Raw genomic sequence first — 576,716 nt, forward strand, 5'->3', positions numbered from 1 at the left:
GCAGAAAGATACAACAGAGGACTTCGCGGTCAGCTGCAAAACCCTTCAAAACACCATCCTGAAATTACCTTAACTCATGTGACAACTCATGACACCGGAGTGGTAATTTCAGCCCAACAAGAGCTTCCAGCTGCAGAGATTCACATAAGTGCAAACTGGACAAAACATACAAAAATAGACTTAAGGACTAAAGTGTCCAACTTAGCTGAGCAGAAAACTGGGAGCAGGAACATGCAACAGAATCACTCTGGATACATTGATGGCCAGCATTAGAATGACTGAGGAGCAAGGTTAAATAGGATACTCCCACATCCTGATGGGAACAGGTGAACTGAGAAGGCAAAGCTTGCAGGACACCAGTACCACAAGAGACCACCGGGGGAGCCCACGAACCGAATCACAACAGTACCCCCCCCTTAAGGAGGGGGCACCGAACCCTCACAAGAACCACCAGGGCGATCTGGATGAGCCCTATGAAAGGCACGGACCAAATCAGAAGCATGAACATCAGAAGCTGTAACCCAAGAATTATCCTCTTGACCGTAGCCCTTCCATTTCACCAGATATTGAAGTCTCCGTCTGGAAACACGGGAGTCCAAGATTTTCTCCACCACGTACTCCAATTCACCCTCAACCAGCACAGGAGCAGGAGGCTCAACAGAAGGCACAAGTGGTACATCATACCTCCGCAATAATGACCGATGGAAGACATTATGGATAGCAAAGGATGCTGGGAGGTCCAAACGAAAAGACACAGGGTTAAGAATTTCCAAAATCTTATAAGGACCGATGAACCGAGGCTTAAACTTAGGAGAAGAGACCCTCATAGGGACAAAACGGGAGGACAACCACACCAAGTCCCCAACACGAAGACGAGGACCAACACGACGATGGCGATTAGCAAAACGTTGAGTCCTCTCCTGGGACAACTCCAAATTGTCCACCACCTGCCCCCAAATACGATGCAACCTATCCACCATGGTATCCACTCCAGGACAATCCGAAGACTCCACCTGACCAGATGAAAAACGAGGATGGAACCCTGAATTGCAAAAGAAAGGGGAGACCAAAGTGGCAGAACTGGCCCGATTATTAAGGGCAAACTCAGCCAACGGCAAAAAGGAGACCCAGTCATCCTGATCAGCAGACACGAAACACCTCAAATAAGTCTCCAAGGTCTGATTAGTACGTTCCGTCTGGCCATTTGTCTGGGGATGAAATGCAGACGAAAAAGACAAATCAATGCCCATCCTGGCACAAAACGCCCGCCAAAATCTGGACACAAACTGGGATCCCCTGTCGGAAACGATATTCTCCGGAATACCATGCAGCCGAACCACATTCTGAAAAAACAGGGGCACCAACTCAGATGAGGAAGGCAGCTTGGGCAAGGGCACCAAATGAACCATCTTAGAAAAGCGGTCACACACCACCCAAATGACGGACATCTTCTGAGAAACAGGGAGATCAGAAATAAAATCCATAGAGATGTGTGTCCAAGGCCTCTTAGGAACAGGCAAGGGCAACAACAACCCACTAGAAGTAGCCAGGGGGCATTCCTGCGTTGTCTCTAGATGCCGCGCGCCAGCCGGAGAACTAACTACCCCTGGTAGAAGAAAACACAGTCCTGGCTTGCCTCCAGAGAATGTCCCCACAGGAGATAGCAGCCCCCCACATATAATAACGGTGAGAGCAGATGAAAAGACACACGTAGTATGAAAGCAGATTTAGCACAGAGAGGCCCGCTAACTAAATAGCAGAAAGATACAACAGAGGACTTCGCGGTCAGCTGCAAAACCCTTCAAAACACCATCCTGAAATTACCTTAACTCATGTGACAACTCATGACACCGGAGTGGTAATTTCAGCCCAACAAGAGCTTCCAGCTGCAGAGATTCACATAAGTGCAAACTGGACAAAACATACAAAAATAGACTTAAGGACTAAAGTGTCCAACTTAGCTGAGCAGAAAACTGGGAGCAGGAACATGCAACAGAATCACTCTGGATACATTGATGGCCAGCATTAGAATGACTGAGGAGCAAGGTTAAATAGGATACTCCCACATCCTGATAGGAACAGGTGAACTGAGAAGGCAAAGCTTGCAGGACACCAGTACCACAAGAGACCACCGGGGGAGCCCACGAACCGAATCACAACACCCCTCATAGGGATTGTGACTGTGCTATAAATTTAATTCCTGGTAGTAAATTCCCTAAGGGACGACTTTTTAATTTGTCTATACCAGAGCATGCCGCGATGCGGAGTTATGTAAAGGAGTCTTTGGAGAAGGGACATATTCGCCCATCCTCTTCCCCTCTTGGTGCAGGATTCTTTTTTGTGGCCAAGAAGGACGGTTCTTTGAGACCGTGTATAGATTATCGCCTTCTGAATAAAATTACAGTCAAATTTCAGTATCCTTTGCCACTATTATCTGATTTGTTTGCTCGGATTAAGGGTGCCAGTTGGTTCACCAAGATAGATCTCCGTGGTGCGTATAATCTTGTGCGCATTAAGCAGGGAGATGAATGGAAAACAGCATTTAATATGCCCGAAGGCCATTTTGAGTACTTGGTGATGCCTTTTGGACTCTCTAATGCTCCTTCTGTGTTTCAGTCCTTCATGCATGACATTTTCCGTGAATATCTGGATAAATTTATGATTGTTTATCTGGATGACATTTTGGTCTTTTCTGATGATTGGGAGTCCCATGTGAAGCAGGTCAGGATGGTGTTTCAGGTCCTGCGTGCCAATGCTTTATTTGTGAAGGGCTCAAAATGCCTCTTCGGAGTACAGAAGGTCTCCTTTTTGGGTTTTATTTTTTCTCCTTCTGCTGTGGAGATGGACCCAGTCAAGGTCCAGGCTATTCATGACTGGACTCAGCCCACGTCTGTTAACAGTCTTCAGAAGTTCTTGGGTTTTGCTAATTTTTACCATTGTTTCATCGCTAATTTTTCTAGCGTGGTTAAACCTTTGACGGATTTGACCAGGAAGGGCTCTGATGTGACTAATTGGTCTCCTGCGGCCGTGGAGGCCTTTCGGGAGCTTAAGCACCGGTTTTCTTCAGCTCCAGTCTTATGTCAGCCAGATGTCTCTCTCCCCTTTCAGGTCGAGGTTGATGCTTCCGAGATTGGAGCAGGGGCTGTTTTGTCACAGAGAAGTTCTGAGGGCTCTGTGATGAAGCCGTGTGCTTTCTTTTCAAGAAAGTTTTCGCCTGCCGAGCGAAATTATGATGTTGGTAATCGGGAGTTGTTGGCTATGAAGTGGGCATTTGAGGAGTCGCGTCATTGGCTCGAGGGAGCTAGACATCGTGTGGTGGTCCTGACTGATCACAAAAATCTGATTTACCTCGAGTCGGCCAAGCGCCTTAATCCTAGACAGGCTCGTTGGTCGTTGTTTTTCTCCCGTTTCAACTTCGTGGTCTCATACCTGCCTGGTTCGAAGAACGTGAAAGCTGATGCACTTTCTAGGAGCTTTGTGCCTGACTCTCCGGGAGTTTCTGAGCCGGCTGGTATTCTTAGAGAGGGAGTGATTTTGTCTGCCATTTCTCCAGATTTGCGACGAGTGCTGCAGAAATTTCAGGCGGATAGACCTGACCGTTGTCCACCAGACTGTTTGTCCCAGATAGATGGACCAGCAGAGTTATTTCCGAGGTTCATTCTTCGGTGTTGGCGGGTCATCCTGGGATTTTTGGTACCAGAGATTTGGTGGCTAGGTCCTTCTGGTGGCCTTCCTTGTCGCGGGATGTGCGTTCCTTTGTGCAGTCTTGTGGGATTTGTGCTCGGGCTAAGCCTTGCTATTCTCGTGCCAGCGGGTTGCTTTTGCCTTTGCCTGTCCCGAAAAGGCCTTGGACGCACATCTCCATGGATTTTATTTCAGATCTGCCAGTATCTCAGAGAATGTCTGTCATCTGGGTGGTGTGTGATCGTTTTTCCAAGATGGTCCATTTGGTGCCCTTGCCTAAGCTGCCTTCCTCCTCCGATTTGGTTCCTCTATTTTTTCAGAATGTGGTTCGCTTGCACGGCATTCCTGAAAATATTGTGTCTGATAGAGGATCCCAGTTTGTGTCCAGGTTTTGGTGAACTTTTTGTGCTAAGATGGGCATTGATTTGTCTTTTTCGTCGGCCTTCCATCCTCAGACTAATGGCCAAACCGAGCGAACTAATCAGACGTTGGAGACTTATTTGAGATGTTTTGTTTCTGCTGATCAGGATGATTGGGTGACTTTTTTGCCATTGGCCGAGTTTGCCCTTAATAATCGGGCTAGTTCTGCTACCTTGGTTTCACCTTTTTTCTGCAATTCTGGTTTCCATCCTCGTTTTTCCTCGGGTCAGGTTGAGTCTTCTGACTGTCCTGGGGTGTATTCTGTGGTGGATAGGTTGCAGCAGATTTGGAGCCATGTGGTGGACAATCTGAAATTGTCACAGGAGAGGGCTCAGCGCTTTGCCAACCGCCGCCGCGGTGTGGGTCCCCGACTTCGTGTTGGGGATTTGGTGTGGCTGTCTTCTCGGTATGTTCCTATGAAGGTCTCGTCTCCTAAGTTTAAGCCTCGCTTCATCGGTCCTTATAAGATCTTGGAAATCCTTAACCCGTTGTCTTTTCGTTTGGATCTCCCGGCATCGTTTGCCATCCATAATGTGTTCCATAGGTCTTTGTTGCGGAGGTATGTGGTGCCTGTGGTTCCTTCTGTTGAGCCTCCTGCTCCGGTGCTGGTTGAGGGCGAATTGGAGTACGTGGTGGAGAAGATTTTGGATTCTCGTATCTCTAGACGGAGACTTCAGTATCTGGTTAAGTGGAAGGGCTATGGTCAGGAGGATAATTCCTGGGTTGTCGCCTCTGATGTTCATGCGGCCGATTTGGTTCGCATCTTCCACGCAGCTCGTCCTGATCGCCCTGGGGGTCTTGATGAGGGTTCGGTGACCCCTCCTCAAGGGGGGGGTACTGTTGTGAACTCTATTTCTGGGCTCCCTCTAGTGGTCACAAGCGGTACTGTGTAGTGTTGTCCTTTTGCAGGTTGGCTTCATCAGCTGGTTCGTTATCCTTGGTTGGTTTTCTATTTAGCCCACCTGGATACTCAGTTCCTTGCCTGCTATCAATGTATTCAGTGCTCTTCAGATTCCGTGTGTCTACCTTGCTCCCAGTCTCTCCAAGACAAGCTAAGTTTTTGTTTGATCATTTTTTGATTATCAGTGTTCATTATGTTTTTAGTCCAGCTCGCTAAAATGTGATTTCTTCACTTGCTGGTAGCTCTAGGGGACTGAGTTTCTCCCCCCACACCGTTAGTTGGTGTGGGGGTTCTTGAAATCTCAGAGTGGATATTTTGTAAGGGTTTTTTACTGACCGCATAGATTCCCTTTTCTATTTTCTGCTATCTAGTATTAGTGGGCCTCATTTGCTGAATCTGCTTTCACCCCTGTGTATGTGCCTTCCTCTTACCTCACCGTTATTATTTGTTTGGGGCTTCTATATCTTTGGGGATTATTTCTCTGGAGGCAAGAGAGGTCTTTCTTTCTCTCTAGGGGTAGTTAGTTCCTTAAGCTGGCTCGAGACGTCTAGGAATTCAGGCACGTTCCCCGGCTACTTCTAGTGTGTTTGGTTGGGTTCAGATTTGCGGTCAGTCCAGCTTGCCACCTCCCTAGAGCTTGTCCTATGTTTGTTACTTAGCTGGAGTAATTTGTGATCCTCAACCACTAAGGATCATAACAGTCTTATACGCCAGGTACGGCATGTGCAGGGAGCGATCCTGGATGTTCCCAGGGTCTGAAGGAGAGGAAACTCTCCTTCAGGCCCTGGGATCCATATTCATGTAAAAAATAAAGAATAAAAATAAAAAATATGTATATACTCACCCCTCCGAGAAGCCTGGCTGTCACTGCTGCAAGCGTCTGCCTCCATTCCTAAGAATTGCAGAGCGTGAAGGACCTTCGATGACGTCACGGTCAGGTGACCGGTCACATGAGCGGTCACGGACCAATCACAGGACTGCGACGTCATCGAGGGTCCTTCATGCTCTGCAATTCTTAGGAACGGAGGCAGACGCTTGCAGGAGTAACAGCCAGGCTTCTCGGAGGGGTGAGTATATACATATTTTTTATTTTTATTCTTTATTTTTAACATGAATATGGATCCCAGGGACTGAAGGAGAGTCTCCTCTCCTTCAGACCCTGGGAACCACACGCCGTATAAGATGACTGGGCGTATAAGATGACCCCCGTCTTATACAGCGGGCATATCCCAAATTCCATATTTTATATGGAAAAGTTGGGGGTCGTCTTATACGCCCAGTCGTCTTATACACCAGAAAATACGGTAGTAGAAGGTATATATACAGTGGGTATGGAAAGTATTTAGACCCCTTTAAAATTTTCACCCTTTGTTTCATTGCAGCCATTTGGTAAATTCAAAAAAGTTCATTTTTTCTCATTAATGTACACTCTGCACCCCATCTTGACTGAAAAAAACAGAAATGTAGAAATTTTTGCAAATTTATTAAAAAAGAAAAACTGAAGTATCACATGGTCTTATAAGTATTCAGACCCCTTGCTCAGTATTGAGTAGAAGCACCATTTTGAGCTACTACAGCCATGAGTCTTCTTATGAATGATGCAACAAGTTTTTCACAGATGGATTTGGGGATCCTCTGCCATTCTTCCTTGCAGATCCTCTCCAGTTCCTTCAGGTTGGATGATGAACGTTGGTGGGCAGCCGTTTTTAAGTCTCTCCAGAGATGCTCAATTGGGTTTAGGTTAGGGCTCTGGCTGGGCCAGTAAAGAATGGTCACAGAGTTGTTCTGAAGCCACTCCTTTGTTATTTTAGCTGTGTGTTTAGGGTCATTGTCTTGTTGGAATGTGAACCTTCGGCCAAGTCTGAGGTCCAGAGCACTCTGGAAGAGATTTTCATCTAGGATATCTATGTACTTGGCCGCATTCATGTTTCCTTCAATGACAACCAGTTGTTCTGTTCCTGCAGCTGAAAAACACCCCCATAGCATGATGCTGCCACCATATTTCATTGTTGGGATTGTATTGGGCAGGTGATGAGCAGTGCCTGGTTTTCTTCACACATACCGCTTAGAATTATCACCAAAAAGGTCTATCTTCGTCTCACCAGACCAGAGAAGCTTATTTCTCATAGTCTAGGAGTCCCTCTGTGTGGGCTTTCATATGTCTTACAGTGAGGAGAGGCTTCTGTTGGGCCACTCTGCCATTAAGGCCCGACTGGTGGAGGGCTGCAGTGATAGTTGACTTTGTGGAACTTTCTCCCATCTCCCTACTGCATCTCTGGAGCTCAGCCACAGTGATCTTGGGGTTCTTTACCTCTCTCACCAAGGCTCTTCTCCCAAGATTGTTCAGTTTGACTGGACGGCCAGGTTTAGGAAGATTTGGTGGTCCCAAACTTCTTCCATTTAAGGATTATGGAGGCCACTGTGCCCTTAGCAAAATGAATACTGCAGAAATTCTGTTGGAACCTTGGCCAGATCTGTGCCTTGCCACAATTCTGTCTCTGAGCTCATTGGCCAGTTTCTTTGACCTCATGATTCTCATTTGGTCTGAAATGCATTGTGAGCTGTGAGGTCTTATATAGACAGGAGTCCAAAAACAGAAAAAAGGACCGCACTGCCAGCTGGTTCTATCACCTAATCATATAAGACTCAGATACCAAGAAGCAAAATTGGATGTCGGGTGCTCACGCTGAAATAAGTCCAAGTCACCGCTCCATGCAAATAGAAGAGAAGCGGGCACTCACCATCCAGATAAAATCCAAACTTTATTCTGACATCATGTCAAATGCAGGACAGGCAGGGAAACACGGGCTTCCAAAGACGACGGCCGTTTCGCGCAGTTGCGCTTCCACGGGACAGATATGATGTCAGAATAAAGTTTGGATTTTATCTGGATATTGAGTGCCCGCTTCTCTTCTATTTGCATGCAGCTTATATAGACAGGTGTGTGCCTTTCCAAATCAAGTCTTATCAGATTAATTAAACACAGCTGGACTCCAATGAAGGAGTAGAACCATCTCAAGGAGGATCACAAGGAAATGGACAGCATGTGACTTAAATAGGAGTGTCTGAGCAAAGGGTCAGACTACTTATGTCTTATGTAAGACTGCAGTCTTTAATGCAGGTAATGAGTTGGATTAGGAGCGTCTAACTTGTGTCTAGAAGACAGAACTCTTAATGGTTGGTAGGGGATCAAATACTTATTTCTCACTGCAAAATGCAAATAAATTTATATAATTTATAATCACAAAAAATGTGATTTTTGGGATTTTATTTTTTATATTGTCTCAATGTTAAAATTAACCTACCCTAAAAATTATAGACTGTTCATGTCCTTGTCAGTGTGCAAACTTACAAAATCAGCAAGGGATCAAATTCTTATTTCCCCCACTGTATATACAGTACAGACCAAAAGTTTGGACACACCTTCTCATTTAAATATTTTTCTGTCTTTTCATGACTATGAAAATGGTACATTCACACTGAAGGCATCAAAACTATGAATTAACACGTGGAATTATATACTTAACAAAAAAAGTGTGAAACAACTGAAATTATGTCTTATATTCTAGGTTCTTCAAAGTAGCCACCTTTTTCTTGGATGACTGCTTAGCACACTCTTGGCATTCTCTTGATGAGATTCAAGAGGTAGTCAATGGGAATGGTCTTCCAACAATCTTGAAGGAGTTCCCAGAAATGCTGAGCACTTGTTGGCCCTTTTGCCTTAACTCTGCAGTCCAGCTCACCCCAAACCATCTCGATTGGGTTCAGGTCTGGTGACTGTGGAGGCCAGGTCATGTGGCGTAGCATCACTCTCCTTCTTGGTCAAATAGCCCTTACACAGCCTGGAGGTCATTGTCCTGTTGAAAAATAAATGATGGTCCAACTTAAACGCAAACCGGATGGAATAGCATGCTGCTGCAAGAGGCTGTGGTAGCCATGCTGATTCAGTATGCCTTCAATTTTGAATAATTCCCCAACAGTGTCACCAGCAAAGCATCCCCACACCATCACACCTCCTCCTCCATGCTTCATGGTGGGAACCAGACATGTAGAGTCCATCAGTTCATCTTTTCTGTGTCGCACAGACACGGTGGTTGGAACCAAAGATCTCAAATTTGGAATCATCAGACCAAAGCACAGATTTCCACTGGTCTAATGTCCATTCCTTGTGTTCTTTAGCCCAAACAAGTCTCTTCTGCTTGTTGCCTGTCCTTAGCAGTGGTTTTATAGCAGCTATTTTACCATGAAGGCCTTCTCTTAACAGTTGTTGTAGAGTCTTCTCTTAACAGTTGTTGTAGAGTGTCACGCTCACGTCCTGACTGATGGGCATGAGCCAAGGGAGTTTGTGGCCCCAATGTGCCATGAACCAGACTACCCTGGAAGGGGCGTGAATATGACAGCTGCCTTGGTTTTCGCTGGAGCCTCTGATGGTGAGGTCAGGCTTGTGCGGCAGGCAGCTGCCAGGTGCTACTCCAAGCTGTTGTCTGGCTGTGGCTGCTGATCCCACTTGGAGAACAGGAACACTAGGACAGGTGTGGGCATCAGGCAGGACTAGCAGATGAGCACGGATAAAACTCAGACGAGTAGGCTGGCACGGCTGAGACACAGAACTGGCAGAGACACAGGGCTGGCAGGAACGGCAGAGACACAGGGCTGGCAGGAACGGCAGAGACACAGGGCTGGCAGGAACGGCAGAGACACAGGGCTGGCAGGAACGGCAGAGACACAGGGCTGGCAGGAATGGCAGAGACACAGGACTGGCAGGAACAGCAGAGACACAGGGCAGGTTGGTGTGGTGTATGAAGGAACAGGTAGGGACCTGTTCACACAGGAGGTGCAGGTACGGATATGAAGTATGAAGGAAGTTAGGGACCTGTTCACACAGGAAGAGGACCGCAAGGCTGCGGATAGGAGTGGTAGAGCAGCAAGAGATAGCGCAGCAACAAAAGCTAAGCAAAGCGGAACCGCAAGGAATGCGGAGAGGAGCTGCAGCAAGAGATTACTGCAGCAGAAGCTAAGCAGAGCCAAACCGCAAGGAATGCGGAGAGGCGCTACAGCAAGAGATATCTGCAGCAGCAGGAGCAGAGCAGAGTAGAACAGAGCAGAACCGTAGGAGTGCGGAACAGAGGTAAAGCTGCAAGAGAGTAGAGCACAGGCAAAGCCACAAGAACCAGAATGCGGAGAGGAGCTGCAGCAAGAGATTACAGCAGCAGCAGAAGCTAAGCAGAGCGGAACCACAAGGAATGCGGAGAGGAGCTGCAGAAAGAGATATCTGCAGCAGCAGAGCAGAGTAGAACAAAGCAGAACCGCAGGAGTGCGGAGCAGAGGTAAAGCTGCAAGAGAGCGGAGCACAGGCAAAGCCACAAGAACCGCAAGAGTGGCGAGCATAAGCAAACAGAGGACACAAGGAAAGACACAGCAGGGAAAGAAGCCACAGACAAGGAGACAGAAGTAGGACAAAGTTCAGACAAGGTAATGGAACAAGACAAGGTAATGGAACAAGACAAGGTACAAAAACAAAGACACAGGGACCAGGATATTCGGCCTCCTGGAGTGCGGACAGCTGGTGGTCTTGCTCCCCTGTGTCACTGGTGGTCGTGCTCCCCTGTGTCATTGGCAGTCGTGCTCCCCTGTGTTACTGGTGGTCGTGCTCCCGTGTCACTGGTGGTCGTGCTCCTGATACACTGGTGGTCTTGCTCCCCTGAGTCACTGGTGGTCTTGCTCCCCTCTGTCACTGGTGGTCTTGCTCCCCTGTGTCACTGGTGGTTGTGCCCCACTGATATACTGGTGATTGTGCTCCCTTGATATACTGGTGGTCGTGCTCCCCTGTGTCACTGGCGGTCGTGCTCCCCTGTGTCACTGGTGGTCGTGCTCCCCTGATACACTGGTGGTCTTGCTCCCCTGATACCATGGTGGTCGGGCTTCTCTGATACAATTTTGGTTGTGCTCCCTCCCCTGTGTCACTGGTGGTCCTGCTTCCCGTGTCTCTAGTGGTTGTGCTTTCCTGTGTCACAGGTGGTCCAGCTCCCCGTGTCTCTGGTGGTCCTGCTCCCTCTGTCACTGATGGTCCTGCTCCCCGTGTCTCTGGTGGTCGTGCTCCCCTGTGTCACTTGTGGTCCTGCTCCCCGTGTCTCTGGTGGTCCTTCTCCGTGTCACTGATGGTCCTGCTCCCGTGTGTCACTGGTGGTCCTTCTCCCTGTGTCACTGATGGTCCTGCTCCCCTGTGTCACTGGTGGTCCTGCTGCCTGTGTCTATGGTGGTCGTGCTCTCCTGTGTCACTTGTGGTCCTGCTCCCTCTGTCACTGATGGTCCTGCTACCCTGTGTCACTGGTGGTCCTGCTCCCGTTTGTCACTGGTGGTCCTGCTACCCTGTGTCACTGGTGGTCCTGCTCCCGTTTGTCACTGGTGGTCCTTCTCCCTGTGTCACTGATGGTCCTGCTCCCCTGTGTCACTGGTGGTCCTGCTCCCTGTGTCTATGGTGGTCGTGCTCTCCTGTGTCACTTGTGGTCCTGCTCCCTCTGTCACTGATGGTCCTGCTACCCTGTGTCACTGGTGGTCCTGCTCCCCGTGTCTCTGGTGGTCGTGTTCCCCCGTGTGACCTTGCCCCCTCCTCTGGTGACAGTGCCTGTCCTGGATGACAGCTCCGCACTTCACACAGGGTCCGTCTGTGATCGGGGTCTGTAACAAAAGCCTGGTCCCCTCCCCCTGAATTCCCTTCCCATCAGTGTATGGACGAGCCGGCTTAACCCCTTCCTGCCGCCGCTCCAGTAACAGCAGAGCTCGGGGAGGGCGCTCAGGCTCTGCCTCTCCCCCCATTATTAGGCAGCCCCGTGGTTTCTTCTCCCTGAGTTACTAGTGATGCTGTGGAGAGGCTGACGAGAAGGAGTGCCAGCAGCGGTGCCGCCGAGGAGCTCCCCTCACACGGCCGGTAAGGACACGGCATTGTCTGTGACTGCAGCTGCCTGTGCACAAAGTTCCAGCTGCCTGCTTGGCGGGTTACTGAAGGTCACCTCAGCCGGGGAGGGATGATGCGCTGCCGGCTGCACGGTGCGGAGCAGGTGATGTCTTCTCCTCCGGCGCCCTCTGTGCTCCGCAGCGGTCACACTCCCCTACCTCAGCCCTAGTGCTCCTGTGCTAAGTGGCCGGGACTCCGCTACCTCAGCCCTAGTGCTCCTGTGCTAAGTGTGGCCGGGACTCCGCTACCTCAGACATGTGCTCCTGTGCTAAGTGTGGCCGGGACTCCGCTACCTCAGACCTAGTGCTCCTGTGCTAAGTGTGGCCGGGACCCCGCTACCTCAGCCATAGTGCTCCTGTGCTACAGTAAGTGTGGCCGGGACTCCGCTACCTCAGCCATAGTGCTCCTGTGCTAAGTGGCCGGGACTCCGCTACCTCAGACCTAGTGCTCCTGTGCTACAGTAAGTGTGGCCGGGACCCCGCTACCTCAGCCATAGTGCTCCTGTGCTAAGTGTGGCCGGGACTCCGCTACCTCAGACCTAGTGCTCCTGTGCTAAGTGTGGCCGGGACTCCGCTACCTCAGACCTAGTGCTCCTGTGCTAAGTGTGGCCGGGACTCCGCTACCTCAGACCTAGTGCTCCTGTGCTAAGTGTGGCCGGGACTCCGCTACCTCAGACCTAGTGCTCCTGTGCTAAGTGTGGCCGGGAGCTGGCATGTCCAGTCCTGGGACGCAGCGGCACTCAGCAATGGCGGCTACTACTACTGGAGGGACCCACCTGGATGTCCCACAGTGGGAAAGCACTTCTGCCTACTGTGCCCTGTACGGACATAGCACAGTGCCGGGCTGCCATGCTGGGAGTGAGGGGCTGACAGCTGAGTATGGTGGGCTCCTCCGTAGCCTTAGTGGGCTGAGATTAGTTATGTGTTACACACTCCACTCATTATTTATTTATTTTACTGTACTGATAATGTTATTTACTATACCAATATTTATGTAGTAATATTTATAATGTTTAGTTATCAGTCCTCGTGCTGCTCAGTGTGGATATGAATGATATATATATATATATATATATATATATATATATATATATATATATATATATATATATATATATAATGTACACATGTGTAAAAATATATATATATATATAGAGAGAGAGACATAATTTTGGCATCATGTACTTAGTGAGCATATATGTATATACCCTCCTGCTCTAATTAATTCAGTGTATATATATAGATAAATATATAATGACACATACCCTGTATTCATTAGGGCAGGAGTACTCTCCTCACTTTCATGGAAGTTTGCACTACCCCCGTGCAGCGGGCGCTTCTCTATGGCGGATGCCTGATGTGCCATCTCCAGCTCAGAATGATGTGTCTTCCTACAGACCAGGCGACATTTGTGAGATCTCTGCAATTACTGGATTTTTACTTTCAGGCATCCTTTGCTGTGGAAATTCCTCTCTACTTGTATGACCTCCCAGGAAAGAATAATAATGTTTCACTATTGAAGAAGCAGTCACATAACAGAGTGACAGGCTGAAAGAAAGAGCAATTAGATTGGGATTTGGCATAGCGTCTGGTAGTATGTGCCATACAATAATGGAGCGGGTATCGGTGGGTGCAGTGCTGGCTCTACCTGTTAACATCACAGACTTCCCTGCCTCCTGGATTGTCCCAGCTCTTGGCTTTGTGCTCGAATACTAGATAATGACATTAATTTGATTTGCACACCCCACTGCACATACAGTACTTCTATGGTGAGGGGGAACAGAAATCGTATCTGTGCCAGTTGGGTTACTCTCACAATGCATGGCATTCTTTATTTATTCATGTGAAAAGTGGGACAAAGTGACAAGAAAGGCACAATAAAGAGTGGAAGCTGGGCCCTGGAAGCAGTGATGCCCCTATGGTTAGTTATATGGCCAGTCTCACCGACTACTGTTTTACATGTATGGCACAGAAAGGGCACTGCCAACAATGACTATTGATTGAAGGGAAATGCAATCCATACTTTGTATGGCAATACTATTAGAGCAGCTCTGTGACTCGCCGCCTTCTCCTATTTCCTCCCGTCTTCAATTGTCCTTTAAGAAATGACCATGCTTCCTTGTCTCCAGGGAATGCACTGTCTCTTTGGGTTCTCCAGGAAAACCAATCTGGAGCCATCAGCTCAGTCAAATACATACATGCCTGAGAACAAATTGACATATGCAGTATTTTCTCCCATCACGATTTGTCAGCAGGCAGCATTCATAAACTGTCTACAGATATTTGGGATCGCGCCTGCCTTCTATTGTGACAGTGAGAAATGAAAGGTGATTAAGAGGATTAGGTGGAAATAAAAAAAAAATAGTAATTAAGAACTTAGTTAAAGTTGATTTTTCACTGAAAGTGACTGGTGTTCCTCCCACATGGCTCCTATGGGACTGAAGTAATGTTCCAGTCTGATTTCTCTTTGAAGCAAATGCCTATTCCCTTGGGAAATGTGATTCTCCTCTCTGCTCCGAGTCTGTTCCCATCAAAAGAGACCCTTTCATTTATTTGACTGCCTTGGATGTGGGTTACTTCTAATTATGCCAGGACATGAGGTTTTCAGCAGCTTCTATTCACAGAATGTGTTTACTATGCACTTGCACAGTATTCTGAAGTTCTATTTTTTAGTAGTCAAATTTTGGCTGAGGTCAGGCTGTGTCTCCATTCACACTACTGTCTGTACACACAGCATATACAAGGCCATTACTCACTAGTGGTGTCAGGAGAGCATCACAGGCCAAAGTGGGGACACTTTCTATTTTTTAGCTATTTTTCTTTTTTTTTTTTTTGCAGTTCCAAATCATCCTTATCAGAACATGGGCTGCTATACTGGCAGGCGGCCAAATTAGTAAAATAGAGAGCTTTCAGAAATTAAACAGCCAGAGCTTGAAATGCTATTAGTTTGCCATTTACACGTTCCCATTTCCTTGCACTATTCAGAGGAAACCCAGTGGCCATATTAGAATTAGGCAGAAAGTTCTGCATGGTGAATCAATATTCTTGCTGATTAAATGCAGGATTTGCCTTGCTATTGAACGGCAACTGTAGCATCTGAAATGTGTTCTAGTGCAGATAAAATTCAGTCTGGGGGGAGTCGCTTCATTACTTCTTGCTTAGTCATGACACTATTTTCACCCAGGTTTACAATAGCCTTAGAAATGGTAATAGGTAAATGTGGGGACATGTGAACATGCATCATAATAATGGATGCTGATGCCAGCTGCACACAGCTCAGGAAAAGAGCTGACAGCCAGTATATGCCGCCTTGTTCCATGTTGTCCAGCGTCTCAGTGTCTCCTCTCAGGCCAACCATTTATCTATTAAGGATAATAGCTTCTTCTTTTATTTTCAGTCTGTGCTCTCTGGGTTACAGAGTGAACTCTAATGAATTTATTGCTCTTCTTGCACTGGGGGTAAAGCCAGATGCTCTTCTTTCTCCTGCCCTGCTACCTGATCTCTCTGTCAGCCAAGCAGAAGTAGCTTTGATCTTTTTACCTTTCAAGACTATATAATCTTGTCATGTGATGTAGTGAAGGAGCCTTGCAGTGACATTGGATGAATTGTGTTTGCTGCAGCCAGTGGTATAACATGTATATTTCACAATAGCAGCTGCTAGCAAGAAAACAATCCTCTTGGTAAAGGTTGCACTGCACTAAGGGGGTCCTGGCAGGGCATAAGGTGGCTAGCTCCTCATACAAGATAAGTGCTGGTGGCCACTAAGACCAGATGTTGAGACATAATTCTGTTATCTGGGTGTAATGTTACTAGTGGGCAGGATGCTTGCTTCTTCAGCAGCCCTTTATTTAGTGCTTTGGCTCAGAAGAGGGTCACATTATTCTTTGCGATATTTAGTAAGAAATGCTCATATGTTTCAAGGTGAAACTAGAGGTGAGTGTGAAATAGACTCTGTCGCTGGGAATGGTTCGCTTTTAAATTCCGTCTTCCTCCACAACGACTGCAGAGACTGATTAATCATGATGATTGTGGTGGATCAGTTCCTACATGCTGGTGAAAATACAGGTCTGGAAAAGGCAGGGCATTTCAGCTTCATCTCAAGTCTAGCTGATGGAAAGTAGTAATTTGAGGTTAGGATATAGCACTCTCTTCCCACCATCGAAGATTTCTTGTATCTGTGCCCGGATGAGAGCAATGTTCATTACTTTCTAACCAATTTGATGTAAAGTGGTCAGCCTAACATAGAGGAGCTCATTTATATTCTGCCGGTAATATAGGTCAATCTAAAGTAAAGCTATGAATGTTTCTCGATACAATAAACCAGTGCAGTATCTTCAGTGGGAACAGCAGGGATTGTATGCACCATGTGTTGGAGTATTTTTCAGAATTTTGTTGGATGCTGTATCTGTTCTTTAAGTACATCGACAACAGCAGGCTTGAATTAAAAGAGAAATGTTTTCTTTTGTTTTAGGGACTCAAACAGGTGTTTTGAGCAGTTTTTCTCCCTCTTTTTCAAAAAGACCAAATTCTGCTTTCCTGTTAAGGCTCGTTCAGATGAGCGTAATAAATGTCTGCGTGCTGTCCAAAATCAAAGGGAGTAGCACACGGACAGCACAAGAACCAAGGCAAGTCACGTGAAAGTTTTTACGCAATGACCGATGGTCTGCGAGTAACAAAATCGCAGCATGCCCTACTTTGATCCCTATTTTAAGTCAATGGATGCGTAAAAAATGGATAACTTACTGATTGCCATTTGTAGAGCTCTGGCAAAAATTAAGAGACCATCACAACAAAACCCTGTCATGGGCAGCCTAATCTCCAGACCTGAACCCCATTGAAAACCTCTGGAATGTAATCAAGAGGATGATGGATAGTCACAAGCCATCAAGCAAAGAAGAACTGCTTACATATTTGCGCCAGGAGCCGTGTGAAAGACTGGTGGAAAGCATGCCAAGATGCATGAAAGCTGTGATTAAAAATCATGGTTATTCCACAAAATATTGATTTCTAAACTCTCCCTGAGTTAAAACATTAGTATTGTTGTTTCTAAATGATTATGAACTTGTTTTCTTTGCATTACTTGAGGTCTGAAAGCCCTGGTTATTTTTTTAAATTTTGACCATTTCTCCTTTTCGGGAAAAAAATACAAAATTTATTGCTTGGAAATTCGGAGACATGTTGTCAGAAGTTTATAGAATAAAAGAACAATTTACATTTTACTCAAAATATACCTATAAAGAGAAAAATCAGACAAACTGAACATTTTGCAGTGGTCTCTTAATTTTTGCCAGAGATGTATGTCCTGTGTTTTTCACATATCCATTGCAGGTATTTAGATAGACAATCGTATTTGGCCTTTTAAAATGTATTAAACTGTTCAAGTAAAAACTAGATGCCTTACGCATGTACAATACAGACAAACGGATAGCACACGGATGTAAGAAATAGACATACAATGCAATATGGATATGGAAACAAACAAATGGATCTAAAAACATCACATTTTTCAGGACAAAAAACGGGCCATTTTCTATATTCTCGTTTGAACCAGGCCTTAGGCCAGTCTCACACGTCCAGATAATTCCGGTACCGGAAAAATCGGTACCGGAGTTATCCGTGTCCGTGTGTCCGTGAGCTCACGTAGGCCATCCGTGCGGCACACGTGCGGCAGCCGTGTGCCGCCTGGGTACCACACGGACCATGCAGGAGAGACAGCGCTACAGTAAGCGCTGTCCCTCTAGCATGGTGCTGAAGCCGCCATTCATCCGTTCTCTCCAGCGCTCGCTGGGGAGAAGGGATGAAAAATCTTTTTTTTTTGTTTTTTTGTGTTTAAAATAAACTTTAGGGCATCCTCCCCGCTCCCACCCCCTGTGCGCCCGGCCGCCGGCATTAAAATACTCACCTGCCTCCCTCGACGCTTGCTCTCTGCCCCGCAGCTTCTCCTGTATGAGAGGTCACGTGGTGCCGCTCATTACAGTTGATGAATATGCGGCTCCACCTCCCATAGGGGTGGAGCCGCATATTCATCACTAATGGGCGGCACCACGTGACCGCTCATACAGGAGAAGCTGCGGGGCGGAGAGCAAGCGTCGAGGGAGGCGGGTAAGTATTTTAATGCCGGCGGCTGGGCGCACAGGGGGTGGGAGCGGGGAGGATGCCCTAAAGTTTATTTTAAACACAAAAAAAAAAAAGATTTTTCATCCCTTCTCCCCAGCGAGCGCTGGAGAGAACGGATGAATGGCGGCTTCAGCACCATGCTGGGGGGACAGTGCTTACTGTAAGCGCTGTCTCCAGCATGGCACACGGACTGCACACGGAAAACATCTGTGTGCGGTACGTGTTTTACACGGACCCATTGACTTTAATGGGTCCGTGTAATCCGTGCGCTCCCACGAACACTGACATGTCTCCGTGTTTTCCAAACGGACACACGGTCCGCGAAAACACGCTGACATGTGCAGAGACACATTGATTTTAAAGTGTCTACGTGTGTCAGTGTCTCCGGTACGTGAGGACACTGTCACCTCACGTACCGGAGCCACTGACGTGTGAAACCGGCCTTATAAAGAGTGTTAATATTTTATTTCATTTTGTACTGGCTGTGGTGGAACAGGCCATTAGCACAGATGAAAAGGAGTCATCAGAAATAATGAAAACTATAAGGCCCCTCAGAAGTACAGCAGGCTCAATCTCACATACACATATTTATAGCACTGGGTGGCTTTTGAGCTACCATAAATTTCCTTATCCTAGCATTAGATCTGTAACAGCTGCTGCTGTGAAGACCCCAGAACATTTGTGTAATACAATGATCGCCAAGTGATGTTGAGTAGAGGAGTTGTGATCCGATTATTAAAATTGCACAAATCGATTTTAATCCTGTGTTTGCCCAATTTAAATGAATGGTGCAATTCCAGGCGTAGCCCATGAGTGGCACTATTTCTAGGAGGAAACCAGATTCTTTTTTCTGATGATGATGATGATGATGATGATAATAATAATAATTTTATTTCTGTAGTGCCAACATATTCTGCAGCTCTTTACATTACAGAGGGGACTTGCGCAGAAACTATCAGACATTGTAGAGTAACACAAAATTCATCATTTCAAACAACAGAACTGAGGGTGCTGCTCTCAAGAGCTTACAATATATGAGAAAATAGAGGTGACACAAGAGGTAAAAAGTGTTTATTGTGTATCCTTCAGTCATCATTATAATAAAAAGAGTAATCATACAGTGGCATGTAAAAGTTTAACCTCTTTCTGACCTCGGACGGGATAGTATGTCCGAGGTCAGATCTCCTGCTTTGATGCTGGCTCCAGCGGTGAGCCCGCATCAAAGCCCGGGACATGTCAGCTGTTTTGAACAGCTGACATGTGCCCGCAATAGCGACGGGTGGAATCGCGATCCACCCGCTGCTATTAACTAGTTAAATGCCGCTGTCAAACGCTGACAGCGACATTTAACTACCGCTTCCGGCCATCGGGCCGGAAATGAGCGCATCGTTGACCCCCGTCACATGATCGGGGGTCAGCGATACGTCGGCATAGTAACCAAAGGTCTCCTTGAGACCTCTATGGTTGCTGATGCCGGCTTGCTGTGAGCGCCACCCTGTGGTCGGCGCTCATAGCAAGCCTGTTATTCAGCTACATAGGAGCGATCTGAAAAAAACAAGTGTGGGATTGCACTTTTTTGGCAATTTCACCGCACTTGGAATTTTTTTTCCATTTTCTAGTGCGCGACATGGTAAAACCAATGATGTCGCTCAAAAGTAAAACTCGTTCCGCAAAAAATAAGCCCTCACATGGCCACATTGACTGAGAAATAAAAAAGTTATGGCTCTGGGAAGGAGGGGAGCGAAAAACGAACACGGAAAAATGGAAAATCCCAAGGTCATGAAAGGGTTAAACACCCCTGGTGAAAATTACCGTAATTGTGATCAGTTAAGCAAGTTGAAGATGAAAGGATCTCTATAAGATCTAAAGTTAAGGATGACACATTTCCTTTGTATTTTAGGTAAACAAATATATATTTTCATCTTTTACATTTGAAAAATTGCAAAAAAAAAGAAAATGGGTCCAAGCAAAGTTTGGGCACTCTGCATAGTGTGTACCTATTAGCACTCCCTTCTTAAAGTATCATAGCTTGTAAACACTTTTTGAAGCCAGACAAGAGTCTTTCAATTCTTGTTTGAGGGATTTTAAAGGGAATCTGTCACCCTATTTTTCGCCTATAAGCTAAGGCCACTGCTATCAGGAGCTTATCTACAGCATTCTGTAATGCTGTAGATAAGCCCCCGACGTAACCTAAAAGATAAGAAAAACAGGTTATATTAAACCCGATGCGGTCCGGTCTGATGGGCGTCGCGGTCCGGGTCTAGCGCCGCCTATCTTCATGGATGACGTCCTCTTCTTTGCTTCCTGTTGCGACTCCTGAGCAGGCGTATGCAAAGTACTGCAGTGCGTAGGCGCCGGGCCTCTCTGACCTTTCCCAGCTCCTGCGCACTGCAGTACTTTGCTCTGCCCTCAACAGGGTAGATAAAGTATGCCTGCATAGGAGCTGCAACAGGAAGCAAACAAGAGGACGTCATCACATGAAGATGGGAGGCCCCGGACCTTAGACACCCATCGGAACGGACCGCAGCGGGACCGCCCCTAGGTGAGTATAATCTAACTTGTTTTTCTTATCTTTCAGGTTACATCGGGGGCTTATCTACAGGATTACAGAATGCTGTAGATAAGCCCCTGATGGCAGTGGCCTTAACTTATAGGCGAAAAATGGGGTGACAGATGCCCTTTAATGCATTCTACCTGGGAAAATTCTTCCAGTTCTGTGAGATTCCTGGGTTGTATTGCATGCACTGCTGTTTTGAGGTCTAGCCACAGATTTTCACTGATGTTCAGATCAGGGGAGTGTGAAGGCCATTGTAAAACATTCAGCTTGCACCTTTTTGAGGTAGTCTGCTGTGTACTTTGACTTGTGTTTAGGATCATCATCCATTTGTAGAAGCCATCCTCTTTTCAACTTCAGCTTTTTTATGGATGGTATTATGTTTGCATCAAGAATTTGTTGAAATTTCATTGAATCCATTCTTTCCTCTACCCTTAAAATGTTCCCCATGCCATTGGCTGCAATACAACCCCAAAGCATGATTGATCCACCCCCATGGGTCATGGTTGGCGAGATGTTCTTTTCCTGAAATTCTGTGCTCTATTTTGTCCACACATACCAAAGAATTCTATTTTAACCTCATCAGTAGTGTTGAGCGATACCGTCCGATACTTGAAAGTATCGGTATCGGAAAGTATCGGCCGATACCGGCAAAGTATCGGATCTAATCCGATACCGATACCCGATACCAATACAAGTCAATGGGACTCATGTATCGGACGGTATTCCTGATGGTTCCCAGGGTCTGAAGGAGAGGAAACTCTCCTTCAGGCCCTGGGAACCATATTAATGAGTAAAATAAAGAATTAAAATAAAAAATATTGCTATACTCACCTCTCCGACGCAGCCTGCACCTTACCGAGGGAACCGGCAGCGTTGTTTGCTTAAAATTCGCGCTTTAACTTCCTTACACGAAGTCCCGGCTTGTGATTGGTCGCGCGCCGCCCATTGTGACCGCGACGCAACCAATCACAGCAAGCCGTGACGTAATTTCAGGTCCTTCAGGATTTTAAAATTACGTTCCGGCGTTGTGATTGGTCGCGTCGCAGTCACATGGGCGACGCGACCAATCACAAGCCGTGACGTCACGGGAGGCTGGACACGCGCGCATTTTAAAATGCGCGCGTGTCCAGCCTCCCGTGACGTCACGGCTTGTGATTGGTCGCGTCGCCCATGTGACTGCGACGCGACCAATCACAACGCCGGAACGTAATTTTAAAATCCTGAAGGACCTGAAATTACGTCACGGCTTGCTGTGATTGGTTGCGTCGCGGTCACATGGGCGGCGCGCGACCAATCACAAGCCGGGACTTCGCGTAAGGAAGTTAAAGCGCGAATTTTAAGCAAACAACGCTGCCGGTTCCCTCGCTAAGGTGCAGGCTGCGTCGGAGAGGTGAGTATAGCAATATTTTTTATTTTAATTCTTTATTTTACACATTAATGTTGTTTCGATACCGATACCCGATACCACAAAAGTATCGGATCTCGGTATCGGAATTCCGATAACCGCAAGTATCGGCCGATACCCGATACTTGCGGTATCGGAATGCTCAACACTACTCATCAGTCCACAAGACTTGTTTCCAAAATGCATTAGGCTTGTTTAGATGTTCTTTTGCATCCTTCTGACCCTGTGTTTTATGGTGAAGTCACAGGAGAGGTTTTTTCCATGAAGGCCATATTTGTGCAGGTGTCTTTGAACAGTAGAACAATGTACCACAACTCCAGAGTCCGATAAATCTTTTGGAAGGTCTTTTGCAGTCAAGCGGAGGTTCTGATTTGCGCCTCTAACAATCCTATGCGTAGCTCTCACTGAAATTTTGCTTGATCTTCCAGGCCTTATCTTGACATCCACTGTTCCTGTTAACTGCCATTTCTTAATTATATTTCGAACTGAGGAAAGGGCAATTTGAAAACACTTTGCTATCTTCTTATAGCCTCTCCTGCTGTGTTGGCCCTCTAAAGTTTTAATTTTGAGAGTGTTAGGCAGCTGCTTAGAGGAACCCATGGCCCCAGTTTTTTGGCACAAGGTTAGAGGAGGCTGGGTTTTTATAAACCTGTGAAATTTGCATCAACTGGCCTTTCCTAACGATGATAGTGAACAAGTCATAACCCTAGCAGGGTAATTAAGGTCTGAAACCTTAGTCAAAGGTATCTGAGCACTCAAATCTCCAAGGGTTCCCAAACTTGTGCATCGTGCCATTTTTCTTTTTATAATTTTACAAAATGTAAAAAATGACTTTTTTCACCAAAAATGCAAAGGAAATGTATAATTTTTTACATTAGGCCTTTTAGAGATCATTTCATCCTCAAGTTGCTTAACTGTTCACAGTAACAGTAATTTTGACCAGGGGTGCCCAAACTTTTGCATACCACTTTACAAAGGTACAAAGTACAACTAAGTGCATGGAGGGTGTGAGAACATATGGATCAGATTCTGAGGGAAATGTAGGAAGAAAGAACCGAGAACAGTTCGATTATTGATGGGATGTGATAGACCTACTTAAAAAGATGCGTTTTTCGAACATGCTTGGATACTGGGCGTTCACTGTTTGTCTTGGAAAGTGCATTCCAGAGAATTGATATACTGCAATAAAACTGTTAGAGACAAGACAGGAGGGTAGGTTCTGATTTTGGAGGATGCTAGTCTTAGATCATTAGCAGAACAGGGAGCATGTGTAGTGAATGAAGATGAAGAAGGAGATGTAGAGCTGTGCAAAGCTATGGAGAGCTTCGAGGGTGAGTGTGGCACTTAGCCACATACTGGGCAACCCCTTTACACCGTCTTCAAAATTATTATGCAAATTGGATTTAAGTGTCATAAAGATTTAATTGTTTTGTTTTTCAAAGAAACTCATGGATGGTATTGTGTCTCAGGGCTCAATGGAACACTGAAATCAATCTTAAACACGTGATAATTAGTTTTCCATGTGATTCTAATTAAAGGAAAACTACTTAAAAATGATGTTCCACATTATTAAGCAGGCCACAGTTTTCAAGTAACATGGGAAAGAAAAAGGATCTTTCTGCTGCCGAAAAGCATCAAGTAGTGCAATGCCTTGGTCAAGGGATGAAAACATTAGATATTTCCCAAAAACTTAAGCGTGATCATCGTACTGTTAAGAGATTTGTGGCGGAATCTGAGCACAGACGTGTTCGTGCTGATAAAGGCATAATGAGGAAGGTTTCTGCCAAGCAAGTTCATCAGATTAAGAGAGTAGCTGCTAAAAAGCCATTACAAACCAGCAAACAGATATTGTTCCATTGGATTTTCATTTCTAGCAAACGTATACAGTTAAAAACTTACTGGCAAAACAGGCAAGTGAAAGTTCCCTAATAAAGCAATCCCAAAGCGCTTATCTTTTTTTAAAACAAACATTTTTTTAAATATATTGGGGAAATGATTTTGCACTTATCTGTATTAGGCCGGTTTCACACGTCAGTGGCTCCGGTACGTGAGGTGACAGTTTCCTCACGTACCGGAGCCACTGACACACGTAGACCCATTAAAATCAATGCATCTGTGCAGATGTCATTGATTTTTTGCGGACCGTGTCTCCGTGTGCCAAACACGGAGACATGTCAGAGCGCACGTATTACACGGACCCATTAAAGTCAATGGGTCCGTGTAAAACACGGACCGCACACGGACGTTCTCCGTGTGCAGTCCCTGTGGCGTGCAGGAGACAGCGCTACAGTAAGCGCTGTCCCCCCACATGGTGCTGAATCCGCGATTCATATCTTCTCTGCAGCAGCGTTTGCTGCATGGAAGATATGAATAATAGTGTTTAAAAGAAAGATGTATCTGTCCGTCGCCCTCCCACCCCCTGTGCGCCCCCCCTGCTGTTCAGAAAATACCCGCTTCCCTCATTGGCTGTCGCTGCTTCCTGTCCTGGCCGCACCTTCTACTGTATGCGGTCACGTGGGGCCGCCGATTAGAGTCATGAATATGTGGCTCCACCTCCCATAGGGGTGGAGCCGCCTATTCATGACTGTAAATGAGCGGCCCCACGTGACCGCATACAGTAGAAGGTGCGGCCAGGACAGGAAGCAGCGACAGCCAACGAGGGAAGTGGGTGAGTATTTTCTGAACAGCGGGGGGGCGCACAGGGGGTGGGGGGGCGCACAGGGGGTGGGAGGGCGGCGGACAGATAGATCTTTCTTTTAAACACTATTATTCATATCTTCTATGCAGCAAACGCTGCTGCAGAGAAGATATGAATCGCGGATTCAGCACCAGATGCTGGTACGTGTGGTACCCAGCATGGTGCGTGTGGTACCCAGTGGGCACACGGGCGGCACACGTGTGCCGCAAGTGTGCCACACTGATGTACACCAGAAACGTAGGGGCACACGGACACGGATAATTCCGGTACCGATTGTTTCCGGTACTGGAATTATCTGGACGTGTGAGACTGCCCTTAGAGGTTCTTCTAGCTTGTGATTGCCTGCAGCCTTCCTTATGGCCTGCACTGTGTTCCTGTTCTCCACAGATCTGTCCATCAGCCTCCTCCAATTGAAAAACCATTGCAGGCGAAAGCATCACAGTACTTTTAACTTGGAGGAGACAACTGGACAGGTCTGGTCACAGTCAAGGCCAGATTGTGAAAGGGAGCACTGCACAGCCTGTAAAGAAGGCTGCATTTAATGTTGCCCAAGCCATGGGCAGCATGAGTCAGAGCCCCGTTGCACGATTGCAGCCAGGTATATTTTTCACTGAGGGGTCCGTCAGTTGGCCATGTAACACCGACGAAGAGCGCATCGCAATGTTTAGACTTGCCAGTGACTCTCCTGATCCAAACATTAGGATGTGATCGTCATCCATGTGATACAGCCATCTGACTGAGCTATGACATGCCAAAACATAGTTTAAAGATCCAGCCATCTTCTCGCCGTAAAGGTGATTGACAGGTCTCTCCCTATGTACACACACTGGAGAGGCAGGCTGGTCAATCACCTGGAACAATACTGAGAAAAGTCAGCTGAGAGCGGTGCTGGACTTGTCTCACCTTTATCTATTTTCTCCACCCCAATTTTCTTACAATTTGTTTTCTCTGAAATGCCATAGTGTAGTAGGAAAATATACCTGGTTGCAATCGCACAGCCAGTCTCTCATTCATACTGCCATGTCTTGGGCACCATGAATCAAGTGACAGGTTCCTTTTAACAAGCATGCTGCACTTCACAAAGGTGATGACCCTGTAATACTTATATATTAGTAGATGCCATAAAATCATGTCCCCAATAGATTTGTTAAAATAAAGTGTCTATCACTTTCAAGTGTTCCTATAAATCTGTGGAAACATTCACCATCTACTAAGGAACATCCATACAAAAGACAGACACATTTTCTCTGAGATGTAACATGTACTAAGGAATACTTAGGAAAACCTCCTGCAGTTTTTTCAGTTTGTCAGCATCTTGAATGGGAAAATCCTCTCTTATTGGCATGGTGCTCCCGCTGTCACTGTGATACTAACCTGACTCCACTTCGGAATCACTTCTTATTAGCAAGGTCCCTGCACACTAAGCGGATCACAGTGTGTCCTTCTGCTGTAATCTATGGAGACCCCTGGCAATAAGGCCATGTTCACAAGTGGCAAAATGCTGGGATATAAGGCGCAGAAAATAGATGCATTTTTCCAGCTTTTTTTTTTTTTAGGCAGATTACATGTATGATTGTCTGCAGTGCATGTTAAGAAAGTGAATTTTATTCTTCAAAACATCTGGAAAAACTTAACACAAATATTATGCTGCATTTTTCTTCTGCTGTTTCTCATTACTTTCAATGGGTAACAAACACTGCAAAAACACTGAAAAAATTGAAATGTTGCAGATTTTCAGTACATTGCACTGATCAAATTCAGTCAAGAAGAAAACTGTAAACATAACTTCTTTACCACCCGGAAAAAAAAAATGGCTGCAAAAATTCCACATGTGAACATACCCTAGGTCTTCAGTTCTACTGCGGTGGCACAACAAGGCGAATCAAGCACTACACAGTGCCCGGCGAATGAAGCACTACACAGTGCCCGGGCGAATCAAGCACTACACAGTGCCCAGCGAATCAAGCACTACACAGTGCCAGGCGAATCAAGCACTACACAGTGCCAGGCGAATCAAGCACTACACAGTGCCAGGCGAATCAAGCATTACACAGTGCCCGGTCGAATCAAGCACTACACAGTGCCCGGGCGAATCAAGCACTACACAGTGCCCGGGCGAATCAAGCACTACACAGTGCCCGGCGAATCAAGCACCACACAGTGCCAGGCGAATCAAGCACTACACAGTGCCTGGGCGAATCAAGCACTACACAGTGCCTGGGCGAATCAAGCACTACACAGTGCCCGGGCGAATCAAGCACTACACAGTGCCCGGGCGAATCAAGCACTACACAGTGCCCGGGCGAATCAAGCACTACACAGTGCCCGGCGAATCAAGCACTACACAGTGCTCAGGCGAATCAATCACTACACAGTGCCCGGGCGAATCAAGCACTACACAGTGCCCGGGCGAATCAAGCACTACACAGTGCCCGGCGAATCAAGCACTACACAGTGCTCGGGCGAATCAATCACTACACAGTGCTCGGGCGAATCAAGCACTACACAGTGCCCGAACGAATCAAACACTACGCAGTGCCCGGGCGAATCAAGCACTACACAGTGCCCGGCGAATCAAGCGCTACACAGTGCCCGGCGAATCAAACGCTATACAGTACCCGGCGAATCAAGCGCTACACAGTGCCCGGGGAATCAAGCATTACACAGTGCCCGGGCGAATCAAGCACTACACAGTGCCCGGGCAAATCAAGCACTACACAGTGCCTGGCGGATCAAACGCTACACAGTACCCGGCGAATCAAGCGCTACACAGTGCCCGGGGAATCAAGCATTACACAGTGCCCGGGCGAATCAAGCACTACACAGTGCCCGGGCAAATCAAGCACTACACAGTGCCTGGCGGATCAAGCACTACACAGTGCTCGGGCGAATCAAGCGCTACACAGTGCCCGGGGAATCAAGCATTACACAGTGCCCGGGCAAATCAAGCACTACACAGTGCCTGGCGGATCAAGCACTACACAGTGCCCGGCGAATCAAGCACTACACAGTGCCCAGGCAAATCAAGCACTACACAGTGCCTGGCGGATCAAGCACTACACAGTGCCCGGCGAATCAAGCACTACACAGCTCCCACTGAAATCAATGAATTGTCTGTGAGATGTAAAAAAAAGACAGAACCCTCTGACCAAGGAATGGCTTTTGTAACTACTCCCCTCTCCTCTGGCAAAGTGACAAGTGTATAAACTGTATAATTACAATTCTTAATAAATACAAGGGTAGCCATCGTAGTAGATACAACATCACATTGAAATGTGCGTGATCCTAACAATATTTCCATCTTTCTTTTACAAGCAAGCAGCGGGAACCTTGAGTTAAACTATAAGCAATATCAGCATGCCAGGAAGCCATACATGGAACAGTATTTCAACCACTCTTCAGACTAACGCTGCCTACTGCTTTTACATTTTATGTATTTTTTGTGCCAGGTGTAGGAAATATACATTTATTTTTAATACATTCTCTCCTAAACATAAGGCGCCCACACTGAACCATCAGCACCTTTAACGCCACCCTGCGGAGATCATAGCCCTCTTAGATTCTGTATTACATCACTGTGCTACAAGCTACACGGTAGCTGAACGTCTCCATACAATATTAAATCCCTCTGAGTTTTGTCACTCCTCAAGCTGTAAGTGTCGGCTGTACCTATTATAAAAGATGTGCGATGCGTAATAACAGAGACATGGAGTGCGGGCATGCTATATGGATTCTGGTTCTGTAAGGGTAGGAGTCGAGGTTTAGGTGAAAAAGGACATTCATCATTGAGATAATACCGTAGTTACTACACGTAAATAAGTGACTGTTGTGAAGAATATATCCGCCTTGTGCTAAATTCACAAAGTAGCTCATCAACATATGTAAATTTCATACCAATCCCCATTGTTTAAGGTGTTTTTTCTATGATAGCTAAGTGCCATGCTCTGGAACCTCCAACAGTCACATAAACGTCGGACATAGTGGCAGGCGGCATGCGCGACCATGCTATTCCATTCAATCTGAGTGCAGTGAGGAGTAATGGGGAATCAGGGCCCCCATTATAGTGATCTGTGGGTGCCTCAGTGTTGGGCCCCCAGTAATAAGACATTTTCACTTAAATTGTGGATAGGTGTAGTATAGTTTGCCAGCACCTGTGTCAAGGCAAGTGTTTTACTCCCCCGAACCTATAGACTGTTAGCACTCCAAATCCACTCCATCAGTCCAGTATTGAACCCCTTATCCCTCAAGCACATGTATTGCATTTTAAGAAAAGACTGGTGCAATTTTAGTTTCCCCATTGCCCCCTTTTTTTGCTGAACTCTGACATAACATTTTTAAAATAAAAAAATATATATTGTTAGTTATTTTTAAAACTTTTTATTACATTCTTTGTGTTTTATTTATATAACATTAATCCAGCACTAAACCTGTAAGTGTTAAAGCATAAAACTTATGATAAAGTTACCTTTTTTTTGTTTTTACAAAGAAAATGTTTTAAAATGTAGTACAGCTTTCCCAGACTGAGATGTCAAAGCTCACTTTGTTAAATTGAGAGCTTTGTCATCTCAGTCACTGCCTATGCAGAGCGCAGCAGTCGATGACAAACTCATTACTAGCTGCTTTACTTATTCAGTTACTTGGCAGATGGGGGGGCACTCATTACACTTGTGTGCCGCCAAGACAATTAGGCTATGTGCACACGATGCGGATTTGCTGCAGATCCGCAGCGGATTTTTCTGCGCAGAAACGCTGTAGATCCGCACTGTGATGTACAGTACAATGTTATTCAATGGGGAAAAAAAAGCTGCGCAGATGGTGCGGAAAAATCAGTGCGGAATTGCTGCGGATTTCAAAGAAGTGCATGTCACTTCTTTTGTGCGGATCTGCAGTGTTTCTGCATCCCTCCATGTTAAAAATCCACAGTGGCAAAAACCGCACAAAATCTGCACAAAATCCGCATCAAGTCCGCATAAAAAACGCACAAAATCTGCATAAAAACCACCGCAAATCCGCGGCTGCGGATTCTGCCAGGAGATGCGGATTTTGTGCAGAAAATTCTGCACCTCTTTTCCTACGTGTGCGCATAGCCTAAGTGCATTAGGGGCAGCTGGTGAAGGAAGTTACATTTTGACCCTCATTGAATGTTGTACCTAAACCAACTTCGCCTGTGCCCTTATGCTATGCCACTGGATTGGTGACAAATGTCTATTATGGGACAACTTCTTTAAAGTCAAGACAGAGTGCAGCTGTAATGTGGTATATGCATCAAATAAATATTCAGGCTATGTGACAGGTATACTGTATGTGAACACATATGGACGTTACAGCAAAATACACTTAGTATACTTATGTGTCCCATAATTAATAAGAAGTCAATTTCAGGGGATTTTTTTTATTGTAACGATCAGATCATCACTACAATATAGCTTATGAAGCCCCTAGTTCTCATCAGTAATGACCTGGCCCACCCATACATTCAGGGCCGGTTTTAGGCAAAGTGGGGCCCTAGGCAAAGTTTAAAATGGGGCCCCAAATGCTAACATATTGCACATCACACAGAAGCATTTTGGTTGTATTTACATGCGCTGATCTCAGGCCGCTAAACGAGTGTGATCGACAATACTGAAGTCGTTGGACGCTTGTTTCCCGGCCTCTTTCCACCGTCTGAGAAAGAATGATGGCGACAGAACAATCACTAATAGATCACTAACAGATCACCATACAGTATCATGTTATCAGCAGCACATCTACAGTTTACGCTCTCGATGTGCTGCTGAGAACAATGATTTTTATTTCGGCATAAACAATCCAATCACCCAATGAATATGCAGCATTTTGCTTGTTTAGTATAATACACCCCATACTCCTCCATATATTATAATGTGCACCACAGTCCTCCATATTGTAAAATGCACACCCCATAGTCCTCCATATAATATAATGTGCTCCATAGTCCTCCATATAGCATAATACACTCCTCATAGTCCTCCATATAGTATAATACACTCCTCATAGTCCTGAATATATTAAAATATACTCCTCAGTCCTCCATATAGCATAATACACTCCTCACAGTGCTCCATATAGTATAATGCACCGCCATAGTCATCCATGTAGTACAATTCACTTCCCATAGTGTAATGCACCCCAGAGTTCTTTATATAGTATAATGTATTCCCCATAGTCTTTGATACAGTATAATGCAGCCCACAAATAGTATAATGCAGCCACCCCCTACAGAGTATAATGCAGCCACCCCACAGAGTATAATGTAACCCCCCCACAGAGTATAATGTAACCCCCCACAGAGTGCAATGTAACCTCCCCATAGAATATAATGCAGCCCCCCATATAGTATAATGTAGCCCCCTCATAGAGTATGATGCAATCACCCCTCATAGAATATAAATATAATACAGCCCCCCATAGAATATACGGTAATGTAGCCCCGAACAGGATATAATACAGCCCACCTCCCCATAGAATATAATGTAGCCCCATCAAAGAGTATGATGCAATCATCCCTCATAAAATCTAATAAAGCCCCTCACAGAATATAATGCAGCCCCCCATAGTATATAACAACCTCTTCCATAGAATAGAATGTATAATGTACCCCCCAAATATACACTCACCGGCCACTTTATTAGGTACACCATGCTAGTAACGGGTTGGACCCCTTTTGCCTTCAGAACTGCCTCAATTCTTCGTGGCATAGATTCAACAAGGTGCTGGAAGCATTCCTCAGAGATTTTGGTCCATATTGACATGATGGCATCACACAGTTGCCGCAGATTTGTCGGCTGCACATCCCAAAGATGCTCCATACAAGGCAGGATGGATCCATGCTTTCATGTTGTTTACGCCAAATTCTGACCCTACCATCCGAATGTCGCAGCAGAAATCGAGACTCATCAGACCAAGCAACGTTTTTCCAATCTTCTACTGTCCAATTTCGATGAGCTTGTGCAAATTGTAGCCTCAGTTTCCTGTTCTTAGCTGAAAGGAGTGGTACCCGGTGTGGTCTTTTGCTGCTGTAGCCCATCTGCCTCAAAGTTCGACGCACTGTGCGTTCAGAGATGCTCTTAGGCCTACCTTGGTTGTAACGGGTGGCGATTTGAGTCACTGTTGCCTTTCTATCAGCTCGAACCAGTCTGCCCATTCTCCTCTGACCTCTGGCATCAACAAGGCATTTCCGCCCACAGAACTGCCGCTCACTGGATTTTTTTTCTTTTTCGGGCCATTCTCTGTAAACCCTAGAGATGGTTGTGCGTGAAAATCCCAGTAGATCAGCAGTTTCTGAAATACTCAGACCAGCCCTTCTGGCACCAACAACCATGCCACGTTCAAAGGCACTCAAATCACCTTTCTTCCCCATACTGATGCTCGGTTTGAACTGCAGGAGATTGTCTTGACCATGTCTACATGCCTAAATGCACTGAGTTGCCGCCATGTGATTGGCTGATTAGAAATTAAGTGTTAACAAGAAGTTGGACAGGTGTACCTAATAAAGTGGCCAGTGAGTGTATAACACAGCCACATAGTATATTAGTATATAACACAGCCTCCCCCATAGAATATAATACACCCCCATAGTATATAGCACAGCCCACATAGTAGTATATAGCACAGCCCACATAGTAGTATATAGCACAGCCACGTAATATATAGCACAGCCCACACAGTAGTATATAGCACATTCCACACAGTAGTATATAGCACAGCCCACACAGTAGTATATAGAACTGCCCACACAGTAGTATAAAGCACTGCCCACACAGTAGTATACAGCACTGCCCACACAGTAGTATACAGCACAGCCCAGACAGTAGTATACAGCACAGCCCAGACAGTAGTATACAGCACAGCCCTCACAGTAGTATACAGCACTGCCCACAGTGTAGTATACAGCACTGCCTACACAGTAGTATACAGCACAGCCCACACAGTAGTATACAGCACTGCCCACACATCAGCATACAGCACTGCCCACACAGTAGTATACAGCACTGCCCACACAGTAGTATACAGCACAGCCCAGACAGTAGTATACAGCACAGCCCAGACAGTAGTATACAGCACAGCCCTCAAAGTTGTATGCAGCACTGCCCACAGTGTAGTATACAGCACTGCCTACACAGTAGTATACAGCACAGCCCACACAGTAGTATACAGCACAGCCCACACAGTAGTATACAGCACAGCCCACCAGTAGTATACAGCACTGCCCACACAGTAGTATACAGCACTGCCCACACAGTAGTATACAGCACTGCCCACACAGTAGTATACAGCACTGCCCACACAGTAGTATACAGCACAGCCCACACAGTCGTATACAGCTCTACCCACACAGTAGTATACAGCACAGCCCACACCCCCCCTTCCCTCCTCTCTGCTCCCAAGAATGGCCCCATAGTCTCCTCATTCCCCTGCTGCTCCCTGCTCCTGTGTCGGTGGCTGCCGCCGCACTGCCTGGCACACAGTGAGTGCGCGATGACGCGCACCTGCAGTGTCAGAGGTAGAGTGGGGAATGATGGTAGAGGGAGCGTCAGGTGACGCTCTCTTCTCCATCATTGCTTTGTACTGTACCGGCCCCTGCCTCACTTTGTACTGTACTAGCCCCTGCCTCACAGGGGCCCCATAGCGGCTGCATGACTTGCCGCTAGCTGGGGGCCCCTGGGGGAGTGCGGGCCCCAGGCAGCTGCCTGGTTTGCCTGCCCCTAACGCCGACCCTGCATACATTACAGCCTTATGTTTTTATTGAATGGCTGTTAGCTGTAATGTAAGGATGGATCCTCTATTCATACATACACTTTGTTCCAAATTATTATGCACATAGAGTTTAGGAGTGATAAGGTTAGAATTTTTTTGTTTGTCATTTAAACTCATTGATGGTAATGCGTGTCAGGGCTCTTTATATCACTGAAAGCAATTGCAGATACCTGTGCAAATTAGTTTAGCAGGTGTGTCCAAATAAAGGCAAGACTACTTAAGGCTGTTCCACATTATTAAGCAGCCTACATTTTTTGCCAAAATGGGAAAGAAAAAGGATGTGTCGGCTGTTGAGAAGCAACAAATTGTGGAGTATTTAGGTTAAGGCATGACTACAATCAACATTGCCAAGACACTTCATCGTGATCATCGCACCATCAAGAAGTATGTAACTGATTCCCAGCACACACGTGTGCGTGCTGATAAGGAAAAATTGAGGACTCTTTCCAACAGGCAATTGCGTAAGGTTAAAAGAGCAGCTGCAAAAATGCCTTGTCATAGCAGCAGACAAGTTTTTGAAGCTGCTGGTGCCTCCAACGTCCCCAGAACAACAAGATGCAGGGTCCTTCAGAGGTTTGCAGCTGTGCGTAAGCCATCCTGTCGACCACCTCTATCCACTGCAACAAGCAGAAACTGCTCCAGTGGGCCAAACGATACATGAAGACTGACTTCCAAACTGTTTTGTTCACCGATGAGTGCCGTGCAACGCTCGATGGTCCAGATGGATGGAGTAGAAGATGGACACCCCATGAAAACACGGCTAAGGCGCCAACAAGGAGGAGGTGGAGTAATGTTTTGGGCTGGAATCATGGGGAGAGAGATTGTCGGCCCCTTTATGATCCCTGAAGGGGTAAAGATGAACTCCATAATCTATGTGGAGTTTCTAAAACAACACTTCCTGCCATGGTTCAAGAGGAAGAACCGTGCTTTCCGCAGCAAGATCATTTTCATGCATGATAATGCACCGTCTCATGCTGCAAAAAACACATCTGCATCTCTGGCTGCTATGGGCATAAAAGAGGACAAACTTATGGTGTGGCCACCATCTTCCCCTGACCTCAACCCCATTGAGAACCTCTGGAGCATCATCAAAAGGAGAGTCTATGATGGCGGGAGGCAGTTCACATCTAAGCAGCAGCTCTGGGAGGGTATTCTGTCCACATGCAAAACAATTGAAGCAGAAACCATCCAAAAACTGACAAATTCAATGGACGAGAGAGTTCAGAAGCTTCTTTTGAACAAGGGGTCCTATGTGCAAATGTAACATCACCTAGAATAAAGTTTTCAATTGAAAACTGTTTGATTTCATTTCGTAATATATATATATATATATATATATATATATATATATATATATATATATAAATATATATATTATAACTTCACAATTGACCATTTTTTTGTTCAAAATAAAAAAAAAAGGTTGAAAACTCTGCTGTGCATAATAATTTGGAACATGCATTTTGAGTGTTTATATTTTTTTTTAAAGATACTGTTTTCATAGGCAGTTTTTTCCAAAACATTGCAATTATACTAGAATAGTAGATGACTGGAAAATAACAATGACTGCAATTCAGATATGTAATTTAGAGAAAATATGAGGAAATATTATTTGCATAATAATTTGGAACACAGTGTAGTGGCTCACCACTGAGACATAAAAAAAAAATCCTTGTCACGGGCAACATCTGTTTGTCTCCTCCCTTTACGATCTTATTAATATTCATGTAGATCAGGAAATGGGCAAGGATTCATCACTGCGCGAGAGAGGGGCAACATGGGACCTTCTCCATAGAAGAATCACTAAGTGCAAAATGAAATATACTAAAATTTGAGAGTTCTCAGTGGTTGATACCTTTTCAGTAGAGATGAGCTGGATGTTTGGCTCCAGCGGGTTCGGCCGAACAGTTATAAAAGGTTTGGGTACCAGAACAGTACCCGAACCCGAACCCATTCACTTGAATGGGGGGCCCGAACATCCAGTGTTTGCTGCACTGTCATGTGCATGACAGTGCGGCAAACACCGCTTCTGATCGGCGGCGAAATCATCCCCTCTGGTCAGAGAGCCGCAGTTCCTATGCTGTCAAAAGACAGCATGAGCGCTCAGCTGTGATCGGAGGTATAAAGTTACCTCCGGTCACTGGTGTCAGCGGATGGGACTACTGCCCTCGTTCTCCTGTAATAAAACTAAAATAAAAAAAACAATATCCCTCAGCTCTCAATCGTTCTGTCCTACGCCGTAATCCATGTCTGGGGGAGAAATAGTTTTCGACCTGGATGATGCCAAAATGCGACCGTCCAGGCTGAGAGCCACTGGTGACTGAACTGCGAGCGCAGCCTCAGTGACTGGTGGTGACGTCAACAAAGGTGCCTCCGGTCACTGGGGCTGCGTTCCGAGTCTGTCTGAACTGCTGTGACCTCGGTGACATCCCCGCTAGCAGGCTCTCCATGCATGTCTTGTGCCTGTCACACAGCCGTGACACATGCAGCTGCGGAGCCAAACAGCCGATCATCTGGCACGCTCCATGTATCCGGGTTCCCTCTGCAGCTTATTCAGTAAGCGCTATAGCTTGCCAAATAAGCAGGGACCTGAGCAAATTCGCTGATCTCTAGTAGTAATATAGAAAAACTACAACGCCACAATGACGCCGAGTCTTTCCTGGACCACTGAGATTGTACCACCTGAAGCTTGTGTCCAAGTCATAGTAATAATAACAGTGTGTACTCTGATGAAGATCCTTGCCGACTGAAACGTCAATTGTACTGTGACAATGTAAATAAAATTATTTTTCACCTATCACCTGAGTGCCAAGTTTTCTATATTACAACAGTGAGCGGGGACGCCTATCTTGCATATTTATCTAGGGTGCCAACATCCTTGGTCAGGTAGGGTCATCTGCTGGGTTTATTTCTTAGGGTGAGGGAGCAGCAGTTGTCACGTTGCCTTGTTTCCTTAATTTTACATGGTGCTAGAGATCTGTATCAACCAATCTGGCCTACGATCACGGTACCAGTCTGGGAACTTTGCAGTGTTTTTCTTTTTAATCATTATTAATAAAGTATATATTTTATATTGACATTCTTTGGGGCCTAACTGTTTGTGCACAGACACACAGTCATTTCCACAAATACACAGCGCCACGATTGTTAGTCGGTGAACAGTTGGCGACAGAATTAAGATTTGTCATTATTCGTGGTTAAATTTTCACAAGAAAAAAACATCAAAGATGTATAAAAATCCGTGACACTGAACAGACCAAGGAGAAATGCAAAGTGTTCTTAACCTGCAGAAATGTGAGCGGGTTACAAAAGATTGTCAGCATACAGAAGAAATGTATAGATGTATTTACATTGAATGTGTAACTGCGTGCAAAACAGCTCTCCGACGATAAGAAATGCCGCTAATATTTACATAGGGCAAGACCACCTAAGGTAATGTTTATACAGAGCTGCCAGCAAGGAATTAATATTATGGACACTATGTTATGTTTAAACAGAGATAAGTTTAAAGCTTTTCATACAGCTTGTACGGCTTATTCATTCTGTTTTATAGCTAGCGGGTCTTATCCCGTCACTGATTGTAATTCACATATTACTGTGTACAAAATAAGAAAAATACTGGAGAAGTAGCTCATGACAAAGGAGGGCTGGGGTGACATCGCCTTCGCATCCAGCTCTTGGTCAAGTGGTGAAATGCAGAGATCTTGGGTCAAGGTTGATACTGTATAAAAGGCAGGAAAATCAAGAATTAGTTAACAGTTGTGTATTGTATATGTGGGACTCAGGCATATGGGCAACAAAATGCGGCCACAGGTGCAGCTTGTATTTCCTGTTCCTTATTATTTAATTGTAGTTATTAAACTTTTGGTCTTAAATGGGTAGGCTAGAAAGAAAGGGAAGGAATGATGCTTGATTAACGTCGCTAATGTTACTGAGGTTTGTCCACGTTTCTTTGTTTATTCCCTGATGTTTTCCACCTGACTTGACAGGTGCTAAGCAAACTCCAAGCTAGTGAAACGTGCACAGCTTACTGGCCACATGATGGATAAAATTAGCAGGGAAAATACAGTATTGCGCTAGAAATCACTGAATCACTACAATGCATCCGAGCAGGCAGCCACTTCTCTCACTCAGCTCGTTGCCTATAAACTAGAATTGTATTTTTTTCCGGGTATTAATCTCAGCCAATCGAGTCTACATAGTTAATCCTTGCATATTTCAATATTTCAACAATAGGGACTATTTTTTTTTTCTTAAATGCATTTATTTTTGGTTAAAAATAATTTTTGCATTTGGGCTTCATTATAAATGTTGCACAGTTTGCCTTTTATAGCCTCTATATTAGGCTGGGGTCACATGTCTGTTGATTCTCTGTCAGAGTTTCACCTTAGTGTGACCTAATTCATGAGCGAATTGCAGGACAGGGTCTGTGTCCACAGCAATCGGACTGCACTTTGATGACATCCAAGTGCAGTCCGATGTTTCGCAAACACCCATAGACTTGTATGGGTGCACATGATCCGACTGGAGGCACTCATGGTAAACTGCAATTGTTTTCTCATGACAAAGAAAGCGCCAGTCGGCACTTCCCAGCATATCATTGATCCAAGGGCTATGTGATAAAACATCACAAAGCACTCGGCTGTGTTATATGGTTGTATGAGCGAGCCCTTTTGTATAGCTGGCTGCAGGATGAGTTAACTGAGAATCCATCAGTGAGCTTTGACTACGAGCATTTAGCTTGTTTTATCTTTATTTTTATGAGTTCCTCTTAGCTGATTTACAGATGCAGCCAATTTAAAGTTTACACATCACTGGGATATCATAGCAAAAAAAGTGTAATTCGACTCCAAACCTGGCATCAGTCAATGGCATGTGCATTGCTAGCTTATCTTAATCCTCTGAAATGAGATAACCTACTGTACCAAGTCATCAAGAAGGGGCAGTATTTGTCAAGCTTAGGTTGGCTACTTCTGTATGTCCACCAAGTTCAGCTCAATTTCCACGTGGTCATAAATCAACTGATAGAGAAGTTATAATGAAGGAACATAAATTCTCCTGTGAAATCAAAGCTCACTGCCGGACCCTCAGTGAATCAATCATTCTGCAGGTAGCAAAAGACAGTGTGCAACACAGAGGCGGTAGAGTGGGTCTGCCGTTATAAACATCATTGTTATTGGGGCACAGTTGTTGATTAGAGATGAGTTACCGGTGCTAAACGCCGAACACAGACTTTTGTCCTTTGCAGAGAGACGTAGAGAATTAATTTTTGGGGTCCCCATTGTTTTGAAGGAGGTTCTGGTTCAAGTTTGGGTACAGTTCTGGTACCTGAACGGAATTTTAAAATAAATTTTGGGTCGGGTACTGAACTTCCACGGGTCTGCTAATCCTTGTATTTGATACAATTCAAGCATGATCAGATGGGCCGTATTATATCTAGTGAAGTAATGATGACGCTCCAAAAGCTATAATCATATCAGGTTTTACCCACTCAGTAGCTCTGTCGGGGCTTTTGTCTGAAGCTCTGAAACGTGGGATTCGGATGCATCTGCTGGTATGGCCATTGACTTTAATGATGCAGACTCACCTAAACCAAGAAGCTAGAAATATTGTATTGATGGAAATGTTTATCAGATCTTGTGATCCTTTATAGACCATCTGAATGGCATTTTCTAGCTGTCAAGTGTAAGGCGTACTCCCTGACTTTTAGTGAGGACATGAATGAACTTGTAGATCGGCACAAGATGAATAACGCAACGTTTTTTCATTGTTAATATAATAGGGGTTTATCTTGAAAAAGTCTTCACAACCAGAATGATACTACGGTATTTACTGGCTTGAATATATTACCATGTGTACTTCCTCTAATGCGTTATAGAAAAACTAAAACTCCTCCATGTATTTAAAGGAACTTCACCAATTTGCTATGGTGATTACTAGGTCTCCCTTTTCCTATTAATGATAAAAAGTCGCTGTCAGATGAACAGAGTACCAGCAAGTCCTCCCAACCCCATCTGATTGATGAGTAATAAGCTACTGCCAGGAACCTCGGAGGGTCTGGCCAGCATTCTTCTAATGTGTGTGGTCACCTGAACTGTGTGATGTATTAGATGGTCTTCTTTGTGGTACAGACCCTTGATTTCTCTTTATTTATGTTACCTTTGCTTTTGCTTATTGTTCTAAATGGTTGACCTGGGTGATTTTTCATTTTTACAGCTAAACGCATATTCAAATTTTGTGTTTATTTTTTTGTAGAAACAAGTGTTGAATTATTTCATGTTATGATTGATATATTCCATAAATTATTTTTTATTGTTTCCCAGCCTCAATCTTGGCTTCAGTAAGCTGTACAGGGCCAAAATGTAAAGTCAGTTTGCAAATGTAACTTCATAAATATAGAGACCGGTTGCCATGGAGAACAAGAATTAACAACATTGCTGCCTGCCATTTACGCCATTTCCCCTCTTCCAAGTCAGTTACTTACTTTACCAAGTAAAGAAATCAGCGCCAAGTAATCAAATGAGAGCTCGCCTCTGCAAGAGAGCTGTATGCAATCATTGCTTGTCGTGATATAGTAGACACTATTGAATAATGGATGCATGCATTGCTTACTCAACCTAGTTAGTATTGTTGCTCTAAAAGTTGTTTGCCATGTTCTGTAAGTCACTTTTTTTTCTCTTTCCTACCACTACTCTTCTTAGGCCGGCGTCACACTGGCGTATTGCATCCGATGCGAGATCATCGGATGCGATATGCTAATGACACTCGGATCCTGCTCGCAGACATTTAAGGTACCGTTACACTAAGCGACTTACCAACGATCACGACCAGCAAAGGTGTATGTATAAAGGTACCCCAAAGGTGTATGTGTAAGGCCGGCCTCACACTAGCGAGTTTTACGGACGTATGAGCGCATAAACTACGTCCGTAAAATTCGCCTTACACACGGCCCAATGATTCCCTATGTCCCAGCTCCTATCTGCCATAGTTTACTGATCCGTATTATACGGTCTTGTACGGCCGTAGAAAATCGCAGCATGCTGCGTTTGTCACCGTATTGCGCAAAAAAAATCGCCAATGAAAGTCTATGGGGGCGAGAAAAATACGGATTACACACGGACCAGCAGTGTGACTTGCGAGAAATACGCAGCGGTGTTAATGAAAAGCCGGTAATTCAATTCTTTTTTTTTGCATATTCCACACTACTAATGTTAGTAGTGTGTATGTGCAAAATTTGGGCACTGTAGCTGCTAAAATAAAGGTTTAAATGGCGGAAAAAATTGGCGTGGGCTACCGCGCAATTTTCTCCGCCAGAGTGGTAAAGCCAGTGACTGAGGGCAGATATTAATAGCCAGGAGAGGGTCCATGGTTATTGGCCCCCCCTGGCTACAAACATCTGCCCCCAGCCACCCCAGAAAAGGCACATCTGGAAGATGCGCCTATTCTGGCACTTGGCCACTCTCTTCCCACTCCCGTGTAGCGGTGGGATATGGGGTAATGAAGGGTTAATGTCACCTTGCTATTGTAAGGTGACATTAAGCCAGATTAATAATGGAGAGGCGTCAATTATGTCACCTATCCATTATTAATCCAATTGTATGAAAGGGTTACAAAAACACATTATTAAAAAGTCTTTTAATGAAATAAACACACAGGTTGTTTTAATATTTTATTGCTCTCTCAATCCACCTGAAGACCCTCGCTTGGCAAAATAATAAACCAACAATATACATACCTTCTGTTGATCTGTCACGTCCCACGAAGTAAATCCATCTGAAGGGGTTAAATCATTTTACAGGCAGGAGCTGTGCTAAAGCACTCACTCGTGCCTGTAAACCCCGGGTGCTGAAAGGAAAGCTGGGTGATCTGTACTTACATTGAGTCGCGGTGAGGCGCCCTCTGCTGGATGAACTCATATGAACTCGAGCGTGGGAACTTTTCCAAGGCTCCAGTTCATGAGTTCAAATTTTGCACATACACACTACTAACATTAGTAGTGTGGAATATGCAAAAAAAAAGGGGATATGAGATGGTTTACTGTATGTAAACCATGTCTCATATCCTGTCGGGTTTGGGAAGGAGAAATGAGAAGCCGGCAATTGAATTACCGGCTTTTCACATATATCGCGCTGAATTAAATATAAATACAGAATATATATATATGTGTCTCAATGATATATATATATATATATATATATATATATATATATATATATATATACATACAGTATATATATACTGTATATATGTTTTAACGAACATTTGAGCACATAAATCCATTAGATGTCGGTTTTGCAAGCCTGCGAGAAAATATCGCAGTACGGATGCCATACGGATTACATACGGAGGATGCCATGCGCAAAATACGCTGACACACCCTGCCTACGGATGACATACGGACCACTATTTTGGGGACTTTTCTGCGTATTACGGCCGTAAAAAATGGACCGTATTTACATACGCTGAGTGTGAGGCCGGCCTAAAGTTACCCCAAAGGTGTATGTATAAATGCACCCCAAAGGTGGGCCCTCAGAAGAAGTCCTTTTAGTTGCTGTATACCTCCGGTGACCCTTATCCACAATGCTGTATACACAGATGTGACAGTTTTATAACTGAAATTATAGTATTTGTTTGCAAATAATATCCGCAATCTGATGAAATGAAAAAGTCAGCTTTTATTTCCGCTGAATGAATGTGCAGCATTGCATAAAGATTGGAGTGATTTCCCCATTGGCAGTTGGGGCAGGCTGTTGGGTTATTGTAGCTTGATGATATGTATTATGGGTCTGTGTTCTCAAACTAGGAAAATCTTTACACAGTGCAGGCTTTATGTTTATATCCCGAACTGGCTGAGTCTTTCATGAGCCGATTCTCCCGTTTCCTCTCACTTCTGTGTTGCTGTCTGGTTGAATTCCTTATCTTAAAGTTTTCAGCAGCTGCAGTATTTGCAAAACAGCTTGGAAATTTTGGCTACTACAAACATAACGAAAAAAAAAAAAAAAAAAGTGGCAAAGCAAGCTCATAACCATCTGATGTCTTGTCCCAGCAGATCTACCTTGTGAATTACTTGGAGGCCCTGCCAATAACTGAGCACTAAGCTTCAAGGCGATTCTAAAGCAAGTTAAATTGACTTGACATGCTGTTAACAATTAGATATTACAGATGATATTTGAAGAGAGAAAAGTTTTTTTTTCCTATTTTAAGTGAATGGAAACATGATTGATTAACTAAGAAACAATGAATCAAGAAACATTACATAGCAATAATATCATTGCTTAGTTCTCCTTATAGGTTATAGTTTGGCATAACTCAAATGAGGACAATATTTCCTGATATATGTTGTATTCTTGGGTGAGGAAGACATTCAATTGTCTCAGTGCTACATTTTCCCTGGAACTGCACTCGAATTAAAGTGGTTGACTGGTCCAAATCAATAAGTCTGCAGTCACTCTGTGTGACTGCAGTCTTATGAATCCCCCCCAGCACATGCACTGTGCGCTGTGGGGATTTGCCGGTTCCAACGTGGTACCGGAGGGTATATATGAGTTGTACCTACTCCCCGCCAGTGGGTGCGGTCTCTCCATACACTTATATGGAGCGAGGTCATGCCTTCTAGTCAGACTTGCCCACTGGCCAGGGTGCTGCCTCAGCTCAATACAAGCAAGGCCGGGCCCACTGGCCGGGTGTATGTATAACTCATACATACAACTTCTGGTTGGAAACCTGTGAATCGTAACTCACAGTGCGTGCTACGGGATTCATACGGTAAGTCCGCAGTCACACAGAGTCACTGCAAACTTATCAATTTGGACCGCACAACCCCTTTAACTACTTTTGAGAAATTAGTGTTAAAAAAATTTGTGTTACAGCAACATATTAAATATATATCCTTACTCTAGATAGATTATTCACCCAAAACAATCTCAACTGCTCTACTATTGCATGTGTAAGGGCTGTCCCACACGTCCAGATAATTCCGGTACCGGAATAAATCGGTACCGGAGTTATCCGTGTCCGTGTGCCTGGGAACTCACGTAGGCCAATAGTGCGGCACACGTGTGCCGCCCGTATGGCGAGTGGGTACCACACGGAGCGTGTGGTACCCACGCGTGTGGTACCCTGCATCGTGCTGAAGCCGTGATTCATATGTTCCCTGCAGCAGCGTTTGCTGCAGAGAAAATATGAATAACAGTGTTTAAAATAAAGATCTATGTGTCCGCCGCCCTCCCACCCCCTGTGCGCCCCCCCCCGCTGTTCTGAAAATACTTACCCGCCTCCCTCGCTGCTTCCTGGTCTGGCCGCGGCTTCTAGTGTATGCGGTCACGTGGGGCCGATCATTTACAGTCATGAATGTGTGGCTCCACCTCCCATAGGGGCGGAGCCGACTATTCATAATTGTAAATGAGCGGCCCCACGTGACCGCATACAGTAGGAGGCGCGGGGCAGAGAGGAAGGAGTGACAGCCAACGTGGGAGCGGGTGAGTATGTTCTGAACAGCGGGGGGGCGCACAGGGGGTGGGAGGGCGGCGGACACATAGATCTTTATTTTAAACACTATTATTCATATTTTCTCTGCAGCAAACGCTGCTACAGGGAACATATGAATCGCGGCTTCAGCACCATGTGGGGGGGACAGCGCTTACTGTAGCGCTGTCTCCTGCACGCACACGGACCCCAGACGGAGAACGTCCGTGTGAGGTCCGTGTTTTACACGGACCCATTGACTCTATTGTGTAACACTGACATGTCTCCGTGTTTGGCACACGGAGACACGGTCCTCAAAAAATCAATGACATCTGAACAGATGCATTGATTTTAATGGGTCTACGTGTGTCAGTGTCTCCGGTACGTGAGGAAACTGTCACCTCACGTACCGGAGCCACTGACGTGTGAAACCGGCCTAAAGCTGTACTGAAAGGCAGGATGTGGTTTAAGACTAAATATCTGAATCCTGCATCTTCAGTTAGATTTCAACAGGCGTCAAGAGACCTCAGGACTCTTCAGCAGACGTTCCCATCTGTCAACTAATTCCAGCAGTAGAGTAGGGTCCATTGGTAAATGTTTGGCTATATCAGGTGGCCACATTAAAAATGGACTGTGATGTTGAATCATGCTTTAATGTGTATGCTATTTAATTTATTTGCTTGATATTCAGACATGATATTGCAGCTGCTATAGTTCAGGGTAGAGCTGAGCTTAATGCAGCCGATGCTGTGAAATGTGTCTTAAGTCAATATGCACAGCAGCGCTCATAAAAAGCTTAGAAAACATCCATCATTCTTAATTCAAAGATTTGTAGGAAAAAATATATATACATTGTCACCCCAGGCATTAATGACACATCAGAGCACACACCTTAATTCCTGTGTTAGACATCTGCAACAATGGGAAATGAAAGACGTAAGCTTAACCACATGAATGAAAGTTTGTACATGAACTTCTAAATGAGAAGAATCTTATTTGTCAGGATTTAGTGTGAGGTTATGATTCTGAAGAAAGCTTAGGGGTTTGCACGTGTGTTTCCTAATATCAATATTATTATAGCTCGTAAAGCAGTAACAGATTCACGCGATAACAGGTATTATATCACTTCAGTGTATACACAACTCCGGCATCCTGTACATTATGCAGTATGGCTTGATGGACAGGAGCATCCAGGGAAAAGCTTTATAAATCAATGTTCAGTGAAGCTACAAATAGGTCCATCCCGGGAAGATTTCAAGGAGGCCATTCCCAGTACGGTTGTCCTTTCTTTCATCCAGAAGTATTGAACATACAGTGTGTATTTTCGCAAACATTACATACCTCCAAGGTAACAGAAAATATTGGGAAAGGTTCCACTTGTGGCTTTATTTGTCCCAATGATTTATATTTATGTTTTTAAAATTTCCAACTGACTTGGGTGATTTATGTTTCCATGTCCATTTATGTGGACTTGTCATATAAATATCTTAATCCAACATCATTTCATTTTTGTGAGTACTCTGCTGGATGTGAAATATTAAAAGGCAAGGTAATCTCATCAAGCAGTTGGCTGAACCAGAACATGTACAGTGGCCACAATCTTTGACTATTTTATTAAAGGCTGGTCTGAAGGTAAGCAATCCATATTTCATAGAATTTTAAAGTTCTAAGAAGCTCAGACATTTTCCCAAAGCCCAAGCACCCGCCAGGTTAATCAAAATGTACATACCATGCTTTCTATAATATGACTGGTTTGTTGATAGCAGCCTTTCTGAAGCATAGCGCTTGTTTAGGGTCAGATCACTTTCTGCTCTGGCCTAGCTACCTCGTCCACTGCGCTCCTTCGCACATGATCTTGATGAATCGGGGCCAATATGTTTTGTTGTGAGTCGCTGGCCACCAGGCTTAGGGCACTCTAGGTATAGTTAGTATCCAGATGACCTACCATGTATTTTTGTATTGGCTTTGCCATGTATGACAATAATAAAGCTGGTTTTAACCCACTGTGATGTAGTGAAAGCTCTTTGTGTGCCAATAATCTAACCCAGAAGATGGTAATCCCATGAGCTTATTTGCCCTTGACATGTCACTATATAGATATGATAATTCTCTACATTTAAAATGAAATATGTATTCTTTCTGTGCAAATGAGATAAAAAAAATCAGGCCTGGTGTAGTGGAATGGAATGTGTGTCTTATATTACATATTCTAATGTGAGGCTCCTTTTTAATTCTCTCTTTTACTTAGAGATCTAGTCTGATTTTTAGAGGTTTGCATAATATTATTAAGTTATAGAGATGAAAAATGTCTCCCCTCACATCTGCCATCTCTAGCTGGGTAATAATATCTATTTTACCTGACTTAAGGTTTCAGATTGCACCAAACTAGCAAAATATGAACATTAAGAATGTCTAAACAAGAAAAAAAAAAAGGACAGTACTAAAATGGAAACCGCAACTGATTTTTTAATTATTTCTTATTAAAGTACTATTTTAAGTGAAAACAGATTCAATAGAAAAATGAAGCTTTTTTTAGTGGAAACTTACATGGCAACCTCTTTCATTTCTGGGCTTCAGAGAGCAGCAGTAGATATCCATAAAGCCCATAGGATTTCCCCCCCCCAGTGGTGGGAATGGAGAGGTTTCCACTCATACACTTCTTTAGTGAATTACAGAAAATGCCGTTATTGTAATAATCCTTAAAATGAGTTTGTCAGTAAGACCACCCCCCGAGAGCACATATATGGGCATGCACGTCTTCGAAATGTAAATCCATCCATACTTTCACATCTTTTATCTGTTGCTGCATGTTTGTTTAATTAGTATTTCATTTGTTGCAAATGTGACAGAGCACTTAAAGAGCCCATGAATTTTCGCATTGTTTCCCCACCTAGCACCAGACTCTTTAGCTTGATTGACATACTTATTGTCCGTGTTATGTCAGGTGCCAAGAAAAGGAAATCATTCAGTGAGCTATCAATCAAGTTAAAGAGGCTGGTGCTGGGTTGGGAAACAAGCATGGTAGTCAGTGGCTTGTTAAGTGCTGTCATTCTCAGAGCACTGAATGCCTCTTTTGCATACTTATTTATGTATTTATTTTACTCACTTATTTAGTGCCATTAATTTCACAGCACCTTACAGACATCATCATCACTGTCCCCATTGGGGCTCACAGTCTGCATTCCCCATCAGTATGACTTTGGAGGGTGGGAGGAACTGGAGAACCTAGAGGAAACCTACACAAACACGGGGAGAACATACAAACTCCTTGCAGATGTTGTCCTTGGTGGGATTTGAACCCAGGACCCCAGCGCTGCAAGGCTGCAGTGCTAACCACTGAGCCACTATGCTGCCCATATGGATATGAATTTAACCATTAATTACTCAGAAATGCAGTAAGAAATAGAAGATGTAAAGGTGTTGATGGAGTTACTTTTCAAAGACATTCATGATCAATTTATGCAGCTTAGGGGATTGATTTTACTGACAGATTCCCTTTAATATTAAGGTGTCTTTTTCATTGATACGGGCAATGCTTTTTAGCACCGTTCCTTCAGAGGAGAAGCTACAGAAATTAGTCCCTGTACCCCATAATCTTCAGCAAGCATTACTTTCGACAGTGCCTGCTTGCTTGTGTGTCTTGATCCTGAATCGGCCATTTATGCTCCCCATCCCTTATTCCTCCTTTTACTTACAGCAATCTTAAATGTTTGTGTGCTGCGGATTTCACTAAAACACAGCTGCAGAATTTTCTTTATGCAACCTGTCCATTGAGTCTCATGTTGTAAGGATGTCTGTGTGTTAGTAAACTACACCATCATAAACCATCGATCTCGGCCTAGGGATCGGATTATGAACAACACTTTTATTGCTCGCATAGTGAACAGCACTTTTTAAAAAAAATCATTCATAAAAACTGTAGAAAATCATGTATGTATTTGTGACATTCCTGCGATACATCATTGTGATCAGTTGGAAATGATTATGCTCCTAAAGATCTACAGATTATTGGCATAACCAATATTTACTATATAATTGTCTAAGGGTCACTTCCGTCTTTCTTTCTGTCCTTCTGTCTGTCCTCAACTTCCGTCACGGTTATTAATTCGTTGATTGGTCTTGTCAGCTGCCTGTCATGGCTGCCGCGACCAATCAGCGACGGCCACAGTCCGATTAGTCCCTCCCTACTCCCCTGCAGTCAGTGCCCGTTCCATACTCCCCGCAATCACCGCTCACACAGGGTTAATGCCAGCGGTAACGGACCGCGTTATGCCGCGGGTAACTCACTCCGTTACCGCCGCTATTAACCCTGTGTGACCAAGTTTTTACTATTGACGCTGCCTATACTCACCTTCCGCCGCCTTTCCCGGTCCTCGAGACCCTCCGGTAACCGCTCCGTGCAAGCGGCAGGTTCCGGTAGCAAGGATCGTGTGGGAGAAGGACCTGCCATGACGTCACGGTCATGTGACCGCGACGTCATTACAGGCCCTGCGCGAGAAGGACCTGCCATGACGTCACGGTCATGTGACCGTGACGTCATCACACCCTGGGACCGGAAGCTGCCGCCTGTACCGCGCAGGTGACAGAACTACAAGTATGGTGAGTATGTTAGAACTACAAGGGGCCCTCAGATCGGAAGGTGAGTATGTTTATTTTTTATTTTTTAACCTGTGACATACGTGGCTGGGCAATATACCACATGGCTGGGCAATATACTACATGGCTCTGTGCTGTATACTTTGTCACTGGGCAATATACTACTTGGCTGGGCAATATACTACGTCGCTGTGCAATATACTACGTGGCTGGGCAATATACTACGTGGCTGGACAATATACTACGTGGCTGGGCAATATACTACATGGCTGGGCAATATACTATTTCACTGGGCAATATACTACGTGACTGGGCAATATACTACGTGGCTGGGCAATATACTACGTGGCTGGGCAATATACTTCGTCACTGGGCAATATACTACGTCACTGGGCAGTATACTACGTGGCTGGGCAATATACGTGGCTGGGCAATATACTACGTGGCTGGGCAATATACTACGTCGCTGTGCAATATACTACGTGGCTGGGCAATATACTACGTGGCTGAACAATATACTACGTGGCTGGGCAATATACTACATGGCTGGGCAATATACTATTTCACTGGGCAATATACTACGTGACTGGGCAATATACTACGTGGCTGGGCAATATACTACGTGGCTGGGCAATATACTTCGTCACTGGGCAATATACTACGTCACTGGGCAGTATACTACGTGGCTGGGCAATATACGTGGCTGGGCAATATACTACGTGGCTGGGCAATATACTACATGGCTGGGCAATATACTACATGGCTGGGCAATATACTACTGGACATGCATACCTAGAATACCCGATACGTTAGATTCGGGCCACCATCTATTCATATATATTGACGGAATTATCCCCCCGGCGAGCATTATTGATGAATTCAAGGATTTGATATGTGTCTGGTGATAACAGAACAGAACTGATGGCATGGGGTCGCAGTCTTATCTGATTTTATTTAAGTCGGTAGCACATTTAACAAAGATGTATAATATGATGACTGCGTTCCCTAAAATATACCTGTCAGACAGGGATGCAACAGTTCTTGTGAAGAAGGATTGGGTATTTTTAGTGTCATTTCTCCACAGGTGCGTAAATTATTCATTCCATTTCACCGTGTCAGTAAGATTAAGTTTCCCCAGCAAGGGAAGGAGGAAACAAAAACTACAGAGCACGTTCCTTATAATCACACGTTCCTAAATATAGCTGCGGATATTGATGCAAGTATTATGAATATGGGATGTTTAAAACACATTATTCATGGCTCTGAAAGGGTCATCTAAGATAAATCAGGAGCATATCTCACCCACAAGCACCTTCCTTAATCTCCGGATAAGATACGTCCACTAGATTGTTTTTTATTTTCTCAACTGCTTGCATGTGCTTGGCGTGATGTCTATCTTCTTTACAAATGCAAATGAAGTTTTAAAGATCTAAACGATGACGTTCGGCTAATCCCTGTTAATGCTCAGTAAAATCTAATCACACACTTTCCCCTAGTTTATTTTGAGGAAAGTATCTGTGATGACAGCTTTCACATATGTAAAGAGCCGCTCAAGCAGAAACCACCAGGAATTCCACCCAAACAAATGTTACTTCTTGGCTGAAGGCCATGCTTGAAGATCTCCAGAAGGTCCTTTGAAATCAGAGCAATGGAACATATCTATATATTGTAGACAAGCACCCAACAAAAGAAAAAAATGAAAGTTTAAACTTTAATGAATACAATCAGGGAAAAGAACCCATGCCCCACATGCTGCTTCCCGAGAGGATTCTTACTCCTGTGATTAAGATCACTGCCATGGGAGCCCAATTCCATCATATCCCCTTCTGCATAATGTCACATTAGAGGAAGGCTGCAGATCTCAATGTCTGCATTTAAAACAGATATAATCCAGCACATAGTACCTGAAAGGAGATGTCTATTGTCTTAAGAAATGGCCTGAGTAGTGAGGTGTGGACTGAAATGCTCAGTAGCAGGCTTTGATATTATGGGTCAGAATATATATAAAGAAATAAGCCATGATGTCGAACACATCAAAAAGACATATTTTTTTTTAGTGTCTCTTCAAGGCTTTCCAGGCACTGATGAAGTACAGGGTTTCCTTTGATTATAAATTCAGTATCACTGATGCACATCATCATCAAAGTGCTGTCCTTTGCTTAAATATTCCCTAAACTCTTTTCTCTTCTTTTCACCCATTTTTTTTCTGAAAATGCTGATCTATCTTTCTCCACACCTCATCTTTTGCATTAATAATAATCTTTATAATTTAGAAGGTATTCAAAAATTGAACATATTTCAAAGTGCTTGCTCAATTGCCCGAGGCTACACAAATCTTGATTGGGCTACCAAACTTTCCAGCTCAGGATCCCAACTGTCTCAGCGCTTTAGGCAGCATTTTTATTAAACTTAGTATTAAACAATACTGCCTAGAGACTGATTAACAATTTATGCCTTCTTTAAGAAAGGATTAACGGTACTCTATCATTTTGATATTTAAATCTTTATTTAAATTTCCTTCTGAATGTCGCTTATAAACCTATAAATTGTAATTTAATGAATTAACTAAGGCAGACACTTTGCATTTTCATCATTGCCATATAAGGTAGATTTTTCTTATATATACACTTTCACTAATTTTACTGGCCTCTCTGACTCTAATTCTATGTTTAGTTAATGGCATTATTTTGCAGTCATTTTGTAATCATTCTTGAATTATATGATATATTCTCAAGGAGAGGTTCAGTTGTTTAATTAAAGCACCACTCCAGTGCTTTTTTTTATTGCACCGCTCGAGGAGTGCTTTAAATGAAAGCCCCCTGCCCCCTGTCTGATACTCACCTGCTGCAGCCTTCATTGTTTTTCAGCGTCTCTCTCTGTGATCTCCTGCGAAAAATGACCTGCCGACTAGCTCCTTTGTTTCATGGAACTGCGTGGAGGTCACTTTTCAATTCAAGTCTATGAGAGCCTTCTTTTGCTTTCAAAATATTTTATTAAATTTTAAACTTTAACCGGGAAGGATAAATCAGGAAGGGGAGGAGGGGAGGGGGAGGAGTATGGAGGTAGGGAAAAACAAAACCCCTAACAATGGGGTATATTGATGATCATACAGTAATATTGTATAGAACAAATATGATAACAAGAACTATATACAGATTCTTTCAAGCATGTTAATAAACGTCTTGGAATGAAACCAAGAATGGAAATTAGAACCATATAAAACAGGAATCAAGATAATCTCTTAGTGAATGATAAATGGAGCTTGAACTTGTCTAACATTACAAGTAATCGGGGTAGGAAATATTTTGTCCCATCTGGACCATTTTTCCATGAATTTTGAACACTGGTTATTTGCTATTGAAAAATGGAACTCATGAGATCTGTGCTGAGAGACTCTTAGTATGATATCTTTTAATGATGGTAATTGTTGACTCTTCCAATGAAAAGCAATATAGTTTTTCACCACTAGACATATATGAATTATAGTTAATTTTAAGTTATGATCGAGCTGATCAAGTCCAATAGACAGCAGAGCATTTTGAGGTTGTAAAGTGAAGGGAGCGTTGGTAAGTTTACTGATGACTTCTCTAGAAAGTTTTTTCCAGAGAGGATTTACCATTGGGCAGCTCCAGAATACGTGCATCATGTCTCCTTTTTGACCGCATCCTCTCCAACATTGAGAGGAGTTTATTGATCTTATGTGTGCTAACCTGTTTGGGGTGTAGTACCACCGCGAGATCACCTTAAAATGGGTTTCTTGGAGAGACATGGAAAGAGTTGATTGATAGGAAGTGGCGAAAGCCTCCTCCCAATCCTCAATTTCGTATGTGTCCTTTAAGTCTTGTTCCCACTTAATCATTGGGGGGCTTTTGGATAAATTAAAGTCTGAATTGAAATTATTATAAATAAATTTATGGCTCCAAAATATACGGTGACCGATGTTATTAAGTAATTTGATTGAAGATTCTGAGAATTTTGGTTTGTCTCCCAAGAAAGACCCTATGTTCTTTTTAAGAATCATGAACTCCATAAAGGAGGATGTGTGTATGCCAAATTTGCTTTTTAGGGTTTGAAAATTTACAAATGTCTGGTCCGAATATATATCTCCTATTTTTTTAATTTTTGAATCTGCCCATATCTTGGGGAGGGTTTGATTGGTTATAGAATATACCAAGGAGATGGGAATGTCTTTTAGGATATCTGAATGTTTTAGGCCTTTTTTCTGGTAAGATAGTTTATTCCAAGCTTTGGCCACCGCCTGAAAAAGGGGGTGTGATACAGAGTTTGGAGAGCCTTCTTTTGGCTCTCATAGACTTGCATTGAGATCCAGTCAGAAGCTGCACTCACAAGATGGCATCGTGGGACCGTAGCAACACCGAAAAGTGGTCTAGATGTCGGAGGGTGAGTATATGACTGAGGAAAAGGGGCTTACGCTAAAAGCTTTAATAGTGGTCCATTTAGCCCCTTTTTTCTGGAGGTTTCGTTTCAAGTGAACAAACCTGTCTATGATAGAATGTAGGCATGTTTATAGAATTTTACGATCTCCATATTTGTCAGTCTAAAGGGGGCCTTAACAACGAATTTCAGCAGGACCTACCGACCTTGAAAATGTCAAGGAGGGAACAATCAGTTTGCTTGTAAGGTCCTATACCTTTATTCTTTCTGGATATAAACTTAGGGTCCTCCTCACATTCGGCAAGTCAGGAGAGACACTGTAGCTATTAGCCAAAGCATGTCATTTGGTTAACAGCTGTTTTAGTATGGGAACCATAAGGTCAAGTTCACATGACCGTACTTCTGGTCTGAGTGATGTTCGTGAAAAAACAGACAGCACTCAGACCAGTGTTATTCAAAGGGTCTGTGCAGATCAGTGTGAACTTAGCCTTACTCAGCAGTGGATATTAGGTTGAATAACAGGCTAGGTTACGTTGGTCACAGCAGGTGCCTAGGTTGGTCTGTACGTGCCCATTGGATCGCTCAGCGCTGATTGCCATGCTGGAAGAATGGTGTCTAGAAATAATTTTTGGAGATATGCCAGGCTGTAGGGGTGCATGAAGCAGATCGCTAGGATCGTAATCAGGAAGCAGATAAGGTGGTGGCAGCAGCTTAATATCAGGAAACCTGTTGACAAACTTCCTTTTATGTTTTCGTTTTCTTATTCCAAGAGTCATAACTTTACACATTGTTCTGTTGACTGACAGTTTAGTGTTTGTGGGACAAGTTATATTTTTGAATGACACCATTCCACTCCCCTTTCACAAACCACAGCTGTTTTTCGCAGACCGGAACCATTTATACACTCTTTCCTCATCCATAAAATAAAAGTAACCAGATTTAACCCTTTCACGATCAGTCAGTTTTCTGCTTATGAGCTTTCATCTTTTTTTACTCCTCTTCTTCTAAGTGCCATTTTTTTATTTTTCCATCAATATAAGAGGGCTTGTTTTTTAAGGGAAGGATTGTATTTTAGAATTAAACATTTACTTAAACATATAATGGATTGAAAAATGTGAACTAGAAAGGACAAAATGCAGTGAAATGGATATATTTTTTTGGGGTGGTTTTTTTTATTATTATTATTATCATTATTATTATTATTTTATTTTTCATCTCTCTTAAAATATTTTGAAATTTTATATTCGAAAAATAGTTTGTGGATTATGTTGGCACTTTGTGAGACTCGTGACTTTTTTATGGTGCAGTTGATCAGACAGCTTGTTTTTTTTTTTTCTGTGCTGAGGTGTAGATTTTAATGGTATATTCTTTGGGGTATATATATGACATTTTGATTGCTTTTTATTGGGTATTTTTGGGGAGATGTGGCAATGAAAAAAAGCCATTCTGCTATTTAGATTCTTTCTTTATGATGTTTACTGTAGAGGTTAACCAATTTTATATTTTGACAGTGGATTTTTTTCTGTATACAGTAGTACTATATACCTGTTTTAATTTTAAAACATTACACTTAATTTTTAGGTAACTTGAACCTATGATTGTGTACTCACTTGTTCTGTATAATACAATACTTCAGTATTTCAGTATCTACTATATAATTGTCTAAGGCGCACTTCCGTCTGTCTGTCTGTCTTTCTGTCTGTCTGTCTCGGAAATCTCACATCGCAGCATCAATAGTAAAAAGATCTAATGTTAAAAATAATAAACAAAATAAAAAGTCATTATATACTCACCTTCCGTTGCCGTTCCCGCTCCTCGTGATGCTCCGGTCCAAGCATTGCGGTCTCGCGAGATGATAACGTAGCGGTCTCGGAGTGTCGCGAGGAGCATTGGTAAACGCCTGGGCTGGATCCAGGGGCCGACAGAAGGTGAGTATATAACTATTTTTTATTTTAATTCTTTTTTTTTAACAGGGATATGGTGCCCACATTGCTATATACTACGTGGGCTGTGTTAGATACTACGTGGGCTGTGTTATGTACCACGTCTCTGTGCTATATACTACATGGGCTGTGCTATATACTACATGGGCTGTGCTATATACTACATGGGCTGTGCTATATACTACATCGCTGTGCTATATACTACATGGGCTGTGTTATATACGGCGTGAGCTGTGTTATATACTGCGTCTGTGCTATACACTACTTGGGCTGTGTTATATACTGCGTGGCCTGTGTTATATACTGCGTGGGCTGTGTTATATAATGAGTGGGCTTTGTTATATACTACGTCTCTGTGCTATATACTACGTGGCTGTGGTATATATTACGTGGCTGGGCAATATACTACATCGCTGTGCTCTATTCTACGTGGCCTGTGTTATAAACTGCATGGGCTGTGTTATATACTACGTCTCTGTGCTATATACTTATGTGGCTGTGCTATATACTATGTGGCTGTGCAATAGATTACGTGGCTGTGCAATATATTATGTGGCTGGGCAATATACTTACGTGTCTGTGCTATACACTACGGGGGCTGTGCTATATACTACGTGTCTGGGCAATATACTATGTGGGCTGTGTTATATACTACGTGGGCTGTGTTATATACTACGTGGGCTGTGTTATATACTATGTGGACTGTGTTATACTACGTGGGCTGTGTTATATACTACGTGGGCTGTGTTATATACTTCTTGGGCTGTGTTATATACTATGTGGGCTGTGTTATATGCTACTTGGCTGTGCTATATTTCTCTGCTGTATCTGTGCATCATGAATCGTATGTGTTAAAGAGGGGGGCCCACTGAGACTTTCGCCCGGGGCCCTCAAAAACCTGGAGCCGGCCCTAGCTTCACTTATTGTTCGCGGCCGAGCGTGACCAATCAGTGACAGGTGCAGTCCGGCCGCGAATAGGTGCAGAATTTGAACCACGCTTCGCTAATTGGTTGCACCCGTCCAGCCGAATCCTGTGTATAAATTGCATTATTCTGAAAACTTCATAAATAAACTACATACATATTCTAGAATACCCGATGCGTTAGAATTGGGCCACCATCTAGTACAGGATAATCATGGTGTCCTATGAAACCCAGCTCTGACTGGGCTTCTCAGGAGTTCCAAGATGGCAGTAACCAGGGCCTACAGCAGGGACCGAATATCGAGGCAACCCATAAGCACCCTGCAATTACATCTTGGAGGAGCCTGAACTGACATAAATGCCCTGCCAGTGATTGAGAGGCATTTAGGCTATGTGCACACGTAGGGAATGCGGTGCAGAATTTTCTGCACTAAATCTGCATCTCCTGGCAGAATCCGCAGGTGCGTTTTTTGTGCGTTTTTTATGCAGTTTTTGTGCAGATTTTACCACTGCAGATTTCTATTAATGGAGGGGTGCGGAAACGCTGCAGAAACGCACAAAAGAAGTGACATGCACTTCTTTGAAATCTGCAGTGTTTCTGTGCAGATTTTTCTGCTCCATGTGCACAGCTTTTTTTTTTCACATTGATTTACATTGTACTGTAAGGCTAAGTGCACACGTTGCAGAATTGCCGCGTAAATTTCCGTGGCAATTCTGCAGCTTCTGCCACGGGAATATCGCATGCAGAATTGGCATGCATATTCCCGCAGAAAACTAGCGTTTTGCAAGCATAATTAGCTTGCAGAATGCTAGCGTTTTCCAAGCGATCTGTAGCATCGCTTGGAAAACTGATTGACAGGTTGGTCACACTTGCCAAACATAGTGTTTGACAAGTGTGACCAACTTTTTACTATTGATACTGCCTATGCAGCATCAATAGTAAAAGATAGAATGTTAAAAATAATAAAAAATAATAAAAAAATGGTTATACTCACCTTCCTCAAACAGCCGATCTCCTCAGCGGCTACCGTTCCTATAGATGGTGTGTGTGCAGGACCTTCGATGACGTCACGGTCACGTGACCGCGACGTCATCGCAGGTCCTTCACACACACCATCTATAGGAACGGAAGCGGCCACGTGCAGCGCTGAGAGGCAGGAAGGCTCCGGGGCCATCAGAGGGTGAGTATATCAAGATTTTTATTTTAATTCTTTTTTTTTTTACAATTATATAGTGTCCAGTCCGTGGGTACCAACCGCACATGATCTGCTTACTTCCCGCATGGTGTGCACAGCCCCCTGCGGGAAGTAAGCAGATCAATGCATTCCTAGGTGTGCGGAATCCCCGCGATTCCGCAAATTTAATGAACATGCTGCGTTTTTTTCTGGAATGCGATTCCGCTCAGGAAAAAAATGCAGCATGTGCACAAAAAATGCGGATTGCATTCTATTAAATAGGATGCTTAATATGAGCGGTTTTTTTTTCGCTGTTTTATAGCGTTTTTATAGCGAAAAACCGCGAAAAAACCGCGAAAAATCTGCTACGTGTGCACATAGCCTAAATCACAGTGCAGTTCTGCAGTGTTTCTGCAGCAGAAAAATCTGCTGCAGTTCTGCACCAATTCTGCACTACATCTGCATCGTGTGTACATACCCTAAGTGTTAAGTAGCTGCTGTTGGAAACAGATCCTGGCTGTACCTCACATTTTACCATGTTCCACACACCCTTTCCGCCTCCCTGACGGACATATACACCCTGGAGCATGAATGAGTTAACTTTCAGTGAACTCCGTAAATGCAAAATTAAAGAAAAAAAAAGAAATCTAAACGTATTAGACATTGTAGACATAAAATTGTTCCCCATGTAACATTGTTCTTATTATCATTTAATTATGAGCTATTTTTCAGAAATGCTGCACTATCTACCATTTTCTATTCACCTAACTAAGATAGGACAGAGTGAAAAAGGATTAACATTAGTTACAAACTATTGCAGGTGAAAAGACAGAGATAAGGAGGTCTCACGTACAGAAACGCAACAATAAGTTAGCTGCCTTTTTAATGTTAACCATTATCTTTCCATTGGGAACAGTGTCCGATTATCTAAAGAATTGTAATATTAGGAGATGAGGCAATTAAATGTACTGAAATCTTAAGCCAGTTTTTAATTATGTTTCTACAGCAAGAAAGTGACTTGGCAGTTTCCACTTTTTTTCTCTATGGCAAAATGGTAAGATACGATACCGCACAAAGAAATATCTATTTCCATACAAGTAAATGGATAATCACTGAACCATTATTAGTGTCATTTTTAAGAAATACAATTTACGAAATCTGTGATTTACCTGCATTTTATGCACCAATAATTATCTGACATTGCAAGCATATTAGAGAGCCACTGATATATACGTTAATATTGCATGTCAGGTGAGTGTGGCATTTCCAAGCATTTGAGGTAACAAATGCCATCCGTTGTTAATTAGCTGATGTGGTTCGAACCGTCTATCACAATGAAAATGTCTGTATATCATAATTACTAACTGTCATCACAAGGGTTTAATCTACACACATACATGATGGGAAAAAAGCAGTTCTGTGTATGAAAGAAGAAAACCAATATCAGTGATGCAAGCCTGCATAATTAGATACAATGGACTGTAACAAATGTGTTGTGGGAATAGAATACCCCTGGGAGATAATGACAAAACTGAAAGTCTCAGTCGCTGCTTTGATACAGTCATTACATGATAATCTATGGTATTCTAGAATATTCTAAAAAGCAGATTCAGCACAAGTTAATAATAGACCTTGCAAAATGGGTGGCAAATGTTGAAGGTTGTCACTTTTTTATGTTGCATCAAAGGCTCATTTTGTAAACTGGCAAAAAATACACTGACAATACCCCCACCTTATAAAAAAAATAAAACCCACCAATTAGAAATACCAGTCAAATCACCATCCTGATAATATGTACGGTAGATCACTCTCATGCTGCCAAAACAGCACAACAGCACAGAAATATCTAAGGCTACGTTCACATTTGCGTTGTGCGCCGCAGCATCGGCGCCGCAACGCACAACGCAAACAAAAACGCAGCAAAACGCATGCACAACGCTGCGTTTTGCGCCGCATGCGTCCTTTTTTTGATTGATTTTGGACGCAGCAAAAATGCAACTTGCTGCGTCCTCTGCGCCCGGACGTGGGCGCCGCAGGGACGCATGCGGCGCAAAACGCAAGTGCGACGCATGTCCATGCGCCCCCATGTTAAATATAGGGGCGCATGACGCATGCGGCGACGCTGCGGCGCCCGACGCTGCGGCGCAGACCGCAAATGTGAACGTAGACTCATCTGGACGCTGCGTTTTTGACGCTGTGGCTCAACGCTGCGTCAAAAACGCAGCGTTTCCTGAACGTGGACACATACTAAGCATGAACTCCACAAGACCACTACAAGTGTTCTGTGGTATCTTGCACCAACAGGTTTTTGGTAGATCTTTTATGGCCTGTAAGTTGTGAAGGGAGTCCTCCATGGATCAGTCTTGTTTTTCAGCACATCAGATTGAGATTTGGGAATTTTGGAGGACAAGCTAAGGCTACTTTCACACATCAGTTTTTTGCCGACAGGCTAAATCCGGCTAATTTTTAAATAATCGGATCCAGCAAAAGTTGACGCCGGATCCGTTTTTTTTCTCATAGACTTGTATTAGCGCTGGATTGCGACGGATAGCCTCACGTTTCATCCGTTTTTTTTGCCGGATTTGTAGAAAATCTGTTTGACGGCGGCTGGAGAAAACAGACATAGGAATGTTTTTTCTGTCCGTCGAAAAAGCGGACAGCGACGTATCTGTTGAAAAACGGGTGAAACGTGAGGTCAAATCATATAATCCGGCAACAGATTTTTTTTTTTTTACACAAATCATGCATTTTCCATTCTGGAATGTTCTCTCTCTCTCTTTCCTCCCCAGAATCCAAAATAGCCGGCAGATCCACAAACTTGGATCTGGCGAAAAAACTGCTCCATCGCATCAGTTTTTCACAATTTACGACGAATCCGTTTTTTTTTTAATTCGCCAGATTTAGCCTGACGGCAAAAACCTGATGTGGGAAAGTAGGCTAACACCCTGAACTCTTTATCATGTTCCTCTATCCATTCTTGAACAATTGATGCTGTGTGTCACATTCATATGAACACAAGGACCCAAACAATTGCAATCTCATCCCCCAAGTGACACACATCGTATAGAAAAATGTAATTCTCTTGCAACCATATTCCACACCTTTCCAACATGCTGTCTCATGCCGTAATCCATGTCTGCGATAAGTGGTTTTAACCTGGACGATGCCAATGTGCGACCATCCAGACTGAAAACTACGGGTGAATGAATTGCTGCGAGCGCTTCTACATTACTAATCCGTGGTCTTGAGATCTGCTGACAAAGGGACATCAACCCCCAAAATATTAACCCCACTTGCCACTGCCACAGGGAAAGTGGGAAGAGCTGGGCAAAGTGCCAGAATTGGCATATCTAATAGATGTACAAGTTCTGGGACAGCTACAAGTGGCTATTTTTATCTTGGGGGACCAATGTCCATGGCCCCTAACCAGCCTGAGAATACCAGCCATCAGCAGTCTGCTTTACCTTGACTGTTTGCAAAAATGGGGGGACCCCACACCGTATTTTTTAATTATTTAACCCCTTTACCCCCAAGGGTGGTTTGCACGTTAATGACCAGGCCAATTTTTACAATTCTGGCCACTGTCCCTTTATGAGGTTATAACTCTGGAACGCTTCAACGGATCCTGGAGATTTTGACAATGTTTTCTCGAGACATATTGTACTTCATAAAAGTGATACAATTTCTTTGATATTACCTGCGTTTATTTGTGAAAAAAACAGAAATTTGGCAAAAATTTTGAAAATTTCGCAATTTTCCAACTTTGAATTTTTATGCAATTAAATCACAGAGATATGTCACACAAAATACTTAATAAGTAATATTTCCCACATGTCTACTTTACATCAGCACAATTTTGGAACCAAAATTTTTTTTTGTTAGGGAGTTATAAGGGTTAAAAGTTGACCAGCAATTTCTCATTTTTACAACACCATTTTTTTTTAGGGACCACATCTCATTTGAAGTCATTTTGAGGGGTCTATATGATAGAAAATAACCAATTCTACCATTCTAAAAACTGCACCCCTCAAGGTGATCAAAACCTCATTCAAGAAGTTTATTAACCCTTCAGGTGTTTCACAGGAATTTTTGGAATGTTTAAATAAAAATGAACATTTAACTTTTTTTCACAAAAAATTTAATTCAGCTCTAATTTGTTTTATTTTACCAAGGATAACAGGAGAAAATGGACACCGAAAGTTGTTGTACAATTTGTCCTGAGTACGCCGATACCCCATATGTGGGGGTAAACCACTGTTTGGGCGCATAGCAGAGCTCGGAAGCGAAGGAGCGCCATTTGACTTTTCAATGCAAAATTGACTGGAATTGAGATGGGACGCCATGTTGCGTTTGGAGAGCCCCTGATGTGCCTAAACATTGAAACTCCCCACAAGTGACACCATTTTGGAAAGTAGACCCCCTAAGGAACTTATCTAGATGTGTTGTGAGAACTTTGAACCCCCAAGTGTTTCACTACAGTTTATAACACAGAGCCGTGAAAATAAAGAATCCTTTTTTTTTTCCACAAAAATTATTTTTTAGCCCCCAGTTTTGTATTTTCCCAAGGGTAGCAGGAGAAATTGGACCCCAAAAGTTGTTGTCCAATGTGTCCTGAGTACGCCGATACCCCATATGTTGGGGTAAACCCCTGTGTGGGCGCACGGGAGAGCGCAGAAGGGAAGGAGCATTGATTTACTTTTTCAACGCAGAATTGGCTGGAATTGAGATCGGATGCCATGTCGCGTTTGTAGAGCCCCTGATGTGCCTAAACAGTGGAAACCCCCCAATTATAACTGAAACCCTAATCCAAACATATCCCTAACCCTAATCCCAACAGTAACCCTAACCACACCCCTAACCCTAATCCCAACCCTATTCCCAACTGTAAATGTAATCCAAACCCTAACTTTAGCCCCAACCCTAACCCTAACTTTAGCCCCAACCCTAACTGTAGCCTTAACCCTAGCCCCAACCCTTGCCCTAACCCTAGCCCTAACCCTAGCCCCAACTCTAACCCTTGCCCTAACCCTAACCCTAGCCCTAATGGGAAAATGGAAATAAATACATTTTTGTAATTTTTTAATTTTTCGCTAACTAAGGGGGTGATGAAGGGGGGTTTGATTTACTTTTATTGCGGGTTTTTTAGCGGATTTTTATGATTGGCAGCCAACACACACTGAAAGAGGCTTTTTATTGCAAAAAATATTTTTTTTGTTTTACCACATTTTGAGAGCTATAATTTTTCAATATTTTGGTCCACAGAGTCATGTGAGGTCTTGTTTTTTGCGGGACGAGTTGACGTTTTTATTGGTAACATTTTCGGGCACATGACATTTTTTGATCGCTTTTTATTCCGATTTTTGTGAGGCAGAATGACCAAAAAGCAGCTATTCATGAATTTCTTTTGGGGGAGGCGTTTATACCGTTCCGCGTTTGGTAAAATGGATAAAGCAGTTTTATTCTTCGGGACAGTACGATTACAGCGATATCTCATTTATATCTTTTTTTATGTTTTGGTGCTTTTATACGATAAAAACTATTTTATAGAATTAATAATTATTTTTGCATCGCTTTATTCTAAGGACTATAACTTTTATTTTTTCTTTGATGACGATGTATGGCGGCTCGTTTTTTGCGGGACAAGATGACGTTTTCAGCGGTACCATGGTTATTTATATCCGTCTTTTTGATCGCGTGTTATTCTACTTTTTGTTTGGCGGTATGATAATAAAGCGTTGTTGTGGGACAGTTCGGGTCGTTACGGACGCGGCGATACTAAATATGTGTACTTTTATTGATTTTTTTTTTCTTATTTAGATAAAGAAATGTATTTATAGGAACAATATATTTTTTTTGTAAAATTTCTTTGGGGAATTTTTTAAAATATTTTTTACACATGTGAATATTTATTTTTTTAAACTATAACATTGCCCCAGGGGGGGGGGCATCATGTTATAGTGTAAGATCGCCGATCTGACACTTTGCTGTGCACTGTGTCAGATCGGCGATCTGAGGTGCACAGATTCAGGCTTCCCGGCGCCTGCTATGAGCAGGCGCTGTGAAGCCACCTCCCTGCAGGACCCGGATGCCGCGGCCATCTTGGATCCGGGCCTGCTGCAGGGAGGAGGAGGTAAGAGACCCTCGCAGCAATGCGATCACATCGCGTTGCTCCAGGGGTCTCAGGGAAGCACGCAGGGAGCCCCCTCCCTGCGCGATGCTTTCCTATACCGCCGGAACACTGCGATCATGTTTGATCGCAGTGTGCTGGGGGTTGATGTGCCGGGGGCGGTCCGTGACTGCTCCTGGCACATAGTGCCGGATGTCAGCTGCGATAGTCAGCTGACACCCGGCCGCGATAGGCCGCGCTCCCCCCGTGAGCGCGGCTGATCGTGCTGGACGTACTATTCCGTCCTTGGGAAGTAAGGCCCACCCCACATGGACGGAATAGTACGTCCATTGGCAGAAAGGGGTTAAAAAAGGCACTTTTTCACTTTAGATTTTAAATAATTAAATAAAAGTAATTTTTTTAGCACCTCAATTTTGCTATATCTAGTACTTATTATTGGGTTACCCGCTATTCCCTGGCTACAAACATCAATAAACAGCTCTGGCAAAAATTAAGAGACCACCACATCAAAACAGTGTCATGGGCAGCCCAATGTCCAGACCTGAACCCCATTGAAAACCTCTGGAATGTAATCAAGAGGATGATGGATAGTCACAAGCCATCAAACAAAGAAAAACTGCTTACATTTTTGCGCCAGAAGCAGCGTGAAAGACTTGTGGAAAGCATGCCGAGATGCATGAAAGCTGTGATTAAAAATCATGGTTATTCCACAAAATATTGATTTCTGAACTCTTCCCGAGTTAAAACATTAGTATTGTTGTTTTTAAATGTTTATGAACTTGTTTTCTTTGCATTATTTGAGGTTTGAATGCACTGGGTTTTTTTTATTTTGACCATTTTGCTTTGTGAGAAAAAAAATACAAAATGTATTGCTTGGAAATTCGGAGACATGTTGTCAGAAGTTTATAGAATAAAAGAACAATTTACATTTTACTCAAAAATATACCTATAAAGAGAAAAATCAGACAAACTGAACATTTTGTAGTGGTCTCTTAATTTTTGCCAGCGCTGTATCTACCATACCACAAAAGATTTAAAAAAAAAAAAAATGATTAGTGGAAACATGCAGCCAATTCGGCTTCCAGCATGACATCACAAGGTTAGCAACAGATGGCGAGTCACGCCTTTACACTTGAGAAAAAAATCCTGCTCATATACAAAAAAATTGTGAGTCATTAAGAAATGTGTAACATGTAAATATACAAACACAAATGAAGTGTAGTTCCTGTATTTAGACAAACGAAATCTCAGTCTCAAAGACCACTTCATATGGTATACATGTATATAACAAAACAACGTTACAGCTGAGCCACGTGTATTCAGGACACCAGGACAAGTGGGACAATTGCTCTAATACATCCTGGGAGCCCTTGAGAAAACCCGATGTTCTTTGTACAAGCAGTTGTAATAAAGAGCCAAGCCACTCCCCCAAATGTTCCGTGACTGAATCAATAGCAGAGACTATGGGTCTCATTGGGGGAGGGTTGATAGCTTTATGTACCTTTGCGAGACCATGTAGCAGAGGCAGAGTTGGATGCTCCACAATCAAATACTGTAGTCCCTTTTGTTTCTCAGTTATAACCTCCTAAGTGAAACCCTCATTGATTATAAAATGGGTTTCTCTGGTATATACAGATAAAGGATCAGATGTCAGCCTTCTTTACGTCATTTCATCTAACAGCTTATCTGACATTTGTTAGTTATACACATTTAAATCCATCACCACCACCAGACCCTCCTTGTCAGACATTTTGATGATGTCATTTTTTCACGAGCAGCAATCTCACGAGGGGAAAAATCAGAGCGTGGTAATAATCTTACTGCTGATCAGAGCAGCTGGTGTTTAGGTCACGCAGATAACAGCATGGGAAACACCCAAACTTTGGGGTGCCAAATCCAAACAGTAACACGGACTTCCTGGAGAAGTCCGTGCCCGAATAGTAGGTGTTCGGTACGCACCCAAAACTTTACTGTTCAAGTTTGCCCAACTCTACAGACCACAACACTCCCACTGATCCCTATGACATGGCTCTGAAGGACCCCATCTGCGTGGTGGTAAGCATATGCGCTGTCATTGATTCTAAAAGGAAGTGCCACAGACCACCAAGTGCTGCGTTGTATGCACCGTTTTCATTGAGAAAGAATGGAGTAGAGGTACGCATGCTCAACCTTTGCTCCTTCATATGGGGCTTTTCAGAGCCTGTTTCTTCGGATCAGTGGGGGTTAGTTAATTCCTTATTCAATGGATGAGGCAAAACTTACCTCTACAAACCCTTTAAAAGCATCAGCCAATCTAAACTGATGGAGCTGTAGTGTAAAGCATGGAGGAAGGGTAGCAGAGACCCAAGCCACTGATCAGACACATTTCAGAGATACATTTCAGATTTCCAATAAAAAATACTGTTAAGCTATAATCATTGATCGTATCTCCGTCAGTCCACACTGAAATAAATCAGATACTCCCCACCTATTGGTTTTAAATTACAACTTCTCTTCTGCTTGACAATCCATTAGATATATTGCCTGATAGTGCTATCTCTGAACGCTTTTACAACTGTGTCTAAGCGCATTTTACTGAAGTCTTGTCTGATATGATGTGATGATATTTGACAATTGGTTATAAAAGTATACAACTGGAAAAATACACAGCATATTTACTCGATTTCTGAGTGTATGCTTTCTGGAAACCTTAGTTGTCATTAGTTTATGTAAACTGTAAAGAATACAACATTGAATTGTGCCAGACTCTATTAAAACCTGGAGTTTATTTTTTCCTCATGGCATCCTTAGGAATTTATTTAAATTACCTAAAAAAGTGAAGCCAGCTGTAAAATTGATGGAGCAATGCTTCCTTGGCACCCATGTGTAGTGTAAACCAGCTTTTCAGATGGTTCCATGCCAACCTCAGTGCTTAATGTATGACAGACTGTACAATATGAGGACAACAAGATACTTTTAGTAAATGGCAGATAGGCATCCTATTTACCGAAGACCGCTTGCACTCACCTTCCAGTGATTTCTCATGTACTGATTTCTCTAGAGTAGTAGTAAAGGTGTAGGTTGATTTTATATGTAGCAATAATAATGCTGATATTAATGGAGTATTCTCACCAAAAAATGTTGTGCCATGCTGATAAAATTTGCTATAGTTATGTGATGTGTGGGAAGGGGTCCCCCAAAGACTAGAATAGTTTGGCATATCACTGATTTGGAGTATTAAGGGACTTTTTTTTTCCTGTATAGTGGTCGTGCGTACTTGGTGTGTGAATATGGGGTGATACACTGTGAAGTAACGGCACTGCCGCGCTACCGCTGCTGACATGTTGCCCTATGCATGATGGGGATGCGGCAGCTGCGCTTTATTACACTTTTGGAGACAGCAATACACAGGATCCCTTGTGGTTAAAATAATATATTCTGTATTTGGACTGTCTTAAATTTGGAGTCAACGTTACTCTGCAAAACCATTCACATGGCTTAAAAGGGTTCATATTACAGTATTTACGATATTCTCACAATGGTAAAGTTCTATAGACTAACTTACTAGTGCAGAAGTGGATTAAACTAGAATAGTGATGGTTAATAAATAATACAAAGATAAACATTCAAAGGACTTTAATATGTACAGCGAATCTGGCAACGTAATGTGCTGTACTGAATATGCAGCCCCATGTAAGCTTCAGTTTATATCTGTGCAAAATGGACCCTTCCCTGTAAAATGTTGCCCTCCATTTAGCATTCTATTTGCAGTCTGTCCTGCCCCCATACTTTACACTGTTACTCTACCTTGCTGCTGAACAAGAGTAGAATTAAATGTACTTCATAACAAGGAGAGAATTATAAACTACGAGGAGCTAAACAGAAAAAAAAGATTATTGGGAGACTGCCGCAGATACAGTGAGGCATATGAGCCTGGAGATCAGATTTCATCCACCACTGCCTTCCACGTCTCCTGCTACGTTGGTATTGTGTAACAAAGTGCCCAAATCTAATTCTAATTTCAGGTCCAGACATGGGAGACAAAAGTTTCATAGCCAGGACCATTGACAGTATTGTGTGGTCCCAGAAGAAATGTTTTCCTGTTCATGTTGTGATACTCACTTACAGTAGCGTTCCTTTCCTTTGGGGGTCACCGCATACAGTTTGCATTGTTGTAATGTTGTTTTGGGCTTTTTTGATCATAGCTTCGCACAATGTTATACGGAGTAGTTACAACTATTAGAGAAAAACCCATAATTTTAGAAAATGTCAGTGCCCAAATTTACATGCTGCATAATGCCGCTCTCTGACAATGCCCTGCTCCCTGCTAGAGTGAAAAACCAAGAGACGCTCGAGCCAGAATCAGCGTCATGGTGAAAACAAACTACAATAATATCAAAAGCTACAACACTAACGGCAAGAAAGCTGAGAACTGAGGCTCGGCTGGAGTTTCCTTTCTAGAAATGTAAACATTACACAAATAGAAATTTTACTGTTCTTCTCACATTTAGGGCGCATTTCCACATGCGAGGCACACGTCCGTATCTCGCATGTGGAAACCAAGCTGTGGAGCCGGCACTCAGGAGCGGAGCGTGCGGCCGCATAGGAACACATGGAGCTGCACAGCTCCGCTCCAAAGTGCCGGCGCCAGAGCTTGGTTTCCACATGCGAGATACGGACGTGTGCCTCGCATGTGGAAATGCGCCCTTAGACTCTAAAACTGAACAACTTCCACCTGCTACAGCATTATTGTTTTCTAGGCAGTCATGCCGTGTATAATGTGTAGCCATTGCCAGGATATGTACAAGAGTAATGAAAAATATAGCTGTATTCACAGCGAAATGTGTCCACAGATCTCTGGAAGTAGATGGTTGCCGTTTTCCCTATGTGAGTTGCGGCTAACCATTAGGTCGTGTGTGCCTGGACAGAGAATTATCAGGCATTGAGGAGACAAAAGCTTAAGAGAACACAAGACCCATAGCGACATGACTGCAGCTAAAGCGGCCCACCTTAAAATATCACCATAAGAAGCATTTTTAGAATCTCTATAGAGATCCATAAATTTGCTGATCTTCACATCCATCCACATTTTGCTCCATTCTGAAAGCTTTCGAATGTCTTTTAATCACATCTGTTTCTTTGGAACAAATCCTTTCAGCGTTTGAGGGATTTACGACAGGTTGCTAGACGCTTCCTGAAATCAATTAATGAGTAAAACTGTCAACAGTGGAAAGCTTGGACAGGAAAACCTCATGATGAGTTAAATAAGAGAGGCTTCTCATATATGGATGAATAATCGCAAGAGTAAATCCTTTGAAAAAAAAAAAGCCCACAAAGTAGCACATTCCCTTTTTTGGATTATTATGCTCTAAGCTCCAGCGCTGATACATGTTTACCTTTCTTTTTAGATTACCCGAGCAGGAACATTCTTTTTTCTTTGATGGCATGAAAATCTCTCTGTGCAGAGAAAACCAAAAGCTGTTTATGAAAAACTTGCGTTGCCATTGTGGCCTGTAGAAGGGAGAATTGTCCCGTTTATTAGAAACTGAAATCTGAAAAATGTTTAGGTCAATTATAAAAATGATTTGGCACCAGCATTATTTTTACATTACCTGGATAGTTGCGATGTGATAGCCGAGATTTTTGGGATCCATTTCAATGTTCCTAGTAGACTTCAGTGATGGAAACATGTCATTCATACATATACGGTACATATTTACCATCCTATTTTTATACAGAACTAATAGATTTTAGGCTGTGCAAATATTTGGAAATCTATGCTGCTTCTGTGTTATAAAAAATGTCATAAAAAAGGATTAATGTCACTGTGCTGTTTTTGTGAATGTTGACATTTTTCTCAACTTTTTCCTGTTTTGTATGCTCCAGTAGTGTCTTTGTACCATTACTTATATTACAAGTAACCATGGTTTTAATTTTTATTTCATAAATCAATATTACACATGAAAATAAGCAACTTAGCAATATAACTCATCAAAGAAATCTGCTTCTTTCTCCACCTGGTTTGAGCTTTCACTCTCAATTTACAGAGAAAATCTGTCTTCAGAGAAGACATTTACATTCACATTACTGAAGAATGGAGTATGAAGGAGATAACAGTCAGTACTTATAAGTTTCTATGGAAAAGGGGAGGAAGAACGACACCCCACACATGTACAGGTTCTTTTTTATTAAAGTGGTGATGAGTGCCTATTTTTTACACCATGATCTGACATTTTTATTGATCCCATTTTGGGGTAGATACAGTGTTTTGATCCTCTCTTATTTCATTTTATTTCAATGTTGCCGCTGCCAAAAACAATTTAGCAATTTGATTTTTTCTTGTTTCTCTGTTTACCGATCAGATTAATTTATTTTATACTTTGAATTTCTGAACACAGCAATATCAAACATGTAATTTTGTTAATTGTTTTGTTTTCAATGGGGCAAAAGGGGGTAATTTGAAATTTTAGTGTTTTTTTTATTTTCTTTTTATATTTCTACTATTTTTTAAAAACTTTTTTTTTTCACTTTTAACTTAACTTAATTTAATAGTCCCCTCAGAAGACTTGAAGCTGCAATCATTTGATCTCCTGTGCTATGCATGGAAGTGTTTCAGCCTTACTACATGGTGCAGAAATCACAATCTCACATGAACGTCGGCCACTAGCTGGCGTTCACAGGAGTATCATGATGACAAGCACGGGGGTCTCCTGCAGACCCCAGGGTCTCACGACAACTCATCGGCACACCGCGATCACGTGACAGGGGTGCTGATGGGGTGGATTAAATACGTGCTACCGGCTTGCATGAATTACATTTTTTGCTCTTTAACCAAGAAATACATAAAATAGACTTTAAAGAAGGTGCAAATGAGAAGAGGGCTAAAAACTTTAGAAAAAAAACAGGCACCTTCTACCTTAATATGACACTGCTGCCAGGGGGGAAATCGTGCTATATTGTGCAGTATTATAAATATTGTGTATGAATACCTTTGTCCTACTGCGGCTCTCGCAGTGATAGCCTCTATGTCCAGGTATGCAGGTAGCACTGGTTCTGGCACTCTGTCCAGAATGAACAGCTCATATAAGATCTCTACCTAAAAGCTCATTCAGGTTTCAGTGGTTTATCATGTAGATAAAACATGGGCCAGATTTTCATCACAGCTTGATCAGGATTTCAGTTTTAACTATCAAGTTTTTTCGAATAAAAAAAAAAATAAAGATGGTTTCTCAAGCTTCTCCAATCCATTGAAACATACAGTTATGGCATCTGAGAGCTGTCTGTTTGTTTGTTTTTTACACGGACCAATATACGAGTTTGATCCATGACACAAATCAAAAACAAGACACGTCTCTGTGATTGTGCGAACCACTTGACCAGTAGAAATACACAGACATATGAATATAACCATAGACTATGATAGCTATGAGTTGTACTTGGGGAAAAAAGTGGGATAGAGCTCACACATGGAAAACTAATGTTTGAATGAGCCCTTTGTCCTCATTCGGACGTCCGTGAGTCACTTACATTTTGTATCCGTGTTTTTCACATGTCTTTGTGGACTATTTTGTCTAGCTATTCACCAGAGGATCCACAAAAATCATGGCATCATGTCCGTTTTTGATTCAGCTTATGGATCAGAATTGCATCCAAGTGCAATCTGTGATTAAAGGGAACCTGTCCCCCCTTTTTTTCCGTATGAGATAAAAATACCGTTAAATAGGGCCTGAGCTGTGCGTTACAATAGTGTATTTTGTGTACCCTGATTCCCCACCTATGCTGCCGAAATATGTTACCAAAGTCGCCGTTTTCGCCTGTCAATCAGGCTGGTCTGGTCAAATGGGCGTGGTGACATCGCTGTTTCTTGCCCCAGATCTAGCTTATTTTTTCGTTTCGCTCTGCTGCCCGGGGCTTCAGGAAGATGGCCACCCCCACCGATCACCAGGGGAATAGCGCAGATTGCGCTCTTTTTCCTCACCTGTGCAGTGGATTTGACAGTCGGGCATGCGCAAACCACTACGCCACCAACGGAAAAATAAGCAAGATCTGGGGGAAGAAACAGCGATGTCACCACGCCCATTTGACCAGACCAGCCTGATTGACAGGTGAAAACGGCGACTTTGGTAACGTATTTCAGCAGCATAGGTGGGGAATCAGGGTACACAAAATACACTATTGTAACGCACAGCTCAGGCCCTATTTAACGGTATTTTTATCTCATACGGAAAAAACGGGGTGACAGGTTCCCTTTAAGATGTGTATTGGACAGGAGATGATTTGCAAATTTTTAATTTTTTGTCACTGACCAAACACTGAGGAAACCCAGATCCAAACCAACTCGGATGAGTAACGTGATACACTGTGTTCCAACTTATTATGCAAATAATATTTCCTCATATTTTCTCTAAATTACCTATCTGAATTGCAGTCATTGTTATTTTCCAGTCATCTACTATTCTAGTATAATTGCAATGTTTTGGAACAAACTGCCTATGAAAACAGTATCTTTTTAAAAAAAAAATAAACACTCAAAATGCATGTTCCAAATTATTATGCACAGCAGAGTTTTCAACCTTTTTTTTTATTTTTAACAAAAAAATGGTCAATTATGAAGTTATAAGCATTATCAGCTTACTACAAAATGAAATCAAACAGTTTTCAAGTGAAAACTTTATTCTAGGTGATGTTACATTTGCACATAGGACCCCTTGTTCGAAAGAAGCTTCTGAATTCTCTCGTCCATTGAATTTGTCAGTTTCTGGATTGTTTCTGCTTCAATTGTTTTGCATGTGGACAGAATACCCTCCCAGAGCTGTTGCTTAGATGTGAACTGCCTCCCGCCATCATAGACACTCCTTTTGATGATGCTCCAGAGGTTCTCAATGGGGTTGAGGTCAGGGGAAGATGGTGGCCACACCATAAGTTTGTCCTCTTTTATGCCCATAGCAGCCAGAGATGCTGATGTGTTTTTTGCAGCATGAGACGGTGCTTTATCATGCATGAAAATGATCTTGCTGCGGAAAGCACGGTTCTTCCTCTTGAACCATGGCAGGAAGTGTTGTTTTAGAAACTCCACATAGATTATGGAGTTCATCTTTACCCCTTCAGGGATCATAAAGGGGCCGACAATCTCTCTCCCCATGATTCCAGCCCAAAACATTACTCCACCTCCTCCTTGTTGGTGCCTTAGCTGTGTTTTCATGGGGTGTCCATCTTCTACTCCATCCATCTGGACCATTGAGCATTGCACGACACTCATCGATGAACAAAACAGTTTGGAAGTCAGTCTTCATGTATCGTTTGGCCCACTGGAGCCGTTTCTGCTTGTTGCAGTGGATAGAGGTGGTCGACAGGATGGCTTACGCACAGCTGCAAACCTCTGAAGGACCCTGCATCTTGTTGTTCTGGAGACGTTGAAGGCACCAGCAGCTTCAAAAACTTGTCTGCTGCTATGACAAGCAATTTGTTGCTTCTCAGCAGCCGATACATCCTTTTTCTTTCCCATTTTGGCAAAAAATGTAGGCTGCTTAATAATGTGGAACAGCCTTCTTAAGTAGTCTTGCCTTTATTTGGACACACGTGCCAAACTAATTTGCACAGGTATCTGCAATTGCTTTCAGTGATATAAAGAGCCCTGACACACATCACCATCAATGAGTTTAAATGACAAACAAAAAAATTCTAACCTTATCACTCCTAAACTCTATGTGCATAATAATTTGGAACACAGTGTAAAAATCACAGACATCTGAATAATGGCCAAAGGTCTATACCCAAAATATGAAGAACTACAAATAATACCACTCAGACAGGCGTAGCCCCGGGAGCAACCCGGGGCCGCAAGATTCCTTCGAAGTTTCGATGATCTCGCAGCTAGCTGGGTTCATCGATGTGCGAACTGAGTGATCCACCGATAAGAGTCGCGCGACCTGTACAAATAATACCAGCAGAGGAATTACACCTAACTATATCACCCCAATAGATGCTGGGTACCAGAGATCACAAGCACCACCTCCTAAGCAATAAAATAAGTATAATCACACAGTCTATGCAGCAATTATCATTATCTTCCATCTATCTGTCTATATATCTCTTTGTCTATGTATAGCTACTGGCAGTTGAAATACTGTGCAATCTACTTGATAATAAAAGTTGGATAAAATAGGAGGTAGACATTATTAAAAGTAAGCTCACATTAGTTTGTATCCCCCTGATTATTGCTGCTAGATTTTCTACCTGTATTACTGCCTCCTACATGAGTGGAAAATTACATTTTTCACCTGTGGTGGACCAAAATGACGGCTTTTTATTTCTGGTGTATGATTTTTGGAGGAGAACCAAGATCTTTTCTGCATGAAAAAAGACGAAATATTAAGTCTTTTTTTCAGTATTTCACTTCCTTTATTACCAATAGCAAGCATATTAATTTTGCCCAAGCCTCACCAGTTTCTATGTTTTCTGCCATGGGACATTGTAAAGCATCTGAATTGTTATATTAACCACTTTAGGACTGGCCCATTTCAGGCTTTTTGGATAAAGCCTTTTTTATCACATTCCAGGAGCCATAATAGTTTTAGTTTTATTTTTACGGACTTATGTGAGATATTTGTTTTGTATTAACTTCATTTATTAAAGGGAACCTGTCACCCCCCACGGGCGTTTGTAACTAAAAGAGCCACCTTGTGCAGCACAAATGCTGCATTCTGACAAGGTGGCTCTTTTAGTTATGATGCTTCCACATGCTGAAATAATCACTTATAAAATGAGCCCCCACATACCCTGAAATCGCCAGGGAGGCGGGTCTTTCCTTTCTAATCAGACGCAGCACAGCCGTCACTCCGGGCCTATGCGCGCCGGGCGCCGCCTCCTCTTGCTTCATTATTGTCCCCGGCGCCTGCGCTGTAAGTACAAAGGGCAGCGCAACTGTGCACGCCCGAAAAAAAAAAATGCGCAGGCGCCGGGGACGATAATGCAGCAAGAGGAGGCGGCGCCCGGCGCGCACAGGCCCGGAGTGACAGCTGTGCTGCGTCTGATTAGGAAGGAAAGACCCGCATCCCTGGCGATTTCAGGGTAAGGCCTGTCCCACACGTCCAGATAATTCCGGTACCGGAAAAATCGGTACCGGAGTTATGTGTGTCCGTGTGCTCACGTGGCACATCAGTGTGGCACACGTGCGGCAGCCGTGTGCCGACTGGGTACCACATGGACCGTGTAGGAGACAGCGCTAGCGATAAGCGCTGTCCCCTGCATTTGGTGCTGAAGCCGCCATTCATTTCTTCTCTCCAGCAGCGTTCGCTGGAGAGAAGATATGAAAAATCTTTTTTTTTTTTTTTTTTTTGGTGTTTAAAATAAAGATCCCTGTCACCACCCCCCTCCCACCCCCTGTGCGCCCGCCCGCTGGAAAAAAAATACTTACCCGGCTCCCTCGAAGCGTCCTCTCCGCGCCGCAGCTTCTCCTGTATGAGCGGTCACGTGGTGCCGCCCATTACAGTGATGAATATGCGGCTCTACCTCCCATAGGGAGGTCAGGAATTGTTTTTCACAGTTTATTTTTTTGGCGTACAAGCATGCGGAATGAATTCTGATACATTTTTATAGCATGGAGTATTTCAAATACGTTGTTACCAAATGTTTGTCGTTTTGGGGGGATTTGTTTCTTTCCAGATTATTTTTCTTTTATTGATAAGACCAGGATTTGGGAAAGAATGTTTTACTTTTTTTTTAGACACAATGTTTTTTTTTCACTATGCTTATTAATCCTCCAAGTGGACTTGAAGATGTAATCCTATGATCTCATGTGTTAACACACCACACTACCTATGTAGTGCAGTAAATTTCCTTATCGTGTCAAACTGCACCTTTTGCTAGATCTGAAAGACTATGGTATATAGGAGACTCAGAGGCCATTATTAGGTCTCCAGTTGCCATAGTAATCCATTGGCCTGCCACAATTGATTTGGAAGGAGAGTGACAAGTGGCTGACAGAGGGAGCGATCTCACTCTGTCAAACTCGTCGCTGACACTATTGAGAGCAGCATATGAAGAGTTAATCTGCGAGAACACTGATCCTCGTCATGTTGCAAGACTCGTTTAACCCCTTTACCCCCAAGGGTGGTTTGCACGTTAATGACCGTGCCAATTTTTACAATTCTGACCACTGTCCCTTTATGAGGTTATAACTCTGGAATGCTTTAACGGATCCCAGTGATTCTGACATTGTTTTCTCGTGACATATTGGACTTTATGATAGTGGTAAAATTTCTTTGATATTACCTGCATTTATTTGTGAAAAAAATGGAAATTTGGCAAAAATTTTGAAAATTTCGCAATTTTCCAACTTTGAATTTTTATGCCCTTAAATCACAGAGATATGTCACACAAAATACTTAATAAGTAACATTTCCCACATGTCTACTTTACATCAGCACAATTTTGGAACAACATTTTTTTTTTGTTAGGGAGTTATAAGGGTTAAAAGTTGCCAGCAATTTATCATTTTTACAACACCAATTTTTTTTAGGGACCACATCACATTTGAAGTCATTTTGAGGGGTCTATATGATAAAAAATAACCAAGTGACACCATTCTTAAAACTGCACCCCTCAAGGTGCTCAAAACTGCATTCAAGAAGTTTATTAACCCTTCAGGTGTTTTACAGGAATTTTTGGAATGTTTAAAAAAAATTAACATTTAACTTTTTTTCGCAAAAAAATTACTTCAGCTCCAATTTGTTTTATTTTACCAAGGGTAACAGGAGAAAATGGACCACAAAAGTTGTTGTACAATTTGTCCTGAGAACGCCGATACTCGATATGTGGGGGTAAACCACTGTTTGGGCGCATGGCAGCGCTTGGAAGGGAAGGAGTGCCATTTGACTTTTTAATGCAAAATTGACTGGAATTGAGATGGGACGCCATGTTGCGTTTGGAGAGCCCCTGATGTGCCTAAACATTGAAACCCCCCACATGTGACACCATTTTGGAAAGTAGACCCCCTAAGGAACTTATATAGATGTGTGGTGAGCACTTTGACCAACCAAGTGCTTCACAGAAGTTTATAATGCAGAGCCGTAAAAATAAAAAATCATATTTTTTCACAAAAATGATCTTTTCGCCTCCAATTTTTTATTTTTCCAAGGATAAGAGAAGAAATTGGATGCCCAAAGTTGTTGTACAATTTGTCCTGAGTACGCTGATACCCCATATGTGGGGGTAAACCACTGTTTGGGCGCATGGGAGAGCTCGGAAGGGAAGGACCGCCGTTTGACTTTTCAATGCAAAATTGACAGGAATTGAGATGGGACGTCATGTTGCGTTTGGAGAGCCACTGAAGTGCCTAAACATTGTAACCCCCCACAAGTGACACCATTTTGGAAAGTAGACCCCCTAACGAACTTATCTAGATGTGTGGTGAGCACTTTGACCCACCAAGTGCTTCACAGAAGTTTATAATGTAGAGCCGTAAAAAAAAGAAATAAAAATTTCCCACAAAAATTATTTTTTAGCCCCCAGTTTTGTATTTTCCCAAGGGTAACAAGAGAAATTGGACCCCAAGAGTTGTTGTCCAATTTGTCCTGAGTACGCTGATACCCCATATTTGGGGGGAACCACCGTTTGGGCGCATGGGAGAGCTCGGAAGGGAAGGAGCGCCATTTGGAATGCAGACTTAGATGGAATGGTCTGCAGGCATCATATTGCGTTTGCAGAGCCCCTAATGTACCCAAACAATAGAAACCCCCCACACGTGACCCCATATTGGAAACTAGACCCCCAAAGGAACTTATCTAGATGCGTTGTGAGAACTTTGAACCCCCAAGAGTTTCACTACAGTTTATAGCGCAGAGCCGTGAAAATAAAACTTTTTTTTCCACAAAAATTAGTTTTTTAGCCCCCAGTTTTGTATTTTTCCAAGGGTAACAGTTGAAATTGAACCCCAAAAGTTGTTGTCCAATTGGTCCTGAGTACGCTGATACCCAATATGTGGGGGAACCACCGTTTGGGTGCTTGGCAGAGCTCGGAAGGGAAGGAGCACCATTTGGAATGTAGACTTAGATGGATTGGTCTGCAGGCGTCACATTGCATTTGCAGAGCCCCTGATGTAACTAAACAGTAGAAACCACCCACAAGTGACCCCATATTGGAAACTAGACCCCCCAAGGAACTTATCTAGATGTGTTGTGAGAACTTTGAACCCCCAGGTGTTTCACTACAGTTTATAACGCAGAGCAGTGAAAATAAAAAAAATTTTTTCCACAAAAATTATTTTTTAGCCCCCAGTTTTGTATTTTCCCAAGGGTAACAGGAGAAATTGGACCCCCAAAGTAGTTGTCCAATGTGTCCTGAGTACGCTGATACCCCATATGTTGGGGTAAACCCTGTTTGGGCACACGGGAGAGCTCGGAAGGGAAGGAGCACTGTTTTACTTTTTCAACGCAGAATTGGCTGGAATTGAGATCGGACGCCATGTCGCGTTTGAAGAGCCCCTGATGTGCCTAAACAGTGGAAACCCCCCAATTATAACTGAAACCCTAATCCAAACACACCCCTAACCCTAATCTCAACGGTAACCCTAACCACACCCCTATCCATGACACACCCCTAATCCCAACCCTATTCCCAACCGTAAATGTATTCCAAACCCTAACTTTAGCCCCAACCCTAACTTTAGCCCCAACCCTCACCCTAGCCCCAACAACAACCCTAGCCCCAACCCTAACCCTAGCCCTAACCCTGGCCCTAACCCTGGCCCTAACCCTAGCCCTAACACTAACCCTGGTCCACAGAGTCATTTGAGATCTTGTTTTTTGCGGGACGAGTTGACGTTTTTATTGGTAACATTTTCGGGCACATGACATTTTTTATCGCTTTTTATTCCGATTTTTGTGAGGCAGAATGACCAAAAACCAGCTATTTATGAATTTCTTTTGGGGGGCGTTTATACCGTTCCGCGTTTGGTAAAATGGATAAAGCAGTTTTATTCTTCGGGTCAGTACGATTACAGCGATACCTCATTTATATCATTTTTTTATGTTTTGGCGCTTTTATACGATAACTATTTTATAGAAAAAATAATTATTTTTGCATCGCTTTATTCTGAGGACTATAACTTTTTTATTTTTTTGCTGATGATGCTGTATGGCAGCTCGTTTTTTGCGGGACAAGATGACGTTTTCAGCAGTACCATGGTTATTTATATCTGTCTTTATGATCGCGTGTTATTCCACTTTTTGTTCGGCGGTATGATAATAAAGCGTTTTTTTGTTTTGTTTTTAACGGTGTTCACTGAAGGGGTTAACTAGTGGCACAGTTTTATAGGTCGGGTCATTATGGACGCAGCGATACTAAATATGTGTACTTTTATTGTTTTTTTTTATTTAGATAAAGGAATGTATTTATTGGAACAATATTTTTTTTTTATTATTATTTATTTAGGAATTTTTATTTTTTTTTCCACACATGTAATTTTTTTTTTTTTTTTTTAGTTTTTTACTTTGCCCCAGGGGGGGACATCACAGTAAAGTGACAGATCGCTGATCTGACACTTTGCTGTGCACGGTGTGTCAGATCAGCAATCTGACATGCACAGCAGGGAGGCTTCCCGGTGCCTGCTCTGAGCAGGTGCTGTGAAGCCACCTCCCTGCAAGCCCGGATGCAGCCCCGCGGCCATTTTGGATCCGGGGACTGCAGGGAGGAGACGCTCGGTACAAGGTGAGCACATCGCCTTGTACCGATTGTCTCAAGGAAGCCCGCAGGGAGCCCCCTCCCTGCGCGATGCTTCCCTATACCGCCGGAACACTGCGATCATGTTTGATCGCAGTGTGCCGGGGGTTAATGTGCCGGGGGCGGTCCGTGACCGCTCCTGGCACATAATGCCGGATGTCAGCTGCGATAGTCAGCTGACACCCGGCCGCGATCGGCCGCTCTCCCCCAGTGAGCGCAACCGATCGCTCTGGATGTACTATTCCGTCTTTGGGAAGTAGTTCCCACCCCACGTGGATGGAATAGTATGTCCAATGGCAGAAAGGGGTTAAGGTTCGATAGTGACTTGTAGGATCACAGCTTCCAACAGGTGGCGCAATAGAGTTCGGGCCCTCTTCCCCTCTTAAGAGGCAATTTGTATATTGAACACTGATCATAGCAATTATAGCAGAAGCCGGATTATATGTATCAGTTGTGTGTGATTGGGGGGACAGATATGGACAACATCATGGAAACAATCAATCACTTCTCTGCATGGATATAGTGGTACGGGATTAAAGAATGTACATAAAAAGTACTGTAGCTAGAGGCTGCTAAAGGAATTGCAGAATAAGGTGTACTTGACTTGTTTTAGAAGACATCAGTATTGGATACTAAATTCTGTTTGGTAATATCTGTACAACTTAGGCTGGTTTCACATTTGCGGTTGTGTCCGCAGCGTTTCTGACGCATACATCCGCATGCGTCTTGACTTCATATCTTTAACGTTGTAGACGCAGGTGCATGCGTTTGCATGCATTTGCCCGTGTTTTCTTAAAGGGAATCTGTCACCCCAAAATAGAAGGTGAGCTAAGCACACCGGCAACAGGGCTTATCTACAGCATTCTGTAATGCTGTAGATAAGCCCCCGATGTATCCTAAGAGATGAGAAAAAGAGCATAGATTATACTCATCCAGGGGCGGTCCCGGTCCGGTCCGATGGGGGTCGCGGTCCGGTCCGGCGCCTCCTATCTTCATCTGATGACGTTCTCTTCTGGTCTTCGCGCTGCGGCACCAGCGCAGGCGTACTTTGTCTGCCCTGTTGAGGGCAGAGCAAAGTACTGCAGTGCGCAGGTGCCGGGCCTCTCTGACCTTTCCCGGCGCTTATGCACTGCAGTACTTTGCTCTGCCCTCAACAGGGCAGACAAAGTACGCCTGCGCCGGAGCCGCAGCGTGAAGACAAGAAGAGGACATCATCGTAAGAAGGTGGGAGGCCCCAGACCGCGACGCCGACTGCAGCGGGACCGCCCCTGGGTGAGTATAATCTAACCTCTTTTTCTCATCTTTTATGATACATCCGGGGCTTATCTACAGCATTTGAGAATGCTGTAGTTAAGCCCCTGATGGCGGTGGGCTTAGCTCACCTTCGATTTTGGGGGTGACAGGTTCCCTTTAAGCATCCGTATTTTAGCGGTGTGCCGCTGATGCACCATGTTAGAATTTTTTTGGCATGAAATTTGGGCCACCATACGCATGCTGACGCTTGCCGAAGGAGTGTGTCAAAACAATGCATTACAGTCTATGGGAATGTATAGGAACGCAAGGAAATGCGTTCCCTTGCGTTTGCACAAGGGTCTATATACAGAAATCCCATGAGCCACGTCCATTGGGCGTGGCTTGTGTCAATGAAATTCTCCTTGAAAAATTGTTTGATAACAAACGCATGCGCATAAACAACGCGAATGCATGCAAAAACGCGTGCAAACGTTGTGTTTTTTTATCCGTCATGCGTAAGTTGATGCGGATAACAAACACAGCGTTATCATGCGTTTGCATGCGTTTTGCCTTGTGGTTGCGTTTTAAACGCTGCGGACTCGACCGCAAATGTGAACCTGGCCTAAGACTATGTTCAAGCACAGTTTTTAGTTTTTAATTGTTTTTCACAATTCTCCCCCAAAAAATTATTGAAAAACTCCTGTAATTAATTTCTATGGGAAATCTACTTTGTTGTTCAAATAAGGAGTTTTTTTCATTTTTTTTTCTGAAGATGTTTTAAAAAATTACTTGTGTAAACAATAACGTGTGTGTCTGAAGGAAACCACCTTAAGCTAGGCACTGCCCAATCAAAAGGCTGCAAAAGAAACTTTTAGAAAAAACTCTTCCAAAACGATTAATAACGTCTTCGTGGAATAAAAAACCTCAAAGCTCCATGAAAAATAAAATATTACAAATTAAACTCATCTGTTTTTACTGGCCTTATGGGTAGAAGAGGCTTATATATATAATTGTTTTTCTGTATGAGATAAATAGACGTCTGAACGAAGCCTTAGAGGTTCATGCAATTTATAAGCTTTATTATTATTTATTTTTATAGCACCATTAATTCCATGGTGCTGTACATGAGAAAAGAGGTTACATACAGGGTTATAGATATCGTTAACAATAAACAAATTTACAATGACAGACTGGTACAGAGGGGAGAGGACCCTGTCCTTGCAGACTTACATTCTATGGGAGTGGAAATAGCATGCATAATTGTGCGCTCTAAAGTGGTTGGCCCCAAAACACATTTGTTCCCTATCTACAGGTCAAGTAAAAAATGTAATATTGTCGGGGGTCCCACCTATCTCATTCACCAAATCATGAAAACAGGAATCTAATGTCTCAATTCTAAATGTCTATGGGATTGATTATCTCCATCAGTCAGACATTAAATGGAGTGGAATTGCATATGTCTGACCATTGCTTCATTCATTCATCCTCATGATCAATGGGAGTCCCAGCAGTGGTCTACAAGAGGTTTGTCACCTTACCTGAAGCTAGGTGATAAATGTTTTCAGTGGACCAATCCCTTCAATATGAATAACTTATAGACATACAGAGGTGCTTTCTTATCACTTTATGTATACTTATCATATTCATATCTGTCATATCACAATCTAAATTTATTCCTGGATTTTTAGTTCATGTAGTTTATAAAAAACATCATAGAAAGAACTACAGAAACAAAGCAAAAAAATATATAAATCCTTGACTTCAGTAATAGCATCCAAGTAAGAAAAACACAAATAGGCTAATCTCTTTTTTTATGCCTTTGCTAAAATAAAAACCTACCAGAGAAACCACACAATATAAAACAAGTCAGCGACACCAATGGAACTCACATTATAATATCCCGAATACAGTACAAGAATTTACAGAGAAGTAACCTTAATCTTTAGACCTCCATGGTGACAAAGGGATTATCAAGCAGGGAATGAATCATTCTGACACATTCATCCATCTACTATTGATGGAAAAATGTAAACTGGTGTCAGCGGATCTACAAAACATACACTCATAGGTGACTCAGGGAGTAGAGGTAATGCCCCCTCTATATACTAATTTATGTACCTGTACAAATAGGTTTTGTGATGAATTCTTCAGTGGCAGGGTTGATATATAGATATATATCCAGATGTGTCAATCCTTAACCTTTCCTGAGTTAGATTCAGATCTAAAAATTGTCATTATACTTTATACTGTATATGTATATGTATATGTGTGTGTGTGTATGTATATGTATATGTGTGTATATACAGTACAGACCAAAAGTACAGACCAAAAGTTTGGACACACCTCATTTAAAGATTTTTCTGTATTTTCATGACTGTGAAAATTGTACATTCACACTGAAGGCATCAAAACTATGAATTAACACATGTGGAATTATATACTTAACAAAAAAGTGTGAAACAACTGAAATTATGTCTAATATTCTAGGCTCTTCAAAGTAGCCACCTTTTGCTTTGAAGGCTGCTTTGCACACTCTTGGCATTCTCTTGATGAGATTCAAGAGGTAGTCACTGGGAATGGTCTTCCAACAATCTTGAAGGAGTTCCCAGAGATGCTTAGCACTTGTTGGCCCTTTTGCCTTCACTCTGCGGTCCAGCTCACCCCAAACCATCTTGATTGGGTTCAGGTCTGGTGACTGTGGAGGCCAGGTCATCTGGCGTAGCACCGCATCACTCTCCTTCTTGGTCAAATAGCCCTTACACAGCCTGGAGGTGTGTTTAGGGTCATTGTCCTGTTGAAAAATAAATGATGGTCCAACTAAACGCAAACCAGATGGAATAGCATGCCGCTGCAAGATGCTATGGTAGCCATGCTGGTTCAGTATGCCTTCAATTTTGAATAAATCCTCAACAGTATCACCAGCAAAGCACCCCCACACCATCACACCTCCTCCTCCATGCTTCACGGTGGGAACCAGGCATGTAGAGTCCATCCGTTCACCTTTTCTGCGTCGCACAAAGACACGGTGGTTGGAACCAAAGATCTCAAATTTGGACTCATCAGACCAAAGCACGGATTTCCACTGGTCTAATGACCATTCCTTGTGTTCTTTAGCCCAAACAAGTTTAGCTTCTTTAGCCCAAACAAGTCTCTTCTGCTTGTTGCCTGTCCTAAGCAGTGGTTTCCTAGCAGCTATTTTATCATGAAAGCCTGCTGCACAAAGTCTCCTCTTAACAGTTGTTGTAGAGATGTGTCTGCTGCTAGAACTCTGTGTGGCATTGATCTGGTCTCTAATCTGAGCTGCTGTTAACCTGCTATTTCTGAGGCTGGTGACTCGGATAAACTTATCCTCAGAAGCAGAGGTGACTCTTGGTCTTCCTTTCCTGTGGCGGTCCTCATGTGAGCCAGTTTCTTTGTAGCGCTTGATGGTTTTTGCCACTGCACTTGGGGACACTTTCAAAGTTTTCCCAATTTTTTGGACTGACTGACCTTCATTTCTTAAAGTAATGATGGCCACTCGTTTTTCTTTGCTTAGCTGTTTTTTTCTTGCCATAATACAAATTCTAACAGTCTATTCAGTAGGACCATCAGCTGTGTATCCACCAGACTTCTGCAAAACACAACTGATGGTCCCAAACCAATTTATAAGGCAAGAAATCCCACTTATTAAACCTGACAGGACACACCTGTGAAGTGAAAACCATTCCCGGTGACTACCTCTTGAAGCTCATCAAGAGAATGCCAAGAGTGTGCAAAGCAGTCATCAAAGCAAAAGGTGGCTACTTTGAAGAACCTAGACTATAAGACATAATTTCAGTTGTTTCACACTTTTTTGTTAAGTATATAATTCCACATGTGTTAAATCATAGTTTTGATGCCTTCAGTGTGAATGTACAATTTTCATAGTCATGAAAATACAGAAAAATCTTTAAATGAGAAGGTGTGTCCAAACTTTTGTTCTGTACTGTCCATATATATATATATATACAGTGGGGCAAAAAAGTATTTAGTCAGTCAGCAATAGTGCAAGTTCCACCACTTAAAAAGATGAGAGGCGTCTGTAATTTACATCATAGGTAGACCTCAACTATGGGAGACAAACTGAGCAAAAAAAATCCAGAAAATCACATTGTCTGTTTTTTTATCATTTTATTTGCATATTATGGTGGAAAATAAGTATTTAGTCAGAAACAAAATTTCATCTCAATACTTTGTAATATATCCTTTGTTGGCAATGACAGAGGTCAAACGTTTTCTGTAAGTCTTCACAAGGTTGCCACACACTGTTGTTGGTATGTTGGCCCATTCCTCCATGCAGATCTCCTCTAGAGCAGTGATGTTTTTGGCTTTTCGCTTGGCAACACGGACTTTCAACTCCCTCCAAAGGTTTTCTATAGGGTTGAGATCTGGAGACTGGCTAGGCCACTCCAGGACCTTGAAATGCGTCTTACGAAGCCACTCCTTCATTGCCCTGGTGGTGTGCTTTGGATCATTGTCATGTTGAAAGACCCAGCCACGTTTCATCTTCAATGCCCTTGCTGATGGAAGGAGGTTTGCACTCAAAATCTCACGATACATGGCCCCATTCATTCTTTCATGTACCCGGATCAGTCGTCCTGGCCCCTTTGCAGAGAAACAGCCCCAAAGCATGATGTTTCCACCACCATGCTTTACAGTAGGTATGGTGTTTGATGGATGCAACTCAGTATTCTTTTTCCTCCAAACACGACAAGTTGTGTTTCTACCAAACAGTTCCAGTTTGGTTTCATCAGACCATAGGACATTCTCCCAAAACTCCTCTGGATCATCCAAATGCTCTCTAGCAAACTTCAGACGGGCCCGGACATGTACTGGCTTAAACAGTGGGACACGTCTGGCACTGCAGGATCTGAGTCCATGGTGGCGTAGTGTGTTACTTATGGTAGGCCTTGTTACTTTGGTCCCAGCTCTCTGCAGTTCATTCACTAGGTCCCCCCGCGTGGTTCTGGGATTTTTGCTCACCATTCTTGTGATCATTCTGACCCCACGGGGTGGGATTTTGCGTGGAGCCCCAGATCGAGGGAGATTATCAGTGGTCTTGAATGTCTTCCATTTTCTAATTATTGCTCCCACTATTGATTTCTTCACTCCAAGCTGGTTGGCTATTGCAGATTCAGTCTTCCCAGCCTGGTGCAGGGCTACAATTTCTGGTGTCCTTTGACAGCTCTTTGGTCTTCACCATAGTGGAGTTTGGAGTCAGACTGTTTGAGGGTGTGCACAGGTGTCTTTTTATACTAATAACAAGTTTAAACAGGTGCCATTACTACAGGTAATGAGTGGAGGAAAGAGGAGACTCTTAAAGAAGAAGTTACAGGTCTGTGAGAGCCAGAAATCTTGATTGTTTGTTTCTGACCAAATACTTATTTTCCACCATAATATGCAAATAAAATGATAAAAAAACAGACAATGTGATTTTCTGGATTATTTTTTCTCAGTTTGTCTCCCATAGTTGAGGTCTACCTATGATGTAAATTACAGACGCCTCTCATCTTTTTAAGTGGTGGAACTTGCACTATTGCTGACTGACTAAATACTTTTTTGCCCCACTGTATATATATACATACAGTACAGACAAAAGTTTGGACACACCTTCTCATTTAAAGATTTTTATGTATTTTCATGAATGACTATGAATATATATCTATATATATATCTATGTGTATATATATATATATATATATATATATATATATATATATATATATATATATATATAATACAGTGGATGAAATAAGTATTGAACATATCACCAATTTTCAAAGTTAAATACACTTCTAATAGTGCTATTAACATGAAGTTCAATTATTGGTACCAATCCATCCAGTCTACACAGGCAAAAAAAAAAGCAATAGATATCTATAAATTAAGTTATGTGAAATAATGAGAAATGACACCGGGAAACAGTATTGAACTCATGACGAAAGACAGATACAAAAAGCAATGGAACATTATGACACCAGCTGAAATCTATCAGTAATTAAAAATCAATCTTGCCACTTAGTGAACAATAATAGCTGGCTCAACTGATGGCCTATAAAAAGGCATCTCATTACCAAGGTGCCACACAAGAAATATCTCATGATGTCTAAAACCAGAGAGCTGTCTCAAGCCCTTTGCAACCTTATTGTTGCAAAACATACTGATGACATTGGTTACAGAAGAATTTCTAAACTACCTAAGGTTTCAGTGAGCACTGTTAGGGCCATAATCTAGAAGTGGAAAGAACATAATATCACTATAAAACTGCCACTACCAGGTGCTCTTGGTCATGAAAAGAATTATCAGAACAGTTGGGGCACCACAGAAAGACTTGGAGTCAGCAGGTGCAATTGTTTCAAAGAAACAAATAATGCACTCAACCTCCATGGTCTATATGCACGCACACCGCGCAAGACTGCATTGCTGAACAAAAAGCATGTTCAAGCGCATTTTAACCCCTTCCTGACATCCGACGTACTATCCCGTCGAGGTGGGGTGGGCCCGTATGACCGCCGACGGGATAGTACGTCATACGCGATCAGCGGCGCTCACGGGGGGAGCGCCGCCGATCGCGGCCGGGTGTCAGCTGATTATCACAGCTGACATCCGGCACTATGTGCCAGGAGCGGTCACGGACCGCCCCCGGCACATTAACCCCCGGCACACCGCGATCAAACATGATCGCGATGTGCCGGCGGTGCAGGGAAGCATCGCGCAGGGAGGGGGCTCCCTGCGGGCTTCCCTGAGCCCCCCGCAGCAACGCGATGTGATCGCGTTGCTGCGAGGGTCTTACCTCCCTCCCTGCAGCTCCCAGACCCGGATCCAAGATGGCCGCGGATCCGGGTCCTGCAGGGAGGGAGGTGGCTTCACAGACGCCTGCTCAGAGCAGGCACTGTGAAGCAGCCTGCACTTTCCTCAGATCGGTGATCTGTCAGAGTGCTATGCAAACTGACAGATCACCGATCTGTATTGTCCCCCCCTGGGGCAAAGTAAAAAAGTTAAAAAAAATTTTTTCCAAATGTGTAAAAAAAAAAAAAAAAAAATATTCCAAAATAATGAAAAAAAAAATAAAATATTATTCCCATAAATACATTTCTTTATCTAAATAAAATAAAAAAAACAATAAAAGTACACATATTTAGTATCGCCGCGTCCGTAACGACCCAACCTATAAAACTGCCCCACTAGTTAACCCCTTCAGTAAACACCGTAAGAAAAAAAAAAAAAAAACGAGGCAAAAAACAACGCTTTATTACCATACCGCCGAACAAAAAGTGGAATAACACGCGATCAAAAAGACGGATATAAATAACCATGGTACCGCTGAAAACGTCATCTTGTCCCGCAAAAAACGAGCCGCCATACAGCATCATCAGCAAAAAAATAAAAAAGTTATAGTCCTGAGAATAAAGCGATACCAAAATAATTATTTTTTCTATAAAATAGTTTTTATCGTATAAAAGCGCCAAAACATAAAAAAATTATATAAATGAGATATCGCTGTAATCGTACTGACCCGACGAATAAAACTGCTTTATCAATTTTACCAAACGCGGAACGGTATAAACGCCTCTCCCAAAAGAAATTCATGAATAGCTGGTTTTTGGTCATTCTGCCTCACAAAAATCGGAATAAAAAGTGATCAAAAATGGTCACGTGTCCGAAAATGTTACCAATAAAAACGTCAACTCGTCCCACAAAAAACAAGACCTCACATGACTCTGTGGACCAAAATGTGGAAAAATTATAGGTCTCAAAATGTGGAGACGCAAAAACTTTTTTGCTATAAAAAGCGTCTTTTAGGCTGGTTTCACACTTGCGTTTTTATCTGCATGCGTTTTTTTAAAAAACGCATGTGTGAAAAAACGCATGTAAACGTGGTAAAACGCATGCGTTTTTAGACGCATGCGTTTTTATAGAAAAACACAAGAAAACAAACAAACAAAAAAAACCCTACCCCTAACCCTACCCCTAACCTGAAATACGTGGCACTAAAATATACGTTTATATACGTATATAAGTGCCACGTATATAAGTGCCACGTACTTAAGTGCCACGTACTTAAGTGCCACGTATTTACGTGCCACGTATTTACGTGCCACGTATTTACGTGCCACGTATTTAAGTGCCACGTACTTAAGTGCCACGTACTTAAGTGCCACGTATTTACGTGCCACGATATTTCAGTGCCACGTATAACCACATAGTTATAGTATTTATAGTACGTGGCACTGAAATACGTGGCACTGAAATATCGTGGCACTGAAACACGTGGCACTGAAACACGTGGCACTGAAACACGTGGCACTTAAATACGTGGCACTTAAATATGTGGCACTTAAATACGTGGCACTTATGACTGTCAGAAAATGTTCATTAAACGGTTAGAGGTGAGGTTAGGGGTAGGGTTAGGGTTACCGTTGGGATTAGGGTTAGGGGTGTGTTTGGGTTAGGGTTTCAGGTAGAATTGGGGAGTTTCCACTGTTCAGGCACATCAGGGGCTCTCCAAACGCGACATGGCGTCCGATCTCAATTCCAGCCAATTCTGCGTTGAAAAAGTAAAACAGTGCTCCTTCCCTTCCGAGCTCTCCCGTGCGTCCAAAAAGGGGTTTACCCCAACATATGGGTTATCAGCGTACTCGGGACAAATTGAACAACAACTTCTGCGGTCCAAGTTCTCTTGTTATCCTTGGGAAAATAAAAATTTGGGGGGCTAAAAATCATTTTTGTGGGAAAAAAATATGTTTTATTTTCACGGCTCTGCGTTGTAAACTGTAGTGAAACACTTGGGGGTTCAAAGTTCTCACAACACATCTAGATAAGTTCCTTGGGAGGTCTAGTTTCCAATATGGGGTCACTTGTGGGGGGGTTGTACTGTTTGGGTACATCAGGGGCTCTGCAAATGCAACGTGACGCCTGCAGACCAATCCATTTAAGTCTGCATTCCAAATGGCGCTCCTTCCCTTCCGAGCTCTGTCATGTGCCCAAACAGTGGTTACCCCCCACATAGGGGGTATCAGCGTACTCAGGACAAATTGGACAACAACTTGTAGGGTCCAATTTATTCTGTTACCCTTGTAAAAATACAAAGCTGGGGGCTAAAAAATCATTTTTGTGAAAAAAAAAAAGAATTTTTATTTTCACGGCTTTGCGTTACAAACTGTAGTGAAACACTTGGGGGTTCAAAGTTCTCACAACACATCTAGATAAGTTCCTTGGGAGGTCTAGTTTCCAATATGGGGTCACTTGTGGGGGGTTTGTACTGTTTGGGTACATCAGGGGCTCTGCAAATGCAACGTGACGCCTGCAGACCAATCCATTTAAGTCTGCATTCCAAATGGCGCTCCTTCCCTTCCGAGCTCTGTCATGCGCCCAAACAGTGGTTACCCTCCATATATGGGGTATCAGCGTACTCAGGACAAATTGGACAACAACTTTTGGGGTCCAGTTTATTCTGTTACTCTTGTAAAAATACAAAAGCTGGGGGCTAAAAAATCATTTTTGTAAAAAAAAAAAAGAATTTTTATTTTCACGGCTCTGCGTTATAATCTGTAGTGAAACACTTGGGGGTGCAAAGCTCTCAAAACACATCTAGATAAGTTCCTTAGGGGGTCTAATTTCCAAAATGGTGTCATTTGTGGGGGGTTTCAATGTTTAGGCACATCAGGGGCTCTCCAAACGCAACATGGCGTCCCATCTCAATTCCAGTCAATTTTGCATTGAAAAGTCAAATGGCGCTCCTTCCCTTCCAAGCTCTGCCATGCGCCCAAACAGTGGTTTACCCCAACATATGGGGTATCTGCGTACTCAGGACAAATTGCACAACATTTTTTGGGGACCAATTTCTTCTCTTACCCTTGGGAAAATAAAAAATTGGGGGCGAAAAGATCATTTTTGTGAAAAAATATGATTTTTTATTTTTACGGCTCTGCATTATAAACTTCTGTGAAGCACTTGGTGGGTCAAAGTGCTCACCACACATCTAGATAAGTTCCTTAGGGGGTCTACTTTCCAAAATGGTGTCACTTGTAGGAGGTTTCAATGTTTAGGCACATCAGGGGCTCTCCAAACGCAACATGGCGTCCCATCTCAATTCCAGTCAATTTTGCATTGAAAAGTCAAATGGCGCTCCTTCACTTCCGAGCTCTGCCATGCGCCCAAACAGTGGTTTACCCCAACATATGGAGTATCTGCGTACTCAGGACAAATTGCACAACATTTTTTGGGGACCAATTTCTTCTCTTACCCTTGGGAAAATAAAAAATTGGGGGCGAAAAGATCATTTTTGTGAAAAAATATGATTTTTTATTTTTACGGCTCTGCATTATAAACTTCTGTGAAGCACTTGGTGGGTCAAAGTGCTCACCACACATCTAGATAAGTTCCTTAGGGGGTCTACTTTCCAAAATGGTGTCACTTGTAGGGGGTTTCAATGTTTAGGCACATCAGGGGCTCTCCAAACGCAACATGGCGTCCCATCTCAATTCCAGTCAATTTTGCATTGAAAAGTCAAATGGCGCTCCTTCCCTTCCAAGCTCTGCCATGCGCCCAAACAGTGGTTTACCCCAACATATGGGGTATCTGCGTACTCAGGACAAATTGCACAACATTTTTTGGGGACCAATTTCTTCTCTTACCCTTGGGAAAATAAAAAATTGGGGGCGAAAAGATCATTTTTGTGAAAAAATATGATTTTTTATTTTTACGGCTCTGCATTATAAACTTCTGTGAAGCACTTGGTGGGTCAAAGTGCTCACCACACATCTAGATAAGTTCCTTAGGGGGTCTACTTTCCAAAATGGTGTCACTTGTAGGGGGTTTCAATGTTTAGGCACATCAGGGGCTCTCCAAACGCAACATGGCGTCCCATCTCAATTCCAGTAAATTTTGCATTGAAAAGTCAAATGGCGCTCCTTCCCTTCCAAGCTCTGCCATGCGCCCAAACAATGGTTTACACCCACATATGGGGTATCAGCGTACTCAGGACAAATTGTACAACAACTTTTGCAGTCTATTTTCTCCTGTTACCCTTGGTAAAATAAAACAAATTGGAGCTGAAATAAATTTTGTGTGAAAAAAAATTAAATGTTCATTTTTATTTAAACATTCCAAAAATTCCTGTGAAACACCTGAAGGGTTAATAAACTTCTTGAGTGTGGTTTTGAGCACCTTGAGGGGTGCAGTTTTTAGAATGGTGTCACACTTGGGTATTTTCTATCATACAGACCCCTCAAAATGACTTCAAATGAGATGTGGTCCCTAAAAAAAAATGGTGTTGTAAAAATGAGAAATTTCTGGTCAACTTTTAACCCTTATAACTCCCTAACAAAAAAAAAATTTGGTTCCAAAATTGTGCTGATGTAAAGTAGACATGTGGGAAATGTTACTTATTAAGTATTTTGCGTGACATATGTCTGTGATTTAAGGGCATAAAAATTCAAAGATGGAAAATTGCAAAATTTTCAAAATTTTCGCCAAATTTCCGTTTTTTTCACAAATAAACGCAAGTTATATCGAAGAAATTTTACCACTATCATGAAGTACAATATGTCACAAGAAAACAATGTCAGAATCGCCAAGATCCGTTGAAGCGTTCCAGAGTTATAACCTCCTAAAGGGACAGTGGTCAGAATTGTAAAAATTGGCCCGGTCATTAACGTGCAAACCACCCTTGGGGGTGAAGGGGTTAAGTTTGCTCAACAACATTTATACAAGCCTGTGAAACACTGGGAGAATATAGTCTGGTCAGATGAGACCAAGATTGAACTCTTAGAAAGCCATAATACATACCATGTTTGAAGACCAAAAGGCACTGCATATCACCCGAAAAACACCATACCAACAGAGAAATTTGGAGGTGGGAACATCATGATGTGGGGCTGTTTTTCAGCGTATGGCACTGGCAAATTTTATATAATTGAAGGAACAATGAATGGACAAGTGTACAGAGACATTCTTGATAAACATCTACTGTTGTTTTGCTGTGCAAAATAACCTATATGGCTAATGCAAAATGATTTCTCAGGCAACATCGTGACTATATAACCAGACTTCGATAGCACGTTCACAATTCAGTGGCAATGAGATACTTTCATTACACCCTGGTCTGAAAAGTGTTGGAAATCGTTCAGCGGACTATGGGCTACTGTTCATGGCTGTTTCCAGGTGATCTTACAACAGCCTGTAGTGTGCTGATGGGTTCACAGCTACTTTGTGGAAGAAAATCAATTCCCAAAGCTGTTCTGCTGTTAACCTATCTTCTACTGGGAGCGATCGTGCTGAAACACTGGGCAGAGAAGCTTTATGAAGCTGTTTATGAAATAACATGAATGTTTTCGCATAAATACTGAGAGAGATTTATACAGTACATATAAAGGAAATGTTTTATCAGAAATTGACCTATTCATTTTAATATTTAGGCAATGGTTTTTATTTCATATTAAAGTCTTTCTTAAAAATAAAAATGACTTTACAATTTTCACTTTGGCCAAATGAGTGTACTTTCTGTTTTTTCTGGAAATCAACATGCACATTAACAGCATTTAATGAGCATGTGCCAATCTTATTATGGAGGGAATATCCTGCATTATCAGCTGTGTATAGAAGTGATACCCATCACTAAAAACTTGTAATGAAAATGCACAAAACTGTTCATGAAACGAAAGGAAATTTAAAGAGGTATTCCCATCTCCAAGATCCTACCCCAATATGTAGTAGGTGTAATAATAAAAATATTAGAAAGTATCTCCAATTAGAAATGTAGAATAGTTCTTTTGATTAGCTATGTCGCTTACCTCATGTGCAGGGCATTGCAGTAGCTTAGGTATCCATGCTTATGACCACTCATATAGTGACAGTTAGCTGTTAGTGGTTGTAACTATGGATACCTAAGCTACTGCAGTGACCTGAAAATGGGGTATACAACATAGCTGATCAGAGGAACTACACTACGTTTGTAATTGGAGATGTTTGCTAATATTAATACACCTACTACATATTGGGATAGGATCTTGGGCATAGAATACCCCTTTAAGTCTTAAATTGTCCCAGTGGCAGAGTGAAAATAGCAAAATTACTAATTTTGTTTAGAAGACAGATCATGATATAAAAAAACATTGTGGCCAAAATGTAAAAATCTAAATACATGTACTACAAAAAATTGATTTAAAAAATAGGTGATTTTCTGATTACATGTTCCCTTTAAAGTAGAACTTGACTATGTATTCAGGATAAACTTGAATACATTGTATCATTAAATATCAGAATACATAAGAAACATGAAATTGTATGCAAATCTGGTCTACAGATATATCTGCCCTTACCTTTCCACAAAGTGAATAAAGACTCTAACTTAGGACTCTTAGGCTGCTTTCACACATACGTTTTTTGCCATCAGTCGCAATCTGTCGAATTTTGAAAAAAACGGATCCATTCTCTGATGCTGCCCGATCCGTTTTTTTTCTCATAGACTTGTATTTGCGACGGATTGTGACAGATGGCCTCACTTTTCATCTATCGTTCGCCGGATCCATTGAAAATTGTCTGTCCGGTGGCCGGAGACAATGGACAAAGTAACGTTTTTGTCTCTATTGAAAAAAACAGATGCCACCGTCCGTCGTTTGTTAGAATGGAAGCCTATGTGCTCCTTATCCGTCAAATGAAGGAATTCGGCAACGAATTCCATCTTTTTAACTGAGCATGCTCCGATTTTTTTAGGATCCTTTAGCCAGCCCCCCCAGACGGATCCGTCGAAAACGGATCCGTCGCTTCAGTTTTTCACAATCTGCGATGTATCCGTTTTTTTCAAAATACGACGGATTGCAACTGATGGCAAAAAGCTGATGTGTGAAAGTAGCCTTATTCACACATCTGTGTTTAAACATGTACGTGAAAAAATTGCACCAGTGTGATTAGTGTGTCCGTTTTTACCATCAGTGTACTGTCCATGTGTCTTCATTTACCATCCGTGTATGATCTATGTGTCTGTATATACCATCAATGTACGGTCCGTGTTTACCATCAGTGTACAGTCCGTGTATCTGTATTTACCATCAGTGTACGGTCCATGTGTCCATATTTACCATCAGTGTACAGTCCGTGTGTCCGTATTTACCATCAGTGTACTGTCCATGTGTCCTTATTTACCATCAGTGTACTGTCCATGTGTCCTTATTTACCATCAGTGTACTGTCCATGTGTCCATATTTACCATCAGTGTACTGTCCATGTGTCTGCATTTACCATCCGTGTATGATCTATGTGTCTGTATATACCATCAACGTACGGTCCATGTGTCCCTATTTACCATCAGTGTATGGTCCATGTGTCCATATTTACCATCAGTGTACTGTCCCTGTGTCCCTATTTACCATCAGTGTACTGTCCGTGTGTCCGTATTTACCATCAGTGTACTGTCCGTGTGTCCTTATTTACCATCAGTGTACTGTCCATGTGTCCTTATTTACCATCAGTGTACTGTCCATGTGTCCATATTTACCATCAGTGTACTGTCCATGTGTGCATTTACCATCCGTGTATGATCTATGTGTCTGTATATACCATCAACGTACGGTCCATGTGTCCCTATTTACCATCAGTGTATGGTCCATGTGTCCATATTTACCATCAGTGTACTGTCCCTGTGTCCCTATTTACCATCAGTGTACTGTCCCTGTGTCCGTATTTACCATCAGTGTACTGTCCGTGTGTCCTTATTTACCATCAGTGTACTGTCCATGTGTCCATATTTACCATCAGTGTACTGTCCCTGTGTCCTTATTTACCATCAGTGTACTGTCCATGTGTCCGTATTTACCATCAGTGTACTGTCCGTGTGTCCATATTTACCATCAGTGTACTGTCCATGTGTCTGCATTTACCATCCGTGTATGATCTATGTGTCTGTATATACCATCAACGTACGGTCCGTGTGTCCCTATTTACCATCAGTGTACTGTCCGTGTGTCCGTATTTACCATCAGTGTACTGTCCGTGTGTCATTATTTACCATCAGTGTACTGTCCATGTGTTCGTATTCACCCTAAGTGTACGGTCCATGTGTCTGTATTAACCATCAGTGTACGGTCCGTGTATCCGTATTTACCATCAGTGTACGGTTCGTGTGTTCATATTTACCATCAGTGTACGGTCCATATGTCCATATTTACCATCAGTATACAGTCCGTGTTTCCGTATTTACCCTCAGTGTACAATCCGTGTTTCCATATTTCCCATCAGTGTACGGTCCGTGTGTCCGTATGTCCGTATTTACCATCAGTATACGGCAGGGGTGGGGAATCTTTTTTCTGCGAAGGGCCATTTGGATATTTATACCGTCCTTCGGGGGCCGTACAAACTCCTCCCACAATGTACATCCTGACTTTAGCGCTGGTTTCAGGACGTAATCTTTCATTGCATGCCCTTCAGTGTTCAGTAGTGAACACTGTGTGTGTGTGCTAACAGAGCAAGAAGAAATGAATGAGCTGGTTGTAATCAAAATAACCTCCCTGCCCAAGGATGCGGTCCCTGAGAAACTGCCTGGGGGCCTGATAAAAGGTCATCAAGGGCCGTAAATGACCCTGGGGCCTGAGGTTGCCTGCCCCTGGTATACAGTCCGTGTGTCTCTATTTACCATCAGTATATGGTCCGTGTGTCTGTAGTTATCATCAGTGTACGGTCCGTGTGTCCGTATTTACCATCAGTGTACGGTCCGTGTGTCCGTATTTACCTTCAGTATATGGTCCCTGTGTCCGTATTTACCATCAGTGTACGGTCAGTGTGTCCGTAGTTATCAGTGTACAGTCCGTGTTTCCTTATTTATCATCAGTGTACGGTCCGTATTTATCAACAGTGTACGGTCCGTGTGTCCGTATTTACCTTCAGTATACGGTCTGTGTGTCCGTATTTACCATCAGTATACGGTCCGTGTGTCCGTATTTACCATCAGTATACGGTCCGTGTGTCCGTATTTACCATCAGTATACGGTCCGTGTGTCCGTAGTTATCATCAGTGTACAGTCCGTGTTTCCTTATTTACCATCAGTGTATTGTAAGTGTGTCCGTAGTTATCATCAGTGTACAGTCCGTGTTTCCTTATTTACCATCAGTGTACAGTCTGTATTTATCAACAGTGTCATCAGTGTTTTTCCATAATGGAGAAATAACTAAATTACAAAGCTTCTCCTATACTTTTCAGTGTTGAATACTGAGAGCACATGGATGGTACACTGATACACAGAAAAGGCTCGTTGTGTTTTGTACAGACACACGGTCCATGAAAAAACACGGACATGTGAATGGCACCATAGATTATTGTGGATAACTGCTGTATCTGTGAAAAAATGGATACAACATGTGCTAGCAACACAGATGTGTGAATGATGCCTAAATGCAATATTGCCACATGCTAGCTAAGGCAAGCTGCACGTCACATTCACATCACAATTCCTAGGTGGTCACCCATAGACACATATAGTCTGAACATCTCCCAACAAAATATCGCAAAATTATATTTTCCTTTAAAGCCATCATCTTGTTCCTCTCATCTTAGGATACGTGCAGCGGAGAAGAAAGGAAAGGAAGGACACATACTATATATTTTAAGACCTGCTGTGCCGAAACAGACAAGGTAATTGCTACCCATGTATCTGCCCATCATGCACATCAGCTGTGGAATCAGCTGTTTGTCGGCACATACAGTACTGTTCACATGGAGCAATGACATATCTTGGATCCTGTTGACTGATAATTGAGTCCATCAGAATCCCTTTGTTTTTAAGAGCCTGAATTGTGCCAATGTGAGCACATTGTAAACCACCTATGAGTATATGGTGCACTGTGCTGTAGCAATACATACAGTGCTTACAATGATTAGTACATACCACATCTGAAATTGTAGCAGGAAAGAGTTAATATTCTAATTTGAGTCGGCTAAATGTTTGTCCTTTAGGATCTTCTGCAACACAATAGGAAACACAACAGTGTATTTCTTCCTGTGTTTTTGTAGATAAATACGAACAATAGCTCTTCAAGTTCAGAACAAAAGGACTAACAGTATAATGACATGTATCAAATGCAATTACTTTCATTAGGAAGAGTTTAGTCGGTGTTTTTAACCAGGGAAAAGAGACAATGTAGTGTACCAAGATGAAATGGGGAATACAACCATTGGAAAAAAACATGTCTTTTGTTGTGTTTTTCTTATGGTCCTTTACAGTACCAAGAGGACCAACTTCTTTTCCAATTCTCTAAAAGCAAATAGTTATGATTGTATGGAAATATACTAATTGCATAAACCGTAACACAGAACTGTCATCCTAGGGCAGGATATCATAGGGACAGGTCCACTGCATTAATGTGCCACTTGGCTAGTAACACATAACAAAGAAAATGAAGGACTTCTAAAGTATACTGTACTCATGAAGAAGGAGCTTCCACTGTCCTCTCAACACCCTCCGCTCACCAGTAATTAATGGCTGCCTTGTATACATAAATATATACTATATTAGTCTGCAAGAGGGCAATATAAAGATATAAGATATGATATAAATTAATAATAATAATCTTTATTTTTATATAGCGCTAACATATTCCGCAGCGCTTTACAGTTTTGCACACATTATCATCACTGTCCCCGATGGGGCTCACAATCTAAATTCCCTATCAGTATGTCTTTGGAATGTGGGAGGAAACCGGAGAACCCGGAGGAAACCCACGCAAACACGGGGAGAACATACAAACTCCTTGCAGATGTTGTCCTTGGTAGGATATGAACCCAGGATTCCTGCGCTGCAGTGCTAACCACTGAGCCACCATCAGTACAGAGTTTTGCTGTCTTTCTAGTTCATCGATGTGCTCCCAACCACAGAGACACATTGATCAGTGCTGAGATCTTTGCCTATGTGCGTAGAACTCTGCCAAAGTGATGTACCCAGTTCTCTCAGTTCAATGATGCCGTCCTCTCATCTTGCATCAAGCAGCAATAACTGGCATGTTAACCAGGAGACGTTGCAAAGACAAAATCCAATTTTGGAGGTTTCATGTGGCTAAAAAAATAGCATTCAATCCGACTTTTATGCCTCTCCTAAATGCCATAGAGCTAGGTACTTGAAAATTTAATTATTTGTAAATGTTTGCGACACTTGCCACTTCCTCAGATTGCATTATCCTACAGCTTGTCCTTTTAGCTCTTGGAAATGCAATATTGGAGAGTGTATATGTATGTACAGTAATATATATTTATATACAGCTCTGGCAAAAATTAAGGGTATGTGCACACGTTGCAGATTTCCTGCAGATCTGCAGCGTTTTTTTCTGCGCAGAAACGCTGCAGATCCGCAAGTGATTTACAGTAAAATGTAAATCAATGGCAAAAAAAATGCTGTGCTAATGGAGCGGAAAATTCTGCACGGAAACCGCAGCATATTCAAAAAAGGACCATGTCAATTCTTTGTGCAGATCTGCGTTTCTGCACCCATTCCATAAAAGAAATCGGCAGGGGTAAAGAAAGGAAGAAATCCGCACAAAAATCTGCAACGTGTGCACATACCAAAAAAAGGCGCAGATTCTGACCTGCGTTTTCTGCCAAGAAATGCAGAATCTGCACAGAAAATTCCACAGGCAAATCTGCAACGTGTGCATATAGCCTAAGAGACCACTGCAAAATGTTCAGTTTGTCTGATTTTTCTCTTTATAGTTATATTTTTGAATATAATGTAAATTGTTCTTTTATTCTATAAACTTCTGACAACATGTCTCCGAATTTCCAAGCAATACATTTTGTATTTTTTTCTGAAAAGGAGAAATGGTCAAAAATTAAAAAAAAACAGTGCTTTCAGACCTCAAATAATGCAAAGAAAACAAGGTCATAATCATTTAGAAACAACAATACTAATGTACTCAGGAAGATTTCAGAAATCAATATTTTGTGGAATAACCATGATTTTTTATCACAGCTTTCATGCGTCTTGGCATTCTTTCCACCAGTCTTTCACACTGCTTCTGGCACCAAAATGTAAGCAGTTCTTCTTTGTTTGATGGCTTGTGACTATCTATCATCCTCTTGATTACATTCCAGAGGTTTTCAATGGGGTTCAGGTCTGTAGATTGGGCTGCCCATGACAGGGTTTTGATGTGACGGTCTCTTAATTTTTTCCAGAGCTGTATATATAGATACACATATGCACATGTGGGTTGCTATGGGCAACTAAGCCCGTTTTGCCTTTATTTTCCATCTCTGGCTATACTTTTAACTAAGCATCCAGTATATAGACATCACGGCACAGCTTTTATTTTTCAAGAGCCAAATTTAAAATGTGCTTATTTGTGACGTTTGATGGGGACAGTGAAGCAAGTAAAAGCTTTTTACATGTTGGAATTTGCAAGAACAGGGTCTATTGTTACAGTACGGTGAAACTTTCAGAATAACTTTTGTTACTGTGCTCTGCATACATACTGCTTGTCGTGTGGTGATGCAATTCACAACCATTGAATGTTTTCTGCTATGGGAAGTCCAGGCTGCCCAAAGACTTCAGGAGAGTCAGTGAACAGGATTTGAGCCGTGTACAAGTGTAGTCTTAGAAACATGACCAGGCTGACTAATACTGAACTACAGGTGCCACAAACCATGGTATGTGTATCTTACGGAAACTTCTGTGTTGTAAGCTATACAGATTATATGTTTTTCAGGAGCTGAAATCTGATTACACACCGGAAAACACCTTAACCTTTTCATTGACTTGCAAGGCCAAAAATCGCTGACAGACTGGTGCTCAGTGATGACAGTCTTTCACTTCAGTGGGAAGGTCAGTCACCTCAATCTTAGGATTTGGGGCTCAGAGAAATCATGTGCCCTTATCTAGCACATGAGGGACTCCCCCAAAGTAAGTGTTCTGTGCAATGAGCAGGCACAAAGTCTTGGGTCCCTTTTTGCCGAGGATACTGTCACCGTTCACTCCTACCTAGACATATTAAAGGAATGGCTTATGCTGCAGATAGAAGATCTTCCAAACATAGTCATCAGCAGGATAGTGCACCTCCACATTTTCATTTGAAAGTTCACCAATACCTGAATGTTACTCAACCAGAATGTTGTTTCTGAAACAACAATTCACCAATGTTGCACTGACCTCCAGGATTGCTAGATCTAACAGTCTGAAACTTCTTTCTGTGAGGCTACACCAAAAGTCACCAAATCTTAATCACCTAAGACAACAGTGGAGTCCATATCCAAGGATATGCTGGCATATGTCTGGACAGAACTGGACTCCAGCCTACACATCAGCCAGGTCAGCAATGGAAATCACTTTCTTTTCAATTATGAATACTGAGGCTATAATTTTGCTCCATCCCTTTTTGAGTCACCTCATATATATTTCTATACTGTATATTATACAGAAAAACAGAATTTAATAAACAATACCCTAAGCAATGCAATGTTTAAAAGCAGGAGAATTACTCAATGTTAATTACAGAAAGTATGTTTCAGTAAAACACTCATATTTCCCTTGATGGTAACTTGTACCTTTGGCACAAATGTGATCCTTTTAGTAGTCATGGTTTATATATACAGTGCTAAGTAGACTTCTGCTACAAGAGCCCCCTTGGCTCTGGAGCACATTGTGGAGTGACTAAAATAACCTACAAGATATCCTTTGGCAGAAGACTGCTTAGTACAAAAGGGCCAGATCCTGTGGGTCTATTTCATTAAAGTATCATAACTCATTACCTGCTTTGCAATGCCATCTGTCATGGGATCACATTCAGCCATTGCACATTAATGAATCCCCCATGTCCCCTGTCATATCACTTAAATTGAAAAATCCTGAAGGAAGAACTCTCTCATTTCCTACAATCCTTATATTTCTTTCTCTTCATCAGTGCAATCTTTTTAAAATAATTTCTTAATAGCTGAGTTGTAATTAAACTGAGTATTCAGAAATGATACAATGTGCGATTTCATAGTGCCATTAAACATTACATGTTCCTTTTAATTCTGTTGTCCACTAGAAGTTCCTCTCAGCAAGTCCTGCTACTGCTCCTTGCTATGTGAGTCCAAAGACTCACTGGATCTCTTTGACGCTAATTGGGCTTCTCATTACTAAAAAATAAAAAACTGACATATGGTCAAGTACTGAGTCAGTGGAGCCGGTTATTAATAAGAATACTGTACATTAATGCTCATATGTGTGTAATATATGCCAAGGATAGTCTCACAGGTCTTCTTTCAGATTTTTTTTATGAAGAACTTGAGGTGTCTACAGGGAATCTTTATATTGCAATATGTAATTAGGATTGCTCATCACGATCTATTTATCTACAGTATCATCTATTGGTTCAATATCTAGCAATCTATCTAATTTTCTTCTACCTACTTGTATGTCTATTATTTGTCTATCAATCAAACTGCTGTCTCATAGCTATCCATCCATTTACACCTGTTTGTATCTATCTACTATCTGTCTTGTCTTTTATCTATGGACAGAGGGAAAAATAAGTATTTGATACAGTGACTATTTTGCAAGTTTTCCGACCTACAAAAGAATGGAGAGGTCTGTAATTTTTATCGTAAGTACACTTCAACTGTGCAAGACAGAATCTTAAAAAATATCCAGAAAATCACATTGTATGATTTTTACATAATTAATTTGCATTTTACTGCATGAAATAAGTATTTGATACAATAGAAAAACAGAACTTAATATTTGGTACAGAAACCTTTGTTTGCAATTACAGAGGTCAGTCATTTCCTGTAGGCCTTGACCAAGTTAGCACACACTGCAGCAGGGATTTTGGCCCACTCCTCCATAGAGATCTCCTCCAGATCTTTCAGGTTTCGGGGCTGTCAATGGGCAACATCGGGTTTCAGCTCAGCCTTTCCCCTTTGCAGAAAAGCACCCCTAAAGTATGATGTTTCCCCCACCATGCTTCACGGTTGGAACGGTGTTCTTGGGGTTGTACTTATCCTTCTTCTTTCAAACACGGTGAATGGGATTGATACCAAAAAGTTCTATTTTGGTCTCATCTGACCACATGACCTCCCATGCCTCCTCTGGGTCATCCAGATGGTCTTTGACAAACTTCAAATGGGCCTGGACATGTGCTGGCCTGGACCTTCCGCTCCCTGTAGTGTGTTACTAATGGTAATGTTTGAGACTGTGATCCCAGCTCTCTTCAGGTTATAGACCAGGTCCTCCCATGTAATTCTGGGCTGATTCCTGACCTTTCTCAGGATCATCCTTACCCCACAAGGTGAGATCTTGCATGGAGCCCTAGGCCGAGGAAGATTGACAGTCATCTAGTGTTTCTTCATTTCCTAATAATTGCGACAACAGTTGTTGCCTGTTCACCAAGGTGTTTGCCTATTGTCCTGCAGCCCATCTCAGTCTTGTGCTGGTCTACAATTTTGTCCCTAGTGTCCTTAGACAGCTCTTTGGTTTTGGCCATGGTGAAGTGGCTGCAGTGTGATTGATTGTGTGTGGACAGATGTCTTTTATACAGGTAACAAGTTAAAACAGGTGCAATTAATACAGGTAATAAGTGTAGCGTAGGAGTACTTCTTAAAGAAAAACTAACAGGTCTGTGAGAGCCAGAATGCTTGCTGGTTGGTAGGTGATCAAATACTTATTTCATTAAATAAAATGCAATTTAATTATGTAATAATTATACAATGTGATTTTTTATTTTTAGATTCTGTCTCTCACAGTTTAGTGTACCTAGAATAAAAATTACAGACCTCTCTATTCTTTACAAAATCGTCAGTGTGTCAAATACTTATTTTTCCCACTCTATCTATCTATCTATCTATCTATCTATCTATCTATCTATCTATCTATCTATCTATCTATCTATCTATCTATCTATCTATCCATCATATTTCTATTTATTTTACAGTCTGTCTATTTAGCTAGCCTTTCGTACAATGTGTTGGTATACGTGAAATTGTGCACGTATATGTAATTGTTGAGATTTGCTAGATTTATTGTTAATTTCATTGTACCGGCTTTACATTATCTTTACCACCTTTGGGAAAACAGAACGAAAGTATTATTTGATTTCGAAAACACTTCTGTCTCCTGAGTAAAGTATGAGTGCATTAGATAAAGATTTAAATTACATTATGCATCATTGCATCCAGCAGGCTAAAAGTACAAAATGACAATACATTTTACCATCCAGAATCTATGAGCAGCCAGAAAAGACCGCCATGGGGGAAACTTATCAAAGTTGTGTTTCAACCCTGTTCCAGACAGCCTAGCTAAAAATAATATTGCACCTGCATTTTTACTTCTCAAACAATGTAAGCATTTGCTTCTAATGTTGTCTTTGAGTAAATGTTGAATAAATCCTTAACTTCTTCAATGTTTTATTATTTCACTAAAGGCGGGCTAAAAATTACAAGAAGGCAGTACAGCATTTGTTTCAAGGCAACAAATTTATCTAGATGTCTGTTACTCACTTCATTCCTGGCCACTGCATAAATAAAAAGGAAATGAATTATCATGTAGGGTAGGAGGATAAATGTATGTTGTCTGCTGTGAATTACATAGAAAGGAAATTAGTTTAACATTGTATGATTATTATAAAGCACTGTGACCTTCCGCAATCAATATCTGTGATGATGATGTATAGATTTCAGCAGATAAGTATTGTATAGCCCCCTTATTTCTGGATTAGCATTACATTAGTGAAAACTATCAGCCGCCCTATGAATCAGTCACTATAGGGTGCCTTCGGATCCATTCAAGATTAATGTGAGCAGTTGTAGAAACACTCACTTCACTATAATCTTGCAGTCTGACAGATGGGCCATCACGTCGGGAATGAGCAAAGCACTGCTCAAAACATAATCATTCTCGACAGCACATCATCCTGTGTAAACAGGACTCGCACTGATGAGAGCAATGGTAGCATATACACACTGAGAGATCTGTTATAGATCCTTGAGTGCACATCGTTAAACATGGTGGACCTGTGTAAACAAGCTACACATTGACTTTCTAGAGACTGGTATTAGTGACAGCTGTAATGAAAAGCCCCTGTTTGGCTGTCAATCTGTACAACAGTATAACATGCTTTGTAGCCACAAGTTAGATATATCTAAACAGATTACAGAGGTAATGGTCGCATCCAGGTCAGGGTGTCTTAGGGAGTAGTAAAGGGCACATCCCCAAATTCAAGGGCTATTGTAATAAAAATTTTCACTAGATTGCTGTGGAGCCTGGTCCAGGTCAAATTGGATCCATAAGCCTCTGCTGCTATATGATATTCAGATGGAAACATTGACCAAAGTGAACCATTAACAGGGATAACACACTCATTTAGATGAATGCATTTTAAAATGTTAGATATATGGCTGGTGCAATTTTAATCTTGACAGCTGGCACAATGCATCATCAACAACGCACACATTGGGATTCTGCCCGCGTAATATAGCACAGCGTTCCAATACCAAGTGTGTTAGGATTATGCGCTACATTAATAGTGCAGGGCACCACTACACAAGAATATAAATAATCCCATTTGGAAAAACTATAATTTACATGTAGGACACATTTTGAGTCCATTGTCAGAAAAGTGCAATATAATGTTAGTTGTAAGGATCTATTGACCCCTTTGGACGGAGCAATCCAGGCTGATATGCGACCGCCAATTGGGCTATAGACAAGCCAATCTGTGGCCGTTCACTGACATGTCTACACAGGACAACAAAGGGGAAGTCAAGGGTGCTCACTATACCAAAGAAGGGGTGCTCTGGAGAAAAATAAGTCCAATATATTATAGATCACTCCGGCACACCAAAAATTTTTAACAGTTAGTGTATATTTATTTCAATTCAACAGACAACGGGATGCCATAAAAAAGAAAAAAGCGGTCACGATTGTAGACATATAAAGGTATCCCCAACGTTTCGGCATTAAGTTGCCTTTCTCAAGGGGTATTAAGTCTATTTGTGATGTGACCAGCACGGTGAGCGGCTCCCTCTTCACATAATAATGATGACAGCGTCCGGAACAAGGCTCCAAGTTAGGACAAGTTGCTGTGTGCAGGTCTCACCGTGCTGGTCACATCACAAATAGACTTAATACCCCTTGAGAAAGGCAACTTAATGCCGAAACGTTGGAGATACCTTTATATGTCTACAATCGTGACCGCTTTTTTCTTTTTTATGGCATCCCGTTGTCTGTTGAATTGAAATAAATATACACTAACTGTTAAAAATTTTTGGTGTGCCGGAGTGATCTATAATATATTACACAGGACAACAATCATAGCACAGAATTATCGTTAATATGATCATTTTTTGCCTATCCTAGAATATCATGCTTTTTGGTTTTCCTTTTTATGTATTTGTTAGAATAAATGAAAAACGACTAAAGAATATAAGAAAATGATTAATGGGCTCAGAAAATAAATTCCTGGAAATATGGAAATTCAAAAGCTTGTACAAAGCAAATATAACAGTAGTACAATCTATTCAAGCAAATAAAAGATATTTTGACTAGAGATCAGCCTCGCCTTGTACACTCTGGAAAAGTGAGTATGCAATCATTTAGCATATTTACCAGGTAAATGTATTCCATTCATATATACAGTATGTACTGACTGATCAGGCCAATTACATTTCTTTAATTTGTGAATATAACAGAACCCTGTTCCTATGTAGAATGTCTTGTTAATATATTATTATTATTTATTTATAGAGCACCATTGATTCCATGGTGCTGTACATGAGAATGGGTTACATACAAGTTACAGATATCACTTACAGTAAACAAACTAATAATTACAGACTGATACTGAGAGGCGAGGACCCTGCCCTTGCGGGCTTGCATTCTACAGGATTATGGGGAAGGAGACAGTAGGTTGAGGGTTGCAGGAGCTCCGGTGTTGGTGAGGCGGTAGCTTCGGTAGTGATGAGGAGGCAGCATTAGTGCTGCACAAGGTGGCTCTTTTAGTCAAAAGCGCCAGGGGGGGGGGGGGGTGACAGGTTCTCTTTAAGTATTTGGGTTTAATCTTGGGCTAGCTACAAAATTTGCCACTGTAATTTTATACAGAATGATGATAAATATTATTGTGATGCAAGTCTACCATAAGAGGTGTTTTTTTTAGATTAGGACTGCCAATATACAAGGACCCTTGACGTGGGTTGGCAGCTTAAATATTGTGGCCATAATATCAACCAATACCTTGCATACATTGTTATGTTTCTTTGCACTGTATATTTTTCCAGGGTGCGACTGGGCCCTAGATGGCTCTGTACACTGTGGCCTCTGTTCACACAGGATGCATCATGGTTAGCCCGCTATACATATGGCGTCATTAATAGGCTTTGCACCATATACTTTGCATTCCTGTGTGAACATGCCACATACAGACTATTTTTTGCACGGGTGCTCCAAGCGGACAATTCCTGATTGTAGGTTGGCTGCATTAGTATTATTTGCACCTGTGTATTTGCTATCTCTACTTGGGCCTGGTGCACCCTGGTTAGTGCAATTGTTGGAGGCCCTGAACAGGTAAGCATCTCTGCCTGTGTTCTGGTGTTTTTTTGTTTAGTATAGTGGAGGTTTTTCCTCTTATGGTGCAATCCTCACTTGTCAAATTACTCCACAAGTCTTACTCCAGTCCCGACTGAAGTAAGATATGTGGCGAAGCATACTTGAAAGTGCATGCCAATTTTCAGACACGCCAAATTCATTAAGAGGCTTTCACATCAGGAACTTCTGACTGCAGCTCACCCACTCAACCAGATCGGCCTGAACAACACCGGTCTTGGTAAATCAGAACCTTTGAAAAATTCAGGGAGGAAGAGGGACCGCATCCCTCGAAATGCGTTGGTTGGTCTGACCTCTATGCGCATCAGTCCTCACCAGCTACATGACTTCACATTCGGCAGTTTCTGTTTCACGGCGGTGGAGCTTCCGGCCGGAGCCCACCGCTATTTTCTCTGCCTTCACTTATCACCGCCTGTGATCTTGAGCACCTATGCCTGCAAGCAGCAGGGGAGGACGCTCCCCATGCTCCGGTCTTCCTGCACCCATACAAGCCACAGTACGATACCAGCAACCCTGCTCAGATCTATACAAGTGTCTGTATACACTGTCACCAATTAGCAGACCGAAGTACACCGCAGCTTTTTGTAACAGTGTTCCATTGGTATAACATCCATTATCTGTGAGCCTCTGAGAGTAAGCACAGTGATAACCCCTCGGGTTTTTCTTATTAATACTACCTTTGAAAAATTGTTATAATTACAGTTGAAAATATAATTACATATCTGCTGTATATTACAGTTTCTATAGAATAAAATGGAATTGGACAGAAAATCTGGGTACACACGATTTAAGAAGTTAGGCATTAGTTTTATGTTCCTTGCGCTAAAACTAGTAGAACAGGCACAATGATATGTGACATTTTAATCAGGGAAAAGCTGTAATTGCTCCTGCAGTTTTCAACTACATTTTCTTTGTTACAAAGGCAGAGCCGCAGTTATGATAAATTGTTCTAAAAAGATCCACAAAACTAATAAGACACAAATATAATGAAAGATTCTAAAAGCTAAATGTAAAAAATAAACGCGGTATGACAATAACACTGGGTATAGAAGAGAAGCAAACATTAGCAAATACATTCAAACCGAAGTTCAAGCTACTAGTGGAAATAATTAAGAATGTAAATTCCATTATCTCAGCAATAACGGAGCTGAAGGAACAGATAAAGAATGTATGTTATTTTATAATCCGAGTGAAACAAAACACTGTCATGCAAGTCTATTACTCTGGGTGTCAATAATTTAATTAGCCTCTGAAATATACACTTTAATTGTAAGAATTTCCAAACGTATCTTTATAACAAGCTATTGAAAGAGGAAACATATTCTTTTCTGGGAAGAGAAAATGTGTTTCACTCCTTCATCTGCATTATATGGTTGCCACAAATCATGTTACGAGCTGAAAGCAATTGTGTATCCATTTCTGCAGCAAATTGTGGGCCCTGCAGACATTTTACTTGGCTTACTGAATAAGAAATTCATATTCTTTATCTTTCATTGTTTTCGCTCACTAGAGACAGTTTCAAGGTTATCTCCAAGTCTGAAATCTTAAAGGTTTAAATATAGCTCAAAAAGTTAGACATACAGAAACAGTATGTCAGTGTTTTCTGGCTCAGGGAGGCATGCTCCATAATGTAAGTGTCATGCCCATTTGATTTTACTAAAGCAGAGCAGTGATTTATTCCAGTATCTCACAAGATATTTTTTACAGAGCTGAAGAGTACATCCCCAAATTCTTTTAAATTGGTTAAAATTAGCTGAATAATCATGAAAATAATAGTAGCCGATTTGATAAACTAAGGAGGTTATCCACTAATAATATTCCTTTTAATGGTTCCATGGGGAATCCCTGCTTTTCTGAACTGGTGTTGGTGTGCCCTGGCGGTCTCTTGGCTTCCTTCTTCCGAGCTGATTGGTTGCAGCGAATTATACCAAAAGTCAATGGCCTGTAAAATATTCATAGACTGGTCAAAGAAAGCAAAACCAGAGGGATAAAATGAATTAATTAAATAAATAGAATTTATTTAAACATATCAAGACATAAGTAATATGAGTATATTCAGTGGTGTTGTAAAGTTTATGAACCCTTCAGGATTTTCAGTATTTCTGCATAAATGTGACCTAAAACTACATTAAATTTAAAAAAACTTACCGTCACATCCAAACATAGACTAAATGTGAACAGGTGCTGAATCTAGAGTCACCAACTCGTATACAGTCAAATAAATAAGGCAAGACACTGCGGCGCCAAAACATGCAAACATGAAACATGAAAAGTGAACTGCATTACTGCACTAGAAATATAAAAAAATGAGAGCGTTTAGCGCATAAATTGGCCAATTCATGTGTACCTGGTAGCCACATTAAGGCATCGCTCGTATACAAGGTCCTAGACTTTCCTTTCCTCTCTGAGAATAAACGTCTTCATCTGAATGGGAACCTGTGAATCCTCTTCTTAGACGAAATTTCTCTCTCTCTGTGGAGGGGTAATGGACCTGCTGTGATTAAAACACCTGTGGCTAAGAGGCAGAGGAGTGCTCAGTCAGAAGGCTAATGAATACAAATTTCAAAAAACTGACCGTCACATCCAAACATAGTGCAGTAAGTGCAGTAATGCAGTTCATGTTTCATGCTTGCATGTTTTGGCGCCCCAGTGTGCTGCCTTATTTATTTGACTGTATACGAGTTGGTGACTTTAGGTTCAGCACATGTTCACACTTAGTCTATGTTTGGATGTGACGGTCAGTTTTTTGAAATTTGTATTTATTAGCCTTCTGACTGAGCACTCCTCCACCTCTTAGCCACAGGTGTTTTAATCGCAACAGGTCCATTACCCTTCCACAGAGAGAGAGAAATTTAGTCTAAGAAGAGGATTCACAGGTTCCCATTCAGGTGAAGACGTTTATTCTCAGCGAGGAAAGGAAAGTCTAGGACCTGGTATACAAGAGATGCCTTAATGTGGCTACCAAGTACACATGAATTGGCCAATTTATGCAATTAACGCTCTCATTTTTTCATATTTCTAGTGCAGTAATGCAGTTCAATTTTCATGGTTCATGTTTGCATGTTTTGGCGCCGCAGTGTGCTTCCTTATTTATTTGACTAAAACTACATCAGACTTTCTCACGAGTCCTAAAAGTAGATATAGAAAACCAAAAAAATCAAATGATTAAAAAATATTAAACTTTGGATCATTTTCCTCATTTAAAAAAATTACATCTCTCATATGCCTGAGAGTAGCAAAAAATTTGTGAACATTTAGGATTAGCTGATAATTTGAAGGTGAAATTAGTGTCGGGTGTTTTCAGTTAATGTTATGACAATCAGTTGTGGGTGGCCAACCGGTTTTATTTAAGGAACAAAGATCAATCAAAGTTTGATCTTCACAACATATGTTTGTGGAAGGGTATCATAGCACAATCAAAGGAGATTTATGAGGACCACAAAAGAAGAGTTGTAGGTTCTCATAAGGCTTGGAAAGTTTAAAAACCTCGACTATGTTTGGACTCCACCAATCCACTGTCAGACTTTTCGCTGCATTCTCATATCCATGTGTCACAGTCCATTATTCACTGACCAGACAAGGGTCTCATGACCCGAACTTAACAGCCTCATAAGCATATATAGGACTTAAGTTTGGGTCAGGAGTCCCATAACTGATCCTCACATACTGGACTGTTACAAACTGATGTGTGAAATTGGCCTAATGTGTATGGGCCTTTATTCTATAGGTTAATATCAGTTGCAGCAGGCATATGCTTTGTATTTTTTGCTCTGATTTTTATATATTATACAACTTTGATTTCAGATATTGCAGACATCATAATTTATTCGTAGCCCATGTGTTTATTTCAAGATGTATTTCCAAAAACTCTCTGAAGGATATATAATATTTCTACTGCCAGCGCCCCCACTATATATGATAAAAAGTGCATACCTAATACCCTGATAGAATTATTACTAACTCTATAGACCTCCTGCAAAATAGCAATGTATGTAACATGCACTACTGCAGCAGAGAATGTATTTCATGTCACTATTATTCCCTCTATTACCACTATAATCTGCCACTAAATGGACATGAAATTATTTGTATTAAAAGGTAACTTCAAATCTCAGAGAGACAGAAGAGTCTGGGAATATAAACTGATGACGACCTTTGACACTATAAGTGCAGGAATGAATGTGTCGCATGGATTTATATCTTTTTACATCAATTAAGGAATTTGCTCCTCAGACCGTGTGGGGGCATCATAACATAGAACCAGATCCCAATCGGAGGACAATAAAACATTCACACTCCTTATCTATGAACTGTTCCAATATTTATGGACATAACTGTTTATCACTCATGTAATGGTAGTTCTGCTTCACATCACCTGTCTTGTCTATGGCATTTTTCTGTGATGTGTTGTGCATAAATATGTGATTCTTCGGAATTTCTATTAGTCTATGCCTGATGAAGGGACCAGAGTAATCTCGAAAGCTTGCAATTTGTTACCATCTTTTCAGTTAACTATTAAAAGGCATCAACCACTGAGGACTCTCAATTCTAAATATTTTTCTATCCACTGGCTAACACGATACCAAGATATGTATCTTTCCTGCACTAAATTCTGCATCATTATCTGGGTTATTATGTAATCTGCTGCAATCTCTCCAATTAAAGATCCAATAAACTAGTCTGTCATTTGAAAGCTTAGTAGAAAAGGTTTTCAGTATGGTACTTATTTATATAGCCTGCCTATTGCCTGTTGGTTCCTAAATATGATGCACATCTACTCTAGGTTTACATTATTCTAATATGATACATTTAAAATGTTCTCAGGTTTTAAGTAATGAGGTATAGAGCTGTATGACAATTTACCCATAAGATGTGTAAAATCAGTATTAGGCTGTGTGCACACAATGTCTTTTCATACTTATTCCCCCTGGAATCCAGCTGTAAAGTGCACAGCAAAACCACAGCAAATAATGAACATAATGCACAGCCGTGTATAAAGACTTGCTGGCCACATGTTCAGTTTTTGTGACTTCTTTTAATCAGTTCAGGGTTCGGAAACCAAAAGAAGTAACACATACATTCTTCCAAATGGAGCCATCCCTTCACAGCTGAAAGTACAGAAAAAAAAAACAGGTGGTAGAGATGGTGCAAAAAGGTAGGGAAAGCTGTTTTCTGCAGGTGTCTGCACCATAGTACGCAATAAGAATCTTCTCTGATTATTGAATCGTTGTTGTGTTTTTTTTACGTGTTTTTTTTAAAGAATTTTTGGTGCAAAATGTAAGCACAGGTTAATCATAGAGCTCAGCATCCAGACCTGTATCAAATACTGCTGTGATATGGCGCAGAATGGCTCGTCTTATAGATTCACCTTCATCACTGAAACGTTCTGTTAGTAATGTACAATTGGGAAGAATGACAAGTGCTGTAATTCCCTGATATACGTCTTGCTGTGACTTTCTTACATTCACAGTTTTTCTTTTCACGTATAACAAGCAACTGAAAGCAAAGTTTTACATAGACACAAACAGGCAGAAAATGAGTCCAAATACCTTCTCATAGCAATGCCTGTAATTCTTAATAGAATCATCTCCAAACTACTCAAATCTAGCTTGCTTTATAATAAATGATGCTTCCCTGTAACAGAAGGTATGTGCCGTCGACTAGTTATTGTGAGGACAAGCCTCTTTGAAGAGAAAATGCTTGAGGTATTAAAAGCTCACATAACTTCACATAAAAATAAATCTCAGATTGGTTTGCTAAAAGGTCCTGAAAATGCCAGAGATGAAAGTTGCAATTAGATTCACAGTGAGCACAATACTGTTTAACAGAACCGCAGATTGGCAATGCAGCAGGAGGATGCATGGAGGAGGTGTCTGATGCAGTGCACAGGAATACCAGCACTCAGCCCACGACCTCTAGAAGAGACAAGTCATTTGTCTTGTAGAATGCATTAGGTATATCAGCACATTAGAAATGGATTCTCAAACAGCCTTTACTTAAGGATGCCAACAAACTAATAAACCTCATATAACATAGTCTCGTGGTATAAAACTCAAGGAGCTTGGCGTACGTCACACTGCTGGTAGCTGAAGCTTGAAGGCTCAGCAAATGGCACCAATAGTTATGCTTATGTCTGCCAGCAACCATTGTCTCATAAAGATGGCCAGTGTCCATACGCCTTACCAGGGCATATAGACATGATAAGGGATCCTTCACTCGGGATCCTCTGTGAGCTCCAACAGTTCCCTTGTATTCCGACTGGAGATATTCATGTAATACTTCCTTTAAGTACACACCATGTCACACTGCATTTCATTTCTTCTATATAATAACTTTAAAACCACAACAGGAGGAAAAAACCTCCACTATTCTAGAGAAAACACCACAGAAAAAACAGGCAAAGGTTCTCACCTGTCCAGGCCTCAAATCAAATGCACTAACATGGTGCAGTGGGCCCAAGTTAAGATGGCGACTCCCCAGGTGCGGTAATACCAATGAGACAGCAAGCCTACAATCAGGGATTGGCCGCTTGGCACACCAGTGCAAATAATCTGCAGCAGTGTTCACACAGAGTATGCACAGCATCTGGATCACAGCCTATTAATAATCGCCCCGTGGCGGGCTGCCCAGTGCTAACAAAGCCATCAGGGCCCAACTGCACATCAAAAAGTAAAAATAAAAAAGTGCACAAGAGCATATCAAAACATGTAAGGTATATAATAACTTTGTGTCTAAAATAGTTTTTTTAAATTCTGCACCCATAATCCTCTTTCTTATTGTACCTATGGAATGGGGCAAATATATCAACACTGCCCAATTCTTAGACAGTGCAAACTTTGACTAGACAATCTTAAAATGTGCCAAATTTATCAAAGGGGTTCATGCTATTTGATAAATCTGGCACAGCTTTAGACTGCCCTAAGTTTACACCAATTTTAAGTTGACAATAAAGTGCACCACAATTCTGGCGCATTTTCAGGAGCAGTGTTTATTGATTCATAGAATGTTAGAGATGGAAGGGACCTCTGGGGTCATTGTGTCCATCCCCCTTGCTCAATGCAGGATTCACTAAACCACCTCAGACAGATGTCTGTCCAGCCTCTGTTTAAAGACTTCCATTGAAGGAGACCTCACCACCTCTTGTGGTAGTCTGTTCCACTCATTGATCACAATCACTGTCAAAAAGTTTTTTCTAATATCTAATCTGTAGCTTCCCCCTTTCAGTTTCATTCCATTGCTTCTCGTGTTTCCATCTGCAAATGAGAATAAGAATGACATCCCTTCAGATATTTGTAGACAGCTATTAAGTTTTCTTTTTTTGCAAGCTAAACATTCCCAGATCCTTTAACCGTCCCTCATAAGACATACTTTGCAGTCCACTCACCATCCGGGTAGCTCTTCTCTGAACTTGCTCAGGTTTTTCAGTGTCTTTTTTAAAATGTGCCTAGAACTGGATACAGTATTCCAGATGAGGCCAGACAAAGGAGGAGTAGAGGGGGATAATTACTTAATGTGATCTAGACTCTACGCTTCTCTTAAAGGGAACCTGTCACCTCCAAAATCGAGGGTGAGCTAAGCCCACTGGCATCAGGGGCTTATCTACAGCATTTTGTAATGTTGTAGATAAGCCCCCGATGTATCCTAAAAGATGAGAAAAAGAGGTTAGATTATACTCACCTGGGTGGGTGGGCGGTCCGATCCGATGGGCGTTGCGGTCCGGCGCCTCCCATCTTCATAGGATGATTTCCTCTTCTGGTCTTCACGCTGCAGCTTCGGCGCAGCAACCAACAACAAAAAAGAACCAAGGATAGAGAATGGAATAGTGATAATCTAATAATAAGGACAAGATAGTGTATAAAAAGTGCCTTTATTTGAATATATATGGCAATGGCACTAACACAGTGCCTGTACTTGGAGACAAAAAGTATATAGAAAATAAATAAAACTGTATATATATATATATATATATATATATATATATATATATATATATATATACAGTTAGGTCCATATATATTTGGACAGAGACAACATTTTTCTAATTTTGGTTATAGACATTACCACAATGAATTTTAAACAAAACAATTTAGATGCAGTTGAAGTTCAGACTTTCAGCTTTCATTTGAGGGGATCCACATTAAAATTGGATGAAGGGTTTAGGAGTTTCAGCTCCTTAACATGTGCCACCCTGTTTTTAAAGGGACCAAAAGTAATTGGACAGATTCAATAATTTTAAATAAAATGTTCATTTCTAGTACTTGGTTGAAAACCCTTTGTTGGCAATGACTACCTGAAGTCTTGAACTCATGGACATCACCAGACTCTGTGTTCCTCCTTTTTGATGCTCTGCCAGGCCTTCACTGCGGTGGTTTTCAGTTGTTGTTTGTTTGTGGGCGTTTCTGTCTGAAGTTTAGTCTTTAACAAGTGAAATGCTGCTCATTTGGGTTGAGATCAGGTGACTGACTTGGCTATTCAATAATATTCCACTTCTTTGCTTTAATAAACTCCTGGGTTGCTTTGGCTTCATGTTTTGGGTCATTGTCCATCTGTAGTATGAAATGACGACCAATCAGTTTGGCTGCATTTGGCTGGATCTGAGCACACAGTATGGCTCTGAATACCTCAGAATTCATTCGGCTGCTTCTGTCCTGTGTCACATCATCAATAAACACTAGTGACCCAGTGCCACTGGCAGCCATGCATGCCCAAGCCATCACACTGCCTCCGCCATGTTTTACAGATGATGTGGTATGCTTTGGATCATGAGCTGTACCACGCCTTCGCCATACTTTTCTCTTTCCATCATTCTGTTAGAGGTTGATCTTGGTTTCATCTGTCCAAAGAATGTTCTTCCAGAACTGTTCTGGCTTTTTTAGATGTTTTTTAGCAAAGTCCAGTCTAGCCTTTTTCTTCCTGATGCTTATGAGTGTCTTGCACCGTGCAGTGAACCCTCTGTATTTACTTTCATGCAGTCTTCTCTTTATGGTAGATTTGGGTATTGATACGCCTACCTCCTGGAGAGTGTTGGTCACTTGGTTGGCTGTTGTGAAGGGGTTTCTCTTCACCATGGAGATTATTCTGCGATCATCCACCACTGTTGTCTTCCGTGGGCGCCCAGGTCTTTTTGCATTGATGAGTTCACCAGTGCTTTCTTTCTTTCTCAGGTTGTACCAAACTATAGATTTTGCCACTCCTAATATTGTAGCAATTTCTCGGATGTTTTTTTTCTGTTTTCGCAGCTTAAGGATGGCTTGTTTCACCTGCATGGAGAGCTCCTTTGACCGCATGTTTACTTCACAGCAAAACCTTCCAAATGCAAGCACCACACCTCAAATCAACTCCAGGTCTTTTATCTGCTTAATTGAGAATGACTTAACAAAGGGATTGCCCACACCTGTCCATGAAATAGCCTTGGAGTCAATTGTCCAATTACTTTTGGTCCCTTTAAAAACAGGGTGGCACATGTTAAGGCACTGAAAATCCTAAACCCTTCATCCAATTTTAATGTGGATAGCCTCAAATGAAAGCTGGAAGTCTGAACTTCAACTGCATCTGAATTGTTTTGTTTAAAATTCATTGTGTTAATGTCTATAACCAAAAATAGAAAAATGTTGCCTCTGTCCAAATATATATGGACCTAACTGTATATATATATTAAGGACGGACTGTATACAATTGGAGTAGACCTTAGAGTGAGACATGCAGTGACCCAATACAGATGTAGCTATCCAAACATTCACCAGTATACATATAAAAAGAGAGGGGTTAATTAAATATGTGCAACCACGCAAAAAGAAAAGTGCATAGTGCCTAGTAGAGTATGGATGCAAAAATAATCACATCTCCACAATAATATATCCTGCAAACAGTAAAAATGGTGCAAAACCTTTGTAAGAATTTACCAAATGTATGTAAATATACAACAATGCAAAAAATGGTGAGTAAAAGAAAAAACAAGAAGAAAAAGAAATAAATTCACAAAACAAAAAGTGATATAATGTGTGAAAAAATATATATGGTCAGGATAATAAGCAATGTGATAGGATATACACCAATAAGGTGATAGCGTGACCAAGGCAAATGTAAGAGATTATGACATATAAGGTACACAGTGTAGCTGGATATGCCTAGGTGCGTTAGACACACCAAAAAAGATTCAGAAGCCGTGCATCAATATGCAGAGCTGATGTGTCACAGAAAGGTAAAACCCAAAAAGGGTATGCGGAAAATCAATAATAATACCTGTGAATCGTCCGTCCCTCCAAGATACAGAGCTCTACTAGGCACTATGCACTTTTCTTATTGCGTGGTTGCACATATTTAATTAACCCCTCTCTTTTTATATGTATACTGGTGAATGTTTGGATAGCTACATCTGTATTGGGTCAGTGCATGTCTCACTCTAAGGTCTACTCCAATTGTATACAGTCCGTCCTTAATATATATATATATACAGTTTTATTTATTTTCTATATACTTTTTGTCTCCAAGTACAGGCACTGTGTTAGTGCCATTGCCATATATATTCAAATAAAGGCACTTTTTATACACTATCTTGTCCTTATTATTAGATTATCACTATTCCATTCTCTATCCTTGGTTCTTTTTTGTTGTTGGTTGCTATTTATCCCGAGTGGTTTGACACTCATTTCTCTGTGTATTTGCCATATTCCACTCGTACATATTATTAGTATTATTTTATTTTATATATTTATGTGTATATATATATATATATATATATATATATATATATATATATATATATATACACTCACTGGCCACTTTATTAGGTACACCTGTCCAACTTCTTGTTAACACTTAGTTTCTAATCAGCCAATCACATGGCGGCAACTCAGTGCATTTAGGCATGTAGACATGGTCAAGACAATCTCCTGCAGTTCAAACCGAGCATCAGTATGGGGAAGAAAGGTGATTTGAGTGCCTTTGAACGTGGCATGGTTGTTGGTGCCAGAAGGACTGGTCTGAGTATTTCAGAAACTGCTGATCTACTGGGATTTTCACGCACAACCATCTCTAGGGTTTACAGAGAATGGTCCGAAAAAGAAAAAAAATCCAGTGAGCGGCAGTTCTGTGGGCGGAAATGCCTTGTTGATGCCAGAGGTCAGAGGAGAATGGGCAGACTGGTTCGAGCTGATAGAAAGGCAACAGTGACTCAAATCGCCACCCGTTACAACCAAGGTAGGCCTAAGAGCATCTCTGAACGCACAGTGCGTCGAACTTTGAGGCAGATGGGCTACAGCAGCAGAAGATCACACCGGGTACCACTCCTTTCAGCTAAGAACAGGAAACTGAGGCTACAATTTGTACAAGCTCTTCGAAATTGTACAGTAGAAGATTGGAAAAACGTTGCTTGGTCTGATGAGTCTCGATTTCTGCTGCGACATTCGGATGGTAGGGTCAGAATTTGGCGTAAACAACATGAAAGCATGGATCCATCCTGCCTTGTATGGAGCATCTTTGGGATGTGCAGCCGACAAATCTGCGGCAACTGTGTGATGCCATCATGTCAATATGGACCAAAATCTCTGAGGAATGCTTCCAGCACCTTGTTGAATCTATGCCACGAAGAATTGAGGCAGTTCTGAAGGCAAAAGGGGTCCAACCCGTTACTAGCATGGTGTACCTAATAAAGTGGCCGGTGAGTGTATATATATATATTTTTAGTGCTTGTGGGTTGGTACTGTACACTTTTTTCAGCTTCGGCGCAGGCATACTTTGTCTGCCCTGTTGAGGGCAGAGCAAAGTACTGCAGTGCGCAGGCGCCGGGAAAGGTCAGAGAGGCCTGCGCACTGCAGTACTTTGCTCTGCCCTCAACAGGGCAGACAAAGTACGCCTGTGCCGAAGCCGCAGCGTGAAGACTAGAAGAGGACGTCATCTGATGAAGATGGGAGGCGCCGGACCGCGACACCCATCGGACCAGATCGGGACTGCCCCTGGGTGAGTATAATCTAACCTCTTTCTTATCTTTTAGGATACATCAGGGGCTTATCTACAGCATTACAGAATGCTGTAGATAAGCCCCTGATGCTAGTGGGCTTAGCTAACCCTCGATTTTGGGGGTGACAGGTTCCCTTTAATACATCCAAGAGCTGCTTACATCTTTTTTGCTGCTTACTATATAGAAGTAAGGTTCACTGGCCTGTAATTTCCTGGCTCCGTCTTCTTTCCTTTTTTGAAGATAGGGACAACATTTGCCCTTCTCTAATCTTCTGGGACTTCTGTTTTCCAGGATTTTTCAAAGATTATGACTATAATCTATTCGTATTGCATATATCTATCTTTCTATCAATCTATGTATTGAGAAAGATTCTGTAATAGGACCGAAACATCGCCACATGGGCTATTAACCCTTTCATGACCTGGGGTATTTTCACTTTTTCGTTTTTTGCTCCACTCCTTCCCAGAGTGATAACTTTTTTTTATTTTTCTGTCAATATGGCCATGTGAGAGCTTATTTTTTGTGGGACAAGTTGTACTTTTGAACGACATCATTGGTTTTAGCATGTCACGTACTAGAAAACGGGAAAAAATTCCAAGTGCGGTGAAATTGCAAAAAAAGTGCAATCCTACACTTGTTTTTTGTATGGCTTTTTTTGCTAGGCTCACTAAATGCTAAAACTGTCCTCCCATTTTGATTCTCCGGGTCATTACGAGTTCATAGACACCAAACATGTCTAGGTTCTTTTTTATCTAAGTGGTGAAAACAAATTCCAAACTTTGCTAAAGTGGTCTGGGGTCGGGTGAGGGCTCACCACTGGAGCCCGCATCAAAGCTGGGGATCTGACTTCGGATGTACTATCCCGTCCGAGGTCAGAAAGGGGTTAAAGTCCACACTTTTTGCCTAATAATGGGGTGCTATCTATCGTCTCTCCCCCTCTCTCTATCCCCCTCTCTATAATACATATATAAACATCTGAATGACGTTTGTATGTACTCTCCATGTTTGCTTGGGTTTCCTCACACACTCCAAAGACACACTGATTGAAATGTATATTGTGAACCCCAATGGAGACAGTGATAAAATGTCTGTAAAAAGCAGAATATGTTGGAGCTATTTAAGCATGCATAATGATTAATATATCTATCTATAAAGAAAAGATCACTATAATTAGGTCTTATGCAGATGTACAACAGTCACATATATGTTCTGTGTTTTCACAGATAGAACTCATACCCATAAACGTCTAAGGTGCTATTCACATTACCGTGATTTTTTTTTTTTTATCTTTTTTTGCTCACCATGTTTGCCAAAAAATCACGGAAACATATCAATTTTTGACTGTCATCACGAATCAAACGTACCCATACAAGTCTATGGGTCTATGAAAATCACTGTCAGCATACCGATGTCATCAGTGTACAGTTCGTGATGAACATTGTAATGGGTAGAAGCTTTGCAATTTATTTATTTACTTTTTCATGTGTGAAAGTCACTGATGAAACTGTGATAGTAAAAACTGACACTGATGAAACAAAGTGATGAAACTCTGATAAAATGCGCACTGTTTTTTAGTAACGTGAAGAATCATGGACATCTGACTGAGACCTTAACTTGTGAATAGGGTGCAAACCTCAGGATACATAATCCGTATCCTGAATTACAAAGTATTGTGGTAAAAATTAGCATTGGCTTGTTGACCCTTGTGACATGCAATGTTTAGGTTCCCAGATATGTCTGACCCTTTCTTAAGCTTATTGTGTCCGTTTACTTCCAGACTTTGGTACAATATCATAGATATGACAGGTTACATTTTCCTAGCGTTACTCAGTCCACCTTATATTTTCATTTGAAAGCAAATATGAGAGGAAAAAAAATTAAGAGACCTGAAAGGGCTCAGACATATTTGGGAGCCAAACCAACGTGTTTCACGTGATAAATAAACCTCTGCTATTTTTTACCACCATATTTTGGCGTGCTGCCATTTTTGGGGATTCCATTTCCCTACGAAGAACAAAGACTGACAAGCACCTCCTAACAGAATGAACCAAATGTAAACAGATGCAAGCAGCTATGACTATATTATATACAAACCAAAGAAAACAGCAGCACTCTGTATATACTAAGTTGTATGTAGATATTCAATAAGGAAAATAAAAATTGCATTCCTGATATGTAGAATATTTTTACAAAATTAAGATGATTAACACATACATTGGTCAATTCATGTGTGCCCACCAGCCATGACGAGGCATTCCTTTTTTCTGATGAGACCCAGAACTAGTATGTATCAAACATGCCTCTTACTGGCCAAAAGGGCAGATAGGTTTCTGAATTTCTGAAAAACATCCTTGTTGTGGCTGGTGGGCACCCACAAATTGGCCAACCTCTGTTTGTAGCTGTTATTCAGTCTTTGCTTTTTGCATTACACCATTGAAGGTGGTGACTGCCTCCATTTCTGGTAGATTACTCCTTCCATCAGTTCAAGGGTGTTTGTAATTAGTGCTGGCTTCTACCTGCTTTTTTATATTTGTAGGCTTTTAGTCATGGAAAGGTACGTTTGATAAATATTACCGTAGTTTCTGAATCTCATGAAAGAATGGTTGACTTGTCATGGTTGGTGGTCACACATGAAGTGGCCAATTTGTATGCTAAGTGTCTAAGTATATTGTCTATAGCAGAAATGTGATTTAAATGTCACATATTCACTGTTTGCATACATCTTAGTATATAAAGTGCTGCTTTGGTCTTTGATTTCTATCTATCTAGAGGAATGTACTGTACAGGGCATACCTACTAGCACATCTTACTCAACAACCAATGTCTTATTTAAGGAACATGAAAGATGAGTGAGACAAGAACCACCTAAACAGATTACTGCGTGTTCCAAAACAAATTAGGTTTTTAACAGAAAATCTATTCTGCTGCTGAAAAATACCTTGGGCCATGGAGTCTTTTCTAGCAGAGATGTGCCTCTCGGAGTAGAAAATGCAATAATATACCTACACGTCTATAAACCGTATAGAAAGTCATCTGGGAGCCAGGAATAACACCGCCACTCGCAGTCTTTTTATAAGGCTCTGACGATTAATGTATTCAGGATATAAGAGCTTGCTATCTCTTCACACGGAATAGCCTGTTCTTGCAGCAGTACATACATTTTCCTTTTCATGCTAGTCATGCTGTTAGTGTTCTTTTTACTCCGCAATGTTATATTTTTATATTATGGATCAAAGCATGGCTCGAGAACAGACATATCAGGGAATTGTTGACCTGTGCAGTGCTGTAGTTTTCTGCTACTAAACCCTTAGCACTTTGTATTTGCTCTCTAGTGTAAAATATGTCTCGGTATCCTAGAGCTAAAATGTGAACTTGATAAAGGGTATTAGGTCTCGGTAAATATTTTACATCATGCTTCTTTCTTTGATTCCGGTTGACTTGTTTAATGATTTTTTAAATATAGGTCCATACTGAAACACTTCTTCCCAAGCCCCAGTGATGCGCTAAAAGGATTTCTATTCTTATCAGCCATCATTCCTAAAGCAGCCAGGGACACCTTTGTTGCACAGAAAGTAGATTCTCATTTAATTTCAGCCCACTGATTATTTACATAACCACGTGTCATATTTAATCTTTGATACGTGAAATGCCATCTGACAAGCTTGTAGGCTCAATCTTAGACTGTCTTTCGTAAAGGATGGAGCTCCCTCAAGTGGTCTCCTATTAATTGCAGCCTTTCCCTCCGGTTCTTCATGGGTAGATGTAATGGCATATTACACTGCAAGAGAATCCTGATTATATCTGTTTAGCTGCAGTTTTTGCATTAATACCATAGATATGCCAGATGACATTTTCCGAGCGTTAAGGCCCCGTCTCACATAGCGAGATCGCTAGCGAGATCGCTGCTGAGTCACAAGTTTTGTGACGCAACAGCGACCTCCATAGCGATCTCGCTATGTGTGACACGTACCAGCGATCAGGCCCCTGCTGCGAGATCGCTGGTCGTGTCGGAATGGCCTGGACCTTTTTTTGGTCGTTGAGGCCCCGCTGACATTGCTGAATCGGTGTGTGTGACACCGATCCAGCGATGTCTTCACTGGTAACCAGGGTAAACATCGGGTTACTAAGCGCAGGGCCGCGCTTAGTAACCCGATGTTTACCCTGGTTACCAGCGTAAATGTAAAAAAAAACAAACAGTACATACTCGCCTTCTGATGTCCGTCAGGTCCCTTGCCGTCTGCTTCCTGCTCTCACTGACTGCCGGCCATACAGTGAGAAGTGAGAGCACAGCAGTGACGTCACCGCTGCGCTCTGCTCTCAGTGTACGGCGGCTCAGTCAGAGCAGGAAGCAGACGGCAAGGGACCTGGACACCGAAAGGCGAGTATGTACTGTTTGTTTTTTTTGGTAACCAGGGTAAACATCGGGTTACTAAGCGCGGCCCTGCGCTTAGTAACCCGATGTTTACCCTGGTTACCCGGGTGCTGCAGGGGGACTTCGGCATCGTTGAAGACAGTTTCAACGATGCCGAACTCGTTCCCCTGATCGTTGGTCGCTGGGGAGAGCGGTCTGTGTGACAGCTCCCCAGCGACCACACAGCGACTTACCAACGATCACGGCCAGGTCATATCGCTGGTCGTGATCGTTGGTAAATCGATAAGTGAGACGGGGCCTTTACTCAGTCCAGCTTAGATTTTAATTTGAAAGCAAATATGATAGAAAAAAGTTAAAGAAACAGCAGTAAGCCTGAAGATAAGCCAGCCAAGTTAATCATCTAGAGCCAATTAATAGGCACTTAACAACAGTGTTGTTTCCGAAACAACACCATGCAGAGTCTGCCATTTATAGCAATAAAAGTTCTCCAGCAAAGTCTGAGAAGTGTTAATGTGCTAATTCCAGCCATACCTCCCACAGATGTGAATAGAGAGCTTGATGAATTATTTGCACAGGGAGATTTCAAGGCAATTTAGGGCATTGTTATCTAAAGAACCTATAACTCTCAATTAGCTATATAAAACAATACTTTATTGATTAAAACCATAAACCACAACCACAGACATACCAACACTAACAACCGTGCTCTCTAGTTGGTATCCTATCAAGGGGATACTGGATGCCTACTACCTGACAGTGGAGGTTGGCACCCTACAAATAAACGAGATTGGCGCCCCCACTCAACGACGACTTGCCCTAAATCTCCTATTAATGCCCTATATATAGATGTGTCACAGCCGGGCTACCAAATATCCAACAGGAAACAAAGTAAGGGTAGATAGATATCAATAATCAAAATTACCCACTAATAAATAGGGCAAAAAATATATATATATTTATTATTTTTAATAGGGTAAGAGACACCCTATATAGGTTTTTGATAGGGTGAGAGACACAGACATACAAAGTGCAAAACAGTGCAGAATAAAGTGCTATAAAGTGAACAGGTATTCCTAGGCTAAACTGCTCCCTAGCCTCAATAACTACCTTGCTGTGGAGGTTGGCACCCTACTGTACAGCGGAATTGGCGCCCCCACTCTGCGGCGGCTATCCCTTGGATTCCCTATGGGTAGCTCAAAGCAGTGCCAGAACCATATAATAATTGACTTGATAAATTTATAACAAGCAAGGCAGAAATAGATGAAAACCCTGACTAAATAGTCAGTATCACCTACAACAATCTAACCATGTACCTATAAAATGTATTGCCAACACAAAAATATCGCATCTCTCATGTATACAATCATATGCGAGTTATTTTAAAGAGGCTGTTCTCATCAAAAACCAACGATATGCCACTCTTATATGGAACTATCTGCCTCATTTATAATTATTGCAGAAATTAATTTGACAAAAGTACATGGGTAACAGTGCAGTAGAGCAGTAAACCAGGAATGATACTCATCATAATTCAGGAGATGTCATGGTGCGCCTCTACGCGTTTCACCTTTACGGATCATCAGGAGGCACATCCATACATCAAAGCCTCCTGATGATCCGTAAAGGTGAAACGCGTAGAGGCGCACCATGACATCTCCTGAATTATGATGAGTATCATTCCTGGTTTACTGCTCTACTGCACTGTTACCCATGTACTTTTGTCAAATTAATTTCTGCAATAATTATAAATGAGGCAGATAGTTCCATATAAGAGTGGCATATCGTTGGTTTTTGATGAGAACAGCCTCTTTAAAATAACTCGCATATGATTGTATACATGAGAGATGCGATATTTTTGTGTTGGCAATACATTTTATAGGTACATGGTTAGATTGTTGTAGGTGATACTGACTATTTAGTCAGGGTTTTCATCTATTTCTGCCTTGCTTGTTATAAATTTATCAAGTCAATTATTATATGGTTCTGGCACTGCTTTGAGCTACCCATAGGGAATCCAAGGGATAGCCGCCGCAGAGTGGGGGCGCCAATTCCGCTGTACAGTAGGGTGCCAACCTCCACAGCAAGGTAGTTATTGAGGCTAGGGAGCAGTTTAGCCTAGGAATACCTGTTCACTTTATAGCACTTTATTCTGCACTGTTTTGCACTTTGTATGTCTGTGTCTCTCACCCTATCAAAAACCTATATAGGGTGTCTCTTACCCTATTAAAAATAATAAATATATATATATTTTTTGCCCTATTTATTAGTGGGTAATTTTGATTATTGATATCTATCTACCCTTACTTTGTTTCCTGTTGGATATTTGGTAGCCCGGCTGTGACACATCTATATATAGGGCATTAATAGGAGATTTAGGGCAAGTCGTCGTTGAGTGGGGGCGCCAATCTCGTTTATTTGTAGGGTGCCAACCTCCACTGTCAGGTAGTAGGCATCCAGTATCCCCTTGATAGGATACCAACTAGAGAGCACGGTTGTTAGTGTTGGTATGTCTGTGGTTGTGGTTTATGGTTTTAATCAATAAAGTATTGTTTTATATAGCTAATTGAGAGTTATAGGTTATTTGGTTATATATTGATTCTCTTTTGACCTATAGACATTATTTATTTCTGGTTTACAACATTGTTATCTAAAGGCCCCGTCTCACTTATCGATTTACCAACGATCACGACCAGCGATATGACCTGGCCGTGATCGTTGGTAAGTCGCTGTGTGGTCGCTGGGGAGCTGTCACACAGACCGCTCTCCCCAGCGACCAACGATCAGGGGAACGAGTTCGGCATCGTTGAAACTGTCTTCAACGATGCCGAAGTCCCCCTGCAGCACCCGGGTAACCAGGGTAAACATCGGGTTACTAAGCGCAGGGCCGCGCTTAGTAACCCGATGTTTACCCTGGTTACCAAAAAAAACAAACAGTACATACTCGCCTTTCGGTGTCCAGGTCCCTTGCCGTCTGCTTCCTGCTCTGACTGAGCCGCCGTACACTGAGAGCAGAGCGCAGCGGTGACGTCACTGCTGTGCTCTCACTTCTCACTGTATGGCCGGCAGTCAGTGAGAGCAGGAAGCAGACGGCAAGGGACCTGACGGACATCAGAAGGCGAGTATGTACTGTTTGTTTTTTTTTACATTTACGCTGGTAACCAGGGTAAACATCGGGTTACTAAGCGCGGCCCTGCGCTTAGTAACCCGATGTTTACCCTGGTTACCAGTGAAGACATCGCTGGATCGGTGTCACACACACCGATTCAGCAATGTCAGCGGGGCCTCAACGACCAAAAAAAGGTCCAGGCCATTCCGACACGACCAGCGATCTCGCAGCAGGGGCCTGATCGCTGGTACGTGTCACACATAGCGAGATCGCTATGGAGGTCGCTGTTGCGTCACAAAACTTGTGACTCAGCAGCGATCTCGCTAGCGATCTCGCTATGTGAGACGGGGCCTTAAAGCCAGTGCCCAGGTTCTCAAGTGCCTGACTTTTCTGGATATATTCATGGTCAAGGCAAGGGAATCGGTAAGCAGTGATGTAGAAACTTGCTAATGGCAGAATCTCCTGTGTCCATGCGAAACAACTCTTAATTTCTCAACCATTGCTTCTCACCCTTATTGGATTGCCATTGCTTCTCACCTTTATTGTACCTGCAATTATATTAATGCACTGTGTCTGATTCAAGTTGGACGTACTTTAGTTTGGTTATAAACATTTGTGTTTGCTAAGCTTTATCCGATATGTTATTAGCGCCTCGTCCTTTATCCCCTTTCCAACATTGGGCGTGATAATACACCCACGTCAGACTCCCTCCCTTTGATGTGGGCTTCGGCGCTGAGCCCACATCTTTTCCGCCATATGTCAGCTGTTTTGAACACCTGACATGTGCCTCTAACCGTCGCTGGTGGAAAAAAAAGCTTTTAAAAATGTTACAAAAATAAAAAAAATATAAAAGTTCAAATCACCCCCCTTTCACCCCATTCAAAATAAAACAATAATAATAATAAAAAAAAAAATAAAACATACACATATTTGGTATTGCCACCTTCAGAATCGCCCGATCTATCAATATAAAAAAAGAGTTAACCCAATCGGTAAATGGCGTAACGAGAAAAAATGTGAAATTTAGTCGCTGCAATAACAGGCGATCAAAAGATCGTATCTGCAAAATCAATAAATGTATCAATAAAAACATCAGCTTGGCATGCAAAAAATAAGCCATCACCCAGCACCAAATCACAAAAAATGGAGACGCTGCAGGTCTCGGAAAATGGCGCCATTTTTTTAAATCAAAGTTTGGATTTTTTTTCACCACCTAAATCAAAAAGAACCTAGACCTGTTTGGTGTCTATGAACTCGTAATGACCTGGAGAATGATAATGGCAGGCCAGTTTTAGCATTTAGTGAACATGGTAAAAACAAAAACGTGAAATTGCACTTTTTTTTGCAATTTCACCGCACTGAATTTTTTTCCCCTTTTCCAGTACGCGATATGTTAAAACCAACAGTGTCGTTCAAAAGTACAACTTGTCCCGAAAAGCGCTCACATGGCCATTTTGACCGAAAAATAAAAAAGTTATGTCTCTGGGAAGAAGGGGAGCGAAAACTGAAAAAACGGAAAATGGCCCGGTAGTTACGGCGTTAAGGATGCAACTTAAAGCAAATGTCTTTTACAGCCGGGAGCGGCCGCATTAGCAGCGCTCCCGGTTGTAAATGTTAATGCCCCCAGATATGGATTACTGCGTGGTACATGACTGTACAGTGGACAAGTATGGGATATTGTTGTTTTTTTACTTTTTAGTTTTTTTACAGAAAAACGAGGGCTTCGCTTGGATTGAGTGTACAATAAATATTAAAAACCTGTGTGTTTCTTTCAATAAAATACTTTATTCTCAATGTGTGTGTATTTTTAACCCTTTCCTACTATTGGATTAATAATGGATAGGTGTCTTATTGACACCTCTCCATTATTAACCAGGCTTAATGTCACCTTACAATAGCAAGGTGACATTAACCCCTCATTAACCCATATGCCAATGCCACAGGGCAGTGGGAAGAGAGAGGCTAAGTGTCAGAATAGGTGCATCTTACAGATGCGCCTTTCCTGGGGTGGCTGGGATCAGATATTTTTAGCCGGGGGGGGGGGGGGGGCAATAACCATGGTCCCTCTCCAGGCTATTAATATCTGCCCTCAGTCACTGGCTTTCACTCTCTGGTGGAGAAAATTGCGTGGGAGCCCACGCCAGTTTTTTTTCATGAATTAACCCTTTAACACCTACAGCTCCCAAATTTTACACACAAACACATCTAACATTATTAGGGATATGTAAAAATCTAGCGGATATGAAATGGTTTACTGTATGTAAACCATGTCTCATACCCTGTCGGGTTCAGTAGTGATTTAGCAAAAGCCGACAATTGAATTATATGCTTTTCTGATATCTAGCTCTGTCTGAAATATAAAAATATGAATAAAAAAAAATATATATATATGTGTGTGTGTCTCACTGACATATATATATATATATATATATATATATATATATATATATATATATATATATATATACACCTATACTATGTGTAGACATTTATTTTATCTTATTTTTAAACTGTCAGTGCAATTTTACTGTACACCGCACTGAATTGCCGGCTTTTTTTTAGAACACTGGTGCGTATTTCCCGCAAGTCACACTGATGGTCCGTGTGGTGTGCGAGTTTTTCTCGCACATAGACTTTCATTGGTGAGTCTCGGCCGATATACGGTGAAAATCGCAGCATGCTGCGATTTCTCTCGCACGTATAATACAGCCAAGAAGACAACGGATAATAGGAGCTGCCCCATAGATTAACATTGGTCCGAGTGCTATGCAATTTTTTTATCTCATAGCTTTCATCCGTATTATGGTCTAGTGTGACTCTGGCCTTACTGTCAGTATGCTCCTCTATTCCTAGCTTTATTTCATATATATTTCATACATAGTGTGTAACTCACTTCTTCATATATAGTGTGTAACCCATTACTGCACATATAGTGTGTAACTCTCTACGTCACTTCATATTCCTATGAGTTCACTAGCGAATTAATTGGGTGGTGATGTTTTGTAGGCTGACTTGGCATTAAAAGATGTCATTGTAAAAGCTATATAAACTTTTCAGCACATTGCTTGTTTCAGATATTAGCCTGACATTATTTACTGGAATCATAAAATCAACAGGTCTGTCACTCATTAGAGCACCTCCGAGTATAACTATGCACCAAGATCCACTAGTTTATAGCACAGATGCACACTAAGGTTACAGAGCTATGTAAATTGTAAACATTCATCAAAATTTATGTGTGATATTTAGAGACAATCAAATCTTTCAGAAATTTTAATTCATCAGATTCATCAAATAAAAAAAAAAAGTGATTTGCAGTAAATCAATTATTTGCAATTCACACTACTGCGCAGCCTCCAATTAATCTGAAAAGATGTGTGTAATAATCTGAGGTCTCCTGAAATTGTATGCAATCCCTTCCAAGTTCTGTAACAGTAACACATACTTAGTAATGTCAATGCAGTGAATATTCATTTCTCTTTAGCAGTGTGCACAGTCACAGCCGTAGCAGTCGGCTCCTGTCTCTATGACCCACTGCTCTGCCGCTCCCCTGCCGTCTTTCTGGGACAATGACTCATGTATAAGCTGAGGGGGCGTTTTCAGCACAAAAAATGTGCTGAAAAACTCTGCTATTACACGAGTATGTACGGTATATGTGTAATTCAATGCAGGTGAACAAATGCCAGGTACACTGTTATTAATCAAACACACTGAGTCTGGCACTGCTGTTGGCACCTCTGATATTTCACTATTCCCCTATCAATTTAATCTCCATCTTATTCACAGACTGCTACACTCATCTTCTTTACTGCTGAAGTTGTATAGCATATTACTGTCTGAAATATTTGTCCAATATTCTAGGAATTTTTCTTCCTGTCTGTATTGCTGAACGTTGACCTCTGATATCCTCTAATTATACTGAATGCCCTAAAATGGCTGCTGCATTCCCTGTCTCGACTTTTATACAGGCTATGAAAGTCCTTCCTAATTGGAAATACTAAATCATATGATGTGAAATCTGCAAGGCATCATGGGTAATTCTGGTCAGTCACACCTAAGATCATGTCGTACTTCTGTGGTTGATGCAGTCGTCTGCGATGTGTAAGAAGTTGGTGGGCATTTCTTTAGTGATTCACCCGGATTGAATTGAAAATTGCTCAAATTTACTGGGAGCTACAAATTTCATATAATTTGACTTGCATTCAATTTGCATTGAATTGTCTAATGTCTAACACAATGTGAGTTTTTCAATAGGACCATCTTCAGCTCCCAGTGCTGCTTCATTAGCATTTGTTAAACATGCATATAATCGTGGATGAAAATGCCACTTACAGTAATGTTTCTTTGTTGTATTTACTTATCTATATTCATTTAACTGAGCCCAGTGATTTCTCAGTGCACTTTAACTTTAAAGTACCGTCACACAGTGACACTTTGGATGCTACGACGGCACGATCCGTGACGTCGCAGCGTCGTATAATTATCGCTCCAGCGTCGTAGACTGCGGTCACACTTTGCAATCACGGCACTGGAGCGATGCCGAAGTCCCCGGGTAACCAGGGTAAACATCGGGTTACTAAGCGCACGGCCGCGCTTAGTAACCCGATGTTTACCATGGTTACCAGCGTAAAAGTAAAAAAAACCAAACCGTACATACTCACCATCTGATGTCCGTCAGGTCCCTTGCCGTCTGCTTCCTGCTCTGACTGAGTGCCGCCGTACAGTGAGAGCAGAGCGCAGCGGCGACGTCACCGCTGTGATCTGCTCTCACTTTCCGGCCGGCAGACAGTCAGAGCGGGAAGCAGACGGCAAGGGACCTGACGGACATCAGATGGTGAGTATGTACGGTTTGTTTTTTTTTACTTTTACGCTGGTAACCACGGTAAACATCGGGTTACTAAGCGCGGCCCTGCGCTTAGTAACCCGATGTTTACCCTGGTTACCAGCGAACGCATCGCTGGATCGCTGTCACACACAACGATCCAGCGATGACAGCGGGAGATCCAGCGACGAAAGAAAGTTTCAAACGATCTGCTACGATGTACGATTCTCAGCAGGGTCCCTGATCGCTGCTGCGTGTCAGACACTGCGAGATCGTAACGATATCGCTAGAACGTCACGAATCGTGCCGTCGTAGCGATGAAAATGCCACTGTGTGACGGTACCCTTAGTCTCAGTGTGGAATACTTACAGGATCCAGTCTCTGTGCATATTTTATTTGGAGTAGTGACAATCAGAAACATGAGGTGAGCTAATGAATGAAAAGTGTGTTGTCTTATATGAGAATGATCAGAGGAGTCATTCTCAAGCACGCTCCCAAATCAAGTCAAGCCAGACATTAGTGCAAGTCAAAAACACCCGTTATTATTCATTGGGGTCTTACTTAGATTGATACTTTTATGTTGTTTTGGGTCAAAGCACAACATGTTGATGTATTTATCTTCAATCATTTAATTAAATGTGGTTTTTCAATTGCTCATTATTTTTGGCAGATCTAACTTCTGTGCATGCAAACTCTCTCTCTGTTCCCTTTTAGATTTACAGAACAAAGTGAGAAAATAGTAGTAATAAGGCTTTGCGGTCTCTGTTATTTTAAGTTTATGCATACTTCAGACAGAGAATAATCTAGTGCCTGGCTTTGGTTTCACTGCCTTCAATTGAGTGTATGGCGATCAGTGCAGAGCAAAAATTGTGTGTCTTGTACAGGCAACATAATAATCAGCATAACCACAAACTTTATATACGATTTATGTAGAACTTGTAACTCATACACTGCCACCAGGTGCGTGTCTTTAGAGAAGCTGCAAGATTTTCTTTCAGGTATTTCTTCTAAAAATGCCATGCAATTTAGCAGCGGTTTGCTTTTTGTAAGCATGATTATCTGTAAAATTCCTGTTCTTTGTATTTAAGTGCTCACAACTCAGATACATGTATATACTTATGATGTTTTGTAGAAAAAGGACACTTTTCATTGCAAGTAAGAGAACAGATGTACGGTATATGTATGTTAAAGTTTTTAGGGAAGGCTAAATCTAAAAATCAGAAATAAACAGAAAATACTACCGAAATGTACAGTTTTATTAACAGTCTCTGAAGTTAGACTTGATAAAAGTAGAACAAACATGCAGAAATTATGCAAAAAAATTGTTCACTTTTTCTTTTATCACCTCTTATTTAAAGGGAACCTGTCACCCCCCAGAACATTTTTAAGTAAAAGAGCCACCTTCTGCATTCTGTGAAGGTGGCTCTTATGTTTAGCATCCCTATGAATGCTGAAATAATCACTTTTAATTTGGCGCCATACCTCTATTGAGTCAGTGAGGTATGATTTCTCCCTGACTCAAGTGCCTCGTAGCCATCCATCATCCCACCAGGCGCCGCCTCCTCTCTGTCGTGATGTCACCGGCGTCTTCATGTAGCTGAGGCCCCAGATCTCGCCCCGCAGTGTGTTATGTATTCACATTGTGGGGCTGGGAATCTGGCGCCTGCACAGTGGAGCTGGTCACCGTGCTCCATTGAAGATAGTGCCAAAGTCTTACGAGATTTGTGATTAAGAAAAACTAGGCCCCTAAGCTCTGCCCTTTCCTACACATGAGGTAAAAAGGTAGAAAACCAGAATGTAAAAGGTGCCTGTTCCTTAGCCTTAGATTTATTAAAGAGTAGATTTATTAAAGAGTCAATGAAGATTTTAAAACTGGCAAGTGTATTGTTTTTGAAACTTTTTTGTTTAGGTTTAGTGTTGTAGGTTTAGCAAGAGACAAAAAGGTGACTCACCTGCTCTTCCTCTGTTTCTTCTATAGTGCACTTAGTAATAGTTATTTCAGTGTACACCAGAGCTGTCTACATGTGAAAAACAGTATTAAAATAAAATTTTTATCAGTTGTTAAATAGTGATGGGCAGACCTGTGGATGTTTGGGTCCGTCGGGTTTAGCAGAACTTTGAAAAAAGCTTGGTTCTGGTGCCAGAATGGTATCCTAAATTCGAACCAGAACTCAGACCCCATTCAAATTAATTAGGGGCCCTGAACATCCGGCATTTCCCAACACTGGTTCTGATCGGTGGTAACCTTTCACGTTACTGATGGTCAGAGAGCTGCGGTTCCCACGCTGTCACACAGATGACTGTGTGTGAGCCAGCAGCTGTGACTGGCGGTGAAAAGGTTAACTCTGTTCACAGGCGTTGGCTGATGAGAGTACTACTGATAGCAGTGAGAACAGGCAAGGCTGATGAGAGTATTCACCTACACCTGTCCACAGTAATAAATATTTCAGTGAAATAATTGCTTGTGTATTTTACTGTACATGTCTTTATTGAATAAATAAATAAAAGAAAAAAATTGTATAGTATCCCCTCTATTCTTGATAACCAGTGCAGGTAAAGCTGACAGTTGCGGGCTGCAGACCTCAGTTGTCACCTTTTTCTTGGCTGGTTATCAAAAAATGGAGGGGTCCCCATGCCGTTTTTTAAAATTATTATTTAAATAATTGAACAAAATGGTGTAGGATCCCTCCTATTTTTGATAACCAGCCAAGCAAAAGCCGACTATTGGGCTATGTGCACACATAGTTACATAGTTATTAAGGTTGAAGGAAGACTGTAAGTCCATCTAGTTCAACCCATAGCCTAACCTAACATGCCCTAACATGTTGATCCAGGGGAAGGCAAAAAAACCCCATGTGGCAAAGAGTAACTCCACCATGGGGAAAAAAATTCCTTCCCGACTCCACATACGGCAATCAGACTAGTTCCCTGGATCAACGCCTTATCAAGATATCTAGTGTATATACCCTGTAACATTATACTTTTCCAGAAAGGTATCCAGTCCCCTCTTAAAATTAATTAATGAATCACTCATTACAACATCATACGGCAGAGAGTTCCATAGTCTCACTGCTCTTACAGTAAAGAATCCGCGTCTGTTATTATGCTTAAACCTTCTTTCCTCCAGACGTAGAGGATGCCCCCTTGTCCCTGTCTCAGGTCTATGATTAAAAAGATCATCAGAAAGGTCTTTGTACTGTCCCCTCATATATTTATACATTAAAATAAGATCACCCCTTAGTCTTCGTTTTTCCAAACTAAATAGCCCCAAGTGTAATAACCTATCTTGGTATTGCAGACCCCCCAGTCCTCTAATAACCTTGGTCGCTCTTCTCTGCACCCGCTCCAGTTCAGCTATGTCTTTCTTATACACCGGAGACCAGAACTGTGCACAGTATTCTAAGTGTGGTCGAACTAGTGACTTGTATAGAGGTAAAATTATGTTCTCCTCATCAGCATCTATGCTTCTTTTAATACATCCCATTATTTTATTTGCCTTTGTAGCAGCTGCCTGACACTGGCCACTGAATATGAGTTTGTCATCCACCCATACACCCAGGTCTTTTTCATTGACGGTTTTGCCCAGAGTTTTAGAATTAAGCACATAGTTATACATCTTATTACTTCTACCCAAGTGCATGACCTTACATTTATCCCCATTAAAGCTCATTTGCCATTTATCAGCCCAAGCTTCTAGTTTACATAAATCATCCTGTAATATTAAATTGTCCTCCCCTGTATTGATTACCCTGCAGAGTTTAGTGTCATCTGCAAATATTGAAATTCTACTCTGAATGCCCCCTACAAGGTCATTAATAAATATGTTAAAAAGAAGAGGGCCCAATACTGACCCCTGTGGTACCCCACTGCTAACCGTGACCCAGTCCGAGTGTGCTCCATTAATAACCACCCTTTGTTTCCTATCCCTGAGCCAGCTCTCAACCCACTTACACATATTTTCCCCTATCCCCATTACTCTCATTTTATGTAACAACCTTTTGTGTGGCACCGTATCAAAAGCTTTGGAAAAGTCCATATATACTACGTCCACTGGGTTCCCTTGGTCCAGTCTGGAACTTACCTCTTCATAGAAGCTGATCAAATTAGTCTGACATGAACGGTCCCTAGTAAACCCGTGCTGATACTGGGTCATGAGGTTATTCCTCTTCAGATACTCCAGCATAGCATCCCTTAGAATGCCCTCCAGGATTTTACCCACAGTAGAGGTTAAGCTTACTGGCCTATAATTACCGAGTTCAGTTTTTGTCCCCTTTTTGAATATTGGCACCATATTTGCTATACGCCAGTCCTGTGGTACAGACCCTGTTATTATGGAGTCTTTAAAGATTAAAAATAATGGTCTATCAATGACTGTACTTAGTTCCTGCAGTACTCGGGGGTGTATCCCATCCGGGCCCGGAGATTTGTCAATTTTAGTTATTTTTAGACGCCGCTGTACTTCCTGCTGGGTTAAGCAGGTGACATTTAATGGGGAATTTTTATCACTAGTCATTTTGTCTGCCATGGGATTTTCTTTTGTAAATACTGATGAAAAAAAGTCATTTAGCATATTGACTTTTTCCTCATCCTCATCCACCATTTCACCCAGACTATTTTTAAGGGGGCCAACACTGTCATTTTTTAGTTTCTTACTATTTATATAGTTAAAGAATATTTTGGGATTATTTTTACTCTCTCTGGCAATGAGTCTCTCTGTCTCAATCTTTGCTGCCTTGATTTGCTTTTTACAGAATTTATTTAATTTTCTGTATTTATTTAATGCCTCCTCACTACCTACTTCCTTTAATTCTCTAAATGCTTTCTTTTTGTCCCTTATTGCGCCCCTTACAGCTCTATTTAGCCATATTGGTTTCCTCCTATTTCTAGTATGTTTATTCCCATACGGTATATACTGTGCACAGGTCCTATCCAGGATGCTAATAAATGTCTCCCATTTTCTTTGTGTATTTTTGTGTCTCAGGATATCGTCCCAGTTAATTGCACCAAGATCCTCTCTCATCCGTTGGAAATTTGCCCTCCTGAAGTTTAGTGTCCTTGTCACCCCCCTACTACCCATCTTATTAAAGGTTACATGAAAACTTATTATTTTGTGATCACTATTCCCCAAGTGACCCCCAACCCTTATATTTGATATGCGGTCTGGCCTGTTGGTTAATATTAGGTCTAGCAGTGCCCCCCTCCTTGTTGGGTCCTGAACCAGTTGTGAAAGGTAATTGTCTCTCATAGTTGTCAAAAACCGAATACCTTTGCTGGAACTGCAGGTTTCTGTTCCCCAATCTATTTCAGGGTAGTTGAAGTCCCCCATAATAATGACTTCTCCTTGAGTCGCAGCTTCATCTATTTGCTTTACGAGGATATTCTCCATTGCTTCCATTAGTTTTGGAGATTTATAACAAACCCCTATCAGTAATTTATTATTTTTTCCCCCTCCCCTTATCTCCACCCACAGGGACTCTACATTTTCAGTAAATTCACCTATATTATCACGCAGGATGGGTTTTAAGGAAGATTTTACATATAGACACACCCCTCCCCCTCGCTTATCTGTACGGTCATTTCTGAACAGGCTATAGCCCTGCAAGTTAACAGCCCAGTCATGGCTCTCATCCAGCCACGTCTCAGATATCCCCACCATGTCATAATTATGCTCCAACAACATTAGTTCTAATTCATCCATTTTGTTGGCGAGGCTTCTGGCATTAGTATACATGCACTTGATGTTACTCTCTGTACCTCTATTCTTTCTTAAATTACTAACTGTTCTAACCCCACCCCCCATGCCACCGCCACCCCCAACTTCCTTATTTGTGCCCAGGTCTCTATCTGCACTATCTTCCCCTCCTATAAAATGAATACCCTCCCCCCCAATCCCTAGTTTAAACACTCCTCCAACCCTCTAGCCATTTTCTCCCCAGCACAGCTGCACTTTCCCCATTGAGGTGCAGCCCGTCCCTAGCGTAGAGCCTGTAGCCAACTGAGAAGTCGGCCCAGTTCTGCAGGAACCCAAACCCCTCCTTCCTACACCAATTCTTGAGCCACTTATTAACCTCCCTAATCTCCCATTGCCTCTCTGGCGTGGCACGTGGTACAGGCAGTATTTCGGAAAATACCACGTTGGAGGTCCTTGCTTTCAGCTTGCAGCCTAATTCCCTGAAATCATCTTTAAGGACCTTCCACCTACCTCTAACTTTGTCATTTGTGCCAATGTGCACCATGACCGCTGGGTCCTCACCAGCCCCTCCCAGTAATCTGTCCACCCGATCAGCGATGTGTCGGACTCGAGCGCCAGGTAGGCAGCACACCGTCCGACGATCCCTGTCTTTGTGACAGATTGCCCTATCTGTTCCCCTAATAATTGAGTCCCCCACTACCAGCACCTGTCTGGCCTGCCCTGCTCTCCTTTTTCCCTCCTTACTGGAGCAGTCACTCCTCCGGCTTTCAGAGGACATGCCTGGCTGCAGCAGTGCTACCCCTGTACTGGCACCCCCCTCATTTGCCAACTTAGCAAACTTATTGGGGTGTGAAAGATCAGGACTAGCCTCCCTGGCACTCTTCCCTCTACCCCGCCTTCTATCTGTCATCCAGCTAACTGCCACACTGTCCTGCAGCTCCATCCTACCATCCCCCTCCTCATCTATCCCATTGAGCGTCTGCTCTGTGAGCAGAAGACTCCTCTCCATATTGTCTATGGATCTCAGTGTTGCCAGCTGCACATTTAGATCCAGTATCTGGGTTTCCAAATGCACAATGTGCTCACATCTCGCACAGCAGTATGCACCCTCGACCGGCTGGTCAAGGACTGCATACATGTGGCAAGATGTACACTGGATGGCATTAACAATAGTGGAGCACATTTCCTAATGGGGATTGCACCACACAGAAACGTTAATTAAAAATAAATACAAAGTATTAATTAAACCAAAAAAAAAAAAAACAGAAGAATTCTTTGCAGAAATTTCCTGAACAAAACCGGACTTTTTCTGCTGAAAATCCGCATGTGTTTTTTTGCGGTTTTCTCGTGGTTTTTGCGCGTTTTTTGTGCAGATTTTTTGCGTTTTTTCCAGAGCTTCCCAATACATTAAATAGCGTGAAATCTACAAAAAATCTGCAAAATTAATGAACATGCTGCGTTTTTGACCGCGATGCGTTTTTTTTCTGAAAAAAACGCAACATGTGCACAAAAATTGCGGATTGCATTCTATTAATAGAATGCTTAATGGATACTTTTTTTCACGGTTTTATCGCGTTTTTATAGTGAAAAAAAGCGAAAAATCCAGAACGTGTGCACACAGCCTTGGGGGCTGGTATTCTCCGACTGGCAAGGTGTCATGGATATTGGCCCTCCCCAGCCTAAACATAACAGTCTGCAGCCACCCCAGAAAAGGTACATCCATTAGATACACCAATTTTACATAGTTACATACATAGTTACATAGTTATTAAGGTTGAAGGAAGACTTTAAGTCCATCTAGTTCAACCCATAGCCTAACCTAACATGCCCTAACATGTTGATCCAGAGGAAGGCAAAAAAAACCTATGTGGCAAAGAGTAAGCTCCACATTGGGGAAAAAAATCCTTCCCGACTCCACATACGGCAATCAGACTAGTTCCCTGGATCAACGCCCTATCAAGGAATCTAGTGTATATAACCTGTAACATTATACTTTTCAAGAAAGGCATCCAGTCCCCTCTTAAATTTAAGTAATGAATCACTAATTACAACATCATACGGCAGAGAGTTCCATAGTCTCACTGCTTTTACAGTAAAAAATCCGTGTCTTTGGTGCTTTGCCTGGCTCTTCCCACTTTCCCTGAAACCTGGCAAGTGGTGTAATAATTTTGGGGTTGATATCGGCTGTTTTATGTCTGCTGACATCAAGTCTGGGGGTTAGTAATGGAGAGGAGTCTATAAGTCATCCCCATGACTAACCCTGTAATCAAAAGTAATAAAGACACAGAAAAAGTACTTTAATTGAAAGGAACACATCACAACCCTCTTTTAATGTAAAAATAAAAAAACCACAGTATTTCTCTCCAGTCTGCCGATAATGTATATGTAACACAACGTGCTCCAACTCTGGTACATCTGGAAGCATTGCTGAGACTGTTCAGCCCTGCATCCAGGATATACTGAGATGATGCGTGAGAACGTGGCTGCCTGTGACCGGGGGTGATGTCATTAAGGTTTCTATGTACAGTGGATATAAAGTCTATACACTCTTGTTAATGTGCTAGGTTTTTACACCCTTGTTAATGTGCTAGTTTTTTGTGATGTAAAAAAATCATACTAAAAAGAATCATTTCAGAATTTTTCCATCTTTAATGCTACCTATGTTCTGGTATTGAGAAACAAACTGAAATTATTTTGAAGGAGAAAATGAAAATAAAAACAACTAAAAAGAAAATTAAAATACTGTGATTGCATATGTGTGAAGACCCTCTTATAATTGAGGAGGTGGATGTGTTCAGAATTAGGCAATCACATTTAAACCTAGCATTTTCAATGTAATGCGTAAACTTTTGATGTCCACCGTAAGTCCACTCAGTATATAACCTGGCTATACTCAGAAAAAGTAATGCAACACGCGTTCGTCGGTCAATCATCGTTGGAAATAACTTATCATTCGATCCATCATTCCCGCCATCAATCCTTTAGTTAGAGTTGAAGCCAAACATTTCCATTAGCTTTGATCTAATGAGTAAGGTGTACTCATTAAAATAAAAGTATATCTATGTGTGCATGTGGTTGACTTTCTCTTTGGTTATTGAATATATGCCCTGCACACACAACCTTTTAGTTCATGTTTACATGTTCAGTATTTGGTCAGTATTTTACCTCAGTATTTGTAAGCCAAAACCAGGAGTGGAGCAATCAGGGGAAAAGTATAATAGAAACATATGCACCACTTCTGTATTATCACCCACTCCTGGTTTTAGCTTTCAAATACTGAGGTAAAATCCTGACCAACTACTGCTAGTGTGAACATGGATTTACTATAGAGATTCCTCTTTATAGAAAAGCCTCAAACACCAATATAAATACTGAATCTAAAAGTATGGTCAGTGTTTCATAGCGTATAGATTCCCATGTGCTCCACATGGAGAGGATGGAATACGAGATGAGCAAGTTGATCTGAAGTTGTCCTCTGAGGGCCTGGTGTAGGTTCAGGGAATGAATATGCATATTTCTTTCTGCCCCACATTACAGTCCCTTCATCCCTGTGAGAAACTAATGAAAGCAATCTCAGGCCAGGTTTATTGCTGATGAACATGAAGCAATTCAGGTTTGTTTGTTCCTAATTAAAACGCTTGTTTTGAAATATCAGAATATCCCAGCACTCCAATTATTACTAATGTGCATATGCCAGCGTGTCAGGGCCAAGATGCTCCTTCTCATAATGTCTCTGTAAAGATCTGTGAGTGCCGCTCACCACGGAGAACCAACAGCATGTCTTTAGAAGTAACCTTTTTCTGTTTCAAAATGTCAATAATTTTAGAAAAATGGCTTAAAAGATTTAAATGCCAAGGACAATTTGCAGATAACATAACTTGCAGTCTCACAGTATGAGGAGGGACGTGGTGAGAAATAAAAGTTTGGCACATTATTAGGCCGGTTTCACACGTCAGTGGCTCCGGTACGTGAGGTGACAGTTTCCTCACATACCGGAGACACTGACACATGTAGACCCATAAAAATCAATGCATCTGTTCAGATGTCATTGATTTTTTGCGGACCGTGTCTCCGTGTGCCAAACAAATGAAATTTTGTTTCTGACCAAATACTTATTTTCCACCATAATATGCAAATAAAATGATAAAAAAACAGACAATGTGATTTTCTGGATTTTTTTTTCTCAGTTTGTCTCCCATAGTTGAGGTCTACCTATGATGTAAATTACAGACGCCTCTCATCTTTTTAAGTGGTGGAACTTGCACTATTGCTGAATGACTAAATACTTTTTTGCCCCACTGTATATATATATATATATATATATATATATATATATATATATATATATATATACACTCACCGGCCACTTTATTAGGTACACCTGTCCAACTTCTTGTTAACACTTAATTTCTAATCAGCCAATCACATGGCGGCAACTCAGTGCATTTAGGCATGTAGACATGGTCAAGACAATCTCCTGCAGTTCAAACCGAGCATCAGTATGGGGAAGAAAGGTGATTTGAGTGCCTTTGAACGTGGCATGGTTGTTGGTGCCAGAAGGGCTGGTCTGAGTATTTCAGAAACTGCTGATCTACTGGGATTTTCACGCACAACCATCTCTAGGGTTTACAGAGAATGGTCCGAAAAAGAAAAAAAATCCAGTGAGCGGCAGTTCTGTGGGCGGAAATGCCTTGTTGATGCCAGAGGTCAGAGGAGAATGGGCAGACTGGTTCGAGCTGATAGAAAGGCAACAGTGACTCAAATCGCCACCCGTTACAACCAAGGTAGGCCTAAGAGCATCTCTGAACGCACAGTGCGTCGAACTTTGAGGCAGATGGGCTACAGCAGCAGAAGACCACACCGGGTACCACTCCTTTCAGCTAAGAACAGGAAACTGAGGCTACAATTTGTACAAGCTCATCAAAATTGGACAGTAGAAGATTGGAAAAACGTTGCTTGGTCTGATGAGTCACGATTTCTGCTGCGACATTCGGATGGTAGGGTCAGAATTTGGCGTAAACAACATGAAAGCATGGATCCATCCTGCCTTGTATGGAGCATCTTTGGGATGTGCAGCCGACAAATCTGCGGCAACTGTGTGATGCCATCATGTCAATATGGACCAAAATCTCTGAGGAATGCTTCCAGCACCTTGTTGAATCTATGCCACGAAGAATTGAGGCAGTTCTGAAGGCAAAAGGGGGTCCAACCCGTTACTAGCATGGTGTACCTAATAAAGTGGCCGGTGAGTGTATATATATATATATATATATATATATATAGTAAGACTAGTATCAGGAAAATGGTGAAAAGACACAAATGTTGCAGTACATACAGGCGGTCAATAATTCACAGAAATTTAGAGGTGCATATATAATCACATAAGTTCCGTGCAAGTTGCAAGAAAATGACACAAGTTGTAAAATTTTTAGGGACTAGCCACTGTGTGAACGTCTGGTATGAGAGCCAAAGTCAGTGATGTTAAGTCCAAAGTAGACCATAGAGGGTCTCACATATAGTCTGTGATGGATGCCTATAAACAATGAGCAACTGTCAACCTTTAAAGTGAGGATGGCTATATAGAACAACAAAGTAACTCACCCATGGAGTATGACAGCATGCATCCAGACTTCCCAGAATCTGGTATAATTCAAAAACAATAGTGACAGAAAGTGAAATAGGTATTGCCCAATTTTTATAACAGCACCAGTCACACATTTTATTGGAACACATCTGGATCCATGGACAAACTTTTGTCACCAGAATGTTTTAAAATATAATAATAATAAAAAATATATTGAAATCTAATAACCCAGTACCAGCATGTAGCTTGAGTGGTCACATGTCTGTCCAGACCAAACAGGATGTACAGAGGCTGATTCAATGCAGCCAATCAGTGCTCTCAATGGTGATGCGTTCACCACCACTCTAGCCAGTTATTGGCTGACAGACTGAACAAAAGAACTACAAAGAAAATTTAGAGTCTGTACAACCCCCTTAATCATCTCTCTCTCTCTCTATATATATATATATATATATATACATCTTTAAGTTCTAGGGTTAATTGAGTATCTAGTTGTCATCAAAGGGTTTCGAACCCAACGTTGGACTTTCCAGATTGCCAGTTTTCAACCTAACTGAATGCAGGGAAATATTGGTGCGACAGCAGCACACCACAACTTTTTGTTACTCAGTGCTGTCACGTCCCATCCTACTGCTGATTCATGTATTCATGTGTGTTACTTGAAGCAAATCTCACGGGAACCACATAATGCTATGCATGCCCCAATGTACTATTGTTTCCCACTGCCCCTTCTTTAGGTTGTCCCAGGGTGTACAGCTTTGAGGATGTATTTCCCAGAGCTCTTCCATGTTTTGCTTAATACCAATTGCCAAGTGTTTTATCTTTGTTTCTTTTTTGTTGCTGCATAGTTTTCTCCATGTCTATAGGTTGAACTGAAGATGTTGTCAAGTACAGGCTTCAAGTAAAGTGCTGCTAAATTAATAGCTTGCGTTCTAAGGATAAATAAATAAATTCAGCTCTTCGGCATTAATATGGCACTTTTGATGTGTGTGCATATGGAAAAGCCGCTGCTTCTGTTTCTGGACTAGCTATGATGTTGGGAGCAGTATAAACAGTATACTTTAATGTGATGAGAAGATACATATCCACTAAATAAACTAGTTCAGTGGAAAATATATTCAGTGTAATGGGCATGTCCGCATATGGGAAAATAATAGCTCTGCTTTAGTAAATATTTTTTTATTTAGTTTTTTGCTGTGAATGAATGTTAATATATGATTTTTTTTCTATTTTTTTTTACTGATTAAGGCCAGATTCTGGAAAATATTCTCTTGTTATAATGTGATTTGTACTTTTATCATTGCATTTTGTTTTAGTCTATTTTCTTTATATGGTTATGTTGGTAGTTGCTTCACAGTGCCGGTGCTGCTGCTCTAAACTTAGAACAGTAGTTTGGAGACTCACTACTCCTACATTAGCCATTCAGAAGCTGCCAATTCTAGAATGTTTATGCACGCTCAGTGACCTGTACAGAGATTACTGTGCAGAGAGGCAGTAGAGGCGAGCTGTATCTATCACTTATTGTAAATAGTGTGGTCCTGTGATTTCTAGATATAGGTGTTATTTTACTCTCTTATATAGCGCCAATAATTTCACAGCACTTTACATACATTATCATCACTGTCCCCATTTGGGCTCACAATCTACATTCTCTATCAGTATGTCTTTGGAGGGTCGAAGGAAACCGGAATACCCAGAGGAAACCCACCGAAAAACGGGGAGAACATACAAACTCCTTGGAGCATTCCTTGCTGGGATTTGAATTCTTGCCTAATTTCCTAATTTAAATGAAAAGGCCAGACAATCACATCAACTATATCTTACAATGTGGATTTTGATCTTGATCAGTGCAGTCTTGCTCTTGTAACCATACCACTATCGCTTTTACTGACCTGCACGTGAATGACACTCGCCAGAAATCGTTGCAGTCAACACTCTAATGCATGTGAATGTGGCCTAATTGGATGTCTTTATCAGCGAGTATTAAGCATTTATACTAGCCTTTAACGTGATATATTAGATAACATTTTTCTTAGCATCATCTTTCTTTTTGGAATGGTGCCTGATAGACATTACAGGTAACAAGTGATTATCTGTGATGCTTATGATCCTATATGACAGCATGAATGCATACCTTACTGAAGAATAATAAAATGTTAGAATTGGAAGGGACCCTCAAGGATCATCGTGTCCCCCTGCTCAATGTAAGATTCACTAAACCATCTCAGACAGATGTCTATTCAGCCTCTGTTTGAAGACTCCCATTCAAGTAAAACTCACCACCTCCCGTGGCAGCCTGTTCCACTCATTGATCACAATCACTGTTAAAAAAAAATTTCTAATACCTAATCTGTGTCTTCTCCCTTTCAGTTTCATTCCATTGCTTCTTGTGTTTCCATGTGCAAATGAGAATAACGATGATCCTTCTACACTGTGACATCCCTTCAGATATTTGTAGAGAGCTATTAAGTCTCCTCTTGGTCTTCTTATTTGCAAGCTAAACATTCCCAGATCCTTTAACCGTTTCTCATAGGACATACTTTGTAGTCCACTCACCATCCGGGTAGCTCTTCTCTGTACTTGCTCCAGTTTTTCAATGTATTTTTTAAAATTTGGTGTCAAAAACTGGACACCATATTCCAGATGAGGCCTGACCAAGGAGGAGTAGAGGGTGATAATTAATTCACGTGTTCTAAACTCAATGCTTCTCTTAATACATCCTAGAACTGTGTTTGCCTTTTTTGCTGCTGCATCACACTGTTAACTCATGTGTAGTCTGTGATCTATTAGTATACCCAATTTTTTTCACACATGCTGCTGCTTAGTTCTATTCTTTCCATTCTGTAGATGTAATTTTCATTTTTCTTGCCCACATGTAGAATCTTGCACTTCTCCCTCTTAAATACCATTCTGTTAGTCGCTGCTCATTGTTCAAGCTTGTTTACATGCTTCAGAATGTGATCTCTTTTTATACCCTAAGATGTAATTCATCTGGACCAGGTGATTTAAGTAAATGTAAATTAATTTGTTAAGTGTTCCTTCACCATCTTTCTGCTTATGGATAGTGTGGATTATTTTATTCCTTTAATGGCACAGTGAAGATCAGTTGCCATCTTAGAGAACACAAATGCAAAATAGGAATTTAAAAGTTCGGCTTGCTCAACATCATTTTTGACCACTTCACCCTTTTCATCCTGTAAAAATCCTATAGCATCTTTGACTTTTCTTTTGCTTTTGACATACCCCCACATCCTTTTTTTACTGGTTTTGGTCTCCCTTGCGAGCCTCACTTCATTACTGGCTTTAGCTCTTCTAACGCTTGCCCTGCATTCTCTGCAGACAGCATTATATTCTTCTTTAGCTATGCTCCCTCTTTCCATTTAATATGCATTTCTTTTTTCCTTTTTAACAAGCTATTCAGTTCTGTGTTGATCCACACTGGTCATTTTAACTGCTTCCAATTCTTTCTTATTTTTTGGATTCTTACTGATTGTGCAGTGAGAATTTCATTTAGCAAAATCTCCCATCCTTCTTGGACATTTCTGTCCTTTAGAACATCCAGCTTTACCACTGTATTGATAATGTGCTGTCAGTACTTTTGCCAAAAGGCTGCAGTACCCTGAAACTTTGGGGGCGATTCATCAATTTGTTTTGCTAGAAAACACTTTCAAAAATTTATTAAGTGACTAATAAATTCAGCACAATGAACTACAGCAAGCTTTTCAGAAAGACTAGTATGTGCAATGACAGTCGTAATAAATAATCATGCCCTTTATGTGTCCAATAAACGATGAAGCATTGATTACCTACACAATACATAAATACTCCCAACTGTTTACGGAGCAATAGCAGACAGACAACTCTAAAGGGAAATTATAGGTCGAGACTTTCAAAGACCCCAAGCTAAAAATTGCAGAAACTAGTGCTTAGATGATCTGGTTTTGTTATCAAGAACAGCTGTTCTTAGCACACTGCCTCTATAATAAGTGTACATGATTCCTTCCCTCTGTTTAAAGCTATTAAAGATGCATGAATAATCTTGTAAACTAATCAAATACAGTTCAGTAATTAAGCTGCGTATTCATCCACATTTCAGTTTAGAAATTGATGAAATGCATTTTTAGTCGGGTTACTTTGTGATGTTTACAAGAAATGTGCTAACTTCTCAGTGTGGAGAAAGGAATAAAGTCAATTTAGGGCAAAATTAGTATTTGTAGAATGACTGAAAAATAAAAAAAATATACAGGTCCTTCTCAAAAAATTAGCATATAGTGTTAAATTTCATTATTTACCATAATGTAATGATTACAATTAAACTTTCATATATTATAGATTCATTATCCACCAACTGAAATTTGTCAGGTCTTTTATTGTTTTAATACTGATGATTTTGGCATACAACTCCTGATAACCCAAAAAACCTGTCTCAATAAATTAGCATATCAAGAAAAGGTTCTCTAAATGACCTATTACCCTAATCTTCTGAATCAACTAATTAACTCTAAACACATGCAAAAGATACCTGAGGCTTTTAAAAACTCCCTGCCTGGTTCATTACTCAAAACCCCCATCATGGGTAAGGGTACTGTCACACAGTGCCATTTTGATCGCTACGACGGTACGATTCGTGACGTTCTAGCGATATCGTTACGATATCGCAGTGTCTGACACGCAGCAGCGATCAGGGACCCTGCTGAGAATCGTACGTCGTAGCAGATCGTATGGAACTTTCTTTCGTCGCTTGATCACCCGCTGACATCGCTGGATCGTTGTGTGTGACAGCGATCCAGCGATGTGTTCGCTTGTAACCAGGGTAAACATCGGGTAACTAAGCGCAGGGCTGCGCTTAGTAACCCGATGTTTACCGTGGTTACCAGCGTAAACGTAAAAAAAACAAAAAGTACATACTCACATTCCGGTGTCTGTCCCCCGGCGTCTCAGCTTCTCTGCATTGTGAGCGCCTGCCAGCCAGAAAGCGATCACAGCGGTGACGTCTGACGTCACCGCTCTGCTTTCCGGCCGCTGTGCTTACACAGTGCAGAGAAGCTGAGACGCCGGGGGACAGACACCGGAATGTGAGTATGTACTGTTTGTTTTTTTTACGTTTACGCTGGTAACCAGGGTACACATCGGGTTACTAAGCGCGGCCCTGCGCTTAGTAACCCGATGTTTACCCTGGTTACCCGGGGACTTCGGCATCGCTCCAGCGCCGTGATTGCAACGTGTGACCGCAGTCTACGACGCTGGAGCGATAATCATACGATCGCTGCGACGTCACAGATCGTGCCGTCATAGCGATCAAAATGGCACTGTGTGACAGTACCCTAAGACTAGCGACCTGACAGATGTCAAGAAGGCCATCATTGACACCCTCAAGCAAGAGGGTAAGACCCAGAAAGAAATTTCTCAACAAATAGGCTGTTCCCAGAGTGCTGTATCAAGGCACCTCAATGGTAAGTCTGTTGGAAGGAAACAATGTGGCAGAAAACGCTGTACAACGAGAAGAGGTGACCGGACCCTGAGGAAGATTGTGGAGAAGGACCGATTCCAGACCTTGGGGAACCTGAGGAAGCAGTGGACTGAGTCTGGTGTGGAAACATCCAGAGCCACCGTGCACAGGCGTGTGCAGGAAATGGGCTACAGGTGCCGCATTCCCCAGGTAAAGCCACTTTTGAACCATAAACAGCGGCAGAAGCGCCTGACCTGGGCTACAGAGAAGCAGCACTGGACTGTTGCTAAGTGGTCCCAAGTACTTTTTTCTGATGAAAGCAAATTTTGCATGTCATTCGGAAATCAAGGTGCCAGAGTCTGGAGGAAGACTGGGGAGAAGGAAATGCCAAAATGCCTGAAGTCCAGTGTCAAGTAGCCACAGTCAGTGATGGTGTGGGGTGCCATGTCAGCTGCTGGTGTTGGTCCACTGTGTTTCATCAAGGGCAGTGTCAATGCAGCTAGCTATCAGGAGATTTTGGAGCACTTCATGCTTCCATCGGCTGAAATGCTTTATGGAGATGAAGATTTCATTTTTCAGCACGACCTGGCACCTGCTCACAGTGCCAAAACCACTGGTAAATGGTTTACTGACCATGGTATTACTGTGCTCAATTGGCCTGCCAACTCTCCTGACCTGAACCCCATAGAGAGTCTGTGGGATATTGTGAAGAGAAAGTTGAGAGACGCAAGACCCAACACTCTGGATGAGCTTAAGGCCGCTATTGAAGCATCCTGGGCCTCCATAACATCTCAGCAGTGTCACAGGCTGATTGCCTCCATGCCACGCCGCATTGAAGCAGTCATTTCTGCCAAAGGATTCCCGACCAAGTATTGAGTGCATAACTGAACATTATTATTTGATGTTTTTTTTGTTTGGTATTAAAAAACACTTTTATTTGATTGGTCGGGTGAAATATGCTAATTTATTGAGACAGGTTTTTTGGGTTATCAGGAGTTGTATGCCAAAATCATCAGTATTAAAACAATAAAAGACCTGACAAATTTCAGTTGGTGGATAATGAAACTATAATATATGAAAGTTTAATTGTAATCATTACATTATGGTAAATAATGAAATTTAACACTATATGCTAATTTTTTGAGAAGGACCTGTATAGTATCAGTAATGAAAACAAGTCGCTTTAAAATTATTTGTCAAAAGATAAATCTAGTATTGCTCACCTTACCAGACCCCGTCACTCTGGTGCCGCTGTTTCCCAAGTACCCAAGATGGTTTCCTTATTCTGACCTCCAGTGATGTTTTGACATAATTATTTAACTGCTGCAAGAATTGATTGGCTGCTCCAGTCACATGACCATGTTAAAATTTTATTTAAAGGGGTTGTCCAGGTTTAGCATGAAAGTCTGCAGTCACTCTGTGTGATTGCAGACTTCTGAGTCTTCCCTCTGTGCACACCACATGCTGTCAGGATTCTCTGGTTGTGTGACCACAAGTATGATTTCCATACTTCCTGCCAACCAGGTATGAGTGGCCACACTCACTGCAAGTAAATTAAACAAGGTCAAGCATGTCTAGTTGGTATGTAACCACATTTATGCATATTGCACACTTGCGGTCACGTGACTGCTTGCTGTCACCGCTGGCATCAGTAAATCCTGACAGTGTGTGGTGCGCGTACTGTGAGGATTCAGAAATCTGCAGCAGACTTTCATCCTAAACCTGGACAATTGCTTTACTAATCCTAATAGATTCCATCAAGGCTTGATGTCTTCAGGTCTAAATTCAGCCTTCCTGCCTTTTTTATCCAAAAGGCATGCATTAGGATTACTAGCATCCATGTTTACAAATGTTTGTTTTGAAAATAAATGAGTCCAAGTCGAAAGTTTTTCAATTTAATCTCACTGATTCTCATATCCGGAGTATAAAGGATATTTCGCCCTGGAGTTGGGCGGAGAGGGATATTGTTTATTTGGGTCTGAGGTTTGCTAGAAACCTTAGCTCCTTGATTCCCAGCAATTTGGATTCTCTTATTGCTTCCATTTCTAATGAGCTTAGATTTTATGATTATAAAGTATTATCATGGTGGGGAAGGTGCCTTACTGTAAAATCAATAATTCTTCCCAAGATCCTCTATATCTTCAGGTCCCTTCCTTTACTTGTTTCTACTTCCTATTTGACCAGTTTGCAGGCACACCTCAATCTGTTTGTTTGGGGCAACAAGAGAGCTCGTATAGCCTCTAGTCAACTGTATAAGCATAAATTGCATGAAGGTATGGGTCTACCTAATGTTTCGGCCTATTATTTCTCTAATTTAATTAAACAGAGTCTATATTGGTGGTCTGCAGATCATACACCTTCATGGGTGGAATTGGAATTATATTTTAATAGAAATTCTCCACCTTGTAATATTATTATGAATTTATTCACCTCTAAGTCTTTGCTTCGGTCTGATCATCCGATTTTTGTAGCTGTTCTTGTGGCATGGCGGAAATTTCTCAAAATTAAAAGCGGCTTTGCCAAGATGGAGCTTATGCTGAGACTTCCCCTCTTTTTTGGCTACTGTTTTCTTGTTTGATCTGCATTCAAATTGGACTAACTGGGGAATCTGTAAACTACATGACATCTTTGATGGTAACAAGTTTGTGTCATTTACCCACCTTTAACCCCTTCATGACCCAGCCTATTTTGGCCTTAATGACCTTGCCTTTTTTTGCAATTCTGACCAGTGTCCCTTTATGAGGTAATAACTCAGGAACGCTTCAACGGATCCTAGCGATTCTGAGATTGTTTTTTCGTGACATATTGGGCTTCATGTTAGTGGTAAATTTAGGTCAATAATTTCTGAGTTTATTTGTGAAAAAAACGGAAATTTGGCAAAAATGTTGAAAATTTCGCAATTTTCACATTTTGAATTTTTATTCTGTTAAACCAGAGAGTTATGTGACACAAAATAGTTAATAAATAACATTTCCCACATGTCTACTTTACATCAGCACAATTTTGGAAACAAATTTTTTTTTTGCTAGGAAGTTATAAGGGTTAAAATTTGACCAGCGATTTCTAATTTTTACAACAAAATTTACAAAACCATTTTTTTAGGGACCACCTCACATTTGAAGTCAGTTTGAGGGTTCTATATGCCTGAAAATACCCAAAAGTGACACCATTCTAAAAACTGCACCCCTCAAGGTGCTCAAAACCACATTCAAGAAGTTTATTAACCCTTCAGGTGTTTCACAGCAGCAGAAGCAACATGGAAGTAAAAAATGAACATTTAACTTTTTAGTCACAAAAGTGTTGTTGTCCAACTTGTCCTGAGTACGCTGATACCTCATATGTGGGGGTAAACCACTGTTTGGGCGCACGGCAGGGCTCGGAAGGGAAGGAGCGCCATTTGACTTTTTCAATGAAAAATTGGCTCCAATCTTTAGCGGACACCATGTCGCGTTTGGAGAGCCCCCGTGTGCCTAAACATTGGAGCTCCCCCACAAGTGACCCCATTTTTGAAACTAGACCCCCCAAGGAACTTATCTAGAAGCATAGTGAGCACTGTAAACCCCCAGGTGCTTCACAAATTGATCCGTAAAAATGAAACAGTACTTTTTTTTCACAAAAAAATTATTTTAGCCTCAATTTTTTCATTTTCACATGGGCAACAGGATAAAATGGATCCTAAAATTTGTTGGGCAATTTCTCCTGAGTACGCCGATACCTCATATGTGGGGGTAAACCACTGTTTGGGTGCACGGCAAGGCTCGGAAGGGGAGGCGTGCCATTTGACTTTTTGAATGGAAAATTAGCTCCAATCGTTAGCGGACACCATGTTGCGTTTGGAGAGCCCCTGTGTGCCTAAACATTGGAGCTCCCCTACAAGTGACCCCATTTTGGAAACTAGACCCCCCCAAGGAACTTATCTAGATGCATAGTGAGCACTTATAACCCCCAGGTGCTTCACAGAAGTTTATAACGCAGAGCCGTCAAAATAAAAAATAATTTTTCTTTCCTCAAAAATGATTTTTAGCCCAGAATTTTTTATTTTCCCAAGGGTAATAGGAGAAATTGGACCCCAAATGTTGTTGTCCAGTTTGTCCTGAGTACGATGATACCCCATATGTGGGGGTAAACCACTGTTTGGAAGCACCGCAGGGCTCGGAAGGGAAGGCACGCCATTTGGCTTTTTGAATGGAAAATTAGCTCCAATCATTAGCGGACACCATGTCGCGTTTGGAGAGCCCCTGCGTGCCTAAACATTGGAGCTCCCGCACAAGTGACCCCATTTTGGAAACTAAACCTCCCAAGGAACTTATCTAGATGTGTGGTGAGCACGTTCAACCCCCAAGAGCTTCACAGAAGTTTACAACGCAGAGCCGTGAAAATAAAAAATAATTTTTCTTTCCTCAAAAAAGATGTTTTAGCAAGCAATTTTTTATTTTCACAAGGGTAACAGGAGAAATTGGGCCCCAATATTTGTTGCCCAGTTTGTTGTGAGTGTGCTGGTACCCCATACGTGGGGGTAAACCACTGTTTGGGCGCATGTCAGGGCTCGGAAGGGAAGTAGTGACATTTGAAATGCAGACTTTGATGGAATGGTCTGCGGGCATCACGTTGCATTTGCAGAGCCCCTGATGTGCCTAAATAGTAGAAACACCCCACAAGTGACCCCATTTTGGAAACTAGACCCCCGAAGGAACTTATCTAGATGTGTGGTGAGCACTTTCAACCCCCAAGTGCTTCACAGAAGTTAATAACGCAGAGCCATGAAAATAAAAAATAATTGTTCTTTCCTCAAAAATTATGTTTTGGCAAGTAATTTTTTATTTTTGCAAGGGTAACAGGAGAAATTGGACCGCAACAGTTGTTGCCCAGTTTGTCCTGAGTACGCTGGTACCCCAAATGTGGGGGTACACCACTGTTTGGGCGCAAGTCGGGGCTTGGAAGGGAGGGAGCACCATTTGACTTTTTGAACGCAAGATTGGCTGGAATCAATGGTGGCGCCATGTTGCGTTTGGAGACCCCTGATGTGCCTAAACAGTGGAAACCCCTCAATTCTAACTTCAACACTAACCCCAACACACCCCTAACCCTAATCCCAACTGTAGCCATAACCCTAATCACAACCCTAACCCCAACACACCCCTAACCACAACCCTAACCCTAACACACCCGTAACCCTAATTCCAACCCTAACCCTAATCCTAACCCTAATCCCAACCCTAACCCTAATCCCAACCCTAACCACAACTGTAACCCCAACACACCCCTAACCCTATCCGTAACCCTAACCACAAGCCTAATCTTAACCCTATTTCCAACACTAGCCCTAATTCCAACCCTAACTCTAATTCCAACCCTGTTGTGAATTTACCTTTTTGGCTCCCTCTAGTGGTTACTAGTGATTTACTCTGGGAATGTCTGCCATCCCTTGTATGCTCACCTGGGTCGTTAGGTCAGGGGTGTTGCTATATAAGCTCCCTGGACCTTCAGTTCAATGCCTGGCAACGTTGTAATCAGAGCTAATCTGTTGTGCTCTTGTCTACTGATCCTGGTTCCTGCTAGATTAAGCTAAGTCTGCTTTCTTGCTTTTTGCTATTTGTTTTTGTTTGCATTTTTGTCCAGCTTGTACATAATCTGTATCCTAACCTTGCTGGAAGCTCTAGGGAGGCTGGAGTTCTCCCCCCGGGCCGTTAGACGGTTCGGGGGTTCTTGAATTTCCAGTGTGGATTTTTTGATAGGGTTTTTGTTGACCATATAAGTTATCTTCTACATTCTGCTATTAGTAAGTGGGCCTCTCTTTGCTAAACCTAGTTCATCTCTGTGTTTGTCATTTCCTCTTACCTCACCGTTATTATTTGTGGGGGGCTTGTATCCAACTTTTGGGGTCTATTCTCTGGAGGCAAGAGAGGTCTTTGTTTTCCTCTTCTAGGGGTAGTTAGTCCTCCGGCTGGCGCGAGACATCTAACGACCAACGTAGGCATGTTCCCCGGCTACTTCTAGTGTTGGCGTTAGGAGTAGATATATGGTCAACCCAGTTACCAGTGCCCTATGAGCTGGATTTTTGTACTTCGCAGACTTACTTGTTCCTCTGAGACCCTCGCCATTGGGGTCATAACAGTTTGCCAGGCCAGTATTAAATGTTAAATGCATTGCAGAAGCGGGAATATAAGAAAGAAAATCCTGAGGTTTTTTTTTCTCTTTCTCATTTTTTTTTCTTTTCCCCTTTACCTCTGAGTGGCTTGTGTTTGCTGCAGACATGAATGTCCAGACCTTGATTACAGGTGTGGACCAGCTTACTGCTCGTGTGCAGGTCATACAAGATTATGTTATCAGAAATCCTATGTCAGAACCTAAGATACCGATTCCTGAACTGTTTTCCGGAGACCGATTTAAATTTAGAAATTTCAGGAATAATTGTAAATTGTTTTTGTCCCTGAGACCCTGTTCATCTGGAGACTCCGCTCAGCAAGTGAAAATTGTTATTTCTTTTTTACGGGGCGACCCTCAGGATTGGGCCTTCTCGCTGGCGCCAGGAGATCCGGCATTGGCTGATATTGATGCGTTTTTTCTGGCGCTCGGTTTGCTTTATGAGGAACCCAATCTTGAGATTCAGGCAGAAAAAGCCTTGCTGGCTATGTCTCAGGGCCAGGACGATGCTGAAGTGTATTGCCAAAAATTTCGGAAATGGTCCGTGCTGACCCAGTGGAACGAGTGTGCATTGGCTGCAAATTTCAGAAATGGCCTTTCTGAAGCCATTAAGAATGTGATGGTGGGTTTTCCCATTCCCACAGGTCTGAATGATTCCATGGCCCTGGCAATTCAAATCGACCGGCGGTTGCGGGAGCGCAAAACCGCAAATTCCCTCATGGTGTTGTCTGAACAGGCACCTGATTTAATGCAATGTGATAGAATCCTGACTAGAAATGAGCGGAAAATTCATAGACGCCAGAATGGCTTGTGTTACTACTGTGGTGATTCTACACATGTTATCTCAGCATGCTCTAAACGTCTTACTAGAGTTGTTAGTCCTGTCGCCATTGGTAATTTGCAACCTAAATTTATTCCATCTGTAACTTTGATTTGCTCACTGTCATCGTATCCTGTCATGGCGTTTGTAGACTCAGGTGCTGCCCTGAGTCTGATGGATCTGTCATTTGCCAAGCGCTGCGGTTTTGTTCTGGAGCCATTGGAAAATCCTATCCCTCTTAGGGGTATTGATGCTACGCCTTTGGCAAAAAATAAACCGCAGTTTTGGACACAGGTTACCATGTGCATGACTCCCGAACATCGGGAGGTGATACGTTTTCTTGTTCTGCATAAGATGCATGATTTGGTTGTTTTGGGTTTGCCATGGTTACAGACCCATAATCCAGTCTTGGACTGGAAGGCAATGTCGGTGTCAAGTTGGGGCTGCCATGGAATTCATGGAGATTCCCTGCCCTTGTCTATTGCTTCTTCTACGCCTTCGGAAGTTCCGGCGTATTTGTCTGATTATCAGGATGTCTTCAGCGAGTCTAAGTCCAGTGCACTGCCTCCTCATAGGGAATGTGACTGTGCAATAGATTTGATTCCTGGCAGTAAGTTTCCTAAGGGGAGACTGTTTAATTTGTCGGTACCTGAACATACCGCGATGCGTTCATATATCAAGGAGTCTCTTGAGAAGGGGCATATCCGTCCTTCTTCTTCCCCTCTTGGTGCGGGATTCTTTTTTGTGGCCAAAAAGGACGGATCTTTGAGGCCTTGTATTGACTATCGGCTTTTAAACAAGATCACTGTCAAATTTCAGTATCCTTTGCCGCTGTTGTCAGATTTGTTTGCCCGGATTAAAGGTGCCAAGTGGTTCACCAAGATAGACCTTCGTGGTGCGTACAACCTTGTGCGCATTAAGCAAGGCGATGAATGGAAAACCGCATTCAATACGCCCGAAGGTCATTTTGAGTACTTGGTGATGCCATTTGGGCTCTCTAATGCACCTTCAGTTTTTCAGTCCTTCATGCATGACATTTTCCGGAAGTATCTGGATAAATTTTTGATTGTTTATCTGGATGATATTCTGGTTTTTTCTGATGATTGGGACTCGCATGTGGAGCAGGTCAGGATGGTTTTTAAGATTTTGCGTGAAAATTCTTTGTTTGTTAAAGGCTCAAAGTGTCTCTTTGGTGTACAGAGGGTTCCCTTTTTGGGGTTCATTTTTTCCCCTTCTGCTGTGGAGATGGACCCAGTCAAGGTCCGAGCTATTCATGATTGGACTCAACCCTCGTCAGTTAAGAGTCTTCAGAAGTTCTTGGGTTTTGCTAACTTCTACCGTCGTTTTATCGCAAATTTTTCTAGCGTTGTTAAACCATTGACGGACATGACCAAGAAAGGCTGTGATGTAGCTAACTGGGCTCCTGCTGCCGTGGAGGCTTTCCAGGAGTTGAAACGCCGGTTTACTTCGGCGCCTGTTTTGTGCCAACCTGACACCTCACTTCCCTTTCAGGTGGAGGTGGATGCTTCGGAGATTGGGGCAGGGGCCGTTTTGTCGCAGAGAGGCCCTGGTTGCTCTACTATGAGACCTTGTGCCTTTTTCTCCAGGAAGTTTTCGCCGGCAGAGCGAAATTATGATGTGGGCAATCGGGAGTTGTTGGCCATGAAGTGGGCATTTGAGGAGTGGCGTCATTGGCTCGAGGGTGCTAAGCATCGTGTGGTGGTCTTGACTGATCACAAAAATCTGATGTATCTCGAGTCTGCTAAACGCCTGAATCCTAGACAGGCCCGCTGGTCATTGTTTTTCTCCCTTTTTGACTTTGTGGTCTCGTATTTACCAGGTTCTAAGAATGTGAAGGCCGATGCTCTGTCTAGGAGCTTTGTGCCTGATGCTCCTGGAGTCGCTGAACCTGTGGGTATTCTTAAGGAAGGAGTTATCTTGTCAGCTATTTCTCCGGATCTGCGACGTGTGTTGCAGAGATTTCAGGCTGGTAGGCCTGACTCTTGTCCATCTGACAGATTGTTTGTGCCTGCTAAATGGACCAGCAGAGTCATTTCCGAGGTTCATTCCTCAGTGTTGGCAGGGCACCCGGGAATTTTTGGCACCAGAGATCTGGTGGCCAGGTCCTTTTGGTGGCCTTCCTTGTCAAGGGATGTGCGGTCATTTGTGCAGTCCTGTGGAACTTGTGCTCGAGCTAAGCCTTGCTGTTCTCGTGCCAGCGGGTTGCTCTTGCCCTTGCCTGTCCCGAAGAGACCTTGGACACACATCTCTATGGATTTCATTTCTGATCTTCCGGTGTCTCAGGGCATGTCTGTCATCTGGGTGATATGTGATCGTTTCTCCAAGATGGTCCATTTGGTTCCTTTGCCTAAGCTGCCCTCCTCTTCTGATCTGGTTCCTGTGTTCTTCCAGAACGTGGTTCGTTTGCACGGCATTCCTGAGAATATTGTGTCGGACAGAGGATCCCAGTTTGTTTCCAGGTTCTGGCGATCCTTTTGTGGTAGGATGGGCATTGATTTGTCGTTTTCGTCCGCTTTTCATCCCCAGACTAACGGACAAACGGAGCGAACTAATCAGACTCTGGAGGCTTATTTGAGGTGTTTTGTCTCTTCTGATCAGGATGATTGGGTGACCTTCTTGCCGTTGGCTGAATTTGCCCTTAATAATCGGGCTAGTTCCGCCACCTTGGTTTCGCCATTTTTCTGCAACTCTGGTTTCCATCCTCGTTTTTCCTCAGGACATGTGGAGCCTTCTGACTGTCCTGGGGTGGATTCTGTGGTGGATAGGTTGCAGCGGATCTGGAGTCATGTGGTGGACAACTTGAAGTTGTCACAGGAGAAGGCTCAGCGTTTTGCCAACCGCCGCCGGCCGCGGTGTGGGTCCCCGACTTCGCGTTGGGGATTTGGTGTGGCTGTCTTCTCGATTTGTTCCTATGAAGGTCTCCTCTCCCAAATTTAAGCCTCGCTTCATTGGTCCTTACAAGATATTGGAAATCCTTAATCCTGTATCCTTTCGCCTGGATCTTCCGGTGTCGTTTGCCATTCACAACGTATTTCATAGGTCCTTGTTGCGGCGGTACGTTGTGCCTGTGGTCCCTTCTGCTGAGCCTCCTGCTCCGGTGTTGGTTGAGGGCGAGTTGGAGTACGTGGTGGAGAAGATCTTAGATTCTCGTCTCTCCAGGCGGAGGCTTCAGTACCTGGTCAAGTGGAAGGGCTATGGTCAGGAGGATAATTCCTGGGTGGTCGCCTCTGATGTGCATGCGGCCGATTTGGTTCGAGCCTTTCACACCGCTCATCCTGATCGCCCTGGTGGTCTTGGTGAGGGTTCGGTGACCCCTCACTAAGGGGGGGGGTACTGTTGTGAATTTACCTTTTTGGCTCCCTCTAGTGGTTACTAGTGATTTACTCTGGGAATGTCTGCCATCCCTTGTATGCTCACCTGGGTCGTTAGGTCAGGGGTGTTGCTATATAAGCTCCCTGGACCTTCAGTTCAATGCCTGGCAACGTTGTAATCAGAGCTAATCTGTTGTGCTCTTGTCTACTGATCCTGGTTCCTGCTAGATTAAGCTAAGTCTGCTTTCTTGCTTTTTGCTATTTGTTTTTGTTTGCATTTTTGTCCAGCTTGTACATAATCTGTATCCTAACCTTGCTGGAAGCTCTAGGGAGGCTGGAGTTCTCCCCCCGGGCCGTTAGACGGTTCGGGGGTTCTTGAATTTCCAGTGTGGATTTTTTGATAGGGTTTTTGTTGACCATATAAGTTATCTTCTACATTCTGCTATTAGTAAGTGGGCCTCTCTTTGCTAAACCTAGTTCATCTCTGTGTTTGTCATTTCCTCTTACCTCACCGTTATTATTTGTGGGGGGCTTGTATCCAACTTTTGGGGTCTATTCTCTGGAGGCAAGAGAGGTCTTTGTTTTCCTCTTCTAGGGGTAGTTAGTCCTCCGGCTGGCGCGAGACATCTAGCGACCAACGTAGGCATGTTCCCCGGCTACTTCTAGTGTTGGCGTTAGGAGTAGATATATGGTCAACCCAGTTACCACTGCCCTATGAGCTGGATTTTTGTACTTCGCAGACTTACTTGTTCCTCTGAGACCCTCGCCATTGGGGTCATAACACAACCCTAACCCTAAGGCTATGTTCACACTGTGCGGTTTTTGCTGCGGATCCGCAGCGGATTTGCAGCTGCGGATCCGCAGACGTTTTCCATGCAGGGTACAGTACAATGTTACCCTATGGAAAACTAAATCCGCTGTGCCGACGATCCTTTTTTCCGCTCGAAAATCCGCGCTGATTTTCTGCGGAAAAAAAGAAGTAGCATGTCAATTCTTTCTGCGGATTCCGCTGCGGGTTTCCACCTGCCCCAATAGGAAAGTGCAGTTGGAAACCCGCAGTGGAATCCGCAGTAGAAACAGGACAAAAAACCGCAGTGGAAAACCACCGTGGATTTGCACTGCGGGTTCTCCAAATCAGGACCTGAAAAATCCGCAGGCAAAAAAGGATCGTGTGAACAAGCCCTAAGGCTATGTGCCCACGTTGCGGATTCGTGTGAGATTTTTCCGCTTGATTTTTGAAAAATCTGCAGGTAAAAGGCACTGCGTTTTACCTGCGGATTTACAGCAGATTTCCAGTGTTTTTTTGTGCGGATTTCACCTGCGGATTCCTATTGAGGAACAGGTGTAAAACGCTGCGGAATCCGCACAAAGAATTGACATGCTGCGGAAAATACAACGCAGCGTTTCTGCACGGAATTTTCCGCACCATGGGCACAGCGGATTTGGTTTTCCATAGGTGTACATGGTACTGTAAACCTGATGGAAAACTGCTACGAATTCGCAGCGGCCAATCCGCTGCGGATCCGTGGCCAATCCGCTGCGGATCCGCGGCCAAATCCGCACTGTGTGCACATGCCATAACCCTAACCCTACCCCTAACCCTACCCGTAACCCTAACCCTACCCCTAACCCTAACTCTAACTCTAACCCTAGTTCTAACCCTAACCCTAGTGGAAAAAGAAAAAAAATATATTTTCTTTATTTTATTATTGTCCCTACCTATGGGGGTGATAAAGGGGGGGGGTTATTTATTATTTTTTTATTTTGATCGCTGTGATAGAACCTACCACAGCGATCAAAATGTACTTTGTAATGAATCTGCCGGCTGGCAGATTCGGCGGGCGCACTGCGCATGCGCCCGCCATTTTGGAAGATGGCGGCGCCCAGGGAGAAGACGGACCGACTTCGGGAGGCTCGGTAAGTATGAGGGGGAGGTGGGGGGTGGATCGGAGCACAGGGGGGGGGGATCGGAGGACGGGGGGAGCGGACAGGAGCACGGGGGAGCGGACAGGGGGACGGAGGGGGGTACCGGACAGAACGGAGGACTGGGGAGGCGATCGGGGGCGGTGGGGGGGGGGGCAGAACATGATTTCCAGCCATGGCAGATGCTATTGCAGCATCGGCCATGGCTGGATTGCAATATTTCACCATTTTCATAGGTGAAATATTGCAAATTGCTCTGATTGGCTGTTGCACTTTCAACAGCCAATCAGAGCGATCGTAGCCACGTGGGGGCAAAGCCACCCCCCCTGGGCTGAAGTACAACTCCCCCTGTCCCTGCAGATCGGGTGAAATAGGAGTTAACCCTTTCACCCGATCTGCAGGGACGCGATCATTCCATGACGCCACATAGGCGTCATGGGTCGGATTGGCACCGACTTTCATGACGCCTACGTGGCGTCAAAGGTCGGGAAGGGGTTAAAGATAGGTTTGGTGTTCCCTCATCGGCTTTTATGCAGTTTACTATTTTAAAGTATTTTTTGAGGCCACTGGTGACTGGTTGCCCTCCTTTATTGGAGCCAGCGATTAATATTTTATGCAACTCTGGTCATAGCATATTTTGGTCTACTCAATATATCTACCAGTGGTTTAATAATGATTTCAAACTTATAAAATCCCCATACATGAGCAAATGGGAATCTACTTTGAATCTTTCTGTAGCTCTAAATGATTGGGAACTGGCCATGTCCTTGACTTATTCTGCCACCGTGTCCATGGCTCTTCATGAGTCTTATTTTAAGCTTATCTCTAGGTGGTATTATTCACCGTCTCACTTAGCATTTATTAATCCTTCCAATTCCCCTCTCTGCTGGGGGGATTGTGGACATTATGGTAGCCTTTCCCATTTGTTTTGGTTTTGTCCACATATTAGACCTTTTTGGGATGAAATCTCTTCTCTTATTTCTATTACCGTATTTTCCGGCGTACAAGACGACTTTTTAACCCCTGAAAATCTTCTTAAAAGTCGGGGGTCGTCTTGTACGCCGGGAATCGCCTTGTACGCCGGGTGTATATGGTGGGTGGGGGGGGGGTGGTCCTTATGACGACGAGGGGGCGTCTCACAGGAAAGTGAGTATCCCCCATTACCTTATCATAGCGCTGCAGCGTGGGGTCTCTGTGCTGGGAGCGGCGGCTGCTGTGCTGTGGTGCGGCGGCTCCTCTTCTGCAGTGTGGGGCCTCTGGTGCTGTGGGGCGGTGGCGGCGGCGTATCTTCATGCAGTCGGGGCTCCTCCGGCATCTCAAAGCTTGGAAGCCCCGCCGGCAACTCCATCGGTGTAATGCGGTGGCCTCCGGGAAAATGGCCGCTGCTTAGATTCAGATCTCGTGTCCCGAGATTTCGGGACGAGATCTGAATCTGAGCATGCGCAGCCCCCAGCGGCCATTTTCCCGGAGGCCACCGCATCGCACCTATTGAGCTGCCTCCGGGAAAATGGCCGCTGCTCAGATTCAGATCTCGTCTCCCGAGATCTCGGGACGAGATCTGAATCTGAGCAGCGGCCATTTTCCCGGAGGCCACCGCATTGTACCGATGGAGTTGCCGGCGGGGCCTCCAGGCTTTAATGAGATGCCGGAGGAGCCCCGACTGCATAAAGATACGCCGACGCCGCCACCCCACAACACAGAGGCCCCACACTGCAGAAGAGGAGCCGCCGCACCACAGCACAGCAGCCGCCGCTCCCAGCACAGAGACCCCACGCTGCAGCGCTATGATAAGGTAATGGGGGATACTCACTTTCCTGTGAGACGCCCCCTCGTCGTCATCAGGATCACTCCCCCCCCCAAAAGGCACATATTCACCGGCCCTATAAGACGACATAGGGTGTATAAGAAGACCCCCGACTTTTAACAAGATTTTCTTTTTTAACTGGTAAAGTTGGGGGGTCGTCTTATACGCCCAGTCGTCTTATACGCCGGAAAATACGGTATATTAAAGCGTTCGGATTTTTCTCTGTCTCCTCAGTTGGTCCTGCTCTCGTTGAATACAGATCAGTTGACTCCACCTTTTAGGAAACTTCTTATACATCTGCTTTTAGTTTCTAAGAATGCTATTGCTTTTTTTTGGAAATCTTCTAAAGTACCCTCTTCACAAGAAATTATTGACAAACTGGCTTTGCATAAATCCTATGAACAAAAATTGGCGTTACTGAATGGCTGCTTTCCTTCCTTTTTGAAAAATGGTCTCGCTGGCTGGAAATATTTCCATAAGAATTTACTGTAGTTATTGTTTTGCTATTTTATTTTATTCTATTTTTACTTTTATGCTTCATGAATGTTTCATGTCATTGCATTTATTTTAATCTTGCTCTCTATGTCTTGTTTTGGTTGAAAATGTTAATAAAGTTGATTGGAAAAACAAAAGTTTGTTTTACTATAGGTCATATAATAGTTGGAAGATCCTTTAATAGCTTTTCACCTTTCTGATGCACAGCCATTACAGTATGCACTGGCATGTAGGTCAGTGAGACAAGGTAATACATTAGTGTCCCTTTGCATTGCATGCATATTTGGAACTCTTGGAACTTATCCATATATAACACATTACTAGAATAGTAAGTGCAGCAATATAAAAGTATGAATCTATAATTGTACAAATATGTACAAAATGCATAAAAAATATAGGGCCAGGTTCACGTCATATCTGTGTCCTTCCTCCTGACTCCTAAGGCTGAAAAGATGGAATTTAGACTTGCCCTTGACGCAGCAATCGATTTTAGTGTGCCAAATATGAAATTTTAGACTTCATTTTATCTCCTTTCTGGCTTCTCCGGACAAAGTAGTGTATTCTAGCATGGTCTAACGTTTAATGTTTTGGACTTTACATGCCGCATTGAAGTTAAAGGCTAGGTTGGGGTCACATCTGAATCCCCTAAAATACTTTGAAGCTATAGAGAGAGTTAGGAAAAGGGACAAAGATGTGATAGGAACTTAAGGTACCTTCACATTAAGCGACTTTGCAACGATAACGATAGCGATCCGTGACGTTGCAGCGTCCTGGATAGCGATATCGTTGTGTTTGACACGCAGCAGCAATCTGGATCCTGCTGTGATATCGCTGGTCGTTGCTGAAAGTTCAGAACTTTATTTGGTCGTCAGATCGGCGTGTATCGTCGTGTTTGACACCAAAAGCAACGATGCCAGCGATGTTTTACAATGGTAACCAGGGTAAATATCGGGTTACTAAGCGCAGGGCCGCGCTTAGTAACCCGATATTTACCCTGGTTACCATTGTAAAAGTAAAAAAAACAAACAGTACATACTCACCTTCTGCTGTCTGTCACACGTCCCCCGCCGTCTGCTTCCTGCACTGACTGTGAGTGCCGGCCGTAAAGTAAAAGCAGAGCACAGCAGCGACATCACCGCTGTGCTGTGCCTTACGGCCGGCAATCACAGTCAGTGCAGGAAGCAGATGGCGGGGGACGTGTGACAGACAGCAGAAGGTGAGTATGTACTGTTTGTTTTTTTACATTTACGATGGTAACCAGGGTAAACATCGGGTTACTAAGCGCGGCCCTGCGCTTAGTAACCCGATGTTTACCCTGGTTACCCGGGGACCTCGGCATCGTTGGTCGCTGGAGAGCTGTCTGTGTGACAGCTCTCCAGCGACCAAACAGCGACGCTGCAGCGATCGGCATCGTTGTCGATATCACTGCAGCGTCGCTTAGTGTGAAGGTACCTTTAGCCTAAAGGCTCATTTACACTGCATGATCCGTGGCATTAAATTACCGCTGATCTGCTACATGTTTGCCAATGGCTGCTCAGTTAGTAGCCTGGTTAGACAAGTCAACTGCACTGTAGATGTTTACAGAATGATCACTGATCATCAGACTGTTTACACTGCAGTATAATAGGCTACAAATGTTCCTAGGAGAGCGCGTTCCTGGTCACCATTCACTGTAAATGCATCCTAACAGCTAAAGTTAAGGTGCATTCAAACATCCCCATGAATGTCAGTGTGCTGCCAGATTTATTTTATCAGACCACACACAGACCCACTAAGTACGTCCTATCCTGATACCAAGCAGCAAATCGGAATAGGACATGCTCTGAATTTCACAGATCTCATTTTCAGGTCTGTCGTTTTCATGGATATATGAATGGATCTATGAGTCTCAATGGCCCCGATTCATTTAGATGAGGAGACTTGCTGGAGTCAGATGTTCCTGATTACCATGCGAATACCTCATAGTGAATCTGGCAAGTCTAAAAAGTGCCATGCGCCTCCGTGTAAGATTTGTGGCGTAAGGAACACTACCGCACCCCCTTCCTGCCCAAACACTGCCCACTTTGTCAGAACTGGGCAAAAATCGTGTGAACTGTGAAACTTACAAAATTTTAGTGCACCTGTGCCCAAGATTTTGCAATTCTTCAAACCTTTTTACATCGGAAATCTGGCAGTAAAGTTTTGATGAAACGGGCACTAAGGGTCTGAGAATCGTCCGGTGAAAAAATCTTCATCAGGATGGCACTCGGACATTTCGCATGGATGTGTGATTGCACCCCTAGAAACACAGTCTATATTCACAGCCTACCTATCCCTTAGGGTACATTTTCCTATTGGAGTTGCCATGCAGTGGTTAGAAGTAGTGAATGAGAAATCTCTTTACGGAACAATGTAAAGCTTTCTTCTCTGCCTGTAAAATCCCCTATTTTAGGCTGCAATATAGCGAAGTCCTATGTTGATAAATCGGCATGCTTTTAATGAGTCTGTGTTGGTTGGCAGGTGCAGAGATGTCATCTAACACCAGGTCACCCATTAAATAATGATCCAACACAGCTTTTTCTCTAATACTGTATATCATTCCATTAAACCAATATTGGTAAAGAAAAAGTGTCTTGCAAAAATCAGAACTAGATCATTATCTTACCAACCAACGTGAGGTTAGTTGACATCTCTGCATGTGCAAAGAAAGATTTAATTAGATTTTTCCTTGGAAAAACTTGCTTCTTTTCCTCCCTGTTTGATAAACTATTGGTCTTTTCTCAGATGAAAAATACTTTTTTTAGTCGGTGATAAATTTTATTTGATATAACTCTCTAGTGGTCTTTGCATTGTGTGAAATAAAATATCATTTCGTGGAAAAGGCAGTTTTTTGATTATTTTTTTTTCTTAGCTTGGTGCAAAGGGTGCGATTGAAGAGAGAGCAACAGCCACAATCACTTCACAATTGCACATTAGCTGTCATTCAGTTTAATGGAGTATAATTTATAAAGGCAGCTCCAGTACATTAATGAATCTCCCACTGCAGCAAGTTTTACAGAAGAAAAATCTAAAATTAGAGCTGGGGTAGCATGAGGATTACTGACTGTGATCAGATGGAAAAAGTAGCAAAAATGATTATCTTGATTGGTCTCTGAGTGTTCGCTGTCACGTGTGAATAATATGTACAGGGAAGGCGGTCGGGATGGTTACTTGTAATCCGCTAAGCCAACCAATCATCTACTATAGTAGTTGCTTTATTGCTTGTTAAGTTGGTTTGTATCCTTGTGCTTATTCCTGATAAGTGTTGTAAAATGAGCAGATTAAGCGCAAAAGACAATATAATGTCTAGGATATGAAAAGGATAATGATTGATTCCTATTCCATGTGGCTTCTCTTCCCAGTACATTGTCATTCAAAGAGTTTCCAGTCATTTATCTTTATATATAGATATCAAGGAATTTATTTAGTGTCTGATATTTACAAATCAATTGAAGAGAAGTAAATATTGAAGCAATTTAGTTGCACAGTTTTCATTAAATGGATTCATTTTAACAAAATTGAAGAAAAAAGTTATGAATAGCAAATTAAATTTCCCGCGGTAGGTGATTTAAAAAGTTACCAATGATCTGACAAGTATAGCATGCATGATAGAGAACATATAGTCTTGATGACTTGGCACAGAAGGTTAGCTCACTTAGGAGAATTAAGATAAGCTAACAATGCACACGCCACTGACTGATGTAAGGGTACCGTCTCACAGTGGCACTTTTGTCGCTACGACGGTACGATCCGTGACGTTCCAGCGATATCCATACAATATCGCTGTGTCTGACACGCAGCAGCGATCAGGGACCCTGCTGAGAATCGTACGTCGTAGCACATCGTTTGGAACTTTATTTCGTCGCTGGATCTCCCGCTGTCATCGCTGGATCGGTGTGTGTGACACCGATCCAGCGATGCGTTCACTTGTAACCAGGGTAAACATCGGGTTACTAAGCGCAGGGCCACGCTTAGTAACCCGATGTTTACCCTGGTTACCATCGTAAATGTAAAAACAAACAAACCGTACATACTCACATTCCGGTGTCCGTCAGGTCCCTAGCCGTCTGCTTCCCGCACTGACTGACTGCCGGCCGGAAAGTAAAAGCACAGCACAGCGGTGACGTCACCGCTGTGCTCTGCTTTCACTTTATGGCCGGCACTCAGTCAGTGCGGTAAGCAGACAGCTAGGGACCTGACGGACACCGGAATGTGAGTATGTACGTTTTTTTTTTTTTCATTTACGATGGTAACCAGGGTAAACATCGGGTTACTAAGTGCGGCCCTGCGCTTAGTAACCCAATGTTTACCCTGTTTACCCGGGGACTTCGGCATCGTTGGTCACTGGAGAGCTGTCTGTGTGACAGTTCCCCAGCGACCACACAACGACTTACCAACGATCACGGCCAGGTCGTATCGCTGGTCGTGATCGTTGGTAAATCGTTTTGTGTAACGGTACCCTAAGGCATGAAATTACACTGTTTTTTTTTCTGTGATATTGCCGCGCTATCTGTGTTACGGTAAACTTGGCCACATCTGTATAATATACCTGTTATTTAAAGCTTTCAGTGAAAATATAGTGTTAGCTTCCGTTAGCTACTGTATGTCCTACATCTAAGTACCGTATATATTCGAGTATAAGCCAACCCGAATATAAGCCGAGGCACCTAATTTTGCCACGGAAAACTGGGTAAGCTTATTGACTCGAGTACATGCCGGGTATGCATTGTCCCCTCATCCCTGTCCTGCTATGTGTGGCTCCCCCGTCGCTGTCCTGGTATGTGTGGCTCCCCCGTCCTGTCCTGCTATGTTTGGCTCCCCCCATCGCTGTCCTGCTATGTGTGGCTCCCCTGTCCTGTCCAGCTATGTGTGGCTCCAGCCTGTTGTGTCCTAGTATGTGTGGCTCCCCCTGTTGTATGCATGGCTCCCCCGGTCCCGCATGGCTCACCCCCATCCCATCATTGTATGCATGGCTCACTCCTCCTACTCACCCTACTCACGCCGTCGCTGCATCTCCGTTGTCCCAGCACGGCAGTTCTCCTGTGCTGTGCGGTCATTAAGGTAATGAATTTGCGCTCCACACCTATGGGAGTGGAGACGCGTGCATATTCATTACCTTAATGAGCGGTACCACGTGACCGCTCAGCACAGGAAGAGCCGCTGGGATGGAGATGCAGGGATGGAGATGCAGCTGTAAGGGGGTCGACAAGGCAGCGGGTGCCTGCATGCTGGGTCCGGAACTAGAGAGGCTGCATCCACTGTTCCTGGGAGGAAGCCTGAGTGAGGCGGACCTCCCCTTGTTGCCTGGGAGAAGCTCTAGAGAGGAGGGGCTTCCTGCTGTCAGAGGGGGGCAGAAGAGAAGAGGGAAAAAGCGCGTGAAGCAGGGCAGTGTTTGGCCAGCACAGAGCAGTGTGGAGCGTGCTCTGCTTCCCCCTCCAGAGCGTGCTGCAGCAGGTCTAAAGGATGGGGACTGCTGCATTGAGGGGAGTAGTGTGCTCAGCTGCAACCTGGAGAGTGAGAGCCATGCAGAGCAGAACCATATAAAGCAGAGCCGAGCAGAGCAGAGCTGGGTAGAGCCGTGTACACAGAGCAGAGCCAAGCCGGGTTTTTCAGCAGCCACAGAGAGTAGTATTCCGGCCGGGAGCACCAGCGCCAAGCAGATCAACGTCGCCCACCGCCAACAGCAGGGACCAGGGAGAGCGGGATGTATGGTGGGTGTCCAGTGACTGCCAGAGAAAACCAGGTGCTGTACACTACGTGACCGTGAGTACCGCACATGCGCTGCCCCAAGAGAGTCCAGGAGGGAAAGCTAAGCAGACAGATGGGTGCAGTGTCGGCTGTGAGATCAGAGCATCCCTTGAGCGCAGGCCGACTTGACAAATCCCCTGCGTACAGGTCCACTGTAGGTAGAAGACAGACTGCATGTTACCCGCTATCCTCCGTGCCAGGAGGTGACTCACAATTGAAACCAGAGACTGTAGCGTGCACGCAGCACAGTGAGAAGCAGGTGACTAGGCCAGAGCCTCTTAGCCAAGTACCTGTATACACCATGGAGCAAAGCCTTGTTCCGGCAGTACTTCGTACTGGACTGAGCACAATGTTTGGCGTTCGTGAGTGCAGGAACTCCCCGCACCCTTCAAAGACTCTTCAACCGCTCCGTGGATTGGAGCCCAGTCTTCCACAGACACCTCCGAGACATCACATGCCACCGTTGGAGAACCGAGATGCTGCAATCAAGAAGACTACAGACTGATAAGTTTTATTGCCTTTGTTTCATCCTATTAAACTATCGTTCGTTCCTGCCCTACCCCATCCTAGCTCCCAGTTCTGCCCTTCTCCCTAACACACCTCCTGTGTCCTGCCACTCCCTGCGCGGAGTATACGTGTTGTTAACAAACCTGTTAACTCTTAATCTGCCTCCTGTCTGTGACAACGTCTCATGTTCCTGCGATTTCTACACAGCAACGGCGCCAGGAGGGTGAGTATGATGTCTCCTGTCAGCCGGCTCCGGCTGCAGCGCCGTCACTCCCCCGTCCCCTGCCAGCTTTCTGGACAATGACACGTGTATAAGCCAAGGGGGGGCCTTTTCAGCACAAAAAAAGTGCTTAAAATATTGGCTTATACACGAGTATATACAGTAACTTAAACTTTTGATATTTATTTGCTGTAAATGGATCCAAGATCCCATGCTTCAATAATAAAATGTGGATTTAGATCGCTATTGTGTACTTTGTAGTACTACCACAATGGAACTGTCCAAGTGATTTATTATACATGCAAAATTTAGGCTATAAATCTGTCTTCATGGCTGAAGGTTGGACCTTAGGATCTATTTTCCTACTAATTGTGCTGTGCTATCTACAGTATCTATAGGGAAATGAAATGGACTTCCTTTACCCAGTGCTATGCAAATAGCCTTTTTATATAAATATATATATATATATATATATATACACACACACACAAAAAATATACATTACTCCCCCCACAGATCTGAATGTTGACCGCTCATCTCAGATGTCCCCATCCCATATGTCAAACTACTTTGGTATTATTAAACTTTTCTCTTTTTTCTGTTCCCACATATTGTGTAAAGAGAAGGTGTCAAATAAAGACCCTCCAGCGATTTGACTTTAGGTGTCGTTATCAAAGGGGCCAGGATAGATATCTCTGATCTATACTTTGCCCAGTTGAAAGCAGTTGTTGAAACACAAGTTAACTACAGGATGTGACCACAGCTCTTTTCTCCTTTTGCCTTCTACTCGGCTTTACCATTAACATTGATCCTACAGGACCCTACTTTCCAAGTTCCATAGAAGTGATTCATCACCAATAAATAGCTCTTCCCTCATCACAGACCGACAGTGGTAGCAAATCACCTCTGACAACCTTCTTTGAAAAAGACCACCCAGCTAATACTTCCCAATAGGTTTGTGAATCCACATTAAATTTCTCCACGATATGAAAGGCTGGAAGATTGCAATTAGCATCATTAAAATTACTTTAAAGCTGGAAATAGCACACGTCTAAAAACAGTGGGGCTTTTAATAAGAATATATAGAGACGGCGTAGCAATATAGTCTTAAATTGATTTCCTGTGTAGTAAAAGAAATGAAATGTTGATTAGTGTGATCAAGGCTATAACAGTACAGGATTAGACTTCTGGAGCAAGTAATCCTCCTTGTTATTCATTTATAAAGCTCCAACCGCCCAGAATAAATAGCATTTCAAATCATTTTACAAATTAAGTAATTTTTAATGCAAAGTACATATACAGTACATGAAATTGTCAGAGCACTTGATTTTTCAATTTCTTTTCTTTTTTTGGGTACCATATAATTATTTTTTTTACATTTTTCTTCTTCCAAGTATTATTTAATTATCATCTGTATAGTCTGTTTAAATGCCTGGAAAAGTATATGAAAAGCCCTAGAAGTTGTGATTTTGATAAATTGTACTTATTGTGTGACTAAGGCAGCTGCAGATGATACTGGTACTGTAGGTTGGCTAATACTACTGGGAGAAGCAATGAATGTCTCATAGGGAATCTGTCAGCAGGATATTTATCTGTGCATGTTGTAGCTGTTTCAATGGAAAATCCAGCAACAGCTTTACATGGCCGGTCCGATAATGCATTACTCAGAAATCAGCGTTTTAATTGATAGTCAAATAGCTATGGTAGATCTGAAGCCTCTGTCACTCCAGGTTCCTCAGATCTACCATATCCATTCTACTATCAATTCAAACACTGATTTCTCAGTAACGGAGGAATGGACCAGCCATGTAAAGCTGTTGCTGGACTTGTCTGTGAAAGTGCTTCATGTGCATGTTTGGGGGTGAAATCCTGCTGACAGATTCCCTTTAATGTATACTAGAGAAACTAGAACAACAAATGTCACTTTCTTGATGACAGTTGAAAAAAACAAACAAAAGTTTAACACAGTTGACAACTCACTGTAACAGTCCTAATGGGGTTGTAGTGTGCCATCATATGCTGTTACATCAGTTACTTTCTTTGGGACAAGTGTGTGCCAAAAGGATGTCCTCCTGGCATATATGTACGGATTTATGCTGGGTTACTCTTTGTTTTTTCCAGTCCAAACTTGTACTGTATGTCTGCCCTTCTCTGGCTCCTGTAAAGTTAAAGCTGTCAGTCGAGTAAGAGGAGGGCAGAGATAGTGCTAAACAATCAGGTGGGAAGGTGCCCCAAGCTGCTTGGCCCTGCCAAGGGTGGACCGAGCGCCTCACTGGCGTATTTGAACAAAGAATGATTTCTAGCAAAACAGTGGATTCTAACACTGTAAGTACAATTTTTATTAGAGGTATGCCAACTACAAGGTGCTGCGCTTGGTTTGATAAGTCGTTTTTTGCTGAAAGACTTCCTTAAAGGACTTTAAAAACGCATACTGTTCCACTTTTATATGGATAGCTCACCTTATTACTCTGGATTTCTTGTGCCTAAAATGATGACAACAAAAACAGGTTTGATGCCAGATGTCACCAGGCTTTTTCACCAGTTTCTCATGTAAAACTGGTGTGCTGGATTAAAAATGTAATACTCTGATCTTGCTCCGTGACATGTCTGCGCAACAGCTGATGCATCAGACCAATGTGGATGATCCCATAGAAAAAATTACAGTTCCAGCATCCGTTTCACTCCACGGTTTCACAGGTACACTGGAAGGCAAAAAACACAAATGGCAGGATTGATGAAAATGAGGCCTTCTCTGAGTAGATGTTCTTGAGTTCTAAGTACGACTGTGGGCTGTGTACAGTGGAAATTCAGGGCACCTTACACTTCTTAACTAAAAACAGATGAACACTCAAGGATCTACTTCAGGAGCTACATTCTTGTTTGCTCAGCTGTAATGAGAAATAGTTATAATTGTCTTGACTGTAGAAAGTTCACTTTATCTACTAAAAAAAATATTAAGAGGTAAATCATTTGTAAAAATGAGCATTAAAATGTCTAAAACAGTTTTGTCAGGGAGCTATAGTCATTTTGATCGCAAGTCATTGGCATTTTGTACACCAATCTTAATGAGGGGTGTGCAGCAATGAGATGCACCAAATTCATTATAGGGAATCTGTCAGCAGGTTTCAGGGACGGACCCTGATTCCAACGATGCATCACTTATTATACTGGGGGCAGCAGTTGTGATAGAATCACAGATTTCTCTGCTGCAGATCTAGCAGTGCGCTGAATGCTGAGCCCTGTATAACCTCACCCACACCGCTGATTGGCAGCTTTTTGTGTACTGTATATTGTCAGAAGGCTGATCAGTGCTGGCTAGGAAGCACAAAACAAACTAGTCCTGTAGTGATAATCTCCTGCTGAAAAATCAATGATTTTATTGAAAAAACAAAACACAGCCTAGCACGTGACACATCTCTGGAATCAGAAACTTTGCTTGAACATCAAGCTGCTCTCAAATTACTTAGCAAAAACCTGCTGACATATTCCCTTGCACATCTTATAACTAGTGTGCCCCGTTATGCATCTTACCAGAAAAGTTACTCCCATCAGTGACTGGAGTAACAATTCTGATGTAAGAAACACTGTCATTAATGATGAAATTGACAGGCTGGCATAGAAATGCCCCATCCTGCTTCTGCTCCTCCCCAGCACCATTTTGATGGAGCTGCCAAAACTTTCCTAAAGACCCAAATTCTCATAATATCTGTGCAGTTTCGCATTCCACAAAAAATTGCGACTTTTCAAAGTGTTTTATGCCAGCCCTGATGTAAAAACTTTGATGAATAAGGGCCTTTCTGGTGTGTACCGCCATATAATGCTACATATGAAACTGTAACACATCTGACAGTGATCACTGATTGACCCTGAATAATAAATCTGGGGCCTTAGTGTTACAATTACTGTTTGGAAACTCAGAAGATAAGTCTACTCCTCTGCATTGTGCATCTTCTGCTACATTTCCAAACGTCTTCTGTCAAAGTTTAGATAAACCCCTGCTACAAGGAGCCGTGTCATCTATCTTTACATGACTATTTTCCCTTTGAATGTAGACGTTCGTTTCTAGTAAAAAACCATTAAAAACCAGCATGACACAATGCAATCTAAACACTCTGAGCCTCCAAGTGTTCCACAAAGAAATGAGGCGTTTCATACAGAAATATATTTTCACAAGATGATTTGTATAATCATACCATATGTGATATGAAAAGAAAATCGAAGTTGGACGTAATTGTATTTGTTTATTCAAGCACAGAAGGCGCAGCAGTCCGCTTCCTATGTTGTCTCTATACGAAGGGTTTGCTGATTGGATGACGACCAAACCTATAGTGTGTGGTATGAAGATAAGAGTGCAGCCAAGTGATGAAGGCCTCTAGGAATGGGTATATGTGGTAGTATACAGTCAGAACATATCATCTTTAGGTATGAGGTTTAACTCTTTGACACATAATTATAACTACATCTAATATGACCACTTTATCACACAAGGACAACTTTTATCATCATTATGTTGCGTACAGTTTGATAAAACTTGTGAATATGGATAGGGATAACTTCTCGATCATTAGGGATCTGACCACTGGGACCTCCACTGATCCTGAGAACTGTGGTTCTGTAGAGCGCTTTGTGAATGGAGCATTGGTCTCCATTCATTCTTATGGGAGTGCCGAACACACTAGCCATAAAGCAGCACTTGGCTTTATTTAGAGTTCCTATTAAGAATGAATGGAGCGGCAGTGTGCATGATGGACCTCCAGTACAATCTCTTTGAAGCCCTGGTTCATGGAATTGGAGGACAGCCCAGTGATCAGCCCCCCAGCAGTCAGTACAGTCAGTAAATTCTCTCCAATCCATTTACTATATAGTGGCCATTCTTGGGTACTGCAGATGAGCTCATATTCGCAGCCGTGTTCTGGCTCTAGTCATTGTTTACATCCAGCCACAGCAAGAGCTGATAGCAGGTGATTGGTGGGATGCTGGGTGTCAGACCCCCGCTGATCTGAGACTGGTGATCTACCCTAATGATAGGTCTTCTGTATCAGTAGTCTGGAGAACCCCTGTCAGTAGATGCTCGCACAGGTTCCTTTCAGGGTATGCCTCTGTGCTAAGTTACAGCTACAGCCTCCTACTGTGTCAGCCCTGCCTTTCAGTTGTTCCCTGTGATTATGGCGTTCAGTTCCCTTATTCTCAATAAGAGAAACAAAATAATAGTCCTGCTGTTATCATACACTCCCCATGCGTGTAACGCACTACTAGGTAAAGGACAAGCAAAGTTCCAGAATTCCTGCATATAACCAGAAATATACATTGCCTAGCCCCTTGTATCGGCAGCTAGTAGTGGTAATATTTCCTTACTAGATCAAGTTTTCTGTTTCTATGTAGTTGCTGTAAGGGAAGGTGCAGACGACCGTTTTCTCAACATCCAAGAAAATCGGTCCGATTATGCTAATCATCACTCTGATCAGATTGTGATCCAATCAATATTCTTGGAGGTGGAAAGAGAAAAAAAATGTCTCCATCTTTTAGTAGTGTCCTTCTCCACGAGCCCTAATACTGAGTCTAAGTAAGTTCAGACTGCATTTTTTTAGTACAGATCCTAGCAAAAAAGCAGTAATACTGAAGGAAAAGTTTTTGGTTTTCATCTTTCCATTTGCGCCTTTATTGATGTCTATTTTGCATGTATTCATGTTTTGTTTTTGTTTGTTTTTTTAAGTTTATCACTGTGGGCAAAGTTTCGGGTTTCCAGATGTTTTTTCCTGATTCATTATTTGACATTGTATTCCAATCTCCCCCCGGAGTTTATATTTTTCACTGGAGTTTTGCGACAGTTTGTGGAACGTTTTGAGTTTTTGAACTAAAAGGTTACAAAAATGGTTTAAAGGAACAGATAAAATAAACACATTTTTGACTTTGTGCAAAAGTAATGAACCGCGTGTGCAACTTTGAGTTTGGCGCAAGAAACATCAGTGTCTAGCAGAAAAAATAAATACAAATGACTTAAGATAAAAAGGCAAATGATGAAATGAGTCATTAAAGTTGTAGACAAGATGAAAATAAATGGGAAAGATCAGAGTGCAGCTAGACAGCCGCATAAATCAGAAAGAGATGTGATGGACTGGCCGGTAGGTCTCCCGACCTGAGATTGACAGCATCATGTATTTCTATGCAGCTGGCACTCTGGGGAGAGCCGCCGGCCAGTCCGTACACTGCGTTCCCATCTCCTTCCAATTTCTACAGCTGTCTGACTGCTTCCTTAGGATGAAAAGGAAAAGAAATAATGTACATTATGGAAGATAGTACTAAAGGACAAAATCAGTTACAACTGCCAACAGCACCACCCCATTTCTAACATATGATCATACGATGGAGACCTACATAGAATATGATTGCGCTAGCCCTGTGATAAAATCCAACTTATTTAATATTTCTTGCTCATCCAGTTATCATTTTTGTACTGTAGAAAAATGGGTATTAATATGAATATTATCAATCCTGCCAGATTTCCCATCCCCACTGGTCTTTAGCCCCAGTAAGCATATCTGCGTGCCTAATGAAAGCCATGATTGGAAGCGATGGACAGCTTTACATTGCAATGATTGTGGGGCTTCAATCAGCAGGACAGAAACTAGGTAAGAGGTCTCCATTAAATGAGGCAGATGATTATCGATGGCTGCATAAAGTGGCAGGATTCCCAGCAGAGGAGCCAAAGGAACTAAAGTTTGGGTCCAGAAACAGAAGCTAAAATCATTTAATGTGAAAGGTTACATCCCCCTTACTAATCGAGCTGCCCAATAAACCCAGGGATTTATTACAGAATTTATACTTTTCCACGACCTCCTTTAGATGGATCTGAAATCTGCATGGGTCACTCGCAGTAAAAAAACAGTGCACTTCTTCATTTTCATTGCGTAGATATTAATATTGATTTTCATCCCTTTGCTATTGTATATTTAGCAGTGTTAACAGGACCTGCGAGTGAATGAGACAAGTAAATTAACAAGATTTATTAACCTATAAAGTGCTTGAATTTATAATTGTGCCAGCTTCCCCGAGATGTTTTAGATATAATTATTGCCCGATATCTTTGCAGCCGGAAAGAAAATGAAGAGAGCGCGGCTCTCGGTGCACACACCTCATTGCAGTTGGATTAGCAGCCGAAAATAATTTCATTTCTCATCTTCCACCTTAATTAGGATTGTGCCGTATCCCTCGCAGCTTACATAAGTTTGCCAGACAACGCGGGGTGAGATGGTAAAACAAGAAAACCTTTCCTGTCATCTTCTACCTTTGCGCTTACATGGTAACTATATGTCAAGTGCTCGGCAACTAGTAATAAATGTCACCGGAATCATAGTGCTTCCCGCAGTAACAATGTCTGTGTGTCGGTTTATTCGGGAAGGTGTTGTTTCTGTCTTACTTATTTATCTAGCAGTCGATTAGGCCGAAGAGAAGAAAAAAAACACTATTTTCACGGGCGGTCATATTTCGGATATTTTCTAAGTGGACATTAAACGGCAGTAACGATAATGTAAGTAACTAATTATAAAGCTTGCTGTAGTTGGCAGAAAGCTGGAGCTGATTAGTCACATCTAATGAAATAAAAAGCAGATGTTTTCTCGGGAACTGCTTAACTACATGTTTCTGTGCTGGTAATACAAGTGCTAGTGCCGTCGCTTGTGTCAGAGCCATTAATTGGGAGCTTCTAATAGGACATTCGGCTGTTCCTGTGGATACAGTAACCCCTGCGCACGGTCGCATTTTCCGATCGCTCGGGCAGACACTTGACACTCTTTACCTTTGCCAGCAGTAAATTGTAAGGTTGTTTCAATGCTGAAGGAATACATCATATCAGTGTTTATCCATATAAGTGGTGTGTTTCGTAAAATAAAAGTGAATACATATATATATATATTTATACAGATAGATATAGATACATGTATTTCTATATCTTTGTATGTCTGTAACATTATATTGTGAGGCATGTGGTATGGTTTTCTAGTGCATGCAGATCATACTGTCTTCTTTTTCCTCTAATTGTACCTAGGAGAATAGTGCAGCATGTATTAATGTCATGGCGGTTATAATAGGGCAGAGAGAAAGGCAAAGAGCGAGGATGCAGTGGAAACTGAGGGGAAGGGAAGGAATCTTGCCGTGCCAGACAATTGCACATTTCAGGGCTTGCGATTTGTGACAGATTTAGAATGACCCACCAGCTGGGTGACAGCTCCAAAAAGACAACATAATTATTAGTGTGACTTGAGTGCTGAGACCCCATTGCATTGGGCATCAAGCAACTGTCTTAGACTTTTCTATTTCTAATAATGATAACCTCCGTGTAGGATCAGTTTTGTTTAGTTTTACTTGTCAGCTGGCCAACGGTAACTTGTGACACGGCAGCCACAAACTGCGCTTCATTAGTGGCTTAAGTATAATGCTAGTCCGATATTCCACACCCCATCAGGTTTTTAGGGGTAACTTTATAGTATGTAAGAATATGTAGTGTAGAATAAGAAACCACATTGTCTTTAACTATTTACGAGGCATTAAAAAGATACTTCCCATAAAAGGTGCTTTATAGATTTCTTGAAGGGAATCTGTTACTTTGAATACGTAGTCTGATCTTCAGGTGACCTGTTGTAGAGTGGGATGAATTGAACAGATATTAGATATACTGTCTTTATTTATGTGAGGAAAATGTTGGAGTCCAATGGGTGGTCCTAATCAGAAATTGATTGCTATCTCTTACTCATACAGAAAAGCCTATTCTTCATTCACTTAAGACCCCCATATATATTTAACTAATGTCTGCTGAACTTTACTATATTGGCGGGCTCAGAAAGCATAACATGTATGGGGGCCACTCACCTGTCCCCGAAGGGCATCAGGGAAGATAAGGACCTGGCATGTCCAACTTCCGACTGCTAGATAAGATGCTTCCAAAGGAGTCTGGCAGTGGCTCTCTTCTAGAGTAAACAGGAGTAGGCAGAGCGAGCGGTCCTGTGTATGGAAGGGCTGGGAGAGCTAGCTGTCAGTCACATGATTGGCGGACCATCATTTGTCAGCTATCTATTGTATTTGAAGCCCCTTAGACTGCCCTCAAGACTTACAAACATTGAAAAAGCATGGAATTCAATAAAGAAATTCTAAGAAAATTGCATGCCATGGCCAACACTAGTCTTTTTATTTAGGACAGTTTTACATATTTTAGCTGTAAGTATATTAAAGGGAACTTGTCTGGTTATCTGACTGACCCCAACTGCTACTATAGGGACTATGGATGCAGATTTCTAATAAGGACTTTATGCTACACACTAATGCTGCAATCTATGAAAAATGAACTTTTACTGCTAATGATGCAGGATTAGTCCGGTGAAGCTTTTATTTCCCAAGACTACCTTTTCCTCAGATCCTCTAACATCCTGCATACAATATTCAATATGGTAGTACCATTATACCGGCTGTCAGGCACGCCCAAGGAGGCATGATTAGAAGCCCTGGGGCAGGGCTAGTGTCAGTGAAGAGCCCCCACCCCCGACCACTCCTGCCTCATTAGCATATTCAACACTGCAGAATAAAGGAGCATTTTTAAGACTTAAGCTTTAGTGTGAAACATAAAAGATCCTATCAGAGTAAATAAATCTCCATACACACGTCCATAGTTTCAGATAGTTTCAGTTGGGGACAGTCAGAGAATCTGACCAATTCCCTTTAATGATGAGTGCTGTATAACTATGGAGCGGATCAATAGATTGGGCTCAGGAGTCGAACGCACCCCAATCCTGGCACATGTTGGCAGTGTTACTCAGCCATCATTTTCCGCTAACAGCAGTGAGTGAACACCAGTGTTAACCTGTTAAATGCTACTGTCATTCCCTGACAGGGGCATTTACAGTGTGTGTGGCCTGGGGGTTGCACTGTTATTTTGATCTAGCACCTCTCTCGACATGATCATGGGGCGCCAAAGTGTTGCCATTACAGTCGGGGTCCTGCTGAACACTCCCGTACCTGTCATGACAATACTCCAGTGGACACCAGCCCCTGGCTCGTGTTCAAAGGACATCGTGATTTGCATTTTATTCAGAAATACTACACTATTTCTGTATATAGTATAAGCGATTGGATGGTGGCAGGTTCAAGTCCCCTAAGAGGACTAAGAGCTAAAGAAAAAAAAAATGTATTAAAAAAACCATAAAAATTATATTCACCCCTCTTATCCCCCACTTAAAATAAGGTCAAAATGCAGAATAAATTAACCCGATTGGTAAAAACTGTAAAGAAAAACAAAAAACACCATTATTGCAGGTTTTTTGGGTCACTACAGCTGCAAAAAATGTCATTGCAAACAATCAGAATGTCATATCTGCCTCAAAAATGGTGACATAATTTTTTTGTTTACCTTTTTACCATTGAAATAAAAACTATGCAAGTTTGATATTGCCATAATCTTACTGACTTGGAGAATGATATATCCAGGTCATATTTAGTCCACAACGAACGTCATAAAAACAAAACCCAGGAAACAAATTGTAAATTGCGTTTTTTTTTTGTGCTATATCACCTCACTTGGAACTTATTTTCCAGTACATTATATGCTGAAATGAATTGTTTCATTCAAAAGTACAGTACAACTCGGTCCTCAAAAAACAAGCCCTCATAAAGCTATGTGGGCAGAAAAATAAAAAAGGCTAGGGAAGAAAGGGAGGAAAAATCAATGCCGTACAAATGAAAAATGTAACCTTACGGGGTTAAAGAGAACGTCTTATGGAGAACGGACGTGTCCTTATACCTTTATGGTGTATATAGAGGGGTCTCCAAGATCAGGAACTTCCTGCTGTGGTGGACTTTAGCCGGTCAGGCAATACATGGATGGCCCTTCATTATTTTCATCCGTTTGCAATCAGACACTAAGCGGTCCACAAGATACATAATATAGGGGATTCTCTGCAGATACCCACCCTGGTACATGCCAGAGTGGCTCAGTAATGTTATTTCCCGGAGGTTACACCATGTATCTCTTCTCTCAGTATCATTTAATGAATGTATTTTAATACAATGTTACAGTCAACTTGTTTAACAAATTCCTGTTTTCACTGTACGGTGAACTGTAGCGTCTTGCATTACAATGAACGTTAGCGCAGGTCTTATTAGGGAATTATTCTCATGTAGTACAATATGTTCCGCAGGATTTTACTAATATTTCCCCAATCCCCCCTGCTTGTATAATGCATTGTACACTCGGGCTTACTTTTTAACCTTTTGTATCTCTACCCAGAACACAATTTTCTTGCCGCTATGATGCACATCACAGTGTAGCTCGGGTTGATAGGCATTTTTATCTCATTCCCTCATAAGCAGGAGGATGTAGAAGCGCTGTAAATCAGTATAAAATAGACATATTTCCACCGTGAATTGATGTTTTCCATGAATTTTTAAAATCCATAGCCTCATTTTATCATGGCAGTCATCACAGAGGGAACACTAGCAGCCGGGCACATTTTGCTTGGTTTTATTGTTTGTGTAACTGTACAGCTGTAGGTCCAGTAATGTCAAATTATAATTTCTGTTGGATGTTCTTGCAGATATCCTCTGAGAGTCAGAGACCTAGAAATGGGACAGCGAGAAGATTGATGCTGAATACAATAGAAGAAATAACCTGGTTTGGGAATTAAAAAGGAACTTCAAGTGTGTATGCTTCCGCTCACATCTTTGTTACTGCAATATGAGGACTTTTGGATGCTTTTTATTTCTTGTTTTTTGGGCTAGTCAGCCCCAGAAAAGCTGCATGACTCCTCTTCCAGAAAGGACTACTCCTAGCACGGAACCAACATCGGGAGACCTAGAACCCAACCAAGGAAATGACCTGGAAAAAAGCCGCTCGAAGAGAAGCTGGATGTGGAATCAGTTTTTTCTTCTTGAGGAATATACGGGCTCAGATTACCAATATGTTGGCAAGGTATTGTTTCTATCTTCAAGTCTTAAATCTAGATGTTGGATCGGCATGGCAGACAGTGGAGACAGTTGGGTCGAAAAGTGCAGTCTCTCAGTAATTTACTACCGGTGTTATAAAGCTAGCATCTGCTATCGGTAACTAGATGAGTGGCTTCTGGGAGAAGAGAAGAGCTGCCACACTAGATACATGGCCTGCAAATCTCCAACCAATTATAAAAATGTTTGCAGCTAATCATTCCCTTCCCTGACACTTTGGCAGGATTCCTGCTGCATGTGTTGAACAGCATTTTGTGGGATTGAGATATAGGTATTGGGTATTACTGAAAGTGAGAAACACTCTGGTATTTTGCACGTCTTATAATAGAAAAAGTAATATATCAGTGAAAGCTGAAGTTTCCACCCATTCACTCCAGTTTAATATAGGTTATTTCAGGTGAAATTGGATCAAATTGAGTATCTGAATTTCTGTCCTATTTTTGTCCTCACTAAAGAGAATAGGACAAATCTGCATAACCCATACATACTGTGGACTGGGGTGCTGCTGTTTTTACAAGAGGGCAGCAATGTTTTCCTATTCCTATATAATCCCTGTAAAAGAAAAGGGTCAACAAACCGACTCCTCTTATAGATTCCTTTTATTATGTGAGCCATTGGGTTCCAACACTTCAGGAGGTAAGAGGTTGTGTATGCAATGCCTTGTTCTGGCAGACTGTCCATGAATTACATGGTTGACTAATAATTTGAATGGCCGCCAAGCAATGCTACACTTGCCTGGCTGGTCATGGTTTCCTCTGCTGGAGTAGACCCGGATCACATTTAGTGGTTGCTCAAAAGTGTGTTGTATATTAATGTGTTGTCCACTGAAAACAAGATATCACTTATACATAGGATTGGTGGTAATTTTCTGGTCGGTGGGTATCCAACTGCCAGGACCTGCAATGATCAACAGAACAGGGAATTGTTATCCTTGTTAAAAAATGTCCATGATGTCCCAGTTGCCTCTCCGTTCATTCTCTTTGGGGCTGTCGGAAAAAGCCAAGGTCATATGCACTGCCACTCCATTCTAACCCGGATAAAAGTGCCTTGTCCAGCCAATGGGTGCGGACCCCAGCGATGATCAGCAAGTGATCAAAATATCCTGTGAATAGGTGATAACTGGTTTTCGCTGGACAACCGCATTTATTACACCTCCCTTAGTCTGATCTGCTCTTTTTCACACACAATTGGCATGGGTGCAGCTTTATTTTGTACAGTTATTTGTGGAATGCAATACTGAAACGTTAATAACGTATATGGTCCTTTTTTTGCAGTAAATACCCACTCTGCAACCAAAATATTCTACTCATACAACACAAAATGAAACACTGTCACATACTGCTATGATATTTCCCATCTATGTAACTGTATTATAGTGTGCACATTAATGTGTGTGTATATATATATATATATATATATATATATATATATGTATGTATGTATATATATATATATATCCCACCTACAAGGCACCTTCTAAGCTGTCGCATGCAGAACATTTATTATCTAGAACTCCAATGAAAAAAAATGTCTAAGATATTAAATTCAGTCTGTTATTTACCAAATGGGGACTACGAATTATCATAAAATAGACCCAAGATATTAAACATTATTGGGCTAGATGTAAATGAGAGTGAAGTCATATTTTACCATCATTTTATTATGGCGCCTCCACTGATAAGTCTCCATGTTTCCCGGTGCCCTGTGCATGTGTGCCCATATATCCTGCTCCGCAGGTACCAGATATGTACAGCCTGTACAGGTAAGCAGGCGGGGAGCTCATGTAAGCAAGCTGTCACTGTCTATGTGCACCTGAGAGCTGAGCTCAAGCAGAACGCAGAAAGCAGAAACAATATTCTCCGTCTGCAGGATTTCTAAAGAATTGGTTTTCCTTATTGCAAAAAGATGGAAGAATGACTTGTCACTTTCTATAGATGTGTGCGTCTTCTCTCCACACTAGACAGCTGATCTCAGGGACCACTGCCATAGAGAGATGCTGCTTTATAAAACCATTATAGTACAGGACTGTGCTCAGTAATCACATCTGTATGTGACTTGTGATGAGCAGCATGATCCGGCGCTGGTACCTGCTGCGCCATGCACTTACCTATGCACACTCCTACCTGCAGGGTAATAAATAAAGCAGGTAGGAGGCCTTACATCACCTCTCTGGGGGACTTGGAGCTCAATACTGCATGAGTGGCCACAAAATTAGGGGAGAAGATCAGCTGATCACCTGGGTCTGTCTAAATATGACAATCCCTTTAATTAAATGTAAGGTTCTGATATTCTTATGTCTTATAGTGATAGTGTCTTCAGGTAATAGTACAGAAGGAAAACAAGAAGCTTTCTTTATGAGCACAGCCAGTTTGTGAGTCGGTGTCAGTCGTGAGCGAGTGATGTACTTTCCAGTTTTCTGTGCATCTGTGTATTACGCTAGGTGTCATGAGGAATGCAGAGCTGTTTATTTTTTACCAACCATCTGCACATTTGCTCGCTATGGATCGGTCTTTTCAACATTTCTACCAATATGTTTTAATTGTGGAATGATGATTGAAATGTTTATACTTTTCATGTTTCTGCATGTTGAAAATGAAGCATAACCAGACCAAATATAAGAGTATGTTCACTCAACGTCTTTTAGACCCCAAGGAAGACGCTGCAAGGAAACGCCGGAGGTTTTTCTCCTGAAGCTCCTGTTTAAAGGGAAGGTGCCACCAGTTTTCTTGTAGTTTGTTTTTTTGTGAAATTAAGCTTAAAATAGTAAATAAAATGTATTAATGCAATGTTTGCACTGTTTGCAAACATTTCTATATGAAAAATATTATATATTTTCTTACAAATATATATATTGACCACTAGGGGGAGCATTTTCCGTTTTAGACCTCAAGCAGCTATAGTAAGACTTACCAGCTTTACTGTTAGCTGGAAAATTGGGGCAGTAACTGCTGACATCACCATTTCCCTCCCCTTTTGGGTGGTCTAACATCCCTGGGGCAGAATGAAGGGCAGCATCACAGGGCAGAGCCATTTTGTGTGTGACTGCCCTGTGATCTGCTATCACCAGCAGTTTATAGTTTATGTGGTGTTTATGTATGGAGCAGCATTGTCTGAGCAGAGCTGTCTGTGACTCATCCCTCAGTAAGATAAGAAGGAGCTCCAGGTCTGCAGTGAATGGCCAGGCATTGTGCAGGGAGGGGAGAGATACATTGTATGGTAGAGAGAGGTGTCAGATGTCACCTCTCTCTGCAGGCTGTGGATGCAGCTTAATGGAGTGACTGGAGCTCCTGTGATAGAGTAAGTGGAGCTCAGCAGAGAGCACTGGGCTATAGTAAAATGGCTGCTAGTCACACCTACAGCAGTGAGTTGTGCAGCCCACAGAGGCGTGCCCAGCTCACTGCTAACACCTCTCCAATGTTAAAGATAGGGTCAGCGCCGGTCTATTATCTCCTATGTCCATGGGGTGCTGTAAAATGACACTGTTAGTGCCCTGCTACTGCTGCAAAACCAAGATGTCAGCCCCCAGTTCCTTCTTTAAACACATATAACACACGAAATCTGTTTCACATGCATTTAAAACTTGGCTATAGCAGCATGTTATGCTACATTACAGTGATTTATTAATGATCTACAAACGCGGTACCTTACCTTTAAGGCGTCTTGCTGGTCGTTTTTTGCCGCAGCTTTGCCACTGTCATATTTTTGTTTATACTTGTACGTATACAATAGTGAGCGGCTTCCTGAAGAATGGTCAGGTCTCTTCTTCTAACTACTTTGCATCTTTTCAAAACAGGAAGAAAAAGCACAAAAGGCTAAACATATGGACAGCACGTCATTTTTACATTGGAGTGCACATGTTTATTCTTTTTATTTAGTGCTTTTTCAAGCAGTTTATGGTGTGTACCCACCTTAAAAAGATGTTGTGTGCAAATATCCTAAGGTGGTGCTCTCACTTGACATTTAGATGCATGTTTTTTTAGCTAAAACTTGGACTTTTTAAAGAAAATAATTCAAAATTATTGTATTGATTTGATTACTGATTTAGAGAGAAAAGCTTAAAAGCTTATACAGTCAAATTTCACATGTAGCAAAAGTGCATATGTAGTAAAAATGTACATGTGGGGCAATAAAAGTTACCAAGTGACCAGTGGGTCATTCACTACAGAAACATGGAAGCTACAAGATTAGACAGACATCCATACTCTCCCACAAACTGTTTCCATGCTCACATATCTCTCATACTCTGCTATCAGGATCCCCATCTTACACAAACTACTCCCATGGTCTTCACCTCTTGCACAGAAAGCTTTCCATGGTCATGTCTCACACAGATGTCTCCCTATGCCCTTATCACTCTTACAGACTGCTCCAAATGGTCCTCCCTCTGTTGCGCAGACTTCTCCACATGATCCTTCCTCTGTTGCACACACTTCTCCACATGATCCTTCCTCTGTTGCACAGACTTCTCCACTTGATCCTTCCTCTGTTGCATAGACTTCTCCGCATGGTCCTCCCTCTGTTGCACAGACTACTTCACATGGCCCTCCCTGTGTTGCGCAGACTTCTCCACATGGTCCTTACTCTGTTGCGCAGACTTCTCCACATGGTCCTCACTCTGTTGCACAGACTTCTCCACATGGTCCTCCCTCTGTTGCGCAGACTTCTCCACATGGTCCTCACTCTGTTGCACAGACGTCTCCACATGGTCCTCACTCTGTTGCACAGACTTCTCCACATGGTCCTCCCTCTGTTGCGCAGACTTCTCCACATGGTCCTCCCTCTGTTGCACAGACATCTCCACATGGTCCTCCCTCTGTTGCACATACTTCTCCACATGGTCCTCCCTCTATTGCACGGACTTCTCCACATGGTCCTCCCTCTGTTGCGCAGACTTCTCCACATGGTCCTCCCTCTGTTGCACAGACATCTCCACATGGTCCTCCCTCTGTTGCACATACTTCTCCACATGGTCCTCCCTCTATTGCACAGACTTCTCCACATGGTCCTCCCTCTGTTGCACAGACTACCCCACATGGTCTTCCTTCTCTTGCACAGACTGCTTCTACATGGTCCTCCGTCTGTTGCACAGATTGATCCACCTGGTCCTTCCTCTGTTGCACATAGTGTTCTACATGGTCCTCCACCTTTTGCACAGACTTCTCCACATGGCCCTCACTCTGTTGCACAGACGTCTCCACATGGTCCTCACTCTGTTGCACAGACTTCTCCACATGGTCCTCCCTCTGTTGCACAGACATCTCCACATGGTCCTCCCTCTGTTGCACATACTTCTCCACATGGTCCTCCCTCTATTGCACGGACTTCTCCACATGGTCCTCCCTCTGTTGCGCAGACTTCTCCACATGGTCCTCCCTCTGTTGCGCAGACTTCTCCACATGGTCCTCACTCTGTTGCACAGACTTCTCCACATGGTCCTCCCTCTGTTGCGCAGACTTCTCCACATGGTCCTCCCTCTGTTGCACAGACATCTCCACATGGTCCTCCCTCTGTTGCACATACTTCTCCACATGGTCCTCCCTCTATTGCACGGACTTCTCCACATGGTCCTCCCTCTGTTGCGCAGACTTCTCCACATGGTCCTCCCTCTGTTGCACAGACATCTCCACATGGTCCTCCCTCTGTTGCACATACTTCTCCACATGGTCCTCCCTCTATTGCACAGACTTCTCCACATGGTCCTCCCTCTGTTGCACAGACTACCCCACATGGTCTTCCTTCTCTTGCACAGACTGCTTCTACATGGTCCTCCGTCTGTTGCACAGATTGATCCACCTGGTCCTTCCTCTGTTGCACATAGTGTTCTACATGGTCCTCCACCTTTTGCACAGACTTCTCCACATGGCCCTCACTCTGTTGCACAGACGTCTCCACATGGTCCTCACTCTGTTGCACAGACTTCTCCACATGGTCCTCCCTCTGTTGCGCAGACTTCTCCACATGGTCCTCCCTCTGTTGCACAGACATCTCCACATGGTCCTCCCTCTGTTGCACATACTTCTCCACATGGTCCTCCCTCTATTGCACGGACTTCTCCACATGGTCCTCCCTCTGTTGCACAGATATCTCCACATGGTCCTCCCTCTGTTGCACATACTTCTCCACATGGTCCTCCCTCTATTGCACGGACTTCTCCACATGGTCCTCCCTCTGTTGCGCAGACTTCTCCACATGGTCCTCCCTCTGTTGCACAGACATCTCCACATGGTCCTCCCTCTGTTGCACATACTTCTCCACATGGTCCTCCCTCTATTGCACGGACTTCTCCACATGGTCCTCCCTCTGTTGCACAGATATCTCCACATGGTCCTCCCTCTGTTGCACATACTTCTCCACATGGTCCTCCCTCTATTGCACGGACTTCTCCACATGGTCCTCCCTCTGTTGCGCAGACTTCTCCACATGGTCCTCCCTCTGTTGCACAGACATCTCCACATGGTCCTCCCTCTGTTGCACATACTTCTCCACATGGTCCTCCCTCTATTGCACAGACTTCTCCACATGGTCCTCCCTCTGTTGCACAGACTTCCCCACATGGTCTTCCTTCTCTTGCACAGACTGCTTCTACATGGTCCTCCGTCTGTTGCACAGATTAATCCACCTGGTCCTTCCTCTGTTGCACATAGTGTTCTACATGGTCCTCCACCTTTTGCACAGACTTCTCCAAATGGTCCTCCCTCTGTTGCACAGACATCTCCACATGGTCCTTCCTCTGTTGCACAGACTTCTCCATATGGTCCTCCCTCTGTTACTCAGACTGCTTCATGTGCTCCTTCCTCTGCTGCACAGACTTCCCCACATGGGCTTCCCTCTCTTGCACAGACTGCTTCTACATGGTCCTCTGTCTGTTGCACAGATTGATCCACCTGGTCCTTCCTCTGTTGCACATAGTGTTCTACATGGTCCTCCACCTTTTGCACAGACTTCTCCACATGATCCTGTCTCTGTTGCGCCGACTTCTCCACGTGGTCCATGCTCCATGTGTTCCTCCCTCTGTTATACATACTTGACCATGTGCTCCTCACTCTGTTATACATTACCATGTGGTCCTCGCTCTATTGCACAGGCTGCTTCTCTGGTACACAGGTTGCCTCCTTGTGCCCATACCCCATCTTACACAGACAGTTTATTATGCCACCCTTTCTCAAACGCCTTTAAATTACACTCTCGTTCCAGTGACTCCATGGTCAGTAGCAAAAATGTAAACCGATTGTTCATCTTTCCTCCTTGCACTGATCGGCTACACACCTCTCCTCTCTATAAACGTGAAGAGAACTTCATCAGCACGTAATCATTAAGGACAGCTCAGAGAGGACAGTGGACTTCTATGTACCGCTCAGTGGCCTGCTTCTACCTACAGTTACAGAAGATGGTGTCCAAAGATGACACTTGCAACTTTTCCCCCAAACCGTTGCGATTGCTCTCTATCCAGTCAATCCTTTTTTCCTATGTGGCAGGATGCTAAGGCAGCCCTCTGTATCTGCTCAGCTTGGTCACGTGTTCACACTGGCCTTGGATTCTATACAAGCAGATACTCTACATTCACACTTTATTATTACGACTCACTACCCACTCATCTTTATGGTTTGTAATTGGTTATTTTAGCATTTAGTGACATTGTCTATGATTGACAATTATCTCAGTAAACTGACACTTATTACACAAAACAGCATAATTATACCAGCAATAGTGTAGTGTCAAACACATCACCAATATTTGCTCATTCTTGTCCATTCTTGCCTCATAATTTTACTAATGTGAGTGTATACCTTTAAGTGCTACAGAAAACACTCCTAGTTTCTAATTTGATAGTAGAATGAGCGATAGAGTTGACTTTTACATTGGGAATTAGTTGCATCTGCCCGGGTTCTTTTGAACCATATGTTGGAATTCCCCGTGTGACAGAAGAAGCGATTGCTTACCTTCAGGTGAGAAATGTGTGTGCATCACTCTTTAAAAAATAAAAAAGAACTATAAAAGAAATTTAGCAGTCCCATTAAATTTTATTTCCCAGACGATGAATAATATATTTACAGTTGTTTCGAGACCGCTTATTTCACAATTTTAAATATTTAGTGGGGGTTCTTAGCTTCTCTGCTGAGTCTGAATTTGGAATGAAAAAGATGAAAACCTAAACACACAGTGGATTATCTCTATATATTTAAGGCTAGCTTTTATATTACTTTTTTATTACTTAAAAATGAAAAAGTAAGCAAGAGTGAAATGATAACAACTGCTGTCTCTTTATATGAGTTTCCAGTTCTTAGTTCCATATTCATTGATTGCATTTAAAGGGGATATGTCATAAAAAAATGACCTTTTGTTTAAAAAGTTTTGGTGTTACATATAGTTTTCAAAATTTTTTCCAATTTCTTTTTATTTGTGTTTAAAATCAAAATGAGAAATCTTGCATTGATCACAATGGCCACTGGGGCTCTTTTTAGACTGTTTGTGTCTTTCAAGAGGAGTTGACAGCAGGCTCATTATCATAACAGGCAGAATTAAAATGATCAGTAACATTTCTCTACTGATAACACAGGATCTACCATTCGCAGTAGGAATGTCACAGCTCCACTTGCTCCCCTTGCTCGCCATCCCTTTTCCATGACTTTTGCACACACTCATTAGCTGGTTAAATATAAAAGATAGGTTCTGAATCAGCCTGTTGCTACTAATGTGCATGTAGATTTCTTGAGTCTAGAGCAGCCCTAGTGGCCACTGTGAAAATTGAAATACCGTATATACTCGAGTATAAGCCGAGAATTTCAGCCCATTTTTTTTAGGCTGAAATTGCCCCTCTCGGCTTATACTCGAGTCATACCCAGGGGTCGGCAGGGGAGGGGGAGCGGCAGCTGACTAATAATACTCACCTGCTCCTGGCGCGGTCCCTGCACGTCCCTGGTTCTCCGGCGCCGGCAGCTTCTTCCTGTAGTGAACGATCACATGGTACCACTCATTACAGTAATGAATATGGACCCGGCTCCTCTCCCGTAGGGGTGGAGCCACATATTCATTACTGTAATGAGCGGTACCATGTGATCGTTCACTACAGGAAGAAGCTGCTGGCGCCGGAGAAGCAGAGACTGCACCGCGCCAGGAGCAGGTGAGTATAACGCAGTGCGCGACATCACCTGTTCCCCATTCCACCGACAGCCGCCACTGCGTTTTCCCCATCCTCTGCAGTGCCGCTCAGGTCAGAGGGCGTGGTAACTGCCTGAACGTCAGTGCAGAGGGCACTGAAGACACAGCGGTGGCCGTCGGGGGAACGCAAACCGGTGAAAATAGCACGTGCCGGGGGCCTGAGAGGTGAGTATGTCATTTTTTTTTTTAATCGCAGCAACAGCAAATGGGGCAAATGTCTGTATGGAGCATCTTATGGGGCCATGTGCAGCATTCTATGGGCCAAATATCTGTATGGGGCCACGTGCAGCATTATATGGGGCAAATATCTGTATGGGGCATTTTATGGGGCCATGTGCAGCATTATATGGGGCAAACATATCTATGGAGCATCTTATGGAGCCATAAAAGCATTTGTGGAGCATTATATGGGGCAAATGTCTGTATGGAGCATCTTATGGGGTCATAATCAACATTTGTGCAGCATTGTATGGGGCATATTTTAATATGGAGCATCTTATGGGGCCCATCATAAACTGTATGGAGCATTATATGGGGCTCTTGATTCAATATGGATATTCAAAAACACTTAAACTACTGATGTCTCAATTAATTTTACTTTTATTGGTATCTATTTTTATTTTTGAAATTTACCAGCAGCTGCTGCATTTACCACCCTAGGCTTATACTCGAGTCATTAAGTTTTCTCAGTTTTTTTTGTGGCAAAATTAGGGTTATACTCGGGTCGGCTTATACTCGAGTATATACGGTATTTCTAATTATTTTGTTAACACAATAATGATATTAAAAAATTTTGTCAATGTTTTTGGTTTTTTGTACATTTTGTACAATAACAGTAGGTGATTTTCTCATTTCCTCTTATATCATTCTGCTTACATTATGGTAACCTCCATAGATAAACCTAATTACTATGATGGTTGGGTCATTTTTCATCCATGGATTTTCTATGTATTGCTTTCCCATTGCCCATGTCATATTGCTGTCTTTCTTGTTGGCAGCTAGGCATGTTAAGGTTCGGAGAGCATAATCCATACAGGCACATGTACTGGTGTCAGCTTGTGGTCACAGGTTTTTTAAGTAGTGAGCGGTAGAGCCAGATTAACATTGGACCTTATGTATACAGCTGATGTTGCCCTTTACATTGGATCAGTCTCTATTTCATTTTTCCCATACTATTTATTGGATGCAAGTTTTGTTATATGGGGTACAAGGCCTAAAGTAAGGACACCAAGCTCAATAAGATTTTGACGTCTGACACAGGCTACCATGGAAATGTCATGTCTTCATCTTCACTCGAAAGGAATCCCAGAATATATTCATGCCTTTGCTTTCCTGATTGTAGAAAATAAAATGTATAGATAATTTGATATATTTTATTATAGTATGAATTCTTGAAGATCATGGTAAATTACCTTTACTTGACATCATTAGCAGGACTTTACTTTAATCTTAAAAGGGTTGTCCAGAACTTACCATATACTGTATATTGGTGACCCTTCCTAGGGAAAAGTCGCTCTTGGGTACTGCAGCTCAGTCCCTAATGCTCCTAAATTAAATCTGAGCTGCAATTTTTGAGCACGACTAATACAGAGTGTACAGAGCTATTCTCTTCTGGGTCTGCACACTGCATACATCCAATTGCAGCCAGAGCTGCACATAGCTACAGGGTGGAGGTGCTTGCTGGTGACAGAATGGCTCTGTACACTCTGTATTAGCCGTGCTCAAAAACTGCAGCTCAGATATAATTTAGGAGCAAGCATTAGGGACTGAGCTGCAGTACCCGATGAGCAGCCATTCGGGTTATGGCACATTCTAGTCTGTCATGGAGGCTATTGAAGCAAGCAAAAAGTGAAAAATATTAAAAAACTAAAAAAAATGTAAAAGGTAAAATCACCCCATTCAAAATATAACAATAAACAGAAAAATCAAACATACACATATTTGTATACCACATCGCAAAACGGTGTAGCGAGAAAAAAGTCAAAGCACCAGAATTACGTTTCTGTTGGTCGCTGCAACATTGCATTAAAATGCAATAACGGGCGATCAAAAGATCTTATCTGCACCAAAATGGAATAATTAAAAACGTCAGCTCGGTGCGCAAAAAATAAGCCCTAACTCAGCCCAAGATCACGAAAAATGGAGACGCTACGGGTATCGGAATATGGCGCAATTTTTTTTAGCAAAGTTTGGAATTTTTTTTCACCACTTTGATAAAAAAGAGCCTAGACATGTTTGGTGTCTATGAACTCATAATGACCTGGAGAATTAAAATGGCAAGTCAGTTGTGGCATTTAGTGAACCTAGCAAAATAGCCAAACAAAAAACAACTGTAGGATTGCACTTTTTTTGCAATTTCACCACTTTGAATTTTTTTCCCGTTTTCAAGGACACGATATGTTAAAACCAATGGTGTCGTTCAAAAGTACAAGACGTCCCCAAAAAGTCCTCACATGGCCATATTGATGGAAAAATAAAAAAGTTATGGCTCTGGGAAGAAGGGGAGCAAAAAATGAAAACGTAAAACCAAAAATATCTCCAGTCATGAAGGGGTTAAAATCCTTTAACATACAGTGCTAACATTATTGCTCTGAGGGAGGCAAAATAAACCAAACAAAATGAGCTTTCACTTTCCTCCCGGTGTCCAACTCTCCCCTTTGTCACTGCTCCATTGCTGATGAGTGATCAAGTCGGCAGCTCTGCAGCCAATCCATGAGCTCAAGAAAAACCAGAGTAGCAGGGAGAAGAATTGCTGGACCCCAGGGGGGTGAATAATTTTTTCGCTAGGATATTTTTTCCAGCATGAGGCTTTGGAACAATAATCTTTGAAAATGAACAACTGCTATAACACGGCATGGGCCTTACACTGAGGGATTAACGAGATGTTGGCGTATACTATGCTGAATTCATGTCTTTGTTGTGAATTAGAGAGTTTTGAGGTCAGTTTCTAAACATTAAAGTAGGTTATCAGGTAAATAAAAACAGTATTAATGAAAAGGAAATGTTAAAGAGGATCTGTTACCTCTCCTGACATGTCTGTTATGGTAAATCATTGTATTCCCTATGATGTTACAATTCTGGAACATCTTTATATTTAACTCCGCGTACTGCCATTCTTCTGTTACTCCTCCTAAAAGTGTCCCAATAACTTGTTAAGGTACCGTTACACTAAGCAACGCTCCAGCGATATAGACAACGATCCGACCTAAAATAGATCGCTGGAGCGTCGCTGTTAGGTCGCTGTAGAGACGTCAAACACAGCAGCTCCAGAACGATGCAGGAGCGATCCAGTGACGTAACGGCGACTCACTTATCGTTCTCGCTCCATGTAAAAACATTGCTGACATCGTTGCTTTTGCTGTCAAGCATGACGATACACGCCGATCTAGCGACCAAATAAAGTTCCAGACTTCTAGCTCCGACCAGCGATATAACAGCGGGATCCAGATCGCTGCTGTGTGTCAAACTCAACGAGATCGCTATCCAGGACACTGCAACTTCACGGATCGTTGTCGTTCTCGTTGGAAAGTTGTTTAGTGTGAAGGTACCTTTACTGTTCCTCTTATCTAAGGGGCGTGAAACTACCCAGACTGATTGTATAATTGTCAGCACTGAGTAAACGCTATTAGAGTGTGAGGACACACCACAATCTGGTTATATCCAATTATCAAATTATTTATACATTTCCTAAAGGAATAACAGAGGAACATCACAACATAACACAGAGATATTTCTAAAGGTGCTATTGACATGAAATTCTCACCAGATGTCTGTAACAACCCATCCGATCCACACAGGCAAACAAATCAAGCCACAGATGTTCATAAATTATGTTGTGTGCAATAATGAAAAATGACACAGGGAAAAAGTATTGAACACATGAAGAAAGAGAGGTGCAAAAAGCCTCATGACACCGCTGAAATCTATCAGTAATTGGAAAGCAATCCTGCTATTTAGTGAAAAATAATATCAGCTGATTCAACTAAAGGCCTATAAAAAGGTTTCTTGTTACCAAGTTTCCACAAGAGAAACATCTCAAGATGGGTAAAAGCAGTGAGCTGTCTCAAGACCTTTGCAACCTTATTGTGGCATTGGTTACAGAAGAATTTCTAAATTACTGAAAGTTCCAGTGAGCACTGTTGGGGCCATAATTTGGAAGTGTAAAAAACATCACCATAAACCAGCCACGACCTGGTGCTCCTCCCAAGATGTCAGACAGAGGAGTGAAAAGAATTATCAGAAGTATTGTGTAAGAGCCAAGGAGAGCTACAGAAACACCTGGAACCAGCAGGTACAATTGTTTCAAAGAAAATAATAAGTAATGCACTCAAACTTCATAGTTTGTATGCACATTCACCACACAAGACTCCATTGCTGAACAAAAAGCATGTTCAAATGCAGTTAATATTTGCTCAAAAACATTTAGACAAGCCTGTGAAATACTTGGAGGGATAATATACAGTAGTCTGGCTTCATGTAATTGAATGAAGGATGAATGGAGAAATGTACAGCGATATTACTGATAAAAATCTGCTGCCATGTACCAGAGTGATGAAGATGGAACGATAGTGGACATTTCAGAATGACAATGATCCAAATACACAGCCAAGGAAACTCTAAATTTGATTCAGAGAGAGAAAATAAAGCTGCTAGAATGGCCCAGTCAATCACTTGACCTGAATCGAATAGAAAATGTATGAAAGAAAGTAAAGCTCAGAGTTCAGAGAATCAGCCCACAGGAGCGTAAGGATTTGAAAAGTGTTTGTGTGAAAGAATGGGCCAAAATCACACCTGAGCAATGCATGACACTAGGTTCTCCATACAGTAGGTGTCTTGACGCTGTCATCACCAGCCAAGGCTTCTGTACAAAATATTACCATATTTTTCGGACTAGCTTCCTGTGATGGAGGAGAAAGCTGGCGTAAATGCCTTAAAACATTCTCTCTCTCTCACACTCTCTCTTTATTCTGGCATTTGATAAATATTAATAATTATGGTAATCCTCATTGACCTAAAAGAGGAAAGGTTTAATCTGATTTCATATCAGATATTGACAAAAATATGCATATACGGTATTTTTCGGATTATAAGATGCACTTTTGTTCCCCCAAATTTTTTGGGGAAAGTGGGGGGGTGTCTTATAATCCGAATCTGTGTGCTGTGCTGTAGAGTAGGGGGAGCAGCTCTGGAGTGGTGTCAGGGGGCTGGAGTGGGCTGGCTGGAGGCTGCAGAGACAGCAGGAGGTCCTGTTCTCCCGCTCATTAGCCTCATGTAATATTCACTGCACCTGCTGTCCATCACCTCGGTGCTGAAGCTGCACGAGTCGATGGACAGGAGAGCAGCGAATATTACATTTGCCTGCATCTCCCCCCCTCCCATCATGGATATGGCCCCCCGGTCACTCTTATATGCCCCCCCTGTGCTGCTGGCAGGCACATGATAAAATAACAAACACTTAACTCACCTTCTGATGATGGCTCCGTGCTCACAGCTCCTCGATTGTGCTTCCTGTGTCTGTGCTGACATCCGATCATGTGATCGGCACAGCACAGTGATGACATCACTGTGTGCCCAGGTCACATGATCTGATGCCTGGGAAACAGGAAGCGCAAGTGAGGAACTATGAGCATGGAGCCATCATCAGAAGGTGAGATAAATGTTTATTATTTTATCATGTGCCTGCCAGCAGCACAGGGAGGGATGTGTCTGCCAGCAGCACAGGGGGGCATGTGTCTGCCAGCAGCACAGGGGGATGTGTCTTCCAGCAGCACAGGGGGGGCACGTGTCTGCCAGCAGCACAGGGGGGGCACGTGTCTGCCAGCAGCACAGGGGGGCACGTGTCTGCCAGCAGCAAGGGGGGCATGTGTCTGCCAGCAGCACGGGGGGCACGTGTCTGCCAGCAGCACAGGGGGGCACGTGTCTGCCAGCAGCATGGGGGGCACGTGTCTGCCAGCAGCACAGGGGGGGCTGTGTCTGCCAGCAGCACAGGGGGGCATGTGTCTGCCAGCAGCACGGGGGGCACGTGTCTGCCAGCAGCACAGGGGGGCACGTGTCTGCCAGCAGCACAGGGGGGCACGTGTCTGCCAGCAGCACAGGGGGGCTGTGTCTGCCAGCAGCACAGGGGAGCTGTGTCTGCCAGCAGCACAGGGGGGCACGTGTCTGCCAGCAGCACGGGGGGCATGTGTCTGCCAGCAGCACAGGGGGGCTGTGTCTGCCAGCAGCACAGGGGGGGCTGTGTCTTCCAGCAGCACAGGGGGGCATGTGTCTGCCAGCAGTACAGGGGGCATATAGTGACCGGGGGGGCTGTACCTGTCAGCAGCACAGGGGGTATATTGTGACCCAGTGGGGCATGTGTCTGCCAGCACAGGGGGGCATATAGTGACCCAGGGTGGCATGTGTTTCCCAGCACAGGGGGGCATATAGTGACCCAGGGGGGCATGTGTCTGCCAGGAGCACAGGGGGCATATAGTGAACCTGGGGGGCATGTGCCTGCCAGCAGCACAGGGGGGCATATAGTGAACCAGGGGGGCATGTGCCTGCCAGCAGCACAGGGGGGCATGTCCCTGCCAGCAGCACAAGAGGACATATTGTGACCAGGGGGCATGTGCCTGACAGCATAGGGGGGCATATAGTGACCCAGGGGGGCATGTGTCTGCCAGCAGCACAGGGGGGCATATAGTGACCAGGGAGGCATGTGCCTGACAGCAGCACAGGGGGGCATGTGCCTGACAGCAGCACAGGGGGGCATGTGCCAGCACAAGGATGGGGGTTATATAGATACCAGGATGAGGAACATATGATTTGTAAGACGGACACTGGAATTATAAGACAGACCCCCCATTTAACATAAAAAATTATTTTTTTCTCTTTTTCTTCACCAAATTTGGGGGTGCGTCTTATAATCAGGTGCGTCTTATAAAGCAAAAAATACAGATGTCTTTTTATATAGTGTATGTAAACTTCTAGTTTCAGCTGTATATATATACAGCTCTGGCAAAAATTAAGAGACCACTGCAAAATGTTCAGTTTGTCTGATTTTTCTCTTTATAGGTATATTTTTTGAGTAAAATGTAAATTGTTCTTTTATTCTATAAGCTTCTGACAACATGTATCCGAATTTCCAAGCAATCAATTTTGTATTTTTTTTTCTGACAAAAAAAATGGTCATAATTAAAAAAAAAACGAAACAGGGCTTTCAGATCTCAAATAATGCAAAGAAAACAAGCTCATAATCATTTAGAAACAACAATACTAATGTTTTAACTTGGGAAGAGTACAGAAATCAATATTTTGTGGAATAACCATGATTTTTAATCACAATGAGAAAAAGTAGTAGATACTCCAGCTCCGAAAATGGTAAAAGTCTTTATTAATCCAAAATGTAAAAGGATAATCCAACACTCATCATGGACATGTAGGTGAAAAAAACATTATGGCTACGCGTTTCGATCCACACGGATCTTACTCATGCCTATAAAATTTACACAGTGAATGCTGCACATATAAAGATGATTGACCAATCATAGCACTTTGCATAGTCATGTGACTAGCCCGGAAAGGTCCTAAATATATACAATAAAGATCGTAAAGTGCCAATGCGATAAAATATCTAAAAACAGAAAAATAATTTTAAAATATCAACAATAGTGATATAGTATTTCATTTCTCTTATTGAGACCTGCGGGAAAGCGAGTATTGAGGCTATAAATCCAAAACGCCTCTCTTGCTGCTGCCTGGCGTTCCGGTCAGAACGAACTCTCGTGCTCGACATCTGGTGGTCTGGTTGGTGAGCTGGCTACGGCTTTTAGCCGTTTTCTTTTTATATATTTGCTGGACATTTGTGACCTTGCCGTGGTCTCCTGACTTATATCCTCCAATATCACACTCAAGTGGATTTGTTTGGTGTATTGTTTGTTTCATTTCTATCTTCATCTTGTAAACCACTATGCAATCCCAAGAGAGACTGGCTAAAGCAGCTCAGGTGTTTAATAACACGAGCTCTGAATTAGCAGGGAGTAGTGACTTCACCACACATTTGAATGAAGCTGAAAAACTTATGAAATTAGAAACAAGATTGTGGTGGAATCAAACTACCCTACAAAACTACGTGGCTAAAGACATGATTCCACGTGGTTTAAGAATTAAGAAAATTTAAACTACTCCTTTTTCTGAAGAATTTAAAAAGAAATGGAATCAAATTCTCTCTAACTGCTCATTGAATTTAATGAAACTGATTATAAGAAATGAACAAATAAAATTAGAGGAAACTCAAATAAATGTGGAAAAAATAAATAATACTCTGGAAGAGTTTAAAATGTTGCCACTTTTTGAGTCCTCTTTGAAACACATGAGAGAAAATGTTAGCACATTGGAAAATGAAATTATGAGTAGAAAGAGACGCAAACTTGAGAGAGATCTCAATGATTATATGACGGACAGTGTTTATGAGTGGGGAAAATGGGAAAAATTGTACAAATCCCCAAAACCCATTTTGAAAAAAAGCCATGCTCGTAGTAAATCAACCGATAGACCCCAGGTGAATTTTACATCAACGGAGTTTGACTCGTCGGACACCAATGCCAGCACATCTGATGCGTCTATTATAAGCAATACTCGAGAGAATAGAAAGAGATTTGTAAAAACATAAAAAAACGGAAAAGAAGAGCAGGGAGAAAGCACAAGAAATCAACAAGGGATAATGACCCGGCAAAGGAAAAAACGCAGACAATAATCACGAGCAATGTGGTCAATTTATCCTCTCAATCTCTCACAGAGGATCAACTAAATGTGCTGGCTTTAGGTCTCAACTTTGTACCGGATTCTGATTTTAATCTTTTTTTGACAATTTTGGACATAAATAAATTTGTAAGAAATCTCACTATAAAAAAAACATTTCTTTTCTGAACAAGTCACTTCAAAATATAACGATATGGCCTCTAATGAATCCAATGAATTTAAAAAACTGGAATTTAGGGAGCAGGTGGCACTGACTTGTTTACTGAAATTATCTAAAGAACAACAAGAGGAATCAACTAATGATTTGTGCAACTCTTCGAAAAAATTTAAAACCAAGAATCCATATTTTTATCCTTTGCAGACAAGAGTTGAATGTATGGATAAATTCCAGGAATTAATTGAAAAAGATTTAAAAGGATTAAAGGATAGTTGGAATGGGAACAATCGTAAAAATCTATCTTACAAACAACGGAGAGCGCTTAATGAATTGAAGCGCATGAAAAATATTATTATAAAGAAAAGTGACAAGGGGGGTCTTATTGTTGTCTTAAATGAAAAAGATTCTAAAGATAAAATGTATGAACTTTTATCTGATACCTCCACTTATGGAAAACTTACAAAGAATCCAACTACAGAAATTAATGCCAAAATTGAAAAAATAATAGAAGAAGGCTTGAGTCTGGCAGTCATTGATAAAAAACAGGCTGAGTATATATATGTACAATCTCCTAAATTGCCCATTATGTATGGTTTGCCAAAAGTGCACAAAATTGATGGCTTACCAGCTATGCGTCCCATTGTGTCTGGTATCGGATCCATGACAGAACGCCTATGTGAATGGGTGGACTCATTATTAAAACCATTAGTGATGAAAATGCCGGGATATATTAAGGACTCGAAGGAGGTTTTAAAAACACTTGGCAATTGGACATGGAAACAAAATTATACATGGTTAAGCTGTGACGTTGTGTCACTGTATACGAGTATACCCCACGATGTGGCTATGGAAGCACTGCGTTTTCATTTGTGTGACTCTGGGCAATTTTCTAAGGATTTAATTGACTTTACTTTGCAAGTCACTTTTTTTCTGATGAAGAATAATATTTTTTCATTTGATGGAAAAATATGCGTACAGAGGTCGGGAGTCCCGATGGGGGCCAAATATTCACCTTCTTTGGCCAATCTAACTATGGCTTATTGGGAACAAAAATTTATATATTCGGTGGACAATCCTTTTTTGGACTGCATCTCCTGGTATGGCAGATACATCGATGACACCCTAATTATTTGGGAGGGCGATGTGTCTGCCATACTGGGATTTGTTAAATATATTAATGCAAATGACTTTGGCATTAGATTTACATATGTGTCATGATTCATGATTCATGCAATATTTCTTTTTTGGATCTTGATCTTTTTGGTATTGTTGATGAACATATTGCCAGTAGGACACATGTCAAACCAATTAGTGGCAATGCGATTTTACATGCGACAAGCAGCCATCCAGCGCATACAATTAAAGCGATACCTACTGGTGAATTCACAAGACTAAAACGCAATTGTAGTAGAGAAGAGGATAGAGTGAAAGAATTTAATGGTTTGAGGAATAAACTTAGGGCTCGGAAATATCCACAGTGGTCTTTAAATAGAGCCAATGCTATAGTAAATAAAATAAATAGAGAAGATTTATTAACATCAAATAAAAGAAATGGTAATAATAATAATAATAATTATGACACCAAGCCATATGTCTCCTTACAGTTTAGTTCTCAATTTAATCAGATTCGAAAAATTATTAACAAAAGGTTACCTATTCTCTATGAGGACTCCACGCTCATGAACATTCTTAAAGATGGCGTAAGTGTGGTAGCCAGGAGAGCACAAACCATCGGAGATCTCATTGCCCCTAATTCTCAGTCTACTATGCACAAATCTAAATCTAAAACGTGGCTTGATTGTAAAGGCTTTTTTAAGTGTGGCACCACAGCGTGTAGCACTTGTGCACATTCCCAGGTGGTGAATATTTTCCTGAATTCTGATAGAACGATACGTTACAATATTAAAAGCTTCATCAATTGCCATACAAAAAATGTGGTTTACAAGATGGATTGTATAACCTGCGGTATTTCCTATGTAGGGTGTAGAACGAGAAAATTAAAAACGCGAGTTACCGAACATTTGAGAGATGTCAGTAATTGTAATGTTTCTAATAAAAATATCTCCATGGTATCAAAACATTTTGGTACAAAACACAATGGTGACATCTCGGATTTAAGAGTTTACGGTATTGAGAAGATATATCCGCATAGTCGCGGTGGCGATATGAAGAGACGTCTTCTCACAAGAGAGGCGTTTTGGATTTATAGCCTCAATACTCGCTTTCCCGCAGGTCTCAATAAGAGAAATGAAATACTATATCACTATTGTTGATATTTTAAAATTATTTTTCTGTTTTTAGATATGTTATCGCATTGGCACTTTACGATCTTTATTGTATATATTTAGGACCTTTCCGGGCTAGTCACATGACTATGCAAAGTGCTATGATTGGTCAATCATCCTTATATGTGCAGCATTCACTGTGTAAATTTTATAGGCATGAGTAAGATCCGTGTGGATCGAAACGCGTAGCCATAATGTTTTTTTCACCTACATGTCCATGATGAGTGTTGGATTATCCTTTTAAATTTTGGATTAATAAAGACTTTTACCATTTTCGGAGCTGGAGTATCTACTACTTTTTCTCATTGCTGCTGCCTGGTGTTCCGGTCAGAACGAACTCTCGTGCTCGACATCTGGTGGTCTGGTTGGTGAGCTGGCTACGGCTTTTAGCCGTTTTCTTTTTATATATTTGCTGGATTTTTAATCACAGCTTTCATGCGTCTTGGCATGTTTTCCAGCAGTCTTTCACACTGCTTCTGGCGCAAAAATGTAAGCAGTTCTTCTTTGTTTGATGGCTTGTGACTATCCATCATCCTATTGATTACATTCCAGAGGTTTTCAATGGGGTTCAGGCCTGGAGAATGCGCTGCCCATGACAGGGTTTTGATATGGTGGTCTCTTAATTTTTGCCAGAGCTGTATATATAGCTGGTATGTATACAGTGATATATCTGGTATATATACAGTGGGTACGGAAAGTATTCATACCCCTTTTAATTTTTAACTCTTTGTTTCATTGCAGCCATTTGGTAAATTAAAGAAAGCTCATTTTTTTTCACATTAATGGACACTCTGCACCCCATCTTGACTGAAAAAAACAGAAATGCAGTAATTTTTGCACCTTTATTGAAAAAGAAAAAATGAAATATCACATGGTCATAAGTATTCAGATCCTTTGCTCAGTATTGAGAAGAAGCACCCCTTTGAGCTAGTGCATCCTTGAGTCTTCTCGGGAATGATGACGTTTTTCACACCTGGATTTGGGGATCCTCTGCCATTTTTCCTTGAAGATCCTCTCCAGTTCCGTCAGGTTGGATGGTGAACGTTGGTGGGCAGCCATTTTCAGGTCTCTCCAGAGATGCTCAATTGGGTTTAGGTCAGACCTCTGGCTGGGCCAGTCAAGAATGGTCACAGAGTTGTTCTGAAGCCACTCCTTTGTTATTTTAGCTGTGTGCTTAGTGTCATTGTCTTGCTGGAAAGTGAACCTTCAGCCAAGTCTGAGGTCCAGAGCACTCTGGAAGAGGTTTTCATCCAGGATATCTCTGTACTTGGCCGCATTCATGTTTCCTTCAATGACAACCAGTCCCTGCAGTTGAAAAACACCCCCCCCCCCCCCCCCGTAGCATGATGCTGCCACCACCATGTTTCACTGTTGGGACTGTTATCATACAAGAACTATAATTAAACTTGACGTGTATCCACTAATCACTATACACCTACACATATGATACACACTTCATTATTTGAAGCCAATATATGTTTTATTATTACATGAAATCATAACAAAATATTCATGAATTTAACAAGGAAAAGGCCACCAAGTGGCAATAAAAATGCTGGAATCAGCACTAGGGCATGAATAATTACATACATATAATAAATTACATAGAGTAAGTACAAAACATAGCAAGTGGTATTGGAACAGTGACAATTAAATATTTATTTTCAAAAGAATTTTAATAAATTATATCTCCCACTGTCCAATAATAATTAAATATTGTGTGATATTTTGTAGGGCAAGAAATATATATAGTATATATCCAATTATAGTAAATAAATAGTAAATACAATGATTAGAATATAATACTTCACTTAAAATCTAATTATTCCCAGTGTGCTATAATAATATAATATAAATTAATAATAAATATCAGTGATATTGACATAGTCACTTGCTAGAGAAAGACATACCCAGATGTTGGACCAGCTCAGCCCGACGCGTGATTTGCCTTGGCTTTGACGAGGGAGACTGTTGGGACTGTATTGGGCAGGTGATGAGCAGTGCCTGGTTTTCTCCACACATACCGCTTAGAATTATCACCAAAATGATCTATCTTTGTCTCACCAGACCAGAGAATCTTATTTTTCATAGTCTGTGAGTCCTTCATGTGTTTTTTTACCAAACTCTATGCGGCCTTTCATTTGTCTTGCACTTAGGAAAGGCTTCCTTCGGGCCACTCTGCCATAAAGGCCTGACTGGTGGAGGGCTGCAGTGATACTTGACTTTGTGGAACTTTCTCCCATCTCCTTACTGAATATCTGGAGCTCAGCCACAGTGATCTTGGGGTTCTTCTTTACCTCTCTCACCAAGGCTCTTCTCACACGATTGTTCAGTTTGGCTGGACCGACAAAATTTGATTTTGAGTATCATTCGAAATCCAGACCTCTATGGGATAATAATTTTGATTTGCATTGATCATTTTTATGTTTTATTGTTCTCAGCGCATTCCACTATGTAAAGAATAAAGATTTGCAACTGGAATATTTCATTCAGTGATTTCTAGGATGTGGTATTTTAGCGTTCCCCTTTTCATAGTCATGAAAATACAGAAAAATCTTTAAATGAGAAAGTGCGTCCAAACTTTTGGTCTGTACTGTATATGTGTGTATATATATATATATATATATATATATATATATATATATATATATATATATATATATATATATTTGTCTAAGGGTCACTTCCGTCTGTCCTTCTGTCTGTCTGTCTGTCACGGATATTCATTGGTCACGGCCTCTGTCTGTCATGAAATCCAAGTCGCTGATTGGTCTCACCAGCTGCCTGTCATGACTGCCGCAACCAATCAGCGACGGCCACAGTCCGATTAGTCCCTCCCTACTCCCCTGCAGTCAGTGCCCGGCACCCGCTCCGGACCGCGTTATGCCGCGGGTAACTCACTCCGTTACTGCCGCTATTAACCCTGTGTGACCAAGTTTTTACTATTGATGCTGCCTATGCAGCGTCAATAGTAAAAACATCTAATGTTAAAAATAATAAAAAAAATAAAAAATCATTATATACTCACCTTTCCCGCTCTTCGCGACGCTCCAGTGACCGCTCCATGCAAGCGGCAGGTTCCGGTGCTAAGGATGGTGTGCGACAAGGACCTGCCATGACGTCACGGTCATGTGACCGCCACGTCATCACACCCTGGGACCGGAAGCTACCGCCTGCACCACACACAGGCGACAGAACTACAAGGGTACCCTCAGAAGGTGAGTATATGTTTATTTTTTATTTTTTAACCTGTGACATACGTGGCTGGGCAATATAATACGTAGCTGGGCAGTGTACTACGTGGCTCTGTGCTGTATACTACGTCGCTGTGCAATATACTACGTGGCTCTGTGCTGTATACTACGTCACTGGGCAATATACTATGTCACTGGGCAATATACTACGTGGCTGGGCAATATACTACATTGCTCTGTGCTGTATACTACGTCGCTGTGCAATATACTATGTGGCTCTGTGCTGTATACTACGTAACTGGGCAATATACTACGTAACTGGGCAATATACTACGTCACTGGGCAATATACTACGTAACTGGGCAATATACTACGTCACTGGGCAATATACTACGTCACTGGGCAATATACTATGTGGCTCGGCAATATACTACGTCACTGGGCAATATACTACGTGGCTGGGCAATATACTATGTCACTGGGCAATATACTACGTGGCTGGGCAATATACTACGTTGCTCTATGCTGTATACTACGTCTCTGTGCAATATACTATGTGGCTCTGTGCTGTATACTACGTAACTGGGCAATATACTACGTAACTGGGCAATATACTACGTCACTGGGCAATATACTACGTAACTGGGCAATATACTACGTCACTGGGCAATATACTACGTCACTGGGCAATATACTATGTGGCTGGGCAATATACTACATCACTGGGCAACATACTACGTAACTGGGCAATATACTACGTGGCTGGGCAATATACTACGTGGACATGCATATTCTAGAATACCTGATGCGTTAGAATCGGGCCACCATCTAGTATATATATATATATATATATATATATATATATATATACCGTATATACTCGAGTATAAGCCGAGATTTTCAGCCCAAATTTTTGGGCTGAAAGTGCCCCTCTCGGCTTATACTCGAGTCATGATCGGCGGTGGGGTCGGCGGGTGAGGGGGAGAGAGGACTGTCGCATACTCACCTAGTCCCAGCGCTCCCCCTGCCCGTCCCACGGTCTTCGGTGCCGCAGCTCGTCCCCTGTTCATCGGTCATGTGGGACCGCTCATTAAAGTTATGAATATGGACTCCACTCCCATAGGGGTGGAGCCGCATATTCATTTCTCTAATCAGCGGTAATGGTGACCGCTGACAGAGGAAGAGGCTGCGGCACCCGGAGACCAGCTGTCCGGGATAAGGAGCCAGGGACGCCGGGAGCAGGTAAGTATGTCATTGTTACCTGTCCACGTTCCACACGCTGGGCGCCGCTCCGTCTTCCCGTCCTCTTGCTCTGACTGTTCAGGTCAGAGGGCGCAATGACGTACTAAAGTGCGCGCCGCCCTCTGCCTGAACAGTCAGTGCGGAGAGGCACCGAGACGGGACGCTGAGGAGCTGCGGGCAGCAAGAGAGGTGAGTATGTCATTTTTTTTTTTATTGCAGCAGCAGCATTATATATTGCACAGATTTCTATGGAGCATCTATGGGGCCATACTGAACGGTGCAGAGCATTATATATGGTGCAGCTTTCTGTGGAGCATCTATGGCGCCATACTGAATGGTGCAGAGCATTATATATGGCACAGCTTTCTATGGAGCATCTATGGGGCCATACTGAACGGTGCAGAGCATTATATATGGCACAGCTTTATGTGGAGCATCTATGGGACCATAATGAACAGTGCAGAGCATTATATATGGCACAGCTTTCTATGGAGCATCTATGGGGCCATACTGAACGGTGCAGAGCATTCTATATGGCACAGCTTTATATGGAGCATCTATGGGGCCATAATGAACGGTGCAGAGCATTATATATGGCACAGCTTTATGTGGAGCATCTATGGGGCCATAATGAATGGTGCAGAGCATTCTATATGGCACAGCTTTATGTGGAGCATCTATGGGGCCATAATGAATGGTGCAGAGCATTATATATGGCACAGCTTTATGTGGACCATCTATGGGGCCATAATGAACGGTGCAGAGCATTATATATGGCACAGCTTTATATGGAGCATCTATGGGGCCATAATGAACGGTGCAGAGCATTATATATGGCACAGCTTTATGTGGAGCATCTATGGGGCCATAATGAACAGTGCAGAGCATTCTATATGGCACAGCTTTATATGGAGCATCTATGGGGCCATAATGAACGGTGCAGAGCATTATATATGGCACAACTTTATGTGGAGCATCTATGGGACCATAATGAACGGTGCAGAGCATTATATATGGCACAGCTATATATGGATCATCTATGGGACCACAATGAACGGTGCAGAGCATTATATGTGGCACAGCTTTATGTGGAGCATCTATCGGGCCATAATGAACGGTGCAGAGCATTATATATAGCACAGCTTTATGTGGAGCATCTATGGGGCCATAATGAACGGTGCAGAGCATTATATGTGGCACAGCTTTATATGGAGCATCTATGGGACCATAATGAACGGTATGGAGCATCTATTTTTATTTTTGAAATTCACCGGTAGCTGCTGCATTTTCCACCCTAGGCTTATACTCGAGTCAATAAGTTTTCCCAGTTTTTTGTGGCAAAATTAGGGGGGTCAGCTTATACTCGGGTCGGCTTATATTAGGGTATATATATATATATTTTTTTCTCTTTTTCTTCACCAAATTTGGGGGTGCGTCTTATAATCAGGTGCGTCTTTTTATATAGTGTATGTAAACGTCTAGTTTCAGCTGTATGTATATACAGGTCCTTCTCAAAAAATTAGCATATAGTGTTAAATTTCATTATTTACCATAATGTAATGATTACAATTAAACTTTCATATATTATAGATTCATTATCCACCAACTGAAATTTGTCAGGTCTTTTATTGTTTTAATACTGATGATTTTGGCATACAACTCCTGAAAACCCAAAAAACCTGTCTCAATAAATTAGCATATCAAGAAAAGGTTCTCTAAACGACCTATTACCCTAATCTTCTGAATCAACTAATTAACTCTAAACACATGCAAAAGATACCTGAGGCTTTTAAAAACTCCCTGCCTGGTTCATTACTCAAAACCCCCATCATGGGTAAGACTAGCGACCTGACAGATGTCAAGAAGGCCATCATTGACACCCTCAAGCAAGAGGGTAAGACCCAGAAAGAAATTTCTCAACAAATAGGCTGTTCCCAGAGTGCTGTATCAAGGCACCTCAATGGTAAGTCTGTTGGAAGGAAACAATGTGGCAGAAAACGCTGTACAACGAGAAGAGGTGACCGGACCCTGAGGAAGATTGTGGAGAATGACCGATTCCAGACCTGGTGTGGAAACATCCAGAGCCACCGTGCACAGGCGTGTGTAGGAAATGGGCTACAGGTGCCGCATTCCCCAGGTAAAGCCACTTTTGAACCATAAACAGCGGCAGAAGCGCCTGACCTGGGCTACAGAGAAGCAGCACTGGACTGTTGCTAAGTGGTCCCAAGTACTTTTTTCTGATGAAAGCAAATTTTGCATGTCATTCGGAAATCAAGGTGCCAGAGTCTGGAGGAAGACTGGGGAGAAGGAAATGCCAAAATGCCTGAAGTCCAGTGTCAAGTACCCACAGTCAGTGATGGTGTGGGGTGCCATGTCAGCTGCTGGTGTTGGTCCACTGTGTTTCATCAAGGGCAGGGTCAATGCAGCTAGCTATCAGGAGATTTTGGAGCACTTCATGCTTCCATCGGCTGAAATGCTTTATGGAGATGAAGATTTCATTTTCCAGCACGACCTGGCACCTGCTCACAGTGCCAAAACCACTGGTAAATGGTTTACTGACCATGGTATTACTGTGCTCAATTGGCCTGCCAACTCTCCTGACCTGAACCCCATAGAGAATCTGTGGGATATTGTGAAGAGAAAGTTGAGAGACGCAAGACCCAACACTCTGGATGAGCTTAAGGCCGCTATTGAAGCATCCTGGGCCTCCATAACATCTCAGCAGTGTCACAGGCTGATTGCCTCCATGCCACACCGCATTGAAGCAGTCATTTCTGCCAAAGGATTCCCGACCAAGTATTGAGTGCATAACTGAACATTATTATTTGATGGTTTTTTTGTTTGTTATTAAAAAACACTTTTATTTGATTGGCCGGGTGAAATATGCTAATTTATTGAGACAGGTTTTTTGGGTTTTCAGGAGTTGTATGCCAAAATCATCAGTATTAAAACAATAAAAGACCTGACAAATTTCAGTTGGTGGATAATGAATCTATAATATATGAAAGTTTAATTGTAATCATTACATTATGGTAAATAATGAAATTTAACACTATATGCTAATTTTTTGAGAAGGACCTGTACAGCTCTGGCAAAAATTTAGAGACCACTGCAAAATTTTCAGTTTTTCTGATTTTTCTCTTTATAGGTATATTTTTGAGTAAAATGTAAATTGTTCTTTTATTCTATAAACTACATGTCTCCGAAGTTCCAAGCAATAAATGTTGTATTTGTTTTCTGAAAATGAGAAATGGTCAAAATAACAAAAAATGCATTGCTTGCAGACCTCAAATAATGCAAAAAAAGCCAGTTCATAATAATTTAGAAACAACAATACTATTGTTTTAACTCAGGAACAGTTCAGAAATCAATATTTTGTGGAATAACCATGATTTTTAATCACAGCTTTCATGCGTCTTGGCATTCTTTCGACCAGTCTTTCACACTGCTTCTGGTACAATAATAATAATAAATAATCTTTATATAGCGCTAACATATTATGCAGCGCTTTACAGTTTGCACACATTATCATCACTGTCCCGATGGGGGCTCACAATCTAAATTCCCTATCAGTATGTCTTTGGAATGTGGGAGGAAACCGGAGTGCCCGGAGGAAACCCACGCAAACACGGAGAGAACATACAAACTTTTTGCAGATGTTGTCCAAGGTGGGATTAGAACCCAGGACTCCAGCGCTGCAAGACTGCAGTGCTAACCACTGCGCCACCGTGCTGCCCAAAAGTGTAAGCAGTTCTTCTGTGTTTGATGGCTTGTGACTATACATCTTCATCTTGATTACATTCGAGAGGTTTTCAATGGGGTTCAGGTCTGCCAGCAATTACCTGCATAAGTCAGATGCTTAGTGAAAGGAAGTCCACTTGTGTGCAATCTAAGTGTCACGTAGTCTGTCAGTATACATACACCTTTTCTGAAAGGCCACAGAGACTGCAACACCATTAACCAAGGAGATCTCAAAACAGGTCAGGGACAAAGTTGTTGAGAAATTCAAGTCGGTTTGGGTTATAAAAAAAAATATGTCATTCTCTGATGATCCCCCGGAGCACAATCAAATCCATTATCATCAAATGGAATAACTTGGTACCACAGCAAACCTGCCAAGAGAGGGCCGCCTACCAAAACTCTCAACCTGGTCAAGAAGGGCAATTTTTAGAGAAACAGTGCAGAGACCAAAGGTAACCCTGAAGGAGCTGCAGTTTTCCAAAGCAGAGACTGGACTATGTGTCCATGCGACCACAATAAACTATACATGCCCTAGAGGTGGCCTTTATGGAAGAGTTGGCAGAAAAAAAAGCCTTTACTAACATGCAAAAATTGTAAGATTTATTTTGAGTTTGCCAAAAGGCATATGGGAGACTCCCAAATGTATGGAGGAAGATCCAGTGATCAGAGTAGACGAAAATTAAACTTTTTGACCTCAAAGGTAAATGCTATGTCTAGCTCCAATCTAACACAGTTAACCCTCAAAACACCATCCCCATAGTGAAACATGATGGTGGCAGCATCATGCTGTTGGGATGTTTTTCATCAGCAGGGACAGGAAAAATTGTCCTAGTCGAGGGGAAGATGGAAGGTGTCAAATACAGGGATATTCTTGATTTGAGCCTGGGAAGGAGGTTCAGCTTCCAACAAGAAAATGACCCAAAGCATACTGGTAAAGCAACACTCGAGTGGCTTAAGGGGAAATGTTTAAATGTTCTGGTGTGGCCTAGTCAAAGTCCAGACCATAATCCAATTGAGTATCTGTGGTCAGACTTGAAGATTGCTGTTCACCAGAGCAAACCTTCTAACTTGAAGGAGCTGCAGCAGTTTTACCTTGCTGTATAGGCAAAACTCCTGGTGGCAAGATGTAGAAAGCTCATAGAGACTTATCCAAAGCAACTTGTAGCTGTAATTGACACAAAACGAGGCTCTACAAAGTACTGACTTTAGGGGGTGAATAGTTATTCACAGTGAATTTTTTAGTTATTTTGCCCTATTTGTTGTTTCCTTCATGATAAATAGAAAACGAAATGTTCACAGTTGTAGGCATGTTCTTTTCATGAAGTGATGCAAATTTTCAAAAAAATCAAACTGAAATTTCAGGTTATAAGGTAGCAAAACATGGAGAAATGCCAAGGGGAGTGAATACTTTCGCAAGTCTATGTATATGCGTTGTGTGTACAGATATATATATAAATATTTGCAGTGGAGAAATGTAAGAGAAGAGCTATAATTTTGGGGTCTAAAATGTAATTTCAGCTGAAGAGTTAAGGTGGCCACAATCTCTCACCTCAGTAACCTTCTTCTTTGAAGATAAGCAATCGGCTTTAAATGTATAAGAAGCATTTAAAAGATGTGGGTATTTAATGGACGTGAGACCTGTGTATCAGATGACACGGCATAAATATAACATTAACTTAAGACCTTACACAGTGCAAGGCAATCACTTTTTCGCACACACAGGACAGAAATTGATTGAGTGCAAATCACAGGAGAATAAATTGCCTTATCACTGGCAGACCAAAGAGAGCTGAAAATGGTAGGTGACAAATAGTTTTCCACAACTTACCAAGTAAAACATGCTTTTCGGATGCTAATTTAGATTGAGTCGGGTATGGTTCAGTGGTCTCTTTGTATTTCCAAGGTAGCAAAAGAGGCTAAGTAAATGTTGACATAAGGATCTTCTTGAAGCCTGTAACCTGCCAATGTAGCTGACACATTAGTCTGCCTAATAGCAAAGTTACATTTCCGTGGCACTCTAGCTATGATCACTCCATTTTGCAACCAGTGTTTTTCTAACGATTTCTAGACCTGCTGAGTACCTCCCAACTAACTATTGAAGAGTAGGAAGAGGGGACAGATCATGCGGCGCGCACAGCGGCGAGGCTTTTGATTAGTCTGGGCAACGCCACGTCATTTATGCGTCCTGCTCATGCCTAATTGAGAAATGTGGATTTATATTTTGTGCTTTCATTCACAGTCGAAGCTGCCAGAACTATCTCATCTCTATGTAGCTTCATTATACGACATCTGGCTTTTTTTGTGTCTGTAAGGCCATGTTCACACGTTGCAGAAATACTGTGTTTTTTGTTTTCTGCAGGTGTCCACACAGAAATACACAATAGCAATCTTCTCCCCCTTATTTGGTATGTTTTTGGTGCAGATGTGAAGCCCAGTATTTAGGCTACGTTCACACTTTGCGGGTTTTGCCGCGGATCCGCAGCGGATTTGACACTGCGGATCCGCAGCAGTTTTCCATGCAGGGTACAGTACAATGTTACCCTATGGAAAACAAAACCCGCTGTGCCCACGCTGCGGATTTCCGCGGAAAAAGCCGCGCGGCTTTTCTGCGGAAAAAAAGAAGGAGCATGTCACTTCTTGGTGCAGAATCGCAGCGATTCTGCACCCATAGAAATGCATTGATCCACTCACTTTCTGCATGGGGCTGTGCCCACGTTGCGGGAAGTTAAGCGGATAATGTGCAGATGGTACCCGGGGTGGAGGAGAGGAGACTCTCCTCCAGGCCCTGGGAACCATATTTTGGTGTAAAAAAAAGAATTCAAATAAAAAATGATGCTATACTCACCTCTCAGCGCTGCCTGCGGCGTCCGGTCTCAGTTGCTGTGCGAGCAGGACCTGTGGTGACGTCGCGGTCACATGGCCGTGATGACGCCGCGGTCACATGACCGTGACGTCACGAAGGTCCTTCTCGGCACAGCCGCCTGCAGCACCGAGGAGATCCGGACATTGGAGGGTGAGTATAACCAATTTTTATTATTTTTTACATTACTATTGATGCTGCATATTGCTGCATATGCAGCATCAATAGTATAGGCGGAAACCCGCAGCGGAAACCGCGGAACAAACCGCGATAAATCTGCAGGGATAACCGCAGCGGTTTTGCCCTGCAGATTTATCAATTCCGCTGCGGGATTAACCCGCAGAGCAGGCCGCAAAGTGTGAACGTGGCCTTAATGTGTTTTTTATAGTTCAGAAAAGTTTTGATTCTGCACTTAAAAAAGTACCTGCAGTTTTTTTTACATGCAATTTATTTAGGCTCCACATAGAAACATCTAATGAAAAAAAAAACACCAAACCGCACAGTTCAGCAGCGTCTTTAAACCACAGGGGGCGCGGTTCTCATGAAATCACATTGACTTTGCTTGAACAGTTGAACACAGCAGAAATTTTGTTAAAAAAAACAGCAGAAAATATGCAGCATTTACGGTACATGTGAACACGGTCTAAATGTCCAACCACATTCAATCTGACTTCATGAAATCTCTGCCCTCTCTGCTAAACTCTCTGGTTTTGATGCATTTTTTCTTTATATTCTTCTTCTGAAAAAAGTGCATGAAAAAATAACGCTGTTGCATTTTCTAACTCAAAGCTTTTCTGTAAAAAACTCTGCTTCATATCTGCCCCAAAATCACTTCAAATAAGGTGGAAATGCATAAATGAAACGCAGCAAACACGCAATAATCATAGAAGATAGTTACTGTGTCATTTGGTGCGGACACCCGCAGAAAAAAAGCAGCAGAAAGCATTTATTCTAACTGCGAACGCGGCCTCAGCGTTACAGTTTTATTACATTTTTGTGGGTTTACCCCCCTTCATGACCTTGGATGTATAGGTACGTCCAAGGTCACCTCCCCCCTGTTTGCTGCAGGCTCCAGCGATCAGCCAGCAACTTTTCTGGCACATGTCAGCTGATATAATCAGCTGCCATGTGCTCCTAACAGCCGTGGGTGGAATTGCGATCCACGTGCCGCTGTTAACATGTTAATAGATTGACAGCGACTCTTAGTATGATCACGCTGGAATCACGTGACAAACCCTGCCCATCGGCACCCGTGTCACATGTCCACAGGTCTGCAGGTGATCATTTTAGGTACACACAGCAGGGTTACTACCCTGCTATGTGTAGCACATGTGATTGGATGGTCGCAGCTTCTAGTCTCCAAGCTAGTAAAAAAAAAAAAAAAATTACGTATTACAAAAATTAAAAGAAAATAAAAGTTTAAATCACCCCCCATTTGCCCCATTCAGAAAAAAACAGTAAAAAAAATTAAAAATACACATATTTGGCATCACCGCATTCAGAATCGCCCGATCTATCAATATATAAAAATAATGAATCCAATCTGTAAACAGTGTAATGAGAAAACAAATCAAAATGCCAGAATTTTTTTGGTCGCCGCAACATTGCATTAACATGCAATAGTGGGTGATTAAAAGACTGTATGTGCACCAAAATGGTATAAATAAGAACTTCAGCTCAAGCGAGCAAAAAATAAGCCCTCACCCAGCCCCAAATCACAAAAAAGGGAGATGCTACTGGTCTCGAAAAATGGTGACTTTTATTTTTTTTTTATCACTTAAATATAAAAGAATCTGTATATGTTTGGTATCTACAATCTCATAATGACCTGGAGAATCATAATGGCAGGTGAGTTTTAGAATTTGGTAAAAAATGGTAAAAAACAAGCAAAAAACAATTGTAATTTCACCGCATTTTGAATTTTTTTCCCAGTTAATTATATGGTAAAATCAATGGTGTCTGTCTAAAGTACAACTCGTCCCTCAAAAAACAAACTCTCACATAGCCATGTTGATGAAAAAATAAAAAAGTTATGGCAATGGGAAGACGGGAAGCAACAAATGGAAAAACCCAAGGTGGTGAAAGGGCTAATACAGAAAAAATATCAATCGCGCAATTTTTTAAAGCCATTTACTGATCTGTGTAAATAATCTGATTACTGTGTTGTGCTGCTCGTTACAATTACAGGGACACCAAATATGTCCGTGTTATTTGCTGAGTTGTGATGTTTATTATTTAAAAAAAATGCTTTACAAATCACAATCTTTTTTTTCATTATCAAGCGTTTTTCATTTTTTAGTAATTTTATAGGATGAAAAAAATCTTTTACTCTACCTCTAAAATGCAAATACCGTATATACTCGAGTATAAGCTGACCCGAGTATAAGCCGACCCCCCTAATTTTGCCACAAAAAACTGGGAAAACTTAATGACTCGAGTATAAGCCTAGGGTGGGAAATTCAGCAGCTATCAGTAAATGTCAAAAGTAAAAATAGATACCAATTAAAGTAAAATTAATTGAGACATCAGTAGGTTAAGTGTTTTTGAATATCCCCATAAGCCCCATATAATGCTCCATGAAGTTTATGATGGCCCCATAAGATGCTCCATATTAAAATATGCCCCATATAATCCTGCATAATGGTTAATAATGGCCCCATAAGATGCTCCATAGACACATTTGCCCAATATAATGCTGCACAAATGCTGATTATGGCCCCATAAGATGCTCCATACAGACACTTGCCCCATATAATGCTCCACAAACGTTAATTATGGCCCCATAAGATGCTCCATAAATATATTTGCCCCATATAGTGCTGCACAAACGTTATGGCCCCATAAGATGCTCCATACAGACATTTGCCCCATATAATGCTGCACAAATGCTGATTATGGCCCCATAAGATGCTCCATACAGACACTTGCCCCATATAGTACTGCACAAACGTTGATTATGGCCCCATAAGATTCTCCATACAGACACTTGCCCCATATAGTGCTGCACAAACGTTGATTATGGCCCCATACAGACACTTGCCCCATATACTGCTGCACAAACGTTATGGCCCCATAAGATGCTCCATAGACACATTTGCCCAATATAATGCTGCACAAATGTTATTTATGGCCCCATAAGATGCTCCATAAATATATTTGCCCCATATAGTGCTGCACAAACCTTGATTATGGCCCCATAAGATGCTCCATAGAGACACTTGCCCCATATAATGCTCCACAAACGTTGATTATGGCCTCATAAGATGTTCCATAAAGATATTTGCCCCATATAGTGCTGCACAAACGTTGATTATGGCCCCATACAGACACTTGCCCCATATACTGCTGCACAAACGTTATGGCCCCATAAGATGCTCCATAGACACATTTGCCCAATATAATGCTGCACAAATGTTAATTATGGCCACATAAGATGCTCCATAAAGATATTTGCCCCATATAGTGCTGCACAAACCTTGATTATGGCCCCATAAGATACTCCATACAGACATTTGCCCCATATAATGCTACACAAACGTTAATTATGGCCCCATAAGTTGCTCCATACAGAAACTTGCCCCATTTGCTGTTGCTGCGATAAAAAAAATCACATACTCACCTCTCCGTCGCTCAGGCCCCCGGCACTTTCAATATTCAGCTGACTTAGTTCCGGCTCCGCTCCATCTTCAGTGTCTTCGGCACTGACGTTCAGGCAGAGGGCGCGCACTAACCACATCATCGCACCCTCTGATCTGAGCATCACTGCTGAAGACGGAGAGGTGCCCGGAACGAAGAGCAGGTGAATATCGCGCTGCGCTCTCCCTCTCCATTATACTCACCTGCTCCTGGCGCTGTGCAGTCCCTGGTTCCCCGGTGCCGGCAGCTTCTTCCTGTACTGAGCGGTCACCATTACCGCTCATTACAGTAATGAATATTCGGCTCCACCCCTATGGGAGGTGGAGCTGCATATTCATTACAGTAATGAGCGGTACCATGTGACCGCTCAGTACAGGAAGAAGCTGGGGCGCCAGGGAAAAGACGTGCAGAGACCGTGGCGGGAGCAGGTGAGTATAATTAGACAGCCCCCGCTCCCCCTCCCCTGCAGACCCCTGGGTATGACTCGAGTATAAGCCGAGAGGGGGACTTTCAGCCCCCAAAAATGGGCTGAAAATCTCTGCTTATACTCGAGTATATACGGTACATAGAAATCCACTGCCGTGCACATTGTATCAGTACAGTCTGTCTGTGGAGTCAGAGCCTGCAATACAGATCAAGTATGCAAAATTATCCACATCCCCAGAGCTTGTGGCTTGATAGCTTTAGCTCCTGCCTGTAATGTTGATGGTTGGGTTCAAAAGAGCTCTCGCAAAAAAAAAAAATTGTAATTGCTTCCTATTATTTTTAATACTTTTATTAGAACAAAAAAACTTGTTTTTTCACCTCAGTATACACTTGTTATACACAATGTATTTCTATGGACATGAATAATCTGCTTCTGGGTTCACTACCTGCAGTACATGTCAACATCACCAGATTCTTCTCTCTGCATCATTGCGGGCAGTGTCTCCCAAATATAGCTACAGCTTGCGAACATGGAGATGTGAGTTCCGGTCCTGGGGTAGTCCTGAGAACAGGACCAAGGAAAAGTCCTGCTGAATCCGGAATGGTTAGGAGCTATGCTTGCTGGGACTATTTTACTTCCTTGTCGGACATACTGTATATAATATGGAAACAGTCTGGTGAATTCTATAGAGGCTACTGGTGCCCAGCCCTGGATAATTCTATGCAACTAACCATAAGTACAGCCTTCTACAGTAACTTAAAGGCTCCCATACACATTAGACTAACATAGTTCAAACCTGCTGATGTCGACAGGTTCGGATGACAGTATAATATATACAGTTTGGTCCATATATATTTGGACAGAGACAACATTTTTCTAATTTTGGTTATAGACATTACCACAATGAATTTTAAACAAAACAATTCAGATGCAGTTGAAGTTCAGACTTTCAGCTTTCATTTGAGGGTATCCACATTAAAATTGGATGAAGGGTTTAGGAGCTTCCGCTCCTTTACATGTGCCACCCTGTTTTTAAAGGGACCAAAAGTAATTGGACAATTGACTCCAAGGCTATTTCATGGACAGGTGTGGGCAATCCCTTCATTATGTCATTCTGAATTAAGCAGATAAAAGGCCTGGAGTTGATTTGAGGTGTGGTGCTTGCATTTGGAAGGTTTTGCTGTGAAGTAAACATGCGGTCAAAGGAGCTCTCCATGCAGGTGAAACAAGCCATCCTTAAGCTGCGAAAACAGAAAAAAACCCATCTGAAAAATTGCTACAATATTAGGAGTGGCAAAATCTACAGTTTGGTACATCCTGAGAAAGAAAGAAAGCACTGGTGAACTCATCAGTGCAAAAAGACCTGGGTGCCCACGGAAGACAACAGCGGTGGATGATCACAGAATAATCTCCATGGTGAAGAGAAACCTCTTCACAACAGCCAACCAAGTGAACAGCACTCTCCAGGAGGTCGGCGTATCAATATCCAAATCTACCATAAAGAGAAGACTGCATGAAAGTAAATACAGAGGGTTCACTGCACGGTGCAAGCCACTCATAAGCATCAAGAATAAAAAGGCTATACTGGACTTTGCTAAAAAACATCTAAAAAAGCCAGCACAGTTCTGGAAGAACATTCTTTGGACAGATGAAACCAAGATCAACCTCTACCAGAATGATGGAAAGAGAAAAGTATGGCGAAGGCGTGGTACAGCTCATGATCCAAAGCATACCACATCATCTGTAAAACACTGCAGAGGCAATGTGATGGCTTGGGCATGCATGGCTGCCAGTGGCACTGGGTCACTAGTGTTTATTGATGATGTGACACAGGACAGAAGCAGCCGAATGAATTCTGAGGTATTCAGAGCCATACTGTGTGCTCAGATCCAGCCAAATGCAGCCAAACTGGTTGGTTGTCGTTTCATACTACAGATGGACAATGACCCAAAACATAAAGCCAAAGCAACTCAGGAGTTTATTAAAGCAAAGAAGTGGAATATTCTTGAATGGCCAAGTCAGTCACCTGATCTCAACCCAATTGAGCATGCATTTCACTTGTTATAGACTAAACTTCAGACAGAAAGGCCCATAAACAAACAGCAACTGAAAACCACTGCAGTGAAGGCCTGGCAGAGCATCAAAAAGGAGGAAACACAGCGTCTGGTGATGTCCATGAGTTCAAGACTTCAGGCAGTCATTGCCAACAAAGGATTTTCAACCAAGTACTAGAAATGAACATTTTATTTACAATTATTTAATCTGTCCAATTACTTTTGGTCCCTTTAAAAACAGGGTGGCACATAATAAGGAGCTGAAACTCCTAAACCCTTCATCCAATTTTAATGTGGATACCCTCAAATGAAAGCTGAAAGTCTGAACTTCAACTGCATGTGAATCGTTTTGTTTAAAATTTATTGTGGTAATGTCTAGAACCAAAATTAGAATAATGTTGTCTCTGTCCAAATATATATGGACCTAACTGTATAGGGATTCCTGATTGATGGTCGTTGAGTGAATCTAGGATCTTGCATATCTGATTTCAGATTGCCAATCCTTTTGCTGTAACTGAGATATGTCATCAGCAGAGATGTCTGTCAGCTCCTCTCTCATAGAAAACACAGGAGCACTCGGCCAACTAAGCATTCCTGTGTATGGAAGAGTCAGGAGAAAAAGCAGCTGGCCGAACAATCGCTCAGCCGACAGCCATCTAAAGTGTATGGGGGGCTTTAGTTACCGTAAGTGGAACTCACCCAAGTGATATTCAGCAATACCCTTATGTAAAGGATGAGAATGTAGCATTTCTACTCTTCACTACTTTCTAAAGCTCTGATTTCTGACTATGTTTAATAAGATTATTATTTGAGCATATAAAGCAGTCCATCAATCACCATGAGGAGGGCAAGGCAAGGGCTACGCTTATGAATACCCCGAGATCATGAACAATATGTCCTATGCAGTCTCTGATCGCTTCTATTAGACAAACAGCACAATAGGGCAGATTTATTAATACCGTCTAGAATTTAGACATCATAAATTTAGCCAAGGCAGCCAGGAAATGCCCCGAATATATGACAGTGCAGCACACTGTTTAGTAGATTAGCAAATCTTTGAGGAACATTGTAACCCATCTTGGATGATTTACTTTAATATACAATACTAAGTGTGGCACATTTAAGGACTCAACAAAGTGAAGTTTTAAAGAGACCCAAACATTGGCTTTAGTAAATTAGCCCCAATCATTTTTTTTTTTTTTTATTTCATTTTGGCTTATAAAGGAACAGTCCTATCCCTATATCATGCTACTGTTACAATTCCCTCTATGGTCCCAAGTGGCAATCAAAGAGTCAGCACTTAATGGGATTATCTCATTCTTTTCCATATGTCCATCATAGCGAGAATGGTGAGCCTTTGAATAACATACTCTTTACCCCTTTACTGCCTTGTGTGCATGAGACGACCAGCATAACTAAGTATTTTGAGGATTTTAGCATCATCTCGTTCTGTTTGGAGAAGACATGTATAACTTTTTTGAGGAGATTCAGTGTTGCAGCCTGGAAAACTTTTTTACAGCTTGAGATTGACCCTATTTTCCGCTGTCTGAAGCAGGTATAATGTTGTCATTTGAGGTAACTATTTAGCAAGCAACAATAATCATTTTGGAAAGGCAATCATGATTCTTCCTAAACGTCTTGCGCAAAAATGAAGTAAAAGTAATTCATTTCATCTTTCCTGATCACTATGGTTTTCCGTGACCTTTATCAGTTCTGTTGCTGTTCTTTGTACATTTCCAACTGCAGAGCATCCTGTTTATGAACCAGTGCCAAGAACTGAGCTGAATATTCAAGGCGAGTCTGCTGCTCAAGTTTGTAAAGAGGCAAAGCTATCTCTCTTGTCTAAACCTCTTTTAATATATGAAAATATCCTGCTGGCCTTAGAAGCAGCAGATTGACATTGCAAGCTGGTATTTAGTCTGTGATCTTCCAGCACACGCCGACCCTTCTTCACTAGTGATTAATGAGAGCAGTGTCAGTAAAAATGTCCCTGAGGGGGCTTTTCTGAAAATGTTATTATGATTTACTATACAATATATCAAATAGACAAATTTCTGCCCTGTCCCAAATTTGTTTATAATGCTAGAATTTATATTGTTATATTGTGTTTGCCATTAACATCCTTACTTATCTTTACTGCATAGGATAATTCTACTTTAGGTAGGTACTGGTTAGTACATGAAAGGAGATGCTGTTTCTCGGCATCTGTTGCAGCAAGTGCCACAGTCCAGCAATGCTCACTAGGAAAAAAGGTCTGCAAGTTACCACTTCTCCAAATGCAAGTGAGCAGTCTCTCTAATGCCATCTGGTAGAGGTAACCACATTTAAGCCAAAGTATGAACCTTTCAAAAGAAAGTTAGCCAAAACTGAGTCTCCTCTAAAAGGAAAATATACTCATCTGTAGACAGCTGTTTTGGGGTCTTACCTCTCTCCAGTACTATGTGCCCCTTCTGAAGAGCTAACTTGTGTTCTTAAAGGGAATCTGTCACCCCATTTTCCACCGATAAGTTAAGGCCACCACCATCAGGGGCTTATCTACAGCATTCTATAATGCTGTAGATAAGCTGTTAAGGAACTGCAACACAGAACTAGGATAGAAGGGGGAAATCTGACCCTGCACTGAGACTAGGCTGACACCCTACGATGCAGTGGGCGACCCATTCCTTGCGAATAGACCCACCGACGATCCTAGGTTAATCTCAAGCGAAGACCTATAGATAGGGGAAGGGGGTCCCTAAAAAATCTAAGGACTGGGTATAAAAAACAGGTCACCTCCTAATAGCAAACACAGAGAAGGCTGCAGAAACCAACCGAAAACAGAAACTAAGGATAGCAGAGCCAGAGGTCCCAGAACTGCACAATATCAAACACAGAAAGCTATCAAAGCACCTAGCCAGAACTCTAGCGGATGAACATTGTTGTCCAGCAGGGACTGGGAGACAGGTGATGGGTAATAAAGGGTGATAAAATGACCTGACCTGACAACCCAGCACCAGGGGAAAAAGACCAGCAGCCAGAAAACCACAACAAGATGGGGGATGGTCAAAAACAAAACAGATTCTAACATAAGCCCCCAATGTTACCTGAAAGATAACAAAAACAAGTTAGGTTATACTCACCCAGGGGAGGTCCCGGTGCAGTCCGGTCCAATGGGCTTCACGGTCCAGGGCCTCCCATCTTCATACTATGATGTCCTCTCTGACCTTTCCCGGCACCTGCGCCCTGCAGTACTTTGCTCTGCCCTCAACAGGGCAGATAAAGTACGCCTGCACAGGAGCCACGACAGGAAGCAAAGAAGAGGACTTCATCGGACCGGATTGGACTGCACCGGACCGCCCCTGGGTGAGTATAATCTAACTTGTTTTTCTTATCTTTCAGGTTACATCGGGGGCTTATCTACAGCATTACAGAATACTGTAGATGAGCCCCTGATGGCGGTGGCCGAAGCTTATATACGAAAAAGTAGGTGACAGATTCCCTTTAATCTCCAGAAGCCTTGCGTGGCCTGTAAGTCAACTAACAGGCTCTGTGAGGAGCAGTAGTACCACTATAGGTTCCTTGAAGGCCTCTCACTCAGTCAACCAGTACCCTGCTCTGTATTAACAAGCACATCATTAAGAAGACTTTTAAGCTTGGCTCAGGCTGCACCCGATAAATTGTGATTCTACTGCATATTGACACATAAATATAACCAGACCTCTGTTACTACTTAATGATGCTCTCAGAACGGGCAGGATAAAACTGGCGATAGACTCCTGTTAAGGATCTTACACTTCCTATGTATTTTGTCATCTGCTCCAACATGGATCATGGCAGCTATGATACTACAGATATATACCCAGCCATGGCTATCTTATTAGATCACTAATGGCCTGGAACAAACGACGAAGCAAACATTGAGATCTTAATCCCCTTCTGTGACTACCTGCTGCATTCCTCTCAGATGTTATCTAGTCTCCTCTAGTGCGGACCCTCACATCATCACCCAACTTGCTCTTCCTCTTCCAAGACCTCTTTGTATTTCCCGACAACGAATCCAGTGAATCCACCCTTCTCCTCTACCTGGTCACTGTCTGCTGCTCTCCAGATTGTCGCTTCTCTCTGGTAAAATCATCTCCTCTTGTTAACAAACACTGATTCGTTTCACAAATGCTATTAACGTTCTATATATAAATATTTGGTGCTTGGTGTTTTTCTGCTAATTAATGTTTTTCTGCAAACAATGCATGAAAACAGCAATATTCCGAAGGCTTCTTATCGGCTGCAATTGAAACGTAAGATGGAAGCAAGGTTTTACTTCTGCTGATGACAGTAAAATTATTTATGTAATAAAGTCAAAGGAAGATGTGTGTTGTCTTCAGGGAAGTTTTGATGGATGGGAGAATACACCAGCTAATGACAGATGAGATCTGAAATATATAAATGTATTTTGGGAACAGAAACAAGGTTACTTACTCTTTTAACTAAATTACACCAGACAATTCATTGATGGAGAGAAACGTGGGAGAACCTGCTGACAATAAGCTCAAAAATCAACATGGTTCAAAGCCAACTCCATAAAGATGTTCATCGTATGGCGTAAAATAGTTATTGATAGATCAGAGGAGTGTAGCCTTTATTCTCAGCGTAGTGTCTTTAGAGGAATATAAGTTACGTATCCTGCAACTGAGGCATCTACCCATAAAAAAGAAGACAGAAGATGAATAATATCATATATGAGCAAACCAATAATCCATATATAGAAGACCACCTCAGTCCAGATTCTGCCGTGTTGGATTATAAACTTAAAGGACAAGACCATTTGTGTAGAAATGCATTTTACCAAGATTTATGGAGGTCCTGTCAAATAAGTTTGATCATAAATATATAGACTATATCATGGCAGATGGACTCACACAGTTGGACTGAAGGGTGTGCTAAGAGCATGAAATGTATGAGTAAAGTAAATATACCAGTATAGCAATCTGTATTGTCTCAATCTAGCCGCCTACAGATGTTTGGATAACTTGCGTAGTGAAGATTGCTAAATAAAATATACTACAATGGTGAGAAAAGGCTGACAGAAGGTTTTTTTTTTACCCTCACAACCACAGTATTTGGATTAGATGTTTTCAACACGTAAGAAGCAGCACAAGTTCAGAAATCCAGAGAAGAATAAAACAAAGAGAGTAAAAGTAAACTCATAATCCCATTGTGTGGCCAATAACATCGCTAGTAACAAATCCAAATACATTTCTCGACAAAGAATACCACACACCCATGTTGAGTACTGTTCCTTGGGGTCATCAAAATGATCCTGACCAGAAAACAGATCAGTCGCACTTCCCATGTGTAAAGGCCAATACACACATTAAATAGCAGTGGGCGGAACAGTGGCTCGGCCGATACTTGTATCTGCCGAATACTCCACAAAAGTATTGTCAAGGTGGAGAGCAGAGAAGTCCACTGCCAAAATGGCTTATCTTCTGAATAACAAAATGGTAAGGCGTTAGAATTCAAACTGCCGAACCCTTTTCTCCCACCACATCATCTCACCATGGGATTGTCGGGAGGTCCCATACATATTAGATTGTCAGACGATCACCCGAAATTAGTGGGTTTGGCAAAGTTTAGTCTAATGTGTACAGGGCTTTTGGTGTCTGATATAGGACCTTTAGGTCATAGATGTTCTTCTCATTTCTTAAGAAATCCCCATGTCAATCTGATGCCTTTGGGGCACAGCTTGTAGTATAGAGATGGTGCAGTAAGCATCTTCAGAAGTGTCTGGCATCTACCCATCTTTGCACTGTCAAACTAGAGAAACACATATTAATGGTCATATTGGCCATGGCTAAACAATCTTCCATATGTGTGCCCATCTTGTAAAAAAAAAGTTGTCCTTAATATTTGGACTGTTCTGTGGAACACGTACGGTATGTTTTATTGAATTTTCCATCCATGTTATGTAGCGATCTTTACGGATGAATGCGTCCCATTCTCTGGCGCTGAATTGTATATCTTGCTTTCTACGTTCTGTACAAACATATTCACCTTGAGAGTTATTATCAGTTTAGCTCTTAGCTGAATGTGTGTTTATGTATTTAAATAATCCATGCTTTATGATAATCTCCGCGCAAATGTCTCTGGTGGCTGCTGGTTTTGGTTTGCTTGCCTACATATAAATATGAGTAAATTAACTAAATTGTTTACATTGGCAGCGTTCCTCAAATCAGCTTGAAAATATCACCCCATTAGTTTTAATTTGCCTGTCCTTATCACACCTTCAAGGTAACGTTCGTTGTCTTATTTACACATGTCATTAAAGCATTTCTCCTTTTTTATAATGCCCTATTAATTGTGTAGGCACGAGGTTAAAGAGAGACAGCTACTTGTTTTTTCCTAATTCTCTACTTAACTAATGTCTTATGATTGTTGTAGCTTTCACCAATTAAATGACGATGACCAATCATTCCTGGAACAAAGCGATATTAGTTTCTAGAAGCAGGCGGCCCCTTGTCAGCGTATGTGTCCCAGATAATAGGATTGCACTACCAATGGGGACAGCCAACATTCCTCCTACCTTTCCCCGCCAACCACATATTGATTTAGAGAATCACTGTCTCATTTGAGACTAATTCCAGGGCCTTTTTTCACATTTCACTCAGTTACTAAGAAACAGAACCTTAAAACATAAGCTGTTCATCCACACAGACATTCAACCAGGACACTATGGCACAAGTAGTGTCTGATACAAAAACTACTTGCATGAAATTGAAGATGTTCAAAGAGGTTTTACTAGGCATTTTCAGTTTTTTTTCAGTTCAATTATTTTTCTTACATGAATGTCAGTTGTTTTGGCTAAAAATCATTTTTTTTATTGGATTTAATTTAAACAATTGCACCGTTTATCCTCCATTGCCTCTGTGCTACATTGTTTAATGCTGGGGCAGAATGGGCTAACTGAAAATCTGAGCTCATTTGCCACCTGAGCAACTTCTTCTTTCCCCTGTTTCCCCAGTGTTCACCTAACAGAGAACATGTAGGGTGGTGATACACTTTAGTCTAATTTCTCATGGCTCTGTTGGGGGTTGATTCTGAATTCTGTATTTCAGGGATCTAGATGGAGCCATCAATAGTCTTCAATGTGAATGCTAAACATAATGTGAAAACAGCATAACAAAGAAACAAAACATAAGCTCCTAAGGCTGTTTAAGGGCTTAGAAAAGGGAGCCCAAGCTCTGGTTGCTTACATTCCCCAAGACTGTGATTCCAGGATTTCTACAATTCTACAAATACCAAACCCCCCCCCCCCTTCTTCTGCAGTTTTAGGCCACCTGTCCTAGGAAAGGGAGTATATAGTAGAAGGCAAACCCAAAATATTGAGCTTTTTTATGATCAGTCTCATTCTTCCATTGATGCTTATTGTTCTATATGGGATAGTAGCATATAGGGTTTTGAATTCCATTATTCTCTACCATATTAGGAATACATGTCAAAGAACAGAAATGTCTGTAATTGTTGTTATAATAGGTATACTTCGACTGTGAGAGACAGAATCTTAAAGAAAAAAAATTAGTACTTAAGATGTATTTTTACATAATTAATTTGGATTTTATTGCATGAAATAAGTGTTTGATACAATACAAAGACAGCTTAATATTTGTTACAAAAACCTTTATTTGCATTTACAGAGATCAGACGTTTCTTGTAGTTCTTGACCAAGTTTGCAAACATTGCAGCAGGAATTTTGACCCACTCCTCCATACAAATATTCTCCAGATCTTTCAGCTTTTGGGCTGTCGCTGGGCAACATTAAATTTCAGTTACCTCCAATGATTTTCTTTTGGGGTCAGGTCTGAAGACAGGCTAGGCCACTCCAGGACCTTGAAATGCTTCTTAAAGAGCCACTCCTTAGTTGCCCTGGCTGTATGTTTCAAGTCATTGTCATGCTGAAGACCCAGCCACGACCCATCTTCAATGCTCTTACTAAGGGAAGGAGATTGTTTGCCAAAATCTTGCGGTACCTGACTCCCTCCATACTCCCTTCAGTGCAATGCAGTTGTCCTGTCCACTTTGCAGAAAAGCACCCCCAAATTATGATGTTTCCCCCACCATGCTTCATGGTTGGGACAGTTTTCTTGGGGTTGTACTCTTCCTCCAAACATGGCGAGTGGAGTTGATGCCAAAAAGTTCTATTTTGGTCTCATCTGACCACATGATCTTCTCCCATGCCTCCTCTGGATCATACAGATGGTTTTTTGGAAAACTTCAAACAGGTCTGGACATGAGCAGGGGAAACTTGTGTGCCCTGCAGGATTTTAATCCATGACAGTGTAGTGTGTTACTAACAGTAATGTTTGAGACTGTTGTCCTAGCTCTCTTCATGTCATTGACCAGGTCCTCTATGTAGTTCTGGGATGATTCCTGACCTCTCCCAGTATCAACCATACCCCACGAGGTGATATCTTTGATGAAGCCGCAGACAGAGGAAGATTTACAGTCATCTTGTGTTTCTTCCATTTTCTAATAATTGTGCCAACAGTGGTTACCTTCTCACCAAGCTGATTTCCTATTGTCCTGTAACCCATCCCAGCCTTGTGCAGGTCTACATTTGTATCCCTGGGGTCCTTAGACAGCTCTTTGGTCTTGGCCATGGTAGAAAGGTTGGAGTGTGACTGAGTTTGTGGACAGGTGTCTTTTATACAGGTAACGAGGTCAAACAGGTGCAATTAATGCAGGTAATGAGTGCAGAGTAGGAGTGTTTCTTAACGAAAAATGGACAGGTCTGTGAGAGCCAGAATCCTTTATGGTTGGTAGGTGATCAAATACTTTTTTCATGCAATAAAATACAATTTAATTATTTAAAAATAATGCAACTTGATTTTCTGATTTTTATTTTTAGATGCACATGTAGCATTTCCTGGTCCAGCAGCCTTGGTAGTAGTCCACATCCACCAGACTAGAGTCCTTTGAAACTCCTATCTGGCGGCATCTTAAGTGCTTGATCTGATTTGTAGGCTTGTTGCAATGTAATAGATGCTTCTCTGGTTTCTTTGGGCCTACTAATCAGAGGTGGCATCTTTTCATGCCAGCAAGTCCAGCAAGTTGAAAGATGTTCACAAGGCTTCGATTTGGAAGTCATGGCCTACTTATGTAGCTGCTGGTCCTGCTAATCTACTATAATGTAGAACCCAATAGAACAATGGTTTACTGTGCTTTATATTTGGTTAATTGATGTTTTTCACATTGATTAGTCACAAGTAGCATATTCATGCCCTTCTCATTTTAGGACCACATGGTCAGTCATTGCACACAGATTTCTTGTCCGTGCAGCTGTTCAATAGCACAGAAATCTGTATGATAAATCAGTGCATTCAAGGAGTTGCCGTTAAGCATGTGGTGACTTCATGCTGTAATCTAATTATCACATGGTAATATAAATCCATTTCTCTATCTTCTCAGCTGTTTCCAGCATATGACTGCCTGTGAATAATCTTTGCTTTGATGAGTAATGGCATCCATTGAGCACTATAGAATACACCCCCTTAAGTGATCCCGGAAGATATGGCAATATTAGATTTCTCAGTTAGTGTGGTTCAAACATTTGAGGAATTAGAAAATTTCTCTTTTTCTACGTTCATGTGCTCTTCTATGTATTATATGACATGAAGAATCTTTGTATATTGATATATCATTTATTAATCTTACACACAACATGTTACAGTAACTACAGTATACTTTGTCACAGAAAAATATTGCAGCAAAAGCCATTGAATATTTAATATTAGGATCTACTTATGCTCATCAGTATAACTTGTTGCTTTGTTATATGTGTGTCATGTTAGAAAATGTTTCTTCTGTGTGTTTGTGCCTTTGGATTTGGGAGTTCACATTATATCACTGTTAAAGAGATGCTCGACAAACGTTTATATAGATGACCTATATTTGGGATAGATTATCAATATGAAATCGAGGATCTGGCACCCACACCCATCAATTATTTTCAGTGCCGCCATCAGATAGATGTGAGCAGTTGCATAGCAGATCAACACATCTCTATCGACTGTGTAGTTACCACTACCAAGTACGGCAGATTTGCCCTATTCAAATGAATACAAGTGTATCTGCATTACCCGACAGCGGCCACTACACAGGTGACACCGCTGTGCTGTTCAACTCTGCAATGGCTAACATTTGTCCGTCATCGGCACTGAGATCAGCAGATCGGTAGAGGCGTCAGGTGTCAAAACCCTACCAGTATGATATTGATGTACATCAATGATAAGTATGATAGTATGATAATAAAAGTAGTAGAGCAACCCTTTAATGTATGATACTATTTTATTGGAAAAAATAATTCACAAATCTGACTATTCATTTTAATATTCTGGTCACATTTCATCACTATTCCAACTATACTTTACCTTCTACCTCCCCTTGACAGTCCATTTGTCCTACTCGATACGGCTCTTCTGTCCTCGCATATGAGCTCATCCAGGAGGAGTGATAAGGTAGTGAAACAGAAAGCACTAAGCTGACTGAGCGAGCATAATACCGATTCTGGAGGCACTGACTGCTATTAGAGGTCTGAGGGCAGTACTGGAGTGATTAGGAACCATAGATCACACTGAGGCCGTGCTTAGTCCTGTGGCTAGTACTGTTGTAAGACATTGAGAGACTCGAGAACTTTGCTGTAGCACTGCAGAACACATGTTAATGTGCCTCTTGTAGTATGGATGTTTCCCACTGTGAGTCCCAGATGATGAAGCTTACCTATGGTAGATAGGTAGATGACTTTAAAGCCAGAATGAAGAGGCAGACTGTATTACAAAAAAGGGGTTAAAGGAAACCTGATTTTTGCTGACTGATTTACTGTGACTGATAGTCTGAGTTCCCAAACCTCCTGATAGATTTCCTTCAGAAATATAAGTATATCCCAAGGAACTGATCTTATTTCTATTCCCTACTGTATACAATAAGTGAACATGCTAAAGTGTATATTTTCTATCACACGTTTATGCCAGTCTGAGTGTTAGGGCTAGCAGAACACACCGAGTAAATATAGATGTTTATTATTATTGATGCGTTCACAGCCCGGGGTCCACCGTGCAGGGGAACCTGCTGCTAGTAAGTGGTGGCACTATTTGGTGATATAAACTAGCTCTGTTACTTCAGAAAGTAGCCGTGAAAGGAAAGCACTGCGCCCTGTTAGACTTCACAGGAGCACAGGCTAACTGCACATAACTCAGAAAGATACTAGCGCATGGCCGTGCGGACATGCGCACCTTTTATAGCTGCAGCAACTACAGGACCTTCCAAAAAAGGACCAATGGGAAGCTGCCACAGAACTTGAGCAACTTCAGGACCTTCCTAGAGTACCAATGGGAATAGCTGCAGTACCTGAGCATGTGACCCTTGATCTCCAATGAGAGATCTTACCCTGGGCATGCTCAGAAGGGGAAAAGTAGGACTTAGTCCCAAAGACGTCTGCTCGCTGCTGACCAGTACTGGCTATAATGGCAGAAGCTGGAAAGCCAGCAGTAACCCTTCGCACAGTGTCAGACTGAGCATGACTCTGGGACAGACGCCTCTGCTGAGCAGGCTCCACTGCGGCAGGAGAAGAATGGGAGACCGCAGTGGAGATGGCTTGAGATTACCCCTGTGCAGAGGCAGGAACTCGACCCCTAACATTGAGTCAGTTTGGCTCATTGTGAAAGACTTTTATGGCTTATTTTAAATATTAAAGGGGCTTACATGTTTGTAATCTTGTATTATTTTTTATTGCAGGTCTTTTTTTTATTCTATTTTCTGTACAAAATGATGGGAAAATCATCCTGGCTTTTTTTTTAGCAAACACACAAAAACACAGAAATTGACTAATTGACTTGTATATCTGAGTTTTGTGGGCATGTTCTGTGACCTGTGCAGGAGTCATGGCGCAGGGACAGTGATAAGAAGCGGAGCTGTATCTATAATCTACTCTCAATAATGTAATGTTTATTACCTTCCGCCAGCTTTACGATACAGTTGCTATCTTTTATTACAATCCTGTTGAATTGTAAAGCGCTGCAGAATATGTTGGCACTGTATAAATAAATATTATTATCCCGCCAGAAAAGTGACCTGTACAGGACAGGAAGTGTCAGCCTGTTATAGGGCTAATTGGTCAGTGTGAGAACTGTAAGATTTCAGGATTTTTTGTTTAATATGCAAACACGGGCAACTAAAAATTATTTGTAATGAAAACAATTATTTAAATTATCAAATAGGAAATCTGACTCCTACGGAATTCCATCTCTTGGTTAGTTTAGTTTTTCAAACTTTTTTTTACAATATTTTTGGTTCTGTTAATTAATTCTTTCTACTTATAAGTGATAAAAATAATTTGATTCCAGTTATTTGCATATATAATGTAGCACTTTTAGTACTGAGTTGGCATAATCGTATTATAATACTTTCAGGAAAAGTGTTTTTAGCCAATAGAAATTGCAAGCTCCGTGTTCTGTTCTGCTTAGCAGTTAAGTTACATTGCAGCGCGAGAGAAAATGCCAATGATTCAACTGAAATGAAATCCCATATATATTACTAATGTGTCAGCAACATTAACTAAGAACATGTCCTTCTAGAGGTAAAGGAGGCTGAATGATGGAGCAGAACTTGCTTCAAGGAGACCAGGACGCCATTAGCAGGTTATTTAAATGCTGATCACATCACACCATCCAAGGGGTGAGCAGTGTCAAATGTTTTGCCTGAACTAAGCAAGGAGGTAAAAATAAGCCGTTATTTTGCAGAAGTTGCAACAATGTATTATCACAGATGAGACATTGTAATAACTTACATCTTATAGATATTGTCAGAACCATATTTGCAGCCTCATCTGCACTTTGACCTCAACGGTTTGTAATTGCACCCTGTTTTAGAAAAGTATTGTTTGCTGAATAAGGCCAAGTAACATGGGGAAATACCGACTGTTGACCCATATATTAGCATATAGATGACTGACTATTTAAATAAAACGTACAGACACGTACTGTACAGAGCGGAATGATCTGTTGCTAGACAAATAAAAAGAGCCCGTACTCCATTGCTTTGCTACATTAAACTTTGCCACGTTGCTCAGATGGCTTTTAGGAACATACACCCTTCAATGATATGTATCTTTTAGGTGGTTGGCTTCAGAAACCCCTCCGCTGTTTTTACCCTATTATGCCCAAATAGGCCTTATAGAACAGAGTTGGTCTTTTATATTTCAAACACTTAGGAATTAAATTTAAATTTGTGTACACCGCACAATAGTCATCTTAAAGGGAATCTGTCAGAAGGATCAACCCTCCTAAGCTGTCTATACCGCCATGTAGGCCATAGGAACCTGAATAAATTGATACGTTGATATCTGTGATCTGAGGTCTTATTCCAGAGAAATCCACATTTTTCTTATATGTAAATGAGCTGTTCAGGGCTATGGGCCGGACACTGATCTGCATGAGAATCTGCCTCCAGAGATTATTGTACATGAAAGGGAACATTATCAAAGGAAATCTTAAAAAGAAAATCTAAAAAAATTTCTGTTGGGAGAAGGCACCCTTCAAATATGAGAAACCTGGAGCAGTTTGCAAAAGAGTGGTCCAAAATTCCAGTTAAGAGGGGTAAGCTTGTTGATGGTTATAGGAAACAATTGGTTACAGTTATTTATTCCAAGGGGTATGCAACCAAATATTAAGTTGAGGGTGACAACAATTTTGTCCGGCCCATTTTGGGGTTTTGTGTTTAATTATGTCCAATTTGCATTTTTTTCTCTTTTTTTTTTTTTTTTTTTTTTGCGTTATTCCAAAATTAACATGTGTATAACAAAACATGTATAAGTGCAATAACTTTCTGGGATAAATACTTCATGTTCTGGAACCATTTAAATGGTGCCTACACTTTTGGCATGGTATATAGGCGTCGTTAAAAACTATGTTTCACAAAGCAAACCCTCATGTGCCAATGTCAAAGGAAAAAAAATTATGGTTCTTGGAAGATGCAGAGGAATTAAGGAACAACAATGCACACTGGCCGGGAGGAGAAGGGGTTAAGGAGTTAGGAGCAGACTCGTGAACGGTTTCCGATTTCTACATTAAGGCTAAGTTCACACGTTGCAGAATTGCCTCGGAAATTTCCGTGGCAATTCTGCGCCTCCTGCCGCGGGTATATCGCATGCAGAATTAGCATGCATATACCCGCAGAAAACTAGCGTTTTGCAAGCATAATTAGCTTGCAGAATGCTAGAGTTTTCCAAGCGATCTGTAGCATCGCTTGGAAAACTGATTGACAGGTTGGTCACACTTGTCAAACATAGCGTTTGACAAGTGTGACCAACTTTTTACTATTGATGCTGCCTATGCCGCATCTATAGTAAAAGATAGAATGTATAAAAAAAATAAAAAACATGGTTATACTCACCTGCAGACCTCAGCGGCGTCCGTTCCTATAGCTGTTGTGCGGTGAAGGGCCTGTGATGACGTCACGGTTTGTGATTGGTCACGTGACCGGTCACATGCGGTCTCGCGACCAATCACAAGACCGTGACGTCATCGCAGGTCCTTCACCGCCCAGCAGCTATAGGAACCGAAGCAGCAGCGTGCAGGGGAGAGGCCGGAAGACTGAGTATATCGCTATTTTTTATTTTAATTCTTTTATTTTTTACCAATTATATGGTGCCCAGTCCGTGGAGGAGAGTCTCCTCTCCTCCACCCTGGGTACCAACCGCACATGATCTGCTTACTTCCCGCATGGTGTGCACAGCCCCGTGCGGGAAGTAAGCAGATCAATGCACTCCTATGGGTGCAGAATCGCCGCGATTCCGCAATTTTAGGCTGTGTGCACACGTAGCAGATTTTTTGCATTTTTTTCGCGGTTTTTCGCTATAAAAACGCTATAAAACCGCGAAAAAAACGCTAACATTAAGCATCCTATGTAACAGATTGCAATCCGCATTTTTTGTGCACATGCTGCATCTTTTTCCTGAGCGGAATCGCAATCCAGAAAAAAACGCAGCATGTTCATTAAAATTGCGGAATCGCGGCGATTCTGCACACATAGGAATGCATTGATCTGCTTACTTCCCGCACGGGGCTGTGCACACCATGCGGGAAGTAAGCAGATCAAGTGCGGTTGGTACCCAGGGTGGAGGAGAGGAGACTCTCCTCCACGGACTGGGCACCATATAAGTGGTAAAAAAAAAAGAATTAAAATAAAAAATAGCGATATACTCACCTTCTGGCGGCCCGTCCTTCTCAGAGGCTTCCGAGGTGTGTGTGAAGGACCTGCGATGACGTCGCGGTCACATGACCGCGATGACGTCGCGGTCACGTGACCGCTACGTCAATGGAAGGTCCTGAACACACAGCATTAGGAACGGAAGCCGCTGAGGTGAGTATAACCTTTTTTTTAATTTTTTTTATTATTTTTAACATTCTACCTTTTACTATAGATGCTGCATAGGCTGCATCTATAGTAAAAAGTTGGTCACACTTGTCAAACACTATGTTTGACAAGAGTGACCAACCTGTCAAACAGTTTTCCAAGCGATGCTACAGATCGCTTGGAAAACACTAGCACTCTGCAAGCTAATTATGCTTGCAAAACGCTAGTTTTCTGCGGGTATATGCATGCAAATTCTGCATGCGATATACCCGCGGCAGGAGGCGCAGAATTTCCACGGAAATTTCCGCGGCAATTCTGCTACGGGTGAACTCAGCCTTAATGAACATGCTGCGTTTTTTTCTGGAATGCGATTCCGCTCAGGAAAAAAATGCAGCATGTGCACAAAAAATGCGGAATGCATTCTATTACATAGGATGCTTAATGGTAGCGTTTTTTTCGCGGTTTTATAGCATTTTTATAGCGAAAAACCGCAAAAAAAACGCAAAAAATATGCTACGTGTGCACACAGCCTTACACTTGGAATTTATTATCTTCTTGATTAAAGTCGAGGAGACATTGAACACCTTCACTATTTTTAGCCTTTAATTGTACAAGACTTGATTTCCAATGAAAATGTTACAATATCAACATTCGTACCAAAGTCATTTTACTAACCTTATCTTTCTTCTGGCAAACTCTGCAAAAATTTAGACTGTTTCCTTGGAAACCTGACAAAATATGATTTTTTTTTAAGGTAGTCGCACACGTTACTTTTTTTCCCATATAAATCGGCACACTATGCCAATTTAAATTAAGGCGTCCTTTCTCATTTCTGCTTCAACATAGCTTTTTTTTTTACTTCTGAGCACACTTTCCTATAAGTACACAGGAAGAAACCAGCGAAGGTAAAATCTCTTACAATGAAAATATAATATGTGTCCAACATAACCTATGCGGGAAAAAGTGCATTAATAAAGTTTAATGCATTGCGTGTCATGCGGTAAGAGGGGCTTTGTAAATAAAGGCGGCATTGCTTCCCTCTGTAGGATTGCTGGGAATAAGTCAGTTTCATCTGTTTGCTACTCTCCAGATTATCCTGGGTTAGTGGAAACTTATAAACATAAATTGTTCTGGTGATGGTTCCCCGCGGCATAGCCCGTAGTGATTTAAAGAATTCGGTATGATGATAGAAAGCGGATGATGCATCTAGTACAAAGCATGTCATACACAGGTCTATCAGCTTCAAGCACTTAAAACATCAAGGGGTCATCTGTCAGCAAGCAAAGGATGCAAGTTTACCTACGGACTGATACCCTGGGGAGTAGTAAAGAGGCTGCTACCTGCTGAGAAGGCATGATGTTTTATTTAACATCCTATCACGGATATCTTTATTTTTTCGACCAGATTGGATTGCCTTCTATCCTTGCTCCTGAGTGCTCCCCCAGCGAAGATATTCCGTTAACTGCTGCTGAAGTCATCATAATTTAAATTAGATGACAGATATCAAAAGCGGTTTTCGTCCTCTCCACCACTAAGCACTATGCACACATCTCTTTATTACTCGTCTGTACGCCCTTGCAAGACAGTTCAAGGCCCCGCACTGATTTTTAAAAGCCATATTTCTCCCCAATTGTCATTCATCACTTTCATTGGCTTTAATGAATCAATTGAGGATAATCTGTTTTCACTTGAGTTCTGATAAACTGTCATATATGTAAATATCCGAGGATCGTATTGCAAGTTTAATTACCATCTGCTATGGAAAGAAAACAGTCGTATTTATAAATGTAGAAAAACAAGGTTCCTTCCTCTTTGAGATCTGTAGTTAGGTTTCTCTTCACGTGGGGTGGAGAATAACTTCTATGCCAAAAGGTCGGGTTAGGGGGTGTGATTGGCATCATATGGCCAAAACGCTGTCCACCACTTTGGCCTATTCCGGCACAAATTAGCAGTCGTTTAATGGTCGCATCTAAATGAGCCCTGATTATCTATCCAGATGCCACCGCCACACCGTCTGGTTCGGCTCATTTACATTATGTGAACGTGGCCATTAATTAACCATCAATATGCTACATGTAAATGAGCCCTAAGAGTAGGGCCAATGGTGCCATAGTGGCGTGGCCAAATTCTTTGGGTTCATTAACACATAGTTGTTTAAAGCCTGAATCCAGACGCCACCACCACACCTTTTGGCCCTCTTCTTAAGGGTAGGTTCACAGGAATGTATAAAAAATAATTTTGAGTTTCATCCAGAAAATTGAGACAACTTTTTATCACTTGTCATCTATACGCAATCCATGTGCAGTCTGTTTGCAATGTTTTAACAGCAGCAGCTATTAATCATTTACAAGACCATTTATCATTTCCTATGTGAGAGAATTGCAATGTATTCATAAAAAATAGATACAAAAATATGGCTCCATTTGGCATCTGATTTTTTCGGACTTCAATGGTTGAGTCTCATCTGATTTATGGTAGAAACTAGTGAATGTTGCTATTTTTTTCACATGCCTACTCAGTCAGTGAAAAAATATGTTCGTCTGCACTGCCCCATTGAATAACATTGGTCCAAGTGTTGTCCTGTTTTTTACCACAGACAGCGCTCGGACTGAAATTTGTTTGAATGAGCTCCTAAGCTCATTTACATAAGTTGAATGTCCAGAAGTAAATGACCAACAATTTGCTATGTGGAAGCTGAGAAATGGTCCTTTAGAGGGAATCCGTCACCACATTTCACCTATCTAAACTATTAATATGGGCATACAGGTTATATAATGCTGAAAACAGTTCTCCCTGTATGATTCTTATCAGATTCCTTGTTGTTGATAAATCATCTTTTATCACTTTATATAAATGATTTCTTATAGGCTCTGGGGAGGACGATGTCTGGAGGATAACTCTGCCTCCAGAGCTTATATTAAATAGGGGAGTTACCAGTGTAATGGCTGCTCTCTGCTCTCCTGATCTCACTGCAGAGCTGTGTGTGATTATACCTGACACATCTGCAGGTTCCTCTCAGCTCCAGCTTCCAGCTCACAGGCAGACAGGGCTGTATTATTGGTGCAATACAGCAAAGGTGAGAGAGAAGCAACAAATGTGTTTGCAAGAAGACAAATTTCATTTCCCCACTTCTGTCCTAGTTACTCTTTTCTCACTGGTAACTCCCCCTACATGTAACATAAGCTCTGGGGGCAGAGTTATCTTCTAGACAGCAACCTCCCCATAGCCTGGAAGAGGTCATTTCAATATAGTGATAAAATATGATTTCTCAACAACAAGACATCTGATATGAGGCATACAGGGGGTTCTTTTTCATCATTCTATAGCTTATATGCCCATATTAACAGTTTATATAGGAAAACGTGGTGACAGATTCCCGTTAATTGCCTGTTTACACAGGCTGACCCACATTTACGTACTGATGAGAAAAAAGATTTTTGAAGCCTTGTTCCACATTTTCAGCCCCAAGCCAGGGTGTCAATCACCTGACAAACAAGGAGAAAAATTCTTGTTCGTCAGGTGCAATGATTTTTATTAATGATTTTTTTTTTTATTAGTGATCACTCTGTGTAGTGTTCATAGAATTTGGGTTAGCCTATCTAAACGGGCCATTAAGCGAACACCTATCAGCTTTCACATTGCCTATAAGAGGTTGCTTAATGGCTACTGTCAGCTCATGTAAATGGACCCTTAAAAACCACTGCACCCGAAGAACAGGATTACTGCTTGTTCATCAGGTGATTACATGGGTGCTCAGACAAAGTGTTAGTTGGGATCAAGTGCTCTTTTATCACTTGTTGCCTGTATTGGCTAATTAACCACATGGGTACTATAGTTATGTTTACACCTATCAGTATATTGGTGGTGACCATAAAAATATATCTTAACCAACATTGAGATAAATGCTGCTATTGTCACTGGATTTTGTCTTGGACTTTTGTGCCTCAAAATTCATCTTTTATATCCACATGACTCATAAACTAAGAAATGAAAACTTCTGTGATCCTTTTTCTACTGACTTAATTTGTAGCCATCAATGATGATACTGAACATTTTTCCATAATAGAACTATAAAAACTGATGATGCATAATTTATTTAATTTGTTTTTTTACCCATCAATTCTGATGTTTTCGTTACAAAAAATTTTTTTTATGTGAACATAGTCTAGCGCAGAAAATCTCATCTAGATTAACCTGAATATTTAATGGGACCAGTGATTGCAGAGATGTATACAGTTCACTCTACATGTCAGTCAACTAGATTGATAGCAATATCAAGGCACGGGCAAAAAAGCTATGAGACATGGCAATAATTAAAAATATAGATTTTGAATAATAGATACATGTTTTAAAGGTCAGATTCAATTATATTAACTGCTGAATAAACATAAAATGGCATTGAGTGAGCAAAATTCTGCACTTCAGTCTGTACAGCATTTGCATATTGTCTTATTTTTATTACAGCTGTAGTTTTACTGAGCGGTAAAATATACAATATGTCCTTGTTGAATAAATGATCACTTATCTTTTATTTACAAAATAACTATTGTATCTCCAACAATCCCAACAATGATCATACAAAAGTAACTTGTCATAATGATCATTCCTTAAAGGAATATTCCAGACGACTGAAAAATGTGTCCACTAGGACCACAATCAATTGCAAAAAAAAATGCAACTAGAATGAGATGGCATTCAATGGTAGTAGAGTATGCGTCATGGCGCTCCATATTCATGGCGCTGACGGTAATAGCAGAGTGTTCTGCTACTCAACACCAAAGATTGGTATATGTTGTGAGTGGCAATAAATTGCTGCTTTACAGAATTAAAGAAGTTCTGTTAGTATGACAGCCCCTGGCAGTATGTCCTATGAGGGCACATGGATGTCATTGAGAGTGATCTTCTGCCCAGTACATCAGGGCAACAGACTTGTGACACAGCAAGGAGTGTGGAAAATTGATAAGGGTGTTGAGTGAGATGGACAAAGGTGAAGAGCTCAGTTTTATTTACCTTCAGTTTTTGAAAGGCTGATGAGAAGAAGGGGGCTATAGCTGATAAGCACTGTGGATTTTGGACAGCAGAGAGGTGACATCTGTACTAGAGTTGTAAATTTGAGGTCCTTTGCGACTTTTGTAGCCTAATGAAGACTACTGTCTTTGAGGCCACCCCTTTAACTCTCAATTAGTACAAAATATTAAGTAATTTACCATTATACATGGATTTAAAATGCTTCAGAATTGTACACATCCTCATATACTTTGCGCATAAAAGTGTAAGAAAAGTGGGCACCCCAGCAAGAGGTGGTTGTCATACTGAAATTCTTCAATCCCTGGAAAATTAATCAAAAAAGTTGTGCAACTTTATATATTTATCTCATGTCTTTTTTTATTCTAGTTTTGAATGATCGCTTCCATTAAAATCTAGAGCCTCCTCCACAATTCTGCAAGCTTCAGAGCTGAAATCCTGAGCAAGATACTCACAAATCTTTCTATTGTGATTTGCATTCTGGGAGTTTAAAAAAAATCAGTGATTCTGAAGTGTAGGGTCTTAGCCAAGTTTTCAAAGAAGCAACTGACTATTTCCAAAAGCAACTAGAATTGTCATTGCACCTCCGGAATATGAAACATGATGTAACAGAGTCAGAGGCAGCAGCACTGGGCGGGGAATAGAGCTGAAGTGACAGAGCCTCAGATCTTCAGACACAATGGCATATGAATAAAATGCTGATTTCTCGGGATCAGGGGAATGGACCGGCCATGTAAAGGTATTGCTCGATTTGTCTTTAAAAGAGCTTCATGTGCATGTAAATAGTCTGATGACAGATTCTCTTGAAAGTCCTTAAAGGGAACCTGTCACCACGTTTTTGGAAGATGGGATAAAAATAGCGTTAAATAGGGGCAGAGGTGGGCGTTACATTAGTGTGTTTGTTATGCGTTTATTACCCACCTAAGTTGCCGAAATAACTTTGCAAAGTCTCCGTTTTCGCCTGTCAATCAGGCTGGTCAGGTCACATGGGCGTGGTGTCTTCACCCAGATTTGGCGTAGTTTTCCGTTGGTGGCGTAGTGGTGTGCGCATGCCCAAAGTCCGGAATCCTCTTCCAGGGGATTTAAAATAGCGCGGTGTTCGTTATTGCATTGGTGATCGGTGGGCGCGGCCATCTTCCTTTGGCCGCGCGTGCGCAGAAGCGGCGCTCTGCTGGCCGCGGCTTCAGGAAAATGGCCGCGGGATGCCGCGCGTGCGCAGATGGATATCGCGGCGGCCATTTTCCTGAAGCCGCGGCCAGCAGAGCGCCGCTTCTGCGCACGCGCGGCCAAAGGAAGATGGCCGCGCCCACCGATCACCAATGCAATAACGAACACCGCGCTATTTTAAATCCCCTGGAAGAGGATTCCGGACTTTGGGCATGCGCACACCACTACGCCACCAACGGAAAACTACGCCAAATCTGGGGGAAGACAACGCCCATGCGACCTGACCAGCCTGATTGACAGGCGAAAACGGAGACTTTGCAAAGTTATTTCGGCAACTTAGGTGGGTAATAAACGCACAACACACACACTAATGTAACGCCCACCTCTGCCCCTATTTAACGCTATTTTTATCCCATCTTCCAAAAACGTGGTGACAGGTTCCCTTTAAATCCGATAAATTGCACATCAAAGGTTTTTTTTAGATTTTTTAAATACAGTTTATTGAAACAAGTATGCATTATACAGTAACATGGGCCTGGAGGAAGAATGCTTGTTTACTTGTAAACAATAGAGGAGATTTATTGATATAAGCGGAAATGGTGGATTTGTGTATGACAACCCTATACTTGATTTATTGCTGAAATATAATTTGTTGTTATAGTTTTCCTTTGCATTTGTTTTGGCATCTATAGTTATCCACTGCCCGCAAAATCCAGTCTTATTGAGTAAATGTAAATCACTATTAAAAAAAATACATTAAAAATTAAAAAGTAAATAACTACTTCACAATGGCATTCCTACATAAATGTTTTATATTGGTGCTGCGATCCCTCCCGGTGCCATCATTATTAGCTTGCAGCACATGACCTAATAATGATTTCATGTAAGTAACTCCTAGACTCTCCAGTGGTAATTCCCAGCACTTAAAAAATGGCAATAAAAATAATTGAATATTAATGCCGCATGGAGATTTTACTGCATGTTCTTTGCGGTATTCACTTTGCCTTTCTACATGAGGTGGGTTCACGCTGAGGAATTTTATTGCTAAATAAACATTTCATGTTAAATTGTAACTGGTTACAAATCATGGAGTGAAATTACATCCCGTATGCCACAGGACGCTGTATAACAACCTTATAAATATGCCTCATAAATTATTGAAAACATTTGTATGAATTCAGTTTACAAACTGTAATAGCTTTCTAATAGCATGGATTGGTTTGCACTTGTTAGGAAGCCACCTATATGATTTCTATGGCCACCTCCATTTTTTCCGCACACGTTGTGCAGCATCGGTGTAAGTATTGGATTTTACAGCCACTGGCATAAGCTTCTTTTTATAACATATATCATGAATAGTACTTTGACACACACCATGGTACATGATTTAGTTTCATAAAAATCGCTAGAACAAATCTTCCCTAGTTATCTGATAATTGACATTAACAAGGCAGCCTTTGGAGATAGTTGGAGGACAAAGACATACTTGCACTTTGCCAAATCACTGATCCATTAAGTTCATTTCATCACAGCTTAGAAAGTTCATTGCAAGAAAAAGTGAGATAATGGTTTGAAGATCATCATAAAACAGGGCATTTTACCAAGGAAAATACATTTTAGACTACAGCATGATGCAGGTGAGGTTTATAGAACTAATGACCAGTGGATAATACACGCCTTATAATAGAAAATGGTGGCATAAATAATCTGACCATGGATCAGCTGGCTATTAGAATTCTCTAACTCTCAGCACTATTTCCTCAGTAATGCCATCAGTGGCAGGACAATGTCCTGGACACCCACTGATTCCAACAACAAAGGGCTCAACATTCCTTGTAAGAATAGAGAACGAGGAAAAGAGTGGGCATATGGGACCACCGCTCATAGACAGTGACAGAAGCGGTGGAGGAGCACTTCCACTCAATTCACATAAGAGAATTTTGGGATCACTGTTTTCGTTATAGGTGGAGGTCTCGGCAGTCATACCCCAGTGATCCTACATTCACCACCTATCCTGCTGCTTATAGCAACAGCCTGTTAAATGCATTTCTTCTCTTGATAAACAAATAGGTTAATATAACAAAAAAGTTGCACATTCCCTTTAAATCTTTCACCCGTTCCCATGCTGAAGACATCCCGATCGCCCACTAGTTTTCAGAATGAGTTGTTGACTCAACATGTGACAACATTCATACCACTTTCTGACAGCACCCACCCACGAGTCACTGTCATTAATTGGCATGGATATAGGATTTTTGTACCAAGTGATTTCCTTGTTTATATATTGACTTTGTCGCTCCTATTTCAAATAGGTTGCAGTGATCTATCTTTTTGTCTCTTTTCCACATGTGACCTCATAAACCAATGTCTGACATTTCCACTGTGGCCAGTCAGCAGCTGCCCCAATCATTTTGTCACAATTCCACCACTCAGTGTCCTAAGAAAGCTGTGATTGACAGCTCAGCCGCCCGACAGAATTAGGGGCATGTTGAGCTATTAGGATTGTGAGTAACAGCTCAGCCGCCCAATCTGGCTGGGCCTGTGGGGGCTTTATCCAGGTGTCGGGTGATTACCTGGCTAATTAGCAGGCTGGCAACGATTAGAGCATTGCCAGTTGTAACTTAGCTCAAGTGGTGTGTGTTTGCTCTGAGTTCTTATAGTCTGATCTTTGTCGCCTAACCTTGGATTTGCCTTTGACCATCTGTTTGCCTAGCCCTTTTGTCTTGATCCACTACCTTCTTTGAATTCTGACCCTGGACTGTGACCTGACTACTCCATTGTTTCTCCATTCTGCTTATGCTGTACCCTCCTGGCTTTTGACCTCGGACTCCTTTCTTCCCTGACTCAGATTGTTCGTGAGAAGTGACTCAGCATCACGCATATGTTGAAATGATGTGTCATTGCTGCAATAGAATAGCAATAGAGGATCAGGGAACTGTTAGCAAGGGGGTGCATTTTGTATCTTTAATTCTAACCTGTATTTAATTGATTTAAAAACATGTTATTATATATTTTACAAGGGGCTCCCTTATTTTTTGAGTCATCTCTCTTAATGTTAAAGGTTACATATCTTCAGTGGACTCATAGGACTGCATGTATTGCCAATGTAGAGGGAACAGAGTATTCACACATGTCATCTGCAGCAGACATTTCTGCAACAAAGCGTTGCAGTTTACTGTACTAGCAAGATAAAAGGGATTTCCGAAATGTCATGCACACGCTGCTTATTGCTTCCTATGTCACATCTTTCAGCGTATTTGCAGCCATATGTAACAATGGCTATTTGTTGTTAGCATCTACAAAAAGAATCGGGGACAGTGGGGATCAGATAGGCAAATACTGGAATGTCCTTCTGTGAGTAAGAGACTTGAGTTAGCTTTTTTTGACATGCGGTTAAGGAACATGACATTGTTGTGAGGATCCCAGGAACCTGCCATACGGCCAGCATATATAGAATTTGCTTTTGAAACCGCAATATAGCATTATGTCACATTGCAGATTCCTGCTTGGTTATTTCACTTGTTTTTGTTTACAAACAGGAAAAGTGTTATATGTAAATGTAACATTTTTCACAATTTTTCTGATTATATTATTCATCTTTTTTTCAACCTGCTGCTAATCTTTAAATTTGGTTTTTCAAATAGAACCAAGTCTTAGTCTAGCGGGTAAAAAATGTCGCTCCTCCAAGTTAGGGCTCATTCATACGTCACTTTACTCGCACAAATTCTATGTGTTTTTCACGTACCTGACAGTCTATGAGGCTGTTTACATATACAAATTTATGGTTAGTCTGAGTGGTCTGTCCAAAATTGTTGATATTGAGCCAACACAAGTTTATGGGTCCATCTGTGTGATGTCTGGTTTTCAGGGACTTGTTGATAGGAGAGGCTGAAGAAACATTTTATTCTTCTTTTCATCCAAGACAAACTGATGAAACTCGAACCAAACTCTGATGACACTGTACTGAAAATCAGAACAAAAACATTAATGAAACTTGATTCGTTTCTTGTGTGTGAAAAAGAAACAGATGTCTTAATGAGCCCCTGACTCCATCTACATAGTAGGATTAGTTTTTCAGTAATTTGTCAGTAATCGTATTTCTTCTATTATAAAGTCATCCTTATTTTCTTGTATTTAAAACCATGGTCCGCGTTTTATCACTATTTGGTCAGCGTTTCAATTTTTTATATCAGTTTCATCACTGAATTTTTTAGTACTGAAAAATGAATAAAATTGCAAAACTTCTTTTATCCACTACTTTATTAAAAACGGACAGCACACGGATTGCACAAGTGCGCGCCGTCAGCGAGTTGTCACTGACCCATAGACTTGTATGAGTATTTTTGCTCTCTGACTCGGATCAAAATCAAACATGTCTCTGTGACTTTATGCAAACGCACAGTCTACAAGAAACGCAGACTTCTGAATGGCATCGTATGTCTTCTCTCCATGAAAAAGACCTATAGAAGACGTCCATGAGTCCCGGAAGTCTGAATGTGACCTTAGTGTTCAGTGTCTTGTGCTTTTTTTTAAGTCTGTAAAATCATCTAGCTTCAGATATAGGAGTGCTCTTGCACAGTTCACATTGAGCAGTAGTATGCCATGCTCCAAAACCCACACACGTCTAAACGCCCATGGCAGTGGTTTTGTGATGCAGTTTTTGGCCACAGGATCTTTCCACATGAAATGCATTTGTCTAACATGTTTGTCCTGTGAAATCTCCACATTGCCATGCCCGATTTGTGGGAATATGTGCGCGGTTTTGTCACACAGTAATTGGCGACACCACAATCTCCTGCTACGTGTGATCCCGGCCTTCCGCCCTCTCCAGCCTATTAAATGCATTTTCGCTTTGAGGTATTGAAAAGGATGAAAAATACCTGAAACCAACCGGAGAATATGAGCGAAGAGGAGGAAATGTACAGGGACAAGAGGGGCTGTACGTTATTTACCGTGTGTATGGAGAGAGGAGCCATTGTGCAGCAGATGGAGATAGACATTATTGATCAGTCGATACAAGAGGCTGCGGGGATGAGTGATTTATGTGCGACTGGATTTTCTCTCTTTGCTAACATAAATCAATTGTAAATAACAGTAAAATATATTATTGTGCTAAGAATAAACTTTGTGAATATAGTGACTGCAGCCTTGCAAAGCGCAAATAATGATTAAATTATATGTGTGCGAGAAAGAAGCTCGGAAATTGTGGCAACGAAAACTATCTTCTCAGCGCAGATGTTATTTGCGAGCAGGAAAGAAATTCTTAGAAAATCTCGTATGCTGATTTAATTCCTGATCGTACTTGTAATGAAATGTCGCACTTCTTTATAATATCACCCAGACGATAAGACGATAAAATCACATGAAACAGATGTAGGCCTAAAGCAATGTGCAAATGCCTCACAAACTCCCCCTCACTTCACTATTAGTCACAGCAGTCTCCCAGCTTTCACTCTTGATCACAGCAGGGCTGCATTCGCCCTTGTTTACCAGGGTGTCACAGCAGCTCTTTCTCCCCCTCTCCTAGGAGTCATTGCAAGACCTCCTTACTCCCAAGGTGCGCTCCTCCTATCTGTCCTCAACTGACAGGAGACCGCATACAGAAGCCTACTGCTCTGCGCTGTATATAGCTGTATACAGCTGCCTGCAGCCTCTGCTTCCAGAACTCATGGAGAAAGGAGCACTCAGCCCTGCTACTCTATGACAGCCCTTGTATAAATCTCCCCCTGCAAGAGTAGCCTGTGATCACTGCCGCAGAAAGCTGGAACTGCACTCAATCCATGAAAGGCAGGAAGAAGAATCCAGTCACAAGGAATGGACAGATAGATGGATGGATGGGTGGATGGATTGATAGATATTAAAATCTTATTAATCTTTTTTTACTATATCCATTTTGTCGTTCTTCTGTAATCTGCCCTGGAAGTTTTATGCTAATGAAGTGCAGGTGCAGCAGGGCTGGACGTTGCACTTGGTCCTCTCCCAATCTGAGTATTATCTACACCCCTGCCTGTCTTCGGTCTGTGACTGACAGGTCACTGCCTTTTCAGTGAACTGCCTCCTCAGGCTGAAATCTCATTCAGATGCCATCATTGCCAGGGGGCTGGCATGCGCAGTAACTTCCAAATAACATAATTGAGCTGAGAAATTGATCTGCACATGCAATAATGGAGCCTGCATAAGATTTCAACTGAAAAGCAGTGACCTGTCAATCATAGCCTGGAGTCAAGCAGGGGAGAATAATACTCGGACTAGCAAAAGAACAACAAGTGCAAAGCCCTGGACTTCTGCACTTGCGCATCATTAGCATAAAACTTCCACTGGTGATTACAGGAGAATGACAAAATAGATTTGTATAAATAAGATCTCATTTTAAAGGGACACTGTCACCTGAATTTGGAGGGAACAATTTTCAGCCATAGAGGCGGGGTTTTCGGCTGTTTGATTCACCCTTTCCTTATCCGCTGGCTGCATGCTGGCTGCAATATTGGATTGAAGTTCATTCTCTGTCCTCCATAGTACAAGCCTGCGCAAGGCAAGATTACCTTGTGCAGGCATGTACTACGGAGGACAGAGAATGAACTTCAATCCAATATTGCAGCCAGCATGCAGCCAGCGGGTAAGGAAAGGGTGAATCAAACACCCGAAAACCCCGCCCCTATGGCTAAAGATTGTTCCCTCCAAATTCAGGTGACAGTGTCCCTTTAATAAGCTTCAATGCACCTTTGCAACCATATCTTTAGTTAAAGGGGTTATTAGGACTGTATTATTTTGTTACTATGGGCCTAAGGACAAACAGGCAGATAGTTTCTAACTACTTGCCATTCTTGCCCAGTGCCAATCTCTGCCGTGGCAGAGCACTGCTGCCAGCAATTCTGAGGCTTACGCTGATGTCACTTGGGCAGAGCAGCTGCTTCTATTCCGCTCTTCTCTGCTGATGGCCCTGACTGTTGATGTCATGCTGATTGAGAGCCAGCTCCCCGATACCCAACTGCAGGAAGCCAGCTGTCAATCAGCATGATGTCGGCAGTGACACTCAATCGATAGAGCCGCTTATTATTATTATTATTTATTTATAGAAGGGGAAGAGCTGCGCCGTTGACGAGGAGCAGCTGAATCGCTGGCAGGAGCAGTCAGTGACTGCTTTCAGCTGGATAGACAGACAGGTAGTTAGCAACTACCTGTGTGTTATTTTACTATGAGCCAGAAAACTAATAATATATATAGTCCTGCGTAACACTTTTAAGAGACGAAAATCCTGCTGACAAGTCCCCTATAACTTTTTGGAAAATCTTACTTTTCATTATGATTCTATATCACACTACACTGTCTATTTGTCAGGTAATAACCGGAGTGTTTCTGGGTTGCCTCAGTGACCTTAATTTTTAAGGGTAAAAATAATTTCTGTCTGAAAAATGATCTTGAGTAATGTTGAAAAGTTATTTTGCTAATAATCAAGTATAATTGATACTCATGACCTTCTCTAGGATCTGGTAGCATTTTCACATTAGTCAACAGTTGTCGCCTAAGATATTGATTTGTACCTAAATAACGTAGGTGGCTTTTTGCATAATTGCATTGGTGTGTGTTGGCCAAGGCTCAAATATTACCAGCTAGCTTGTCATTTTTCTGTGCATGCATGTCACAGATTTATAGGGATAAAACATTTATGGTTTTCTGATTATTTATACTATTAGAATATAGGATGCAAAGAAATTCCATGGTGAAACAGCAGACAAGGTGAAGAGACAGGGTTGTGGTTCATGTGCTTAGCACTAGAATTTTCTAAAAGCAGAGCAAACTGTGCTGTGATCCAGCAAGATGTTTCACTACTAAATGCACAGCAGCAGGAGACAGATGATAATACAGTGTCACCTTCCTACACATCAATAAAAAATATTACACAGCACTGTACAAAAGTTTTAAGTAGTAAGGAAAAAAAGCAAAGTAAGAATGTTTTAAAAAAATAGAAGCAATAGGATATGTTAACGTGTAGCCGTTTTTTTCACTGGCAGGAGAAACACTGTTTTTGTTGTATTTCTTTTATGTGGTTATTTAATCACAGTGGCAGTTGATCTTAATATGATCAATAATGATGCTGCAGAAATACAGAAATAATCTACATACTGCTTTTGAAAAAATTGCAACGATAGTCAAAAATGTAAGAAAAAATGTGCACTATGTGCACAAGATTTACTAACACTATAAAATGTTGCATTTATATGCATGGAAAAAATGTCCTGAAAAAACAGCAAAATGTGTAATACACAATGAATAGTGTATGTTATCAATTATCAAACTGCAAAGTGAACAAACAATAAAGAAATCTAAATTAAATCAATATTTGGTGTAACTGTCCTTTGACTTCAAAACAGAATAACATTTTCTAGGTACAAGTGCACACAGTTATTTAAAGAACTTGACAGAGAGATTGTTCCAAACAACATGAAGAACTAACCACAGATCTTGTGTGACTGTTGGCTTGTGCAGATCCTTCTGTCTTTTCATGTAATCCCACACAGACTCAATGACTCATTATTTTTCTTTATACTGAAGATAATTCTTAATGACATTGTTTATGTTTCAGTTTTTTCAAATGCTGCAGAATAAATTTGGAGCTCAAGAGATTTCTTCCTGATGGTATTGCATGATGTATAAATATCTGCCTGTATTTCCCAACATTAAGGACCCCATTAATCTTGACCAATTTCCTAGTTAAATTTGCTGAAATGCTGCCCCAATTTGCAAGGCACCTCCACCATGCATCACTCATTCGTGTATCACTCTACAGCCCTTCAGAGAACAAACTGCCTTCTGTTACACGCAAATACAGTGGGTACGGAAAGTATTCAGACACCTTTAAATTTTTCACTCTTTGTTTCATTGCAGCCATTTGGTAAATTCAAAAAATTCATTTTTTCACATTAATGTACACTCTGCACCCCATCTTGACTGAAAAAACAGAAATGTAGAAATCTTTGCAAATTTAATAAAAAAGAAAAACCGAAATATCAAATGGTCATAAGTATTCAGACCCTTTGCTCAGACACTCATATTTAAGTCACATGCTGTCCATTTCCTTGTGATGCTCCTTAAGATGATTATACGCTTTCATTGGAGTCCAGCTGTATTTAATTAAACTGATAGGACTTGATTTGGAAAGGCACACACCTGTCTGTATAAGACCTCACAGCTCACAGTGCATGTCAGACCAAATGAGAATCATGAGGTCAAAGGAACTGGCCAAGGAGTTAAGAGACAGAATTTTGGCAAGGCACAGATCTGGCCAAGGTTACAGCAGAATTTCTGCAGTACTCAAGGTTCCTAAGAGCACAGTGGCATCCATAATCCTTAAATGGAAGACTTTTGGGACCACCAGAAGTCTTCCTAGATCTCGCCATCCAGCCAAACTGAGCAATCGTGGGAGAAGAGCCTTGGTAAGAGAGTTAGAGAAGAACCCCAAGATCACTGCGGCTGAGCTCCAGAGATGCAGTAGAGAGATGGGAGAAAGTCCCACAAAATCAACTATCACTGCAGCCTTTCACCAGTTGGGCCTTTATGGCAGAGTGACCCAACAGAAGCCTCTCCTCAGTGCAAGACATATGAAAGCCCTCATAGAGTTTGCTAGAAAAACACATGAATGACTCCCAGACTATGAGAAATAATATTCTCTGGTCTGATGAGATGAATATAGACCTTTTTGCTGATAATTCTAAGTGTGGAAAAAACCAGTCACTGCTCATCACCTGCCCAATACAATCCCAACAGTGAAACATAATGGTGGCATCATCCTGCTATGGGGTGTTTTTCAGCTGCAGGGGCAGGACCACTGGTTGTCATTGAAGGAAACATGAATGCGGCCAAGTACAGAGATATCCTGGATGAAAACCTCTTCCAGAGTGCTCTGGACCTCAGACTTGGCCGAAGGTTCACCTTCCAACAAGACAATGACCCTAAGCATACAGCTAAGATAGCAAAGGAGTGGCTTCAGAACAACTCTGTGACCATTCTTGATTGGCCCAACCAGAGCCCTGACCTAAACCCAATTGAGCATCTCTGGAGAGACCTGAAAATGGCTGTCCACCAACGTTCACCATTCAACCTGACCATCTCTGGAGAGACCTGAAAATGGCTGTCCACCAATGTTCACCATTCAACCTGACGGAACTGGAGAGGATCTACAAGGAAGAGTGGCAAAGGATCCCCAAATTCAGGTGTGAAAAACTTGTTGCATCATTCCCAAGAAGAGTCATGGCTGTACTAGCTTAACCCCTTTACCCCCAAGGGTGGTTTGCACGTTAGTGACCAGGCCAATTTTTACAATTCTGATCACTGTCCCTTTATGAGGTAATAACTCCGGAACGCTTCACCGGATCTTGGTGATTCTGAGACGGTTTTCTCTTGACATATTGTATTTCATGTTAGTGGTAAAATTTCTTCGATATAACTTGCGTTTATTTGTGTAAAAAATGGAAATTTGACGAAAACTTTGACAATTTTGTAATTTTCAAACTTTGAATTTTTATGCCCTTAAAACAGAGAAATATGTCATGCAAAATAGTTATGAAATAACATTTCCCACATGTCTACTTTATATCCGTACAATTTTGGAAGCAAATTTTGTTTCTTTAGGAAGTTATAAGGGTTAAAAGTTAACCAGTGATTTCTCATTTTTCCAACAAAATTTACAAAACCATTTTTTTAGGGACCACCTCACATTTGGAGTCCCTTTGAGGGGTCTATATGGTGGAAAAAATTCAAAAATGACACCATTCTAAAACTGCACCCCTCAAGGTACTCAAAACCACATTTAAGAAGTTTATTAACCCTTCAAGTGTTTCACAGGAGCAGAAGCAATGTGGAAGGAAAAAATGAACATTTTACTTTTTAGTTACAAAAATGATTTTTCAGCAACAATTATTTAATTTTCCCAAGGGTAAAATGAGAAAGTGGACCTCAAAAGTTGTTGTCCAATTTGTCCTGAGTCCACTGATACCCCATATGTGGGGGGGAACCACTATTTGGGCGCACGGCAGGGCTCGGTAGGGAAGGAGCGCCGTTTGACTTTTTCAAGCTAAATTTGGCTGGAATTGAGATCGGACGCCATGTCGCGTTTGGTGAGCCCCTGATGTGCCTAAACAGTGGAAACCCCCCACAAGTGACCCCATTTTGGAAACTAGACCCCCTAAGGAACTTATCTAGATGTGTGGTGAGCACTTTGAACCCCAAAGTGCTTCACTAAAGTTTATAATGCCCGAGCTTGAGAATAAAAAATCCTATTTTTTCCCACAAAAATTATCTTTTAGTCCCCAATTTTTAATTTTCCCAAGGGTAACAGGAGAAATTGGACCCCTAAAGCTGTTGTCCAGATTGGTGCAATCGATGCGTTTGGCGATCGCGCCAATCCGGGATGTATTTGCTGGTGCCTGAGTACATCGGTACTCGATCCTAGCCTGTGACCTCATTGTTTCAGCTTCGATTGGCTGAAACAATGAGAATGGCTGTGATTGGCTGTTCAGAATTGAGCAATGCCCTGGATGCCGACACCATCTTCCTTAAGGTAAAATGGTATTGGAATTTTAATGCAATCACCGCAACTTAAGTCTAAGATTTTAGCAGAACTTGGCTGTTCCTCACCCAGTTTTACGCCTCCTACACTTCTGTTTCTGTTTCATTTAATGATTGTGTTTCAGCCTACATATGTTTGCTATAATTGGTTACTCACACACTTAACTATACTCCTACAAAATCCTTGACTTTGTTCCATGTGCATCTCAAAGAATTGGTGCTATTTGAAGGAAAAAGGTGATTTTACCACATATCGATTTCATTCACTTTCTGTTTGTTACATTTTGATACATTAAATTATTGACTTGTCTATTTTTAAAAGCTTTCTTATTTTGCAGCAATTTTTCCATACCTGCCTAAAACTTTCACACAGTAATGTAAAAGTATGAAAAAACAACTAAATGGGCAGGGCCATATTCTGTGTGACCAGTGTGTTACCAGGATACATTTCACATGATGAAAGTGGAAGTTTTTAAAATGGGTTATCCCAACTGCGTAAGCTCCTGATTATATGCCCTATAGGAGTCCCATTGTTATCAAGCCAGCTAAAATGTGTAGTACATTTTTTTGCTGGGTTTTTCTGGTTGTATCAGTTGGTCACCAAATATTTTTTTCAAGTCTACCCCTATTGATTTTTGGGATTTGTTACCTTATTAACCAAATTCTTTAGGATCAGCCACTGATCAGCTACAGATATAATTCTATGTAGAGGGGAGGAGCTAGAGAGAGCTCCTCCTTCCTCCTTGCCCTCCTATATACATAGAGTTATGTCTGTAGCAGCCGCCATCTCCTCTCAGTAATGGGAAAGTGAATACAGATATTGCCTTAGAATTGAGATGAGAATTTTGAGAATGACTGATCAATTTTGGCAGAGAAAGAAGCAGATTTCTCTGATGAGATATTTTGTAAAGTTGCTTATCTTCATGTGTACTGTTGATTTGTGAAAAAAGAAAACAATGGTTACACTTTAAGACTTCATAACAACTGCATCTGTTACTATTCATTTTAAAGAAGGCTATATACAATTTTGTACTTTGTTTTAAATACAAAGGAGAAATACTGTAAAAATAAATAACCATTCTGAGTTGCTGTTCTGTTGGTTACCAGCCTGCACTGTGACGGCAGTAGGAGCCACTATTCGCTTAAGTAGAGCTCCCACTGGACCCAGCACCTTTTGGTAAACGCTAATTATGCTGCCGGCATCTGTGATTCTGAAAATGTGAATATATTGAAATTTTTACATGCACACTATATGAATAAGCCAGCCTACCATTACTCCTGACAACTCCCTGTTTGACTTAATCCTGTAACATAACAAATGTAGTCATCTCAATGCAAACTTTGTATTTTATATGTCTTTTTATAAAGTTCTATTACTGTCTTCACTTTCTAAAGCATGGAGGCTGAACGTGTAATTTACCTTGCATTTCACTATAACACTGTTCCACCTGCATAACTGCCCATTAAAATGGATTATGATCTACAAAGGCCGCACTTCTTGACATCACTTTTCTATTCTGTTCCTTGGCTAGAAATTCATTTTTATTGTAATATACAGTTAACACTCGTATGTCCTTCACAAGCCCAGTAAAATATGTATGGTATTTGGCTGCTGTGAACTATTTCTCATAGAATTGTGTTTGTCCATGAAACATCAGCATTCCATCAATCAGTATTGAATGTTTCAAGGTTTACTTATTATTGTGATGCGGGTCTTTACTTAAAAATTATTTGACAAGCCTTCATATAAACACTTTCAGAAATGCACGAGAGAATATTGGAAGGCCCATAGAATGGAACTGATGGCAATTTGAAGACCTAGGGCTGTAAAGTGTTGTATACATTAATAATGACATGACTTTATCGAAAGGATTTTACTGAAGTCATCCATACATGTCATTCTTTTTCTAAGATGTTTAATCTAGAAGAAAGATAATACTGATTTTCATGATTTCATTATATAGTATTATGCCCAGTTACAGAGGGTCAGCTATATGTGGAAAACACTATATTCTATCAACTATCAAAATCCAAAGAAACTTTATTGGCCGGACTAAATAGACATTAGCATTGCCAAAGCAAGTATAGAGTAGGGATATGGAGTGTCGGGATGATAGATAGGGACTTAGGAATTTGTCATGGGTATCTAAGATGGTGGTATATAAGTTTATAGTTTATCATGTTCCTCTTAGTCCATGATATGTACTCACATGTTGTGCTGCCATGCCCACCATGCTTTCACCTTCCCCCAGTAGGATGTAGAGTTTTTCTTCCTCCTCTATGGAGCTGACGTCCTGGTAGAGATCAGAGAGTCTTCTTCAGTGACTGTTCCTCACAACTAAATATTTAGTGCAGTGTTGCAGAAAGTCTCATACCCAATGGACTCCAGGTCACAGCGTTGGCACAGACTGTCTTCCTTGGACTTTCGTGACTGTCTGATCCAGTTGGATTCATTAGCCAGACTGTGGGCACTTAGTCTGTACTAGCTCAGGATCGGGTGGTATATGGGATTTGGGAGTTTCTCTAGATATGGGGCCAGTCTGTAGCCTATCTGTAAACTCTGGTATATGTTCCGTTTCTGTGATGTGATTATATCGGTTCCCTGAAAAATCCCCACATGAAAATTTCCCACAGGAAAAATGCCCACACGGAAAATTGCCCACAGGAAAATTGCCCACTCGGAATATTGCCCACACGGAAAATTGCCCACATGGAAATTGCCCACAGGAAAAATGCCCACACCGAAAATTGCCCACAGGAAAATTGCCCACAGGAAAAATGCCCACACGGAAAATTGCCCACAGGAAAATTGCCCACATGGAAATTTGCCCATACGGAATATTGCCCACACGGAATATTGCCCACATGGAAAATTGCCCACAGGAAAAATGCCCACACGGAAAATTGCCCACAGGAATTTGCCCACAGGACAAATGCCCACACGGAAAATTGCCCACATGGAAAATTGCGAATTGCAGCATCACAAAGTTTCAGATCTATGATATTTGAGGTGCAAGGTGAGGATGTTCACATGATGTGTGATCAACTTGTGACTTACAGCTGACCTAGTGCAATACTGCAAACATGCTGAAGATCTGTGGTTTGTAGCAGTCTGTCATTATCAGCAATAGATCTAGTCTGCTCTCATCTCTCACTGATTCTGCCTTACTGCTCCCACCAGTCCAGAACAGCAGCACATGCAGAACCAGCAGCAGTGTGATCCAGAGGAGCCATAACTGCTATCAGTACCCACAAAAGTATCACTGTATTATCTGTGGAGTTACATGGGACTGCAGGTCAGATCTAATACATTATCATCTCAGTGGGAGCCCACCAAAAGCAGGTGCTGCTGGCAGAGATTGATGGTCCTGGAAGCCCAGAAGGCACCGCAGAATGGTGAGATTCTGTCACTCGTACCACCTTGTGTATGATATGTTTTGCAGTGGTGTAACTGGAGTACGATGGGCCCCAGTGCGAAATTTGGACCTGAAACACACACGTTGGTCAGATGTATGGGCCCCTATAGTGTTCTAAATTCTATAGAGACTTATGAATTGCCCCCCTCCCCCTTCGTTATGTAGTAATGTCCCCCATCCAGGTATATATGCTCATCATCCTGGTGACTATGTCCGCATCCTGGTATATATGTCTCAGTGCTGGTATGTATGGTCCACATGGTCCCCATCCTGGTATATACAGTGCCTACAAGTATTATTCAACCCCCTGCAGATTTAGCAGGTTTAATAAGATGCAAATAAGTTAGAGCCTTCAAACTTCAAACAAGAGCAGGATTTATTAACAGATGCATAAATCTTACAAACCAAAAAGTTTTGTTGCTCAGTTAAATATTTATAAATTTTAAACATAAAAGTGTGGGTCAATTATTATTCAACCCCTAGGTTTAATATTTTGTGGAATAACCTTTGTTTGCAATTTCAGCTAATAATCGTCTTTTCTAAGACCTGATCAGGCCAGCACAGGTCTCTGGAGCTATCTTGGCCCACTCCTCCATGCAGATCATCTCCAAGTTATCTAGGTTCTTTGGGTGTCTCATGTGGACTTTAACCTTGAGCTCCTTCCACAAGTTTTCAATTGTGTTAAGGTCAGGAGACTGACTAGGCCACTGCAACACCTTGATTTTTTGCCTCTTGAACCAGGCCTTGGTTTTCTTGGCTGTGTGCTTTGGGTCGTTGTCTTGTTGGAAGATGAAATGACGACCCATCTTAAAATCCTTGATGGAGGAGCGGAGGTTCTTGGCCAAAATCTCCAGGTAGGCCGTGCTATCCATCTTCCCATGGATGCGGACCAGATGGCCAGGCCCCTTGGCTGAGAAACAGCCCCACAGCATGATGCTGCCACCACCATGCTTGACTGTAGGGATGGTATTCTTGGGGTCGTATGCAGTGCCATCCAGTCTCCAAACGTCACGTGTGTGGTTGGCACCAAAGATCTCGATCTTGGTCTCATCAGACCAGAGAACCTTGAACCAGTCAGTCTCAGAGTCCTCCAAGTGATCATGAGCAAACTGTAGACGAGCCTTGACATGACGCTTTGAAAGTAAAGGTACCTTACGGGCTCGTCTGGAACGGAGACCATTGCGGTGGAGTACGTTACTTATGGTATTGACTGAAACCAATGTCCCCACTGCCATGAGATCTTCCCGGAGCTCCTTCCTTGTTGTCCTTGGGTTAGCCTTGACTCTTCGGACAAGCCTGGCCTCGGCACAGGAGGAAACTTTCAAAGGCTGTGGAAGGCTAACAGTAGTTCCATAAGCCTTCCACTTCCGGATGATGCTCCCAACAGTGGAGACAGGTAGGCCCAACTCCTTGGAAAGGGTTTTGTACCCCTTGCCAGCCTTGTGACCCTCCACGATCTTGTCTCTGATGGCCTTGGAATGCTCCTTTGTCTTTCCCATGTTGACCATGTTTGAGTGCTGTTCACAAGTTTGGGGAGGGTCTTAAATAGTCAGAAAAGGCTGGAAAAAGAGATAATTAATCCAAACATGTGAAGCTCATTGTTCTTTGTGCCTGAACTACTTCTTAATACTTTAGGGGAACCAAACAGAATTCTTGTGGGTTGAGGGGTTGAATAATAAATGACCCTCTGAAAAGACTTTTCACAATTTAAAAAAAAAAATAAACAAAGAAATAACATTCTTTTTTGCTGCAGTGCATTTCACACTTCCAGGCTGATCTACAGTCCAAATGTCACAATGCCAAGTTAATTCCAAATGTGTAAACCTGCTAAATCTGCAGGGGGTTGAATACTACTTGTAGGCACTGTATGTCCTAATGCTGGTATATAAGGTCCCCATCCTGGTATGTATGGTCCACATGGTCTCCATCCTGGTATATATGCCCCCTTCCGGGTATATATGACCCCATCCTGGTTTACGTGGTCCCCAATCCTAGTGTATATCTGCCCCTAATGCATAATTAAAAACAAAAACATTCTCCTCCCCTTTCCTCTGCTCCCACGTCAACCAGTGTCTTTTGTAGCCACCGCACAGCCGGCAGCTGACATTGGAGTGTGTGCCATTGTCATTGTCACAGCCACTGCGCCGGCAGCATGTATCGCAGTGCAGGGACCCGACAGGTCTCTGCAACACTTTGCATGTCATACTTAAGGAGAATAGCCGATTTGCAGTAAAATGGCTAATTTGCAGGTATGCAATAATTGTTTACTAAATCGGAGTTATTGTTGTTATTAGACCTCCTTAATAAACTGTTCTTAATAAACTTGTGGGTAATTTTCGCCGACATTCTTCTGTGCTGCAGAGCATCTCACCCATAACTCTATGCTATTCTCTTGCCTGGCAGAGCATCTCACCTATAACTTTATACTATTCTCCTGCCTGGCAGAGCATCTCACCCATAACTCTATACTATTCTCCTGCCCGGCAGAGCATCTCACCCATAACTCTATACTATTCTCCTGCCCGGCAGAGCATCTCACCTATAACTCTCTAATATTCTCCTGCCCGGCAGAGCATCTCACCTATAACTCTCTAATATTCTCTGCCCGGCAGAGCATCTCACCCATAACTCTACACTATTCTCCTGCCCGGCAGAGCATCTCACCCATAGCTCTATACTATTCTCCTGCCCGGCAGAGCATCTCATCTATAACTCTATACTATTCTCCTGCCCGGCAGAGCATCTCACCCATAACTCTATACTATTCTCCCACCCTGCAGAGCATCTCACCTATAACTCTATACTATTCTCCTGCCCGGCAGAGCATCTCACCTATAACTCTCTAATATTTTCCTGCCCGGCAGAGCATCTCACCTATAACTCTATACTATTCTCCTGCCCGGCAGAGCATCTCACCTATTACTCTATACTATTCTCCTGCCCGGCAGAGCATCTCACCCATAACTCTATACTATTCTCCTGCCCGGCAGAGCATCTCACCCATAGCTCTATACTATTCTCCTGCCCGGCAGAGCATCGCATCTATAACTCTATACTATTCTCCTGCCCGGCAGAGCATCTCACCCATAACGCTATACTACTCTCCCACCCTGCAGAGCATCTCACCTATAACTCTATACTATTCTCCTGCCCGGCAGAGCATCTCACCTATAACTCTCTAATATTCTCCTGCCCGGCAGAGCATCTCACCTATAGAGTAGAGGCACACTAGGGTATGCTTTATCGGAGTGATTTTGATGCATTACAGTTGCGCAAGTGCTTTCCATATGGTCATGCGAGTGTGGTGCGAGTGTGATGAGATTTTGCATTTTTTTCTCCGCTGACATCAGTGTGACATCAGTGCAATGCATTTTTAACATGGTCTTTCCCATGCTGTATAAAGTACGAAAAGAGAATACAGACAGATAGGATAGATAGACTGAATAGAATAGACAGATAGATAAATGCTAGAAAAGGTAGATCGGGCTTACCAGTCTCCCGCCCATTAAGCCTCATGCATATTCACCTCATTGACTGGCATATTATTCTCCTGCCCGGCAGAGCATCTCACCTATTACTCTATACTATTCTCCTGCCCGGCAGAGCATCTCACCCATAGCTCTATACTATTCTCCTGCCCGGCAGAGCATCTCATCTATAACTCTATACTATTCTCCTGCCCGGCAGAGCATCTCATCTATAACTCTATACTATTCTCCTGCCCGGCAGAGCATCTCACCCATAACGCTATACTACTCTCCCACCCTGCAGAGCATCTCACCTATAACTCTATACTATTCTCCTGCCCGGCAGAGCATCTCACCTATAACTCTCTAATATTCTCCTGCCCGGCAGAGCATCTCACCTATAGAGTAGAGGCACACTAGGGTATGCTTTATCGGAGCGATTTTGATGCATTACAGTTGCGCAAGTGCTTTCCATATGGTCATGCGAGTGTGGTGCGAGTGTGATGAGATTTTGCATTTTTTTCTCCGCTGACATCAGTGTGACATCAGTGCAATGCATTTTTAACATGGTCTTTCCCATGCTGTATAAAGTACGAAAAGAGAATACAGACAGATAGGATAGATAGACTGAATAGAATAGACAGATAGATAAATGCTAGAAAAGGTAGATCGGGCTTACCAGTCTCCCGCCCATTAAGCCTCATGCATATTCACCTCATTGACTGGCATATTATTCTCCTGCCCTGCAGAGCATCTCACCTGTAATTCTATCTTATTATCCTGCCCTGCAGAGCATCTCGCCTATAATTCTATATTATTCTCCTGCCCTGCAGAGCATCTTACCTATAATTCTATATTATTCTCCTGCCCTGCAGAGCATCTCACCTATACCTGCATACCATCCGCCTGTCCTCCAGAGCATTTAACCTATAGATCTATGCTATTTTCTTCTGGTCTGCAGAGCATCTCTCCTATAATTCTATACTATTCTTTGTCTTGCAGAGCATCTCACCTATAATTCTATATTATTCTTCTGCCCTGCAGAGCATCTCATGTATACCTGCATACCATCCCCCTGTCCTGCAGAGCATTTAACCTATAGATCTATGCTATTTTCTTCTGATCTGCAGAGCATCTCTCCTATAATTCTATACTATTCTCTGTCCTGCAGAGCATCTCTCCTATAATTCTATACTATTCTCTGTCTTGCAGAGCATCTCACCTATAATTTCATATTATTCTTCTGCGCTGCAGAGCATCTCATGTATACCTGCATACTATCCCCCTGTCCTGCAAAGCATTTAACCTATAGATCTATGCTATTTTCTTCTGTGCTGCAGAGCATCTCACCTATACAGTAATTCTATATTAGGCCGGGGTCACACTACCGTTGAATACGAACGAGTGCTATGTGATAAAACATGCATAGCACTCAGACCAGTATTCATCTGTGGGGCAGATCACATGACTGTATTTTTTCTCAGCCGTTTTCAGTGTGTGAGTGAAATCGCAGCATGGTGAGATTGTCACCGGCACTCGGCCGACTCTCGGCTCACTCGATATAAGCCTATGGGTGCGAGAGAGACAACGCACATCACTCGGATATCATCAGAGTGCGGTGCGATATACGCTGACCCCGGCAATGGAGGAGATGCAGAAATTCATTTCTCCCCCTCCTCCGCAGCTGTGCTCCGATCCACTCTATGTGAGACACAGACACATGACCCTCGGCTCCCGGTCACAGCAGAGCAGGAGCCGAGGGTCATTATCATATCGCATCCGATGCTCTCGCATCGGATGCCATATACTAGTCTGACCTCGGCTTTATTCTCCTGCCCTACAGAGCATCTCATGTATACCTGTATACTATCCCCCTGACCTGCAGAGCATTTAACCTATAATTCTATACTATTCTGTCCTGCAGAGCATCTGACCTGTAATTCTATATTATTCTTCTGCCCTGCAGAGCATCTCACATATACCTGCATACTATTCTCTGTCCTGCAGACCATCTCACCTATAACTCTACTGTTTTCCGGTGAGTATTCATGTCTGTGCATTTTTCACATCATATGTGAACATCCTCACCTTGCACCTCAAATATCATAGATCTGAAACTTTGTGATGCTGCAATTGGCAATTTTTTGTGTGGGCAATTTTTCATGTGGGCAAATTTCCGTGTGGGCAATTTTCCATGTGGACAATTTTCCATGTGGGCAATTTTCCATGTGGGCAATTTTCCGTGTGGACAATTTTCCGTGTGGGCAATTTTCCATGTGGGCATTTTTCTGTCACCGATCATATCATATCTCCAGTAACTGATGCACCTCTTATGTCCTCATTTATTATTTTTCTGATTCCAGCTTTTGTTAAGTTGTTGTGGTTGGTGTGTCGTTTAGAATGAGTTTACGTTCCTGAAGGCCTGGTTTGCCTTGACCACCTGGAGCAAGCTTTATGGTGATAAGCGCTCAGACTGCTACTATGTAGGTGAGTCCAGAATGACAGTACCCTCTTATGAACTGTAGTGTGTAGAGAGAAGCTACCCAGCTCAGCCCAACAGGCACTGTTGTAGGTACGCCTTGAGAAGGTGCTGATTTCCTTGGTCAGGTAGGTGTATCTGTCTCTTCCTGTTAGTGTTCGGTTGTTTAGCACAAATGAAGGGTGCTGAGTTGATCTTGTATTTCTCCTCTGGAACACCATGATGTTGGCTGTCTTCAGATTACTAGGTTATGCCCATATGTAGCTGAATTTCTTCAAGATATGCAGATTGTCTTGGAGGCCTTTTTCAGTTGGTGATAGAAGCAGCAGCCCCTCAGGAAGCCACACGTCAGTGGTGACACACGTTGGCCACTCTTTGCCCTTTCAGGCACATTGACCTTTTGCTGACCGAGGCTACTGTGTCCTCCTTCTGCCACACACCATTGGTATTATATATGTGATCTATATAGGCACTTTTTTCTTTATATCTCAACTCCTTTTTCCCCTAGCAGTGTTGTTCCATCTATACAGCATGGGTTTCGCTATGTTACATCTGTCGCTTTATATTGCGCAGAATTAGGCTTAACTAACTGTTATTTTAATATTTTCATTTGTCATTTTTTTGTTGCTTCGTACATCTCCCTTATTATTTTCATTATCAGGATGCATATTTGATTACCTACAGCAACACAGCCTAGGTGACACTCATGCTTTATTTATTTATTTCTGTGCTACGGGGGGGGGGGGGGGGGGTCAGTGTGTCTTTGGGTGAGAAACATATGTACTATTGTCTTGTATATATCCTACCTGGCTATATCCATTCTATGTGTGAGGCTGTATTTCTTATGTGTTGCCTGACAGGGTTGATCAACTCATCCTGTTGATCATCGTTTGAGTCTAGTTATTGACTTTTTTAACAGTTTTTATCCATATTTCTCTTGTGTTTAGTTGTTCAGTAATAAAGAAATTGTTTTATGTATCGTCTGGTGATCCCACTTTATATTGCTTGTCTTTGTCTTCTTTTTTTGTGATAGTATCAGTAGGTCATCTGTTTGTAACAGAGATTTCAACTCAGTGTCATGAAGGATGAGACCTTGTGCCAGGTAGGACTCCGTAGTTATGGTAGCTCATTTATGTAGAGGTTGAAGCACATTGGATTTAAGCTACAGCTCTGTCTGACTCTGTAGCTCTCCAGGAAATGAGCTGTTCTTCTCCCATTCACCCTCATGCTGCAGCAGCTCTCCGTGTAGGAACTTTTGATGACCTCATAGGTTTTCCCTACCATTCCACTCTCCAAGAGTTTATGGAATAGGACTGGGTGTCACATTGAGATGAAGGCATTTTAAAGTCCACAAAACTATTATGAACGTGTCTGTGGACAAGAAAATGCAAGGTGTAGATGTGGTTGGTGGTCCGGTGGTTTGGAAGGAACCCTACTTGGCTTCTGCTGAACACATTAAGCTGGGAAAGGAAGATGAGTATTCTCTTGTTTATGATGCTGTTGAACAGTTTTCCCAGATTGCTGCAGACACATATGTCTTTGTAGGTGGGAGATCATACCTGTACCCGCATTTGTGAATGAGCGTTATGAGGTCTTGATTCCAAATATGAGAGAAGTACCTGGCACTCGGCATAATGTTAAAAAGTTTAGCCTGTATTTTGAGTGGGCCCTATTCTAGTAATACTGAGGAGATGCCATCCAGGTCACTGCCTTTTCTTCTCACTATGGATGAGATTCTCTCTTTTATTTCATGCAGTGTCATTGAGGGTTTTGGAAATCTTTGTTTTTTTCCTCAATTTGCTTTAGTTTTATTACAGTTTGTCTGTTCTTGTTTGGTCCTATCTTTGGGATGTCTTTATAGAGGTCTTTGAAGTACTGGATCCTGATGTTGCCATTTTTTATGTGGAGACTACATTCCATTATCACATGTCTGTGAGTGGCAAAAGTACGTGAATCTTTAAGATTAGCAGATAATTTGAAGATTAAATTAAAGTTTGCTATTTTCATTCAACGACATGGCATCAGTTTTGAATACAACCCCTTTTATGTAAAGAACATTTATTACAGTCTAATCTTCACAACAAATATTTCTGAAAGTGTATCAGAGCACATGTAAATGAGATTTCTAAGGACTTCAGAAGAAAAGTTGTTGGTTTCATCAGGCTAGAAAAGGCTACAAAACATATTTTAACAGTTTGGACTCCACCAATTCACTTACAGATTGGGTATTAGGAACATTCAAGAATTAAGAACATTCAAGACCATTATTAGGTTACCCGTTAGTGGTTGACCAACAGAACACTTCAAGAGCAAGGTATATAATAACCGGTAACATCACAAAGAAACCCAAGGTAACCTCTAGGCAAATGAAGGATGCTCATGAGTCCATCGTCATAAGGACACTGAACAACAATAGTGTGCATGGCAGTATTGCAGGGAGAAAATCGCTGCTCTACCAAAAGAGCATCCTGTCTGCAGTTTGCTAAAGATCACTTGGACAAGTCAGAAGGCTTTTGGAACAATGTTTTTGTGGACATATGAGACCAAAATAGAGCTTTCTTGTTTCAGTGAGAACCTTTATGTTAGCAGAAAGGAAAACAATACAATACTGCATAAAAACCCTATATACAGTAGAGGGTGTGAAACACAGTGGTGGTAGTATCGTGGTTTGGGCCTGTTTTGCTGCATCTGGGCCAGTGTGGCGTGCCATGATTGATGAAACAATGAATTCTATATTATACCAGAAAAATCTAAAGGTAAATGTCAGGATATTTGTCCATGACATGAATCCCAGGTGAACATGGGTTATGATCCAAAACACACAAGCTTTTCTGCAAAAGAATGGGTAAAGAAAAATAAAGTTAAAATTTTGGAATGGCCAAGTAAAAATCTTGACCTTAATAATATAGAAATGTTTTTTTTAAGGTCCTGAAGCTACCGCTTCATGTGAGAAAATCAACATAACATAATTAAAGCTGTTTTGCAGAGAGGATTGGCTAAAATTCCTCCAAGTCAATTTGCTAGACCAGAGCTGGGTAAACTGCAGCCCGCGAGCCACATCGATTTTCTGGCTGCACTTGTCCGGCCCGTGGACCAAGATGGCTGAAGGACAGAAAAAAGTGGCTTACTGCCTTCACCATGCCCTCATGCACCGTCGGTCCGCCGCTCTTGTCCTGCTGTCACTGCTATCTGCATTCTCAGGATGCAGACAGCGGTAAATACATTAGTGGAGGGTGAAGCCACTGACTCCTTCTTCCAACAATCAGCACGTCCGACTGAGACAGCAGGCACAATGATGAAATTTCATCTCATCTGATGTGCAGAGAGGCAGTGCCCCGGAGACCAGACCAGAGCGCCAAAGGCAGCACGGTGGCTCAGTGGTTAGCACTGCAGCCTTGCAGTGCTGGAGTCCTGGGTTCAAATCCCATCAAAGAAAACATCTATAAGGAGTTTGTATGTTCTCCCCGTGTTTGTGTGGGTTTCCTCTGGGTTCTCCAGTTTCCTCTCACATTCCAAACACATACTGATTGGGAATTTAAATTGTGAGCCCCATCGAGGGTGGCGATGATAATGTGTGAAAACTGTAAAGCATTGCAGAATATGTTAGCACTATATAACATAGTTATTAAGGTTGAAGGAAGACTTTAAGTCCATCTAGTTCAACTCATAGCCTAACCTAACATGCCCTAACATGTTGATCCAGAGGAAGGCAAAAAAAAGGCAAAGAGTAAGCTCCACATTGGGGAAAAAAATTCCTTCCCGACTCCACATACGGCAATCAGACTAGTTCCCTGGATCAACGCCCTATCAAGGAATCTAGAGTATATACCCTGTAACATTATACTTTTCAAGAAAGGCATCCAGTCCCCTCTTAAATTTTAGTAATGAATCACTCATTACAACATCATACGGCAGAGAGTTCCAAATATAAATATATTATTATTATAAAGGAATGGGAACAAGGTGAATATGTGTTGTTGTTTTTTTTCCACATGTGTATGGCATGTTTGCATGTATATAGAGAGTCTATGTGGTGGGTCACGCTGTATATAGAGAGGCTTTGTGGGGCTCATGCTGTGTTTAGGGGTCTCATACTGTATATTGAGGGACTATTTGGGGGCTCATACTGTATATAGGGGGTTATGTGGGGTCTCAAGCTGTATATATAGAGGCTATGTGGGTGGTCACACTTTATATAGGGGACTCGTAAATTATATAGACGGGCTCATGAAGGGGGTGTCAGCATATTTAATTATGCTCAATATTAAGTGATATTATTTTACATTAATATTAATTGTAATTATAATGAATATGTTAATATTAATATTGAACAAAATTAATTTCAGCCTATTGGTTCAGCCCTCCATAAGCTACGGCCTCTCATGTTTCCCCTTGGGAAAATTAATTGCCCACCCTTGTGCTAGACTAATCAATATTTATCAGAAATGTTTAGATGCAGTTATTGCTGCTCAAAGGGGTCATACGAAGTACTGAAAGCAAACGTTCTTATACTTTTGCCACTCAGATACATGTGATATTGAATCATTATCCTCAATAAAACAAAACTGCTAGTCTAAAATTTTTATCTCGTTTATGTTATTTAGTTTTCTTTACTTACTTTTAGGGCCTGTGTCTGTAGTTTTAGGTCAAATTTATGTAGGAATATGGAAAATTCTGAAGGGTTCACAGAACTTCAATCACAACTGTACTGTGAAAGAAATAAGTATTTGATCCCTTGCTGATTCTGTAAGTTTGCCCACTGACAAAGACATGAACAGTCTATAATTTTAAGGGTAGGTTAATTTTAACATTGAGAGATAGAATATCAAAAATTAAACCCAGAAAATCACATTGTATAAATTATATAAATTTGTTTCCAGTGAGAAATAAGTATTTGATCCCTACCAACCATTAAAAGTTCTGGCTCCTACAGACCAGTTAGACGCTCCTAATTGACTCGTTACCTGCATTAAAGACAGCTGACTTACATAGTCGCCTTTATAAAAGACTCCTGTCCTCAGACTCAATTAATCAGTCACACTCTAACCTCTACAACTTTTGATCAGGGTCATTTGGATGTTTTGGGTTGTCATTATGATTTAAAAAGAGAAAGCACAGTAGTTTGACAATAAATGGCTTCACCCAACCACTAACCATGAGTGGAGAAAAAGTTCTGGCGTTATCATTCATATTCTCTGAAAAAAGGCCAAGAAAGCCAAAATTCTGCCGGGGTATGTAAACTTTTAAGCACAACTGTATCTATCTATCCCATATCTAGCTAGCTATCTCATGTCTACACACGTGGTCAAAATTGTTGGTACCCCTCGTTTAATGACAGAAAAACCCACAATGGTCAGGGAAATAACTTGAATCTGACAAAAGTAATAATAAATAAAAAATGAATGAAAATGAACAGCTGAAAGTCAGACATTGCTTTTCAACCATGCTTCCACAGAATTAAAAAAAAAACCTCATGAAATAGGCCTGGACAGAAATGATGGTACCCTTAACTTAATAGTTTGTTGCACAACCTTTTGAGGCAATCACAGCAATCAAACGATTCCTGTAGCTGTCAATGAGACTTCTGCACCTCTCTACAGGTATTTTGGCCCATTCCTCAAGAACAAACTGCTCCAGTTGTCTCGTGTTTGAAGGTTGCCTTTTCCAGACGGCATGTGTCAGCTCTTTCCAAAGATGCTCAATAGGATTTAGGTCAGAGCTCATAGAAGGCCACTTCAGAATAGTACAATGTTTTCCTGGTAGCCATTCTTGGGTGTTTTTAGCTGCGTGTTTTGGATCATTATCCTGTTGCAAGACCCATGACCTGCAACTGAGACCAAGATTTCTGAAACTGGGCAGCACATTTCTCTCTAGAATACCTTAATAGTCTTGAGATTTCATTGTACCCTGCACAGATTCTAGACACCCTGTGCCAGATGCAGCAAAGCAGCCCCAGAACATAACAGAGCCTTCTCCATGTTTCACAGTAGGGACAGTGTTCTTTTCTTGATATGCTTCATTTTTCCATCTGTGAACATAGAGCTGATGTGCCTTGCCAAAAATTTCCATTTTTGTCTAATCTGTCCATAGGACATTCTCCCAGACGCTTTGTGGCATGTCAACATGTAGTATGGCAAATTCCAGTCTGGCTTTTTTTATGATTATTTTTCAACAATGGTGTCCTCCTTGGTCGTCTCCCATGAAGTCCACTTTGACTCATACAACGACGGATGGTGCGATCTGACACTGGTGTTCCTTGAGCTTGAAGTTCACCTTTAATCTGTTTAGAAATTTGTCTGGTCTATTTTGTTACCATTCTTATTATCCGATCTTTGATTTATCATCAATTTTCCTCCTGCGGCCACTTCCAGGGAGGTTGGCTACAGTCCCATGGATCTTAAATTTCTGAATAATGTGTGCAACTGCAGTCACAGGAACATCAAACTGCTTGGAGATGGTCTGATAACTTTTACCTTTAACATGTTTGCCTATAATTTTCTTTCTAATCTCCTGAGACAACTCTTTCCTTCGCTTCCTCTGGCCCATGTTGAGTGTGATACACACCATGTCACCAAACAGCACAGTGAGTATCTGTAGCCCTATATACAGGCCCACTCACTGATTCCAAGATTGTAGACACTTGTGATGCTAGTTAGTGGACACACCTTGATTTAACTTGTCCCTTTTATTACATTATTTTCTGGGGTACCATTATTTCTGTCCAGGCCTATTTCATGAGTTTTTTTTTTTTTTTAATTCTGTGGAAGCATGGCTGAAAAGCAATGTCTGGCTTTCATTTGTTCATTTTCATAGATCTTTTATTTATTATTACTTTTGTCAGATTCAAGTTATTTCTGTGACCATTGTGGGTTTTTCTGTCATTAAACAAGAGGTACCAACAATTTTGACCACGTCTGTATCTATCTATCTATCTATCTATCTATCTATCTATCTATCTATCTATCTATCTATCTATCTATCTATCTATCTATCCCATATCTGTCTATCTATCTGTCTGTCATTATCTTTATATTGATTATTTATTTTTCTATTGATATATCCATCTGTCAGAGTGTTTTATCAATTTGCTATCTATTTATCTATTGCATAATCCATATCATTACCAATATCAGAGTTTTTGGTATGTATGATCGTCAAGATTGTTCTGGTTTATTGCATTCCAGCCACAAGTCAGCGGAAGCTTTTAAAGGGGTCCAGGATTTTAAAAAAAAACATAGCCTCCCTTTTCCACTCGTTGTGTGCGGTATTGCAACTCAATGTTTAATATCAATGTAGCTGAGATTTGTTAGCAAACACAACCTATGGATAGGTGAGGCACTTTTAGAAAGAAAAGCAACCTCGCGAAGTTGTTCTGGCTCAGTAAGTAGCACATTTTGATATGTCTCACACGGCAGTAACTGAGCTCCAGGATAAGTATGGTAAACTTAGTTTTTACTAGGGCAGGAGAAACTATTCCAGATGCACATCCGCTACATTCTACTTTTTCTTCTATAGAGATTGAAGATGATTTATAAAAAAAAATGCTGTATATATCCTCTCACTTTTGAAAGTGAGGTTTACAAGCTGCCAGAACATTGCTCTTGGCATTTCTATGCTATACCTATTCTCAAAGTTTGTAAATGTGTTTTCTCCTCTGCAGGAACTGTTTCTCTAATTATAGTGCTATCGTATGGCGCGGTGCTACTCCCTCTTTACTCTATGTAGGGTTTCTACATTCTCCAATCTTCAGCCTCCGACAGCACAAATAACACAATCTACACAAGCAGCTTAGCGTAGAAAAGCCTTTGGCGTTTTAGCACCTTGAGTTTAAAGCCTTGAAACCCGATAGCATATTTAGTTACCTATTTTACAGCATTCGTAATTTGTCAGGAGGTGTAGTAGATATAATGACACTGTCTAGTAATAAGTGCAACCGTAAGAAACCCACTATAAAGCTACGGTCACACTGTGAGTATTAGAGATGAGCGAATCCGAATTTGCCATATTCGTGCTAGATTTACGTTTTGACGATCGTTTCCGAACATACTCGCTCATCTGTACTCCCTTTGACTCCAACGGTGTTTGGCTATGTTTGGCAAATATTGCAAATATGGCAATCGTAATCCGAACCAAATATTAAAATATTCCCTCATCTCTAATCAGTATTTAGTCAGTATTTTACCTCAGTATTTGGAAGCAAAAAACCAGGAGTGCATGATAAATATTGAAGTGGTGATGTGTTTCTATTGCAGTATACTTTTCCTCTGATTGTTCCTCACCTGGGTTTGGCTTAGAAATACTGAGGTAAACAACTCACCAAATACTGATAGTGTGACCGTAGCCTTAAGAGATCTATTTACTATTTTAGTGTTATTTTGTTGCTAAAGCTTGGCTCCCTTCTGGTTAAAAAAAAAGGAGGGGAATACGGCCATGTAATATATATATATACATATATATATATATATATATATATATATATATATATATATATATATATATATATATATATATATATATATATATGGGGCCCAAAAGAAAAAAGGAAGCTAATGAAATTAAATATTAAAATTGTAAATTTTTATTGATTCATCATTATAAACAATTAAAAATATATTTTTTAAAAAAGAGAGAAAAAATAACGAGACCCCACACATCCAGGTAACAGACAAAGTGATATTAGTATGTATTGGGAGGCATGTGCACTGGAAAAATATGCAAAAATGAAGTTACTGAAATTAATATGTATAGGTCATAGTATCTAAATGATGTATCAGTGTAGCCTAATTCGTAGCCTGAATTCCTATATGGGGTAATCAGTAATCAATGACACAAGATATATATGGTGAAAGTTCATATAAGATACGTAAAAAGATAGGACCAAATACACAGTGTTGGTAATACAGGTATCAATGTTATGCATAGAAGTATTCACTAATCAATAACCTTGACAATATAAACCAATGACACGTGCTCCTCGGTCTCATATCCAGTAAGGAGTATAACCATGTGAAGGCCAAATAAGCCTGATGGTTAGCAAAGAGGTTGCCCTCGCACCCAGCAGCTTAATGAAGACAGAGCTTTGCTAGGAGTGAGCTGACATGACCTACAAAAGTATTGAGTGTATTGTACTTGCAATCGCAGCTTCAAGCTCCTAGTGGGACAAAAAAGTTCAAAACAATAAAAAAAAACACTCAACAGAATAAATTCTCTCTTTTCCCATTTACTAAATAAAAGATAAAACAAACATAACTTGTATAGCCTTGTCGGTGAAAGTCTGACTTATTAAAATATTATGTTATCTATCATTCATGGTGAATGCAAACAGACATAAATAATGTAGAAAGTGATCAAAAATGGTACAAATAAAAAATGCTCCATAGACAGAAAAGTAAAAAAAAGTTATGTTTTTTTAAAGTATTTTTAACTCTTCCTGACATGTGATGTACATGTACGTTGTGGTGCAACCATAACTCCCAAGAAACACGCTCAATGTCCTGGCACCATTTTTGACACACAACTTTCCTTTATTGCATGTATCCATTCGCTCACTCGTCTGTGGCACATTCACCTTAATAACATTTCCTGAATCCAACCGTTTCTCACCTTTGAAACTGCAAAACTCTTACTGTCACTCCTTTTCAATCTCGGCTGGACTGCTGCAACTCTCTTCTGATCGGTCTCAAACTTTCTCTTCTACAATCCATCCTGAATGAAGCAGCCAGGGTCATATATCTGTCCATCCGCTTCACCGATGCCTCTACCCTGTGCCAGTCACTGCACTGGTTATCCACAGAGTCCAATATAAACTCATCACTCTCACCCACAAAGCCTTCCACGGTTCTGCACCACCCTATATCTCCTCCCTCATTTCTGTCTATCACCCTACATGTGCCCTCCATTCTGCTACCGATCTAGGACTATCATTCTCCGTAGTCCAAACCTCGCACCTCCGACTCCAAGACTTCTCTCAAGCTGCGCCGGTCTACTGGAAGCACTACCCCAAAAGATCCGACTGATACCTAGCTCCCATATTTTTAAGTGTGCTTAAAAACAAATCTGTTTAGATAAGGCTAGTTTTATTATTACTATTATTATTATTATTATTATTATTTATATGGCACCATTAATTCCATGGTGCTGTACATGAGAAAGGGGTTACATACAGAGTTATAGATATCATTTACAGTAAACAAGTTTACAGTGACAGACTGGTACAGAGGGGAGAGGACCCTGTCCTTGCAGACTTACATTCTATGGGATAGTGGGGAAGAGGCAGAAGGTAGGGGCGAGGCAGCGGCTCTGGCAATGGAGAGGAGGCGGCTCTGGTGATGGCGAGGTGGCGGCTCCGGCGATGGCGAGGCGGCGGCTCCGGTGATGGTGAGGCGGCGGCTCTGGCGATGACGAGGCTCTGGCGATGGCGAGGCGGCAGAATGGTTATTGCAGGCTGTAGGCTTTCTTGAAGAGATGGGTTTTCAGGTTCCGTCTGAAGGATCCGAGGGTGGTGGATAGTCGGACGTGTTGAGGCATGGAATTCCAGAGTATGGGGGATATTTGGGAGAAATCTTGGAGGCAGTTGTGTGAGGAATGAATAAGTGTGGAGGAGAGTAGGAGGTTTTGGGAGGATTGGAGATTACGTGAGGGAAGATATTGGGAGATTAGATATAGGGAGGGGACAGGTTGTGGATGGCTTTGTAGATCAGTGTTAGTAGTTTGAACTGGATTTGTTGGGGAATTGGGAGCCAGTGGAGGGATTTGCAGAGGGGAGAAGCAGGGGAGTAGCGAGGAGAGAGGTGGATTAGCCGGGCAGCAGAGTTGAGGACAGACTGTAGTGGTGCAAGAGAGTTAGCGGGGAGGCCTCAGAGGAGGGTGTTGCAGTAGTCGAGGCGGGAGATGATGAGGGCATGCACAAGAGTTTTGGTAGATTGTGGGCTGAGGAAGGAACGGATTCTGGCAATATTTTAGAGTTGGAGGCGACAGGAGGTGGCAAGAGTTTGGACCTGTGGTTTGAAGGACAGGGCAGAGTCGAGAGTTACCCCGAGGCAGCGGATTTCAGATGCGGGAGAGAGCGTGATGCCGTTTACCATAATAGATAGGTCAGGTAGGGCGGATACGTGAGATGGGGCAAGATGATGAGTTCGGTTTTGTCTACATTGAGTTTTAGGAAGCGAGAGGTGAAGAAGGAGGATATGGCTGACAGACACTTCGGGATTCTGGACAGCAGAGAGGTGACATCTGGGCCAGAGAGGTAGATCTGAGTGTCGTCCGCATACAGGTGGTACTGGAAGCCATGGGACTTTAAGAGTTGTCCTAGGCCAAGGGTATAGATGGAAAAAAGTAGGGGCCCTATGACAGAGCCTTGAGGGACTCACACAGAGAGGGCGGGATGAGGAGGTGGTGTGGGAGTGGGAAACGCTAAATGTGTGGTCAGAAAGGTATGAGGCAATCCAGGACAGGGCAAGGTCTTTGATGCCAAGGGAAGAAAGAATCTGTAGCAGTAGGCAGTGATCGACTGTGTCAAAAGCAGAGGATAGGTCAAGATGGAGGAGGATGGAGAACTGTCTGTTAGCTTTGGCTGTGAGTAAGTCATTAGTAATTTTTGTCAGGGCAGTTTCGGTGGAGTGGTGGGGGCAGACGCCAGATTGGAGGTTGTCAAGGATAGAGGAAGATGAGAGGTGGGAGGAAATTTGAGCATGGACATGCTGCTCAAGAAGTTTTGAAGCAAACGAGAGCAGTGATATGGGGCGGTAGCTGGGCATAGCAGTTGGGTCAAGGTTAGTTTTTTTGAGAATGGGTGTGATGGTGGCATGTTTGAAGGCAGAGGGGAAGTTACCAGAAGATAGCGATAGGTTGAAGAGATGGGTTAGGGCTGGAATGAGCATGTTAGTGAGTTTGGGGAGCAGGTGGGAGGGGATGGGGACAAGTGCACAGGTGGTGAGGTGCGATATGGAAAAGAGGCGAGTAAGCTCTCCTTCAGTGATGTTAGAGAGGGAGGTTATTAGGGAAGGGCAGAGGTCTGGTATATGGAGTGGTTGGGGTGGTGGAATAGTTAGGGTTTGCCTTGTTTGGTCGATCTTGTTTTTGAAGTAGGTGGCAAAGTCCTCGGAAGAGATGAGGGGAGTTGGAGGTGGCAGTGGTGGGTGGAGGAGGGAGGTAAATGTGCTGAATAGTTGTTTTGGGTTGTAGGATAGTGAAGATACAAGATTAGTGAAATACGTCTGTTTAGCGGAGGTGAGGGCTAATTTGAAGTCAAATGTAGCTTGTTTGAAAACAGTGAAGTCGTCTGGCAGGTGTATTTTCTAGTGTTGCTAGTTTCACATTTGTGGTTGAGTCCGCAGCGTCTTGTCCGCAAACACATGCAAAAACTCATTAAAAGGCATGCTAACGCAGCGTTCTTTATCCACATCAGCTTACGCATGATGGCAAAATAACGCGTTTGCATGCGTTTGAGCTATTTATGCGCATGCGTTCGTTATTTCCAGGAGGGCATGTCTGAATGGGCGTGTCTTGAGTCAACCGCAAAGGTGAAACCAGCCTAAGCCTGTCATCTCAACTCACTAACCTAACTCTCCCCTGTCCCGTTCTAAATATTTAGCGTAATCTGCTCGTTCCTATTCATCTGTCTCCTCATTCTCCATGCACCCAATACCACTTGGTAACTGGACCTAGACAGATCCTGGCTACTGACCGGATCACGCAGCTTTAATATGAAAATCCTATTATGTATAGTCCAGCCATCATTATTCTAACAAGAACGTTCTACCTATTATGTCCCCTATTTCCTTATAGATTGTAAGCTTGCGAGCAGGGCCCTCACTTCCCCTGTAGCTGTTGAACTATGTGTTATATTGTATTGTTTTTATTGTCTGTACATGCCCCTACTTAATTGTAAAGTGCTGTGGAATATGTTGGCGCTACATAAATAAAAATCTTTTGATGGAAAAATAAAAAAAAAGTTATGAATCTCAGAAAATGATGGGGCAGACCAAGTAATTTTACAATGATCATATTTTTTTAAAACCAGTAAAATTAAAAATATAAAAAAACTTTGATTCCATTTTACTGACTTACATAATCATTTTTACAGAACATTGAAAGCCATAAAAACAAAACTCAAAAAAAAAAAATTGGAGGAAATGCTTTTTTTTCACTATTTCCTCTCACATTTTTTTTTTAAATAATAAATTTGTTAATCTTGCTGATCTGCAGAATTAAGTTAACTTGCCATTTTTAATTCCCAATGAATGGCTCAAAAACATAACCCAAAAAACAATGGCAGAATAGTTTGCTTTGTTTTCCATTTTGCCCCACACCATTTTTTCCAAAGCACGTAAAAAAAATCTAACCAGTCTGAAAAAAATAAAAATTTATAGCCAGGTACTAATATCTAGTTACGGTAAATGATTTGGCGAGATGTCTGGATCTTCAGACTATATTTTCACTAAAACACTGGACAGTTTCAGAGAAAAACATCCCTGCTGCGATTGTGCATTTGGGCTCTGATTCATGCTGATAGTGGTCTCGGCAGCATGAATCCGCTGATAGGTTCCCTTTAAGGCGCAGTCAGACAGCTGTATAACACGGATGACGATCACATCACGGTGCTCAGACTGGCCGGTGGCTCGCCTGACAGCTTCATGTATTTCTATGTAGCTCGGGTCAGAAGAGCTGCCGGCCAGTCCGAGCACAGTGATTCGATCGTTGTCCATATTATACGCCCGTATAGAAAGTGGATCGCTACCATCAGTGCAGACATTGCTGTTTTTATTTGAATATTCTCTTAAAATAATTTTCTATATTCCACTGCAGCACTACGATATAGCAATGCTACTATTGCCGAAGCTGAAAAGGCTCCCAAGACATAAATAGACTAAATAGACTAAACTATTACCATGACATGTTAGAGACAAAAAAAAAGTAAGGCTGACTTGCATCCACTAAATCCCCCAAAGTGGCAATCACAAGGCAGTCAGGTCTGTTATGATACCCTATATGAGAGCAGCCCAGGGTAGACGGGGCGACGCTGAGCTTTAGATATAGATTTCTAGGATATAAAATGTTTAAGCTTTTTAAATATAATCAGAACTCAGAACAGCCGGTGGGTTCAGCTTCCCACGATGCTCACTGAGTGACTGACAGCTCTTCCTTCACACAATCTCCTACTGTAAAAGCTGTCAGTTACTCACTGCCATATGATCGCGGCAGACAGATAGAGAAGGACACATAAAAGACAGAAATGTACAACTCAAAGTCCTTTGATCAGCGCTATGGAGAGGCCTTTCAGTAACATTTCTCCTGGGGGTTCAGTGTCATTAGAAGATTTTTGGACTTGACACTAGCGTTATGGATTTTTATAGCATAGATTAATTAAAAACAAATGAGAAATATAATAACACTAACTGACACCATCTGAATACATTTGCCATCAAAATTTAAAAGGGACAAAAATGGAAAAAAAATTTTTTTACTATATGGAGTGTACAAGACCCTGTACGGCAGCTCATGGGTCTGTGTGGCTCTGTATTTTGGGCCTATGAACCATACGGTATCTCTTTATGGCACCATTTTGTTCCTACAGCCATTAAATACCTTTGTAATAGAGCATTGTGTAGACATTGTAGTTTGGTTTGAAAAAGGGTTCAGTCCCAACCTGAAGCGCGTCAATTAAAAACTACTTGAACTTCTCCCAGAAAGTGGAACTACTTTTGCCCAACAGTCATTATTATATGTATATACCTATTCACTTATTCTTTTAGAAACAAAAGTTTGTTTTTATTTGTTTGTTTGTTTTTTTATAAAATTTTATTTAATTTTCAAACATAAAAGTAATATTCATCAACACACATTGGATACTATTAGTATAGGGTATTTTTCATACAAATTCAGGAGTCAGTTGTACATCAACTATATCCTTAATGTGCCATCGAAGTGTTAATGCATTGCCTTCGAGAGGTATCATATATTTTTCAACAGCAAAATATAAAAGAAAAATGGAAGCTTCAAAACACCATGAAAGCCTTCCTCCCCTCCCTTACACACTCACAACCTAAGTTAGCTCAAGAAACTCATTTACTTTATCATGTTCTGGATATTTCATAGCTAGACTAGAATCGAGTGGGCGAGGAATCGTGTTATTTAAGTAAGCTGTTTCCTCATAACAGAGTTACACCACTGGCCACATGTCCCCACATTGTTTTTTTTTTCATATATTTTTTATTTGCTGGGAGATCGGAGCCTACCCAGGTTTCCTGCTGTATCTGCCATAAGGTACAATTCTGTTGATTGAAAACTCTAATTTTCTTAGCATGGAGAAAATCAACTATTAGTTTCCACTTTATGAAGAACCTTTTCACCTACTAGTTTTTCCTTCATTCTGTCTCTGATTCATGGGGTCTAAGGCATAACATTTCTCCTTGTGGAGAGGGACAAGCAAAGTCTGGCATGTCAGAGTGAGGAGACTTATAAGCCATGTATGCTCCTCAAGAAATTAAAGATGCAAATTGCCTCTTCAGAGAGGAATAGGGCTAGAACTCTAGCGCCACCTATTGGAAGTCAATATTGACTTTTTAACAATCATTGCAATATGACTTAGGAAAAAGTCAAAGCCAAACCAGAATCTCAATTTTCAGACATCTCTGATCCATAAAATGTTTAACCTCTTCGACTGTGAGAATGTCTTTTTGATCATAATTAAGGGTGCGCAGTCACCTGAAACGCGTCAGTTGCATAGCATGTAACTTATATCACTTTTAGAGAATAAAGAAGTTTGTTCATAAGTTTCTTGAGCTGAATTTTCTCCTGTTTGTAACTTTCAGTTGAGCAACCTGTGATACTTCACTAAGCCCTGCGTGTAAAATAAGTGTTCATTAGGAATACTAATGGTGTGGTGGCAAGGCCAGAAACAATGTAAAGATCCGTTGGCAGTTTGGGCAGGCTACTGGGTGGTCCGGAACGTTAGGATGAGCAGATATGTCACATCCATTAAAAGCAGAGGGTTTCAGGCCACTTATAACTGCTTTACAGATTTCTTCCTAATCGCCTAAATATTTTTTTTTCCATCTCTTTCTGATAAATGTGTATTCCATGATTTCATCTTTTAAAAATCCAAAAAATTTTTGTTTGTGCTCTTTTATTTTTTCCTCCCCTTGATCCAAGAACCATAACGTTTTTATTTTTCCATCAACATGGCCATATGCAAGCTTGTATTTTTTTGCAGAACAAGCAGTAGTTTTGAATGGCACCATTCATCTTACCATATAATTTACTGGAAAACAGGAAATAAATTCCAAGTGTGGTGAAATTAGGAATATTCACATTGTTTTGGGGGTTTTGTTTTACGGCTCTCATTATTTGGTAAGAATAACTAGGCAAAAAGATTCTCCAGATCATCACAGTAATAATGAACGTTTTTTATTATTTTAGTAGTGAAAAAAATATGATTTTTTTTAATGTTTATTTGTGTCTCCAAATAGAAAGGCAAAATTGACTTGTGTTGATCGAATAGCTTCTGATAAGTGCTTATCCGAATAGCTGCCTTTGTAACCTGGATACCTCCCGATAATCAGCTGTTCGGTGCCGTAGCTGCATGTGTCACAGCTGTGTGATAGTCACAACACATGCATGGAGAGCCTGTTTGTTGGGTTTTGCACATTTCTGAGGTAAAATCTGTATTTGAAAACAGACTTTCCCATTACTAAAATAGATGATGGTAAGTGCTACTGATGAGATTCTATGTAGATATGAAGAGGGAGGAGCTTTGCCATCTCTTATCTCGGTAATTGGATACTTAGTCTTCACTGAATAATAATACCGTATATACTTGAGTATAAACCGACCCGAGTATAAGCCGACCCCCCTAATTTTGCCACAAAAAACTGGGAAAACTTATTGACTCGAGTATAAGCCTAGGGTGGAAAATGCAGCAGCTACCGGTGAATTTCAAAATTAAAAATAGATGCTCCATACTGTTCATTATGGCCCCATAGATGCTCCATAGAAAGCTGTGCCATATACAATGCTCTGCACCTTTGTTTATGGCCCCATAGATAGCTGTGCCATATACAATGCTCTGCACCTTTGATTATGGCCCCATAGAAAGCTGTGCCATATACAATGCTCTGCACCTTTGATTATGGCCCCATAGAAAGCTGTGCCATATACAATGCTCTGCACCTTTGATTATGGCCCCATAGAAAGCTGTGCCATATACAATGCTCTGCACCTTTGATTATGGCCCCATAAATAGCTGTGCCATATACAATGCTCTGCACCTTTGATTATGGCCCCATAGATAGCTGTGCCATATACAATGCTCTGCACCTTTGATTATGGCCCCATAGATAGCTGTGCCATATATAATGCTCTGCACCTTTGATTATGGCCCCATAGATAGCTGTGCCATATACAATGCCCTGCACCTTTGATTATGGCCCCATAGATAGCTGTGCCATATATAATGCCCTGCACCTTTGATTATGGCCCCATAGATAGCTGTTGTGAGTTCCGTTCTTGGGCTCCATCCTGTGGTTGCAAATGGTATTTTTGGGAGTTCTGCTCTTGGGCTCCCTCTGGTGGTTTCAAGTGGTACTTAGCAGCTGCTTTCACTAATCTGTTCCCTGGCCTTGTTATTTAACTGGGCTTTGGGCTGTAGTGGATGCCAGCTGTCAATGTTCCTTCCTGTGGATTCAGTCCTTTCCTGGAAGTTCTCTGTTGGCCAGTCCATTTCAGCTTAAGATAAGTTCTGCTAGTTTTTGGGTGTTTCCCTGCCTATGACCTTTTGTTCAGTTTAAGTTATGTCTCTTTTGTCCAGCTTGTCATCATGAAATATTCCGGCTAGTTGGAAGCTCTGGGGTTGCAGATTGCCCCTCCACACCGTGAGTCAGTGTGGAGATTATTTTTGTAAACTCTGTGTGGACATTTAGTTTTTATACTGACCGCACAGTAGCCTTTTCTTTCTCTGTCTATTTAGATAGTAGTGGCCTCCTTTGCTAAAATCTAGTTTCATTTCTGCGTTTGTCATTTCCCTCTTCACTCACCGTCAATATTTGTGGGGGGCTATCTTTCCTTTGGGGGTTTCTCTGAGGCGAGATAGTTTTCCGTTTCCATCTTCAGGAGTAGCTAGTTCTTAGGCTGTGAAGAGGCGTCTAGGCAGAGATAGGAACGCTCCACGGCTATTTCTAGTGTTGGTGTTAGGAGTAGGTATTGCGGTCAGTAAAGTTACCACCTCCTCAGAGCTAGTACAATATTTGTTTTACCCACTAGGTCATTTCAGTGCTGCTCCGTAATCACTAGGTCATATAGGTGATTACTGTCTGTAGAGCTGCCACCTCCTCTGAACTTGTCCATGATTGGTTTTACCCACCAGGTCATCTCAGTACCACTCCGTAACCACCAGGTCATAACAGATAGCTGTGCCATATAGATTGCTCTGCACCTTTGATTATGGCCCCATAGATGCTCCACATAAAGCTGTGCCATATATATAATGCTCTGCACCGTTGCCCCATAGATCACATAAATCTGTGCAATATACAATGCTGCTGCTGCTATAAAAAAAAACACATACTCACCTCTCTTGCTTGCAGCTCCTCAGCGTCCCGTCTTGGCGTCTCTCCGCACTGACTGATCAGGCAGAGGGCGGCACGCACACTATATGCGTCATCGCGCCCTCTGACCTGAACAGTCAGAACAAGAGGACGCGAAGACAGAGCCGCGCCCGGCATGTGGAACGCGGACAGGTAACTATGAGATACCTGCTCCCGGCATCCCTGGCTCCTTCTCCCGGACAGCTGGTCTCCGGGTGCCGCAGCCTCTTCCTCTGTCAGCGGTCACCGTTACCGCGCCGATTAGAGGAATGAATTTGCGGCTCCACCCCTATGGGAGTGGAGTCCATATTCATTTCTCTAATGAGCGGTCCCACATGACCGCTGAACAGGGGACTAGCTGCGGCACCGAAGACCGTGGGATGGGCAGGGGGAGCGCCAGGAGCGCCGGGACCAGGTGAGTATGTGACACGCTCTCTCCCCCTCACCCACCGACCCCACTGCCGACCGTGACTCGAGTATAAGCCGAGAGGGGCACTTTCAGCCCAAAAATTTGGGCTGAAAATCTCGGCTTATACTCGAGTATATACGGTAATAATCTATTTTTTTATATAGCGCTAACATATTCCACAGCACTTTACACACATTATCATCACTGTCCCCGATGGGGCTCACAATCTAAATTCCCTATCAGTATGTATTTGGAATGTGGGAGGAAACCGGAGAACCTGGAGAAAACCCACGCAAACACGGGGAGAACATACAAACTCCTTGCAGATGTTGTCCTTGGTGGGGTTTGAACCCAGGACTCCAGAGCTGCAAGGCTGAAGTGCTAACTATTGAGCCACTGTGCTGCCCTAATACAGATTTTACCTCAGAAATTAGAATTTTAACCCTGCTGTGGAACAATGAAAAAAATCACTGCTTTGGTACCATGGGGTCTATATGACCCCAGGCTCAAAATCGTCATATTTCATTAAAATTAACATGCTGGCTGTTCAGAATAATCAAGTTTTATTCTGCCATCATTTCAGAGCACAGTTATTAAATCAAACATAACTTTGAAGTGATTTATTTGTCATCATCAAACACAAACTGAAATTTATACCAAAATGCTTTACTAATAACTAAAAGTATTCAAATTCAATAAAAAAAAATGCACAATAAATGCAACTGTGCTGATTTTAGTAAAAACTTAATGACAACGAATGATCTGGCAATAAATTTAGCCCTTGCATTCACTGCACCTCATAGTGCCACGTTCTTCACAAATTAACTTCTTGCAGTCATTGCAAACAAATCTCGTCTTTTTGTCCTTCGATCGAGGACAAACATAGCACCGTTTGCGCTGTCCTGTAACACTGCTGGTGTCACTTGGAAGTGACTAGCCATTGTCTATTTACAATTATATTACAAAACCTGTGAATAAACAGAAAATATTCAAAAACAATGTCAGACAATAAAGGTACTATGGGGTCAGGAGAGTACCCAAACGCAGAAAATTGAAAATAACTTTGAAACAAAATTGAAAAACAAATTCAAAATATCATCAACATAAGCAGAAATATGTTACTTGAAAATACATAGAAGGTCAATGTCTGAGATTGACCAGTTTTAGAAATATTTCAATTTGATCAGCGCTGGGGTCTTTATGACCCCGTGGTCCCACAGCAGGGTTAATAATGACTGATCAATGTTAGCAGAGAAAGAAGCAAATCTCTAATAAGATATATTACAAAGTTTCTTATTTTCACATGTGCTATTGATTTATGAAATAAAAATTAAAACAACAATTTATGCTTTAAGTACTCTACCTCTTTTCTGGAATGTACGGATTTTAACCCCTTCACCACCTTGGGGTTTTCCGTTTTTGTGTTTTCATTTTCTGTTCCCCTTCTTCCCAGAGCTGTAACTTTTTTTTTAATTTTTCCCTAAATATAAGCATATGAGGGACTGTTATTGCAGGATGAGATGTTCTTTTGAATGACACCATTAATTTTATCATAGAGTGTACTGAAAAAACAGTAAAAAACTCACGAGTGCGGTGAAATTGCAAAAAAAATGGAATTCCACCATTTATTGTTGTTTTACTACATTCACTAAATGCTAAATGTGACCTGCTATTATTATTCTCAGGTTCACTACAAAATCGTGGATACCAAACATGTACAGTGGGTGCGGAAAGTATTCCTACCCCTTTAAATGTTTTACTCTTTGTTTCATTGCAGCCATTTGGTAAATTCAAAAAAGTTCTTTTTTTTCACATTAATGTACACTCTGCACCTCATCTTGACTGACAAAAAACAGAAATGTAGAATTTTTTTCATATTTATTAAGAAAGAAAAACTGTATATGTTCTTTTTAATTTAATTGTGGAAGAAAAATGTAAAAAAAAATTAAAAATGGCGCTATTTTCTGAGACCTATAGCATCTCCAATTTTCTGGATCTGGGGTTGATTGAGGGCTTATTTCTTGTACACCGAGCTGATGTTTTTAGTGATGCCATTTTGGGATAGATACGATTTGTTGATCGCCCGTTACTGCATTTTATTACAATAATGAGGCAACCAAAAAAATCGTAATTTTGGTGTTTTGATTTTTTCTTGTTTCTTTGTTTAGCAATTGCATTAATTCTTTCTATATTTTGAAAAATCGGGCATTTCTGAACGCGGCAATACCAAATATGTGTATTTTTCATTTTTTTCAGTTGTTTTATTTTGAATGGGGCAAAAGGGGGGTGATTTGAACTTTTATATTTTTTTAATATTTTTAAAACCCTTTTTATTTTATACTTTTAACTTGTTTCAATAGTCTTCTTAGGAGACTTCAAGCTGCGATCTTTTGATGGGCAGTGCTCATAGCAGATCAGCAATGACAACCACAGAGGTCTCCTACAGACCCCGGGTTGTCCTGCCAGCACATCATAATAATAATGATGCAGATATAACGCTTAATATGAAATACCAGCATCTTAATACATAATGAAAAATAGATCATTAGAGAAAAATAGTTTAATAGATTTCTTTCTTTTGCTGTTGGTACAATTACATATTCACAACACCCTCCTATCCTCTGATAAACTAGTTCCTGTTAAGTCAGACTTGTCAGCCAAAGTCCCCTTCAGGTACCCGATAACGAGGATTTTCTTTTCTATTGCTTCCATGGATATGATTAGCCATGCTCGTGAAGCGACCAGTCATCTACACCTGCTTTCTTAGAAGCTTTGCTTGGAAACATTTGGCATATGTTGATTGGGGTGATGTCCCAATATCGATTGTAGGTCCTGTTTAGTACCTTCAGCTGATTTGTATGTAGAGAACACTATATCTGAGTAAAATTATCTCTAGTTAGCTGGATACATGACTGCAAAGCGGATTTATTTTTTTCATAACATGATGCATACTTCAGAGAACTCCTTACGCCTTCTGGTAACCTCTGACAAAAAGTTTGCAAAAACAATGATCTTGCAACCATAATATTCCACTGTGTTCCGTTGTTTTTTGAATGCTGTCAGTATAGCCACTTAATCCATGAAGTCAAAGTCCTTGACTAGTTTGTTGTTGTCGTTATTTAAGTGTTGTGTTGCCTCCATCTTCTTTAGAGCCCCATGGGTCTGTATTCTCTGTGCATGTTCAACTTTACATTTTGGTTAAGTTCAGGTGTTTCCATTTCACAGAGTTGAATTAAATCTTTCTATGGAATGGATTCCACAGTGATAACAAAAATTCGTAGATTATTTCTTCTAAAACAGTTTCCAAAATCCTCCACTTTCTCCTCTAATTTTCTAATTTCCTTCATCTCTCATTGTCGTCTTCTAGTGATGCATTCTGCTTTCAACAGCCTCTAATCCGTGTCCATGTTGCCTGACTTCAGCTTCCAATTTTTGTTTTTTATAAAGGGATATGACTTCCAGCATCTCTTTTATGTCTGATATGATTCTTTTTTGCGTCTTTAATCATAAACGGCTTATTATTATTCTGAATTTCTTCCTCCTCACCCTTTGAGTGATCTTTCTCTAAGTGTGTTAGCGAGCTGTCTTTGCACTTGATAGGAATGTCCATCAACCATGTTTAGTAGCTGCATTTGTAGCCCTGTCAATTTAGCAGAAGATTTGGCCCTGATTACTTGGACTTATTGTTGACATTGCTTGGCTCCAAAGGTGTGAAGGTCAGGTATGTCGGTGTGATTGGTGCTGCAACTCTGTGAAATGGGTCTTTAGAGGGGTTATAGGAGTTGGGCAAGATCAAGCTCTTGTGTGTGCTGCCTCATATGGTGCCACCATAACCAGAAGTCCTAACAAAAGCTTTTTAATGTCGAACGTATTTTATCTAGTGTTTTGATTGCTTAAGCTACTTTCTTTGTCTTGCAGCACAAGAAAAGAGACAATGTAAGAAAAAATAAATAACGATTTGTAGTAGGAGCTAGAGAAAGGAACAACATACACTTCACCAAGCAGATCATAGATCTAGCAAATACATGCAAAGTCAAGTGCTCTGCACTGTTATTAGCTCTTAGCACATCTTCCTGGCATCAGTAAACATTAGCTCTAGGGCATGCGGCAATTGTCTAAATGGTTATATCAGACCTAATTACCTCAACACAAGTATTTCTTAATGTGAAGTGTGGCCTTCTTTGAGAAAGCAATACACCTGTTCTCTGTGCTGAGCATTTTGTTTCTTCTGATGTGGATCAATATCAGTGCACATTATAAGCCAAATCAATCTTAAGCTGAAATGTATACAAGTCAATACATCTCTGGATTTCATTCCTCGTAGTGGATATCTGGGCTGCAGGAGAAACATTAATATTTATATACATTGCAGGACCTGATATTAATGTGCCATTTGATAGTAAAAGTTCTGCTTCATGCTGTGTAATGCTACCCCCACACAGCCATATCAGCCTCCACATGCGAACATCACACTAGTTTGTGGGTTCTTGTACCAGCAAAATTACATTTTAGTTACAATTGCTGATTTTTATCTTCCAGACCTCACTGGAATATAAGACCCTGCTTACGTCATGCTGTGCAGATTGATAGGGGTGAAGCTTTCAGACCTCCGGTTACAAATTTAGAAACGTAAGCCTTCTAACTGTATAAAATAACAGCTTATCAAATTAAAGAAATCCCTCGCAGATAAATGTTACATAATAATTAGAGATTATATATCTTTCAAGTCAAATGAACATCAGCGGAAAGGCAACTAAGATCGATTTTGCTGTTTATGTTAAAACATATTTGTAAGCATGAATTGGATTGTTTGAATAACAAAACCAGAGAAAAGGTTTAAAAAGACCACCAAAATATACATATATTAAGAAATATCTTTATTAGCAAGGATTAGATCTGCATTAAACAGTCAATATCCTATCTTCAAATATAGATCTAATATGGAATTAAATAATAAAATGTTGAAAGCCGAATTCAGCCAATGAGCTACAATTTAAGTACAATTATGCACGGCAAATTGTAGAAGAGTATTGTCGTACTTGAACTGATTCAATAACAAATTATAGGTCAAGTGACAATAAGCACAGATACCACGATTCATCAAGATCGATGATTTACAAGCCAGTCTTGATGAGGGGCACGTTGGAGCCAGATTCTCCTGATTCAATACGAGGAGTGTGACTCTTAAATGAATCCAAAGCATTGCTGTGCAACTCCAAGTTTCAAAACAATGTTGCAACTTTCCAATGCTTTTTTTGCCAGTTTTCTGGTGTAAAAACGTTGCTGAATCGGAGTCACAGTGATTTTGATAATTAAAAATACTATAATAAAATTAAATAATATAAAACAGTACTGTAAATTGAATTGATATAATGAATAGACAATTGCTGACCCATTTTCTTGAGTGCAGAGAGCTCACGTCACGCCAAACCATGTTTCGCTACATTGCTTTTTCATGGAGTGTTCTGTATCTTTTTTAATATGCAACTAATTCTTGATGATTCTTGTTGGTATCTTTGACTGTGTTTATTTTTTTGTGATCTTTTTGGAACATATTCCAGTTTTTGGTGTGTTCAAATCTGTTATCTGTTTCTTCTAAAATTAGCCTTTTTGTTGCTTAAATAATAACTGTAGAATAACTTACTAAGTAGATGGAGCGATTCTGTAATACAATGTAATCATTTATTAAGTAGATAGAGCAGTCTAATAAGAGATGACAGAATATAGTCTACCTTTATAGCAAGCGTAGCCTTGATCTGTGTCTTATCAACTATGCAGTGAATGATAACATTTTGCCTGCAGCCACCATGACGGGAGCTTAGGAGTCAGCTGCATACAGTTTTAGGCTATGTTCACATGTCCAGTAATCATCAGTTATCACTGATCCTGTCCTGCAGCAATCCATTGACAAACAACTTGTGCAGTTTCAGGCTAAAAAAAACCTGATTTCAGCTGGATCTGAATTTTTAACATTGAAGCCTATGGAAAGCGGATCCATTCTTCTATTTTAAAAGGATCTGTTTTTTGCTTCCTGGATCATTTAATGCATCCGTTTTCCATAGACTTCAATGGATGGATCCAGTTGAAATAATTCTTTTTTTTAATTATTTTACTTTTTTGTCAACAGATTGCTGCTGGGTCCAGATGATTGCTGTTCATGTGAACATGGCCTTAGAATGGCAGCTGTGTTCTGAATTGTATTATTCATTATATTTATGCATGGTATTTGGAGTTCTTTATCAGAAAAAAAATCTCTGATCAATAAAATATATATGGTAGAAATAAATTACATCAGAATTCTCACCTTCCAGTTGTCCATACATGATGCAATCTTCCTTTGACCTGACAGTGTGGTGAGTTTTTAATTCTGAAATGACGTTTGAAGCGAACACGGAGAGATATTTCTCTCTATTATGAAGCATTAATAACAGGTATTACTGCACGTACATATTCTCATACAATAGCTGATTCAATTCTATTATTGTGGAGTTTAATCAGTAATAACAACCAAGAAAAAGTCCTTAATCTGTTACGACTAATGGAACAAATTTCTGTCTGTCACATCGAATCATTTTAGTAACACAGATTCACCGGGGAATGGTGGAAATTCCCTGCAGTCTCTGGTGTCTTTGTATCAGGACTGTCAACACTGATAATTTACTGGCTAGATTTTATAATGAGCGCGATTTCTGTATAACCTGTAGCGTGCCCCGTTTGGGGTTCTTATGTGATGTTGTTCTATTATCGACATCAGTGAATGAAAAATCCAGCATGTAAGTTTCCCATAGAAGCAAATAGAGGATAATTTACTGATCTCGATGCTGCTGACCACGGGAAACAACATGTACAGCAATTGTGGCGTGGTGCGGCACTGGGCCCTGTGTGACTACGTCTGTACAGAAAGGAACGAGATAAGGCTCTGTTCACACCACACACTAGGAGAACGTCCCAATATATACAATACATCACCCTTTGACTCCCACTGTGAAGGAATTGTATACCATGTAGTCTGCTATGCTTTGTAACACAAAAAAGAAAAAAATCCTGTATCTTAACGTATAATTCCTAACTGTATGTCAATGACTGGTGTGACATATGTCAGGATTAGCGGATGCCTTTCCCTGAGCGTAGCCTAAATAGCAAGGTCAACTCGGCCACATCTTTACGCAGCTGTCACCATGATGACATATGGCGCGGCCTGCTCCTTGCCCTCACCACTCGCCAACCTTTTACCCAGGCCAATACTGTATGATAAGGAGATTACACACACCACAAGGACGATGAATTCTGTTCTTGGAAAATAAAAAGAAAGCTGCAGTGAGAAAACCCTCATATTCCACATCTATTTCATTATTTGCCTTAGCTGAAAGCCTCAGCAATCAATGCTTAATTAAAAATATTCTTAATATGCGCTACGTCCTAGGACTAAAATATGATGGAGACCTTTTTTTTTTGCACTTTTATATCAGGGATTCAGCATAAGATGGGAAAGTGCTGATGTGAGACGGAGAACCAGAGACATATTTTATCTGAAATCCCATCCCTACCGTCCATATATTGATTGTCTCCTTCTTGGAGACTTTATGAAATGATTGTTTCTGCTATTGTTGCAAAAATAAAAGAAGAAAAGCCGAGGAGCGTCTCACAACTTTTATTTACACAGAAGCAGGGAAATTGATTATGCACGTTTAGAGAGATTGAATAGGGTGGAATTAGGGGATATACTGTACATGGATTTTGTGACAGGGACTATGACCTCTGGTAGTTTATTATTGAGAAAACAAATAACGTCAGCCGCAGCGGTCAATGGAAAGGAGAAAATCAAAGGGAGCTATTTAGAGTCTTGTTTAACCCTTGTAGACTTGAAAGGTGTCCTAATGTCATTGACCAATCAATACATTGCAAAAGCTAAAGAAATAGCCTAATTGTGAAAGTCAACTGTATTCTATCAGTCACTGATTAAGCCTGCGTTCAGACACTCAGGTTTCTTATCCAATAAGGTCCCATTTATATTATAATGTAAAATTTTCACCAATGTAATAATGTGGACCCCACTATTTGCCCCTTACAGGGACATTTCTGTAGTTACCAGTTTCTGTGCAGTTATCGATTATTTTATTTTATGAAGCACGTTCCATTCGAGAGCTCTGTATAAATTAAAAAAAAGGGTTTAAGTATATTAAATATCATAAGACAAACAAGTATAAAACATTAGCTCGATTAGTGACTAACTGGCATAGAATCTCCAAGGGAAGGTGACAGTAGGTGATGGTCCAAGCTGCTCATACAATGTAGTAGGAGCAGAGTCATTGTAGGCTTTCTATGTAGATATGGCAACTCAGGCTGCTTTTGAAGATGGAAAGAGTCCATCGCATTGAAATGAATACGAACTGAGCCGCGGTAGCTGAAAATGGTAACTGCACAGTCTACAGAGCTATAGTGTCCCAGCTCCATACACTGTTTACTTTTTTCCATCAGATAAGTGATGGTGCCAGTCTACCACCAGGCTAGTATAATAACCTATTCTATGGATAGGTCATCAGTTTCCAAGTCTCAGGCAATTTTTTACTTTTTTATCATTATTATTAAGTCATATTATTTCTAGCTTTTGTAGTGCTTGAGGAGGAAGCTGAAATGGCTGCCCAATTGGAAATGGAAGATACTCTGTGTAGCACATTTAGGAAGAAGTGTGTTCATGTACTCCTAGCTATCCAATGAATGCTCTGTGCACAGCCGCTAAAATTCTTCTTGAGATTGTTAACTCCTGTCCTCATAGAGTTAACATCAGAGTAAAGTATCCCCTTAGCCCTCTAGTACCAGAAAGCCGCCTATAAGTTGCATTCGTATCATCCTGTTTGGCAGAATACATTCAATGCTGATTAGCTATAGTCTTTTGCTTGCTCCCCATCAGAGGACACAGGTCAAACTAGTTTGATTGGGTGTACCAGTCTAGAACTTTGATCCACAAAAAGTGTCTCAAAACTACTTTTAATTCTGTCTTGATTGAGGCATCAAATTATAGATGCTGCCTATAACAGTCACACTATGCAAAGGGGAAAGTGAAGGTGAAGCGAAAAAGAGGAAGTGCACAGAAAAATAGATGATGTAGTATTTTGTGACTAGAATCTACAGACTGGAAACTGCAAAATAGTGCAGGATACTTAGTCATGTGGTAGTCAGAAATAGTGTTATTCCTCATGTACACACGACATCTTAATCCAAAAAGTCACTGGAAAAAACAGAGCTTTAAGCCAACAAGCATAAAAATTGAGGGAATTATGTGGTAGAATGCAAATTGTATTGGTACCCACTGTGCATAAGGTGCCCCGTATGCATTAGATATCTGTTGGCAGAACGATGGTTGATCATTCATTCAGCAAGTAGCTATCTCTTCCAACTCCTCCATATACAGGAGCACTCACTCTGCCGAGCATTCCTGGGTTCTCTACAAGAGAGCCACTGACAGACTCACCTAGCGGCAGCTTATCTTACCGAGAACCAGAGATGAGTGAATATATTCAAGTAGAATTTAACTCTACTTTGAATTTTACAAAAATCCACATTCAACAAAATGCAGATTTTTTTGTAATTTTGTAAGAGTTAGCAAAATAGCTGTTGCTTTCTGCCATGTTTCTAAAACGTAAAGCACCATTACTTAAAAATAAAAAAAATCTTATATTCACCTCTCAAGCCCCTCTACTCCTCACCGTCATGTGTCTGGACCTCCCAGCATCTTCTGATCAATGCCACTTGCACTGAAATCCCTAGGTTCTGAACATGCATGAGTAATGTTGTGGCTCACATCATGACATCATGACCATTTGGAAAACTTGCTCAGCACCTTCTTGGGCCTCATTGGAGCCAGAAGACCCAGCCTAGCATGAGGCCTGGGATTTAAGCACCAGTGGCGGTGATCAAGAGATACAGACAGTATCAGACGGGTGACGGTGAGATACCAAGGGGCTGGAAAGGTGAGCGGTAAGGTGAGAATAAGAATTTTCTTTTGTTTTTTTTACATATTATGTTTAACATATTGTGTTGTTGGGTCTGGAAATACCCCAGAGCATAATCAGGAACATTACACTCTCAGCGAATAACTTCTCTACAAATCAAATTTCAAATTTGAATTTTGACTGATCCACTCACCTCAGCTGGGACCAGAAGGATCGTCAATCTAAAACACGCAAGACCCCTATGTCCCTCGACATAATCTGTCAGGGTAGACTGTTGGCGGCGCCCATATACTTTATGCTGTCAGTTGAGCCTGCCGATATTGACTTTTTGGCCGTCATTAGCCTAATGAGTCTAATCTGCTAATCTGCATGGTTGCTTTAAGAGGCCAAAATGTTTATTTCCGTCAGGTGGAAATTAAATTGTGTGGCTGTAACATCTGTGCCACTATCTGGTTTGGCTACTAGGCGATGCTGTGCCTTCGTTACCGGTGGTGGTTGACAGCATCAGACCTGATTTATTCCTGGGACTTTGGCGCCAATGAGATCAGAGAACTATGGGTTTAATTGTCTGGTTTTGATTTCTCCTTTCTGAGAACCCCTAATGGAGCTGCCTGCTATTTAAGCCCCTGAGTCTCTGATGTCCATTTCCAGTCAGTCAGTTTTGCTACCTGACTTGTCCTCCTATCCCTGCTTGGAAACTGTCCCTGCTTCTGGTTCGCTCTTGCAGACAGCAGCCCTTCCATGGAAGCATCCACTGGACCCTGTTGTAAGGCCAGCCAGATCCTTGTACAGGAGTTAAAGGGTGAAGGAGGGCTGTTTTCTCTAAGATATACCACGTCTCTCTGAGGTAGCCATTTTGAGCCTGTGGCACAACATCTGACAGTTGCACAACATCTGTCTGGTCTTCATAGTGACTTGTGGGGATCTGTATGACGTTTTTATTTATTTTCTTTATCCTTTTTATGGTGTATAATAGGCTTAGAACTAGAATATCCAACCGCTTTGTTGAAAATTTCTGGTTCTAATCTGTGCTTTCACAGCTCTTCTAATGTGAGAGTAGCAATAATAAATACACAAATATTGTAATTGTGCAACAATGGATGTCATTGAAAAGATATTTTGGAATACAAGCTTGCTACAGACTAAAGAAAGCCATCTCCTGATGATTATGGAGTAGTCCTAATTATTTCCCAGTCTATCAATACTTAATATATTTAGTATTCTCTGCATAGAGTGTAAATACAGAACACAATACACTAATTATAAGCAGACATTCCTTAATCGCTTGCAATAAAACTATTCAGTGTATAGTGCAAAATGGCCCTGAATACTAATAATATGTGTCTTTTATTCCAGCTACACTCAGACCAGGATGGTGAAGATGGATCATTAAAATATGTTCTCTCTGGAGATGGAGCTGGAGATATATTTGTGATCGATGAAAAAACTGGCGACATTCATGCAACAAAACGTCTGGACAGAGAAGAAAAGTCATCGTATATATTACGTGCCCAAGCTGTGAACAAAAGAACAGGGAGACCTGTTGAGCCTGAATCTGAGTTTGTCATAAAGCTTCATGACATTAATGACAATGAGCCAAAATTTACCAAGGAAGTTTACACTGCCACTGTGCCAGAAATGTCAGAAGTGGGTAAGTGTGGCCCCTGTTCCTTTATATATACAAGCAAATGGAAATTCTGTCTGTTCGGAGGATTGATATTTGCTTTATGACTATTGTTAGGATATATAGAAATGAAGGTCTCAATTAAGTAAACTTATCACCTAAAGACTGAAGGCAGAAGAGTCTGCATTACATGCTTTCTTATTTTCTCTAGACATATGATATGATAACTATAGAGCAATTATTTACATCTCATTTGTCAAAGACAGTGGGAGAAATGTATTAAGAATGGCGTTTCATGTGCTAGAATAATCTTGGGCCCGCCCTAGTAAAGCGCCTCTTTATTACTTTTGGCCCCACTTGTGCTGTCTATATACCACAAAGTGAAATAATTGCTGGTGTACATTTCAATTACAATTTATGCCAATTTCTGGCATAAAGTATTGTAATGTACAGGGCATTGTTTGTCAATGTCCCCTAATGCTACACCCCATCTACTTTAAAAAGAACAGTCAAGAATGGCGTAAAGATAATTCTGTGAAAACTATTACAAAAAATCAGTGTGGGACAAAATCTTTAACTTTTTCCAAAAGTAAATCATTTACTTATTTCCCCCAAATATCTTCTGTAATGGCTGCCATCTACAAATAAAATGGTTAAAAGATTACGGCTCTACAACAATTTGCCATATGTTCTTCTTCCTACCCAAAGGACTCAGAATGTTTTTTCTGACAAGATTCAGTCTTGGGGGTTGTTCTCGTGACCATAACATGGTCGTATTTTTCTGGTCAGTGTTGGGGTATGTGCACACGGCGTCTTTTTCTGGCAGATTGTGCCTAAAAATTAATCCGAAAAAGCGTTTAGCAAACGTTATGCATAATGAACACATGCGCTGCAATGTCAAAACGACTTGCTGTGCAAATGTTACATCTTATGAAAGCAGTGAAGCAGCTAAAAGTAGTGACCTGATCATTTTTCAGGTGGCTTCTGCTTTTCTGCTTGGAAACCAAAACTATTTTAGATGTAAATTTAAAAAAGCCTGTGGCAGCAAAGCAACCCGACTAGCAAAAGCCGTCAAAGACGCTTCAGAAAAATAACACTGACGTTTTCCTGATGAATCTTCTTCTTCAAACATTATGCAGGCATAACGTAGGCACATACCCTTCTGGCCCAATTGCGGGCCTAACTGCGAGTCTTCTGATTTAAACAGCTTCATAAGCATATGTAATACTATTAGTTAAGGTCATTAGACTCACAGTCGGGACTTGTGGCCATAACACAGATTCTATAAGGTCACTTAAATAATTCCTGATCATTCAGTTTAAAGTGCACCAAATTTATTAAAAGACGTGCACTTTTCAATACCTTTGACGTTATTTACTTACTTTTTTATCTGTCAGTAGGAGCAATATTCCCTCCTTAACCACATATATGGTGTGACAGGGTCACTGGCAATGTATGTGAGGGGAGAGATGTGTCACAAAGGTAGCTATCTTTTGTTATGTGAAACTCAGAACATTTCTCGCCAGCATGTTATGTGCTGAGGTGGGTTAATTGGTCATGACAGGGTTGGGTTCTTTGTGAGTGGCTTTAAGGGATGGATGGTAGGGCCATTCACAATATCGCCTCCCTAAGGGTGTGGATCAGGAAGCTAAATTACCACAATGGGCATGCAGTTCTTTGAAATGTACACCATTAACAAGTTCTTTCTATCTGTTGCTGCATTCCTGAGTAATTAGTGTTTCCATCCATATGCAAATAAGGAGGGAATTGTAGCCTCCTTCACAAGTGCTGGTGATTCCAGTATCCATGTCTGTGTGCTGTCCATGTTCATGTGATGTCAGTGCGCTGTCAGTATGACATGTATGGAATGAAATGCAGCATAGAAATGAAAGAGTTTTATGTTTTAAAGATTTTCAAAGATAGAGATAGATAGTGGTGAGGAACATGATAGTAATATGTCAGTGTGATTTCTAGTCATTGCTGTGCATGCTTATTTTTGTTTTTATATTTATTGTTCAAATAATAAATAAATAGATAAAAATGGTGTGTAATCTCCCTTAATTTTTCTGAGGTAAAGCCGACAGCTGGGGGCTGATGTTAATATTCTGGGAAGGGGCCAATAGCCATGAAGGTTCCCAGGCTATTAATATCAGCGCACAGCTGGTTGCTTAGCCTTTACTGGTTATTATAAAGGGGACCCCCCAAAAGAATGACGTATGGTTTCCCCTATACTTGCAAACCAGCAAAGGCTAAACAGAAAGTTGTGGGCTGCTGTTAATAACCTAGGAAGGGGGCATGGATGTTGGCCCCCTCCCAGATTAAAAACATCAGCCCTGTCACCCCAGAAATGGCGAATCCATTACATGCACCAATTCTGGCACTAAGCCTCCATTCTTCCCACTTGCCCTGGTGCAATGGCAAGTGGAGTAATAGTTGTGGGCTTGATGTCAGCTGTTTAATGTTCGTTGACATCAAGTCCAGGAGTTAGTAATAGAGAGGTGTCTATCGGACATCCGCATTACTAACCCTATAGTCAAATTTTATAAAGACACAGAAAATAGACAGGAGTAAAATTCTTTAATTGAATAAACACTCGCTGACCCTCTTTTACCCATTTATTTACCAAAAAATAAAAAAGCTAAATTATAGTCTCCTTTCTCCCAATAATCCATTAATGCCCATGTCCCACGATGATCTGGATGTTTTGATGAGCGGTCACTTCACTGATGCGACCATTTACCACTCCAGCCGATACACACTGAGCTGAGAGTGAGCATGCGGCTTTGTGTGACTGTCAATAACTTTAATGACGCCACCGCCGGTCACATGCAGCCACATTCTCATGCTCAGCTCAGTGTGTTCTGGCTGACATGTCAAATAAATGGCTAAAAGAGGGTCAGGAAGTGTGTCTTTATTAAATTTGACTATGGGGTTAGCAATGGGGGTGTCTGATAGGCACTTTTCCATTACTAACCCCTGGGTTTGATGTCACCGGACATAAAAAAATCATTTTTGGGAGAGGTCCCCATTATAATAACCAGTAAAAGCTAAGCAAACAGCTGTGAGCTGATATTAATAGCCTGGGAACCTTTATGGCTATTGGCCCCTTCCAAGAATATTAACTTCCTGTTGTTGGTTTTCCCTCCGGCCACATAGTATATAGCACAGCCACGTAGTATATAACAGCCCACGTAGTATATAACAGCCCACGTAGTAAATAGCACAGCCACGTAGTACATAGCACAGCCCACGTAGTATATAGCACAGCCCACGTAGTATATAGCACAGCCCACGGAGTATGTAGCACAGCCACGTAGTATATAACACAGCCCACGGAGTATATAGCACAGCCCACGGCGTGTATAACAGCCCACATAGCATATAACACAGCCACGTAGTATATAACAGCCCACGCACGCAGTATATAACACAGCCCACATAGTGTATAACACAGCCCACGTAGTGTATAGCACAGCCCACATAGTGTATAACACAGCCCACGTAGTGTATAACAGCCCATGTAGTATATAACACAGCCCACGTAGTATATAGCACAGCCCACGTAGTATATAACAGCCCATGTAGTGTATAACACAGCCACGTAGTATATAGCACAGCCCACGTAGTATATAGGACAGCCACGTAGTATATTGCACAGCCACGTAGTATATTGCACAGCCCGCGTAGTATATTGCACAGCCCACGTAGTATATTGCACATCCCACGTAGTATATTGCACAGCCCATGTAGTATATTGCACAGCCCACGTAGTATATTGCACATTCCACGTAGTATATTGCACAGCCCACTTAGTATATAGCACAGCCCACGCAGTATATTGCACAGCCCACGTAGTATATAGCAATGTGGGCATCATATCCCTGTTAAAAAAAAGAATTAAAATAAAAAATAGTTATATACTCACCTTCCGTTGACCCCCGGATCCAGGCGAAGTGTTTACCGATCTCCTCGCGCGTTCTGGTCCCAAGAGTGCATTGCGGTCTCGCGAGATGATGAGGTAGCAGTCTCGCGAGACCGCTACATCATCATCTCGCGAGATTGCAATGCATGGAGCGGTCACCGGAGCATCGCGAGGAGTGGGAATGGCCTGTTCTGGATCCGAGGGGCCGACGGACGGTGAGTATATAACTATTCTTAATTTTTTTAATTATTTTTAACATTAGATATTTTTACTATTGATGCTGCATAGGCAGCATCAATAGTAAAAAGTTGGTCACACAGGGTTAATAGCAGCGTTAACAGAGTGCGTTACACCGCGGCACAACGCGGTCTGTTAACGCTGCCATTAACCCTGTGTGAGCACTGACTGCGGGGAGTAAGGAACGGGCACTGACTGCGGGGAGTAAGGAGCGGCCATTTTGCTGCCAGACTGTGCCCGTCGCTGTTTGGTCATGGCTGTTTTGCCGCGACCAATCAGCGACTTGGGATTTCCGTTACACACAGACAGACAGACAGACGGAAGTGACCCTTAGACAATTATATAGATAGATGAATCAAAACACTAATTATTCAGCAATGCAACAACAGATAGAAGATATAAAGATATTGATGGATTTACATTTCAAAATCATGCTTGCTGATATATGCAGTTTTTGGGGGCTGAGCTTACTGACAAATTCAGTTTAAGACAGTTTACTCCCCCTTGTGGCATCCATGTGTCACTAACATATATAGAGGTGATCTCTAATACTATATATGGTAATTGTACATTCATCAGTAATTCTGTAATAACAATGGACTGATATGTTCATTTTAAGTGCAGATCAGTCATTTGTGTAAAGCGTCTGATAGCAATATAGCCATTATCACTTGGTAATTGTTTAAAGGCTCTAAGATGAAATAAAATTCAGCATTAAATCTCCCACGAAGTTTAACTTTTTTCTCAAACTTTGTCATTCTTTGTGACAAACATTAGTTTGGCAATTAAAAAGGAAAAAAAAAAAAATAAAAACCACAGGAAGGGGAAAAACGACAAGTTTAAAAAACCAACTGTCAAAAGTCGGGATAATGAAGCATGTAATCAAAGATTAAAAGGCAATGGCAAATTGTACAAAGAAAGATTTTTTTAATGGGCTGATAAAAAGTGTTCAAAGACAAAGCTTTCACGACTGTGTATCTCCTCTTATGATGACAGTTGTTAAAATGTAGCAACACAGATGAACAATGGGAAAATCTAGTCGCACATATCAGATCCGTTGATCTTCCAGACTGCAGCAAGGAAAGAAGAGTAGATAATTAGTTCTCATTAGGGCTGCCTTTATAGGCAGAGATAATAACCCAAGTGCACATAAGTGTCTGTTCCTCGTTTTTCTTATGACTTGCTGGTTACATAGGCATACTTTACTCTTTACTTTACTTTACTCTTTGAACCATTTAATCTAAATTCCATTTTTCCCACATACCTATAACTTTGTGTACAAACAATGCCAATGTTATTAGGATCTCACATGTCTAGAAATCTGCAAAACTCCTTCTAGCAGTAATCATTGCACAAAAATGAAACATATAATTATACTGTATGTATATGATACATTTCCATTTTTTCACACACACATATATATATGTATATATACTGTGTATATATATATATATATATATATATATATATATATATATATACATACATACATACAGTGGGGGAAATAAGTATTTGATCCCTTACTGATTTTGTAAGTTTGCCCACTGACAAAGACATGAACAGTCTATAATTTTAAGGGTCGGTTAATTTTAACACCGAGAGATAGAATATCAAAAATAAAATCCAGAAATCACATTGTATAAATTATATAAATGTATTTGCATTTTGCAGTGAGAAATAAGTATTTGATCCCTCTGGCAAACAAGACTTAATACTTGGTGGCAAAACCCTTGTTGGCAAGCACAGCAGTCAGACTTTTTTTAGCTGATGATGAGGTTTGTGCATGTGTCAGGAGGAATTTTGATCCACTCCTCTTTGCAGATCATGTCTAAATCATTAAGATGTTGAGGCTGTTGCTTGGCACCTTGGAGGTTGAACTCCCTCCATAAGTTTTCTATGTGATTAAGGTCTGAAGACTGGCTAGGCCACTCCATGACCTTAACGTGCTTCTTTCTGAGCCACTCCTTTGTTGCCTTGGCTCTATGTTTTGGGTCATTATCTTGCTGGAAGACCCAACTACGACCCATTTTTAATGTCCTGGTGGATGGAAAGAGTTTGTCACTCAGAATTTTATCATACATGTCTCCATCCATTCTCCCATTGATGCTGTGAAGTAGTCCTGTGCCCTTAGCAGAGAAACACGCCCAAAACATAATATTTCCACCTTAATGTTTGACAGTGGGGATGGTGTTCTTTGGGTCATAGGCAGCATTTCTCTTCCTCCAAAAACAGCGAGTTGAGTTAATGCCAAAGATCTCAATTTTTGTCTCATCTGACCACAGCACCTTCTCCCAGTCACTCACAGAATCATCCAGGTGTTCATTGGCAAACTTCAGACTGGCCTGCACATGTGCCTTCTTGAGCTGGGGAGAACTTGTGGGCACTGCAGGATTTTTAACCTTCATGGCGTTATGTGTTAGCAATGGTTTTCTTGGTGACTGTGGTCCCAGCTCCTGGAGATCATTAACAAGTTCCCCCCGTGTAATTTTAGACTGATCTCTCACCTTCCTCATGATCAAGGACACCCCATGAGGTGAGATTTTTGCATGGTGCCCCAGATCGATGTCGATTGACAGTCACTTTGTATTTCTCCCATTTTTTTACTGTTGCACAAACAGTTGTCTCCTTCTCACCCAGCATCTTACTTATTGTTTTGTAGCCCATTCAAGCTATGTGCAGTGCTATGATATTGTCCCTGACATCCTTATAAGGCTCTTTGGTCTTGCCCATGTTGGAGAGGTTAGAGTCTGACTGATTGAGTCTGTGGACAGGAGTCTTTTATAAAGGTGACTATGTAAGGCAGCTGTCTTTAATGCAGGTAACGAGTTGATTAGGAGCATCTAACTGGTCTGTAGGAGCCAGAACTCTTAATGGTTGGTAGGGGATCAAATACTTATTTCTCACTGCAAAATGCAAATACATTTATATAATTTATACAATGTGATTTTCTGGATTTTATTTTTGATATTCTATCAATATTAAAATTAACCTACCTTTATAATTATAGACTCTTCATGTCTTTGTCAGTGGGCAAACTTACAAAATCGGCAAGGGATCAAATACCTATTTCCCCCACTGTATATGTATATATACAGTGGGGAAAAAAGTATTTAGTTAGCCACCAATTGTGCAAGTTCTCCCATTTAAAAAGATGAGAGAGGCCTGTAATTGACATCATAGGTAGACCACAACTATGACAGTTAAAATTGAGAAAACAAATCCAGAAAATGACCATGTCTGATTTGCCAAGATTTATTTTTCAAATTATGGTGGAAAATAAGTATTTGGTCATTAACAAAAGTTCATCTCAATATTTTGTCATATATCCTTTGTTGGCAATGGCCAAGGTGAAACGTTTTATGTAAGTCTTCACAAGGTTGGCACACACTGTTGGTGGTATGTTGGCCCATTCCTCCATGCAGATCTTTTCTAGAGCAGTGATGTTTTGGGCCTGTCGCTGGGCAACACTAACTGTCAACTCATTCCAAAGGTTTTTATTTGGGGTTGAGATCTGGAGACTGGCTAGGCCACTCCAGGACCTTCATATGCTTCTTACGAAGCCACTCCTTCATTGACCTGGTGGTGTGCTTGGGATCATTATCATGCTGCAAAGACCCATCCATGTTTAATCTTCAATGCCCTTGCTGATGGAAGAAGGATTGCACTCAAAATCTCACGATACATGGCCCCATGCATTCTTTTATGTACACGGGTCAGTTGTCCTGGTCCCTTTGCAGAGAAACAGCCCCAAAGCATGATGTTGCCACCCCCATGCTTCACAGTAGGTATGGTGTTCTTTGGATGCAACTCAGCATTTTGTCTCCTCCAAACACGATGAGTTTTGTTTCTACCAAACAGTTCTACTTTGGTTTCATCAGCCCATATGACATTCTCCCAATACTCTTCTGGATAATCCAAATGCTCTCTAGCAAACTTCAGATGGGCCTGAACACGTACTGGCTTAAGCAGGGGGACACGTCTGGCACTGCAGGATCTGAGTCCCTGGCGGCGTAGTGTGTTACTGATGGTAGCCTTTGTTACAGTGGTCCCAGCTCTATGCAGGTCATTCACTAGGTCCCCTGTTGTTCTGGGATTTTTGCTCACCATTTTTGTGATCATTTTGACCTCACAGGGTGAGATCTTGCATGGATCCCCAGATCGAGGAAGATTATCAGTGGTCTTGTTTGACTTCATCACAGCAAGCTGCTTACCTATTGCAGAGTCAGTCTTCCCAGCCTGGTGCAGGGCTACAATTTTGTTTCTGGTGTCCTTTGACACAGCTGTTTGGTCCTCATAGTGGAGTTTGGAGTGTGACTGTTTGAGGTTGTGGACAGGTGTCTTTTATACTGATAGCAAGTTCAAACAGGTGCCATTATTACAGGTAATGAGTGGAGGACAGAGGAGCTTTTTAAAGAAGTTACAGGTCTGTGAGAGCCAGGAATCTTGCATGTTTTTAGGTGACCAAATACTTATTTTCCACCATAATATGCTAAATAAATCTTGCCAAATCAGACAAGGTGATTTTCTGGATTTGTTTTCTCAATTTTGACTCTCATTGTTGTGGTCTACCTGTAATGTAAATTACAGTCCTCTCTCATCTTTTAAAGTGGGATAACTTACACAATTGGTGGCTGACTAAATACTTTTTTTCCCCACGATATATACATAATTTCTTCATGTAAAAATAATTAAAATAGTCGTTATATATATTTATTTAATTATTTTGACATGAAAAAATTACATATATGTATATATATATATATATATATATATATATATATATATATATATATATGTATATCTAATATATAAAGCTGAATGTGTGTATGTATGTGTGTATGTGTGTATGTATGTCCGGGATTGGCATCTGAACTGTCGCAGCTACAGGCACAAAATTTTGCACAGTCACACGTCTGGACCCTGAGAGCGTCAAAACTATGTTGTGAGGTGAAATTTTAACCCCGCGCTTTCCAATTCACCAAACAATTTTGCCCCTATCTACATAATGGGGAAAAAATGAAAGGAAAAGTGTTGGAGGCAAATTAACAGCTGCCAGATGTGAACAAGGGGGACTTAAAGAATGAGAGCGATGGCGCCAAAGAGTATATACTGTACAGTTGCTAAGGTGGGGCCCCGACATGGGATAATCACCACTCCACCACGGGGATATGAACACACACACAAAATGCGCCACACACTACCACGTGCTCGAACACATATACCACCCTCAGCACACATTTCACCACACATACACCAACCTTGCCACATAAAAGTTGAAACACAAAAGTCACCGCTCAAAACTCGCCACGCGCAAAACTCTCCACATGCAAAACTCGCCACACGTGCAAAACTCACCTCATGGAAAACTCGCCACACGCAAAACTTGCACACGCGGAAAAATTGCCACATGCACAAAAGTTGCAACACATGCAAAAGTTGCCTCACACAAAACTTGCACATACTCAAAAGGCACCACACACAAAACTTGCCATGTGCAAAACTCGCCATGCGCAAAACTTGCTGCACACAACTTGCTACACTAACCTGTCACATGCAACTCGACACACAAAAAGTTGCTACACGCATGTCGCCACACAAAACTCATCTCACAAAAGTCGCTACATGCATGTCGCCACACGCAACTCAACACACACAACTTGACACACGAAATTCGCCCTAAAACACACACAAGTCTGGTATTATCCTTCAAAAATAAAAATCTGATTAATAAGCTGACAAACTACAAGAGCAACAAATGTACCATATAGGAATCCGGCAGCTGTCAGTCACATGACCAGTCTATTATGTGTATGTGTGAGCTAATATATACTGCCAGGGGGTGGGCCTACTGTTGGCTGGGGATTTATCAGGCTGCCAATTTAGCTTACAAATACTGAGGTAAAAATACTGACCAAATAATGTGTGAACGAGGTCTAATACAGGAGGAGATGACATACAGATATATACTATATACAGGAGGAGATGACACACAGGTATATCCTATTTACAGGGGAGATGACACACAGGTATATACTATATGCAGGAGGAGATGACACACAGATATATACTACATACAGGAGAGATGACACAGGTATATACTATATAGAGGAGGAGATGACATACAGGTACATACTACATACAGTAGGAGATGACATACAGGTATATACTATATACAGAAGGAGATGACACACAGGTATATACTATATACAGGAGCAGATTACCTACAGGTATATAGTATATACAGGAGGAGATGACATACAGTTATATGCTATGTATAGGAGGAGATGACATACAGGTATATACTATATACAGGAGGAGATGACACACAGATATATACTATATATAGGTGAGATGACACACAGGTATATACTATATACAGGGGAGATCACACAGCAGGTATATACTATATACAGGGGAGATGACATACAGGTATATACCATATACAGGAGATGACATACAGGTGTATACTATATATAAGGGAGATGACAAACATGTATATACTGAGGTGAAAATGAGAGGTGTGAGGTGAAAATGAAAAGGTGTGAGTGCAAAATGAGAGGAGTGAGGGAAAATAGTGGAGTGATCGGAAAATGACAGATGTGAGGTCGAAATGACAAGTGTTAGGGGGGAATGAGAGGAGTGAGGGGGAAAATAAGAGGAGTGAGGGGGAAAATGAGAGGTGTGAGGGAGAAAATGAGAGATGTAAGGGGGAAAATGAAAGATGTGATGAGGAAAATGAGAGGCGTGATGGGAAAATAAGAGAACTGAGGTGCTATAACTAACCACAGATATTTACTATGCCCAGGCAATGCCGGGCTCTTCAGCTAGCTTAGATTTACAATCTCCATGCTTTTCTCATGGTCAACTTTATGTGGCCTGTTTAAGAGTTGGAACAGCCAAAAATCTGTTTGTCTTTGCACCTGAAGGAAAAACTAAGAATGTCGTTTATCAAAAGGCTCTCGAATAAGTAGTAGAAGATTACTTAATAATAATAATAATAATAATCTTTATTTATATAGCGCCAACATATTCCGCAGGGCTTTACAGTTTAACAGTTTCAAACACAACAGTCATAGGTAACAACGTTAACAATACAGTAATAAAGCAAAAATAAGACAAAATAAGACGACCCTGCTCGTGAGAGCTTACAATCTACAATGAGGTGGGGAGATACAAAGCACAGGTGTGTATTTACAATGGTGTATTTACAGTGATGGTCCAGCCATCTTCCGGGCGTGGGGGTAGATGGAAGTAGTGAATGGGTTACACACGCACAAAAACATAAAATGAGTTTGATTAGGGAACGTGATAGGCCGCTCTGAACAAATGTGTTTTGAGCGAGCGCCTAAAGCTATGCAAGTTGTGGATGGTCCTAATGTCTTGGGGTAGAGTATTCCAGAGGATTGTCGCAGCACGGGAGAAGTCTTGGAGTCGGGAGTGGGAGGTACGGATTAGTGCAGAGGTTAGTCGAAAGTCATTTGCAGAGCGCAGAGGTCGGTTAGGCCGATAGACAGAAATGAGGGAGGAGATGTAAGGGGGTGCCGCACTATGGAGAGCTTTGTGGGTGAGAACAAGTACTTTGAATTGTATCCTGTAATGAATGGGCAGCCAGTGTAACGACTGGCGAAGAGCGGACACGTCCGAGTAACGATTAGCCAGATGGACGACCCTGGCTGCTGCATTAAGGATAGACTGGAGAGGGGAAAGTCGAGTGAGGGGGAGGCCAATTAATAGAGCGTTACAGTAGTCCAGACGGGAGTGGATTAGGGCGACAGTGAGAGTTTTTGTTGTCTCCATGGTGAGAAAAGGGCGGATTCAAGAGATGTTCTTTAGGTGTAAGCGGCACGAGCGGGCAAGATATTGTATGTGGGAGGTGAAGGAGAGATCGGAGTCAAACATAACACCCAGACAGCGTGCCTGCTGCCCGGGTGTTATGATGGTGCCACCTCTTCACATTACTTCACATTACTTGGCCAATTTAGTTAAATCTGTGTGGAATATCTCTGGTGTTGAAATATATGTTGTAAAATGCTTCTATTAGCTTAGTTTTTGCCTTTTAATAATTACATTTCTATCTATTTGTTTTGTGTTTTTTTTGTGCAGAATAAATTTTTGTTAACACATTCTATTTTGCTAACAGCAGTTATTACCCCGGGCGAAGCCGGGTAGTACAGCTAGTATATATACAGTGCCTAAAAGTAGTATTCAACCCCCTGCAGATTTAGCAGGTTTAATAAGATGCAAATAAGTTAGAGCCTTCAAACTTCAAACAAGAGCAGGATTTATTAACAGATGCATAAATCTTACAAACCAAAAAGTTTTGTTGCTCAGTTAAATTTTTATAAATTTTAAACATAAAAGTGTGGGTCAATAATTATTCAACCCCTAGGTTTAATATTTTGTGGAATAACCTTTGTTTGCAATTACAGCTAATAATCGTCTTTTATAAGACCTGATCAGGCCGGCACAGGTCTCTGGAGTTATCTTGGCCCACTCCTCCATGCAGATCTTCTCCAAGTTATCTAGGTTCTTCGGGTGTCTCATGTGGACTTTAATCTTGAGCTCCTTCCACAAGTTTTCAATTGGGTTAAGGTCAGGAGACTGACTAGGCCACTGCAACACCTTGATTTTTTGCCTCTTGAACCAGGCCTTGGTTTTCTTGGCTGTGTGCTTTGGGTCGTTGTCTTGTTGGAAGATGAAATGATGAACCATCTTAAGATCCTTGATGGAGGAGCGGAGGTTCTTGGCCAAAATCTCCAGGTAGGCCGTGCTATCCATCTTCCCATGGATGCGGACCAGATGGCCAGGCCCCTTGGCTGAGAAACAGCCCCACAGCATGATGCTGCCACCACCATGCTTGAATGTAGGGATGGTATTCTTGGGGTCGTATGCAGTGCCATCCAGTCTCCAAATGTCACGTGTGTGGTTGGCACCAAAGATCTCGATCTTGGTCTCATCAGACCAGAGAACCTTGAACCAGTCAGTCTCAGAGTCCTCCAAGTGATCATGAGCAAACTGTAGACGATCCTTGACATGACTCTTTGAAAGTAAAGGTACCTTACGGGCTCGTCTGGAACGGAGACCATTGCGGTGGAGTACGTTACTTATGGTATTGACTGAAACCAATGTCCCCACTGCCATGAGATCTTCCCGGAGCTCCTTCCTTGTTGTCCTTGGGTTAGCCTTGACTCTTCGGACAAGCCTGGCCTCGGCACGGGAGGAAACTTTCAAAGGCTGTCCAGGCCGTGGAAGGCTAACAGTAGTTCCATAAGCCTTCCACTTCCGGATGATGCTCCCAACAGTGGAGACAGGTAGGCCCAACTCCTTGGAAAGGGTTTTGTACCCCTTGCCAGCCTTGTGACCCTCCACGATCTTGTCTCTGATGGCCTTGGAATGCTCCTTTGTCTTTCCCATGTTGACCATGTATGAGTGCTGTTCATAAGTTTGGGGAGGGTCTTAAATAGTCAGAAAAGGCTGGAAAAAGAGATAATTAATGCAAACATGTGAAGCTCATTGTTCTTTGTGCCTGAACTACTTCTTAATACTTTAGGGGAACCAAACAGAATTCTGGTGGGTTGAGGGGTTGAATAATAAATGACCCTCTGAAAAGACTTTTCACAATTTAAAAAAAAAAATAAACAAAGAAATAACATTCTTTTTTGCTGCAGTGCATTTCACACTTCCAGGCTGATCTACAGTCCAAATGTCACAATGCCAAGTTAATTCCAAATGTGTAAACCTGCTAAATCTGCAGGGGGTTGAATACTACTTGTAGGCACTGTATATATATATATATATATATATATATATATATATATATATATATATTCACATCATATATACAGTATATACATAAAAAATGAAATGTTTCATATACTGTGTGTATATATATATATATATATATATATATATATATATATATATATATATATATATATAATATATATATATATATATACTGCTCAAACAAATAAAGTGAACACTAAAATACCACATCCTAGATATCACTGAATAAAATATTCCAGTTGTAAATATTTATTCACTACATAGTGGAAAGCGTTGAGAACAATAAAACGTAAAAATTATCAATGTAAATCAAGATTAATGTCTCACAGAGGCCTGGATTTGGAATGATACTCAAAATCAAAGTGGAAAATCAAATTACAAGCTGATCCAACTTCAGTGGAATTGCCTCAAGACAAGGAAATTATGCTCAGTAGTGTGCGTGGCCTCCACATGCCTGTATGACCTCCCTACAATGCCTGGGCATGCTCCTGATGAGGCGGTGGATGGTCTCCTGAGGGATCTTCTCCCAGACCTGAACAGTCTGTGGTGCAACGTGACGTTGGTGGATGATGCGAGACATGATGTCCCAGATGTGTTCAATCGGATTCAGGTCTGCGGAATGGGCGGGCCAGTCCATAGCTTCAATGCCTTCATCTTGCATGAACTGTTGACACACTCCAGTCACATGAGGTCTGGCATTGTCCTGCATTAGGAGGAACCCAGGGCCAACCGCACCAGCATATGGTCTCACAAGGGGTCTGAGGATCTCATCTCGGTACCTAATGTTAGTCAGACTACCTCTGGTGAGCATATGGAGAGCTGTGCGGCACTCCAAAGAAATGCCACCCCACACCATTACTGACCCACTGCCAAACGGTCATGCTGAAGGATGTTGCAGGCAGCAGATCGCTCTCCACAGCGTCTCCAGACTCTGTCATGTCTGTCATGTGTGCTCAATGTGAACCTGCCTTCATCTGATGAAGAGCACAGGGCGCAAGTGGCGAATTTGCCAATCCTGGTGTTCTGTCGTAAATGCCAAGCGTCCTGCACGGTGTTGGGCTGTGAGCACAACCCTCATCTGTGGACGTCAGGAACTCAGACCATCCTCATGGAGTCGGTTTCTAACCGTTTGTGCAGACACATGCACATTTGTGGCCTGCTGCAAGTCATTTTGCAGGGCTCTGCCAGAGCTCCTCCTGTTTCTCCTTGCACAAAGGCTGAGGTAGCGGTCCTGCTGCTGGGTTGTTGCCCTCCTACGGCCCCCTCCACATCTCCTGGTGTACTGGCCTGTCTCCTGGTAGCGCCTCCAGCCTCTGGACACTACGCTGACACACAGCAAACCTTGCCACAGCTCGCCTTGATGTGCCATCCTGGATGAGCTGCACTATCTGAGCCACTTGTGTGACCAAAACATCAGCCAGAAAGCATTGGTACTGAGATGTGGTCTGTGGTCCCCACCTGCAGAACCACTCCTTTATTGAGTGTGTCTTGATAATTGCCAATAATTTCCATCTGTTGTCTATTCCATTTGCACAACAGCATGTGAAATTGATTGTCAAACAGTGTAGCATCCTAAGTGGACAGTTTGATTTCACAGAAGTTTGATTTACTTGGAGTTATATTCTGTTGTTTAAGCGTTCCCTTTACTTTTTTGAGCAGTGTGTGTGTGTGTGTGTGTGTGTGTGTGTCTGTGTGTGTGTGTGTATATATATATATATATATATATATATATATATATATATATATATATATAGTACAGACCAAAAGTTTAGACACAACTTCTCATTGAAAGATTTTTCTGTATTTTCATGACTATGAAAATTGTATATTCACACTGAAGGCATCAAAGCCATGAATTAACACATTTGGAATTATATACTTAACAAAAAAGTGTGAAACAACTGAAATTATGTCTTATATTCTAGGTTCTTCAAGTAGCCACCATTTACTTTGATGACTGCTTTGCACACTCTTGGCATTCTTTTGATGAGCTTCAAGAGGTAGTCACCGGGCATGGTTTTCAATTCACAGGTGTGCCCTGTCAGGTTTAATAAGTGGGATTTCTAGCCTTATGAATGGGGTTGGGACCATCAGTTGTCTTGTGCAGAAGTCTGGTGGATTCACAGCTGATAGTCCTACTGAATAGACTGTTAGAATTTGTATTATGGCAAGAAAATAGCAGCTAAGTAAAGAAAAACGAGTGGCCATCATTACTTTAAGAAATGAAGGTCAGTCTGTCCGAAAAATTGGGAAAACTTTGAAAGTGTCCCCAAGTGCAGTGACAAAAACCATCAAGCGCTACAAAGAAACTGGCTCACATGAGGACCGCCCCAGGAAAGGAAGACCAAGAGTCAACTCTGCTTCTGAGGATAAGTTTATCCGAGTCACCAGCCTCAGAAATCGCAGGTTAACAGCAGCTCAGATTAGAGACCAGGTCAATGCCACACAGAGTTCTAGCAGCAGACACATCTCTACAACAACTGTTAAGAGAAGACTGTGCAGCAGGCCTTCATGGTAAAATAGCTGCTAGGAGACCACTGCTAAGGACAGGCAACAAGGAGAAGAGACTTGTTTGGCTAAATATCACAAGGAATGGACATTAGACCAATGGAAATCTGTGCTTTGGTCTGATGAGTCCAAATTTGAGATGTTTGGTTCCAACCACCAGGTCTTTGTGCGATGCAGAAAAGGTGAACGGATGGACTCTTCATGCCTGGTTCCCACTGTGAAGCATGGAGGAGGAGGCGTGATGGTGTGGGGGTGCTTTGCTGGTGACACTGTTGGGGATTTATTCAAAATTGAAGGCATACTGAACCAGTATGGCTACCACAGCATCTTGCAGCGGCATGCTATTCCATCCGGTTTGCGTTTAGTTGGACCATCATTTATTTTTCAACAGGACAATGACCCCAAGCACACCTCCAGGCTGTGTAAGGGCTATTTGATCAAGAAGGAGAGTGATGGGGTGCTACGCCAGATGACCTGGCCTCCACAGTCACCAGACCTGAACCCAATCGAGATGGTTTGGGGTGAGCTTGACCACAGAGTGAAGGCAAAAGGGCCAACAAGTGCTAAGCATCTCTGAGAACTCCTTCAAGATTGTTGAAAGACCATTCCCGGTGACTACCTCTTGAAGCTCATCAAGAGAATGGCAAGAATGTGCAAAGCAATCATCAAAGCAAAAGGTGGCTACTTTGAAGAACGTAGAATATAAGACATAATTTCACTGGTTTCACACTTTTTTGTTAAGTATATAATTCCACATGTGTTAATTCATATATATATATATATATATATATATATATATATATATATATATATATATATATATATATATATATTGTATGTATATATACACTCACCGGCCACTTTATTAGGTACACCATGCTAGTAACGGGTTGGACCCCCTTTTGCCTTCAGAACTGCCTCAATTCTTCGTGGCATAGATTCAACAAGGTGCTGGAAGCATTCCTCAGAGATTTTGGTCCATATTGACATGATGGCATCACACAGTTGCCGCAGATTTGTCGGCTGCACATCCCAAAGATGCTCCATACAAGGCAGGATGGATCCATGCTTTCATGTTGTTTACGCCAAATTCTGACCCTACCATCCGAATGTCGCAGCAGAAATCGAGACTCATCAGACCAAGCAACGTTTTTCCAATCTTCTACTGTCCAATTTCGATGAGCTTGTACAAATTGTAGCCTCAGTTTCCTGTTCTTAGCTGAAAGGAGTGGTACCCGGTGTGGTCTTCTGCTGCTGTAGCCCATCTGCCTCAAAGTTCGACGCACTGTGCGTTCAGAGATGCTCTTAGGCCTACCTTGGTTGTAACGGGTGGCGATTTGAGTCACTGTTGCCTTTATATCAGCTCGAACCAGTCTGCCCATTCTCCTCTGACCTCTGGCATCAACAAGGCATTTCCGCCCACAGAACTGCCGCTCACTGGATTTTTTTTCTTTTTCGGACCATTCTCTGTAAACCCTAGAGATGGTTGTGCGTGAAAATCCCAGTAGATCAGCAGTTTCTGAAATACTCAGACCAGCCCTTCTGGCACCAACAACCATGCCACGTTCAAAGGCACTCAAATCACCTTTCTTCCCCATACTGATGCTCGGTTTGAACTGCAGGAGATTGTCTTGACCATGTCTACATGCCTAAATGCACTGAGTTGCCGCCATGTGATTGGCTGATTAGAAATTAAGTGTTAACAAGAAGTTGGACAGGTGTACCTAATAAAGTGGCCAGTGAGTGTATATATATACAGTATATATAGAATATATATAATTTTTTCAGGTAAGAATAATTACATATGTATAACGACTAAATAGTAAAAGAAAAAATAATAGCCAATTATATATGGTACTTTTTTCATTTTTTTGCTTCATGCATTTTTTTTTTCTGTAACTCGGCAATGTGCAGATTTGTCAGTAGTCAAGATTTACTGCAGAAAAAGGACCCAGGAAAGACAGATGCACATTGAATTTGTCTCGACAGCACTATATGAGACTGAAAATTGCCTTATCTGAATGAAAGCCCCCGGATTTGCTTGGATCTTTTTTTTTATTCTTAAATACTATGGCAATGCCATTACAAAATAGGTTCTTACCCTGTTTTCTATGGATGAATGAGAAATCAGAGAATTTAAAATATGATGTTCAGACAATTGAATTGACTTTGACAGAAGACAAGAAAATGATTAGACAACATAAGCCCGCTTTTTACGTAATGGCCCTATAAATAAGTACGGATGCAGTTTGCACTAGTGCACAGTTTTACATAAACCTCCTGTTGTGTGCACTGGTGCTAAATTAATATGTTTAATAAAATTATGCTCTTTCCATCACATGAATAAAACTCATTTCATAATTATCTGTGCATTAGCCTACTTTTCACCATATGTCACTGCATTCATCCATTATCTGATTGACATATTTAACCTTGCACATCAGAAGCCTCGGAAATGGCACGTATCTGGGAAGGGGACATTTTCCTGTTGATAAAAGGATCCTTTTTTTTTTTTTACATTGAAGAGCCTAACGATACGCTGGAGCCTAATGAGCGATTGTGCAAGGATGTCTATCTTTTCTACTTAAATGATGTACAAAGCAATTTAATGTGAATGTAAGTGGTGTATGAACCTTCCTGAGGATGGACAGTTAATGAAACATATGTCTCATATAATAGGAATGTTTTACTAATGCTAGGAGCTATGATTCAATGGAATGCATTCATATCGAGGTGATAAGTCTGAGAGCTTTCTCTCAATGTGAAGTCTACCCTCTTTGAAAGTAGCAGTAAGAGGTAAGAAGAAAAGGAAATTATAGGGATTTATTTCTGGAGAGAACATTTTACAGTTTCATTTTACATTGAAATGTAATTTTGAAAACTCGGTGTTAAGCTATATAACTTTTAGCTTGACTATATTAACGCCTCTGTGTTTAAAATGCATGATTTAATCCAAAACGTGCATTCTAGGGTATTACTTGTGTATGAATGACGCTGCACCATGTTATTTATTTTCTTTTCAGATTTTTTCGTGTTAAATAGGTTGCCCATTAGCATTTATGGTATAATATACACTGTGGATGTGTACTTAGTACAATTGGTGCAAATTGATTCACAGGACCCAATCCATTTGGCCATGGTAGTAATCTATCGTCGCTGGATGGGAGCCCTGAGAAACCCCCTCCTATCTGATCCCCCAGCTCTCCTGTTTATTAAACAAAAAATGATCAGCTCAAAAAGTCTCAAAGCGGAGGACCATAGGGCAACCAAAGAGAATGTGAGAGCAAACAAAGTCCTCCAGAAGTAAACCTCCTAATAGAAATATTTTTTTTCAGGTATACAAATTACGTTGAAAAACATTAAAAATTAGAAATGCAACCTACCCACAAAAATGATGAGAAAAAGCGCAATCACTGCATATGACAAATAATTTGTAAATTAAATACAATGATACAAATTATGCAAAATAACAAACATCGTATATTGATCCATCAGACTGCAGCGCCCCAGAGTCCTGGTCGTTGCAGTACTGTGGCTCCGCCGCTAAGGGGGGCTATGGTACGTCTGATGGCACTGAAGGAGTTCATCTGACCAGGTATCACATACACCAATACATTTCACAGTCGGGCCTCCAGGGGGAGCTAAGGGTTCTATTCATTAGGCCACTCCTCACATACTGGTAAAACTGGGGGTCAGGCAGGAAGTTAGAGAGAGAGCTGACTGGGTTGGAACCAGGCAACACCTTGTGGCAGAGGGTGTTGTGGGGGAAGATTCGGTAGGGTCCCTGTCAGGTTTGGGACCCTGACAGAGGCCTGGCAAATAGAGAGAAAGCTACGGGACCGCGCCTGCACTTCATAGCGGCTGTGCCCTAAGAAAGGACAAGAAGCGAGATTTATTGTGCTGAGTGAGAAACGAGATCAAAGCAAGAAGGAGAATACCAGTAGGAGTCATGCTGTAAGACCGAGGCAACATCCTACTGAGGCGCACAGCCGGCGGCCGGAACGCCGAGGAAGTATTTCTATATTTATATAGCTTCAGGCAATACTTCAAACCAACGGCAGGACAGTCAGTCATAGGCGGGCTGTCTCACCTAAATCACCTAAGAAGACATAGGGGGCAACCTGTGGAGAGGGGCGACTCTAGGGTCCCGGAAGAGCTCCGAGCCTACCCGTCATACGGGTGCGTCCCAACCGTAACATCAGGGAGGGACGGAGGATTAGCAGAACATCATCTAATCGAGTTGTGAGGGAACATCAGAAACAGACACAACAGTTGTGGGGACTATCCCGTAAGCACAGCAGGGGAGGACCACAACACATAGCGCTAGCAGGAAGGCACAGATTTCCACCTGCAAAGAGAACTCTGGAGGTGCCATTGGACCGGCCGGACTTGCGCAGCCTGGTGAACCGTATTCCGGACTGAGGACCCAGAGACCTTCAGTAAAGAGGTAAAGAGACTGCAACCTGGTGTCCTCGTTATTTACTGCACCGCACCACCACCACCATCCACATCTATTACTGTACGCCCCTCAGCAGGGTCACGGACCGGGTCTAGCCACGGTGACAATCCCAGAGCAGAGACTTAGAGGCCCGGTACCGGGTACCCCTCGGCCCTGCAGCAGTGGGGGCGCTGCAACTTGGCGTCACGAACAGGATCTACTTAAGCCTGAAGAATCAGGTCATGTGTGCCTTGGAACTGTCATTTATTATACTTGGACTGTGACTTATTGCAAAGACTGTGCTGTGCCACTTGCCGCCAAAATCCGCCGCCATTACAGCGCTGAGGAGAGCGGAGGAGAAGAAGAAGGGCGTGGAGTGGGCGTAGACAAGCTGGAGAGCGCGAAGGACAATGGCCGCCGAGTCTAAATATTTCTGTGTCCTGAGGACGTGTCCGTCAACAGCCGAGGTCCGCCTCCTTATCCTGTTTGGAGGGTGGAGACCATGGAGACGGGGCCGCCCACGAAAGAGACCGCGGGAAGAAGACACTGGAGAGGAGATAAAGATGGCGACGTCGGGAGCACCGCGTGGGGATGACCTGACCAGGCATGAAGCCGCACCACCTGGCACAGCCTCGGAGGCGCCATCGTTGCGGGGACTGGCCCTTACGGAGCTACCGATGGGTCGACCCAACTGGCAGATGTCCGAGGAGTGTGTGGCCGCAGCCGAGGCCCAACAGATAGCACGCCGCTTGGAGGCTGATGCCCGCGTGCTCGCTCGGCTGGGCCAGCCCACGGAGGTCCGCCTGTCCCCAACTCCTCCCAACCCGGCCGCGGCTGAAGGTACGCTGCGGGCGCAGGGCATGAGAATCCTGCCGGAGGCCGAACACCTGCGGCGCCTGATGACGGCGTGGCGGAGCCGGCCCCAACCTGCAGCCCAGATTGACCTGACCAGCGTGGAGGAAACCCCGCCGTCACACTGGGGTGTAGTGGTGTCCTTTAACTCCCGACATGGAAGGGGAGTTATACAGGAGATTGGGGAGCCGCTACAGGTCCGTGTAGACCGGGAGGAAGTGGAGCCCTCGCGACCTGGAGCCAGGTGACGCTGTGACCTACACCAGGTGGAGGAGGGAAACAGGTGAAGCTGGCTGGATGGCTCGGGGCGTCCAGCGGTGCGTCGCACTCCAGGCTGCTGCCGGAACATCAGAGGACGAACCGCCTGCGGGAAAGGCAACGGAACCTGTCCCTGCGGAGCAGCGGGGAACCCGGACCCACCACGTACCTTGGGGGCGTGCCGGCCCATCAGTGAGGAGGGCATCACGGCGAGGGATCCTGTCATTGCTAGGGCAGGAACCGCTCCTTGGATCGTCAGCACGACCCGTTGGTCTGGTGAGGCCCGGAAGGAAACCACCTTCTGCACCACATGAGTAAGATCTTAAAACTCTGAACATGTAAATAGTTCATTTAACTGTTTGTTTCCTGATTTTGCTGCAAAAACCCGTCCAGGGTTAACTCTTAAAGGGATCCCTTTGTTGACCCGGGATCCCTATTGTTTTTGTTTGTTTTCTACGTGTTGCACAAGTTATCAAAGAACTGCTGAATCATGAACAATGCATGATACAAACTCCTTGTAAATAGTTTGCACCTTCTTAAAGGGGCTTCTTACTGGTTTTACATACAAGAAGGACTCTTTGCAAAGATACGGTTCCTGGAACCCGCACCGGAGTCCTTACGGTGTACGGACTGGTAGCTGCAGAAGCTGCGCTACCTCATAAAGACTTGGTCCCCTCTTAAAGGGGATGTTTACCTGTGCACTTATGAGTAGTACTGTCTTAAAACAGTAAAGTGATAATGATGTCTTGAAAGAAAGTAATAATGCTGATATGTAAACGTTAAATGTAACTAACTAGTTAATTGTGAGAAATGGTTGATAATGTTGATGAAAGGTATGAGGACAGGGAGTGAACCCGGACGGGGTTAGTTGGTGAGTCCTCCTAGGAGCCATACAGAGAAGGCTCAGTAGTTTTGAACTGAAGGAAAAATGTTATGTTCTATACTGTGTATAGTAGTGGAAGGACAGTAGGCCCGGGCTGAAAGGGGCGGTCCTGTAAAAGAAAGGAGAGGCAGTAGGTCTGGAGCCGTTAGGACAGGCGGTCCTGCAGAAATAAAGTAGGAGAATGTAGCACAGTTGCTTAAGCCTTATAATGTGTTATAAGAAGGTCTTTAGTGGATTTAGAGTGTACATCCTTAAAGGCAATGTTAAATTATTGTTCAGAAATTTGCACTAAGTAGAATACCCGGTTGGGTAAGAAAAGTTATTTATAGTAAAGTTAATTAAAAGTATTTAACCAGGTTTGTAATGTTCAAGTGTTCTCACCTCCCATAAAGGGAAGCTCTGTCCAAATATGCTTATTGTTATTGCACTCACAAAAATTGTATGTCTTTTTGCTGACATGTATTGTTGTTTTCTTCCCAGTCCAGGAGTATTGGATTTAACCGGGGGGGAGTGCAGTGCCCCAGAGTCCTGGTTGTTGCAGTACTGTGGCTCCGCCGCTAAGGGGGGCTATGGTACGTCTGATGGCACTGAAGGAGTTCATCTGACCAGCTATCACATACACCAATACATTTCACAGTCGGGCCTCCAGGGGGAGCTAAGGGTTCTATTCATTAGGCCACTCCTCACATACTGGTAAAACTGGGGGTCAGGCAGGAAGTTAGAGAGCTGACTGGGTTGGAACCAGGCAACACCTTGTGGCAGAGGGTGTTGTGGGGGAAGATTCGGTAGGGTCCCTGTCAGGTTTGGGACCCTGACAGAGGCCTGGCAAATGGAGAGAAAGCTACAGGACCGCGCCTGCACTTCATAGCGGCGGTGCCCTAAGAAAGGACAAGAAGCGAGATTTATTGTGCTGAGTGAGAAACGAGATCAAAGCAAGAAGGAGAATACCAGTAGGAGTCGTGCTGTAAGACCGAGGCAACATCCTACTGAGGCGCACAGCCGGCGGCCGGAACGCCGAGGAAGTATTTCTATATTTATATAGCTTCAGGCAATACTTCAAACCAACGGCAGGACAGTCAGTCATAGGCGGGCTGTCTCACCTAAATCACCTAAGAAGACATAGGGGGCAACCTGTGGAGAGGGGCGACTCTAGGGTCCCGGAAGAGCTCCGAGCCTACCCGTCATACGGGTGCGTCCCAACCGTAACATCAGGGAGGGACGGAGGATTAGCAGAACATCATCTAATCGAGTTGTGAGGGAACATCAGAAACAGACACAACAGTTGTGGGGACTATCCCGTAAGCACAGCAGGGGAGGACCACAACACATAGCGCTAGCAGGAAGGCACAGATTTCCACCTGCAAAGAGAACTCTGGAGGTGCCATTGGACCGGCCGGACTTGCGCAGCCTGGTGAACCGTATTCCGGACTGAGGACCCAGAGACCTTCAGTAAAGAGGTAAAGAGACTGCAACCTGGTGTCCTCGTTATTTACTGCACCGCACCACCACCACCATCCACATCTATTACTGTACGCCCCTCAGCAGGGTCACGGACCGGGTCTAGCCACCGTGACAATCCCAGAGCAGAGACTTAGAGGCCTGGTACCGGGTACCCCTCGGCCCTGCGGCAGTGGGGGCGCTGCAAGACGGTCTAGAGTGGAATAAGAATACCTCAATGATTCAGATGTAGTGGTATAAAATACCGCACCATCTGTACTGATAGTAATATAGCCAACCTGAAGTACAGTGTGAAAATTAGGTAAAGTGCATAGTGCAAATGGAGTTACATAGGCTATATAGAAAAAATAATAACTATATCAATATAGTATCCAGTTATATACCAAATCTATCTGTTTTCATCTGAAGGCAAAAGGTAGAAGTTTTTTCACAGTATAACAGAGTCAATAAAGTTCATAGCCTTCAGAGGGAAAACAGAGAACAATGTGCACACCATGGCTTGAGATGGTCACATGGAACATAGTAACAGCAAGTCAAAATATCAGAGGTAATTAGAATACAACCTGTCTGAAGACAAGTACCAGTGTAACCCTCCTGTTTATTAGCCAATCCTTCCGCAAAATCATTGAAGTGATATCGCGCTAGGTGGGCAAATCAAAAAAAGAGGTACAGGTGACGTTAGCTAAGAGGTTTTCAGGACTCCTGTTCAGCTGTTGATTCGGACCAACAGTAGCACTTACCCTAAAGTATTCATTAGGAGCTTTTGACTACATATAAGTTAACATTCTTATTCCCAGTCACCAAATGAAGGCCAAATGTCTGCTCTTTTTTAGCTAAGCCTGACTGCTACATGCGTCTACATATTGTTTGTTTAACTGTATAGGAAAGCACAGCATACAGCCACAAAAATGTATACCATGAGGTACACTTTTTATACAACGAGTCTCTCTGGGTTACTAATACCCAGACATCCATTCTGACTTTGTCAGGAGTATACTTCCTGAGCATATCACCTTAACAATGCCCATGTTTAATATTTTGAGGGTCTTTCTACATTGACCCAACCCAATCTATAAAACAAGGGCTACTATATCTACATCTAATAACTGTAACTCTAGCATCTCTTCATGGTTCTTCTCCTGTCCCTGGCAGGGACGCCGACATGCTTACTGCCTCTGCCACCCTGCTGTGTCCTCTGCTCCGGCTCCCACCATGGCTCCTGTATCCCAGGGCCTGCGCAAACCACACAGGTCTTCTGGTAGCACGTGCTTCCTACTTCTTAAAGCGGTAGCGCACACTCCGAATGTGTTACCAGCCAATATCTGGGATGCTCTAACTTTTTAAGGTACCTTACCCTGTAGGGAGGTGCTTGAGCAACGTTAGTGCATTTTTAGTCCTTGCTTGCTACTTTGTTGTTATGTCTGTGTCCTTAATGTCTGAACTGGATCCTGAACCCGTCCTGCCTCTACCTTGTCTTAACCTGAACCCGCCTTGACTGAGTGCGAGTCTTTACCTGTCTAATCTGCACCAGTATATGTGACCCTGTACCTGATTTCGTCCTGTGTTTCTGAACCCGCCCTATCTGAACTTGTTCCAGTATCCATTTTGTTTATCAGCCATACAGCATCCATTCATCCTGTGTACCAGATCCTGGTCTGCCTGGCTCTCTGAATTTATTGCTACATTTCTGCCCCTTTGGGGTCAGCTGCTACAGCATCGGGAACTGCTCTGGAGTGGTACCTGGTGGCTACCTGCAGCACAAGTCTAACCTCACCTTCAGAGGCTCTAGTGAAGACCAGGTAACCACTTAGTTATGCCCTGCCAGTTTAAACATGGCCCCATGGCGCAGTGGGTCAACACCAACCAGCGTGACAATAATCTAGGTGCCAATCTGATCTTCCTAGCTTAAAATGGTTCTGTGAGAATGGGAAAGAATGAGAGAGCGAAAGAAATAAAGATAAATAACAAAAAATAAAAATACATTATATCTGTACAATAAAGAAAGAAAATGTTAATATAAATAATTTCTTAAATCCCTTTAAATAGCAAACAGTTATTTTGTTAAGGGAGGTAATCACTGTAGAATTACAATGGCCGCCATCTTGTCACATTGACGGAAAACAGTTCTAGAATTTTAGGTTAAGTGCTTGTGAGCATGTGCAGATGAGACAGCGGCATGTGGTAATGGAAGTAGAAATTAGGCCCCCCTGTCATCAGACCTTCTAGTGTAAGGGGAATGATGGGTGGGTCGATGTAGAATGAGTTCAGGAGATATTGTAAATAAATCAAATCAAGAGGATTATTAATTAGCACAGAAATGGTAAAATATTAATACAACTTTATAGTAACTGATATACAATTCATCTCATCCTATACTGTGTTATATTTGTAAGTAAATAGTGTTTGCATACATAGTGTTATATCATTTTAAATGATCTTCTTGCTTGTCTGCTTCTATCTCCTCTCTTTTCTCATAATCTTTTATCTTTCTTTCATTTCACTCTTTTCTCTTGATCTTTCCACTCTTGGCTTTTTTTTCTCGCTTGTCACTTTCATCCTGTCTCATTCATTCATTATTTTTCAATCACTCAGTCATCACTTTCAGTTAAATTCTCATGTCCTGTCTCTCAATTTTTCTCTTTGCTCGCACAAACCTTTTTTGCTAATTCCGCTATCCCCTTTGTTTTCGTTGCAGGGACATTTGTCGTTCAAGTCACAGCCAATGATGCAGACGATCCGACCTATGGAAATAGTGCAAAAGTCGTCTACAGTATTCTGCAGGGACAGCCATACTTCTCAGTCGAGTCTGAGACAGGTCAGGAGACCTTAGCTGTATCTTTGTTTCGGTAATTGAAGATGACATGTTAAGTCAAGCTAGGACATACTAGACAAAACTTGAAAGAGATTACATTTTCCACCCTGCACAAACTGACAAACTCAATCGAGCAAGACATCTGTAAGCATGACACCAACGTTATTAGAACCTACGAATCAAAGCTGAAATATAATTAGGGTTGTACACAAAATAGCTTCTCTCGGAACAAGAAATAGGACTGAGATTTCATCCGAATAACCAAGCCACTCTACACTCACTCATAGTAACCAGCTAAGTATTGGTTTATAAGACACTTTGAAGATCTTGATATGCTAGGTACATTGATACAATGGGAAATGATTTTATTCATCCTTTCAGATTCAATATTCATACAAATTAATAATTTCTATGTGCATATATTATTAAAGAGACAAGAAACATCATACGTAAATCTGCTACTACTATCTCTTAATCTCTTTTCACCGATCACCATTGCTTATTCAGTCTGTGAGGTTCCAAGAGGAAAAGATAGAAAAATTACTCACCTGTTAGCTCCCTCAACGATCCAGCCTTGACACTTTCGTGGTCCAGCACTGACACTTTTGTGGTGCAGCACTGAAGCTTTCGTGGTCCAGCACTGACACTTTCATGGTCCAGCACTGACGCTTTCGTAGTTCAGCACTGACGCTTCCGTGGTCCAGCACTGACACTTTTGTGGTCCAGCACTGACACTTTTGTGGTCCAGCACTGAAGCTTTCGGGGTCCAGCACTGACACTTTTGTGGTCCAGCACTGACGCTGCAGTGGTCCAGCACTGACACTTCCGTGGTCCAGCCCTGACACTTTCGTGGTCCAGCACTGACACTTCCGTGGTCCAACACTGACACTTCCGTGGTCCAGCAGTCATCACTCGCTGCAGTGCCATCATTAGGTGCAGTGTCTTACTATTACTATAATGCAAGGGGCAGCCAATGATGGCATGTAAGCAAAGACAAATAATCTAACAGGTGAATAATGCATTTTTTATTTTATTACATATTCTGCTGACATTTTTTATAGTATTTAAACCATGCTTTATTGAAAATATATTATACATCTTGAAATAGTCCTCTTTTCATAGCGGCCAGTACAGCAGTCATTGCTTTCTGCAGCTTACATCTGAATGTAGACTGGGAGAACATAAGCAGTGTTATCTCATCATCATTAGAGGGTGGTGAATTTAATGTCAGCTCTATAGTATTACTGAGCCTTCACATAGCAGGATCGTCACGTTATACTTTATGCACATAAATAAAGATCTATGTCTATCTTCCCTGTCATTTCTTGGTCTGTGGGAGAAGAGGCTCTTGGAGGCTGTCAAAATCTATTTTTCAGCCAATTTACACCCAAAAAGCACACACCACATTCTGTATACTCTGAACACAGAGTGCACGAAGCAATATGGCTGCCCAATGGGGAGTTATAAAAAATATATAATACATTATAAATGGTTACAATTCTAAAAAAAAGAACAAGTACATCTAATTAATTAGTATTGTGCTTTGTAAATGAAAAGTAAAGTAGAGGTAAAGAGGTATTCCCATCTCCAAGATCCTATCCCAATATGTAGTAGGTGTAATATAAGCAAATACGCAAAATATAAGGTGCCATATTAGCAAATACCTCCAATTAGAAATGTAGTGTAGTTCTTGTGATTCGCTATGTCACTTACCCCATGTGCAGTGCATTGCAGTAGCTTAGGTATCCATGGTTATGACCACTCCTAGAGTAACAGATAGCTAGTTACTAGTGGTCGTATTCTTGGATACCTAAGCTACTGTAATGCCTGCAAATGAGGAAAGAGCTAGCGAATCAGAAGAACTATTTTACATTCTAACTGGAGGTATGTTTTACTATTATTATTACACCTACTATATATTGGGATCAGATCTTGGAGATGGGAATACCTTTTTAAGGCTGTGTTCACATCTGTGCTGGAAGCTCTGTCACAGATTTTGTCACATTTGTAGCTTGTAGTGCTATTTTTTCTGAAAAAACAACAAACACCTTGCAGAAACTGGAACAGACCCCCATTAAAGTTCAATAGAGTCCATTAAGTGCTACTGGAGTCCAAATTTATTTCCATTTTTCTACTACTATTATGATTCCAACCCTGGTTAACATAGTAAAAAAAATGCAAGATTTTCAGTGTGTGAAAAGAGGCCATGTATTAAAATGTTTATGAAATGTCCAGAATTTTGTTTATTGGTCGGTTTGAATGCTTTTTGAGATTGTACAGTGCATTAGAAATAAAAGAAGAAAAGCTGTGAACATGGAAAACATGATTATGTGGCGATCCTAAAGTTGCCCTCTATATCCTAATGAAGGACACTACAGTCAACCTCGAGTTATCTGTTGTGACTCAAAATAAAGAAAATACTTTACGTAAAGCTTCACAGGATATATGAATACGCTGTAAACACTGCAGAGTGAAGAAGAAAAAAAGCCCCATAAAATGATCTTCTCAGTGAAGAGAGTCAGCACCCATATACTGTACACAATGAAATCTATTTAAAGGGAATTTGTCAGCAGTTTTTTGGTACCTCATCTGAGAATAGCATGATGTAGGCAAAGAGAAGCTGAATCCAACAATGTATCACTTAGATTACTGGGTGCAGCAGTTCTCATACAATCGGTGTTTTTAGATTTAGCAATACAGTAGAGCTGAGGAAGCTAACCCCGCCCACACCACTGCTAACCCCGCCCACACCAGGCCCTGTATGTACAGTGTTGATAGACTGTGAGGCGCCTAGCACAGAAGGGGGCCTGTCAGACTAGCATGCATGTGCTACGTGTGATAAACTACTGGTGCTAAAACAATCATTGCAAGCAAAGAAGCCATGGATTTTGACAACACAGGCACTGCCGAAATCTGTGTTAACACCTACCTCATGCTGTCTTCAGATTACATAGCAAAAAATCTGTTGACACATTCACTTTAAATTGAAGAGTTTAGCTTCTCGGCTGCAGTGACATCTGAAGTCCATCACTCGTTATTTTAAAGCCAATTAAGTCTTTAGTTAAGTTTTGGACAGCCCCTTTAATACATACAGTGTTTAATCAAGGTTAGAAGACACATTCATATACACATATACATCTTAAGTGAATCAAAAAACACATTCACCTAGCGACTTATACACATTAATGATGCTGGGCCTGCACTGATTAAAAGTGCAATGCCTTTTAGAAATGCAAATGCAATTATCATGTTCTTATTTTGTTTCTTACACATCATTATATTGTGCTCGGAGGAAAATTCATCACACATGGGAAGGTATTTGAATTAATGTCTATGCCATTAATAGATGCGGCATCGCCACAACAAAAATACACGATAGTGAATGCCGCCATACACTAAGCACATCTGACAGGTATAAAACATATTCATCGGGTCTGTTGTGTAATCATTTCCAGGAAATAAATGTTGCACTTCAATAGCTGAGGAATTTCTATTGACACCTAATGCATAAGAAGTAGCAAATGTGTAAAAAAATACCTAAGTAATGGTGTATTTACATCACTCGATATTGAGGTCTTAAACATTTACCGATCGACAGCCATGTAATAGCCGGTTCACACAGGCAGAGCGCGATTCAGATGCACACAGAACTCTCTGTAACAGCTCAGTGCGTCTGAGGCTGCTTTTGTTCTCGGCAGCACAAGTTTTATTTACACAATGTGCTGCCGAGAATGATGATCATTTGTTCAGAACAAAAGATCATTTCATCCAATGAACAAGCGTTTTGCTCATTCGTTGGATGATCGGCAGCCTGTTTGGACTGCAACATTATCGTGAATAGAGCGTTCTTAGGAATACTCATTCATGATAATCATCCAGTGTAAATGCACTTTCAAAGTTTCCAAAGAATGTGCAGATCTTCTGGTATAGAATAGACAAAACATTGGACAATTATCAGAAAGTAAATATTTGCTATTTTATATCATGGCAAGCTGTAGCCCCAATATATAACAATCCTTTTCAGGTCTCCTAATTCTAATGTATTTTCTTATGATAAAGCATGGTTGCCCCCAATGTACCCTATACTACCTTTTTTACAACCCCACTAACAACTATCTTGTGTCCTGAAAACATATGCTCTTGGAGAAACTGCCCTATGTGTATTGCGCTATCGCTCAATAAGCAGATGTTACAACTAGACTGCAATAAAACGAGAACTTTATTTTTCTCCTTGTTAAGCAAAGAAAAATGTCTGCTGGATGAAAGTAGTAGAGAAGACCAAGGGGAAAAATCTAGCTGTTATAATAAAGACCTTTCTCCACTTTTATTATCACCCAGGCACTTCCAAGCAAGCTGTAAATACACACGGTAACAAGCGCCGTTGACTTCAGTGAATGTTTATGGATCTCTCGACGCTCAATATGTAGGTCACTCATATTGTCACCACGACGGGATCCAATATTATACAATCATTGCTTTTATTGCAGGTGTCATCAAGACCGCACTGCCAAACATGGATAGAGAAAACAAGGAGCATTATCAAGTGGTGATCCAGGCCAAAGACATGGGGGGACAGATGGGCGGACTGTCCGGGACCACGACTGTAAATATTAGCCTGTCAGATGTCAATGACAACCTTCCGCGCTTCCCTCAGAGTAAGATCCATTTACTGTTTATTTTCTTCTGAGCTGCTCCAGATTACGGAAAAATAAGAACTAAGGCAGAGAAACGGTTTCCTCACATATTTAAACCCGTAGGGATGAAAATAGCATTAAATGTTGCTCTGCAGAGCATTTTGATTTATTTTGCTGGCAGATTTTTCAGCCTTCCGGCTTTACCGGGATATTTTAAATTCCGTATATCCTATATATCGATGTGAAGGATAATGTCTTTGTTTGGAACTGAACGGCGTCTGCTCTTACCCTGAACAAGAGCGCCTAACGTTTATTCCTTTGAGAAACTATTTGTGATTCCTTTAACCATGAAATGTAATCATGTTTGAAATGAATGTATCTTTACACATTTTCTTTGGCGTGTATTTCAAATCTCTGAAGCTTTCACTTATTTTATTCTCGGAGTTCATCACAGTGTAGCATCTGTCTTTCAATGCCCACTGTTTGTCAGGGAGCAATACCATGAAACAAACGTCCTAGAAGGAAAGCCTCACAAAAGTGCTGTAATTGCATTATGGAATAAAAATGGAGTCAATATTTCAAATGTCCTCTGTCTAGCCCTAGGCTGTCCATTACATCTGTAGTGTTTGCTAAAACTCACAAAAGAACATTTTTCAATGTAACCCAATCAGACGTTTGGGATTATTGGCCAGGAAACATTTGCTATGTTGAAAATAGGCCATGCTGTTGCATTTACCTTGTGCATTGCCATTTTTGTACTGTGTAAAAATGTTAAGAACGTTTTTACAAAATTTACATGCTGAAATATCTTAGGCTGATTCATTCACAATTGGAACCTATTGTATAAAGCTGCTTCTTCCTCCACATGTGTTCTCACACGCTGCGTCCCCGGCAGAAAGAGACAATTGTGTTTTTTGGGCATCTAGTACAGTGGAAAGCTAGTTTTATTTCAAGAAATGATTCATACAAAAGAACAAAGAGGAGGCACACAAATAATCATCTGCACCTTTATTGTGACCAAGATTGTGGTTATTGCAAATAAAAAAAATATGCATGAATTACATTGGGGTAACAACACAAAACGAGCAGATGGGTGAACTCTGAAGACCCCATGCAAATTAAAACATTGTTGTCCATACCGAGACTGGCTGACCATCTTTTGTGTGTACTGACCACCCAGATATCTGGGGACTGATAATATTGGGGAGATAAGGATCGGGCAGCTTGTGTTCAGACCTTATGTTCTCCAGGAAAACAAGTTGTTACCAGATGAGTGTAGAACTAGCTTAGGTCTTCATAAAAAAAACACATGAACGCTCAAAGTAAATGAGTGGGTTATTCACTCCTGGCTGCTTTAAAGCCTCCACACACATTATATACAGTAGCTGTCGGCCAAATGTTGATTTGGTGAATTGTTCGTCTGACAGTTATCTTGATCAACTGTCCCATACACAGGAGTGCTCGCTCTGCAGAGCTATCCTGTATTTATGAGAAAGCCACTGCGAGCATATCTCTTAGGAAATTAAAAGATCCTCAGATATACTAGATCATTTACTTCTCCAACATCATCTGTCAGGACCCCCATACACCTTAGACTGTGATCGTACCCTTCAATATCGTCAGTATCAGCTGACATTAGCCTAATGTGTATGGGGCCTTGAGACTCCCAACCTGATGTCTCTTCTCAATCTCTTCTCAACAAACCTCTCACAGCATATGTTCTCATATATTCTCACATAGATATTAACTGTATCTGAACATTTATACGTAGCCTCCAGATAGTTTCACCTACCTCCAGTTAAAGAAAATGCAGTGTTGTAAAGTGGTAGTATTGTATTTCCAATGTAAGAGCTCTTCAAATGCACAGCACCATGGAATTAATGATGCTCTTAAAATAAAATTTCAATATCAATATTAATATATACAGTGGGGAAAATTAGTATTTGATAAACTGATGATTTTGCACGTTTTCCCACCTACAAAGAATGGAGAGGTCTGTACTTTTTATCATAGGTGCACTTCAACTGTGAGAGACAGAATCTAAAAATAAAGATAAGAAAATCAGATTTCAAGATTTCTAAATAATTAAATTGCATTTTATTGCATGAAATAAGTATTTGGTCACCTACCGACCAGCAAGAATTCTGGCTCTCACAGACCTGTTAGTTTTTCTTTAAGAAGCTCTCCTACTCTGCACTCATTACCTGTATTAATTGCACCTGTTGGAACTCGTTACCTGTGTATAAGACATCTGTCCACACACTCAATCATTCATTCATACTTCAACCCAGTGGCGTAACTACAAAGTTATGGGCCCCGGTGCGAACTTCCAAATGGGGCCCCCCCCTACCCCACCCCCTACCCCCCCCTACCCCCCCACCTTCCCCCGCCCCCACAACCCCCCCACCTTCCCCCGCCCCGCTTCCCCTAGATACGCCTCGGACTGTTGCAGGAATCTCCTGCACTGCAACATGGTGTTGGGTGCCAGCACAGCCCACACAGTGGTATATCCAGCACAGCCCGCACAGTGGTATATCCAGCACAGCCCGCACAGTGGTATATCCAGCACAGACCGCACAGTGGTATATCCAGCACAGACCGCACAGTGGTATATCCAGCACAGACCGCACAGTGGTATATCCAGCACAGACCGCACAGTGGTATATCCAGCACAGACCGCACAGTGGTATATCCAGCACAGCCCGCACAGTGGTATATACAGCAGAGCCCGCACAGGGATATATACAGCAGAGCCTGCACAGTGGTATATAGAGCACAGCCCGCACAGTGGTATATACAGCAGAGCCCGCACAGGGATATATAGAGCACAGCCCGCACAGTGGTATATCCAGCAGAGCCCGCACAGTGGTATATACAGCACAGCCCGCACAGTGGTATATACAGCAGAGCCCGCACAGTGGTATATACAGCACAGACCGCACAGTGGTATATAGAGCACAGCCCGCAGTGGTATATAGAGCACAGCCCGCACAGTGGTATATAGAGCACAGCCCGCACAGTGGTATATAGAGCACAGCCCGCACAGTGGTATATAGAGCACAGCCCGCACAGTGTTATATACAGCAGAGCCCGCACAGTGTTATATACAGCAGAGCCCGCACAGTGGTATATAGAGCACAGCCCGCACAGTGTTATATACAGCAGAGCCCGCACAGTGGTATATACAGCACAGCCCGCACAGTGTTATATACAGCAGAGCCCGCACAGTGGTATATAGAGCACAGCCCGCACAGTGTTATATACAGCAGAGCCCGCACAGTGGTATATACAGCACAGCCCGCACAGTGTTATATACAGCAGAGCCCGCACAGTGGTATATACAGCACAGCCCGCACAGTGTTATATACAGCAGAGCCCGCACAGTGTTATATACAGCAGAGCCCGCACAGTGGTATATACAGCACAGCCCGCACAGTGTTATATACAGCAGAGCCCGCACAGTGGTATATAGAGCACAGCCCGCACAGTGTTATATACAGCAGAGCCCGCACAGTGGTATATACAGCAGAGCCCGCACAGTGGTATATACAGCAGAGCCCGCACAGTGGTATATACAGCAGAGCCCGCACAGGGATATATACAGCAGAGCCCGCACAGGGATATATACAGCAGAGTCCCCACAGGGGTATATACAGCAGAGCCCGCACAGGGATATATAGAGCACAGCCCACATCTCATCTCATCCCCCCCCCCCCCCGATAATGGCCCCACAGTCCGGTTAAAAAGAAAAAAAAAAAAAAAAAACTCTCCTCACCTTTCCTTTTGCCCGCGCTGCTCCTGGCGGCTGAAGTCTGCCCAGGACACTGCAGGTGCGCGATGATATGACGTCATCGCGCACCCGCAGTGTACTGTCAGAGGCAGAGCGGGGAATGATGGGAGAGGAAGCGTCAGGTGACGCTCTCTCCTCCCATCATTGCATTGAACTATACCGGTGTCATAGACGCCGGTATAGTTAAATGCGGCGGCGGCGGCGGCACTGGGGGGGGTTCCGGGGGAGGAACAGTGCAGCGGCCCACTACTGGCATCGGCTCTTCTGGCATTTGCCAGAAGTGCCCGATGGCCAGCCTGGCCCTGCTCAGACCTGCCGGCCCGGGGCCCCTGACTTGCGGTGCCCGGTCGCAATGGCGACCGCTGCGACCGCGGTAGTTACGCCCCTGCTTCAACCTCTCCACCATTACCAAGACCAAAGAGCTGTCTAAGGACACCAGTGACAAAATTGTAGACCTACACAAGGCTGGGATGGGTTATAAGGCCATAGGAAAGCAGTTGGTGAGAAGGCAACAACTGTTGGTGCAATTATTAGAAAATGGAAGAAACACATTATGACTGTCACTCTTCTACGGTCTGGGGCTTCATGCAAGATCTTGCCTCGTGGGGTAAGAATGTTTCTGAGAAAGGTCATGAATTAGCCCAGAACTGCACAGGAGGACCTGGTCAATGACCTGAAGAGAGCTGGGGCCACAGTCTCAAACATTACTGTTAGTAACACACTACGCCATCATGGATTAAAATCCTGCAGGGCACACAAGGTCCCCCTGCTCATGCCAGCACATGTCCAGGCCCGTTTGAAGTTTGCCAATGACCATCTGAATGATCCAGAAGAGGCATGGGAGAAGGTCATGTGGTCAGATAAGACAAAAATAAAACTTTTTTGGTATTAACTCCACTCGCCATGTTTGGAGGAAGAAGAAGGATGAATACAACCTCAAGAACACCTTCCCAACCATGACTCATGGTGCGGGAAACATCATACTTTGGGGGTGCTTTTCTGCAAAGGGAATAGGACGAGTACACTGTATTGAAGGGAGGATGGATGGGGTCATGTATCGATAGATTTTGCCCAACAACCTCCTTCCCTCATTAAAAGCATACCTTTGCCAAATCACTTGACACATCTGTGTTTCATGATCTGATATAAATGCTTATGAGGCTGTCACGTTTTAGTAAAGTACAGTACATACTGCCCATCCATAAAGCTATTCCCTGATATCTCTCTCATAGCAAAGTTGTGAGGGACTGCAATATTTTTTGTATTCAATACAAATGGCAGTTTATGACATAAAAAATAAATTACATTTGATGTAGAATATAGATACAGTGGTGTGACAAAGTGTTTGCCCCCTTCCTGATTTCTCATTCTTTTGCATGTTTGTCACACTTAAATGTGCCAGATCACGAAACAAATGTAAATATTAGACAAAACCTACAGGGCCCTGTGTGAAAAGGTGACTTCTCCCCATCGTTAAAACATAAATTAACTGTGGTTAATCACATCTTTAGGAAACTGAGTTCACTTTCCCTAGCCACACCCAGGCCTGATTACTTCCACACCTGTTCTCAATCAAGAAATCACTTAAATAGGAACTGCCTGACAAAGTGAAGTAGACCAAGTATAATCAAAAGCTAGACGTCATGCTGCAATCCAAAGAAATTCAGGAACAAATGAGAAGCAAAGCAATTGAGATCGATCAGTATGGAAAAGGTTATAAAGCCATTTGTAAAGCTTTGAGACTCCAACGAACCACAGTGATAGCCATTATCCACAAATTTCGAAAACATGGAACAGTGGTGAACCTTCGGAGGAGTAGCCAGCCGACCAAAATTACCCCAAGAGCGCAACAACAACTCATCGAAGAGGTTACAAAACACCACACAGCAACATCCAAAGAACTGCAGGCCTTACTTGCCTCAGTTAAAGTCAGTGTTTATGACTCTACAATAAGAAAGAGACTGGGCAAAAATGGCCTGCATGGCAGGGTTCCAAGACAAAAACCACTGCTAAGCAAAAAGAACATAAAGGCTCAGTTTTGCCAGAAAACATCTTGATGATCACCAAAACATTTGGGAGAATACTCTTTGGACTGATGAGGCAAAAGTTGAACTTTTTGGAAGGTGTATGTCCCATTACATCTGGCGTAGAAGTAACACAGCCTTTCAGAAAAGCAATATCATACCATCAGTAAACTATGGTGGTTGTAGTTTGATGGTCTGTGGCTGTTTTGCTACTTCAGGACCTGGAAGACTTGCTGGGGTAAATGGAGTCATGAACTCTGCCTACCAAAAAATTCTGAAGGAGAATGTCCGGCTATCTGTTTGTGACTTCATGCTGAAGCGCACTTGGGTATGCAGCAGGACAATAAACCAAAACACACCAGAAAGTCCACCTATAAATGGCTTAAGAAAACCAAAACTAAGACTTTGGAGTGGCATAGTCAAAGTCATGACCTTAATCCCATTGAGATGCTGTGGCATGACCTTAAAAAGGTCATGAGTGGGCCCAAATTCCTCCAGAGTGTTGTAAAAGACTCATTACCAGTTATCGCAAAGGCTTGATTGCAGTTGCTGCTAAGGGTGACTCAACCAGTTATTAGATTTAGGGGGCAATCACTTTTTCACACAGACCCTCCAGGTTTGGATTTCTTTTTCCCCTAATGATAAAGACATTAATTTAAAAACTGTGTATTGTATTTACTTGTGTTATCTTTGTCTAATATTTAAATTTGTTTGGTGATCGGAAACATTTTAGTATGACAAACATGCAAAAGAAAAGGAAATCAGGAAGGGGGAAAGTACTTTTTCACACTACTGTATAACATTGAGCAACATATGTTTTAAAACCTCAGTTATGCCTGGGTTGGATTTTTGGGGTGAATTTAGAATGATGCAGTAAAAAGTAGGCATGTGGTATTAGCTAGTCAAATGTTAGGCACAAAGTTAGTGTAGAAGTTAGTCATTCATGTGGCTTTACTATGCATAAGATACTATGGCTTTACTATGCATAAGATAGGCCATTCTACTTCATGTCAGTGACTGTGAAATGCAAATCCGACCAGTTCAGTTCCCTGATATATTATGGTTGCCTTAGAAGCTTGCAAGTGATAAAATATACAAATATTATAAAATATTGGAAAGTTTTGTACAGTGCTTCCTCTTCAGACAGCTCATATCAATATCTAGACCTGCTCGTCTCTTGATGCTTCATTATATGCAACTTACAAAGAACAGAACTTGTTTTCTTATTTGCTGCACAAAGCCTGCACAACTACATAGGGAAATGTTAGTTGTATCACAAAAATAAAAAAAAAAATTCTGATTCTTGCCCGATTCCCCTGATTCCAGTAATGCGTTCATTTCTCTACTACTTCTGTTGCTTTAATCTGTTTGCGGTGTTTTTGTCGCAAGTCTGTTCAAATAATATTTTCTGAAGCTTTGTGAAGGGACCATTAAAACATTTTTGAAAGCTTCTGTTCCTCATTCTCCAGGTACCTATCAATTTCGGGCCCCCGAGTCTTCCCCTGTGGGTTCTGCAATTGGCAGAATCAAAGCTAATGATGCAGATGAAGGTGTGAATGCAGAGACAGAATACAAAATCATTGATGGAGATGAACACAACATGTTTCAAATCATCACGGACAAGGAGACGCAAGAAGGAGTTGTTATTGTCAAAAAGGTAACTGAAAGGAAATTTAAAAAGTGCAAAGGGAAGTTTTTCTTCTCACCAAGGGAGATGTAAATAGCTATTTTTGGGTCTGGCGTTACTTCGATGTATAATTGATTGCAATGAGTGTTAGAAAGATGTTTTTTTAAAGATTTTGCTTATTGTATATTCAGTAATATAAAACAACATAAAAAGCATAATTATATCTTCATATACTCACTCCCAGTATTCCCATTGGTATTTTTTATCTCCACCATGTAAAACATCGACAATTTTCCTTGTGTTGATAGGCTTTAATTAATGTCCATTCAAAGGGAAGATATTTCAGAAGAATTTATTGGCTTCTTTTCTAGGGCATTTCATTGCTGCCCTAATTTAGAAAGGTGACACATTTTGTGTCAAGAATTACCACACTTATATGTAAAGGTGCTAAATCCTAGGGAAAAAGGTGTAATAAAAACTTATGGTACAAGCGCCAACATAGGGTTTCACACTTCCATGAAAGTTCTGTTTATTAATGTAAACACTAAAATGGGCACAATGAACTATTTGTCAGTCTGGCATGTGCAGGTATTCCAAGCATCAATTACGGCAGCCGTGGTTAATAATTGCAGTAGCAATAAATCTGATTTCACTTGGTTAAATTCATTGCCGGTAACCAGGACCAATCATTGACACAGCAAGTCGATCAGTGATTGTTTAATTGTATTAACTCCTTCATGACCCAGCCTATTTTGACCTTAATGACCTGGCCGTTTTTTGCAATTCTGACCAGTGTCCCTTTATGAGGTAATAACTCAGGAACGCTTCAACGGATCCTAACGGTTCTGAGATTTTTTTTCGTGACATACAGGTGTGGCCAAAAGTATTGACACCCCTGCAAACCTGTCAGATAATACTCACTTTCTTCCTGAAAATGATTGCAATCACAAATTCTTTGGTATTATTATCTTCATTTAATTTGTCTTAAATGAAAAAACACAAAAGAGAATGAAGCAAAAAGCAAAACATTGATCATTTCACACAAAACTCCAAAAATGGGCCAGACAAAAGTATTGGCACCCTCAGCCTAATACTTGGTTGCACAACCTTTAGCCAAAATAACTGCGACCAACCACTTCCGGTAACCATCAATGAGTTTCTTACAATGCTCTGCTGGAATTTTAGACCATTCTTCTTTGGCAAACTGCTCCAGGTCCCTGATATTTGAAGGGTGCCTTCTCCAAACTGCCATTTTTAGATCTCTCCACAGGTGTTCTATGAGATTCAGGTCTGGACTCATTGCTGGCACCTTAGAAGTCTCCAGTGCTTTCTCTCAAACCATTTTCTGGTGCTTTTTGAAGTGTGTTTTGGGTCATTGTCCTGCTGGAAGACCCATAACCTCTGAGGGAGACCCAGCTTTCTCACACTGGGCCCTACATTATGCTGCAAAATTTGTTGGTAGTCTTCAGACTTCATAATGCCATGCACACGGTCAAGCAGTCCAGTGCCAGAGGCAGCAAAGCAACCCCAAAACATCAGGGAACCTCCGCCATGTTTGACTGTAGGGACCGTGTTCTTTTCTTTGAATGCCTATTTTTTCTCCTGTAAACTCTTTGTTGGTGCCTTTGCCCAAAAAGCTCTACTTTTGTCTCATCTGACCAGAGAGCATTCTTCCAAAACGTTTAAAGCTTTTTCAGGTAAGTTTTGGCAAACTCCAGCCTGGCTTTTTTATGTCTCAGGGTAAGAAATGGGGTCTTCCTGGGTCTCCTACCATACAGTCCCTTTTCATTCAGATGCCGACAGATAGTACGGGTTGACACTGTTGTACCCTCGGACTGCAGGGCAGCTTGAACTTGTTTGGATGTTAGTCGAGGTTCTTTATCCAATATCCGCACAATCTTGCATTGAAATCTCTTGTCAATTTTTCTTTTCCGTCCACATCTAGGGAGGTTAGCCACAGTGCCATGGGCTTTAAACTTCTTGATGACACTGCGCACGGTAGACACAGGAACATTCAGGTCTTTGGAGATGGACTTGTAGCCTTGAGATTGCTCATGCTTCCTCATAATTTGGTTTCTCAAGTCCTCAGACAGTTCTTTGGTCTTTCTTTTCTCCATGCTCAATGTGGTACACACAAGGACACAGGACAGAGGTTGAGTCAACTTTAATCCATGTCAACTGGCTGCAAGTGTGATTTAGTTATTGCCAACAACTGTTAGGTGCCGCAGGTAAGTTACAGGTGCTGTTAATTACATAAATTAGAGAAGCATCACATGATTTTTCGAACAGTGCCAATACTTTTGTCCACTCCCTTTTTTATGTTTGGTGTGGAATTATATCCAATTTGGCTTTAGGACAATTCTTTTTGTGTTTTTTCATTTAAGACAAATTAAATGAAGATAATAATAAAGAATTTGTGTTTGCAATCATTTTCAGGAAGAAACTGAGTATTATCTGACAGAATTTCCGGTTGTGTCAATACTTTTGGCCACAACTGTATTAGGCTTCATGTTCGTGGTAAATTTAGGTTGATAATTTTTGCGTTTATTTGTGAAAAAAATGAAAATTTGGCTAAAGTTTGGAAAATTTCGCAATTTTCAAATTTTGAGTTTTTATTCTGTTAAACGAGAGAGATATGTGACACAAAATAGTTAAGAAATAACATTACCCACATGTCTACTTTACATCAGCACAATTTTGGAAACAAATTTTTTTTGCTAGGAAGTTATAAGGGTTAAAATTTGACAAGCGATTTCTCATTTTTACAACAAAATTTACAAAACAATTTTTTTTAGGGACCAACTCACATTTGAAGTCAGTTTGAGGGGTCAATATGGCTGAAAATACCCAAAAGTGACACCATTCTAAAAACTGCACCCCTCAAGATGCTCAGAACCACATTCAAGAAGTTTAATAACCCTTCAGGTGCTTCACAGCAGCAGAAGCAACATGGAAGGAAAAAATGAACATTTAACTTTTTAGTCACAAAAATGATCTTTTAGCAACAATTTTTTTATTTTCCCAAGGATAAAAGGAGAAACTGGACTGCAAAAGTTATTGTACAATTTGTCCTGAGTACGTTGATACCCCATATATGGGGAACCACTGTTTGGGTGCACGACAGGGCTCGGAAGGGAAGGAGCGCCATTTGACTTTTTCAATGAAAAATTGGCTCCAATCTTTAGCGGACACCATGTCGCGTTTGGAGAGCCCCTGTGTGCCTAAACATTGGAGCTCCCCCACAACTGACCCCATTTTAGAAACTAGACCCCCCAAGGAACTTATCTAGATGCATAGTGAACACTTAGAACCCCCAGGTGCTTCACAAATTGATCCATAAAAATGAAAAAGTACTTTTTTTTCACAAAAAAATTTCTTTTAGCCTCAATTTGTCCATTTCCACATGGGCAACAGGATAAAATGGATCCTAAAATTTATTGGGCAATTTCTCCTGAGTACACTGATACCTCACATGTGGGGGTAAACCACTGTTTGGGCACACGGCAGGGCTCGGAAGGGAAGGAGCGCCATTTGACTTTTTGAATAAAAAATTATTTCCAATCGTTAGCAGACACCATGTCGCTTTTGGAGAGCCCCTGTGTGCCTAAACATTGGAGCTCCCCCACAAGTGACCCTATTTTTGAAACTAGACCTCCCATGGAACTAATCTAGATGTGCGGTGACCTCTTTAAACCCCCAAGTGCTTCACAGAAGTTTATAACGCAGAGCCGTGAAAATAAAAAATCATTTTTCTTTCCTCAAAAATTATTTTTTAGCCCGCAATTTTTTATTTTCACAAGAGTAACAGGGGAAATTGAACCCCAAAAGTTATTGTCCAGTTTGTCCTGAGTACGCTGATACCCCATATGGGGGGGAACCACTGTTTGGGCACACGTCGGGGCTCGGAAGGGAAGTAGTGACGTTTTGGAATGCAGACTTTGATGGAATGGTCTGTGGGCATCATGTTACGTTTGCAGAGCCCCTGATATGCTTAAACAGTAGAAATCCCCCACAAGTGACCCCATTTTGGAAACTAGACCCCCCCAAGGAACTTATCTAGATATGTGGTGAGCAGTGTGAACCCCCAAGTGCTTCACAGAAGTTTACAACGCAGAGCCATGAAAATAAAAGATCATTTTTCTTTCCTCAAAAATTATGTTTTAGCAAGCAATTTTTTATTTTCACAAGGGTAGCAGGAGAAATTGGACCCCCATATTTGTTGCCCAGTTTTTCCTCAGTATGCTGATACCCCATATGTGGGGGGAACCAGTGTTTGGGCACACATCGGAGCTCGGAAGGGAAGTAGTGACGTTTTGGAATGCAGACTTTGATGGAATGGTCTGTGGGCATCATGTTACGTTTGCAGAGCCCCTGATGTGCCTAAACCCTCCACAAGTGACCCCATTTTGGAAACTAGACCCCTCCAAGGAACTTATCTAGATGTGTGGTGAGCACTTTGAACCCCCAAGTGCTTCACAGAAGTTTATAACGCAGAGCCGTGAAAATTAAAAATCATTTTTCTTTCCTCAACAATTATGTTTTAGCAAGCAATTTTTTATTTTTGCAAAGGTAACAGGAGAAATTGGACCCCAATAGTTGTTGCCCAGTTTGTCCTGAGTATGCTGGTACCCCATATGTGGAGGTAAACCACTGTTTGGGCGCACGTCGGGGCTTGGAATGGAGGGAGCACCATTTGACTTTTTGAACGCAAGATTGGCTGGAATCAATGGTGGCGCCATGTTGCGTTTGAAGACCCCTGATGTGCCTAAACAGTGGAAGCCCCTCAATTCTAACTCCAACACTAACCCCAACACACCCCTAACCCTAACCCCAACTCTAGCCATAATCCTAATCACAACCCTAACCCCAACACACCCCTAACCACAACCCTAACTCCAACACACGCCTAACCCTAATCCCAGTCCTAACCCTAATCCCAACCCTAACCACAACCCTAACCCCAACACACCCCTAACCATAACCCTAACCACAAGCCTAATCTTAACCCTATTTCCAACCCTAGCCCTAATTCTAACCCTAACTCTAATTCCAACCCTAACCCTAAGGCTATGTGCCCACGTTGCGGATTCGTGTGAGATTTTTCCACACCATTTTTGAAAAATCCGCAGGTAAAAGGTACAGCGTTTTACCTGCATATTTACCGCGGATTTCCAGTGTTTTTTTGTGCGGATTTCACCTTTGGTTTTCCATAGGTTTACATAGTACTGTAAACCTGATGGAAAACTGCTACGAATCCGCAGCAGCCAATCCGCTGCGGATCCGCAGCCAAATCCGCACCGTGTGCACATAGCCTAATTTTAACCCTAACCCTAGTTCTAACCCTAATTCTAACCCTAACCTTAGCCCTAACCCTAGTGGAAAAATAAAAGTAAATACATTTTCTTTATTTTATTATTGTCCCTACCTATGGGGGTGATAAAGGGGGGGTTTATTAACTATTTTTTTTGTTTTGATCACTGTGATAGGTTTTATCACAGTGATCAAAATGTTCCTGGAATGAATCTGCCGGCCGGCAGATTCGGCAGGCACGCTGCGCCTGCCATTTTGGAAGATGGCGGCGCCCATGGAACAGACGGACGGACACCGGGAGGCTCGGTAAGTATGAGGGGGTGGGATTGGAGCATGGGGGGGTGGTTCAGAGCACAGGGAGAGCGGACAGGAGGATGGGGGGAGCGGACAGGAGGACAGAGGGGAGCGGAGCACAGTACGGGACAGGACGGAGGACTGGGGAGGAGATCGATGATGGTGGCGGGGGCAGATCAGGGTTTCCAGCCTTGGCCGATGATATTGCAGCATCGTCCATGGCTGGATTGTAATATTTCACCACTTTTCATAGGTGAAATATTACAAATTGCTCTGTTTGGCTGTTTCACTTTCAACAGCGTGATCAGAGCGATCGTAGCCACGGGGGGGCAAAGCCACCCTCCCTGGGCTGAAGAATCACTCCCCCGTTCCTGTAGGTCAGGTGAAATTGGAGTTAACCCTTTCACCCGACCTGCAGGGACGCGATCATTCTGTGACACAGCATATGCGTCACAGGTCGGATTGGCACTGACTTTCATGACGCACATGCTGTGTCACAGGTCGGGAAGGGGTTAATATGATTCATTAATTGCTATCAGCTATTTCTCTACCTCACCTAGTTTCCATTAGAAGTGACCGGCAGATGCCTGTATAGCCCAGGGGATGTGCTGACAACACATGATATTTTGTTGTTTGCGTAAAAGGAGCAATCAATGATGAATAAAATACCACTAGAAAAATATAAAAAAGAGAGAGAGTCCTCATTGGTTGATACCTTTTAATGGCTAACTGATGGTAACAAGTAGTCGCTTTCCAGACTACTCAGGTCCCTTCATCAGGTATAGTAGACTTGAAGAGTAGTCTCAGAAGCTTGCTATTTATTACCATCATCTTTTCAGTTAGCCATTAATAGGTACCAACCACTGAAGACTCTCAATTTTTTTAATATTTTTCTATTGACTAACACGGTGCAAATATATATTATTCCTGTATCTAAATTAACCCTAGTCGTTTAAAAGCTGTTTAGCTTGGGAAATTATTGCCCCAAGTAAATAGCCGATTTGCAATTCCTACATAGTGTAGGTGCCAATTGAATCAGATTTACTTCATACATGAGCTGAAAAAATACATAGCAAAAATTGCAAGAACCAGGACTGTACAAAAGACAAAACTTGTGTCTACTTTTAATGGCTTAAATATTTCTAGCCCAGAACTTCAGTGTCAAATCTGCTTCTATAAATCAAATTTAAGAACCTACTGAGATGTTGTCAAGTAGACATATATAGAGGCAATGTACTGACGGGAATGCAATCAGCAACAGTAAGCAACACACCACTGAGGTGTCAGCCGCTCCTAGGACCTCCTATGGAGAAGCTGTGAAGATGTGTGAGAAGCCAGGCAAAGCCTGATTGCCAATTAGTGATACTGTGGCATGGTTTGGAGAACCCTGTGATAGATAACAAGCACACAAGCAATGTTCATTGATGGCAGGGGAAGTAATGAATTGCGGCTTGATTTCACATTTGTGCAAGCCATCCTTATGCCACAGATTGGTGGATTTATAATCCAAGCAGCATACAGTGACAAATAGGCAGAATAAATAATTGCACATGAGACTTGTCAAGCCGGAAGCCCATTCCAAGTCCGCCGAGTCGTTGATGCTCCATGCAGCGATGATCATTGACAAGCATGTCTATTTGTACAGCCAAGCATTCATCTTTTATGTGTTTGTAAAAAAGAAGACAGCCTTTATGTGAAAAGCTTTTATCTGTCACAGCAACAGGTAGCACCAGATCTAATAAAATATATGTGTAGCCGAAGCAAAGTAAATACTGTATCTGTATCCAGAGCCCAAATCAAATGTGATATCGTCTCTATCAGGAGGTGTCCATAACATTGGTGCAAAAATGGTTATGTGGCCTCATGACATCTACAACACTTCCTATTGTGTATTAGATGGTATGTCAGAGCATGAGCTAATAGATGTCATAGCATGTATTAACTGATGCACTTTCTCTTCGATATTGTTTGCACAATGAAAAGGTATTAAATAACGAGTAGGCATAGACGGGTATTTTACGGGGAATGCAAAATGAAGAGACTCCAGCTCCATGAACTGTGATTCTTTATTCACATAAGCAATTCAGAAGATATACACTAACAGCGATACATGTTCATGATTAAGGGTGCGCAGACATCTGAAACGCGTTGATGCAGGTCATGTGAATTGGTATCACTGACTGTGTATGTTCTCCAAATTACTTATGTGAATAAAGAATCACAGTTTGTGGAGCTGGAGTCTCTTCATTTTGCATTTTCCGTGCCTTGGCAAGGCGCTTCCCGGTTTTCAACACCGCCAAGATGCAATCACGGTGAGCTGGATTTTATTTTACTGGGACCCTCTGCTGTCTGTGTCCACCCTGATTACATTAAGAAGATGCTTTTATTATGTTTTTCCCACACAGGTGTTGAGTATGGTACTGTACATTACACTTTCCACTTGGGACACTAGCATTAGTTGGCATTAGAATTATAGTTCTACAATACTCTTAGGCTATAGCTAGCTATGCAGCAACATGTGTCACAGAACACTAAAATCACAGCAACACATTGAAACATTGGATGTAATGACTTGCTACGGTGTCGCGTTGCAACATGCCACATACTGTGACACCGAGTCACAAATTATTCCACCTCTTATATTTTCTGTGGCTGGTCGCAAGTCGCAGGCAACACCCTTGCCCTAAACTTTACTGAAAATCACACTCGACATGCGACTTATATGAAATTTATCTGCAACTTGCCTGTTTTATTTACAGCAAAATCAGATTTGTAAAATAGTCGCGTGACAGCAAGTCACACACATGTTGCACAAGTGATTTTGTTCAGTGTATTGCTGTCACGCTAAAGGAAAATTTATACTGCACGATTATCCTGAACGAAAGTGAACACTCATTTCCCGATAATCATGTAGTGTAAGCAAGCTATAGATCAACCAATGAACAAGCAAAACCTTTGTTCATTGTGAAAAATGATCTTTTAGCTTGCCCAAAACATATTTATTCATGGCAAGACATTATCCTGTGTAAGCAAGACCTGTGCTGCCGAGAACAATGGCAGCCTATGCACACTGAACAATCTCTTATCTATCATTGAATACGCGTCTTAAGGTATCGTCACACTCAGCGACGCTGCAGCGATATAGACAACGAGCCAATCGCTGCAGCGTCGCTGTTTAGGTCGCTGGGGAGCTGTCACACAGACAGCTCTCTCCAGCGACCAACGATCAGGGGAACGACTTCGGCATCGTTCAAACTGTCTTCAACGATGCCGAAGTCCCCCTGCAGCACCCGGGTAACCAGGGTAAACATCGGGTTACTAAGCGCAGGGCCGCGCTTAGTAACCCGATATTTACCCTGGTTACCATTGTAAAAGTAAAAAAAAAAAACACTACATACTCACCTTCTGATGTCTGTCACGTCCCCCGCCGGCGTCCACAGGGTTAAAACTGCTTTCGGCAGGAGCGCTTGCTAATGCTGCGCTGCTGTCGAGAGCTTCCCTGCACTGAATGTGTCAGCGCCGGCACCCGGCAGTAACAGCGGTGACGTCACCGCTGTGCTCTGCTTTACGGCCGGCACTGACAGTCAGTGCAGGGAAGCTCTCGGCAGCGGCGCAGCATTAGCAACGCTCCTGCCGAAAGCAGTTTTAACCCTGTGGACGCCGGCGGGGGACGTGACAGACATTAGAGTGTGAGTATGTACTGTTTTTTTTTTAACTTTTACAATGGTAACCAGGGTAAATATCGGGTTACTAAGCGCGGCCCTGCGCTTAGTGACCCAATATTTACCCTGGTTACCATTGTAAAACATTGCAGGCATCGTTGCTTTTGCTGTCAAACACAACGATACACACCGATCTGACGACCAAATAAAGTTCTGGACTTTCTGCTCCGACCAGCGATATCACAGCAGGATCCAGATCGCTGCTGCGTGTCAAACACAACGAGATCCCTATCCAGGACGCTGCAACGTCACGGATCGCTGTCGTTCTCGTTGTAAAGTCACTCAGTGTGAAGGTACCTTTGGACTGATCGTGCACATTAGATAACTGATAGTCGAACTTTCAATAAACCATCAACTTTCCCCACTAACCCATCCAATCAACTGCGCACTCTGCCTGGCCGATCAAGCATGTGATCTAAGTAGATAAAGGGAGTAAACTGCTGCCAGACACCTCAGTCAGTGGCTTATTTCTCTGTGAATAAAAAGATTGGGCATTTGAAGTTCAGCTGTTTAAACCTTAAGTCTCCTCACATTGGGGGGAAGAGCCAAGATGTCCCCACATTAAATGGATAGTCAGTCCCACTGAAATTAGTGGGTTCAACCAATACACATCTAATATGTAAGGCCATCTTAAAGCAAAGGTCACACAATATGCCCAGAACACTCTCTCATAGAAGTCAATGAGGCATTTCTGATTTGTTTTCCCATGATCAGAGGTTGGCTGAAAAGCTAATCTTTGGATATGTTGTTAAAACAACTAAGATAAAATGGCCGACTCTATAACCATGTTCTGTTTAAAAAATTGAGAAAGCATGAATGCCATATCTGCATCAATGGTAAATTTACAGTATACAGTCTTGGACGAAAGTGTTGGAACCCCTGAAATTGTTCCAGAAAATGAAGTATTTCTCTCAGAAATTGATTACACATTCTTTGTTATTCACATGATCATTTATTTTGTGCATTTTGGAACAACACAAAAAATAAATTGAAAAAAAAAGAAAAATTGGACATAATTTCACACAAAAACCCCAAAATGGGCCAAACACAATAGTTGGCTCCTTTTCAAAATTGTGGTTAAACAACCTTGTTTCAAGCATGTGATACTCATTCAAACTCCCCTGTGGCAAGTAACAGGTGTCGGCAATATGAAAATCAAACCTGAAATCAGAGCTGTCCTGTAGGCCCAGGGTGCATCATTGTCAGCGTGAACTATCCATCAACATTTGAATGAAATGCTATGGCAGGAGACCCTGGAGCACCCCACTGCTAACACAGAGACATGAAAAAACTAGACTGCAGCTTGCCAAAATGTATGTAAGTAAGCTAAAATCCTTCCAGGAAAGTGTCAGGTGAGTGACAGATGAGACCAAGATAGAGCTGTTTGGTAAAGCACATCATTCTACTGTTTAGCGAAAACAGAATGCGGCCTACAAAGACAAGAACACAGTACCAAAAGTCAAATATGGTGGAAGTTCAAAGATGTTTTGGGGTTGTTTTGCCAATTTTCGCACTAAGTGCCTTGACTGTGTGCAAGGCATCATAAAATCTGAAGCTTAGCAAAGGATTTTGGGTCGCAATGTAATGCTTAGTGTCCGAAAGCTGAGTTTGCATCCTAGCTCATATATATTCCAGCAGGACAATGACCCAAACATACTTTAAGAAGCACCCAGAAATGGATGGAAACAAAGCGCTGGAGAGTTCTGAAGTGGTTAGCATTGAGTCCGGATCTAAATCCCATAGAACACTTGTGGAGAGATCTTAAAATTGCTTTTGGGATAAGGCATTGTTCAAATCTAAGAGACCTGGAGCAGTTTGCAAAAGAAAATTCCAGTTGAGAGGTGTAAGAAGCTTGTTTGATGGTTATAGGAAGTGATTTATTGCAGATATTTATTCCAAAGGGTGTGCAGCCAAATATTAAATTGAGGGTGCCAACAATTTTGTTCTGCCCATTTTGGGTTCCTTGAAAAGCTTGAGTCAACTTTTCCCCTTTTTATCTGCTTTCAGGTGTGATTTTCATATTACCTATACCCGTTACTTGCCACAGGTGAGTTTGAACGAGCATCACATGCTTGAAACAAAGTTGGTTACCCACAATTTTGGAAAGGTGCGAACAATTTTATCTGGCCCATTTTGGGGGTTTTGTGTGAAATTATGTCCAATTTGCACATGTGTATAGCAAAACGTGTAATTGCAATACTGTTCTGAGAAAAATAAATAATTTTCTGGAATTATTTCAAGGGTGCCAACACTTAACACTTTGAATGTATGCGATGAATGTATATATATATACTAGCTATTGAACACGTTCTACGCCCGGGTGGCGAGCATTTATATTGGTATATGGTCTCCATCCTGGTATGTGCTGCTCCCATCTTGCTCTCCCATCCTGTCATGTGCTGCTCCATCCTGCGCCCCCATCCTGTCATGTGCTGCTCCATCCTGCATCCCCATCCTGTCATGTGCTGCTCCACCGTGTCATGTGCTGCTCCATCCTGCGCCCCATCCTGTCATGTGCTGCTCCACCGTGTCATGTGCTGCTCCATCCTGCATCCCCATCCTGTCATGTGCTCCCATCCTGCGCCCCCATCCTATCACGTGCTGCTCCATCCTGCGCCCCCATCATTGCGGGCGGCTGTGCGGAGTGCGGGCGGCTGTGCTGACTGCGGGCGCATGTGCGGAGTGTGGGCGGCTGTGCTGAGTGCGGGCGGCTGTGCTGAGTGCGGGCGGCTGTGCTGAGTGCGGGCGGCTGTGCGTGGCGCTGCTGGGTGCGGTGGCTGTGCTGGGTGCAGCGGCTGTGTGTGGCTGTGGGCGGCGGCTGTGCTGGGTGCGGCGGCTGTGCGTGGCTGTGCTGGGTGCGGCGGCTGTGCTGGGTGCGGCGGCTGTGGGTGGCTGTGCGTGGCTGTGCTGGGTGCAGCGGCTGTGCGTGGCTCTAGGCGGCTGTGCGTGGCTGTGCTGGGTGCGGCGGCTGTGGACGGCTGTGCTGGGTGCGGTGGCTGTGCTGGGTGCGACGGCTGTGCGTGGCTGTGCTGGGTGCAGCGGCTGTGCTGGGTGCGGCGGCTGTGCTGGGTGCGGCGGCTGTGCGTGGCTGTAGGCGGCTGTGCGTGGCTGTGGGCGGCTGTGCTGAGTGCGGCGGCTGTGCTGAGTGCGGGCGGCTGTATGTGGCGCGGCTGTGTGTGGCTGTGCTGGGTGCGGGCGGCTGTGGGTGGCTGTGCTGGGTGCGGCGGCTGTGGACGGCTGTGCTGGGTGCGGCGGCTGTGCGTGGCTGTAGGCGGCTGTGTGTGGCTGTGCTGGGTGCGGCGGCTGTGGACGGCTGTGCTGGGTGCGGTGGCTGTGCTGGGTGCGGCGGCTGTGTGTGGCTGTGGGCGGCTGTGCGTGGCTGTGCTGGGTGCGGCGGCTGTGCTGGGTGCGGCGGCTGTGCATGGCTGTGCTGGGTGCGGTGGCTGTGGTGGGTGCGGCGGCTGTGGGTGGCTGTGCTGGGTGCGGCGGCTGTACTGGGTGCGGCGGCTGTACTGGGTGCGGCGGCTGTGGGCGGCTGTGTGTGGCTGTGGGCGGCTGTGCGTGGCTGTGCGTGGCTGTGGGCGGCTGTGCGTGGCTGTGCTGGGTGCGGCGGCTGTGGACGGCTGTGCTGAGTGCGGCGGCTGTGCTGGGTGCGGCGGCGAGGGAGGGCGGCTGTGCGTGGCTGTGCTGGGTGTGGCGGCTGTGCTGGGTGTGGCGGCTGTGCTGGGTGCGGCGGCTGTGCTGGGTGCGGCGGCTGTGCGTGGCTGTGCTGGGTGCGGCGGCTGTGCTGGGTGCGGCAGCTGTGCTGGGTGCGGCGGCTGTGCTGGGTGCGGCGGCTGTGCTGGGTGCGGCGGCTGTGCGTGGCTGTGCTGGGTGCGGCGGCTGTGCTGGGTGCGGTGGCTGTGCGTGGCTGTAGGCGCCTGTGCGTGGCTGTGGGCGGCTGTGCGTGGCTGTGCTGGGTGCGGCGGCTGTGCGTGGCTGTGCTGGGTGCGGCGGCTGTACTGGGTGCGGCGGCTGTGGGCGGCTGTGCGTGGCTGTGGGCGGCTGTGCTCGGTGCGGCGGCTGTGCTGGGTGCGGCGGCACAGATTTTCTGTGTCCTCCTGGTGCTGGAAAAGGCGCCTGCGCAGTCCGCGCTTTCCGGCGCCATTTTCTTGAAGACACACTGCAATGTGTCTTCAAGAAAATGGCGCCGGAAAGCGCGGACTGCGCAGGCGCCGATTCCGGGAGCAGGGGGATAGTCATGGCCCGGAATGGCGTCGGTGGAACGGGACAGGTAAGTATACTCACCCTCCACCTCCTGGCTCGTCCCTGTTTCTCTGTTGGAGATCGCGGTGTGCGTTCAGCGCTTACGCATACCGCGATCTCCTGGGAGCGTCGCTCTGTGGGGTCCAGACTGCGCCGGCGCTTGCGCTTGTGCAGTCTATAAAGGCTTCGGACAGAGTGACGCTCCCAGCGTTATATTATAGATATATATATATATATATATATATGTTCCTTATCTCACACAGCAATCATCTCACCAAGGCCCCCTGTCGCTATCGGTGGGTTTGGCTAACATTAGTCATTTGTGTATGGGGACTCTATGAGATTATGCTTCCTTCCTTGAGGGTGAAAATATTGACTCCCTTTTTCAAAGTAATCTATTGAATTTGTATTATTTTCATTCAGCACACTTACACAGCAAATATAATCAACACCTATAGCTTCAAGTTAGAACTAACCTGTCCTGTTAATTTGTGTACAAAATGTACAGTTCTCATTTTCTCTTTCTTCAGTGAGTTTTAATAACTGTTCCAAGCTCCCGAGCAAGGACAAATTATCATATAAATTACAAAGGGAAAAAAGCATAATTAAAAATGTTTAATTTTCATTTTTTTCACCTGTGTATGTGTGTAGAAACATATATTCTCTGTATATTGACATGGAGTCCACACAGTCACTTTGTGTACAGTAGTTACAGCGAGTAACCAGTAGTGTCTACAAATGAATCTCTTCATATTTTATGTGTAATAGATAGTGTTGGAATTATTGGGGTCACTGTCTCCTCTGGTAGACACGCAGGAATAGCTTGCTATGTAACCCAGAGCAAATAAAACTAAATCCTTAGTTGTCTGGCTGCTTAGTTTCACATATATCATCCTTTACCTCTTTAAGGACATGGCCTAATTTTATTCTTTATTTTTATTTCTTGTTTTATTTATATAATTTTTTTTAATTTGCAAAAATCATAACTTTTGTTTTCATCATCACAGACATAAAAAAGGCAATATATTTTGCAGGATAAGTTGTATTTGTAAATATAATCATTTTGGGTTTCATATATTATGCTGTATGGCCTTTGGTAATTTTTGTTTCGGGATGGGGTTTGTAACCATGCTAAATCTTTTGATTTTGTTTGTTTTTAAATATTTTCAAAGGTGTTGTTTTTGTGCTCATTATATAGAATAAATTGCATAGTAGCTGTATTCACTATATGCGGGTAGTTACAATTACAACAGTATGGGTTATTTACATTTTTCATGTCTTTCTGTGTTGCACAATAATTACACTATTTTTGAACAATCAAGTGTTTTTGTATCACTACAATCAAAGATAGAGCTGTGTGAGAGCTTTTTTTGTGCAGGACGCCCTAGTGGAGCAAAGTTGGTTTGGGTGCAATTTTGGTGTATAAATGGTATTTTTATCACTTTCTTTTGCTCTTTTTGGGAGGTGGAACGGACAAATAGCAGCAGTAATCCAATTTCAGAAAATGTAATCCACAGCACTCACTACATGCCCATTCAATTTCCTTTATTCAAGTATAGCAAGTACATGGGAAGAATTGTATCCCAGAACAACCTATGGCCGTTTTGCATGTAAATAGGCTTTTTCAAAGTCCAAAAGTTTAGTGTGTAGGAGGGTCTCCCAATCCTCTGACAAATGATGTTGGTGGAGAAATTTCAAATTTAACACCTGGCCATTTTGTTATTTCGGAGATAAGCTGTCTTGCAGAGGCTCTCTCTGTTAGCCCCTTTGCACACATGTGAACATTCAGTTTAGACAAACATTTATGTGTAGTCAGGAGAAATCGCTGATAGGCAAATGAGCACTTTCAGCTATGACATATACAGCTCTCCAGACCTGAACCCCATTGAAAACCTGTGGAATGTAATCAAGAGGATGATGGATAGTCACAAGCCATCAAACAAAGAACTGCTTACATTTTTGCGCCAGAAGCAGTGTGAAAGACTGGTGGAAAGGATGCCAATACGCATGAAAGCTGTGATTAAAAATCATGGTTATTCCACAAAATATTGATTTCTGAACTCTTCCTGAGTTAAAACATTAGTATTGTTGTTTCTAAATGATTATGAACTTGTTTTCTTTGCATTACTTGAGGTCTGAAAGCACTGTTTTTTTTTTTACATTTTGACAATTTATTATTATTATTATTATTATTATTATTATTATTATTATATCCTTTTCAGAAAAAAAATACAAAATGTATTGCTTGGAAATTCGGAGACATGTTGTCAGAAGTTTATAGAATAAAATAATAATTTACATTTTACTCAAAAATATACCTAGAAAGAGAAAAATCAGAGAAACTGAAAATTTTTGCAGGGGTCTCAAAATTTTTGACAGCTGTATATGGGAGCCTTTTAGATTGCACAAGCTACTGACGAATGTCAAGATAGATGTGGAATAACACTTTTTATTCCAGTGCTGTGTTTTATTAGCTAAAATATCCTGTGTTAGATTTGTGCCTACAATTTAATTTGGCATTTAAAGCGGAAGGATAAGTCAATACAGGGATGTCCACCTTTCAGGAGACTTATCTAATGGCCAAAATCAAGAAAATCTACAAAAGGCTTCTTACTCTGCAGGACACAGTATGTCCGTAATTGCTAGGATTTCCCCTGTGGTCAGTTTAATAAATGGCAAGATTTTTATTAATGTGGATTGCTAAATAATGAGACTTTTACTGCAGTAATAAATAACAATGTTCTTTATACTGTACATCGTAAAACAATGGAAGTTTGTGAAATCCTGGTAAAGAGGTTATGACAATGATGAATAGAATCTGAGATTCAATGCTATTAATATGTAATATTAAAAAGGATTTCCAGGAACTATTATTTTTTTAATTAATAAGCTTGTACTAGGTGAAAATAACAAGCTGATCATTACTTACCCTCCCCTGCTCTTGTGCTGCCTCCGGTCTTTGTTGATAGGCTGTAATGGTGAGTCAGGGCGACAGATCTGCAGACAATCACTGGGTTTTATTGATAGCAGCTGAGGCCAGTGATTGGATGCAGAGCAGTTGACATGAGTTCACCACTGCAGCATGTCAACAAAGACTAGCAGCAGCGGTGAAGAGCAGATGCTGGAGCAGAGGAAGGCGTGTAAAGCTGTTTTTCATTTTCACACAGTGGGAGACTGAAGAAGAACAACATCATTCCTAGAAAACCCCTTTAATATTACACATTAATTGCTTTGAGACTCAGTCTTTTTATTATTGTCACGTTCGCTTTTACTTAAAGCCTAAAACCTTTTTCATAAAATTAGTGTGTGAAGGCTGAACATGTTATTAGCTGTCAGAGGGTTTCCATATAAAGAAGTCTGATTGCCATCTTCAAAATAGAAGCCTAAATATAGAAATATAAAATGTGTGATCAGTCACACAGCACAAAAGGGAAAACGGTGAGACACTAGTGGAACAGACTTAATTACGCTCGATTTCCTTAAAATAGATAAGGTAACAAGTTACAACAAATCTTTTGATTATTGGCACGGATGCCCCAACCGTATGGGATTGCAATGCGGCCAACAACCCCATCTAAAATAACAAGCTAGAGAATTAACGTCCATTTTACTACAAATGAATTTTATTTATTTTATTTTAGATGAAATCATACATTTTCTTTTTACTAATAAAGTACATCTGACCTTAGAATGGCATTTGATTTGATGCCAACGATATAATAATCCATTTGTGTCATCAAATACGTTATGAAGATATTGACCATTCAACACTAACTACACAAGTCTGCAAGGGTAAAATTGTTTGAAAAGTAAGAGGTGATTTTTATATAGTTTTGATCTCTGAACTCAGTAAATATGTAAAAAAAATCCATCACATCCAGTTTTTTTTCACAAATGCTGACTCCATTAGGATTTTTCTTGCACCATACTTTGACCCCTTATGTGACATTTGGTGGATGACTTTGGTGTCATTAGATAAGTTAAAAATTAATGGGCGCTGTGTTGCGATTGGCTATTGTGGGCAGGGAAGATTTGTTTAACCCAGCTTCCAAAGAATGTGAAGATGTCCATAGGACCCAATCATAGCATATATTTCATTTTGCCTCAGCAGTATGGGAAATGAAAGCTACATTGTGATTGGTTGCTATGGGGAGCAAAGGCAGATATATTTTTTAGACCGAGATCATTAGAGTGTGGTGGTGTGCTGCTTACCACGATTCCTTTCAGTATTTAGTGGTTGTGGTGGATTGAGCTTGTGCTTTTAAAAACTTGATCAAAATGCCTACAAGGGGGGGCGTGATTCACCTGACAACTTTTGCTACATTTGCAAATGTTTTATACAACGAAAGAACACTACAGACTTCATATAAAACTGTATTATGTGTACCTTGGTGTAAAACTAGGTAATCAGGACAAGTCGTGGGCTCCAAATGTAGTGTGTTGTGTGTGTAGAAGAACTATGACAGTGGTCTGAAGGGATGAAAGACAGCTTTCGTTTTGGTGTGCCTGCGATCTTAACCCCTTAATGACCGGAGCTTTTTTCAGTTTTGCGTTTTCATTTTTCGCTCCCCTCCTTCCCAGAGCCATAACTTTTTTTATTTTTCGGTCCATATGGCCATGTGAGGGCTTATTTTTTGCGGGACGAGTTGTACTTTTGAAAGACATCATTGGTTTTACCATGTCGGGTACTAGAAAACGGGAAAAACTTCCAAGTGTGGTGAAATTGCAAAAAAAGTGCAATCCCACACTTCTTTTTTTGTTTCGATTTTTTGCTAGGTTCACTAAATGCTAAAACTGACCTGCCATTATGATTCTACAGGTCATTACGAGTTCAGTGGTAAAAAAAATTCCAAACTTTGCTTAAAAAACAAACCAAACAAATTGCTCAAATTTCCGAGACTCATAGCGTCTACATTTTTCGGGATCTCGGGTTGGGTGAGGGCTTATTTTTTGCGTGCCGAGAGGACATTTTTAATTATACCATTTTGGTGCAAATACATTCCTTTGATCACCTATTATTGCCTTTCAATGCAATGTCGCAGCGACCAAAAATAGTAATTCTGTTGTTTTGAATTTTTTTCTCGCTATGCCGTTTAGCGATCAGGTTAATCATTTTTATTGATAGATCGGGCAAATCTGAATGCAGCGATACTGAATACGTGTGTGTTTGATTTTTTTTATTGTTTTATTTTGAATGGGGCGAAAGGGGGGTGATTTGAACTTTTATATATATATTTTTTTTCATATTTTTTTAAACCTTTTTTTTTTTACTTCTGCCATGTTTTAATAGCCTCCATGGGAGGCTAGAAGCTGGCATAGCCTGATTGCCTCTGCTACATAGGAGCGATGCTCAGATCGCTCCTATGTAGCTGAATTATAGCATTGCTATGAGCGCCAACCACAGGGTGGCGCTCACAGCAATCTGACATCAACAGCCACAGAGGTCTTCAGGTTGTCATGCCGGCGCATCGCTGACACCCCGATCACATGACGGGGGTCAGCGATGCTCGCATTTCCGGCCCAATGGCCGGAAGCGCTTGTTAAATGCCACTGTCAGAGTTTGATAGCGGCAGTTAACTAGTTAATGGGCGTGGGCGGATCGCGATTCTGCCTGCACCTCTTGCTCATCAAAGTGGGGGTTCTGCCATCGGACGTACTGTTCCGTCCGATGGCAGAAATGGGTTGATGACACTGCTAAATCGTAGTGATACTGCTACTTTTGTATGTGCAACGTGGAGGGATTGAACCTTACAAATAAGACGGAAATTACCGTATATTCCCAGACCTCCCTTCAGCAATTCGCCCTGTGCCTCCTGGTCCAGGAATACCTGTCATTTCATCTCTGGAGAAACTTGAAGATACATCTGATTCAGAACATGAAGAGCAGGATTCTGACGAAGACTTTTACTCTAGTCCCAACATGCCACAGCTTTTTTCACAGCTCAAATTAAATGATTTAGTCAGGAATATGAACCTTCCTAAACATTCTGCAGAACTTTTAGGCTCTAGAGTCTAGACTAAAGGGAAAATAACTTGCTATCTCCTGGTACCTGTTTTTCATAATACAGAAGAAGAGAAAACAAATTCTTTCCATAAGGTGTCCTAGTGTATTACAGTGATGTTCCTGGGCTGATGGAAAAATGTAACATTGAGTACAATGTGAGCGAGTGAAGACTCTTTATTGCTTCATTCAAAAAGTCTGAATGCTGTGCCACTGCACAATGATCCAAAAAAGGGCAAAAAATTATCCACGCTCTGCCATGTATAATACAGAAAACCAAAAACAAATGGACACTAGAGTTAAGTAAATGCACAGTATGCTTCAGTGCCTGTAAGGCATTCGGTACCCTTGAAGGAAAGCTATGAGAACTTAAACTTTACTCTCAAGGAAAGTACAGTGCCTTGCGAAAGTATTCGGCTCCCTGGAACTTTTCAACCTTTTCCCACATATCATGCTTCAAACATAAAGATACCAATGTAAATTTTTGGAGAAAAATCAACAACAACTGGAACACAATTGTGAAGTTGAACGAAATGTATTGGTTGTTTTAAATTTTTGTGGAAATTCAAAAACTGAAAAGTGGGGCGTGCAATATTATTCGGCCCCTTTAACTTAATACTTTATTGCTCCACCTTTTGCTGTGATTACAGTTGCAAGTCGCATGGGGTATGTCTCTATCAGTTTTGTACATCTAGAGACTGAAATTCTTGCCCATTCTTCCTAGGCAAACAGCTCGAGCTCAGTGAGGTTTGATGGAGATTGTTTGTGAACAGCAGTTTTCAGCTCTTTCCACAGATTCTTGATTTGATTGAGGTCTGGACTTTGACTTGGCCATTCTAACACCTGGATACATTTATTTGTGAACCACTCCATTTGTAGATTTTGCTTTATGTTTGGGATCATTGTCTTGTTGGAAGACAAATCTCCGTCCCAGTCTCAGGTCTTTTGCAGACTCCAACAGGTTTTCTTCAAGAATGGTCCTGTATTTGGCTCCATCCATCTTCCCATCAATTGTAACCATCTTCCCTGTCCCTGCTGAAGAAAAGTAGGCCCAAACCATGATGCTGCCACCACCATGTTTGTCAGTGGGAATGGTGTGTTCAGGGTGATGAGCTGTGTTGCCTTTACGCCAAACATATCGTTTGGCATTGTTGCCAAAAAGTTCGATTTCGGTTTCATCTGACCAGAGCACCTTCTTCCACATGTTTGATGTGTCTCCCAGTTGGCTTGTTGCAAACTTTAAACGACATTTTTTATGGATATTTTTGAGAAATGGCTTTCTTCTTGCCACTCTTCCATAAAGGCCAGATTTGTGCAGTGTATGACTGATTGTTGTCCTATGGACAGATTGTCCCACCTCAGCAGTTCATCCAGAGTGATCATGGGCCTCTTGACTTCATCTCTGATCAGTCTTCTCCTTGTTTGAGATGAAAGTTTACTCCTTCCATTTCAATATGATCGCTTGCACATTGCTCCTTGGGATGTTTAAAGTTTTGAAAATCATTTTGTATCCAAATCCGGCTTTAAACTTCTCCACAACAGTATCACCTGCCTGTTGTGTTCCTTGGTCTTCATGATGCTCTCTGTGCTTCAAACAGAACCCTGAGACTATCACAGAGCAGGTGCATTTATACGGAGACTTGATTACACACCAGGTGGATTGTATTTATCATCATTAGGCATTTAGGACAACATTGAATCATTTAGAGATCCACAATGAACTTCTGGAGTGAGTTTGCTGCACTGAAAGTAAAGGGGCCGAATAATATTCCATGTCCCACTTTTCAGTTTTTTAATTTCCACCAAAATTTTAAATAACCAATATATTTCGCTCAACTTCACAATTGTGTTCCACTTGTTGTTGATTCTTCAGCAAAAATTTACAGTTGGTATCATTATGTTTGAAGCGTGATATGTGGAAAAAGGTTGAAAAGTTCCAGAGGGCCGAATACTTTCGCAAGGCACTGTAACTGCAAGGATCAATATGTTACATAGTTACATAGTTATTAAGGTTGAAGGAAGACTTTAAGTCCATCTAGTTCAACCTATAGCCTAACCTAACATGCCCTAACATCCAGAGGAAGGCAAAAAAAAACCATGTGGCAAAGAGTAAGCTCCACATTGGGGAAAAAAATTCCTTCCAGACTCCACATACGGCAATCAGACTAGTTCCCTGGATCAACGCCCTATCAAGGAATCTAGTGTATATACCCTGTAACATTATACTTTTCCAGAAAGGTATCCAGTCCCCTCTTAAATTTAAGTAATGAATCACTCATTACAACATCATACGGCAGAGAGTTCCATAGTCTCACTGCTCTTACAGTAAAGAATCCGCGTCTGTTATTATGCTTAAACCTTCTTTCCTCCAGACGTAGAGGATGCCCCCTTGTCCCTGTCACCGGTCTATGATTAAAAAGATCATCAGAAAGGTCTTTGTACTGTCCCCTCATATATTTATACATTAACATAAGATCACCCCTTAGCCTTCGTTTTTCCAAACTAAATAGCCCCAAGTGTAATAACCTATCTTGGTATTGCAGACCCCCAGTCCTCTAATAACCTTGGTCGCTCTTCTCTGCACCCGCTCCAGTTCAGCTATGTCTTTCTTATACACCGGAGACCAGAACTGTGCACAGTATTCTAAGTGTGGTCGAACTAGTGAGTTGTATAGAGATAAAATTATGTTCTCCTCATGAGCATCTATGCCTCTTTTAATGCATCCCATTATTTTATTTGCCTTTGTAGCAGCTGCCTGACACTGGCCACTGAATATGAGTTTGTCATCCACCCATACACCCAGGTCTTTTTCATTGACGGTTTTGCCCAGAGTTTTAGAATTAAGCACATAGTTATACATCTTATTACTTCTACCCAAGTTCATGACCTTACATTTATCCCCATTAAAGCTCATTTGCCATTTATCAGCCCAAGCTTCTAGTTTACATAAATCATCCTGTAATATAAAATTGTCCTCCCCTGTATTGATTACCCTGCAGAGTTTAGTGTCATCTGCAAATATTGAAATTCTACTCTGAATGCCCCCTACAAGGTCATTAATAAATATGTTAAAAAGAAGAGGGCCCAATACTGACCCCTGTGGTACCCCACTGCTAACCGTGACCCAGTCCGAGTGTGCTCCATTAATAACCACCCTTTGTTTCCTATCCCTGAGCCAGCTCTCAATCCACTTACACATATTTTCCCCTATCCCCATTATTCTCATTTTATGTAACAACCTTTTGTGTGGCACCGTATCAAAAGCTTTTGAAAAGTCCATATACACTACATCCACTGGGCTCCCTTGGTCCAGTCCGGAACTTACCTCTTCATAGAAGCTGATCAAATTAGTCTGACATGAACGGTCCCTAGTAAACCCGTGCTGATACTGGGTCATGAGGTTATTCCTCTTCAGATACTCCAGTATAGCATCCCTTAGAAAGCCCTCGAGGATTTTACCCACAGTAGAGGTTAAGCTTACTGGCCTATAATTACCGAGAAAGTAACTGAAAGTTCTCTCTTTGTTCCTTGGGCAGCAAGGAGATTACATGAAGTACCCATGCTATTACTTTCTTAAAAACATTGGTGCTGTTAGCGAACAACAGGGAGAAAGATTTCATCAGGATATCAAGGAGATGACAATACCAAGGTAGATGGAACGTGAATATGATGGGGGACTACTGCTGGATGCTTCACAGAGAAGATCCGCAGGCCTTTTATAAGAGAAAACGTATCAAGAGAAGCTTTGAAGAGAAAAGGAAAAGGCTCAAGAATTAATTTCCAATACAGTTGCAGAATTAGTGTTCAATACATTTTTATATAGAATATTGTGCACATTTTTGGCTACAATGAAGATTTTTCTTGTCCATCTCGCTTGTGCGGAATTTCACGTGCGTTTTATGCAAAATCCATTCGTGGTGGTTACAAATAAGTGTTTTGGTTTTTTTTAACCAGGGCATAAGAAAACTTAAGATATTAACCTTTTTTTGGCCTTTTGCTATTTATTTGAACTTCCAGATTTACAATGCAAGAAGGTAAAGCACAAACAAAGTGAAACAAATGTGCAGATACACTTCCATGATTACTGCAATGATAAAGTAAGGCTGTTTGCACACGATGGGGAATTAGTGCGGATCCGCAGCGGATTTTTCCGCTCAGAAACGCTGCAGTTCCGCAAAGTGATTTACAGTACAATGTAAATCAATTTTAAAAAAAAAAATGCTGTGCTAATGGTGCGGAAAAATCCGCATGAAAACCGCTGCTGATCAGAAGAAGTAGCATGTCACTTCTTTTGTGTGGATCTGCAATGTTTCTGACCCCTACCATTATAGAAATCCGCAAGGGTAAAAAATGCAGAAAATCCGCACAAAATCTGCATCAATTCCGCAACAAAAACGCACAAAATCCGCAACAAATCTGCACCTGCGTTTTCTGCCAGAAGATGCAGATTTTGTGCGGAAAATTCTGCACCCCATTCCGCAACATGTGCACATAGCCTAAGCAAACACATAAAATTCAGTAATTGCAAGAACTAAGATCTATGTAAACACTGAATATATGACATTGAATTGCATTACGGCTATATGAAAGCTTACTAGAGCAGACATTGCAATCAAATTGTGGGAGCCCATCTTCCAAATTGTGTGAGTCCATGGACATATCTCGTAAGGCTGTTTAGAGTAGGGTCCCATGTGAAGGTTCCATCCGAGGTCACCTAGTCAGGATAGTGTTGTGTTTTGGTGTTTGGTTGATATTTGGGCATGTTATGATGTGTGACAATAACACGTTGTTGTCTCCCTAAGCATCTTTACATGTCATATTCCCATTGCGATAATTATAGATATTTGTTGGGTTGGCAGTTCGATTCTATGCATATTTTGACTGAGTTTACAGGTGATTAAACTTATATGATCTGACAATTCATACATGGTGCTAGGATCATATATTGTAGCTCATCTCTCCATTATCTGCTGTTCTCAGAATATGTTATCTTTTTTATTTTGGAGTTTGGAGCATTCATGCTGACACTCTGTGAAGTGTTATTTCCCTAATAGAGTCCTTGTGTATGTAAACTAGTACAAAATAAAAGTGGATATATAAAAGTCCCCTACACATTAGATTAAAGACCACCTAACTTGTCCATATCGTCGGTAGCAGTCAATAATCTAATGCGTGGGGGTCACCCATTTGATCGCAGACAGATGATGACAGGGGATAGAATGGGAGAGAAGGAACCAAAATTTTGGATTTTTAACGGCCAATACTCCTTTTGGGAAAAAAAGCCACTACCAGATGATTTCGGCAGTGTCCCTCTTAGAGAACACAGCACTGCTTGGTTGAGCCTGTATTTGCAGGTGACAGAGAAATAAATGTTCCATGAACGTTTATTTAGCTGACAGCTATCTAAGGCTACTTTCACACTAGTGTCGTTCGACGCACGTCGCAATGCGTCATTTTGGAGAAAAAACGCATCCTGCAAAGTTGCCCGCAGGATGCGTTTTTTCTCCATACACTTGCATTAGCAACGCATTGCAATGGATTGCCATACGTCGCATCCGTCGTGTGACGGATGCATCGTGTTTTGGCGGACTGTCGGCAGAAAAAAAGTTCCATGTAACTTTTTTTGTGCGTCGCGTCCGCCATTTTCGACCGCGCGTGCGCGGCCGAAACTCCGCCCCCTCCTCCCCGGAGCTCACAATGGGCAGCGGATGCGTTGTAAAACTGCATCCGCTGCCCATATTGTGCTACATTAACACACTGTCCGTCGGGCCGACGGTTCGCGACGGCCCGTACCGACAAACTAGTGTGAAAGTAGCCTAATCTGTATGGGGACTCTTAGGCCGGCGTCACACTGGCGCATTTTACGGACGTATGAGAGGCGCTGAAAATACGGATTGCATACGGTACAATGATTATCTATGGCCCAGCTCCTATCTGCCGTATTTTACGGATCCGTATTATACGGTCTTGTACGGCCGTAGAAAATTGCAGCATGCTGCGTTTGTCATCGTATTGCGCAAAAAATTCGCCAATGAAAGTCTATGGGGGCGAGAAAAATACGGATTACACACGGACCAGCAGTGTGACTTGCGAGAAATACGCCAGACATCTCCAGGTGCCAGGAATTGTGCCAAGCCCTCAATCAGGAAGCTCAGACATGCTAATTAGCTGAAAAAGCCAGATACACATCCCGGAAATCTGGCGCTCGCCTCCACGGAGTTCCAAGCTGCATGGCCAGCATAATCAACGTGGATATGCTCCTCATCCTGGTCCAAGAAAGGCCAGAAATCTGGGACCAGCAGGATCCAAATTATTCCAACCGGGCCAGGAAAGAGGCAGCTTGGAGGACCATCTGTGGGATCCTATTTCCAGATTATGCCCAACGGCCACGTGCGGAGCAGACACAACTTTGTAAGTACACTCATGTTGCGACATTAATTAACCTTGAAAAATGCTTTACCAACATGATTACAGGAAGAATATTTTTTGCCTTAGTATGGTATTTTTTTAATTTTTTATGAAAAAACAAAGATGATTAACATGATAAAGTGTTTACGTACATAGCTAATATTGATGTTGCGTTGGGTAATATTTTTTTTTACGCAAAACAGCTACAGAGGGGTGTGGACCCTGGCCTTTTTTTTCATAAAATATTTTGTTTGTTTTTTAAGCAATAGTAACTTTACGCACATCATGTAAGAAGTCATTTTATTATCATCATCGTTCAAATATGATCTATCAATGCCAACTGGTTTAAGCAATGTGCAGAATGAGCTTCAACAATATTTGTTACCATGTCATTGCAGTGGATGATGTTATGACACGATGGCGCAGCATCAGGGACCAGTACCGGCGGGAAAGGCAGCAGCGGGCAAGAAGTGGGTCAGCAGCACCACCCAAAAAAAGGAAATACATTTACTACAATCGTCTGTCCTTTTTGGATGCCAGTATGGATCTAAGACAGTAAGTCAAAACAACACAACACATTTTTGTTTTAAAATATTATTATTAATATTATTTGTTCTGGTTATTCCATGGCGCTTTACATGTAAGGAGGGGTAAACATATTCTAAAAAATATTCCAAAAAATAATGAAAAAAAGAAAAAAATCCAGGAGGAGAGAGGACCCTGCCCGCAAAGCCTCACAAGCTCTAACAAGGGATGGGTGAGAATACAGTAGGCGAGGGTAGAGCTGTTCATGCAGTGGTTTGTTCGATCGGTGTTTACAGCAGGTTATCTGATTGTTGGAAGAGGTGGGTCTTCATGCTCTTTGTGTAGCTTTCAATGGTAGGCAACAGTATGATGTGTTGTGGTAGTGGTTTCCACAGTAGGGGTGATACATTAGATAAATCTTGTATCTGATTGTTTGAAGAGTAGATAAGAGGGGAGTAGAGAAGGAGATCTTGTGATGATCGGAGGTTGTGTGTAGGTAATTATCAGGAGACGAGGTCACAGATGTCGAATAAAATTATGTTACCAAATGACTTAACTATTAATATTTTGTTTTTTGCTTTATTGTTTAATAACGGAACACAATCCAACCTCACAGTGAGGGAGACCGGGTCGGATTCGGAGGCTGTAATTGATCCCGTTAGTGTGGAAGAAGAGGTGGCAGGCCCATCTTTGGCCTCTTCTACGTCCATCCTTCAAGGTCCATCTGCTTCGTCATCACTACAGACAGCAGCAAGTGTCGAAGATGCAGCACCACCACCCTCAGCAGCACCTGATCATGTAATCCAGGAAGAGCATGGCCACAGCAGCAGCCCTACTGGCCCACTGGTGTCCTCCCCACAGGCAGCTGGGGCTTTACGCAGCGGCGCAGAAGGAGAGAACTGCAAGCCACTAGGAGGGATGTGGACGCTGGGGTCCTCAATTATTTGGCCAGGGCAACCACGGATGATGGAGAGGAGGCCTTTGCCCGCAGCCTTGCCTGGTACCTTCGTCCCCTTCCCCGTGAGGTGAGGCTACGTGTGAGAGGGTGTATTCAAATCCTGATTGATTTAAGCACCCCTCCAAATAACCCCTATGAGGTGTTTGAATTTCTAGAGAGAAGGCAGCTTTCGCAAACTAACCTCTTGCGCCTTCAAATAACTCAACAGGTGCATGATCAATCAGGATTTGAAGCACCTCCTCCACGTATGCCTACACCTCAACCCCTCCCAACCAAAATCTACAAAGGCCAGCTCTGTACCAAATGGCACCCTACAACCCACATTCCCAATATGGCCACTTTTCCAGACCCAGTGATGTAGGCTGGTCCCAACCTGGGTTTGGAAACATGGCGATTTTGGGGTTGGGTATGAGTCCAGCCAATATGCCCGTCAGCATGAGGGCCAGAGACAATTCCCTTATGGCCAACACCAAACTGGCCAATATGGACAAGGCCTGTATTCGGCTCAGCAACCCACAGCATCCTCACAGGGTGAAGGACAATTGGCCCAACAAAGGCCCCCTGAACAGGACCCTGAGCTGCCGCCATCTCCACGGCCAAGTTACAGGGATCTGTAAGGCCATGTGCACACGTTCAGTATTTTTCACGTTTTTTTCGCTATAAAAACGTGATAAAAACGCTAACATATGCCTCCCATTATTTTCAGGGTATTCCGCATTTTTTGTGCAAATGTTGCATTTTTTTCTGCGAAAAAAATCGCATCGTGGAAAAGAAGCAACATGTTCATTAAATTTGCGGAATTGCGGGGTTCCGCACACCTAGGAATGCATTGATCTGCTTACTTCCCGCACGGGGCTGTGCACACCATGCGGGAAGTAAGCAGATTATGTGCGGTTGGTACCCAGGGTGGAGGAGAGGAGACTCTCCTCCACGGACTGGGCACCATATAATTGGTAAAAAAAAAAGAATTAAAATAAAAAATAGTGATATACTCACCTTCGATGGCCCCGGAGTCTTCCCGCCTCTCATCGGTGCATGCTGCCGCTTCGGTTCCTATAGCTGGTGTGTGGTGAAGGACCTGCGATGGCGTCGCCGTCTTGTGATTGGTCGCGAGACCGGTCATGTGACTGCTCACGTGACCGCGACGTCATCGAAGGTCCTGCACACACACTTCATCTATAGGAACGGCCGCCGCTGAGGAGATCGGCTGTCTGCAGGTGAGTATAACCATTTTTTTTATTTTTTTTATTACTTTTAAACATTCTATCTTTTACTATTGATGCTGCATAGGCTGCATCTATAGTAAAAAGTTGGTCACACATGTGACCAACCTGTCAGTCAGTTTTCCAAGCGATGCTACAGATCGCTTGGAAAACTTTAGCATTCTGCAAGCTAATTTCGCTTGCAAAATGCTAAAAAAAACTGCGAAAAAAACGGGAAAAAAACGCAAAAAAAAAATGCGGATTTCTTGCAGAAAATTTCCGGTTTTCTTCAGGAAATTTCTGCAAGAAATCCTGACGTGTGCACATACCCTTAGGCAATTTATTTTGTTTTGTATTCTTTTTCTTTGTTATGCCAAACCATGTTTGTGGTTCTTTTGTGGTGTATTTGCACTTTGTTGTGTTTTGTTCTTGGCAAAAAATAACAAAAAGAGAAAAAAAAACCATATGCCGAAAATATGGTTAAAAGTTAACAACAAAAGGCTTTTGCTGTTAGTAAAAAATGTTGTCAAAAGCCAAATGATGTTTGTGGACCAATCATTATTACATCACACACATATGCTCTGTTCATAATCATATAGTAACTAAGGAAATTCAACACACGAAGTACTGTTTCTTGGGCAGCAAAAATTATATTTGGATAATATATTTATAAAATAAGGAAATCACAACTGAGAAACAGCATAATCTTGCCAGGGAGTAGCACCTTGAGGAGAAACGAAATAATTTGTGAAAACATCCCTAACTTTTATGCCAGAAAGGTGACGGCGCGGAGGAGGGCCATGTGGTGTAGGCCTAATCACATTGCTCAACATGTGTTCAGCAATATCAGCTGAGGAGCAATCATGTATGCGTGTATAATTGTGCAAAATTATAGAGGCTTTTATCACTTCATTCACTGTATTCTCACTGAGCTGAATGGCAGACTGGAGGACACGCCATTTGGCCACCAGAATACCAAAGGCGCACTCCACCAGTCTCCGCGCTCTAGAAAGCCGCAAATTAAAGATCCTCCGCCGGTGGTCGAGGTTGCGCCGGGGATAAAGCCTCATGACGTGTCTCGTCAGTTGGAACGCCTCATCTCCAACAAGAACAAAAGGCACTGCTTCTGCATTGGAGCCTGGGAGTTGTTGTGGTGGTGGGAGGTCTAACTGGTTGTCACGTAGCCACCGACCCATAATGCCCGAATTGAAGACCCTAGAATCTCCAATTCGTCCATAGGCCCCAATGTCTACAATTATAAACCTGTAGTTACTGTCAACTACAGCTAACAGAACTACAGAGAAAAACTGCTTATAATTGTAGAATTGGGAGCCAGAGTTCGGCGGCTTACGTACCCTGATATGTTTCCCATCCACGGCTCCAATGCAGTTTGGGAAGTCAAAATTGTCCTGGAACCCAAGGGCTATTTTAAGCCAATCAGCCTGTTTTGGCTCAGGCATCACAAGTTCCTTGAGTTTATCCCATATTTGACTACAGGTTGACCGCACAATGCCCGAAATTGTCGACTGGCCAATCAGAAACTCCAGGTGTAGTCCCGCATATGACAAGCCAGTGGACAGGAAGCTGAAAGTGTAAAAAAAGGAATTTTAGGTAGGTTACAAGAGTTCACACAAAACATGAAGAAGCACAAGTAGATTGTATATTTTAAAAAAGATGCTTAACGCTGTAAAATGAAAAATGTACCAAGGGTACTTAACTATAACATTAAACACACTTTTTAAGATCTGCTTGTGCCCTAATGTACACATATACATTAAGAAACCTGCTAGAACACAACACATAAAAAAAAATCATCAACATACAGTATGTGAGGATGTTCAATACATACTGTAAGGTAAGGAGAAGACGCTCCTCTGCAGATATGGCTGTGCGCATCCTTGTGTCCTGATAGGTGATACCTGGACGTAATATCTCCAACAATATATCAAAGGTTCTGATGGTCATGCAACAGTACAGATAGAACTTGTCAGGATGTGTCCGCAGAGCTGTATAGAGCCTCTGAAAATGGCCTTTAGTGAGGCGTTTAGTCAAAAGAGGATGCACCCACATTCTTCTCCTTCGCGGATCTACAATCACAGGGTATGGCTGGCCAAACCGACGCGACAAGACCCAGTTAAAAGTAGGTCAGATGGTGCAAACGTTACCACAACACACCAACAGATGCACAACCACAAAATGGCCATATGGGAGGGTGCCACCTGTTGTAGAGGCCTTAAATAGGGTTGCTGATGGTGATTTAAATCAATTTCAGCCTCAAAATCCGTTAAATGTCCATTTTGGCAGATTGTGTGAAAAATGCGCATTACGGATGTCATACGGATTACATACGCAACATTGCATGCGCAAAATGCGCGACCACACCTTGCCTACGGATTACATACGGATCACCGTTTCTGGAATTTTGTGGCGTATTACGGATGTATAATGCGGACCGTATTTCCATACGTTGAGTGTGATGCCGGCCTTAGTCATAACAAATACTCAAATATACTAATAAGGCTATGTTCGCACTTCTGTTTGGACATTCTGTTTGTCTGCACTGTTTTGTGGCCAACAGACAAACACAGTATTCAGATTAGATGCATTGTATAATTGATGCAAATTTGAAGAAAGGGACCTCATTGATTTTTATGGGATTATCTGGGTTAGCGTAGCTGCACATGACTATTTTCTCTTAAGGTACCTTCACACTCAGCAACTTTACAACGAGAACGACAATGATCCGTGACGTTGCAGCGTCCTGGATAACGATCTCGTTGTGTTTGACACGCAGCAGCGATCTGGATCCTGCTGTGATATCGCTGGTCGGAGCTAGAAGTCCAGAACTTTATTTGGTCGTCAGATCGGCGTGTATCGTCGTGTTTGACAGCAAAAGCAACGATGCCAGCAATGTTTTACATGGAACTAACGACCTGTGAGAACGATAAGTGAGTCACCGTTACGTCACTGGATCGCTCCAGCATCGTTCTGGAGCTGCTGTGTTTGACGTCTCTACAGCGACCAAAACAGCGAAGCTGCAGCGATCGGCTCGTTGTCTATATCGCTGCAGCATCGCTGAGTGTGACGGTACCTTAAATCCAAGAAAAACAGTCCTATTATTCTGATCAGATGCTGATGAGAGTTTGATCAGACTCTGATGAGAGTTTGATCAGAGTGCTATCAGTTTTTTTCGGAGGTTGAGAGGAAAAAAAAAGTTTCTACACCCTCTCCAATCTGGCATCCAAATGCGGTCTGATGTCTTTCACAGAGCCATAGACTTGCATTGCCAATTTTGGTCTGACGCTCGGATTAAAATTGGACATGTCTCTGATTTTTTGCTTAGACCACTTGGTCTGAGGAAAAACTTGAATATGTCCACAGCCCCATAGAATAACATGGGTACAAGACTATACATGAAAACCATGGATAGCACTCGTACAATATAATTGTTTATGTGCACAAGCTCTTATTTTAAATTGTTCCTTTTCAGAACAGAATAAAAAGCATATTATGCAGACCTTTTTTTCCATTCTAAAAATTGACATACAGTGTAATAGAATCCAGACAGACCCCATAATAATCAATGGGGTCCCTCTTCCTATATTTGTATCAGTTATGCCAAATACCCTTTTGGGGCATTATTTGCATTTGTCTGTTCCTAAAAATGGAACTGACAGTTGAAACAAAAATGTGATTGTAGCCATATAATGTTCTGTCTATTGCCTGCTATTCCCCCTATCCTGTTAAAAAACTTTCTCTATCTTTGAAGTACACATGGCATTTGAAATCTGTACAGGTAGTCAAAGTAACAAATCTGATCCCAGCCTTTGTTTTTTATACTAAGAAAATGGTAGTCATTTTTGCTGTTGTTGTCCTCTCTTTCCATCTCATCTAATAAATAAGCCCTAATCAATTGAACTGAACAAAGTTTTGGGACCACCATTGTAGAGAGCTGAAATTGTGACCAGGTATTGCAGGTTTTCACATCTCAGTTAGCTTACTATTGGATAATAAACTAGTCACAATTGCTGCTTCTCATTGTGAAGTCTCTGGATCAGTAAAGCACCACTCCAGCTTTTTTTTTAAAGTTTACCTCTGGAGTGGTGTCACTAATCTAAGTTCTCCGTTCCTAGTATTATACTCACCAGCCGCCGTCATCATCTGTTATCGGTGCCGCCCTGATCAGTCTTCTGTGTTTTGTGACCTGCAGGATTGTTCCTATGTTTGTTGGGTGAGCCGGAAGTTATTACTTAACGTAAGTCTATGACAGCCAGAACAAGGCTCTGATAGACTTATACTGAGAGTTTACATACCAAAAAAGCAATGAAGGACAGCATCCAATCCAGGTGAAATGTGCATTTTGGCAAATAAAGAAATCCTTTTTTTGAACATTTCACCTGGATTGGATGCTGTCCTTCATTGCTTTTTTGGTATGTACATTCTCCATGGGGGTCCAGTGGAATTAGGACTTGCATCTACCTGTCTGTTGTGCTGTCAGCTATTTGCTGTTTTGTTATACTGAGAGTTTGTGACCGTTACCTCTGGTTTCCAGTCAGTTAGAAGTTGCGGGCACAAGATGGCAGATCAGGACAGGAGCGGTGTTGTGAACAGCTGAAGAAGGTGGCTTGTAAGTTTAATGCTGAAGGCAGAGAACTTAGATTAGTGGGACCACTCTAACAGTAGAATGAAAATAAATGCTGGAGTGGTGCTCTAAATAAAACCTTAGTGGGAATTGTGAAAGTTCTGGGCCAAGCTTATTTAATTTAACAGTGTGATCATTTAACTTACTGTATACATACGAGCCCACAGTCCTTATTTTGCAGAGACAAACATGACCCAAGTCTTGAAAGTACACTCTAGAGTTTTCCAACATAAAAGCCACTGTGTGAACATGCCCTTAAGTTCAGCTTTGATAGAGTATTTTGAAGGTTGCCTTCACGGGAAGTGTAGCACTTCAAAAGCTAAAAAATATCTAAGGTTGTCACAGTGTGTAAACAGGACATGTAATATTGGAAAACTCTTCTCCGAGGTCTTCACATTTGATTGATGACTTTGTCAGGACCGACAAGGGCTGAGACTGCGGTGATCTGCTCTTGTAAAACTATTGGGAGAGTATATTCCAATATAGCAAATGTGAACATTCATCTAAAATCTGAATGCATCTGGATGCTCTTTAATCATTGTCTCGCCTTAAATGTGTCTTTGTAGCAGGAACATTCAGTTATACAGAAGCATTAATCAGCTTGCTCTAGTTTTTCCGTTTCATTTTCCTGTTAGGCAAAAGCAATTTGTTGTACTGCAGCCTCTTGCTGTAGTTGTATTTAGATTAAACGTCCCATGAGTTTATATGATTTGCAATTCATAGGTGTAGAATTTTATGGCTGCACATGGGTCCATTCTGTAACCTCCAGTTGCTGGATGACTGTAAACCCTTTTGTGTTCCTAAGTGATGCTCGTAATAAATATTCTGGGAAGTGGCCCAAGCTGAAATTCTAGAAAACATTAAAGCATTGTGCTGCTTCAGTTGTTATGCCTTTGATATGTTTCAATTACATTGTCTGCCTTCTTGTAAATGACATTTGTTTTATTATTTTTTTATTTGCAGTTTTGCGCGGTTAATAATAGGCAGGTACATAATGTGTGCAGATATCTTTGTTTCAATTCACACTGTGTTTACACTGGGAAAGCTCTACCCAAAAAGTGAAATTGATTAGATCATTACTGAGCATGTGACTTAATCCGCTCTACAGATTATCTCTGTCTGCTTGTTTGTATAGTCATCTGCTGGACTCATTAACAGAAATGCATTGTAATCCATCCATCTAAGCTGAACCATACGCTGTAGTTAGTAAGATCAGAACTGGCCTTAGGGTGGCATCTACGGTATGAGTGATGCTAGAAATTTCTAAATTCAATGAAAGCAAAAATTTGTTGATAGATGATGCATATCATTTTAGATGGCAGCTATCTGATGCAATGAGATATATATTTATTAAAGGTTTTAAAAGGAAACAATCATCAGAAAATGGCCTAGGTTTAAAACAGGTTTTTGTGTTTTTTTTTTATTTATTTTTATATATCATAAGCTGTATTAATAAAACACAGAACTCCTGTAATTTTCGTATTGGCTCCTGGGGCTTTTTTAGACTTTCACTTCCTGTTGTTTCAGGAAACAACACTTGCACATAGCCACAATGGTCAAACTCCAATGCAGTCTTAGGTATTGAGGTGTCAAATGAGCTTGAGCAAAGGTTATTATGAAGAGAGGATCAGATGTGACTTCACCTATTGTAACTGGTGACTCCTGTGTTAACAGCTGTGTATAGAGGTGTTACCTGTCATTGTAATCCTGCCTCTGATAATATAGAGCTTTGCTGTAAACTCTTTCTGAAAGGAGAGGTAGTATGAATGTAAAATTAAAAAAACATGGCCAGTGTGAAAATTGCGAGATTATTTAATTTAATTTAAATTTTTTAAAACATTTTTTAACAATACAAAACGGTGTACCACTAAACAACTTTACGGAGGGCTACTTTTGTTGTTTTAATAAACATGATAATATGGAAACAAAACACTGCCACAAATTTTTAACTACATGTACAGTAACAGAAAACCCGATTTTAACAATATTTATTTTCTAATGAAAGCTTCCCTTTAAAAAGTTCATATTAATACCAGTGGGACCTAGAAGTTGCCTACTTCAGAATTTAAAAAAAAATGTCATCATTTAATAAAAATGTTAGAAATGTATAAAAAATAAAAATTAAGAGATGCTTACCGATAACCCGCTCTTCTTCTGATAGCTTCCAGGTCCCCTGCTGGTCTCTATATCCTGGTCCCACTCGACACAAAGGAAATAACCACTCCGCCAATCAGTGACTGGCTCGCTGACCCACCTCTACCAGAGATTGGCTGTAGCTGACCACGTGTGTGAGCTGAAAACAGAGATAGGTGGAGGAAAGGTTAGGGCCAGAACAGGAGCTCCGGGGGGGGGGGGGGGGGGGGGGTGTTGCATAATTTCTTCTTTTCTGGTATGCTGACAACAAAATTGTTGATGTGAGCAGCCCTTTAAGGTCATAAGCAATTGGTTTACAAATGTTATTCTTTTTTTCAAAAATGGAATTTATATATTTTTTCATTGATTCTTTTTGTATATCATTTCATTAAAATTCAATTTTTTTTTATTTTCTTACAATACAATTTGTGCTTATAAATCACATTAAGTTTTGTGTTGCATTTAATATATGTAATGTTGGAGCAGCACGTGAAATATTCCTAGAGTGTCACACTTTGCAATATTGTTCAAGTGTGTTCTCCCGCTGATAGATCTAAACTGAGAACAGGTGTTTTATACTAATACCCTCCAAACGACATCATTTGCATTACACAAACACGAAACAACAGGCAGTCCAGTGTAAAACACAATATATCTAATTACTTAGAACTGTTTCAAGGATGTGAACGTCTTGGTCCTCCATGGGACCACTAATTCCGATGAGACTTTCACCAAGGAATGGAGAGCTCTGGCGGATTAGAAACATGTTTAAATCATGTTAAGTATATTGCATAGCGCACGTTAGGAATTAATGCCTTCGACTTGCTGCTTTTTATTGCAGTGCGGTGCTGTGTGGTAAAGTAGAGCGAGCAGATATATATGCTGCACGTTCTTACTCACATCATCTCCAGTAATTATTTTTATTTTAAGATCTTCTCCCCTTGCAAGGAAAATATACTCTGCAAATATACTACAGTGGGATCAGAGGAGGTATTCTATCATCGCTAATTCTCCTCCATATTAAATTATAACTCCCTATAACCACATTGTGGCTTGATTACTTTCTAGGAGAAATCACTGTCCCCTAAATTTAAGTCTTCCAGTGCAGCCAATTAAGCAGGTGCTCGAGATATAACTAACACTTAATTAAACAATTAATCTAATTCTTTTTATCATCGAGACAATTTGCTTATGGATTTGGCTACACAGCAAATTTGCTGCTGGCAGTTTGGTCTCTTGTCTTAAAGTGCCACACTTTGGAATCAAGAAGGAAATAGCGAATGTTCAGTTACTGTCATTTCATAGTATCTGTATTTATAGTGATGATTTATATAGAAGAGTTAAGATTTTTGTTCTTACAGCGGCCAGAGCCACCTGTCGACATGATTTTATGTATCCAAAGTCTCAATAACTATTGGTGGTGAGCTGACTGTCCATGTTTTAAGATTTTTTGTCTCATAGTTTGTGCAATATAATCTTATGTTGCATGTTGTCAGTGGGGTGTATGCTGGGAAAGGTATGAGAACTGATCATTAGAACCCCTAAATGAAGCAGTTTGGTGAGCTTTGCATGAAATATCATTGTACCTGTAAATGGTATATGGCATCTGCTTACTAGCTCTATAAAGAAAACTGCTTTGTCCACTTGCTGTGTCCACTGCTTTGTCCACTTGCTAGTGTTCTCTGCTCTCACCTATAGCCTGCTTACCTCCCTGAGTTAGGCCGCACTGGTGTCCCAAAAGCAGAACCGAATTGCTGCTACATGATCAACAATATCTCAAGCTGTAATTACCGTGCAAATGTCTTGATGTCTTGATCAGCACAGAAAAGTCTAGCAATTTAGAGAGTACCTTTCACTGGATATTTGCAATTTAGGCTGTGGACCGTCTCCAATTGGTGCTGCTCCTCTGATTTTGTGGGTAAATATATTTTTATTAAAGAGAAGAGAATTTTACAAGAAAAACGGTAGTTGAAAACTACGACAATGATCAAAGTACTTTTTCTTATAATATACAATTCGAGAAGAGTAACACAAAAAACACTCGTTTACAAACCTTGCATAAATCTTACATAAAAGAAAGAAAAAAAAAAAAGGTAACTTTAACATATAAGCAATAACTCCTTGCCCCCGCAACAGGCGAGGACTTTCATTACCGTGAATAAAAGAAAGCATACCTAAAATCAGTTCGCCCATGTCCCCTAGAGCGAGACATGCACGCAAATAGTAACATTATAAAAGTAACTGGTAAATCATGGTACAGACCTATCACACCGAGCTGGTGGAAGGTGAACAGCTCACCCAGGGGGGAGATAGAAAGAGGAGGAAATAGAGGGGGGAGCCCACGTAGGTGGGGCTCAAGAAAAGAAATATAAAATGAGAACACGAAAAGAAAAGAAGAGTAGCTTAGTAATCGACTGTAGAATAGACAGGTGTATTCAGGTAAACAGGTCAGGGAAACGAGCAGAATCTTTAAATAGAATCCATTCAGTCCAGATACCTAAAAAGGAGACCCTTGTCTGTGAAAGGTCTGCATCAATTTCCTCCATCCTAAAGATGGTTTCAAATTCTGAAAACCACTCCACAACATCGGGGGCAACCGGGTCTCGCCATCGGCGGGGGATCACCGTCCTAGCAGCCGCCAGGCAAAATTTAAGGATGTCCTTTTTTTGGGATCCCACCGAACCGGGAATCATGGAGAGCAATGCCATCTCCGGAGTACCGGTGATGTGCTTGCCTGTGATCAAACCATAATCTTGGAACACTTGGTCCCAGAATGTTCTAATCAAGGGGCAGCCCCACCAGATATGCAAAAGGGAGCCAATGCCATTTCCACACCTCCAGCAGCAGTTTGAAATTGAGGGAGAAAATTTGTGTAACCTGTCAGGTGTGAGGTACCACCTATATTGCAGTTTATACCCCTTCTCCGAGGCCTCACTGGAACTCGGGAGTTTATGGTTCATCAGGAAGCAACGCTCCCATTCCTCATCCGACAAAGTCCGCCCTAAATCCTTCTCCCAAGCAGACTGGAAATAGAGCCTTGCGTCAGAGTCAGGTGTTGAAAAAATTGAGTAGAGGGAAGAGATTCCCCTGTTCTGGGCATCTCCACCGGCAAACAACAGTTCTAAGGGAGAGAGTCTACAGTTCGAACCCCTTGGCAAATTCAAAGAGGCCAGGAAGGACCGGACCTGCAAGTACTCCCACCAAAGAAGTTTAGTGGAGGGAGATTGGGTTTGGAGGGAACAGAGGGTGGGAATCTCGCCACGCTGTAAGATATCACCAACCCGTATGTCATCCTCGTATTTCCATCCCATGAAGGCTTTCCTGTGAATGCCCGGAGGAAATGCCGGGTTGCAAAAAATAGGTGTAAGAAGGCTGGCCCCAAGAGGAGCGGACCCCTTCACACCACTGCAGTGCCATGCCCTCATAGCCTCTGAGGTTAGGAAGGAAAATCTCCCCCGTTGAAGAGCATATTGCTTTGGGATCCACTGAAGATAATGAAGAGGCAAATCGGACCATTCTTGTTCCAACTCTACCCATTTTTTAAATTTAATTTTATATTTCCAGTCCAAGAGGCGAACTAATATGGCCGCCCTGCAATAGTTTCGGAGGTTGGGTAGACCCACCCCACCAAACCGGCGTGGCCTAGATAAAACCTTGTAACTCACCCTCGGTGTTTTCCCCTTCCAGATAAAACGGGAAATCAAGGACTGTATTTTAATAAAAAACGATTTATGTGGCCAAATGGGAATCGCCTGAAAGATATAAAGAAATCTCGGCAGGATATCCATCTTAACCACCTGAATCCTACTGAGCCACGACAGCCTCAATGGGCCGTAAGACTCCAGAAGGGATCCCACCCTGTTCAAAATGACCTGATGGTTCAAAGAAAATAATTGAAGAGGATCCGAGGTGAGGTTCACCCCGAGATATGAAATCTGATCCTGTTGCCATCTAAAGGGGAAGGCCCGCTTCAAGGAAGCCACCACAGAAAAAGATAGAGAAATGTTTAGGACCTCAGTTTTGGAGTAATTAATCTTGAAGTTACTTAAATCCCCGAAGGATTCGAACTCCTTCATAAGCACTGGAAAAGAGACGACTGGGTTAGAGACGAAGAGGAGGATGTCGTCGGCAAATAGGGCCGTTTTATGGTTAGAGTTTCCAACCTGAATCCCTGAGATACTGTCATTAACTCGGATAGCCTTAGCCAAATGCTCAATAACTAAAACATATAATAGGGGCGACAACGGGCAGCCTTGTCTAGTACCGTTCTGAATATAAAAACGATCGGACAAAGATCCATTGACTCTAACACGAGCTGAGGGTTTTGAATATAATGACATAATTTTCCCCAGGAAATTGGATTGTAAGCCAATATGGGTCAGGGTCTCCCGTAGAAAGTCCCAATGGACTCTATCAAAGGCCTTTTCCACGTCAATCGACAGAAGACAAAGAGGGGACTTTTGCATCTTGGTCCTCTCAATAAGGAGAAGAGACCTGATAATGCTGTCCCGCGCCTCCCGGCCCTTGACAAAGCCCACCTGATCAAGGTCGATAATAGATGGGAGAAGTCCCGACAATCTGTCAGCCAATACCTTGGCAAATAATTTTACATCGACGTTGATCAGGGAGATTGGCCTATAACTCCCGGCCAGCAGGGGATCTTTATTAGGCTTTGGCAGAACAGAAATATGAGCCTCTAGGGACTGGGGGGTAAAGCTATTCTCCTCAGAAATCGCATTAAAGGTGAGGACCATTTGGGGAAGCAAGTCAGATAGAAGGGATTTATAGAATAAGGGAGTGAACCCATCCGGCCCAGGACATTTAGAGGTGGACGTGGATTTAACAGCTTCTGACAGCTCCTCAGGGGTTACGTCCTTTTCCAGGACCGCCAAATCCGCCTCAGGGAGGGACGGGACCTTGATCCTATTCATATAAGATTTAATTTTATTTTTCAACGTGGTGGTATCCAAGTCAGCGTACCTGCCCCTAATGTTGTACAGGGATTTATAGAACTTTTGAAAGACCTCTAGGATCTCCTCATTACTATGGACCAGTTGGCCCTTATCATTTTTGAGTGATGGGATAAGGGTGGGACCCAATCTGGGATGAAGCAGTCGTGCTAGAGGGCGCCCACAAACATTAGCTCTTTTGTAGAAAAACCCTTTAGTTCTTTCCTTGTCACCCATAAACCGTCTATCCAGCAGGCCTTTAAGTTCAAGCCTTTTTGTAGTGAGCTCGACCAAAGTCTCAGAGGACCTCGAATTCTTATGCCTGCTTTCCAGGGTCTGAATTTGTGACAGCAAAGCGTCTATTTCCTCAGTCTGAAGTTTTTTTATTCTAGCCCCATGTTTGATTAAGGTGCCTCTCATGATGCACTTCAGTGCTTCCCATTTAATTGCCTGAGGTGTGGGATCTGACGCATGAGTATGGGCGAACGCTGCAATGTCAGATTTCAAATCACTCAAACAGGTGGTGTCTCGTAAAAGGTTGCCATTCAATTTCCATGAGAATTTTTTCATAGCCAGCCCGGGTATCTCCAAGGATAGAAAAATAGGGCAATGATCCGATTGAACCATATTACCAATCTTGGCATCAGGCCTCCAAGATAAGACCCCCCTGCTGACCAGAAAAAGGTCAATTCTGCTGTAGGAGTTATGTGGAGTAGAATAGAAAGTATAATCCTTACCTCTAGGATTGAGGATTCTCCAAACATCTATCAGATGTAGTTTAAGTAAGAATTTTTGTAGGGCTCTCACCTTTCTCGATGGGACCGCTCCCTGACCAGAGGAGGTATCTAGTTTGGGATCAAAGACAAAGTTAAAATCACCATCTATCACAACCTGGCCCTCTGCAAATGAAGACAGTTTCAACAATAGAGACTTGCAGACCTTAGGCTGTTCCCGGTTCAGGAGATACCAGTTAACTAGGGTCAGGATCCGTTCAGCAACTTTAACTTTCATAAAAATATAGCGTCCCCCTTCATCTATGACCTTGTCTATCAATATGATATTTAAATTCTTACAAAAGGCTATTGAGACACCTTTTGTCTTCGATTCGGGGTTGGAACTATGGGACCATCTATCATAAAGTTTACCCCCGACAACTGGTATCCGGTCAGCTCTAAAATGAGTTTCTTGAAGAAAAAGTATCTGAACCCCTAGCTTGTGCATATCTGAAAGTACGTGGCTTCGTTTTTGGGGAGTATTGAATCCCCGTACATTTAGGGAACCAAATTTTAAGGAACCCATTTTTCAATAGAACGTCGAGTACCCAACCGTTAGGCCCCAAAAAGGGGTTATCCTGCCACCTGAGAGATGAGAGCAGAAAACAAGACGCAGCAAATTAGAAGAAAAAGAAGAGAAAAAGAGTAGGCAAATATAGAAGAAAAAAGGAATGTAGCAGTAAATTGTACCCCTGAGGGAGCTGAAAATTAAAAACTCTTAAGATATGGGGTATAGTCGTTTCACGAATATCACGGTTTGGACCAACCGTATAACCCCTTAATGGGTCGTGTCCTTTCCACTGAAGAAAGGAAGAAAGTCAAAACAATATATAACAAAATAAATCATATACCGATGGATTCGATAAACAATATAACTGTATAACACACCATGTTCCCCGGCGAACTTCCCTGAGACAAAAAAAATACACAAAATTACCCAGTACAACCAAACCACCAGAGGGGGAGGGAAAGGGAGAAGAAAAAAAGGGGGGGGGGAGGGGTAAGCAAAGGAGAGGAGAGGGAGGGGGAAGAATAAGAAGGGGGAAGGAAGAGAATGGAATAGTGGAGAGGGAAGGAAAAATGACCAAGGGAAAAGAGCAAAGCATATATCATCAACACGGCCATTACTGCCTAAAGCTAGACCAAAGACCTAAGGGTCTGCAACCGACTGAACCAAAAATACTGGACGCTTGCATATCAGCCGTCTTCAGATACATCATTACAGTTCTGTCCTCTACAACGAGATCTAGTGCGGCCTCTTTCACGGTTGCGACGCGCCCTCTTTCGGCGCTGTGGCATAGGGCCCATAGCATAGGGCCCATATCCTGACCAATGGGATAAGGCCAGTCAGGGAATTGTAGGCCCGGATCCTCGAGGTTCAGAAGGGAGAGAAATGAACGATGCTCCCTGGGGTGAGATAAGGACACCATCTGGGTTCCCCGCCGAACCTGAAGGCGGAACGGATATCCCCAAGAATAGGGGATCTGGCTCTGGCGAAGGAGGTTAAGTAGAGGTCGCAGAGCTCTCCTCTTTTGGAGGGTTCTCCGTGACAGATCCGAGAGGAACTGTAATTGGCAATCTTGGAAATGGATCTCCTGGGTCTTTCTGGAACAGTTGAGGATTTCTTCCTTCACTTGGTACCTATGAAAACGACAAATCACATCTCTAGGCAGACCTCCATCCTCAGGGGGAGGACCCAGCGACCTATGAGCTCTGTCAAATTCAATACCCAACTCTGGGGCAGTGTTCCTAACGGAGTTGAACAAAGCTTGAAGAGTCGCAGTTAGGTCACTGGCTTGGACTGATTCCGGTAGACCCCTCACTCTCAGATTTTGCCTTCTCTCCCGATTCTCCAAGTCCTCCATATGGTCTAGAAAGCTCTCAAAGGTGGACGTCTGGGCTGAAAGTTTATCCTCAAGGGCTAGGATCTTGCTGGAGAGATTTTCCACAGTAGTGTCAGTAAGTGTGACTCTGCCCGCTAGAGCTGAGCGTCCCCTCTCAGGGCCATTGTTTCAGCTTTAAAGGAGTTCTCCACCCTGGAGATAAAGCCCTCAAGTTCCTCTTTAGTTGGAACGTTGCTAATACGGGCCTTAAAAGCTTCCCACATGTCTGGGTCAGGGCTATCTTGTGGCCGCATATTTGGTAAAATAGGGGAACCACTGGAGCCTCCACTGATGGTCGGCTCCACTCGTCGCTCACCCCCTGTGGCTTCTGTGGGGTGATTTAGTAGAGGGGGGAGATAACCTGCTCCACAGCCTGGTTTCTGAATAGAGAGTTGTTGAAGCACCCCCTCTGCAGGTGTAAGTGGCCGAGGTGACAGGCTAGGAGGCAGCCGAGTCTCCTGCAGCACAGGCCACTCAGTTTGGGAGGGGTTACATAGTTACATAGTTACATAGTTATTAAGGTTGAAGGAAGACTGTAAGTCCATCTAGTTCAACCCATAGCCTAACCTAACATGCCCTAACATGAGGTAGAGATCAGCTCTCTGTGTCCAGGACCTCACCGCTTCTCCCTCTGTTTGTACAGTCTCATGATCCGAGCCCCCACCATCCTCCCTCTCCCCTGCGGTACCTTCATCTGAGACCCCCTGCAGGGGGGCCTCCAGGGGCCTCTCCTGAGTAAACAGTCTGGTGACAGACACTCTGGAAACCTCAGTGCAGGCCTGCAGTGTCTCCTTCTCTCTCTGTTTGTTTTTTGCCTCATGTGTAGTGCTGCAGGGCTTGGGGGAGGGATCAGCCATCATAGGATCAGTGCAGCTCCAAGGCCCCTTCCCAGAGCTTCTTAAAAAGCGAGATATACTTGCAAAGAACTCCACAGGGGGTCTAGAAGGGGTGTTGGGGCGTGCAGGCTTCCGTTTAGCAGGCATAGACTCCGGTAAAGTCAGTTTCTGGGCTGTTGCAGGGCTTTATTCGGCTGGGGAAGCAGGAGCTCAGGGATTAGCAGCCTTCCTCCATTATGGCCAGGACACGCCCCCCTGCTCCTCTGATTTAGGAATAGTTTTTCTTTCTCTTCCGTGCCACTCCACTCCAAGGCTGCACCCACAGAGAGGTTCTGTGTAACACTCCAAGTTGGTCAAAATGCTTCTTTTTTATTGGGGGAATTGGGTGGACTTAGAAAAAAACGAAAAATAGTTCCAGAATCAGTGAACCAGTAGCAATTGGAGGAGGTACTCAGTGTAAGTTATACAATCTAGTGATAGGTCCTCAATAAATAAGTGCATTTCAGATAAATTTGCAAAGTAATTGGTCATATATGCCTGCCAGTATCAATGACAAAGATCATTGATCTAATGTATATGGAAATTATGACATACTACCTGTTTCCAGCCTGCTAACGCTCGGCACGCTCATTGCTATCTAATTGACGCTGCTGGTGATTATGCAATTAAATGTACGTTTACCTTGGCTGAAGTGGTTGAATTACATAGAAAGGAAGTGCTGCGTGTGGTAATGTGGGGGGAGGAGCCTCGTGTGGTAATGTGGGGGGAGGAGCTTTGTGTGGTAATGTGTGGGGATGCAGCCTCGTGTGGTAATGTGTGGGGACAGAGCCTCATGTGGTAATGTGTGGGGATGGAGCCTCGTGTGGTAATGTAGGGGGACGGGCCTCGTGTGGTAATGTGAGGGGACGGAGCCTCGTGTGGTAATGTGGGGGGCAGAGCCTCGTGTGGTAATGTGTGGGGACGCAGCCTCGTGTGGTAATGTGGGGGAACAGAGCCTTGTGTGGTAATGTGGGGGACAGAGCCTCGTGTGGTAATGTGTGAGGACGGAGCCTCGTGTGGTAATGTGGGAGGGCAGAGCCTCGTGTGGTAATGTGGGTGGATGGAGCCTCATGTGGTAATGTGGGGGAACGGAGCCTCGTGTGGTAATGTGTGAGGACGGAGCCTCGTGTGGTAGTGTGGGAGGGCGGAGCCTCGTGTGGTAATGTGTGGGGACGCAGCCTTGTGTGGTAATGTGTGGGGACAGAGCCTCGTGTGGTAATGTGTGGGGACAGAGCCTCGTGTGGTAATGTGTGGGGACGTGGCCTCTTGTGGTAATGTGGGGGGACGGAGCCTCATGTGGTAATGTGGGGGAACGGAGCCTCGTGTGGTAATGTGGGTGGACCGAGCCTCATGTGGTAATGTGGGGGAACGGAGCCTCGTGTGATAATGTGTGGGGATGGAGCCTTGTGTGGTAATGTGGGTGGATGGAGCCTCATGTGGTAATGTGGGGGAACGGAGCCTCATGTGGTAATATGTGAGGATGGAGCCTCGTGTGGTAATGTGTTAGGATGGAGCCTTGTGTGGTAATGTGGGGGGACGGAGCCTTGTGTGGTAATGTGTGGGGACGGAGCCTCGTGTGGTAATGTGGGGAGACAGAGCCTCGTGTGGTAATGTGTTGGGATGGGATTATGTGTGGTATTGTGGCGGGGGCGGGATTATGTGTGGTAATGTGGTGGGGGGCGGGATTATGTGTGGTAATGTGGTGAAGGGGCAGGATTATGTGTGGTAATGTGGTGGGGGGCGGGATTATGTGTGGTGATGTGTTGGGGGGCGGGATTATGTGTGGTGATGTGGTGGGGGGGCGGGATTATGTGTGGTGATGTGGTGGGGGGCAGTATTATGTGTGGTAATGTCGTGGAAGGCGGGATTATGTGTGGTGATGTGGTGGGGGGCGGGATTATGTGTGGTGATGTGGTGGGGGCGGGATTATGTGTGGTAATGTGGTGGGGGGTGAGATTATGTGTGGTAATGTGGTGGGGGGATTATGTGTGGTAATGTGGTGGGGGCGGGATTATGTGTGGTAATGTGGGAGGGCGGGATTATGTGTGGTAATGTGGTGGGGGGGCGGGATTATGTGGTAATGTGGCGTGGGGGCGGGATTATGTGTGGTAATGTGGTGGGGGCGGGATTATGTGTGGTGATGTCGTGGGGGGCGGGATTATGTGTGGTGATGTGGTGGGGGCGGGATTATCTGTGGCAATATGGGGGGTGGGATTATGTGTGGTGATGTCGTGGGGGGCGGGATTATGTGTGGTAATGTGGTAGGGGGCGGGATTATCTGTGGCAATATGGGGGGTGGGATTATGTGTGGTGATGTGGTGGGGGGACAGGATTATCTGTGGTAATGTGGTGGGGGGCGGGAATATGTGTGGTGATGTGGTGGAGGGGCGGGATTATGTGTGGTGATGTGGTGGGGGGTGAGATTATGTGGTAATGTGGGGGGGTGGGGTTATCTGTGCTAATTTGGTGGGGGCGGGATAATCTGTTTTAATGTGGTGGGGGGCGGGATTATGTGTGGTGAAGGGGTGGGATTATGTGTGGTAAAGTGGTGGGGGGGCAGGATTATCTGTGGTGATGTGGTAGGGGCGGGATTATGTGTGGTGATGTGGTGGAGGGGTGGGATTATGTGTGGTAATGTGGTGGGGGGGCAGGATTATCTGTGGTGATGTGGTAGGGGCGGGATTATGTGTGGTGATGTGGTGGAGGGGTGGGATTATGTGTGGTAATGTGGTGGGGGCAGGATTATGTGTGGTAATGTGGTGGAGGGGCGGGATTATCTATGGTGATGTGGTGGGGGCGAGATTATGTGTGGTGATGTGGTGGGGGGTGGGATTATGTGTGGTAATGTGGTGGGGGGCGGGATTATGTGTGGTAATGTGGTGTGGGGGCGGGATTATGTGTGGTAATGTGGTGGGGACGGTATGTGTGGTAATGTGGTGTTGGGGCGGGATTATGTGTGGTGATGCGGAGGGGGCAGGATTATGTGTGGTGATTAGGTGGGGAGGCGGGATTATGTGTGGTGGGGGGCCGGATTATGTGTGGTGATGTGGTGGGGGGCGGGATTATGTGTGGTGATGTGGTGGGGGGCAGGATTATTTGTGGTGATGTGGTGTGGGCGGGATTATGTGTGGTAATGTGGTGGGGGACGGGATTATCTGTGGTGATGTGGGGGGCGGGATTATGTGTGGTGATGTGGTGGGGGGTGGGATTATGTGTTATGTTGTGGTGGGGGGCGGTATTATGTGTGGTGATGTGTGGGGCAGGATTATGTGTGGTAATGGAGTGGGGGGCGGGATTTTGTGTGGTGATGTGTTGGGGGCAGGATTATGTGTGGTGATGTGTTGAGGGGGCGGGATTATGTGTGGTGATGTGTTGGGGGCCGGATTGTGTGGTGATGTGGTGGGGGGGCAGGATTATGTGTGGTGATGTGGTGGGCGGCGGGATTATGTGTGGTGATGTGTTGGGGGTGGGATTATGCGTGGTAATGTGTTTGGCGGGATTATGTGTGGTGATGTGGTGGGGTGGAGCTACTGTGCAGGGGGTGAGATTAGCGAGTGTGATGTGGTGGAGGGGCGGGATTATGTGTGGTGATGTGGGGGGCGGGATTATGTGTGGTGATGTGGTTGGCAGGCGGGATTGTGTGTGGTAATGTGGTGGGGGCGGGATTGTGTGTGGTAATGTGGTAGGGGGCGGGGTTATCTGTGGTAATGTAGTGGGGGGCAGGATTATCTGTGGTAATGTGGTGGGGGGCGGGATTATGTGTGTGGTAATGTGGTCGGTGGCGTATGCACCCTACTTCTGTTTCTATTTCTTTTGCTTTTATTGTATTGCCTTTTTTTTTACATGATCCCAAGGAGCAAGCACAATACGACGTCTAACTTGTGAACCAGGTTCTAAAAGATTTCTATTGTCCTTTTAGTAACAGCCGTGTAATGCTTAGCACCTAGTCTCCCAAAAGTGAAATACCCTATTAACAAAACTCAAATAATATAGTGCTCTTTTCTTGTAATTAAATATTGCGGTATAACTTGGTCTCAAGAGCTGGTGTTTGCAAGATCTTATTTGTGTGCATGGGAGAGGAGGCGAGGCTGCAATGTTAGTGCCCTAGTTAGCATACAGTTCAGGCTTTAATATTAGCTGATAACATCGTCCTTCTCCTGTTAGCCTGATACTTATGTCTTGTCAAAAATCAGCAAGACCTCTGATTACAATCCTCTTAAAATTAAGTGGATGATTATCAGACGCTGAGGAGAGTACTGTTGGAGAATGATGGAAGGCAGCCTATATCCAGCTGCTCCTGTCCTCGGTCTCACACCAGAAGGTCTGTTTCCAGTGGTGCCCGGAGTGATTAGGAACTTCCTACCTATTTTGACCACGTATATGTAGGCCAAATCTCTCATTACTCTTGATACTTAGGGGGACCAGCTTATTTATGATATTCTAATTTTAGGTCAGTTTAGTACGCACTGCCTTCAACTGAATACTATCGCTGTACATTGAAAACAAAGATAGGTCAATCATACACTTTTATGCGGAAAGGTTTCATTTAACCACCATCAAAATGAATGAAACATAATGATGTGTGTAATGCCATAGCATATACTACTATACTACACCCTAAAAAGTGCACTAAAAATATGTACAAAGGTGTCCTACGGGAGGCCTCCTTCTCACATCCATGTCTCCTGTACATGTCACCCATTTTTTTAACACTTATTACACGTAATTGTCTTTTTTTTCAGCAACATGGATGACAAGTCTATGGGTCCATGAATAACACATACAGCACACGGATGACATCAGTGTACCGTCCGTGTGCTGTTCGCGTTTAACATTGCAAAGTATAGGAGAAGCTTTGTGATTTTTCTTTCACTGATGACACACTGATGGTAAAACTGGAGACATGGATGATATACCGATGGAAAACATGGATGGCACCGGTACCGGTTTCCACAGATGTGTTTTATATGGACTTTATTATTAAAAAATGACTTCTTTATTAAATCAAGACTTTCTTGTTACATGTTTTTTAAAAAAAACTTGTAAATCCTTATTTAAAGTAAAGCATCGACAACTTGCAAATTTCATAAAGGCCACTGGTGAAAATAGCAAGATTACAACTGACTTAGTTGTATGACGCAAGTTGGGAGCCAGTGTATGCACAGGATGAGTCTACCCCAAACATGGCAGATAATGGCTGCATGTCACATCCAGGATCTTCTCTAACAGCCGTAGGTGGAACCAATCTCCACTCATAACTGTTAACCTGTTGAGTGCTGCTGTCAATCTCTGACAGCAGCACTAGCTGTGCATCAGCATAGAAGCACATCATTCTATGTGCCCATAAACTGCCCCATGACGTGATCATGAGGTACCGATGGGTTGCTTTGGCAGCTAGGGGTTAGTTGAAGACCCCGAACCTGCAATCATGGAGCTCCAGTGAAACCCAGCCTGCGGCGGGACTTCAAAGGAGTTTGTGATTTTTACTATATGCAGCAATACTAAAATATTTGTATCATCATAATCACACTGACCTGGACAATCATGATGCCAGGTCATTTTTACCACACAAGTACGCAATAAAAACCATTCCCAAAAAAGTCAGATTTTTTTTCTCATTTTCACCGCACTATGATCTTTCCTGTTTTCCAGTACACTATGTGGTACAATGAACGGTGTCATTCAAAAGTACAACTTGTCCTGAAAAAACAAGCATCATGCGTCTATAAGGACGGAAAAATAATAAGTTACGGCTCTTAGAAGAAGATAGACATATTCTGAGATGAGTGGCTGAAATGAAACATGATTATGCGATACTCTGGAGTGGTTTATAGTGTACCTGTCTATATGTGACAGGTAGATGTGAAGGATTTTGCTAGCATGTCATGTAATGTAGTTATATCTCAGTTATATATATATATATATATATATATATATATATATATATATATATATATATATTAATTGTCCGTAATTTGCAATTCAGGGACCAGTGTGAATGATGAAATTCTCTGTAGAATATATTGGTATTTTATAAAGCATTGACGAATTAATAAACCACTTGGTTGTACAAATCTACCATGCTATGCCCTGTAAAAGCCGATCAATAAAGATGTTTTCAAGTACAAGTTGTGTTTTATTCTCAGATGGCTATTATGGCCTTCAATAAACATCTCCTTTGAGTTGCAGATTGTTCATTGCTTTTTACATATTGAATCGGAGATAATGCAAATCCAATGGAAATGGAATTGCCAATAGCACAATTTTACAGTATTGGAAAAAAATCAGCTTGCATCCCAGACATTTTTACTGCTGTGTCATCAAAATGAACAACACATCATAGAAAAATATAATATATCCTATATAATGCCACATATAACTCAATGGCGTCATTAACAATGCCGTCATTAGTATACGATATGCCGAGAAGCACAATATACCGTACATAGAGAGAGTAAATTCTTCATCATTTAGAAGTTAGAATTTTGGAAAACTTGTATTTTTTTCTGCTTTTCTATTTAATATTATTGTATGTTTTTTGACAGCTGATGGATTTCGAGAAAACGCGGATGTACAATTTAAAGGTCGAAGCTGCCAATACATATGAAGACCCGAGATTTCACTACTTAGGACCCTTCAAGGATGTTGCTACTGTGAAAATTATAGTGGAAGATGTGGACGAGCCTCCAGTATTTAGCAAGTCGGCCTATGTACTCGAAGTGAAAGAAGATGCCAAAATGAATTCCATTATAGGAACAGTCACAGCCCAGGATCCGGATGCTGCTAGAAGCTCTGTGAAGTAAGCAGAAGAGAAATGCACTTCTGTAATGATCAAAGCTGCAAAATGTTATATTATTAAAAGCCTTGTAGATGATGAGACTAAAATTATCAAAGGATGCTATGGTTTAACACTTTAGCTTTATGTGTCATTCATGCAAATGGGTTTTTAAGAAGTGCTATAATTTTACATTCTTTCTTCAGGCTCTGAACCATGCGAACAGCACAGTCCGACATGCGACTGCAAGATATCATTGCTTCAAGGAAGAAATGCAATTGATGCTAAATTGGGTAAAAGGGTCTCCAGGTATCTGCTACCCCATCTGAGAGCAGCATGATATAGGGCAGAGATGAGTCCAGTGATGTATCACTTATTCGGCTGAATTCTGCAATTTTGATAAAATTATTATTTTATCTGATGCAAATCTAGCAATTCTCTGAATACTGAGCTTTCTATAAACCCGCCCACATCACTGATTGGTAGCTTTCTGTGTATACTGTTCATAGGCCGGAAGCTGACAAACAGTGATGGGGTGGAGTTAAAGAGAGCTCATGAATACTACTGTATTACTACACCTACTGTATTCTCACCCATCCCTTGTAGATTGTGAGCCTTCGCGGGCAGGGTCCTCTCTCCTACTGTACCAGTTATGACTTGTATTGTTCAAGATTATTGTACTTGTTATTATGTATACCCCTCCTCACTTGTAAAGCGCCATGGAATAAATGGCGCTATAACAATAAATAATAATAATAATAATAATAATATGCAGGACTACATGGCAGCAGGTTTACTAGTCCTCTAGTGATAATCTTGTACAGATAAAACAGTGATTTTATCAAAACTTTAGCAAGTAGTACAGTAAGTGAGACATCACTGGACTCGTGGTCTCTGTCTCTGCATTATGCTGCTCTCGGATTAGGTGGCAAAAACCTGGTAATAGTAAGTGTACATGCCACAGAAGACTATGTGCCTCTCTCCTGTGTCGGTCGCTCTATAGATTTGTTGCTTTATTAATTGAAAATGTATTCTTTGTATACCTTAAGCGTATACTATTTTTATCAATGAATGAATTTACCATTCATCCACATTCCCAGAACCCATTGATGCGTCAGTACAGCATTGCTGATGGGATATTAGGGGTAGAATACACTGCCTTCTCCATATCAGATACCCTTCTATTATATTATTTTAGTGTAAATTTGCAATGTTTTAGACATCAAAGAAGCAATAAATGAAAAAAGTATATAAAGGTACAAAAAACAGCCCATATTGTCACTTAAATATTGCCACCAAAATGTTTTAGTAGCCCAAAAATAAAAGGACTGGTAAAGTGTTGCTGACAAAATGTTTGGTCATTTAGAATGATAAGACTTTGGCCATTAGAGTATTAAACGGTTTTTAAAATGCATAAACATTAATATCCTATCCTTGCAAAAGACTATTAGTGAATGATTGGTGGGTTCAAGCTTCAAGACCCAGCTGATCAGTAGAATCAAGGGGCCACAAACTCCCAATTAGTCCCTTCACAGTATACGGAGACACAGCGGCCTTTTCATTTAGGCTGCTGGGTGTGATACTGCTGCTCGGTGTCATACAAGTGTACAGGCCTGAGCTGCAGTTCCAGGTGAAGCCACACTCATGTAGTAACAACGAGGAGAGCTGTAGTTCCCTCCGATTAGCATGTGTGACATGGTTGGTGCCATTTAAGTATTTATGGTTCTAAGGTCAGGACTTCTGTGTTTAAAAGGGTATTCTGATTGGAACAGATTATCATCTATCCCAAGATGAGATGGGTTTTGACCTTCACAGATGTCCAGAAAATTATATTCTTATGTCTGTTAGAATGGAGGAGTAGTGCACATGCCTTACTGCCTGTCCATAAAGTTCCTATTGGACTATTGAAGAAAGCCAAATAGTGCACCAAGAGCCCCATACAGAATGATCGGAGCAGCGGTCCTGCACTTTAGCTCTATTCTAATAGGAATAAAATTGCTCCATTCAGGTGATTGGTGGAGGTTCCAATGGTCAAACCTCCATGGATCTAAAAATTACCACCTATCCCTTGGTAGGTGATACTGTAACTTGTTCCAAATGAAATACCCCAGAATGTTCCAGATAACTTTATAACTATCACACAATGAAAGGTTCTGCAACTTTCCTCATATCTTTTTTTTTTTAAATTCGTTTATTGATTACAGCATGAATCATACACACATTTGTTTGTATTCATTATTATCCATTAGATGCATAGAATTACCACACATGGCTATGTCTGGAATATTGTAAAAGTTACAAGCAATGCATGTCAATCATTTGTTCATATCCTATTCAAACTTTAACTACATCAACTTCTAATAAAACCTCTAAAACTAACATGCTGCCGCTTAAAGGAGAATTCTAGATAGATTCTGCCCTGTGAGTAGATAGTGTCTGCGCAATCTTACACCCTTTCCTTGTATGTTTGTTAAGTCATTTTAACCTAAACAGTATGGCAGGAGGAGTTCCATCTTCCCCATATCTTTTCAAATTTAGCTGGATTACCTCTATTCTGATACAATGTCCGCTCATACGGAATAATGGAATTTACCAAGTCTACCCATGCTCCAAGAGTTGGACAAGAACCTCCTATCCATCGCAGAGCCAACACCTTTCGTGCCAAAAACAGCGTCTCCCTCAGAAAAATTCCCGTATGACGATCCCAAGTCTCTGCCTCCCATACTCCAAATAAACATACCAGAGGTTCAAGTGGGACAGGGATCGACACCAGTGATGTCAACAATGTCGTTACCTCATTCCAGTATTGGAAGACAATAGGACTTTCCTCACGTTTAAGCCACACAGGCTGCTCACAATAGCACAAGCAACTTGTGATCTGGTATTGTGTGAAATAATGGGTCATGGGACACCTAGAAGAATTGGCTGTACAACTGGTTCCACATCCTAAGCAATGTAATGCCAAGCTGTTGGGGTACCTGGAATGAATACTAAAGGGATTTGGCTGCCATATATTTTGCCACCAGTATGGTGTTCCCTTGTGAAGACCTTTTCAGGGCATCTCCCATGTGCTCTTGCCAGATTTGAAGAATGTTGTATAATGATCCATTCTTTGCTGCAAGCAAAATTAGATATCAGATAAATAGCCTAAAGCATCAATGTCTACACAAACCATCAGAACGTATTTGCACGACATAGGCCTACAAGTGAGATGTCTAGCTACTGGTGTTCAACTGATCTCACACTACCTCTCGCAAAGGCTAAGGTATCAAGCTAGGCTGTGTGATGCTAGTCACAACCCACTTACAGGCCGTGAGTCAACAAAAAAGTTGGACGATCCGAGGTCAATACCAAAAGAGCACGCAGTAAGCCAAGAGAAAATACAAAGTCGTAAGTCAGGGTCAGAGAATACCAGAGAAATAGCAGATAAGCAAAGGGGCAGTAACAAACGGGTAGTCAGTACACCGTCCAAAGGTCAGCAGCAGAATATCAGATGCAAAGATGCAATAACAAATGGGTAGTCTGAACACGGTCCAAAGGTCAGCAGCAGAATATCAGATGCAAAGGGGCAATAACAAACGGGTAGTCAGAACACAGTCCAAAGGTCAGCAGCATTAGATCAGAACTTACAGCACAGGGATCAGGCAAACACACACCAGAGAACCAAGCTTAGAAAAAGCTTTTGACTGGCAGTGATCTGGATCAGACAACACACCAAAATAGCAGGGCAATTAACAAGAACAGGGAGCACCTGTGGAAATTTCTGCACTTTCCATTCTCAGATAGGTCAACAGGGCTGTCAGTCAAAGCACTGACAGCTCAACAGGCCCCAGGATAGGATGACAGAGCTGTCCATCAGTGAGTCCCAGAAACTCTGAGCATAGGAATTGTGACAGGCTAGAATGAAGTTCTATTCTCTTCAACAAGTCCAGCTTTTGACGACAAAAATGCCTTCACGAGGCAATGTGAAAGTGTCCCAGGAGTAATTTTTGCAACACAAAAACGCAAGGCCAAATGTTGCTTGTGCTACTGGATGGCCTAAACCTGCCACTATGGCCTGCAGCGTCTCCTAGCTTGTCTCTCATTGAGTACATCTGGGGTCATAACTGCAAAGGGAGGTGCCAGAAGCGGATCTTGATTATTGACTTACCCAAGTGTGTGACAGGCATTCCTCAGATAACTATTAATAACCTCATTGACATCATGCCAAGGCTTGTAAGTATCTGTATTTTGTGTGTAACACTTATACCTGATCCTAGATACATTGACATGTTTGGACCATTTGTTTCCATGTTTTCATCTATTCTGTAATTTTCCTAATTACAAGACTTTTCCTTCTTGGTGTTGAAATTTAAATCTAGTGTACTGTATGTTTGAAGCTAGTGAGAAAGAAAATCTGTGACTAGGCAAGCCCATATGAGTTAGATCAGTTTATCAAAAGCTTATATACTTTTCCCTAACTGCTCCATTGCAGCAAACTTTCAGGGCAAAGGAGATCCTTGTGCTGCTGTTGTTAAAAGCTCACAGATGATTTTCTAGTCTGGACACAATTATAATAAACTCTCATTTCTACGGCTTTGTGCACATAGCATTTAGCATGCTTTCAGTGGCTCCATCAATGCTTACCTCTGAAGCCATGACAGATGGGATTTGGGCTTATGTGCCAACAGGGCCATTGATTATAATGATGCAGACAGAGTCACAGTGTGCTATGTCGGACATAATTTAGTCAGTATATGTCTAGTTTAGCTGGGCACCAAGATGCACTCGACTTCGAAGGTAAGCCCCGATGGAGCCACTGAGTTTATGCTAAAATTCTATTTTAACATAACCTTAAAAATATCAGGGCTGTTCGGGCTTTATCCTCTAGATTTACACCACAATGTCCTCATTCACTAACAGTAATCGATGAGTATTGTACAGTGCTAGGCAGTTCCCATACAGCTCATTACTTAGTGTTCATATTTATAGAAAACTTAACATTGTAAGATCCAAATAAATTGACTACAATATCTACAGGTGTCTTCACTGCAGGGTCATATTGGAGGCACAAACATGTACAAAGCCACGCTTATCCCATTTTTGCAAAGAGCTTGAGCTCCCGGCAGCTGTCACCCACTTGTTCTGTGAAGAGAAATGTCACATTTGCATTATTCCTGCACGGTCAATTGAAAACAGAAAAAGAGAGGCACAGCAGAACTCTATTCCAACAGGTTAACCTGGTGTGACCATCCTTCATTGTAGTCAGACGTTTTAGGAGATGTGTGACCTATCACAAGATTGATGTTACTCCTTGCATACATAATATAGCTGTCATTCCCTTTCTACTGTGGATTGTATGCTTTGGGTGTAATACCTTTGTTTATTCCTTGCTGACCTTAACCTTGTAATTCCAAGGTGTTTATCGGGATGAGGCACAAATATTTAGGAGATTAATTGAAAATTTGTCTTTATAAAGAATTCATTTCTTAAGGCTTTTAGGTCCCTCTGGTTGAGCATTATGCTCGACCGTTATATTGAGTTGCCTGAATGTTACATGTGTACTATACCAAGGTTTATTACATAGCAAACATTCTGGAAATGCAGCACATTTCATTTGAAATGAAATTGTTTTTCCTTCGCAGCTCATTACAGCCAGGGTTTTGATACAGAAAAGCTGAGCGCACCCATGTGACTTGAAGCTTGCTTTTGCATAAAAGCTACCCTGTGTTTTTTTGGATGTCAGGTGCGGTCCAATAACTGTAGAAAGCAATTTACATTTATTCTTTTTAATCAGGGTGCATCAGAAGCCTGCCTTGTATGAAATTCAACATTTAACACATCCAAACGTGATGCAGAAATCCATCCAACACTGATCTTAGCTTGTTGGATGGCACTGGTGATAAATAATCCCTTTGGAAATAGTAAAATAAAATCTACAATATCACTAAACAGTTCAGAATAATTGCTATAGATGTGATTTATATTATCTCTACCACGAAAAATCCTTCTTTCTAATATTAATCAATCGATTATGTAAAGCACCAACATATTCTGCATCGCTGTACAGATATTGATCCCGAATTATCAAGATTGACATTTTGTATACCAGTCTTGATAAAGAGTATGCTTCTTAATGAATTTGCAATTTTTTTGGCTTCTGTACAGCACCACAAGAAATGTACGCAAGTGAAAAATTGGAATACATTTCTGTCATAATTTACACAATGTTTGTAGCATAAATGATGATAAATTTGCCAGCTATGCTTGCCACTCCCGCTTCTGGATAAGCTCTGCCCACTTTTCAAATGTTGGCGGAACTAGTCGAGTCTAAATGTAAAAACCCGCAAATATCATAAAGTTTCCTACAGTTTTACACCAAAATTCTGACAATTGATGAATCAGGGCCCATGTGTTTACTGATTCATTGTCTGTCACAATCTAATCTCCCTATAAGCCGTATAAAAATGTTAGGGGCCAATATCTGACAGTTTGAGAGCTGATTTTAACCATAAGCTATAGCTGTTCAGATCTAGTTATAGGAGAATCTAATAGAGGTGCACAGATCAATCCTTGGAGTATCAAGTTTGAGTCAAATTTCCTGAAATTCACACTTCCAAATTAATTCAAACACTTTGTGATTTGACTCAAAATTTTTAAAAAATGCACAGCTGCAATTTTTGGTAAAGCATTTAAAGCCATCATATGGTAAAAACAGAAAAAAAAAATACTCACCTCACCCTTACTTTTCTTTCGCTGCACATGATATGGTCTTCTTCTTTCTGCCGTTGCACACCACATCTCCGGCTTCTTTATTAGCATAAGGTTGTGACGTCACAACGTGCATCATGACCTTACAATGTGCTGTGACCGAGCCGTAAGTCCTGGTCAATAGTGAAAAGGACAGAGACGCGGTATGTGATGGCAGAAAGAAGACCGGACGGCTTGCAATCGGCATCAGAGCAACCTGAATGATGACTGGCGAGGTGAGTTTTAGATATTTTTATTTTCTAGTACTTCTTACATTTACTCTATAATATATATATAAATATAATATTCTAGCATTTGGCTACACCCCAGAGCATAAACCAAACCATTCAATTTTGGATGAAAAGTCAGGAAAGCTGGCAATTTAGAATCCCAAATGATACGCTCATCTCTAGAATCTATCCATTTACAATGTATTTGTTGGTTGTTGAGATCCATTGCTCATTTACTTTATGTGCTGCCTAAAGTATTCTTTTTATCCAGATGATAGATTATTATATTACTGATCCTAATTAGTTTACCATGTATTTTACATATACATATTTATATACAGACTTGGCTGAAAGTGTTGGCACCCCTGAAATAGTTCCAGAAAATGATGTATTTTTCCCAGAAAATTAATGCAATTACGCATGTTTTGTTATACATGTTTATTTACTTTGTGTGTATTGGAAGAACACAAAAAATAGAGGAAAAAAAGGCAAATTGAGCATAATGTCATACAAACCCCCCCCCCCCCCAATATTGTTGGCACATTTCCAAAATAGTAGGTAAAAGACTTTGTTTCAAGCATGTGATGCTCATTCAAACTCACCTGTGGCAAGTGGTGTGGCCAGTTATGAAAATCACACATGAAACCAGTTAAAAAGGGAGACGTTGCATTGTGGGATTGTGTGTGCCACACTAAGCATGGGGAACAGAAAGAGTAGAATAAAACAGTCTTTGGGCTTGAGAACCAAAATTGTTGAAAAATATCAACAATCTCAAAGTTTGAAGTCTATCTCCAGAGATTTTGATGTTCCTTTGTCCACGGTGCTCAGCATAGTCAAGAAGTTTTCAACCCATGGCATTGTAGCTAATCTCCTTGAACGTGGACAGCAGTGAAAAAATGAAAGGTTGCTCACCTGCAGATTTTGCATTGGTGTGGGTTTTGCAGCTGACCCACAACAAACTCCACATTGTTACATTTTTACTGAGGATCTAAGGCACCGAATTCATGTCTTTAAGGATAATCTGAAACAATTTCACAAGCGAAATTGACGTGTTTCGATTGAAAAACCAATTTCCAGACTGAAGACAAAAGCAACGCATTTTGCTGCTTCGGTACAAAAATACAACGCAGAATGTCCATAGTGTTTGAATATACCAAGGATGTCTTTATTTTAGTCTGAAAAGGTTGAAATAGGGTTAGATGCAAGGTTTATTGTTCCTATATTATGGTATCCAAATACACAAGGAATTGAGATGATCAATTTCTTTTCTGCTTAGTTTCTACAACAATTTTTCAGGGATCAAACACTGAAAAATAAAACACTTGATAAATATTTGCCGAAATAATTTCCATCTTTTCTTTTCATGTTTTTTTACATAAAGTAAATAGATTAGAGCGGCACTTCATATGCTACATGTCATTGCAGCACACTGATCCCTTCTTCTTCGATAGTAGATTCTTCTTGAAGTAGTTTGTGTGACAAGCAGCCGTTCTAGGAGAGCCATCAAACCTGAAATATAATTAAACCCCAGAAGAAAAGACATGTTAAATGATCCTCAAAGCTACTTATATGTAAATGTACTTATATCATGAGAGACATTAAGATGTTCGACATTGCGGAACTTTTGCTATAACCACATTAATCCTGTGCTCTCTATTATTAATGCATTCTAGTTGTACGCTCTGAATGCTCTTGTAGACACTTTATACGTTTTTGCCCTTTGTTACCTTACTTGCTTATTGAAAGGACACCTGACACGGCTAATAGATTATTAAAACTATAAGTATAGCAATTCTGTGCTGCATTTTTTAACTGTAGGGTATAACAGGATATCATGTGTGTGTAGCCAAAGCTAATATAAAGAGATGGCAGTGAATCTTAGGTAGTTTTCCGTCTCATTAAAGGAGCACATACACATGAGATAGCTGTCACTATATCTCAGAACTCACCTATACACCTAAACCCTCGACCATGCTGTGATATGTTTGCAATGGGGAGAAAGAAAAAGGCTGCTGCTAGAAATCTTCCCTGAGACCAAAGCATGTTAAACCTTTGACATGTCACACAATTAATTTAAGTCATGGTCGGGAAGGGGATTCCACAAAACTATGTAAATTTACGTCATGGCAATCATTCGGGCACGTGATCAGTCATAGCTGAGCTCCGGTTGACACTGCCAGGAGCGGTGCCCACAAATCTATGGGATATTTAACCCCCCTAAATGCCGTGATCAATAATGAGCATAGCATTTAGAAGCCTGGGAGAGGAAGGGGGCTCCTTCTCACTTCAGATTGGCGCCCCACGACGTCATCTCGAAAACTGAGGTTGTCATGACGATCTCCAGGTCAGCCAGCTGATCATAAATCTTAAACCAATAAATAGGTATACTTATATGGAAATCTTAAACAGCCCTATAAAACTGTCACACTATTTACCCGCTTCAGTGAACTCTGTAAAAAATAATAACAAACGTGGCAAAAAAACCTATGCTTTTTCATCATACAGACAAAAAAGTGAAATAAAATGCAATCAAAAAGAAAAATATAAATAAAAATGATATCTCTGAAAAAATCATCTTGTCCTGCAAAAAACAAGCTGCCACATAGCTCCATCAGCGGGGGAAATTTAAAAAAAGTTATAGTTCTCAGAACATACCGATGCAAAAACAATTCTTCTTTCTATAAAATTGTTCTTATTGTGTAAAAGCGACAAAATCTAAAAAAGATTATATAAATGTGTAATCTTACTGACTGGAAGAATAAAGCTGCCTTATCACTTTTACCATATAGTCAATGGCATAAAAAAACAATTCCTAAATTGCTATTTTTGTTCATTCTGTCTCCCAAAACTTTGAATAGAAAGTGATCAAAAAATGTTATGTGTTCAAAAAAGGTAACAATAAAAATGTCAACTCGTCCTCCAAAAACATGCCCTCACATGACTGTTTGCAGAAATATAGAAAATGTATTGCTCTCCAAATATGGCAATGCAAAAACTTTATTTTGCAAACAAGCATCTTTTAGGGTGTGATAGCTGCCAAACAGAAAAATAAACCTGATACAATACAAATCTGGTATTGCCGTAGAAAAAATGGTAGTTTTCCACTTACTCAGCGTAATGTTATACAATTCTGTGAGGCGCCTGAAGTTTAAAAATGCTCACCTTACTGATGTCAGCGCTCCTCACAGCAGTTGGATTCCATGCTACTCTCAGTGTTTTCCAGTGGCCATGTTGAGCGGACACATTACTGATGTCACTGCTCAGCACTGCATCCTGAGTCGGGGATAGTTGTGAGATGGATTTATGGCAGACCCTTTTGAATTATTTTATGTTTTAAAGGTAATAAATGGGTAATAGAGGGTTGGGAACTGCTTTTTACAATTAAAGGACTTTTCTGTTTTGTGTTTATTGCTTTGCACTATGGGGTTAGAAATGGAGCTGTCTTATACACGCCTCTCCATTAGTAACCCCTGGATGTCAGCGGTCATTACACAGCTGACATCAACCCCAAAATATTACCCCACTTGCCAATGCATTAGGGCAAGCAGGAAGAGCCATGCAAAGCACCACAATTGGAGCATCTAATGGATGCGTCTTTTCTGGTGCAGCTGCAGGGTGCTATTTTTAGACTGGGGAGGCACAGATATCCATGGACATTCCCAGCCTGAGAATACCATCTCCCAGCTGTTTGCTTTACCATGGCTGGTTATCAAATATAGGGGTTGCTCCACAACGTTTTTTTAAATTATTTATTTAAATAATTTAAAAAAAATGGTGTGGGGCCCCCTCTATAACCAACCAAGATAAAGCAGACATCTGAGAGCTGCCGACCGCAGCTGTCTGTTTTACCTGCGCTTGTTATCAAAAATAGAGGGGACCCCACGTCTGTTTTTTTTTATTTATTTTTTATAACATCCTGACAAAAGGGGGCCCGAAGAACCTACACTGTAAAAGCTTGTTGATTGTATGCGCTGCAGCCTTTCAAAAAGCTTTATGCAGGATGCTGAACCGAACAGTAACACTGACTTCCGGAAGAAGACAGTTGGAAGAATACAAAATGAAGTCCGTCCATCCATTCAGAAGCCAAAAGGTGGACACCCACGCAAAATATCGCCGTCAACAAGTTGGCTCATCCCAAGATCTATCAGTTCTGGTGTGACAAACACAGCATTGGAGGTGGCTCATATGCTTCATAACAGTGAGATCACAGTTGTCGATGCAAGCACTGTGCGATTATATTACTTAAATATTGTCATCAGAAGCATCAATTCGAGTTTACAAACACGTGGACCTTTAAAGATTTGAAACGGGTGATTTGGCGCGATGACACAAAAGTCAATAGACTAGGCTCTGATAGGTGCAAACTGTTCTGAAAGAAACAATGGAAAAAGGGGCTAACGGATTGAGAAATTGAAGGTAATGTCAAGTTCGGTGGAAGAATGCTGAACTATATGTGAGAATCCTACAAGATAAGTTACTTTGTACGCCCAAGTACTAAGGGTATGAAAAGAATGACATAGTGTTCCAAAATGACCTCAACACAAAGCATATGTCAAGATTGGCAAAGAAATGGTTGAATGATAATGAAGTAGAGGTGCTGGAATGGCCCCCAGAGTCCCCAGACCTCAACCCAATCAAACACTTGTAGGTAAAAATGAAGAAAACCTGTATACATACTCAAGTGAGTCAACCATTATGCACAAACTTTGGGAGCGTGTAGAAGAGAGCATGCCCAGAATGATCCAGGCAGTGTTGAAAGTCAAAGGTAATTTTACAAAATACTATCAAAATAAAAATATAAATTTAGATCACTAGGAGCAAAACAGTAACAATGCAGTGATATAACAAGAATTTGCTAAACTAATCATATCCTAAATAGTTGCAAGTCAAGAATGAGATATCCAAGCTGATTGTCATTAACATGATGGCAGTCTCATGTACAAAGCAGAAGTGGTCGGTGAGATATGGAGCATGAAAGTCAAAAGCTCAAACCATTGTTATTCTTTTGCACTTCACTTTATAATGCTCCTTTGGAAAGCAAAAGATTATTATTATTATTTGTTATTATAGCGCCATTTACTCTATCGCTCTTTACATGTGAAAGATATGGAGTGGCGTTAGTTTCGGGATAAAAAAAAACTCTAGCATTTTCCAATAACAACATACAGGTGAACATCACAAATGTACCGGACATTTGTCTAAAAAATTACTCGATTTTGACATCTCGGGAAATCTGTAGAAAACTCAGTGTTTTAAGCTTCCGTCAGAAAGGGATTATTCAAGTGCTTGTTGTTAGGAAGCGGAGACTTTATTTAAAATGTTTTGACATTTATAGTGTTAGATATTTCCTGATAGTAAAACGTTGCTTTTAACAATGTAGTGACATTGCAGGCTTTTTAAGTAATTGTATGCTTTTTTTTGCTGCTATTGTGAAATAGCAGGAATTTTTAAATGTCATTTCTAATTTAATATATTGCATTATTGCTGTTAACACTTCTGTCTGGGCATTGCTGTGGATAAAAGACAACATTTAATATTTGGCCTGTGTTTGCAGGTATTCGGTGGATCGCCATACAGATATGGATAGGATGTTCAACATAGATTCGGGAAATGGATCGATTTTTACTTCCAAATCTCTGGATCGGGAGGCACTGTTGTGGCACAATATTACTGTAATAGCTACAGAAATCAGTAAGTAAACCTTAAATACCATCACTTTCCATGTAGTGCAGAAGCAAGGACTTTTAAAGCTTAAAGGGAACCTGTCACCCCCAAAATCGATGGTGAGGTAAGCTCACCGTCATCAGGGGCTTATCTACAGCATTCTGTAATGCTGTAGATAAGCCCCCGATGTCACCTAAAAGAGGAGAAAAAGAGGTTAGATTATACTCACCCAGGGGTGGTCCCGCTGCGGTCCGGGCCCGATGGGTGTCTCAGGTCCGCTCCGGCGCCTCCCATCTTCATTCCATGACGTCCTCTTCTTGTCTTCACGCCGTGGCTGTGGTGCAGGCGTCCTTTGTCTGCCCTGTTGTGGGCAGAGCAAAGTAATGCAGTGCGCAGTCGCTGGGCCTCTCTGACCTGTCCTGGCGCCTGCGCACTGCAGTACTTTGCTCTGCCCTCAACAGGGCAGACAAAGTACGCCTGCGCCGCAGCCGCGGCGTGAAGACCAGAAGAGGACGTAATGGAATGAAGATGGGAGGCCCCGGACCAAACCTGAGACGCCCATCAGACCGGACCGCAGCGGGACCGCCCCTGGGTGAGTATAATCTAACCTCTTTTTCTCCTCTTTTAGGTAACATCGGGTGCTTATCTACAGCATTACAGAATGCTGTAGATAAGTCCCTGATGATGGTGAGATTACCTCACCATCGATTTTGGGGGTGACAGGTTCCCTTTAATACACTTAGGAAAGTATGACCAGGCATGTTGAAGTTTAATTGTTAGTTTCTCATAAGCAATGATGAAAGGGTCTGTTGTGCGCGTGCATGTATATACGTGTGCGCTTTCGTAAAGAACTGTGGATAAATGTATAATGCTCAGTTAATGGAATGTAATTCTGCTAACAGATGATGTTTGGCTAAAATAATTGAATCCATTCTAAAACAATAACCATTTACTAATTGCTTAGTACTATATTCCCAGTCAGAGCTGACACAAATGCATTGCCATCTTTACTGGAAGTCACCCAGAGCAAGATTAAAGTTAATAAAATTAGTAACCACTATGAAGTCAATCTGAAAGGCAGACACAATTACACATGAGGATCTGCTATTGGCAGCTGTACACACTTTCAAATTGCATCTTGTAGAGTACAGTACATAGGACATGGTGTCATTGAAGTGTGTAAAACGGAATATTATCAAATGATTTAATAACACTTAAAATCTAATTAATGATATGGATAGAAGGTAAAGTAAATTTTATTTAATCCAACATTGCAGATGTTCTGGATTATTGGGCTGCCAAACAGCATGCTAAATATTTTGGTAAGAGTAGATAACCACCATGATGGAAGACTAAAAATGTACTAATATTACTTCTTTACTTTATATTGTATATATATATATATATATATATATATATATATATACATACACATATATATATACACTCACCGGCCACTTTATTAGGTACACCATGCTAGTAACGGGTTGGACCCCCTTTTGCCTTCAGAACTGCCTCAATTCTTCGTGGCATAGATTCAACAAGGTGCTGGAAGCATTCCTCAGAGATTTTGGTCCATATTGACATGATGGCATCACACAGTTGCCGCAGATTTGTCGGCTGCACATCCCAAAGATGCTCCATACAAGGCAGGATGGATCCATGCTTTCATGTTGTTTACGCCAAATTCTGACCCTACCATCCGAATGTCGCAGCAGAAATCGAGACTCATGAGACCAAGCAACGTTTTTCCAATCTTCTACTGTCCAATTTCGATGAGCTTGTACAAATTGTAGCCTCAGTTTCCTGTTCTTAGCTGAAAGGAGTGGTACCCGGTGTGGTCTTCTGCTGCTGTAGCCCATCTGCCTCAAAGTTCGACGCACTGTGCGTTCAGAGATGCTCTTAGGCCTACCTTGGTTGTAACGGGTGGCGATTTGAGTCACTGTTGCCTTTCTATCAGCTCGAACCAGTCTGCCCATTCTCCTCTGACCTCTGGCATCAACAAGGCATTTCCGCCCACAGAACTGCCGCTCACTGAATTGTTTTTCTTTTTCGGACCATTCTCTGTAAACCCTAGAGATGGTTGTGCGTGAAAATCCCAGTAGATCAGCAGTTTCTGAAATACTCAGACCAGCCCTTCTGGCACCAACAACCATGCCACGTTCAAAGGCACTCAAATCACCTTTCTTCCCCATACTGATGCTCGGTTTGAACTGCAGGAGATTGTCTTGACCATGTCTACATGCCTAAATGCACTGAGTTGCCGCCATGTGATTGGCTGATTAGAAATTAAGTGTTAACAAGAAGTTGGACAGGTGTACCTAATAAAGTGGCCGGTGAGTGTATATATATATATATATATATATATATATATATATATATATATATATATATATATATATATATATATATATATACACTCACCGGCCACTTTATTAGGTACACCATGCTAGTAACAGGTTGGACCCCCTTTTGCCTTCAGAACTGCCTCAATTCTTCGTGGCATAGATTCAACAAGGTGCTGGAAGCATTCCTCAGAGATTTTGGTCCATATTGACATGATGGCATCACACAGTTGCCGCAGATTTGTCGGCTGCACATCCCAAAGATGCTCCATACAAGGCAGGATGGATCCATGCTTTCATGTTGTTTACGCCAAATTCTGACCCTACCATCCGAATGTCGCAGCAGAAATCGAGACTCATGAGACCAAGCAACGTTTTTCCAATCTTCTACTGTCCAATTTCGATGAGCTTGTACAAATTGTAGCCTCAGTTTCCTGTTCTTAGCTGAAAGGAGTGGTACCCGGTGTGGTCTTCTGCTGCTGTAGCCCATCTGCCTCAAAGTTCGACGCACTGTGCGTTCAGAGATGCTCTTAGGCCTACCTTGGTTGTAACGGGTGGCGATTTGAGTCACTGTTGCCTTTCTATCAGCTCGAACCAGTCTGCCCATTCTCCTCTGACCTCTGGCATCAACAAGGCATTTCCGCCCACAGAACTGCCGCTCACTGAATTGTTTTTCTTTTTCGGACCATTCTCTGTAAACCCTAGAGATGGTTGTGCGTGAAAATCCCAGTAGATCAGCAGTTTCTGAAATACTCAGACCAGCCCTTCTGGCACCAACAACCATGCCACGTTCAAAGGCACTCAAATCACCTTTCTTCCCCATACTGATGCTCGGTTTGAACTGCAGGAGATTGTCTTGACCATGTCTACATGCCTAAATGCACTGAGTTGCCGCCATGTGATTGGCTGATTAGAAATTAAGTGTTAACAAGAAGTTGGACAGGTGTACCTAATAAAGTGGCCGGTGAGTGTATATATGTGTGTGTATTTATCTACTATATAATTGTCTAAGGGTCACTTCCGTCTGTCTGTCCTTCTGTCTGTCTTTCTGTCTGTCACGGATATTCATTGGTCGCAGCCTCTGTCTGTCATGGAATCCAAGTCGCTGATTGGTCGTGGCAAAACGCAATGTACTGCGTGGGCTGTGCAATGTACTGCGTTGGCTGCGCAATGTACTGCGTGGGCTGCGCAATGTACTGCGTGGGCTGCGCAATGTACTGCGTGGGCTGCGCAACATACTACGTGGGCTGCGCAATATACTACGTGGGCTACGCAATATACTACGTGGGCTACGCAATATACTACGTGGGCTGCGCAATGTACTGCGTGGGCTGCGCAATGTACTGCGTGGGCTGCGCAATGTACTGCGTGGGCTGCGCAATGTACTGCGTGGGCTGCGGAATGTACTGCGTGGGCTGCGCAATGTACTGCGTTGGCTGCGCAATGTACTGCGTGGGCTGCGCAATGTACTGCGTGGGCTGCGCAACATACTACATGGGCTGCGCAACATACTACATGGGCTGCGCAACATACTAGGTGGGCTGCGCAATATACTACGTGGGCTACGCAATATACTACGTGGGCTACGCAATATACTACGTGGGCTGCGCAATGTACTGCGTGGGCTGCGCAATGTACTGCGTGGGCTGCGCAATGTACTGCGTGGGCTGGGGAATGTACTGCGTGGGCTGCGCAATGTACTGCGTGGGCTGCGCAATGTACTGCGTGGGCTGCGCAATGTACTACGTGGGCTGCGCAATGTACTACGTGGGCTGCGCAATGTACTGCGTGGGCTGCGCAATGTACTGCGTGGGCTGCGCAATGTACTGCGTGGGCTGGGGAATGTACTGCGTGGGCTGCGCAATGTACTGCGTGGGCTGCGCAATGTACTGCGTGGGCTGCGCAATGTACTACGTGGGCTGCGCAATGTACTGCGTGGGCTGCGCAATGTACTGCGTAGGCTGCGCAATGTACTGCGTTGGCTGCGCAATGTACTGCGTTGGCTGCGCAATGTACTGCGTTGGCTGAGCAATGTACTGCGTGGGCTGGGCAATGTACTGCGTGGGCTGCGCAATATACTGCATGGGCTGTGCAATGTACTGCGTGAGCTGCGCAATGTACTGCGTGGGCTGTGCTATACACTACGCATACATATTCTAGAATACCCGATGCGTTAGAATCGGGCCACCATCTAGTATTTATATAATTGCCTTGTAATGTTTTAATTTCCTGTTCTGTCCAGATGTCACCGTATCCCAGAATTCCAAGGGGAGGAAGTTCACCGACCGCCATATTGAGACACCCAAGTGATGGGTGTCTCAAAATTGAAACTGCTGGTACCAACCTATTGCGCAGTACCACCAGCGGAACACCGTCGCGCCACACACACACACTATATGCCGAACGCACCAGACACACACTCTCACACATTTACACTCACGCAGCCGCTTGCGCGGTACCACCAGCAGAACACCATCGCGAACATGCCGCCACCGGAATCAGCCAAATGGTTCACTGACTGATGCCATCTTTATACAGGAGGAGTGCATGCACAGTTTTAATGTGACCGCCGCTATCTGTCTGCACAAAGATGGCGGTGGTCTGATTTACTGCACAAAATACATGCAGGTGCAGTGAATCATTCGTCTGATCCCGGCAGCAGATGCGCAATGTGTCTACAGGCAGAGGAAGCCAGTCACATTAAAGGGGTTTTCCCACGAACGAAAGTTTATTTTAAAAATTGAATGTCTGACCGTGTACGGAGCACACCACATTTCCTGGGCAGGGGAGGAAGCAAAAGGTAATACTGACATTACAGCAGGGGATCACAGTGGATTCATTTTGTGAGGTAAAATATTTCACTGACTGTTTTTAAAAAATATTTTACATCACAAAATGTATCTTCTGTGATCTCCTTCTGTAATGTCAGTATTTTTCTTTTGCTTTCTCCCCTGCCCAGGAGCTGTGGTATGTTCTGTACACGGTCAGACACAGGGGTGAGTTTGTCTGACCCTATACGGAGCATACCACATCTCCTTGGCAGGGGAAGAAGCAAAAGACAATACTGACATTACAGCAGGGGATCACAGTGGATTCATTTTGTGAGGTAAAATATTTCACTGACTGTTTTTAAAAAATATTTTACCTCACAAAATGTATCCTCTGCGATCTCCTCCTGTAATAGTAATGTCAGTATTGTATTTTGCTTCCTCCCCTGCCCAGGAGCTGTGGTATGTTCCGTACACGGTCAGACACAGACAATTTTTAAAATGAACTTTTGTTCGTGGGAAAACCTCTTTAAAAAGCAAATATCAATGCCAACATGGCTCCTCATAAAAAGTATGCCAATGACAATGAAGGAAAGCAGCAAAGGTACAACGTCGAAGGCAACAAAGGGCAAATTAGACTCTTGAAGAGCAACAGCATCGCTGGGACAAAAACAATGTATAGAAGCGTAGGCATCAAGCACGAGTCCCCTGATGCAAAAGTCACTAGATTATCACAGAATGCTATTAGGCAACAAGAGCGCCACATGCCTGCCCCCATCGTGACATTACCGCCCTCCCGATGCGATAGCATCGGGACTCCATCTAGTATATATATATATATATATATATATATATATATATATATATATATATATATATATATATATATATATATATATATATATATACAGTGGTGTTCAAAAGTCCAGCATAGGATAAATTGATTTTTCAAGTTTTAAACGTTTTCTGTCTAATATCTTCGATGCTAATACGACATATTATATATAGTTTTGTTCAGAATACAATTTTGCATTCTCTCCCTGTAATATTTTTAGCTTTTGAAGCAGTTTTGCCTGAAATTATTGCAACAATATGGGAATTGAAAGCACAACTAAATATTGTACAGCTTCAGATCCAAAATTAGCCAATCACAGATGAGGTTCTTGTGACCAATCATAACCTGAATATGGCAGCCAATCACATTGCATTACATTGCATCACATCTGCTGCTTTGTTTGTTTGTTTTATCTATTGGTCTATCTAGTGAATCATACTGTAGAGTTTTATGATGGGAGCCTTCAGATTTTTGTCAACGGAGGATCGTGTGCGAGTTGTGGTGCTACATGAAGAGGGTTATACTGGCCCCCAGATCGCAAGGAAGGTCGGCTGTAATCAGAGTACAGTCGTAAGAATTTTGCAGAAACATAAGCAGCTTGGAATTACCCAGGACAGGCCCAAATCTGGTCGGCCCAGAAAGTCAACTAAAAGGGAGGATAGAGTACTGATAAGAACATCCCTTGCCAATCGAAAGCTCACCTCTCCTCAGCTTCTGCGAGAATGGCAAGAAAAGTGCAATATTGAGGTAGCAACATCAACTGTTAGGAAGAGATGTTTGGAAGCAGGATTGAGAGGGTGCAAGGCCCGAAAGAAGCCATTGATGACAGCCATACAATGACAAAGGCGAAAACTGTGGGCATTGAAATATTTGAGGAGGAAGGAGGAGTGGGAAAAAGTGCTATTTAGTGATGAAAGCACTTTTTGCATTTTAGGAAATGATGGCAAGTGTTATGTGAGAAGGTTCCCACATGAAGAGTACAAGCCAGAGTGTTTGAGCTTCTCTGTGTTTATGTTTATCCGATGAAAGTAATGGTCTGGGGCTGTATGGCAGCCAATGGTGTTGGAAGAACAAGGTGGCTACTATTGACTGGCCAGCTCAGTCCCCGGACCTCAATCCAATTGAAAATTTCTGGCACAAGGTATCATTAGAGATATCTAGAAAACAGCCAAGGACCAAGAGTGAGTTGATTGAGGCTCTGATACAGGCCTGGAACCACATCATCACTCGTGAACATCTGCAGAAGCTTGTTCACTCAATGCCACAGAGATGCAAGCTGGTGCTCAAGAGCAAAGGCTGGCCAATAAAGTATTAGAAGCTAAAGATGCACTCAAAAGGCCCTTTTCAGCACTCTGAATTAAATAAAAAATAATAAATCTTAAAAAGTAAAATTTAAGTCTGTGTGAACTTGCATTGGAAGTTAATGAACTTAGAAACCTGTTCACCATTCTACACACTGTACTGGTGTAGGTATGGTTATGCTGTAAAAAAAAAATTATCAAAAATGCGCTTACCATAACAATTTATACACTTGGGACATTCAAAAATGAGTGTAGCATACAATGAGGGATTACAAAAACATATATGTTCCACCAGTTTCACTGTAGAGATTCAGAAGTATGAAACATATAGTTTTCTTCACGCCTATGCAGGACTTTTGAACACCATTGTATATACATACATATATATATATATATACTGTATGAAGTCATTGGATTATGGTAATATCAGGATCAATAAATGTTATTAATATGCAAATAATGAAAGGAAACAATCTTGAAAACACCTTGTTTTATTCAGTATTGAGTATGAGCGCCAAGAGCAGAAATACTTGCACTTAGATGACTTGGCATGCTATCAGTGAGGTTATTAATGATTGTCTGAGAAGTGTTCTGTCACACTGAATGCACTTGGGCATGGAAATTATCAACATCCACTGCCAGGAGCTCTCTTTGCAATTGTCGACCAATGTGTCTGTTGGGACACATGTATTGAGACACTGCAGGCCATGGTTGCCCATTAGGCTTCACCAGCTGCCCACAGCACAAGTAATATTATGTTATTTAAAAAAAAATAGGCTGTATTTTGTTAAAAAAGAAACAAAAATGTTTAAGTAATATTAACATTTATCTGCTTTTGCACACCTGTTTTACCAGTAAAATTTGACAACCCTGAACACCACACCTATACTAAGACCTGCTGCCACCTTATGCTGTTTGTGCATATACAGTACCTACCGAGCATTTTTTGTACTGGTTGAATAATTGAGGTTGAAAAGATTGTAAAAAGTTAATTATAGTTAACCCCTTTCTGACATTAGACGTACTATCCCGTCGAGGTGGGGTGGGCCCGTATGACCACCGACGGGATAGTACGTCATATGCGATCGGCCGCGCTCACGGGGGGAGCGTGGCCGATCGTGGCCGGGTGTCAGCTGACTATCGCAGCAGACATCCGGCACTATGTGCCAGGAGCGGTCACGGACCGCCCCCGACACATTAACCCCCGGCACACTGCGATCAAACATGATCGCAGTGTTCCGGCGGTATAGGGAAGCATCACGCAGGGAGGGGGCTCCCTGCGTACTTCCCTGAGACCCCCGGAGCAACGCGATGTGATCACGTTGCTCCGAGGGTCTCTTACCTCCTCCTCCCTGCAGCAGGCCCGGATCCAAAATGGCCGCGGGGGGCCTTCTGGGTCCTGCAGGAGGTAGCTTACCAGCACCTGCTCAGAGCAAGCGCTGGTAAGCCTGCAGGAGTGCCCGTCAGATCGCTGATCTGACACAGTGCACAGCAAAGTGTCAGATCAGCGATCTTACACTATAACATGATGCCCCCTTCCTGGGGCAATGATATAGTGTAAAAAAATATATATTCACATGTGTAAAAAAAAATCCTAATAAAAAATTAAAATATATATATTGTTCCTATAAATACATTATCTAAATAAAAAAAACAATAAAAGTACACATATTTAGTATCACCGCGTCCGTAACGACCCGACCTATAAAACTGTCCCACTAGTTAACCCCTACAGTGAACACTGTAAAAAAAGAAAAAGAAAGAGGCAAAAAAAAGCTTTATTATCATACCGCCAAACAAAAAGTGGAATAACACGCGATCAAAAAGATGGATATAAATAACCATGGTACCGCTGAAAACATCATCTTGTCCCACAAAAAACGAGCCACCATACAGCATCATCAGCAAAAAAGTTATAGTCCTCAGAATAAAGCGATGCAAAAATAATTATTTTTTCTATAAAATAGTTTTTATCGTATAAAAGCGCCAAACATAAAAAAAGATATAAATGAGGTATCGCTGTAATCGTACTGACCCGAAGAATAAAACTGCTTTATCCATTTTACCAAATGCAGAACGGTATAAATGCCTCCCCCAAAAGAAATTCATGAATAGCTGGTTTTTGGTTTTTGGTCATTCTGCCTCACAAAAATCGGAATAAAAAGCGATCAAAAAATGTCACGTGCCCAAAAATGTTACCAATAAAAACGTCAACTCGTCTTGCAGAAAACAAGACCTCACATGACTCTGTGGACCAAAATATGGAAAAATTATAGCTCTCAAAATGTGGTAACGCAAAAAATATTTTTTGCAATAAAAAGCGTCTTTCAGTGCATGACGGCTGCCAATCATAAAAATCTGCTAAAAAACCCGCTATCAAAGTAAATCAAACCCCCCTTCATCACCCCCTAGTTAGGGGAAAATTAAAAAATTAAAAAAAATGTATTTATTTCCATTTTCCCATTAGGGTTAGTGCTAGGGTTAGGGTTAGGGCTAGGGTTAGGGCTAGGGTTAGGGTTGGGGCTAGGGTTAAGTCTACAGTTAGGGTTGGGGCTAAAGTTAGGGTTGGGGCTAAAGTTAGGGTTAGGGTTTGGATTACATTTACGGTTGGGAATAGGGTTGGGATTAAGGTTAGGGGTGTGTCAGGGTTAGGGGTGTGGTTAGAGTTACCATTGGGATTAGGGTTAGGGATGTGTTTGAATTAGGGTTTCAGTTATAATTGGGGGGTTTCCACTGTTTAGGCACATCAGGGGCTCTCCAAACGTGACATGGCGTCCGGTCTCAATTCCAGCCAATTCTGCATTGAAAAAGTAAAACAGTGCTCCTTCGCTTCCGAGCTCTGCCATGCGCTGAAACAGTGGTTCCCCCCACATATGGGGTATCAGCGTACTCAGGACAAATTGGACAACAACTTTTGGAGTCCAATTTCAACTGTTACCCTTGGAAAAATGCAAAACTGGGGGATAAAAAATAATTTTTGTGGAAAAAAAAGGATTTTTTATTTTCACGGCTCTGAGTTATAAACTGTAGTGAAACACTTGGGTTCAAACTTCTCACAACACATCTAGATAAGTTCCTTGGGGGGTCTAGTTTCCAATATGGGGCCACTTGTGGGGGATTTCTACTGTTTAGGTACATTAGCGGCTCTACAAACGCAATGTGACGCCTGCAGATCAATCCATCTAAGTCTGCATTCCAAATGACGCTCCTTCCGAGCTCTGCCATGCGCTCAAACGGTGGTTCCCCCCCACATATGGGGTATCAGCGTACTCAGGACAAATTGAAAACCAACTTTTGGGGTCCAATTTCAACTGTTACCCTTGGAAAAATACAAAACTGGGGGCTAAAAAATAATTTTTGTGGAAAAATATGATTTTTTATTTTCACGGTTCTGCGTTATAAACTGTAGTGAAACACTTTGGGGTTCAAAGTTCTCACAACACATCTAGATAAGTTCCTTGGGGGGTCTAGTTTCCAATATGGGGTCACTTGTGGGGGGTTTCTGCTGTTTAGGTACATTAGGGGCTCTGCAAATGCAATGTGACGCCTGCAGACCATTCCATCTAAGTCTGCATTCCAAATGGCGCTCCTTCCCTTCCGAGCTCTGCCATGCGCTCAAACGGTGGTTCCCCCCACATATTGGGTATCAGCTTACTCAGGACAAATTGGACAACAACATTTGGGGTCCAATTTCTCCTGTTACTCCTGGGAAAATACATAACTGGGGGCTAAAAAATATTTTTTGTGGGGAAAAAAAAGAATTTTTATTTTCACGGCTCTGCGTTATAAACTGTAGTGAAACACTTGGGGGTTCAAAGCTCTCACAACACATCTAGATGAGTTCCTTAGGGGGTCTACTTTCCAAAATGGTGTCACTTTCGGGGGGTTTCAATGTTTAGGCACATCAGTGGCTCTCCAAACGCATCATGGCGTCCCATCTCAATTCCAGTCAATTTTGCATTGAAAAGTTATATGGCGCTCCTTCCCTTCCGAGCTCTGCCATGCGCCCAAACAGTGGTTTACCCCCACATATGGGGTATCAGCGTACTCAGGACAAATTGTACAACAACTTTTGGGGTCCAATTTCTTCTCTTACCCTTGGGAAAATAAAAAATTGGGGGCGAAAAAAGATCATTTTTGTGAAAAAATATGATTTTTTATTTTTATGGCTCTGCATTATAAACTTCTGTGAAGCACTTGGTGGGTCAAAGTGCTCACCACACATCTAGATAAGTTCCTTAGGGGGTCTACTTCCCAAAATGGTGTCACTTGTGGGGGGTTTCAATTTTTAGGCACATCAGTGGCTCTCCAAACGCAACATGGCGTCCCATCTCAATTTCTGTCAATTTTGCATTGAAAAGTCAAACGGCGCTCCTTCCCTTCCGAGCTCTCCCATTCACCCAAACAGTGGTTTACCCCCACATATGGGGTATCAGCGTACTCAGGACAAATTGTACAACAACTTTTGGGGTCTAATGTCTTCTCTTACCCTTGGGAAAATAAAATATTGGGGGCGAAAAGATCATTTTTGTGAAAAAATATGATTATTTTTTTTTACGGCTCTGCATTATAAACTTCTGTGAAGCACTTAATCGGTCAAAGTGCTCACCACACATCTAGATAAGTTCCTTAGGGGGTCTACTTTCCAAAATGGTGTCACTTGTGGGGGGTTTCAATGCTTCGGCACATTATGGGTTCTCCAAACGCAACATGGCGTCCCATCTCAATTCGAGTCAATTTTGCATTGAAAAGTCAAATGGCGCTCCTTCGCTTCCGAGCTCTGCCATGCGCGCAAACAGTGGTTTACCCCCACATATGGGGTATCGGCGTACTCAGGACAAATTGTACAACAACTTTTGGGGTCCATTTTCTACTGTTAGCCTTGGTAAAATAAAACAAATTGGAGCTGAAGTAAATTTTTTGTTAAAAAAATTTAAATGTTCATTTTTATTTAAACATTCCAAAAATTCCTGTGAAACACCTGAAGGGTTAATAAACTTCTTGAATGTGGTTTTGAGCACCTCGAGGGGTGTTTTTAGAATGGTGTCACACTTGGTTATTTTCTATCATATAGACTCCTCAAAATGACTTCAAATGAGATGTGGTCCCTAAAAAAAAATGGTGTTGTAAAAATGAGAAATTGCTGGTCAACTTTTAACCCTTATAACTCCCTAACAAAAAAAAAATTTGGTTCCAAAATTGTGCTGATGTAAAGTAGACATGTGGGAAATGTTACTTATTAAGTATTTCGTGTATCTCTATGATTTAATGGCATAAAAATTCAAAGTTGGAAAATTGCGAAATTTTCGCCAAATTTCTGTTTTTTTCACAAATAGACGCAGGTAATATCAAGAAATTACCACTATCATGAAGTACAATATATGACGAGAAAACAGTGTCAGAATCACCGAGATCCGTTGAAGCATTTCAGATATATAACCTCATAAAGGGACAGTGGTCAGAATTGTAAAACTTGGCCTGGTCATTAACGTGCAAACCACCCTTGGGGGTAAAGGGGTTAAAGTTAATTATAGCCTCTCTGACCTTTCCCGGCACCTGCGCACTGCAGTACTTTGCTCTACCCTCAACAGGGCAGATAAAGTATGCCTGCGCCGGGGCCTCGGCAAGAAGACAAGAAGAGGACGTGATCGTATGAAGATAGGAGGCGCCGGATCCCGACGCCCATCGGACCAGACCGCAGCGGGACCGCCCCTGGGTGAGTATAATATAACCTGTTTTTCTTACCTTTCAGGTTAAATCGGGGGCTTATCTACAGCATTACAGAATGCTGTAGATAAGCCCCTGATGCCAGTGGCCTTTTCTCATATACGATTTTTGGGGTGACAGATTCCCTTTAAAAAGCAAAGGTTTGTATTAAGGGGATTTTGGCATTTGAGATTACTTTGCTTAGTTTTCCTGACAGATATAAAGCTATATTCATGATTTTTTATGGTCTTTACATTTTCAACATGTCATAAAAACATAGGCTCTGCTTCATCAAGACTTATGACGCCAGTCTTGATGAGGAGGCGTGTTGTAGTCAGACACTCCTGACTCATTATTGAATGAGTAGCATCTAACAAGTGGCTTGCACCTCCAATCACAACACAAAGAATCTTGCTCCTTTCAGGAACTGGAGTAAGAGTTCTGGAGTAAGGAAATTAATTTGCAACTTATTGCGAAGAAAAAGGAAAAAAACCCTTTCTAACGATTACGGTTTAGTTCAATGAGATATCTGTATGCTTTAAGATGTTTCTGGCACTTATGAGACCATTTGTCATTTTAAAAAAAATTATCAGTATATGAAATTAGCAGAAAAGTTATTTTTCTACATGGTTTCATGTACGTGGACTGTAGCTGATTTTGCCCGAACCATTAAGTGAAGCTGAGCTGCAATACCAGACTCATGAACAGGAGTGGCACTGACTTCGGAAAATAAAATAGACCCTTTCTTCTAATCTCATAAACCCTTTTAAACATTTTATTATGTACTTACATTATTTATGGCCAATATTACTACTGAACAGTATATGAAGAAAAGGAAAATGTGTCTTTTGCTTTTTTAATAGGGCTGCATTTGCCAGTTTTAGGGTACATGTATTTTATTCCATTCAATTTTATAACAAAAGTGTCATGCTACATTTACTAAGTGGCTACAATTTTCTGCTTGAGAAGGTGGCTAGAAAATTGGCGACACACAGCTTGTGTTCTTCTAATTAGGCTTTTGATTGTCAGATCCAAAGACTCGCAGACACAGTGAAAAAAAGCTGTTTCCAAAAATTAGGCATTTAACAGCTGCCTCTGATCTCTGCAAATTTTAGCCCTCCAACAGCCAATGTACCCAGTTCTCTTATCTTCTTATTACAGGTAATCCTAAAGAAAGTAGCCGCGTTCCTGTGTTCATTAAGGTTCTGGATGTGAATGACAATGCCCCAGAGTTTGCCATGCTGTATGAGATCTTTGTTTGTGAAAATGCAAAGGCAGAACAGGTGTGTATAATAGCTCTACTTTCAGCTCATTTGCATGTAAAATGGTATAGATGGAACAATGTTTCTGAATCGATGGCATTTTGGAACTACGAGTGGTCATCAGCCCAGTTGTGTCCGTAAACTAGCTATGTGCCAATCTCACTGGCAAAATGAAGTGACATAATATGATGTTTCACTACTACAATATTTCATCTTGTATATGGAAATTAGGTGTACTGTATGCCAAGACTTTCATACTGAGCACCTGTAAAACCATGATTTCTATATTACATCCAAGCATTTACGGGCTTTAAATTGGATACTGCAAGATAGGATTCTCAGTTCTTTAAAGAAATATCTCCATTCTTGGGCTGTTCCTGGTATGACAGTTTAGTTCCATGAAAGTGGTAAAGTACTCTGGGGTGTACAAAGAGGTCCCATAGCAAAAGCCCAAGTTGTCCCCTCTATACTCTCCTCCCCTTCCATGAAAAGCAAAGGACTATTGATGAGTCATGGCGCATTCTCAAGACACAAAACATATAGTTAGAGATTACAATATAATATGATATACAGCTAGGTCACAAAATATTTGGACGGTGAAGGAATTTGTGATTTGGACTCTGCACGCCACTATTTTGTATTTAAACTGAAACAACCAAGACGCAATTGAAGTGTAGACCTTCAGGATTAACTAAATTTGTAGGAATTGTAACCAGTTTTCTACAAAGCCTCATCATTTCAGGGGCTCAAAAGTAATTGGACAAATTAACTTTATCATAAATAAAATGTTCATTTGTAACACTTTGTAGAAAATCCTTTGTGGGCAGTGACTGCCTCTAGTCTAGAAGCCATGGATGTCACTAAACGCTGGGTTTCCTCCGTTGTGATTCTTTGCACAGCTATTACTGCAGCTGATTTCAGTTGTTGCTTGTCTGTGGGTATTTCTGCCTTAAGTTTTGTCTTAAGCATGTGAAATGCATGGTCGATGGGGCTGTGATCTGGTGATTGACTCAGCCATTGCAGAATATGCCACTTCTTTGCCTTAAAAAACTCCTGGGTTGCTCTTGCAGTATATTTTTGGTCATTGTCCATCTGTTTTGTGAAGCACTGTCCAATCAACCGTGCTGCATTTGGTTGAATCTGAGCAGAAAGTATAGTCCTGTACACTTCAGAATTCATCCAGCTGCTTCTGTCTGCAGTCACATAATCAATAACCACTAGTGACCCAATGCCATTGGAAGCCATGCATGCGTATACCATCACACAGCCTCCACCATGTTTGCAAAGGATGTGGTGTGTTTTGGATCATTAGCCATATCAAGCCTTCTCCATTCTTTCTTCTTTGCTTCATTCTGATACAGATTGATCTTAAATTCATCTGTCCAAACAATGCTTTTCCAGAACTGTGCTTGCTTCTTTAGATGTTTTTTGGCAAAGTCTAATCTGGCCTTTCTATTTTAAGTCTAATTTATAGTTTGCACCTTGTGGTGAACCCTCTGCATTTGCTAGCATGAAGTCTTCTCTATTTGGTAGACTTGGATACTGAAACACCCACTTCCTTGAGAGTGTTCTTCACTTGGGTGGATGTTGTGAATGTTTTTTTCCCAAGCTCACCAGTGAGCTCTATTTTTTGCAGAATGTACCAAACTGTTGATTTGGGCACTCCTAATATTTCTGCTATCTCTCTAGTGGATTTCTTCTTTTTTCATCCTAATGAGGGTCTGGTTTTCTTCTATTGAGAACTCCTTTGACTGCTTGTTGTAGGCTCACAGTTACAGCTTCCAAATTCAAATATCTGTCCAATTACTTTTGGTCCTTTTAAAAAGAGGTACAGTATTTTTCTGACAATAAGATGCACCTAGGTTTTAGATGAGGCAATTAGAAAAAAAAATTGAAGCAAAAATTGTGGTCAATTCTGTACTTAATATCTCCTATCCTGGTATATATGGTCCCCCTCATCCCTATCCTGGTATGCTTGGCCCCCTCATCCCACCCTGCAAAGCATGCCCCCCCATCCCTCTCCAGATTTGCGTGTCACCCTCATCCCTATCCTGGTATGCGTGGCCACCTCATCCTTATCCTGGCATACATGGCCCCCTCATCCCTAGCATGGTAGGCTTGTCCCCCCATCGCTAGCATGGTAGGCATGGTCCCCCTCATTACTATCCTGGTATGCAGGGCCCCCATCTCTGTCCTGGTATGCATGGCCCTAATCAGAAAAACATAAAAAATAAAAAATCAGTTATGCTTACCTTCCCTGCGCTCTCTTGCAGCATCTTGTTCCGATGCCAGCAGCTGATTTATGCTTGTAAACAGCACATGGCAGGGATGTCATGTGCTGCTTACAAGCCGAAGGACAGCTGTCGGAACACTCACCCACGCCGGGACTACATGCATAGAGCAGTGAATATTCATTGCTCTTTAATAGCGGGTAATGTGTTAGCCGTAGCCACCGGTTTCCTGCAGCTGCCGGGCATTCACGTGTGCCACTACTAAAGGGAATGAATATTCACTGCATTCCATGCCTATGGGAGTGGAGAGCAGTTAATATTCCTTGCCTTAAGTAGCGGACACACGCGAACGCCTGGCAGCTCATGAAAGAATAAAGTTACGTTAAAACCAAGCACACCATTGTTTTTCTTGTGAAAATCTCAATACGTTTGATGTGTCACATGACCCTCTTCCCATTGAAAAATAAAGTTGGATCCAAAATGGCCGACTTCAAAATGGCCGCCATGGTCACCACCCATCTCGAAAAGTTTTCCCCCTCCCATATACTGGTGTGCCACAACCAGGAAGTTGATATCACCAAGCATTCCCATTTTATTTAGGTGTATCCATATAAATGGCCCACCCTGTATATAAGTAAATAAGCACCATAGTTTTCACTTGAATCCTTGGATGATGCCTCCATTTTTGTTTGAATATTAAAAGGGTTGTCCTACAATACATTGCACCACTTACTGAGGACCGTGCTACTACATTTTTATTTTGACATGTATCTATTTGGATCTCTAGAATATTGGAGGTGGGCATCTAGTGTCCAACACCAAACTATCCATTAACAATTTCTGTGTTTGCTTCTACAGTACTAGTCATACATGTTCACCCATAAGATAAAAATTAGGTCTAAAAGTCCAAAAGAAGTTACACTGTTAACATTTTTTCAACGATTTTTTTGTTTAGTTCTTGTCTTAATTAAGAAAGACAAACATATTTTCAACTAAGTGTTAGACATGAATTAAAAGATGAGCAACTATATATTTGAAAAAGCACCTGTACTGTCAACATTGACATAGCTCTGAAGAACTGTAAATTATGATGATGATGAGTGACAATTACATTAATTACTGTAATAGAAGAAAATGACATGGCAGGCCTACCTGAGATTTATCCTATATTAGTACAGTGCAGGGCTAGGTATTCCTTTACTTGCAGGTGAGCAGACTAATGTTATTTGGTCAATTAACATCTTTGATGTACTCATGCTTACCGTATATTAGTATATTAGAACATGCTTTCATTTATTTACTAGATAGATAGATAGATAGATAGATAGATAGATAGATAGATAGATAGATAGATAGATAGATAGATAGATAGATAGATAAAAGAAAACAAACAAATATTTTTCCAAGTTTTATTGGAAGGATATGCTGCCTCCATTTTTGCTACTTAGATGTATAAATACTCTATACAGACACATAGCTAGATACATTGGTACATTAGATTGATAGATACAATCACTATTCTAATACTCACAAACTAGTTGGTATTCTTCTGCCAGTTACAGTCTAGTCACCTGACAAGTTAATTCTATAGTACCTTTTACATTATTCTACCTATGAATAACTGCAAGTTAATTGGTAAATTAAGCGGTAAATTAGAGGCATGCACAAGTCATAATGTGCACCACAGGAGATTTACGAAATAAATTTATATGTAATGGATAACGCATAATACGTTAATGTCAAGCTGTGACGGTCTTCAGTTAGGAAGATGGGCCTCAAATTATCCCTGGAACTGGTACCCTAACTATTCCTGTCCAAGAGGTACTCTTGAAGGTAGAGAGGCCTGAGTCTCCAACCTTACTATAGAAAGCTTACTAGAAAGCATATATCCAAAAAGAGCATACAGAAATCTCTAGCAGCAACTACAAACTCCAACGTCAGCACACCAACTCCGGCAAGCCAGAAAGTAAACTTTCACAGGCGGGAATGAGAGGGTCTGACTAGTTTTCATAGAGATCGAAAATGAGCAGGTCAGGAGCAGCTGTGAGATGGAGCAGCATGTCTCTAACCAGCATACAAAGTTATGTTAACCTCCTCAGGGCCAAAGGAAACAAAGTCCATTTAATATGAGAAACAAAACACACCGACTAAATGGAAGACCTGAGATTCGCAATACGTAATGATGGCATCACCCCAGATCTCCCAGGAGGACGTGACACACTTGTGACAGTTAATCGTTAACTAAGCTACTATATGTTTGTAGACTAGTTCAGATTCACATATTTGAAGGAATATAAGATATTTTATATTGAAGCCCACTTACTATGTTACAAAAATGTGAATAAAGGCACTTACAGATGTGTCCACTTTTACTCGCCACTAAGTTTTCTTGGGACACCTATGGTGATGGTTTAGCTAACTTTGGAACAATAGAATCTTATGTTAAAATTCAACATACCCATTCCTTTTTTTCCTGACAATATGTTGGAGGAGAGTCAAGAATCCTCACACTTATTGTTCTTTATGGTTGGAGAGTATGGATGCCCCATACTCATTGTTCTCTATGGTTACAGAGTATGGGGCCCAAAACTTATTGTTCTCTATGATTGGAAAGTCAGGAGGCCCCATACACATTGTTCTCATTTGTTAAAAAGTCAGGTGGCCCCATACACATTGACCTCTATGGTTAAAGAATCAGGAGGTCCAATCCACATTGTTCTCTGTTGATGGAGTGTCAAGAGGCTCCATACACAATGTTTTCTATAGTTGGAGAGTCAGTAGATCCCATACACATTGTTCTTTATGTTTGAAGAGTCAGGAGGCTCCATATACATTGTTCTCTGTGGTTGAAAAGTCAGGAGGCCCCATATACATTGTTCTCTATGGTTGGTGAGTCAGGAGGCCTTATACACATTATTTTCAATGATTGGAGAGTCGAGAGGCCCTACACACATTGTTTTCTATGATTGGAGAGTCAGGAGACCCTATACACAATGTTTTTTTATGGTGTAAGAGTCATTAGACCCAATATAAATTGTTTTCAATAGTTAGGGGACAATATGTATGGAGTCCTCTTCACGCTCTAGGGTTAGAAAGTCAGTAGGCCCCATATACATTGTTCTCTATGGTCTGCTAGTCTCACCAACATTAGCCAACATTATTAATGTATATGATCAGCTTTATTTATGGCTTAGGCATAAGTAAACATTCTATCCTTGTCCCATGAAGTCAATGTATTGTGATTGAATAGTAACAGAATATAAAAGCTGTATTATTACCAGTGGATTATAACTCTATTATGCATTGTCTCAGAGAACTCCCTGTTCTTTATTTTATATTCACCTATAACATTTCAATTCCAATTCCCTACAGATAATACATACTGTAAGTGCTATTGACAAGGATGATTCGTATAGTGGACTTCAGTTTTCATATGAAGTAGCTAATCCAGCAGCACACAGTACAAACTTCACAGTCAAGGACAACAGAGGTAACTATACTTAATAATGTGCGGGTAGGTGTGCATGTATAAGTGTGTATGTGTGTGTGCAGATGTGCATGTATAGGTGTGCATGTATAGGTGTGTATGCAAGTGTGCATGTATAGGTGTGTATGTGTGTGTCCATGTGTGCATGTATAGGTGTGCATGTATAGGTGTGTGTGTGCAAGCGTGCATGTATAGGTGTTGTAGAGATTTCACTCACTCAGGTGCGATGGCTGACACTTCAGGAGGCACGTTCCTTTAAAAGTTCATAGGTTTATTACATCATAAACCACGGGGCAAAATAACAGCAAACAAATAGCCTTTAGTTCAGGAAAAGGAAAAACAAAGTGTCCAGTCTTTCAGGCTCAGACCTGGAACTTTAACACACTCTGGAGGCTAGCAGCTCCACACATATCTCCTGTGTTAAGCATTAGCCTGTCTTATATAGAGCTAACCACACCCAGTAACCCATCACATGATTAGCCATGTGGTCTGACACCACCACAGGTCCTGACAGACATATAGGTAGCTATGGTTACATCACAGCGGCAAGCCATCTATGCGACACATATCTCCCGTCGATTAGACACCCTTTAGCCACGCTACATACCTCCCCCCTTTGCCTAAAGCCGTGGGGCTTGGCACTTTCCCCCACTAGACAAGGGATTCTTGACAGGGCATCAGCATTACCGTGCAGCTTTCCGGCCCTATGTTCCACATGGAAACAGAAGTCCTGCAGGGCTAAGAACCAACGGGTGACCCTAGCATTTCTACCCTTCATTTCCCTCATCCACCTAAGTGGGGCATGGTCGGATATCAATCTAAATTTACGTCCCAGCAGATAGTACCGTAATGTGTCCACCGCCCATTTTATGGCCAAGCACTCCTTCTCAACAACTGAGTAGTTCTTTTCAGACGAGGACAACTTCCTACTCAGATAGAGGACAGGATGCTCCTCCCCATGTAGCTCCTGGGAAAGGACTGCTCCCACCCCGACATCTGAGGCATCTGTCTGAAGAATAAACTCTTTTTTGAAGTTTGGGGCCATCAGAACGGGTTGCTTACACAAAGCCTCTTTCATTTCTTGGAAGGCTGACTCTGTTTCTTCGGACCACTTAACCATTACTGATTTTGTCCCTTTTAGCAGGTCAGTCAGAGGCGCAGCCATTGTGGCGAAGTTTGGGATGAACCTCCTGTAATATCCCACGATTCCCAGGAAGACTTTAACTTGCTTCTTGGAAACTGGTTTTGGCCATGTTTGAATTGCCTCCACTTTACTGATTTGGGGTTTTATTTCTCCACGACCCACTATGTATCCAAGGTACTTAGCTTCTTCTTTACCCAAGGCACACTTCTTTGGGTTTATTGTAAATCCGGCCTCTCTTATAGCATCAAACACCGCTTGGACCTTTTCCAGATGACTCTCCCAGTCCGGGCTAAAGATGATGATATCATCCAGGTACGCAGCAGCGTATGCCTTATGGGGTGCAATGATTCTATCCATAGCCCTCTGGAAGGTCGCCGGAGCTCCCTGTAGGCCAAACGGCATCCGGACATACTGGAAACATCCATCTGGTGTAGAAAATTCTGTCTTCTCCTTGGCTTCCTGTGCCATGGGGATCTGCCAATACCCCTTCGTCAAATCCAAGGTGGTTATGTACCTGGCAGGTCCAAGCCTTTCGATGAGCTCATCAACGCGGGGCATGGGATAAGCGTCAAACTTGGAGACCTCATTCAACTTCCGATAGTCGTTGCAAAACCTCCACTCTCCATCAGGTTTTGGGACCAGGACAATTGGGCTCGACCAACCGCTCTTGGATTCCTCAATGACTCCAAGCTTCAACATACGCTCCACTTCCTTGGAGATAACTTCTCGACGAGCCTCAGGAATACGATAGGGCTTCGCGTTCACCCGCACATGTGGCTCTGTTAGGACCTTGTGCGCTATGACCTTCGTGTGTCCTGGCAACTCTGAAAACAGGTCCCTGTTTTTCTGGAGTAACTCCCGGCACTGTTGTTTCTGGGTCTTCGACAGCGTCTCCGCTATAGTAACCGCTCCAACCTCACCTTCTGGGTTGCTTAACAACGATGGAGTTACTGTCGGCTCTCTATCTTGCCACGGCTTGATGAGATTGACATGGTATACTTGGAATGGTTTCCGTCTTCCTGGTTGGTGAATTTTATAATTTACTTCACCAAGTTTCTCGAAAACCTCATATGGCCCTTGCCATTTGGCCAAGAACTTGCTTTCCACCGTCGGAACTAACACAAGAACTCGGTCTCCCGGATTGAACTGCCTCACTCTTGCAGACCGGTTGTAGATTCTGGCCTGAGCTTCTTGTGCCTGGAGGAGGTGTTCTTTCACGATAGGCATCACCTTTGCAATCCTCTGCTGCATCAGGGCCACATGCTCAATGACGCTTCTGTGGGGCGTGGCTTCGGCTTCCCAGGTTTCCTTGGCTACATCCAGGAGTCCTCGCGGATGTCGGCCATATAGAAGCTCAAACGGTGAGAACCCTGTGGAGGCCTGTGGAACTTCACGAATGGAAAACATCAGATAGGGTAAGAGACAATCCCAGTCTCTACCGTCTTTCTCTATAGCTTTTCTCAGCATGCTCTTCAGTGTCTTGTTAAATCTCTCAACAAGACCATCTGACTGGGGATGGTACACCGAGGTCCTCAACTGGGAGATTTTCAGGGCTTTGCATAACTCCCTCATCACCTTGCTCATGAAAGGTGTCCCCTGGTCAGTCAGGATCTCTTTCGGCAGATGTGTCCGGGAAAAGACATGGACCAACTCGCGGGCTATACTCTTCGAGGAAGAATTTCTCAAGGGAATTGCCTCAGGATAGCGTGTGGCATAGTCCAGGATGACTAATATATACTGATGGCCCCGGGCTGATTTAACTAAGGGACCAACCAAGTCCATGGCAATTCTCTCGAACGGTACCTCAATAATGGGCAGTGGCACAAGGGGGTTCCGGAAATGAGGAGTGGGAGCAGTTAGCTTACATGTAGGGCAGGACCTGCAATAGTTCACTATTTCTCGGTGACACCCAGGCCAATAGAATCTCTGCACAACCCGTTCCTGCGTTTTTTCCACCCCTAGGTGTCCACCCAAGATGTGTGAATGGGCCATGTCCAACACCTTCCGTCTATATGGACCCGGCACTACCAACTGCTCTACCAACTCCTCCCTTATTTTCGTGACCCGGTACAACAGTACAACAACTCCCCACTCATCAGAAAATGGGGAAACCTTGTGTCTGCCCCCGGCTCCTGTACCACCCCGTCAATAACTGTGACATTATTAAAGGCTTCCCTCAGAGTGGGGTCCCTATGTTGGGCAGTCCCAAAATTTTCACCAGTTACCTCTAACTCAATAGTGTCAGATGCAGGGGACACTTCCTCCTCATCCCCAACCAGCACACAAAAAGGAAACCTGTCTGTCTCTGGGTGTGGTGACACCCTTCCAGGGTTCACTGGTTCCCTACTCTTGCTAGGGAGCTCAGAACCTTTTCCCCACAAATCCCAAAACAAACAGAAATCCCGGCCAATAATTATAGGGTGCAACAAGTCCTGCACGACGCCGACTATGTGGGACTCAGTGCCACATGCCGTTTCAATGTCCACCCTAGCCACAGGGTAGTCCTTTGCATCACCATGGATGCACCGCACTCCGACCTTCTTTCCCGGGAGCAGGTGGAGAGGAAAAGTGGCCCTCACCAGGGTCAGTAGGCTCCCCGAGTCTAACAGTGCTGTTACTGCTCGACCGTTCACCTTTACGGGACACGCTTGAGGTCCCTCGTTGGGCGGTGAGTTCACACTGCAGGCTGGATACGCATAGTATGAACAACGGCGTCCCATGCTGCAGTCCATCTGCTCAGTGGTCTGGGAACAACGGGCAGCTATATGTCCTGGCCCGTTGCACCTCCAACAAATAATATCACCCGTAGGGATCTTGGGCACCACCTCCCCCGCCCTTTGTGACCTTGGACGCACCACCCCTTTTTGGGACTCCGCTCCCTTCTGGGACCCCCAGTACGGCATGGGTTGTCTCCCGGAGGAGCCTTCCAACCCTTGGTATCTCTCGACCAGTCCGATCAGTTCGTCGGCATTCTGGGGATCACCCTGAGCAACCCAAGTCTGTATGGACCTCGGGAGGGAATGCCCAAACCGATCCATCATCACTCGTTCTACCATCTGTGCAGGCGTAGAGGACTCTGGCTGCAGCCATTTCTGGACCAGGTGCAACAGGTAAAACATTTGGGAGCGAGGCGGTTTGTCCCGGTGATAAGCCCAGGAGTGAACTCGCTGTGCCCTAACAGTCAGTGTCACCCCCAAACGTGCTAGAACCTCGGCTTTCAATTTGTGATACTCTTTGGCATTCTGCAAGGTCAAATCATAGTACACCTTCTGGGGTTCTCCCGTCAGGTATGGCGCCAGGACCTCTGCCCACTGCTCTGGCGGGAGTTTTTCCCTCTCAGCGACCCTCTCAAACACCGTCAGGAAGACCTCAACATCATCCCCGGGGGTCATTTTCTGCAATGCGTGTCTTACCGTCTTCCGGACGTGGGTGTCATCAGCCAAACCTGGGGTTGGGGCACTCATCTTGCCCTGGATGGCAGTTGCCAGTAGCTGCATCTGCTGCCGTTGCTCCTGCTGGTTCTGTTGCATCTGCTGCCGTTGCTCCTGCTGGCTCTGTTGTATCTGCTGCACCAACAGCCTGTTAGCCTCTTGCTGCTGTGACTGCAACTGGACCAAGTGTTTCAGCAGTTTCTCCATTTTCCCCGGCTGGCTTACAACAGACTTGATCCAGGACATTCAATAACAGACTTTTCGTCTCCGCTGGGAACGCTGCCCGCACGTCTGCCACCAATTGTAGAGATTTCACTCACTCAGGTGCGATGGCTGACACTTCAGGAGGCACGTTCCTTTAAAAGTTCATAGGTTTATTACATCATAAACCACGTGGCAAAATAACAGCAAACAAATAGCCTTTAGTTCAGGAAAAGGAAAAACAAAGTGTCCAGTCTTTCAGGCTCAGACCTGGAACTTTAACACACTCTGGAGGCTAGCAGCTCCACACATATCTCCTGTGTTAAGCATTAGCCTGTCTTATATAGAGCTAACCACACCCAGTAACCCATCACATGATTAGCCATGTGGTCTGACATCACCACAGGTCCTGACAGACATATAGGTAGCTATGGTTACATCACAGCGGCAAGCCATCTATGCGACACATATCTCCCGTCGATTAGACACCCTTTAGCCACGCTACAGTGTGTATGCAAGTGTGCATGTATAAGTGTGTATGTGTGTGTAAGTGTGCATACGTAGGTGTGTGTTTAGATAGCTGTGTATATTGCAGCTGTTTATGTTTTTGTGTATGTAAATTCCCTGATTTTTTCATAATGTTCATTTTGGATTTCAGATAACACAGCTGGCATCTATACGCGGAGAAACGGATATAGCCGCCATGAGATGAACACATACTTACTGCCAGTGGTTATTTCAGATTATGGGTTTCCTATTCAGAGTAGCACTGGCACTCTTACCATTCGTGTTTGTGCCTGTGACCACAAGGGTAACATGCAGTCTTGTACCGCTGAAGCTCTGAGCCATCCCACTGGTTTGAGCACAGGAGCTCTGATTGCCATCCTCCTCTGCATAATTATACTACTTGGTAAGTAATGGTACTTCAAAAGAGAGCAAAAAATATCGCCTAGTAGTATGGCATGCTTGGTAAGTAATGGTGTTTACAGAACTGATTTATAAATATTCTGAAATAATCTATATGTGGAAAAGTGAAGTTGTAGAAGGCACATTCATATCTATTGATTTCAACAGGAAATGTGTAATTCTTCCGATCCTTGGGGTCACACTATAGGTAAATTGAACTCAAATTGAAAACAATCCCTGGAGATCCCTGCAGCCAGACAAGATGTGATCAGTGTATCATAGGGGGACCACTGCCACCAAAACTTGCCACCTTTTCTTAAATACATACACACGTGGTCAAAATTGTTGGTACCTCTCGTTTAATGACAGAAAAACCCACAATGGTAACAGAAATAACTTGAATCTGACAAAAGTAATAATAAATAAAAAATCTATGAAAATGAACAAATGAAAGTTAACATTGCTTTTCAGCCATGCTTCTGCAGAATTTTAAAAAAGTAAAACTCATGAAATAGGTCTGGACAAAAATGATGGTACCCTTAATTTAATATTTTGTTGCATAACCTTTTGAGGCAATCACTGCAATCAAACGATTCCTGTAACTGTAAATGAGACTTCTGCACCTCTCTACAGGTATTTTGGCCCACTCCTCAAGAACAAACTGCTCCAGTTGTCTCATGGTTTAAAGGTTGCCTTTTCCAGATGGCATGTTTCAGCTCTTTCCAAAGATGCTCAATAGGATTTAAGTCAGGGCTCATAGAAGGCCACTTCAGAATAGTACAATGTTTTCCTGGTAGCCATTCTTGGGTGTTTTTAGCTGTGTGTTTTGGGTCATTATCCTGTTGCAAGACCCGTGACCTGCGACTGAGATCAAGCTTTCTGACACTGGGCAGCACATTTCTCTCTAGAATCCCTTTATAATCTTGAGATTTCATTGTACCCTGCACAGCTTCTACTGTAGATACCCTGTGCCAGATGCAGCAAAGCAGCCTCCTCCATGTTTCACAGTAGGGACAGTGTTCTTTTCTTGATATGCTTCATTTTTCTGTCTGTGAACATAGAGCTGATGTGCCTTGCCAAAAAGTTCAAATTTTGTCTCATCTGTCCATAGGACATTCTTCCAGAAGCTTTGTGGCTTGTCAACATGTAGTTTGGCAAATTCCAGTCTGGCTTTTTTATGATTTTTTTTTAACAATGGTGTTCTCCTTGGTCATCTCTCATGAAATCCACTTTGGCTCATACAACGAAGCATGGTGCGATCTGACACTGGTGTTCCTTGAGCTTGAAGTTCACCTTTAATCTGTTTAGAAGTTTTTCTGGGCTCTTTGTTAGCGTTTGTATTATCCGTCTCTTTGATTTGTCATCAATTTTCCTCCTGCGGCCACATCCATGGAGGTTGGCTACCGTCCCATGGATCTTAAATTTCTGAATAATGTGTGCAACTGCAGTCACAGGAACAACAAGCTGCTTGGAGATGTTCTTATTACTTTTACCTTTAACATGTTTGTCTATAATTTTCTTTCTAATCTCCTGAGACAACTCTTTCCTTCCCTTCCTCTGGCCCATGTTGAGTGTGATACACACCATGTCACCAAACAGCACAGTGAGTATCTGTAGCCCTATATACAGGCCCACTCACTTATTCCAAGATTGTACACACCTGTGATGCTGGTTAGTGGACACACCTTGATTTAACATGTCCCTTTTGTCACATTATTTTCCGAGGTACCATCATTTCTGTCCAGACCTATTTCATGAGTTTTATTTTTTTTTTAATTCTGCGGAACCATGGTTGAAAAGCAATGTCTGACTTTCATTTGCTCATTTTCATAGATCTTTTATTTATTATTACTTTTGTCAGATTCAAGTTATTTCTGTGACCATTGTGGGTTTTTCTGTCTTTAAACAAGAGGGACCAACAATTTTGACCATGTGGGTATATTGAGCTCAGTTCATATATTGTTGCTATATTATGATCTATATCAGAATCTCATTACATGTATATGATGTATGCAGAAAATGAAAATGCCAGTGATTTGGGGTCAAGTGCATTGCCAGGCAAACAGGCCATCCTATATTCATCATACAATGTTCTTCATACAAGTGAACGCTAGATATTGGAGTTAGGTTACCCCCGACAAACATATCGTTCTGGTAGAGTACTTACAGCGGAGTACAATGCCTCTGCAAAACTTTTATACTGAGTAAACTTGGAAAGGTAGAGTGTTAGCGAAAACGTTCCTCTTATCTGTCAAGGGCACATATCTTGTGTATCTTCCATCACTCCTAATGTAAGGCAATCAGCGTTTCTCCCAAACTGTAAGTTCACGTGGCAGATAATAACACAGTAAGTATTGTGAGAAGAGAGCCGCACTCATTGTCTTGTGAAATGTTTATTGACTATGGCGATGCGGAAAGCTCTCAGCCTCACCATTGATTACTGTCGTGTGCATGCTACAGTTGAATATTGCGATGTCTTTTTGTATAGCCGCCTGTCACCCAGGATGTCTTTTTCTATACTTCAGCTTCGGTACAATTATTTGCAGGTATTTTACAAACAGAGATGAAACACATCCATTATATAAATGCAAACAGGATTCTAAAGTTTCATTATGGACAGATCTACACCCATAATTCTTACTACATAAAGTTCGTCTTTCATACATTTCATGTATTTCTTTTTATAGCCTTTCTACAAGAATGGCTTTATTCACTTATGTAAAGGAATTATTTCATATTAGTTGGAGTTATATTCAGTACTAAGGAAAGGCATCTCAGAAAACAGACTCTCATCATGACAAGAACTGTAATACTAAGTCCTGCCTGTGCACAAGAGTGGCGCTGTTTCTTATACTGTGTTTGCATTTCCCATTAGCGTCAGTCAGATGCATTCTAAGATTTGCTATCTGATTGCAGAATTTCAGTTGACACTTTCTGTATTCAGACGTATTGATTGATTTCCGTCCATGAGTTGCTTGCTTCTGGTCTACAAGGAGAGATATGTGCAATAACACACAATAATATGCAATACATAGAGGAGGTTGACTTTAATTACAAATAATCGGGACTGAATATAATGAGAATGAAAGAATTGATCAAAAGAGAAGTTTCCTGCTCTGCCTGCCTCATCACAGAACTTTACATAACTAGAGGCTCGTTGAATGTTGATTTCTTTCCATGACATTGTTTATGGCGTGCAGAGTTTATCATGCCCTTGAATGCAGTCAATACCTTTGTTGTTTCCCAACAATGACATAATAGGCAGCGTTTCTTCTTCCTTCAGACAGTATTTCAGTTTTTACCCACACTTAGTCCTATCCAAACAGATCAATGTGGCTTTATTTTCTTAGGATTATGTGACCAGCAGAGCAAGTCGTGTCTGGCTGTATTTCTTCCTATGTAACTATTTACTTTTACACTCTTAGCTTCTGTCCAGATTGCTTGGGTCTTTCTCGCATCCTTTTGGCTGCCATTTATGGTCTGTCCACATTAATTATCTTTCTTTCACTGGCAAGATTAGGACATGTGATTGGTCGATAATGTCATGTGCAGAGTTGTAGCTTTGATCCTTCAGGCACTCGCTCCTGATCTATGCTTTCACAGGGAAGAACTATGATAGTATGTGCTGTTTTTCATCTGGACTGGAGAAATCTTAAAGAACTGATATTATGTGAATGGAGAGTGCATTTTTAGGTAAATGTACCGGCCTATACAAAATATGGCACTCCGGCATGATAACAAATTGCTTAAAACTCCCAAAAGTGCCAGCATAGTATTCTACAGTTCTACTGCCAGCTCTCTAGCTAAGCCAGAGCACGACTGAGGTTGCATTTACAGTGGCCCATCATTGGTCCGATAATCGTACAGTGTAAACATCCTGCTGCTCACCTGACAAAGGAGCGAAACGCTTGTTTGCCAGGTAAAATGATTTTTAAGCTAGAAGGTCACTCTGTACACATGGGAAGTAGAGTCGGCCAACTAGACAGACAAGTAGAGCGCCAATGGGTAGACATGAAGCCGATCGGTTAGAAGCCTCCACCTGCTAGGATAAGCCCACCCTTAGAGTATATTTGATTACCCGATGTTAACTGTACAGAGTGCTCACATATACCACAGGGATGTACACATAATTTATTCATATCAGCACTTGTTCTCAATGAAGCACATGAGCTCATTTATCTTTTTAAGATATATTCCTACATGTGCTAATTTCTAAAAGGCTAATTAACCTAAATATGCTTTGAAGTATGGCGGGAACAGGACTAACCACTGGGACCCCGTGTATACAGGTGAACCACTGCAGACAGATGTTTAACTAGCGTGTAATAGCAGCACATGATAGATGGGTCGCCGATAGTGTGGTTGGTGTTAAATATGAAGCCTTTTCCAAAGTATTGTTACATGCTACATTATGCTTTACAGATCTAAAGAAATTATATAGAAATTCATACTTAGAAACATGGATGCCTAGGTTAAATGGACGGTGATATTAGATGAAGCCTGAAAGAACTACGGAAGTCCCTCAATAAGTAGAAAGATTATTTATTGACGTTGCCATAAAATCACCCTTACTTATATATGACTAGCCATGACTCATTGGTCTTATACTGAAATCAATGGGAAGAAAGATTTTAAAGAAACATTAAAATGCAACAATACCTCTAATATCTTCTCCTCTGCTCCGATCATAATCTGCTCTGTCCAAGAGAAAGCAATATCCCTCTTCCTTCTCACATCTTGTATATGGCTGTAGGACACTTTTTGGCATTAGTAGCCTCCCCCTTCTGCCTTGTCTACAGCAGGAGACAGGTAATATCAGGTCCACACCCTCAGTGTTTGACAGCCCATATGGGAGCAATTAGATGAAAATTAGCCTGTGTATTCGCTGCAATATTTTGTAAGATTAATTGCTTCAGAAACATGCAGAAGATGTGCAGATTGTCAAACATTATGGGGAAGCGCTGCCGTCTGCTTTTATCATTCATTTCCATTTTTAAAGGCCTACATACTGTATATACACAAGAATTTAGCAAAACCAGCTGACTTCAGAAGGAGAGCCAACCGTCTAATGTGTATTCATGTCTCCATCTCTCTTAAAGGGGTGTTACCATGTCCAAGATCCTATCCCAATAACTAGTAGGTGTAAGAATATTAGCAAATACCTCCAATTAGAAATATAGTATAGTTTTTCCGATTCACTATGTCTCTTTCCTCATCTGCAGGCTTTTCAGGACCTTAGGTATCCATGGTTATGACCACGGATATAGTGACAGCTAGTTAGCTAGTGGTCGTAACCATGGATACAGAAGGTCCTGCAATGCCTGCACATGAGGAAAGAGTCATAGTGAATCAGAAAAACTATACTACATTACAAATTGGAGGTACTTGCTAATATTATAATTACACCTACTACATACTGGGATAGGATCTTGGAGATGGGAAAATCCCTTTAAGGATCAGGCATACTGGATTTCAACATGTTCAATCCTTCTCACAGGAGCTTATTACTCTTTCCCAACTGATAACACATGAATGCTTAGACAAGCTGAGCGTGCATGTGCAGGGGGCTGGAAGCAATAGCCATGGTCAGAATGAACATTTAGCTGACAGCTATCTAATGTTTACGGCCATGTTAGATTGTTCATCCATCTGGGCATGAACATTTTGAAAGCTTAGAATGTTATTAAATGACAACAGAAACAATACTCTTTTTACCAATGCCTACCACTCTAGTTCTGATTCTGGTGATTGACTGCAGCTATTCCTCCTAGACCCCCTCTGTATACATGCACGCTCAGCTTGGTCAAGCATGTATGGGCTTTGAATGGGGTAGTGGAAATGCGTCCTTCTTCACAAGATGCCTATGATCAGAGGAAAGTTAGGACACCTTCATGCAGGTGATGTGGTTAGGTGGTTTGGGCTGAGTTGCCGTAGATGGCGACCTTAATGCTGAGCAAAGATCCGAGCACACTAATTACAGTTACGCTTCAGTCTCGGCAATAAGACTTGTCAGTGAATTCCATAGAGAAGCACTAAATAATCACTGCCTGCAATAACTCAGCGAGTGTGTAAATCATGTATAGATGAGCTTCGTGTCAGCCTCGGAAACACAACAAAAGTGGCACCGCTCTACGTAATTGCATGATTATTAGGGGGAAGCGAGACCTTTCCCCTGTGTTTACCGCCTTCACAAAAGGACAATAAAAATGCCTTTCCTGCATTAATACATCTCTTATATTTTGAGAAATGACTATGTTAGGGGAGAATAATGTACTATTAATTAAATAGTCTAAATTCAGAAGCACCATAAAATTATCTCCCAAGAAGCCATTTATTTGCACTAGCAGGAAGGAAGAGCAATTCATTTCCTCGGTTTAAGACTTAATTGCTCGAACAGCTTCATGATTATTTTGGCTTTAACAATTGTATTCGGCAGGTAATGCGTTTTCCTAGTCTCAAAGAAGGTTTACTTGCAGTTTTAGGCCTAATATAAAGAGTTTTAATTTAATCGTCTTCAAAGGGGCTCTCGGTGCGCTGATAAAATGATTACAGGTTTAGAGCCCAAACTTTCTTTCATGTTGTTCTTTGCCCTTTCTTTTTGAATTAGTATGTTGGCACTTTACTCGCCAGCTGCGGTAGACGCTCCCATTATTTGTAACAGTTTTTCTTTCTTTTTTTTCCCTTTGCATTTTGAACATAAACTCAGAAGTGGGACACATTAATATGAAATACAAAGGCAAAGGCACAATTGTTCACAGTGACATGTTTCTCTATGCTTCAGCTGGTGATTTTACAGCACGCATATATTGATTTTATTAGGCAGTATTTCTATCACATCGGGCTTTTTCTCTCTGCTTGGTTTCGGAGGATGCCATGGCATATGCAGTAGTGGAGTTTATAAAATAGATGATACAAATGGCATATATTAGAATTCTGACATGTCTCTTCATTTGCTGGTAGGCTCGGCTCGCATCCCTCAGGTTCTCAGACCCTTATTATTGTAATTGAAGCAGCGATCCCTCTCTGGGTATACTAACTGTTAATTATGTTAGTGTGCGCCTGTGATGGCTGCATAAAAAAAAAATCAGCATTAGGGACAGTGTTGGGCAAACAGATACGAGGGCAATGGCGCTGTGCCAGCGCTGCTAATATTTTAGTTTCAAAAACTCATTTCTCTGGTGTATTAAAAGCAGAACTGAATGGCATAAAACAAAATGTATACTGTGCAGCCAAGAAAACAGAAGAAGATGTCTCATGCATTGCTAAGTGCCATCTTTGTCATAGGCAAGAGAGATTAGCTATTCTTCTCCAATAATAAAAAAAACATAGGGACTTGGCACGAGCGTCAGCCAGTTATACATAGCAGCGGAACAATATCGCTTTGTCCATGTGACCTCCCTACTAATTCCTGCCCCAATAAAAAGAGCAGAAAGAGATGCAAATTAGAGTATGCGGCGCTCACAAAGCGATTCGATTAAATAATTAGCGTTGTTTAGCCACTCGATAGAGGGGGAAAAGGCTACTTGGATTCCAATTATTTTGTGAATGACTGCCGAGATAACATCAAGCAGAGCCTAGGAATGATCACTCTGGGAATGCTTACCGGGATGGACGTCGGCAGTGCTGGGTCCCAAATCACATTATCTCCAATAATTGTCCGTCTTTACTCACTTCTTCTATTATTTCTAAATCAGAACGGCAACATTTAACAGCAGGGTCTTAGTTTAATAAAGCAAATACAATAGGACTGCATCTGTTCACATGTAGATATAATGTCTGGACTGGATATCTGCAATATGAAAGCGGATAACATTAGTGCAAGTCGTTAGGATGGAGCTGAAGGTTTCATTTTGGTGTCTGCACTCTCACCTCATATATTTACCCTAGAATTGTATTGGTAGGTATTCACAGCTTAGTTGTTTCTCCCATATTCCATATAGAGGCTGGACATAAAATGTGCAGTGTTATAATAAGTACCATCCATCAGTCCCACCCATTAATGACCTACATATAAAAGGATTGATTTCTTTAACACACACCTAATCATATCTGTAATAAAAGTCATACTTGGTCCTAAGTAGGTTTATAACGTACTGACACATATTTAACGATGCAGTGAAGACGCAGAAGTACCATGAAGATGCAGGTGATCGTCTTGGGTCATTCTCTTACAGCATAGAAAGCCACAGGCTTTGCAGTATTTAGTATTATTGGAATGTGTCACTAATTTTGCTCTGATCTTTATGTACAAAGAGTTAAAGCAAAACTGTCAATGAGTTTCTACTATTTATTCTGAGAACAGCATTATATAGAGCAAGTAAGCCTAATTCCAAAACTGTGTCAATTATTAGGCTGTATACTGTAGTTTCAATACAATCAGTGTTTTATCAGCAGTAGATTATCACGTTGCGTTTTTATGCGTTTCCACCGTGTTTTTGCCGCAGCGGAAACGCTTTAAAAAAATGTTTAAAAAACGCATTCCCATGCAATCCTATGGGATTCTGCAGTTGCTGTGCCCATGCTGCGGATTTTCCCGCTGTGGAATCGCATAGCGGTAAAATCCGCAGCATGTTCATTATTTCTGCGATTCCACAGCCATAGGATTGCATTGAAACGCTCACTTTACGTATGTGGCTATGCCCACCATGCATAAAGTGAGTGCTTCATGTGTGCATGGTACCCAGGGTCTGGAGGAGAGGAGACTCTAATCCAGGCCTTGGGTACAATATTCCTGTTAAAAAAAAATTATAATAAAAAATAGGGATATACTTACCTTCTGGACCCCGGAGTCCTCCCGCCTCTCAGCGGTGCACGCGGCAGCTTTCGTTCCCAGGGATGCATTGCGCAAATCACCTGAGATGACGTCACAAAGGTCCTGGGAACGTAAAGCATCCCTGGGAACGGAAAGTACCGGGAGCGCCGCTGAGGAGATCGGGCGCCGTAGGAAGGTGAGGCTAACCATATTTTTACATTTGTTTTATTATTTTTAACATTCTATCTTTTACTATTGATGCTGCATAGGCAGCATCAATAGTAAAAAGTTGGTCACACTTGTCAAGCACTATGCTTGACAAGTGTGACCAACCTGTCAATCAATTTTCCAAGCAATGCTTCAAATCGCTTGTAAAAGCGCAAGCATTCTGCAAGCTAAAAACACTTGCAAAATGCTTGTGTTTTGCGGAAAACGCATGCGAATTCCGCATGCGTTTTACCCACTGCAGAGAGTTGCGGAAATGCTGTGGACATTTCCGCAGCATTTCTGCAACATGGGCACATAGCCTAACCCCACCCCACCACGGATGACAATACACAGTGTATCCAGGAAGCTTCTAATCAGTGGTGTGGACGAAGTTATACATAGCTCAGAATTCTTAGCACTGCTGCTTCTCAAACAGATAAAACATGGATTGTATTAAAATTGCTCCAAGCAGTCCAGTAAGGCTTTTAAGGTCAGTGTTAGCAGTTAGAACTGGATATGTTCAGGACTTGAGAGCCAATTAAGGTATTTTCTGAAGGGAGAAGCCGAGGAATTTGCTTGGGGAAATGTGTATTAGTTGGGCAGTAGAGTTAAGGATGGACTGGAGAGGTGTCAGAATGTTAGCAGGGAGTCCACAGAAGATGATATTGCAGTAGTCGAGACAGGAGATTTTGAGAGCATTCACTAATATTTTAATTAATTCAAGGTTTAGGAAAAGACAAATTTTGGAAATATTTTCGAGTTGGAGGTTTCAGGAGATGGCAAGAGCTTGCATGTGCGTTTTGAAGGATAAGGCATAGTTGAGGGTTACTCCAAGGCAACTGACTTCTGGTAATGCGTGATGTCATTAATTGTGATGAAGAGATTGGGTAGGGGGCTTAGGCTAGATGGAGGAATGATGATGAGTTTGGTTTTGTCAACATAAAGTTTTAAGAAGAGAGAGGAGAACAAGGATATGGCTGATAGACATTCTTGGATTCTGAACAGCAGAGAGGTGATGTCTGAGCCAGAGAGGTAAATCTAAGTGTCATCAGCGAGGGACTGGTTGAATGGGTCGAAGGCAGATGACAGATCTTGGAAAAGGAGCATAGAGAATTGTCTGTTATCTTTGGCGGTAAGTTGTTAGTAGTATTGGTCAGTGCAGTTTTGGTGGTGTGGTGGGGAAAGAAGCCGTATTGTAGGTTGTCAAAGAGTGAGTTAAATGAAAGGTGAGAGGAAAATTCAGCATGGACATGCTGTTAGTAGAATTTGGAGGCGAACAATAGCAGTGATATGGGACAATAGCTGTACGTAGAGGTCGGGTCAAGGGATAGTTTCTTCAGGATAGGTATGATTGTGGCATGTTTGAAAGCAGAATGGAAGATACCAGAAGTTAATGATAGGCTAAAGAGATGGGTTATTGCATGGTGGTGAGGTTGGGGAGGAGGTGGGATGGGGTCGAGTGCACAAGTGGTCAATTGGGATTTGGAGATGAGATGAGAAAGGTGGGGAGCAAGGTTATGGAGAGGGGCAGTGGTCTATTATACGTAGGGGTTGTGGTGGTTGTGCAGTAAAGGCTTGTCTACTTTGGTCACTTATTTTTTGAATATGTCTTCTGCAGAGATGAGAGATTCGAGTGGGTGGTGGTGAATAGAGAAGTTAAGTGTTAAATAACTTTTTAAGGTTGTGGTATAAAGAAGATAGGAGGGTTGTGAAGTAGAGCTGTTTAGCAGAGGTGAGAGCTAGCTTGTATGTGAAAGATTTTTTTTTTTAAGCGGTGAAGTCTTCTTGCAAGTATGTTTTCTTCCAGTTCTGCTCCACAACCCTGGACAATTGACAATGCATTTTTGTTATGTTGTTGTGCCTGGCTTGTCTATTGATTCATCGCACTCTGCCATGCACGAGAGGGGCAACCGAGTCAATTGTTGATGTGTGTGTGATGTTGTAGAAAACACTGGTGCTGTCTGTGTCATGGAGTAATAATATGGAGGTCAGTGGTAAAATAAAGTCAGAGAGAATATGGATGTCTAGGTATGTGAGGTTTCAGTGGGGGTGCGCTAGTTGTTTGACATGGACGGTAGGTGAGAAGGACAGGGATGAGAAAGTGAGTAGGTAGTGGTCAGATAGGGGCATTGATGAGGTTGGATAGGGAGCAGAGGCGGGTGAAGATAAGGTCCAATTTATGTTCGTTCGTGTGGGTGTCTGTGGAGGACCACTGAGTAAGACCAAAGGATAAAGTGAGTAATAGGAGTTTGGAGGCTGCCGACTGGCAGGTGTCAGTGGTGATGTTAAAGTCACCTATGATGGTGAGAATGTCAGCAGAGAGAAATTGCAGAAGCCAGGTGGAGAAGTGGTGATTAAAGGCAGGGCTGAGCCATTTGTTGGTTAGAGGGAGATAGAATGCACTTCAAAAGAAGGGGCATAGAGGGAGGGTAGAGATGGGATGGAGTTGAAGGTGTAGTTGTTAGAAAGGAGAAGACCAACTCATCGTGTCTATTGTGAGAACGAGGAGTGTGTGTGAATTGAAAGCAACCGTAACACAGCGTAGCAGGTGAGGCCATGTTGGAGGGCATCAGGCATGTTTCTGTGAGGCAGAGGAAGGATAGCTTGCGAGAGGTGGCATGGAGTTTATTGCAGACAGAAGAGGTGTTCGAAAGAACTTCAGAGCAGCAGAGTGAGGGTTAAAGGAATGGGTTTTATGTTGCAGTGATTACTGTAGTTTCTATTAGGTGGGGAGTGATAGGAGAGATATCGGCTGTAGAGGTCCAGGACTGGAAGACATATTGTCAGCAGTGCGGAGAAGCAGAGAGAGGGAGAGGAGGTGGGAGAAGGAGCTTGTTTTGTGTTTTAATAAGAGGGAGGTGAAGTTGAGGAGAAAGTCTTCAGATGAGGTCAGGTGGTAAGAAGTAAGGTGATATAATTATTTATTTGAAGAGTGGTGGGGTTTGGGTGTAGCAAATGAGAGTAAGGATTAGTGGAGCAAAAACTCTAAGGGAAAAGGGAAAATATAAGCATGGTGAAAGAAGAAGTGTTGAAAAATAAAACAATAAACAGTGGTAGCTCTTACCTTCTGCTCACTGCTGGTACTAGCATGTGGTTGAAAAACCAAAAAAGGCGACCAAAAACAGTCCATATGTATAAAAGTGCAAATGCTTTATTTCATATATAATAATAAGGACAAACAGCCAACAGGCAAGGGAATAGCATGCAATACAAGTATCCATAAAATGACAACGGTAAAACATGCAAGGTGTGCACACATACAGGAACCCACTTCATATGGGTAATACATATAAATTGATCCCTCTTCGCAAAATAGCGATATGGGAATAGGTGCCTGAGAAAATTCAAAACAGCTCACAAGGTAAGTAGCGCTCTGAAAACCAGAGCGACCTTACAATTCAGTAGACAAAAAGACATACATGGTAATAACTATACCTAGGTAGTGAGCGTTCCGGTTCCGGTGTGAGCTGTTTTGAATTTTCTCAGGCACCTATTCCCATATCGCAATTTTGCGAAGAGGGATCAATTTATATGTATTACCCATATGAAGTGGGTTCCTGTATGTGTGCACACCTTGCATGTTTTACCGTTGTCATTTTATGGATACTTGTATTGCATGCTATTCCCTTGCCTGTTGGCTGTTTGTCCTTATTATTATATATGAAATAAAGCATTTGCACTTTTATACATATGGACTGTTTTTGGTCGCCTTTTTTGGTTTTTCAACCACATGCTTTCTCCTGTTGATTAGCGACTAGTCCGTATTTAGGTAGTTCTTTTCATATGGCTGGCGAGTTATTATTATGATTTAATTTTGTATTTCTTTATATTCACGTATCTGCCATGCTGATTTCGTTTGCAAGTATTCTTTTCGTCACTGCTGGTACTGTATATTTCTAATGTGCACTTAAAAGCTGCACTTAAATGGTGCAGGCAGAGACCACATCAGAGACATGTTGCTCTAAATTTATACACCTTTAATTGCACATGAAAGATACCAGGTGACAAGAGGAGGGAGGAGCCGTAGGGAGACAGGTCAGAAAATTAAGGAATGGAATAAATAAACAGGTGGGATACACAAGTGCTTCTCACTAAATTAGAATATCATCAAAAAGTTAATTTATTTCAGTTATTCAATGCAAAAAGTGAAACTCATATATTATATAGAGTCATTGCAAACAGAGTGATCTATCTCAAGTGTTTATTTCTGTTAATGTTGAGGATTATGGCTTACAGCCAATGAAATCCCAAAAAGTCATTATCTCAGTAAATTAGAATAATTAACAAAAAACACTTGCAAAGACTTCCTAAGCATTTAAAAAGGTCCCTTAGGCTATTGCCGTAGGCTCCACAATCATGGGGAAGACTGCAGCAGACTTGACAGATGTCCAGAAGGAAGTCAATAATACACTCCACAAGGAGGGTAAGCCACAAAAGGTCATTGCTAATTAAGCTGGCTGTTCAGAGTGCTGTATCCAAGCATATTAATGGAAAGTTGAGTGGAAGGAAAAAGTGTGGAAGAAAAAGGTGCACAAGCAACTGGGATACCTGCAGCCTTGAAAGCATTGTTAAGAAAAGGCAATTGCTTCAAAAGCCACCACACACAAACGTATCCAGGATAACAAGTGTCCCATTCCTGGTGTCAAGCCACTCATGACCAATAGACCACGCCAGAAGCGTTTTACCTGGGCCAAGGAGAAAAAGAATTGGACTGTTGCTCAGTGGTCCAATGTGTCATTTTCAGATGAAAGTAAATTCTGCATTTCATTTGGAAATCAAGGTCCCAGAGTATGAAGGAAGAGTGGAGAGGCACACAATCCAAGCTGCTTGAGGTCTAGTGTGAAGTTTCCACAATCAGTGATGTTTTTGAGAGCCATGTCATCTGCTGGTGTAGGTCCACTGTGTTTTATCAAGACCAAAGTCAGCGCAGCCGTCTACCAGAAACTTTTAGAGCACTTCCTGCTTCCCTCTGCCGACAAGCTTTTTGGAGATGGAAAAGTCATTCTTCGGCAGGACTTGGCACCTGTTCACACTGCCAGAAGTACCAATACCTGGTTTGAAAATAACAGTATCACTGTGCTTGATTGGCCTGCAATCTCACCTGACCTTAACCCCTTAGAGAATCTATGGGATATTGTCAAGAGGAAGATGAGACACCAGACCCAACTATGCAGACAAGCTGAAGGCTGCTATCAAAGCAATCTGGGCTTCTATAACACCTCAGCAGTGCCACAGGCTGATCGCCTCTATGACATGCCGTATTGATGCAGATATTGATGCAAAAGGAACCCGGACCAAGTATTAAGTGCATTTACTGAACATATATTTCAGTAGGACAACATTTCAGATTTTAAGTTAATTTTTCAAGCAGGTGTTATAAAGAATTCTAATTTACTGAGATAATGACTTTGGGGTTTTCATTGGCTGTAAGCCATAATCATCAACATTAACAGAAATAAACACGTGAAATAGATCACTCTGTAATGACTCTATATAATATATGAGTTTCACTTTTTGTATTGAAGAACTGACATAAATTAATTTTTTGATGGTATTCTAATTGAGTGAGAAACACTTGTAGATACATATCTATACATTTACAGTCATGGCCGAAAATGTTGCCACTCTTGAAATTGTTCAAGAAAATTAAATATTTCTCCCAGAAAATGATTGCAATTACAAGTTTTGTTATACACATTTTTTTCCTTTGTGTATTTTGGAACAACACAAAAAAACAGAGTAAAAAAGAAAATTGGACATAATTTCATACTAAACCCCAATAATGGGCTGGACAAAATTGTTGACACTTTTCCAAAAATGTGGGTAAACAACTTTGTTTCAAACTTACCTGTGGCACTTTACAGGTGTGGGCAATATGAAAATCACACCTGAAACCAGGGAGAAGTTGGGGAGGGGAGGAGTTGACTCAATCTTTGCATTGTGTGTCTGTGTGGTGGATAAGCAGCTCCAATCAAGTTCCAAAGAAATTCAAGCTGTCATGCAGGCTCAGAGTTCATCAGTGTCAGTGCGAACTATCTGTCGACATTTGAATTAAATGAAGTGCTATCGCACTAGTAGGACCCCACGGTTGACACAGAGACATAAAAAAGGTAGACTGCAGTGTGTCAAAATGTAAGTGAGTATGCCAAAATCCTTCTGGGAATTCATCTTGTGGATAGATGAGACAAAGGTAGAGCTTTTTGGTAAAGCACATCATTCTACTGTTTAACGAAAACTGAATGAGGCCTACAAAGAAAAGAACTTAGTACCTTCGGTAAAATATGGTGGAGGTTCAAAAAATGTTTTGGTTTATTTTGCTTTTTGTGGCACTGGCTTCCTTTACTGTGTGCAATGTATCATTAAATCTGAAGATTGCCAAAGGATTTGGTGGCGCAACGTAGTGCCGAGTGTGAGAAAGCTATGTTTGCATCCTGTGTCATGGGTCTTCCAGCAGGACAATGACTCCAAACACACTTTAAGAAGCATCCAGAAATGAAAGGAAACAAAGCACTGGAGAATTCTGAAGTGGCTAGCAATGAGTCCGGATCTAAAGCCCATTGAACACTTGTGTAGAGATCTTAAAATTGTTATTGGTAGAAGGCACCCTTCAAATATGAGAGCCCTAGAGCAGTTTGCAAAAGAAGAGTGGCCCAAAATTCCAGTTGAGATGTGTAAGAAACTTGTTGATGGTTATTGGAAATTATTGATTGCAGTTATTTATTACAAAGGGTATGCAGTCAAATATTAAGTTTAGAGTTCCAACAATTTTGTCCAGCCCATTTTGGGGGTTTAGTGTGAAATTATTTCCAATTTGTCTTTTTTTCTCTGTTACATGCAAAGGAAATAAACATGTTTAACAAAACATGTAATCGCAATAGTGTTCTAGCAGAAATATTTCATTTTTGGGAACAATTTCAAGGGTGCCAACACTTTCGGCCATGACTCTATCTCTATATCTGATATTACAACATGCACAAATGTTTGACATATGTTATTTGTTAGTAACATTTAAAAATATTTAACCATATTGTAAAAGCCATACAGAAAAAACAGTCTGTTAATACACCTCCCACATAAAATGCAATAGAAATCAATAAAAGGGTCATATGTTCTTCAACTTAGTTACAAAAAAATACAGCTGACCATATAGGAAACAAGCTCCATCAATGGAAAAAATAAGGTTTAGAAATCTCAGAAAATGTGATACAAAGAAAAATATTTTTTAAAAGGTTCCGAATTATTTTTTACCACTTAACTAAAAAAAAAAGTTTGGTATCACTGTAATGTAATCATTGTGGATTAAGCATAATGACAATTAAAAAAAACTCAAAAAATAATGGCAAAATTGCTTTTTCTTCACCATGTCACAACACTTGGAATGTTTTCCTTTTCTTCAGTACATTAAATGAGTGGTGTTTTTCAAAATTGCAACTTGCACAAAAGCAAGCCCTCATATGGCATTGTCAACAGAAATGACTCTTGGTATGAGGGAGAAGGAAAACACAAAAGTGAAAAAACAAAAATTGTCTGCAGCGGGAAGGGAATAAATGGATTTTCCCTCAAACAATGTACATTTTAATCAATAAATCTTGGGAAGAAATACTTTCCAGAATTGGATATGGTAAAATAAAATGTTCCCATGCCAAGACATTCTTATTAATGTGCCCCTTCTGTGTGCTGTGTAATGGCTGTGTCTGACCGTACAGCAGGGGTGGGAAACCTCAGGCCCCAGGGCCATTTACAGCCCTCGACCTTTTATCAAGCCCCCGAGCAGATTCTCACAGACCACATTCTTGGGCAGGGAGCTGTATTTTGATTACAACCAGCTCATTAATTTCTTCTTGCTCTGTTAGCACACACGCAGTGTTCACTACTGAACACTGAAGGGCATGCAATTAAAGATAACATTCTGAAACCAGCGCCAGAGTGAGGATGTACTTTGTGGGTGGAGTTTGTACAGCCCCCGAAGGACTGTATAAATATCCAAATGGCCCTTGGTAGAAAAAAGATTCCCCACCCCTGCCGTACAGGGACATGGTCTGATCATACCACAGCTCATGGGCAGGAGAGGAAACAAAAGAGTATACAGACAGGACAACATGGGATCACAGTTGCTGGTTTCTTTCATGATATCACAGTGCTAGATCTGTATGTTGGAATCAATATGCCAAGGCTTCAGATTCATTTACTGATATTATATGACATTTTCGTTAATAAAAAAAGAATGCTAAAAAATAATGCCGGATTCACCATTAGCCTGCCTTTTGGGGATGACATACTGTATGCTCCTAATATTGGTCAGTGTTAATAAATCTGCCCATTGATTCTTAGTTTTCGTTTATCCTGTTGATGACACTCAATGCAATTATTGTGGGAAACATTTTGGCACGGGTGCCTGAATTTAGCGGCGTTTTATATTGTACAATGAAAGGTAACTCATTGTATCTCCCTTGTGTTATGCATTATAGCAAATTTCATAAAGAGAATCAGAAAATAACCTTACTGGGAATGCCTCCAAAAGGCTTTTGTGCTTTAATCATAGCTAAATATATATATCTACAGAAGTTAACCACACAGGATACACCTCTGCGAGACTTTTCTTTACATTTTCCTCGCTAATTTCCTTTGATTTACAGTAAGGGATCATTTGAGTACAACTGTGTAATTATACTAAAGTCTATTTAAAGTCTCGCGTACACTTCCTTCAATCAATGCGCCTATTTAGGTATGATAGGACAATGATGCTGCAGCACTTAGACCATTAGTCATTCTTCTTTCCGTTTAGATAAAAGAAGCTACAAATCCAGCTCTGTTGGTAAAATCTCTGCCAGCTTCCTTCTCTTTAAATCTCCATTTAAAATCTTTGATATGGAAAAAGAAGAATAAAGAATGACATTAATTGGAGGAGAGAAAGAAGAACAGTGTGTTTTTATACCAGTTGTTAGTGATGTAATAGTAACGTGCCGAGTGTAGTACGCCACAAATAAAACAAGCAATTTCCCGTTCTGTAAGGCAAAGAGCTAAAGAGATTGTAGTAATTGGGGCTTAAATATGAAGTAAAGCAACATTATACCACTATCTCAACATCATTGGAAGGCGTAGTGAAGTACTCGACATGTAATAAGTGCCATTTAGGAGAAAACCTTACAAGCAATACAATGATGTCAATCCCTGCATAAAATGATCCAAATATACATATATTAAACAATTTACAATTCAATTGGAAGCCAAAATGCTGAGTTATATGGAATACTGGAAGAAACCACCGCAATTACTGGCAACACCATTGCTTTTCTCATTGGCTACAGCAGTGCCTGAATGGCAGGAATGTTGTTATTTTGATACTTAGCCACACAACTCTTCTCACCTTGATTTTTTTATTTATAATATTTAGATCAGTAATATCTCTGCTAAATATTATTCCCATTGTTGCCTCGCAATTCCCTTCTCTCACCATATAGGTCCTTACAGCAAGTGATGGGGACATTATTAGGAAACAACAACTGCAATAAGTTGAGATGTGCTCTCCATGTTTGTGTGGATTTCCTCCCACACTCCAAAGACATACTGATAGAGAATTTAGATTGTGAACCCCAATGGGGACAGTGATGATGATGTCTGTAACACACTAATGGAAATAAAAGCGTTATATAAAGGAGTAAAATAAATAAATTGCCATGACTTTTGCAAATTACTATGTGGTGAAATTTTAAGAAACCCAAACACAAAGTTGTATAAATGTCTACATGCTCATAGATGAAAGCTGTGAAACATGCGTATACTTATGTACTGTGTGATAATCAGCATGTGCTTTACTCTTGTTTCAGTGACCGTGGTGCTGTTTGCTGCCCTAAGACGACAGAGAAAGAAAGAGCCATTGATTGTATCTAAAGAGGATATCCGAGATAACATTGTGAGTTACAACGATGAAGGCGGTGGAGAAGAAGACACTCAGGCTTTTGATATTGGCACCTTGCGGAATCCAGAAGCCATAGATGACAACAAACTGCGCAGGGATATTGTTCCAGAAACGCTATTTTTCCCACGTCGAACACCAGCGGCCAGAGATAATACTGATGTCAGAGATTTCATAAACCAAAGGTTGAAGGAAAACGATCTCGATCCAACAGCACCACCCTATGACTCCTTAGCCACTTACGCGTATGAAGGAAATGGTTCCGTGGCCGAGTCTCTCAGCTCTTTGGAATCTGTCACTACAGATGGAGACCAGGACTATGACTACCTAAGTGACTGGGGGCCACGTTTTAAAAAACTAGCAGATATGTACAGTGGTGCAGACAGTGACAAAGACTCTTAATACATTGCCTTTTTTGGATTTCCAATTTTTGGAAAAGTAAACAGCATTTAAAAATGAGGAGTAGCTATGTCCATGGCTCTCTCTTTGGGCCATCTGCTCGTCCAATTGTTTAATATTTGAAATTCGTGGAGACTTAATGTCGAAAACTTTTTATAGTACAATTTATGAGCTTCCAAGAGGCATTTTTTCATTTGTTGCTTTGCTTTTTTATATTACCACGTTTTAGTCAGCCCTTTTTATCTAATCTGTGATATAAACACTATGGGAGGGAGGGGAGCAATATTTGTACACAGTCTACTCGCATTAATATATCTACTGTCTCCATTGCCATGGACAGTCACATGTTCTATTGCGCACCAATTGCCCTTATACCCACTGAATGTTATATTGTAATGATGTGGGAGGTATAAATATTACAGGTTAGGCCATGTGGCTTCAGATCCACCACCTTGCCCCAGTATACAAAGAATATGTGTGAATATATAATACAAAAAAGCAAAGGATTTTACAGTGGATCTGATATTTAAAGCTGTTTTTACCTCATCATGGTGGGAAGTATATTAGCACTCATCAATTTTGCAAGCATCACTTTTGACATTTTAGTGTCTCCAGGTTTGGAAAAAAGAGACACACGTGGACTTTTTTTGATTCTGATATTTCCATAACTGAGCCACTGAAGAAAAAAGCATAAAAAAAAAAAAAAAATTTCCCCCTTACCGTCTGTGAGAAGACAATACAAGCTGTCAAGTGTAAAACTTTGTGAAGTACGAAAATAGGTTGACATTGTCTCTGTTCCGAACATCATGGAAAGTGTTTAGTAGAATTCTATACAAGTGTAACAAGAATCCCATAACTTCAGGAGGTTTCACATTAAAATGCAAAGAATAGGCAAGAACATTATCTACCTTCTTATTGTTTTAGGTGCGATAGCAGTAGAGGTTCTGTAAGATGCTTAACACTATACATGCTGTAATTTGTATACACCAAAAATAGGAAATATTCTTGCCGTATAATGTGATGTGCTCAGAAATGACGCTTCTTGGACAGGCATGTGATCAAGAATGTTTCAAGGACTGGGATGGAAGCAGTTTATAATACCATAAAGGAGATCATGTTATCTACTGATCAGTGTTAATTTCAACTATTTGCTATGATTTCTGTGTAATATTTTGGTTTATTTAAATAATTATAAAGCTGTTGTTTTTATAGAAATTGTGTGTTTACTTGAAAATGGAAAAAAAATCTAAAGGTGAAGGGTTAAATACCAACAAATATCTGGTTTTACACAGTTTTATAAAATGATATAAATCCATTCCAGCAGGACACGGTGAAAAAACATTTCTAAGAATCACGTATAGTGATTCTCTAGAAGATGTAGCAAAAAGAGCTGTTACTTTTAAAGAAGACCTTTCACCAATTCTTTCCTTATAAACTGTAGAGTCCTGCACATAGTAATAAAAATGTACATGAATTTTTTATCATTATTAATATTATTATTTTGTCCACGCATTTGTGGAGATACAGAGCAACAAAACTACTGGTGCCTAATGTGATAATAAAAACCCAAGATGAAAGAAAACAATACAGCATTCCTCCACATGCTCACAACCACAGTGGGGGAGACTACCAGGAGGACATGTTTAATATAATAAGGACACTCCTAAAGCTAATACAATAAGGCAGAAAGAAACGGAGTTTCATGTCCAAAAACGTTTATATAAATATTTTATTACATTACAAAAATTACCAATAAATTACCAATATATGAATATACATAAAGATAAAAAACAAGACAGTTAGAAGAGTAGGGGTAGCACGGACAGAAAATGGTGCAGAGCTCGGTCTGATGCCAAATACCTAACAAATCACCTGCATCGTGCAGAGTATAACACAGGTCTAAGTGCGGGGGGCGTATAGAACAATATGTACCAATACCATGAGCCCTGTACACAGACTCATATCTCACTTGTCAAGCCATAAATCCCCACCCCGGACTCTTACCCATGTACTGGCACCACGACCGGACCACACCGTTGCCCCAAGGCGCGTTTCGCGTCAGATTGCTTCCTCAGGGGGCGGTGCTGCTAGCTGACCGGCGCTGCGTTTTATGGAGTCCCAAATTATGTAAGTGCGTCCACCTGTACCGGCGCATAGCCGCGTGTCGCCCAGCCAGGAGCCGTGACCAATAACATGTCCTTCTCCACGACAAGGCCATCCATCCGTCTCAGGACGTCCGTAGTGTCCCTGACATAGGAGGGAAGTGTCTCAACCTGTGGTTTTAAATAATATTCAATGAATTTACATGTTGCATCACAAAGCCCTCCCATGCCAGAGACAATCGGACGCCCCGGAGGAGAGATCAGGTCTTTGTGGACCTTGGGGAGTAAGTAGAAGGTAGGTATCACAGGGTATTGAATTAGCAGACCACCCAATGTTTTCTTACTGATGATGCCCCTCTCAAATGCCATCTCTAGGATATTCTGTGCGCATGCCTAGTGACGTCCAAGTCCCGGGGCATTGTGGGAGGCGCCGCCGGATGACGTTTGCGGTTCAGTGAGGTCATTGTGACTGCATCGCTGAGCCGCGGCGCCATCTTGGATGCCGCTCGCAATGCAGCTCCTGGCTGGGCGACACGCGGCTATGCGCCGGTACAGATGGACGCACTTACATAATTTGGGACTCCATAAAACGCAGCGCCGGTCAGCTAGCAGCACCGCCCCCTGAGGAAGCAATCTGACGCGAAACGCGCGTTGGGGCAACGGTGTGGTCCGGTCGTGGTGCCAGTACATGGGTAAGAGTCCGGGGTGGGGATTTATGGCTTGACAAGTGAGATATGAGTCTGTGTACAGGGCTCATGGTATTGGTACATATTGTTCTATACGCCCCCCGCACTTAGACCTGTGTTATACTCTGCACGATGCAGGTGATTTGTTAGGTATTTGGCATCAGACCGAGCTCTGCACCGTTTTCTGTCTGTGCTACCCCTACTCTTCTAACTGTCTTGTTTTTTATCTTTATGTATATTCATATATTGGTAATTTATTGGTAATTTTTGTAATGTAATAAAATATTTATATAAACGTTTTTGGACATGAAACTCCATTTCTTTCTGCCTTATTGGTGCCTAATGTGGTAATTTTTTATCATTCAATTGGGTGGTTCATTTCATACCGCTCTAATGCTGCCGAATCATAAAAAAGGAGCGTTGGTATGTAGGAAAAAGTAGACGCCCACAGTAATGACCTAAATGAGATGCCCATCGAGGTGAGAACCTGTGCCAGCATACTCATGTGAGACTGTGTCTCTTGTGACCATGCCACCTTCCCGTCACTTCCTGTTAGTAACGTACTGGGAGAAGAGGTGGACCTCAGCATCAGAGTAAGGAGCAGCCAATGACCGAGGTTAAGGATTACTGCTAGGGAGGGAGGTTTGGGATGTGTGGCTGTCACACGTGACCACGCTGGCACAGTTTCTGACCACAATGAGCATCTCATTTAGGAAAAAGCTGTGGGCGTCTACTTTTTCCTTCCTATGGATGATGCTGTTTTAGGATCGGAGAATGTCATAGTGAGATGAAAGTACATGCCCACAGAGATTAATGAAATTAAACAACCAGTTGAATGATAAAAAATAATACATTAGGCGGAGTAGAGAATATTTTTAAAAAAATAATCTACATTCCTACTACTACATGCAGGAATCTATAGTCTATAAGACAAAAATTGGTGAAAGATCCTCTATAAAGTAGTGATGGGAGACTCATCCTGCTCATAGACTGGATGTTTGGCATGGGTACAACAATTCAGCGTATCTCGGACACAATTCTAAAAAACGTAGTTTTCCCATTCACAATGTCTCTTTAAGGGGAAAATTAGGCTACAGAGTTCATCGGCTTTAGAAACAATTTAATGAATTCCTGAAATTGATCCAGGATTGATAACCTAGAAAGGACCACATAAATAAAAGAGAAATGCTGCATTCTTCTGTGCGCATGAAACTTTGCACGCATCTGTTCACTGTGGGCTTTTGGATAAATCTGTATTATAGCTTCTTTTAGTATGTAGTCATAATATAGCTTCCGCAGAGGTGCCATGGTACCTCCATATGGATGATTTTATATAGAAGCATATGCAATGCAATATACATTTGCTGCATGCTTTCCGTGCAGATAATATAGTGAAGTTATGATCCCATAGAATCATTCTAGGGAAAAATATCTCACACAAGGCACCCAATGGAGCATGATACAGCAACACATGCAACCTCCTACATACATCTTTCCATTTCATGAGGTCCTAGAGTGTACTTTATATGGGTTCGAAATTGGTAAAATTATATAGATGTGTGGAAACTATTTTTTTTATTCAAACCTTTGGGGTATGTGCACACGTTGCGGATTCTGCTGCGGATTTTTCCGCAGTGGATTTGGAAAATCCGCAGTGCAAAACCACTGCGGTTTTCACTGTGGATTTCATCGCGGTTTCAACTGCACTTTCCTAATGGTGCATGTTGGAAACCGCTGCGGAATCCGCAGAAAGAATTGACTTGCTGCGGAAAATAATCTGCTGCGATTCCGCGCGGATTTTTCTGCAGCATGTGCACAGCGGGGTTTTTTTTCCCATAGGTTTACATGGTACTGTAAACTTTGGGAAAACTGCTGCGGATCCGCGGCGTCAAATCCGCTGCGGATCCGCAGCAAAATCCGCAGCGTGTGCACATACGCTAACAATAAAAATGTTTTTAGGGATTATTTATCACTATTTTCTGATTCTTAGACATTGCAAACTTATACCACACAGTCCAAAAATTAGCCCCATTTATCAGTGTTTCAATTTGTGGCATGTTTACATTGTTTAGTCTAAGTTTCCATCACCTATTAGCTTACTTTGTGCCAGAAATATGCAGCACATTTTTAGTACATTTTTTGAGCACTGTGTTGTCTCTTTTTAGCAAGGACACACACCCTTATAGGACAAAAAGCATTAAGTGTCTACATTATATTATAAATATGGTACAGGAATTCTGGGTCTTTTTGCTTAATAAATGTACCCCTTTTATGTGTATTTATTTGAAAGTTAGATCTGCAATTATCAAGAAATTCTTTCAAAATCTCAAGTTGCTTTTGGAAGGAAATATTATATTTAATCAACAAAGATTCTGAAAGTCTGACTCCTGTCACTCATTTACATATTCTTAAGGGAACAAAAAAACAGAAAGCTCTCTGGTAATCACAGGCAACTAATAATTAAATACGACAAGTTTCAATAGGAGAAATTTGCTAAGCTAAATGCACCAGATTTCTGGCTCAATATGTGATATAATAAACAGGTTTAAAAAGTGTTCATAAAAGTGAATAAACTAAGAGATGGTGTAAGGAAGAGAGAAAAGTGTCCAACAAGTATAGAAAATTTACCATACAGCATAAGCACTGTGATATATATGTTATATCTGTAACCTACCTTGTCTGGTTTTACACAGAATATATCAAGTGAAAACAACACTATTAACCTGGAGATATGGGGATAGTCTGCAGGATAATAGCATTCTGAATTTGTCTGGCGCCAGCAATTAGACCCCGCTGCCAGGATGGAATAAACTTTATGTTCCCTGTAGCATCGGTTTCAGGCATAGGGGTGGTACTGACATGAGCTCAGTAACCACTCTGTGTATAGAGAGCAGCAGCTGTAACCACGCCTCCCACAGTGACTGACAGCCGGCCATAATGATGAGCTGCTGTCAGTCAGTGCCATAGCGCAGTTACAAGTGCCTACCTCTATGTACAAAACGGTGACTGAACCAGTTCCAGGCCCACCCCACTGACTGAATGCGGAAAATTTCCTCCCGGCAGCGGGGGTCTAAATGCGGGCAATGGGCAGATTCAGAATGCTATTAACCTGCAGATTAACCTCACTTATATCTGAAGATTAATAGAGTTTTTCATGTAACAGGTTCCCTTTAACCCATTCACAACCTTTGACGTACCTATACATCTTGGTCAGGTTGGGGTTCACAACCTTTGACGCATAGGTACGCAAGGAGCATGGTCTAAGAGGCTTGTGTCAATTTAATACTGAAAGGTATAATACATTGAAATGCAGCGATCAGCATAATGAAAGTTAAAGGCCCATACCAAACTAAGTAAAAAAGTTAGTTACTCAGGGAAAACCCCAAAAAATATGCCAAAAAATTATGCTTTTTCATACTGCCGAGCAAAAAAAAAAAATAAAATGCGATCAAAAAGTTGAATGGAAATAAAAATGGTCTCTGAAAACGTCATCTTGTCCCACAAAAAAAAACCCGCCATTCAGCTCCATCAACAGAGAAATAAAAAGTTATAGCTCTCATAATAAAGCGATGCAAAAATATTTTTTTTATTAAAAAATTTTTTTGTATAAAACTGGTAAAACATTAAAAAAATGAAATAAATGTGGTATCGCTGTAATCCTACTGATCTGAAGAATAAAGCTTCAATATTACTATACAGTGAACGGTATAAAAAAAAATCCTGAATTTCGTTTTTTTGTTCATTCTGCCTCCCAAAAATTGGCATACAAAGCGATCAAAAAATGTTGTGCCCAAAAATGGCACCAATAAAAATGTCAACTCGTCCCGTCAAAAAAGCCTTAAGATGACTTTGTCAGCTGAAATATATAAAAAATATAGCTCTCAAAATATGGCGATGCAAAAACTTGTTTTTGCAAAAAAAAAATCTTTTAGAGTGTGATGGAAGCCAAACATAAAAAATCGATATACAGTGGTTTATTAAAGTATTCACCTCTTTGGCATTTTTCGTGTTTTGCGACCTCATATCTTGTGGAATGTCACTTTTTTTATGAGAGTTTGCATAAGTTAATGTTAAGAACATGTCTACAAATGTGAACATTTGGTTTTCTTTTTATTGTGAAGAAAACCACAAATAGAACACAATAACTGAAAACTTCAGTGTGCATAACTATTCACCCCCCAAAAAATCAGTTCTTTGTATAGCCTCCTTTTGCAGCACTTAAGAGCAATTTGTGATTCAGGCAGAACCCCCAGTGGAATATTCCCTATTGTGAGGCAGATGGAGACACTGTTGGCTCTATCTGGCCTGTGATCCGGTGGTGTCCATCTTTTTAAGTGTGCAGAAAACCGCAGTCAGCCACAGTTTTGTGCACTCCTTAAAAGAAGGACGAGGCTGTTAGGGGTTGAGTTTCTGCCTCTGCACAGGGGGAATCTCGGGCCATCTCCACTGTGGTCTCCCATTCTTCTCCTGCCACAGTGGAGCCTGCTCAGCGGAGATGTCGGTCCCAGCATCTCGCTCATTCAGACTCTGTGCAAAGGGTTACTGCTGCTTTTCCAGCTTCTGCCATTGAAGCCAGTGCTGGGCAGCGGCGAGCAGATGCTTTTCCCCTTCTGAGCATGCCCAGGGTAAAATCTCTCATTGGAGATCGAGGGTCACATGCTTAGATACTGCAGCAAAACCCATTGGTTCTCTAGGAAGGTCCTTAAATTGCTCAGGCTCTGTGGCAGCCTCTCATTGGTCCTTCTAGGAAGGTCCTGTACTTGCTGCAGTTATAAAATGTTCGCATGGCCACACGGCCATGCGCTAGTATCAATTCATGTCATGAGTTTTGCGCCAATGTGGTCATACATGTGTGTATTCAGGGCCCCGGCTGAAATAAGCCACTAGAATACCGGCACCTCCGGTGAGGAGATTGTGTGTATGTTTCTAGGGCCCCGGCTGAAATAAGCCACTAGAATACCGGCTCCTCCGGTGAGGAGACTGTATGAGTGCCTCTTTGACTGCGTGACCATAAACTGCTATCTGCAGTTGCTGTGTTCCCCTGTGAGCTAAACAGGACACAGTGCTTTCTTTATAGGCGACTCTGTGAAGTAACAGAGTTCGCTTCTACCGCCATATAGGGCTGCCATTTGCCAGCAGCAGGTTCTCTCCTGCACGGTGGACCCTGGGCTGCGAACGCACCAAAGTTCATCTCATTATTTACTCGGTGCGTTCCGCCAGCCCTAACAGTATACTAGCACCAGGGTCTGGCTAGTAAATGGTGGACGATCAGCATTTACAGCAGTACATCCTGCAGCTGGAGGTTAGGTTAGTGGCTCTTGAGCACACAACCTCAGCTGTGGACGTTACCGCAGTTGCTGTTCTGGCTGCAAGTGGAGCTGCAGCCAGTTTGTCCTCTGCCACCCCTGCTCCGACTTTAACCCGTCTCCTGCTTCCAGACAAGTTTGCTGGTGACAGTAAGCTATGTAGGGGATTCGTGAGTCAGTGCTCCATACATCTAGAGCTCCTAGCTGCATGTTTTCCTGTGGAACGGGCGAAAGTGGGATTTATTTAATCCCTCTTGTCTGGCAGGGCATTGGAGTGGGCAACACCGCTATGGGAACATAATGATCATGTGGTGCAGAGTGGTCTTCTATTCCTGGACACTCTGAAACAGGTCTTTTTGGGACCTCGTGTCACTCACAATACCGTGCTCCAATTGTTGGCAATAACACAGGGTTCGTCCATGGTCAGCCAGTTCGCTGTCCAATTCCGGACTCTGGCCTCTGAGCTGGAGTGGCCGGATAAAGTCCTTATTCCAGTGTTCTGGAAAGGACTGGCAGACCATGTGAAGGACGCCTTGGCCACCAGGGAGATTCCCACCACACTGGAGGAGCTCATTTCAATATCTACCCGCATTGACCTCCGTTTTAACGAGAGGAGGTTACAGCGGACCCAGTGTAGGCAGAGGTTTCGGCTGGCTCCTACCTTCTCCAGCCCTCTAGAATCTCCTGTTCTTGTGTCTGACTCCCATGAGGCCATGGAGGTGTCTCAAGCGGGACCTAAGACTCGGACCGCTCGAGTACCCGTGGTTTGTAAAAATTGCCAACAGCTAGGACATTACGCCAATAAATGTCCACGGCGGTCGGGAAACGATTGCGTCTAGTAATCATTGGAGGAGGTTCACTAGACACAGCGGCATTTTCCTCCAAGCTGTCCTTCAAAGGACAATCATGTTAGGCTCATCCTCTCTAACAGCCGAGCTTTGTGTGGATTCTGGAGCAGAGGGGAATTTCATGTCCTCTGCTTTTGCTCTGCGCCATGCAATACCTCTGGTGATGCTAGCCAAACCGGTAACTGTTAGAGTAGTGAATGGGTCGACACTTCCTTCACAAATCACACACCAGACTGTCCCTTTCATGTTATCCATGTCCCCTTCCCACCAGGAGATTATTTCTCTTCTTTTCCTTCCCGAGGGAATAGATGAGATTCTGCTGGGATTACCCTGGCTCCGTTTCCACTCCCCACATATTGAGTGGACCTCTGGGAGGATATTGGGTTGGAGTGAATCATGTAAGGGCAGATGTGTGAGAGAGCACGTTCAGGTTTCCACTACCGAGATACCCGCAGATCCTTCTTCCCTTCCTAAGTGCTATTGGTCCTATGCAGACGTCTTCTCCAAAAAGGCAGCGGAGACCCTTCCTCATCGCCCCTATGACTGTCCTATTAATCTCTTGCCTGGAGCAGAACCTCCTCGGGGACGGATCTATCCCCTCTCTCTCCCTGAAACGGAGGCTATGTCCCAATACATCCAGGAGAATTTGGCAAGAGGGTTCATTAGGAAGTCAGTGTCACCTGCAGGGGTGGGGTTCTTCTTCGTGCAGAAGAAGAACGGAGAATTACGTCCTTGCATAGATTACAGGGGTCTTAACGCCATCACGGTTAAAAATAAGTACCCGCTGCCCCTGATTTCTGAGCTCTTTGATAGGCTACGGTGAGAAAGAGTATTTACCAAATTAGATCTGCGGGGTGCTTATAACCTGATTCGCATCCGTGAGGGGGACAAATGGAAGATGGCGTTTAATACCAGGGATGGGCACTATGAGTATCTGGTGATGCCCTACGGGCTCTGTAATACCCCAGCCATTTTCCAAGACTTTGTCAACGATATCTTCCGGGATATGCTCTCCACCTCGGTTGTAGTCTATCTGGATGATATTCTCATCTCTCCAGATATTGACTCCTACCGGAGAGATGTTGGCAGAGTCTTCGACCTCTTACGGGCAAATTCCCTCTATGCAAAGTTGGAGAAGTGTATGTTTGAACAGGAGTCTTTACCTTTCCTTTGCTATATCATCTCTGCCCAGGGATTGCTATGGATCCTGCCAAACTACAGGCTTTGATTGACTGGCAAGAACCCCATTCTCTTAAAGCGGTGCAGCGCTTTATGGGGTTCATTAATTACTATCGCCAGTTCATTCCTCACTTCTCAACTTTGGTAGCTCCCTTGGTAGCCCTCACCAAGAAGGGAGCAAATCCCAAATTGTGGTCTGACGAGGTCTCCAGGGCCTTCTCTTCTATTAAGTCTCATTTTGCTAGTGCTCACATCCAACATCGTCCCGATGTTGATAAGCTGTTTATAATGGAGGTGGATGCCTCATCCGTTGGTGCAGGAGCAGTCCTCTTCCAAAAGGATGCTCAAGGTCGAAAGCATCCTTGCTTCTTCTTCTCCAAGACCTTCACACCAGCAGAGAGGAATTATTCCATCGGGGACAGGGAGTTGCTAGCATTGAAGTTGGCCTTCTCGGAGTGGAGACATCTTTTGGAGGGGGCTCGCTTTCCCTTCCAAGTCTTCACGGACCACAAAAACTTGGTATATTTACAAACAGCCCAGCGGCTAAATTCTCGTCAGGCCAGATGGTCCTTGTTCTCCCAGTTCCATTTCACCCCCCATTATCTCGCTGGGGAGAAGAATATTTGTGCTGATGCCCTCTCTCGCTCCGTTGTGTCATCTGAGGAGGAGGAAGGGGAGCCTCGCCTTATTGTCCCTTCTGAGAGCCTGAGAACTTTAGCTCCAGTTTCGCTAGAGTCTGTGCCTCCGGGCAAGACTTTTGTACCCATTAATTTGCGACCGGAGGTTCTCTCTTGGGCTCATTCGTCCAGGGTGGGTGGACACTTTGGGACAAAGAGGACATCTGAGCTGCTGGCGAGGACGTACTGGTGGCCACATATGGTCCGTGACGTCGGAGATTATATTCGGGCGTGTGTCTCCTGTGCCAAAAATATGTCTCCTCGACAACGGCCAGCTGGGTTACTCTCCCTTGCTGGTGGCAGACAGGCCCTGGGAGATGGTCGGGATAGACTTATTGGTGGGTTTGCCCAAGTCTCGTGGCTGTACCATCATTTGGGTTATCGCCGATCATTTTTCTTAAATGGTGAATTTGATGCCGCTTCCACGGCTACCTTCTACACGGGCCTTGGCAGCGTTGTTCATAAAACACATCTTCTGCCTACACGGTATGCCGGACAAAATTGTCAGTGACCGGGGTCCCCAGTTTGCATCTCGGTTCTGGAGAGAGCTTTGTCGTCTTCTCAGCATTGAGTTGAATCTCTCTTCCGCATATCATCCCGAGACGAATGGGTTGGTAGAGAGGGCCAACCAGACCTTGGTCACATCTGCGAAATTTTGTCTCAGCCAGGCAGGATGACGGCATCCTTGCTATCATGGGCGGAGTTTGCGCTGAACAACACCGTAGTCGACTCCACTGGACAAACCCCATTCCTCCTTAACTATGGTCAGCATCCGCGGGTACCTGTGCCTATGCCCGTGTCTTCCGCCGACTCCAGGGAGGCAGACTGGGCTGTGGAGGCACGGGATATTTGGGACTGCACTCAGGATGCCTTTCGGGCCTCCAAGGAGAGAATGAGGTCCTCCGCCGATGCACATCGGCGCCCTGCTCCGACCTTTGCTCCCGGCGACTTAGTGTGGCTCTCCGCCCGTAACATCAGGCTGCGAGTTGAGTCCTCTAAGTTTGCACCTCGCTACTTTGGCCCTTTCAAGGTCCTCGAACAGGTTAACCCTGTGGTCTACTGTCTGGCACTTCCGCCATGCCTGGGTATCACCGACACCTTTCATGTGTCCCTCTTGAAGCTCATATACATGTCCCGGTTGTCTGAGTCATCTGCCAGGACATCGGGTTCGTCTACGGACGATTACGCGGTGAACGCTATTTTGGGGTGCAAGGTGGTACATGGCAAAAAATGTTATTTGGTGGACTGGAAGGGTTATGGTCCTGAGGTCAGGTCGTGGGAGCCTGCTGAGTATATTCAGGCTCCGCAGCTCATTGCTGCCTTCGAGTGTAGCGAGGTCCAAGGGGGGAGGGGCCCTAGGTGGGGGGGTAATGTTAGGGGTCGAGTTCCCGCCTCTGCACAGGGGGAATCTCGGGCCATCTCCGCTGCGGTCTCCCATTCTTCTCCTGCCACAGTGGAGCCTGCTCAACGGAGACGTCGGTCCCAGCGTCTCACTCAGTCTGACTCTGTGCAAAGGGTTACTGCTGCTCTTCCAGCTTCTGCCATTGAAGCCAGTGCTGGGCAGCGGTGAGCAGACGCTTTAGGGACTAAGTCCTGCTTTTCCCCTTCTGAGCATGCCCAGGGTAAGATCTCTCGTTGGAGATCGAGGGTCACATGCTTAGATACTGCAGCAAAACCGATTTGTTCTCCAGGAAGGTCCTGAAGTTGCTCAGGCTCTGTGACAGCCTCTCATTGGTCCTTCTAGGAAGGTCCTGTACTTGCTGCAGTTATAAAAGGTTCGCATGGCCGCACGGCCATGCGCTAGTATCAATTCATGTCATGAGTTTTTCGCCAATGTGGTCATACATGTGTGTATTCAGGGCCCCGGCTGAAATAAGCCACTAGAATACCGGCACCTCCGGTGAGGAGATTGTGTGTATGTTTCTAGGGCCCCGGCTGAAATAAGCCACTAGAATACCGGCTCCTCCGGTGAGGAGACTGTATGAGTGCCTCTTTGACTGCGTGACCATAAACTGCTATCTGCTCGGCAGTTGCTGTGTTCCCCTGTGAGCTAAACAGGACACAGTGCTTTCTTTATAGGCGACTCTGTAAAGTAACAGAGTTCGCTTCTACCGCCATATAGGGCCGCCATTTGCCAGCAGCAGGTTCTCTCCTGCACAGTGGGCCCCAGGCTGCGAACGCACCAAAGATCATCTCATTATTTACTCGGTGCGTTCCGCCAGCCCTAACAGAGGCTGAACAGAGGAGAGACTGAGTCCAAAGTATCTATGCTGCTTAATTATAGTGAATGGATCCCTCAGGGGTTTCATCTGAATTACGCTATTCGGAAATTTAGATGGACACCCTGATGTACGTGCTCAGCGTATAGTGAAGGATAAATGTGATCCAAAATGTTATGTAAATGTTCCCAATAAGAGTTTCAACTTAATCTTTAAAAATAGCAAATCCCCACTCTGATCTGTCATTTGTCAATGGAAATATCGGGGGCTTCCACGTTACTAGTAGTACAACAGCTCTGGAAAAGACTATGGCTCTTCGCCCCCAAAAAAGAAATGAAGCCCCACAGTGTGCCTAAATCACATTTAGCATCCACATGTTTGGCATTTCTGTAGCAATGTGAGCCCGCCTAATTTACGGGATCTATGTCTCCAGAAGCACAAGTTGGACATTATGCACTGGTCTATAGAGCATACTGGTCACTGCAATGTACTGGGCACTGCAATGTATGGGCACTACAATGGCAGATTTATAATTTTCACTCAGCAACATCCACTGTTGCTTGATTGTGGAAAACACCCATCAAGTCAAAATCATCACTACACTTGCAGATAAATTCCCATAGGGATGCTATTTCCAAAATGGGGTCATTTATGGGGTTGGATTCTGCTCTTCAGTGGTTCTGTATTTTGAGTCCGCAAACTATTCTAGGATAATTTGTTCTCTGAGAGTCAAACAGCACTCCGTGCACTCCGAGTCTCGCTGGGTGGCTAAGCAGTACTGTACAGCCACATATGGGTTATTGCCACATTCAGCAGAAATTGTGTGACAAATTTTGTTGCCATTTTGCCCATTTCCCCTTGTGAAAATGTGAATTCTGGGGCTAAACAATTTTTTTCTGGTTAAAATGTGATTATTTTTTCTTCACTGTCCAATGGTATAAAATTCTGTGACACACTCATGGTGTCAATATGATCACTGTACCCTTGAATGAATTGATTGAGAGGTGTAGTTTATAAAATAGGGTCACGTATGGGGGTTTCTGCTGTTCTGGCACCTCAGGGGCTCTGCCAATGTGACATGGCCCCCTCAAACCATTCTGGTGAAATCTGAACTGCAATATGGGGCTCTTTCCATTCTGAGCTTTTTACTATGCCTCAAAAGCAGTTTTTGACCACACTTGAGGTAGTAGCATGCGTAGGATAAATTACGTTATAGATTGTACTGTCCATTTTATCCTATAATCACTTTTTAAAGTTGAACACTTAGGTGCAAAGCACCATTTTACTGGAAAAAATGATAATTTTCAATTTACCCAGCCCAATATTATATAATTCTGTAATCACCAGAGGTTTAAAAATGCTTACTACACCTCTAGATGAATTCGTCAAGACGTGTAGTTTCCATAATGAGGTTACTTGTGTTTTGTTTTTGTTGTTTTGGCATGTCAGGGGCTCTTCAAATATGACATGGCATCTTCAATCTTTACCAGCTAAAATTTTGCTCCAGAATTTAATTTGCGCCTCTCCCCTGCTGAGCCCTGTCATTTTCCTAAACAGTAGTTTTCCAGGAGATATGAGGTATCAATGTACTCAGGAGAAATCGCACAACATATTTCTCAATATTATAAAATTCTGTGAAGCACCTGTGGGTTCAAGGTGCTCACCAAACCTCTAGATAAGTTCCTTGAGGGGTCTAGTTTCCAAAATGGGGTCACTTGTGGGGGTTTCCACTGTTTAGGCACATCAGGGGCTCTAGAAACATGACATGGTGTCTGCTATCTATTCCAGCCAATTTTGCGCTTAAAAAGTCAAATGTATGCTCCTTCCCTTCCGAGCCCTGCCATGCACCCAAGCAGTAGTAGTAACCACCGCAGCCTATGAGGGGCCTGTGCTGTGATATCTGAACGGAGCATGCACCACTTACGGAGTTGTGCTGGAGCCACAGGAGTACTGTAAAGTGATTATGCCTCAGTTTGTATTTTTCAAACAATCGAACAGCCTAATAAGACATCAACAATGAATCTACCATTTTGAGTGTCAAACAGATCACATTGATAAAGTCAGAGGAAATCCTAAGGCTATGTGCAAATAGTTTATTTTATGTGGATTTTAACCTCTTAATGACCGCCAATACATCTTTTAACTGCGATAGAAGAGACTAGCATCCCCACACAGGTGACAATCCAGCAGCTGTCGGCTGTCCACTATAGATGACAACTTGCTGCATCAGTCATGATCAGTGTTAACTTCTTCCATATTTGTTTAACCCCTTAGATGCTGCTGTGAATAGTAACTACATCCTATAAATGGTTAAAAGAGTGTGGGGGCTTCTTCTTTATCCCCATTGTCACCCTGAGATCATGATTGTGTGGTCCTTATGTTTGCCCTGGCAATTCACAGCCAAATAGCGGCCTTAGAATCTGACAGCTGTTGTAACCTGTTCAGAAGTTAGCAACATTTAAGGTACCTTCACACGAAACGACTTTGTAACGATATCGCTAGCGATCCGTGACGTTGCAGCGTCCTCGCTAGCGATATCGTTTAGTTTGACACGCAGCAGCGATCAGGATCCTGCTGTGATGTCGCTGGTCGCTGAATAAAGTCCAGAACTTTATTTGGTTGTCCGATCGCCGTGTATCGTTGTGTTTGAAAGCAAAAGCAACGATACCAGCGATGTTTTACACTGGTAACCAGGGTAAACATTGGGTTACCAAGCACAGGGCCGCGCTTAGTAACCCGATGTTTACCCTGGTTACCAGCGTAAAAGTAAAAAAAACAAACAGTACATACTCACCTGCACGTCCCCCAGCGTCTGCTTCCTGACACTTACTGAGCCCGGCCCTAAAGTGAAAGTGAAAGCACAGCGGTGACGTCACCGCTGTGCTGTTAGGGCCGGAGCTCAGTCAGTGTCAGGAAGCAGACGCTGGGGGACGCGCAGGTGAGTATGTACTGTTTGTTTTTTTTAGTTTTGCGCTGGTAACCAGGGTAAACATCGAGTTACTAAGCGCGGCCCTGCGCTTAGCAACCCGATGTTTACCCTGGTTACCCGGGGACCTCGGCATCGTTGGTCGCTGGAGAGCGGTCTGTGTGACAGCTCCCCAGCGATCAAACAGCGACGCTGCAGCGATCGGCATCGTTGTCGCTATCGCTGCAGCGTCGCTTCGTGTGAAGGTACCTTTAGGTGGTAAGAATACACTTCTTCATTTCTGTCATGCCACTTTGCATTAATTCCTGAAAATCACCTGAAGGGTTAATAAACTACCTGACAGCAGTTTTCAATATGTCAAGGGGTGTTTTTTTTAAAAAAAAATTGTATCATTTTGGGAGGTTTCCAATATATAGGACCCCCAAAGTCTCTTCAAACCTGAAAACGTCCCTAAAAAATAAATTTTGCAAATTTCCATGAAAAAATGAAAAATTACTGCTACAATTTTAAACCTCCTAAAATGCTAACAAAATAAAATAACATTTTACAAATGTTGCTGATGTAAAGCAGAAATGAGGGAAATGTTATTTATTAATGTTTTGCTCTGGCATGACCATCTGGATCAAAGGGATAATCATTCAAAGTTTGAAAATTGCTAATTTTTTTTACATTTCTGTCAAATTTCTGATATTTTTTATAAATAAACTCAAAACATATTGACCTAAATTTACCATTATCATAAAGTATAATGTGTCACGAAAAAACAATCTCAAAATCACTGGGATATGTTGAATTGTTCCAGAGTTATTACCACATAAAGTGACACTGGTCAGATTTCAAAATTTGGCTCCATCACTAAGGGGTTAAAGCAGATCTACTTCGAAATCTGTATAAAAAAATTTAAAAAAAACGTTTTAAATACTACTCTTTGAATGCTTTGGATATTGATGCGTTCTGCCCATGGTTGGAATTAGGCACTGATTGCACTATTGCAGTTCTGTAGGTTTTACTGTTGGATGCTGTCGAGTTTCAGAGAAAACATTACTCCCCATGTGTGTGCATAGGTTAGAGACCTGTCAGTCAAAGGGATCAAGGTTGAGAGATGAGGACCTGCCTGGGACTAGTCATCTGAGATCCATAGACCCTATCCAGCATTTCAAAATATGTTTTTTTCTGAAACCTTGCAGCATTCCAGAGTGACACATACATGGCTGCAATTGCACAACCAATGACTCATTTATGCTGTCCATTGTTCAAGCAGAATACATCAAATAACAGGTTCCCTTTAAGAAGTCTTAGACTGTTTTATGTGCTTATGGCATCTTTTCCAGTTGGGTGAACCCGCCGAGTTTATCAAGATGATGAGACATCCGGACCTCCGGAAATGCTGGTGTGTCTTCTTTCCCTTTTTTTTTTATCATTTCATGAGCGCTTTTTCAAGGTTTTTTGAGTCAGTGTTTTAACTTTTACTGTTTTTCCAGCATTTTTGAGGCATCTTTTTGACTGCCTTTCTCCGCAATTTTTTTTAAACTCCATTGAAGAACGTAGTACATGCCTGCACAAGGCAATCTTGCCTTACGCAGGCATGTACTATGGAGGACAGAGAATGAACTTCAATCCAATATTGCAGCCAGCATGCAGCCAGCGGGTAAGGAAAGGGTGAATCAAACAGCCGAAAACCCCACCTCTATGGCTGAAAATTGTTCCCTCCAAATTCAGGTGACAGAGTCCCTTTAAGCATGATAACAAGGTGACCATTTTCAAGCCTTTCTTTTGGGGAGTTCAGGTATCAATCATCAATTGTGATCAAAGTAGTAAATACAAGAAGAAGGCATTGAGCCTGTGAAGCTTAGGGAAGGTATTGACCACCATGCTACTACTGCTGTAAATAAGAAGCTACAATGGTGAAAGAGACAACAAATGTAGAGAATATACTTTCTCTATTCACTGTTCTGATTAGCCGTATTCTTAGCCAGGGACAGATGTCACCTTGTTTTCTAGATGTCAATTCTACAAATATTTTCATTTTCCTGAAATCTTTCTAGACCCCCGTGAGTATGACATATCGAAAAACTGTCCAAATTCCCTGCACTCCTCCTGTGCCACAGTGTCAGCTATGTACCAGCATCACCTGTTCATCCCACCTATTGAGTCAAGTTTGTAGAATTATTACATGGCAGATGTTTAAATTATGTATATCAAATAGATGATCAAAGTAACTCCACCAACATCTGTATGTCAAGCTTCCACGCCATTTTGCTTAACACTGCAGCAACTCACTTATGGTCATTAAACGCTAGATTTAGGTGTGAGGTGGAACATTTCTTTTGGTAAAGACCCAGTTGTGTCATTGAGCCACACAACAGTTCCATACAGGGAACGGGGATTTAAGATCACCAGTCTTGCAGTAACATCCTCATACAGGTTCAAGGGCACATGAGTGGACTAAAATCTTCAAGTTTATTTCAAGAACATAAATGTAGACACAACAGCTTAGTCTGGAAAACTAACACGTTTCGACCAGAAGGCCTTTTTTTAAGACATTTTGGAGGAAAGTCGCTGGTTTTGCTGACTGAGATGTTTTGTCTACATTAATGTTTCTGAAATAAACTTGAAGATTTTAGTCCACTTGTGTAGTGTCGGATATACTTTCAACATAACAGTTCCATGGTGGAAATATTATTATTGTAAGGCTACGGGCAGACGGCCGCATATTTTCTCATCCAAGAGAATCGGGCCAGTTATGGAAATGACACTCTGATGGCCAGCATAGAGTGATCTAATTCTCTCGCATTAGAAAATTGGAGCACAAGTGTAGAGAAGATGGAAAACAACATTCGTCCATCTTCTCCATTCATTGAGTCATCCGAGTGCAGTCCAATGATTTCCACGCCTAAGTGAAATTGCGGTATGCTGCTGTTTTTTTCCTCATTTATTAACATTGGTCCGAGTGCTAGCCGGTAAAAAGATCGTACTCTGCAAGTCCGAAGTATACGCTGGTGTGAGCGAGCCCTTACCATCTTTATCTTGCTTCAGAGCAGGGTAGCTAACTGAGGGCCACATGTGGCTTATAGACTTCATTACTAGCACTGTCCTGTTATAGCAAATTAGAATCAGTCCATTTTCTAACGCCAAAGATTTTTGGCTGTCACATGTAAAGGCCCCCATTCACAATAGCCTAAAGTTGGCAACATCAGAATCATTAGTGTGTATATGTGTATATGCGGATGTGTGCGTATATGCGGACCCCTGACTCCCTCAACAGAGAATGTCAGAACAGAGAAGGGTCAGCACATTGAAATTCCAACCACGGCAACTAACCTTGGGCATTGCTGCAGCAGTAGCAACTGCTCTTGTTGAGACGTTCATGTAATTATTTTACGGCCACTGCTATGTGAAGGAACAATTATGAAGATACCACAGTGTGGTGGACACAATGGCATTGGACATGTTATCACTATGGTGGTATTACTTGTCTACTCTTTAGGCACTGCCATGAGGAACTTATTGCATAGGTCTCTAGTATGGTGACAGTGTTCTGGGTGAACATGAGTTTGGAACAGTCCAGGACAATTTGGGATCATCGACATGACTTAGTATTGGGAGGAATTTGAGAACACCACGTTGACCCCACATTTTGTGTGGTGGGGCTGTGACCCTGCTCATTGACTCCTAGAAAGCAGCTAATCATTATTGCAGCTATCAGGAGACAGTAAGCCCGCCACCCCTGCTTTATTGTGCTCCCCTGTGTGGGCTTTATCAGGTGCTTTTAATTTTACGGCATCAGTCACTTATTACAGCATTATCAGCATTAATGAAACACTAACGGAAAAAAACGTTTATAGTCTCATTGCTGTGAAAATTCTATCTAAAAAAAAACAATTTTATGGACCTATAATCTCAACCTTTCCTAAACCAGCTCTTACAGTTTCATTGCACTTAATTTTTGGCTGCTGTAAATTCACTTTATTGCAGTTTTAATTAAATTGCTGAGAATATGCAGTGAGCATAGGATTTATATATACCAAATAGTGGCAGGCTTCCAAGAGCCCTCCAGCACATCCAATTCTATACTGTAAGGTGATCTTCATACTCATGAATCAGGCTTTGCATCTCTCCTACGCAGACATATCTACACTGGTGACACAGATTGTATAATGAAACAGGTTTACGCGGCTTTCTAAGAGAAATCTCCGACTCCGCGGCAGGTACTTGTAATTACATTAATATTCCCATAATCTCTGATACCTGGAACAGCTTGTCTGCGCCACTTCATAATTTTAGAACTGTTCTTTATTTTAAAGGTCCTCAAAGGTAATTTATACTGTTTAAGTGAGAAGCCCAGAATATCAATGAAAAATAGAGCAATATCCTTTAGCGTTCGGTAAGTCTTCTGTAGCGCATTGTGCATGATGTATACTGTGCTCAAAGTGACAAACAATTGCGCGGTAGTCAGAATATGACTTCTAGAAATTGCAATAATAAATAATCAGCCAATACTGAATAAATAACGCATGAAGCTACGGGAAGCTGTAGTGCAAATATGGAACAACAGCATTTAGTATAATCGAATATTGAGAATACAATCTTTTATTAACCGTGGTTTTACAGATACAGCTACAGCGCGTATATAACTTATGGCGGCTTCAGACAGAATTTTGTTGTAAAAAAAAAAATCATCTAAAAAAAATTGTAGAAAGGCAGATTCGAGATTTAAAGGAGTTCAGCCGGTTGCTATGGGACCCAGGAAAATCTGTCTCAGACTAGCGCTATTCTTACCTATCTCATTTGTGACTGCAGCAACCGCCCGCCAATAATAGCAATAGGCAATCAACCAGGGATGGCATTGGGCGTAATTTAAATTTTTGTAGAGCCCTCTTTTCTCTATGTAAGGACTTCGACCTCCATGATTTACAAATGACTAGACTCCAAAGTAATGCCCCAAAGTTATGCTGGGGAGGAATTTGTTCATTGTTCTGTGCACCTCCCTTCTCTGGCCAAGCCATACCCTACCTGGTAAGACCCACCTCCTCATTGTGTAAAACACTCTGCCTCCAGCACAATAAATAGATCTAAAAAGAAAAGATCACGTTATGTAAAAACTAACAAAAAATTGAGTATTATCCTTAAAATTTGAGGCTTATTCTCAATACTAAATCTGCCCCAATAAGCCCTATTTATATATGTTATTGAGAACTATATGTGTAGGTTTACCTTTGTGTAAGGGCTCGCGCAGATGACCATAGTTTTGGCCCAAGTGCGATCCGTCAATACATTGGATCGCACTCAGACCAATGTTATTCACTGAGGCCGTGCACATGTCTAATTTTTACCTTGAACCGTGTGGTCTGAGGAAATAAATTGCATCATGCTCTGTTTACCTCCAATAATCGGGTTGCACTTGGCCATTAAAGTCTATGGGTCCGTGAAAAAAAAGCGATTTTCACAGACTGACATAATAGAGAAGATGGAAGAACTTTTTTCTTTTCATTCTCCACATCCAAGAAACACAGACCCCACTCTGATCACACTCTGATTAAACTCCAATCAGTGTCTGATTAGCATAATCAGACCGTTTCTCTGATATTCAACACATCCCATTGAAAGGTAAAGTCTTGCTACACTATTACATGTAAAGGGTCAAGCGAAATCTTGCTACATCTGTATGATACTCATAACATTATTTTTATATTTTATGTTATAATATACAGTACAGACCAAAAGTTTGGACACACCTTCTCATTTAAAGATTTTTCTGTATTTTCATGACTATGAAAATTGTAAATTCACACTGAAGGCATCAAAACTATGAATTATCACATGTGGAATTATATACTTAACAAAAAAGTGTGAAACAACTGAAATTATGTCTCATATTCTAGGTTCTTCAAATTAGCCACCTTTTGCTTTGATGACTTCTTTGCACACTCTTGGCATTCTCTTGATGAGCTTCAAGAGGTAGTCACCGGGAATGGTTTTCACTTCACAGGTGTGCCCCGTCAGGTTTAATAAGTGGGATTTCTTTCTTTATAAATGGGGTTGGGACCATCAGTTGTGTTGTGCAGAAGTCTGGTGGATACACAGCTGATAGTCCTACTGAATAGACTGTTAGAATTTGTATTATGGCAAGAAAAAAACAGCTAAGTAAAGAAAAAACTCATGCTCCACTTGCACCATTTTGAAAACTTTGTCACAAAAATCGTTAACGAATGCCACAAGATAAGACAAAAAGCCCAACTAATTATGTATTGGGCCCTAAGGGTATGTGCACACGTTGTGGATTTGCCTCTGGAATTTTTTGTGCGGATTTGATGCCTTTTTCTAGGTGGATGTTTTGCGGATTTACTGGGTTTTTTTTACCCCTGCGGATTTCTATAATGGAATGGGTACAAAAACGCTGCAGATCCGCACAAAGGAAGTGACATGCTACTTCTTTTAATCCGCAGCGTTTCCGCACGGAATTCTCCGCACCATCAGCACAGTGTTTTTTTTCATTGATTTGCATTGTACTGTAAATCACTTGCGGATCTGCAACGTTTCTGCACCACAAAAAACACTGCGGATCTGCAGTAAATCCGCAACGTGTGCACATAGCCTAAAACTCTGAAATGGATTCTGGTGGAGATAAGCAGCCGGCTACATTGACTGGTATGGATGCTGTATATATATAATGAACTGGAGAGAGGAGAGGTTAGTGTAAAAAAAAGATTGCACTGATATCAGTCTATTGCCCTCACTGTGCTATATTTTCTCTGTTTTATAATAATTTTTACCTCCTAGGAGGGGTGTACATAGAAATCATGGGGCTGCATAGCAGGATTTTGGACCAGTCCCCTTCTCTTCAGCAGGGTCACAGAAAAGTATATCTTACAACTTTTCAGCCCTTACAAAGTAATTTCCCTCCTGTTGAAGCCCCTAGATTCCCAATTAATTGCCCTCATAAAATATGATGCCAACAAAAGTACCTTCCCAAAACACAGTATGATAACCCCACATTTAATTCCTCCACACTACCCTCAGCACACGCACAGTATGATAATTTATTAATACAACAACTTTATTTATGGAGATCTATGGTTTAATTTCTTTGCATGTGTGAATTGGATGGATTGTTACCAGCATGTGGTGAGAATTTAATGTCAATAGCATCTGTAGAAATATATTTACTTAGAAAATTGGTGACATGTTCAATACGTATTTCACCCAATACGGTATAAATGGCCCCACATAGCCCTCCATATATTATAATGGGCACGAAATTGCCTTCCATATAGTGTAATGCCCCCACATAGCTTACCAATAGTATAATGGACCCCACATTGTCTTCTATATAGTATTATGGATCCCATATTGCCTTCCATAAAGTATAATGGGCCCCATATTTCCTGCCATGTAGTATGATGGACCCCATGTTTCCTTCCAAACAGTATAATGAGCCCCACATAGTCCTCCATACAGTATAATGAGCCTCACATTTCCTTAAATACTGTATTATGTGACCCACATAGTCTTCAATACAGTATAATGGCCCCACATGCAGTATAATGGGCATCACATAGTCATCCATACAGTACAGTATAATGGTCTCTATATTTCCATTCATACAGTATATTTGGCCTTGCATGGTCCTCTATACAATATAATGGACCCCACCTTGCCTTCCATGCAGTATATTTGACCACACATAGTCCTCAATATAGTATAATGGACCCCATATTGCCTCCCATACAGTATAATGGATACCACATTCAGTAGTCCTCCATATGGTATAATGCAACCCCATAGCACTCCAAGCAGTATAATGACCCCCACAATGTTCTGATTGACTAAAATAAATAAATACCTTTCCACATTCCTCTGCTCCTCCGGTCTCCGTAACCTGTGTTTTGAAGCTCTTCAGTGCTCAGCACAATGGGCACGAAGTAGTGATGTCATTGCACCAGTCACCACAGTTTTGCAAATGAAAGAAATGTTATGGATGTATAGGACCTTGTCCCTCAATAAAAAATGATTCCTTTCTTGTAGATATCTGATGTGCCAGTCATGACAAATCTACCATTAAAGCCATATGTAACTCAGTCTGCAAGGGCACAGGGGACATGAAGGGGTGTGTCAGTGCATATTGACTACTTCCAAGTGACACACCCTGCTGAAATTTAGGCTTGATTCAGTCCTGATTTGCATGTGGTTTCCCCTTAGATTTCCATGACTTGCACATCAGATAACCACAAAAAATGTATTATTGGAGGACAAGTGCCTATATAGCCAGAACACTATTTTAATATGTAAAAATGTGATAACTGTTTCCCTTTGATTTTATAGATGTGATTGTCTGTTTTTTCTCTGCTGAAACCTATTCAATGAAGATGATCAAATCGATCCAGTACACATCTGACTTTGAGTTGAATTTCCTTAGCTTCTCAGTTCCCAATGAATTTGGACAATTTGTGATTTGAATTGCACAAATTGCCAAACAAAAAAATGTCCAGCACCATATGACACATTCCTGAAGATTGCATCAACCAGAAGCCGGCCAACATGACATCAGGCATGGCAGCGCTAACTTCCCCATAGTGCCTTGGTGATCTACAGGTCCTTCTCAAAAAATTAGCATATAGTGTTAAATTTCATTATTTACCATAATGTAATGATTACAATTAAACTTTCATATATTATAGATTCATTATCCACCAACTGAAATTTGTCAGGTCTTTTATTGTTTTAATACTGATGATTTTGGCATACAACTCCTGATAACCCAAAAAACCTGTCTCAATAAATTAGCATATCAAGAAAAGGTTCTCTAAACGACCTATTACCCTAATCTTCTGAATCAACTAATTAACTCTAAACACATGCAAAAGATACCTGAGGCTTTTAAAAACTCCCTGCCTGGTTCATTACTCAAAACCCCCATCATGGGTAAGACTAGCGACCTGACAGATGTCAAGAAGGCCATCATTGACACCCTCAAGCAAGAGGGTAAGACCCAGAAAGAAATTTCTCAACAAATAGGCTGTTCCCAGAGTGCTGTATCAAGGCACCTCAATGGTAAGTCTGTTGGAAGGCAAAAATGTGGCAGAAAACGCTGTACAACGAGAAGAGGTGACCGGACCCTGAGGAAGATTGTGGAGAAGGACCGATTCCAGACCTTGGGGAACCTGAGGAAGCAGTGGACTGAGTCTGGTGTGGAAACATCCAGAGCCACCGTGCACAGGCGTGTGCAGGAAATGGGCTACAGGTGCCGCATTCCCCAGGTAAAAAGCCACTTTTGAACCATAAACAGCGGCAGAAGCGCCTGACCTGGTACTTTTTTCTGATGAAAGCAAATTTTGCATGTCATTCGGAAATCAAGGTGCCAGAGTCTGGAGGAAGACTGGGGAGAAGGAAATGCCAACATGCCTGAAGTCCAGTGTCAAATACCCACAGTCAGTGATGGTGTGGGGTGCCATGTCAGCTGCTGGTGTTGGTCCACTGTGTTTCATCAAGGGCAGGGTCAATGCAGCTAGCTATCAGGAGATTTTGGAGCACTTCATGCTTCCATCGGCTGAAATGCTTTATGGAGATGAAGATTTCATTTTTCAGCACGACCTGGCACCTGCTCGCAGTGCCAAAACCACTGGTAAATGGTTTACTGACCATGGTATTACTGTGCTCAATTGGCCTGCCAACTCTCCTGACCTGAACCCCATAGAGAATCTGTGGGATATTGTGAAGAGAAAGTTGAGAGACGCAAGACCCAACACTCTGGATGAGCTTAAGGCCGCTATTGAAGCATCCTGGGCCTCCATAACATCTCAGCAGTGTCACAGGCTGATTGCCTCCATGCCACGCCGCATTGAAGCAGTCATTTCTGCCAAAGGATTCCCGACCAAGTATTGAGTGCATAACTGAACATTATTATTTGATGGTTTTTTTGTTTGTTATTAAAAAACACTTTTATTTGATTGGACGGGTGAAATATGCTAATTTATTGAGACAGGTTTTTTGGGTTATCAGGAGTTGTATGCCAAAATCATCAGTATTAAAACAATAAAAGACCTGACAAATTTCAGTTGGTGGATAATGAATCTATAATATATGAAAGTTTAATTGTAATCATTACATTATGGTAAATAATGAAATTTAACACTATATGCTAATTTTTTGAGAAGGACCTGTATATCATCAACGGTACACTCCATAAAAATATAGTGGGCTGATATTGCAGTTTAATTCTGAAGCATGAACCATCGTTGCATTCTTGGTTACAGCTTTTAAAAAGGGAGGAGGATAAAATAATGTCTCGCATTTAATAAAGTTTAAAAAAAATAAACACTTTTTTTACTTTTGAAAAAAAAATTCTAACTCCAACCTTAGCACAACCCTAACCCCAACCCTAACACAACCCCAACCGCAATCCCAACCCCAACCCTAACCCTAACTGCAAAGAATGGAAAAAAATAAAAAAGATGCATTTTATCATTTTTATCTAACTAAGGGGGTGACAAATGGTGATTTGATTTACAATTTTTTTTTATTTTGATCACTGTGATAGGGTCTATCTAAGTGATGAAAAGGAACCAATAAGAAAAATTCCCTATTGTTGCTGGGTACCGGCTGGCAGATCTCCAGGAAGATGCCACTGAGGACCGGGGGACAGATCAGGAGAACCTGAAGATGGTGTAGGTTTATCTCTCTTCTCTGATATGTCAGATCATATCAGAGGTGAGAAAAATGAATTGTAAATGGTATTTTTTTTTATGATCGCCGCTATTTGGTGCATAACGGCGATCACGTGATGGGGACTGTAAAAACTGGCCCGAATCGTGTTCTCTGGAGATTTACCGACCCTGAAAGGTGCTATACTCTTTTTTCTCAGCGCAGTTAAAAGTGTAAGAAGTACCCTTAACTGCCGCCATTAAAGTGCGTATCGGTGGTCATTAAGGAGTTAAGCATTCCCCGGCTGTAATAAAAATCCCTCAAGACCATGTGATTTCAACGTGGAGGTAGAGTTTGTCACTCATGGGTGAAAGTAGCATTTTGAACCTCAGGCTGTAAATGAGATGATAATGATAGCAGTGCTTCAGGAGTTAGTAGTGAGCAGCGCTCAGTTCATATCGCTGCTGATAGAGGCAGAATAGCAGAGCCATAATCTGCCGTCAAAATTGCAGGCCGAGCTTTTGAGCCTGCTTCAGTGTATGCTCACACTGAAGTAGATTCTCTCTTGTGAGAGAATTGGGGCAATTATACTAATGACTCTCAGCTCAAACTCTGTCAGAGTTGGATCCCAGTGTCATCTTAGGCTGGTTTCATACTTGCGTTTTGATCTGCAGCGTTTTAAAAAAATGCATGTGGTGAAAAAAGGCATGTAAACGCGTGCAAACGCTGCATTTTTTAGACGCATGCGTTTTTGCATGCAGAAAAAAAACGCGGCGTTTTGCCGCGTTTACATGCGTTTTTTCCTGCATTTGCGTTTTTTAAACGCATGCTGAGAAGTGTGTGACAGCTGCCAATCATCAAAATCAACTAGAAAACCCACTATAAACAGAAATAGCTAGGGTTAGGGTTAGGGTTAGGATCCCTAGTAACCCTAGGGATCCTAACCCTAACCTTAACCCTAACCCTAGGGATCCTAACCCTAACCCTAAGGGTTAGGATCCTAACCCTAAGGGTTAGGGTTAGGATCCCTAGGGTTAGGGTTAGGGTTAGGATCCCTAGTAACCCTAGGGATCCTAACCTTAACCCTAACCCTAGGGATCCTACACTAACCCTAACCCTAAGGTTTAGGACCCTAACCTTAAGGGTTAGGGTTAGGATCCCTAGGGTTAGGGTTAGAGTTAGTATCCCTAGTAACCCTAGGGATCCTAACCCAACCCCTAACCCTAACCCTAACCCTAGGGATCCTAACCCTATCCCTAACCCTAAGTGTTAGGATCCTAACCCTAAGGGTTAGGGTTAGGATCCCTAGGGTTAGGGTTAGGATTAGGATCCCTAGGGTTACTAGGGATCCTAACCTTAGGGTTAGGGTTAGGGTTAGGATCCCTAGTAACCCTAGGGTTAGGGTTAGGGTTTTCTTGTTTTTTCTAGTGTTTAGGGTTAGGGTTAGGGTTTTCTTGTTTTTTCTTGCATTTTCTTGTGTTTTTCTATAAAAACGCATGCGTTTTTAACACAAGAAAAGGCATGTGCTTAAAAACGCATGCGTTTACATAGACAGCAATACATTTTTTTGCCGCGAAAAAACGCATGCATTTTTTTGCTGCAAAAAAACGCCACTAGAAATTACTACAGGTTGCATTTCTGCAACTAAACGCACGCGTCAAAAAACGCATGCGTTGCCGAAAACGCGTCAAAACGCATGCTAAAACATGCATGCGTTTTTAATGTTAAGTATAGAAAAAAACGCATGCGTTTTTTAGCGCTAAAACGCTGCAGATCAAAACGCAAGTGTGAAACCAGCCTTACTGTGCTGTGATTCTCTTGCAGAGCGAAGAAGATGGAGAATTTAATTTCTCCATCTTCTCCATTGTCTCTGTGAGGTTACATAACATGACATCTGAGTGCAGTTTGATGTTTTAAACGCACTCATAGACTTGTTTGGGTTGGCGCGATCCAAATATCGGAGCCACTTGCAGCATGCTGTGACTGTTCATGCCAAATCGGCATGAGTATAACATTGGGTGAAGTGCTATCTGATAAAACATCGGATGGCACTCGGACATGTTGTTTGCCAATATGAACGAACACCAAACACAGGAACCTGTAATAAATGAATACATCATATGTTGGGAAGGGGTCAATAAGCATGAAAATGCTGTCTGTGCGCTGCACTTTAGAGGGGCTGTTGGTTACCACCACTTACCATTCACTTACTCATAACCAGACACTTAGCCAGATATGATGTGACTATTTGGATATTACTTAAGCTGTGTTTGCTTTGAAGAGCACAAAGGGGGTTTAATATTGTCCTAGGAGACCTTGTACACTTCTTTTCAGGGAAATTAGAGGTTTGCATTATTGAGACTGATTAGCAGCAAATCACATTTTTAAAAAACATTTGTTGAATTCAGAAAATTTGAATTGAAAGACTGGAACCTGTTTACAATCCGACTATCTCTATAACATTATTCTGAACGTGCATTGCTCTACTGTACAGCTATTAGTGATTCTCTGCTAACATTCTATTTTCCTCTCCTCAAATTCCTGTGTTCTATTCCCACTATGCAAAGTCTGAAGGGAAGAGCAGCACCAGCCCCAATAACATTGCTTTTGGCTGCATTCAGGGTCAGTATAATTATGGAAAAAAATATCACATGTTTTATGAATTGTCTGATAATGTACAGAAAACAAAGTGAGAGTTACAGAAATATTTTCTTTACTTTTTGTTTTGTTGCAGACCCCTCCCTATATAAACTTTTCACAGATTATGTAACCTGACTTATTGACTTCTGGTTCTCTTTATCATTATATTATTCAGTAAGACTACATCATATGGTTTGCAATGTTTTGTGGTATCTACCCTTTCTTTGCCTATTTTGCCTCACTATTCCCAAAATAACATTTACATATGATCCATCATCTTCCTGGACACCAAGAAAACTGTAGCAGTTGCATGAAAAATAGAGAGATTTAGGCAGAACTTTACCTCTAGTGTGAATAAACTCAATATACGGTGGTTTGCGAAAGTATTCACCACCTCTCCTTTTTTTGTGTGTTTTGCTAACTACCTCACAACTAGAATTTCAGTTTTTTTGAGGGTTTAAAGAACATGCATGCAACTGTGAACATTTTATTTATTTTACATTTTTATTGTGAAGACTAACCAGCGGCTTAAGCTATGAAACAACCCTAAGAAGAACTATAGCACAGGACAAGTCGCTAATTGGAAGCAGCAGAAGGATATGGGTCACAAGGGACCCAGAGAAAACGACCAATACGTCCAGATAGAACAATGTATATAAAAAAATATATTAACTTTATTTCATCACAAAATCCATATATAATACATAAATATACAATATATTAACAAAGAACAAGTGAGTTTAAGTGCTGCAAGGTGTGCCTGAACACCGCATAAACATAAAAGCATACTAAGGGCGCACGGAGCCTAGGACAAACCCACCCATAATAGTCAATGCATGTGCCAACCAAGAGTTAATAAATATATTGCACCTATTCAACTGTAGATTACCTTACTTGGACCTAACAAAGGGTCCCTCTAATACAAATGAAGTAAAGGCTATCCAGTACAGAATACCTACTCGGGGCACAAGCAGTATATATAACGTTTACCTCTAAGTAGAGAGCTGGGTGGGATGTACACGGGGCCTGTGCGTCCTCCCCGATGCACGTTTCTGTTTAACACCTTCCTGAGAAAGGTGTTAAACCGAAACGTGCGTCGGGGAGGACGCACGGACCCCGTGTACATCCCACGCGTCCTCTCCGACGCACGTTTCGGTTTAACACCTTCCTGAAGGTGTTAAACCGAAACGTGCGTCGGGGAGGACGCATGGACCCCGTGTATATCCCACCCAGCTCTCTACTTAGAGGTAAACGTTATATATACTGCTTGTGCCCCGAGTAGGTATTCTGTACTGGATAGCCTTTACTTCATTTGTATTAGAGGGACCCTTTGTTAGGTCCAAGTAAGGTAATCTACAGTTGAATAGGTGCAATATATTTATTAACTCTTGGTTGGCACATGCATTGACTATTATGGGTGGGTTTGTCCTAGGCTCCGTGCGCCCTTAGTATGCTTTTATGTTTATGCGGTGTTCAGGCACACCTTGCAGCACTTAAACTCACTTGTTCTTTGTTAATATATTGTATATTTATGTATTATATATGGATTTTGTGATGAAATAAAGTTAATATATTTTTTTATATACATTGTACTATCTGGACGTATTGGTCGTTTTCTCTGGGTCCCTTGTGACCCATATCCTTCTGCATTTTTATTGTGAAGCAAACAACAATTAGGACAAAATAACTGAAAACTTCAGTGTGCATAAAGTCAGTACTTTGTATAGCCTTTTTTGCAGTAATTATAGCTGCAAATCGCTTTGGATAAGTCTATATGAGCTTTCCACATCTTGCCACCAGTATTTTTGCCCATTCCCGAAGGCAAAACTGGTCCAGCTCCTTCAAGTTAAATGGTTTCCTCTGGTGAACAGCAATCTTCAAGTCTGACCACAGAATCTTAATTGGATTATGGTCTGGGCTTTGACTAAAGGTACCGTCACATTTATCGACGCTGCAGCGATCTAGACAACGATGCCGATCACTGCAGCGTCGCTGTGTGGTCGCTGGGGAGCTGTCACACAGACAGCTCTCCAGCGACCAACGATGCCGAAGTCCCCGGGTAACCAGGGTAAACATCGGGTTACTAAGCGCAGGGCCGCGCTTAGTAACCCGATGTTTACCCTGGTTACCAGTGTAAATGTAAAAAAAAAAAAACACTACATACTTACATTCCGGTGCGGACACCGGGACTCTGCATCTGCTAAGCACTATACCTTTGGGGTAATGTATTAATTAATTATTCTTATCGCCTAGTATTGCCTCTTTCTGTATTTTGTACTATGTTACATTAGATTGCACAAATTAACTGTTATACTGCTCTCTATGGGACTTGGTGATTTTCTAGGCGGGCCGCTGTGATAATGGCGATCTAACCCTGCTGGTTTTGTGATATTTGACCCGATATGCTGATTACTATAATGACATTTATTTAATATGGGTGAGCGGTTGTTTTCTCCTGGTGCCTTGTGTGTGCTATTTGTTTTTATACATTTGTTGGGCGACTTTGTTGTCACCATTGCTTCCTTGCCTTGCACTTTAATAAAGCAATCTTATTTAAAGACATAAGGTTATCTTTTTGGATTCATTTCCTCCCCCCTGTTTGTCTGTCGGGTCCCCTGGCGTTCTGCTTCCCTGCACTGTAAGCGCCGGCCGTAAAGCAGAGCAGTGACGTCACCGCTGTGCCCTGTTTTACGGCCAGCCGGCGCTGACACAGTGCAGGGAAGCAGAACGCCGGGGTACCCGACAGACACCGGAATGTAAGTATGTAGTGTTTTCTTTTTTTTTACATTTACACTGGTAACCAGGGTAAATATCGGGTTACTAAGCGCGGCCCTGCACTTAGTAACCCGATGTTTACCCTGGTTACCAGTGAAGACATCGCTGAATCTGCGTCACACAGGCCGACTCAGCGATGTCTGCGGGAGATCCAGCGACGAAATAAGGTGCTGACCTTCTAGCTCTGACCAACGATGTCACAGCAGGATCCTGATCGCTGCTGCGTGTCAAACACAACGAGATCGCTATCCAGCACGCTGCAACGTCACGTATCGCTGTCGTTATCGTTGTTAAGTTGTTCAGTGTGAAGGTACCTTAAGCCACTCCAAAACATTTAAACGTTTCCCCTTAAACCCTTTGAGTGTTGCTTTAGCAGTATGCTTGGGTCATTGTCTTGTTGGAGGGTGACTCCATCCCAGTTTCAAATCACTGACAGACTGAAATAGATTTTGCTCGGGAATATCGCTGTATTTCACACCATCCATCTTCCCCTTGACTCGGGGAGTGTTCCCTGTCCCTACTGCCGAAAAACATCCCCACAGCATAATGCTGCCACCACCATGTTTCACTGTGGGGATGGTGTTCTTGGGATGATGAGCTGTGTTGTTTTGGTGCCAGACATAGCGTTTACCTTGGTGGCCAAAAAGTTCAATTTTGGTCTCATCTGACCACAGCACCTTCCTCCATACAGTTGGGGAGTCTCCCATATAAAGTTTGTCAAACTCAAAATGAGTGTTACAATTTTTGTGTGTAAAAGCAATGTTTATCTTTCAAGTGGCGTTGGACTCTCTAAGGTAGTACCTCTTAGGCAGGAAGTTCAGACTAGTGTCAGACCATGCCCCACTGAAGTGGATGAGGGAGAAGAAAGGGAACAATGCTTGAGTGACCAGGTGGTTCTTAGCACTTCAGGATTTTCCATGTGGAGCATAGGCCAGGGAAACTGCATGGCAATGCTGACTATCTATCGAGCATCCACTGTTTATTGGCAGAAGGTGCCAAGCCCCCCCGGCTTCGGGCAGAGATGGAGGGTATCTAAGATGGCCACCGGACGAGACCACAGATCAGACAGGGCCAATGGAAGTGGACGTGCTAATTGATTTGCACCAGCTCTGCCGTCTGGTGGACTACTATAGAGCTTTCTGCTGCACCTGCAGACACCTATCATGCTCCTGCATAACCCTATGGCAGTGGACCGGGGCTGCAGAAGGTGTAACTTTACCACCAGAAATAAGGCACATGTAACGTGAGGAGGAGCCGCTGGAGGGAGCTGTGATGAACACATGGCCACACAGCTCAGAAACATCCTCTATCGTGAAAGAGGGAAGATTCCAGGATGGTAAACTACCCATGAGATCTACATGAGGGTTCAGGCTGCTCACAGGTGGGAGAGCCAGTGATGGCAAAGCGAAAATGTGAGAGTCTGCTGTGCAAGCTGCCCCTGTACCCCTGGCACTGCCTGCTTTCTTCACAAATTGTAGAGATCTGTACTCACTCCGCTGCAGTTGAGGTAGGCACAGAAAGCGGTATTGCTGAAAGATCCAAGCAAGTTTATTAAAACTGCATAAACCGCTCTGGATAGAAAAACAAACGAACAGTCTTTTCCAGCACAAGGTGAAAAACAAACAGGAAACAAATAGTTCATATAATACTGTGGGTCCACGCTCAGGTCAGTGTCTTTAGCAACACGCACTGGAGGTCTCCACACCTCCAGCCACAGACACTGAATGAGAGACACAGCTTCCATTTTATCTGCCAAACCATGCCCCTGGGGCTTGGAATATGTGAGCAGTCATCCCCACCCATCTCTTATGACTGCTCATAAAGCCCAGCCCTGGAATGACCAAATAATTCTTTCAGCACTATATGTGCAGAAGCATGCTTCCGAGCTCACATCACTGCAGCTAATAGCCACGATGGCACATATCTCCCATCAAGGACTCGACCAGCGGACATCGTACTGTGTATACAGTATATATATATACATGTGTGTATATAAAAGCAGACAGAGTCTAAAGCATTTAAGGGACTACTACATACAGTTATTGATTTCAGATGACATAACGCACACATTTATGACATGCTTATATGTGTAGCTTTATTTGAATACACAATCTTGTCTATTGATATATTGGCTTGATGGTGTCTACATAACTTTCTATGGATCACACGGTTGTGGCTGCTTAGCTTTCTGCCCATATATTCACTTTGTAGTTCCCTGAAGCAAAGTCTCATGACACTTGTACAGCAATTAGAAGACGCTGTTTTCTATACTGTTGTGTAGTCCGTATTGCTCTTCTGATCTTATATCTGACAGTGGCCTGAAGGGAACAAGAATCTCTTTTCATTCTGTCAGATCCGCCTTGATCAGACCCCTTGTCCATTTTAAACAAATACAGTTAAAGAACACATTCTACCATGTTGTATGCTTAGATTACTTTATTTATGTCTGCCATCTCAAGGTAACATCTATGGACATGAGAAATGTATGTCACATACAGTATTTCTAAAATGTGTGTGGTCGTGGGAACTGCATTCTGATCAGGTTGATAACTTGAGCTGTACATTTCCATGTCTCCATATCATATAATGATGTTGTGTTACTTATATAGACCCCTTAACTACATGGAGAAACTAGATAAAAGATTTGCAAAGTAGAAAATTATTATAGTTAAGAAGTCTCTTAGTATTCACCATAATGAAACTTATGATTCTTAAAGGGGTTGTCCAGCTTTGGGGTATAAGTCTGCAGTCACTCTATGTAACTGTAAACTTGTGAATCTCCACATTGTGCACCACTGGGAGCAGCAACCGCTTGACCATAAGTATGTGATTTGCATACATGCTTTCACGTGATGAGCGAGTGTACTCGTTGCTCGGGTTTTCTTGAGCCCGCTCGGGTGACCTCTGAGTATTTGTTAGTGTTCGGAGATTTAGTTTTCATCACGGCAGCTGAATGATTTACAGCTATTAGCCAGGCTGAGTACATGTGGGGGTTGCCTGGTTGCTAGGTAATCCCCACATGTAAGCAAGCTGGCTAATAGCTGTAAATCATGCTGCTGAGGTGATGAAAACTTAATCTCTGAGCAATCATAAATTCTCGGAGACCACCCGAGCGTGCTGGGGAAAATCCGAGCAACGAGTACACTCCCTCATACCTAGTGCCGACCAATTGGACACAGCTAGTGTATTGCTAATCTATTGCAAGTGTTTTGAGCAAGGCCGAACACACTCTAGTTGGACTGTGTCTGGAAGCATGCAAATTGCAAACTTGTGGTCACATGGCAGCCTGCTCCCCACACCAGAGAATCTTCACATCATGTAGTGCACGAGATAAGAATTCTCCAGCCTACAGTCACACAGAGTGACTGCAGATTTGTAGTTCAGGACCAGACAAACCCTTTAAGGGTATATGAAGCTTTTATGAACTTTGACACTTCTACATTAGCATTACATTCAAAGTTGTTGTGATTGAGAATTTTGGACTCCCAGGATTACTATAAAAATGAACAAAAGTTTACAATATTTATTTGGCATAACTTGTAACACTTTGAAAAAATAACCCGAGTGCATCAGGTACATTGGTAGGCCTATCATCTAGATGAAAGCACTGGGCTTCAATGAGCAAAATAAAATGTTGTTGATTAATTCTTAAGGGATAACAGGAAGCGATCAGAAATCCCACAGTTTCTGATTACTTTACTAGTCACTGGACTATTACAGTAGGGTCAATAAGTAACGATGGACAAACCCTTGAATGTTCGGATCCCGCGGGTTAGGCTGAACATCTAAAAAGAGTTTGGTTTGTGTACCTGAACACAGACCGAATAGGGTGCCTGAGCATCCGAAGTGTGTCACGCTGTCATCTGCCTGACAGCGTGGCAAGTGTGGGCTCTGATCGGCAGTAAGATCCTTATGCCTATCCAGAGACCCTGTCTTAGAGAAAGAGGAAATACCCAGCATTGCTGAGAGCCTTCCCTTAGTCAATAGCGATTGTGAAGAAGAAGAATGTCTGAAGCTACTGTAAGTGGGCCCAGAAGGAGAGCAAATATCCGAGACCCCGGGACTCTTGAGATTCCTGAAATGACTGTTAGACCAAAACTGGGTGCGTCCCCGGCCCCGTCAGTCCAACCTGATTCAACAACCCAACTGAATTCAACGGAAACTCCTAGATTATGACATTCTGAACATTCGACAGCAGGAAATCCACATCACCGGTTTGATCAGGATCATTTTGTTTGGCAACAAATCGTTCAAGGGATGGGAGCATGTCAACGCATACTGCAAGAACTCTTGCCCGTGAAATGGTGAGCACAAAGAGAGGGGGAATGTAAGGAGAAGATCCGGATCAGGCATACCTACTCCATGGCGGATCTGGAAATATCAGGGCTGTCACCCAGGTTGCACAGGGGAAAGCATAAGGCCCCGGACTGACCTTAGCACTCAGGAGTAGGAGGAGGCGCCGCTAAGATAAAAGAGCTGCAGCATGCAGGAAATCAATCAGTCTTAGCGGGAACATGCAGTGCGCAGGAGGGCCGTGTCAGGGCTCCTACTGTAGAGCATCCAGACAGAGCAGGCCCAAGCCAGAAGGGTCTGAGAGCCGTGACCAGAGACTGCTGACAAAGACGCATCCGGTCCCCGCTGACATCGCTAACCGTGAGTGGCAAATCCCGCAGTCAGGAGATAGACGTGCTCACGCACCGACAGGAAGGCTGGGTCACCCACCGTGAGTGGTTTCCCGTTACACCTGCTTTCAACCGTTTATTTTCTCTGGACTCTGACAAGGAAAAAGACTGTGTTCTTTCCTACTCATCATTTCTCGACCTGCCGATCATCGACTGAACCACGAGGAATCACCGCCGCTGCCAGGATCCAGGACACCATCTTATCCAGGACTACAACACCCTTTATGCGCCACAGCCTTGGCGCCAACGCTCACATCCCGAAAACCTCATTCTGACGTCGTCGGACTGATAAGTTTGCTATTCTTGAACTTTCTACCTTATCCACTACACCTGTTTACCTGAGTTCCAAACCTCTTGTTCAATTATACTGTTCTTTCCCATTTTCTCCTTGCGAGGAGTATACCTGTTAAAGTAAACCCCACATTAACCCTTGCTCTGTCACTGACCCGTTACTGCATCTTGCAACTTGCTCACACTGGGCCCCTACGTGTCTAGTGTGCATACCTCTCTTAGGCTGAAGTCTGAATTCCTGGGTAAATGTGGATACCTCTCTCAGAAGCCTGTATTTATGGGTAGGTAGGATCCTACTGTAATTAAAACCACCACATAGTGAATGGCGAAGTGCTCGGTCAGAGAGATGGCTGCTCCTAGTTTCTACCTGTTCACATTAGCTTGGAAGTGCCAGTCAGTGTTTTGTTATTTGTATGTTAGCTCTCTGACCGAGCACTATGCCATTCAACATGTGGTGGTTTTAATTACAGCAGGATCCTACCTACCCATTAATACAGGCTTCTGAGAAAAGTATCCACATTTACCCAGGAATTCAGACTTTAGCCGAAGAGAGGTATTCACACTGGACACATAGGGTGCCAGCAGCATGAGACCACCTTGTTGTTGGTTGCTGGGCATACATGAATTGGCCAAGTGATGTGCTAAGCATCTTAATTTTTTCTTTTTATCCAGAGCAGTATTGCTATTCATATTTCATATATTCCATGTTTACATGCTTTAGCACGACAGAGTGCAACTTTTTTTGTACATCCTGTGTTATGCACACCAATGAAGTGTACACAGTGGCGTATCTAGGAGGGGCAGCCGGGGCATGTGCCCCGGGCGCAGCTGACAGGGGGGTGCCAGCAGGCTGCCTGATGATGCGGCGGTCCAAGGAGGGGGTTGGCAGGGCCAGGGAGTGGGGGCTGTCTAATTATACTCACCTACTCCTGGCGCGGTCCCTGCAGGTCCCTGGCTGCCCTGCACCCCGGCTTCTTCCTGTACTGAGCGGTCACATGGTACTGCTCATTACAGTAATGAATATGCGGCTCCACTTCCCATAGGGGTGGAGCTGCATATTCATTACTGTAATGAGTGGTAACGGTGACCGCTCAGTACATGAAGAAGCTGCCAGCACTGGGGAAGCAGGGACTGCACAGCGCCAGGAGCAGGTGAGTATAACGGGGAGGGGAGCGCAGCGCTGCGCGATATTCACCTGCTTCCAGCCGCCGCTCCGTCTTCTGCAGTGACGCTGAGTTCAGAGGGCGCGATGATGTAGTTAGTGCGCGCCCTCTGCCTGAACGTCAGTGCAGAGGAGGCGGAAGATGGAGTGGCGGCTCGAACGAGGAGCAGGTGAATATTGAAAGTGCCGGGGGCCTGAGCGACGGAGAGGTGAGTATGTGATTTTTTTTTTTATCGCAGCAACAGCAAATGGGGCAAATATCTGTATGGGGCATCTTATGGGGCCATAACATTTGTGCAGCACTATATGGGGGCCATAACGTTTGTGCAGCACTATATGGGGGCCATAATGTTTGTGCAGCACTATATAGGGGCCATAATGTTTGTGCAGCAATATATGGGGGCCATAACGTTTGTGCAGCACTATATGGGGCAAGCATCTGTATAGAGCATCTTATGGGGCCATAACGTTTGTGCAGCACTATATGGGGCAAATGTCTCTATGGAGCATCTTATGGGGCCATAATCAACGTTTCTGCAGCACTATATTGGGCAAATGTGTCTATGGAGCATCTTATGGGGCCATTATTAACCTTTATGCAGGATTATATGGGGCTCCTGATTCAATATGGATATTCAAAAACACTCAACCTACCACTGTCTCAATTAATTTTACTTTTATTGGTATCTATTTTAACATTATGGAGATTCAGGAATGTACCTTGGCTTGGTTTCAATAGAGTTAAGGTTCAAATGGGGGAGGTTTTGGGGGGGAGGTTTGGGGGGGGGCGCCAAACTGATCCTTTGCCCCGGGTGCAGGAAAGGTTAGATACACCTCTGAGTGTACAGTCCATTCTGCATGATATGTCCCAGAGCTATGCATCTAATGCCCATCATGCAAGATATGCCCCAGAGCGCATGAGACCTTACAAAGAGAATCTGTCACCAGGTATTTGTCACCTAATCTGAGCGCAGCATAATGTAGAGACAGAGATCCTGATTGAAGCACGTTGTCACTTACCCTACGCTCACACTTGCATATCGGGGCTTTGTGGATGGCTGCGTACTTCCTCCGTGAAGCTCCGCCCACTTCCGCACTTCTTCTGATTAGGTCCGTCTACTTCTGCATGCATCCTGCGTACCGATATTTAACATTTGGTACGCAGGACATGAGGATGTATGCAGATGTATGCGCATGCGTCTTTTTGACGCGCCCGCCCACTGCCCAGAGACAACAACATGTTGCGTTCCCGTGTGGTCGGCAGGTGCGTCGAAACTACACATCTGCATACATCATCATACATCCGCATGTCCTGCGCACCCAATGTTAAAGATAGGTAAGCAGGACGCATGCAGAAGTAGGCAGACCTAAACGGAAGAAGTGCTGAGGTGGGCAGAGCTTCACGGAGGAAGTACACAGCCGTCTGCAAAGCCCCGGTATGCTAGTCGGAACTCGGCCTTACTGTGCTTCTTGCTGTAATTTTGATAAAATGACTGTTTTATCAGCAGAAGATTATCACTAAAGGACTAGTAAACCTGCTGCTATGTATGGCCTCCATATTCATGAGCTCTGTATAAACCCACCCTCACCACTACTGATTGGAAGCTTTCCACCTATGCACAGTGTACACAGAAATCCACCAATCAGTGGCGTGGGCGGGGTTATACAGAACTCAATATTCAGAGAACCAGTAAATCTGCAGCAGAGAAACAGTGATCTTATAAAAAAACTGCAGCCAGCAGCCCAGTAAGTGATAGATGGCTGAAATCAAGGTTTTTGCCCCAACATTATGTTGCTGTCAGATAGGGTAGCAAAACCTGAGGACAGATTCCCTTTAAACCTCCCCCATTTTATGTTAATGAAGGACAGAGCATGAGGAGTGAGTGTAGAACATAATTTTAGCTTGGGTCACGTCTCCTGATAGGACTGTCCAAGGCAGATATAATCAGCAAGTTCCAAACCATAACAACATGGATATGGAATGTCCAATATTCCATTTTGTGGCTTTCTGTGATTTTTGGAAACAAAAGAGTCGCCCATGGTCTCTGAGCATACACATACATGATGGTTATATCACACACAGATTATGACAGGGATTGCTTTGAAGTGTTATATTTTCCATAGAGACAGCCATTTTTAGAGACATTGGGAACAGGAGGTCTAACATCTGACACATTTACTCTTCCCCAAACCAGTTCCTTCTCGTAGACTCTTGCCTCCAGAATAATGTAATTATCTGTGTATATCAGAACAAATTGTGGATTTTAGCAGATCTGTCCTGGGATGTATAAGGGTGCTTTCACATTGCCGTCTGTGTCCCTGTAGGGGCATACATCCGAAAACACCTGCAAAACGAGGTCTTGGATGCAAGCACTGACGTGGCCATAGACTTTAATGGTGACGGCAGAGTGAACATGTGCTCTGCCGTGCACTTTTTTGGGAGTGTACTCCTACAGGAGGTGGACACTCAGACGTAGTAGTACCCTGCGTCCCAGTGTCTGCCTCCTTTAGGTTACACTCCCAAATAAAGTGCACAGCAGAGCGTACGCTTGCTCTGCCATCACCATTACAGTCTATGGCCACATTCATCCGTTTTGTGGGGGATTTTAGACATATGCCCCAACGAGGGCACAGAGCGCAATGAGAAAGCACCCTAACGCAGACTTTGATTCTCTGGATATTAAAACATAATCCACAACATGCAGTTCTTGTAAAATTCTTCTCTAACACTAAATTGAAGATGAAGCTATTACCTGAGATTTCTAACAAGACAATTTTACTTTTCTCCTCTTTTTAGAATCTATTAAAACGTTTGTCACCATAAGAACCAACATTCAGGTGGATCCAAGTTGTCGTCTCAGTAAATTTTGTGATGAAAGTCATTATAAGTCGTTGTGCCTGGTATTAGAGCCCACACAACACAGCAGAGTGTGTAACATTTAATGTTTGTTTAGATTTTTGCCCTGTAGGGATCCTAAATTACGTGTCCCAGGTCCCTGTTCACATTCATTAATGCATGTCTTCCTATCTGACAACTAAATAGAAGATACATTAGGAGGATTAGCATTTGGAGGTGGAAATGCAGGCTTCCTTCAACCCCCTAGTGTTTTCACTTCACAGAAAATGGTTGTCTGGAGGAAGCAGCTGAGTTTAAGCCTTAGCTCACTACTGTATATTAACAACTAATCTACAACTCATACAGTCAAGCATGTATTTGCTACCTGTCTCGAGCAATTCCCTTTAATTCTCTAATTCACCACAATACAATGTCGATCACTTTAAAGGTAAGATCTGAGTTGCCTATGCCGAGACAGCACAGCTTTCCGCTACAGATAAATGTCTCTAAGCCCCGTTCCGCTGCTCTTGATACTTTTTCAAGTGCTAAATAACAGCTGTTGGATTACATTGTAAATCAAGTTCAATTCACCTACGCAGACTAGAACAATCTCCAGGGAGGAACGCTCCATGAGTGTCCTATGGACAAAATAAGTGCTAGATAACATGAGGTTTTTACATTTTAATTATTATAAATCATTAATGCAAACACTTAACAAGGCAAAAGTGCATACAATTAAATATTTTACTATTTTCCCCTGAGTGACTGTATAGTGGAAAAGTAATAAGCATTCAAGCGTCTCTCTTCTGCGGAAATTACATATTAACATTTTTCATTACATTTTTAAATGAAGTGTTGGATGTGTGCGAGGCGGTGACAAGCCTCAGCATATGTGCAGGCAAGTGCCCAGCATTTGTCTGATGTACTGCAAAAAAAAAAAAATTCTGTTTTTAAAACTACTAATGACTAATAAGAAAAAGGTGCATCTAAGATGGTATAATAGTTTTGTAACGTATGCATCGACATAGCAGAATAAATATAAGTCTTCCAAAATGGTGCTGCACTGCAAAAGCAAAATGCTGTAATTGTACATGGTTTCCTATTGTATCGTTATCAGTGTATGATTGTTTCATAGTTTTTATAGTTGAAGGACTTAAGTCCATCGCACTCAACCTATAGACTAACGTTGATCCAGAGGAAGGCAAAAACCACATGGGGCAGACACTAATAGGAGAAAAAATCCTTTCAGACTCCACATAAGACAATAAGACTATTTCCCTTGATCAATGTCCCATCACAGAATCCAGTGCCCATAACCTGTAATATTATATCAAATAGCAATAATATCAATATTATATCAAAAAAGTGATCCAGATCCTTCTTGAATTTTAGTAGGAAATCAACCATTACAACATGACGTGGCAGAGAGTTCCATAGTCTCACTCCTCCTAGACCACTTGCACACGTTGAGTATTTGGTGGAAGAATCAGATCAAAAGTATAAGGCTACCATCACATGTTCAGTATTTGGTCAGTATTTTACATCAGTATCTGTAAGCCAAAATTAGGAGAGGAACAATCAGGGGAAAAGTATAATAGAAACACGTCACCACTTCTGTATTTATCACCCACTCCCAGTTTTGACTTACAAATACTGAGGGAAATACTCAACAAATACTCAACGTGTGAACGTGGCCTGATAGTAAAAGCAGTAAAGCAAGATGTGAACAGACTGAACTTTCAAGCAAAATTACAATTACTGTACATGAAGAAAAATTATACATACTCTAAAAAAAACTCTGAACCAGAGATCCATCCATTAGTACTGGCAATAGTCAGCGATCACTCTTCATAAACTGCTCCATCTAGAGATACAGAGCAGTGTCGTAGCAGTTAGCATGGTTGCCTTGCAGCACTGGGGTTTTGAATTAGGCTCTAGCCAAGGGTATCACCTTCCATGGGGTTTTTGTGTGGTTTTCCTTTTGTGTACCCCCTCACTCCGTAAGCATAATGGTTGTTTAGGTGGCTTTGTATGAAATTGTCTCTTTAGTGTGTGTGTTTGACTCATAATGAGCCCTGAAAGCCTCTTTCACAACTGAATTCATTCTCAAGTTGTTCAAGGGGGCTTATGTCTTTTAACTCTATAGAACAAAAGTGCAGATTGAATTATTCCATGTAGTGGCATTCAGTTAAGAAATATATGCTACTACTAGGATAGATGTTTTTTTTTTACAGTGGAATACTAAGAGTGATAGATTTTATTGTATTATTTCAGTTTCAAGCTTCTATTAAATGTATATGTTGGGAGCCTTCCCTGTATCTGTGTTGAACACAGGCTAAAAGTACAGTGCAAGAAAGTTAAAGGTGGATTACATTTATGGCATGAATATACTACCGATCAGTAAATGCTGTTGTCTAATAGCCCTGCTTACGCAGGCAGGCCGCGCTTATTGATGTGCATCAAATGATCTATAACAGATTGTCCAAGGCGCACAGGATTCCATTGGTCTTGGTAGCATGAGTCCTGTTTACATAAGACAATGTGCTGCCGAAAATAAGGACCTTTTGTGAAGCCCAAAAGATCATTTCACCCAACAAAAAAGTGTTTTGTTTATTCACCATACTGGTGCATTGCAATGCTTTAAACCAGCGATCTGAGTGATAAAAGTTAAAGTCTCATGGAAGGACTAAGTAAAAAAAGTAAAAATAAATTGTAAAAACGACCCACACTATAAAACTGTCCCATTAGTTAACCCCTTCGGTGAACACCTTAAAAAAATGCAAAAAAACATACTTTTTCATCATATTGCCAAGCAAAAAGTGGAAAAAAACATGATCAAAACGTTGAATGGAAATAAAAATGGTATAGCTGAAAACGTCATCTTGTCCCACAAAAAAACAAGCCCCCATACAGCTTTATCAGTAGAGAAGTGAAAAAGCCATAGCTCCCAGAATACAGCGATGCAAAAACAATTATTTTTTCTATAAAATAGTTTTTATTATGTAAAAGCGCTAAAACATAAAAACATGGTATACATGTGGTATCGCTGTTATTGTACTGACCCAAAGAATAAAGCAGTCTTATCACTTTTACTACATTGTGAATGGCATAAAAAAATCTAATCACTAAGACTGCACGCACGAGGAATGCCATAAAAATTAAATAGAACCAATTCTTGACATGCTGTTGATTTGTTTATTCTGTCACCCAAAGATCACAGCAAGGCTTGGTGCAAATTTATCTTGCTCTCTATGCTGAGCACTTACACTGGGGTTTCTATGTAAATCTTGGAAATACATGATTCAGATGGAACCCAAGACAGAAGATTCCCTATAATGAGGCAGATGAAGGCACTGTGGAGTCTGTCTGGACTATGATCCAGCGGTGTTCATCATTTTAAGGGTGCATAAAAGCGTGGTTGGCCACAGTTTTGTGCACCTCTGGAAAGAAAAAACACCACTGAACAGAAGCAAGACAGAGTCCAGAGTAATGCTGCAGCCTCATTATAGTAATTGGAGTCTTCAGGTGTTTTATCTGAATCACATCATTTGGAGATTTAGATGGAAACCCTGATGTAGGCGCTCAGCGTAGAGCACAGGATAAATGTGATGCAAAATGTTATGAAAATGTTCCCAATAAAAGCACCTAGCAATGAAGGAGATAAAGTAAAACCCACCTTAGCGTGCTCCCATGATGAGCGGTGATACGCTGCTGCTCTTACTCCACCACAGTGGTCACCTGTCTTGAGTAAGTGGCTTGATAAAGTTATGTCAACATTCTGCCTATCACCCACGCTGGGCCAGCCTGAAAGTAGCCTGCAGTCTGCGATGAGTGAGTCGTGGAGCAGGGAGTCAATGGCTCTCTTCTCTGCCACAGTTGTAAAGAATATCTGTATCTGCATCCAGAGAATGCAGATACCTTTAGAAATGGTATGTGCCAATGAGGACCACTTCCAAGCAGTTCGATCTGGCCTTTGCTGGAATTGCCAAACGGGCATTCTGGTCCGAACTCTTGTATAATTGTTTTTGTACACTAGTCTAGGTTCTTCAAAGATCAGCATAGTCACCTCCAATTTTCTAGTGTGTTTCGGGTGCTTTTTGATAATGATTTACCTTTAGATTATTTCACTCTAGCATTTCTATGAGCAACCATTCCACAGCTCTATAAAAAAAAATACTAACGTCCATCTGTTTTTTATATATTTTTTTAATGTTATGGCTTTAATGTGCAAACGTGTAGAGCCCAAGAGAAGAAATTTTGTCTCACTGCCACAATTTGTTCTTTTTTAATGCACATTAAAAATAATATTTTGTGATCATTATTAATAAATGCAGATGCTTTCCTGCTGACAAATGTATACCAGCTTATATTGTTTCCATTAAGTTATCTATTTCTATTTGAAAACATGAATAGCAATAATTATTGTAAATATTCCTGTATACAAATAAGCAGAATGAAAAATCTGTTATACTGTTTGCAGACAAAGCTGAATAAGTATCATAGAAAATGTACTAAAGATGAACATTACGATAACAGAGCAATTATTTAAATGTGCTTCATTTATTGCAAGTGGCCAATCCATAAACAGATTATTGATTGGTTGGAGATATAATTCCCATTTGGTTGAGACAGAGAGGTTTGTCTTAAAATTAATTACCTAATGTTGTTTTCTGGATCAGCTGAAACATAATAATAATGAGGGTGCTGATAATGCACATAGTATTATCATTAAAATTGTTATTAAAGAAAGAACAGTATTAGTGTGAATTAAACATCTATGGTTTATTCCTAGTATGCTTGGAAAAATAAACATGAGCTTTCCTACACCGAGATGTACTTTATGAGTTGTGATTCCCTTTATAAACAAAATATTATGGCAGTCTTTTTTATTCTCTATATTATGTAGTATAGCACTGATTACTAAGGCACGTGTAACAAATGTCTTAAGGTGGAAGTAACACATAGGCAAGGACATTCATTAGACAGGTTGCACAACCACACTTTCAGGAATGTTATAGGCCATGCAGTGCTCCTCAGGGAATGTAAATATGCAAATACTCTATTCAGGAATTAATTACCAGAAGAGCATTGCATGGCCTATAAGTCTCCTTATAATGGCTTGGCACTCTCCACAAGGAGAAACAGTTTCACTTACACCCCCTGTCAGAGGGCTCTCACCTAGAAAAATCAAATCTCCTCTTTTGCACTGATGAGCGGCCAACACCCTGAAATATGTCTGCAAATGTTGTTTCAAGTTTGGCTTCTTATCCTGAGTCATATGGTAAAACGTGTTGCAGGGCCAATCTTGTCTTTTAGGATTGGTACATCCAATAGGCGGCCCTAGAGTTCACGTCCTTTTGCTCTCTGTACAGTCAACTGGCCTATATACTGGTTTGCAATGTTATTTATTTATTTATTTATTTTTTAAATGGTCGTCAATAAATATAATTATTGCAATCGGTTTCATTATTTATTTTGTAAATTAAAAAAATATCACTTGCTTTTATTGTATCCATAAAAATAGACATGAATGAAATGTACTGGTATTTAAATAATCTATGGCAAATAGATACGTAGTTGTATATACCAGTACAATGTACTTGTAAAGAAGAATACTATTCAGGCAGAGAAAATTTTCCTATCCTTAGCCGTGCATCCTATTTGCATCTCTGTCAAGTCCACACTTCAAGAAAACTGAAGAATTGTTTACTTGAATGAATGTATGCACATTGAAGAGACAGATGCCAGCCCCTCCCCAAAGGTCGTGAGTTAGAGAAGAGGAGCTGTTAAATTGCAGGAGCATCCACAGTAACACACACAGTGAGCATAAATGTCTAGCAGACATCATCTTGCTGCACCTGAGCAGGGTCGGCGTTAGTGGCAGGCAGACTAGACAGCTGCCTAGGGCCCATGCTCCATTGGGGGCCTCCAGCTAGTGACATGCTGCTGATACAGTTGAAAGAAAGCAGTGATGGAGGAGAGAGCATTAAATAACACTACCTTTCCCATCACTCCCCCTCTGCTTCTGACTCAGTGGGTGCATGCATTATACTCTGGGGGCTGCATTATACTCTGGGGGGCTGCATCATACACTGGGGTGGCTGCATCATACACTGGGGTGGCTGTATCATACTCTGGGGGATCTGCATTATACTATGGGGGGCTGCATTATACTCTATTGGGGGGCCGCATTGTACTCTATGGGGGGCCGTATTGTACTCTCTTGGGGGGGCCGCATTGTGCTCTAATGGGTGGCCACATTGTATTCTATGGTGTTGCCGCATTGTAATCTATGGGGTGGCCGCATTGTACTCTATGAGGGGAGCTGCATTTATGCTCTGAGGGGGGCATTATTCTCTGTTGGGGGCCATAGGGAATGTATTATACTATGTTTACTATATGGGATCTGCATTATACTGTATTGAGGACTATGGGGAATGCATTATACAGGGTGGGACATTTATATGGATACACCTAAATAAAATGGGAATGGTTGCTGATATCAACTTCCTGTTTGTGGTACATTAGTATATGGGAGGGGTAAAACTTTTCAAGATGGGTGGTTACAATGGTGGCCATTTTGAATTCGGCCATTTTGGAGCCAACTTTATTTTTTCCAATGGGAAGAGGGTCATGTAACACATCAAACTTATTGAGAATTTCACAAGAAAAACAATGGTGTGCTTGGTTTTAACGGAACTTTATTCTTTCATGAGTTATTTACAAGTTTATGACCACTTATAAAATGTGTTCAAAGTGCTGCTCATTGTGATGGATTGTCAATGCAACCCTCTTCTCCCACTCTTGACACACTGATAGCAACTCCGCAGAAGAAATGCTAGCACAGGCTTCCAGTATCCGTTGTTTCAGATGCTGCACATCTCATATCTTCACAGCACAGACAATTGCCTTTAGATGACCCCAAAGATCAAAGTCTAATGGGGTCAGATCGGGAGACCTTGGTGGCCATTCAACTGGCCCACGATGACCAATCCACTTTCCAGGAAACTGTTCAGGTAGGAATGCTCGAACCTGACACCCATAATGTGGTGGTGCACTATCCTGAAATGCTGCAGCAGCTGGATTTTATAAGGGTGCCATTTGTGAGTAGCTAATATCCGCCTTAGGGATGTTCGACTGATGCCACTCTCCAGTAACATGTGGCGAGTGCTACACTGTGGGTTCTTGCTGAATGAAGCTAGGACAGCCAGTGATGTTTCTTCATTAGCGACAGTTTTCTTGCATCCACATTTTGGCAAATCCAACACTGAACCTATTTCACGAAATTTGGCAAGCAGTTTGCTAACTGTAGCATGGGAGATGGGTGGTCTCATATGGTATCTTGCATTGATATCTGCTGCAATGACCTGGGTACTGCGTTCACCAGACAACAACACAATTTCTATCCACTCCTTACATGTTAACCTCTGCGACATGTCAATGGCTGTGAGTAGAGAGAAATTTATAAATAACTCATTAAAGAATAAAGTTACATTAAATCCAAGCACATGATTGTTTTTCTTGTGAAATTCTCAATAAGTTTGATATATCACATGACCCTCTTCCCATTGAAAAAATAAAATTGGATCCAAAATGGCTGACTTAAAAATGGCCGCCATGGTCAACACCCATCTTGAAAAATGTTCCCCCTCCCATACACTAATGTGCCACAAACAGGAAGTTGATATCACCAATCATTCCTATTTTATTTAGGTGTATCCATATAAATGGCCCACCCTGTAATATATGAAAGATGATGGGGTGCATTATACAATATGGAGGACTATGGGATGCATTATACTGTATGGAGAACTGTGGGATGCATTATACTATATGGAGGACTATGGGGAGTGCATTATACTATGGGGAGCATATTATACTATATGGAGGACTATGGGGAGTGTATTAAAGTATATGGAGGAATATGGGGCATATTATACTATATGGAGGACCATGGGGTGCATTATACAATATGGAGGCCTATGGAGTGTGCATTATACTATGTGAATGACTATAGGGTGTTCTATACTATATGAAGGACTATGGGGAGTGTATTATACTATATAGAAAACTGTGGGGTGTGTATTATACTACTGTATATGGAGGACTATAGGGAGTGTATTATACTATATGGAGGACTATGGGGAGTGTATTGTACTATATGGAGGACTATGGGAGTGTATTATACTATATGGAGGACTATGGGGAGTGCATTATACTATGGGGAGCATATTATACTATATGGAGGACTATGGGGAGTGTATTATACTATGTGGAGGACTATGGGGAGTGTATTAAAGTATATGGAGGAATATGGGGCACATTATACTATATGGAGGACCATGGGGTGCATTATACAATATGGAGGCCTATGGGGTGTTCATTATACTATATGAATCACTATAGGGTGTGTTATACTATATGGAGGACTGTGGGCAGTGTATTTTACTATATAGAAAACTATGGGGCGTGTACTATACTATATGGAGGACTATGGGGAGTGTATTATACTATATAGAGGGGTATTGGGTGCATTATACTATATGGAGGGATATGGGGAGCATTAGACTATATGGAGGGATATGGGGTGCATTATACTATATGGAGGACTAAGGGGCACATTATACTATATGGAGGACTGTGGTGCACATTATACTATATGGCAGACCCTGAGGTGCATTATGCTAGGTGGAGGACTATGATGTGTATTATACTAAACTAGCAAAATGCTGCCTATTCATCGAGTGATTGTATTGTTTATGCTGGAAAATAAATCATTGTTCTCAGCAGCACATCACCTGGTGAAAACTGCAGATGTGCTGCTGATAACATGATACTGTATGGGACAGATTGATCTACTAGTGAGTGTTCTGTGCAAATCATTCTTCCTCAGCCGATATAAAGAGGCCGGGAAACAAGTATTGAACGACCTCATTATTATCGATCATGCTTGTTTAATGGCCTGAACACAGTGCATGTAAATACAGCTGAAATATTTCTGTGTGATGTTGCAATATGTGAGTATTTGTGCCTCACTTTAAACTTTTGCCCAGGGCCCGACTTTGTCTAAAACCGGCCCTTCTCCTGATATATACTGCAGACTACCGGTTCTGAGGCTACAGAGTTGAAATTGGAACGTAAGCCTGACAGATGGACCTCTCCCGCAATTTGGAACTGTGACACTGGACCTTGAATGTTTGGGAAGTATTTCTTATTATGTTGATAGTGTTAAATTGTGTCTAGAAAATAAAGTTTGGAATCACTCTCATGTTGAGTAATGACTATGGTGAATAATCATATTGACAAGTTCTGGAACCAGTCCTCATGTGTGGGCATGATGCTGTGTTCCATTGCTCAGACAAAACACTGCCGGCTGATGCTGATCTGTGTGGAGAAAGTAGTGTATCAGTGCACCTGTCTTATTTCAGTGAGAATACAAGCTCACAGCTTATGTTTTATGTTGATCTCTTTTCACTGCTGCATTCTGTGTATGCCTGAGTAGTAATGCTGGCTTATGATAATGCAGCTTCTATAGTTCGGGAGAAATCCAGTCACTAAATAACCTTTCTCCATCACTGACTCTGTCTGCCTGCATTTATGGTGCTAATCTGCTGTTAATTAGAATTTAAATTATGTTTAGTTGGCTTACTGGAGCAGCAGCTGCAGTGAAAAAACAAAGCTTTATTCTTCCTGCAGCTGTTCGCTTTTAGTCATTCTGTCATTGCAGTGAGCATTTGCTGTCAATGAGCACAGTACACAAACCTGTTGCAATCAGTCCTGGGTACTTTGACAGCCTGTTCTGCATCATATATGTACAGAGCAGGCTGTCAGTCAAAGAATTAGGAAGTGATGACAACGATGCTCAATATATAGTGAGCAACCCTAAATATTGACCCTTTAAAGTGCATTGCTGCATTTCACAGACATATATTTAGGGGCGTTGGTCCGTCATCAGTACAAGGCTGGATTGGTTGGTTGACAGACCTCTGACCTAAAGTAATCCTAAGTCATGTGGCAAGACCCTTTAAAGGGTTGATATTGATTTGTAGGATTGCTACTTAATTAAGTGTCAATGGATTTCCAGTCATCTTCCTCTTTGAAGAGGATATTGGCAGGTTTAAATTAGCAGGGGAACATTACATGGCCAATAAGTCTCCTGTAACGCCAGCATCTCTGCACTGTTTTCCCCAGCAAAAACACTGATTCTCTCACCGCCGTGGTCCACACCTCCCTCTCCTTCTTCTACTGCTGCTACTGTAAAGCTGACGTCTCTGCACTCAGCCTCCCTCCCCCAGCAGAGACGAAGACATACTCACAGCAGCGGTCACGCTCTTCTTCCTCATACTCCTGCGGCTGCCCCAGGTCTGTGCACAGCTCACAGATCCACGGGCACTGTGCTTAGGGCGCAGGCTTGGTCCCATCTTCTTAAAGGGCTAATCCCAAGGTATGGTCTCCAAAGGCAGAGGACGCCTTTTTAAACGGGCCTTCTCCTCAGGTCTTGTGCTACATCTTCTGGACAATAACAAACAGTTCTTTCTGGAGGCGGATTCTTATTCTTCTGGGGCTTGAGCCGTTCTTACTCAGAATAAAAATAGAACCTGGCACTTAACTTAGTGTAAAGATTGTTGCTGATTTTTTATTCTATCCCAAACTCTAGCATTACAAAACTTTTCGGTCCATACAAAAGACCTTCTTCAGTTGCGTACTGAGGGTTGTGATGCAAATACTATGGCCAACCGTGTCAGCAGCTACAACTAAGACTGTATCCACCCTCCTGCTACCTAGTATATCTGACTACAACATAGCCTCTTGGCATTCACCATAGTGCTATCCTGTGGTTGGCCATAGTATTTGTATCACAACCGTCAGTACACAACTGGCGAAGGTCTTTTGTATGGACCAAAACATTTTGTAATGTTACTGATTGGAATAGAATAAAAATCACCAACAATCTTTACACTAAGTTGAGTGCTGGGTTCTATTTTTATTCATTACGGTTTGGGAACCTACCTGAGCACCATTCGTCAGCTGTGCACACATTTTCTCTGCACAATAGTTCTTACTCAGAAGTCTTTCTCTGGTCACCCACATGATGACCTGTGGCTTCTTTTCCAAGACCTTCTCTGCTACTGAACACAATTACTCTATAGATGATCGAGAACTGTTGGCAATTAAACTGGCTCTGGTGGAGTGGTGCTTCTTGCTAGAGGGAGCTATGCATCCGGTGGTTATATACATATCTGCAATCCACACAGCGACTTAACCCACGACAAGCCAGGTGGTCACTGTTTTTTGCCTGATTCTGTGAGGGTGATCTCTTAAAGTGAGATCAATATGATTGCTTGTACCTGACCAAATATAAGCTGAGTGCTAGCTTAGAGGCCCAGAATGTATCAGATTCACAAAGACGATACACACAGCCTCTCTCAGTGATGGCTTACTCACAACTGCTTTATTCTGAACAAAGGAACATACTAAATACAGGAAATGGGGGAGGTCGCACAACTTCAGAATAGTTAGTCACTTTGTAATTGGTTCATTCCAAGCTTCATTTTCAACTTCACTTCCATATATGGTATTCAGTTTCTTTGTCCAATATTCAGTAACGTCTTCACATTCCAGAAGTTCCTTCCAGTGTGCTGCTGATCAGGAAATAGACTCCATTTTGCTACACCGTATCTGAATTGACTTATATAAGATTTTAATATTTGATTTCATTAGACATTTTCTCCTTCACAGTCCCCCCTAAATCAATTATTAACCTGATGTCACAATATAATATGACCCAATAAGTGATCGGTCAATGAATTCACAACACACAGAAAAAGGGATGGAAAATGGGGAAAGGAAGGCCTTACCGATAGGGAAATGGAGAATGGTCACCACCTGAATTTAACCTGAACCTGTCCCTGCACTGCCCTAACGCCCTAAGTGGGTCCTTCCCCCCACCGCCGCCAGAAACCTCGGCCCTCACTGTTACCTAACTCTAACCTGACTAGTGCACTGGCCGGCAAGGGACGCTAGCCTCACCACTGCAGATAATACACACAAGGACAGTGACAAACACAAAAAAAAAAAAAACAACAAGGAGATAACACAGTACATGGATTGTGACATCTGAGCTGTCCATTAGACAACATTGTTAAGCTTTTACCCCCCTTGATACAGTCTTTATTCATGTGGAAATCAGATATATATATTTATCCCTGTTTAATAAATCGAATTGGTCTTCAGGGGTTTTATAGTAGAATCATGGCCATCACCATCTTCTTGGAAAACCAGAGTAGGGGTTAGGCTGTCCACGCTCCTGTTGACCATCTATTTAACACAAGGAAATATACAACAAGAAACCACAGGCATGAAAATAAGGATTACCATAATAATTGTACCAATCTGTGTCAACGATTTCTGCCATCCTGCCATCCACCCAAACCAAGTATCCTAAAGATCAGCAATTCCTGATTTATTCTTAAGTTCCTCAGATAGGGATTCAAGTTTTTTTTTATAGCTAAGGTAACCTTTCCATTCAGACCTGTGTTATCGGGGATAAAGTTACAAGTTTCTCCAATCATTTTACATACCCCTCCTTTCTCTGATAGTAACATATCCAATGCCATCCAATTTTGGAAAGCCATAGTGGATGTAGCTTCCAACTGTTCAGCTATCCTCTTTAATGCATTCTTAGTATAATTTATGAATCTTTGTTGGTTATAATATATGTAGTTAATCCAATCTACGTTTTTATAGACAGTTACAATAGGGATTATAGACTCAAATCCTGTTTAAACCTGGTCCCTTGCTTTAAACTCTTCAGGGACCCCCCTTGGTACCCCTATAGCATCAATATACACATGAGGGTCAAAGCTTTCTTTGGGGGCAATTCCCGTTCTTATATGTTGGGGCTGTTTTTGATTAGTCAAAGGCAAACCTTCAGGGATAAGATGAAAAGGCATGATGGCCTTCCGCGTAAGTAAGGACTTCCCTTTATTACTCTTTTGTTTGAAGGCAGGGGTCGGTTTATATCCCCACCCTTTATCACTTGTATCCCATCCTACAGATGTCCAAGAACCACAGTTTTTATTTCTTCTTTCCCAATTACCACAAATAAAGAATACAAACTGTTGTCTTTCGCGAGAGTCGGGACGCTCCTGGCTCCCCACTCCCACTTCCCTGTATTATGTCACAGGCATCAAACCCATAAGTAGCTACCACTGTACTCAAGGAATTGTACCAGAAAGTAATAATTCCCTTTTCTTTAGTTACAGCTACCTGTTACCCATTTCCTATAAATAACAACATTAGGTAGATGATGGCAAGGATATGTATTACTCGGGTGGTTGGTCCACTTTTTTTGCAATGTGAAGCGTGGATCCATGTTGATCTCCCTTCGAGTTTCACTGAGGAAGGCGTTGTCAGGAGAACTTGGTACGGACCCTCGTATCTGGTCTCAGGAGGTGATTTTCTAGTGAACCTTTTAACCAGGACGAAGTCCCCGGGTTGCAAACTGTGGGTAGACTCGTCTTGGTCAGGACCTATTCGCCATAATCCATCTTGACCTTTCAGTGCCTTCTTGCTGATCCATTGGTCTATTTCCTCAGGCTCCATTTGGTCCTGATGTATCTTTAGTTTGGTCACGGGAGGTAGCTGTGGTTCTTCATTTTCCCGCATAGCTTTGTTTTTACTTCTTGTAACCACATACACCCCTACTTCCTCTTTTCCCTGGTTCCCACAGGGCTGCCTGTTTTGCCATCTGATCTGCAAAGTAGTTTCTTTTTGCTTCTGCAGAGCCCAACTTGCCATGAGCCTTGGTCTTAACGACTGCTACTGTCTTCAGGAGAGTCAGAGCCTCCATTATCTGGCGAATTGCTTCGGCATTCTTCACAGGGGTCCCAACTGAGGTTTGGAACCCTCTAGTGGCCCACAATCGTCCAAAATCATGGGCAACTCCAAAAACATATCTGGAGTCTGTGTAGATGTTAACCACCTTCCCCTCTGCAATCCTGCAGGCTTCAGTTGCAGCTTTGAGTTCGGCTTCCTGTGCTGACATTGAAGGTGGCAAGGATCCAGCTGAAATAAGTTCTTCTTGGGTCACTACAGCCCATCCGGTGTGAAATCGTCCAATATCATCAGCATATCTGGATCCATCTGTATACACGACAAGGTCGGCTCCTGGTAGCGGTGTTTCCGATACCCTAGGTAAATGTTGAGTCTCTGATAGCATGTGCTCAAGACAGTCATGATTGAAGGGACCTAGTTCATCTGGTAAAAGGTCATTTGGAGGGTTGGTGGTTTCTGGCCATGGGTGGTCGAGGTCCACTGAATCCCCCCTGGAAATTGGAAGTAGGGTGGATGGATTCAGCTGATGCACGTCTGCACTTTCATTAGGATCTGGAATGGATGACAATACAGGTTTATGCACCACATTAAGTCTTTTTCTGCAAGGCCTGGACATAGGCTGTAGTACTTATAGGAAGTACAGACCAGTCTTTGGGGCACTACCAAGCAGGACTTCAGAAGGAGATAAGCCTGTCTTTCTATTTGGAGTGGGTCTGACTGAAGAGAGTGCAAGAGACAAACGCTCTACCCAATTCATTAATTCTTTCATGTGTCTGTCATGACCTTCTGAATTTTTAAGTTTAAGTGTCATTTTAGCATTAATTAGCACATTTACTGGATGGACTTCCGGCCAACCAGAGAACAGATCTACACATACTAGGACATATTCATACACTCCTACCTTGGGTAGCTGTATGTACCAGTCTGCAGTCTCTGAAACGGGTAGAGAGGCCTGAGTGTCGCTTTCTTAGGGATTTTTTTTTTTTACAGTTTTACCTAGGTTGTGCTATGCACAGATGAGGCATGACTGTACAAGCTTTGCCGCTACGTAACTGAAACCAGGAGCGATCCAGAAGGCATTTACCATGGTACACATGTGACATTTTGAGGCGTGAGTGGGGCCATATATTGCTTGCGCCATAATTAGGAACAGGGACCTTGGTATACACAATTCATCCTTATTCTCCCATACTCATTTCGAGTTCAGCTCAGCTCCCATTCTCTCCCAGTGTTCCTTCTCTGTTTGGGCAGCTGGAGGGATTTCAGGACATCTAGGCTCGGTGTGGCTGGAATACGCTGACTCCTTGCCACCGTCCACTGCTCCCTAGGCCGCCTTGCTGCTACTTTAGCAACCTCGTCCGCCCTTCCGTTGCCCTCTACCTCCACAGAGTCACCATTTGTGTGTGCTTTCACCTTGATTATGCCAACCTGGACTGGTAACATCAATGACTCCATTAATTGTTCCACCAGCTCTGCATTGTTAATGAGCTTACCGGCGGAAGTAAGAAACGCTCTGCTTCTCCAGGGCCATAATCATGGGATATTCCCCATGCATAACTCGAATCTGTGTAAATATTAGCGACTTTACCTGCAGCGGCTCTACATGTCTCAGTGAGTGCCTTCAACTCTGCCTCCTGCACCGACATGTGAGGAGCGAGTGGTTCAGCTCAGATTACCTCATGTGAGGATACTACTGCATATCCAATGTAGAATCGCCCATCCTGGTGGTATCTGCAGCCATCTACAAGAAAAAACTCAAAATCTGCATTAGGATCAGGTTTATCATGGACATGTGCAAAACCCATTGTTTCCTGACTCATCTATGCAGTCATGTTTGTGCGTCACGTCAGAGTACTCTTTCTGGACCACCATGTGTGGGGGCAATGGTTCCACATTTATGGTTTCATGGACCAACAGCATATTTGGCGTAGAACTGGTCATCCACACAATACTGCAATCCATCCACAAAGAGCTCATGGACTGGGTAATCTAGTGGGACATCGGCACCATGACTGAAACCCCCCCCTGTGGGACATTATCTGTACACAGTCATGGTCTTGTTATAGTTCAACTAGCAGGTCCGGCAGGTTCCACTACCACCCACTTCCCTCCAGAGGCAGTAAGATGGCTGAAATCAGTAGTTCGCCATGAATGCTGATGTTATCAGATGCGGTACATTATCAGACACAGTGAAACCTGAGATCTCAGCACTGAGAGAAGGGGGAGAGAGGGAGGGGGCTATCCCAGCAGCACAGCTTCATGACCCCGACTGGCCAGCATTTCACTAGGATCCCAGGGATGCCATTCACCCTCCTGGGGCTCCACCATAACTGATCCCCTAGGCTGAGATGTAAGGTCTCGTGGCTATAACCCAGATAAGCACTGCAAAAGAACAGAAGGGGGTTGAGGTGGGCTGCCCACCCTGGCCGAGTAATTGTCCTAGTGAGTCTCATATGGCAGTAAAAGACAGACGTATTAATAACTGCTGCATCCATTTGGATTTTATCAAGAAAAGAACTAGAGGGCAGGGCCTGAAGGGGGTGCTGGTGCCATCCAGTGCAGGTATAATACTCATTGAGGGCATGGCCAAGACTTATGGGGGCGTAGCATTTTGGGCACTGGACAAGAGGCACACTATGCACATGAATGGTGGGGGGGGGCATAACAAAGGATACAATTCTAGCTTAGAAATAGGTTTAATAGTTCATATGTGCCAACAGGGGGCACCACATACAGGACAGGTCTCCACCCAAACTAAATTCTAGTTCCTACATACACAATGTAAGGGGTGGAGACAAACTGGGAGCAGCATGGCGTTCAGCACCATCTTGTTTCATACTTTCTTATACTAAAACTTATCACCATGTTTTTCTTCCTGCACATCGCCTCTAATTGCACAGGTTTTTCCATTATATCTCAGCCTGATCTAACAAGCCAGCATCATTTAAAGATCCTCTTTTTTACTTCAATACATTTCCAGAAAACCCTCATTAAGTCAGTCACCCAACTTTCCTTAGACAGACAATTTTCTGTTCTGCACCATGCTAGACTTACTTGCAGCAATTCCTCATCTCCCAACTTCCTTTCTTTCCTTTAATAACTCCCTGCCATTCTAACTACTGTAATCTGCCTTTCTCGGGGAATACACATATTTTCATCAAATCACCTCATATTCTATATAAACACTTCTTCCCCCCTCTGGCAAACACTATCATACAGCAGTTTTATCTGCCATCATCACATTCCCTCCTCTTTTACGGAACTGCAAAAACGTCTCAATTTTCTGCTGGCTTTAGACAAACAAAAAGATGGAGTTGTTATCCAGTCACCAGAAGTCCCAGCCCAAATCTATGAACCGCACAGAGGATGAGTCGTGTTTGCTGTATTAACGCCGTGTCTCCCCTTGGACTACGCCGAGTTACCTGGTACCACACAGAATTTGCGCTCACCCCAGCACCAACACAAAATATCGCCGTTCCACATGTGCGGTCACTGACAGGACGGCTAATTCTGGAAGAGGGACAACACTCTCAGACACACATAACCAGACGGATGGACAAACACAAAAACTGACCGTCCTCTGTAACTGGGATTTCTATCTCAGACCTTGTGCACAATGCTAGGGTTCAAAGAGGTTTCTACCATTTTTTGCACTACGTGGTTCGACCACCCGTGATTCTATCACGCCATGCTCCGCACCCGAGACTTCTAGGAGCAACTTTGCGCTCACCGTATCATAGACAACCTCCTATCCCCCTGCCTGCTACACACAGGCAGCAGACTCAATACCCCAGAACAGTGCTGGTATGACACAAGACATGCAGCAGGCTACAAGCAGTCAATCACGGTTTGTGTTCCTCACAGCCAGTAGCCGTGGGTTCTTTTAGGGCCACCAGGTGTACGTATCCCACACCCATCGTGTTAGGGCGGCACAGACACTCGGCAAACACGAGTACAGAACACACAGAATGGTTCGAGAAACACAGGCAAGTACTACAGATTCATAAAGGAATCATCAGACTTACCGTGTTTTTATGGAGGTGATCAGTCTCCTAGTCGAACCACACTGGACGCTCTTCCTCGATCCATTCCGGGTGTCAATGTCTGGGGAGTGTACATCCTCAATGGGCCGCACGTTGGGAGCCAAAATGTGAGGGTGATCTCTTAAAGTGAGATCAATATGATTGCTTGTACCTGACCAAATATAAGCTGAGTGCTAGCTTAGAGGCCCAGAATGTATCAGATTCACAAAGACGATACACACAGCCTCTCTCAGTGATGGCTTACTCACAACTGCTTTATTCTGAACAAAGGAACATACTACATACAGGAAATGGGGGAGGTCGCACAACTTCAGAATAGTTAGTCACTTTGTAATTGGTTCATTCCAAGCTTCATTTTCAACTTCACTTCCATATATGGTATTCAGTTTCTTTGTCCAATATTCAGTAACGTCTTCACATTCCAGAAGTTCCTTCCAGTGTGCTGCTGATCAGGAAATAGACTCCATTTTGCTACACCGTATCTGAACTGACTTATATAAGGTTTTAATAATTGATTTCATTAGACATTTTCTCCTTCACAATTCAACTTGTCACTCCATTTTCGACTGTCAGATAAGAACATCAAGGCGGACGCTCACTCTAGATCTTTCCAGTCTTCCAACCAGAAAGAGGAGCCACAACACATCATTGAGTCCTCCAAAATTATTACTATTGCACCGTTGGATTTGTCTTGGTTCCCTTCCAGTAAGACTTATGTGGCTAAACTGATAGGAAGCGGGTTGTTCTGTGGGTTTGTAAGAATATGACAGAATATGTCATGCGCCTCTCCCCCTAGTGTTCATGCAATTAATATGTAGTAATGTAAATTATGCTTATGTGTACCTTACAAATAATAATGTGGTTGTTATATTGTATAAGGGTTTTACATCTAATTTTATCTGTTTTGATATTGTTACAAGATTAGGGAAATATGTAAAGGATAAGATACAAGGGTAGCTATAAATTAGAATATGACTGGGTTTAGCATAGTGTGGTACAATAGAGTCAGGAAACTAGGGTGCCAGTTTAAGAATAGTTAAAGTAGGGGATTTCCAAGATGGGAGGGTTGAGAGTTAGTGAGTTTTTCTAGGGGAGACTTCCTGATTCTTAGGCAGTGAGTGGGAGCCATGTACAGTAGTGTACTATAGTTGTAACGTTAAGAAAGTGCTGGAGAGTGATTTAGGAGAAGGCAGAACTGGTCAGAGGGCCACACAGTGTGGAAAGGCATAGAATGCTTGGGAAAAGTAGAATGTGGTCGGCCTCCACTTGGTACGATGGTATCCCATAAAGAATCAATGGCTCGAATCAGGACGGAGGAACTAGTACGGAAAAGTGGGCGTAGGAATATTGATAACCCAGAGCCAGGACGAGCATCTCAGAGGGTAGAGGAGCCAGCATTGAGAAGGAAAGCTCAGGCTGAGTATGAGACTGCAGAGCCAGGAAGAGCATCTCAGAGGCTAGAGGAGCCAGCATTGAGAGGGAAAGGTGAGTTTTGTGCAATACTCCCACACCACACAACAGACAGGACATATAATTTCTTGGCCATCTCACAGGGTCACTCATCTAAGGTTGCTGGCCATGCCTGTCAGAGGACAACGGCTCTCCTCATTTCCCGATATTATTGGTGGCCTACCCTGCACTAGGATATTGAAAATTTCATCTCTGCCTGTTCCTCTTGTGCCCAGTACAAAACCTAGAAACAGCTTTCCCCCAGTCGACTACTTCCTTTTCCTGTACCTTCTGCGCCCTGGCAGCATATTGCAATGGACTTCATCACCAATCTCCCACTATCGGCCGTTTGTACCATTATGTGGGTGATTGTGTATCATTTCTCCAAGATGTCTCATTTTATTCCACTCTCCGGTCTCCCATCTGCTCCAGTGCTGACAGAGAAGTTAATTTTACATATTTTCCGCCTCCATGGTCTTCTGCTACATATTGTCTCGGATAGAGCCGTTCAGTTTATTTCCCGCTCCTGGAGGGCCACCTTCAAATTACTTAATGTCTCTCTGGATTTCTCTTCTGCATACTACCCTCAATTGAATGGTCAGGTAGAGCAGATCAATCAGATGTTTGCAAATTTTCTGCTGCACTTCATCAGTGTCCACCACAGTGACTGGTCCGAACTCCTGCCATGGGCCGTATTCTGGCACAAAAATCACATAAGTGAGTCTTTTGCTTCATCTCCATTTTTTGTAGTGTTTGGCCAACACCCCAATATCCTGTTCCCTGTTTCCAGTACCTCCGATATTACTACTGCTGAATCTCTCATCAAGGGTTTTTTAGGATCTGTGAGGAAACCAAGTTCACTTTATTGAGGTCCACAGAACGGATGAAAAGACACGCAGACAAGAGACAACTGGATCCGCCTCTGTTTCGTCCTGGGGACAAGGTTTGGCTGTCATCTAAGTATGTCCATCTTGAGGTACCCTCCTATAAACTGGGTCCTCTCTTCATTGGTCCATTTGAAGTTCTGAAACATTAATCCTGTGACCTACAAACTCAAACTTCTTTTGACGTCTTGACTCTTTATGGATTTCCAATTCTTTACATGTGTCTCTTCTCAAACCTATTGTGCACAGTCCTTTTTTAAAGATCCTGCTATTACTCCTGCTCCAGTCAGCACTGAGGAAGTTTATGAGGTTGAGAACATTCTGGCCACCAAAAGGGTAAGGGAAAAAACTTTCTGCCAGCCTGCCTGTCTATGTGCCATGCCAGCCTACCTGTCTATCAGCTGTGCCCACCTGCCAATCAGTCATGTCCGCCTGCCTGCCTGTCAGCCGTGCCTGCCTGCACTTGCCTACGAGGATATCTGTTGTGTCCGCCAGTACCAGCCTGAGTGTCTGTTGTACCAGCCACTGTACCAGCCTTGCAAGTCAATACTTACCTAGCAAATCATCCCTGCCTCCTGTCCTCTGGGGGTCAGCTACCACCCACCCAAGGTCAGTCCTCATGTAGCACCTGGTACCACCTCCTTCGTCCCACCTCAGATCACAGTATCGTCAGCCGACATGTATCTGAGGTCACACTTGATGAGGAACCTAATTACACCCTCCAGGCTTAGACCTCAATGACTGGAGACTTAGAGATGGAAAGATAGGGATTTAATCAGTTTATTTTACATACTGAATTTAGCTCTAGAAAGATTTTATTCAAAGGGGGTGCGGTTGACCCTACGAAAGTCTTTTTCTTATGATTATGATTGATGATCGAAACCAGGAGCATACTGTATCTAGGAAGCAGGAGTAACGGCATTTGCCCTGGCTCCACTTGGCATGTGGGCGACATTGGGTCGCCTGATGTCCAAATTGTCTCCCAGGTGCACTTTGCAATCTTCCCCCACCACACCCCTTGAGAGGAATTCGAGATTCAAACTGACAGCTGGCTCAGAGACGTTGCAAATAAACGACTCCCTGAATTAAATTGTACCCATGTCTTTTAGACACAAGTACAATTTAATTCCTTAGTGCCGACACGTCTGAGTCAGGGCAACGTCAGCAGTGTGATCAGATCAGCTGACCACGCAGCTTACACAACTATTTTTGGTCTGCAGAGGCAGAGAATGTCAGTAGGGTAAGCGCTTCCAAGACTTAAAGACACCTATGTTATTGTTATCATAGTGAACATTATGAGATGTGAGTATGTAAAGTGGCATGTAAAAGTCTGGGCACCCCTGGTCAAAATTACTGTTATTGTAAACAGTTAAGCAAGTTGAAGGTGAAATGACCTCTAAAAGGGCTAAAGATGACACCTTCCCTTTGTATTTTAGCCCCTGCCCCCTCAAAAGTCATTTTTTACATTTTAAAAATTACAAAAAGGAAAATTGACCGATGCGAAAGTTTGGGCATCCTTGGAGATTTGTGTGCATAGATAACTTTGATCAAGGTTTCAGACCTTAATTAGCTTGCTAGGTTTATGGATTGTTCACTATCATCATTAGGAAAGGCCAGGTGATGCAAATTTCCAAGCTTTATAAAAACCCATCCTCCTCTAACTTTGTGCCAAAAACAGCAGCCATGGGTTCTTTAAAGTAGCTGCCTACCATTTTGGAAATGAAAATGGTGAATGCCCACAAAGCAGGAGAAGGCTACAAGAAGATAGCACAGTGTTTTCAAGTTGCCCTTCCCTCAGTTCAAAATGTAATTAAGAAATTGCAGGAGGTCAAGAAAAGGACTGGAAGACCAAGCAAAATTTCTGTGACAGCTATTCGTAGGATTGCTAGAGAGGCAAAATAACTATGCAAAAAAATCTAAACCAGCCTTATACATTTTCTAAACAAGTCCTGCGAACCAATGAGGTTCAAACAGAACTCTTTGGTCACACCATCTGTAAAAAAGCTGAAATTGAAAAGAGGATGGCCTCTAAAAATGGATAATGATCCTGTGTGCAAATTGTAAAGCACTGTGGAATATGTTAGCGCTATATAAAAATAAAGATTATTATTATTATCCTAAACACACTTCAAAATCCACAATCGATTATCTCGAAAGGCGCAAGCTGGAGGTTTTACAATGGCCCCCACAGTCCCCTTATCTGAGCATCATTGAAAATCTGTGGCTAGACCTCAAAATAGAAGTGTATGCAAGACGACCCAGGAATCTCACAAAACTGGAATGATTTTCCAAGGAAGAATGAATGAAAATCCATAAAAAAAGAATTGAAATACTCTTGGCTGGCTACAAAAAGTGTTTACAAGCTGTGATACTTTCAAAAGGGGGTGCTAGTAGATACTATATAAGTATTTATATTATTATACTGGGTTTCGATTCCAATTAAGTCTCCAGGAGTCTCTCTGACAGTGCACATGTGCTGTTCCCCTTGCCTCTGGTACTTCCAGTGATGCTCACACACTAACCTGCTTACATTCCAAGCTGGCAGGTCGGGGAGTGCCTCCTGGAAGACAAGTTTCACAGGAGGCAGGTGATTGTGACTTGCGCAGCATACACCTTATTTAAATACATGACCGCCTCTCTTGAATGGTGACCATCTTTATTCCAGGGCTGTCGTCTAATTCATCTTACACAGGTATCTTTCATCATATTAGGAAATTGGGATGTCAGCATTTCAGGGGAGGTCTCATGAGTTTGACTAGATTGTATTTCTCCCTGTGTCCTATTATTGCATACAGCCATTCAAATGTTGGTCTGACATTGATATCAATTTTGATTCATTCTTGCTTGAAAGCTACATAGGAACTACTGGACCTTTCTGCTGTTTTGGGATTAGCATGAACTTTATACCTCCAGTTTGCTTGATACCTATTTACATCATCCTGGCATGTATTGGATTTTTGTATATTTTTTGTCTATGTTTTTGGTAGGGAGAGGGGTCACAGTACCAGAATTTTTTCTATACTCCTTCTATACATTCATATATTCTGTAGCATTTTGATTGTACATTCTAGTTTGGTCATACTTGCATTTCCTGTTGGACATTCTGCTTATTTAAACGTTTTATAAATATTTTATTATTTCGATAAAAATTCATTTTTAATGGATTTCTTTAGTACTTAGACTTCTATATTTAGTGTGAGTTGGTTGTCTGACTAATTATAAAAAGCCTGGCATGGCCAAGAAATGGCAGTTGGCACCAGAACCTGTACCAGGACAGGTCGTGTGGCTGCTAGGTGTGTTTACAGCCACCATCACTATAGAAGGGTCTGAGAGCGGTCAGATGCTGGAAAAGGTCTGAGCTTTGAGGAAGATTCGTACCCCGTGCCAGTGGAGGATCCGTAAGCAGCAAAAGTAGAATAATTGTACCCCGAGCCAATAGAAGATCCATAAGCAGCACCAGTAGAAGATGATCTGACTGTAGCAGATAACCGTTTCTGTGGGTTGTTACTTCCAGCATAGATGAACAATACAGGGTATATACCCAGTGAATTGCATATCTAGGACTTGCAGCATAGCGGGAAATATCAGTGACCCCAAATAGGTCCAGTGTAAAGATCAGAGGTGTTTACAGAGACTACAATGGGGACAGCATAGTACTGTGAGTGACACCCATTAAGTTGAAACATAAAGGCATTAACAGTCCTTTAACTGCTAGATAACAAAAATAGTGGATGTAAGAAAACGTGGCATAGATATTATATTTAGTCACATTGCTGTGTAATAATATACTGTATTGACCCTGTTATTGTAAACTGACATATAGTGCTTAATCTATATATAATCGTCTAAGGGGCACTTCCATCTGTTTGTCTGTCTGTTTGTCTGTCACGGAAATCCCAAGTCGCTGATTGGTCGTGGCCCGCGAAATGACCGCTCCCTACTCCCCTGCAGTCAGTGCCCCCTCCATACTCCCCCCCAGTGAGCGCCCGCCACCCACATAGCGTTTTAGCAGTCCGTTAAACCGACTGCATTACACCGCAGCATAACGCGGTGTAAGGCAGTCTGTTAACGCTGCTATTAACACTGTGTGACGAACTTTTACTATTGATGCTGCCTATGCAGCATCAATAGTAAAAAGATATAATGTTAAAAATAATAAAAAAATAAAAAATGGTGCTATTCTCACCTTCCGCTGTCCACCGATGCGCGCGAGCGGCGAGGCTACTGCCAGCTTCCATTCCCAGACATGCATTGCAAAATTACCCAGATGACTTAGCGGTCTCGTGAGACTGCTAAGTCATTGGGTAATTTCGCAATGCATCACTGGGAACGGAAGCTGGCGGCAGCCTCGCTGCTCGCGCGCATCGGTGGACGCCGGAGGGTGAGTATATAACTATTTTTTATTTTAATTCTTTTTTTAACAGAGATATGGTGCCCACACTGCTGTATACTATGTGGGCTATGTTATATACTGCGTGACTGATATATACTACGTGGGCTGTGTTATATACTGTGTGGGCTGTGTTATATACTGTGTGAGCTGTGCTATATAATATGTGGCTGCTATATACTGCGTGGCTGCTATATGCTACGTGGCTGCCAAATACCACGTGGCTGTGCTATATACTATGTGGCTGCTATATACTATGTAGCTGCTATATACTATGTGGCTGTGCTATATACTACGTGGCTGTGCTATATACTATGTGGCTGTGCTATATACTATGTGGCTGTGATATACAACGTGGCTCTGCTATATACTACGTGGCTGTCTGTGTTATATAGTATGTGGGCTGTGTTATATACTACGTGGCTGTGCTATATACTATGTGGCTGCTATATACTACATGGCTGCTATAAACTATGTGGCTGCTATATACTATGTAGCTGCTATATACTATGTGGCTGTGCTACATACTACGTGGCTGTGCTATATACTACGTAGCTGTGCTGTATACTACATACTACATGGCTGTGTTATATGCTACGTGGCTGTACTATATCCTGCACCCCGAACCCCCGACATCCAGCGCCCCAAACCCCCGACATCCTGCGACCAATCAGCGACAGACACAGTCCAGCCGTGAATTGACGCAGGATTTAAACACTGCTTCAGTGATTGGTCGTGGCCGGCTGTGCGCGACCAATCAGCGATATTGGTGCGATATTTAAACACCGCTTCGGTCATTGGTCATGCCTGGCCGGCCGCGACCAATCAGCGATATTGGCGCGGGATTTAAACACCGCTTCAGTGATTCGTAGATCACAGCCGGCCGCGACCAATCAGTGATATTGGAGCGGTATTTAAACACAGCTTCGGTCATTGGTCGTGCCCGGCCGGCCACGACCAATCAGCGACAGGCGCAGTCCGGCCGCGAATTGGCGCCAGATTTGAACCACACTTTGCTGATCGGCCAGCCGGGTGCGACCAATCAGCGATATTGGCACAGAATTTAACCCCGACTCACAGCTCGACATACATACATACATACATACATATTCTAGAATACCCGATGCGTTAGAATCGGGCCACCATCTAGTTGTATATAAATACTTAGATTTCCGTACTGTGTTAGTCAAATAAGTAGTGTTGGTTAAGTACCATTGTCTCCTCATTTTCTGTGCTGTTGCATCAAAACAACCTGTTTCCATTTGAAGCAGTCGGCGGGATGCAACACTCAAGCGCAAAAATAGTGGATCACTTGGTAATTGAGGCCAAAGAGGGAAGCCTTCCCCTCGTAGCTATGCTCAGCAACGTACCAAAATTTACAGGTGACAAATTAATGATGTGGGTCTGGGTTGAACGTCTAAAAAGTATGTTAAGTATGCACCCTATGACAGTCCAGTTCAGACAAGCACAAAATTATGAGACTGTAGATAAGCTGATCAAGATTCAGGGGGAAATGCATGATGACTCAACCAATTTAGGTAATTTCTACATTCACCTGTTACCTCAGGTCCAGAGAGAGGGAGAGATGGTAACCCAATATGTGAATGCTCTGCAGGAAGTAACGTCTCACATTACTAAGAAAACTGAAGGAGAATATAGAGGACCAGGATCCATGGATGATGTATTGAGTAACTAACTGGTTGTGGGCCGAAAAGATACTTACCTGAAACAGGCCCTGAAGGAAAGTCTGCACTACGATCCCAACATGAGCTTCCACGAGGTTGGAGTAGAAGCTAGCGTCTGGGAAAAAGAGGCTCTGATGGTGCCTGGACCGAAGCCAGGATGAAACCACCTTGAGGGTGCCCAATGCTGAATCAGGCTGGACCTGTGAATTAAAGCAGGAAATGCGAGAAATCAGAGGAGAGCTACGGAACTTAAGAAAGACCCATTGTCACGTGTGTGTCAGCTGCTACAGACAGTTATTCTGCATCTGGCTGCAGAAGGTCACTGCATCTGGCACTGCAGACGCCTTTTTAATCCTTCTGATTTTTGGACCCAGTGGCAACCTTCCTCCGGCTCTAGTTGACACACCTGGACCTGGGTATTTATAGACTCACAGTCTGCTTCAGGGAGTCGCCGGTGATATTCACATTTTCCCCTTCTGAAGGCTTGGAGCTATAGCAGATGGCTTACTTCCTGTCTGGTGCTGTTCGAGATTGTTTGGTGTTATCTCTCTAGAGTCTGCTCAAGTTAAGTTGCTTCCCCCTTGTTTGTCTCATCCTTCTCTTTAGTGTACAGTGTGAACTGACCAGTGCTCATCCCCCCCTTCCCTATTCAGAGCCTAGCTTTAGAGATATACAGGGCTTAGGTTTCTGCTCGGCAATTGGTGTGGTACCAATATAGGGATGTAGGGGAGGCAGGGTGCTGTTAGGTCTACCTAAGGGTCTCAACTCTCCCTTTCCCTAGCATTTGGGCTTCCTTCCCCTCTTCTCCTAGTATTGAATTTAGTGTTCCCACTCTGTGCGTGACACCCCTGCAGCTACCTCCGAACCAAATTCTGTACCCTGGAATGAGAAATGACTAGAGACGGGGTATATCTCTCCAGGAGAACAGCGATACAGGCCTAACCACTCAGCAGACAAGCACAGAATTGAATGTGGGGCTTGTGGAGGAATGGGACACATGTCAAGGAGTTGTCCCATGTGAGAGAGTCAGCAGCGACTGACCGGTAATCTAGCGCAGGGCTAGATCCCGCCAGAGGACTGAAGACTGATGACATTGTTTCTGAGAGTCCTACTATGTGGGCCCAGTTAAATGGACAGAGGATTCATTGCTTAACCCCTTACTGACATCTTATGGAATATTACGTCCAACTTCAGTACTCCTGCTTTGAGGTGGGCTCCAGTGGTCCGATCCGAGATCCCAATAAATGGAGACACTACAGGCCTCGGAAAATTGTGCAATTCTTTTTTTTTTCAGTAAAGTTTGGAATTTTTTTTCACCACTTAGATAAAAAATAACCTAGACATGTTTGGTGTCTATGAACTTGTAATGACCTGGAGAATCATAATGGCAGGTCAGTCTTAGCATTTAATGAACCTAGTAAAAAAGCCAATCAAAAAACAAGTGTGGAATTGCACTTTTTGTGCAATTTCACCGCACTTGGAAATTTTTTCCCGTTTTCTAGTACACGACATGGTAAAACCAATGGTGTTGTTCAAAAGTACAACTCGTCCCACAAAAAATAAGCCCTCACATGGAAAAATAAAAAAGTTATGGCTCTGGGAAGAAGGGGAGCAAAAAACAAAAATGCAAAACCGAAAAAAGCTCCTGGTGACCACAATCCCAGAAGTATGTTTCCGTCAACACTTTCCAAATGTCACTCAGTGCAAGGGGGGCCTGATTATATGACTAATGGCAGCCAACCAGCTACCCATCCCGATAGTCGGGGTGGTATGAATGGAGATATAGATTTGCGGGCAAAACCTCGGAAATAAGGGGATCGTTCTGATAAAAAGCCCCGTTGGGGTGGACTCATCATGAATTTGAATGTCAATGACAATTTCTGGCAAACCAAACAGCCATCAGGGGAGCAACTGGAGGCGGACGACACGACATGTACCCAGTAAAAGGGTATTCCAACAGCTGAATCGGGCTAGTCAAATCCAGATGTCACCAGGCATCTATAAACCCCTGGGAGAAGTGGTGGTACACCCTACTACTTCCTTAACTTTACCACATGGTCAGACAGTGCTCACTATGCAAGTCTGGGCACAGACACCCATGGAAGGAGTTGAGTTGCAAATTGAACCCCAGGGAATGGGGGAAGTAGTGCCTAGGCTGCTGATCACCCACACCCTGGCGATTGTGCTATAGGGAAGTGTGTTGGTGAGATGCATTTATTTCAGCAAGACAAGCCTACGGCTGACTCCCAGGATGGAAGTGGTGTGAGTCTATGTGATGCAGGATAATCTCACCAGACTGGATGCAGTGGACTTAATGCCTGTGAATGGACACCTTGTCTGTGTGCATGGACAGGAAGAAGTAGGAGTACAAACATGAGATGACTGTGATATACTGGGCAGGTGGAAGTAGACTTATCCGGGCATTTCCCCAGACAAGTGGGACAAGTGGAAGGCGATATAAGGAAGTGTTCCATCGTCACAATGGCAATGGGTGTACAGAGGCTATCCAACATGAGATCCCTATGGAAAGTGCAGCACCCATGCGGGAAAGATATCGTCATATTCTGGCCCAGGTATATCAGGAAGAGAAGGATCTATTAGGCATATTGCAGAACGGGGTGATATGAGAGAGCCAGAGCTTCTGGGCTGCACCCATAGTTTTGGTCCAACATGTATCCTCTCTATGGGACTATTTGAGGTCAAGCGGATTCCGTTCGGGTTAACTAATGCCCCAGGGACATGGAGAGATGCCTTGGAGACCTGAAATTTGAGGTGATGCTAATATACCTGGATGACATCATTATCATAGCCTCTAGAACTTTTGACAAGCATCTTGGTAGACACTAAGTCAGGCACAGGAACGAGCTTCAGAAGCATGGACTGAAGATAAAGCCCCAGAAGTGTCATTTGTTCCAAAAGAAATTGATTACTTGGGGCATACGGTCTCCAGTGAAGGTGTGTGCCCCACAAAGGAGAAAGTAGCTGCCATGCAGAAGTGGCCAACACCCATGATGCTGAAAGAGTTAGGGCCATTCCTGGGTTTGTTAGGATATTTTGGGATTTAGCAAGGATTTTGCAAAGACTGCAGCACCGCTATATGAGCTACTAACGGGTAAAGCAGAAAGTTTCACAAGATGGTCAATCGAGAGGGGGCAGAGACAAAAAGAGGCCTTTCAGGTGCTGAAGCTTGCGTTGATGAATGCTCCTGTCCTGGCTTATGCTGACTTCTCTCAACCATTTGTGTTATACACGGATGGAAGTCTTTATGGACTAGGGGCATTGCTGAACCAAATCCAAGAAGGATAGCAATATAAAAAGATATCCTGAGAACTATAGCTCATTTATTCTAGATTTGTTGGCTTTGCTATGGGCCATGAACAAAAGTTTGCAGATCTGCTGGGGTCTGAAGTTAATGTGCGGACTGACAACACACTTGCCTATTTAGAAAACGCAAAACTGTGAGCATGGGAACAACGGTGGGTCGCGAAGATGTGCGTGTATCAGTACAAGATAGCCTGTCTAGCGAAGGCCGAAACACCCACGCGGACTCACCATCCAGAGTGACCCATGAAGGACCAGCCCATGATTCTGGGGCAGAAGAAGGCACTTCGCCGAAACAGGCATTGAGGCAGTGGCACCGCATCTCCCAAGTAACACCAGGCTGCTTTATTACATTCCTCAATGCTCAATATTCTTTTTTAAACACGGCATACAGCTTTCTTTATTTCACTTTATTTCATCGATGGTGTTCCTATTCCTTTACATTATGCTTACAATCTGTTGTATTTCTTTGTATGGTATTAATTGGCTGCACCTGTACTCTAAAGGTACCGTCACACTAAACGATATCGCTAGCGATCCGTGACGTTGCAGCGTCCTGGCTAGCGATATCGTTTAGTTTGACACGCAGCAGCGATCAGGATCCTGCTGTGATGTCGCTGGTCGCTGAATAAAGTCCAGAACTTTATTTGGTCGTCCGATCGCTGTGTATCGTTGTGTTTGACACCAAAAGCAACGATACCAGCGATATTTTACACTGGTAACCAGGGTAAACATCGGGTTACTAAGCGTGGCCCTGCGCTATAGAGGGGACTTGTACAGACAATAGACATTACAGCATAACAGAAATCACAGTTCAAAATAGATACCAGGAGGAATGAGGGCCCTGCTCGCAAGCTTACAAACTATGAGGAAAAGGGGAGACACGAGAGGTGGATGGTAACAATTGCTTTAGTTATTCAGACCAGCCATAGTGTAAGACTCGGGTGTTCATGTAAAGCTGCATGAACCAGTTAACCGCCTAAGTATGTAGCAGTACAGACACAGAGGGCTATTAACTGCATAAAGTGTATGAGAACACGATGCGATGAACCTGATTATGTGTTTTGTTTTTTTCTATTTTTAATAGGCCACACAGGGATAGTTAGGTTAATGCGTTGAGGCGGTAGGCCAGTCTGAACAAATGAGTTTTTAGGGCACGCTTAAAACTGTGGGAATTGGGGATTAATCGTATTAACCTGGGTAGTGCATTCCAAAGAATCGGCGCAGCACGTGTAAAGTCTTGTAGACGGGAGTGGGAGGTTCTGATTATTGAGGATGCTAACCTGAGGTCATTAGCGGAGCGGAGGGCACGGGTAGGGTGGTAGACTGAGACCAGAGAGGAGATGTAGGGTGGTGCTGAGCCATGGAGTGCTTTGTGGATGAGGGTAGTAGTTTTGTACTGGATTCTGGAGTGGATAGGTAGCCAGTGTAATGACTGGCACAAGGTACAGGCATCGGTGTAACGGTTGGTGAGGAATATGATCCTGGCAGCAGCATTCAGGACAGATTGGAGCGGGGAGAGTTTGGTAAGAGGGAGGCCGATTAGTAGAAAACCATTCCCGGTGACTACCTCTTAAAGCTCATCAAGAGAATGCCAAGAGTGTGCAAAGCAGTCATCAAAGCAAAAGGTGGCTACTTTGAAGAATCTAGAATATAAGACATATTTTCAGTTGTTTCACACTTTTTTGTTAAGTATATAATTCCACATGTGTTAGTTCATTTTATGCTAACAGGTTAAATTTACAGAATTGCTTTTGAGCTCTTACTCATTTTGAATCAATGTTTAGGAATAATAGTCTTGCAATTAAATAATTTGTTATATGTAGAAGCAAATGATACTCTAGTACAGGGTTGAGAACCTCAGGCCCATGGACCATTTACGGCCTGTGGACCATTTATGGTCTGCAATGACCTTTTCAGATTCCAAATAACTAAACTTTTCTTGCTGGTGGCTGCATCTTAATGGCTGCTGGCCCTTTTATTTTTAGGTTGCAGCAGCAAAGAGCTTTTAAGACATCCACAGTCACATGTAGTTTAGGTATCACATCTTACACTTTTTGTTGTAAAAATTCATTATTTTTATTATTATTATTGTTATTGTAATGTAGATTCACAGCAGCAACATATACAAAAATCTGGTCAAAACAAAAAATAGGTGAATATAGAACCAATTTCCAATTCAAATAGTCTTCTCAGCAGGGCTGCCACTAGAAATTTCGGGGCCCCATACTGGCAAAATTTTTGGGGCCCCCTTAAGACTCCGCCCAGGCTCCACCGCAGCCCCGCCTCCAACCCTCGAACTGTCCACAGCACCACCGCTGTCTCTTGGAAAAACTCCACTTCTCACCAATCACACATTAACAGTTCCCATCACCGGATCACACACATAGCCAGCAGATTTTGTTTTGGCCAAAAGGTTTTTTTAATCTGCCAAGATGACAAGGTAGACTCTTTTGGCCGGGCCCTACTCTACTCTAACTTATTAAACATTTGTTAAAATATGCAATACAATTTAGGTATATTTTTATTTATTTTTAAATTTTTCAAATGACCAATAATACCACATACAAGGGACAAATACCACAACACCATGACCAGACACCACATTATCACCACATAGTGACCTATGATACTATCTACAAGGAATAAATACCGCCACACCATGTGCAGACCACATATTACCACCACAGTGACCGAACAATATCGCATGCAAGGGACAAATACCACCGCAGCATGTACAGACCACATATTACCACCACATGGTGACCAACTACATACAAGGAACAAATACAAACACAACATGACCAGACCAGATATTACCACCACACGGTGACAGAATAATAGCACGTACAAGGAACAAATACCACCACACCATGACCAGACCACATATTACCACCACATAGTGACCAAATAATAGCACATACAAGGAACAAATACCTCCACACCATGGCCGGACAACATATTACCACCACATTGTGACTGAATAGTACAATACTGATCATTAATAAAAAAAATACTATCACCATAAGTGCCATTATACATAGGAGATCTGTACTTAGTATGCAGTGTCTGTGTACAGGTAATACAGTGGTCACCGGTGCCATTATACACAGGAGCTCTATATATAGTGTCAGTGTACAGGTAATACCGGGATCACCAGTGACATTATACACAGGAGCTCTATATATAGTGTCAGTGTACATGAAATACAGTGATCACTAGTGACATTATACACAGGAGCTCTGTGTATAGTGTCAGTTTACAGGTAATACAGTGATCAGCAGTGACATTATACACAGGAGCTCTGTATATAGTGCATAGTGTACAGATAATATAGTGATCACCAGTGACATTATACACAAGAGCTCTGTATACAGTATACAGTGTATGGTGTCAGTGTACAGGTAACATACTGACTCACCAGTGACGTTTCTAGCTGAAGTCCTTCATCTTTGCGTTTCTTTTTAATCCAGCGCAGACCGCCATGACTTCTTTCAACCAGGACTCGTCTCTGCATAAAATAACACAGTTATCTAGAGCAGCACTTCCAGAGCACATTCCCCACTTTTTTCCTTTCTTCTACACTACACATCTGAATACAGACATTCACCCACCATTAATATATACTGTAATTGGTTATTATGCAACCCACCATTCCAAATATAAATTATAATACGCCACTGAGCCCCTTCTAGCTATACATAGCCACTTTCCCCATTTAATATATAAATTAATTAGCACCTGTACTCTTTCCCCCAATTTATTTCCAGTCACTTTATCCTCAACGACCCCACTATGTAGCTCCCGCTCTAACCCTAACTCCGATTCATTATAGTTACATGCCCCTTCTGCCTCAATTCATTGTCATGTCTTCTCTCTCTCCCACCCTCTATTCATTATCAACTGCTCTTCCCCACCCTAAAAATTCATTATTTGCTCTCCCTACCTTCAATACACCATTGACTCTCCCCACCCCCACCTTCATTTCAATTGCTGTCCACCGTCCCTCACACTCACTTGATGTGCAGTCCCCATCACCCCCACTTCATCATTTGCAGTCCACCTTACTTCATCATTTAGTCCCCTATCCCCCTTCACTTCATCTGCAGTCCCCCTTAGTTTATCATTTGCAGCCCCCTATCATTTCATCATGTGCAGTACCCCCTCAAACACAATTCATCATCTTCAGTCTCCATCACTCCCACATCATCATTTGCCGTCCACATCACCCCCACATCATAATTTGCAGTCCCCATCACTTGCAATCCCCATCACCATCACCCCTGCATCATCATTTGCAGTCCCCATCACCCCCGCATCATCATTTGCAGTCCCCATCACCCCCGCATCATCATTTGCAGTCCCCATCACCCCCGCATCATCATTTGCAGTCCCCATCACCCCCGCATCATCATTTGCAGTCCACATCACCCCCACATCATCATTTGTAACGGCTGTAATGCCCTGATGGCGGCCCTGCTTCTCAGATCCATTACAGATGTGTTCTTAGTAAGGCGGCATCCACTCCCTACAAGATGTATCCAAAGGACAAGTCAACTCCAGTATGTGCAGGTCCTATGCAAAGAATAAAAAGCTGAGGAAGCAGAACCATACAAACAGTAAAGGACCGCAGCCCTGCAGTAGGTCTGAAATGTCCCACAAGTATGGGTGAATATAAAGTGCTGCCTGTTGTTGCTATGTGTGAATTTAATAAGTCGTGGAGTCTGTGTTTTTAGGCTTGCACTCCATTACTGCTTTCTCTAACTACTTATTTATCTAGCTATCTGTCATCATCTATAGCTATCCATCCTCTTTCCTTCCCTTCTTGACCTCTACAACACTATGAGGTCAAAGATAAGTAATTTGCTTTCTCTGTTTCTTCCTTTCTCATTAGAATGCTCAAAGTATTCTGGAGACAGTATCCAAGCAATGTCTTTTCTTGACACCATGACTTACTGTAAGAGCTATCTTCTTTCATTCTCTCAGTCCTGTCATCAAAACCAGTGTTCTTTTATATCTCACTTCCACAGCCCATCACTCACTTTCACTTTGCTTCTAACGGCTTGAGATATTTCACCTAATTAAGGTCCCTATTTCATTCTTGTCTGCCCTCACCTTTGCTTTGTCTTCACCTTTGCCAGTAAGTAGAGCAGCAGTATCTTTATGCTTGCTCCCTGTCACCCAGAGCTTCTCCTAAGTGGTTATCTGCCATATGGAATGCTCACCGGGTGTAAACTTCTTTTCAACAGCTTAATTCTTCTATTCGACAGAGCTTTACATAGAATCCATGCCTTAGAAGAAAATGCATGAGAAAACGAGACCAATGTAACTCCTAGGACGTGGACCTGGATAATATTCCATCAGAGATGTGGGTGACAGCGAATAGCATAAACTATAAACATGTCATCTTATGGCCAAGTAGTGCTAGCAGCAGAGATTATCTCCTTTCTCTCTGCATGAGGCAGTGTCACATCATGTTGTCAGATGCTGTATGATTCAAATGGGAATTGATAGCATTTGGAGGATTAGCCCTGAAGGCTAATAAAGATTAATTTCTGTGTAAATGAAAAGTTACACAACTTTTTAATGTATGTTGAGGTTAATTTCTCATCATTACGATATTTGTTTGTTGTCAGTGAACGAGACAAGTGTTGTTTACGTTACTGAGAGTTGATATAATTGTATCCTGTATAGACAATGCTCTGGATCTGAAGAATCTGGACTCTAGACATATACTTGTGCTGTGATTGGTTTGTGTTTTTTACTTGCAATTTGATTTTTTTCTGTTGACAATATTATTTACATTTTGTCAATCATTTTTGGACCCATTTGTGAACTTTTACTTTCACCAAAATGTGGTGTGATATCTAAACTGTTATGGCATCAAACATACCCATGCACATTTGATAGGTGTTAGGTGAACCATCTATGGGCCAACAGCGTCAGACACAGGAATACTGGGCTCGGCCAAACTTTCCCATGTTCCTTATTAGACCGCCACTGCCAAACTTCTATGGCATTGGCTTATTTCCAGGGAGAACAAAAGTTTTGTCCTTTGAAATTCAACATTCTAGCTCCTTCACTTCCCCAACATTGTCTGTAGGGGAACCCAGGACCCAGGCCCCCGGCGCAGTGCTAACCACTGGAATTCCAACTCAGGTGAGATCATGTCCTAAACATTCTGCAATTTGTCTGGATGCTAGGTTAATGCAATGTCTTCATTGACTGGAAGCCATTTCTAAAACTGGGAGCTTAACCCATATAGAAATCTGTAAGAGAATCTGGCACCTGAATGAACACATCCAGTTACCAAAATGAAACAAAACTATCTGTGTCAATTCAGCTTGCTAAGCTACAGGAAACATGCTACCTAATAACCCCAATTTAAATGACTAGTTTCGAGTCACTGTTTCTCGAATGACACGTCTCTTGAGGTCAAAGCTGAATTGACATTGTGCTTCCACAGTTTGGCAGCAGTGAAGTTATGCAAGTCATCATTTCATCCTGAATTATTAATCAGAATTTTGTACAATATATTGTTGGTGGAGAAACCTTTAAATACATAGTAAGATCATTTTTCTATTTCTTCTCAGAGGTTTAAGCAATTAAAGTATGCCTAAAGCCAAAAATAAAAAACTGAGTGTACTCCTTAATTGTTCTAATCTACTAAGCTTAGCTGTTTTTCTCTGATCTTATCATACTTATATTTATACTTAGATTAAAGCTTTATTATTGGGATCTGTATAGTTGTCATGGTCATGGGGCTATATTCCTACTATGGTGCTTATCTAGGGAATTGCTTGTCTCCTCTCAGTTCTCCTACACTGGTAATCACATCAGAAGAACCCTTCCATACCTGTTTTATGTAAATGTTTGATTATACCACGCCTTCCGACAGAAATGTTATCATACTCTTTTGTTTTTTATCAAGTTACCAACTAAGCAAAGCTTTGAAGTGTAGATCATAGATGGTATAAGTGATGGTTAGTAACTAACTTTTTGTTCTTCATGGGTTATAGCTGAGGCATAAGTGTATGAATAAGGTAAGGCATGGTATAAATCTAACAATGAAATATAGGAGTTTCATTCAATTACTCAGACTTGTCACACATGGCCCATTATTTTTTCAATCGTATACAAGAATATAAGTCATAACCTTAATTAAAAAGTTGCCCAATGAAAGTGTTCCTTAAAAATATGACATTGAGAGTAAAGACGGCACTGAATTATTCTTGTTGGTCCATATCTACAGTTGAGTGCAAACATTCTTTCTCTTCTGGGTAATAGATTTATATTACTATTAGCTAATATTTTGTTGGCTAAATGGTGCTTTGATGTTTCCTTTCAGTAGTTCTTCCACTCTCCATTTAGCTGAGCTTGTCCAGCTGCATTTAATAATGACATGTAATTATTACTGGTTATTCTTACTTTGCAGTGTCACTATAATGACTGAAAGTATCCAAAAATTGTAATGATAAAAAACGCTTTGACTTTTTTTGTTTTACTTGACTATTTGGTGACCTACACTCCACACAGAACATATTGAAGCTCAGGTTAGACAAAAGCTGAATATCCTTCCCCAGAATCTATCACTGAATAATGGCGATTTAATTATCACTTACATATTTCCCAAGTCTTTCAGATCTAGCAGGGTACGAATCAAATTTTTAATAACTGGTTCTCTGCTGACAAAGATGTGCATTCTCAGAACCTGCAGAGTAGTGCACAATAAGAAATGGCAAAGAAGAAAAACATTATCACAATATTCCTCTGATACTAAACAATGTAGTGTGAAATCTAAATCATGTATACAAATAAATAAATACTGTCTGAAAGCAACTCAGTCAGAGGCAAGGAAACCCATCGAAATAAAGTTATTTTTTCTCTGATTAATGTAATTCTCTGTCCTTTTCTTCTCCATCTGGCCGAGACTGCCATTATAATTTCTACTAACAACAAGCAAGGCGTTTGTATGTTCTTTCCATGTTTGCGTGGGTTTCCTCTAGGTTCTCTGTTATTTTCTCACACTCCAAAGACATACTGATAAGGAATTTAGATTAAGGGTACCATCACACAGTGCAATTTTGATCGCTACGATGGCACGATCCGTGACGTTCTAGCGATATGGTTACGATCTCGCAGTGTCTGACACGCTACTGCGATCAGGGACCCTGCTGAGAATCGTACGTCGTAGCACATCGTTTGAAACTTTCTTTCGTCGCTGGATCTCCCGCTGTCATCGCTGGATCGTTGTGTGTGACAGCGATCCAGCGATGCGTTCGCTGGTAACCAGGGTAAACATCGGGTTACTAAGCGCAGGGCCGCGCTTAGTAACCCGATGTTTACCGTGGTTACCAGCGTAAAAGTAAAAAAAAACAAACCGTACATACTCACCATCTGATGTCCGTCAGGTCCCTTGCCGTCCGCTTCCCGCTCTGACTGTCTGCCGGCCGGAAAGTGAGAGCAGATCACAGCGGTGACGTCACTGCTGTGCTGTGCTCTCACTGTACGGCCGGATCTCAGTCAGAGCAGGAAGCAGACGGCAAGGGACCTGACGGACATCAGATGGTGAGTATGTATGGTTTGTTTTTTTTTACTTTTACGCTGGTAACCACGGTAAACATCGGGTTACTAAGCGCGGCCCTGCGCTTAGTAACCCGATGTTTACCCTGGTTACCCGGGGACTTCGGCATCGATCCAGCGCCGTGATTGCACAGTGTGACCGCAGTCTACGACGCTGGAGCGATAATCATACGACGCTGCAACGTCACGAATCGTGCCGTCGTAGCGATCAAAATTGCACTGTGTGACGGTACCCTAAGTCTCAATGGTGACAGTGATGATAATGTCTGTAAAGCGCTGTAGAATCTGTAGAATGCAATGGCACCATATAAATAAGTAAAATTAATATATAAAGTGATTTCAGAAAGCTGCAAAAGCTAACTCCACCAGTGTAGAAGGGTGCAAGTTTAAAAACACTATTTCCAGCCCTCACAAAATAACGAATAGGTCTTAGTAACACAGGGTGAAAAACGTCAGAGGCCAACCTTCTCACTGAGAAACACTTTGACGAACAAGAAAAAGGGAACAAGATTCTGAATGTCTGTGCAGTTTTCTTTTAAATCTTCATCCATAAAGCAAAGACTTAATAAGCATCATGGTGGCTCAGTGTGTAACATTGTTGCTGTGCAACACTGGGGTCAAAGTTTTATATCTGACCAGGGGCAACATTTGCTTGCAGTTTATATGTTCTTCCTGTATCTTCATGGGTTTCCTCTGGGCACTTTGCTTTCCTATCACTCAAGAAAACATAGGTTACTTATCTTCCTAAGAAACTTAACCCATGGGTGTATCTCTGAAATAGGAAAATTAGACTGTGGGTAGTGAGACTGATGTGAAAAAATGACCTTTTCTATAGAGTTCTGCTCAATATGTTGGTGCAAAAAAAATCCAAACAAAAACGAATGAATAAATGAATAAATAGTACTAAATGCCATGACATACTTATAATACTGATGACCTTATGTAGCAAGAAAACCAATAATATCTACATAAATTTGTTAAGAAAATCATATAAAGAACAAATGAAACACCAAACAACCAATAAATAAATGTAGACAAGGTTTAACTTTATGCATATAAAAAACAAACACGACTGAGGAAGTAGGGTAATGACAGTGGTAAGCCAGAATGTGGAACCGCAACTCAGAAGGGTAACAGACAGGCAATAATAAATGGAGTGTGCATTGCTTAAAGGTACCGTCACATTAAGCGACGCTGCAGCGATAGCGACAACGATGCCGATCGCTGCAGCGTCGCTGTTTGATCGCTGGAGAGCTGTCACACAGACCGCTCTCCAGCGACCAACGATGCCGAGGTCCCCGGGTAACCAGGGTAAACATCGGGTTGCTAAGCGCAGGGCCGCGCTTAGTAACCCGATGTTTACCCTGGTTACCAGCGTAAAAGTAAAAAAAACAAACAGTACATACTCACCTGCGCGTCCCCCAGCGTCTGCTTCCTGACACTGACTGAGCTCCGGCCCTAACAGCACAGCGGTGACGTCACCGCTGTGCTTTCACTTTCACTTTAGGGCCGGAGCTCAGTCAGAGCAGGAAGCAGAGGCTGGGGGACGCGCAGGTGAGCATGTACTGTTTGTTTTTTTTACTTTTACGCTGGTAACCAGGGTAAACATCGGGTTACTAAGCGCAGGGCCACGCTTAGTAACCCGATGTTTACCCTGGTTACCAGCGTAAAAGTAAAAAAAACAAACAGTACATGCTCACCTGCGCGTCCCCCAGCCTCTGCTTCCTGCTCTGACTGAGCTCCGGCCCTAAAGTGAAAGTGAAAGCACAGCGGTGACGTCACCGCTGTGCTGTTAGGGCCGGAGCTCAGTCAGTGTCAGGAAGCAGACGCTGGGGGACGCGCAGGTGAGTATGTACTGTTTGTTTTTTTTACTTTTACGCTGGTAACCAGGGTAAACATCGGGTTACTAAGCGCGGCCCTGCGCTTAGCAACCCGATGTTTACCCTGGTTACCCGGGGACCTCGGCATCGTTGGTCGCTGGAGAGCGGTCTGTGTGACAGCTCTCCAGCGATCAAACAGCGACGCTGCAGCGATCGGCATCGTTGTCGCTATCGCTGCAGCGTCGCTTAATGTGACGGTACCTTTAAGCAATGCACACTCCATTTATTATTGCCTGTCTGTTACCCTTCTGAGTTGCGGTTCCACATTCTGGCTTACCACTGTCATTACCCTACTTCCTCAGTCGTGTTTGTTTTTTATATGCATAAAGTTAAACCTTGTCTACATTTATTTATTGGTTGTTTGGTGTTTCATTTGTTCTTTATATGATTTTCTTAACAAATTTATGTAGATATTATTGGTTTTCTTGCTACATAAGGTCATCAGTATTATAAGTATGTCATGGCATTTAGTACTATTTATTCATTTATTCATTCGTTTTTGTTTGGATTTTTTTTGCACCAACATATTGAGCAGAACTCTATAGAAAAGGTCATTTTTTCACATCAGTCTCACTACCCACAGTCTAATTTTCCTATTTCAGAGATACACCCATGGGTTAAGTTTCTTAGGAAGATAAGTAACCTATGTTTTCTTGAGTGATAGGAAAGCAAAGTGCCCAGAGGAAACCCATGAAGATACAGGAAGAACATATAAACTGCAAGCAAATGTTGCCCCTGGTCAGATATAAAACTTTGACCCCAGTGTTGCACAGCAACAATGTTACACACTGAGCCACCATGATGCTTATTAAGTCTTTGCTTTATGGATGAAGATTTAAAAGAAAACTGCACAGACATTCAGAATCTTGTTCCCTTTTTCTTGTTCGTCAAAGTGTTTCTCAGTGAGAAGGTTGGCCTCTGACGTTTTTCACCCTGTGTTACTAAGACCTATTCGTTATTTTGTGAGGGCTGGAAATAGTGTTTTTAAACTTGCACCCTTCTACACTGGTGGAGTTAGCTTTTGCAGCTTTCTGAAATCACTTTATATATTAATTTTACTTATTTATATGGTGCCATTGCATTCTACAGATTCTACAGCGCTTTACAGACATTATCATCACTGTCACCATTGAGACTTAGGGTACCGTCACACAGTGCAATTTTGATCGCTACGACGGCACGATTCGTGACGTTGCAGCGTCGTATGATTATCGCTCCAGCGTCGTAGACTGCGGTCACACTGTGCAATCACGGCGCTGGATCGATGCCGAAGTCCCCGGGTAACCAGGGTAAACATCGGGTTACTAAGCGCAGGGCCGCGCTTAGTAACCCGATGTTTACCGTGGTTACCAGCGTAAAAGTAAAAAAAAACAAACCGTACATACTCACCATCTGATGTCCGTCAGGTCCCTTGCCGTCTGCTTCCTGCTCTGACTGAGATCCGGCCGTACAGTGAGAGCACAGCACAGCAGTGACGTCACCGCTGTGATCTGCTCTCACTTTCCGGCCGGCAGACAGTCAGAGCGGGAAGCGGACGGCAAGGGACCTGACGGACATCAGATGGTGAGTATGTACGGTTTGTTTTTTTTTACTTTTACGCTGGTAACCACGGTAAACATCGGGTTACTAAGCGCGGCCCTGCGCTTAGTAACCCGATGTTTACCCTGGTTACCAGCGAACGCATCGCTGGATCGCTGTCACACACAACGATCCAGCGATGACAGCGGGAGATCCAGCGACGAAAGAAAGTTTCAAACGATGTGCTACGACGTACGATTCTCAGCAGGGTCCCTGATCGCAGTAGCGTGTCAGACACTGCGAGATCGTAACCATATCGCTAGAACGTCACGGATCGTGCCATCGTAGCGATCAAAATTGCACTGTGTGATGGTACCCTTAATCTAAATTCCTTATCAGTATGTCTTTGGAGTGTGAGAAAATAACAGAGAACCTAGAGGAAACCCACGCAAACATGGAAAGAACATACAAACGCCTTGCTTGTTGTTAGTAGAAATTATAATGGCAGTCTCGGCCAGATGGAGAAGAAAAGGACAGAGAATTACATTAATCAGAGAAAAAATAACTTTATTTCGATGGGTTTCCTTGCCTCTGACTGAGTTGCTTTCAGACAGTATTTATTTATTTGTATACATGATTTAGATTTCACACTACATTGTTTAGTATCAGAGGAATATTGTGATAATGTTTTTCTTCTTTGCCATTTCTTATTGTGCACTACTCTGCAGGTTCTGAGAATGCACATCTTTGTCAGCAGAGAACCAGTTATTAAAAATTTGATTCGTACCCTGCTAGATCTGAAAGACTTGGGAAATATGTAAGTGATAATTAAATCGCCATTATTCAGTGATAGATTCTGGGGAAGGATATTCAGCTTTTGTCTAACCTGAGCTTCAATATGTTCTGTGTGGAGTGTAGGTCACCAAATAGTCAAGTAAAACAAAAAAAGTCAAAGCGTTTTTTATCATTACAATTTTTGGATACTTTCAGTCATTATAGTGACACTGCAAAGTAAGAATAACCAGTAATAATTACATGTCATTATTAAATGCAGCTGGACAAGCTCAGCTAAATGGAGAGTGGAAGAACTACTGAAAGGAAACATCAAAGCACCATTTAGCCAACAAAATATTAGCTAATAGTAATATAAATCTATTACCCAGAAGAGAAAGAATGTTTGCACTCAACTGTAGATATGGACCAACAAGAATAATTCAGTGCCGTCTTTACTCTCAATGTCATATTTTTAAGGAACACTTTCATTGGGCAACTTTTTAATTAAGGTTATGACTTATATTCTTGTATACGATTGAAAAAATAATGGGCCATGTGTGACAAGTCTGAGTAATTGAATGAAACTCCTATATTTCATTGTTAGATTTATACCATGCCTTACCTTATTCATACACTTATGCCTCAGCTATAACCCATGAAGAACAAAAAGTTAGTTACTAACCATCACTTATACCATCTATGATCTACACTTCAAAGCTTTGCTTAGTTGGTAACTTGATAAAAAACAAAAGAGTATGATAACATTTCTGTCGGAAGGCGTGGTATAATCAAACATTTACATAAAACAGGTATGGAAGGGTTCTTCTGATGTGATTACCAGTGTAGGAGAACTGAGAGGAGACAAGCAATTCCCTAGATAAGCACCATAGTAGGAATATAGCCCCATGACCATGACAACTATACAGATCCCAATAATAAAGCTTTAATCTAAGTATAAATATAAGTATGATAAGATCAGAGAAAAACAGCTAAGCTTAGTAGATTAGAACAATTAAGGAGTACACTCAGTTTTTTATTTTTGGCTTTAGGCATACTTTAATTGCTTAAACCTCTGAGAAGAAATAGAAAAATGATCTTACTATGTATTTAAAGGTTTCTCCACCAACAATATATTGTACAAAATTCTGATTAATAATTCAGGATGAAATGATGACTTGCATAACTTCACTGCTGCCAAACTGTGGAAGCACAATGTCAATTCAGCTTTGACCTCAAGAGACGTGTCATTCGAGAAACAGTGACTCGAAACTAGTCATTTAAATTGGGGTTATTAGGTAGCATGTTTCCTGTAGCTTAGCAAGCTGAATTGACACAGATAGTTTTGTTTCATTTTGGTAACTGGATGTGTTCATTCAGGTGCCAGATTCTCTTACAGATTTCTATATGGGTTAAGCTCCCAGTTTTAGAAATGGCTTCCAGTCAATGAAGACATTGCATTAACCTAGCATCCAGACAAATTGCAGAATGTTTAGGACATGATCTCACCTGAGTTGGAATTCCAGTGGTTAGCACTGCGCCGGGGGCCTGGGTCCTGGGTTCCCCTACAGACAATGTTGGGGAAGTGAAGGAGCTAGAATGTTGAATTTCAAAGGACAAAACTTTTGTTCTCCCTGGAAATAAGCCAATGCCATAGAAGTTTGGCAGTGGCGGTCTAATAAGGAACATGGGAAAGTTTGGCCGAGCCCAGTATTCCTGTGTCTGACGCTGTTGGCCCATTGATGGTTCACCTAACACCTATCAAATGTGCATGGGTATGTTTGATGCCATAACAGTTTAGATATCACACCACATTTTGGTGAAAGTAAAAGTTCACAAATGGGTCCAAAAATGATTGACAAAATGTAAATAATATTGTCAACAGAAAAAAATCAAATTGCAAGTAAAAAACACAAACCAATCACAGCACAAGTATATGTCTAGAGTCCAGATTCTTCAGATCCAGAGCATTGTCTATACAGGATACAATTATATCAACTCTCAGTAACGTAAACAACACTTGTCTCGTTCACTGACAACAAACAAATATCGTAATGATGAGAAATTAACCTCAACATACATTAAAAAGTTGTGTAACTTTTCATTTACACAGAAATTAATCTTTATTAGCCTTCAGGGCTAATCCTCCAAATGCTATCAATTCCCATTTGAATCATACAGCATCTGACAACATGATGTGACACTGCCTCATGCAGAGAGAAAGGAGATAATCTCTGCTGCTAGCACTACTTGGCCATAAGATGACATGTTTATAGTTTATGCTATTCGCTGTCACCCACATCTCTGATGGAATATTATCCAGGTCCACGTCCTAGGAGTTACATTGGTCTCGTTTTCTCATGCATTTTCTTCTAAGGCATGGATTCTATGTAAAGCTCTGTCGAATAGAAGAATTAAGCTGTTGAAAAGAAGTTTACACCCGGTGAGCATTCCATATGGCAGATAACCACTTAGGAGAAGCTCTGGGTGACAGGGAGCAAGCATAAAGATACTGCTGCTCTACTTACTGGCAAAGGTGAAGACAAAGCAAAGGTGAGGGCAGACAAGAATGAAATAGGGACCTTAATTAGGTGAAATATCTCAAGCCGTTAGAAGCAAAGTGAAAGTGAGTGATGGGCTGTGGAAGTGAGATATAAAAGAACACTGGTTTTGATGACAGGACTGAGAGAATGAAAGAAGATAGCTCTTACAGTAAGTCATGGTGTCAAGAAAAGACATTGCTTGGATACTGTCTCCAGAATACTTTGAGCATTCTAATGAGAAAGGAAGAAACAGAGAAAGCAAATTACTTATCTTTGACCTCATAGTGTTGTAGAGGTCAAGAAGGGAAGGAAAGAGGATGGATAGCTATAGATGATGACAGATAGCTAGATAAATAAGTAGTTAGAGAAAGCAGTAATGGAGTGCAAGCCTAAAAACACAGACTCCACGACTTATTAAATTCACACATAGCAACAACAGGCAGCACTTTATATTCACCCATACTTGTGGGACATTTCAGACCTACTGCAGGGCTGCGGTCCTTTACTGTTTGTATGGTTCTGCTTCCTCAGCTTTTTATTCTTTGCATAGGACCTGCACATACTGGAGTTGACTTGTCCTTTGGATACATCTTGTAGGGAGTGGATGCCGCCTTACTAAGAACACATCTGTAATGGATCTGAGAAGCAGGGCCGCCATCAGGGCATTACAGCCGTTACAAATGATGATGTGGGGGTGATGTGGACTGCAAATGATGATGCGGGGGTGATGGGGACTGCAAATGATGATGCGGGGGTGATGGGGACTGCAAATGATGATGCGGGGGTGATGGGGACTGCAAATGATGATGCGGGGGTGATGGGGACTGCAAATGATGATGCAGGGGTGATGGTGATGGGGATTGCAAGTGATGGGGACTGCAAATTATGATGTGGGGGTGATGTGGACGGCAAATGATGATGTGGGAGTGATGGAGACTGAAGATGATGAATTGTGTTTGAGGGGGTACTGCACATGATGAAATGATAGGGGGCTGCAAATGATAAACTAAGGGGGACTGCAGATGAAGTGAAGGGGGATAGGGGACTAAATGATGAAGTAAGGTGGACTGCAAATGATGAAGTGGGGGTGATGGGGACTGCACATCAAGTGAGTGTGAGGGACGGTGGACAGCAATTGAAATGAAGGTGGGGGTGGGGAGAGTCAATGGTGTATTGAAGGTAGGGAGAGCAAATAATGAATTTTTAGGGTGGGGAAGAGCAGTTGATAATGAATAGAGGGTGGGAGAGAGAGAAGACATGACAATGAATTGAGGCAGAAGGGGCATGTAACTATAATGAATCGGAGTTAGGGTTAGAGCGGGAGCTACATAGTGGGGTCGTTGAGGATAAAGTGACTGGAAATAAATTGGGGGAAAGAGTACAGGTGCTAATTAATTTATATATTAAATGGGGAAAGTGGCTATGTATAGCTAGAAGGGGCTCAGTGGCGTATTATAATTTATATTTGGAATGGTGGGTTGCATAATAACCAATTACAGTATATATTAATGGTGGGTGAATGTCTGTATTCAGATGTGTAGTGTAGAAGAAAGGAAAAAAGTGGGGAATGTGCTCTGGAAGTGCTGCTCTAGATAACTGTGTTATTTTATGCAGAGACGAGTCCTGGTTGAAAGAAGTCATGGCGGTCTGCGCTGGATTAAAAAGAAACGCAAAGATGAAGGACTTCAGCTAGAAACGTCACTGGTGAGTCAGTATGTTACCTGTACACTGACACCATACACTGTATACTGTATACAGAGCTCTTGTGTATAATGTCACTGGTGATCACTATATTATCTGTACACTATGCACTATATACAGAGCTCCTGTGTATAATGTCACTGCTGATCACTGTATTACCTGTAAACTGACACTATACACAGAGCTCCTGTGTATAATGTCACTAGTGATCACTGTATTTCATGTACACTGACACTATATATAGAGCTCCTGTGTATAATGTCACTGGTGATCCCGGTATTACCTGTACACTGACACTATATATAGAGCTCCTGTGTATAATGGCACCGGTGACCACTGTATTACCTGTACACAGACACTGCATACTAAGTACAGATCTCCTATGTATAATGGCACTTATGGTGATAGTATTTTTTTTATTAATGATCAGTATTGTACTATTCAGTCACAATGTGGTGGTAATATGTTGTCCGGCCATGGTGTGGAGGTATTTGTTCCTTGTATGTGCTATTATTTGGTCACTATGTGGTGGTAATATGTGGTCTGGTCATGGTGTGGTGGTATTTGTTCCTTGTACGTGCTATTATTCTGTCACCGTGTGGTGGTAATATCTGGTCTGGTCATGTTGTGTTTGTATTTGTTCCTTGTATGTAGTTGGTCACCATGTGGTGGTAATATGTGGTCTGTACATGCTGCGGTGGTATTTGTCCCTTGCATGCGATATTGTTCGGTCACTGTGGTGGTAATATGTGGTCTGCACATGGTGTGGCGGTATTTATTCCTTGTAGATAGTATCATAGGTCACTATGTGGTGATAATGTGGTGTCTGGTCATGGTGTTGTGGTATTTGTCCCTTGTATGTGGTATTATTGGTCATTTGAAAAATTTAAAAATAAATAAAAATATACCTAAATTGTATTGCATATTTTAACAAATGTTTAATAAGTTAGAGTAGAGTAGGGCCCGGCCAAAAGAGTCTACCTTGTCATCTTGGCAGATTAAAAAAACCTTTTGGCCAAAACAAAATCTGCTGGCTATGTGTGTGATCCGGTGATGGGAACTGTTAATGTGTGATTGGTGAGAAGTGGAGTTTTTCCAAGAGACAGCGGTGGTGCTGTGGACAGTTCGAGGGTTGGAGGCGGGGCTGCGGTGGAGCCTGGGCGGAGTCTTAAGGGGGCCCCAAAAATTTTGCCAGTATGGGGCCCCGAAATTTCTAGTGGCAGCCCTGCTGAGAAGACTATTTGAATTGGAAATTGGTTCTATATTCACCTATTTTTTGTTTTGACCAGATTTTTGTATATGTTGCTGCTGTGAATCTACATTACAATAACAATAATAATAATAAAAATAATGAATTTTTACAACAAAAAGTGTAAGATGTGATACCTAAACTACATGTGACTGTGGATGTCTTAAAAGCTCTTTGCTGCTGCAACCTAAAAATAAAAGGGCCAGCAGCCATTAAGATGCAGCCACCAGCAAGAAAAGTTTAGTTATTTGGAATCTGAAAAGGTCATTGCAGACCATAAATGGTCCACAGGCCGTAAATGGTCCATGGGCCTGAGGTTCTCAACCCTGTACTAGAGTATCATTTGCTTCTACATATAACAAATTATTTAATTGCAAGACTATTATTCCTAAACATTGATTCAAAATGAGTAAGAGCTCAAAAGCAATTCTGTAAATTTAACCTGTTAGCATAAAATGAACTAACACATGTGGAATTATATACTTAACAAAAAAGTGTGAAACAACTGAAAATATGTCTTATATTCTAGATTCTTCAAAGTAGCCACCTTTTGCTTTGATGACTGCTTTGCACACTCTTGGCATTCTCTTGATGAGCTTTAAGAGGTAGTCACCGGGAATGGTTTTCTACTAATCGGCCTCCCTCTTACCAAACTCTCCCCGCTCCAATCTGTCCTGAATGCTGCTGCCAGGATCATATTCCTCACCAACCGTTACACCGATGCCTGTACCTTGTGCCAGTCATTACACTGGCTACCTATCCACTCCAGAATCCAGTACAAAACTACTACCCTCATCCACAAAGCACTCCATGGCTCAGCACCACCCTACATCTCCTCTCTGGTCTCAGTCTACCACCCTACCCGTGCCCTCCGCTCCGCTAATGACCTCAGGTTAGCATCCTCAATAATCAGAACCTCCCACTCCCGTCTACAAGACTTTACACGTGCTGCGCCGATTCTTTGGAATGCACTACCCAGGTTAATACGATTAATCCCCAATTCCCACAGTTTTAAGCGTGCCCTAAAAACTCATTTGTTCAGACTGGCCTACCGCCTCAACGCATTAACCTAACTATCCCTGTGTGGCCTATTAAAAATAGAAAAAAACAAAACACATAATCAGGTTCATCGCATCGTGTTCTCATACACTTTATGCAGTTAATAGCCCTCTGTGTCTGTACTGCTACATACTTAGGCGGTTAACTGGTTCATGCAGCTTTACATGAACACCCGAGTCTTACACTATGGCTGGTCTGAATAACTAAAGCAATTGTTACCATCCACCTCTCGTGTCTCCCCTTTTCCTCATAGTTTGTAAGCTTGCGAGCAGGGCCCTCATTCCTCCTGGTATCTATTTTGAACTGTGATTTCTGTTATGCTGTAATGTCTATTGTCTGTACAAGTCCCCTCTATAAGTTGTAAAGCGCTGCGGAATATGTTGGCGCTATATAAATAAAAATTATTATTATTATTATTATTACTTTGAAGAACCTAAAATATAAGACATATTTTCAGTTGTTTCACACTTTTCGTTAAGTATATAATTCCACATGTGTTAATTCATAGTTTTGATGCCTTCAGTGTGAATGTACAATTTTCATAGTCATGAAAATACAGAAAAATCTTTAAATGAGAAGGTGTGTCCAAACTTTTGGTCTGTACTGTATATCTGCACTGGTGTCAGTGTGTGTGCAGGGGGCTCAGTAGCTGATTTCCCTCCACACATGTGAGATGTCAGCAAAGTTACATAGCCAGAATCAATCTCTAACAGGAGTGATTGGAGCTGAGATCCTTTTGCTGCTATTAAGCATTATCTGTCAATCTCAAACTGTGGCATTTAAATTTAGTTTGACATGTTGAAAGCACTTCATCACTGCCATTTTTGTACTCCTGTGACAGTATTGCAGTTAATAGTATAAGCAATCATACAATCACATGTTCGGGTGCCCTAAGAAAACTAAATTGTAATGTAAAATTAAATAAGAAGATTTTAAAAATATAAAAAAAGAAATTTTAAAAATGTAAAAGAAAACATTTTTGGTATTACCACATACATAAAAATTCTGTCTATCAATATATAAAATGTTTTAATCAAAATTATAAGTAGTTTGAAAAGAAAAAAAAATCAAAACTTCATAATTATGGTTTTGTTAACCACCAAGCCTCCATAAAAAATGCAATAAGAAGTGATCAAAATGTAATACAGGTGCTTCTCACAAAATTAGATTATCATCAAAAAGTTAATTTATTTCAGTTCTTCAATATAAAAAGTGAATCTCATATATTATATAGAGTCATTACAAACAGAGTGATCTATTTCAAGTGTCTATTTCTGTTAATGTTGATGATTATGGCTTACAGCCAATGAAAACCCAAAATTCATTATATCAGTAAATTAGAATAGTTTATAACACCAGCTTGAAAAATGATTTTAAAATCTGAAATGTTGGCGTACTGAAATGTATGTTCAGTCAATGCACTCAATACTTGGTCGGGGCTCCTTTTGCATCAATTACTGCATCAATGCGGCATGGCATGGAGGCTTTCAGCCTGTGGCACTGCTGAGGTGTTATGGAATCCCAAGTTGCTTTGATAGCAGCCTTCAGCTCATCTGCATTGTTGGGTCTGGTGTCTCTCATCTTCTTCTTGACAATATCTCATAGAATTTCTATGGGGTTAAGATATGGTAAGTTTGCAGGCCAATCAAGCACAATGATGCTGTTGTTTTTAAACCAGGAATTGGTACTTTTGGCAGTGTTTTGAAAGGTGTCAAGTCCTGCTGGAGAAAGAAATTTCCATCTCCAAAAAGCTTGTTGGCAGAGGGAAGCATGAAGTTCTCTAAAATTTCCTGGTAGGCAGCTGCACTGACTTTGCTCTTGCTAAAACACAGTGGACCTACACTAGCAGATGACATGGCTCCCCAAACCATCACTGATTGTGGAAACTTCACACTAGACCTCAAGCAGCTTTGATTGTGTGGCTCTCCACTTTTCCTCCAGACTCTAGGACCTTGATTTCCAAATAAAATGCAAAATTTACTTTCATCTGAACACAACACCTTGGACCACTGAGCAACAGCCATGTTTTTTTTCTCCTTGGCCCAGCTAAGACGCTTCTGGCATCTGTTGGTCATGAGTGGCTTGACACAAGGAATGCAACACTTGTAGCCCATGTCCTGGATACGTCTGTGTGTGGTGGCTCTTGAAGCAATGACTCCAGCAGCAGGCCACTCCTTGTGAATCCCCCACAAATTTTTGAATGGCCTTTTCTTTTTAACAATCCTTTCAAGGCTGTGGTTATCCTGGTTGCTTGTGCACATTTTTCTACCACACTATTTCCTTCCACTCAACTTTCTATTAATATGCTTGGATACACTACACTGTGAACAGCCAGCTTCTTTAGCAATGACCTTTTGTTACTTACCCTCCTTGTGGAGTGTGTCAATGACTGCCTTCTGGACATCTGTCAAGTCAGCAGTCTTCCCCATGATTGTGGAGCCCACTGAAGTAGACTAAGGGACCTTTTTAAATGCTTAGGAAGCCTTTACAGGTGTTTTTTGTTAATTATTCTAATTTACTGAGATAATTACTTTTGAGTTTTCATTGGCTGTAAGCCATAATCATCAACATTAACAGAAATAAACACTTGAAATAAATCACTCTGTTTGTATTGACTCTGTCAGGAGTCTGAACATTTTTTACCTTTTGTGCATTACTGCTTTTTTTCAAGATGGCGTCTTTGGTCTCATGGGCACTGTGTCTCCTGCTATAAAACTCCACCCCAGCCTTCAGTCTGTGCTAGAGTATTCTGACTTGCATCCAGCTCCTGACCTCTGATTACTCCCTGGCTATGCACCTGCTCCTGTGAACCTGTGTGGTGATCCTGCTACTCTGCTCTGAGTTCCTCCTGCATACACAAGATTCCAGTAATCCTCCTTCATCTGCTGTTCGTGTTTTCTTCCATCTGCATTTGCTGGTCATGTAAGCTGTTGCTGCTTTGTAATAACCTGAGACTATTAACCAGGCCTCCCTGGTTGAGCTAAGATATGATTTGAACTGCATAATAAGCATATCTATCTGTGCCTGGACTAAGACAAGGATTTATTTGTGTCAAGTATCCTCAAGAATAACTGTGCTTCATAGACTTTCTGCTTGATTGCATTTTCCTCTGAAGTTTCCTATAGACTGCTAAGCTGTGTTTATTATTTGCAACAAATGTTGTGGACTTGAGTTTCTCTCTGCACCTGTTTGAATCACCGTGTGATAATATAGACTTTACCACTTATAAAACTGTGTCCTGTAGTTGTCTTGTTCCACGCAAAGAGTCTCCTGAGTTATCCCCTATAATTATTACGGGATACTCTAGCCTAAAAAAAAAAAAAAAAAAAAAGGAGACTGCTGGAATAATGACTGCAGAAAGCAAATTAGAGCAGGTGTTTTCCATAATTAGATCACTGCAGAAAGATGTGGAAGGTCTGCAAAAGAAGTTTGGAAGCTTTGAACACAGTCAACAAGTGTTTGGACAAACTTTGCAGGACTTGAGCAACCCCATGGCAGCCCAGGAAAACAAACTTGCTGGCATAGAGTCCCAGTATGGACGGGCTTTTCAGGACATAAGCACGCAAATAGCTGCACAAGTGACTTTACCCTCTGGGCAACCGCCACCAGCTGGCCCACCTAAGTTGCCCCCATTCAGATTTAATGGTGATCGTGACAAAGTTCTTGGCTTTGTGATTCAATGTATGCTATATTTTGATGTGCATGCTGACCGTTTTCCTACTGATAGATCCAAAGTATTGTGTGTAATAATGCTACTGACCTCACGAGCGCTCGCCTGGGCGAATCCGATGATTGAGTCTCGTGACCCACAGTTAAATGACTTGGATGATTTCTTGGCCGCTATGGCATTAATGTTTGATGACCCTAATCGCCGTGCAACCGCTGAATCTACTTTGATGTCTTTACGCCAGGCTAAACGTTCTGTTATTGAGTATGCCACTGAAATCAGGAGATTGGCGGTAGATACCAATTGGGACAGTTATGCACAATTGCCTATTTTTAAAAGGGGTCTGTCTAGTATTGTAAAAGATGAACTAGCCCGCTCTGAGTCACCACAAGAGCTAGAGACATTTATACAGCATTGTGTGCGCATAGATATTCGCCTTACTGAGCGTAGGCAGGAGAAATTTGCTGCATATAACCGTGTTCCTAACTTTTCCCTTCCTTCCAAAGAGCCTGCAGGTAAGACCTCTCGGGAGATGGAGGAGGTGCCCATGCAAATTGATTCCATTCAGAGGCACGAGATCAATGAGCATCGGGAGCATCGCCTGTGTGAAAGTCTATGTTTCTACTGCGGCCAGTCTGACCACTTCTTGATCAATTGTCCTAAGTGTCCTAGATGGCCTAACAAGGTGCTAGCAGCAATAGGGGAGTATGACAACTGTGATGATGAATCTGACATCTCTGAATGTAGCCTGCCTTTAAACGCTGTATTCCATTCACTTTCTATGACTTCACCGCCCAAGGAGCTGAAGGAAAAGAACTCTCACTGTTCTCTCCCTATTAAGATCCTGTGTTCAGGACAGTGGATTTCCAGTTCAGCTATGATTGACTCTGGTGCAGGTGGCAATTTCATGGATATCGCATTTGCCAAGGAACATGGTATTAAAATTCAGCAAAGAGCCTCTCCAATTACCATGGGAACAGTGGATGGGTCACCTTTAATCTCTGGGCCTGTGGATCAGGAGACCGTACCCCTTGAAATTTTGTTGGAGCCTAAGCATCAGGAGCAACTTTCTTTCTTGCTAATTTCTTCTCCTCATTTTCCTGTGATTTTAGGCATTCCTTGGTTGCGTTCTCAGAACCCAATTATCAACTGGGAGACCAAGGAGATTATCTTCCCAACAAGGAGCAACTCAGCGTTAACAGAAGTTGTCCCTGAGTCCACCGCTATGGAACCACATGTACAGGTATTTTCTTTACCTCCAGCTTATAAAGAGTTCTCTGACATCTGTGACAAGAAGAATGCAGATCAGCTTCCTCCACACAGGCATTATGACTGCCCCATTAAGCTGCTTCCCGGGGCAGCCATTCCTTTTGGTAACGTATACTCTTTGGCGGCACCTGAACTTCAAGCCTTAAAAGAAAATATTGATGAAAATCTGGCCAAAGGCTTCACACGTCCTTCTTCCTCACCAGCAGGGGCACCTGAGACCCTGTGTTGACTATCGAGAACTCAATAAGGTAACCGTACGAAACCGTTACCCTTTGCCTCTGATTCCCGAATTACTGGAAAGAGTCCGCCATGCTAAGGTGTTCTCTAAACTGGATCTTCATGGGGCTTTTAATTTGGTGCATATTCATCCAGGGGATGAGTGGAAGACAGCATTCAGATGCCGGTATGGACACTTTGAATCTCTTGTGATGCCCCTCGGGCTTTGTAATGCCCCTGCAACATTTCAACACCTTGCTAATGACATTTTCAGAGATTTGTTGGACCAGTTTGTAGTGATCTATTTGGACGATATACTAATCTTATCTGACTCTCTACAGGAACATGAAGAACATGTCAAAACTGTTTTAAGACGTCTGAAAGAGAACCATCTGTATATTAAGCTGGAGAAATGCGAGTTCCATCGTTCTGAGATACAGTTCTTAGGTTATATCATCTCTCCCCAGGGGCTGAACATGGAATCTGGTAAGATTCAGGCTATCCTTGACTGGCCGGTACCCAAGAACGTTAAGGAGGTCCAACGTTTTATTGGTTTTGCAAATTTCTGCAGACGCTTCATTCGAAATTTTTCTGATATTGTCCATCCCATTACTTCCTTGACAAAGAAGGAAAAGCCCTTTAAGTGGTCATCACAGACTCAAGAAGCTTTTGATCGGCTTAAAGTTTGTTTCACATCAGCACCACTGTTGATGCACCCAGATCCAACACTTCCTTTCATTGTGGAAGTGGACGCTTCTGATAATGCTTTGGGGGCTATTCTCTCCCAAAGAACTGGAGAGAAGGGTCGGCTACATCCTTGTCCTTCTTTTCCCATAGACTAACCTCAGCAGAGAAGAATTACGATGTGGGAGACAAGGAATTGCTGGCTATTAATGCGGCTTTCAAAGAATGGAGGCATCATCTGCAAGGAGCTGCACAACAGATCATAGTGCTAACTGACCATCGCAATCTAGAGTTCCTTAGATCCGCTAGATGTCTTTCTCCTCGTCAGGCTCGTTGGAACTTAGTTTTAAATCAATTTAACTTTGTTATCTCGTACCGTGCAGGTTCTCGTAATGGGAAGGCTGATGCTTTATCCCGAATCCATGCTGCGGATTCCGTACCTGGAACCCCGTCCAAGACCATTCTATCTGATGCCAATTTCATCGGAGTTATCCACGATCAGGACTTGTGGAAGGAGTGCAGGGAGGCCTATGAAGGTGATGTATTTCTGGCCAACCCACCTGTGCATATTAATCTTGTCTTTAAGGGTGGCATGTTGTTCAGAGATCGACGTATCTACGTCCCGGAGGTCGTCCGTCTGCAGATCCTCAAGTTGGTACATGACTCCAAGTTGGCTGGTCACAGGGGGGTACAGAAGACACAAGAGTTCCTGGGCCGATTCTTCTGGTGGCCAACTTTCCTGAAGGATACCAAGGACTATGTTCTCTCTTGCGAGGTATGTGCCCGTTACAAGATTCCTCATGTGGCACCTACGGGTCTTCTACAACCATTACCTGTTCCTTCCCGCCCTTGGGGGTCTATATCAATGGACTTTATTGTGGAGCTGCCTACATTGGGGGGCATGAAAACAATCATGGTGGTAGTTGATCGCCTGACTAAAGCTGCTCATTTTGATCCGTGCACCGGCCTCCCCTCAGCTAAAGATACAGTGAACTTGGTTATACAGAATGTCTTTCGGTTGCACGGTGTTCCGGATTAGATCATCTCTGACCGTGGAGTACAGTTCACTTCAAGATTCTGGAAGGGGTTTTGCTCTGCACTCAATATTAATGTCTGTCTCTCCTCTGCTTACCATCCCCAGACAAATGGTCAGACTGAGCGTACCAACCAGACGCTGGAACAATATCTAAGATGTTATGTCAGCCATCTTCAGGATGATTGGTTGGAGTTGTTGCCATTAGCCGAATTTTCATATAATAATTCTCAGAGCGCCTCCACTAAATTTACACCTTTCTTTGCCAATCTGGGTTATCATCCGTGTATTTTACCTAGGTCTCCAATTAATTCTCTGGTTCCGGCAGTGGAGGAAAGGCTGACTGCGATGAGACAGAATCTGGAGGTTCTGAAGGAATCCCTGACCACAGCTCAAGAAAGTTATAAGAGATCGGTTGATAGATTCCATAAACCTGCACCCATGTTCAAGGTAGGAGATTCCGTGTGGTTAGCAACTAAGAATCCTTCCTTCACAAAAACTTGGACAGAAATTCATTGGCCCTTTCAAGATCAACGGTATTGTGAGCTCTGTGGCCTGCCGGCTGAAGCTGCCTAGGACAATGAAGGTACACCCAGTTTTTCATGTATCTTTACTAAGGCCTGTATCTCCTAATACCTTCCAGGGAAGTGTTGTGCCACCTCCGCAGCCTGTGGTGATTGATGGGCAAGAACAATTCGTGGTAGAGGAAATTATTGATTCCAGGATTCACAGGAATCAGCTCCAATATCTGATAAGATGGCAGGGATATCCCCCTGAGGAAGACTCTTGGGAACCTGTGGAAAACATCAATGCCCAACAGAAGATTTCTCGTTTTCATCAGAGATTCCCGAGAAACCAGGTCCAGGATCGTCCTGAGGCTGCTTCTAAGGAGGGAATAATGTCAGGACTCTGAACATTTTTTACCTTTTGTGCATTACTGCCCTTTTTCAAGATGGAGTCTTTGGTCTCATGGGCACTGTGTCTCCTGCTATAAAACTCCACCCCAGCCTTCAGTCTGTGCTAGAGTATTCTGACTTGCATCTAGCTCCTGACCTCTGATTACTCCCTGGCTATACACCTGCTCCTGTGAACCTGTGTGGTGATCCTGCTACTCTGCTCTGAGTTCCTGCTGCATACACAAGTTTCCAGTAATCCTCCTTCATCTGCTGTTCGTGTTTTCTTCCATCTGCATTTGCTGGTCATGTAAGCTGAGACTATTAACCAGGCCTCCCTGGTTGAGCTAAGATAAGATTTGAACTGCCTAATAAGCATATCTATCTGTGCCTGGACTAAGGGTACTGTTACACAAAACGATTTACCAACGATCACGACCAGCGATACGACCTGGCCGTGATCGTTGGTAAGTCGTTGTGTGGTCGCTGGAGAGCTGTCACACAGACAGCTCTCCAGCGACCAACGATGCCGAAGTCCCCGGGTAACCAGAGTAAACATCGGGTTACTAAGTGCAGGGCCGCGCTTAGTAACCCGATGTTTACCCTGGTTACCATCGTAAATGTAAAAAAAAACAACAGTACATACTCACATTCCGGTGTCCGTCAGGTCCCTCGCCGTCTGCTTCCCGCACTGACTGAGTGCCGGCCGTAAAGTGAAAGCAGAGCACAGCGGTGACGTCACCGCTGTGCTCTGCTTTTACTTTACGGCCGGCAGTCAGTCAGTGCGGGAAGCCGCCGGCGAGGGACCTGACGGACACCGGAATGTGGGTATGTACTGTTTTTTTTCTTTTACATTTACGATGGTAACCAGGGTAAACATCGGGTTACTAAGCGCGGCCCTGTGCTTAGTAACCCGATGTTTACCCTGTCACACACACCGATCCAGCGATGACAGCGGGAGATCCAGCGACGAAATAAAGTTCCAAATGATCTGCTACGACGTACGATTCTCAGCGGGGTCCCTGATCGCTGCTGCGTGTCAGACACAGCGATATCGTATGGATATCGCTGGAATGTCACGGATCGTGCCGTCGTAGCGACAAAAGTGCCACTGTGAGACGGTACCCTTAGACAAGGATTTATTCGTGTCAAGTATCCTCAAGAATAACTGTGCTTCATAGACTTTCTGCTTGATTGCATTTTCCTCTGGTTTCCTATAGACTGCTAAGCTGCGTTTATTATTTGCACCAAGTGTTGTGGACTTGAGTTTCTCTCTGCACCTGTTTGAATCACCGTGTGATAATATAGACTTTACCACTTATAAAACTGTGTCCTGTAGTTATCTTGTTCCACACAAAGAGTCTCCTGATTATCCCCTATAATTATTACAGACTCTATAATATATGAGTTTCACTTTTTGCATTGAAGAAATGAAATAAGTTAACTTTTTATGATATTCTGATTTTGTGAGAAGCACATGCATGTACCCAAATATGGAATTAATAAAACTCGCCATTGAAAAAAGCAAGTCCTCACACAGCTCCACTAACTAAAAGGTAAAAATCTTACGGGAATCAGTAAATGAAAACACAAACCAAACTTCTTTTTTTTTACAAACATCAAGAGAATGCCAAGAGTGTGCAAAGCAGTCATCAAAGCAAAAGGTGGCTACTTTGGAGAACCTAGAATATAAGACATATTTTCAGTTGTTTCACACTTTTTTGTTAAGTATATAATTCCACATGTGTTAATTCATAGTTTTGATGCCTTCAGTGTGAATGTAAAATTTTCATAGTCATGAAAATACAGAAAAATCTTTAAATGAGAAGAAGTGATGAGGGAATATATTCGTTAGTCGAGATTTCTCGAGCATGCTCGGGGGTCCTCCGAGTATTTTTTAGTGCTCGGAGATTTAGTTTTTATTGCCGCAGCTGAATGATTTACATCTGTTAGCCAGCATAAGTACATGTGGGGGTTGCCTGGTTGGTAGGGAACGAGTATATTCGCTCATCACTAATGAGAAGGTGTGTCCAAACTTTTGGTCTGTACTGTGTGTATATATATATATATATATATATATATATATATATATATATATATATATATATATATATATATATATATAAATTTTTGGCAAAGCCAGCTCACCGCTTTGAAGAAACAGGAATACATCCAACCTGTGGTTACAGTTCGCACGTAAAACAGATTGAGACAAATCCACGTATGTAAAGAAAGAACTTTTTGTTTCTCCAGCAATCAGTCCAATGGTAGAGTAAAATATACCTTTTATTTATCCATTAAAAAGTTCCAGATTTCTTCAGTAATAATATTGCATACATTCAATCCCTTATGGACGACATGTTTCGACACCGCATGTGTCTTCCTCCAGGTCCAAAACCTAAAATCAAAACTCCTTTTCAGGCCTATATCTATTCTATTCTAGTGCTTATTAATATTGCTCTTTGCTGCATACTTAATTTAATATGCGCAAGTCATGCGTTAAGGGACGGGGAAATGGACAAGCTGCTGATTTTGAAGCCAGAACAGTGCAAACAGGTGGTCGGTTGGATGCAGATAATGACTCCAGTCTGTTTCCCAGCACCACCCTTTCTTCCACATGTTCCAGTCTCACTTACCAAGAGTTCCGACCACATAATCCTCACCCTGATCCTCCTTCCTCCTTCCCAGGAAACAATGGATTCCACTCTCAGACACTCGAAGGAGCTCTTTACATTTCAATTTATTGCTTCTTCTGGATTTTCTCCCTGCATGTTTCAAGAGAGACATTAGACACTTATGTGTAGTGATGCCCAAATATTTGAGCACCCATGGTCAGTAGAAGACAATGGTGGGGAACTTCAATTACTGTCTAAGGAGGTGGATGATGATGAGACACAGTTGCCAATTATATAGTGTTATGAAGGACTTGGCACTCAGATAAGTAGAAATATAAAGGTTTATTTACAGTGTAGTAGTAGAGTGTGACATTTCAGTTGGCAATGACCTTCATCAGAGTACTGAAAAAACATAATTTACAGCAAAAAAATTAGAGAATCACATGCATGATAGTCATAAAAGGTTGCAAAGCATATAATAAAAGGAAACATGAAACTATGAATCAAAGTGACATATTCACCAAAGAAAATAAATGAAAAGAGAGAGGGGGTTTCATACCACACTGGTACATTGTGAGTATAAAAGACACAATGTCTGGTGGTATGGCCTCTGAAAAAGATCACATAGGACATGGATTGAAAATACGTCTAATAGTGAAAGTAAAATAGCAAAATAGGTAATGGATAAAGCATACCAAGGGTCCTTAGTGAATTCAGCGTCGATGTGGTGGCGTAAACGTGGTGTCCACCGCTTGTTCATGTGCATGCTAGTGCCCAATGTAATGCATCATACTAAAAGGACCAGGGGCAGGATTAACTGCGACTCTAACCAATCGGAGGCTGGGCATGTGACCGGAAGTGACGTCACGTGAAGGTCCTATTCGGCCGGGCAGTGAAAACCTGTATAGCTTGCATGCCAGCAGCAGGAAGTATCATTAAACAGCAGGTTTGATAGGAGATAAGTGGTGGACAATACGGCCAAGTGAAGTAGTACAATTAAGGAATATAACTGCTAACAATTTAGATGGAAATTTATTAATCTGTGAGTGAAGATCTAAGTGTGGATCTGAAATAGAGAATAAGCACACCATTAGAAAAAGAGTCAAAAAGACAGCGCCACAATGGACAGTGAAAAAGTAGCTTACATTTTATTCTGCCTCCTGTGGCGACGTTTCGGTCAGAAGACCTTTCTCAAGCTTGATAAAGGTTTTCTGACCGAAACAAAGCCACAGGAGGCAGAATAAAATGTAAGCTACTTTTTCACTGTCCATTGTGGCGCTGTCTTTTTGACTCTTTTTGGATATGGACTTTTATCTGGTATGGACCCCCTGGCGCCCTTATGTCCACAGAGACTTTGTGATTACAGGGTGCAGTTCAAATTTTTTTCTGTTGGATTTAAGAACTCAATTAGAGACATATGTAATAATGCTGGACATGTATAGCTTGTAATGTATGCCATCGTATGAAAGCTTGGAGATGATAATCTCTATTCAGTCCCTTTGGAGCCAGAAAATTTAACTCATGGATCCAAAAAGCTTCCTTTCTTTCTAGCATACAAATTCTGTCACCCACTCGGCGCAAGGGAGGTATGTGTTCGATAATTTGGAATTTTAATTGTACGAGCTTACACTGGGGAAAAAAGTGTTTAGTCAGCTACCAGTAGTACAAGTTCTCCCACTTAAAAAGGTGAAAGAGGCCTGTAATTTACATCATAGGTAGACCACAACTGTGAGAGTCAAAATTGAGAAAACAATTCCAGAAAATCACCTTGACCCAAAAAACACCATCTTGGAGGTGGAAACATTATGTTTTGGGGGTGTTTTTCTGCTAAGGGCACAGGACTATTTCACAGCATCAGTGGGAGAATGGATGGAGCCAAGTACCGTAAAATTCTGAAAGACAACCTCCTTCCCTCTGCCAGGACATTAAAAATGGGTTGTGGCTCGGTCTTCCAGCAAGACAATGTCCCAAAACATACAGAAAAGGCAACAAAGGAGTGGCTCAAAAAGAAGCACATTAAGGTCATGGAGTGGCCTAGCCAGTTTCCAGACCTTAATCTCATAGAAAACTTATGGAGTGAGATGAAGCTCCGAGTTGCCAAGGGACAGCCTCAAAATCTAACTGATTTAGAGATGATCTGCAAAGAGGAGTGGACCAAAATTCCTCTTGACATGTGCGCAAACCTCATCATCAACTACTAAAAACGTCTGACTGCTGTGCTTGCCAACAAGGGTTTTGCCACCAAGTATTAAGTCTTCTTTCCCAGAGGGGTCAAATACTTATTTTTCACTGCAAAATGAATTAATTTAATTTTTACAATGTAATTTTCTGGATTTTATTTTTGATATTCTATCTCTCAATGTTAAATTTAACCTACCCTTAAAATTATAGACTGTTCATGTCTTTGTCAGTGGGCAAACTTACAAAATCAGCAAGGGATCAAATACTTATTTCCACCACTGTATATGTATACCCATCAGGGATAATGTTTTTCACCCCCTGCACTTAGTAAGTTAGGCTTTATTAGTCTGGGAGTCCCACTTTTATAAATGGGAAAAAAATGTTTTCTGAAGCCCTCCTCTCTACGTCTTATCCATGGGATATTGCAGTCCCTCCTAATTTTTGGCTGCCCTTGCACTTTGTGAATAGGATTTCGGAAGCTAGGATTCCCACTATCTAATAATTTTAACAAAATGTGTATGAGGCCCTCCTTCATGTCTAATACAGGGTGTATCAGAGTCCTTCTTCCTTCTAATTTTTGATAGCTCAAAAAAAGAATAGGAAATCAGGATGGGGCAAACACTTTTTCATGCAACTGTATATCTGGTAAGGGAACAATCTTTGTTCTTCTGGTATTTTGCTATACAGAACTGTTGTTAGTGGTGATTGTTACGACGTCGTGTTCACATGTACAAGCTCCATCTTGCTGTGTGCTTTCACTGTTGATTGTGAATGTCATAGTTATGTGATATTCTAAGCTCAATACTTATACCTGTTATTTGTGTTCTTGTAGTTTTACCACATACATTTCCGTTCTACACATACTCTCTTGACAAATAAACAATTTAGACTACAGAGAACGGTCTGCTTATTTTGGAAGACAAAGAGGTTTTTGTATGTCAGATTGCACACCGTGTAAGAAGACAAAAGATTGATATTTTTTATTTATTAACAAGAGAATTTGGAGGTCTTGCTCTTATACAAATATATTATTAAATGGCTATTCCCAACTTAAACATTAATGATATATCCGTGCATTTTTAACAGATGTGGGTCCCAACCCCATATCCATTTCTAATAAGACACTTGTCTACCACTTCTTTCCCCTGAATTCAATGGACATTAATTAATTACAGTTGGTGTCTTATTATTCAGGAATATGTTAATTCTCTTTGCTATACCTGCTGTTTGCTGGATATTCTAGTAGTGGCATTCTCCACAACTGTTTTTTTTCTCGGGGACACCTAACCTGGCAATGGTTGTCCAAAATTAGACGATCCCTTTAAGCCACTGAATTATCTTACACAAATTAAATACATTCCATTCATATCTTGAACAGTTCATGCATATGTATTGTAAAAAAAAATCAGAAAATCTAATTTGTGCATACTTGTAAGGATGCAGCTTTTTAAAGCCCAGCAAGTGTTTATTGTGTCAGTTTTTAATTGCTTTCTAAAGTATGTTCAAAGAGGAAAAAAAACAGTTTTACAATAAATGCTGCATGCTATTAAAATGCTTCCAAGCTAAATGAATCAGACATTTTCTTGTTGTAATCTGCCACTGTAAACCACTAAAATAATGTATTTCCATATTGATTTTGTTTAATTAAAATACTTTCAAGCATAAATTGAAACTGATGCCATCGTGACTGCTTCCCTGGTAAGAGTGCATTAGCTGTGCAGTCATTTAGTATGTCGCAGTCATGTGCAGCAGAGAGACAATGCAAATTTATTAGTTTAAGAAAAATTAGCAAGCTCCTCGAATAAATCAAAATTGGATATAAAATTAATTGTGGCTGAGCCAGTTATTTTCAGTAAAGTGAGAAAGCATTTGTCTTGAAATTTTGTTTCTATTTTTCATTTACTCTCCATTTCACATTACTATTTCCGTTATGTAAGAGGCAATAACACTAAAAATAGATAGCAGCCTATGAATCTTCTTATTCTTTTAAGCAAACAGAGGTCCCAGAAATCTCTGTAGGACCCCCAACACATCAACACAAATAAAAAAAAGATCCATATGGCATAAAAAATAAAATAAAATATATATATATATTAGGTATATTATATTATTTATAAAATATATAAATAAAGAGAATCCAATGCTATTAGGTAATTATTGCCATATGCCCTTTATTGATCTATGGTCTAGTTTGCCATATCACAGTAGATTAATGCAATTCTATTATTGACTGTCCCATAATGAGTGTAGGCATGCAGAATGTCTTTATCAGTGCTGTATGTCTTGATTTCAAAATGCTTTATAATAGAGTTAATCCTTAAACGTATGTGTTCTTGGTTTTCTGTACATAAAGAATTAATCATGTGTGCCAATACAACCTGTTTTTAAATCTACACTAATTTGCAGCTATCACACCCCTATCTATGCCTTCTCCACAATCCCACCAGGGTCCCCCCCCCCACATTGACCCTGGATTGTCCTTCATTAGTCTAATGCTGTTAGTCGAACATGCAGAGATGCATCTAATGACCCTGTCTAATAAAAAAGTCCCTAGACATTCTCATATCATCTTCATTACTCTTTAACTACTTGGTTGTAGCACAGCTCAGCTATGCCATGCCCTGCTCTGCTGTGTCAGTAGGCAGCAGCATGAACATGCTCTGATGATCCCACTGATATACCTAATAACTCTGTCTAATTAATAAAAACAGATGCATCTAATGACCCTGTCTAATAAAAAAGTCACTAGACATTCTCACAGAATCTTTATTGCTTTTGACTACCTGTTGTAGCACAGCTCAGCTGTGCTAAGCTCGGCTCTGCTATGTCAGTGGGTAGGAGTATGATCATGCTCTGAAGATCCCACAGATACACCTAATAAGTGTCTAATTAATAACAAACAAATGCATCTAGTGTACCTGTCTAATAATAAAGTCACTAGACATTCTCACAGCATCTTCATTGCTCCTGACTACCTGGTTGTAGCACAGCTCAGTTATGCAATGCCCTGCTCCCCACCATCCCTCATACTGCGGGACTGTCATGATTTTGAGGCTGTGCCCCGCAGTCCCGCACAGGACTCTACTTCTCCCACACAGCCAGTAGGAGAAGCATCCGACATGCCCCCTTGTATTAGGCCACACACCATCCTTATCTTCTTCTTCCAGTGCGGTGGTTCAGAGAGGGAGAGAGGACATTCTGAGGTGTGTGTGTACATCACACATACATGCAGCTGGCCCTGCTTTGCTGTGCTTACAGTACAAGGCATTATAACCAGGATTAGTGGCAGCAGTTAGAGCAATCCAGTGCAGCCTGCTATTCATTGGCACAGTATATACAGTGGGGCAAAAAAGTATTTAGTCATTCAGCAATAGTGCAAGTTCCACCACTTAAAAAGATGAGAGGCGTCTGTAATTTACATCATAGGTAGACCTCAACTATGGGAGACAAACTGAGAAAAAAAATTCCAGAAAATCACATTGTCTGGTTTTTTATCATTTTATTTGCATATTATGGTGGAAAATAAGTATTTGGTCAAAAACAAAATTTCATCTCAATACTTTGTAAAATATCCTTTGTTGGCAATGACAGAGGTCAAACGTTTTCTGTAAGTCTTCACAAGGTTGCCACACACTGTTGTTGATATGTTGGCCCATTCCTCCATGCAGATCTCCTCTAGAGCAGTGATGTTTTTGGCTTTTCGCTTGGCAACATGGACTTTCAACTCCCTCCCAAGGTTTTCTATAGGGTTGAGATCTGGAGACTGGCTAGGCCACTCCAGGACCTTGAAATGCTTCTTACGAAGCCACTCCTTCGTTGCCCTGGCGGTGTGCTTTGGATCATTGTCATGTTGAAAGACCCAGCCACGTTTCATCTTCAATGCCCTTGCTGATGGAAGGAGGTTTGCACTCAAAATCTCACGATACATGGCCCCATTCATTCTTTCATGTACCCGGATCAGTCGTCCTGGCCCCTTTGCAGAGAAACAGCCGCAAAGCATGATGTTTCCACCACCATGCTTTACAGTAGGTATGGTGTTTGATGGATGCAACTCAGTATTCTTTTTCCTCCAAACACGACAAGTTGTGTTTCTACCAAACAGTTCCAGTTTGGTTTCATCAGACCATAGGACATTCTCCCAAAACTCCTCTGGATCATCCAAATGCTCTCTAGCAAACTTCAGACGGGCCCGGACATGTACTGGCTTAAGCAGTGGGACACGTCTGGCACTGCAGGATCTGAGTCCATGGTGGCGTAGTGTGTTACTTATGGTAGGCCTTGTTACATTGGTCCCAGCTCTCTGCAGTTCATTCACTAGGTCCCCCCGCGTGGTTCTGGGATTTTTGCTCACCGTTCTTGTGATCATTCTGACCCCACGGGGTGGGATTTTGCGTGGAGCCCCAGATCAAGGGAGATTATCAGTGGTCTTGAATGTCTTCCATTTTCTAATTATTGCTCCCACTATTGATTTATTCACTCCAAGCTGGTTGGCTATTGCAGATTCAGTCTTCCCAGCCTGGTGCAGGGCTACAATTTTGTTTCTGGTGTCCTTTGACAGCTCTTTGGTCTTCACCATAGTGGAGTTTGGAGTCAGACTGTTTGAGGGTGTGCACAGGTGTCTTTTTATACTGATAACAAGTTTAAACAGGTGCCATTACTACAGGTAATGAGTGGAGGAAAGAGGAGACTCTTAAAGAATAAGTTACAGGTCTATGAGAGCCAGAAATCTTGATTGTTTGTTTCTGACCAAATACTTATTTTCCACCATAATATGCAAATAAAATGATTAAAAAACAGACAATGTGATTTTCTGGAAATTTTTTTCTCAGTTTGTCTCCCATAGTTGAGGTCTACCTATGATGTAAATTACAGACGCCTCTCATCTTTTTAAGTGGTGGAACTTGCACTATCGCTGAATGACTAAATACTTTTTTGCCCCACTGTATATATATGTATCCTTTATATACTACAGCAGTTATGGAGTGGAGCAGTAGATAGTGGTGTTGTCTGAGTGCGTGCAGAGTTCGCAGAGCTGGGCTACATTGCAATGTGCAGGATCTGTGAGGCAGCAGTGTTGACAGCGACAGATGGTGAAATCTTTGCCTGCATTGTAAGCAGAGCTGCTGGGACACATCTACAGCCCCGATTGTACATTGGCATCATCATGTGGGGCCATTATACAGTATGGAGCACTGTGTGGCCATTTTACAGTATGGAGCAACATGTGGGGCCATTATACAGTGTGGAGCACTGTGTGGCCATTATACAGTATGGAGCATCATGTGGGGCCATTATACAGTATGGATCACTGTGTGGCCATTATACAGTATGGATCACTGTGTGGCCATTATACAGCATGGAGCACTGTGTGGCCATTGCACAGCATGGAGCATCATGTGGGGCCATTATACAGTATGGAGCATCATGTGGGGCCATTATACAGTATGGAGCACTGTGTGGCCATTATACAGTATTGAGCATCATATGGGGCCATTATACAGTATGGAACATCATGTGGGGCCATTATACAGTATGGAGCACTGTGTGACCATTATACAGTATTGATCATCATGTGTGGCCATTATACAGTATGGATCACTGTGTGGCCATTATACAGTATTGAGCATCATGTGTGGCCATTATACAGCATGGAGAACTGTGTGGCCATTAAACAGTATGGAGCATTATGTGTGGCCATTATATAGTATGGAGCACTGTGTGGCCATTATACAGTATTGAGCATCATGTGTGGCCATTATACAGTATGGAGCACTGTGTGGCCATTATAGAGTATTGAGCATCATGTGGGGCCAGTATACAGTACAGAGCACTGGGTGGCCATTATACAGTATGGAGCATCATGTGGGGCCATTATACAGTATGGAGCACTCTGTGGCCATTATACAGTATTGAGCATCATGTGTGTCCATTATATAGTATGGAGCATTGTGTGGCCATTATACAGTATGGAGCATCATGTGTGGCCATTATACTGTACACATCATGTGTGGCCATTATACAGTATGGAGCACTAGTGGCCATTATACAGTATTAAGCATCATGTGTGGCCATAATACAGTATGGAGCACTGTGTGGCCATACTTTTTTCTGTCTATATTATTGTTTATGAAACAGCGTGATCAGCAGTGCTAAATGGGTGTGGTCGGGGCATGGATATGGGTGTGACTAGCTGTGAAATGGGTGTGGTCAGGGGTGTGGCGTAAAAATGCTACAACGCGCTGTGTGCGCCTACTAACTTTGTCTAATTAATAACAAACAGATGCATCTAATGACCCTGTTTAATAAAATAGTCACAAGACATTCTCACAGCATCTTCATTGCTCCTGACTGCTGGGTTGTAGCACAGTTCAGCTATGCTATGCTTGTCCTTCTATGCCAGCTATACCAGCTGCAGATGCACCAAATACCTGTCTAATTAATAAGAAACAGATGCATCTAATAACTCTCTCATTAATAAGAAACAGATACACCTAATGACCCTGTCTAATAATACAGCCACCATACACAATCCGCAATGCATTGACAGCCAGTTTGTAGCACAGCAAAGTTATACACTGTTCAGCTCTGCTATGCATGCTGGCGAGAGCATGATCACATTCTGAAGGTCACCATGAACTAATAACGTAATATGGAGTTTTTAAATAGTAAAGAATAATGGTGAAATAGTGGATCACAGTCACTACGTTCAAAACAATCAATTGTCATCTCATCCATTTAAATAAAAAATGCCCATTTTCAAGTTTCTGCTTTCTGTTTACTAGAGGAGACTGGAACATCGAAGGGCACATTGAAACTAAAAAAAAGTTTATACAATGTTTGGACACCAACTCATCAGTTTGATTATCCAATCACTTGATTATTTGATGTGGTTATACATTTTTTTAACAAAAGTAACCTTTTGATATTTTTATAGAATCATGTTTGCACTAACAGTGATATCCTAATACAATCTTAGTCTACTACTTCTATATTTCCCGTTTTTTCCTCGCTCTACTTCTCCTCTCTCTTCTCTCTTTCTTCTCTCTCTTCTTCTCTGTATTTCTTTTTGTCCTTTTAAGTCTCACTAATTCTATTTCCACTCTTGTTACTCATTCTTTCACTTATCCTTTCTTCTTTATCGCTTTCTTTAACTCTCCCTTCTCTTTCTCTTTCCCTTTCTCTTTTTCTCTCTCTCTCATTCCATACAGCAGAGCCAGTTAGTCTTTTGCACTATTTTAAATATCTTGGTGAAAGCAGTCTTGCTTTTGAACCATTTTATGTTGCGTTCTTTTTAATGTTTCTATTAAATGTTATGTTTTAATTTCCTATCTATTGCTATATTTACATTACTTATTGTGGGACTACTATCCTTTTAGTTGGGCTACTTAAATCAAATTCTGCTATTGCTGTATCTTCATACAGGAGAGCAGTGGCAGGAGCAGTCAGTTTTGCTGGGATTTGTGGTCTTTAAAATTATGAATAGGACGGATGCATAGAGTATAATGTGGGTCTGTCAGTGGTGGCCTGTCAGCTGTAAAAATGACTTAATGCAACCTACGTTCTTTACCTGATCCTATGGGTTTTACAGCCTTCAGCCTTTAAAGAAACAGCACTAGATCAACAGGAGCTGAAATCTAGAGTTTGAAACCAGTCAGGCATATATTTGGCCGCTCCCAGCAGTAAGCTTGGACTACTAGTAGGGTGTGGGGCTGTCCTATTGGCTAAGGTAGGGTACTGATTACTCAAGCTGGACATAATGCCCATACTGCCAAACTGGACGGAACTATTGGTCACAGCCTCCATAGTGTCAGTGGCTGGACAAAGCCTGCACCACCCAGATCTTCTGGTCTCAATGTCTCCCCTTTCACCGGTGATGACTATTGATGAGCGAGTATACTCGTTGCTCGGGTTTCCCAGAGCACGCTCGGGTGATCTCTGAGTATTTTGTAGTGCTCGGACATTTAGTTTTTCTCACCTCAGTTGCATGATTTATGGCTGCTAGCCAGGCTGAATGAATGTGAGGAATGCCTGTTTGTTAGGGAATCCCCTCATGTATTCAGCATGTCTGGTAGCCACAAATCATGCAGCTGGGGAGATGAAAACTAAATCTCCGAGCACTACAAAATACTCCGAGACCACCCAAGCATGCTCTGGGAAACCCGAGTAACGAGTATACTCGCTCATCACTAGTGATGACCACTGAATGAATACGGGGGCGTCTAGTGATAGCAGCAAATATCGCAGGTCCCAGAGGAGATGTGACAAAGAGAGGAAGAAGGAGAAGAAATCACCAGAGCAATAAGCGGAGGAGGACATGACTTTGGAAGGGGTAGATCTTTAACTCCTGCAGTTTTTGTTTGTATAGCGGTGTAGATTTTAAGCAAGAGTGATGTTGCTTTAAGACGAAGGTTCACAGTATGTCTGTGCCTGATGTGTCACTGTGAGGAGAGTGGGGCTTATATAGGGGAGGTAACTGTCTCTCTCTGAGAGGAGGGTGGGGGCTGGTCTCTCTCTGTGAGGGGGTGGGAGCTTATATAGAGGAAGTAAATCTGTCTCTCTACCTCTTTCTTTTCACCGATTGAAATTGAGGAAACATCTCTGAAGTTTCAGGGAAGTATAATACTGGGGTTATCACTTCACATTACAGCTGATAGGAGCACACTCACCTCAGACATCGTGTATTAGTTTAGTATCAGCTCCTACATCATATAAGGGATTAATATTACCTCAGAAATTCATGTAGCCACCATGTTCCCTCATGGGGCTGCTACAAGTTACCTCACACACTGCAGAGAGAGCTCCAGTGTGACCTACCTGCAGACATGGCTGATATACCATATTACTGCGGTATTATAAAGAGTCTTCATGAGCTTTGGGTGCTACTGACTGTATAATATGGGAAACAAGGACTGGAGAAGATATTGGCCATGACACAGTGTCTGCCATTATTATGGTGGAGCTGGGCAGTCACATGCTCTAGAGACTGGTGAGAGAAGAGCAGTTGGGAGATGGCATATTATTATTATTATTTATTTGTTATATAGCACTATTAATTCCATGGTGCTGTACATGGGAAAAGGGGTTATGTAAGGGTTATAGATATCGTTTACAGTAAACAAATTTACAATGACAGACCGATAGAGAGGGGAGAGGACCCTGTCATTGCAGACTTACATTCTACTGGTATATCAGTCGGGGGATGGTATATGTATGATAGGACAAAGCATGGACACATACATTGTCTGCCACTATGGTTGGACCTCGGCAGGCACATGTATTAGAGACACTGGTGAGAGACAAGCAGTCGGAGGATGGTATATGTTTGATGATGAGTGGTGTAGCATCCACACGGTGTAAGGAATTTAAGAGAGAGTAAGCTTTAACTGTATTTTATTCTTCTCCTCTTTTCCTCCAGCACACAGCATAACATCTTCTCCTCAGGCTATATCAGAAACTGAAACTAAACTCAACTCCCACCCTCACTTTCTTAAAGAGTCAGATCTAATTCTTATACATTACAAGTGGCTGCACTTCATGCCAGTGTAGTGTACACTGACCCTGCTGTGTGCTGATTATCCCCCTTCCCATTTATGGAGTCTTGTGACCTGTATGTGACCTCATCTTTGCTATATACTGATCATCCTGTGTGTACAGATTCAGTGCAACCAGGTTACTTTCACTATATATGTGGTATCTGTGTAAAGGCTCCGTACCAGTAGTGTAGCTATCGGGGAGCAGAGGGAGCCATCGCCCTGGGCCCGGTGCTCACAGGGGGCCCACCCGGAGATACACTACTGTAACTGTATCGGCGCGTGCAGCTGCCCGTCACCACACTGATGAGGGAAGGAGCGCTGCGCTCCTTCTCCCATCATCCCCCTGTCAGAGTCTAGCATCACCGACGCTGACAGTGGGCACGATGACGTCACCATCCGGCGCCCGCTGTCAGAAGATGAGTGGGAGGTCGGTGCACCTCTGGAACAAGGAGAAAGAGAGGTGAGTATTTATTTATTGTTTTTTTTTAATGAAGGCTACCTTATACTTCAGGATCTGCCTATAGGGGGGCTGCCTTATACTTCAGGATCTGCTTATAGGGGGGCTGCCTTATACTTCAGGATCTGCCTATAGGGGGGCTGCCTTATACTTCAGGATCTGCCTATAGGGGGGCTGCCTTATACTTCAGGATCTGCCTACAAGGGTGCCGCCTTAAATTTCATGATCTGCCTATAGGGGGCTGCCTTAAACTCCAGGATCTACCTATAGGGGGGGCTGCCTTATACTTCAGGATCTGCCTATAGAAAGGCTGCCTTATACTTCAGGATCTGTCTATAGGGTGGCTGCCTTATACGTCAGGATCTGCCTCTAAGGGTGCTGCGTTAAACTTCAGGATCTGCCTATAGGGGGGCAGCCTTATACTTCAGGATCTGCCTATAGGGATGCTGCCTTATACTTCAGGATCTGCCTATAGGGGGGCTGCCTTATACTTCAGTATCTGCCTATAGGGGTGCTGCCATATACTTCAGGATCTGCCTATAGGGGGGCTGCCTTATACTTCAGGATCTGCCTATAGGAGGGCTGCCTTATACTTCAGGATCTGCTTATAGGGGGGCTGCCTTATACTTCAGGATCTGCCTATAAGAGGGCTGCCTTATACTTCAGTATCTGCCTATAGGGGGCTGCCTTATACTTCAGTATCTGCCTATATGGGTGCTGACATATACTTCAGGATCTGCCTATAGGGGGCTGCCTTATACTTCAGGATCTGCCTATAGGGGGCTGCCTTATACTTCAGGATCTGCCTATAGGGGGCTGCCTTATACTTCAGGATCTGCCTATAGGAGGGCTGCCTTATACTTCAGGATCTGCCTATAGGGGGGCTGCCTTACACTTCAGGATCTGCCTATAGGGGGGCTGCCTTGTACTTCAGGATCTGCCTATAAAGGTGCTGCCTTAAACTTCAGGATCTGCCTATAAGGGGGCTGCCTTATACTTCAGGATCTGCCTTTAGGGGGGCAGCCTTATACGTCAGGATCTACCTCTAAGGGTGCTGCCTTAAACTTCAGGATCTGCCTATAGGTGGGCTGCCTTATACTTCAGGATCTGCCTATAGGGATGCTGCCTTATACTTAAGGATCTGCCTATAGGGGGGCTGCCTTATACTTCAGTATCTGCCTATAGGGGTGCTGCCATATTCTCAAGGATCTGCCTATAGGGGGGCTGGCTTATACTTCAGGATCTGCCTATAGGGGGCTGCCTTATACTTCAGGATCTGCCTATAGGGGGGCTGCCTTATACTTCTGGATCTGCCTATAAGAGGGCTGCCTTATACTTCAGGATCTGCCTATAGGGGGGCTGCCTTATACTTCAGTATCTGCCTATATGGGTGCTGCCATATACTTCAGGATCTGCCTATAGGGGGGCTGCCTTATACTTCAGCATCTTCCTATAGGGGGGGCTGCCTTATACTTCAGGATCTGCCTATAGGGGGGCTGCCTTATACTTCAGGATCTGCCTATAGGGGAGCTGCCTTACACTTCAGGATCTGCCTATAGGGAGGCTGCCTTGTACTTCAGGATCTGCCTATAGGGGGGCTGCCTTATACTTCAGGATCTGCCTATAAGGGTGCTGCCTTAAACTTCAGGATCTGACTATAAGGGGGCTGCCTTATACTTCAGGATCTGCCTATAGGGGGGCTGCCTTATACTTCAGGATCTGCCTATAGGGATGCTGCCTTATACTTCAGGATCTGCCTATAGGGGGACTGCCTTATACTTCAGTATCTGCCTATAAGGGGCTGCCTTATACTTCAGGATCTGCCTATAGGGGGGCTGCCTTAACTTCAGGATCTGCCTATAAGGGTGCTGCTTTAAGCTTCAGGATCTGCCTATAAGGGGGCTGCCTTATACTTCAGGATCTGCCTATAGGGATGCTGCCTTATACCTCAGGATCCGCCTATATGGGGCTGCCTTATACTTCAGGATCTGCCTATAGGGGGGCTGCCTTAAACTTCAGCATCTGCCTATAGGGGGGCTGCCTTATACTTCAGTATCTGCCTATAGGGGGGCTGCCTTATACTTCAGGATCTGCCTATAAGGGTGCTGCCTTATACTTCATGATCTGCCTATAGGGGGGCTGCCTTATACTTCATGGTCTGCCTATAGGGGGGCTGGCTTATACTTCAGGATCTGCCTATAGGGGGCTGCCTTATACTTCAGGATCTGCCTATAGGGGGCTGCCCTATACTTCAGGATCTGCCTAGAGGGGGCTGCCTTAAACTTCAGGATCTGCCTATAGGGGGCTGCCCTATACTTCAGGATCTGCCTATAGGGGGCTGCCTTAAACTTCAGGATCTGCCTATAGGGGGGCTGCCTTTTGCTTCAGGATCTGCCTATAGGGGGCTGCCTTATACTTCAGGATCTGCCTATTGGGGGGCTGCCTTATATTTCGGGATCTGCCTATAAGGGGATGCCTTATACTTCAGGATCTGCCTATAGGGGGCTGACTTATACTTCAGGATCTGCCTATAGGGGTGCTGCCTGATACTTTCAGATCTGCCTATAGGGGGATGCCTTATACTTCAGCATCTGCCTATAGGGGGCTGACTTATACTTCAGGATCTGCCTATAGGGGTGCTGCCTTATACTTCAGGATCTGCCTATAGGGGAGCTGCCTTACACTTCAGGATCTGCCTATAGGGGGGCTGCCTTGGACTTCAGGATCTGCCTATAGGGGGGCTGCCTTATACTTCAGGATCTGCCTATAAGGGTGCTGCCTTAAACTTCAGGATCTGCCTATAAGGGGGCTGCCTTATACATCAGGATCTGCCTATAGGGGGCTGCCTTATACTTCAGGATCTGCCTATAGGGATGCTGCCTTATACTTCAGGATCTGCCTGTAGGGGGACTGCCTTATACTTCAGGATCTGCCTATAGGGGGCTGCCTTATACTTCAGGATCTGCCTATAGGGGGGCTGCCTTAACTTCAGGATCTGCCTATAAGGGTGCTGCTTTAAGCTTCAGGATCTGCCTATAAGGGGGCTGCCTTATACTTCAGGATCTGCCTATAGGGATGCTGCCTTATACTTCAGGATCCGCCTATAGGGGGCTGCCTTATACTTCAGGATCTGCCTATAGGGGGGCTGCCTTAAACTTCAGCATCTGCCTATAGGGGGGCTGCCTTATACTTCAGTATCTGCCTATAGGGGGGCTGCCTTATACTTCAGGATCTGCCTATAAGGGTGCTGCTTTATACTTCATGATCTGCCTATAGGGGGGCTGCCTTATACTTCAGGATCTGCCTATAGGGGGCTGGCTTATACTTCAGGATCTGCCTATAGGGGGCTGCCTTATACTTCAGGATCTGCCTATAGGGGGCTGCCCTATACTTCAGGATCTGCCTATAGGGGGCTGCCTTAAACTTTAGGATCTGCCTATAGGGGGCTGCCCTATACTTCAGGATCTGCCTATAGGGGCTGCCTTAAACTTCAGGATCTGCCTATAGGGGGGCTGCCTTTTGCTTCAGGATCTGCCTATAGGGGGCTGCCTTATACTTCAGGATCTGCCTATAGGGGGGCTGCCTTATACTTCGGGATCTGCCTATAAGGGGATGCCTTATACTTCAGGATCTGCCTATAGGGGGCTGACTTATACTTCAGGATCTGCCTATAGGGGTGCTGCCTGATACTTTCAGATCTGCCTATAGGGGGATGCCTTATACTTCAGCATCTGCCTATAGGGGGCTGACTTATACTTCAGGATCTGCCTATAGGGGAGCTGCCTTACACTTCAGGATCTGCCTATAGGGGAGCTGCCTTACACTTCAGGATCTGCCTATAGGGGGGCTGCCTTGTACTTCAGGATCTGCCTATAGGGGGGCTGCCTTATACTTCAGGATCTGCCTATAAGGGTGCTGCCTTAAACTTCAGGATCTGCCTATAAGGGGGCTGCCTTATACATCAGGATCTGCCTATAGGGGGCTGCCTTATACTTCAGGATCTGCCTATAGGGATGCTGCCTTATACTTCAGGATCTGCCTGTAGGGGGACTGCCTTATACTTCAGGATCTGCCTATAGGGGGCTGCCTTATACTTCAGGATCTGCCTATAGGGGGGCTGCCTTAACTTCAGGATCTGCCTATAAGGGTGCTGCTTTAAGCTTCAGGATCTGCCTATAAGGGGGCTGCCTTATACTTCAGGATCTGCCTATAGGGATGCTGCCTTATACTTCAGGATCCGCCTATAGGGGGCTGCCTTATACTTCAGGATCTGCCTATAGGGGGGCTGCCTTAAACTTCAGCATCTGCCTATAGGGGGGCTGCCTTATACTTCAGTATCTGCCTATAGGGGGGCTGCCTTATACTTCAGGATCTGCCTATAAGGGTGCTGCTTTATACCTCATGATCTGCCTATAGGGGGGCTGCCTTATACTTCAGGGTCTGCCTATAGAGGGGCTGGCTTATACTTCAGGATCTGCCTATAGGGGGCTGCCTTATACTTCAGGATCTGCCTATAGGGGGCTGCCCTATACTTCAGGATCTGCCTATAGGGGGCTGCCTTAAACTTTAGGATCTGCCTATAGGGGGCTGCCCTATACTTCAGGATCTGCCTATAGGGGCTGCCTTAAACTTCAGGATCTGCCTATAGGGGGGCTGCCTTTTGCTTCAGGATCTGCCTATAGGGGGCTGCCTTATACTTCAGGATCTGCCTATAGGGGGGCTGCCTTATACTTCGGGATCTGCCTATAAGGGGATGCCTTATACTTCAGGATCTGCCTATAGGGGGCTGACTTATACTTCAGGATCTGCCTATAGTGGTGCTGCCTGATACTTTCAGATCTGCCTATAGGGGGATGCCTTATACTTCAGCATCTGCCTATAGGGGGCTGACTTATACTTCAGGATCTGCCTATAGGGGTGCTGCCTAATACTTTAGGATCTACCTATAGGGGTGCTTCCTTATACTTCAGGATCTGCCTATAGGGGGCTGCCTTATACTTCAGAATCTGCCTATAGGGGGTCTCTCTTATACTTCAGGATCTGCCTATAGGGCCTATAGGGCTGCCTTTTTCTACAGTGACTTCCTATGGGGTGCTGTCTTATACTGCAGGATCTGGCTATGGGGTGCTGCCTTTTACTAGAGTCTGCCTATGGGGTGCTGCCTTATACTACAGGGTCTGCCTATGGGGTGCTGCCTTTTACTAGAGTCTGCCTATGGGGGGCTGCCTTATACTACAGGGTCTGCCTTTATGGGTGCTGCCTTATACTTCAGAATTTGCCTATTGGTTGCTGCCTTATACTACAGGATCTGCCTATGGGTTACTGCCTTATACTACAGGGTCTTCCTATGGGATGCTGTCTTATACTACAGGGTCTACCTATGGGGTGGTGTCTTATACTACATTGTCTGCCTATGGGGATGCTGTCTTGTGCTATTGAGTAGGCCTATGGGGAGTGCATTATACTATATGGAGTCCTATTGGGAGTGCATTATACTATATGGAGTCCTATGGGGAGTGCATTATACTATATGGAGGCTTATGGGGAGTGCATTATGCTATATTTAGGATGATCTGGCGCATTATCCTATATGGAAACCTATGGGGAGTGCATTATACTATATTTAGGATGATCTGGTGCATTATACTATATGGAGGCCATCTAGTGGGCCATCATACAGTGTGGAGATTACAGTGAAGGGACCATCATACAGTGTTGGAGCCATCAAACAGTTTGGGGGCTACTAAAGGGTCAGTATACTGTGTGGATGGTACTGTACAGTGAGGGGGCATGATACTGTATAGGGGAGCTATACAGCGGGGCAGACTCGGGACATTATTAAATGTAAAGTGGGCACTTCTTGTTATAGGGGATCTCAGGTTACTGTGACTATCAAAGGGGCACACATGGCAATATTACTTTCTAGGGAGCAAAATGTGGGCAAGTTTTCTAGGGTACTTGCACCTGGCATTACTATATTATAGAGGGGTGCTTTAGACTTTAAAAGTCACAGAGAATCACACAGCAGATGCAGTAATAGGGACACATACGACAGCAGCGGCTCAATTTTGGGGTATCAGGGGCAGTAATATGGACACATGCGGCAGCAGCGGCTCAGTATTGGGGTATCAGGTGTAGTAATAGGGACACATATGGCAGCAGCGGCTCAGTATTGGGGTATCAGAAGGATGAGAAGTTTGTGCAGGTTGGGAATAGATGGTGATGGGGCTGGAATATGAGAAGTGAAACATGTCTTTGTTGTATTCTCTGCAGACGAGTCCTGGCTGGAAGACTTTGTCATGTCAGTCTGGGCCAGATGGAAGAGACGGGAAAAGTGAATGACTCCATAAGAGAACATCAGCGGTAAGTCATTATCTGTAACTGTGCAGTGATCTCTTATATGTTCTGTAGGTCTGGTATCTACCACTGACCATATGGCGGGAATATCAATGTTGGTCTTTGTATAGAGATTATCTTCAGTAATAGTCATCTGCTGAGGTTCTCCTCCACTATTAGGGCATGTCACCGAATTGTAATGAAGGTTACCTGTTTAGGGGCCCACTCAGAAGCTTCACCCCCCTGAACCAAAACCCTAGCTACGCCTCTGCTCCTTACAAATGTTCTGTATACTTATCATGGATACAGCCCTAGGGTACGTTATCACTCCTCACTCTGCTATATATGGATCATGCTGTGTATAAAGGTCCTGTGTATGCAGGTTTTCCTCGCTCAAAATAAAAAAGGGTAGAAGCCAGCACTACTTAAGGTCAGAACGCAATACATAAAGTGCATATGCACATATTGATTTCTAACTGTATTTCAAAATGAGACATTTCGCAAACAATTGATCAATTCTTTGAGCCACCGAGCCACCCCAAGGCATTCTCATAATGGGGCAGTCAAACTCTACGTTTTTTATATTCGCTGTGCCATTATGGCCTCCTACATGTACTAAAAAGCAAGACTACATTAAATGCAAACTGTGCCTGAAGTGTTTCTGAATCACTCCCATGGCGCCAGAAAGGACATACACAGATAAAGGTTAACCAGGTCCAGACATAAACATTTCAGGTCCAACCTCCACACTGCCTAACCTGCACCACAGACGAAGGGTGAGACAGGCTTAGACATGGGTGCACAAACAGAGCCAAGGGCAGGGCAGGGCTGCTGTATGTGTGTACATCAGCCTAGATCAATCACAATGAACACAGAAAGAATGGCGTGCATAACCCAGCATGTACGGCAACAGTGGTGGTTAACCACAAACCGATATCAAAATAAAATAGGGGAGAAGCCAGTGCTGCTTATGGTCAGAACGTAATGCACATGCACATACTGATTTCTAACTGTATTTCAAAATGAGACATTTAGCAACAATTAATCAATTCATTGAGCCACCCCACCACGCCAAGGCATTCTCATAATGGGGCAGTCCTACTCTATGTTTTTTATATTCGCTGTGCCATTTCCTGGTAGATGGATGCGCTGACTTTGGTCTTGATAAAACACAGTTCACTTATACCAGTAGATGACATGGCTCCCCAAACCATCACTGATTGTGGAAATTTCACACTAGACCTCAAGCAGCTTGGATTGTGTGCCTCTCCACTCTTCCTCCAGACTCTGGGACCTTGATATCCAAGGTCTAGTGTGAAGTATCCACAATCAATGATGGTGTCGGGAGCCATGTCATCTGCTGGTGTAGGTCCACTGTGTTTTATCAAGACCAAAGTCAGCGCAGCCGTCTACCAGGAAATTTTAGAGCACTTCATGCTTCCCTCTGCTGACAAACTTTTTGGATATGGAAATTTAATTCTCCAGCAGGACTTCGCAAGTGTCCTCACTGCCAAAAGTACCAATTCCTGGTTTAAAAACAACTGTATCACTGTGCTTGATTGGCCAGCAAACTCATCTGACCTTAATGCCTTAGAGAATCTATGGGGTATTGTCAAGAGGAAGATGAGACAACAATGCAGATGAGCTGAAGGCTGCTATCAAAGCAACCTGGGCTTCCATAACACCTCAGCAGTGCCACAGATTGATCGCCTCCATGAAACGCCGTATTGATGCACTAATTGAGGCAAAAGTGGCCCTGACCACGTATTAAGTACATTTACTGAACATACATTTCAGTAGGCCAACATTTCAAATTTTAAAAGCATTTTTTCAAGCTGGTGTTATAAAGTATTCTAATTTACTGAGATAATGACTTTGGGGTTTTCGTTAGCTGTAAGCCATAATCATTAACATTAACAGAAATAAACACTTGAAATAGATCACTCTGTTTGTAATGGCTCTATCTAATATATGAGTTTCACTTTTTGTATTGAAGAACTGAAATAAATTAACGTTTTGATGATATTCTAATTTTGTGAGATGCACCTGTATGTGATTTGTATACTTCTGGCCACATTTCAACTAGACGTGCTCGGCCTCTCTTGAGTGAGGCCATGCATGTCTAGTCACCACACGACTGCATGTATATAAATCACTGACGCAATCCTAAAAGGCGTGCAGTGTTCACTGTGAGAATTCAGAAGTCTAAAGTCTCATCACAACCCCTTTAATGCTCCTAACAAATAAAAACATGAGAATTAGTCAGTATCACAAATAACATTTACATCCAGGTACCTTATAGATGTCGTCGTTAGTGTTGAGCATTCCGATACCGCAAGTATCGGGTATCGGCCGATACTTGCGGGTATCGGAATTCCGATACCGAGATCCGATACTTTTGTGGTATCGGGTATCGGTATCGAAACAACATTAATGTAATAATGTGTAAAAGAAAGAATTAAAATAAAAAATATTGCTATACTCACCTCTCCGACGCAGCCTGGACCTCACGGAGGGAACCGGCAGCGTTCTTTGCTTAAAATTCGCGCGTTTACTTCCTTCCGTGAAGTCCCGGCTTGTGATTGGTCGCGTGCCGTGACGTCACGGGAGGCAGGACACGCGCGCATTTTAAAATGAGCGTATGTCCTGCCTCCCATGATGTCACGGCTTGTGATTGGTCGCGTCGCCCATGTGACCGCGACGCGACCAATCACAAGCCAGAACGTAATTTTAAAATCACTGAAGGACCTGAAATTACGTCACGGCTTGCTGTGATTGGTCGCGTCGCGGCCACATGGGCGGCACGCGACCAATCACAAGCCGGGACTTCACGGAAGGAAGTAAACGCGCAAATTTTAAGCAAAGAACGCTGCCGGTTCCCTCCGTGAGGTCCAGGCTGCGTCGGAGAGGTGAGTATAGCAATATTTTTTATTTTAATTCTTTCTTTTACACATTTATATGGATCCCAGGGCCTGAAGGAGAGTTTCCTCTCCTTCAGACCCTGGGAACCATCAGGGATACCGTCCGATACTTGAGTCCCATTGACTTGTATTGGTATCGGGTATCGGTATCGGATTGGATCCGATACTTTGCCGGTATCGGCCGATACTTTCCGATACCGATACTTTCAAGTATCGGACGGTATCGCTCAACACTAGTCGTCGTCTCTGGAGTCGTTCTGCTTCTTTCCTTCATCTTGTCCAGACCCCATGATGAGTTTTCTCATCCACAGCTGTACCTGCAGACTTCCATCTTCTCCGCTCTTTTGCAGAAAATCTCCACATGATGCCCTTAAAGATAGAAGTGTCATTATAATGCTCCTGAATAAAAAATTGCCCCTCACTATATTGTCCGCACAAAATATGACCCCACACTGTCCCTCTTATGTCTACATGCTCTTTACACTGACCTCTCCTTTCCATACTGGCCCAATTCTTCACAGTGTCCTCTCATACTGTGTCACACCCTATAGGGCCCAGTATTTATACTGTACTCTGTCATCACACTCCCCCTCCTGGGTATACTGTCCCCTCCTGGCTGTACCCTTACACTGTCCCCCCATGCTATGCCCCCACTACTCAGTTTCTATTCTGTGCCAACTCACTTTTCTCCCCCCATTATGTCTCCTCACACTATTCCCCTCCCTCTTTATACTGTTTCCTTTCACATCCCCCCTGTTCACCATACTGTTTCCTCGTATATTTACCCCCTCACTTTCAATACTGCCTGCTCACACATACCCCCACTGTGTCTGCTCATATCCTATCACCCTCACTCCCCTTACTCTGTCCACATACATTTTTCACATCGCTACTCACATACTGTGTCCGCATGCATTCCCTCATTCGCTCCCCATACTTTCTGCACCAATCCCCACTCACCATACTGTGCCTGTGCCCATTCCCCTTACTGTTTCCTCATACATGCCCCCCATTTTCCTGCATCTCGCACTTTGCTCCTCATTTTGTGTTCTCAAATCTCCCCCCACACATTAAATCCCCCTACACACAATAAATCCCCCATCCCCACTCCAAATCTCCCCACACACATTAAATCCCCCCATTCCCCACACAGCCCCTCATTATCCTCCCCTTCCCCACACAGACTCTCATCATCCCCCTATTCTCCACACAGTACTTCATCATCATCTTCCCTATTCAGCCCCACTCAAGAAACATCAACCCCTTTCCAAAATACATCCTCAGAGCACTCACACCGAGTCTTGCATCCTTATTCCCATTTGTACAAGGGTCCATGGTGCAGCCCCTCAGTCCTCTTCTCACACGGCTCCATAGTGCAGCCTTTCGGTTCTCTCCTCACACGGCTCCATGATGCATCCCCTCAGTCCTCTCACAGCTCCATGGTGCAGCCCCTTGGTGTGCATCCTCTCAGTCCTCTCACAGCTCCATGTTGCAGCCTCTTGGTGTGCATCCCCTCAGTCCTCTCACAGCTCTATTGTGCAGCCCCTCGGTGTGCATCCCCTAAGTCCTCTCACAACTCCATGGTGCAGCCCCTCAATATGCAGCCCCTCAGTCCTCTCACAGCTCCATGGTGCAGCCCCTTGGTGTGCATCCCCTCAGTCCTCTCACAGCTCTATGGTGCAGCCCCTCCATGTGCAGCCCCTCAGTCCTCTCACAGCTCCATGGTGCAGCCCCTCAGTGTGCATCACTCCAGTCCTCTCACAGCTCTATGGTCCTGCCCCTCAGTGTGCATCCCATCAGTCTTCTCACAACTCCATGGTGCAGTCCCTCAATATGCAGCCCCTCAGTCCTCTCACAGCTCCATGGTGCAGCTCCTTGGTGTGTATCCCCTCAGTCCTCTCACAGCTCTATGGTGCAGCCCCTCGGTGTGCAGCCCCTCATTTCTCTCACAGCTCCATGGTGCAGCACCTCAGTGTGCATCCCCTCAGTCCTCTCACAGCTCTATGGTGCAGCCCCTTGGTGTGCAGCCCCTCAGTCCTCTCACAGCTCTATGGTCCGGCCCCTCATTGTGCATCCCATCAGTCCTCTCACAGCTCCATGATGCAGCCCCTTGGTGTGCATCCCCTCAGTCCTCTCACAGCTCCATGGTGCAGCCCCTCAGTCCTCTCACAGTTCCATGGTGCAGCCCCTCAGTCCTCTCCTCACATGGCTCCATGATGCAGCCCCTCATTTCCTGCTCCTCTTCTCCAGCAGCCTCCAGGCAACTTCCTGCTATGGGAGCCTGCCCCTTCTGGTGACATCATCACCTCAAAGAAACAACTCCATTCTTGTCCCTGGGAGCCGGCGCGCTGCACTTCTCTGAGCCAGCTGTCAGCTTGACAGCCAGCACAGAGAACAGCTGACTCCCAGTCTGGGTAATGGCAGAATGCAGCTGCCGGCAGAGACTGTTATGATCTGGTGGCCTAGGAGCAGCATGAGACATACTCTGGAGAAGGTGGTACCTGTACTGACCGCAGACCCTGAACTTAACACCGCAACTAGAAGTAGCCGTGGAATGTACCTAACACTCCCTAGACATCTTGACACAGCCGGAGGACTAAATACCCCTAGAGATAGAAAAGGGAAAACTATCTTGCCTCAGAGAAAATCCCCAAAGGATAGACAGCCCCCCACAAATATTGACTGTGAGAGGAGAGGGAAATAACATACGCAGACTGAAATCAGGATTTAGCAAAGGAGGCCGCTTCTAGGTAAATAGAAAGGATAGGACAGAGTACTATGCGGTCAGTATTAAAACACTAGAAAATATCCACCACAGAAAATACAAAATCTCCACATCTAACTAAAGATATGGAGGGTATATCTGCATCTCCAGAGATACCAGCTTGGCTGAACAAATCCTTATACAGACCAAGCTGGACAAGACAAAACATGAAAAAGAACTGAACAATAAGGCCCACAGCATGTGGACTGCAAAAAACAAGGCAGAACTTATCTTTGTTGAAATGAACAGCAAAGAAGGAGAGACCAGGCAGGGATGTGAATCCTCCAGGAACAATGGACAACTGGCACTGACTAAAGGGTCAAGCAAGACTAAATAGCCCAGTCAGAATTGCAATAAGTGGACACACCTGATGAATGCTGCGATCCAAAGACAGAAGCACTACCACTTATAACCACCGGAGGGAGCCCCTTGAGGAGGGGTCACCGAACCCTCACCAGAGCCCCCAGGCAGATCCGGATGAGCCAAATGAAAGGCACGAACCAAATCGTCAGCATGAACATCGGAGGCAACAACCCAAGAATTATCCTCCTGGCCATAACCCTTCCATTTGACAAGATACTGAAGCTTCCGCCTCGAAAAACGAGAATCCAAAATCTTCTCAACACATACTCCAACTCCCCATCAATCAACACCGGGGCAGGAGGATCAACAGAGGGAACAACGGGCACCACATATTTCCGCAACAAAGATCTATGAAAAACATTATGGATGGAAAAAGAGGCTGGAAGGGCCAAACGAAAAGACACTGGAATGATAATCTCAGAAATCCTATAAAGACCAATAAACCGAGGCTTGAACTTAGGGGAAGAAACCTTCATAGGAACATGACGGGAAGACAACCAGACCAAATCCCCAACCCGAAGCCGGGAACCCACACACCGACGACGGTTAGCAAAACACTGAGCCTCCTCCTGAGACAACACCAAATTGTCCACAACATGAGCCCAAATTTGCTGCAACCTGTCAACCACAGAGTCCACCCCAGGACAATCAGAAGGCTCAACCTGCCCTGAAGAAAAACGAGGATGAAAACCAGAATTACAAAAGAAGGGTGAAACCAAGGTAGCAGAACTAGCCTGATTATTAAGGGCAAACTCGGCCAATGGCAAGAAAGCCACCCAATCATCCTGATCAGCAGACACAAAGCATCTCCCCTATAGGGGGGCTGCCTTATACTTCAGTATCTGCCTATAGGGGGGCTGCCTTATACTTCAGGATCTGCCTATAAGGGTGCTGCCTTATACTTCATGATCTGCCTATAGGGGGGCTGCCTTATACTTCATGGTCTGCCTATAGGGGGGATGGCTTATACTTCAGGATCTGCCTATAGGGGGCTGCCTTATACTTCAGGATCTGCCTATAGGGGGCTGCCCTATACTTCAGGATCTGCATATAGGGGGCTGCCTTAAACTTCAGGATCTGCCTATAGGGGGCTGCCCTATACTTCAGGATCTGCCTATAGGGGGCTGCCTTAAACTTCAGGATCTGCCTATAGGGGGGCTGCCTTTTGCTTCAGGATCTGCCTATAGGGGGCTGCCTTATACTTCAGGATCTGCCTATTGGGGGGCTGCCTTATATTTCGGGATCTGCCTATAAGGGGATGCCTTATACTTCAGGATCTGCCTATAGGGGGCTGACGTATACTTCAGGATCTGCCTATAGGGGTGCTGCCTGATACTTTCAGATCTGCCTATAGGGGGATGCCTTATACTTCAGCATCTGCCTATAGGGGGCTGACTTATACTTCAGGATCTGCCTATAGGGGTGCTGCCTTATACTTCAGGATCTGCCTATAGGGGAGCTGCCTTACACTTCAGGATCTGCCTATAGGGGGGCTGCCTTGTACTTCAGGATCTGCCTATAGGGGGGCTGCCTTATACTTCAGGATCTGCCTATAAGGGTGCTGCCTTAAACTTCAGGATCTGCCTATAAGGGGGCTGCCTTATACATCAGGATCTGCCTATAGGGGGCTGCCTTATACTTCAGGATCTGCCTATAGGGATGCTGCCTTATACTTCAGGATCTGCCTGTAGGGGGACTGCCTTATACTTCAGGATCTGCCTATAGGGGGCTGCCTTATACTTCAGGATCTGCCTATAGGGGGGCTGCCTTAACTTCAGGATCTGCCTATAAGGGTGCTGCTTTAAGCTTCAGGATCTGCCTATAAGGGGGCTGCCTTATACTTCAGGATCTGCCTATAGGGATGCTGCCTTATACTTCAGGGTCCGCCTATAGGGGGCTGCCTTATACTTCAGGATCTGCCTATAGGGGGGCTGCCTTAAACTTCAGCATCTGCCTATAGGGGGGCTGCCTTATACTTCAGTATCTGCCTATAGGGGGGCTGCCTTATACTTCAGGATCTGCCTATAAGGGTGCTGCTTTATACTTCATGATCTGCCTATAGGGGGGCTGCCTTATACTTCAGGATCTGCCTATAGGGGGCTGCCTTATACTTCAGGATCTGCCTATAGGGGGCTGCCCTATACTTCAGGATCTGCCTATAGGGGGCTGCCTTAAACTTTAGGATCTGCCTATAGGGGGCTGCCCTATACTTCAGGATCTGCCTATAGGGGCTGCCTTAAACTTCAGGATCTGCCTATAGGGGGGCTGCCTTTTGCTTCAGGATCTGCCTATAGGGGGCTGCCTTATACTTCAGGATCTGCCTATAGGGGGGCTGCCTTATACTTCGGGATCTGCCTATAGGGGAGCTGCCTTACACTTCAGGATCTGCCTATAGGGGGGCTGCCTTGTACTTCAGGATCTGCCTATAGGGGGGCTGCCTTATACTTCAGGATCTGCCTATAAGGGTGCTGCCTTAAACTTCAGGATCTGCCTATAAGGGGGCTGCCCTATACTTCAGGATCTGCCTATAGGGGCTGCCTTAAACTTCAGGATCTGCCTATAGGGGGGCTGCCTTTTGCTTCAGGATCTGCCTATAGGGGGGCTGCCTTATACTTCAGCATCTGCCTATAGGGGGCTGACTTATACTTCAGGATCTGCCTATAGGGGAGCTGCCTTACACTTCAGGATCTGCCTATAGGGGGGCTGCCTTGTACTTCAGGATCTGCCTATAGGGGGGCTGCCTTATACTTCAGGATCTGCCTATAAGGGTGCTGCCTTAAACTTCAGGATCTGCCTATAAGGGGGCTGCCTTATACATCAGGATCTGCCTATAGGGGGGCTGCCTTATACTTCAGGATCTGCCTATAGGGATGCTGCCTTATACTTCAGGATCTGCCTGTAGGGGGACTGCCTTATACTTCAGGATCTGCCTATAGGGGGCTGCCTTATACTTCAGGATCTGCCTATAGGGAGGCTGCCTTAACTTCAGGATCTGCCTATAAGGGTGCTGCTTTAAGCTTCAGGATCTGCCTATAAGGGGGCTGCCTTATACTTCAGGATCTGCCTATAGGGATGCTGCCTTATACTTCAGGATCCGCCTATAGGGGGCTGCCTTATACTTCAGGATCTGCCTATAGGGGGGCTGCCTTAAACTTCAGCATCTGCCTATAGGGGGGCTGCCTTATACTTCAGTATCTGCCTATAGGGGGGCTGCCTTATACTTCAGGATCTGCCTATAAGGGTGCTGCTTTATACTTCATGATCTGCCTATAGGGGGGCTGCCTTATACTTCAGGGTCTGCCTATAGAGGGGCTGGCTTATACTTCAGGATCTGCCTATAGGGGGCTGCCTTATACTTCAGGATCTGCCTATAGGGGGCTGCCCTATACTTCAGGATCTGCCTATAGGGGGCTGCCTTAAACTTTAGGATCTGCCTATAGGGGGCTGCCCTATACTTCAGGATCTGCCTATAGGGGCTGCCTTAAACTTCAGGATCTGCCTATAGGGGGGCTGCCTTTTGCTTCAGGATCTGCCTATAGGGGGCTGCCTTATACTTCGGGATCTGCCTATAAGGGGATGCCTTATACTTCAGGATCTGCCTATAGGGGGCTGACTTATACTTCAGGATCTGCCTATAGGGGTGCTGCCTGATACTTTCAGATCTGCCTATAGGGGGATGCCTTATACTTCAGCATCTGCCTATAGGGGGCTGACTTATACTTCAGGATCTGCCTATAGGGGTGCTGCCTAATACTTTAGGATCTACCTATAGGGGTGCTGCCTTATACTTCAGGATCTGCCTATAGGGGGCTGCCTTATACTTCAGAATCTGCCTATAGGGGGTCTCTCTTATACTTCAGGATCTGCCTATAGGGCCTATATGGCTGCCTTTTTCTACAGTGACTTCCTATGGGGTGCTGTCTTATACTACAGGATCTGGCTATGGGGTGCTGCCTTTTACTAGAGTCTGCCTATGGGGTGCTGCCTTATACTACAGGGTCTGCCTATGGGGTGCTGCCTTTTACTAGAGTCTGCCTATGGGGGGCTGCCTTATACTACAGGGTCTGCCTTTATGGGTGCTGCCTTATACTTCAGAATTTGCCTATTGGTTGCTGCCTTATACTACAGGATCTGCCTATGGGTTACTGCCTTATACTACAGGGTCTTCCTATGGGATGCTGTCTTATACTACAGGGTCTACCTATGGGGTGGTGTCTTATACTACATTGTCTGCCTATGGGGATGCTGTCTTGTGCTATTGAGTAGGCCTATGGGGAGTGCATTATACTATATGGAGTCCTATTGGGAGTGCATTATACTATATGGAGTCCTATGGGGAGTGCATTATACTATATGGAGGCTTATGGGGAGTGCATTATGCTATATTTAGGATGATCTGGCGCATTATCCTATATGGAAACCTATGGGGAGTGCATTATACTATATTTAGGATGATCTGGTGCATTATACTATATGGAGGCCATCTAGTGGGCCATCATACAGTGTGGAGATTACAGTGAAGGGACCATCATACAGTGTTGGAGCCATCAAACAGTTTGGGGGCTACTAAAGGGTCAGTATACTGTGTGGATGGTACTGTACAGTGAGGGGGCATGATACTGTATAGGGGAGCTATACAGCGGGGCAGACTCGGGACATTATTAAATGTAAAGTGGGCACTTCTTGTTATAGGGGATCTCAGGTTACTGTGACTATCAAAGGGGCACACATGGCAATATTACTTTCTAGGGAGCAAAATGTGGGCAAGTTTTCTAGGGTACTTGCACCTGGCATTACTATATTATAGAGGGGTGCTTTAGACTTTAAAAGTCACAGAGAATCACACAGCAGATGCAGTAATAGGGACACATACGACAGCAGCGGCTCAATTTTGGGGTATCAGGGGCAGTAATATGGACACATGCGGCAGCAGCGGCTCAGTATTGGGGTATCAGGTGTAGTAATAGGGACACATACGGCAGCAGCGGCTCAGTATTGGGGTATCAGAAGGATGAGAAGTTTGTGCAGGTTGGGAATAGATGGTGATGGGGCTGGAATATGAGAAGTGAAACATGTCTTTGTTGTATTCTCTGCAGACGAGTCCTGGCTGGAAGACTTTGTCATGTCAGTCTGGGCCAGATGGAAGAGACGGGAAAAGTGAATGACTCCATAAGAGAACATCAGCGGTAAGTCATTATCTGTAACTGTGCAGTGATCTCTTATATGTTCTGTAGGTCTGGTATCTACCACTGACCATATGGCGGGAATATCAATGTTGGTCTTTGTATAGAGATTATCTTCAGTAATAGTCATCTGCTGAGGTTCTCCTCCACTATTAGGGCATATCACCGAATTGTAATGAAGGTTACCTGGTTAGGGGCCCACTCAGAAGCTTCACCCCCCTGAACCAAAACCCTAGCTACGCCTCTGCTCCTTACAAATGTTCTGTATACTTATCATGGATACAGCCCTAGGGTACGTTATCACTCCTCACTCTGCTATATATGGATCATGCTGTGTATAAAAGTCCTGTGTATGCAGGTTTTCCTCGCTCAAAATAAAAAAGGGTAGAAGCCAGCACTACTTAAGGTCAGAACACAATACATAAAGTGCATATGCACATATTGATTTCTAACTGTATTTCAAAATGAGAGAGACATTTCGCAAACAATTGATCAATTCTTTGAGCCACCGAGCCACCCCAAGGCATTCTCATAATGGGGCAGTCAAACTCTACGTTTTTTATATTCGCTGTGCCATTATGGCCTCCTACATGTACTAAAAAGCAAGACTACATTAAATGCAAACTGTGCCTGAAGTGTTTCTGAATCACTCCCATGGTGCCAGAAAGGACATACACAGATAAAGGTTAACCAGGTCCAGACATAAACATTTCAGGTCCAACCTCCACACTGCCTAACCTGCACCACAGACGAAGGGTGAGACAGGCTTAGACATGGGTGCACAAACAGAGCCAAGGGCAGGGCAGGGCTGCTGTATGTGTGTACATCAGCCTAGATCAATCACAATGAACACAGAAAGAATGGCGTGCATAACCCAGCATGTACGGCAACAGTGGTGGTTAACCACAAACCGATATCAAAATAAAATAGGGGAGAAGCCAGTGCTGCTTATGGTCAGAACGTAATGCACATGCACATACTGATTTCTAACTGTATTTCAAAATGAGACATTTAGCAACAATTAATCAATTCATTGAGCCACCCCACCACGCCAAGGCATTCTCATAATGGGGCAGTCCTACTCTATGTTTTTTATATTCGCTGTGCCATTTCCTGGTAGATGGATGCGCTGACTTTGGTCTTGATAAAACACAGTTCACTTATACCAGTAGATGACATGGCTCCCCAAACCATCACTGATTGTGGAAATTTCACACTAGACCTCAAGCAGCTTGGATTGTGTGCCTCTCCACTCTTCCTCCAGACTCTGGGACCTTGATATCCAAGGTCTAGTGTGAAGTATCCACAATCAATGATGGTGTCGGGAGCCATGTCATCTGCTGGTGTAGGTCCACTGTGTTTTATCAAGACCAAAGTCAGCGCAGCCGTCTACCAGGAAATTTTAGAGCACTTCATGCTTCCCTCTGCTGACAAACTTTTTGGATATGGAAATTTAATTCTCCAGCAGGACTTCGCAAGTGTCCTCACTGCCAAAAGTACCAATTCCTGGTTTAAAAACAACTGTATCACTGTGCTTGATTGGCCAGCAAACTCATCTGACCTTAATGCCTTAGAGAATCTATGGGGTATTGTCAAGAGGAAGATGAGACAACAATGCAGATGAGCTGAAGGCTGCTATCAAAGCAACCTGGGCTTCCATAACACCTCAGCAGTGCCACAGATTGATCGCCTCCATGAAACGCCGTATTGATGCACTAATTGAGGCAAAAGTGGCCCTGACCACGTATTAAGTACATTTACTGAACATACATTTCAGTAGGCCAACATTTCAAATTTTAAAAGCATTTTTTCAAGCTGGTGTTATAAAGTATTCTAATTTACTGAGATAATGACTTTGGGGTTTTCGTTAGCTGTAAGCCATAATCATTAACATTAACAGAAATAAACACTTGAAATAGATCACTCTGTTTGTAATGGCTCTATCTAATATATGAGTTTCACTTTTTGTATTGAAGAACTGAAATAAATTAACGTTTTGATGATATTCTAATTTTGTGAGATGCACCTGTATGTGATTTGTATACTTCTGGCCACATTTCAACTAGACGTGCTCGGCCTCTCTTGAGTGAGGCCATGCATGTCTAGTCACCACACGACTGCATGTATATAAATCACTGACGCAATCCTAAAAGGCGTGCAGTGTTCACTGTGAGAATTCAGAAGTCTAAAGTCTCATCACAACCCCTTTAATGCTCCTAACAAATAAAAACATGAGAATTAGTCAGTATCACAAATAACATTTACATCCAGGTACCTTATAGATGTCGTCGTTAGTGTTGAGCATTCCGATACCGCAAGTATCGGGTATCGGCCGATACTTGCGGGTATCGGAATTCCGATACCGAGATCCGATACTTTTGTGGTATCGGGTATCGGTATCGAAACAACATTAATGTAATAATGTGTAAAAGAAAGAATTAAAATAAAAAATATTGCTATACTCACCTCTCCGACGCAGCCTGGACCTCACGGAGGGAACCGGCAGCGTTCTTTGCTTAAAATTCGCGCGTTTACTTCCTTCCGTGAAGTCCCGGCTTGTGATTGGTCGCGTGCCGTGACGTCACGGGAGGCAGGACACGCGTGCATTTTAAAATGAGCGTATGTCCTGCCTCCCATGACGTCACGGCTTGTGATTGGTCGCGTCGCCCATGTGACCGCGACGCGACCAATCACAAGCCAGAACGTAATTTTAAAATCACTGAAGGACCTGAAATTACGTCACGGCTTGCTGTGATTGGTCGCGTCGCGGCCACATGGGCGGCACGCGACCAATCACAAGCCGGGACTTCACGGAAGGAAGTAAACGCGCGAATTTTAAGCAAAGAACGCTGCCGGTTCCCTCCGTGAGGTCCAGGCTGCGTCGGAGAGGTGAGTATAGCAATATTTTTTATTTTAATTCTTTCTTTTACACATTTATATGGATCCCAGGGCCTGAAGGAGAGTTTCCTCTCCTTCAGACCCTGGGAACCATCAGGGATACCGTCCGATACTTGAGTCCCATTGACTTGTATTGGTATCGGGTATCGGTATCGGATTGGATCCGATACTTTGCCGGTATCGGCCGATACTTTCCGATACCGATACTTTCAAGTATCGGACGGTATCGCTCAACACTAGTCGTCGTCTCTGGAGTCGTTCTGCTTCTTTCCTTCATCTTGTCCAGACCCCATGATGAGTTTTCTCATCCACAGCTGTACCTGCAGACTTCCATCTTCTCCGCTCTTTTGCAGAAAATCTCCACATGATGCCCTTAAAGATAGAAGTGTCATTATAATGCTCCTGAATAAAAAATTGCCCCTCACTATATTGTCCGCACAAAATATGACCCCACACTGTCCCTCTTATGTCTACATGCTCTTTACACTGACCTCTCCTTTCCATACTGGCCCAATTCTTCACAGTGTCCTCTCATACTGTGTCACACCCTATAGGGCCCAGTATTTATACTGTACTCTGTCATCACACTCCCCCTCCTGGGTATACTGTCCCCTCCTGGCTGTACCCTTACACTGTCCCCCCATGCTATGCCCCCACTACTCAGTTTCTATTCTGTGCCAACTCACTTTTCTCCCCCCATTATGTCTCCTCACACTATTCCCCTCCCTCTTTATACTGTTTCCTTTCACATCCCCCCTGTTCACCATACTGTTTCCTCGTATATTTACCCCCTCACTTTCAATACTGCCTGCTCACACATACCCCCACTGTGTCTGCTCATATCCTATCACCCTCACTCCCCTTACTCTGTCCACATACATTTTTCACATCGCTACTCACATACTGTGTCCGCATGCATTCCCTCATTCGCTCCCCATACTTTCTGCACCAATCCCCACTCACCATACTGTGCCTGTGCCCATTCCCCTTACTGTTTCCTCATACATGCCCCCCATTTTCCTGCATCTCGCACTTTGCTCCTCATTTTGTGTTCTCAAATCTCCCCCCACACATTAAATCCCCCTACACACAATAAATCCCCCATCCCCACTCCAAATCTCCCCACACACATTAAATCCCCCCATTCCCCACACAGCCCCTCATTATCCTCCCCTTCCCCACACAGACTCTCATCATCCCCCTATTCTCCACACAGTACTTCATCATCATCTTCCCTATTCAGCCCCACTCAAGAAACATCAACCCCTTTCCAAAATACATCCTCAGAGCACTCACACCGAGTCTTGCATCCTTATTCCCATTTGTACAAGGGTCCATGGTGCAGCCCCTCAGTCCTCTTCTCACACGGCTCCATAGTGCAGCCTTTCGGTTCTCTCCTCACACAGCTCCATGATGCATCCCCTCAGTCCTCTCACAGCTCCATGGTGCAGCCCCTTGGTGTGCATCCTCTCAGTCCTCTCACAGCTCTATGGTGCAGCCCCTCGGTGTGCATCCCTTCAGTCCTCTCACAGCTCCATGGTGCAGCCTCTTGGTGTGCATCCCCTCAGTCCTCTCACAGCTCTATTGTGCAGCCCCTCGGTGTGCATCCCCTAAGTCCTCTCACAACTCCATGGTGCAGCCCCTCAATATGCAGCCCCTCAGTCCTCTCACAGCTCCATGGTGCAGCCCCTTGGTGTGCATCCCCTCAGTCCTCTCACAGCTCTATGGTGCAGCCCCTCCGTGTGCAGCCCCTCAGTCCTCTCACAGCTCCATGGTGCAGCCCCTCAGTGTGCATCACTCCAGTCCTCTCACAGCTCTATGGTCCTGCCCCTCAGTGTGCATCCCATCAGTCTTCTCACAACTCCATGGTGCAGCCCCTCAATATGCAGCCCCTCAGTCCTCTCACAGCTCCATGGTGCAGCTCCTTGGTGTGTATCCCCTCAGTCCTCTCACAGCTCTATGGTGCAGCCCCTCGGTGTGCAGCCCCTCATTTCTCTCACAGCTCCATGGTGCAGCACCTCAGTGTGCATCCCCTCAGTCCTCTCACAGCTCTATGGTGCAGCCCCTTGGTGTGCAGCCCCTCAGTCCTCTCACAGCTCTATGGTCCGGCCCCTCATTGTGCATCCCATCAGTCCTCTCACAGCTCCATGATGCAGCCCCTTGGTGTGCATCCCCTCAGTCCTCTCACAGCTCCATGGTGCAGCCCCTCAGTCCTCTCACAGCTCCATGGTGCAGCCCCTCAGTCCTCTCACAGTTCCATGGTGCAGCCCCTCAGTCCTCTCACAGTTCCATGATGCAGCCCCTCATTTCCTGCTCCTCTTATCCAGCAGCCTCCAGGCAACTTCCTGCTATGGGAGCCTGCCCCTTCTGGTGACATCATCACCTCAAAGAAACAACTCCATTCTTGTCCCTGGGAGCCGGCGCGCTGCACTTCTCTGTGCCAGCTGTCAGCTTGACAGCCAGCACAGAGAACAGCCGACTCCCAGTCTGGGTAATGGCAGAATGCAGCTGCCGGCAGAGACTGTTATGATCTGGTGGCCTAGGAGCAGCATGAGACATACTCTGGAGAAGGTGGTACCTGTACTGACCGCAGACCCTGAACTTAACACCGCAACTAGAAGTAGCCGTGGAATGTACCTAACACTCCCTAGACATCTTGACACAGCCGGAGGACTAAATACCCCTAGAGATAGAAAAGGGAAAACTATCTTGCCTCAGAGAAAATCCCCAAAGGATAGACAGCCCCCCACAAATATTGACTGTGAGAGGAGAGGGAAATAACATACGCAGACTGAAATCAGGATTTAGCAAAGGAGGCCGCTTCTAGGTAAATAGAAAGGATAGGACAGAGTACTATGCGGTCAGTATTAAAACACTAGAAAATATCCACCACAGAAAATACAAAATCTCCACATCTAACTAAAGATATGGAGGGTATATCTGCATCTCCAGAGATACCAGCTTGGCTGAACAAATCCTTATACAGACCAAGCTGGACAAGACAAAACATGAAAAAGAACTGAACAATAAGGCCCACAGCATGTGGACTGCAAAAAACAAGGCAGAACTTATCTTTGTTGAAATGAACAGCAAAGAAGGAGAGACCAGGCAGGGATGTGAATCCTCCAGGAACAATGGACAACTGGCACTGACTAAAGGGTCAAGCAAGACTAAATAGCCCAGTCAGAATTGCAATAAGTGGACACACCTGATGAATGCTGCGATCCAAAGACAGCAGCACTACCACTTATAACCACCGGAGGGAGCCCAAGAGCAGAATTCACAACAGGAGACACTGCGGACCACTGCATTAGGTGGCCAGACTGCGCTCCTCTGCCTGCTGCGCCCGGGGCGGGCCCCTAATCACTCCGGGCCCCGTCGCAGCTGCGACCCCGGTAGTTGTGCCCCTGGCTGCAGGCAGCTTATACTAGACCTACATATTATATTTCTCACTATTTATGTGCAGCTGGTGATTTGAGAGCCGTGTTTGTCTGTAACTGCTGTAGAGGAGCCTTGGTTGTAAACTATAACTTATATGTGCATACATGGTGTTTCATCCTCACTTGTATACATTTCAGAAACTGAATAAAAAATAAATAAAAAAGCAATTATTGTTTTTGGCAACAGTCATCTGGGTCCCCTGGGGTGGTTGCGGTGCGGCTGGGGGTGGCATGGTAGAGCTGTTTGTTGTTATAATTGAAAACGGGTCCCTAATGAGAAAAGTATCAGCTGGACATTTTTTGGTATGGGCAACATTCATCTGGGTCCCAGTGGGCCAGTTGTGGTGTGGCTGGGTGTGGCATGGTGGAGATGTTTGTTGCAATTCATCAAAATGGTTGAACCTTCAAATCCCCTCTTCCTTTTTTTCAGAGTCAAGTACATGTGGATGATTGCGGATGAGTGCGTCAAAAAAACACATTACTGTCTATGGGAATGCATTGGTACGCAAGGACATGCGTACGCGTGCCTACTTCACACTAATCATGCCAGGAAATGATGTCACCACCTGCAAAATTCCTGATGTATAAAAGGGGGTCTGGAGACAGGTAGTCCAAGACTTTGGATGGAAGCACAAGACTCTGGACAAGACTTTGCATGTAAGTATAGAAGTTTTGAAAATGTCTGTTTGTCTTTGCCTTCCTAGTGCTGCTGCCGTCCTGGTGCTGCTGCCATCCTGATGCTGCTTTCCTGGTGCTGCTGGATGTAAGTATAGAAGCTTTGAAAATGTCTGTTTGTCTTTGCAGTCTGTACTTTGTACTAATTTTTTTCTGTTCCTTGTAGACTGTTTGCTGCTGTCCTGGTGCTGCTGCCGTCCTGGTGCTGCTGCCAACCTGGTGCTGCTGCTTTACTGGTGCTGCTGCCTTCCTGGTGCTGCTGCCGTTCTAGTGCTGCTGCCATCCTGGTGCTGGTTTCCTGGTGCTGCTGCCTTCCTGGTGCTGCTGGATGTAAGTATAGAAGCTTTGAAAATGTCTGCTTGTCTTTGCAGTCTGTACTCTGTACTATTTTTTTTCTGTTCTTTGTAGACTGTTTGCTGCTTCAGTCCTGTTGCTGCTGTCCTGTTGCTGCTGTCCTGTTGCTGCTGTCCTGTTGCTGCCGTCCTGTTGCTGCTGCCTTCCTGGTGCTGCTGCCATCCTGGTGCTACTGCCGTCCTGGTGCTGATGCCATGCCGGTGCTGCTTTCATGGTGTGGCTGCCTTCCTGGTGCTGCTGGATGTAAGTATAGAAGCTTTGAAAATGTCTGTTTGTCTTTGCAGTCTGTACTTTGTACTAATTTTTTCCTGTTCCTTGTAGACTGTTTGCTGCTGTCCTGGTGCTGCTGCCGTCCTGGTGTTGCTGCCATCCTGGTGCTGCTGCTTTACTGGTGCTGCTGCCTTCCTGGTGCTGCTGCCGTTCTAGTGCTGCTGCCATCCTGGTGCTGCTTTCCTGGTGCTGCTGCCTTCCTGGTGCTGCTGGATGTAAGTATAGAAGCTTTGAAAATGTCTGCTTGTCTTTGCAGTCTTTACTCTGTACTATTTTTTTTCTGTTCCTTGTAGACTGTTTGCTGCTTCAGTCCTGTTGCTGCTGTCCTGTTGCTGCTGTCCTGTTGCTGCCGTCCTGTTGCTGCTGCCTTCCTGGTGCTGTTGCCATCCTGGTGCTACTGCCGTCCTGGTGCTGATGCCATGCCGGTGCTGCTTTCCTGGTGTGGCTGCCTTCCTGGTGCTGCTG

At 42.4% G+C, this 576,716-nt stretch overlaps 1 protein-coding gene across 5 annotated transcripts; it reads left to right on the forward strand.

Moving 5' to 3' along the window:
- The first annotated feature begins 11,774 nt into the window (after positions 1-11,774).
- Positions 11,775-439,832, forward strand: LOC143782357 (cadherin-6-like). 5 transcript variants are annotated; one of them, XM_077269721.1, is made up of 14 exons: positions 11,775-11,933; positions 96,633-96,710; positions 105,438-105,616; positions 180,213-180,586; positions 290,912-291,206; positions 318,217-318,336; positions 322,821-322,988; positions 330,251-330,438; positions 380,874-381,127; positions 393,617-393,753; positions 407,843-407,964; positions 413,547-413,664; positions 419,096-419,347; positions 438,130-439,832. In XM_077269721.1, the coding sequence occupies exons 4-14, from the start codon at positions 180,353-180,355 to the stop codon at positions 438,618-438,620; spliced, it is 2,379 nt and encodes a 792-aa protein (XP_077125836.1). In that variant the 5' UTR covers positions 11,775-11,933; positions 96,633-96,710; positions 105,438-105,616; positions 180,213-180,352; the 3' UTR covers positions 438,621-439,832. The 5 variants fall into 5 exon arrangements, with proteins under 5 accessions (XP_077125836.1, XP_077125837.1, XP_077125835.1 ...); XM_077269722.1 differs by lacking the exons at positions 96,633-96,710; positions 105,438-105,616 and adding an exon at positions 58,013-58,060; XM_077269720.1 differs by lacking the exon at positions 105,438-105,616.
- Positions 439,833-576,716: the final 136,884 nt, after the last annotated feature.

This window comes from Ranitomeya variabilis, chromosome 6 (assembly GCF_051348905.1).
Source record: "Ranitomeya variabilis isolate aRanVar5 chromosome 6, aRanVar5.hap1, whole genome shotgun sequence".
Taxonomy (NCBI): Eukaryota; Metazoa; Chordata; class Amphibia; order Anura; family Dendrobatidae; genus Ranitomeya; species Ranitomeya variabilis.

Excerpts from the sequence above, each read along its gene's own strand:
- LOC143782357 (XM_077269722.1), top strand. The coding sequence starts at position 180,353 with ATGAGGACTTTTGGATGCTTTTTATTTCTTGTTTTTTGGGCTAGTCAG. Across the intron at positions 180,587-290,911 it reads ATTACCAATATGTTGGCAAG|CTACACTCAGACCAGGATGG; the intron begins GTATTGTTTCTA and ends CTTTTATTCCAG. Across the intron at positions 381,128-393,616 it reads GCTGCTAGAAGCTCTGTGAA|GTATTCGGTGGATCGCCATA; the intron begins GTAAGCAGAAGA and ends CTGTGTTTGCAG.